At 41.4% G+C, this 473,882-nt stretch overlaps 2 protein-coding genes and 2 long non-coding RNA genes across 7 annotated transcripts; 2 read left to right on the top strand and 2 right to left on the bottom strand.

The window, feature by feature from the left end:
- Window positions 1–17,291: 17,291 nt before the first annotated feature.
- Window positions 17,292–27,501, bottom strand: LOC146431595 (uncharacterized). Of its 2 annotated transcripts, none has more exons than XR_014854627.1 (3): window positions 27,335–27,501; window positions 18,280–18,401; window positions 17,292–17,428 (listed from the first exon to the last, which is right to left on the bottom strand). It is a non-coding gene; the product is annotated as an uncharacterized LOC146431595 (long non-coding RNA). The 2 variants fall into 2 exon arrangements; XR_014854628.1 differs by lacking the exon at window positions 27,335–27,501 and adding an exon at window positions 20,858–20,965.
- Window positions 27,502–46,839: 19,338 nt separating this feature from the next.
- PTPRG (protein tyrosine phosphatase receptor type G) lies at window positions 46,840–435,969 on the top strand. 2 transcript variants are annotated; one of them, XM_085072418.1, is made up of 29 exons: window positions 46,840–47,402; window positions 131,985–132,089; window positions 251,953–252,132; window positions 257,508–257,656; window positions 300,241–300,336; window positions 325,249–325,315; window positions 336,374–336,531; window positions 340,668–340,860; window positions 354,020–354,204; window positions 356,144–356,252; window positions 357,998–358,047; window positions 360,412–361,207; window positions 367,880–368,012; window positions 393,094–393,185; window positions 405,352–405,443; window positions 415,264–415,360; window positions 416,984–417,066; window positions 417,294–417,428; window positions 417,658–417,792; window positions 418,193–418,365; window positions 419,515–419,650; window positions 419,989–420,135; window positions 421,985–422,078; window positions 423,353–423,429; window positions 423,867–423,995; window positions 426,244–426,390; window positions 427,091–427,233; window positions 430,164–430,299; window positions 430,781–435,969. In XM_085072418.1, exons 1-29 carry the CDS (start codon window positions 47,318–47,320, stop codon window positions 430,925–430,927), a joined length of 4,269 nt encoding a protein of 1,422 aa, XP_084928544.1. In that variant the 5' UTR covers window positions 46,840–47,317; the 3' UTR covers window positions 430,928–435,969. The 2 variants fall into 2 exon arrangements, with proteins under 2 accessions (XP_084928544.1, XP_084928545.1); XM_085072419.1 differs by lacking the exon at window positions 46,840–47,402 and adding an exon at window positions 64,897–64,930.
- Window positions 434,718–449,024, bottom strand: LOC146431593 (uncharacterized). The gene is made up of 3 exons (XR_014854704.1): window positions 448,894–449,024; window positions 439,767–439,981; window positions 434,718–436,799 (listed from the first exon to the last, which is right to left on the bottom strand). It is a non-coding gene; the product is annotated as an uncharacterized LOC146431593 (long non-coding RNA).
- A 4,365-nt stretch (window positions 449,025–453,389) lies between these two features.
- On the top strand, window positions 453,390–467,389 carry CEP15 (centrosomal protein 15). Of its 2 annotated transcripts, none has more exons than XM_085072415.1 (5): window positions 453,390–453,539; window positions 455,105–455,186; window positions 455,903–456,026; window positions 460,761–460,835; window positions 463,319–467,389. In XM_085072415.1, exons 1-5 carry the CDS (start codon window positions 453,497–453,499, stop codon window positions 463,460–463,462), a joined length of 468 nt encoding a protein of 155 aa, XP_084928541.1. In that variant the 5' UTR covers window positions 453,390–453,496; the 3' UTR covers window positions 463,463–467,389. The 2 variants fall into 2 exon arrangements, with proteins under 2 accessions (XP_084928541.1, XP_084928542.1); XM_085072416.1 differs by lacking the exon at window positions 453,390–453,539 and adding an exon at window positions 453,685–453,991.
- Window positions 467,390–473,882: the final 6,493 nt, after the last annotated feature.

Raw genomic sequence — 473,882 nt, 5'->3', positions numbered from 1 at the left:
GCAAAGACTGACAAAATTCACAGCACTTGGTGTCACAGTCTCAGCACTATCTTGTCACTTTATTCTCACCTATATCACTCCTTTGGGGAAAGGAAAACATTCTGAACTGGGGTATCAGTAAAGTGCCACTACTGCTGGTTGGAGAGAGGGAGAATCTAAAGGGATCTGGGTTTAGTGATTCACAATTCACAGTAATTAACTGTCGGCTGCCACTCTGCTTTCTCCTTCATCAGTACTCTGTGGCCGTGGCTGCTGTGTGCTCCCTAGCTAGTGTTCAGAAGTGAGCTGAACCAGCTGAGACTCACCTTATAAAAATACAAGCTGCATGCATGAATCAAAAGCTATATTGCGAAATTTCAGGGGAAGACCAAGATATTTGAGGTTTCAAAATCAGTCCTTTATAAGCTTCCCAACTGGATTCATTATGAAGCTGCTTGTCTTCTAGAACGTAGTAATTCAGCAGAGAAATTCACAGGTCTTTAAATTGTTGTTTTGCTTTCATACTTTTCTTTTGTGAGAAAGATTAGAGAACAAAGCAAAACTGCATAGCTACCACAAGAAACTTCTAAGCAAAGCAAAATTAGCATGGGAAGCAAGTAGAGCATTACAGAGAAAAACGGTGCTACTCAAGAAACAGTACTATTAAGATCCCTTAGTTGGCAAGACAGCGAGCCTGGACTGGTTGCCAACAGAATGGCAACAAAAACGTTCAGATAAATTCCAGTCTCACAAACCTGAGGCCACATAGGAACATTTAAATGCAATGTGGAATGCTTCCCTAAATCAATGGTAGGGGGAAAAAAATCTTAATTTTGGTAGAGGAGAACTTTATATTTGGTAGAGGAGAATCACTATAAGCTGTAGGCAGAATTTTAACCTAGACTGGCATTGCACTCAGGCAGTGAATAGGCAAACAGGCTTGACTTAGCTGATATATTTTATGATTCCTGTAAGATGGAAAAGAATTCTCTGGTCTCCTCTCAGTCCTCACTCAGACTCTAAAATGCACTCTCTTGAAAGTGGAGCAGGATGCAGTTGGATCTGGTAACACCATAGCACAATACAATGGATAGCTTGGGAATAGGGTATAGATAATAGGATATCTAGAAACTCAGTAAAAGACTATTCCATCTTGCGGCTGCAGTGTCTGAAGGAGGGGAATCCTATCCTTGGGCACTGAGGAGAAATTATAACCTACTTATTGTGCTGAAAAAGAAGGTTGCCATGTTTTTTCCTAAACATGTGTTCTCAATTCTACCCTTTGCTGTGAGCTGTCTCCATGGGGAGCAGAACCTGGCTCTGGCGGCTCTAAAATTTGTATGTGATGTTTAATAAATGGCTCTTGGTTTCAGTCTCTTTTCCATAAGATGTCATTTGAATTCTAATATATTTAGCATAAAATGTAAAGCCTATCTCTGTGCAGGTATTTTCCATATTATAAAAACTGCAGACATTCCTCTTGATTGCTATGGAGGATTATACCTGAAGAATACTAAGATATGTAAATATTTGTACATTGACATCGAATTAAGCAGTGCAGGACAAATTTTGCTAAATCAAACAGAATATGATGAGAAATTTCAAGATTTAGAGTAAGTTCCTGTATTTGTACCCCATCTTCAGTAAAATAAGCCAGTGAAAACGTTACCACTCAAGTCTGAGGGATAAATTTGACCTGAGTTTTCATGTTTCGTTTCTCATATGTGTTTATTTGTTAATGGTGGGAGCCATATTGGTTGATTTACTTGAATAACGCTGCCATTTTGCAATAGACTTTTAGTAAATATTTAAAAATCTTCATTTTATATTTTGTTGGGCCAGTAATGTCTGTTTATTACTTTAATTATTCTTGGTCTAAAAAGGCTTTTATATACTTAAGAAAGAAGACAAACAAATTGGAACGTGTCCTGCTAGTACACCAACATTTGGGAAAGGATACAGACAATACATCCTTAGACATTTGTATTTATTTCCCAGCTACAAACTGGCTAAGATATTTTATTCCGTGCAAACACTGGCAAGAGATCAATATAAACAAAATGATCCCGGATGAGCAGCTCCAGCTCATTGTTATGGCCATTTCTCCTGCAACTGCCTGCTTTAGCTATTGAACAATTGCTGGTGTTTCTGACTTGAAAGTATCAGTTACTTTCTGGTGAAGAATCTCGGAAGCATGGAGTAAGTGATAGTGGAAAATTGTATACTATGATGATATAAACGATATAAAAAATTGTGGGGTTGAGGATAAATCTTTTATTCATAACTATAATTTTCATGCTCTTGCATCTCTATTTATCAGCCTTCATTGCATGTCAGTTTTCACATTCATTCTTTTGGCACGACAGCTCGGAGCAGCTCTAGCCGGTAAGACAGATACTCAAAACCTCTATCTAAACTTACATTTTCTACAGCAAAAGTTAAAACCAGATGGAATCTGAATTACAAAAGTACAGTAATCTCAATCCATATTAATAACCTGTAAGGGTAGACTGAGTTTTTGAAATGTAGTCTGGATATTTTTCTTTTATGTAGTGTCTGAAGGTCTTGTTTTATTTATCATTATTGATTATGAATGAAATAGTCAAGATAGCCTTTACCATAAAAAAGCTACAGTTGAAGCACTGATATTTGCAACAAACGTTGGCTTTAGTGCAGTTAATATAGTGTCTGTTTTTTCCATGCAAACCTTAATTTTTAAGAAATTCAAAATTTCAGTATCCATTGAGTTGGCAATAAGAAACTGCACAAAGAACTTGAAAGAGTGAGTGCTTTCCTGTTGTTGCTATCGAGTTATAGACTTCTAATTGCACAACACAAGAAAGCAAATTCCTTAAAAACTTGGGATGCTGCTCAAAGAGCTACTCCCACCCAGTAAATTAAAGTCAGATGAGAAAAGGTGTCTCCATTCATAGACCAGCCTTAAGTGCCAAGCCTATAGCCACACAATTGCCATAGTCCCACCATGGCTTTCAGCCACACTTGCAAACACGCAGCAGAATCAGCTGTGTGTCCTGCAGGATTCCCTACAATTAGCCAACCTTTCCAGGCCCTACTTTTAGATGATACTCCAAATATCTCCATGATTCAAGTTTTGATTCTTTGGAGTAATCATTGTTTAAAAAACACGTGTGTACATACACACCCTTACTGTGATAGTATTCATAGCACAGCAGTATTTTAGGCATTTTGTCAGACACTACGCCGAACCTCCAAACATACCAACCTATATCAAGCCATATCAACAGTAAAAACTGAAGTCCCTCCTGTTTTGAGTTAGGGTTGCATAATGTCACAATTTGAGGATGTTTTTATTACTCAATGATATTTAATAAAATATTGTTTCAATTTTTCTTTGAAGAGTTTTGTGGATGGAGCAATGCAGGAAAACATTTATGCAAATAAGATTATGGCTATGTCAGATATTTTTAATAATACATTGTCCATAAATATTTTTGTACTCCTTTTTGAGCAAGTCCACATGAAGAATTCACTCAGGTTGTTCATTAGCTGTAAAATAGGGACATCTTCATTCTACATTAATTTATTCTCCGTATGAAAACATCTCTTACCTGAAAAATATTGCCCCAGTTCAGGAAGCTCTTAAGCAGAGGAATAATGTTACTGTGTTGCAACTTCTACTAAATCCATCAGTCTAGTTCTAGGCTTAAAGTTAAAGCTATGTATAAACAGAGAATGAGAATAAAATCCTAACCCAGTTGAAGCCAATGGCAGTATTCCCATAGGCTATGATGATGCCAGCATTTAATCACAGTTTTCATATTCAAACACCTGCATCCAGCAACCCTCCTTAAATTGCTATTTCAAATTCCATTATTTAAAATTAGCAAAAATGAACAGGCATTGTTCTTATATAGCTGAATGTATGAAAAATATATAAAGCACACGTTTTAATATTTTTATGAGCCAGTCTATGAGTTCTACATAGAAAATCCTTTAGTCATAAATATGGCAACACTGTCCGTTTGCAAACTGACAGGAGGAAAAGAACTCATAATAGATGAGAGCTAAAAATACAAGCAGCTACATCTGTAATACAGAAATATAGAAATAATAAGGACAGGAGAGGACAAAATAGAATTCAAGTTAATGGAGTAACCTGGGAGAAGATATGAAGAAAATAAATACACTATGGATAAAAGAAAACAAATATCTCCTAAATCAAAAGGAAGGTCAACTGATACCGGCCAGAGAGAAAAAGAATTGCTCAACATCTACATTTTTTCCCTATATTTAATATAAAAGAAAAGGAAAGCATGGAGCTCAGTGAGATAAATATTAATGAGGCTTTGGGAATATCTAGCAGCAGAATTAATAAAAGCAAGTAAAAGAATATTTAGATAATTTAAATATTTATTATTCAGAAGGTCTAAATCATATTCAACCAAAGGATCTTTAGGAATTGACTGAGGTGGATCTGACAGACATCTTTGAGACCTCACAGAAAAAAGGTTAGGTACCAAAGGATTGAAGAGGGATAAATCTTAGGAAGCAGGAAAAGGTGAAAACCAGAGAATTTCAAGCAAGTTCCCACTTTTTCCTGCCATGGAAAATGTGGCAGTAAATATGTAACTAATAGCGTATCATTTAATGCACAGCAATATCAGAATACTCTTTTGAGGCTCTAAATTATGTGTCTCTGTCTATCTACTTCGTTGATGTCATTCAGTCTTAGTCATTGCTGAATAAAATCAAAAGTTTATGATTGTCAAACAGATCAACCCAGATTAAGATTTGTATATAAACAGATTATTTGCATAATAGAATGTTTAGCTACAAATTTGTAGGACCTCAAAAGTTAAAGAACAAAGCCTGTAGGAAGAAACAATCAAGAGGGGCACAAATAAAATTACTTAAAATTACACATTTGTTTTAAAGTGCAGTAGTTCTGGGATGCAAAAGTTCAGTCCCAGTATAACTTGGTGGGTGGAAAGCAATACCAGTTCTCATGCAAGGTGATACAAGATGTGACATAAATCTGAGTTAGTAACTGTCTGTCTGTCTGTTCATCCCATTCACAAATTGTTCACATCTTTGTATTACAGACCACTGGATGTTTGACGTTTATTCCTATTGGAAGTTGTTCCAGTATGTCACTCCTTCAATGGCCAAAATCTTCTAATTTCCAGCTAAAATGAATGCATTGCCAATGTGTAACTGCCCATCATTAGGAATACTTTTAATTTAAATGGTTATCCTCTATGTCAGGTGTTTACCTCTCTTCAGTGCTGGCAGACATTAATCAGAACCTTTCCCAGCCTTTGGTTTTTTGGCTAGACAGGTCATATTCTATACATTTTCTTTAATCGCATTAGTAATCCTACTTTTTCAGCCTGTAATTCTTAGTCATATTCAAGATCAGGTCTTACATCACTGTCTAAATGCAATACTCTTTCCCATACCTTCCTAATGCATCCTAAGATGAAATTTTCTCTCTTCTATTTCACATTAGTCCCTGCAGTTGTCTTGCAGTGTCCTTTTGTAGACTTTCACCAATTAAAGGCAAAACCCCTCCTTGTCATCTCTGAACCCATGACTTTGCAGTGTGCAATATCAAATGCCCTTCTATTTGTATTTCTGAGATCATCAAATCATCTAAGTTGACCCACATGTTATTCTAGTCCTCTTCTGTATTATCTCTCCCAGTTTTCTGTTTTGAGGAAATTTCATTACCACATTTTCCTTTCTGTGTCATGCTCATTAATGAAAATATTAAATGAGTCTTTGAAGAACTCCATTAGCATGCTCTTTTCATTGCAATGCTTTCCCTTTAAATTGTTATCTCTCCTTTTGATTCTTCCTTGGCTACTTTAGATTTCCTCTACTATTCCCCAACTTCTCTTGCTTAACTAGTAATTTCCCAAATGGTATTATATCAAAACCCTTTATGAAATCCAGATGAATGAGACCTGCTTCATTTCTTTTATCAAAAAAACAGTTACTTCATCTGAAAAAAAAAATCAGATGTTACTAAAGTTACATTTTGCTGGTGGTTTATTCTGCATTCTGATGAAACTTACAGTGCTGTGTTCTCAGTTTTTAAAAACAACTATATGGTGCACTTATCCACTATCTGCATGTTTCTTAAATTTTCATGAGGATTTTTAGTATGCAGAGGCAGTGCTCGTGCTCATCGGCCACATTAACACAATGGCTCTTTTGGAGCCATTACAGTTGATCGTGCCAATGATCCATGGATTATATACTTTTATAAGGTCTGGTGCACTTGCAAACAAAAGGGTTTTTTCTTTGTGTTTCTTTTTCTTAAGAGACACTTTTTCTTCCTCCCCAAATCATCCTTTAATATTCATGCAAAGCAGCCAAACAAAGGAAACCAAGCCACAAAAATTCTAGCTAAGATGATGTGATGAATACACTTAATCCTGGAGCAGAAAAGTAATTTCTGTCTCTGATGTAGGTTTTTTGTGACTGCTCTTCTATTCTGTGCTTCCACAGTACAGAAAGGCCCTGACCCACTCTGGGGATCATAAGCACACATGCAAATTTAGTCCCATTTTTAACCATGCATCCAAGAGAGAAGCTATTCCCTGAGAAGAGCAGAGTTGTGATTTTGTCTCCTTCGTATCACATGTTGCCATTTATCCCTGACTCTCACCATTCCCAAATAAAACTATTCTGAAGCAGGTCCACGTTACCATCCAGCTTTGCCTCTGACCCATCCTGGTAGCCTTGGCCTCTGGAACAGAGAAACCCCTGGAGACTCAGATCATGTCAAACAATGGAAATTATTGAAGATGTTTGGGAATTTGTTTGTCCTGCCTAATGGTTGTTTTCAGGCCATGCTCTAGAGCTGGGACAAAGCAGGAAGGGAATACAAGAGCAATGATGCCATTAGACAGATTTTCATAGTTGTCCTCTCCTAATCCTTTCTGGTGACATCTGTGAGATCTAGGGGAAAGGCCATTCTAGAACCAACCAAAAGTAATCCTGTGCTGACTGGAAGGATTCAATTTGCATTAGCTTCACTGCTGTATAGATTCCTCCCTCAGTGAAAGCCTCCCCGTGTCCCCAGAATGTACACACTCATTTCTTGCCTAACCCCATCCTGGATAAAACCAATTCATTTGCTGGACAGAGAGACCCTAATACAGATTAAAGGGCAATGTCACACTGTGCAGACTCAATGTAGGCTGAGATAAGTTTTACTCTTTTCACACCATACAGAGCTCAGTGGGAGCTCAGTCCACTTCACACTCACAGTTCATCCCAGATTTAGTGCAGATACAGCCAGGCTGCACCAGCAGCATTAACTGTGCTCACTGTGTGCACAAGCCAGTTACCTGGCTCAGGTACCTGCTGCACACATGAGAACAGAGTATTAATGTAACCAAGGACACTGGCCAGCAACAGGGAGATGGGGAAGTCTAATAAAAACCAAACAAAGAACCTGGAGGAATTCAGGTAGGGTTCATCGTATACAAAATCAAAAAATCCCAAACTAAATGCCAGCTTGATAAAAATACAGGTACTGAATCTGCAGTGATGAGTCTGGAGATGATTAATTAGATCATAGAAGTTTCCCATAAAAAGCCCTGCTGTAAGTTGCTTTAAAGAGAAAATGTGATTTGACAAAAGAGCTTTAACATCCTTGCAACTCACAGTTCATAGACTCCTCAGCAAAGAGCGAAGGCTTTGTTTGGAACATGCCTGTGCCAGAGACCTCCTGTGTGACCACAGGAGTGCATCTTACTTTCCCTGCACCTTTGTTACTTATCTGTAAAATGGATAATATATTCTTCCTTTCTCCAGCTTTTATCTCATCTGTTTAGATGTTAGTTTCTTTAAAGAAAAGAGTTGCCTCTCACAGCAAGGAAGAAAGAGTGCAGGCTCAGTAATAATAACACCGAGACCTAGACATTGTCTGACAAAGTAAAATGATTTCCTCTTTGTCTCCTTGCTCATCAGCCAGGAGTATCAGGATGTGCAACTCTTATGAGTCTGTGGGTATATAATGGAAGGCTGCCTAGCTGGGGAACCACAGGGCATTCACAGGCTTTTACCAAGGGATATGAACTGTATTTGAATTAGGAGCAACTGACATTCAGGGTCTCCAACAATGCAGGTAATTTGGACTTAGATAAGGAAGTAGGAAGTACTTATTAAAAAGAAAAGTTGTGCAGAATACTGACCAGAAAAATAATGGATAAGGGTTATTTTCAATAACTACTTGAAGTCATCATCCCAGTGATTTGGAAAAAAAGCCACACTTGCTGAAATGCATCCATAGAAAGAGGAAAATGCCAACACAGAGAATACTAATGAAAAGATGTAGTGTATAAAATCTAGTTCCACCTGCAGTATTGCAGTCAGCTTTGATTACCTTATCAGTTATGGGACAATATCAGTCCTGGAAGGTGCAGTGCAGAAAGTCAGGGTAATTCCAGCTTATGAGAAAGTCTTTGATGCAGAGCAATTATGAGGAATTAGGCTTGTTTTCCCTGATAGATTTCAAGGACACTGTAATAGGATAGAATTCAAGGTGAGACAGACATATTAAAGTTACCTTTGTACTCAGCTAGAGAGAACCAGACTTCTCTGAGAAGCACACAGCTAAAGATCACAGTTTAAAAGAGGGGCTGAAGGGGGAAAAGACTTACTCAGGAGAACAACCTACTCATTTCCACAGGAGCTGTCCCTCTGTTTTGGGGATCCAGATTACTGTTGGGTCTCCCTTGGGCTATGTAGCTCCATTGGCCACTCTGCTGATGAAGGGAGCTCTTAAGTAGCATTAAAGTCACTCGAAACAATTCCCATTATAGAAACAGCATACTGTTAATATATGAGCTCTATAAGTTTTATATCATCTTTTGTTTTGATTGCTATATAGGAGGAAGGCCAGGAGACAGAACTGTCACAGAGGTATTTAAAAACCATGTCATGTGAGGAACAAATAAGAATTCTTCTCCTCTACTAAGCAGATAAATTCTTCCAGTGCCTAATAAATAGGTTATAATAGGGGAGTCTGCTAGTCTGAATGTTAAAAGGTCACCAGTTGCTTCTTTTTGTCTATTTATAACAGCCCTCAGCCCAACAGATTTTTTTTGTGCTGAAATTTCCCATGCTAACAAATGTTTTATTTAATATTCCAGTCCTCCTTGATATGTGCATGTGTCCTCTCAAATATGTAACCATTGCAATTTCATGTGTTTGGTGATTGACATGAAGTTGGTAACAGTAAGAAAATATGTATTGCATCCTTGTAGACTTGTCGAGACTCTGGAATGAACATATGCTGTTAAGACTGATTTGTCTGGCAGTCCAAAAACACTCTGATTGTTGTGGCAGGCTCAGATTCAGCACTTCCTGAGTTACTTCATCATCATTGCTATGTCAAACCAACAGAATTAGTAATTGGAGTCTCTTTGAAGGGGAAATACATTTCCATGTTCAGTTTTGAAATTACTGTGAAAGGACTATGGATACTTGTGTTTTATGGAATGAAAAAAGGTAACACACTGGAGGACTGGATTTGTTGATCAATACCTTAGAATCCCAGTTGCACAAATAATTTAACTTGCACAGCTATGAAAGTCAGTATTGTTTTGTACAGATTTCAGAGCTTCATTGCTCATTAAAATTCCTGCATTTTTTACCACTGTTCTAATTACAATATATTAAAAAGTTAAATAATTTATAACTCCCATTCTATAGAACTGAAATGAAGGTGTCCCTCTTTTGTCAACTGGTACAAGTGTAATTACTGGATTTACTCATACATGGCTTATGAAAAGCACAGGATTACACCTATTTACAGACTTAAGTATTCATCTGATAACAATTCAGTGAGAACAAGATCTTCTAAAGTGCTTTCACTGGCCTTAGACACCTCTTTAGAGGTGACTAAGAGAGGGTTTAGACACTCACACCACATGTAATCCTCAGATTCACTCTTCAGTTACTCCTTGGAGTCTATAACTGTAAAACATGTCCACCAGTAATTGATCATGATCATAAACAGCCAAGAAGTAATTGATCATGATCAGAAATGCCTTTTGCCAGTGCTGAAGAGTTCAGAGTTTGTCTCAATTTTACTAAAATGTTAGAATGCACAAATTGGAGATGTGACGGGTCTGTATTGAGTGACTTGACCCTGCAAATTCCATCATGTTGTCCTCAAAACCTAATTATTGATTATTCTAAGAGAGAACACTTATCTCTTGAACTCATAGCTCACTGCATGGAAAAAAATTAATATTAATTGAAAATTCAATATATTTATTTTTAGAGAGAGATAAAAAGAGTCCCTCCAAATAAAATCTGTCTTTTCATTTGGGAAGTGAGGAGCCTTGGGCTCTTTCTCCAATGAATTTATATTTTTGAATTAAATATAATAATTAAATAGAAACTATAACGGTCAAAACTGAGATCAACTTTCAAAATCAACCAGGCTGCAGGAAAACAGAAGGATGAAGACATGTCTTAAAATCTGCTGAAGCTAAAATGAGATTTGAGTCTCTGTTTTTCATATCCTTCCTGCTCTAACCCTCGATCAACAGATAGAAGGTGGTGGCAACACCACTGCTGCTTCTCACTCTATTTTGTGCAAAGGGATCTGAAGCAGAGATTCTGCTTCAGAACATCTGCAATGTTCTGAGGGGGGACAGTGTCAGAAGAGAATGGAGATTAAGAAATATTTTTTTCTCTCCTTGGCATTTGCCATCAGTTGCATTTGGCAGTGTCCAATTCAGTAATGTAGCTTTGGAAGATACCTAGTTATTCCCTGCCACTAGCAAGGGACACTGGTTATTTCCTCTAGCAGGGAACAAGAAACTCCCATGCTAAGCCAAAAAAATAGGTATTGCATGCTGAGCCTAGGTCACCTTTGTGGAAGACTTATTAATTATTTAATGTTCAGGGGGATTCTACCAGCTTCAGTTGTTCAGATGAATTTTTAATAAGCCCCTATTAACATAAATGGAAAGTATAAATTGCTTGCATTATCCTCTATGCAGTGGTAGCAGTGAGAGGCTGCTGCACTGAGGTCCAAGATGTGCTGTTTACCTAACTGGAACTGACAGCTGAATGATCCCGTTCTCCTGGGAGTGTCTTGAAAAATAAAACCAAATTCTTTTCACCATAGAGGAGTTCTATTTTACAGTAGCCAAAAAGCACCTGAAGCAGTTAGGTTATCTGAAGAACTGAAAGGAAAATGCAGTATCTTAGTGATGTGCTCAGAGACTTACTTGGAGATGGAACTGTGTTCTAAGAGAAAATTCAGTTGAGCCAAAGCTGAACATCTGGCAAAAAACAAACTTCTGTTAGGAGAGTGTGTCTCTTCCTGAAGCATATTACTTACTGTAGATATTTTTCTAAATGCAATTTGTTGTTCTTGAAAGAAAGGTTTAAAGACCAAAATTGTAATTCAAGGATTCATTATCACTAGAGGATTTCCAGTGCTTTCTGTTTTCCCAAGAAGTCAAACATGTTAATAGGTGTTTGCATTAAATTAGGTTGTCTTCATGCTTTTTGTATTTTGACTGTTGCCAGGACAATGAGTCAACCAAGCACTGCACTTGATGTGCCTAGACCTTCACCCCAGTGAAGAATGGTTTTAAATTCAGAAAAGCCAACATTTACTTGAAGAAAAACTAGAAATGAAACTTTAAAATTAAATACTATTTAAAACAGCAGGGGAAGGCAGAACTGCATTACAAAGTTTTGTTCGCAGCTGTCCCATGTCCCTCTGTCCTTGCAGGGGGTTGGTTGCTCCCAGTTAACTCAATGACTTCCTAGGTCACTGAGTAAATTCTGTTCTCTTGCTCCTTGGAAGGGAACAGCTCTTGTGAGATTGGCCTGACTTCACCCTCCTCATCTCTGCAGTGTCTTTGAATGAGCTTCAAGCCATCATCTTCATTCTGTATCTCTTTTGCTGGCCCCATGAAGCCTGGAATTGTTTCTGTCTCAACACACTCAACAGCTTCCCTCAGGAAGGAGCCTGCTCAACCTCTCTGCAAGACTCCACCCAGACAGGCTTCTTGAAAGAACATAAACACAGTTGTGAAGGCATAAATAAAACAAATACCATCTGTCATGCTAGCATTGCCCCATATGTGTAACCACCTTTTCTTAGTCTTTTCAACTGATTTTCCAACATACCCAAATACACATTTGGCTTATTAGAGAATTTTAGCACCTTATGGATGCCATTCCCAAACATTTTAAATTGAGTCCATGCAAGTACCAAAATAATTCTGGATTTTTCTTGTCTGACTACAGTCATTTCTACTTCCTAATCAACTGTAGAGTTAAGCTTCTTTTATCTGAATTATCTGTGATTGTTTTAGTCCTTTCTGACTTTGTCAATTTTGAGCATCTCTTATCCCTCACATAAGAGAGAAGTGAATGGGTGAAATATACTTGGCTCAATTTTCCTGAAATCAGCAGTATTGCCGCATACGTGACTTTTTAAGAATATTTTTGCTTTGTGACTACCAAATAAATTTTTAAAACTACTCTCAGTCCTTAACTTTATCGGTCTTCCTATCTTTTTAAAGTCCCATTATAAATGAGGTTAATTTTTCTTTTTTTTTTTTTTTTTACTACTAAGGATCATTGACTCCTGTTGAGTAGTGATGGATAGCAGAAGACAAAAGACACAATCTCCTTTACACCCATAGTTTGCAAAGCCAGGGAGAATGCAGGAATGGTGAATTGGTGTCCCATCACTGTGCTGCAGTCCAGGTGGGCAGAACTGTGAGGGAGATGAACGAGAAAGTGAAACTGCTCAGTATTTCCCACGTGTGGTAACTACTGTAAAAGGCATCAAACTTCCTCAGAGTTGAATTGTCATGACCTTGTTTCGAGGCAAAAGATCTCGGTATGAAATTCAGATCAAAAGGCAACTTGAAAACTTGTTGATTGTGTAGCACAGAGGTTTACAAATGACTGTGAAATACAGAAAATTGGCACTGCCACAGACTATTTGTGCAGCCTTGGACAGGTCATTTAATCTCATGGAGACCCAGAAGATCTGACTAGAATGAAGACTCTTCTCTTTCCTCTCTATTGTCTGTCCTGCTATTTACATTGCGAGTATCTCTGCTGAGGAGTAGAGAGTAGAATCTCCCAGCAGTGCTGTAATGCAAGTCCATGAACGAAGACAGAAGCTGTACTGTCTAACAGTGTGGATCCTATGACATCAGACTTTGTCATGCTTAGCATTCTTCTTACCATAATCTTGTTAACATGATAAACTCCTGAGTATACTGATATGCTGTACAACTGGCACTTAATTTTTCTCATTTATTATTGCAATATCAGAACACATTATAGCATCAGATCATAACATGAGAGGATCTTTATGTCTTTCTCAAGCACAGCCTGATTGGTTACTTGGTACTCTGCAGGCAGGAGGGGGAATGACAGTAAATAATAAGTAAGGAAAATAAAAACAGATTTAAAAGCATGTAACATTTTGGTAAGGAATTTTTTTTTATAGCCATGGCTTTGGGGAAAATTACTTTTATAGCCAGCTTTTCAACAGGCCTGCACAAATATGCCTATAATGTTTGCAGGTGCAACCATATGTATGCGAGGCATGACTGCTCAAAGAAAAAGCTTTCAGCAAGCTGAGAGAGTTTCTTTTTTATTCCTACTTGCTTTTAAAACACAGGTCTTCTAGGAAAGAAATAACAACCTCCAGCTGAGCTCCTTAAGCTATGTGGTTGGAAGATTGAGAAAGGCTCAGCATCTTGGGTCTTAAACTTCCCTGAGAAATCCAGTACTGAATTCTTATGAATGTCACAGTGGATGCAACTGGGTGCAGAAGATTGAAGAATCTGGCCTGAACATCTAGATTGTTCCATCTAACTTAGCTTTGGTTTCTCTTTTCTGCTCCCCACTCCCCTGTTTACATGCAGACATAAACACACCCTCGTGAATCCACACATGTGAGGTTTATATGGGGGCATGGATTGCACAGACACACCTACAGAGAGACACACAGACTGTGTGTTTCAAAAAATGCAAATCTTTCCCATTTAATCATAACCTGCCTGCAAGCGATGTGTTTAATCACGCTAGGAAAGATACAAGTTGATAATTTTATTCAAATGAAGGAATTGAACAGAACATAGAGGTTAGAAATCCTGAAGGCTGATTGCTAGTGTTGAGAGCATATATTTATAAGCAATTAATGGCATGCTTGGGGTTTTTTCTCCTACACATTTTTTGCCAATGATAAAGTAGTCCCTGTATGGAATCAACCAGCTTTATTATCAAATAGAAAGAAATAGATGAAAGAAAAAGTCACAAAATCCTGGAATACACTTATTCTCTGCCCACACACAGCTATTCTCTCCTCCTTTTCTCAGTGGGCTGTAATTTCTCCTTACCCTTTGAAAGAAAGAATTACAAGGAAAATTGCAATTAATGTAATGTTAAAGAATTGGTCACAAAATGCTGATATATTGCAGTCCTGTTGTATCACCACTTGTATGTGGTGAATACCTTCATATATGCAGTAGCACTAATTATCAGGGACTGACCAAACATGGAGGGAGGCACTCTAATAATTCAGAATTAGACATGTGTGCCTTTAAGAAAGGACAGATAAGCAGCACAATTTTTTTTATTGGGGTTTTAAATGTTACACTGAAATTAAATCCACGGTTTATCCTTTTTTTGTTGTTTGGTTGGTTTGGTTGGTTTTGGGGTTTTTTTTGCCACACAGAGAACCATAAACCTTCTCCTCATCTGTTGATTGGAAAAAAATTGGAAACAAGACTGTTTCTTGGAAAAGCAGGGTTTTTAAAAGCACAAGTTTTCTCAGGAATGTACCATATTTTTTGACAAGCAAAAGAATTCTTATGTTTAGAAATTTCTGGGAAAGGGAAGAAGAGAGTAAAGAGACTGGGAGTGACCCCAGAAAATCTTGAAGGGAGGATGCACAAATATGGGAAACCAGGCCAAGACTTCATGTGAAGGAACAGTTAATTATTTCCAGATTATTCTACCATGAGAGACCCTTTTTCTTAGAGTCTGCTGTAGAGCCCTGTCTTGTGGCACAGAAATATTGACCTACTCTTTGATCGTCCTTCTTTGGGAGTGAAAAATTAATATAATTAAATATTATATTAACTCAAACTCAAGGACTTCCATGACTTAAGAAAGCTGGGATTGAAAAGGATCTCAATAGATCATGTATTCCACCTCCCTGCACTGGGTACAGGGAGTGGACTGGATTATAGCAGTTTGGAGCAGGGACCTGTTTGTGTAGTAGCCCTCTTCTTTCTCTTTTTGGAAGAATAATGTAACTTGGAGTAGAGAAAAAAAGAAGAAAGAAAGAATTTTGTGTGGGTCAACTCTCCAGAATTAATGTTCATTAATTGAACTCATAGATTTTTTTTCCTCAATTATCTTTAATTTCTCATCAGAACATCTGACAAAAATTAAGTATTTTACCAGAAATCCTGAGTGTGTCAAGAAGTGTGCATGAAATAATGGTAGAATGGTGTTTTCCAGCCAAAAGCATTCATCAGTGCCAGCATTCTCTAGTTTTCAATATGTTCAATATGTCAACTAAAGCTCTACTCTACCCCTGGAGTTCCCAGATCAGCACTGAGAAAAGACTTGTTAAACTAAAATGTCATAAGTCATCTGATCTTAGGATGCCCATAATTTCTTCTTGTACCAAATGCCTTCCTTAGACATTTGGATTGAGTAGCCATGTCTGTGTTTTGGCATTGAGGGTTGCTGGCCACCACATTCTCCTGCTTTCTGCTGTGCCTGCACAAACATCAGGAACCCATCCAGCTGCAGAGCATTCCAGTGCACGTGAGGCTTTTGTCCTGCTTAGAACCCCAGACATCATGCAAGTTCCTTCTCATCATCCACGTTGGATGGGAAAGTCCAAAGACACAGGAATTTCATGTCATCTCTTGCCTCCATGGGGGCTACTCCTAAAATTCCTGGAACCTGTTTCCCCAGGAATTCTTAACCCGTAGCAAAATGCTGGTTCCTTCCTGGATGTGTGTTGCTGTGCTGTCATCTAGTGGCAAGGATGAATTGGACGTCACTCAGTGTCATTCAGTGACAGTGGCTGACGAGGTGTCCTTTTGCTGGAGCTGAATGCTCGATGTTGGAGAGTTCTCAGCTCTGCAGCCCCAAGGCAAAGGTCCTTTCCTCGGTTTGTGCTCTGCAGGAAATCACTGCGGACAGCCTGTGCAGTGGGCAGGGCAATGGTTGCAGACAACAAACTCTACAAAACCATGGCACCTCCTGCCACGTCCTTCCTCTCCATCTCCTGCCATCCATCTTGGCTGTTAACTGTTTGCAGACAAATACTTGAAGCTGAATTTCCAGCAGTGATTGATGGCTTCTTAACTAAAGCCATTCGGAGCAGTGTCAGCTAATGAAATGAGTCATTAAGTCTATAATCATCTAAGATCAAGAAGATACTTCTCTCAGCAAAAAGTCCTTCCTCCTGCATTCATTTTTTAATTGACTCTTGGGGGGAAAATTAAAAGTGCCACAATGCAGTTTTCTGGGAGAAACCAGACAAAACCAGCTTTCAGAATGACCCAGATTTGGTTTGGTGTTTGGCAAGGTGGCTGATGTCAGCAGACAGACTTACTGCCATCGATTTCTGAGGGCTTTCACTCAGATCTGGTCAGATTTGCCAGCTGATGTTTCACTTACTTGTGTTTAGATTGGGTTGGCAACATTATTATTAACACATGTAAACATTTACAGTCCTGAGATTATTTTTAAACTGCAATTAGTTTTTGTGTCTTGCATTAATTTTTTCTAAAGTGATTCTAAAATCAAGTAGACGGTAATAGAGCCTTAACAATTAAACTGGTCACAACCTCTGTAACACCTCTTTGGCATCACCTCCTGAACACTGCTGGGTTTGGCTGGATTAGGTAAAACAATTGCAGCATATCCTCTGCTCCTTGAAATGCTAATCCCAAAACCATTCCAATGGGAACCCTGACAGCTGCTTTTCAGAACTTACCACCACAAAGGTGGATTCTTCATAAGTATCAAATTCTGGAAAGAAAAGCTCAAGGAGAAATCCTCACTGCAAAGCAGTATTTTTGTATAAATGGTCTATTTTCATTCCTGCTAAATGGAGTCAACAAATAATGCTAAAATTCCTTTTAATGAGGAAATTGGAATTTGTGTTTATATTTCCCTGTATTTTTACAGTACAAATTGTGCTCTAACTCTGAATTTAGAATGATTCCTCAGTTTAACCAAGTACAGTAAAAAGATACCTAAATCTCCAGGCAAAGAGAAGAATGTGTTGACGTTCTTTACTGACAAGGGATATTTAAGCACATTCTTAAATAACTTGCCTTGCTGAAGACTTAAGCAGATTCTCAAAAGAGTGAAAGAATGATGCTTTAAACCTTTCTTGTTTCATCCAAGTCTCTGAATTCTATCCCTATAGTAAAGAAAAATATTAACGAGGGTAAGAATTTGTCAGAGGCAGTAAATCAATGACCTTTCACACTGAAATTTGATACGAGATTTCATTGTAAGTTCCAGAAGAGGTTTGGTTTATTTTTGGCTCAGAATTTCATCTTCCTTGGGTGCTCCATAGAAACAAAGTTGCATCTCTTTAATTAAGAAATTGAACGACAAGCTGTAACAAGGTCAATCAGGTTGAAATAGCTGCATGCTCATTATAATGTAAATGCTTCTCCTATTGACTTATAATATCTTGATATAGTAAAATTTATACATAAATAGAGTGTTAAATAAAAATAGAAGGTTTAGGTCAAATACAATGAGTGAAAGTGTATGTGCTTGTATTTAAAAAAAAAAAAAAAAGAAGAGAGAGTGCTAGGCCTCCATACAGAAATAGGAAAAAAATACTAACTCTTTGTTAGCAAGAGCTAAGAATGATTTAACACATATACATCAAAAAATAAAAGTGGAAAAGATGTCCCAAACACTCCAGTGTCACCTTGAAACATTTGGTCAGGGCTTTTTGGACAATGACACTTGAAATGATATAAGATAAAGCAGTTTGTGAAGAAAGGTGAGAGCTGTGCCATTCACTGCCACAGCAACTACAATGCTGTTCCACCACTGAATGTTGCTTTTCATGGATGATGATTTGTATGTTTTGCCCTTTTAGCAGCCATTCTTTATATGTTCTCATTTCTTTGAGTGGAGGCCCTTTGTGTCTGTTCACAAATCCAGACCATGCTCATGGTCTTTCTTTGGTTGTTAACAGTCCCTACACAAATAAGCACAGGTTGGCAGTTCTGACACTGGATGGAGGAATACCTTGTGAACTGTTATTTTTCATCACTTGAAAATTTGTAATTTCCTCATCAGAGTGACAGACAAAGGGCAAAAAGAAGCAAGGATATCTTGAGTTTGGCTTGATTGTTTCTCCATTTGATAACCTGTGGAAATAAAGGCATAATCACTCCATGTAATGTCATAATCCTCTCTCAGCCTCCTACTTGCACATTTCTTTCTGTTTGGCTAAGCATGGAGAAGGCCCATGAAATTCTGTCCTTGCTGATGATACTTTTGTATTGATAATCCTTGTTTTGATTTGGTTCTTTCTGAAGATGGTCTTAAAATGCAGGTCACAGATAGTGTTACTTGTTGTATGAGGCAGCTTTCAAGCTTTCTTTCTGTTTCACCTCTTTCTCAGCATACAGGAGATTTTTTTCCAATTCTTTTCCATTCCAAAACAGACATTAAAACTTCTTTTTCTTTGTTATAACTTATTCAGCTTCGTCATTACAAACTTTCAGTCTTTGTCCTACAAGGACTTCACCACAGAATTTTTCATGTAATTTAGGCATTAGATCATATAATGGATCTCTTAAGATGTAGTCATGATGAGGATGGATAATTTTTTGTAGTTGGAAGAAAAAATTATTTTTACATACATATATCTATATATATACAAAAATACTGTCTACTTCACATAGATGAATTTGGTTACATTCCAAGAAAACTGAATTTTCATGTATACAGTTTCCTTTTTTAGATGAGTGTGCATTTCCTACACCCACAGAGAATCTGTACAAATTCATCTTACGTTCCTTGAGTGTGCAAACAACACCAAAAAATAGTCGAAGTTAGCATATTCTATATAAAACACATTTGCATCTGCTACGCACAACTTCCTACGCTCTTCATCTTTAATTTAGCAATGGCTGGATGATGAAGTCACTGAGTCTTAGGAATGTGCTCAGGTCAGGGTCTGAAGCTTTATACTTCATCCAAATACCATTTGGTTTGGCCCCTTTTACTGAGATGCAATCTATCGTGCTACAGAAGATTTAAGTGAGCACCCTCAATAAATCAAGCTGAAATGAATTTTCCACTATGAATTATGCTGCAGACAGCTGTAAAAGCTACATGACTGGCTTTTTTTTTTTTTTTTTGTAAGTTTGAGGCCAAATCATGAGATTAAGGACTGAGCTAAGGTTTGTGGCTGTAGAAGGGAATCCAGAAAGATTTTGCATGCATTAATATCTCTGATGAGAGCTGAATCTACACAAATACTTTGTTTCATTGCCTTTGACAATAGCTACAGGAAAGACTCTTCTGTCTCAGCCTATGATTTGTGCATACTTAATGCAAGTCTGTCTTTGTAAGTAACAAGGCTTTTTACTTCAGCGATCGATCTGGGCTGGTTCCATGGCCAGAGTTAATTCTGCTCCATGCCACCATGAAGGCTGAGCTGTGGGCGACAAAGATTCTATTGCTTCGAAAGGCTGATGAAAATATGGACCAAAATTTTGTACTCAGACTAATTAAGTGTAGCAGTATTGACTTTGTGAAAGTTATTGTGAGCTACCACAGCCAAGGAAATGGCTCCAACTTTCCATCACATTGTTTTTATTTTGCAGTGGCCTCCATGACTTTCAGCAGCCTCTCTTCAGTCACTGGAGCATCCAGCATTTCTTATGGAAGCATTTCAGGTTAGACAGTGACATTTGTCTCCCAGTATATCAAAGAGCTCAGCTTAAACAAATGACCAATTTGTCCTGGACAGTTCTGGGAAAAGGACACAGCTTCTGAGAAGAATTCTTTAGAACACTAATTCCTTCTGGAGTTTTCACCAGGATACAGGGTTTTCTCCATCTTTCCTGGCAAGTCAGGAAGCTGAAAGTAGGGATTTCCATCGCTGCAGCAAGAAAAAAGTAAAAAGGGATTCCAGCTCTTGGTATCAAAGTAACCCAGCACAGGTGGTGTGTTCACTGCCAAATACTCAGAGCTCTACACCATCAACTGGAAGAATGAAATCATTAATGTAGAAACCTTGTAACAAGCCAAGAGGTAGTCTCAAGGCTGTGAACAGGACAATCAGTTGTGCCACCTTTAAATTTGCAACACAAAATACTAAGTCAGGAAACTACTTAAGTTTGGAACTTAGAGGCGTGTGCTGAAGATAAAGAGGGTACAGGATTAGACACATAAATCATTTGAACATTCCCCCTTTGGACGTGAAAACTTACCCATTCTCACAGTGACTGCTTTTGGGGGTTGGTTGGGGTTTTTTCCAAGCACATATTGAAATCCAGGTCACTGTATCAGGTACCTAGGTTGTGAACACAGAAATTGGATAAGAAAAAATAAACCCACAAACCACTGAGAACTGGATCTGCTATTGTTTGTCTATTGCAATGAAGCTATGTGTTTCAGCATCAGTCAAAATTTGCATTTTTCTGCTCTGTAACAGACAACCATTTGGTAGGTATTTGCCAGCAAGTGTGACTTGCTAATGCAAGATTCCTGTATTAATTTAATGGGAATGTAATTGTGTTGTAAAATACATAATCTCAGGTAACCTACTATGACATTTACATTTGATTACCATATCAATGCATGCAGATACCTTTGCATTACAGATATCTTTGGAGGTGTTCTTTGAAAAGTGCACAGACATAATGCAGTGTGCCATATTTCAAGCAAAAAAGTCTCCACTAGGAAGGAGTTAGGGTGGTAAATGGCTCTCCAGTGCTTTAGCACCTTAATTGGGATGTTTCACTATTTTTTTTTTCCTTTCTTAAATGAAGAACACAGATAATGCTTCACAAATAATTGCACTTTTTTCCTGCTGCTGATGTCACAGACATCAGAGAGGAGTGCTGGAGCAGGCAGCCAGGTTGCTGTATGCCAACCCTGTTTCACCTGCTTGTAAGTGCATTATGACCCTGTAGCATGAGGGGTTTTTTTAATATTCTTATAGTTTATGTCACGAGATTCATATTAAGAAAAAACACAGCAGGCAATGTGCAGCTGCCTAGGGAATGCTTTTCATTAACCTAGAACACAAGCAATAAAGCCAAATTAGACTTAAATATTTCCTGAAGCACCTTATAATCATTATTTTGGGGAACAATTTCATTAAGAGTCATGTTTCACATCAAATACTTTTAGTCAATCATCAGAGAAGATAATATTTTCCATGTTTCCTATAAACTTTACATATGGCCTTCACCTCAATATTGTCCAGAGGTAGCTCCAGACATGTTCGAATTAGTCAATTCACTTTAATTAAATAAGTTATTTTTCATCAGCAGAACAATTCTCTGAATATAGTGATATTTCCTGTTGTCTTTTTCCAAATTAATCTTTTTTTATTTTGCAAGCAGAAATGCAGTATGCAATGCTGGGATGGAACTTGTGTGAAATCTCTGGATATATATTTGCATTATATAGCCTTTTCAAGAAAGTTTTAACTGTGTAGCTTTTGTTTCATTGTTATATTTCATAGTACTTTGAGTTCTGGAGAACTGCATACAAAACAAACTGTAATATTCTGTGTCTGCTAATGGCAGTAACGGTGTGTGAATGCCATCTCTAACTGGCACTTGGAATTAGAGTCCCAGTCCACATCTCTTATTTTACACTTGGAATTCCTTCACAGGGACTTGTAGTTACATAGTGGCCTCAAGAATATTTTTAGAAATCTGAAATTTGAATAAATTCATATCATGTATTTAGTGTATATATTACATGTTTTTTGCAAGAAAAAAGGCTCACCTGCACGAACTAGGATCTCAGACATACAAAACCTTTATAATAAGTTTTCTAAATAGATCATCTTGGCATTTAAAAATCATCTCATGCAATGAAGGTTTTTCTTCTTCATAGGGAACTGAAATTAGTTCCCAGACTGACTGGTATTTTTTGCTGTGCAGTTAGATACATTTAACCTCTGGGGTTCTGCCTTGCATCTTTTCCTACACCCAAATGATCATGAAGACATAAGGTCAGTGGCACAGATTTTGCTGTAAATGCATATTAATAGAGAAGAAGGAAATCAGTTTTGCAGAGCCAAAGAGCAGGGCTGTCAGGAGAACCAGTGCACTACATGGTTAATTATTACTTCAGTGCTGAAACCCTTTGACCAGCTACAATTACCCAGTTCTAAAACCAGAGCAATTAAATCTCTTCAGACTTCCTGCTGCAGAAGCTCAGGAGCTCTTGGATTGTGTTCTGTGCTTCAGAAGGACAGTCAGGGGGTGTTCCTGAGTGCCACCACAGTCCCCACCATGGTGTGCCTTGCTCACCAGCATGCTCCTGTCTCGTTCAGCTCCAGGAATACAAGCTTTGCCCAGCATCAAATCCCTGGGTTGGGATCCCCTTTGGTTTGTGCTGCCCTCAGAGGGGCTGTATCTCGTATGCAAGGCTCTCTTTCCCTCTCCTCTGTGCTTCATTAATGCTAAGCCTCACCATTAATGCAGAGCATTACTGTATATCTATAGCTACTTTCACCCAGGCATATAAAAGTACTTATAAATGTTAATGTGTTGAACCTAATAACACCCCTAGGAGGGAGATGAGAATTTCAACATACGCTTTCCTGGTGCAGAAACATGTAAAGAACCAACTTCAGGCTATGGTAAAAGGTTGAGATGATGAACAGAGGGGCCTTTAGGAGTGAGTCTGCATCAGAGGCTGTGTGACTTGCCTGTTTCCCACATTAAGCCAATGACTGGTGGTTGGTTTTTTTTTTTCTTTTCAATTATTAGAGTACCCAGACATTCTAAGTGAAAATTAGTTTCATGGTACGTGGTAGAGCCTCAACCCTAAAAAACCTACAGCCTAAGTAAATGAGATATAGAAAGATTAAAAGAGAAAACAGTAGAAAGAAGTTCACAAAGTTGAGATGGGAACACAGTCCCCGAGTTCCAGTCCAGGGACCTTGCCTCTGGACATAATTCCTTTCCTTTGTATTAGTCAGATGATAACTGCGCCCCTCTTGAAATTAAACACTTCCATTACTCAGGCAGACAACTCTCCTGATATCTTGTAACATTAGGAAAAGGTTACTTTTAATGTTTTCTGAACTAGAACACGACAAGGAACAACTCCGAAGAATGAAAGGCAAAGTTGAAACCAATAGTTGAAAGACGAGAATTACATTAAATCACCTAAATCTAATTCCAAAAATTAAAAGCAGGGCAGTCAGCAACCTGCAATCTTACAATGCCCAAGCAAGAGTTTCCCAGTGTGCACCCAAGAACTCCTGTGTCCCCAGGGAGGGACAAATGTCCTCTCTTTGCACCAGGGCAGTCCCCAGCAGGGCAGGAAGCCAGGCTGCAGCCCAGCTCTCCCTTAGCACAGCCCATCCACATCAAACGTTCACACACTACTCAAGATGTGTGAAACAGCTGCCCGGGAAGCAGAAGAGGAAGACTCCACCACGGATGTGGTTTGGGGTTTAGATGCAGCCCTGGAGGAGACCTTCTGTTACCCTTTCACCTTTTGGTTGTTGGCTTTTTGGTTGTAAATATGACCATGGAGGAGAAGCCCGGGCTGCCTGTACCTGTCTGAGTGCTGCTGAGTCATTTCCAAGCTTCAGTCCATGTACAGTGGTAAGGAGACAGCACTCGAACTAATGGGCTTGTTTCTTTGAGGATAAGAACAATTAATAATAATTGAGAAGTCCTGTCCTAAGGAAATTTATAACCAGCTAATAAAAATGGGGCTCTTGCAGTTAAACACAATAAAAATTACTCTTTATGCTCCAAAGGAAAGACACATACAATTACATAACCATGTTCATGTCAGCATTGCTTAATGTACGAAGAGGTTTGTGAATATGTGGCTACATTTACTGGTAAAATGTAAATGAATTAATCAGAGTCTGTATAATATTACACTAAGAATATGATGCACTAATCTGTTATAAAAATTGGGCTTTAATGATATACAAAATCAAACTATGGGAAAGCTGTTGAGTTGTACCCATGTCATGGATCTCTGCCAGCCCTCACCTGTTCAGCTCACTCAGGCTTGCAAGCCTCAAAGGATTCATTAGCTCTGTGAAAAATGAACCTAAACTAAACTACAAATAATGAAATGCAGAATCTTGGTCAACATTAAAGTCTTCACATAGGTGATACCAATGCAAAAGGACATGCCGTGACATGTTATTTAATTTTGTTTATGTTTATGTTATTTCATTGTTTTTGTGCTGAAACAATTAAACTTCAGGAATCTGAAATATATAGACACAGAAATCTCTTGGGAGACCCTCTAGCAGCACTTTATTGGAAACAAGACAAAGATCTTTACTTTCCATTTCATCCACAGGACCTTATTCATCTTCTTCACCTGAATCTTTATTTCTTAGGAAACAGAGGCCTTTATTAATCTCGTCTAAGGCCTCACCAACTTCTTTGCACATTAGCATCTTTTCAAATTTAGTACGATAACCCCAAATTTCACTTGGGGTTATCTGATTTTTTTCCACGCAGAAAAGCAGGATTTGCTTGCATGCTTACAGTAACATCACAGGGAAAAGTATTTGGCACTACAAACTGCAGTTATTAACCTTTGGGCATAACTCTGAAAACCAAAAATTCCTTTCTGATTTGTGTCCTGTTAGGTTGCAAATATAACACTAGCAGAAGATTATTTTCTGGCAGAGAAGCAATAGATTGAACAGTGGGAAGGTTATGGTTAGCTTTTAGCTTAAATTAAAATAGAAAAGAAATTAGAAAATCAGTACAGCTTAAGAGGAACTTGGCATTGTCTTTTAATGGTAATGGTAAAATAATCTATGGAAATTATATTTAGAGTACAGTCAACATGAATTTCATCATTGTTGGAGAAATAGAGGGCTTTGTGATAGCAGTTTTGAGGAACCACCTCATCTTGCAGTTCTTTTCTGTGTCAGGAAAGGAAATCTCAAATGTAGGAAACTAATATTTTAATCTGATTACTCTCAGAAAGTAGATGATTCAAATCATGACAAAGCCTAAGCAATGGGAATGTAAGGTATCGGGGGGAATATTAAAAAAAGTGTGGAGCAGACTATGCTTCAATCTCATGGCATCAAAAGAAAAACTGCTTGTTTCTCAGAAGCACAGGTAAATTCAGTTCTTGCTCTTCTGAAGGAAATCACGGGGAGTGAAGAGCAAGAGGAGATTTGTGGACAGTAAGGCAGCACCTTCTGCTTTTGTGGGAGGACAAGGAGGATGGTGCTGCTGCCTCTCCCCACTTCCTGCCTGCCCTGTGCTCTGCTGTGGCACCAGAAGAAGCTGTCAAGGGGCTCTGGGGTGAGCCAAGCCCTGGCAATTTTGACATGAGTGATGGTCTGCCACTTGAGGTACTTGGGTTTTTTTTTTTGCAGAAGCCTAATCTGGATGGTGCTGTGAGCACCACTGGATACCAGAATAAAACAGAACCTGGCAACCAGATATGTGGGCCAAAATAGAAGCCAAAGATCAAAGAAATGAAAGCAAATTCAGATCTGTGAGAGGGGAAGCAATCTCTGAACAGCAACTTAGCAATTCAGACACATTTGGAAGGCAGTGGAAGAGATGCACATACAAAAACAGACACCAGAACACAAATCCAGTGTGAGATAACTCTGCATCAGATCAAGGTGTAAGAACATAAACAAATACAGAATAATGTATTCAGCAGAGGTGTTTGGGGGAGAAATCCTCAAGGGATGCTGAGACTAGTCTAAGGATTAACATGATGAAGCAAACTGCATTCACAGAGCTGCAGTTCCAGCACTGGCTTCCAGTAGGCACACTTTGATCAGTCATGTAAGAATCACGTAAGAATTAAAAGTGCTAATTAAAAAGGGGAAGGTTCAAGGTTGCCAATATGTCAAAGTAACAGAGGAGAGACAGGAGGAAAATGCAAGTTGGCTACATCTCTCATACGCAAAGGCAGTTCTCACTGATACCAGGGGGAGTAGCTGGCACATATCTGAAGGCAGACTGTGCCCAGGAGTCATCCTCTGAGACTGTCAGCTAAGCACCTTTCAAAAGCATTAAATACACATGCTAAGATGTATCCCCTGCTGCATGGAGCCACTTAGCAAGAACCAAGTGACAGACACTGGCAATGCTTTGCAAGATCAAATCTAGGCTGCTATGTCTACATTTTTTCCCATTTGGAGATTAATCCAACAGTGAAAATCGCTTCCAAAACACTTTAACTGGGAGAATTGAATTCTCAAGTCCATACTCATAACAAGTATCTCCCTGAGCAACCCAAACTAACGTTGCCTGGTTTTCTGTGGAATATGCTCAGATTGCCTCTGTGCAGTTCCCAATAAGGCATGAGATGGGATAGAAATTGTTCCTCCTAAGCAGAAGCATTAGAATCACCTCTTTCTTCTCACTGCCTACAGTTGTGTAGGAGAGCATTAAAGACCTCCATCCCTGTGCCCAATCCCACAGCTGCATGATTCCAGGAATGCAGTCTGAAACATTTCTTGACCATGTTTTAAACATCACAGTCCTGCATGCTGGCCAATGGCTTTCCAGTGGACATCTTGCAGTGGTCCTACATTAAATCACCACATGTCAAGACCTGCTGCTGTTTTAAGAGTTTAAGCACTAAATGTTTAAAAATTAAGTTTTCAGTGTGATGACCTAGGAATCGTTCCAGGATACCAACAAAAATGTGGTAATTCAGAGAAATCTCCCATTTCACTACAGATTTTACAGGGCTGTTTCTTCTTTTTGGTTTTTGATATGTCCATGTCTTTCTCTGTTTTAGTTTTCTAAGTGTTTTCATTGATTTCTTTTTCATTTTCAGCACAAACTGAACACAGTTAATCAGTAGATACAAAATGCATCCTGCAACATTGCCGGTAGCCTAACATAAGGAGATTCAATTGCTGAATTGTCGTAAGATTAGACCTAAGCCACGGTATAAGCTTCATTGATCCAGGCACAGCAAGGTATCCATTCAATAATATGTGTTTTAGCAGGGTTTTCCACTTGTAAAGACTTCCTGCAAATTAGCGTTCATCCAATATGTGCTATAAACACAGTGGATCAAATCTTGTATCTGTTCAAAGAACATCCCACTCCTTAGGAAGGAAGCAGGATACCTGGGTGTGTTGGGTAAGCAGAGACACCCAGGGAGTGGAGCTCACTGTCAGGAGAGACTCCTCTGTGGAGTGTGTGGGTAATGGACACTGGGCTTGCTGACAAGCTCTGGGAAGTCCAGGGATGAAAGAAGGGATGATGTGCTGGTGCTCATGAAGCTGTAGGTTCAGTGAAGTTGTTGTTACCAGCTGAGGGGTTCTTTCATGGAAGCACTTGGAGGGGAAGTCACAAAGAGCTCCTGGCTCTGGTCACTATGCAGTGCCACCCCTGTGGTACCTGAGAGTCCCTGAGTGCTGTTTGCCCTTACACTGCCCTGCAGTGGGACACTGTGCTCAGGGGAGCTGTGGAAAAGGACTGTTCTGGCCCTCACAGGCTCCCCTGTGGCTCTGGCTGTCTCTTCTCACAGCCTTGATCCCCACCTGGTGACAAGAACGTGAGATTTCAGTGGGAAATACCATAAGAGATAAAAAATACCAGATTTCAGATTGCGCTGGGGTGAGGAAAACAGGGCTATGGGACACCATGCAGTGCTGCCAATATCACTGATTCTTACCTGTGAATATTAAGGGCCCATATAGCCTTCAGCATGGGCACTGGCTGATCCTCTTTGGGCTGGAGCAGAGACAGGTGCCAATACATGATTAATTCAGAACAGACCCCTGGTGACATTTTAGGTTGGAAGTTGTTGGGTTCCCTCACACCAGGATCTCTCTGTCAGCAAGACAGGCAAAAACCCCAAATGGCAGAGATGATCTAAATGCATCCAAGGGCTTGTATTGCTGCTTACAATGTCCATCACCTGGCACAAGTCACGCAGTGACATGGCTGTGATTAGACCACAAATGAAGTGGGGATGCTGATGCCAAAGGAAGAATCTGATTGGCAGATAGAGTTTCAAAATCAAAAATATCTATCAGGAAGATAGTGATTTAATAGCAGCTAAGGCTGCTTTGTCATTAGAATGCTTTCCTTCTTTGGATTTTTCTCAAATCACAACTCTTATTTGGTTCCAAATGCCTAAATGTAGACATTTTTTTCAGTCCTTCGTCTTAAACCCTTAAATGCACAGCATGAAGACTTTGGCAGCAGAAAGGATTGACAACATAATGACTTTACAAGTATGTGAGGCTTAAAATTATAACCAGTATAGTCTTATTCATTGGATGCTGCTCTTGAGAATAAACTTGGGTACTGGTAAACATATTCCTGAATACAGTCTCAGCTGGTACAAATACCTTGTCATCTTTCCATGCAGATTAAGAAAGCCCTGTATTATATAAATATTCCTATTTTTTTCCAGTTGGGAACTTACAGCATATATATACTTAATTGTTGGTGTTGCTTGAGGAATGAGTCATCCTTATTTCCACTGAGAATTTCCCCAAACTACTTTAGTTCCATGTAGGGAGCTGTATTATTTGGCTTAATTACATAAAGATTTCAGATCACTAAGATTTTATGTTATTAACACAAACATCAAATGATTTGAGTTCCTAGAATACCTAAGTGAAAAAATCAAAACAAGTGCTTTAGAGGAACTGCTTCTTAAGTTTTGAAAGAGTGAGCAAATGAAAGGAAAAAAATTAGTTAATCAAGTATTTTTCTCACAGGAAAACTAATAAAGAGAAAGGCGCAGATATCCTCCTTTCAAGGTGAAGCCTCCTGTGGCTAATCTGTCACCTTTTTTTATCTAGCCCAAAACCCCACCCTGCAAAAAACATAAACAGATCTTTAAATTTATGATCTTGAGAAGTCTACCCACATGAGCTTTCGCAGGATCAAGACCTGAGAGAATGATTTCTGTTCATAAAGCACTTTCAAAGTTTTATGTGCCAAATTTTGAGAACAATCTATTTTCACCCACCCACTCTGACCTTATTTGCTCAGCAGGCTCTATTTCTAGAAGTGCCAGAAACCTCAACGTGGCCATACATTTTGCTGTCGACTCTTGAGGAGATAAGGCCAGCGTTTTCAAATGCTTTATGCACTCAGGCAGCGGCTTGAATGGTTCCTCACAGACGTGCTGGGTACAGGGCTTTTCAGTGAATGCAGATTCAGGGAAGCCCTGCATAGGTCTATTAATTCCATGATTACAGTCCTGGGACAGATTTCCTTTGAATGCAAAGTATGGCTTTGCCAAGAGTCAAAGTGGGGAAAATGGCCTTAGATAAACTTTAGTAGAGCAGAAACATACGAAGAGCTCATCAGAGGGTGTCTGGTTCCCCCCACCGTCCTCTCTCCAGGAGACCCATGTGGCTTTTGTCACAGCAAAAATCAATCACACTGTTCCCTGCACCCACCTAGTCACTGTGTGTGAAATAAACCCTATTTCTAGGGTTTGAGTAGGATAATAGAGGAAAATGTTGTTTGCTTCAGGCTGTGGATAATACACAAAGTAATCATCTAGGGCAAGGTCTAGATTTAAAGATCCTAAATATGTGTTTTTCCAAAATTCAGTACTTTTTCTGGGAGTTCCAAGTGTGTGAGGCAAGACACTGGCCTCACACCTCCCTAAGCTCTACTGTAAGATTTGAAAGGTATGTTAATCACAGACTCATAGAATATCCTGAGTTGGAAGGGACCCACAAGGATCAGCAAAATACAACTCCTGGCACTACACAGGACACCCCAACAATGCCACCATAGGCTTGAGAGTGTTGTCTAAGTGCTCCATGAGCTCTGGCAGGATTTGTGCTGTGACCACTGCCCTGGGGAGCCTGTTCCAGTGCCTGACAACTCTCTGGGTGAAAAATCCATGCCTGATATCCAACCTAAACCTTCCTTGACACAGCTTCATACACACGGCTTTGTCTTCAACACTTTGTGCTTTACTCTTCAGTATCTTGAGTTTTATACCAGAAAAATTTCTTAAATATAATTTCACGCTTTATGGTTAAAAAAAGGAAGTGAGTACCTCCATAATTGGTAATGGAGTTTACAGGGATGTTTCTTTATCCATGATTGCTTCCTTCTCTTCTTCTCCTGAAAGATGCATTCAATGCACAAGCTGGTAGACAAGTAAGACTGACAGTATTTGGTTTGAAATTCAGACTAGTGGCTAGTTTTTAAAGATAATAGCATGTCTGAGCTTCTTAATATAAGAAAACTTTCCTAAAAACCAACTCTGATAAGCATAATAGCTTCCTTTGCCTCTTAAACTCAGGGGCTCTACATTGTCTTCAATGGTAATTCACTTCAAACAGGACACTACCCAAGCCTGTTGTAAAATGAGGCATTACACTAATAAAATTCAGCTCTTGAATTTTCCTTTATATGTATCACAAATGCCAAATAAAAACTAGATTTTGAGCATGCAGTCTGCGGCACTATTCCTACCAGTAGTCGCTGTAGGACTCAGCACATTTCTGGGAGGTACTGGCAATTACCCTGACATATCTATGACACATAATATTTTGGAAACATCCTTTGTGGGCCCTGATGGGGTCACTGGATGCAGTGTGGAAAGGGATATTTTGTGAGAATTCCCTGAGTCCTTTTGTTGCTGAAGCACAGGTTAGGAAATCCAGGGAGTGCTGCACAGGGCACAGCACACAGCATGACTACAGGATAGATCACAACAGGATCCTGTTTTACAGATCAATCCCAATTGTAACTAGAAATTTTACAAGGCTCAGGCAGACCCTCTGTGGTGCCCATCCATCCAAATGCATACTTTGGCAGTGTGGATACTCAACCTGGTTTCAGTGAGCTGAAATAGCTGCAAGAAAACACAGAACATGGATAACCGAGTCAAACCATTTATATGTTGCAAGTAAAATTTTCTTCCACTGGTTTGTCTTACAGAAAGTGGGAGTGTTTGGGCTCCAGTTAAAAGCTGAAAAGAGAAGCACAGAGGATTAGACAAGCTCAGTTTCAAATTCCTGGCTAACATATAATTCACCAGCCCCAATTAATTTAAATATTTTAAAACCTGATTTTAAAGTAATATAAAATATTTATAGATTGTAATTATGAATGACAGAGTTGGTTAGTTCAGACAAAAGTATCAACAGACTGAATTGAGGAGCAAACACCTCCTCTGGGGGTGTACAGCTTGATAAAATATTGATACTGAAAATCCAGAAGCCTTTCCTTTGCAACTCCTGGGAACAGACTATTTCCCAGGTGTATCCCACTATAGGGATTGGGCATTCTTTTAATGTGTAAGCAGCTCAGCAGAAGGTGCTGTGCTGGAAATCTCAACGCAGTTACAATCCCTCTGCAGGGCATGACAAAATGAGCTCTTCTGGGAGGACTTGGAGCTATCATGTCCTGCCAGCCCAGCCCGTGAGACAGCTCGTGGTTCCATCAGCACAGAGCTGCTGAGGGGCTGGCAGTGCCCATGGAAGGGGTGGTGAGTGCTGGTGTGGTGTCACAGGGCACTTCTCTGAGCCTCAGCATGGGGAGCATTGGGATCTTTCCTTGTTAAGGCAGTTACACCAGGAAGAAAAAGAGGACAGTATTGTTCTCTTCATCCCTCAGCTGTGACATACAGATATTTTCCAACAGGGAGTAATATGTAGGAACAACTACTTGCAATTTGTCCAGAGAAAATCGACACCTCTCTTGGTGTAATTGAGCAAGAAAAATGCAGTGTGGGCTCTGACTTTGATGTCTTGCTGGATGGAACTTACAAAACTATGATGGCTTAGAAGCAAACATCAACACCATGAGTTTTCAAAATGAAAAAACATCATTCAGAAAAGCAGAGATCAAACTCCAAACATCACCAGATACCTCTGATAACTCACTTGTGAAATGGACATCTGCTGCTACTGAGACTGCTGGAGACCCAACAATTCAAAACTCTACTGAAAGCTTGTACCATAAAGGGGGAAGCAGTGGACAAAGTCTCATCAGCAACAACCAGTAGCTGTCCAAATACTACATGATAGGCACCATTATAAGAACATGGAAAAGAGGAATGGCTTTAGAGGAGATATAAATAATGCAGACTGACACAAACACATAAGCTGTGTGAGCTGAGAGAGGCTGCCTTCCTGGGCAAAACAGAAGTTATTTGCAAGAGGGCAGAGGACTGTGGATTATAAAGTAAGTGTTGAAAATCTGGTACTCCATAAATATGGTAAGAGTAGTTTATCTGCAAGAGGCTTCAAAGACCAAAGAGAATTTCACATGCTTAGATGAATGTATTCCTGAAATTCTGCGACTCAACTGTGGCTTCCCTCAGTGCAAAAATTGAAAGCAGAGACTTGATTTATTTATCAATAAATCCACAGTATAATTGAACATACAGGAAAAAAATAGTGCCTGAGGATGGTTAAAGAAATATTAAACTACCCCCCAGTGTTTGCTGAATCTGTCTCTTTTGTCCCAGCAAATTTCACTGTGTTGGGACACCAGTGTATGGGGAATGAGCTCTCTCAGTGCGGGGGAGGAATCTGCAGGAGCCACTCTTGGTTTCCTCTGCTGCTGCCTTTACACATCCTCTGGGCTCCATTCTGGGCATCCTCTGTGTCAATCCACAGGCTGAGTGGTGCTGGAGAAGAGCATGGAAATGCTGGCCATGATGTTCAGAGAGACCCCTTGGTGTGCTCCTTTCAGCTCCAAAGGAGTTCTTGCTCATGCATCTCTCCCTGGACTCTGCAAAAGCAGAGAGAAAAAAAACCAAAACCACAGCTTCCCCTCTCTTCCAGGAGATACAATACAGGCTTTTAAAGGATTGGTAACAAAATAGTTATTGCTATTTCCCAATTCTGCCTTTCCTGCCTTCAGCATCCTCCTTTGTTTAAGTCCTGTATTTCTGTTAAAACAATGCTGTATCTGGAATAACTAGAACCAGCAAAAAAATACCGACTTGTTTTACTCACCTCTGATCTTTGCAATGCCAAGATCCACCTTTTCAAGTTTCTTTTCGCATTTTTTGTTGATTGTTTGTATGTTTGTTTTTATTAAAATTCAGGTGAATGCAACAAAACTGCAACTACAGGATTTCAGGAGCTGAGGAAGGTAGGGCTGACACGGAGCTTAGAGGATGTTCAGTGCAGTCCACCTCTGCTGAGGAAGGTGGATCAAATATACCCAACGAGGCTGACAGCTCTTTTATCTAATCTGTTTTTTAAGACCCCAAGTAATAGAGGTTCTACAGACGCTCTGGCAGCCTGTTCCAGTGTTTACCTAGGTTTATAGTTAGAAAGATAACCTAAATCTCCTTTCTTGGAAATTAAAGCAATATTTCCTGCACTAACCTCAGAGGATAATGGATTACTATCTCCTTTTAGTAGCTTCTTACACACTGGAAGTCGGTTATCATACTCTTCTCAATTGTGTACAGGAAACAAACTCAGTTTCTCCAAACTTTTCTCATAGTTTATGGGTTTCTATTTATTCCTGTTCCTGTCCAGTGGGACTGAACCTTTTATTTAAAAATATGGTACTTAAACCACATTCTGGGTAAACTGGGAAACCTCCAATAGTTCTGAGCACAGCAGAGTAATGATGTTTGACATGTTACAAGCAGTGCTACTGATAGTACATTTTACAAGATTTGCTTTCTTAGGAGTACATCTCAATTCTCATTTACTGGGGATGTTATCACCTTCAGATCTTCCAGGCTTCTCCTGCCTTTTTGGTGTGTGGAGATTTGGCTTCTCCTGCCTATATATAGTTCTTTTTATTTCACTTGAGTGAATGTGACCTTGTTAAATTGGAATAATCTCCCTGGTTTACCAAGAGCACTAGTTCTATTCTAAGTTCTAATTGTGGTGCTCTAGTATTTCCAGTTCCTTCCAAAATACTGTCATTTACAAATGTTATAGTATCTAATTCATTCTTTCCAGTAATAACCTGCCTAAAGTTAGGCTGAGAAATACATGGTTCCTTGAGAGTTCCTTTTTCCATTTTCTTGAAAGCAGGTACTATATTTGCCCTCCTCTGGTTTTCTGGGACTTGACCTATTCTCCACAGGTTCTGAGAGATGATAACTAATAATTATGAAACTGCACTGGTTAATTCCTTAACTGATTTAGGGGAACAGGTCTTGCAGTCTACAATACATGCAACTTAACTAAATCTTCTCTAATTCTTTCTCTATTCTAGTTCACACTTCACTGCCCTGTTAAAACAAAATGATCAAGTTACAATTAACCTTTTTTGAGGAAAGACCCAAAGATAGCATTTCATGAGTGAGCAAAATTGCCACTGCGCCCTCTTGGCTCCATTCCCCCTTCAAAGAAAATCCCACAAAGCTTTTGAGAGGGAGAATTAGCAAAAAGTAAAGTGAGAAAATAGCAAGAGCTGTTATGGCAACTTGAACTCTATTTATCTCTTCGTGTTGTCTGCTAGACTTCCCTCTTTGTTCTAATTAATTGGCAAACTACTGCTAAAGTCATTCATTTCTCAAAACTTATTTATTTTGCCTCACAACATTTATTTGCACAGCACTACTGTTGTGTACAAAGATTACTCTTTAATGGAGTTCAGAACACCCTTGCACAGCATGCAATTCTGTTCAGTCCAAAGAATACAATACACCATATACTGAGTCTGTAACTTAAATTAATCTTATTTGGTTTTACTCTGCTTGATTACCCTTTATGTGCTTTCTTAAAGTCATGTGATTTTTACTTTTTATTTTGACTATTTTAATTACTTGCTTCCACAATATATTTAAAAGGATATTCCCCAGGTCTTTTCAAAGCAGTTTGCATTAACTAACTGGAATAGATTTGCTTTTGCAATAACAAAATTACAAGAATACAGTCTTTTTAGATCTCAAGTATGTATTTAAGTAAAAATGAGTCAAAACCAGTAACTCCACACTTTAAAATTTGGGACATCAGATCAAATGTTGGCATTGTTTCAGCATGGATGTGAACATACCCCATGCAAAAGGTTTTAGAGGCTATCTGGGCTGCAGCCACACAAAGCACAGCAGGAAGATACATCTGTATATTCCTGGAGAACAAATACAGATGACTATTGGCAGTGCTGATCTGAACCTCCACCCAGGTTTGATCTTCAGAGCTGGCTTACGGACACATCAGGAAATAAACCTGCAGGACTTTACGGGGAGTAAGCGTCACCTGCAGTAAGACTGAAATCTGTAACCTTGGCAGAGGCAGTGGACATCAATACTGAGCCACTCAGACCTGGTGCAGCCAGTCCTGGGCACTGTTGGAGCAGCACCCAGCCCAATCTGTCTGGGGCAAGGGGAAATAACAATGAAGTTGGCCCCGGGCTGCCTTAAGCAGCTTGCAGAGCCTCCAGCAGGTCCTGGCATTCAGTCAAGCGGTCAAGCCAGCTGCTGTCCATGCCCAAAGCAGCCAGAATAAGCTGTGGTAACATGTGTGCTCCCAGGGCAAGGCAGGAGGCTCGGGCAAAGCTCACAGCACAGCCTGGCACAGCCTGCAGATCTGTGCCAGGAGCTGCCCTGGGAGCTGCCTCAGCCCTCCAGCAGGGCCTTCCACCTCCAGCTAACAACTGAGCCAGCACCAGGGAGTCTGGAGGCACTGTAGGTGCTGGGAATGCCACACAGACGCTTGCTGGCCCAAGGAATGCACCTTCTGTGTGTACTCTGACTGTGCTGGCTGTTTCCCCGAGGGACAGCGAGTGTCTGCAAAGTCCCAAGGGGAAAAGAGATGAAGCTGTGTTTTGGATCTTGTCGTTGTTATTTAAGTGACCAGTTAAGCCAGAGTCTGTCAGTGACAGATAGAAATAACACCTGCCTGATCTGAAAACAGGAGCCTCAGTGACTTTCCCATCCTCTGCAGATAAGCAATATCTTGCCTGGTCATAGATGCCCGTGTTAACAGTGCTATTGCTGCCAGTGTCTGAGGGGGCAGCTGCCTCCATCTGCACATCCAACAGATGCACAGATGCCACTGGTACCTCTGCTCGCTAGATAAAGCCAGCCACTCATATCAGCAGGCCCCAAGCTAGCTTTATCTAACCAGCATGGGCACTGCTGACATGGGAGGGCACTCAGAGCTGCCCTCACACATACTGACAGTGACACTCAAATGCTCAGTTCGGGGTGGGGATGGCTGCTGCCAAACCTTTCACATGCAGAAAGAAAGCCAAGTTATTTATCTCGTTTTATTTACAGTAATAGAGGACTGTTACACAGCATGTAAGTGCACTACAATAAAATTGATAGAGATTATTAAGAGCAGAAATAAAGATCAGCCAACCTGAGGAAACTACTAACTTGAATGAAAGGATCTAAGAGGAAGGCACACTGAACAGCTCAGGAAAATCAACCTACCAAAACAAAAGAGAATGATTCTCAGGTTTGATTAGATAAATCCTCAGCCTTTCACTGAAACAAAATGCCCTTGACATGATGGTTTCTCTGAAGCCTCTAAAGGGAATTTTTCTCAGCATACTTGAAAAATTTTCATAATCAAGGACCTGAAAATGCATAATCTCCACTCGGTCTGATCTCAGGGGACTAATTCCAGAAGCTGATTCACCTGCACTGACACTGTAGGGCTTGCAGCAAAAGAGAGAATCTAACAATTCAGAAGTCACCCTGTCCATTCTGAGGTCAATGTTAATTTTGCCATTGGTCTTAAAATAGTGGTAGAAGTTCTTGCCTCAGGTAGAGGGATGCTGGATTGCTGAGTGTAGAATAGTGCTTTCCTTTCAGATGTAAGCAATAGATGGTTGGTGCTCTAAGAGGTTTCTCTTTGGTAAAGATACTCAGATTTGGAGAAAAAGTTTAATGGGCAAAGCTCAAGTCTGAGTGGAAATACTCTGGATCACTAACCTAAGTTAGTCCAGTTTGTGAATGATCTATGCAGTAATGTACCAAGAAATTGTTTTAAAAAACCAAAGTTGTGTTTGCTGTCAAGCTGGTCTCTGCTGCTTTAACTGGACTTCCAATGAGCTATCAAAGACAGCCACCCATGAGTGGAGGTTACAGCCAGAGCCACCACTGTCCTTTGCTGAAAGCCCCATTAGCAATTGCCTGATGCCCTCAGGTTGTTTGTAAAAGCTGCACTGAACAGCTCCCTCAGCTCTCCCTTTGCTCCTTCTCATTGCAGCACTGGTTAGAGACACCTGGCTGCTTTCTAACCAAGGGCTATGGAGAATGGGGACAGCAATATAGAGAAGAAAATTTGTAAGCAAGTTGAAATCTTTTACCTGAAAGTGTACTTGATCCAAACCAATCCTTTTCTTTGAAGATATGACCCCTTGAATGTTTCTGAGCTTTTCTCAAAGTTCGAAATTTTGAGTTATCATTGTTCAATAGTGGCTGGTTTTTAACTGTTCTTTCCTTCATTCTTTTCTGCCACTGAAAGTCTTAAAATGAATGATTTGATGGTTCCATTCTTTACTTTCCAATTTTTCTGTTTCACTTTTATTAATTTGTCTTGTTCTGCTGCTTTAATTTTTTTTCCCCTCTGGTAAAGTTAAAGGACAGAATGAAATATTAAAAATAAATATGTCAATCTCTTGGCCGGTAACCAAAGGGTTACAAATATTTTCAGTTGCACATTCTGGCTCCACAGATCCCAAATTATTGTCCAGGTAATTGTACTGAGAGTGGTTCACATTCCTATTCATAACTGCTAGGCCCCAAAAAACCCAGAGAGTAATGAAAAATACTGTGGTCATTTCTCATTCTGAGAGTGGCCTCTGCAGTAGAGAATGACAGGTAGGAGGGGGAAAGGTCCAACGAGGAAATAATAAAAATCAACTTCAAAAGGTGTTTATTAAGGCTGTAAATTAATATTTGCATAGAAAAGAGAAAGTTTTAAAATATGAACACACAAACACACTTGTGCATTTGAAGAAGATGCTTCGATTCCATATTTATAGCTAAAAATTCTATGCCACAGAAAGCAGTAATTATTTCAGCTTTGCATATTGTAAACCTGGTCACTGTCATTCTTTCTTTGCCTCCACATGCCTCAATGCCACATTTTCTACAATCGCGGGGAGATTGCCTTGGCTCTCACTCAGCTGGCTCAGCTAATGCAATTCACAGGCCTTCAAATGTGAGCTTGTAAACTATTTAGTTCTTTTTCTCTCTAACAGCTTGTCTATTAACAGCTCATTGAATGGAGGAGGGAGAAGAAGCTAGTGAGACCTCTCTTGGTATTGTTCAGCAGTGACCCTGGCTCTCCCGGATTGGTGGCCAGTGCTCACTAAACAGCGTTTGTCAGTACATGTTGTTTTGCTGGATAATGGTGTATTGTGCGAGCAGCCGGCTGGATTAGTAGCAGGTAACAATAAGCTGGGAAAGTAAGTCGCCTGTGTGATATGGTAAGGTCATAAGAATGAGGTACAAAAATCCAAGGGAAAGCTCGTTAGGATGGTCTGTGTGCTGCGAGAAAACCTGTGCCGTCTTGGGAGATCTTTGCCCGCACTTCTCTGTCCTCCTGCTGGGGATGGACTTGGGGAAGGAGGATGGTTCACTGCTGCAGGATTTTCAGGCTGTTTGTCCACTGCTCATGGCCTGGGTTTACTGAAAGGTGGGTTTTGCCAGGATACCAGGATCATGAAGCCCCAGGACAGGAGCACCAGAGGCTGCCCACACTGCAGGCCATGCCCATGATTCCTGCAGCTGTATGGTAGAAGGCTGTGGCACACACTGCAATGAGAAACGTGAAGCAGACAGGCCTGGGTGCTGCTCCAGCACTGCTGTTCCACTGTCACTGTGCCCAGATTCAGTGCTGCCGTGAGATCCATTGAGCCTGCCACACCCTCTGCTTTCCTAATGGTTACACAAAATCTGTAAAATTTTATTACTGATAGCTGAGATTTCTTTAACTCCCCTTAGTGTTCTACATGGCAACACCAGGCAAGCTGGTGGCTCGGCGTTCAATAGAGACAATCATGCCTGGCACAGATTTCTCCCTCCCAAAAAACCCCGATGCACCGCACTTACAGGCCGTTCTGTTACAGAAACACCGTGTTTCCAGCTTTGTTTTTTTGCTGTGCTAAGTGTTGCAGATCTCGTGTTATCTCCCAGACAGACTGACAAGGCGGCAGCACGGAGAAATCAGGTTTCCACGGAGTGATTTATGAGACGCGAACTTGGCGCTGCGCGCATTGCGACTCCCCCGTGTGGCTCGAAGCGCCGCCGGCTCAGCCCGCCGGGCTGGGGCTGCCCGGGAACACTCCCGGGCTCACAAATGGCCATCGCTCTGCGCTTCATAGCGACCCCCAGAGAATAATGTTGTTCTATTGTGTTTCTGCTGCAGGGAAAAAAAAAAGTAACATTTTACTAACTGTGATGTTTTGGGAAGAATTATGAGGTCTCATATTCCTTTGCTATGAATTAGTCTTAACTTAATTCTCAGTTTCCTTTTCCCCCATCAGTGTGTCTTAAGACCTTTAATATACCTTTAATATACCTTTAGTAGATGCTAAAATCAATTTGGACATCATTAGTTATTTTAAAACTGGAATTATATGTTTAGGCGGGCCAACACAACAGTTCAAGGTTCTAAACACATGTTAGTTGTACTCCTCTTTAGGTCACTTATGATAAACATTCCCTCCTTTTGGCTTAGTTATGAAAGCCCAGTTTTCTGTCCAGAATTGAATATTTTTACCCAAAACCACCAAAAAAAAATATTTACAGTTTCTACTACTATCTCTTCTATGTCTTATATATATTTTCCTGGGTATGGGCCAGAGGAAAGCAATTGTATTCTTCCAAATTAAAGGGTTTGACTTTACCCTATTTTACACTGTCTCGAATTAGCTGTCAGCTGCATGAAGAGAGGTTAGACTTACACCAGCACAAACTAAGGTAGAATTGGGCCCAAAGTGTTTATTGTTTTCAGGAACTTGGCATCCTCTTCTCCCATCCTCCTGAAATCAACATGAACAGATGTGAAATTCTACAATGTTTTAAACCCTCCAACACTGTAGCTGTGAGCAGGGCGCACTGTAGCCACCAGACCTTGATGGCACAAAGATATGCATCATGAACATGAAATCTGGGGAGAAAAGATAAGGGCACAGCTCTGCCACACTCCTAAAGTAGCAAAACACTGTAGAAAGTAACAACGACATTTTTGTGGTGTTTGGTCACATCCCTCCTTGCACTGGCAAAACTTTGACTTGGACCTGAGTAGGTGCAGTTCCAGGAAAGTGAATGCCCAGTGGAGTTGTGCCCAGCTGCAGTGGATCTGTATTTGATGACAACTGAAAAGATGAATGAAAATCATTTCGGTTGCATTAGGGATGTAAGCTGTCAGGGATTTGGATTACTGCTTATTCAACATTTTGGACGGCATCTTTACGCTTCCAAGAAATCCTTTTTAGAACCAGGCATCACGAGGAGACAGGATGAACTCCACACAAGAAACTGGAGTTTGCAGACAAGTAGCTCATGCTCCTGACACTGGAGAATAAGGGAATGGAAAGCAAAAGGAGAGAAAACAAAGGATACTTTGTGGGTGTGCTGTACTGCCAAACCTCAGTGGCCTGGATACATTGTTGTTTATCTATCTCCATCGGTGCTTATGGGTGTGTATTGATCTGAGTAACTCATGTCTGAGGGGTCACTGGGGCAGCTGATTTTATTCCTCTCTTTGGGAGGTTTATTAATATTGACACTTCTTCATTTAATTGGGGCACTGACTATGGAATCCCTTTTTAATGGAATCATATTAGCTAATGTACTGCCTGTCCACACTCAAATCTAGAGTGCTTTATACAAGCCTATATTAGAGTAACTGCTAATGTTTGAAGAAAAAACCCCACAAACAGCAAAAACACAGATCTCTGAAATCAGAGGGGAATAGCAAAGACAGAACTATGCTGTAATCTGCAATCTTCATTTCTCTGTTGCAACATAGGGACCCAAAATAAAGTAAGAGTTACTTTTCCTGTAACTGACAAGTGTTAATTTCTTTCCTTGTTCTGTCAAGGCCATTCCTCCCCTCCCCCTGCCACTAGGGGCTGCATTAGTTTCTGGAATGTAATTATTCACATCTGTACAAGCTCTTGTAAGACATTACCAACTAAAAAAAGATAGCCAGAACATGCAAGTTTGCACATCATCTTATTCCTGTGCTCAAAGAGAGTGTATCTCTGAATGAATATGGGTATGGCAAATGTTCCTCTTCAACTTTCTCTTCTTTCCTTAAACAGATTGGGAGTCTGCTTCTACCATTTATAGAACAGATTTTTTTTCTTGAAAGTACTCTCCTGGGATTGACTAGGAAAGTGTTTTTTGCAGTCTGCTTGATTGGTCTTCATTGTGGAGCAATTTCAGGGGCCTGGCTTTGGACACCATTTGCAATGGGTTTACAGCAGAAGGTCATGTCTTGTTACAGAGCCATTATTGCCTGTCCCCTTGGGATCACTGAACACCTGTGACTTTACCCTTCACCAGTAGCTTCTGACACATCTTTTTGACATCCATGCAGGAGGGCAGGAGCATATTGCACTAACTCCTTTGGCAGAAATCAGCAGAGGACTGAAAGAGGGGAAAGGAACAGCAGAAATTCCACCTTCAATTAATTTATTCATTACCACCAATTTACTTCTAGGAGATAAGATGGAGTCTGATGTTTTGGTTGTAATGCATGAGGCCTTTACAAGAGTATGTATCTCAATATGATGCTGGCTTTGTGGAGTCCTGGGGAAGACAAGGGGGCTGGAAGGGGAGTTTACTAGAGACAAGAAGATTGCTCATGGTAACTGTGTCTGTAACACGTCTAGATCCAACACACCACACCCCTGCTGCTCCTTACAGCAGCTTATATTCAGCCTGAGTGCACACTGCCTGCAAACCCTGCCTGTCCTTGAGTCAACTTTACTGTGCAGAAAAAACCTGACAGTTGCAGTTATCTCCCTGGCAAGCTGCACGATAGCGGAAAAACATCGAGCATGGATAGAGCTTCCCACTCAAAGCAATTCTGCTCTTCTGCAGCTGAGGATCCCAAGGCTTTCATTGAAACCAAATATTATTGAAACCTATAAACAATATTTGCACCAACAGTGGAAGTTCCTAAATCTGTTTCATTAGTTTCCACCTAAATTCTGCCAAGACAGTAATTCCCGGTGAGTCATGGACATGGTCACAGACAAGCAGGACAGAAAACTGGGGCTTTCATCTCATCCCTCAGCTCTAGTCATGAACATGCTTGCTCTGCTCACTGCCACGCTGAAGACAGATTTTTTTATTCTTCTAACAGAAGAGGATTTGTGAATTAAACACACACACACAGCCCAAGCAAGGTCATACCACAGCACTCTGAACTACAGTTCCTTTGAAAGAGAAACTCATTGCTGATCAGTCCGACCCTCCCCACACACTTTTACAAACACAGCCCTGTTGAGGCCATTTCGGGAGACAAAAGAACTATTTGACTTCAAGGTTAAGACGAAGTTTTCAAGTAGGCATCTCAGCATGTGACCAAGTGTCTGTTCTGAATGATTTAGCCTAAGGCTACCCTAAGGTGGTGGTTCCTATTTTAGAACAAAAGAAAATAAAAGTATTGGTCTTCCAAAAAAGCCTTGTACAAACCCTGTGGGACACTGCCCAGCCAGGACATCTCGGAGTATCTCTCAAGTCAGTGCTCATTCCTGTCATGCTGGTTGAGCTGTAGATGTGCAGCCTGTAAAACTTGCAGCAATCTCTGACCCACAGCCTAAGTCTTCACCCAGAGCTTCCATCACCAGTCAACATTTTTCATACCTTTCGCTTTACCTGCATCTCTGAGTTCATCTATTTTTATGTGTTCATAAATCAAACAACACAGCTCATTGCTATGATTATATTGAAATAAAGCCCTCTCTTTTATCACAGCACTTTGCTTGCCCTCCACCTCTGGTTCTCAGCAGGTTCTCAGATGCCTTGTTAAGACCTTCAAAGCCTCACAGCATACTCGGAGAAGAATGCATCTGTCCTGAGGCTACAAGAAACTAACTCTGCAATAATGTAATTTATGAAACTACAAGTTCAGCATCCTTTTTTTCCCTTTCCACGCAAAGCTGAACAGGAACTAGGACTGCTGAATTAACCTGGAAGTTTATACGTCACATTAGTTATAATCTGAACTGTAGCTGCTTCTTGGTACTTCATGTTGAATTATCCTTTCAGGGCTAGATCCTCACCTGGTCCTTTCCCCACAGGTTAACCATTCCAGTGAGGCTGGCTGTAAATCAGGGAAAATTCATCTCTTTCTTTCTAAACACAAAAAGAAGTGTAACTTTCTGTATCTGATTTTTTCTTTGATTTTTATATCTCCAATCCTTTATATAGTCATTATAGATATTAAGAAGCCTGTTTTGGAAATGATTAATGCTATTAATAATTTTCTAATTCAATAAAACCTCTTATCTTTGAACTCCTTGCAATATTTTTCTGCTTTCTTCAGCTTTTCACTAATTCAAACATATGACAAATACGAGTCTTCGTTTCAGTTTTCTGTTATTTCTCATGTCTGATCAAATAAATTAACAGACTTTCATTTCTTTCCCAGGAGTCATGCCCGTATGTTGATGAAGGCAACATAAAAATATTACCTGTTCAAACAAGAGGGGAAAAAAAAAGGACAGAAGTTCTCTATTATTCACTGTTCCAAGCAAAACAGAGCTGCTGGTCCTGTTTCTCTCACCTTGACAGCACCCACTCTGCTAATTGTAAATATTGTAAGATTTGCAGAGCACCCATTGGTTTGGTCTAACTGCACTGGGCTATAATGTCTCCTTTCAATCTCTTCATACAGTAGCAGTTATTTTAATCACCCCACAGTAGCTCAGTCACTGGGAGGAATCAGCTATCCTATCTAATGTGCAGCTCTGCAGTCAGGTGGCCCCAGCCCGGCAGAGCAGCATCCTGCTAATGCAGTTTGCTGTGTTTGGGTAGTTAAGGATCCGTCTGCAGGCCAATTTGTACCTGTGTATTGTTGATAGACAGCGTGCCTCGGGCACAGAGATACTGTGTGCAGGAAATGGATTCTCATTTAACCGTGTTTAATTTTGTTCTCTACATCTCCATCATCCATCTTTCCATTTCTCTGCCCACCCAAATTGCTAATGCGAAACAAAGCCACTTCCGCCACCACAGCTCCTAAACTGATGTGTGACGATGCAATGATTGATTTCCCACTCCAGGAAAAGTGGGTCATTGTACATGTTGTACCACAGCAGGCTGAACCAAGCTGGTCGTGCTGACATTGGGGTTTTACAGATTTGTTTTAAGAAGTTCAGACCTGAGGCGACTACTGTGAATATCCAGCCCGAACACTTCTGGGTTTTGATGGGAGCAGTGCCATTCTAAAATCTTCCTTAGCAGCTTAGAGAGATCTGAAGTCATCTGTGCTCCTCAGGAGACAGTATTCTGATTATGCACTTTATAACTTACTTTCATGTTTGCACCGAGAATGGCAAATGCAGAATTCCTCCAATTCCAAGATATGGGTCCAGTTTCAGGTTCGTCATTTTCCAGGATAGGAAACCCTAAACTAATTAAAAAATATATTTTAAATATAAAATGATGCAATTAACAGCTTTTACGAAGGATTCTGAATTAGTGAGAAAAATACTGATTGAAACTGCTCTTTGAAAAAAATCCACTGGTTTTACTCTTCTTTTGTGAGATTGCAATAGTGTGTAATAACTTTTCTCATGTAATGAGACCTGTTGAAACTTACCTTTAGATTGAAACTCTTTAAGATTGCCTCTTATACCAGGGAGACATCACTTGAAGAGGCAAGTCTCGGTATTGGTGTAGAACCTGCCTCCTTATCTGTTGGAATAGATCAGCAAAGGTGGAATCAATTGCTGAAAGGGGAATATTTTGCAGGTTTTTCTGAACAGCCCAATAAGTAACTGAGCCCAGATGTCACGGCAGAATCCAAAAGGTCAAGGCAGGTGGGGATTTGGTTTTGATTTTCATAGGAACAAAAAAAAAAAAAATCAGGAAAATTCAGGCCTTAAAATTGTATCTTTGTTTTTACGAGAGTTGAAACCAATCTTCAATCCCCCCCTCTTCTGGGAAATGATTTAACAAACAGATTAGATAAGACCTTTCTCCAGGGCCTATAAATTTTTGCTTTGCTTTAGACAAATCCTTACACAAGTGCCTTCTCTAATTTTTGCACACCCCAGTGGGTGGTGTCCTCAAGGGCAGAGAACATCCAATCAGGTCCTTAAATCCTTATATTTGCAAAATCCCCAGTGGGGTAAACAGTTTTGCCCAATAAGGACTGCACTTTTAACTTCCATCTGTGATTTTTGGCCCTCATGACCTGGGATGTGGAGAGAAAGTCAAAGGAAAGCCTGCGAATGCCTCCTGATGAGGGTTCCTTTGGATGCAGCATAATCCACTGGGCTCTGCTCTAGTGACCCCTAAACTGAGGAAGTGGGAGAGAAAATCACTGCCATTCCACAAATAACTTCTGAAATTTCCTACTCTGTTCCTCCTCCTGCTGACCATCTCCTCTCCTCTGAAAACACCACAAATGTGGAAGGTTTGCAGGTAAGCAAAGAGGAGCACAGCAAATGACAGAGCCAGAGCTGAGCACACTACTCATTGATAAGCCTGGCCAAACCCTTTCCTTTCTGAAACAGAATCCCCGGAATGGCTGTAATTAACAATGAAACAGACAAAAACTACCTCTGAATGAAATTTAAGCATCAGCAGACCACAGCACAGCCAGGAAATATCAAGTACAAGCAACCATTCCTTCATCCTGAATTCACACCATTTTCTGCTTCTGTTTCCTGTGCAAAATTATCACTCACTCAGAAACTGCTGCCCGGGGGAGTTGTGGATGCAGGCTTGGGACAGCCTTCATCTGACTTTGCAGAAACACCAAACAATAATCTCATTTTGAGGTGGTTCTCTGGAAATACATAGTGTAATGCACGATATTGGGGGAAAACCAGCAATTTTGTGGGATGCTTCCAGCAATACCCAGAATGATGTGTATTACTGGGGGAGGAAAATCGATGTGATTTTAGGGATAGTGGGGGTGGGGGTGGAGGTGTCTCTTGCAGTACCCAAAAAGACACATACCACTGGAGGAGAAAAAAACCCTAACAATCTGCATGATTTCGATGAGGATTTCTGGAAATACCCAGCACAGCACCGAGCTCTGTGATTCTGTGGGGGAGCAGAGAGTCATGCAGGGTATCGAAGAGGATGGAGAACTGTGTGATTTCGGGGCGGGGAGGGGGATCGGACCCCTCTGACAGTACCCAGGGTGATGCACGCAGCTGGGGGCGAGCACCGGGGGCACGGCCACCCATCGCCAATGCGCGGGCCCCCCGCAGCACGCACCGAGGGGCGGCATAATGACACAAGTAACTTCAAACAGACACCGCCGGGGCGAGAGCGCGGAACCCGAAATTCCAGCCGGCGGATATCCGCGGCTCGGTTACACCGCGTCCCCCCAGATACACGCACACGGTCGGGGGGGCGGGAGCGTGCACACGAGCGGGTGCGTGCACACGAGCGCGCCCCCGCCCCGCCGCCGCGGCCGCTTTAAGGGCGGCGGGGGCGCGCCGCCGGGGCGCCCGGCGCGCCGCCGCCTCTCCTCTCCTCGCCTTGCCTCGCCGCCGCGCCGCGCTCCCTCTCCCTCCCTCTCTCTCTCTCCCTCGCCCCGCTTTAAAGTCTCCGCCAGGATCCGGGCTCGCCCGCCACTTCCTGTACGGCAGGATGGAGCGCGCCGGGGCCCCGGCTGACCGCCGCCCGCCCGCCCGTGCGCGGAGGCGGCTGTGAGCGCCCCGTCCGCGGCATGCGCGCCCCGCCGCCGCTGCCCGCCTGAGCCGCGCCGCCCCGCGCCCGCCGAGCCGCGCGGGGGGGTCCCCGCGCCCCGCCGGCGCTCATCTCTGTCCTCCCCCTGCCCCGCGCTTGGAGCGATTTTTTTTCCCCGTAGAGGAGGCGAGCAGGAGCCCCCCGCTTTCTCCCGCAGGAACAGGGGTGCGGGGAGAAACTTATTTTCAACAAGTTTTTTTTTTTTTTTTGTCCCCCCCCTTTTTTTTTTCCCTCCCCCTGTGTGTTAATTATTTTAGCCCCTTTCCCCTTTCGATGTGCGGCTTTGGACATGCGGAGGCTACTGCAACCGTGTTGGTGGATCTTTTTCTTGAAAATCACCAGCTCCGTGCTCCATGATGTGGTGTGCTTCCCCGGTGAGTGAGCGCGGCGGCTGGGGGGGCTCCCGGTGCCTCCGCCACACGTGTCCGCGACCCCCGTGGGGAGCCGGCGGGGCACCCCGCGAGCGCGGAGGATGCGCCAGGACCGCGGGGACCCCTTTGCCCGGGCGGCCCCGGCATTGGGTCTCCTCCCGCTCCGCAGCACCCTCCCGGCTGCGGGCAGCGCTGCCCGCGAGTGGGGCCGGCAGCGGAGCAGGGGCTCGGCTCGGCGCTCGCGGCGCGGTGTCCCCTGTCTCCGGTGCATTGCAGCGCCCGGCGGCGTGGGGCGGGCGGAGGGGGTCCTGGTGCGCTGCCCTTCTTCCGTGGGGCTGCCCGGAGCTCCCTTTGTGCTGCGGGACCGCCGCTCGGCGCCCCGAAAGGCAGCGTGGCTCCGCGCTCCGACCCGGCGTCGCAGCCCCCCGGTCCCCCGCCAGAAACTTCGCGGTGCGCGGCTCCGCGCCCTCCCCACCCCACTCGTGTCCGCGGCGGGGGTCTCGCCGTGCCGCGGGCTGACCTTGGCGGGGCGGGGGGCCCGAGGGGCTGCGCGCCCGCTCCGCGCCGGGGCTGGATCCGTGCAGCCACCGCCGCGCACCGCAGGAGAGGGGTTCCGCGGGCGGGGGGCACTCGGCGCACGCCGTGCCGTTCTCCCCCCTTCGCACCCCACGGCCGGTGCCTGTACATCGCTTCTCGGCCCGCATGGACCCGCGGGGCTCGCGTGTATCGGGCGCGGGTGTGCGCTGGGAGCCGAGCTAGGAACGGCGCTAGGAACCGCGCTAGGAACGAGCCGCGGCCGCGCCGCTCCCGCCGGCCCGGGGGAACTCGCGGCGCCCGCGCGGGGCTCGGGCTCCCGCCGCCCGCGCAGTGCCCGGGCCGCCCGCCAGGGGCGCTGTGGCGCCGCCGGCGCCCCCGCGGGGCGCGCGCCCCTCCGCCGGCGCGCAGCGCGAGCCCCGCCCGGCGCGCTCCCGCGGCGCGCGTGTCCGTGGGGAGCCGCGGCCGCACCGCCCGGGCACGGCCCGAGCCCCGCGGGGTCACCGCGCTCGCTGTGCCCTGCGCTGCCCTCCCGGCGGGATGGGGCGCGGGTCCGCGGCGGGCTGCGCGGTGCGAGGCGCCCGGGGCAGCGCGAGCCCTTCTGCCCGGGGAGCTGCATCCTCCCCGCGGCTGCTCCCGTCCTTCGCTGGGCTCCTCGGGCAGCCCTGGCTGTTCGCCGCGTCCAGCTGTGCAAGAGTGTACAGAAATAATCACATTCTGGAGGCTTTATAGGAACTTCCACTTAGGTTTTCTTTCTTTTTTCTTTTGTTTTTCCAATTTTTCTTTCCGAAATACCCTATTTTCCCTAACCCCAAATGCAGAGCTAAACAGATAGACCCATCCCATCCCATTCCTTCCAGCAGCTTCTCACATGGTACAATGATTTGAAGCAAGAAGCAAAAAGAAACTAAGTTGGGGAGAGGGTTAATACCTCTGCAGCTTTTGACGAAACATTTATCTTCTTTGTATTGATTTCTTCTCAATTTCAGCCCTCGCAGTGATGCCTTTCTCTCTGGTTCTGATATATATTGTACAGTAATTACATCTGGAAGGCAGGCTCCAGGAATGCTGCATGAAAACAAGCCCTGATGTCGGTTTAATATGACAGTATTGTATGACTTGCTGATTTAGATCAGCGATGTTTGAACCAGATAATATTTGCATTATGGTTTGAGTATGAAGATGGATGCAAGCAGAGGGTAGTAGGACGCTTGCAGGGTGTTGGTAAACTCTTTACCACCAGAAGCCATAAAACAGCTGTGTAATACTTGGGAATGTTTCAGGGCTGTTCATCACTAACGGTTTGCCTGGAAAGCAAACTATTTTCCAGAAAGGCTTTTCTGCCTTTAGTTTTTGCACAGAGCTGCCATGCTAGACCCGTGTGCCTTGCTTGCTGCCGTGTGCTGCTCTGGAGAGCAGCAGTACCTGGAGTGAAACATCCCGATGAACGGGGAGCCTCACACTCTGATCCCGTACATCAGAGATGCCCGAGGCAGGAGAGCTGCAGGGAGGATCTCTGTGGACTATAACAGGACATTGGTGCTGACAACATCCAATGGCAAATCATCGGGATTTGTGTTGGCGGGGAATCCCGGCCAGATATTAACCATTTAGTATCTACCACAAACGTTTCTGTACCTTTTCACAGCATTTTCTAGAGAGGATTAAAGAAGTAAGGTATTTCTGCCCTCTGCTTCATATCCAGCTCCATTTAAATGGAGGAGAGGTCACTACTTGTTTTCTCCCCTGCAAATCACTTTACTTTGTGAGGAAACATAAAGGCTATTCTTTTCTTTGTTCAAAAACAATAAATGAACCATGCAGAAAATAAGTCTTTGCAGTATTCCTTTGTTAGGAGTGTTGTAATAGGGCTCCACTGTTTAAGTAGGTATTTTTGTTGCTGTTGCTTTGGGTGCAGTAAGAGAAAGGAGTCACTCTGGCACAAAAAATATGTGGGTAAGGTTTTCCTCTTTCTGAACTGTTTAGTGCATTTCTCTGTGGGCTTGTCACTGGTAATTGCATTGGTTAATAAATCAAACCAAGACAAGGTAAGAGAGGTTGTTTCCATGGGGTCTGTTTGCTCGTTAATCTAAATTCACAGTACCAAAAATCAGTAAGACATAAATATTAGCATTACGGTGATATCCTTGCTATCTGATTTCTCAGTGCTTTGCCAAGAGAGGGTAAATATTTTTTGATAAAGGAAAAAGTACACATTTGTGCAATTCTTAGCTGTTGCTTTGACAATCCTGTCGTCTAAGGAATGACAATTGCTACCATTTTCTTAGGCTAGATGCATAAATGAAAGTAATTTTCTTGAGTCTAGATTAGCTCTTTGGTAATGAATCAAATTGTTGCTAACCTAGTAACTGTCTAAATGGGTTTTGGGTTTTGAGTCTTCGTAGATCTGAGCTGAGAGTTAATTTTGCATGTAACTGTCTTCTGCTTGAGGAAAAATTATACTGGGAGCTGTGCCTTATGAACTAATCAAATACTACTTCAGATATTTTTAAAGGTACAGAGAAGAGTGTCTTTGTCTAGTGAAGATTTTACAGACAAGGTGCATTGTGCACGTAGAGAAATACGGAATGTACAGGAGGGGGCCCTCCAAGACTTTATTTAGTCCTGTGGCTTTTATGAAGATGACACTTCGTACATTTTAATTATCCCTTATTTTCAGTGCTGTTTTAAAATACACTCTGTGTTACGGGAAGTTGCTAATGGAGTCCTTGCAGATAAAGAATGTCAAGTGAGCCTTCCCAGGCTGCAAGAGCTGAGCTTGTGATTTCCTTCTGGGGAGGAAACTCCAGGGAAAGCTTTGCTATCCTCTAGCAGGTTTGTGGTTAATGGGGCCTGGACCCGGCGTGCAAAAGTCTTTGAGGAGTCACAGGAGCTGTCTGTGCTAGCAGCCAGAGGGAGAGGCTTCCTCAAGTTGGGAGGGAAGAAGAGGCATCACAGAAGGAAGGGATTTCAGTACATTCCAAAAAAGGAAGGGAACACAATTTGAGAGTAACTGGAATTCCCTCAGCCATATTGCAATGTCTGTATTCAGGCTGGGGATGTTCCTCTGCTTGGAAGAACAAGGAGAATTTTTTGCCTGTAAGAGTTAGGATTTCCTTTATTGCTCTCTCGTCCCCTATACTTTCTCTTTTTTGCCTAGGAAAGGAGGATGTAAGGGTTTCTGATGCTGTTCAGAACAGGGAGGTCTTAGAGCAGGGATGAGTTTCTATGAGTCAAGCACGGAGATGTGTCCATCTGTCCCGTCCAACCTGCATCCACACTGGAAATCTTTTTGGAACAAATAGATCCTGCTTGGTACCATAAAAATCACTGGAAATCACCTATTGATCTCAGTAGGGTGATAGTTTCACTCTCAGTTTCTGGATCTTTGCAGGGACAAGTGTTGGCTGTGCTGTTACCAAGTTCTGTAAATTTAATAGTTGGGATTTGTTTCCAATTACAGAAAAGTCAGCTAACAGTGAGGACTGTATCCATCTTATAATCAGTGCTCAAGGACTAACACACTTACAGTTTTCTGAAATAAAATGTTATTAAAGTTGACTCTAATTTAAATGTTCAAGTTTCATGGTTAAATTAAGGAAATGACTTCAAACTATTAATCTCAACTGTCCTTGGAAAAAAGTGCTAATCATTTGGTTGCTGCTTTTTAGCAGCCAAATGAACATGTGGCATGATGTGCTCTGAAGCCTAAGGGTCTAGTAATAACACTGTACTTTAGCTAATATATAACTTTAATCGGAGAAATTATGAAAAAAATTAGCCTAATTTCTGTTTGCCCAAGTTACTGTGCCTCCATTTTTAAAGAATCCAAGTTGCTCCTGTGTGCTGATGGAATTGTAATTATTTATTTTTGTGTTCCATGCTACTTAAAATTTAACTCTGAACAACAATTCATAAGTATTTTGGGAAGTGGAATCTCATCAGACAAATGTTCTTAAAAAAATGGAATCACCTGAGGATTTAGATATGCATCACATGGGTGAGTTTATGGTTGATGCTTATTCCTTCTGGGGGCTGCTTGCTGCTTTAGGTGCCTAAATGTCTTTACCAAGTTTTCCCTTCTTCATGAGGTAAACCAATGCCAGTGTTTCCTCCAGGTGAAGGTTGTGCATCTGCATTTTCTTGCACAGGTTGATGGGAATGTAACTTCACAGATTGTCATATACAGCCCAGTTCCATCAGGGAGTATCAGTTCTGTGGAGACATGCAGAGGCTGGAAGCAAAGCAGAGAAGGGAGATGTGCATTAATGCACCTTTTCACACTGAGCAGAAGAACCTGGGCTGTGGCCAACTGGAGGTGCCCAACTAGAGAATAACTTCTGATGAAAGCAACTAATTTTCACATTTGTGTGTCAAAAAACTTTTAGAGGAAAAAAAAATTCACAGAAAAAAATGCTCTTGGAGTGCTGTTAATTTTTCCTTTACTCAGTATCTTGTGCTAATGCTGATGATCCTGTTATCTGTATTGCAGGATACAGATTACTTGCCCAAGGGCAAGTCAAATTGGCTTTTTTCTTTTAGTGGTGCTAAGAGGTTGTCCAGCTCTCCAGAGTGATCTCAGCCCACTTCAGTGAGGACAGGTGTCCCCTTGAATCAATGTGGGCTGCACTGGTTGTGTCTCCAAATGCTTTTTTCAGTGTACACTCATCTTCTTGAGGCACAGCTGCCAGGACACAGCAGATTTCTGCTTTATGCCTTGAGCTGTCACATATTTGTGGCCTAAGCAGAATCTCTTTCCACCCTGAAAGTGAGCAGATGAATGAGGGTGCAGATTGCAAGCACAGCAGTGGTGCTGCTGAGAGACTCCATGGATATTGCTGTTCTGGTCTCATTTTTCCTTTATTCTGGTATTGCTGCTGGGAAGCTGGAGGAAACACTGGTAGGAATAAACTCTGTTTGTCTGGAGGAGGAGGAGTGAAGGCACAGGGCTGTAAGGCACCTCAGAAGTTCATGCAATCACTGTAAGATGTGTTTTGCTACACTGAATGGCTCACTTTACAGCAATTTGAATTAGTATTCAAATGAACTATGGTTAAAGTAAAATCAGTTAGTGCATGGCCTTTTTTTTTCCTTTTAATGTGGTTTTATTATGCATCTCTTAAGTTTGCTTGGGAGTTGAAGTACTACTGCTCTTAATTATCAAGTCATTTGAATAATGATGAACCATTTTCTAGAGCTTAAAACATGACCGCATCATGCACCTGCCAGCAGTAGTGGCACATAAAATCTCAATTGATGTGGGTGTTGCAGTTTTTCTGTGCATAAATGCTGCAATGATGCCTGAGAGATGTTTATCCTGTCCAGTGCCTGCTTTGAGGGATTTTGCATTCATAGCATGGGGGCCTTTTTAAAGAAAATCTAGGTGCTTTGAGACTTGGATGCTTAACTTAGGAAAGCTGCTTTGAAAAATCCTATTCTCTTCTTGCAGTAATGTAATGAATGAGACCTTGAGCCTTGAAGAGCTGCAGTGGTATTTAGGAGCAAAATGTGGGATGTTATTTGGTCTTGTGGCAGCTGCTTTGTTCTCTTTTTTTGAAATAAAATGTGCCTGTCTCCCTGACAGAGTGCTGTTAAAGTTCTTCTGTTGGGAGTCAGTTTATTCTGCTGACAGGAAAGGAAAGCTATCTGATAACTCCTCGCAGGCAAAGTGAAGAGTTGTTCAGTTTTCCCACACCTCACTTTCCATCTTCTGTCCTTGCAGGAGGCTTGTAAGAGACATAGGAAATGCTATAATACTTACTTTAACCAAAGCAGTGTCTTGCCTTCTTCTTGCTCCTATAAAATGATATACAGTTTGAATTACTGTTTTTTAGCAGTCTGAAATCTTAGACCTGGAGTTCCTTAGTGAATTTGTCAGGCTGGTTGATGACCAGTGTTGGTTGTGCCAGAGTGGAAGAGGACTTCAGTGTAAGCAGAGGTGAGCATTGAACAAGCAGGATATGATGGTAGCATCAGTTGTGCCAATGCGCTGAATAAACCATGATTTTACTGCAGAGGTAATAGAAATAGTTTTGTCCTGACCCTTGCTAATGGTCCTCAACAGCAAACAAGTTACTTTCTTTTGGCATCTTTACATTTCTTTGAAACAAGAGTGTCCCTGAAGTAACTCCTGCGCTGCTGAGGGTCAGTTCTCGCCTTTGTGTCAGTTTGGTGTCCTTAGAAACACTTCCCTGTGAAATCTTTTCCCACCTTCCCTTCTGGATTTTACAAGAATTTGGGTTGTATCTTAGGAGGTAGTGAAGTTAGGGATACATATCTCAAAATAAATAGGTTTTGAAGAAGTTTTTTAGAGCAAGTTTAGTGAAATTTTTTGTAGACCTCAGTTTAGTGGCCTCAGCATGAGCCTTGTGTCCATCCCTCCCTCCCCTATCCCCAACCCCCTGGAAACAATAAAGATACCTGGTAGCTTACAAATAATTAAGTACAGATCTACATTGCTATCACAAGTGAGTTTAAGGATTAAATTTTCGATACACTTTCACTGGCATTTAGATTACTAAGGTGTTTTTAGACTTCTGGAGATTACAGTATAGATTTACTGCAGTCAAAGTAGAAATGAGGGATTGTGCAGTATGTCTGCCTCTCAAACATTGCATCTATTCAGGTGCAGAGAGAGCCAGCTGAGTATTTCTTGTTGGCCTCCATGCTACTTGTAGGTATTTAACTTATTATTCTTACAGTGCAGTAGCTTGTGTATTTTGTATTTAAATCCTTGCTTAAAATACAACTGAAATTTGCCTGTTGACAGCAGTTGCATCATATTTTAATTGGTGAGAATTGCTAATGGAGTGTTCAGGTTCTAAAATTAGTTGTTTATTTTTCCTTCTTTGCCCAAGGGTTTTGCATCAGATTATATGATTTCTGTATAACTGTTTGTGTTCTGAAGTGACACCTTTGTGCAGTTTTAGCTATTTAAGTAAGTGTTAAAAGTTTGTGCTCAGTGACAGCAGTTGCAGAAACTGTGACTTTTTAAATTGTTCCTTACTACATTGTTTATGCATTGCAAAGCGCTTCCCTCCTGTTTGCTGTGAATTAATTCATTGTTATATTTGCAAACTGGGGGTGCAAAATGTGCAGTTCTGTAATTTCCTCTCCTGGTGCCATGGCAGGTCCTCAGCTGCTGCACACTCTCATGGCATGAGTGATGCTGCTGTCACTGAGGCAGCTTTTCACAGGTGAGGATTTGTCCCATAACCCTCAGCATGACATTATTCTGAAACACAACCATGCCTTTGATTGTCAATATTCCCACAGGGTGGCTTTGTGTGAAAGGGATGCACTTTTAATACTGTCTCTGTACTTCTTGGGATGTTTTTCTTTTACTGTGTGGTGAAATGAAAAACCACTCTTAGTATGAGTCTGCCTGTGGTGAAGCAGAGATGTGCAGTCCAGCCATTAAAATTCTGGCTTTCTGGAGGATGCTTATTATATGTATCAGTCCTTGGAATTGTTCTGTTCTACCTAGTTTTTTGAGCAAAAACATTGGTATTTGTGAGCAACAGCTGTCAGTTGTCTCTTTTAAATCAATTTTGTTTGATGCCCATTTTGAAATGATACCAAACTTCTTTCTATCAATGAAGTAGTTACAAAAATAAATAAGCCACCAAAAAAAAAAAAGTGCTTGAATTACTGAAGATCAAACTACCAATATACAACTCCTTTAACAACTGTCTTTTATCTGTTTCACTTTTCTCTGCTAGTTTAAAGAGCCCTCTGGTATTTTGTTACCATGAGAGTACTTGCACATTAGGATAAAACATGTCACAATGTCCTGATTAACCCAGTGACCTGAGCCCCACAAGCCCTTTGCCATGAGGTTTTATCCAGTCCTTGAATAATTTTTCGAGCAGTCTTTTTTTTTTTTTCTCCAGGTTTTTCTTTTTTTTTTTTTCTTTTTTTAAAGGGTGCACACCAGAACTGAACACTGGTCTTGTTCATATTATGTATGTGCAATGCTATTGCCCTTTCTGTTTGTCCAGGGATTTTCAGTGGCCTATTTTTTCTGCCACAGCAAGGAAGCTCATGTTGATTGTTTGCCTAGTATGACTTCTGGATCATTACTGGAGTCAGTGCTGAACAAAATACTCTGCTGTTCAGTGGATGTGGCCTGGATCACCAATTCTTAGGATTTCTAGCTTTATTAAAATAAATGCTTTGAATGCATCTTCTTTCCTTTTTTTCCCTAATGTGGTTTGAATGCTGCTATAATGGCAATTTCAGAAATAGAAAGAAAGGCTTAAGTTCTCTGCAGTTTTAGTGTCTCAGATAATTTATTCTGGTTTTGTTTGTTTCCTTTTTAAGCCCAACAGTTTTTTAAGGGAGCAGTCAGGGCATCCTGTAACAGTGCAGGTGATTTGGAGTTAGCTAAAGAGGGTAACTCAGGCTCTGTCCAGCATTGTACACCGAAGGTGTCACACAGCCCCAGAACCTGCCTGTGACCTTCTGGCCACAGTTATCACCCTTGTGTGATGACACGGGTGTGGATAAGAGATGAGCTTCACCAGAAACTGGGAGTGGGGATTGCAATTTGGATGGAATCCCAAGGAGGCAGTGGATTTCTTAGGAATGTGGGGGAGGGTTTGCCATCCAAACCATCACCCTGTTGCTGTTAATCATGCTGCTGGTTTTGGTAGAAAGTGCTTCTTTTCCTCAGCTGCTGGAAGTGGCTGGGGGCACTGGATATTGAGCTTTTTGCAGGAATTTAATCTGCTCTGTTCCTGTGACCCTGTTTCCATTAGGGTGGCCTCCCTGGGATGCTTGGAGCTTTTTACCCTTGGTTGTGTGTGATTAGCATCATGTATCAAACTAGGGAAAAACAGTCCCTTCTCGCCCAGCTAATATTGCCTGGGGAGAGGCTGGTGTCTGTGAAGGTAGGTGAGAAAGTGGAGAGAACTTCATGGCTAAAGGAGAGAGGGAAACCTGCCTTCCAAATACAGCAGCCTTCACAAAACCCACTGAAAGACCTGATCCATACCTACCAGGTACTGCTGGCTCAAGCTCTGGCCTGCTGAAAGGATCATAAATCATGCTTGATCGATCCTGATATTGTGGTGTGCTTCAGGCAGTGCATGCTGTCTGGAGAGCAGGGAGCAGTGACCAGGCAGTCTGCCAGGAAGGTTTTAATTAGCCTTTAACACGATGGGCTGGATGGCCATCACCAAAAGTCCCTTCCAGTGTTGTTCTGTGCTGCACACACTCTTCCCATGCACACTGAGCCCCTGCTGTGTGTCTGTGCTGGCTCTGGAGGCTGCAGAGAGATGGATCAGAGCAGGGCTGGGCAGCTTGGTGCTGCTGCTGCTGGGACTTGCTGGAGCGTGAAGCCTGCGAGTGATGGTAATAGCAACGTATTTCAATTTGTAACCTGGTCTTCTGTATCAAGATTGGACTACTTCTGTTCTGTTGCACATGTGCATCACTTGGGGAAACATGCTGATAGTACTTAACATTTAATTGCTTCTCTTGATTTTATTTGTAAATTAGAATCTAGAGGATCTGTAAGGAAAAAAACAGTAGAGCTTAATTGGACAACATTTTAGAGGAGTGAAAGAAAAGAGAATGTAGCTCTCCAGCTTTTGGAGATGAGACAAATGCAAACTTATTTATTGATCCATACATATGATATCATATTTTAACTACGGGCTGAACTGGAGGTCATCTCTATACTACATTGCTTAAGAATCTGTCTATCTTATCACATCTTGTACTCATTTATAGTTGTTTCCACTTCTGGCTTTGTTGGAGAGACAGCTAGTGTTTCAACCTAAATTAAAATCAATAAGAAGCAATTTCATTTGTTTTTTAACTACTGGAGCAGACTTTTTTTTTTCAGTGAGTCTTTCTGTGTTCAACTAAGTCAATTGGTTCTTTCCGTCAAGATAATTGCCAGGCCTCATTAATTCCTGATTTTTGCATATGTAGGAATTGGTTTATTTTCCAGTGTACCTAACAAAATGTCAAATATGATTTAAAAATAAGCACTTACTCTAAGTCATCACTGAGAAATAATTGCCATAAAAAATACTTGGCAGTTAAAAGCAGTTTAAAAATATCTTTGGGGCTGTGGTGAATGTTGAGACCCTGGAGTCCTGCTCTGGCAAGGTAGCTCAGGCTTTCCTTGTGCATTTGGGCAATGTTCTGCAGGGATGACTTCCAGTGGAAAAAGCAGAGTCTGGGTCTCTCTGCTCTTGGTCTTTGGCTTGGATATTTCTGTATTACACCAATCCATGTAAGAAGCTGTTGTGTTGTCAGCTGGCTTTTACCCCACAGCCAGCAGATTGCCAGCAATAACAATTAACCTGAGTCCAATTCAGCGTGGAATTCAGGCTGCAGCAGTGCTGGGGCTGCCCAGGTATGGCACTGGTGAGCCATAACATAGTATTAGAGTAAATGTCTGAAGGCAGTACTCTGATGAAATGTCCAAAGGAGGAAGAGTTGCTGCTCTTGTGAGTTGATCATAGGGTGCAGGAATCACAGGTTTCCTTGGTGGTTTGCTGGAAAAACAAATGCCAGTATTTTTACCAGGTGGTTCTTTGGGTTGCTGTGATCTTGCTCAATGCTTCTTGTAATTTAAGAAATGTTGAAGAATTCTTGGAATTCTTAATTCTGAATGCAAGAACCTTTGCTTGGTCTAAATCTCATTTCCTGTTTGACCTTCCTTTGAAGTGCTTGAGTGTTATGAGATACCTGTTACTTCAATTTCTTGGGTTCATTTTTCTCTCACCTTTTCTTTTCCTTCCGCTTGCTTTGATTCAGATATGTTTATGAATTAAGGAAAAGGGCAAACCAAGGGCAAAAAAAAGGCAGACCTGGCTACCCTGGTAATCAAAGCAAGAGGCTGTTCTCTTAAGTTAGCAGTTGAAGTAGTGTTTTGTAGGAACAAAACATGATTAGTAACTAGATGACATGATGAAGAGCAAATTTCCTTCACCCTTGGAGGTAACATAAGAGTTGTGTGTGAATTTCTTGAATTTGGTAACAAAGCAGCAAGCCCTTTCTTTTTAACTAATCACTTCAAATCATGCAGGAATTAATGTTTTTGTGGCAAGAAACCAGCTGTATTTAAATATATGAGTATACCTGGTGTACAGTGATCCAGGGATGTAAGGTAAAAGGGACTTTTCCACACTCTAGTGACACCTATCCTAAGTGAATCCCAAGCCATGGTTCAGTGTAAGGAGCAATACATCACAGCACAAACAGATGCTCTGCCAAAAAGGTAATTAATACTTCATGTCAAACACTATCTGCATGTGCTGTTTTCCCTATTTCATGCCATTAAGCAGTGTGACCTTTTCTATTTTAACAATTAGTTTCCAAGGTGAAAACCAGCTTAGGAAGAAACTTAACTTTTTTCATTGGCTCTGAGGAGTCTTCTAGTTTCCCAGGAGTCATCACTGCACTTTCACACTGTGGGGTTTTGATTTCTGTCTTGATCAATGACTCTTCATTCCTGGAGTTTGAGATTGCATTCCCTTGTTGGCTCCTGTGTTTGGGAGACATGATCAAGCATTTTCAGGCACACAAGCAGGGTGCAGACACAGATGAGGGTTGTAAGATGCACACTGTCAACGAGTCACAACTCCAGCTTGTCTCATTTGCACCCTATTAGTAACAAGTTCACTTGCTAAGAAGCTGAAGATCAGAACAGAATTATTAATGTGCCTGACAGTTGTGCTTTCAGTTGAACTGAGGCTATGAGCACTTTATTTATGTAATAAAGCAGTGCTCTCTTTCTTTGCAAAACCAGGTGTTTCTCAACTACTTGCACTGAGCATGAGACACAGGCCTTACAGTTTGATTTGCCTTTTTGCTTCTATTTGTGAAGTGAAGGCAGTCGTGGAGTTTTCTACTTTCAGTTGTATTCATTGGAAATGAGGCTGAAGCTTGTGGGTGTTACTGAGAATGTTCTTTCTTGGTGAGCTGGGCATGAAATACTGAAATACAGAAATGGCTTTGGTGAACACCATTTTCTGTTGCTACTGGCTGTGTGAGGCATGAAATAAAAGATCAAAGCCAGTGGTAATGTCCTGTCTGCCCTGGAAAGCTGATGAACTATCCAGTGCTTCCCTTGGTGCCTTTCAGTGACTTTTGCTGTGATTGATACAAGCAGCATCAGCAAAAATCAGACCTTTCTGCCTGCCCTTGCTGTCCTCAGCCATGTGCTCTGTGAGAAGCCTGCTCACCTGTTTGTTTTATGATGTGACTCTCTGTCCTGCCTTCCAGGATGACACTGCAGGGGTGCCAAGGTGACTGTGAAGGAGCTAATGCTGTGGGTTTGGATATATAACAGAAAAAAGCTCCAGAGACCTTTCAGCTGGACTGTAAGGATAATGCAGTGTTAGTGTCTTTAGTATTTGCAGCATCTCTCACAAAGACCTTAGACTGAAGAATTGTGTATTATTCAGAACTATCAATAACTTCAGAGAGCTGCTTTGTTATTCCTTTGCCCTTTCATGCTTGTCTGTCATCCACTGATGACTTTGGTCATTCTGTTCTGACAGTCACTAGTCTTTGTGGTTCTTCTGGTGTCTTTGCCTCGTGGGTTCCTGAGTTCTCCTTGGCTGCAAAACCAAAATCCAGCCCGAGGTGCAGTGCTGCCTTGCTGAGCACTGTGCTGTGCTCTCTGTAGGCATTGCCTCTCCTCTGCAGCGATGCTCCCAGTCCAACTGGGGGCTCCTTGCTTTGCCCATCCCTCTGTGGTGTAGCTGAGCCCTTTCCCTCAGGCAGGGTTTGCTGTCCAGGTGGGCTGCAGGGAGGAGTGCTGGGTGTCTGGATGCATGGCTGAGGGCAGCTGTGCCATCCATCCCCCTGGAGCAGTTTTCCAGACTCTGGGACCTGATTTCTCAGATATTTTTTATCTGGTAAGGAGGATGTTCTCTTGCTCTTGGATCACTGTCTGGTCTCTTGAGCACTCCTAAGGTCCTAAGTTGCAATGTGTTGCTATATATTGCTATATATATATTTATGAATGAATACAACTGCTTTTAAATCCTGGCATAATAATAATAATTAAGGTTAGGAATTATATACCTTAATAGGTTTCTTCCATTACTAAAGCAGTTAGTAGGTGGAATAGAACAAGTATTCAGCAGATGTTGTGGTAGTAGAGTAGAATTGACTTTTCATTGGGGATTCATAATGTGTATTTGAATTGACCATTAGAGACACCATTGCAAAATCAGTTTGGCTTTTTAAATTTTTCTTTTGAAGAATAGTCCTGTCCAAGCAAGTAACTAGCCTACTTTATAGTGCAGGAAGCATCTTTGGTAGGTGATATTGAAGGGAGATAGCCTAGTGATTCCTTTGGCTGAAGTGCCTTTTGCTATTGCTTTTCTGTTGACTTTGAAGCCAGAATTGTAAATATGCAGATGCAGACTGATAATGCCTGTTAATTTTGCACCAGGGTTGAAGTGGTGTGGAGAAAAGGCTACATTACATAGTAACAGGTATTTGGTTACACAGGACTGTTGGTTTTGGTGTTGAAAAATGTCCCTGTTCAGTTCAGTGAAGATTTCCAGCTTGAGTGTGATGGCGCAACATCAGACAAAATCTGACTGGTGAATGATTTATTGCAACGTTGACAAGAAAAACTTATCTACCGCAGGCTGCGTTGATAGAGGACAATGATATTTCACTGCAGTTTCTTCCCTGAAAAGCTACAGTGGCATTGATGTTTTATAGTTTACATGTTGCTTCATCAGTTTGGGCAGCTTGTGGCATGGAAGGGAAATGTGTGGAGATTGCTTGTTTTCAAACACTAATGGCTATGGACACGTTTTCTGCAATGAGGAAAAGCAGTGAAGAAACAAGCTATTTGTGCAATCATGTTCACAGCCAGATTTCTCCCTTTTCCTGTCTAGGCTCCATTTTGCCAACTATGTATTTTCTTTAGTGTTTCAAGAAAAAGCAGTAGAAACAGTGGCAACAGAGTTTGTGTAAAATACACACTGGTGTTCTAAAAATCCATTTAGCGTGTATTTTAATCTAAACTTGAGCTGCATTTTTCTTTGCCATGCCATCCCCACTTCCTCTTTTTTCTGTGCCATCCCAGGAGTGTTTGTGAGGCTCAGAATCCTCACTGTGGAACATGGGAGAATTCTGCAAGCGATCATCATAAGGAAGTTGTGTGGTATAAAATACCATAACATAAGTGATTTGCCCAAGCATAAAGCAGTCAAAAGGATCTGATGATAATGTTGAGGAAAAAAGCCTGAGCCCTAATATTATTCTGGGGATTGTGTATTGTAGAATCTTAAACATGACAGTTTCTGGTGTCCTGGTTTGAACCTTACTGTGAAGAAGTGCAGTCCTTGAAGAGTGATGGGCTGTGCTGCCCCTGAAGACCTCGATGTCCCCTGATGTTCCCATCTCCCTGAGAAGGACACCAATGGACTGGGCTGTAGCTATTTTTTGAGATGAGGAAGCTGAACAAACATGCTAAAAATACCTTCTTAAGTTGGCTTGTGTGTAACCAGCACTTCTCAGATGACAGTCTGCATTTCCATCAGTTCCAGGATATTGAACCAGGTTGAGTTGCTCGAGCTTTAGTTTCTGGGGTTGGATCTGACAGCTACAGAAGAGCTGGATGTGATACCCTGCACTCCTTGCAGCAAAGGGCAGTGTGAACACATCACACCTGGGATAGGCAAACTGGACTCCTCTGCTCTCTTTTGACCAAAGTCACTCCTGATTTAGAAGCATTTAAATTTAATTAGGCTTGAACTATTTGGACCATGATGATTACAATATATTCATGAAACACGCTGTGTCCTGGCTCTTTATGTTCCTGTATCTTGTGTGAATCTTAAAACAAGGCAGTAGAAGGAGACACTAAGGAAGGCATGCAGTTGTTTCCTTGCATTCAGCGACATTGATTGTTTTGTTCAAAGAAACTTTGTGAAATTAATTCCTCATTGCACTCTCCCAGCTGAGTGAGGATGGCTTGAGGGTTCTGGTTTGGGTAATGTGGGTGCTGAAGATGCATGTTTGGATGAGAAGCTCTGAGGAGGTGGCTGTGCTTTCTCCTCGCAGACTCTGGTGCTGGCAAAGTGTTTGGTGGTGCTCTCAAGACTTGCAGCTCAAGGACGAGCAGTTGTATGCCCAGATAAATGCAGTCCAGGCTGACTGACCCAGCTGCATGAAGTCAGGATGGCTTCTCACTGTTGTGGCAAAGGAGGAGGTCCAGGGAATTTATTTTTTTCTCCTTTAATTGCCTGAATTCCCTTTGGATTCACCTGTCTCATCAGACCATGCTACACTTCAGAATGCAAGAGCCTTTCCTCAGTGTTATCTGAGGTTCTCTGACCTAGGGGATGCTACAGCTGCACCTTCACCCTTTCAGCTTCTGTAAGGTTGGTTGTAGGATAAATCCATTTTGCTCTGGAGTTTCATAATCATGAAGTCATCATTGATACGGAGCTGGTGGAATTTTTCAAAGAGTACAAACTGCAGTAGTCTTCCCATTTCTCTTTAATCAGATAACCTCTTCTGAGAGAGCCTGTGAGCTGGTAAACTGATATGCAGTGGCTGAGACAGATCAAAAATGATACAGCTGCTAATTGCTGATTAGTTTCTGAGAAAGCAGTTCTTTTTGGTGCCTAAAATGAATTGTCTCAGTGAGATGGTATTGGGATGCTGTTGATCATGCAGTAACTGTCTTTGCAAGCCTGAATTTTCATTTTGAAAGGCATCATTGTCTGTTAAATATTTGGGCATTTGTACTCCCCCTGGGTTGATCAACTATTTGAAATGCATTATCTCACAGTGCTGTCACAATTAAAGAATGGCATGCTCAGGTGAAAGGGTTTGTCTGTTTCATAGATTGGAGAGATATGCTGAGTGAAAATGAACATCCTCCCAAGGTTAAATTAGCTATTTAAAGCTCCTCCAATTACAGTGTTGGATAGAAGATTTTTTTTTTTTTAACGTGGATAAGAGCAGAGGACAAATGACATAATTGGAGGGGGAGACAGAGACTTCATACGTGCTTGTTGCTAAAAGAGTGAGAGGGAAAAGACAATGCCAGGGAACTGCCTTCAGATCTTAGTCCTTCCTGGTTGCTTTTATCCCAAGCAGTCTCTGCAGGTTGGGAAAGAAAGGAACAAGAGTAAGTATTTGTGTAAAAGTGTCCTGTGACTTCTCCCAGGTGTGCTATGCAGGGCTTGATGCTATCTGGCCTTTTTTATAAAAAAGTGACTCTCATATTGGGATGTATAAATAGTCTACTTTGCTCTCATGTAGCACAGGAGAATGTATTAGCTGGTGAGCTGAACTGACATATTCCTTTGTCCACAAGTTATAACAACTTAAATGAAAATTACACTCATAGCAAGAGAATGCACTCTGTTTAAATTAGATAAGGAGATTATGACAGAAAAAGATCATTGAATAAAGGGGGTTTTAAACTAGCCACTGAAATAAATGCATGACTTCAAACTGTGTCCTGCCAGAATTTATTAATAAAATACAATGTGGCTTTTGGAATACAATGAAGACCTCTTCCTTTGAAGGTTACAGTGTAATTTGTGTAATTGTGTTTGTATAATTTGCCTTCAAGATCTGTCCTTGTAATTTGGTGAACTGCAGATCTTGCTCCAATCTGCTGCATTTTTCTTGTGCCTCACATTGACGCATCTAATTGCCTCACAAGTATATACTCTGTTTAAAGCCATTGCACTGCCCTCTGGACCTTGAAAAATTCATCTTCTGCTCTGCAATGATTATCTGTGTGTGGATCTTATCTGTGAAGCAGCTGGCCACCTTTGCTTGCTCCCTTACTAAGCACACACAGCTAATTGCCATTCTGAATAACCTGTTTACGGCCACACAGCTGAAGTGAACTTGCTGTATGATGCCTTAATTCCTCCCAGCTGCAGAATGCCCTCTCTTGGAGGGGAAGGCAGAGCATGGAGCCTCAGGCATGCTGCTGGAGCTGACAGGTCCTTGCTGAGAAATCCCCATGGCTGTACCTGTGCTCGGTGGGTTTCCTGCTGGAACAGGGTGGAAGAGTAGCTTTGGGCAAGGTGGTGATTGGTGTTGGGAGGATGTGTGTGTAATTATGAATATGTTATTCCAATGACTCTGTTACTAAATGGGTTTTAAACTCTTGGGTTTTCTCGATACAAAATATGCACACTTTGAAAAAAGTTAGCATTTTAGTGCTACTTTGTTGATTTCAAAGGAATTCAGCAACAGAGGGTTGTAGGCAAACAAATGCTCTGTGTTGGATTTGTTCACCTGGAGAATCTGAGATGAGTTTGCTCTTGGCTGATGAAGCAGGGAGAAATTCTAAATCTGGGATAAAAGTTCAAAACACTGCTGAGGGAGATAAAACCAAATTGGATAAGAGATGCCTGTGGGAGGGCTGAGGGCAGAGAGTTGTGTTGAGGAGTGGAGTCACTGAACTCTGAGTGTAGGCAAAGCTAATTTAAAGATGGATTTGTGTTGTGTTACAGTAATTTCTCCATTGGATTTACACAGCAGGGCCTGAAGAAATGGCTGTTGTCAAAGCCATTGGAAATTTAACATGTCTTTGAGTCTTAAAATTATGGTAGTTTTTTTCTTATTATTTAGGAAAGATACCTCTTCACATATGTATTGATTCTTAAATAAACGGTATGAAACTTGAAAAGAAATCATGTAATTTACAACTTATTTCTGCATCCTTGGATTGAAATATGTGTAGAGTTCAGAGCAGAAGATGTTCAGTGAAGTTATACAAGCTTAATAAAAATAAACCTGTACATGACTTTGCATAAATGGGGGGAAAATCAAAGGAATAACGAATTTGCATAGATAACATTTGAATTGTTAATTCATATTGCACTTCATTGCAAGGATGTAATTTTTAATTAAGAATAAAATGTGGTAGATATTTTAAATGGGAAATGATTATAATTGCAGATGGAAATTGAGGTAATGAGAACTGGTTTAATTAATTGTTAACATTTTTCTGTTTTGGTTTTTTTTTAAAGGCTTGTGGTCTGTGGACATGACATTTGTTTTGTAGATGTGTGTATTTAAACATACATTGACTAAGGCATGAAATGTTGGCAGCAAACACAGTTTTAGCCTTAAGTTGTATGTGTAGCATGAAAGAGTCAGGATGGATGGACATTCAGGAATCTTGTTAAGACTGATTTTGGTGTTTGTAGGATTGGTGTGAAACTGAGGTATAAACACTATTTCCAAAATGCCCTTTTTAAACTGTAATAATTTTTCCCTATGGGTTTCACAGATGATACAGCTACTTCAGTGGAAGAATTGAGGTCATGTTTGTCCCCAGTAACCTTTGCCTCTAAAGCTCCCCATTGATGAATATGACAGCACTGACCTGAACTGAACTCCACAAGGTTTTGTTGCTGTTGTGCTGTCTGTGGTTACCTGACCTGCCCTTCAGGAAGCTGTGGGCAGCTCTGGGTACAGCTGAGCAGATCCCAGCCTGCTGGGGGGGAAGGAGAACCTGAGTGAGCAGCTCCTGTCACCAAAAACCCTGTGTGTGTGTGTGAGGTTCCTGCAGCTCCACAGAGCAGTGTGTGCAGCCAGGGAAGGAAAGGAGGTAGTGCTGCTGGAGAAAAGGAACTCAAGGTGTGTGCAGGAGCAGCCCTGCTGTTCTGCTGTGTCCCAAGGGTGTCTCAGTCTGTTCTGAGCAGCACTGGATGCTCCCACTGTTGGAAGGTCCCTTGGCCCTGGGTGCAGCACCAGAGTGTGACAATTTATCACTTCTTGTCAAGGTCTCTGAAAATTTACAGCCTGCTGTTTGGGGAAATGCAGTGTGAAAACCTACAGAACAACCATTTCCTATTCAGATAGCTATGACACTGAGGTAAAGAGAAATACTTGAGTAGATTGCTTGGAAGAGAGGTACTTTTGCCATTTGAAAACTTGGTAAACTTATTTATCAAGCTTAGAGCTCTGTATTCAGAACAGATTTTGAAGTGAACAAAATTAGTGTTGTCACTTATGTTAAGAACCACGTATGAAGTCTCTGTCATCTTTGGTTGCAGAGGGACTTGGAGAAAACTACAATTAGCACTAATTGGCGTTGTGTCTGAATCTTCTGTCTGTAGGTGTGAGAATGGACCCTTGAAATGATTGGCAGGAACTACCTGCCTGCTCTAATTCCCTCAAGAGCCGTTCTGTTGCATTGCAGCACATCACAAATGAAATGAGTGTTTACCAGAAGCCACCAGGTAACACATGCCTGAATTATCCGTGCAGCACAGATGCTGAAATTCAGTGCAGGTTGCTCAGTGTGCTGGGTACTGGTAGCTGTAATAATGATGCACTACTATTTTTTTTTTCCCTGAGAATTCTAGAATTTCGACTCCTGCAGATTTCATTGCTCTGTGATGCTCCACAGAATGGGTGGAAAAGGTTTGGTACACCAAGCAGTTGTCTAACCTTTTCAATATGTGGAGGTGTTTTTTTTTCAATTGTGGATTTTTTTTTTGCTTTGTCACTTGGAAAGCAGCATTGCACCTGAAATCTAACTTGTTATCCAAGGGGAACAAATTGCCAAATTAGATAAAAACTATATATGTAGAAAGACACATCTCTGCTTGGTTTTGGATAAATATAATAGAAAGCTAAAGAGTAAACTAATATTCAGTAAAATGATAAAAGAATTTATTTGAATGGCAATGTAGTGGGTTTTTTTCCCCCTCTGAAGTGTGCAACCAGAGATATGAAGTATGGTAATGTCACTAGGGTAATATACAGCTGATAGCAGTGCAGTTATTTGCATTTCTTCCCCTTACCTTGTGTTTCTTTTTTTTCCCCTGAAGCACATGTGTTGGGAATTGAAAATGCAGTTTGCCTATTATGCGCTGGCAGTAATCTTTCAGTTTTTTTAATGTAAAAAATGAGTCCACAAACATGAGCAGCCACTGATGTATGGGGCTATTGATGGAAATTGAATTTGCAAAGGGAAAATGGGATTTGGTTGTAGTCTGAAATGATAATGATGTAGCCCAAATGGATTTGTAATGGTCATTCATTCTTTTCTTTTTTTTTTTTTTTTTTTTTTTTTTGCAATTTTGTGGTTTGACAAAACATATTTATGCAGGTGACTCTGAAAGTAGCCCAGGTTCATTCTGTGTGGGAGTTCCTAGCTAATGGCAAATAATAAGTATGCAAAGTCTGAGCTCGAGCCTGTTCCCACAGACTTCAATAGGGGAAGGATGGGATGCTGTGATTTATTTTCCTAGGAGGGGAAAAAGTGGTTGTGGTAGTGATTCTTTGAGATTTAAGAAATAATAAAAGCAAAACGCACCTTGACATACTTCTTTAAAATGTCTAGATTTGTAGTATCAACCCAGTGAGTGCTTTATGTAGCACCTCAAATGTGTGAGAGACTTTGCACCATGTCTGGATAAGCACAGACCTGGCCCTGGAGAATTTCCAGTCCAGCTGTGATTAAACTGCTGTGCATTACCTTGAGCTGCTGGGTTAGGTACTTGTGTTCCTGTAAGCTGTAGCTGGACCTGTGTGACAATCCCCTCCAGCCTACAGGCTGAATTTAGGGCTGCCAGTGGACTGCAGGTTTTTTTTTTTTGTATCTTGGGTGCAGTTTTGTGTGCCATTTGATAACATCTGTATTGTTCTGATTTCAGTGGAGCTCTGTCTTTCCTCCTGTGAGAGCAAAAGAATGACATGCCAGTGTTCATATGGTCAGAATAAACTGGTGGTGACAGGAAAATGATAATTTAATGGTGTGGATGGATTTCTGGCTTTGTTTTCATCTCGTTTCTATTTTTTCTGTCTTTTTTTGGACCAGCCAACGTCACACTTGTAAACTGCCTTCCATTTTAACCAGAGTATAGTCCTTGTTAAATGTTGTATAATTTAAAAGTATGAATAGAAGTAATTATGGAGTATGGGAAAAAGTGCTTCTGGCTTTATAAATATATCCCTTTTTATAAATTTTTTCCATTTAAAATCACTACAGCCAGTGGTTGAGATGCAATGCCCATGCACACATGCCCATGGAATGGAATCTGATGATCCAGTGCAGAACATTGTGTGACTCTACTCTCAAGCTCCACAGGACAGAAAGGGAGCACGTGGGGAAAACAGGGTGCTGATTTACCTGTAGTTAATATTGCTCCTGTTTTCATCGTGCCACTGATGAAAGCCTGAGCTTGCTGCACAAGAGCTGGGTTTAATGCTCTGGAGCCTTTTTGGGGCCATCCTGGGGGAGAGCAGCCACTGGGGCTGGCTGGAGCTGCAGGAAACAGCCCATTGTGAGCAGGATCCCTCAAGTATTTCCTGCTATGTAACTTCAGCTATTTTGGCTACAGGCCTCGCTGCCTTTGTCATTTTTTTTTTAGAATTTTTTTTAGGTCCCGATGCAGAAAGGCTGTGAGCATCATAAATCTGTTTGTTTTAATTGGCTTTGCTATCCTGATAAGCTCAGGGCAGAAGGAGCCAGGCAGCTCAGAGGGCTGTGGGTGGGGTTTGGTTTGTTTAAATACCAGTATTTGGAAGCTGCTGGTTTGTTTTAGAACCAAGCAAGCTGGGTTGGTTGGACATCCCATTTGGGTGAACAGTTTGGGGCAGAGACTGCTCCCCTGTCAGTGTCTGCAGACCTCTCCAGAGCCTGGAGTGCTGCAGCACTATAAATAGCATTAAGGGACAGCACTTTTCCCTATCCCCTTCCTTTGTGAGTGATGGCAGCTTCCTTTTTTTTGTTGGTTTTTTTAGTAATTTAGGATTGGCTGCTAAACAAAGTGATTTCTTTCCATGATATAGTAATTCATGTTTCTGAAGCAGAGGTGTGAAACTGCCTGGACTATGATATCACAGAGTGGGTGAGGTTGAAAGATCTGCACCTTCAACAAAATTAATCTCAGAGGGAGGTGACCCCCTAAAAAGTCATTTTGCAGTTTCACCCCTGTGCAGTGAGTGCTGTGAAAGGCCAGGTGCCTGCAGCTGTCAGTGTAGTTGACACAGGGTTTTTGGGGTCCCTTCAGGAGCAGCAGAGTTGCAGGCAGTGATGGATGCCATGAGAACTCGCAGGTACAACCAGTCTGCAGGCAGCCTAGGTGACATTTTGGCTTTGTGCTCCAGGCACGGACAAATAAACGTGGATAGAACCACTGTGGTGTTGACTTTGGAGCAGGAGCCTTACCTAACTTAGGAGAGATCTTGCTTCATGCTTGTTAAATTTCATACTCTGAGTGCCCAGCTGGGTGTGTGAGGTTGCAGCCTTCAACATTTGGTTCAGTGCTGTGTCCTTTCTACATTGACTCAACAGCCCATTTTTGCTTCTTGGCTTTAACTCAGAAACATGCTTAAACATGAACTTAACTCCTGAATTCTTTAAATGTGTTATTGAATTGGAGCCAAAATGGTGAAAGTGAGAATTTTCTCACTAAACAAGTAAATTACTGGGGTTTTTTTTGGTGGTTGTTGTTTTTTCTTGTTTTTTGTTGTTTTTGTGCTTTTTTTTTTTTCAAAAACTGCAAGTAAATGCTTTCTGAAGCCAAGTAGGTGATTTACTGCTTGGTGTTTCCCTTTTATTTTGCAAAATCTTTATCTGTTGCTCTTAGATTTGCTGCATGTACACCTCAAATGTCCTTTCATGCACTGCAAGGTGAAGGAAATTGACGCATCAGTGCAACCAAATTTGCTTGGATCCAAGTCCTGTGAAGTCTCTGGTTTGTTCTGAGTGGGGTTGTCTTCTCTCCTATCTCTTGCAATTCTGTAGAGATTCCCACTGCTGCAGCTCTATTATGAAGTGTTTTGGTGATGCTGTAGCAATAAGATGGAATTGTCAAATGTAACCCAGTAACATTTTGGTTGATCAATGAGAGTATTTTTATAGTGTATCTATGTATGTGCAGATGTTTGATCTGAATACTTTTATTCAATGGCCCAGGGTTCAGTTGTTTTACTGGAACTAGCAAGTATTTTTTGACTTCTCCTTACTTAGCACCCACATAAAACATTATGCTCATGAAACATTTATGGCAGCAATCCATTAAGAGGAAGACAAAGGTTTTCCTCTAAAGAGAATCTCCAAAATGTCTTGCTGAAATGAGCCCTGTTCTCCAGCTGTTTTGTATGCATTATTGCTGCCTCTCAGTGCAGGTTTAAAAGGTCCCTGTGATGTAATGCAATGATACCTTTGTGTGCAAAGCTGCTTGGCAGCAATCTGAGTCAACAGGAAAGCAATATCTTCCTAAAGCTTGTGACTTATATTAGTTTTGTGATCTCGGGTATGAAGGAGATAAAAAGGGCAAGGGTTTACTGTAGATTCTCTTGGAGGCGTGTAGGGTTCTTGAAGCAGTAATAAATGGCAGATTAAAATTGATCTCGGGGAGACTTCCAGTGTTAACCAGTGTTACAGAAGTAAATGACTTCAGTTTTTTGGCTGTTCATCAAACGGATCATGTTGTATCATGGTGTCAAGAAACAGCTTTACCTGAAAATTTCAGCTATTTCTGGGCCTTTCTGGAGTGCCTCCAGAACAGTCAGCTAAACACTGTAATGAATGATTGAGTGACTGTTTGTGTGTATACACGCACACATCATCCTAATGGAAGAGATAATGTTCTTGAAGACAAGATTAAGGATTCAGAGGAGCATTAGAAGCAGAAATATTTTTTTCTAAGTGAAGGAGAGAGGAGTATTTATTATTAAAATGTTAAAATAATAATTAATACTGCTAGGAAGTGATAGAAGAAAAACTGCCTGGTTCAGATGGTGCAGATGAGCAGCTTTAAAACCACAATGTGGTGTGAATCACTTCCTCAAAGTGACAGGATTGCTTGGTGTGTTGCTTCCAGTGATGATCCTGTTGGCTTGGGTGCTTCTCAGGAGAACAAAGGGACAAATGTATTTATATATGTTCTTCCACAGGGGAGGGCAGTGGACTCTGTGGCTGCTAGATGGACATGGTGATAGGCTGAGATAAGCAGCTGTTAGAGTACTGAGCCTGCACAGTGTTTACCATCAGCCACAACAAGCACATTTCTGCTGAAGTCAGAGCAGTTGTTTCACCTGGTTTCACCACTTCAGTCGCTGGCAGGTGGTTTGCTTTGGCTGTGCAGCTATGAGCTGTACTGAGTGGGGACATTCCTGCTGTTCTCTGATGCTGAAATGCCACTGAATTGCGCCGTGGGTTTCTGTGAACCCATAGACTCTGAAATAGTTACATGGAGAAGGGGAGTTTGTAAGAAATAAACATGGAGGATTTTTATAAACTTTTTTTTTTCAGTTTGTTTTGTCTTTTATTTCTTATGGATATATGGACCATAGGAAATTATCTAATAGTCTTGCCTGTTACTACCCTAAAATCTCTTTTCTGCACTCCTGTCCTTCACAGGAATGCTCAAAGGTTTAATCTACTTGTCCTGGCAATTGCTCAGAGAGCTCTAATGGAAGTTTTTTGAAAAAGTACGTTGTACTAACTAGGTTATATGTTTTGCTAGGCTCTATAATTTCCAGAGGAAAGATTTTCAATTTTCTGAGTTCCCAAGTGCTTAAAATGTCCAAAATCTGATAGAGATGTGCTTGGTTTTCTAGGGAAGGATAGAACTTAGTGTATTATCTTCCATGGATGAATAAAACCATTCTATTTTTGTTCTGCCGCACTGGTGTTAAATTCATGAAATGCAAATCTGAAGTGTACGTACTGTGCATATTTGCCTTAACCCTGGGAAAGAATAGCAGCTTATTACTAAGCACAGGACAATTTTTCAAGGTGTCGGTTTACATTCCTTTTGCTTACTAATGAACTATGGAAATTGGTTACTAATGAACTATAGAAATGGAGATTCTGCCTTCTCCCAAGAATGAAAGTGTTCTCCACACAGTAGGTAGAATGACTTGTTATAGGTCGTGGAGAATACAAGCTGTTCAATATATTGCTTTTATGTTCTAGAGGGTCAAAACTTCATCAGCTCCCAACTTTGCTGTTGCTGCCTGCAGTTTTCTTCTAATATCTCTGGGAAGTTTCTTTGTCATCCATGCGTAAATCCTCAGCACTTTAGTAAGCAGATTCTTGCAAATAGAAATAACAAGCCAAGAGATACTGAATCAAAATGGAGCCTGGACAATTAGTTTTGCTTGGAAACACTGCATTTCTAAACACTGACAGCTGTACATCAAACCCTTTTGTGGTGTATTGCATTTGACAACAGAGGTACTTACTCCTATGTCTGCTTTCTTTTATTTAGTGCTTTAGCACAAAAATTAGGGAGAAAGGAGCTATGAAATCTGTAGGAAGAGGTAGAATGCAGATTTTCCCCACCAGTTGCGAATCTGCTGGAGATGAAACGCTGAACTTTGAAAAGACATCAGGCAAGTGTACCTCCACTTGTGTAAATGAATTTCAAGTCTCATGAGCTTGGAGCCAGTAAGTTTATGTACAAATAAAATGTTAACCCATGTTAGAGATGCTAAGTGTGTGTTTGTGTACACACATGCATACAGTAATACACAAAGGCTTTGGAAGTGGTTGTTATTTCTATACTCTAAGAGCCATGGAGTATTTACTGACTGGGAAGAAACTAAATGCGAACAGAAATAAATGGAAACCACTTCAAATGCCTTGTTGTACACCCTTGAAAACCAAGCATTTTTTCCAGAGGAACATGAATGTATGTTTTTTCAAAGAAAATTCATGGTTAGAGGGACTAGGAAACAAAAATAAAAATGGGAAACTTACAGGAAAAAAACAGAAACAAGGGAGTAGCAGTAAAACTACTCATAAGAGAAGGTAATTATCAGTTAAGAAGTACTAGACAACTGATTTATGCTTATTGAGAAGAAATATTTTGAATTGATGCCTGAGATCCAGTGCAGGCAAAATAAGGAAAAGTGGATGTGGGAAGCAATGAAGAGTGTGAATAAAAGGCAGTAATCTAATTTCTGCAGAACATGGCTGTTCTATGGGACCCAGTCAGGCTTTCTGCAATGGAGCTGCAGGTTTGACTGAAACACAGTGATATGATACACTCTGATTTCTCTAAGACGTTTGATTTACTTCTGTCTGATACCTTGGAAAAGAAGGCAGGACAGGAGGGGAGCAATAGCTAAAATGGGGCAAATTCAGTTTGAAATAAAGCAAGAACACTTAGTCCATGCATCCCTGCTGAGTTCTAACATTTGGCTGCTGGCCCAGCAGCCCTCCTGTGATGTTCCTGGGGCAGCAGGATCAGGTTCTTTCCCTAGAAATGGGAATTCACAGGTGCCTTTTCCCCTGTCCATGAGTAGAAGGAGTCAGTGCAGGAGGAAGCCAGGGCTGATGCGAACACCATGGGTTTGTTTGTTTTGCCAGTGTAATACTGTCAAAGCTTTATTGAATGAGCTGACTTCAAGCTGTTGATATAGTTCAGACCTTGGCAGCTCTCTAATCTCCTTGAAGCTTTGGTGTTTGATTGCATTCGTTTGCCCTGCAAATAGTCAACTGTGTAAGTTATCTCAAAGTGAGAATATATTTCGAGCCTGTATTTATAATGGACAAGGTTCACAGGAGTGCAGAGACCTTGTAAAGCACACCAGCTTGTTTTTGAATATGCACTGAAATATTGAGTCCTGCTTCCTGAAACCTGTCAAAGCGGGTGGTTACAAGAACCCTTTGGACACTTAGCTTTAATTATTTAATGGTTTGTGAAATTACTGTCTGCCTCTTGTTGGCAGGTCACTGCTTAGCTTGATGTTGATACTACGTGGTGGTGCTCTACCTGCTTTATGTAAAACAACATTTTTTGTCATTGTTGGAGGAAAGAGAGATGCAGGAAGTGGGGGTTTTTAAAAATTTTTTTTCTTTTTAAATTAAATGGTTTAATTTTGTTTCAATTTTCATCATTTGTCATTGGTCTCTGACAAGCATTCCTTCAGAGGCAGGGCAGTGAGTTCAGGGAAACAAATGCATATAGTCTGTTCCTCGCTGATAAAGTGTTTGCTTTCAACTACATGATAGCTGAGGTACAATGTGACTTCTGCAGTTGAGGCTCTGTAAATACTTTCATACAGAATGTTTCCTCCTAGGGCATTATATCTTCTTTTGGCTACCAATTTGACAAATTCGTGCTTAGTGCAGAATAGCATTTCTGAGAATCTGGGTAAAAATATATTTGTTGCTTTTTGAGACTATTATAAAAAACCCATATATTTTAAGAAATGCAGTTCTTTTTCCCCAGATGTTTCTGTTCCAGTCTGCTGTGGGGCACAGTTGTTCAAACTGCTGTGCTAAAAAAGTGGGGAATTAACTCCTGGAAAGGCATGGGAGGATGTTTGTTTCCAAAAGTCTAAATGAAGAGTGGAGTTAAATTTCTGTGGTTGTTTCTCACTCTGCTGTAATAGGTCATAAAAGCTGCTGATCAATAGTACAAGCAGGTGATTAGCAGTTTGAGCTCTGCACACTTGCTTTAATTTGGTTGATGCAGTGTGCTGAAAATAGAAGGATGCAGGACAGGAGGAGTGCTGGAATGAATGAGGGAAGGGGAAAGCAAGATTTGGGGTGTTTTTGTGAATGGAAGGTAACACCAAAGGCATGTAAGTTGTCAGATTGGAACCTGTATTTTTGTACCCAAAACAAAATCACTTTAGGTTACTGAGGATCATTGGATTTGTCAAGATCACTCAATATGTACCATTAAGGAAAATACTCAGTATTTGAAGAAAGCAATTCATTGCACCAGATTGTACAAAGGAATCATTTTCCCACTGATGACATTTTTATCAAACTCTAAGGATTTAAGTTCCTGCTTCGTGCCTCCTGATAGTGCCTTTAGAAATTTCTTCTTTTCAAGCAATATGTATGTATGTCAAAATTCAATTGAAAAGGTCATAAAAATTAATTGAAAAGAAGCAGAAACATGAGGTCTGTCAAGAATGAGCTTTCTAAATTGCAGCACAACTTGAAACAGCATTGGATTGCCATGCTAGAATATTTTTCTACAGTGTAAAACTCATAGGTAGTTTTATGGTGTGGTGGTGCATTCTTCAGTGCTCCTGTTCCACTTGCACACTGACTTTGGCATGAATCTTTTAAATATATATAGAATTCATCTAAAGACTATAGTGTCATGTAGATAGAGCAGGCTAAAAAGTCCCTTTTGTCCAGACTGCTTTAATGTTGCCTCTTGAATGTTTCAGTCTGCAGCCTTAAAATAGCTTTCAAATACAGCTTTCTGAATGGAATATATAAATAAATGCACTCTTCCTTTCCCAGAGAGGCAGGAAGGGTGTGTGTGAGTTTAACTATTTCATAATTCCTTCTCAGATGACACAAAACGTTACTTCCCCCCTGCCTTATACAGGAGTTGAAAGAAACACTTCTTGGTGGAACAGGAGGTTGTATCCTGAAGTGATTCAAGACTAAGTTCAAAACTCCTGTTTGCCCCCCAGGAAGCAGAAGTTCAAATTAACACTGTAAGTTTGAAATGGCAGGTACAGAAATGCAGAAAGCCCTTCAGGAAAGTTCTTATATATTATAACCTGTTTTGGAATTTCAGTCCTGTCCTTACCTCTGAGACCCTTCCTCTGGCAGCCTGGGAGGCAAATGTGCCAACCCTCCTGCTTGGGTGACTTTTCTCTCATTGCTTTTTCAGTGCTTATATCCCTGGAACTTAAATGGTTTTCAGAACATGTGAATTTCTGCTGCTTAAAAATAGACTAGGCAAACGTAAAATGCTTACTTCAGTTTTGCAACCCCAATTTATTTGGTAACTTTTTTTTCCTTTCCTCCTTTCTCTCTTCTTTCTGAATGTTCCAGGTTTGTTATTACAGACAATTTAAATTCCTTTCCCTCCTAATAATCTCGTGCTTGCACATACAAGATAACAACCATATATATGGTTTTGCTGGATTACTAAATTGACAAAGCACCAGAATAAACAGCAATGTGTTGCGAGAAGAATTAGCTGACGTTGAGCCTCCTTTTTAATTTATTCAGGTTCTTTTGCTCTGCCTGGCTCTAGTGAAATCAGCCCAATTGCTTCAGATCCTTTGGTGGCATGCAAACCGATTACACCAACCCAGCCAGATGAGTGCTGGGTGTAACCGAGAGAGCCTAGAGCCAGAACATTTGCAGGATTTTTTCGGCAGCCGTCCAGGAGGAACCTGCTCAGTAGTCTGTAAATGTGTAATCCTTTTAATGCGTCAACTTTGTTAGAACACATTAGTGTCAAATGTTAAGTGTAATATCTTAGTCTGCGCAGCATATTGCTGAAACAAAATTAAACTGGAGATGTAATGTGATGATGGTTGGGGGGAAAAAACCCTGTGAAATCGTTTGGAGATGAATCTGGATTAGCTTCATTAGCTGTTCTCCATCAGCCTCCAGATGCAGGTGGCATTGCATTTCCATGGAAGTGTTGACCTTTAACCTGTGGGGGCTGCAGGAGACCTTGGCTGGTGTGAACTAACTCTGTGTTGCCATCTAAGTTACTGTATTGGGTTTTCTTGTTCATCTGTTAATTCATACTTGCAGTGTGTTCTGATACATTACCGATAGAAATTGGAGTCCTTTAAGGAGGTGCTTTGTTGTTAAAAGGCTTCAGTTGAAGGAATGTCCTTTTCCAGTGGGGTGCAAGGAAGCTTGAGGGGCTCAAGCTGTTACAGCTCTTTTGAACTGTGTGCTTTCAGCTTTGTGTGGTTTTTGGAAGTGAAAAAAAATGTTCTTCTTGCTCTGCAGACCTTTCCTTCCTCTGTAATTTTAAACCCATTTCCTCCGTGAACAATCCAAAGTGCAGAACTTTTTATTTTGGCTTTTTTTTTTCCTCTTCCCCCTTGGCTCAGGGTGGGGATGGGAAAGCCTGTGATAAGCTCAGCACAAGAGGTGCAGCCAGGGGCCAAAGGCACCTGCGTCACCAGTGTCCTGTGCTGCTGCTGCTGGGCTCAGTTCTCTCTGCCCCTGCCCTGATGTACTTGATAGCACCCAACCTGCATCTGGGCTGAGCTACTGACAGGTTTTATGGAGGTTGAGGATAACTGTCCCCACCAGGGCATCCTCCCAGCTGGCTGTGTCTCGCTGCTGAGTTAGCCAGGTGGTGAACTGAGAGGTGTTAGAGGGACCTAGAATCTTTAAAATCAGAAGGAAATTATGTAAATCAAAGCTTGCTTGGATTTAAGCAGCATGTTGGATTGAGCCTCTTTAATGCTGCATCCCTCAGCTCTGGGCAGACTGTAAATCTCCAACTTGCTTCAGCTGCCTTGTGCAGCTCCTGAAACATCCCAACCTTTTCTCTTAAATTTATCAGTGCTTTGACATTAAATATTTCAAGTGGGTTTTGTTGAACAGAGTGTAGCTTTTTTTGTGTGTTCTTCTTAAAGGTTACTTCTTGTTGGAGTGAAATCGAAGGTTGGAAGTTCTTGGCAGATGTTATGATTAGATCTGACTGGTTGTAGGCTCCTTCCTCCCCCAGCTCCCAAATGTAACATTTGGGATGATGAATAGCAGAATTTCTAAGTGATTTTGGTAGCTCTAATTGTTCAGGTTTTGTGAGTGTGCACGAATAAACTCGTTAAACAAAAGCTGCAAAACTGATGGTTTTTTGGCTTGTAACTGCATTTAACATGTCCACAAGTCCCCTTCATACTGGAACATCCTGGTAATTGTGAATGAATGGTTTAATACATGACTTAAGTAGGCTCAGCTGAAGAGAAATCTCATAAAGGACTTGATGTGTGTTAAGTCTTGTCTTTTCTATATATCTGGTTTTATGCACTTACACATTTCAGATAGATTTTGTTCTTTTTGAGTGCAGGAACTAGATATTGCTAGATCTCGCCTTTGAAACAGTCCTCCTTATTTCTATTTATTCTCTCAGTGAAATGGCCTGCTATCAGGCTAATGTTGACCCAGTTGTTTAATATGTGCCTGTTTTGCCTCTGGCTCTTCAGCCTTCAATCTGTACAAACATTGTTAAATCGAGCTCTGTTGAAAGCCTGAGTAGTCCACCAACTGCTGATACATTTGATCATCTTTCATGTATTTATATACATCTAAAGTTTGCAGGATATTGTGGAGAAATAGATTTTTCTTCTCGGGCCTTGTATTTAATTTTAGGTTTTAGTAGCAGCGCTGTGTAATGAAAATTGAATCAATGCCCCTATGTCTGAGCCCTAGAAATAAACCTTATTAATGTACTTAAAAACAAGACTTCATGAAGTTTCACTTGCGTCTCTAAAAGTTTATACATTCAGATAGGTGAAAACTGGGTTCTTCTTCCAAGGACAGTCCAGGACTTCCAAATTCTCAAAATTGAGTCAGACTCTGTGCATTAATAACATTTAAGCCTACATAGACTTAAAGGCCTCAAATACATTGTGGTCTTTATTTTTTTATTTCTTAGGCTTTTAAGACATGTTTTCAATGATAATTGCACTTCTTTCGTGTGACACAAACTCCTACCAGTGTCACCCATGTGACTGTAGTGTTTTGAGTGGTACAAGGTGATCACAGAGGATAGCAAAGTGTTTTTCCCTTCAAGAGGTCCCTGACCTCCTCCTCCTGCCATCCATGTCTGGGAGGTGAGCAGGGCAAGAGGTGTCATTACTGTACCTCATCACATTTTCCAGTGGTTTGGTTTTATGTAGAGCCAGCAAAGCTCTCTGCAGCCACTGCAGGGAGTTCCTAATGCGAGCAGAGATGTCTTGGGTGAGCTCTGTGGAGAAAATACCTTTAGCTATGTTACATTAACAGTACTATACTCTCTCAGTAAAAGGAATTATTTGGGGCAGAAGTCCATTATTTCTGGACCAGTTTCATTTGAAGTTACTTGTTCATCTTTGAACTGCTGTTCATTGCCTGGTGGCTTTACAAAGGAGCAGCTCAGGCTTACTGCAACTTAAAAATCAATTAAAAAAGAATCCTGCATCTCCATTTGTGACCTCAAAGTGGAGAAGGCAGGCAGATGCCAGATTGATTCAATTTTCTTCTTGGATAAATATTGATACTGAAATATGTTTTACAAAGATCTGCTGAAATTCCTAGGAATGATGTCTACCTGCAATAGATTGTTAGTGCCCTGACCTAGCAGAAGATGAAGTATATTAACATATTAACATGGAAGAAATTAGCTGGCTGGGTACTGCAGGTTTCAGTGTTGTCTCTTTGCCTGGAGCACTGCAGAGGCTGCTGATGTGACTTAAATACTGCTGCTGCCACAGTTTTGGGCCTGACAGTCCAAACCAAGCAGGATGTTTGCAGTTGTCAGAATGACAGTAGACTCAACATGGCTTTGTCTCTGTTTATATAGCAAGGAGTCTATATTTAGTGATCTTGAATCCTAGTTAGCAAGCAATACTGTTTAAAAGGAAAAAAAAAAAAAAACCCAGAAAAATGCTCTGTTCAACACCCAGGATAGGTCCTGGTCTCTTAGAGCTTTCCTGAGCTCTAGAGTGAGGCAGGTACAGCTGAGCAGGGTCAGGGCTGGTAATTGTAGTTTCAGTATTTGAAATAGCAAGCAAAAGCCCCTGAGTGATAAAGCAGGATTCCCAGCTGGAGTCGATCATACTGTCACTTTTCCTTCTCACTCAAGTATTTGTTTAGCTTCTAATTTCAGTGGTTCTAGGAAAGTAGTATATTATTTTTAGTCATTAAGTGTTAGGTGGAAACTGTGACATAAAAACGAGTGTTTGTTACTGCCTTCAGTGAATGCAGAATTTGCTTTTTTTCTCGGTGCTTTGTTAAAATCTGTAAAGAAGAGAAAGATCTCTACTGATAGACACAAATCTCCTTGTGGTGCTGCACACAAAGCCTCCACGGAAGCTGCCATTTAGTGACCCAAACTCATCTGATTTTTGGTAGAAGCATGGCCAGACCCTTCATGTGAATGCTTCAGTGGGTGCTGCTGGAAATGGTTCTGCTCCTCAGGATGCAGAGGATGTGCTTCTGGGAACATCTGGCTGACTGTTCAGAAGATGCCAGTGATCCAAGAGCTTGAATGAGATGTCCTTTTGGGTAAATCTGTGCTCATTATTACTTCAATATTAATAGAATGAGACAATGCATGAAATCCTGGCTCCAGCATCCTGGATGGCAGAATGCCCACTGATTTCTGTATGCCTGGGCTTTTCTCCTTCCATGTCATGGTTGCTGTGACTTTTTTCTTCTATCAGTGTTGCAATGAGCTGTTCAAGGAAAGGAGGAAAGCAGGCAAACTCCACATAATTTAGGCTGTCACCAGGCAGTCATCCTGCATGGCAGCTGGGGGAATGTGGCACTCGGGTGTTCACACACCTTGACGGTGAACGGAGCCCAGAGACCTCTCCAGCAGTGTGCTCAGGCAGTGCTCCTCCCCAGGGCTCTGTCATTCTCACTTCCCTCCTGCTTCTGCCACTGTAAATTAGAAAGTTGCTCTGCTGAAGTTGGAGTAGCTAAATCAGTGTTAAGTGAGAAGAGGTTTAGACTTGTGCCTCTTGGTTTTAAACTAATAAATATAACAAAACCGAAGTGTGGATTTTTGGTCGCTTTTGTTTTTAACACAGTTTTTTGAAAAATAACAGTTCTGGTATTTGCAACTGAGAATAGATGTTTCCTGTTAAACTGAACAACGGGTTTAACTTCACCTCCCTCAGATACCAAGTATTGTCAAAACTGAAGGTCAAAGATCAGTGACATTTACAATAGAGAGCACACAGAGGCTGTATTAATGACAAAATAAGCTCCATCCTTTATTTTTTCTTGTTGTGGCCACATGTGAGAAGTATTTGGCCATGCTTGAGAATTGCTGCAGTGCATGCAAAGCTAAATAGTTTGAAGTCTTTGCTTTCATCTGTTGTGCCACTGAGTTAACATACTTTTGGCTTGGCCTGCTGGGCTTTCGACTGTTGTGTGATTTTTTGAAAGAACTTATTGCTGCAAGTAAATGTAAGCTGTGTCAAAACAAAAAATATATAACCTTCTATTAACTTAGCACCATTGAAAATAATGCAAGGGGCCAAGGTAATTTGACCTCTGACTTCCCTTGGAGCATAAATTTTGGAACCTGTACCACTTGCTGCTTTGCTGTTCATTTTTGCTCTTTGCTTTTTGTTTGTGTGGCAAGTTTGCACATCTAAGCTTATGATCTTTGCTGTAGACTATATTGAAATAACAGAAGCAGCATTTTAAAAGTTCACAGGGATTCAGCAGCAAAGTTTCTTTGTGTGTGGAGCATGGTGGCAGTCACTCAATGGCAACGTTTACTCTAATGATGCAGACAAATTGTGCTTGCTCTTCTCTCTGTATATACATTTATATTTCTTCCCTGCTGTGCACGATTTTAGCGCCTGATTTATCAGCCTCAATTACAGTGGTAGAGCTTGATCTCTTTTCCTACATCACTTCTATATGCAGCCAGATGGGTGCATTGGCTGCCATGTTTTTTAAAAACCAAAAACACTCAGCAGCCCATCTGGAATCTCGGTTGGCGTTGGCTAAAGCCAGCACCGAGCAGAGATTCCAGATAAGTGCCAGCAGCAACACATTTCTCACTTTAAAAAAAAAAAAAAAAAGCGTCATTTTCTTTCAGTTCTTGAGCTGCTGCTTAAGCTGGAATCAAAAGCTGTGTTAGGTCCAAAAATACAAAAACGTTGCAATGTTAATGGAGATGCTTTCTGCAGCATTCAGGGACTGCTCTGCAAATGTGCTGCGAACCCTGCAGCTCCTTAGCGAGGCTGTGGTTTTGCTGCACTGAAATCTGGATTGCAGAATGTGCAGGAATTTGCACTGAGCTCTGGAATAATGAGTGCTTGTACCACTGAGAATGAACTTGGGTAGTACAGCTTCCACATGGAATATATTAGCGCAGCTGGGAATCTGCTTACAACTTTGGGTGGCTTCCCCAAAGTAAAAATGATTAAATGTGAGAGGGGAGAGCGCTTGAAAAATATGACCATTTAGCTTTAGAAGTAGTTGTTCAGTATGGAGCTAGAAACATCTTTCTGCTCCCCAAGTTACTGACAGCATATGCACAGATTTGTAAGTTGTTATAATAAGCAGTGTGTGCATGGGAAGTAAGAATGTAGGGGAAAAACAAACAAAATCCCCCCCTTGCATATCCCCCCAATATCTTGCATGTAGAGTAGATATCATGTTTATCTTGGACTGTGCCTGTGTGATGGGGAAAAAAAACATGCCTTGACTTTTTAATTGTTTTTTAAAATAAATAGTGTTTGATTATAGTTAATTGCTGCAAAAAGGCATGTAGCAAGAGTGGGAAACACTCCAGGACCTAGTGTTGAATTTCTTTCTGTGTGTTTTGCTTCTATTTCTAATGTTGAGTAAAATGGGAAGCTTTATTTTGTAGATCAGTGGAGAGAAACTGACCTATCTGAGAAGGAGCTTGGCTTGGCAATAGAGGAAAAGCAAGGAAATTCTGTCCCATCCCAAGTGTAATTCCTGTGGTTGTGCTTTTGGATCTCAACAGGCTACTTCAACATGATTTTAGGGGGAAAGAGATGATAGAGAAATTCAGATCAGTAAATAGCTGTATTAAGAAGAATTCAAATTCCTGAGTGTAGTTCTAGCTTTTATCAAGCAAAAAAGCTCAACCCAAAAGCCCAGCAAGAATGAGTATTTTCTTTCCTTCTTAAATCTTGAGTCTTAATTCTAAGTTGTTCCAGCTTTGTATCCAGTTTTTCAACAAGGAGTGTAAATCTGTGAATATGTATTCTTTGGGTACATTGCAAAGCCTTATTATCATGTGCATGGGATTTTTAAGTTGTTTCCATTTTCATCTATGATGAAGTATTCAGAGACTGAGTGCTAGCACAAGAGCCATAATAAAGTTAGATTTATTTACATCCAAGTGCCAGGGTATAAGATTCAAGTTAATTCATACTCTTTTTCTGCATTAACTTCTTGCTATCCTCTTTAGGATGCAAGAGTATTTTTGTTTCCTTAGGCTGGAAATTTACTTCTGTCTTTCAGATTGCAGAGAATAGATGGAACTGGAGACAAGCTCTGCTTCATCTGTGCAGATGGAACAATGCTGAAACAGTGTTATGCACCTCTGGTTATGCTAATTATTTTGATTTTTGGAGCAACAGCTCTCAGTATATCCACTCTGAATTCTCCCCAGGCTGTCCTCTTACACATTTCTCATTGTAAATGCATGTATCTAAGTGAAATACAATGGCAAGCACTTAGCAAATGCTGTGTAACCTGGCTCTGTAGATGACCCTGCTGTGTTCAGTGCAGTGGCTGGTGGAGATGAGCTGGGGAAGCCCTGCTCTCCATGGGACTCGTTGGCCTCATTCTGGTCAGCTGTGGATCAAGGAATATGCCTCCCATGAGTGCTTTCTTGCCTTTCACCTTCTCCTCTCCTATCTCCATGTAAATGGGGCACAACTCTGATCCAAGTGATGCCTCCCACTTCAGGGAGGCACTAGTTAAGGGTGGGTTTGCTTGATTTTTGTGTGGAAAGGAGGCTTTGATGCATGGGAAGTTCAGATGCTGTGGACAGACCTGGGTCTTGCTGTCCTCAGTTGCTGCTGTAGGAATTGCTGTAGTTCAGCAGGCTGATGTGAGATGTGGTAACTGAGGAGTTCTGCTGTCCTGTGATCTGTGAAATAGGCTGGGCTCCTGGGTCAATTTGTAGTACAAGTGGTTGCTGCCTGGTTATTGCAAACAAAGTTAAGCTTGGAGGATTATGGGCTGAACTTTTGAAAGCTGTCTGGCTTGCTACCAGAGGGTGCCACTGACATTAGATGGTTCCTTAGCCACAAAATGTTTTATTTTTATTGTCACTGCTATAGTTTAAAATAGCACTACAAAACACTGTTATATTTATTTATAACAGTCCACTATTTATTTACAGTTTAGGTACTCTGTTTAATTTAGTGTCCTTTGTAGTCTGTCCATTTAGAGTGTATTTGTAGAATACCATACATTTGTAGAATGTATTTATAGAAACTTCTTTTATTGTCTATAATGGCAGTAGCATGATTAAGTTCTAGCTGTGCTTTGGCACTTCTCATTTTCTCCCTGCATAACCTCCTGATATCCTTGCATACATCCTGAGTTGCCTGCCCCGACTTCCAAAGGTCATAAGCTTTCCTTTTCACCCTGGATTCCAGCCAGAGCTCTCTGTTCAGCCAGGTCGGTGGTCTTCCCTGCTGAGATGTCTCCTGGCACTTGAGAACTGGCTGGGGCTGCAACAGCCAGGATCTTCCAACTTGTGTGTTGAATCTTCCAGGTTGTGTTTCTTTAAAACTCAATATTATTTGAGCAGTGAGAAAATGCAAAAGCATAATGATGTGTGGGTGTGGTGCCAGGAACTGTTATTTCCCTTGAGAATATTTGTCATTCTTTGAATAGGATCAGAAATAGATTCAAGTGGTTACTACTATGAGTTTTTCTTCTTGGTATTTATTTTATTCTTTTGTTAGGGGCTGTTCACCTTAATGTTTCCTCCTCCTCCCAATGCCTCTTACCCCTTCTGCATGTTTAGTCTCCAGCTTGTCCTGTCTTCCTTGTGGGTTATGACCTGTCTTGGCCAGGAACCAGTGAATTCCTGCAGGGGAAGTGGTGTCTCTTGCTGTTCCTCCTGCACCTTGCAGGACCCTGAGCTAGGGAGTGAACTCCAAGGCTTTCCTTTGATGCAATGGTAAAGGTTCTTCCCAGCTCTTCTCGTGTGTTTTTCTTCTTGTAAAAATGATTCTAACTTAAAAGAAAAACAAAACCAAACAAAAAAGCCCCCAAAATACACTAAAAATAGGATAAAAGCCCTGACCCTCCATCACTGCTGAGCAATGATTGAGCTGGTTCAGTTGAGAAACTCTCTGAAGAATGATGCTGTGGTTAATTCTGCCTTCAGCATCCAAAGAGCTGTGGAGGGACCTGTCTCAGCTGGGAGTCTTTGCTGTGACCTGTGAAACCTTCCCATCACCTGGGTTTCCTTAGGTGCTGTTACAGGAGGGGAATTTGACTTATTGTGATTGGAAGGAAAAAGGAAAGTGGCTGCTCTCAAATGTATTTTAATCTGCTCTAGAAGGTTAGTCCTAACCCATGTGTATGGAGTTTAATCAGTATTCTGGGCATAATGCTTCTGCATAAACACATGGTACCTCTTGAAATCTTGTAGAGTATTTGGGATTAACCCCTGAGGGTCAGCAAACCTGACACAGGACCTGTGGGTCACCCAGGTCCTTCTGCAGCAGCCTCTGCAGCCCTGGTGGTTATCTTGGAGCATCTTGATGGTGTGTGCATGAGAAACTGCATAGTTCCATGTGGTTTTTGCCCACAGTGGACATGCAGTTCCTGGATTGTGTGCTGATGGAGACAGGAAATATCTTCATCTGTACGTTAGAATGAACCTGGCACAGCTTGGGTACCACATAAGCAAAATTGAATCTCATCATCCATAGCTCATTTTTATTAACTTTGGTACTGATAGCAGCATTTCATAAATGAGAACAGCATCTCATATCAAGCCAGCTTTCTTTTTTTGCTGCTCAGTTGATGGGATCTGGGTGGCAGCAGGCCACTAACTCAAGACATAATTTTCCCTAATTCAGGAAGTACTGTCAATATACACATGTTTTTACTGGCCTTTTCTGTTTACATGGGCGCTTGTTTCTTGCCCATGGCAGGCTGCTCTAAGAATTTTCTTCAGTATCTGTACTTTCAGTGTTTCTTTCAACTTTTTTGTTTGCTTCTTTTTTTTTTTGTTGTGGTTTTTTTTTGAGGAAGGAATATTCTTTGTACTTTGTTTCTGGCAGGATTGTTAAAATGTGAGCTTATTTTTTGCTGGTAGGGAGTTTATTGCTCTCTGCCATGGTAGAATTCCTTGTTGTTGGATATATCTCACTGGTTTTATTTCAGTGTCCCAAAGGAATTTAGAATATGCAGCAGTTAATCATGTCTATTTTTCTATGCAATTATAATTTTTCAGCTTGTCAGTTTTTTTGTGTGCGTGTAGATTCCCAATACACTTTTTTGTTGGTATTTTGAGAGGAGAAGTGTGTTTATATTTCCATTTGGCAGTCGGAATTCACAAAACCTGTAAGAGGCTGGTTTGCACATCTGAAATTGGAATGATTCCTTGCATTAGTACAATTTGTTATCTGCAGAAAACCTGGAGTGGTGGTGACAACTGCCATCCTGTGTGGCCAGGATAATGTGCCTTTGTTGAGCATTGTTCTCTGTCTCTGCCCAGTAATTAGTAGATGGAAGAACACTTCCACACCATGTTTATTTAAATGTAAAACCTTGCAAGGATCGATAGCCAGACTTGAGCACACAAGTCAGATCTGCAGTACCCAGCAGATGTAGCCATCTCCTGAATAGCGTGAGGATACCAGTAAATAAGCACAAATCCCTGAGAAAATGATGCTGTGTTTGAGGGGATGTGTGTTATCTCCTTTTATCAGCCTCTGAGCTGCTGTTGTTGTGCTCTCTACATGGGATTAGTAATAGTGGGATTAGTAATGACATACTATAAGGAGGCAGAGGGAGGGGAGATGCCACGTTCTAAAGCTGCAGAGTGCCTCCAGGAGCTGTTCTGAGTGGCAAGAGCTCAGCTGTTTAGGCTGTGGTTGGTGTGGGGATTTTTTTGAGGACAGAAGGGACAGCTGTTGCCATTGACAGTTGTAATAAAAATCACAGTAGACTCATTTAAAATGGCTAAGTTTTTGGTCCTTCATACTTCTGTGAGATGTTGTATTTTCAATTTCTCCTTTCCCCAATGATTTGAGGAGGAAGAGGTTGTTTCTTAAGGCTTTGTTCTTATCCCCTTTGCTTTTCACCTTGACCTTCAGGCAATTTCTTCAATTCACAGCTGAATCAGTGGTAGCTGAGGCTATCATATTTCTGTCCAGATGATTTGTAAAAGTTCAAATGTTCACTGCTAAACTTTTGCTTTTCCATCTTGCATATTGGCTTGTTTCTGTAAAATGCCTTACAAACGTCTCCTCAGAGCAAGTAGAGTGTTACAGAAACCTCAGCATCTCATTTGGCTCAGGACCACACCAGACAGGTTATTCTGAATTTTCTCCATCTCTCCAGGGTATTTTCTTGTTCAGGCATTTCTCTGCTAACCTGCTCTGATTAATATGTATCAAGTAAATCTGTCTTCTCAGTCCTAGTCATAACTGCTGTTGGTCCAGCCAAAACCCTTGTACCAACCTACTTGTCCATGAAATTTCTGTCTGAGAAATCCCCTGTAAACTTCACATCCAGTTATTGCATCTGATGGATCCTTTTTGTCACTCTTGAAAGCTATACACAGCTGTGACCCTCTCCGTTTAGCGTCACTTGCTGGGCTTGCTGAGGTCCCTTGTCACTTCTGCTGTGCTCCTTGCTCATCAGATATTTCAAGATGCATCTTTGTGCATCCTTCTCTGTGACTCCCTATGTGTTAATTTGTGACCTGCCTGCTCTCACCTGCACAGCTCTCCATCCTGTTGCTTTCTCAGTCCCTCCTGAAGACCTGTGTGTGCCATGCTGCTCAGTGAACCGAGCTGACAGACACACAAATTGCTGACTCTTCCCTGAGTCAAGGCTCAGGGAAGTGTTAGGAAAATGCTTGGCATCTATATTTGCTGGCAGCACCCACAAAGCAATAATACTTGAAGTGGAAATCAGTCTGACTTCTTGGTACAACCTCTCCACTTGTAACTCCTGGCATGGATGGCTGAATCATCTTCGTCTAAATAGACAGTACTGTGAACAGATGGTAAATAATTTACGAAAAGTGAAGCTATGAGCAGGCCTGAGATTGAACTTTGTGTCATATCTTTCTTACTGTCATAGATGTAGACTTGCAGCTCTGAATCACAGCAGACTATACTCCATTTATAAGATGAATTTTAAATCATTCAAGAGTAAATGAGACAAAGCTGAATTTCTTGATTTAGGCTAATAACAGGCAATGATCCCCCAGAACAAAGGACTGTGAAGGGACTGAAAAGCATTGCCAGAAATTTATCTTCTGCCTTTACCCACAAGCCCTGGTCTAAAGTAATGCCGAAGCCACTTGTCATTTTCACTTCAGCTGTTCCACTGACATATTCAAACCCAGCATTAGATGCTGTGTCACAAAGTTTCTTGATGTTTGAAAAAACAGCAGTAACTGAATTCAGGAAAATAGTGCAGGAGGAATAAATTCAGAATTTTAGAGGTAAGGGGCCATGTTGCTAACTGTGTGTTACCTCTGTAAATGTGGGGTGACTTTGATAAATCCCCACTGTCCAGGATCACAGCATTTGCTTCAAGACACAAGTGCAAGGGTCTGCAGTCTCTAAATTACAAATCTCTTCCTGGTTGTAATAAGGGACTGAAAGTACTAAATGATGTTATTCCTGAGTTTATTACAGGTAAACTTTTGGTCATGTGTTTTTGGTTGGTGTGTGGTGTGTAACCCCAGTTTACATAACGCTGGTTCTCTCTAAACTGTTTTGGGGGAAACAGAGAGTATTAGTACTCATTTGGTATCATACATCAATATATTGAGCACAAATTATCTTTCAGTCCTCCTGTGATTGTTCTGCAAGCAGAACCAAGATCAAAATGAAGGGCTGCCCTGGCAGTCAGCAGTGCATGTTTGCATTGAAGGCTGCACTGTCTCAGTGCCATGTTCCCAAAACGCAGAACTGGTACCAGCTCTTGCAGGGAAAAGGTGCTCTGAGCCAGCAGAACACATCTTGGAGAACAATAGGGGAAAACAAAGAGGTACAGTATGTTTTCTCCTGTCTTTTTGATCAGTCAAGTCTGTGCAGATGTTTTGTGTCTCCCACAGCAGTTAAGGTATTGGCTGGGAATAGCTGCCCAGTTGCTCCCTGCAGCAACTGTCTGTCAGAGGCTGTGCTGGCTGAGGATGCCTGATCTCCTCTCACATAAAAATGTGTATCATCACTGAAGTCAGCAAGCTGAATATTGACTTTTGTGGCTTGAAGTATAGTCACTGTTCTCTTGAAAAATTCCTTTTTCTAGAAGAGACCATGACTGACCTTTGGAGGATTCTGTCACTGCTTTTCTCCTGATGTAGATGCTTTTTCCAAGGAAGATCTGATTTTTGGCAATGCCTCTGGATTTGTTGACAAGGCTTAGTGGAACCATTGCTTAATTAGTGGCTTGTAGCACAGCCTGCCAAGTCTAGCCATGTTGTGTATCAATACCTGCAGTTGCCCTGAGGGATTGCAGTTTTGCTGACTTTGGGCTATATGTAAAATAGGGTGTGTGTAACCCCTTGAACAAGTGCTTTCTTATTTACAGAGCCACAGCACTCCAGAGAAAAAATAGCTGGTAATGTTTGCTAGTAGCAAACGTAGCCCAAATGGTATCTGACATACTGTAGTCAGTGTTTAGCTCTGAGATGTCATCACAGAAGGGAGTTTTATGGTGATTGATATGTGAAAAGTCTGGGATTCGGTTGTGGATTATACACTTTTTTTTTTTTTCTAGATTGTTTCATAAATATTCTTTGAACTTGAACTTTTTAATTAAAAAAACCACCCTCAGTGGTAAGGCTGCTCTACACTAGTAACAACAGTTCACTAGTTGTGAAGACAGACGTAGATTTCAGTCAAACTGATGAGTAGAGATTTTGTTTGGAAGTGATAATTTTGTTTAAGTAGTGGTAATGTGGAAGTTTTATCCCAAGGATGGCTAATTTTATTATTTTTTTCTCTTTGGTACAACTTGGATTCTTGTTCCTGCACAAAGAGAAAAAAAGAGTGTAGTTCTGCCAAATAAGTAGTTACATGACTCATTACAAGGATCCTTAATTTTCCTTATTAATTTTTTAGGCGTAATTTGTGAAATCTATTAAGCATGGTAGCCCTGATGAAAACAGTGTGATCTGAAAATCACAAAAATTCTCAGAATTCTTTTTGAGATGAGTGCTATCCTGTGCTAAAAATACGTTGCGCTGCTGCAATCATTTTGTAGCTGGATTCACTCCATCACACAAGCTCTTTATCTGAAATTGCTATAAGCCATAACATAAAGCTTTTTACTTGCTCACATCTAATTGAGGGAATATTTATTTGGTGCATATTAAATTCAAACTGGCCTACTTCTGAAGGAATATTTATTACTTTAAATCTCAGTGCTTTGAAGAGAGGAGTTTTAGAACAACTCTTATTCATATGACAAAGTTAATTAGAAGCTTGCATTTTGGTTCCTGTAATATTTGAAAGGGAGTAGTGTAGTGTTAGACAGATAGGTATAGTAAATCACGATTTGTTGACAAAATTAAACTGTAAATGAAAATTTAACTTTTATTGTGGCATTTTGAAGCAGTTTACAGGATACGTATGGAACTTCCCAGACAAATCTGGTGTGTTATAGCTCAGAGCTTATAACGCAGCGACATCTATTCTGGATTTTACAGCTTTTCATGCATTATGGATACATTGGAAAATGGGGACATGTTCCCTGCTGCTGGCTTGGGGAAGCAGTGTGGCTAGCAATCCCAGTGCCTTTTTATAAACTCTTGGGTTTCATACATACGGAACAACGTCAAGAACCAAAGCTGTGTCTCAAATATTTATTAAATACAAGCCAACCTGTTCGCTCTTGCTGTGGCCATAAAGCTGTGCTTGTGATCCCTGAGCAGATCCTGTAGCACACGACCTGGCTTCTTCCATGGGGGAATTCCCAGCTCTCTGCCATCACAGCCACTTCTCTCCTCCTCTGCAGCAGCACCACTGTGGGTGTATTTCGAGAGAAAGCCATCTTCCAGTCACTCTGCTCTCTTGCTGGTGATAAGGATCAAACTCTGTGCTAGAAATCAGCAGTAATGATCAGTGATCATTGGGCAGAGCCAGCTGGAGTTGTGTGCAGCTTATATTTAAGAATTGGTGAGAGAAGTAGTTCATTGGTCATTACATAACATGGCAGAACTTTGATGTTGCACATCTTGTGCAGTTGTGTTGTGCTGTTGTGCCCTGGACAGGGCTGTGCTTGGGACTCAGAGCTCTTTGCTCTCTGGTTGCAGTTCTCTTCCCCCCAGCTAGGAGCTTTTAGCCCTAAGTGTTTAACCCCAAACAGTGTATTTGCCATGGCAGAATGGGCTTGGATAAAGGTTTGGTGCAGCTTATGTGAGGAGTTGTGTTTCAGATAGATCACTTGTTAATATTTTCCGTAATTTATTCGTTTACTTGCCTGCAGTGTTTCTGAAAATGTCTAAAGTCTGAAATATATTCTTTACAACTGTTGAAGGTCTTAAAAAGGAATCCTTTCTTCACTAATGTGGACAGAGCTCAGGCTTCAGTGTGAAAACTCAAAGGCTTCTGTTTTATCTAGGCATGTCACACATGTACAACTCTGTTTTTTTCGTGAAGACTTAGAACTTCTCATTTCTGTGATGTGCACATGTCTGAGGTGTTGTGAGGTCCAAGCAAGTTACAGATCTGTAGTACCAGCTGCCAGCTTGGAATGGGATGGTGTGTCTCTGAACCTGCCCAGGTGCAGCTGAGAAAGCAGCAGTGCTCTCAGCTCCTTTTGTTCAAATTAAATGAAAGCTATTTCAGAGTAATTAAAAGTACAAAAAGCAAAGACAACTCGTGACCCACTTAGGAACTAACACAGGCCAGGGAAAAGAAGACATTGAGGTAGTACCTGCTTAGACCATCCAAAGTCTTGACCTTCTGTCAGAGAGCTCTGCAGTATCTGGTGGAGGCTCACCTTTTGCTCTGAATGCCTCCTACATTATTTAGAGGTCATTAATCTATGTTGGAAGTATTTGAGACTGATTTTAAATATAAATGTAACAATTCAAAATGTAATGGGAAATAGGGTATGAAACCCAAGTGAAGGTTACAATACATGAAAGGCAGTTTGGGGTAGAAGGGATGCAACAAAAACACCAGGTAAACTGGGCACATGGCGAGTCTGTAGCAGTTCTTGGTTCAGCCTGTCTAAACTTTTCATTCCTGGGATTTCTTGTATATTTTTCTTCCTCTGGTTCAGTATTGTTGAATTTCACACTGCAGTGGTTCAGCTTACAGTCTACTAAAGCAGAGACTCCCATCTTGTGATGAACCATCAAGAATTCTCTAAAATGCTGAAGACCATATGCTTACAGCAGTAGCCTATCACAAGTAACTGGAAGGTGAAAGCCATACAATATGTTCTGCATCTTTAACTATGTAATCATAGCAGAAATGGGTCTGCTTGTGAAACAGATATCCCAATGACAAATTCAAGGAGGCATTGTTTTTTGCTATTTATTTTAAAGTCATAGTTGAATTCAGCCTCAGAATATTATGGAAAAGGGAATAGTGTTATGGCTCAGTGATCTCTGCAGGTGGGGAGAATAACTGAAAGTAGCCAGAGAAATTCTAGTGACCCAGCTTAAGCTGCTGAATAAGTGAAGGAAGAATCACCCTCTGAATGTTGCTAATATCAGTATTAGATTTTTGGGACACGTTTTTATCTAGTTTATTGGAACAGGGGTTGGACATCTCTTCTCTTAGTAAACATTGGCCATTAACTAAATGGGAAGCAATTGTAGGAAGAGTAGACCTACTGTGGAAGTATAGAAATAATGTCTGGTTGACAGGCTTAAGTGAAAAAACCCACTGATATTCCTGAGAAAGTTAGACTTCAGATGCTGAATGCATGGAGTTCACTGACCTCGTGCTTTAACTGCTGACTGTCTTTAGCCCTGTCAGTGGTTACAGCCAACTGCCCTCCAGGTTCTTATTTTTCAAGTAGGAAGTTGTCCTCAGCTCTTGTTAAGGAACCTTGTTTTCACTTTGTTGGAACATGAGAAGCTTGTTGTATGACTGAGTCCTTTGATTTAACTGTAAAGTCAAAAGTTTCATAAATAAAAATAGTTAATAAAAATCTATCTTGATTCCAAATAAAAATCAGTCACTGCTAGAGATGTATGGGAGTTAGAAATGTGGGTGTGTTCCTGGAGCAGCGTGAAACAGAATGGGATTGGGGATTGAAGTCATGCGAGTGGAAACTCGAATATTCTGCCAACAGCAGCGTGTTTCTTTAACATAATGTCACTTGCACAGAAGTTGCTTCTCCAAGTTACAGAAGGTGTTTGAGGTGAAGGGAATGAGGGAATGTTAGACTGGATATTACACCAGTGCTGCAGCACATTGATTTTAACCTTTTTAAAGAAAAATTACTTACTAGAAGATCTGCTTAGGACATTCCTTTGAGAAAAGTGGGAGATTAGAAGGACCCTCGGTACAAAGGGCTTGCTTCCCATGGAGCAGCACTGTTTCTCAGAATTGCCTCAGTCAGGGACTGGGAGTGTTTGCAGACAGATGTGAACTCAGGCTCTGCTTCCAGCAGCTGTGGCTGAGCTCTGAGCTCTGACAGGGAGCTGTGGCTGTGAGTTAACACAGCAGATTATTGGCAAAATCCAGTTTGGCTGCGCAGGCTCTGGTCCAGGCAAGCTTGGATCTGCCTGCAGAAGACTCTGTGGTCAACCTGTGGGGATGAGCAGACTTCCCTGCTGCTTCCTCATCTCCTTTTCTGACAACTGCTGCCTTGCCGAGCTCTGCGTGACAAAACTCAGCAACAGCACAGCAGGTCCTGCCAGGACAGCACACGTGATTGTGCAAGGAGAAAAAGCTCAGAAAGCTGCATCCTGGCACCTCTTAAGATTCAGAGCCAGTCTGCACTAGGAACAGGCAGGTTGTGAGATCTTGACCCTCCTAGGAGTGTATGGAGCTCCAGAAATCTCTCTGTCTTCAGTGGGATTATTTGTGATGTAAGGTGGTGTGTAACACAAGGAAGGGACATCACAATCTGTCTCCTTAAATTAGCAATCTGTTACAAAGATGAAATTAAAGTTAGGGTCAGATTTCCTTTCTCCCATGCACGTATTTGGCTGAAATGCAAGCCAAGAAGAGTTCTGTGTGCGACTCAAGATACAATTTGGCCCTAAATTAATTTCATTAGTAAAGCTGAAATTCAAACATGGTGTGAATGAGACATCTGTTAGTCTGCTGATTCATGTCTAAAGAGAAATGTCATAAAGGATTTTTAGAATGCGATGCTTCATACGAGGCAGCTGCACTGACGCTGCAGATCAGTCTGTTTCAGATGGAGTCTTAAACAATAAACCCTTCTGTGAACCTTTTTGTTGTGAATGTATGTCTTGGAAAATGCAGAGAGATTCATGTGTAACAGTGAAAATGAGGAATGCAATGAAAAAGCATGGAGGCTTCCCACTGGTGTTGAACCACCAGGTAAATTGTCATTGTCTCTGTAACCTAACTCCCCTTTTACCTCCTTGAAGAGGAGGACTTTAGTTAGGTGTGGTAGCACTGTTGTAAAAAATCACCTACTTGGGAAATATTAGCTTAAAATTGTAGTCTTCTCTTGTTTGAGCTGACTGAATCACACAATGATTTGGGTTGGAGGGGAACCTCTGGAGATGATCCACCCAATTCCTCTGCTAGAGCAGGTTGCAGAGGATCTCAGCCAGGATTTTGCATAGCCAGAGAAGAAGACTCCCCAGCTTCTCTGGGCAGCCTGTTCCAGTGCTCTGATCTGCCTTTTCCATTCAATTTTGTCACATCTATTTTGTGTTGGTACTTTTTTCTTGCTGGAATTGTATTTGCTCCTATTGAATACTCACATAATCACAAACCTTCACTAATGGTGACAAAATGTTATTTATTTATGTTTATTTGTTTTTTATTGGCTTTTATAGCATCTGTTTCCTTTGGCATGTGAGCTTCCCTGCTACTAAAACAGGGATTTCAAGAACGTGAGCTGAAACTGCAGTGGGGTTGCACTTAAAACTCCCTTCAATTTTTAAATTTTTTTTTTTTCATAGGAGCCTGGATGTGCAGGGATGGCAGGGTAGGTAACATGCCTCTTCCAGTGAGAATAAACAGTAGGAACACAACAATGTCAGAGCAATAACAATCCTGTTTTCATGCAAATTTCCCAGGAGTAAGAGAGGCATATTGTGGATGACACATTAACAAGCTTGTCTTTAAATAGAATTTTTTTTCAAAGTCTTCCTTGGGGCACCAGTGACTGTTCAATGCAACATTAATGGATGCATTCTCCTGATAGAATAACAAGGATTTGGAGACTGAAAGAGACACTAAACTTGTCTCCTGCCAGATTTTGTACATCTCTGTTTTTCCTCTAAATATTTACCAGGATTGAGGACTTGCTGTCTTGTCTCATAGCAAGGGAAAATCCACCCTGATGTCTGCAGTGCCAGTGACCTCTTCCAGCAGGGTTTGTCCTGTGTACATCTGGGAGATTGTGAGTAACCAAGCAGGAAGAGCAGCTGCTCCCACTGATTTGGAACAGGAGATGTACAGAATTCCAGCAGCTGGGGATGGGAAGTGTCTTCTGAGCATAGCTCTGGGGATGGAAGGATGATAAAGAGCCTGTGCATTAATGCAGTTCTAGAACTCACAAGCACTGTCCACAGGATCAGTTCTGCTCCACCATGCAGCAGCCTCATAGCTCCTAGGGATTCATGCAGTGATGGAAGTGAAAAGTGAATGCAGCTTTGGCCGTATTTTGAAGAGTGATATATATTTCCTTTCCTCCTTCCCAGAGGAAGTTTCCCTCCTGCTCCATATGTTTTGATAAGTCAAGTAATTTTGTTCTCTTTTCCAAAATATTTCAGAATTTGTTTAGTCATCTTGTTCTCTTTGTCCTTGCTCTCCTTTTATACCTGTTGTCAAAATTGGGAAATCTGAAGGGCATCTGTACACTTTTGAAGAGGGCACTGCAGATCAGTTTGGGCACTAAAACTCACCCTTTTCCCTCATGTCTCATTCCCTCTGTCAATTGCAGGCACCCTGTTAGATTTGTGTTCCCTGTGGGAGATCTGACTGTGGGAAGTCTGCATGGAATAGCATTTCAGCATCGTCAGGGTTTCACTAGTTGTGATGATTTGGCACAATTTCCATCTGAGTTATGCATGATTTCCAGGTCTCTCTATGTCAGAGGGACAAGATGTGTTTTGTATTTTGACAGCTGTCTGTTGTTTGTGTTTTAATTTACTTTCTGGGATGAAGTCGTCAGCCTGTCTGGATGAAGGTGGCAATAGTCAGCATATCTATGGATTGCTACAGTAGTGTTCCAGGGACATGAAATATTTCAAGCCTATCAAATATGTTTTCTGCCCTTCTAGGTTAGGTCTTTTGCTTTCCACTGAAGCTCTTCTATTCTGCTTAGTTTAAATACTCATTTTAGCAGAACCTGGAAATTGAGTTCTTCCCTGTTCCCATTTTCCTGCCCGTGGCTAATTCTCTAAGCACCAGACAATTGAGCCTTTTTCTGATCCAATGAATATTTAAATATTTTATGCAAATATTTGCTATATATTATTTGAGAACAAGTGAGCAAACAAGAATATCTCCATATGCTGATGCCTAGTTTAGTTTACTGGTGGAGGGAGAGCAGGATGATGCTAGAGCTCCAGCACATGCTCTTGCAAGTACTTGTTAGGCAGAATGAGTGGCTTTGATGTGGGGCTGCCCTTAGAATATCCTGTAGCTCTGTAGTGTAAGGACATTTGGTGAGTAGGAGATCCAGATCTGCCTGAAAGGAGGTTTCAACCTGCTCATCTGCAGGTGAATGTTGTAATTACCTAAATTTAGGTTCATGCACAATTTTGGTTCCTTAAAACTGCATTTTTGGGTTTTTTTCCATTCTTGGAGGGAGGAGGAGTGATATTTTTTTTATTTTTTTTTTAACTGAAAAGGACTATTTTGGATCTCAGCTTATGCTACAAGAGTCAGCTATAATTCTGAGGCTGTCCTTACTTCTACACAAGCCTGGAAGAGCAGGGAAGTGCTAACACAAAACCCCTTAACACTGAAATGCTCCAATACACTCCAAGCCCTCATTTTTAAGAACATGAAAATTAGAATGGACCATATATGATAATGTAAATTATGTTGCTTATTTCAGGACTTGGCATCTCTGAAATGCTAGAAGAACCTGTACAGAGTCAAATCTCATATTAGCCATTGATTTCTTTGCCATAATCCCCTTCTCTCTGAAGTAAAAGTGGCAAGAGGAAATACAAGCAACTAAATGAGAAAGGAGTGGCTAATCTTTTTTCTATTGTTTTATATTCCCAGCTGATGTGAAAGTAATAATTAATTTATGTTACTGCTCTATGTTCCGGTAGGTAGGTGTGTTTAAATGTCAGTTTCTTGTCAAGCAACCACCTCTGGCTATTGCTGAGCTGTTCACTTAGAGTGAACAAAAAGGCTTCTGAGGAGAAAGTAACAAAGTTCTTGTATGTGTGTGATTTTGTTTTACCTTTTTCCTTCATAGAACTCTGAGAAACCTGGTGAGAGAGAGTGCATGGCAGAGCATGCTGCCAAGGGCTCCGTGTCTCGGAAAATACTTGGTTGTATAAGAAGGTTGCTTGTCTTTGTTGCCAATCACAGTTATTCTTCATTGAATGATAGGGTAGAGCCTCTGGTATTTGTCACTCTAGTCTTGGACTTTCAGGATTGAAACCTGTTATTTTACTGTCTGCTAATTCCTGCTGTTAATGGTAAGCAATACAGACATTTCTCAGCAATCAAGCACACATCTCCATGAACACACCAGTCTGGCAATCACCTTGCTAACAATTCTCAGGAAACAATAAAACACAGCAGTAGGAATATTACTGCATACCATGGAATTGAGATCAGTGGCTCAGACTCATCACTCACTGAAGGAAGGTGCTGATACAGGATGTGTATCTCCTGGTTTGTCAAAAAGACTTGAAGAAACCTTTTCCTTCTGGAGACCAGTTATTTATCTTAGCTGAACCTAACAGTGATTCTGAATTGTTCTGCCAAGATGGGGGTGGGAAAAAAAGGACACAACAAAAACTCTTCCCAAAAAAAGTATCTAATTTAGTAGGTTTGTTTAAGCTGAAAGGGACATCAGGACTGGCAAGTTTTGAAACACTGTCTTTTCCAGCTTAACCAAGCATTTTCTTTTAAAGCTAATTATTTCCCTGTCCAAAGTTAAACCTCACCTTCAGTCAAAACCAGAATTCCAATAACACGTTTGTATGGAGCTGGAGCAGCTGCTGTGGTCAAAGAGTGGAGATTTTGTCCTTTATTTTCTCTTGTGCCCATCCTGCAGAACAGTAACCCAGAACATTCAAACCTGTTAAGAAGCTAAGACTCTCCAATAAGTAGTCCATTATGTGTTGATAAACCATGGTAGTTCTTCATAGGGTAACCAGGAGGGCTCCCCTGTGGAAGTGGGAAGCATTGGATTTCTGTTTTCAGCTCTTTTTCTGGATCTCTAGTAGAGTTGCTTGGGCTTAAGGAGTGAATTAAAAGGAGAACTTTTAATAACTTGACCAAAGTCAAGAACTTTTGAGCATCTCTAAAAGGTGGAGCAACTTAGAATCAAGTGCTAGAGCTGCTTCATTTGAAATAAAAAGAAAAACCTTTTATTTTTAGATTAACAAAAGTCTGAGGAATTTTTTAGGTCAATGCTTTTTGGAAAACTTGTTTTGCACAGTTTTACTATTAATTTTTAAGAGCAGTTCACTGAGACTGCTTTAAAATGCCTTTAGCACTCATACGACAGATGACAGTATTACAGAAACAGTCTTGAGATATATTAATATTCAGCAGTGTATGATATAATCTCACAAATTAATTGATAAAATGGCTCTGGAAATAAGAAAGCTTAACTTGCCCATCTCTGCTAAAAGCCTCGAAGCTGTTGTTGCCTCAAATCCATGTCAGTGTGGGAACTGGGCTATGAACTGTCTGGTGATACAGAGCAAGAACAGGATATTTCACACTGCAGCTTGGTTTAGTCCTAGTTTTGTATCACCATTTGATAGTTTGCTGCATCAGAAACACCTTTCTAGAGCAGCTCTGAATTCTGATGCTCCCAGGTTTGCAGCTTTGCTTTTTTAATCCGTGCCTTGCTATTTTGAGAGACCTCCATCCGACAGCAGAAAATCCATGGGTTTGTGCTTTGCCTCTGGGCTGTGGAGGTTGGTGTGCTCAGGAGGGGGAAAGCTGCTTGCTGAGCAGCCTGGGGCACTTTGGAGGTAAAGATCCTGAGCTAAACGTGGCACTTGAGATGAAGGTTTTGCACAGTCTGGCACAGCAGCTCCCAGGGCAGAGCTTCTCCCAGTTCCTAATTTCTCCCTGAGCCAGCAGCTTTAGGATTTTTGTGCCACTGACTGCAAGTGCTCTGTGCTGCTGGTTAAATTAGCCCAGGAAACCATGGCTCTGAGGGGGGGTTTTGAAAGGAATTTAAACATAAATTTAATATTAAACATACATCTCTGTTTGGGCAAGCCAAGGTTTGCTGGAGCAATCACCCAGGATGCTCTCAGCAGACAGACTTTGTGCAGCTCCTGGCTGATCCTCTCCCCAAACTGGGGATGAAGCAGCAGTGCCTTTGTGGGAGAGCATAGCTTATTACCCAGTAGGTACAATTTAAAAAGATCTGAGGGAGAGATGGCAGATGTGTGGGGAACTTGTGTCCAAGGTAGGTCAGTTCTGTTTAGATGCCCTGGTATATTTGTGTTTTGAAATGGCTTTTTGAGAAGTAGCAGTCTGAAAAGGAAGACCAAAGCCTTGCCAAACAACATGCTGTTTGATTTTACATCAAACCTTTAAGACAGGATAATATTCACTCCAGGGAGAAAGAACAGCTAAATAAACATGTAGAAACTTAAAAGGTGCTGAGGTTTGGAGTAATCAGACTGCAGTGTCCAGTGATGTCTACTGAAATTTTCTAAATCAGCTCTAGTAAGTTAGTGGAATTTAACCTACACTGTAATTGTGGGGTTTTGCAGAGTCAGTTGCCTCTGACAGGTTTGTATCAAAGTTTGTTGAGCTTGGTTTTCTGGTGGGGTTTTTTTTTTTGTTTGTTTTTGGTTTTGGATTTGTTTTTTTTCAGTGACCCATGACTCTGCCCTTTCTAAGTCATCAGTCTTAACCCCCAGCAAATATTGCCAGACATTTTCAGCAAGTCCCTCAAGTCTTTACTTTCTCCACTGCATTGGTGACCTAAACAGAGCACTTATATAATTCCATGATGTGGTTTTCTGTGCCTTCTCCCTCTGGCATCCTCACCTCTTACCTTTGCTTCTAAAGCAGAGTAGCAGCTCCTTGAGAAGAGGGCACCAGAGTGTCTTTGTGGCTGTGCAAGACTGAGCCTGGTGGATTTCTGCTCATGGTCAGGGCGTGTCAGCTGTGATTTATTTTTTTAAGAACGTGCTTTATTCACTAATGAAATAACTAATAGGGAAAAAAAAAAAGCCCTGGTGGAATGAAAACAAATGGAAAAGAATTAGCAAAATACTACTAGGAGAGCAACCAATTTAATATTTCATGGTAGACAGTTTAGGGGTTTTTCCCCATAATGCAAAATTCTTGGCAACCATATAATGAAGTGTTAATTTTTAATGATGTTTCTGTTTTTGTTTTTTGGGTTTTTTTTTTTTTAATTTTAATGTAGGGTTGGCCTGTTTGGCTGTTTGTTGTGTGTTGGTGGTTTTTTTCTAATTCATATGCGACCTAACTTATGCTGTGAGGGACTCTCAAATTTAAAGAACCTTCCCCTCTCATCACTGGCTTAGGTTTGCTGCCCTAGGTCTCTGGCTCAGTAAAAGCCAGAGTTGGTTTTGCTCCTCTCCTGCTGTCCATCTGATCAATGCTCCTCTCTGCCAGTCTGAGCAAAGCCCTGGTGTGCCAGCAGCCACTGGTGAGCAGCTCTGAGCAAAGCTTTCCATCTTTTCCAGCATTAGCTCCCAGCAGGGATCCCACACACTTCTCTTCTCCCTGCACCCCCTAGGTCCAACTAATTTTCTGCTGGTTCTGTGCTCAGTTTTATTTACCGCATGTTGCTGCTGCTGCTTCTTTCTACTCACGGAGACAAGTTTGGGCCACCCTTGGTGCCAGAACTGACACATGTCCTCCTGGGAAGCCCCTGGTGTGGTGTTTATGATTCCACACCATGCTTTTCCTGGATGTTAGAGCAGAGCAATTCACTGGGGATGAACAGGACAGAGGGATGGGTAGTTAGGAGGCTGTTCCAGGGCTTAATGACCTGCTGTGGTTTGACTCCTTTGTACTGGTTATTCTGATTTTTGTGGTATTTAATCAGAAACCTCTGGTGCTGCTTCCCTGAAAGCCCTGGTTCCTGGAGACATGGGATTATGTGACTAGCCTGTCTGGGTTTTTTGTATTCATGTGTGAGTTGTTTGCCTGTTAGTGGAGACAGAATCCTTGGTCCTTAGAGAAAAACTTGAAAAATGTCACCCAATAAGGTTCTAAATCCAAAGGGAAGATTAAAAAACTAATGTAGTATTTCTGTATAAAACACACAACAAGGAAAAAAATCCCTCTGCAACTCTTTTAAGCTGTTTGTGAACTGTCTGGGCTATGGTGCCCTCTGGGAAGTGAGGGTGGAGGAGACCCTGCAGATTTGTATCTTGTTGCTTTACCCCTTTTCTGAAAAGAAACAGGATGAGGGAGAAATAACAAAGGAATCTTTGAGGGGGAATTGTTCTTGAGGAGGGTATTGTGGATATCTTAGAAAGAACAATCCTCTGCAAACAGCTGCTGCTCCTCTTTTTATTTTTAAGTAGCTTTAAAATCAGGAGCTTGATAGTGGGGAGGGTGGAATCTTTGCCTACTTCTAGCTCAGAAACGAATATTTAGTCATGTAGAAAGGGTTTATGAAAGCAGATTCCCTTTTCAAAGATGATTGTCAGAGTAGCTTAAATTGTCTGCCAAGCATCGTAATGGAGTTTTACTACTGTAGGAAAACAAAAGCAAAAGATAAGCTTAACTCAGTGAAACAAAGGAGAACAAAGGGGGGAGAACAGCAAAGAGTCTTGCAGATGACAGGAGAGCACAGTGATTTCCTTGCAAGTAAGAGCTGGAAAGGGGTTCCTAAAATTAGGTTAATACTCTGAACAGCCTCAGAGGCTGTAACAGGGCTAAGATAGTGTGGTGGCAAGTGTGGGCAAACAGGTTTGTGGGCTCCAGAGCAAGGCCACCCTCCTGCTCTCCAAGGAGGAGCTCTGAAGGAGCATCACCTAGGGCCACATGCCCATCCAAAAGTCGTGTTGGGCAGAGAAGGAAAGAAATTCCCAAGTGAGAGGAATAGTGAAGTGATGCAGACATGGCCCAGAACAATTGCTGACAATTTCTCGCCATCCTTGTTCCTCTGGTGGAACACCTGGCTGATCTTTTCCTTGCCCTGTTGTCAGTTGTACCAAAGGTGTGACTTAGGCCAAAAGCTGATTTGAGAGATGGTGCCTGGGTAGGGCAGTGGGAGATGTTTGCCTTGGAGTTAAGCAGTTATAAGGCACTGGCACTGTCAGGAAACCAGAGCTCACAACCAGTCTTAAAACATCATGTATAGCTTCTGTCTAGCCCTTGCAGCCTCTATGGCTTCCAATTTTGCTTGCATTCCTAAAATTGTTTATAAATATTCATTATTGAATGTGAGATGAAGGAGTGAATATCAACCAGGTGAAGAGTTCCTGGGACTGTAAGACATACCTGTCTACTGGAATGTGACAAGCAATCTAGTTCCCAGAAATTCAGCTCTGATCCTGCATATGCTAAGATGTTTAGGCTTCCTGTAGTGAGTATTTGTGTGTTTAGACTTAAACATAGGACATGAATCAGTGTGTTGCACTATTGTGCTGAAATATGGAAAGACTTGCCAGGACTGTACTGCAGTTTTCATTAAACACCCCATGAGCTTCACTTTCCCTATGGAATGGAAAAGGATATATGGTACAAAGCCTTAAAAGCCTAAAAAGAGCTCAACCATGCTTCTTCTCCTCTTTAAATGCTATGTTTGTGGTGGGGTTTTTTTGTTGCTTTATTTTTATGTTTGCAAATTATGTATATAAACAAATTACTAGCAAAATGGCAAGTGTGTGACTGATGCTGGCCCCAAGCTCTTCTGCCTGCACAGCCCCATGGAGTCAGTGGTGATGCTCTAGGTAGGTGGATTGGATGGTTGGACTTTGTGTTTAGACTTAAATAACTAATTTATCTCCTTCCTTGAAAAGGTACTCCTAACATGCACTCCAGAGCAGTCATGGTAAGCCTGCTGATGCTGCCCTTGGCCATTGCCTGTGTGAAGTGCAGAGGTAAAGGGATTGATGAGGTGCAGAGAGGCTGCAGGAAAAGCTGCAGGGCTTGTGTGGCCCAGGCTGCTTGTGGGAGACTCGTGTGAGCAGCTTTACGTTGGCTATTTGTCATTCATGTACATTTTCAGTGTAACTTCATAACCAGCTGATACCTGTACTGCAGTTATTGTGCATTGCTAGTACAGGTATATGTCAGATTTGCTCTCCAGGAGGTTAATATCTTCTGGAGATAAAGGAGAGGCAATTTTTACAGATCTTGACATCAGTGTCTTGCTGTGCATCTACTGGTGGATATTAGACACTCATGAGAGTGATGGGATGACGTTAATTATATGGGTGTTTTATTTTCAGAAATGTATGGGATAATATGTACTGAGCCTGCCTTGGAAAAGGTCTGTTCTGGCACCAGTTCAGTTCACTATTTCTGTTTTCCTAATGACTTGGATGATGCAGTAGGGAGTGTCCTTATTAAGCTTGCAGATGACGTGAAGCTGGGCTGGGCTGCAAATACATCACATAAATAATCTTAAAAAAAATGGATGTGATTCACTGAAGACAAATGTAGAACAATGGCTTGGATTTGTGCAGAAGGCTTGCAGAAAAAGACCTGGAGCTGTGGTGTGTCACAAGCTGAACGTGAGTCAGCAATGCCATTGCTGTGAGAACACTTTTCACAGAAATCAGAACTCCTTGTTGTGGGAAACAGCTGTCACCTAATGGTGGCTGTGCTGCCTGCAGGTCACCTGGTGTCATCCTCCTGCTTCATGCTGTTCCTGAGACCCAAGGGAATTCTCTGTGCCTGGTTTGGGGCACTGAGCTTCAAGGGAAAAGGTGGGGTGACTGAGGGGACTTGACTTGAGGCTGGTTACCCTGAAGAAGGTTGCCAGGAGCGAGATAATAGACTTTGAGAGAGAAATCTGTTCTCTCTATTCCTGGTGCAAGAAACCTAAATTTAATCAAGTGGAAAAGCTAAACAGTAAGTCTGGGAGGATTTGGGAAGATAGTTTGAGAGGCCATGGGGTCTGTTTGACAGCCTTTAGCAGCAGGCAGGTGAGGTCTGTTGGGTTTATGGAGAGCTTTGGTGCCTTGTTTCCTATGGATTACAGTGGCAGTTCAGCCGTGTGAATCCTGGCCTTTCTGTGCAGGAAAGGCACCATTAGCAGCTCTTGCTGTGCCATGTGTCTCCCAGACAAGCCCTCACTTAGCCTTGGGAGCTCAAGGAGAACAGGACAAATGTGTTTTATTTATCTCTATCCATACTTCTGTACAGTCCCAATACAAGCAGCTGTGTTGAAAGGCTTTATAAAATCCCTGTCTATTTGCTGCTGGGATGTCATGGTGAGTCTGCCCCTATGTGCTGGGGGTTGTATTTGCATCTGTGGTGTCTGTGAGGGTCAGCTTTTGTCTTGAGAACTTGTCATGGCTGGGATTGGTGCTAGGAAGCTGTAGGAGGCTGTAGGAGTCAATCAGGTGCCTTCTCAGAGCATGGTTTGCAGCCCTTTGATCCGGGGCAGTTCGTGTTCACTTCTGCTGCTGCCTCCTCTTCCCTTGTGCTGGCACCACTTCAGGCACCACGGGATGTTTACAGCCCCCTTAGTGACCCCAGTCAATGAACTGAGCTGAGCTAAACACAACCATTAAAGAAAACTGCTATTTTGCTGAAGGCTTTTTTTGGGCTTAAGCGTGGTTCCCTGCTTGAACCCACAGACAGCTGCACCAGCCCAAGTGGGGTTTTTGAGCAGGGAGAGGAATGAACGGAATGGGAGAGCTTGAAGAATGCCTCAACTTTTACTTGTGCCAGGAAAGCATGCCTGGCTACAGCCCAAAGGCTCCCACACCCAGAGCAAATGGCTGAGATCCAAGTGCTGTGGAAGCTGTGGACTTCAGGTGTGCCCCAGAGGCTGTGTGTGCCATGCAGGTGTAGTGGCTGTCAAGTAGCAAGCATGTAATTTGTATTCTGTTGCCTGTGTAAGCATTAAATTACATGCTGTTACAGTTTTGAAGGAAGGTATTTAAAGCCATCTAAACTTTAATAGAAACAAGATTTCAATTATTCTTGTAATGATAAGGATGAAAGTTTTCTAGTTTATCTAGAAAAAGCCCTGTTCTTTAATGAACCTCAGTAATTAGAAATGCACTAGTCTATAACTGAATTTCTAATGAATAATCTATAGATTTAGCAGCTTCTGTCTTTTTTCCCCTTGTCCTTTATAAAAAGTTCCCAGTAAGCTACATATTTCCCACTGTGCACTCATAGAGCATGCTACTGTCTTGCCATATGGTTGCTCTGCTCTAGCAATTAATAGGATTGCAAAGGCCCCTGAATCTTTGGGGACTGCATATTTGCTTGTGGTCTTGTCAGAACATGTAGCATTTCGATAGGCAATTTCTCACATTTACGTCCACTGAATAACAAGTTGCCCAAAAGACAGCACAGTAGAACTTAAACAGAGCAATTTGGCTTATACAATAAAAAAAATAAAACCCAAAAAAGAGATGCTCTATCGTTTCAAGTTTCTTAGGTCACATTCAAGAACTAGTTTTTATGGCTGGATGCATGTTGCATGGATGCATGTAATCAGTTTCTTGGCAAATGTATTTACAAGGACATTGTTTATACTCATTTTTTCCCCTGCATTATTTAAAAATTAATATGACCTCAAACAAGTAAACTTGAAGAAGTCAACTAACATTGGTAGAGATGTAGTCAGGGATGGAGAAGCAAGATTATGGAAACAATAGTCAAAGGTCTTTTTAAAAATGGAAAAAGGGATTGCATAGTATTGTACTGATGTGGCACCTTTAACGCAGCTACATGAGCACTGAAGCATTTGAAGAATATTTTAGATATTTTCCACACAGGTTTTTCTTCAGAGATGAAAACCACAGGCACCTTTTAAGAACAATCTTTGTGTGAATCATCTCTTCAGTGCTCCTGGAGCCTACTTACATGACATTTGAAAGTGGCTATGCATGATTTCCCCTTCCTCATCGCCCTCGTTGTGCATCACGGCAGGAGCAGTTCTGCTCTGAGAGCCCCACAGCATTCAGGGGTTGGAGCTGCTCCGTGGTGGAGATCACCAATGCTGCCATACCTGATCCATGGGGGTTTTGTTTAGTAGGGATATCTAGGAAGTGTCTGACAGGTGAATCTGACCAAGGCTCAGGGAGAGAAGTATTGCATTCTTGTGCTTTTGCGGTCTGGGCTGCTCTTGAGGAAGAAGGTGTTTCCAGGGAGAAAATATGGCTCAATTGCTTTAATGGAAATCTGAGAACCTGGGCTTGTTCTTGGCTTTTGGGCAACTCTGAATAAGCCTCTTGCTTTAGAACTATTTAGACTGTAAACTTGTGGAAGGTGGAAGATATCCCCTATTGCATATGGTACAGTCCCTAGTGAAAAGGAACCTTTTTCTACCTGCCTCTGAGATAATACTGAGGATATCTTTTTGGGTGGAGTTTAGTCCTGCCAGAGGAAGTGAGATGTGGGAAAGATGTATTGCATCTTCTTCACAGAAACCTGTGCAGCACTGGGGACACTGTGGGTTAACAAAGCTGACACTGAGGAAGTCAGGAGGTGTTTTGTTCACCAATATTATGGTGATTTGAGGGCTTGTTTACCTGCCCAGCCTTCAGGAGGTTGTTCAAACTCTTTTTTTTGCAGTATATCAGGAAAGGAAGGCAGAGAGGATGATGGCAACTAATCCTCTTGTGGTGCTGGAGATGATGACTTTATTAAATCTGTTAGGTTTCAGCGGGTCTGCCTGGAAACTGGCTTAGGGCAAGGGATTAGAGAGCCTGAACCAACTATCAGATGCAGAGCTGCGATGCACGGCCAGGGCGTCTCACCTCAACTCCTGCTTAAGGTCAAGGCAGCACATCTGCTTTGTGTGCAAACCCTGATTCCAGCACACCTCCTAAGCACCCTGGGGAAGAGTTCTCCCCACACCTCCAGCTAATCTCTGAAAGGTCAGCATCTGTATTTTTTCCCTTCTTGCTCTGCTGCCCCTGCACCCTGGAATGGAAACACTGGTGTGTCACATTCAGCTGTGTCCTGTGAACACTGGGTATTTTTGAGCAGATGCAAAGGATGCCAGGTTAATTTGTCTCTGCAAACCTGTTGAATCTACATCAGAAAATTCAGCCAGGGGTTTTAGTGCAGCAAACAGAGCTGTCGCTCTGTTGTTGCTGTTAAAGATGCTTATGTGATCTGACAATGTTAATGAGTGGGTAACATCAGCTAAGTCTAAAAAGATATTGCACAGGAAGACTCCATTAAATTTCATGGTCATGGACACATCTTGCCTTTTTAGCTACCCTGATGAGGAAAGAAAGTGATTTATTGTGGAGTAACCCAAATGAATTTGGAGCAGTTGATCAGTTGATCCTTTCCCATTGTCTTCAGGTAATATCTGGGCTGGAAGTAACTGGAATGCTGTGGTGCTTCAAGAAATGTTGATGTGTTTATAATTACATTTGATGCAAGAATATCAAACAGCAAACGAGTGAAGAGGAGCTGTACTTTTATTTTGGGCTTTTTCTTTTTGGCATGTGAGTGGTGGGGAGGTGTCAGCCCCCTTCTGTAGTGGCTAATTACATTTCCCACATGACATTTCTCTCTCCTTGACATATCCCATCATTCGCATCAGTGATGATTGTCACCAACCCCCCCGGCATCTCCTGTTCTTGCTTGAAATATGAAGCCATTTGTTTAGGGAAAAAAAATCCCAGTGTTTTTTTTCCGCTGTCCTAATTTTCTCGCCAACTTAGTTGAGATATTCTTGTGAGGGTTTTTTTCTCGTAAACAAGCTTATTCTCCAGATAGGCTATTCCCAGATGTCCCAGCCCAGTTAGATACCTTGGTTTCCATGTGTTTTGTTACCTGCAAGAGGAGTGTATTTGACATGGTGTTTTTGTAAATAGAAAAACATATTTATATTCCATACTTAATAGAATACAGCTGTTGTGTGTATTGAGTCTGAGCTGGTGAAGCTTTTTTTTTAAGTAGGCATTCTCTGCATGTCTGAGTGTCCAAACAGAAATATTCTGTGTACATAATATATTAAAAAATGACACCGGCTTCTTGTCTTCTGGAGGACAAGAAGGTTTTTATCATTTTAAAGGCCACTCAAGGAAATGAAACCATACAGTTGCACTGACTTATTTATGTTGCTGCTGTTGTACCAGTATCCCATTTAAATGGTTTTATTCCAGAACAAGAATCCACATGGAGGTAACAGCAATTGTAATGGCTGTTCCAGGAGCTGTTGAAATGAATTCAGCACAGCTTCTTGGGAAGATGCTGAACTTTTGGTCTGGTACAGGGTAGCCCTTCTGCCTAGACTTCTTCTATGAAAAATCTCTTAGGAATGAGATTGACTTGGAGGAGAGTGCTGCCTGCTTTCTGTGACTTCAGCATGAACATTGCTGAAAGCTGCCCAGAGTCTCTGACTTTGTTTTTATTAATGAAAATAATTTCCATATGATGTTGCCAAACTATGTTGAAAAGTTGTTTCCCCTTTACTTAGGCACTGCTGTGCCAGCAGATGTCCAGTTTCTGCCTCTCTAATTGCCTTTTAAACTCTTCCTCATTAACTAACTCCCACCTTCTTAAATATTCCAAGATAGGTGAATCTTCATGGCTTTTTTTACCTCAGAAGTCAGTGCTGAAACCTGGCCAAGCAATGGAACATTAAATTTAGATCTGGGAAAGGGTTCCCTGTGCTTCTTACAAAAATGCATCCAATGTTTATGTGTGAGCTGGAAAAGGCAACAGGAAACAATGCAGAATTATTTAGGTTGGTATTGAGGAGCAGTGGAAGGAGGGTCAGGGGTTCCTGGGAGGGAGGGCAGGAGGGTGGTAGGTGCAATACAGGACACTCAGCACAGCAGGAATTAGACTCAACCTTGCTGACTCCTGAATTAGCAGGAGCCTTGTGGGGACACAAGACTTGGACATCAAGGTGAGCTGCTCAGTCCAACGTGGCAGTGAATGCTTGATGACAGTCATTGATTCAGGTCTCAGAAACTGGCATATATATTGGATTTCAGAGGTGATGTGTTGGGCTGTCAGAGAGGAGCAGTTTTGGCTCTCCCCCTGACAAGTGGATTTGGTCATAAGACCAGCAATTGTAAGACCTGAAGCTTGAATGGATCTAACTGGCTGGGGCAATTAGGGTGGTGCTCTTCTGGAAGGTGTGTTTGAGTAGGGAAAAACTCTTTGGAGGTTAGAAAAGACAAAAAAAAGCAGAACTTAAAACCATTCAAGTCTTTGTCCTTTGCCAAAGGCACTGCTGAAAAAATACAGTGAAGGAAGATGAGGGAATGTCTCATATATGTGTGTATGCATATATATATGTCTAAAACACATATAAATATTTTTATGTAGGGGATGGCAGAGGGAATTTAAAAGCCTTTTGCTCTTGGAAGCACATAACACATGTCATCTCTTGAACAGGTAAACTGATACAAGGTGAGGTCCCATATATCTCTGAAGATTTTGCTCCTGAAAAAGTCTGTCAACCTTCTCTTGTAGTGAAGCGTAAGATGTGTGACATGCTGCATATCCATCTTAATCTTTTTTATTCTTAGTTAAACAGAAGTGTTTCAAACGTGCTTTTAGTCTGCCTGACCTTGGGCTCATGTTCCCAAAGGATCTGTGCAGCTAATCAAAACTAAGCTGGACCTACATGGTGGTAAGTGCCTGATACTATATCAGGGCAGTATACTTTGAACACATCCTAAAAGTGAGTTACAGTTAACCTGGAGCGTTGCAAGCAGGTACCAGCATAGCAGTGTTGCCCTGGCTGTGATATACTGGTGGCCTCAGGGACTCAAGATTAAGATAATGAAAAACTGTTGTTGCCTTCTGCTGTTTCCTCCACTGGCACTGAATGCAGAATCTTTCAGGATTTTTGAAGAGGGGCCTGGCAAGTGTGGTAGGTGCAAAGGCAGAAGGGCTGGAGGTATGGAAGGAACCCCCAGCTGCACTTGCAGTCTGTGACATTTTACATAATAAGAAGGCACAGCACTGAAATACCATTCAACTGTAATGCAGTAAACTTTAGCTGAGGTATAACATTGTTTGGGGAATTCTGCTCTTATTGGTCTAAATCTGTAGATTCACTTGGGGTTATTCTGATTTAAAACTGTGCAGTATAGAAAAAAACCATGGTTTGGTCCTCTGTTTCTTTAGAGCTTTGCTTATCGGAGCACTCAGGATAAAATCACGTCCTTGCTGAAGTCAATGGCAAAGCTCACACTTCTTTTGATGGTGTCAGGTTTAACCATCACAAATTGCTGAACATTATAGAATTCAGTCAGATGTAATCAAAATATAAATGCAAATTGGTATCATCTCATAATGTAGCAAATACGGGGGGAGTATCTTTCTAATGGTGGTGTGAAAGACACATCTGTGCATATTTTTAATGCACCTATGCTGTGATGAGCAGATTTAGATACTATGTCATTATGATCACAGGGGAGAGACATTTGCACTGTTATTGACTGATTGCTTCTGCTCAGCTCTTGTTCTGTGGTAGTAATGAGTCTAGGGATTATGATGGACAAGGCAGAAAAAAATTCTGTAGCTGTTTACTGTGGTTTCAGATGCTGGTGACCTTCTCTCCACCACTGGGATGTCAGATGCACAATTAATGGTGAGAGGCAGTGGGGTTTCATTCCTTCAGAAAAGGGAGAAGAAGTACCAATACTTTATCTGGGAGTTAACTGTGATGATAAAACTACTGAGTGCTGATTTCAGAGTTCTGTGTGGATCTCCTCGAATTACTGTTATACTGGATAGGGTTTTGAGGTAGTTTCTCGATATATTTGAGGTAATTTCTTAAAATATAAGGAATACTTTTCAGAAGCTCAATCTGATTTTTCTCAACACTTTTCCAGAGAAAAACTGCTCAGAACATGATGTGCTGATGATGGGATTTAGGTTCCTTACTTGGTACAATCAGTCAATTCCCTAATTAAACTCTTCTTGAACCTTTGAGAAAATCATAAGTTAAACAGAACTGCTATTTTAAACCTCGGCCTTTAAAAACATTGAGGGGGAAGACTACCTCTTCCAAGTTATCTGAGTCAGCGTGGGAACCTTTGTTATCCAACATGATTCATTTTAGGGAATGCAGCTTGTGAATCAGAAATGGGGCTAGGGTGTTGAAGGGGGGTGGGGGTAGTATCCTATTTTATCTTCCAAGCAAGAATTTAAACTTGAAAGCTAGTTCTTTTCTCTGCTTCCCTGCTAATATAATGGGACATAGCAGTGGAGGAGAAGTATGAAAAAGCTCGTTGGCAGAGTTGCAGGCAAGTTGGACAGTGATGAGATAGTTTTGGAAATGGTTGTGTGAAGTTGCATAACTGTCAAGTATTGTAAGAAAATGGGATCAGGCTGTTCCTTCAGCATGAACCAGTGTGCCTGGATGGGTTATGAGGAGGAGCACAGGTGGGGTGTGCAGGCACTTTTGGATAAAATGAGCTGTGTATTTGTGGTCTGTTATTTAGGCAGCTTTGATTAACAGCTCTCTGTGAGGTTTCACAGTCTGCTCAGCATTTCTGTCACCAGCGATTGTGGGAATGAGGAGAATGTTCCTGCTGTTAAGGCACTCTTAAAAGAATATGTAAAGTAAGTATTTCTGGTAGCGTGGTGAGTCTCCTCACCTGGGGTTTTGAATTAAAATTTCTCCAAGAACGTGTGTGGTGGTCAAAGGAGAGAAATCTGTAAGACTTTTGAGAAAGAGCCAATACATTGTGCTGACGCCTGTTACAGTGTGACGTGAGATTCCTTTTATGCTGTATCACCATGACTAGAGGTGTTCCCTTCCTTTGTAGTGGCACTTGGAAGCTAACCAGGAGATGGGAGCTTATGTCTCATCTCTGTAATGGAAATTCCAGGTGCTGCTGTGGGGCTTTTAATAGTTAACTGCTTCCATGTCAACATGTTAAGCTGCAGGGTGTCCCTCAGGTAAATGCAAATTATCCTAATAATAAATTTTCAAGATATTTCATAGGAGTGTACCTACACCAGCAGGATGGAGAGTGGGGAGGAGGAGGAGGAAAAGGATGGCAGTGGGGTTTTGGCTGGGCTTCTAATAAAACTTGTGTAATTGAATATGTACTGAATGAGAGCAGCCTCTAATGAGAGTAGATGAGCAGAATGACAATCAAGGCTATGTACTTCAAGCTTGAGACCAGGACTGAGGGCAGTAAACATACCTAGTATTAGGTAGCCAGATAACAGAAAGTTTAAGACTTAATAAAAATGAGCAATGTTCTTTCTTCAGGACCACAAAAAAGATTCCTGTAGCATTGTATCATGTCCTTTCTTCGTCCTTAATCAGCTGCAGCAGAGGCTTGGAGTTCAATACATATTGACTTAGAGCATATGCTGAAGTCTGAACTACTTGGGTTTCAAAACTTCGATTGTCAGGAGCAGCATACTAATCTGGGTTAAGCTATCTGTTCTTTTAAAGTTAATTCTGCAGTGTAGTCACACTTTTAATTCTAACATATTAAACTTTGAGCTGTTTAAAAATCCATGCATCCCTAGCACTGAGCAGCTTGTTGGAAGAGCAAGCATATAACTTATTACAGAACTCTGATTGCCTTGAGAGCAGCATTGCCTGTGTCCATTAATCTCAGTAACATTATATACACATAATATATTGATAAAATGTTAATGACCTAACTTAATGCCAATAAAAGCTGGAAATGAGGGTGTAGGAGTTCAAAGTGTAGCACTCTTTAGCCTTCAGTCATTCTGGTTGGATTATTTGTTTGCTTACTGATTAGATTTTTAAAATCTCTCCCTTCCCCCCGCCACTGCCACCAGACTGTCCACAAAAGCACACGTTGTGCCCAGATTCTAAACTAGCTATTCACACATCAGAGGATGAGAAATGTCCTCAGACTGGCCACTGCACAAATGTTTTGATATTCTGCTCTCCTTTGCCAATTTGTGCAGTTCTTTAGGCACCTTCTGTGCACGGTGCTCGTTGCACCAGAGCCTCAGCCAAGAGCTGTGCTGCCCAGCCTGGCTGGCACTGGGGATGGAGCTGTCTCCTGACACGCCAGTCACTTAGTCCTGACTCTGAAGGGAGAGTAACAGGTTTGTCACTGCGAGGAGGAGCACTCAAAGTGGAATGGTCTGATCTGGAGCCTCCCAGAATATCTGTGCTGCCGATCAGTAAAACCAGCAGCAAACGCTTCTAAATTGCTGCTGAGCCAAGCTTTGCGCTGGGAAACCTGATGGATTTCTGTAGCTGGAATGCTGAGAAAAATGCAGCCTGGGCGAGGCTTCCAAGTATTTCAATTAAAACTTAAATTTGAGCTCTGCAACGCATGGAATGGACGGAGGAGAAACAGAGCAACAAAAATCAATATAAAAAATGGTTCATGCTAATGACATTTAACAGCCCTGCCCTGCGGTGTGTGCTCTTCTGGGGAGGAGGCAAGTGTGTTGGCTATTGAAATCTTACGTAAAGTGTGAAATGAAGAATGTGTGCTGGAGGGCATCAATATAAATCTCATACTATATTTTAAATTTTCCCCCTCCTAATTAAACCAAGTGAAGCTTATGGTGATCTTCATAGGATATTTCTTGAGAAGAGGGAAAAATGAACTGAGTCTAGATTCTGTATGTTGAAGGTTAATTCTAATAAATCAGAAAGCAAAGATCTTGTAATAGGAAAGTATTTTCTTCACTCACCCAATTAAATGTTAGAAGCTGGATAATGGAATAATTGTAGTTAGTCAATTGCTACAAAGTCATAATAGCTTCAGTACAACTAAGACTCCAAGGCAGTAAAATGCCAGTGGTAAAATAATAAAACCATTATTTCAATAATAATCTCAAGTTAATTAGAATAAGGCAGTGCAACGTATTTTTAATACTAGACAAAAACAATTAGCATAGTACTTAGTAACAACAATATCCTTATTATCTGAAAGACAAAATAGGATTAATACAGCAGTAAAGCATCGAAACCATATGTCAACAGAAGAACACAGAGGAAAAATGACTTTGTAAATAGCCCAAGCCCCAGCACAAGTAATGGAAACTTCCATGTCCAAGGAAAGGAAAATCCAGTTGTAGCAGATGTATGGATGAGTTTATTAATACGAATATGGTCTTTTCCCTCTGCCAAATGTCTATCTGTGTGGATTCTTCACAAAATGTCTTGGGTATGTTCTGATTATTCCTCCCTCTTTTTTTTTCCTTACAAGATTGAGACATGATATATTCCCACATGCCTGCCTGAGTACAAAATAACTGAAAGTTAAGGCTAGAGGCATTATTTAAATGATGGTCTGACCTCCCACAAAGCACAGACCAGAGAATTCTGCCCTGTTACTTCCATATTACCAGGCTGACATTTGAAGCAGATGTGTGTTGTAGGTGCCCCAAGTTTCAGGACTGTTTTACAGCTTGTGTCCGTCAGTATTGTGACCCTGTCACTTCTTAATAGGGCAAAAAACTGCAGTAGGTTTTGTTGCAGTTGCCCTGGTGGAGATCTGGAAGGCTGAGAAGACAATAAGCATTCAAACCAAGCCTCATCCTGCAGCTGTAGCCATCCTTCCATGAGGATGTGTGAGCACAAGCTTGCTACTTGCAGGGAACAGTCAAGAACAAAATGCTGATTTTTGTTCTTAAAATCTTTATAGTTGCTTTCAGGATGATCTTCTGACTGTTGTGGCACTTTCACTTTGGTGCTTTTGGGTTGTCATTATACATCCAGGTTTTGAGGTGGAGCAGACAGTCCCTGCACTGTTACTCCTCAGGAAAAGGAGGTATTCCTTCTCCAAGAGGGAAAAACTAGTTTGAAACTCTAAGCTTCACTATCTTGCTGCCTCAGGGTTGCAGAGGGAGGACCTGGGCTGAGTTGGAGATGGTGATCTAAATGGGAAAGCCATGCAGAGCTGTGGTGTGGAGAAGGGATGGGGAAGGGGCTTTGGGAAGCTGAGAATGTGCAGCTCTTGGAGCTTCCTCACTGTGCAGTGATCAGGAGTGTCAATGTCTGTGAGCTAGCTACAGCTCTTTGGAAAATATGTTCTTCCTTGATAACCTTGATCTTTTTGCTTTCTGTGTGTTTTAATCAAAAATAAATACGCTTCTGTTCTGGGAGGCTCCCCATTAGTACTGGTAGAAGAAAGGCAGTGGTTTTGGAGAAATTTGGCTGTTCAGAACAATAGCAAGAATTCCTGCACAGCTACCAATAGCTGCATTATAATATCTGCCATGCTGCAATAATATTTTGCAATTTAGGTACAAGGACACAAATTCAGGAACTGCAGTGTAGTCAATAAACTAAAAAATTGCTTGGTGTGAATAATTATGGCACTGATCTTGCATTACATTTTAACCTACATGAGACCCTGCTGACTTGACAGTGTTAGTTGCTTCCTTTTCTTGTAATGCATATTAGGCTGCTTTGGTCTAGCAGAGTGGCCATGGATCTGTTCCACTATGTCTAGTCCTATTTTACAGCACAGCTGCTTGATAACCACTAACTAGTTTGTATTCCTGGAAAAATCCAGGAGATGCACTGTAGGAGGAAATGCTCTCAAAGCATAACTTCATTTGTTAGAATTGGCTGATAGCATTTTGTTCCTTTTTGTTATCAGTTAAATTTTTGCTGTGAGTTGTGCATTCCCCTTGGGTTTTATCACTGGGAATAATGGCTGACATTTTGCTGGGGAGCACAGGGTGGTGGAGAAGGTTAGGAAATTTCCCTGTTTTCTATTGTGACAGTTTCCTGTTTAATCTAGATAAAACAAGAATCCTAATGAGATGTGTCCTATGATTAATTTGTAGCATTTTGCCTCCTGTTAATTATAACCTGCTGTCTGGGGAATAGGTAAGAGAGGACAAAGTCCCACATACAATCAAGCATTTGAAAGAATCCAAATACATAAACTAATTCCCACAAACCTTACTCAAAGAGAGAGGCATCTCCCAAAGGCCCTTTACACGATGGGAAAGCTCCTATTTTCTGCAACATCCTAATGTCTGTGTGTTGTTTGAGATTTTCATGATGCTGTCAGCTGCTGCAGACATATGGCTCCAATTGATTTGTCCTGACAATAACAGTTACCAGCACTCATTTCTCCACACTAGGAATAAGGCACATCTGTTAAAAATTTGTTGACTGTCAAGGACCAGTAAAGACCTATCTGAAGAACATCCTTTTTTGTCTTGTACTTCTCCCACCCTCCCCAGCCCCTCTGCAGCATGGTTGTGGCTGGCTGTCCAAGACTGGCTATTTAAAGGTCATTTCCATGGAATGGTGTCTAACATGGGCATTGATTTTTATCAAGAATATATTGCTGTGAATAAATAATTCCTGAGCACAGTTGCTCATTTTATTCTGGGAATTCGTAGTTGTTCAGAAAGGCTTTTGGAGTCGGGTTTAGTTTCTATTCAGAGACAGTGATTTTGCCCCTTAGTCCCATTTCAGGCTATAGGTGATTATTTTAGTGGGTACTTTTGCCTTTGAATGCCCAAAAGGTTTGTTTTATTTTGAGTCTGGGCTAGAATATTCCTGCAAACTATAGTAGGACCTAGAAGAAAAGAAAAAAAGCATCATCTTTTGCAATATGGCAAATACACATAGAAATGCTTTTCCAGGATAAGGTTATCCCTCTGCCACCCAATACCTGGGTACACTCTCTGACTAGTGCAGTCTGTGAACTTCTTTTGTCACATTAGGTTTAACTTTGAAGGACAAAGTGGTGCAACAGCCTGGATGGAATATTCCACTGGCATTCAGGTCTGATCCTGCATTTTAATTCTGGTTTGACTGATGGCCATCAGATAATAGCAAGTCATGATTTGCCTTCTCTGCACCTCTGTTATTCCAGTGCTTTGTTTGCAAAATGCTGTGATATCTAACATTGTGCAGGACTGTGTAAGAGCAGTTTTACCCAGCTGGGAGAACTCCATGATGTGGTGGGAGCAAGGGAATGGGACCTTCCGCTGTAGGCTCCAGTGTGTTCCTGTTGCTCTCATTCCCCAGAAGCAGAAAATGTAAACATCTAACAGGTATGGGAAGTTTTATCTCTGTTGGCACTGCAGGCAAGATATTCATGCCTTCTAGGTGAGAAGGATGGACAGTCACTGCAGATGTCTTGCTTCTCTCCCTGGCACAACTCATTTGAGGATGATTTCTGCTCCCTTGCTCTTCTTTTCACCTGCCTAATAATAACACAGAGCAATACACCTACCTGTTACCTTCCCTGTCAGCAGGAGGAATTTGCACCTTGGCTCAGGACCTTTACCCTTAGACTATGTGAAGATGCAGGTTTTGGCTTTACAGGTATATTTGAGGTTTAATGAAGTTTAGTTTTGACTTCTCTTGGAGTTTGCATAAAAATGATGAAGCTTCGTTTCCTGCTTCTCATTCAATAGCACAAGCTGGGATTCATAACACTGCAAGGGAAATATTAATTTAAAAGAAAAATCCTTTTCCTCCATTTTAAATTAAATTTAAAATGAAGAAAGACATCTCTGTTCCTCCCATGGTAATCTTTCTTTTGTTTTTAATACAACGTATTATAACGTCATAAATAGAAATGTAATCTTATTAAAAAGACGTGCAGCAAGTGCTACTTTATTAGAAACTTTTTTAAAAGAATAATTTACCAAGTTGAAATATTAATGTAGCTGGCTGGAAATTGCAGATTTTTACTAGGGCATAGTCATTCTTTTAAAAAGCAAATTAAAGTAGATATATTTTCAAGAAGTCAAATTTCCGATAGTGCCAGTTTTTTATTAGCATATTCTGGCACCACAATATATATATTTTTTTTTAAAAGCACAAATATTTATTCAAATGTAAAGTTAAAAAATAAATAAAATATTTTTTTGTCCCTCTTCCCCCTGTGATCTGCATTGTCTGTAAGAGGAGTACCAACAAAATTATCTAAAATCTGAAATTGAGTGCCACTTGGCTTTTGTATGTTAGAAATAAACTTACATCAACCCAGGACCTTGACTGTGAATGACATAGTGTGTGTGTAACACCTTCTCACTTACCTAATTCTAAGGGGCATAAATGCAGAGTCTGCTGAATATCTCAGCTGCCTCAGACCTCAGTGGCAATTAAGAACTTGCAGCTCTTTCAAGGATTTCTTCCCTCCCAACTTGATATATTCCTTACTGTGACCTGAGAAGCAGCTTTTTCCTTTTTCCTTTCCTTACCTATACCGAAAATAATGAATAGTTATTGATTACATGTTGCTTAATAGGCTCCAATAAATTTACACTTAAAATAAACTTCTCCAGTGGAGTGTTTCCAGCTAAATCAGGGTCTGGTTCCTCTGCATTAACACAACTCTGCTGCAGAAGAGTGGCTAAAAATTGCAAAAGAGCTTCCTGCTCCATGGGGTTTTTTTGTTATTATAGTGTTTAGACTTAAAGAGTGGGTTAATGATAAGAAAATGGTCAGTGCCCTTCAAGTCAGGACAGGTCCCTGGCGCCACAGGCACCACTCCATGGGATGTTCCTATTGCCCTGTTTGGTGCTCTCCTCCTTGCCCTGTCCCTGCTGTGCCCTGGCAGAGCTGTTCTGCAGTCCTGGCTCCCTGTCACTGCCCTGCTCCAGCTGCCTGCAGCCAGGAGAGGCTGTTGTGTTCCTGTCCCAAACCATTTTATTTTTGTGAGCACTGCTGGGAGCAGTGCCGCTGTCCTGCTGACCTGTCAGACCTGTCACCTCAATGTGCTCTGTGTCTGAGCATTTTGTGTCCTTTCTGTGTAGCATCCCTCAGAAATGGCCCTGCTGCTCCATTCACCTGCCACACAGCTCCCAGGGCTCTGTCCCTGAGCAGCATCTTTGCTGGTTTGTGTCTGGTTAGAAAGCTGCTGGGATGACTTGTTTTCAAGCCTGTCTCTGAGTCTGGACTGGTTTCTCCATTGCACCAACCTCCTTCACCTTCCCTGTGGCTCAGTCCTGTCCCTGATTCCAGCTGAATTTGGCTCTGGGCCCTTGCCTTCTTCAGTTTGGAACCTCAGCCTCTGTGCCTCTTTTCTGTGTATGCTGTGGTTTTTTGGGGTGAAAACGAGGACTGTTTGCTGGGGATATTTTGGGATATTCGGTGATTGTTTTGGACTTCCAAAATCCTGGTGAGTCCTAGCATCCATCTTAATAAGATAATGACTTGAGCCATCTCAGTTGGAAGCTAAGCTTCTTGCAGTTTCTTGGTATTTCAGCAGATCTTCTTAAAGTAACTTCTTATCTCATGTTTGTATCTTTTATTTCCTATCAGAGCAGAGCAGTAAACAGAGGCATGCAGTCCATGTGAGCAAAGATGATCTTTGGGAGTGCTGTGTTAAGATGGATCATATCAGTTGCCAAATGTGCTCTACATCAGTCTTTATATTCCTGCAGCTTTAAATCTAATCACATACAGTAGATGATATTTTACTAATCATGGTTACTTTTTTTATAGCTATTTCAAGTCCTGTGTTCAAATCGGATTTGGTTGGCAGTTGGCAAGTAGCTTGGGTATATAGATGCCTCTTTGTAATACATCAGTTTGTTCATCAGAGGAAATTACAATGTCAAGAGTCCTCTTCCTCCCCCTCCCTGAAATTTTGATGCATGTTTTGCAGAAGTCATGAAAGGATTTAAATCCAAAGCTGAAAAGCCTGACTGGAACTGATTGCTTTGAGCTTCTTGTTTACAAAATATGAATTGGGGGTTAAAAAATGAAAGACAACAAGAGGTTTTCTTATGAATAGACTTACTTCTGATTTCTCTAGCAAAGATTGTGGTGTGTATGGAGAATGTAAAAAAGAATAGCAATAAAAGCATATTTAATGGTGAGCAGTTTTTTTTGAGGAAAACTCATTTTTGATAGTCTGTGCAGTATTGATAGAAGTTCTTTGTAGTTGTAAAATGCAGATTTGCAGATCCCTGTCATGGATAGGAGGAATGTTGGTTGTCACAGAGCAAACACTGATATGCTGTCAATATTTAATGCATTTGTTATTTTAAAAGTAATTTCCTTATTTTAATGCATTTTTAAATTGCTTAGAGTAAGACGGGATATCTACTTTGATACGAGTATTTCCTTTTTGTGGACAAACTAGAACACAGAATATTGCCATGAAGAAATCTTTTTAAGTGTTGCATAAAAGGGTGAATCTGTTTTTCAGCACTGACACTGGCAATATGGGAGATGGAATATTCTTACAGTTCACAGTGAAAGCATAAAAGAAGCAGCATAAAATACAGAAATAACAACTGTGGAACACATGTGCACACTTTGGAATTAACTCGCCCTGGGGGGAGTTATTTTCTTGAGTAATTAAACTTTCTGTGGGTATTGAGGACCATTCTGGGGCTTTCTGAGTCAAGTGGGGACTAAGTACAAAGCTGCATTGTAATTAAACAGCCAAGCAATCTGCTTGGGAAGTGAGAAACCTGCAGCAGTCAACAACCTTGCTTCCTGCAGGTGGGCTGAAGTCTCCATGAGGATTCTTACCATCCCAAAGAAAACAATTACGTTTGTCAGGCTGCAGGCTGTACACCTGATTTGTCCACAGTGCTTTTGTTGTGTTTTTTAGTAATTTAAGAGCATGTAGTAACTGCAGGATTATTAGCACTGGGAATGGGAGTGTTGCAGAGGGGTTGAGGTTGGGAAGGCAGTGAGGTTCTGTGCCTCAGCCTTCCTGGGAAGCCAAAGCTTGGATGAGGAGTGTGCAGCTCTTGGCTGTTTTTATCCAGCCATGCCAGAACTGAGCTGTTTCGTGGCAGTGTGGGAGCTGCTCAGGGTGCTCAGGAATGCTCTGTGCCTCTCCTGCTGGTCCTGCTCTGCTCTCAGCCACAGCTGATCTGCAGTGACACTCCAGCACTGGTGTGCACTGAGCTCCTTCTCTCCCCTGCCCCTTGCTAAAATCCTGGTGTTCATTGGAGCTTCCCCCAGGCCAGCACAAGGTGAAAGCATCCCTTTGATCCTCACCCAGCTCTTCATCTGCTCCTCTTTCACTCTTGTGCTGTGAGAGCACTTCTTGCCTGAAGATCAACACTTCTTAGCGCTCCAAAATCTAGGTCTTTATGAGGCTTGTTATGAAAATTGATGTATGAAACAAGAGGAGGGTGGAGGGAGGCATTGGGGACTGGAGAGGATGAGGATGAGCACACCAAGGCAGGGCTGAGCAGCCTGGGGTGAGGCTGCCAGGCCAGTGCAGAGCAGGGCACAAGGTTGGTCTTAAAGGTGCTTTGATTCATTTCACGTGTCGTGTGTCATCCCCTGTCATCCCTCCCTCCCCTGCCCCAGGTCTTAGATTTTTTTCTTAAAAATGAATTTTACTTTTTTTTGAGTAATGGGCTTCAAACAGCATGTGGCACTGCAGTGACAGCATTGCCAAAAACTGTCTAAACCTGAGTTATTGCTTCCAGTATCTCTGTGCATGTGCCCCAGGATAGCAATTGTCTTTTCCTGCAGTGGTATTGCAGCATGAACTTTCATCTAATTCATTATCCACCCTAATACTCAAGTCTTTCTGCATTACTGCTTTCTAAACAGCACTCTCTCACTTCATTCCTGCACTGATTACTATTTCTCCCCCACTGCATAGCCTTACATTTATCTTCAGTGGAATGTCTCACTTACATCAGCCCATTTCGCTGAGCTTGCCAGGCAGCTGAATATTTTTGAGGCATTCTTGCTTCTCCTCCTCTTGGTTTAGCATCGTTTACATTTATGGATTGTGGGGTTAGCTTTGTCCTCCAGATGGTTCAGTTGGTTGGATGGAAAGAGCAGTGACCCTGTGCCCTTTCAGCCTGTGCTGCATCATTACAAAGTGTGCTCACTGCTGGTCATTTTTGTCTATTTACTTCATCTGAGCTCTGTTACTGGTTTTGGTTTTTTGGGGGTTTTTTTCCCTTGTTGCCAAAGGCCTTAATGCTCTTGCTCTCAGTAGTATGAGGTTCTGTGTCAAGATCTTTATTGAATTCTCTGGAGACAAATGACCAAGGAACTGAGTGTTAGTTTGGGATTCTAAACAGCATCAGACCTTCCTGCTGGGAAATTTCCAGAAAAAAAGTCTTGCCTGGGTGAAAAAACTATTGGGGAACTGAAAAGCCAAGATGGAAGTTTGATTCAGTTTATAGATCAGCTTTGTAGTATTTATAGTGTTTTTTCCCTTTGAACAGTGCAACTTATTTGGAAGGAAGGGAGAGAGTTCTCAGAGTGGTGGCTCACGTTTTTGGGGCATATATCCCAGACTAACAACTTGTTCAGTCAGCACAAAAAAAAAATCTCTATTTATCTCAGTTTCCACTTTAGATTTATATTTTGGGAAATAAATGTGGATGAAACCCTTTGCTACAAAATCTGTATGTAATGCAAGCTGTCAGCATAAAAAAAAAAAAAGATAAAAAAGCTTGTTTTGTAGATCATAAGCCAAATTAAATACATTTTTACACAAATAAAAATGAATGCTTGTTTGCTTGGTTCTACTCAGCTCTTAAGTTTGATCCCAAAATAATTTTTGTGGATCTGGCTGGAACTGCTGTCACATGCCAGAGGCACTAAATCTGGCTACCTGGGCACTGCTGATCTGTTTCAGCACAAAATGGTACAAATCTCAAGTTATTTCTGCTCAGTCCAGGGGAGCATGCACATTTATGCTCTTCCATCTTTCCTCCAGGAGATTGTGCAGCTACAGGTGGCGAGACCTGACTGCAAACTGAGAGGAAGATATCTCACAGTGGGACTAGAGCGTTTCTCCTTTCTTTTCTTAAATAGTTCTTTATTGAGCTTTCCACCTTCTGCATTAATTTGAGAACCTGAACCAAATAACCAGGAAGAGATTGATGTGGCCTCACTTTATTTCCCACAGTCAATAAATTGTTAAATGGGCCAAAGGACACATGTTTTAAAAAAAATGATTTTGTATAAAGAATGAGGGATTTTTATTAGATGATGAGCCCCTGTCTGAAGACTTGATAATGGGGCATGTTTGATCTCATGCCCCATGTCATGCACAAAGCAGGTCTGTGTCCCATGGCCCTTGCTATGGTTATTTGGATGAGTGGGATATTATTTTTACCAAGATACTTCATGTACTTAAGGGAACCCATTTTGAAAATGTAATAAGGCTGTACTGCCACAAATGCTGGCAGTGGATACAAGCAAATTATTTCTAGAGCAGAGAGGTGGAACTGCTGATTCTGCATAAGTTTGTGTGTTTTTGTGAGTACTGCTGGGTTTAGTGAAACGATAATGGTGTGATTCTGCATTAGGCAAGGCATTGGAAGTACAAAATACTCCATTAAGGTCACGTTTGTTTGCTATTCAGAGGGTGCTCTTCTGACACTGTGCGTGCTGCAGCACCTGATTATGTGAGAATAAGAGTGAGACAGGTGGTTCTGGCCACAGCAGTTTGTGTTGCAAAACCCTTACAGTTTGGGTACTTGCAATAAGGCAAGAAGTGAAATAAAGCTCCCTTTTGCCATTGTTAATCCATTGTACAAACTGCATTATACATGTGTGATTTATACATTTCTCAGATAAACCATGCCATGAATGAAGAGACCAAAGCAGCCCTTTCTCAGAGTGCCTGGGCTGATGGATTCAAGTCTCTTCTGCACAAATATCCTGGGCTGCCTCTGGATTCCAGCTTGGTCCAAGTTTGGCTTCAAGCTTGTCCTTGGGGAGACAGTGCAGAGATGTTGGAGCTGGCTGTGTGAGCAGTGATTTTGCCCCCCTATCTCAGTTTTCATTGTTGTGGCTCACTCTGACCAGGCTACCCGAAATACTGGAGAATTGAGTTGATCTGTTTTCTCCCAAGTACCTGCTGTGATTCTGTCAGTACTGGCTGAGAGAGCATCAGCTTCCCCGTGGAGGTCAGCCTTGCATGTGAACCTCTGCTCTGAAGTTTTATTTCTGTGTTTGCATCATGCATTGCTACGAATAAAATTCAGAGGTGACAGGACCTTTGTGAAGTGCGCTGGGGAGAGACGATGAACAAGGATGAGGATTCCTCCTTTCAAGAAATGCAGATAATGATGGTTAACAGAAGTCTGAGGGGCTGTGAAGGATACAGACCAAGAGTTTTCAAGGTTACAGAGCTCTAAGGTGCTCCCAATTATTTTTCTGTCTGACTACCAAAATCAGAAGTGTCTAAAAGGACTCCAGCTTTTAGAATGTAATGTGCTTTAGTCTTCTTCAAGTTATCTCAGCTTAGATGCCTAGAATAGCAGTCTGTTAAAAAACTTTGTCTTAAAGGTAAATGGAGTGTATTTCTGTGTGCAGGGAAGTGTCAGAGAACAGTTTGGTGTAGTAAGGGGTTTACACACAGCTGGTTTTGGTGTGTCTGCAGTTCCCAGGCAGGGGGGGATGATTGTTTCTGAATCTTTCTGGGGTGCACAGACTTCATTTTTTCAGCTGTTGCTGTGTGGCATGAACAGCAGCTCCCCTGCTTCCTGCAGGAGGAGTGGTGCAGTTGTCTGGGCTATTTTTTCTACACTTTCTTTAGAGTGAAAAATAGCAGACTGGTTTGTTTGGGTTTTTTTTTCTCATTACATGTCGCTCACACATGGGTAGATGGGAGCTCATGTACCACAGTCTGGGAACCTTAGTCTCAGAGTATTCTGCAAGTTCTCTGGCAGAAGCTTTGCCTACAGAGCATCATCCTCTTGGAAAGGGTGATTTTGCATTTGGGTTAATTTGTGTGGTTTTATCTTGAGGTGGAAGATGTTGGTGCTGTTTGTCATCTGCCTGAGTGCTTATTCCAAGCACAAGTGCTGCAGGTGATGCCGGTTGGCATCAGTGGTCCAAACTTACCAGCTATGTCACATCTTGCACAGCTGATGCCAGCAAAGTGAAGCCATGAAAAGGCAAAATCAAGCCCTTGCTAATCATCCAGCAGCATCTGTCTCTCCCTGGCCTCCCAAGCTTCTTTCTCCGAGTCCCCTTAATGGAGCATCATTAATGCAACTTGAAGTTGCCTTACTGTCTTGCTAATGAGCTTTGCTCATCTCGCTTGTAAAGCCAGGCAGGCTGAGAGAGGATCCGTGGGAACTCGTGGCTGGTTTGCTTTTCCCTGGGAGGACATCTGCTCTGGGGGAGAGTGGCTGATGGCACTGGGCACCACAGTACACTGTGTGCCCAAGCTTTGGCATCAGGCTGGCTCTGATGCAGGAGACTTTCTTCTCCTCCTTAAACTCCATCCCTTGTAACACAGGAAAAGACTGTGCTGAAAATCTCTTTCCCATTGCTTGTCCACAAAGCTCTGTTGCTCTGGCACTCACATTATGTTGATACGTTGGAGCAATACAAAATTGCACTGCACTTAACTCCATGGCTTGGAACACAACAGGTTAGCAAGGGTCACACCTAGTGACTGCTGTATTCATGTTTGGGATAAGGGCTTTTAATTCTGCAAGTTAATTTAATCCCACAGTTTGACAGCGTGCTCCCTGGACTATTTTTCATCTTCAAATTGCATTCTGCTGGTTAGCTCCTGTAGAGGCCTGCTGTGCTCTGCATTTATGTTCTTGTTCTTAGGATTTGTGCTGTTACCACATCATCTATCAGACACGTGAATAACAGAGGATGAATGGTGTGGAAAGTCTCCGTGTCAGTTTTACGAACAGACCTGTGGATTCCACTGGCACAGGAATTTAGGGGCTGTCTGGGTGACTGTCATCTGGGAAACGGATATATGTCTCTTGGCAGATGTAGCATCTGGATATCTGTTACTTCACTTAACTTGCGAGAAACTCGTCATTTTTAGCTCCCATATTTCATTAATGGAAAGCTGTGAAAATTGCCTGTGTATTCATAGGAGAATAGACTCTGGCTTTTATCTGATAATCAGAAGAAATCTCTGCAGCATTATCAAAGGACGAAGTCTCATTCAGAATATAATTTGTTGATGCTGTCTGACCACCATATGTTGTTATAACTTTCATCCTTCTTTGGCAAGATATAAAATAATCTGCAAAATATGGAGATCCATGTCTGAAGAGTCTGTTTAAAAGTAATGCAGTATCAAAATGGATTAGCTGTGCCTGAAATATTTCTAGATTTATTTGCTGTCAAAGGGTGGTAAAATATTTAAGGCAAATAGCCTATTTGTGTTTAGAAATTCGACCATGAAAGAGCCTAGGGAGATGAATTTAAGTATTATTTATACTAATTGTGCAAAATATTTTATTTGTTCAATATTATAAATTTATTATCTATCACTTTTTCCTCCTGCTCCTTTCTTTTTCCTTCTGGCTCATTTGGCAACATTTATTCTAAGAAATTGCCCGGAAGCCTGAACTCATTTCAGCAGAGAGTGTGTTACAGAGTGTAGCATTGCAATGTCTCCAGCTTACCTGCTTCTCATTAGTATAGTCCAATTAAAAATACAGTGAATGCACCTAAATAAAAATGCTGCTTTCTTCTGGTGAGGTTTGCATGAAGCTTTAGGCTTGCAGATGGGTGTCTTGGATCACTCATCTCTTTATCTCCATTTAAGAGATGGTATAAAAGCCCTTCAAGTAATGTCTTGTGCCCCCTCCTCTTTTTAAAATGCAAAGCTCTGCAGTCTTCAAGAAAATAAGGGTTTTCTTCATTTTGAAAAGTTTCTTTTTGCAGGCATTGATTAGATACAGAACTAATTGCTAGAATTCCTTATGATTTAGTGCTTTTTTGCTACACACTAACAAGATTTTTTATGTGTTTAAGGTTTAAGTGTTCTCACAGTGTGACACTACTCCAGACTCCAGTAGCCAAGGCTCTGTCTCCAAAGGCTGGCATGTAGCTCCACCTTGAACTACTCAGTTAAGAAGTTGGTGCACATTAGGGACTAGGAATAAAACTGTGATTCAGCTGCTACTATAGTCCACAGTGGTGAGTCAGAATGATTATTCTGACTGGGCAATGTGAATGTCTGACTGGGCAATGTGTGCACCTTTGAATTTTCCCCATTTTAATCGCAACAGCTGAAAACAGATTGGTGTGCAACCCTTGTCTTCAAAGAAGGCTTAAAAGAATCCAAGTTTGGCACACAATCTAGTTAATCTACCATCATAACTAATGATTTCACCATTCAGACATAACATATCGACCTTAAAGGATTTTTCTTACATAGCTGATGGCTTGATACCTTTTAAACACTAATGCCGAGGGTATAATCTCTCTGAATAGTGTAATAGCTTTATATTTAAGGTAGATTGGGGATAAAATTTTGTGTTTTCATGTGAGCTATGAATACCAGTAAGGTATTCAGGCAGGAATTACCTTATCGTACCTTTGAGAGCACTTATCAAATAATTTTTATTGTAAAGTTAATACGTTGAGACAGAGCAATGGAGAGCTGCTCAGGATGCCGAGGCACAGCCAGCATTGCTTTCTCCATCCGCAGACCTGCAGCCTGGGCTGATTCATTTAGCACATCATGGGAAATCTCGGAGCGTTCAATGCCACTAAAATTATATGGAATTGTGTGTGAGAGGTTTCTCCACATGGCTTTGGAGGATCCTCTCTCCTCCTGGCAGCAGCAGGTCTGCCCAAGGCTGTGGAGTCACTCGGCTCACACCCACACTGACCAGCAGCCAGGAGAGTTGCTCAGGATTTAATTTGTGTATCTGAGTGTGGAATCGCTCCCTTTCCCTTTTAATTGTGCATCTGCAAGCCTCAGACTGGGTATTATGGTGTTCATTTCTCCTCTGCCATCAGCACTGGCATGATGGATCACAGGAAGCTTTGCAGGGCAAGGGCTTCTGCTGTGTCTTCTCATCCTCTCTCCCTCCTGCTCTGTGTGTCTCTATTCCACCCCTCTGATTTGGCTGCTCCTTGCTGAGCCTTCCTGGACCATGTTCCTGCCCCTCCTATTGTCCCCATTTCCACTTCCCCCAGTTTTGCAGGGTTCCCAGAAGAGAGGAGCCTCCCCCATTTGCTGCCTGTGGGACCTGCCTGTCTAATTGCTGGCTTTTCTCCAGCATCCAGCTCTGCAGGAAACCACTTGGCTGCTCCCTGCTCTGGAGCCGTTAGCTGTCTCACAGCTGAAAACAGACTTTTGGAATCCTGTAGTGATTGGTGCTAACATAACTTAAATATTTTCTCCAAAACTTAATTTTTCATTGGTGGTGTTTTGGTACATCCCCATTTCCCCTCACCAAAATCTGGAAAAAGTAGTGATTCTACCTGAAATGCAAGAGAGTTTTGATGTATGAAGCACTTCCTTTTTTGAAATAACTTGATTTGAGTGCTTTGGCTCTTCCAGACTTTTATTTGGAAAGCCACTGCATGCTCTGCTCTGTGCCTTGCACCTCTTGAGGATGAGAGAGTCCTCTGACCCCAGTTAACACCAAAGAACAAAAGCACCATGAGATTGAGTCTGGTTTTCTGATGACTCTGCCAGTGTGAGATATTGCCAACAATAGCTGTTTGTTCCCACAGTGTTTTCTTGGAGTGTTTTTGTGGCCTCCTGAAGAAATGCCTGGCTGTACTGTGAACAGGCTGAGGGAGGAAGGTGGGGTTGTATCATGCTTTTTGCAGGAGCCAGACCATTCCCTTTCCAGTTCACAACATGGCCAGAGATCTTCCCCATCATCCTTTCCCCAGAGTTTCTGCAGCTATCCAATAAATGTATATCTTCTCTAAATTGCTGATGACTGCTGAATTACTGCATGTTTGTAAGGGGATTATTGACATTAATGCTGGGCTATCTAGCAGTGATGCAGGATTTTATTTAGAGCAGGATGTTCCAACTTGTTTCTTTTTCAGTCTTACAGAAGCTATATAGCAACTAGCGAGTCCCTTCCCATAGTTCTCTTGCAAAGTACTTGAGCTCCCTCCTGGTTTGTAACATCCTTTATGCTGGAAATAAATTTGTGTACAGCATGTCCCTTCACCTTTTATAAATATAGATAAGTGCTCAAATCTATTAAGTATCTATGCAGAAAACTAAAACTGCATATTTTCATAAGAATGTCGGGTTTATAATTGCATAAATAAGATGCTGACTGAAGCAAATGTTCAATTTCACATTAAAGTTAGGCATTCATAAAGGCTTGGATTTGCATAATTTAATTTTCTTCACAGAGGACACTGAAAATCAGTGGTATGATTCATGGCCATACCATGGTTACCATGAGGCTTTTTGATGGTTCTAGCTAGAAGTACAAAGGTGTTTGCAACCTGAGATGCTTTGCACTGGCTCGGAGCCCCTGCACCTTCCAAAAATTTGGATTATTTTGACTTTCTCTGGATGGAGAGGCACACAGGAGCAGATACCTGCAGGAGCACCTTGTTCTTTGGAGGAGGCAGTGTCCAATCTTCCTCCTGCCTGAAGGGTTCAAACTTTCTCAGCAACAAAAATCCCACAATTGCTTGCCTTCTCTGTAGAGGATGCTCAGGAGAAAGCTGCTGTCTTTCATTTTGTAGCAAGGAGAGGCTTTAGGTGTATTTCTCAGCAAATGTGATTTTTAAATGAGTGGTTGTGCCATTTTTTTGTGATAGCCTTTCCAGCCATCTGCTGAGGCTATTTCATTGTTCTCTTCCTTGGGATTTTCATGGTCTCTTATCTTTGTTCAGTTTTGGGTTTTTTTGCCAAGAATGTTTGGGTCTCCACATCCCACACCTGTTCTTTCCTGTTGAAATGAGTGCCTGTTGCCTCCCAACCATGTAGACATACAAAAGTAAATAAAAAGAAAAAAAAATTACTAAGATGTTTAATTTAGTATTTTTAAAGAAGAAAACAAGTTGTGTGAGGTCATGTTGCCTGCAAGTCCTGGTAGCATGATGTATTCCAGTGTTTCTAGTTCGCAGCCTGAAGTGAATTAACATTTAGAAAGTTGCCAAGGAGTCTGGAAAACTCATTCAAACAGCACAATTAGTACCTTTGCTCACACAAGAGAAAATTTGGCAGGGCCAAACCTGTACTGCCTTTCCTGAAATTGCACGACTTTTCCTACTGCTTCAGGATTCCAAAATCTGCAGAAATCCTCATTGCAGAGGGATGGTTATCCACAGAGCTGTGTGGCACTCAGGGATAACCTCAGGCACAGCTCTGCTACTGTGGTGCAAGGGTGGTGCCTCCCAGAAGCTTTTCCAAAGGGAAGGAAAGGCAAATTCTGAGTTACTGGTGCATGATGTTCAATAAAGTCCTGTTTAGGATTCGTTCCAGCCCAGCTGTAATGGGTCTGGGAATAGCAGGGACTGCAGTGCTTGGTGACTGCACATGGCATAAAGCAGTGCTTTACATGGTTTTCTGAAGTTCTAATTTGAATTATTCAGCTAGTTTCTTACTGATCAAATAAGTGGTTTGGGAGAAGTTGGACTTAAATTTCCATAAAGCCATTTGGTGTGTTCTTGTTCCTTGCATTCCATGTCTGTGGTTCTAAGGTGGTTTTTGTTTGTGTGCATTTATTATAGCACAAAAGTTTTCAGTGAGCTGAGGAATGTAGTTGAATTGATTATAGACTTTCTACTGACATTTGTGCATTTACACACCTCCAGTTTGATTTAGTCAGATGAATAGAAACAATAAGCAAAATTTTCACATAAAAAGCCCAAATACCCCACATCCTCATGGAAGCAATTCATTCCTTTACAAAAGAAAAAATAAAAATTATTGGAGGTATAAAAGAAAAATCCTGGGATGGCATGTAGGATGTGGATTTTTTTTCTGGCTTTGTTGAATGTAGTACCTTCTAGCGTGTGGAGTTTTACAGAGATTTCTCCATTGCCTGACATAGTTTGGGAGTCACTGGCAAAGTAAACTTATCTTCTGTGACTGAACAGAGAGAGTTTGGTCATACATCAAGGCTAAATATTGCTTGTTTGCGTACATCAGAATTTCCTTATGGAAATTACTGGAGTTGCACAAGCATCCAGACCAGCAAAATGGCACAGCAAGCCCTGCCTTCTCCTTTGGATGGGGGAAGGTTCCAGGAACATGCTTGTTAAATGTTTTTTAAGCAATACCTAATTTGTAGTCCCCGCTCAGCAAAGATTTAAGCTGTGCTGTGTAAACTCCAGGGAGCCAATAGCACTTTGTTAACAATTGGTGTTTCTTCTCTCTGCAGCTCTGACTGAAGGTTATGTTGGCTCTCTGCATGAGAACAGGCATGGCAGTTCTGTGCAGATCCGCAGGAGAAAAGCTTCAGGGGATCCTTACTGGGCATACTCGGGTGAGTGACTTGTCTCCTTCAGAGCACTGGAACACAAAATGGCTCCATAATCAAACTGCTTACTTGCTTTTATTACTACTGTGCTCGGTTTAAATTAATTTTATTGGGTATTTTCTTCTTCTACCTTCCTTGCAAACTCCCCCTGTGCACATTGCCTCCTTTCCTGCATTTCTGCCATTTACCTGCAGGATTTGCCTTCTCATTCCACTCTTTCAGTCTTATTTTACTTTCTTGACCTACCCTTGGTCAGGCATACTCCCAAACTTCTCTTTGTTCTTCTGGTCCAATCAGTACATTCCCAAGCTCACTATTTGCCTACTATTTTGGGCCTTCTAGAAGGGTTTTAAGCATCCCTATATATGTATATCCAGATTAAAAAACTAACAACCCAGAAGTTTTACAATTATTTGTTTCTGTGCATGTATTTTTGGTGGTAGTGTATAATGACAGCAATGGGACTTGTCAGTGCATCAAGCCAGGATGTGTGGTGCTGAAAAGGTAGGATACTGGGAGGGTGTTTTATTGTTTGTCCCACTGCTTTTGTAAAGTCTTATGGCAGACCTCATGTGTCTGCACAGTTTTGAAATAGCACAAATAAAAATACATTTCAGAATGATGACTTTGATTTGCTGGTTGTTGTGTTCCAGAAAATTCTGTGTCAGTAGTTGAAATTGTTAAAAACTGGTTCAGCTTGAAATGGTGTTAATAGCTATGTTGCCTCTGTGGAAGATACCCAATATCAGAAAAGTTTTTATGAAGGTTTCAAGCACTATATTGACCTTGTGTATGCTTTTCTGGAAGATCTGAGATACATTTTTGACGCTTGTTACTTGTCCAAGAGGGTTGTTGTGCAGGTTTAGCTGATGGAAAAATATGACTTTCTAAGAGGTCTGAATGCTGATACCAGATAAATATGCAAATGTTACTTTTTGACTGCCAACACCCCTCTTTTATCCAAACCATTTATTTCATTGGGCATGAATGATTATAGGTAAGTGTAGAGGTTTTTTTCCATCCATATACGCAAGTTATCTCTATTAGATCTCAAAATACAAGCTGTCTCATTTGCAAATGGGGTCAGGCAAGTAAAATGAATCTAAACATTTTAGTAATGTAGGACAAATGACCACTTGTGATTTTCAGCCAGTTCAGCCTCCCTTTTCTGATGCCTTTTGTACATATTTGCTCGCTGAGTGCACCAGAGGTAATGAAAACGCTGAGCTTTAGGTTGAAAGTGGGAATAAATGGTGGGTGGCAGAGCCCAGATGCCAGACAGATGTTTGTTTCTAGCTGAGCACAGTGAGGAGGATGATCATGTTCTCTGTTTCTTTCTCCTTGCTTCCTCATTCCCCAGAATATTTCCCAGGAACCCTGAGCAGGGCTTGGCTAAGCAGCTGATGTACTAACGTTTGTCCTGTGGGTAGGGTTTTGGACATGACTGGGAAGTTTACATCAAATGAGCCTACAGAGAGGGGAAACTTCACTCTGCAGTAAGCAATTAGCCTGTGTCAGTGGTTTCCAAGCTCTTTTACAGACATTATCTGGTAGGCTGCTTCCCTTCCCTATCCTCAGATGGTCAGGCCAGCTCCCCTCCAGTTATTTGTACAACAGCTGCTGGACCAGCCCCAGCAATCATGGGCAGGGCAGGAGGCTCTGCTGGGCTCAGGGCTGGTGAGGCTGGAGTTTCTTCTAAGGGAATTTGCCAACGGGAGTAAACAAGAGCAGGATAGCTCCTGACAGTCAGTGGACAGCCTCTGCTGAGCCCAGCACTGACCATGTGTGTTAGGCTGAGCTATGGCTTTGTATTGATTGCAATTGAGCAGAACTGATTTACAGCAGCACAGGCTTCTCTCTGTTTGTGGCTGTGCCTGCCTGCTTGCAGAGCTGTTGTATTTTTGGGCTTAAGAGTTCTGTAATAAATCCTGAGGTGGGGGTGGAGAGGTCCAAAAGCAGGCAGCCAGTTGTGGTTTTCATGCTTGGGGGTGGAAAAAGGGCACAGCAGTGTTGCAGAGAGCCCTCAGATATCCATCTTCCACAGGATATATCTGTCCTGTACTGTGCTTTCAGAGTAATTCCTCAGTATCCTGTAGGAAACCCTTCTGCTGCTCTGAGCTCTTGCAGAGGGTGAATGCTGGTTCAGACTCTGGAGATCAGTAATTTTCCTGGTTTCATGAGTGATCTATTGCATTACCCTGTGCTGCCTGGTCATATTGATCCTCTCAGGCACACGAGTTTAGAGAGGAGAGACTTCAGTCATTGATCAGGAGCTGTAGCATTTGTATAAAGAACCCAATCCCTAGAGGTCCATGGGACAGGAACCTGTGAACTCCACCCTGTGCTCATACCCCATGTTCCCTGCACAAAGCTGCACCACACTTCTTCTCTCACTGGTGGGAAAGGATAGGATTTTTAAGCCTTGTAAAATAACCCTGTTGTCTACAGACACAATTCTGACTGTAACATTTATTCTAGTTCAGAAATAAAACTTGCAAAAATAAAGACTGGATAATTAAATGAAGAAGGCCCATTTTGGATGGGTTCTGTCAGAAAGACAGCAGGAAACACAATCAGCCTTTAGAAGAAACTTCGTTAAGTCTGTGCTAGCAGCTCTTTAAACCAAATTCAGAAGTGAGCAAACACAGAAAACAGAAGACTAGCTTGTCTTTAAATAGGAACTGCAAGACTGAACAGAGACTGAGATCTCCTAGATGTTCTTTTTAGGATTTTTAGGAAGCTCAAATGACATTTCTAGAGGGAATTCTCTGCGCATGTGTATTTATGTATGTTTTGGCAAAGTATTTATTCCATGATTGTGTCTTACAGTTTGCCAGACACTTCCTAAACTGGGACTGGCCACATTACTTGCAGTGCAGCAGTAATGTGGAATAGGCAGAGCACAGTCACAAGAAGTAGGTGTGGATCCTAAATGTATTTCACTGCAGTCTTTGCTTTTCCAAGTTGTCTTTTCTGTTAGGCTAACCACTGAATGGACAGGTTTGAAATTATTTTTAGCACATCCTTATAATTGCCACAGAGCTCTATATCTTTCTAGAACCCATCACAGTGACAGACAGTAGCAGTTCAGGTGCCTTTTCATTTGTGTGGAAATGTTTTTGTAAATATGTAAGCTGTTTTCTAAACAAAAACCACAAAACAATGCTTGAAACAAAAGCCTACAGAAGTATGCAGTTAGAACATTTACTGGATCCAGGGCTTTCTCACTGGCTATCCCTCATGTCATGTATGCTTATTCTGAGAGCATAATATTTCAGGCATCTGAAGATGCCAAATGTTACGTCTGTCAGTGCTGAGAACACTTTGCTGGTGATCTGAGCAGACCCTAATTTGCCTTCCAGTAGCCCCAAAAATGAGTAGCTCGAGGGTCAGGGCTTTAGGAGGAGCTTACAGTGTGAGATGCTGCTGCAGGTGTTTGTACCTTAAGTGATGGTAGCTCTGGAGAACCTTTATTTGCTCATACCTCTTCTTCTGAAAAGCTGGTGTGTAAAATTAAGGGACAGTCATTGCCTGAGATTGTGGAGAACCAGAAGTAGCAAGGGGCTGACCCAAATCAGGTAACTCCCTTTTCAGTCTTCAGGTAGAAGACATGATGTCTAATTATTCCCAGTGTTAATTTGTGTGATCAGCAGGTATGGAATGGGTCTGCACTGTTGTGGGGCAGGATGTTGTAGGCAGTGATGCTTTTGTCACTGGAGTTTCCCAGTTGAACTGGGGTGCTGGCACTGGCAGGGCTGGTGTGCCCTCCTCCCTTCATCACTGTTCTGCTGATCAGCTTCAGTGTTATGAGCTGACTCATTCAAGAAATATTCTTTTAAGTAATCAAAACCATTTTGGCTTCTCAGAGAACAAAAAAGCAGATGTTGGCCAAGGATGTAGATGTGTTCTTTTTAGATGTTTATCTAACTATGGCTTTTTAAAGAGAATCCTGTGTTAAAAACTCATACAGTTGTTTTTTATCTTTAATCTCGTGGTGCAGTCAAGGCACCTCTTTCCCCTTTGTACCTTTAGTCTCTCATATTCTATGTGCAATTATTAGCACTGCTTATGTTGCTTCTGTTCTTTGTGCATGTCCTTACTGGTATTTTTTTCTGTCTAAAACGTTGAATCCTTTCTCTTCAAGATTCTGTGCAACTGCCGTGGACATTAAGAGAAGTTAATAGAAGAAAAATAGGCTTTACAGGAGTCGAGATGACCCTGTGAGTGGGGAAAAGTGTCCATTAAGAACAGGAACTTTGGCCGTGCTGTCAAGCTAGTGGACACTATCAGGGTGTGAATGCTTTGTGCTACAACACTTAGGCAGTTATTGCTGTCCTTTAAGATGCTATTATTTAAAATATAACCGGTGGTGAGTGTAAGAATTGAGTGTTCTTCTCAAAAGCAATTGCTGGCATTAAAACAGGAATGATGGGTAATGGTTATTTCCTGAAAGAACAGCAAATGGTGTTAACTGTGATGGAATGTAACTTGCTGATATCCTTTGTAAATGTGTGAATTTCTCTCTTTGCTTAGATTGTTCTCATTAAATAAGCTGCTAATGTGAATTGGACAGGAAATAATCAGCACATAGTAAGGAAAGCATCAAGACTTATTGAACTGAGAGGTAACTAATGGGCTATTTGCCGTGGTCAGTATTTCACTCTCTCAGTCCCTCAGAATAATAAATCTTGATATTGACCAAAACTCTGGCACACCATGTGCTCAGTTATCACTCCCCTGTAAAAGTACTCATCTCCCTTAAATGCAGGATGGTCAAAATGAGCAGGTTCTGGCTCTCTTGCTTTCTCACTCTTTTGAGCTGACTTTCTAAAGAGGAGCTAAGCCGAGACAAGTAGGAAAAACATTCCCATTAATATCTGATCTGATCAGTAAACTGAGCTTTGAATATTTTTATCTGCATTCATCAGAGATGAATGGTAGTCTTCAGTGAACCCTGCTGGAACCAGCTGCGAGGCATTCGTTTCCATATGCAATCTTATTAGAGGAACAGTTGTTCCAGAAATCAATGCTACACTCTTTCATAAGGGGAACACAGGAAGCCTTAGCTTGAGAGTTTGCTGCTACTGTCTGAGCATGAACCCTGATTTTTAATGTGCACAGCTAAAGCAACTGCTGTGTGTTTTCTCAAGTAAACAGGAATTACCATCTGTATATTTTGATTGTTTGTATTCTGATGGTACTGGGTCATGAGTCTTCATGTCCAAGAGCAAGACACTGTACAGATGTGCACGAGACACATCTGTGTCTGCAGGATCTGCAGCTAAATGTGATGTACTTGGAGGATGTCAAGGAGAATGCTTTTTATTTTAGCTATTCTGCCCCTGTGAAGGAAGCAGTACAAAATATTATCTTTTGTTTTTGTTCTGAGAGTGAAAAAATGAGTTTTCACATTCCTGTCCTAGAGAACAGGCTATATCTTCCTACCCATAAGCTAGCATGAATAAGGAATTCACAATCACACTTGTTTTGAGTATTTACCATTAGCAGTTCCCTGAGGAGAGCCAGCCTTGCCAGAAGCAGCCCAAGTAGTCTGTATCATTTTTACTAAGCCATATTGCTGGGGAACACAGCTCTGATTGAGAGTCTTGTCATTTACTTTGTTTGTCTATTGGCAAGTTTCTAAATAATCTGCTAAGGAAACCTCAGATAGTAATTTAGTTTCTACTTAGACACAGACACGATTTCGTTATTGAATACCATTAATACTGTTTACTCTCTCTTCTTGCCACCTTTTCTTGTCTGCCACACTAACAGTTTATTCCAAGTACTGCCATAGTCAATCCTGGTATCCAGTCTATAATGAAATGCTTGACTGGATTTTTAAAAGTTGGATGCAGATATAGTGAAATCCCCTTTTTTTTTTTTTTTTTTGGCAAGATTCTCACTGGAATTTGATTGGTTTTCATGCTTAAGTACGTTAAAGCAAATCTCTGATTTTTGAATGATCTGAGTTTTTTCTTTACTGTTTTTGAGCAGATATGCCACTGACAGGTGAACAGCTTTGAGAGGCTGAAATATAAGATGTGCAAGGAACCAGTCCCCTCAACTTTGACTCTTTAATGAATTTTTGTCCCTAGCACAGCACAAAAGTATAAAATAACTGCAACAGATGCTTGATGAAATCTTCAGAGCTTCAGATACAGTTGTTCCAATAGTCCATCAAAAGTATTTTTACTCTGCACTGCTGCAGTCACAGCTGTGGCAATCTCCCCTCACATGAGGGAGCACAAAGAGCTGCTTTAGCTGGGGAGGGGAGACCTCTCACTTCTTTAAATGTACTGTGCTTTTTGTTGCATTTTCTTTCAGTGTGAACACTGGGACATTTGTGGAAAACCTCTGGAATTACAACAACCAGTGCACTGTTTCAAAAGGCTGAGAATGTGCTGAAGTGCAGCAAAAAGTTGTCAATTTAGTTGATCTCTAGGCATTGAAATAAGTAACAGGATAAAATATCGGAAGTTCTTAAGACATAAAACCATGAAAATGCCTATATTTTAAGCATGCAAAAGAAAGATGGAATATTTGGGTAGCAGCTGTGATACAAGCTCAGCAAATGGACTGGAGAATACTCAGAAGGTTGAAGGCTGCTGTTGCTTTTCGAGGTTCTTGAATGATTGCAGTGATACATTGAAGTTCCAATCTTGATTTCATATGTAACTGAATACATATAGGAGAATAACAGTGAGGAAAAAGGTATGTGAACAGTAAGGATACTTCAGTGAGAAACAAAGCAGCAGGAAAGCTCTGAATAGTCTTGTAGTGTGTGAATAAAAAAAAAAAAAGTAGCTTGGCACAAACATTATTGCAATAGTCCAAGCATGAAATAATCAAGGAATGAATCAGAATTCTAGTTGCAGGATATAAGCAGAGTCTTTGTATGAAATGGCTGAGCCAGGGCAGTACTGCAGTTGATGCAGTAGAATTATTTCCATTATTTTTGTGATGTTAGATGGTTTCTTCATGTCTTTGCAGTCACTGTTCAGAAGATAATCTGTTTTTCAGTATCTCTGCCCCAGAAATTGCCCCATCTCTCCCCTTTCCCAAAAAGTGTCTCCATCTTGCCAGAACGTGGCATTGCAGGTTTACAGTTTTTAATCATCATGAGCTTTGAAAGCAGCCCCTGCCTGCACAAGGAGCACATCTGCCACTCTGGGGGGGCAGTGAGTGGGGCAGGGCTGGGCATCCCCCCAGCCTGGGCAGAGCTGCCATGGGATGGAGGTGCCCTGGGTTTGTTCTGTGTCAGACATCTCGTGTCTGCTGGAGAAAGGAAGAATCAAAGAGTCTCCTGCAGAGCCTTTGGTCCTTCAGAATGAGTTCTTAGCAGCTGGAGGAGTTGTGATTCTCACAGTGTCTGGGGTGGATGTGTTTGTGGTGGATCCTGAGGGACAGGGCAGGGTAAGCAACTCTTGGGTACATCCCATGCCAGGTACAGCAGACTGGGAAATCCAGTCCCCAGTGCTGTGCTCTGCCTCTGAGGCCACACATCCCAACTTATCAGATGCTAATTGAAGAGACCTTGGTTGCCTTGGAGACTGTCTCCTTTGGGGGAGCCCATGTTGGTAGCAGAGGTGTTGTGAAACTCCTGAGCTAACAGAAGGTCCTCTGGAGGTGATCAGGCTATGGAGCTTAATTCTTCCTTCTGCAGCAAACTCAGTTTCTCCCTGTGCTGGGGCTTTGTTGAAGCTCTTGGTCTGTTTGATGCTTTCAGTTTTTTCCAGTGGGTTTGAAGAACACATTTTTTTTTTTCTATTCAACACACGTGCTTTAAGTTAAAGAGATTTTTGTTAAAGGCTTCATGTGCCCAAAGAGTTGGATGGCGAGTTGGACACTTTTAACTTGTCAAATAAAATAAATATGAAATCCTGCAATGGAGTGCAGAGCTGTGCATATAAATTACATCTTTAAACAGCACTTCAGTGATTTTCTGGAAATGTTTTCAACTCTCCTCTGAACTCTTAAGGGTCATCTCTGTAGCCTTTCTATCTGAGGGAGGCTATTGGCACTGGAATGATTTATTGAAGAGGTGTGTTGCTCTGCAGTGTAAAAATAATGTCAAGCCTTACTGAGAACCCGAGTATCAAGCTTCTGTTTTTGTAAAGCTGGGAAAGCAAGTGGGTTTAATTCAACTGAACGCTGAATGAATATTTCCTGTGTGTGTTTCCACCCACTCCCATCTTTACACTGCCCAGTTGTGAGGTGAGTGGGACTGTGGGTTGGTAATGTTTTCAGGATAATTAGTGAGATGAGCAATTTCATTTGTGAAGAATCAGGAGCCCTTTGTCCCTGTAGGAGAAGTATGGAGATGGGAATTTGAGCTGCCATATGAAGGGCTGGTGGGTATTGCTGGTTGAACCCTCAGTAGGGTGAGATACCTTTAAAACAAATAACACCTTTAAAAATACTTAAGACTTGACCAGCAAGCAACTCTTCCACCTAAGGAGTCTTTGCTGCCATGAATATTAGGCCTTCTATCTTCCTCCATCCCCATCCTGCCTGCTTCCTTCCAAACAGTGCTTGCTGAGGTTAACCTAAGCCAGCCTGCTGTGGACCTGGCTGAAGTGCACCCTCTGCCCATTGTTCCTGTTGGAATGCAGTCTCATTGCATGCATGTTTGCTCCATGCTGCTGTAGCATTCCAGCCTTGCAGGCACATGCTCAGCTGCAGATCTCTCCTCAGCACAGCTGCTGTGAGGTGAGCTCCTGCTGTGCTCACAGCTGGAAGGACCAGGAGGGCACAGAGGGGCTGGGTGTTGTGTCTTACATCACCCCAGTGGGGCTGAAGGGGAGCTCTGAGGCTGGCCCATGCTGCTTTTCTTACCTTGATGTAAATTAAAGCATTCAGGCCAAGAGCTAAGTTGTGCAGCTGCCAGAAAGCTCAGGAGGAGCTGTTCCACGTGGGGTTCTTGATTTCTGACTCTTGCAAGGTTTTCTCAGCTGTCTTGGTGTATAAATTTCCTCAGAAAAGAACAAAAGAGGAAAAGTCCCTGCAGTTGAATGCCTGAAGGGGATGAGTATTGGCGTGTGACTGCAGTTCCTGTTGCTTTCCTTATGTGGAATAGTGAAACAAATGTTTCCTGTCTCTGTCCCAACTCCCCATAATGCACTCACAGCTAGAGCTGAGGTGACAAAGGTCCCTTAAATGTTGATCATTTGCTTTTGCACCATGCTGGGTTGGGACCTCACATGGCCCCTCTGCTGTATTTCACATCATCTGGTCCTTGAGCACTGGGGTCCATTCCCTGTGTCGAGCTCCTGAATGAACAAAACACTTAAATGGACAAGCTCAGAATAAAGAATTGAATGTTACGGGGTTTGCTTTGTGTTTGTGTGAATGTATTTTCCCAAGTACAGAAATAAGATTTACCCTGAGGTAGCACAGCAGTGAAGTCATGGGGAGTTTAGATCACTTCTTGTTCAGTTTTACATGCTGTCTTTTGCTCCTGAGGTGTGGTGGTGTGTCTCAGGCTGCTGAGCTCAGGCTGCTGCTGGAGCCTTCTGGCCCCTTGGGCTATGAAAAGCCATTTTCCATGCCAGATGCTAGTCTGCTCCTAACCAGAGGTGACGTGAACTTTTCAGATATATTCCAGCTTGGAAGCTTCTGTGGCACTTCAGATCGTGTTTTTAATTTATATTTCTGTTGCTGGAGACGTGAAACTGAGACACTTATCTGCATGATAGACTATTAGCATATGCTGATCTCTGAGGAAGGGGATTTGCTCTGTGAAGGTAAGTTGGCTGAGAATTGGATGTGACTTTTGTAAAGAAGGGCTCAGTGTATGTAGATCAATTACTGCTTGTGTTGCACAAGGGCTCCCCAGATGCCTGCTGGACTTAATTGCTCTCAGTGCAAACATAGAAAAGTTACCTCTACCTTACATTTGTGCAAGTCATCTGAGAGGTGGTTCAGTGTTAAATGCATCAGTGGCTGAAGCAGAGTGTAATGAGGTGAAGACTGAGCTGGAGAAGCTACTAAGAGCTTCCTTTTCTCTGCTGCTAAAACACCAGAGCCGTGCAGCTCTATGAACAGCTAAGTGCTTCATATTCCTGTGAAAAGTCTCCAGTGCCTAAGAAGCTCTAGCTTATTTCCTGGCCCCCAGTTGTGCTCTGTGCCACTGCTCCCTGTGCTGATGCTTGTGCATCACTAAACCAGTGGCTGGGATGTAAGTTCACCCCTTTCTCTCAGATTGGGTCAGAGTTACCCAGCAAGTTTGAAAGTTGTGGTGGGAGGGAAGGGGAATTGGTGGCCCAGATGCAGTAGAAGGCTCAGATACATAAGCCTATTTCCTTAGGAAATTAGGCTAATCCATGATGGGCCCCTGTTCAAAATGGCAAGTGCTCACAAGGAGCTTTTCAGAACATGTGCCAGTGAAGTTCTGCTTCTGCAGGGAAACCCCTGTGAGTTCGGCACATGGGTTCTGACGGCTGAAAAGTGTCTGGGTGGTTCAAGTGATCAAAATATTAGTCATAATTCTATCCTGTTGTGCTAAGTGAAGTATAACTGTTCAGAGGAAACAGTCCAAGTCCAGCCTTTCCAATTTGAGGCCATCCACACTCCTGGTCATACCAGTGAAGGAGGTCTGCATAGGAGCCCTTGGAAGAGAGAGTTGTAGGCAACCATCTGTTTGGCATTAGCAGAAGGCCCTAAATGAGGGAAGGTGGTGTGGTGTGGCACCTGAACACATCATTCAGCATTGCACCTTACTATTTCAGTATGAACAGGAGTGCAGAGTATGGTAAACATTTTCAGCTTTTTTCCCCCAAAGAACTGTTGGAAACCGTAATAAAAAGTAACTGCTGGGAAAGTAGTTTTGCTGAGTTATGCTATTTCTGAAAATGCATAATGCTCCATAGGCTTTTAAGTGATACTGGGCATATTTAACATTCTTTGATGTTAATTTCCTGGCATATGGACATCTCAACTTATTAAAATAAATAAGTACTTTCAAATTTAATGAAATGATGGAGGAAATGGCCTTTTTTCACATTCACGTCCGCTTCGCTGGATAATTTAATGTTTTAAAATGTAAGTTCATATTAAAGTTTAAAATTCAAGTATTGGTTTTTGAAATTCTGTAATAAAAAGGTTTTGCTGTGGGAGAGCTGTATGAATTACTGAGCATGATAACACGATTAGCAAAGTCTAGCTGGTGGTTTCTTCGGTACAAAATGCAAACTGTAAATCCTCCCACTAGGACCTACAGCACTGGTCTGCTGGTGGGAACTGGTGGTGCTAATGACTGCTCCATTCCTGGGGCATTACTCTGCAGCCTGGCAGCCTTGCCAGTTGCCTGTGTTCCAGAGTGGAGGTACAGCTGTGGAAAAGGTCTCCAACATCATTGACCTTTTCCCCCTCACACACACATTTTACTCTCTTGGAGCCAACACTTTAAGCTTCTTGGGGCAGAGATCAGCATTTGTTTATATTGGCTCCCAGAAAGATAATTCTGTTTTCTTCTATACTAGGCATGTAGTTTTGCTTCCAAGGTCTTTGCATCTAGTGGGAAGGATTTCTTAATAGCCTTAGGTGTTGCTGTGTTATTAGTAAGTTCAGGAAATGCACTTTGGTCCTCTCTTCTGTGCTGAGGGAGAGCAAGAATTCCCTGGAGAAAAAGTAATGCTCAGTGTAATTGACTGGATATAAATATTTGAGTCCTAAATATTTAATAGAAATCGTTGTGTTTGAATGTAACGATGTGCAGATGATGGAAGTTTGCTCTGTGTCTTGCATGTCTTGAGAGACTGCTCACGTGCTGTGTGGAGGCCAAGGATGGCTTTATTTCATTTCAAGGCAGACCAAAAACTGAAGAACTTATTTTGAGGGAGAAAAATGGCAAGGGACCCAAATGAAAAACCTACTCAGCTGAAGCAGAGGTGACAAAGTTCACTGTGATTATATTGATTTTAAATTACTGTGTAGAGCTGGGACTAGCCTATGTCTAGTCCTGCTCGTGATGAGAAGAAGAAAGGAAAAAGGCATGAACACTCTCCCCTCTGCTTCCAAATGTTTTGTTACCAGTATGAAAATCTGATAACCTTGTCCTCCTGGCATTCCCTTTGTTTTCCCCGATGGATTTTGCCATCAGGCAAAACAAAGGTGTTCCAGCATCCTCAGTGGAGCTGAAAGGGGATAAGAGGCACAGTGGGACCAAAACCTGTTTTTCCTCCCTCGGCAGCCCAGCCCTGTGCCCTGGCTGCTGAGGGGAGGAGCACACAGTGCCCTGTGCAGTGTGTGACAGATGCCTCCAGTCCGTGTGCCCCCAGCTCTGCCAGAGATGGCATTAACAGGAAACAGAGCATGTCTTGAGTTTCATGCATTTTTGGTGAAAAGTACTACAGCTGCCCATACCTCAAATTAAAACAAAGCTGGAATTAATAGCAATTAACAGCATCTATATTCATCCACTAGAAGTTTTACAGAAGAGTCATTACTGTTTAACTTTATGTAGTTTGCATCTGTTTCACTGTCAATGAGAAAATTATCCAATCATTAAGAGTTAACCATTTATTTTAGACCAGTCGTGTTTTAGTATCTAATGTGTCTTTGGGGAACAAGAATTCAGAGCAAGTAAAGCTAATCATGGTAAAAATTTGATATATTATTACCAATGGTGTATATATTCCTGTAATGAAACTCTTGGTTGCCACATGACTGAAAGAGCACAGGGACTGTCTTGTACCTGCAGTGAATCCAGCAAAGTTTTGATGGGAGATGTTCAACCTCCTTGTTTGGTGTGATGGAGAGAATGCCTGAGGCACTTGGGTAGGGAAGATGACTATTTCTGTTCCTTCCCCGTGGTTTTTCAGCAGTCTGACATAGTGTGCATTCCTGGGCCCATGCCAAGCAGAGATGTGGCCTCCAAGTGAGACTTTATTACTTCAGTCGTAGATGATTAATTTTGTACCAAACCGTATGGGCCTGATTAACCCAGAACACAGCAATAATGCTGTTTTAAAGATCTTTAGTGCATCCATTACTTCTGTTTCCAGTCTGCTTTTTCACTAGAAAAAAGCCCTTGTTTCTTACCATTGCATTTTGAAGTAGTGTCTGAGCCATGAAAATCACACTGAGCTGACAGTGGCTTGTTATGTTTGCCATTGTCTTCATTGAGATAATGTCCAATATGTCCTTATTTGTAAGGCCAGAGGTTTTTTCTTCCTCCACCACTGTAAGGGAGAAAAGAAAGCCATTATCTGTCCTGAGCCATCCAGGAGGCTGAAGAAGCAGAGACCAGGATCCCAAGCAGGGTTTGTAGATGTGCCTCATCCCTTTCCAGCCCCAGCCTGCTCTGGCTGTGGCAGCACACCTGTCTGGGACACCCAGGGCAGCAGGTGGGTTCTTTTCTGACTGGAAGGCTCCAGCTCTCTGTAGCAGGTTATTCTTGCTACCTGCCTGAGTGTTGGGTCTGTGCAAGTGTGAGAGTTGGGGTGGTTCTGCAGGCAAGGCAGGATGCTTTTGCTTTCACAGCTCTCTTAGCTTTTTAATAAGATGTTTCAATGTCTTTGGAGTGTGTTTGTTGGTTTAATATGTTTTCAGTTTTACGCTCAAAAATACTTTGTACCTCTGCTGTAGAAGTGGAGGTTAAATAATCTATCCATATTTTGCAAATCACTGAACTTTAATACCTTTATCTAAAAATATTCTTGGGGCACTGCTTGGCTCTTAGAGACCTGCTGTTAAATCACTCTTGAGGTTTTGTATAGTTCAGGCCTCTAAAAAATAAAAATAACAATCTTCTATTGTCCCTGGAAAAGCCTTGTACCCTTATCAACATCCTCTGGCTTGTCTGGGGAAAGCAAATACACCCCCTCATGCCAATGGCCATGTAGGGACACAGCCTCGATTATTTCTGTGGGATTGTGACTTCTGTGACCTCTTGCTGGGGGAGTGTTTGCCTGAACAAATCCTATGATAATTTTCTGCTGGCAGAACTTACCCAGGCTGGGGGAGCAGGGATGGTGTGGAGCAGGGAGCAGCCATTCAGGCTCCTGCACTTGGTAAAAGAAGCAGATTTTGCCAAATCTAGAAGAAGAAAAACAGTGTTTTGGGGAATCACTTCTGTTTCCCAACTTGGGGCAGTTCTGCTTTATGCTTCTCTTCAGCCCAGGTCAGTCCAGCTGAAGCTGGAGGGGATAGACTTTGGTGTCCTTATCTGCTTTTGTCAATCTTCAATTTTCTTGTCTTCACGCATCTTTCTTTCTTGAACATCCACAGCAAGACAGAGATCTCCACCCAGTCACACTGTTCAGTCTCTGCCACAAACACTTTCTGAATAATTGTCTCCTGTCTCCACAGGACTCGCTTTCACAAAAGGATCTATCGCTGGCTTTTTTAGACTCTAGATCACATTATCCTGATGCATACACGCTGTCTCCCTAAATGAAAGGGAAATTATTTTTAATCAATCAAAATATAAATGCCATTGCTGTATGGTTTTAAACCCAAAGTGCTGGAAACAATCTGACCATGTCGTGCCAGCCAGTGCCTCTGAGAGGTGTTTCTCTAGCAAGCTGTGTGCCCTGGGGCTGACAGGAAAAGCTTGCTTCTTAAAATAAACCAGTTCCAAAAAGTCAGGTTTTGGCTCCCTGGAAGCCTGTATTTTTGCAGCCACCTGTCCTGACTGCTTCCTGGTGTGATTTAAACCTGTGCAATCTGCCACGGTGTGCTGATAGAGATTGCTTTACGGTAGGCTGGGCTGCAGGACCGTGTCAAGATGTGCTCTAGGAGTATTTCACTGCCTGCTCTACGTGGAGGTGGCAAAAACCCAAAGCCCTGAGTTGAAACTCCACGTGGTTCGTGTGAAACTGTTAAGGCTGTAGACTTACACAGCACAGAGATTGAACTGTCAGAAACTGGGTCCATATCCTCTTACAGAAAGCACAGATAAAGGAAAAAGCACCTCCAGCAGGCAACTCCTCTAAGTGGGATTTTATTACGTGCAGACCTCCAGGACAATCAGACAAGGATTTTGATTCATGAGATGATGGTTACCATTAAAATAGTGGATGGATTCAGGAGAAGGTTGCTGTTAGATTAATTAGTGTTGATAGAACTGACAGAGGTATAATGTGGCAGTGCTGCAGTGGATGGAATCACTGGGTAGAGAGCCAGGGGAAGCACATTTGGTGAGTTGTGTGCTCACCTTATCTCATTTCTTGTGCTACAGGTGACTCATGAACAAACCTCTGTGAATGGGAAATGAGGTTTTCTGTCTTTAATGCTCTGATCAAGAACTAAATACCTATTATATAAATATATATATAGGAAATGCATTATCATTGAATTTAAATTAAGTTCCTCCTTTGATAGTCCATTTCTCTCCCAATATTCAGTCCTGACTATGGGGGTTTTTTTAGTGAATATGTATCTTAAAGCAAAGCCAACTGATGGAAAAGAGGAATATGTATTCCACAGCATTAAAACAGATTGAGAGTTTTGTCTTTAATGGCTTTAGAAGGCACTTTCAAGACCCTGCAGTATAAATAAATTCTGCAGGCTTAAAGCTTTTTTTTGCTTGTTCAATTCAAAATGATACCAGTATCTCCTACAGAAATTGATAATACAGAGAAAATGGACTTCATTTTCAGGGAGATGAATTAGGATGAAAAGATGCTACTGGAAGGGGGAATCTGGGAGAAATCTTAATAGAAATCTCCAATTAGTTGAGTGGCTGGTTATCTGTGACAAGACATAATATTTACTAGACACTGCAAGCTGCATGAATACTTACAAAGAAAAACGTAAAATAAGATTCAAGTCTGTGTACTGTGTGTTGTAAAATGTGGGTGATCTTTGCAAGGCTTTATGGCTTAAATAAGTTTTTGAGAAAATATTGGGAGAAAGGTACTAGTGGAATATAAGATTCTGAAAATGACTGTGTTTGGATACCTTGTTAAAATCTTTCTCAAACAGCCATTTTATTACATTTGGCTCTAATTTGATAAGCAAGGCTAGCAGAGTGGGGAATCTCACATTTTTATCAGTAAAGGCAGTTCTATAAAAGAAGGAGGAAGAAAATCTATCCCTTTCAGCACATAAATAAAAAGTGGAACTAACTGAAAGCTAGATGGTAAATGGTATGAAGTGTGAAACCCTAAAATCCTTTCATCAGATACTTCAAGTTTAAAAAAATACTATTGAAATCCCACTGGAAGTAATTTTATGAAAATTAGAAATTCTATTCTTAGTCCTGGAGATGGTTTCAGTCTTGCATTGATTAGTCATAGGTGTGAGGATCAGGTGAAGTGTCATTAACTTGGTTTTAATTGCAGAGGGAATTTTATAACATAAAATGTCTGTATGCGACTGAAAGTGTGGAAGAGAAAAACAAGATAACTCTTGAAACTGAGTGCTACCTGTGAAATGTGCTGCTTTATCCATCTCTGACAGTTTCCAGGTAATCTGCAAATCATCTGTTGGTTCTCAGCAATGTTTCCTCCTGTCCATGCTGTAGTGCAGTTTGAATTTGGGGATTGCTGTGTTTCTACATCCTGGGCTTTGTTTTTCAGTAGAGGTGGCTCTCATTCTACTGTCTTGATGATCATGTTTTCACCTGGTGAAAACAGAGGACATCCAGGCTTTTGAACTGATGTGGAGTAACACTGGGGGATGGAGATAAACCCAAACTGCATCTTCTTTGACCATCTGTGGTTTCTCTCTCTGCTGAGTTTTGAATGTGCCTCCTTCCCCCAGCAGAGATGGAGGGGAAAATGGTGACAATTACTTTTATGGGTTTTTCTTTCTTCTTTTTTCCAGGCAGAGAAGCAATAAGTCTGTTTTCATGGTGGCCAATGACTAATTATCACCTGTTGCTTCCAGGGGAGCTGAGCAGGGGATTAGCATTCCCTGTGCTCCCCCTGCTACTCCTGCCCTCAATTGGAATTTTTTCCAAACCGTGTTTCAGATGAAAATGCAACAGTCTGGCGTGAATGAACACCGATATAGATCTGTCTAAGCTCCTTTCTCACTTCAAACTCAGTGATAGTTAAGACAGGATTATGAAGAAGCAGGAAAATTCAGCTCAGAAGTCTTGAAATCAAAGCAGTTCAGTAAAACGAAGGTATTCTCAAACCTTTGTGCCAATTAACACTGGGCTGTGACAGCAGAGTCTCTTTTACCTCATAAAAATTCTAACTTGTGCTTATTTGGGTGGGTGGATTTAAGCAGGGGGAACCTATAAGGCTTCCTTCTGATTAGCTTTCCCCAGGCATTGGGTCAGATCAAGCAATGCTTGGCAGTTGGATTTTTATCACTTCAAAGAAGAAAATATTTAGCATGATATAGAGATTAGATGCCCATGCTGATGCTGTTAACTGTGCTGAGGACACCTTTTTTTCAGCCAAATATGTGTCCCAGAGGAGATGTTTCTTGCTACCGACTAGAAGCATTTAAATTTGGAAAAAATTTCTACAGATTTTGGTTTAAATCCTACCTACATGGAATAAATTCTAGAGCTCAATTTTTGCAGTCACTTCAACACTTGAGAAATTTAATTTATATCAGTAATTCTGTGGAACTATTCCTGTGAATTACACTGCATATATGCTCTTAATAATGTCAGGGCACTGACGTCACACTGTGCATGAAATAAATAAGTATAAATACTGTTGTAATCTTCTTCAAGCTTGTTTAAATATTATTAATTCAACCCAAGTAACATCATTACTGATACAGTAGGTGTTTTTCTAGTGGACCTTTTCCATTTTAAAATTCAGATTATCACAGCATGGTGTAATTAATTTTTTTATTGTATTCATTTCGGGGACAGAAACAATTGGCTGCTTTTGCAAGATGCAGTTGCTTTAAAGAAAAAAAAATCAAATTAGAACATTTTCCAACTACCTAGGATCCCCTGAGAGTAATGATGCTGCAATATACAGAGTTCACTCCATGCACAGCTGAAATGTGGTCAGCCAGCTCCACAGTGGAATGAAAGAACCATTTAACAACGCTTAAGAACAGCACAGAACAGATGAGTACATGGAGTGAAGAATATTAAACTTCACTAAAAGTTTTAGGTGCACAGAATGTCATTACTAAAATTGAAATTGTCAGGCTCCTGGGATTAATACCTCTGTACTTACAAAAATTGCTGTAATGTCAATGACCACAAGTAGTCATGACCTTGGTTCTATTTGAGGGCTTTTAAAGGTCTCCCACTGACCTTAAAAACCTAATTTCCAACATTTTAGATAAGCCCATTATTGCAGAGATAGGAACACAGAAGGATCCATAGTGGAGCACTGATTATATGCCTGAGTTCAGTGTTACTGTCCAGCCATGGCCAGTGCTTTGTGCTTGTGAATTTTTGATGAAACACAAGCACTTGCTACCTGGCTGCAAATGCCCTCTGTGTGCTGCTCTGTGCAGTGCTGGGGCTGCCGCTGGAGTCAGAGTTTGCAGAGACAAGGAGCTGTTGCCATGGGAATTGTGAAAGCTGCCGTTGTTTCCCCCTTTGCCAGCAATTGTGGAGAAGCAGGACTGAGCAGAGCAGACTCTTCCAGGGGTGGAACTGCTCAGCTGTGCCCAGATGCCTGGCAGATGTGGACAGCTGCAGAGGTGCATGAGAAGAGGTGCATGCTTCCTTTTCCCTACCCAAACCACTGGCAGAGCTCACAAGTAACAGGGCAGATTTGGAAATTCACGATTACTGGGGTTATTGGGCAGTTCTGATCCTTTCCCAGGGTCTGTGCTTCTCCAGGAGGTTTTCAAAGGAGCTCTCTATTGCTGTAGAAATAGGAGAATGTGAAAATGAAAAACTCTTTTGTAAAGGTCAGCCTGAGCAGGGTGCTGGATTGACATTTATGTCTTTCAGAAGTTCCTCTGAGTTGTTGCTTTGTTACACACAAGATGGAGAAACTTACTTAGAGGGCACTAGGCAGTTTTGGTTTATTGTTTTGTTTACTTGTCTTTTTTTTTTTTTTTTTTGGTTCTAGCACCTGTTCAATACCTCTCTGGGCAATGCTATTATAGGCAGCTGCTCTTGTGGTGCAAACCCAGATTTTCCTCACAAAATTCTCTTTCAGTCTGACACTTCACAAGCTTTTCCCAAGCCAGAGATGAATGAATACTCTTGGAAAGTCTGCTAAGATTCTTTAGCCTGCTTTTTTTCTGTGCTGTCTAAGAATTTAATCCAATAACCATTTCTAGTTGGCTGTGTCAGGATTTTGGATCAGACCCAAAGCATGCCAAAAAAAAAGGTTCAGATGTGTATGAGAAACATTTTTCCTTGGCAACAGGGTGTTGGAGCTATGCTTGGGTCTATCCCCCTAATTTCCTGTGATTCTTGTATGTGCTCAGGTCAGTTTGGGTCCATTCCCCTAATTTCTTGTGTGCCCCTTTGCTCAAAAGAGATGGAAAAAGAACACTGCTTTTTCTCCCTTGCCTGTCACCTTTGGTCTCCTAGGACAGTAATGGTTTGACTTCGTCCTTTGTGTTCCCACTTTTCACTTTTTTTCCTTTCCCAGTTTTCTCGCTGGCACTGTAGAGAGAGTGTAGTGAGACATGGAAGTGATTCCCCAGTATTTTTATTCCAAGCCTGGAAACTTCCTGCAGGTCTTTATGAACCTATTTATCAGGCTGCAAGTGGATGTCATCACCAGGCTGTTTGCTAGATGGTTGATACCTGGCTCTTGTCCCATTTTCTGTGACTTTGTGGCTGGATGGAAGTTGTGGGCTTGCTGTCAACACATCCTGTATCTGAATTCAGAAACCAAAAAGAAATCTGAACCTGTGTTTCTTTATGCTGCTGCCCATTTCTCAATCTACAAAGTATTTGTGGCAATGAAATAAAGCAGGTGAAGAGCCTTATTTTGCATTCATCCATGAGAAAAGGCAGAGCTCTGCTTATGAAAACTTTTGCTCCAGCTCACACGTGCCTTGGTCAAGAAATCAGTGCCTGATCTGCTAATTTTAGTCATGTACTTATTTGCCCATTTACTTTCCCCCAAGCGAAGGATGACTTCTTCACTGAGGGCTGTTTTTCCTCAGTTATCAGAGCACAAAGTAAAGCAGCTGTTTATACCAATTTCTTTCACACTGTAAGGATCATTTAGTATGCAGGAAACCAAAAACTTCACACGCACCACAAGAAATCATGTGAGTCTAATGATGCCATTTAACAGACAGTGTTTTTCTTGGCATAAATTAAGACCCCTCAGAAAAAGGTTATAAAAAATGGAAGAAGCTGTGTTGTCTGAGGATGATGAAACAAAGCAGCGGATTGAGGAAGACAGTTTTTTAGTTTTAAGAGCTGATAAATCTTCGGCTGAGTAAGAAATTTATGTTGCCATACACTGAAGTTCAAGAATTGCTATTTTCTCAGTTGAGATGAAGTTCCTTTGTTTATGGAGAGGCATTAAATACAAGAGGATCTTTAATCTAGATTCCTGTAATTCTAGGGCGTTGACTTTTGACTCTTGAGAGAAGACATTGCAGAGGAGGCAGTGTCTCAGTTAAAAGAGCTTTTAGAAAGCAGGTAGGAAGAATTCCTATTTCTTACACAGACACTCAAAATATATGCTAAAGAGGTTGATTAAAGTGGCTACCCACATGAACGTGACAGCTAGAGCTCTGTTGTGCCTAGAGCCTGAATTCTTAAAGGGAAATCCCTTTCTTGAGTTCATGTTCTCTATTTTTATAGTTATAATTGACTGCTGTTTCCATTGGTTTTGGTTCCCCTCTTCAGTGGGCTGTCTGGGATTTCAAGAGGTTTCCCACTGCTGTCATATGCAGCACCTTCTTTACAAGACAATCCTCAAAATCTCTTTTCTTAGGCTGTCATTCAGAGCAAAGTTAGACTGATTGACTGATTTGTTTTTAATAGGATCATCTCAGAATCCCATCCCCTATCCTCATGGCATCAATTAGCTCTCTCTGCTAACCAGGGGGTGCTGTTACTTTCAGCACGTCTTCAGAACTTGTAAAAAGATAATTGTTAACCTAAATGCCAATAGGACTTTAGCAAAGGCTTGTTTAGAGCTCAAAGGTTTCAGCAGTAATCGATTTGATAAAATAATGGCTTCTGTTCCCATGTGGAGATATTTCTGTCTTTTCAGGCACTGTTTGTTGAATGGAGGGAAATGGTCATCAGATTATGGTCAGCAGAAGGTGTTGAAAGCAGTTGTGGTTTGTTCCCTGTAGTTTGCATCTTTGAATCCTTTTCGTTCTGGAAATGAAACAGAAGCAAAAATTTTGTGTAAATCTCTCACTACTGATGCTCACCAGAGCATTTTATACCACATGTTTCAATTCAATCCAATGGCATACAATTTTATTTTAGTTTTTTTACTAAGCTTTCACTGTTTAAACTCCTGACAGATGTAGGTGCTGGCTGGATTCAGCATGTTTTAAAACCTGGTAAAAAGTGTGTCTAATTGACACCTAACTGTTCATGCACACCTCCTGCATAGCCTGTTAGGGATGTCTCCACACTGCCGTGACAGCCTGCTGGTTTTGTACAATGCTCTGCAGTGGCCTGCACAGCTAGGAGGGCTTGGGAAGCCAAGGGGGTGTGCATCTGTATTTAAGTGCTCTATTGTCAGATCCCCTGTATGAAGTGGTGATGCTGCTGCTCCTTTCCCCTTTAACCCTCCCGTTCCAGTTCCAGGCAGTGGAGCTGAACACTTCCCTGCTGCTCTTTGCAAGCAGTTGGTGTTGCTCCAGGGGAGCTCTGACGTTGGTTTGGCTTTTTCACTTTAAATTCATGTGTTGTAGTTTTAGAAAGATAAAATATCCAGTTCTAGCTAACTGCCAAAAGAGTGCGTTACTCTCTGTAAGAAATAACTTCTCTGCCTTTTAATTTGCCCGAGGTGAGAAGTGAGAATGTTGAGTTACATTACCAGGCTGGGAACTTGCTGGAAGATTTGAGGACAGCAAACTGAGGAAGAAGGCTTTTCTCAGCTCCCTGCTCCTCCCTCAGATTGCCAGTAACTTGTTGGGAAAAAGTTTCATTTAACCTTTCCCCTTTGTGCTCTTCTTAATCGAGTTTGTTGTTTTGTTTGGGACTCACTGCTGGGAACAGGAGTATCCATGTGTTAGAGGTTTTTCAGCAAGGAGCAGGGAATGGAAATGGAGCCCATATTTCTGTGTTTGGCAGCACAGCTGAGCTTTTTGACCCACAATCAGGGATGAGAAGGAGGTAGGCAGCACAGGAACTGATCACTCACCTGACACTTCTCTCTGCTTGCCTACTCAGGGTCAAGCTGTGACCAAAGGCTACAGAGTCCTTCCAGATTTTTAATAGCACAAACACGTTTTTACAAATTCTACTAATACATCATCGTTTGTTTTGACTAAAACATTGTCAGGAAAACTTACCATCACTGTGTCTATTTCTGTGATGTGACAGAGAAGAGTTTAATAGTTTGAAAATGAATGAATTTAAAATTGGATAGTTGAAGGTCAGAACTTACAGTGATAACTCAGCTAATGTAATATTCATACCTTGGTCTAAAATAGTGCTGTATATCAATATGTTGTCCCTGTCTTCCATGATTATCTAGGGTAGAAATACATTTGTGCACTGACAAATATCTAAGGGAGAAAGAGACAGGGTATTATTCCAACAGTGTACAGGAAAATTCAGGACTGAGTGAGACTCCTGGAAGAATTCATGGGCCACAAACCATTTGTCTCCTCTGACTAAAGCAAACTGTATTGTTTAAGCATTAACCACTGTCAATCCTTGCCGCAGCAGAATTACCTGGACCACTCTTCAGCTGGTTCTATGCTCCAGATTAATGACTTGGTTTTTTTAAAAAGCACTAAACTGGGAAGGGGAAATATACCTGATTTGTTCTGAGGCTTAGTTCTCAAATAAAAAAATGTGGCCTAAGAACTGAAAATTATTCCTGCCTCTCCAATATGGATGGACAAAATCAAACAGGATGCATGAGATATGGATACACTAACCATCCTACTACAGGTCAGCATTCAATCTGTCCCAGGTCTGAGAAGCAAAAATTCATGCAGGGATGTCTTTTTTAATTTTTGACATTTTCAAGTTTTACAGGGTTTGTGCTGGCAAGGATTTCTTGGACACTGCTTCATTGGCTGCTGTCTCTCCCTGTCATCTCAGAGCTGTGTTGTTGAATTTTTCAATGTGTTCAAAATCTTGATTATCCTTTGTCATCCTAGTGTAAGGGATGTGATACATTTCATCGGTTGTTACCCATTGTTTAAATGAAGATGATCTGCCTCCTTGGTTTTAAGAAAGGAGCATGACTTGCCCTAAAGAGGCATAAGATGAGACTACAGGACAGGGTCAGTTTGGATCCCATGATTTCCAGATAAAGAATGAGGAGGGACTGCATTTACTTGGAGAAGAATATAAAAAAATCAGCATTTATCTACCAACTCCAGTGAATTGCTGACTGAGTAGACTTAGCCCCTGATTTAATGATAAACACTCAGCCTGCAGCTGGTCAGATGAGCCCTCTGTGTGCATTGACACTGTCCTGATCCAAAAAGAGCACATGGTCCTTTACTCAGTATCACTGGCAAAGGTCTGAACTGCAGAGTCAAAATCTGTTGGGAGACAAATGTAGTGCTTTGCTGAGTTGGATATGGTGGGATCAGGATTTGGTATCCCTGTCTTGGTGTGCTTCTAAATATTCAGGGAAAAAGTTGAACTTGTGCGGTAAGTTTTCTTTATTGGGTGTTGGATTTTGGGGGATTTGTTTGTTTTTAGTGAACTTGAGATGACTTGAGTTTCCTTTAAAATCCCACATTTCTGTACCATTCTTACAGCTGTATTGCCAACCACAGTGTGGTCATTGCCAAGCTAAAACCATAAAACCTCTGTGCTATCTTGACAAAAAAGGTTAGTCTGTACAGGCTAATCCACTGCCTGAATAGGAGATGATTTATTTTTCCTGGCTTTCAAAAGAACACTTTTTACATGAACATATGACAGAGGATCTTCTGCAAAGAAGGAGAAGCAGTTATATGCAAAATGTGAGCTGAAAAAAAAAATCTTCAAACTTGTTAGACAAACCAATTTATAAATACAAGTGTTCTTCCTCTGTTCCTGTTACCAGATTTCTCAAGAGTCAAGAAAATTAATCAAAAGTAAGCTTCCTTAAGAGGATATCTAAATAGATATTGATTTTTTTTAATGCACTTTGTATTTTGCACAGTTTTGCAGTTTATAGACCCTTTTAACTCATGAAATGGGAGAAAACTCATTGTGATACTTGACAGGTGGTTGCAATAATGATCAAATGCCTGTCACTTGTGATAGTGCAGCAGTCAAGGGGAGGGGGGCTATGCTTTCATGCCATTACCAAGACTACTATGGAATTGCATTATTTGTATGAATATTTTGGAAAAAAATTATTTTAATGTCCTGTATTTTAGGTACAACGAGAGTAAGATGGTGCTTTCTTTTCCAAAAGGTTATAGTCAGCTACTTAAAAAACAACATTTGAAATTATAATAATCTCTGGATGTTCATCTTCTGGATTTATATAAACAGACTTCTGTCTTAAAAAGCATGTTTCTTATATAGCAAATACAGAATTAAAAAGAAGAACAGTAGATTTATTAAAATGTCCTTTTTGAATTCTGGTGGCCAATAGAGAGGGTAGAAACCAGACTCTTCCCCCAGGCTCCCTGGTTTGCCAGTGTAGCCTGTCCATGTTTTTGCTCCAAGCCAGGGGAAAGCTGCAGATGTGATTTGGATGTTCTGTTTGCCTTGGTTGGAAGCTCAGACTGAAGCCATTGGCATCTCTCTGTTTGTCCATGTGGTCTTACATGGTTCACAGATGTCCATCCAGGGCTTGGGCAAGTTGTACAAATAACTAAAACTGGAGGCTCATCATCCTGGTGGTGAGGCAGGATGGGTCCCAGAGGTGGCAGCTCTCTGCCCTGTGACAGCACAAGATGCTAATTCCAGCCCAAGAGGGAAGAGTTCACTGGAAGAAAGAAACCCTTAGGATAAGGACATGAATTTTCCCACTTGCTGTGAGGATGAGGGTTCAAGGTCCATGCCCCAGTGGGATCTGTGTGATGTGGCTGTGCTGGATGAGGTCAGTGGTGTCCTCCCTGTGTGCCCAGGCTGAGGATGCTCCCGAGGGATCCCCACAGCTCTGGAGACTCACTCTCCTGTCCCAGCAGCACAGGAACACATCCCACCCACCACCACTCCTCACATCCCAAATGCCACCCCTGGCTGCAGGGCAGGCTGTGTCCTGTCCCTGTCCCTGGGCTGCTGTCCCTGTGGGCAGCTGTGAACTCCCCCAGGCTGTGACACTGCATGTGACATGTTAAAAACATCCCGTAGGGATGATGCCTTTCCTCTCTGTCACCAACGCAGGAGTGAATAAATTAATAAATAAGCAACTCAAAAACAATCTTGTGAATTTATTGTTGGTAGCTGCATTAGGGAGAGTGTAGCAAAGTGGTAGATAATACTTTTAAGTTCCTAATGGATTTTTAAGAAAGTTCTTTCTGGTTTTTTAAACACAGGCTGGAAAGTCACTGCTATAAAATGTATTTGAGAGCCATGAGAGAGAAAAGATAATTTTCTTTCACATAAAGCTTTAATGTTTTCTTTTTCCTAAAGTAAATAACACCTTGCTGAGCCTCCTTTAAGTATGCCAATTTCTCTCTGGAAAGAAGACTGCAAAGGTGTTAATTACAGTGAGCAAACTAGTTATTAATGGTATTTTTACATTCTTGTCATCTATTGGTGGCTAAAGGAGGATGGGGGGAAGGGGTGCTACATTTGTAATACAGGTTCCTTTCTACCAGCAGGAAAAGCGTAGTGAGAAAAAGGAGGAGTTTAAATTTTTCTGTAAGGGTTAAAGGAGCTGACATTTGGGCATGCATGGCTGGTTAGCAGAAGTTCTGGAGAGTTTGCCTTTACTGCCTTTCACTTCAGTGATCCGTGAACTGAAGTGTCCCCAAGTAGGAGATGACACAACAACCTGAGACTTGCTCATTAAAGGCTCATATTGAGGCTGTCTGGGAGCTCTCTAAAGCCAGATCACTGAGACCATGGACCACTGAGCACCTTTGGAGCTCCTGCCATCCTTCATGGTAATGCCTCCCTGTCTGCTGACGGGCAGAACTCCACCACTTCTGTCCTGGGGGATTGCTAAACACTGCTCTTGGAGCCTCTTTAAGATTAGGATGATTGATACAATGGGCTTAAATTGGTTAATGTTCTTTTTACCAGAAATAATCATCAGATGGCAATAGAGCCATGAGCTGATAGATGTTTTTGTAGCATAGTAATGCTGTACACATAATTATAATCTCCTGACAGTGAAGTATGGCTAAACTAGGAGTTCTCTGAAGGGCTTAGCTGTATGTTTACTTTATACTGCTGCCACACAGAACCTTTGTTTTTCTGCATCTTGGGTGCTCTGTGCAGTTCTGGTATTTGCACCTCAAGAACAGCATGGCACTAACTAAGGGAACCCACCTGGGAACAAGTGCTGAAGGGAATGCACCTTTTAACATTCCTCACAACACACTTCTGTGCACTTCCTAAACAGCTCCTTCAGCTGCTGCTGCAGGAGAGAAGAGCAGGCTGGCTGGGCATCTCTCTGACCCACCAGGACACCCCTCTGTCCCTACAGCCCCTTGAACAGGGTTGTGCTGCAACCTGGTCACAGTAAAATGTGAACAAAGCCAAAGGAGACCAAACAGCAGGGAGTAACTTATATTTGAACATTAGGCTGCTGTGATCATCTATTTCATCTCAGTATTTTTGAAGATACAGTTGTATGGTCAGCAAATGTGTCTGGCAGTGTCATTTCATGCTGACAGAGCATAGAATCCAGGCTGATTCTACTGAGAGGCCTTTTTTGGTGAAGAGGTGTGACAGAATGTGGGTACAATCAGTTATTCAGCTCAGAACAAAGATATATGGCACTGTCTCTAATAGAAAATGGTTCTGTGGAGAGATGTGTAAGGAATTCTATTACATTACAGAGAGATTAAATGTGAATATAGATATATTTGAGGGGCGTTGTTTGGGGTTATTTTTGGGGTTTTTTTGTGTGTGGCTTTTTTCCTGGATAGCAGCATGGATTGTAGCATTTCTGTGTTAGCAGGAGCAAGGAGAATAATTTACATGCAAATTGCAAAGCTGCGATTGCATTATATCTGCTGTAGGTGTATGTAAACTGGCCTGTGTATGTATCAGGAAAAACTCCCCAAACTGCTGCATATTCAACAGCTCCTCAGGCCACAGTTAGTCACTGGCAGTGCAGTAACAGCAAACCTCAAAGCTGTTTTTGCAAGATGGGAGTGTTGAACCTGCCCTGGACAAGTCCTGAGCATCAGCAGGAGCTGTGTGGGGCACAGGCAGTGCTGCTCAGCCCAGAGCCCTGCCAGGGCATGGACATGTCTGTAAACTCAGAGGGCTGCTGCTCTTACTGGCAGAAGGTTTGATAGATGGAAAGTAATTTGGGGATTTAAAATATGTATCAAAAGGGATTTTGAAGACTGTGGTCCTTAGTCTTGATTTCCTGGTTTGGATGAGAAACATAATGAAGATGTATGTTGTACTTCAGTATTTGATGAAATTGTGTTGGTTCAGGATCAGGGTTGGCCATTTACTTCTCCTTACTGTTTTTTCTTGCCTCCTCTAGTCCCTCAGAGTTCTGGTGTTTTCTCAGTATATTGTATTTTGTTCCCACTTGCAGCTATTCTGGTTTGGCCCTGTCTGTCTGCCTTAGCATGTGCACCATTTATTCCTGTGCTGCTGTTATTGAATGGTCATTGGTTTTGATCCCTCTTATTTTCTTAAAGTTATTGCTTTGATAGTTATTGTTTGGTGTTAGTTAGTTAGAGGTTGTTTAGCTTTAGGTCTTCCTCAGAGACTGTGGGTCAAACCCTTAGCTGGGTAAAATCAATGTGATCAATAGAGCACTGCTGATGCACATCAGCACAGATGAACCCTTGTGTAACATCAGCTCAGCAGAATGCTTCTCAAACCTTTGCTTTATTTCCCAGTTCAGCTTTTGGAAGGCATTTATGGTCACAAAACACTTGTTTTCTTTCTGCAAATCCTGTGGTTTTCAAAGCATACAGCAAACAGAGCTCAATTAAGAATGATAGCTTTCCATTAGGCATGTCAGAAATGTATCCTTTTCTTTGATGTACAAATAAATTGAAGCTTGGAATATTTAAGAGGAAGAATTGTAATCTTTTCCCCAATGACTGAATGTATTAGTTCACAATTCCCATATTCCAGGCGTTAGCCATTTGCCATATCATGACACTTTCAAACAGCAGTAGTATCTCTTTATGCAGAGGATAATTAGGAAAGTATCTGATGCCTTTTTGCTTCTTCCTTGGCAGTAAATCCCATGTACATGTGTGGGAACAAGGAGAGCCAGCAGTACTTGGCCAGCCAATTTCTCAGGACATCAACCAGCAAATGTTCCTTCTGCAATTGGTGTTCCACCGAGCAGAATTGAAAACCACAGATTTAAATACCTGACCCAGCCACCACTAAAGAGGCAGCAGAAAGCTGCCAGTGGAGCCCAGCAGTGGTGACTTTCTGTCTCCTTCTCTAACCTTTATATATGCTGCCTCTGTGTGTCAAGAGACAGTAATACATCTTCCTAAAATAGATGGCTGCAGGATGTGCTGGTAAATTGGTTGACTGACAACAGGAGTAAAATCATCAAGAGGCACATGGTTGCAAGCAGTGTCCTGCACCCTGTCCTGGAGCATCTGTATGGGCAGTTAAGACTCTGGCAATTTTCAGTGAATTTCAGAGATGTAACTTCTTTTTCAGAAATGTCCATTGTCTGCAAAGGAAGCTGTTAGGGTGGAAAGGGAGGATCTTTCAAAATATGACAGTAATTATGATTTGTTCTTGATGAAAAGCCTCTCCACTGCTGGGTGGGTACCCTGCATGGTTCCTATGCACAGCACACCCACTACCTGTCCCTGTTTCAAAATAGGAAAGGCTTAAAACAAAGAAGGGAAGAGCACTGATTGCCAGGAAATTGCAGCACAAAACGAAGGAACGGCAGAAGAAAGTTCTGTGACAAAAAGGCCTCCCTTCCTGACCTGAGCTGCAGAGAGTTACAGGTCACAGCACAGAACCCAAGTCCTTCATCTGAGGATGCTGCTGGGGCAAGCTGGAGGGAGTTTAGCAGGTTTCTTCTGGTGGAGGTCATGTGCCAGCTGAGGTGAACTTGGCACGAAAGAAGCGAACGAGCTGAGCTTGAGATGTGAAAGATAGAGACAACATCATATTAAATATTTGTTTTGCCTCAATAAACTCTGAGTTTCCACCTTTGCAGTATCCTCCAAAGTCTTTGTGAGGAGCTGGGCCATTATTTTCCCAAAGCACTTGTGCTTTTGAGCACGTCCTCGTGTGCTTCTCACATGCAGATGGAAATCTGGGCAGAAAAGTTGCTTCTCCTTTACATGACCTCCCCTTCTGCCTCAAGCTGGCCTGTTGTCAAGTTTCCACAACATTTTTAAGAAGTCCTGCGTTTTCTCTTGGCTTTTCATGGTCAAGGCTGTGCTGTCACCAGTGAAAGAGCACTGTTACACCATTTACTTGATAGCTTGAGAAATGAGAATAGGCTCATGATTTATAGAAAGCAGCCCAATAGCTGTACAAAACTCAGTGGAACATTTTCTTCAATGTTAGAAAAATGTTGTTTTCATTGGAGGCAGCTAGTAGCCCCTCCCCAGGCTCTGAAATATAAGTTCATTTTGTATTTGAACAACTAACGTGCAAATAAGAATTAGGTGTTTAAATACCTTCATGAATGTAACTGGTGTTTTTCCTGTTTTGGAACATTTTCCTATTCCTTGGTTCAGCTCTGAGGTTTGGTTTTAAGTGGTGCCACATTAAAGAAATTTTTCAGCTTTAGAGAAATCACATCTTTCAATCTGAAAAACAGTATCCTAGCTTGTATTTCAGATCTATCTTTGAAGATCTCCTTGATGTAATTCATCAATACCTTTAAGGAAATAGATAGGAGACTGCTCTTGGTTAATTACAGAAAAAAATATCATTACCTAATCATATACACATAGGAAAATTTCAGAACATTCAGTGTGATTAATCATATAATGTGTAATACTTGGCAATTAGTCTAGACTGACTTTAAGGAGTTTTATGTCACAAATTTTAGGTATAAAAAACCCCATCCACCACTTCATTGTATTTTAGATGTCTAATACTTTAAAAAAATAGATTTGTTTACTTATTTTAAAATACTCTTTAGAGCTCTTTTGAATGTCTGAGTGTGCATTACAGACCTGCCAAGATTCTTCCTGCAGTTACACATTCACTTGTTAATGACTTTGTCTTAATCAATACTTTCTCGAATGGAGATGCTCAGATATTTCAAGAGTCACCTTAAAAGACCTCTGGCAGATAAATAATTAAATGACCTGCTGGCTGCCTTCCTGTGCTCAGAGAACTTCTGGTAGAAACCTAATTGTTTGATTTCAAAAATCAAAACCTGCCAACCCCTTGAAAAAAGGCAGTTTTAGCCGTTTGAAGAATCTCACTGCTTATAGCAGGTCATTATAGTGATGAGCTGCAGAGTGAAAGAAGAGATACTTTTGTTCATTAAACACTGCAGCTTGCAGAAGAAGCAGAATGAGTACATAAAATCTCATCTTGTCAGGTTGCTAACTAAGAGGTTGATCCTGGAGTTGCTCAAATGTCTGTACAACTGGCTGGTGTCAGTTGTGTTGAGGGCATTATGCACATCCACCTATTTGAAAAACGAGGCACAGGAAATCTGAATCAGTTTCCTTTATTGCCCTGACATAAACTTCTTTAAGTTCAGTGGTAACAGGGGAGTCTGAGTGTTGGAGCTGGTTGTCTCTCTCCTGTGTGTCCTTCTGACCAGAGGAGCCTCTGCTCTGACTATTTTGAGCTTGACAGAAATAGCTTTGACATGGTGACAGGACGTGTGCTAAGCTGCACAAATGTGCATATTAATTTGGTAATGAAACAAGTTAGTATTTGTCACTGCTGCTTATTAGATTGATGTATTATCTATCTAGACAGTACCTTGCCTCCTTTTGGAGGCAGTGCTCGAGGGTGACAGCTGCCAGCACAGAGAAGGGCTAGAAACTGGGGTCTCAACCTCCTTATCTTCAGGAAAAAACACTTGCCAGAACTGCTCTGTTAGTAGCCTTTCTGCATTCGGTACGTCCTGTTTGTAAATCATTGCAGGCTCCAGTAGATGAGCTTAGACACCCCAGGGAGTAGATTGGGAATTTAATTATGTTATGCATATTGGATTGAATATTAAAGTGGACTGTCGGATCGTTTGGAAAATGTGGTGGCTGGTTCCTCGAGCAGGAAAGGGAGATGTGCAAATCCAGATTATTAGTTTTTAGGCAACATCTGACATACATTTGATTTGAGAATGATGTGAATAAAGCTTCTTGCTGCTTTGAGATTGTCCTAAATGCCAAAGGGCTCTCCTGGAGTGCCATGGCAGAACCCTGTGAGAGGGAGTCAGGTAATTGGACTTGCTGGGATGTGAATAAGCCACATTTAGGATTCACTGGCAAACTGTGGCAAAAGGATGCTGTGGAATTCAGTGGGATCAGCACAGCTGGGCTTAGCTTATGAACAGGGCAGGCTCAGTGGATATCAGTAAGGATGTGTTAGAGAGCATCCTTTGTGCAGCTTAAGTTTTAATTTTGGTTGCCTCTTTCTAACTTCTTCATTCATGTGTGCTTGTGTCACTTCTACTGTGGTACAAATATTGACTTTGCTTTACACTGGAGATCAAAATAAAAGTGTCTCAAGGAATTAAAAGAATAATATCTGGAAATAGCATATTTAGCATAATATCTGGAAATAAAGAATTTGACAATCTGTTAAGGGAAGAAAAAAAAGTAATACCTGAGGACATAGAAAGGATTATATCATGGTGAGTTTTGAGGGTCATTGTAGTTCATGAGTGAAGTTTTTTAAAGATCACCAAGATCTTAAAATTAGGAAGAATTCAACTCTCTTTTAATATTTTTGGATCATGATTCACATATTATAATATATACAGTGTGTGATCCTCCTCCCTCCGATCTATCCCCTTTCCTGTCTACCTCAAAAATGGTGTGAGGATGCTTTTTCTGTTCAGCTGCCAAGTACTAAGTTTCTCAGATAAACCATATTTTTATTTAACTAGTCTAGAGCTTGATGTGTTTAGGTCCCTGCAGCTATCCAGAGAGCCTCTTGGTTATAGCAGCTCAATATGTACCTTGTTATTTATAACCTTGAGGAGGTTGGAAAACCTGAAGTCCAGCCATGCTCAGCATCTTCTGTAAAGCTCATTTTCCAAATATTTTTGCCATTAGCAAGAAAGTTGCATCAGACCTTTCCTTCTTCCCTGGTCAAGATGATTCTACTTCAGGCAGAGCTGAAACTTGAACAGGGAAAAAGCTTTTGAAGTCTCCTGTCCACTTCTCTGCAGCAATTTGGTTCTGTGGAAAAGCTCCCAGATCCCACAGTGATGAACTGCAATAGCAAAGTTCATGACAGGGATAGGTTAATAAATGTTACTTTATTCTGCCTCTTTTGACAAAGAGGAATGGCACTTAATGTTTAAATCACAAAGGTTCACTTTGTATGAGCTTGATTTTGAATCCTGCCTTCTGTGTTATGCAGAAATGTAGTTGCTGTTCAATGGGAACAGTTTTGCATGTACAAGTTGCCTTCTATGCACCCTCTAAAGCTTTCCAGAGCATTTTGTTTGTTCAGAATTCAGCAAATAATGCTTACAAGATCCCCCAGAACATGCCTTAGGGAACTTCATACTTAAAGCTGATGTCAGGGTTGTTTCACACCCTTTGAATCTGACATTTGATACTCATGACATATTTGTCACTTGACAACTGCTTGTCATTGCTTGTAGGAGGAAATGTTTTCTGTCAGGACATGGCTGAAGCACCAAACTTTGTCCCACTCTTCTCTGTAATGGGCCTGCAGATGAGTATTTTTCCCTAAACCCTGCAATTCTGCCCCCAGAGATGCTCACTTGGAGGCTGCAGTGTAGTTTTTTGGAGGACCAGTGGAAGCAGAGGCACAATGAGCCCTCACTCTGTGTCCTTAGCAGCATTCACTGCTGCCTGGGACAAAGTCTTTTGTGTTCTCCTCTTCTGAGACAATTTAGATAGCACTGGAGTCTCCTGCCCTGTCCTTGGCTTGTCTATTCCCTTGGGTGCTTATGGAAATAGAAGGATCTTTGCAGACCTGATAATCCCATAATGAAGGTGAAAGATGCCTGAAAACTTTCCCTCCTCATGCCATCTTGCTCATCTCTCCAGTGAGGCTGGAAGTATTCAGATTCAGGCATTTCTCTCAACCCTAATCCTTGAAAAGCCCAGTCTGTCAGGAGACTGGTATTAAAACCACACTATTGAGAGGAAGGAAGGGAAATATTCCTCTGCTTTTTTCTCCTGAGTTGTTCTCTGATTCTTTTTGGGTGGCGTTTATTTAGCTTTTCTGTGAAACCTGGAAGGATTGATGTTTATTTCCTCTGCCCCATTTTCTGACTGGAAGTTGATAAGATCCTCCCATAACCATAAGATCCCAGATGCTGGCACATACATGGCAACTGCATTTCCACAATTACCTTCTTAATTAATTACCTTCCAAGCTCTTATTTGACTGTCACAAGCTGGGAGAGGAGTTCCCAAAAGCCCAGGTCTCTTCTAAAGTGGGGTCAGGGCATGGCTGTGGCTGCTCTCATGCGTTTGGGCACACAGTGTCCTCAGACCACATCTCGTGGGGAAGCTCCACTGTGCAATAATCTGGGTGCTCTCCTGCACAGATGCAGCCCCAGGAGGGAGAGGGTCAGGTGTGTGAACTGAGAGCTGCAGGGAGCTGTCAATCTGAGTTTCTGCCTGCATGGCAGCAGGAGAGTGGCTGGACCTGCCCTCCCTGCCTGTGCTCTGCAGGTCATGGTGCCCAGTGATGCTCCAGTGAAAATAGGGAATTGAGGTCTAGCAGGCTCTGCCTAGGTTTGCTGCTAGATGCCCCACTCAGGGGTAGACATTCAGGGCGTTTTGCCTCTTTCTAAGCAGATTTTCATCTTTCTTTGGAAGCCTTCCAGGAGAAAATGCAAATAGAGCAGTGATGGAGTGCATGTAACACTGATTAGTTTTATTCTGGAAATGCCATACACATGATCTCAGCTAATCACGCTATATATATTTATAAAAAAATTATACTGTTTGTCAGTAGGGAGAAGGGGTTCTTCCTCTAGAAAATCAATTTTTAATTCCTTATTCTTACTGAAAAGGTGGCGTACAGTCACAGATTTAATTAAAGGTATAGCAGGCTTTGTCAGTCAAGGGAAGCGGAATTATACGTTGGTTACCTTCCAAAATGGCAGAGGCTTAAAAGCAAAATTCAAATGCCTTCTCCACAATGTGTTAACACATTTTGACCATTATTGCAGCTCATGTTTGTTGTTGTTTTGCTTGTGCTGATAAGAGAATATCATTATACTGAAAATCAGATCTAGCACTTTCTAGTCATTGCAGGCTTGGAGCTTTAGATCTTTCTCTGCTGCTCCGTGTAGCTTTAATTAAGCCTTAGGTCAATCTTGAAGGGGGCAAAGCCTTTCAGAAAGTAATATGTAGGGAATGATATAATAATATTTCTTTCATTTCAGCAGAGGTTTCATTTGTTGTCAGGGCAAGAGATGCATAAAACTAATGGCAAGGCTGCAAGGAAGAACATATCTTCTTGTTATGGTAATGGAGCTTTGTTTACCTGACCTTCCAATTAGTCGAATGTGAATTCTTGTTTGTGTCCTGACTGCCTGATCTCTGTGGGTTCAGCTGGTTCAGGTACAGATGCACTTCAAAAAAATAGAACAGCAGTCCCCTCAAAGTTGATCTCCTTCATCTCCCACCCCAGCTTGTAAAAACAAACAAGATTTCAGCATGATATTAATGAATAGTAACAGAGTCAGAATAATTGGTACCCTCCTGGTTGTGATTAAGATTCAGGGGAGTTACTTAACAACCACTGTTTCTTAAATATGAATTCTGATTAATAACAGAGATCTTTTTCCCTCATCTACTGTGCCTGTAACTAACACACTTTGCAGCTGCAGTACTTTGAAATTATGTATTTCTTTTTATGCATTATCATGTCTTGAATTGTAATCATCTCAGTGGGAAGTTTTGAGCAGCATATGTCTGTGTGACCCTTGGTTTTATTTTTTAAAATTATTTTCATTTATTTATTTACTTTTGCCTTTATGATTGAGGACCACACTGATGCTGTTTAAATCCGCTGCCTCTTGTAAGAGATACTGAGATAAAGGTTCTTGGTTACCTCTGGCAATAAACATGCTTTGAGAGTGGCTGTTATGTAAACACATGGATGCTGTAAGTGATTTCTTTGTACCCACTGAGTCATTAGACGTGAACTGCAAATGTCACAAAAGTATCTTAGGAAATAAACTTTATTGCGGGGAGGTGGTTCCTTGTTTGTTTGTTTTAGTTTTATGGAGGCTTTAGAGCTCAGGAAGAGCTCTGGAGCTTTGACAGCAGCCCTGGCCATTTGTGCTGCATTAATCCCAAGCTGGCTGCCACATCCACTGCTCCCCTTGCTGTCACGGTTTGGTGCCTGTCAGTCTTCATTAACTGACTATTTTAGGAATCTCCAGCCATTCCCAGGCTGCAGCTCATTAAGAGTATTCTAGCGCTAGGAGTGCAGGAGGTCAGATGCTATTTTATGAAGTGCAGTTATGTGTCCAGCAACCCTCCAGCTGCTGCTCCAATGTGTTGTGCTGCTCTGGAAAGCTGCGTGAAGCGAGGGGAATGAAGGACACTGTCAGTGTGTTTCATCTGCCCTTTTATTCCTGGGACATCACGCGGCGTTGGACAGAGCAAGAGCAATGACGGATTTGGCTGTTCATCACATTTGTCAGTGGTCTGGAGGGCCAGAACTGTTCCTGTGTCTTGGGTTTTTAGAATTAGGTTTGAAAGTGTTTGAGAAAAAGTGCAGCATGGAAAATGGATGTTTCAGGGGTTTGCACCGGTAGAGTAAAATTTGCTGTAAAAGGAGCAAAGCGGCAGATTTCTCATACCTTTTGAACTTGCTAACAGGTTTTCATATAAATTTAAAAATTTCCCTCACTGATGTCAGCAACAGATATTTCAGAACTTACTAGGTCAGTTACAAACAAGAAGCACTTACTTAATAATAAAGTATTAATATTTATGGGGATTGCATATTTATTCAGGGATCTCAAATCGTATTACAGATTAAATGAATTACTGCATACACCACAGGCTGAGGTACAGAGAAGTTAAATCAAACACAAGTCATCCAGGCTTGGAGCCGGTGAGGTTCTTCAGGGAGTGCAATAATTTTTATCCACAGCCTGAGCATTTGCAAGTGCTCTGTGGAATCAGGTTTAGCGAGTCGTTGGCAAGGCTGGGAATTGAGTGTTGCAGTGCTGTCTCCCAGCCCGTGCTTTAACCAGCAGACCATACTTCTGCACCTTACTTCAGCTTCTTTCAGTGCTAATTTGGACTTCGAGTTTCCCCAAGCAGAAAGTCAATTTGCCATTGTCAGACCTCCCTATTCTACATCTCTAGTTGATCAAACAGCAAATTCCACTCCAGATTCAACCAGGTTCTGTTAGGTAGTTTTTATTTCTAAAAAGGACTGGAAATGAAAGACTCACTTGCCCAAATCACGTAGAGATGACTCGAATTGCAAACTTTTTAAATCCTCAGGCCTCTTTAAAAAAAAAAAAAAAAAAAAAAGGAAAGGAAAGAAATCTGTGAACAAACTCCAAAGAAGTATCAAGAGACTTGGACTGAAAGGAAAGTGTGTGAGCCATTCAGAGTACCATTAAAAGCTGGTGTTATGCCAACTCGTGGTCCAGCACTGTTCTTCAGTGTAATTTATTTTACTCCTAAAACAAACCAGCCCCACTAATGGCAAACAAAAAAGCTTCTTTCTTCCAGGATTTGATTGTTGAATGAAAGGATTTGGGAATAAGCAAACCTAACCCACTTAAATTTCATGGCATGCACCTTCACCCAGGATTTTTTTGTGTCTCTCTGTTAACTTTTCCTCTCTACGCTTGTGTTGCTGTGACTGTGTCATTCAGATCAGAGAAACAGCCCTGAACCTAATCCCAGAGTATTATCTGTGCCTCACCTGGGCATTCTGGCCATGGCTTGTCAAGTGGATAAATTGGCTCCCATAAATGGTGTGAATAAATGAGTACTTGTGGTGATTGTAAATCCCATTGAACTAAGGGGGTGCTAAGTCAAAGCACATATTTGGAAGGATTTCTCTGCATTGGGGCACGAAGGAATCAGTACTCTCAGCTTTGCCTATGCTGTGAACTAAAAACTGACTTAAATGAATAAATGAAATTCAATTAGGATTCATGTTTAACAGTTTATTTTAAAGCAGAACATGACCAAGATGTTCAAGCTCTTGAAAATACAGATTTGTAAAAGAAGTGTGAAAGCTCGGAAACTTTGCAAGACTTTGAGTGTGTAGAAATTCGCTATGAAATTAGTGTTTTGGAGTCCATAAACATCCTCTGTCTGTGCTGCCCAGTAATATCCTGAAAGATGATTAAACTGAAGTTTTCTAGAAGTGCATTCTTTTGATCCAGAAAAAGCATCAAAATTTGTATGGATGTTTCAACTTCCCTCTTTTAGCAAAGATCTGAAAACCAAGTAAATACAGTCATTAAAGAAGAGTTCGTGCAGGAGCGTGTCTACAGTTCCTTTGGGAGGAGAAAAAAGACCTATTATGATGAATTTTAAGCAAGGTACAGGTTAAAGTAATTTCAAATTCTGCATAAGTGTGTCGCTTTCTATGCATGCTGTTGGCATTGTTTGGTCTTTTGTACACATGTAATTTACTCCCACACAGAAGCCATTTACGCTGCTCCTTGCCCTTTGGGAGTGGTTTAAAATGATCTTCATGTAAATGAGAGCCCTACCCTGAGGTCCAGGCTGCTCCCTGCATCTTCCTGCCTGAGGTTCCTGCAATCAGTGTGATTGCAGAGTGTGGATCAGGGCTGCAGCTCTGACCCCCAAACTGCACCTCTGAGAGCTTTCCAAAAAGAAACTCTCTGAACAGCATCTCATTACTTCTGCAAATAATTTTTTTTTAAGCAAGTGAAAGGAATATCCTTTGTAGCCTCCAAGGAATCTTTCCAGGGCCCAGTCAGACAAGAAGTATAAATCAGGCATTTACAAGAAGGAAGATAGTTCAGGTGAGAGACCCTGAAAGCTGCTGTGCATTGTCTGAGTGCCATCAGGGCTGGACCCAGAGATTTGTTACTCTTAAATAATGTGGAGGAATTTTTCACACTTTAGAAAGTTTTTGGTTTTGTTTGTTTGACTTGTCTGTAGCTTTCAGGTGTCAAGGAGATTTGATGGTCTTTTTTTTTTGAGTCTTCAAATCTCCTGACAGGTAAAACCTTTTCTGGCTGACCGGTCACATGAAAAATAATTTAGCCCTTGTGCTTGTTCCTTTTCCCCAGTGTTTGTACAGCTTGATTTAAGAAAGGCAGGAGGGGAGAGGCATTTCTAGAACAAGAAATAATTTGTGCTTTTACTGCAGTAACATGTATGTCCTAGAAAATGCCAAGTTTTGACTTTTCTCACCAGTGGATGCAGAGCCAAGTTTCCCAGCTGAGGAGGGAGCAACATCCTGCTACAAGTACCTGGACTAGGCAGGCAGAAAAATAAAGCTTCCTGAAATTTAGTTCCTGTTGAAGGAATCAGAATTTCAACTGGAGAATTTTCAGTGTACCTCCCCATCATCCACCCAGTGCCTACAGGTTTGGGGGATTGTTTTGGGGTAGAAACTGGTGGAGCTGCCCCAGAAGGTGTTCCCAATGCAGCCTCCCCTTTGTGCAGGACAAACCACACTGCATGGGGACACTCAGACTCCTGAAAGTCTGCTGCTTTAAAGTTGGATCTTGCAATCACTTCCTGCTTGGCTGTAAGGTCCAGTTTTAAGGGCTGAATGTGGAGCTGGAAGCTTCCATATTTTGGGCAAATGTCCCTGTTCCTTTGAACCTCGTGTTACAGTACCATTTGCAGAGAGGTGCAGAAGGGAAACTGGCAGAAAAAAGAATTGAAAGCCTTTCCATCAATTACACTTCCATAACATGTGCTTTGCTTAAAAAAAACCCAAAAACCTAGTTATGAGACCAAGCCAGTTGTGTACACTTGTGTACCTACACACATACATGCAGGGGTGCTGTAGCAGTACATCTGACATGTATGTTCTACATATAAATAGAAAATGTTATATGTAGCTATCAGAAGGTTGTGCAATTGCACGTTGTTTTTCAAATTTCTGTATCATTTCCACATAGAACTAGAAAAATATAAACCTATCAGAAAATTAGCAGCTCTGGGTTTTTTTGTGTTAGCAATTTTTTTTACAGAGCTTGCTTTGCCTTTAGCTGCAAAGCCTGAAATTTAAATTGCTGCAGGCTTCCTTGATTTCCATGGTTGAAATAAATGCTCTGTATCATTTTGCTATTCATGCCATTACTCCCCGTAATCACCACACTCATCCCAGCACACTGTGTAGTGTGCTCAGTTGAATATCTCTGACTTTCAGGAGGCTTCGTGGCTGGCTGTTGTTTGTTTCTGAAGCTGCACAATGACATCCTCTATTGGGCTAATTTGATAGTTTGCACTCCAGTTGCTGTGAGTTACGACTTGTGTTTTCTGTTTGCCATGTAAATGAAGAATTGAAATTTACAGGGAATCATTTGCTTCTGTGGTCTCTTCACCTGAATTTACAGATTGTGATTAGTGGTCCAAGTTTAGTGAAAGTTCAGAACTTTCACCCTTTTCCTTCCTTCCTCCCTCCCTCCCTCCCCACCTCTGTAAAAGTTAATTGCCGCTGCTGCTGCATATTCAGCAGGGAGCTGGGATGGAAATGCAGGAGAGTTAATTTCCTGCTGAATATGGGAGCACATCGCTGCTTGGACTCTCTTCCTGTGATCAATTCATGCACTCAGGCATTCCTGTCCTTGCATTCATGGGGTGAGCAGGTAATTTCCCGTGGCTGGGTGGCTGTGGCTGCTCCTCTGAGCAGGGTGAGCTGTCCCTGGGAGCAAACAGAGCCTGTAGCATCACACTCACTGCTGCCCCAAGTACAAGCAGTATGGTGAGACTGAGCACATGCAGCTAGGTGTGGTGGTGAGAGAAAATAATTTCATACCCAACACTTATGAAAACCCTGCGGGTTTTTAGCATGGTTTGAAAAAAGTTACTGCCCACCAACACTGTACTCCTGCAATGCCACAAAAGGCTCAGATTGTGGCACAGGTAGCAGCAGCCCAGCAAGGTGGGGTGTTCTGAGGTCAGTACAACTGGTGGATTTGTAAATTAAATTGGTATAATTACAGGGGAGCTTCCCCCTTTGTGCCCCTGCAAGAGAGAGCAGGCAGAAGGCTCTGCAGATGCTTCCCAGTGGTTGATGCTGGACAAAGGTTGATAAATAGAAAACGTATTTTAGTATATTAACTTTCTGTGGCTGTGATTTATTTCACAAACAAGGTCTCAAATAATCCCTTTATTTTGCTGGGAGCACTTGGGAAGTACAATGTTTCTCAGTGGGATGAGAAGTCTCAGTGTTATATGGCTTTTGCAGTTGCTCATGTTGTGAGAGTGAGGATGATCTGTCCATTCCCCACGTCAGAATGACTCTCAGCTTGAACTTACAGTAAAGCCTTTCATACTCAAAAGAAATTATATTTTATTTCAAAGATCAACCAGCCAGTGAAAACTGTACTGGCACAACCTGCCCTTCTGGAAGAGGTGGGAGGGAAAGAAAACCTCCATGCAATGTGTGGATATTGTTTGCTTGTTTAAAATGGTTTTCAAAGCAATCAGTGAGAACTGACATCTTAGGAGATGCCTGACCAGAGGTTAGCTGACTAATTACTGTTTCTATTACAATCCTGAGATCCACATTGTGAGTGATGAGTGAAGTAAAAATAAAAGCAAATATGCCACTTGGATCCTGTTTGTTTTCTAGTAGATGAGACAAATGAGTTTGTGCTCTGCTTGCCATAGCTAAACAAATGGTTTTAAAAATACATGTGTGGGTAGATACATGCACACACACACACACACACACATATATATCCATACTTGGGTTTATAGGTTTAATCCAGAGAGGTGTGGGGGCCTTTATCACAGAAGCCAATTTTAAATAATTATATTTAAAGAGTAACACAGGGGAAGTCATGCACAGCCACGGAGCAGAAAGGCTCAGTGTGTATTGTAGCTCTGTAATAGCTATTATTTATCACAAATGTGCCGTCTGTTTGTTCACACAGAGTAATGAATGACCTTTCTGTTTCCACAGCTAGACCTGTGCAGACTTCAGCTGATGGGGGTGTAGTGCAGCAGCTATTTATCATGCTTCACTTATACTGATCACTGGTTTAAGCTGCACCACCAGGGAAATGTGCTGGACTTACGTTATGGTTCAAAAAAGTAGCTTTCATGGGGTTAACAGCTAAGAAAAGCAGCTTCTTTGTGTCCCTGGCTGCTATAATACAAAATTAACTTTGCTGGAATTTGAATCAAATTAGTGCCAATATTGTCATAAGCAAATTTATCAGCCAAGGACTTGTTTACTGTGTCTTAGTAGTGCAGGGCCTGATTTGATGTCTTCTTTTTTAAATTTCTTTGTAAAGCTTCCATTTCTTACATTGACAAACAGGGTAGAATGTATTAATGGGAACTAGGTAGCTCAGGAGAGATAATGCATAGACATTTTAGCACAGAAAAGGTACGTGAGAAAGTTACATTTTTAGCTCCTCGTACTGTTCAGAAATTAATAATGTAAAGAACAAAAAAGACATTGTTTGGGAGGGCAGGGGAGAGGTTAAGATGGGGTGGGAGGGTGAAGTGACTGAACTGTTCTTAGGAACAATTGGGGTCTCCTATTTTGTTCTTGCAGATTGCTCCAATTAGTTGTGTTTTACTGATGCAATCCTTCGATGTCAGAAGTCAGTCTTTTCCCATGTGGCACGTTAAAAAGCAAAATGCATTATTAATGCTTGAGGTGGGACCTCTGCAACTGTGGTATAAAGCGTTAAATGACATTAATTTAGACAATAATACTATCATCACACTGCTTTACAAGCCAATAACCCAGCTCTTGTTCCCCCTTGTAGTTTATCTCAAGGAGGGAAGTGGATTATTGCCTTTTAAAATAGGCACAATGGTGTAGGTGCTGTTCTGCTGCTATTACTGCAAATGTTTCAGGAATACTGAGCAAGAGAGGTAGCTGAACAAAAAGGGAGAGAGAAGGAAGGCTGCAGCACTCACCCTGTGATGTGAACTGAAAACTGCAGAAAACATTTCACACGTGTAAAGCCACGGGTGGGAATGTGTTCTCCAGTGCAGGAACATGGCCCAGGAGACACACACACTTCTTGTAACACAGACTTTGGATTGGAGAGATACTGAGAGAATTCTGGCCTCAAGGCTAGGCTTGCAGTTGCAGCATCATGCTTGGTCCAGGCTGAATTGGTGCACTTTCAGAGCAGATATTAACTTTGTCCTACCTGCCTGCTGGCAAAGCTCTATCACCCAGCTTGTTCCTGATCACCTTTTGTTACACTAAATAACCTTTACAGCCTTGCTCTAGCAAATTCCAGACTCTGCAGGGTGTTCCTGAAGGACAGCATGAGGCTGAGACCAGCAAATTCAGCACTTGAGGTGATGCAGGGAGCCTTGGTTTTGGAGATGCAAAGCAAAGCTGCTGGGCTCTTACCCTTGGGTCTTGTTTTGGGGTTTGGGGAGCTGCTGCTGTAGCTCCTGCTGCTGAAGAGAGGACGTGTATGGGAAATTCTTCAGAGGGAGGAATTCACTTTTCAAGGTACAAACCACTTTTCTGTTGTCTGGCAGACGAGCACTCTGTGGTTTGGCACAAAATACCTTGTAGCAGTGCTTTTCGCATGTGAAATTAATGGTCTCTCTTCTCATTTGGTCTTGAACTCCTTTTCAGTAAAAGCTTTTCAATAAAAACCTTTACAGTATTCAGTAAGATAAGTGGTAAGACAGCAGCATTCGATTATTTAACCTTCCCTGTTATTTGGAACACGGTCATGTCCCTTGACATTAGTTAATTACTCTGAAAATTACCTCGGTTATCCAAAACCTCAACTCTCCACACACATCCTGTGTCTCTGTGACATTCACATACCCAAGGTTGTTCTGCATTAGCATAAATATCTGACCAGCTCCCAGAAACTAAACAGGCAGATTTTGGCTCTCATTACATTTACATGTATTTCTGCCAATCCCAACACCTCTGCTGCTTTGTAGTCATCCATTTAAACTGGTGATTTTTGTGTTATACTTATGGCTACACTGTGTGATGTATTGCAGAAGATCATAGTGTTATAATGTCCCCACTTGAATTTTCATGCCATCCACCAGTTAGCTGTTTTTAATTCATGTGTCAAAAAAACCCCTGATTAATTTCCATTTACAGTATATAAATTGTATGACTGCTAATATTGCAGAAATATCCAGGAAAGCTGGATAAGAAAGAGAAACTTGAAAGTATTTGTTTTTTTGGAGTGCATTTTAAATGTTCATCTTACTTTTCCTTTGAGTCACTGTTCTTTGAAATTAATTTTTGCATTGTTTTTCAGTAAAAGCATTGGATAATGTTACTAGTCTCTATTTTCATCATTGCTATGTTTGTGTTTTCAAAAACACTGCAAAATGGTTCAATGACATTATGAATTGATGTCTAAGAAGTGTTTCCTCATACTACACCATTCCATTTAATTCTGAGTCAAAAGAAATAAAGAATTAAAAATAAACAGGAATATATTTGTATTCCTAGGTTTTGTCTCAGACATATTGTACATGTAGCAGTTTATCAAAACATTACTCAGGGTATGTGAGGTGGTTTGCATGAAGCAAAATGTTCTGTATGGTTCTTAGATTCCATCAGAAATTACTCAAGAGAAAGTAGCATGCAAGATTTGTGGAAGAACATAAAGCATTATATTGATGGATCTGAGGGTGTGGGAGGATGGAGAGGTAATTTGGAGTGATAAAGATGACAAATTTATTTTCCAACCCCTCAGTGTGATTGGAGCGAATGCTTTATTTCTTTCCCCATAAGTAATTATAACAGGAAAAATACTTATTTGCCAGGAGGGAGCCATGCTGCTGGTGCTTTGGCTTATTGGAATGTTTGGGTTTTAGTGATTTTGTTGCCTGTTCACACCCAAACCACTTGGTGCTAGAGGTGCCTCTTATTGTGAAGGTCACACCCTATGTGTGCAATTATACTTTGAATAATGTATCTTGATTGTTAAATGCACCTTGATTGTTATTTTTCTCCTACTCCATAAATAATGAACTGGTAATCTATAAATCTGTTGACTTAACAGCAGTTAATAAGTGTTTTATGTGGATGAATTGGGTTGTCCTACAAGTGATGCTTAAATATGTAACTCTGAAAGTGGGTTTGTTTCAAATGAATTGAAGAACATGGGGCTGCCACGTCCCTTATTGGTGTTTTGGTTTTTTTTCTTTGTAAAACCTTAGTAAATAAGCTGAATTCTCTGGAAAGACCATGTGTATTGTATGCAAAGCAAGCACCTCAGTAGGTTTAGAACTGTACTTTCACATTCTTGATCATAGTTATTTTACAAATAGTTTGAAATCAAGGGAGCTTTCAAATAAGAAAATTACCTTATATTCATGTTGTAATTTAGGAAGCAGGGTGGTGTTTCCACCCTTGTCAGAATACAGAGAATCTATGTACTACTGGATCTTGTCCTCAGAAAGTTGTCCCCTGCTCACTGCCACATTCCTCTCTCTCCTTTCTCACAGCTGGGTGGTAGAGGAGAAGTTTTGGATTGTTTGCAGAGGATGGAAACCACATCAGTCGCTGTTCTGGCTTGTGGACTATTGCCCAGATGCCCTCCCTAAATGTGGAGGTGACAGCTGAAGGCATGGTGGCTCCTTCTGCTCTCTCAGAGACCATCAGTGCTGGAGGAAGGGAGCAGCACTGGTCCTTGGCTGCTGAGTGTGAGAGCTCTGGCTGGCAGCAGCAGCTCATGTTTGCATTCACCAGCCAAGTCACGAACCAGAGCACTGGGCTCCTGGCCCATCTTGCCATTTCCTCCTGCACCAAGCTGAGGGACACTGCAATAACATCCTAAGCCTTGCAGAAGGACAGCAGTGGGAGCACAGCTCTGAATTTGGTGCTGTGGTGGTTGGTAGAGGGGATGTTCAGTGCTCTGCCTGGTGCAGATCAAAGAACCTCCTCCTCGCTCCATCCTGAGCTGAGCTCACAAGTTCAGTTATTCATTGCTCAACAATAGGACGGTGAACATTAAACATGTAGTGTTTTCTGCTATTCCCACTTGGTCTGTACAGTGAAAGGTGAGGAGGTGGTGGGGATGGTTAGTTATTTCACAGAGCCAGGAGAACAGATGAGGAACAAAGTCGATTCCTGCTGTGGTTCTCTGTGGGAAATGCCAGTTATAAGCAGCTTAGTCTTGGTTGTAAGCACCATTGAATGGGATCTGTTACCACAGTCGAACCAGAGAGATTCTGTTTCTGAAAGCAGAGAAAAAAAATGTACCTTTGTTGTATCTGAGAGCTGCTGTGTAAAAGTTCAAATAACAAAACATGATAGTTTCTACCACCTAGTAAAAACACCATGGAAGAACGTAGTTTCCTAAAATAAGTAATGTAATATGTTTGGGTTTTCTACTTTTCTCTAAAGCTACGATTAAAAAAATTCTTTATCTGAGTAGGTGGTATCTTTTAATATTTTAATTGGGTGAGGTTTTAACTCTGATATTGTTATTAGCTAAAAATGCCTGACTGAACACGTAAAGTCCAGGAAGACAGAGTTCTATTCCCTCAGCCTCTGTGCTTTTCTTTGCAGTGGCTTCAGGACACCCACATGCAGCTTTCAGATGAGAAGCCATTAGATGGGCTAATGGGGCATCGAGCTAACCTGAGGCAATGTACGTAGGGAAAGGCTTCTCTCTTAACATCTTATTAGAACTCCCTCAAGTATAACAGGAGGCTAGAGGTAATTAAGCTAAAAATGCAAATAAACACGATGTGACCATTTTTATGCCAAGTGGCCAGCTAGAAATAAATATCTGCTTGGCATAAGGTGTTTCCACGGAGCAGGGTAAATACCAGTTCACTGCTTGTGGCAGGGTCATGGTCTCCTGCTGTGGCCCAGATTGAAAGGTGAGGATTCGCAATATTTATCCTTGCAGAAAGTGTCTGGGGTCCTGTTAGAGGAAAGAGAAAAAGATGGACAATTTGGTAGGTTGTTCAAGTCATCTCCCCACATTGGGCCAGCTGCAGCAGAAGGGGGACAGCAGTGATCAGTGCTGGCCCTGTGAGGACAGTAAAAATGAATTGATGGCTCTACTCCAGTTCTTAATAGAGCAACTTGTTCTAATTGTGCCTCTTTGTAGACTCTACAGAGGAGAGATGTTTGGCAGAACACAGAGGATTAACTACTATTATGCCACTGAAAATCCCTGACTCTGAGGAGAGCACGATGAGCCTGTTGGAGGCAAGGCTGCTGTGTGACAGCTTGTCTTCCAAGCTCAGCATCAGCTGAGAGTGAAATCAGGGCATTGGTTTTCATAGGCAACACAGCATTCTCCCTAAACCTGCTCCTCCATACACCAGTGGAAGCTTTGCCACTAGCATCCGTGATTCTGGAGTTAAAGAGCTTTCATTTTAGTTGTCACACAGCTGCTGATATTGCTGAATGAAATCACCTTGTGAGCCCCTCATGACAATGACTTCATATATTGCCCATGTCTGTGAGGTCCCTGTCTTCTCCTTGGGTCTCTAAGGATTACAAAGCTGATGGTGAGCTAGTTTCTTACTGCATTGGTTTTGAAGGTGAACAGTCTTCTTGTAGCTCAGCCCTTTCCTGAGCAATTGAAAGATGTGTGCAATTTTTCCTGCACTCACGCTTTCTCTCAAGCATGCCAACTTGTGATTTGGGCAAGTTGTGTTTACATTAAATTTTATTCTCTCAGGAGGTTTTTCATTCAGCAACTGTCTAGCACAAGTTCACAGCAGAAATTTGCTTGATGCTGAGTGCCCTTTCCTCCTGTTGGCTTTAAAACGACTTATGGGTACTAAGCTTCTTGCAGGATCATGTGCCATCATTTATTTTACACAACAGTCTGTTTTACATAATAAGATTTACAACATCAAAGACAGCAAGAATGTTCTTTTTAAGAAAGAGAGTGTGAACCCCTTACATGCTTAGGAAAAACATTCATATCCTGTATGTATTTTTCACATACTGGAATGCCTGCTATTTAGCAGTGTCTAGGGATTTAAATGAAAGCTGACAACAGAAATATCCTAGACATACCTCTTTTTTAAATACCTCTAACTTCTTTTAGCTGCCTGTCTTCTGGCTTTGCTTTGTCACAACAAAAGCCAAAATCTTAGAGCTACTTTGTTTACAGGATTTCCAGGGTACTCCAAATCATTTCTGTGCCTGGTGGAAACTCAGTAAAGATGTATGAGAGTGCTGTCAAATATGCACTGAGGAGAGGAGATCTGGCACTGTGGGTTTTTCTCTCTAAGTGAAGGAGTTGCATTGCTATTGACTTGAAATCAGGCAAAACCTGGCCCTTTCCATTACAGCTTTTGCCCAAGGAAGGAGCCATGGAGTTCAGACTGTGTTTCACTCACCTTATGGGTCCTGCTGAAAGGGCAGGGGCACCCAGGGATGGATTTGGAGGCAAAGTGGGGAGACCTGCAGTGCACCACCCTCATGAGCAGAGACCTTGTTCAGTCCATTTGTCAGAGGATGTTTTCATGCACAGTGGTGCAGAGGAGTTTGAAACAAATCATAGAATATGAGTAAGATGGGTGCTGGTGAAGTAATTAAATGCACCAAGAGTTAGACCCTTGTCCCATTCCCAAAAAGAAGACAGTGACATACAAAGGGTGGAAAAGGTAGACTTGTAAACTGTAATGTCTGTGGACCAGGGGTCAGGAAGAACCACTACACAATGCAGGGATTTTTACAAGTTGTTTAAAGAGTTATTTGGTGAGCAGTAGGAGTAAGGGGTTAAAGTTAAGTGCAGAAGTCAAAGCAGTTGATTAAACTAAGTAATTTCCAATATATTGCTCTCTAAAAATTTTAGACTTCCGATTCACTGGAGTCCTTTAAAGTCCTTTGCTGTTTCAGTGTCCTCTGTCATGCTTCTCATAACCTTGTGAAATGGGCTGGCTCTGCAACCTGAACAGACTTTCTGGCAGCTGCAGTACCCCAGAACTGTGCATTTTGGGATTTTGTAGCAAAAAGAGATCCATGGCAAGAAGGATCTTAATTTCCTTTTTTCTTTCTGTCTTAATTTTTAGACCATTTCAATGCAAGAAGCCACTTATTCTTGCTATGTTGCACATAGTTGTAGGGTTAACTAATTTTGTTAAGATCTAGAATATGCTTTTAAATATACTCTGGAGAAAAATTTTGCCATGGCAGGAAATGAAGAAGATGAACTAATCAGTTGTCTTTGTCACCCGTTTCATGATTCATTTTTTACGGTGCTGTGTCTTTATGAAATCATATGAAATGTATGAAATTGTCCTTGTTTGCAAGACTCTCTTAAAATGTTTTGGAATTCTTATTTGCAAGCCATGTTTCAGCTATAAATTCATCGGCAGATTAGAATTTCAGTGCTGCAGTTTTTCCCTAACTGCCTCAAGCACAATCTTCATGCAAATGGAATAATCCCTTCGCTTTGCAGTCTCTAGGTCAAAACTGGAAGAATGTTTGCAGGGACCTGCCTGCCTTCTTGAGCTGGCTCCTGGAGGAGAACAGACAGACAGTCACTGGAACAGCTCGTGACATATGTTTGGCAGCAAAAGTACCCCTGATTCCAAGTTCCAGATTACACTTCTCAGCTATGGCTGGCCCTCTTCCTGGGCACTCATTAGCTTTTCTTTTAGTCATTTTACACCCTACAGAGGTAGTCTCCTTCTGCTGAGATTTTCCCGGTTTTTTGGGGTTTTTTTTAATTGCAGAAGAAACGATCTCTCCTGTGTGGTGGTGTGAATGTGTTGGGGTTCCCTTTGGCTGGAAGGGTGGCTGGCAGAAAACGAGTGCATTTATTATTAGCAAAGAGGGAGGTGTGAGCTGGGGAGAGCAGCTCAGGAGGAATCTGATATGTGTCAGGAGTCTTCCTTTGCACCACATGAACCCTCAGCTCTGCCTGCTGCTGTGGGAGTCAGGGCTGTGTCACCCATGCACACAGAGCCAGCCTTTTGTGCTTAACCAGCAGATTTCTCTAGGACCATATGGGTGCTGGGTTCTTTCCAGACTTGGGGTCATCTTCCATTCCTGGCTGCAGCACCCTGTGTTTCTGAAGAGCCCAGGACCCAGGAGGATGAAAACCACCCAGAGCATTTAAAAGCAGAGAATGAATAGCCACAAGAGGAACCTCAGAATGCAGAGAGGTGACTGGCTGAGGTAATTTAAAATAAAAAATGGCTCTTGTCTAGCAGCTCCTTTATAACACACAGTTACTGTCCAGAATATCTCAGGAAACCATTTTGTATTCTGCTAGTGTAAACCTAGATAGCAGATTTATCTTTAAAGATTAGGAGTTATTTGGGAAAGTTTCATTTCATTGTTGTATTTAAACCAGAACATTCCTGCCTCTTTGTCATCGAACTGTTTTATGTATTAAACTAATTACTTTAGTGAGGCTAAGTTAAACAATTATTAGTCAGACTGCATATTTGAGTCTCCTTATGGCATCAAGATAAAAATCCAGTCATCCCACGTTATAAGCACTTCCCTTCGCTTCCCTCAACTCCCCCAGAAAAGGTTTAGGTTGTTTGGTTGTTTGTATTCTTTGAAGAATACGAAGGTTTTGCACTTCAGACAAGCCCATTTCCTTTTTTAATGGGAAAAGCTCCAAGCACTGCTTTTCAAACAGAAGGAGAAAGATTATTTTTGCAGACTTCTGTTGAGCAGTTTTGGACAACACCCTTTAACAGGAAAGCATGGATTCTCCTAAATTTCTTCAAGATGAAGACAGATAACCTTCCTGGTTTAAATTACTTACCACAATTAGTGGTTTGGGATGATGATAGTAATGTGTAAGTTGTTTTACCCTTTTACCTTTTTATATGAATGAGTTCAGTGCACTGTCCCACTTGAAGTTCTCCATTGAACATTTGGTATTTGAACTTGAAAGGGGTTTTTATAACAAAGAAGGGCAAAGACACCAACTCCTCATGTAAAAACATTTGAAGGAATGGGCCTGGGAGCAGACCCAGTGTTAAGTCAGTGTTGAAAATAATGGATTTAAGCATAGGTTAAAAGAAGGCCAGATCTTCAGTAAGGGAGATGATTGTCTGGGCCCTTAAGGAAGGAAGTGATGGAATTAAAGGGACAGAGATTTAGTTGTGCTGCACCGAAATGTTCTGAACTTACTCCTGAGTATTTTAATTTTGTATCTGCTGATGAGTGTGGGTCATAAAGCTATTTCAGGAACGCAAACTAAACATAACCACAACTTTACAAACTGAATATGACCACAGCTTTACAAAATATCAAAGCGTTTTTGCACATGGAATCATGCAGTGTGGTCTGGAGAAGGATATAAATGCCTGCCTAATTTCTAAACCCTTCAGTTTGTGGAGCAATAAGTACTAAGTGCACGTAGGGCACAGTGATACACAGGGACATCCACGTGGTACTGCAAGGGCAGAGGACCTTGTACTTCTGCTTGCTGTTCTGGGTGTTCAGGACTGTGGATGACTAGACAGGGACAGAGATTGAAACTTCTATTTTTGCTCAACAGGATGATAAATTATTTTGTGACACCTTTTCCACAGTCCTGTTGTAGAATAATGTGATTCAGCACTTGACCAAATTCCCAGTATCTGCCAGTCTGGCAATTTTAATCACAGTCATGAAGCATGAGGTGAGGATGGCAAGACATGCCGAGAATGATTTGAAAATGAAAGTGCTATTACTGAAAATTTTCAGGATTTCAGATTTAGAAGAAATGGTTTTGTTTTTAATAAAAAGAGACTGTTAGCTATATGGGCCCAAGGCAGCCTGAAACTTCTTATTAAGAACTAGTTCTGGAGGGAAGTGAGCTTCGCCTCCAGCATGTTCTTGGTTCATCATATTCCATGGATGATTCATCAAGATCCTGCTTTCTGTTAATTTAAAAAAGAAAATAAAACATCCCAGCACCACCGCTACTAAAATGTGCTATATGATGTTCAGATACACGTGTTTTTAAAAAGAGCATATAATCCTTTTTCTGATTTCTGGATTTCCAGAACCTTATGCCAACCTCCTTTTCCTTTCCTTTTCTCCTCTTGTTTATTTGAACGATGAGTGCAAAGCAGAAAATAGCTTTCTGGCAGTAAATGCTCTCTGGCATTGGAAAGTATTTGATGGTTAAGTTAAGAATGAAAAATATGGGGTTGGAATATGTGGTGGTTGAGCTGCTCTGCTGGCTGGGCACCTTCCCGGATGGCCAGACGTGATTGCTGCCATAGATTTATACTGTGGCATTTCTGCAGAAGGGGGAAGAAAATACTCTTTGTAAACGGGGAAGGGAAAGGCTTTGAAAAAGAGAAGCTGTTTTTGCTTTGGGTTTTAGATGCTTTCTGAAATCATCATTCATTTCTTGCTTTCTAAAAGACACCACCACTGAGTGAAGGATTGACACCTTACAAATTGCCTTGCATGGCACTTCCTCCTGCAGAGCTCGCTGCTGTACCTGAGCTTTCCTCTTGCCTATTTGGAGAGCATCTGGCCCACAAAAGCCCAGTGCTAATGGAGCCATATAGGCCACAGTACATTAATAATATTAATGCCAAGCTACCACATCTGCGTTATGTTCCCTGTGCTGTGGAATTACCCTCTTAGCCAGATAAGTGCCTGCTTCCCACTTCCCATTCCCTGCAAAAGTGAGATTCGTTTCACTGCTCACTAGCTCAGGGAGAGGCTTTGAACATGAATTTCTCCTGCAATTGCCACAGTGGGACAGCCCTCTCATAGCAGTGTAATTTGCATTGCTGTCTGAGGACACTTCCATGGTTTAAGCACTTCAGGAGCCACCAAAGCAATTTATGCACTGGGCAGCCAAGTGCGCTTTCCTGTGCCCTGCTGTGCAGATCTCCCTGCAAAGCAGGAATCCTGTGCACTGCCCCACCTTCCTCCCTCAGCCTCCTTCCCAGCTACCCTTATTGTCTGTGAAAGCAGCTTTCAGCCCAGAGCTGTCTGCAGCAGTGCCCTTTGTTCCTCCTGCAGGAATTCCCTGTCCTGGGGGCTGTGGGGGTGTGGGGAGCAGGGAGAGCATTCAGTCCCTCTCTGTCATGATCAGTTCAGTGCACACTGGGAGCTGTAAAATGGTGCTGGGGATGACCTTGCACTCCCACACAGGCACCCTGACCCAGAACGTTTCCCATGGAAGAATCTTGTACTTAATTTCAAGTGTCAACTTAGAAGCTCAACATCTCTTTGTTACTAAATACATAGCTAATGCCACTGCAAACTTGTTCTGTGTTCTGGGACTGAAATGCAGCTTATTTTTAACCTGAAACTGACTTTGGTGAAGAACGTCCTTCCCACATCAGCTGGAGGAAAAAAGAACGTGGTGTTTCCCATAAGTAACTGTAGTGCCAACAGGAGCACTGCTGGGGACCAAGATACAGTGGGGCAAACAATAATGTGGATGCTTCTACTGTAATTTGTTTTGTTTGATAGGAGAAAAACAGAAGATTTAGCAAAAGGAAAATAAATGCAAAGGTTACATTTGGTTTACGTGGAAACAGTGTCTTCTTATTGCATGGATACTCGCTATTTTATAGCAAGAGGTGCCAAGCTAGTACTTAGAGCATGGATAGCATGATTTATATTCTGGGGCCTGTGACTGGTACTGTTTTAGGAAGAAAAGGCATATGGTTTTAATATGTTAAAATGTGTCTTCGGCAGCATAATGGTTTTAAAATACTATTGCTCTTCCCTCTCTGTGTGCTTCTCTCATATCTCCTTTCCAAATTCCACAAGATCCAGCCATCTGGCTTTCTCATTATCTGGCCCATTGTATATTGTTAGTCTACTCTCCTCTAAAGAAGGGGAGACAAAGAAATTAATTATTAAATTTTGCGTAGTTATTCGTTCTCTGTTTGGAGTTAGATTTTAGTTTAATTTGTGTTCCTTTACATGTTTCTTGGTCCTGCCTGGTTGTACTGCATTAGTGCCTGGGGATGGTTGTTGGCTAAGTGTGGAGGAAATTCTGGGGTGTTGATTTTTGCTTGCTGGCCAAACTTGGGTGTTTTTAACCCTTTGTGCAGCAGGGACACATGTACTTTCCCTGTGGCTTGTGCACAGGTTCAGCAGCTGCAGACATCACAGTGGCTGTGATTTAAACCCTTCAGAGCAGGTGGGATGAGTCCTGGACTGAGCACTTCGGGTTGATCCAGGTGATGAGAGCTTTTTAAAAAATCCAGAAGTCTACTCTGCTTTATTGCACCTGAATGTCTTGAAAATCAGGTGTTATTTAGAATCTGCTTGTAAGGGTTGGGTTGAAGGAGAGCATCAGAGCAAGGGGTGAGGGCAGACCCATTCCTATCTCCAAGCATCCCAGCTCTGTTCCCCATGAACTGGAAGGGCTTCTGTGTCCTCAAGAAAGCACAGGAGTCAAGGACTGGGAGAAGTTAGCAAAATCCATTGACATTAATCCAAATTAACCTTTGAACACCTCACGTTTTCTGCATGCAGTTTTTTAAATGGCAGCAGACAGCGGTAAATGATCTTGTTTAATATCTCTAGCTTCAGTGAATGTGAAACATTAGTATGAAATCTCCTTATTGTTATAATAAATATCTGGTTTAGCCTGATAAGAGGTGAGATGGTTCATAAAATGCTGGATGAGTAAGCCTAAAGAATCTGTTTAATTGAATCTTCTTTCTTACAATGTCAGAGTAGTCGAAAATAGAGGTCTGGGGAATTGTGGTAAAAAGCTGCTTTGGCATTTTCTCATTGGTGAGCTGGGCTGATGATGATCCTGTTTTGTGTCCCCATGAAACCAATTGAAGACAAGTCACTCCTAACAGCAAATGAGGCATTTTCATATAAACCTTTACTGTGTGAAAATGTGTGTGTGTGAGTTGGGAGGCACATAGCTTAATTTCATAGGTCAAATAAGGATGTGAGGTTGAATTTAACCATACTGTCTGCAGTCGCAGGAAATGTGTTTCTTAATGTCACCATTTTCCCCTTTTTTTAGAAACTGTTATATTGCACAAGGAACATTTAGCAGTTGTGTCTCTGAATCCCTGTTGTTTACTGATGTGACCTTTTATAGCTTTCAAATGTGGTGGGTTTTTTTCCCCCACGTAAAATGAAGCTTAAATTTAAATTTCCTTTACCACTCACATTGGCATGGTTTTGTCTTCACAAGCTGAACAAGTATCCCTGTCTCGAATGAGTAATCTGCTAAAGCTGGTTAGATGAGAAAAGGCTCTGAGAAAGGTTAGTACATGATACATTCAAATATCCATATTGCGTATACAAGATCTTTGGTTTAGGTAACAAAGCAAGAAGATGGAAGCACAAAAAAAGTGAATAGCTACCAGGAATTTATAAACCCTAAACACTTCAAAGCAGGTTAACAGATAGTTAAGGGGATCATAAATCTTAAGCCTAGATAGTAAATACTCACATTACATTCACCAAATACAAAGAAATGCTTATTTCTTCATGCATAGGTCTGAACTCTGACCTATAGATTTCTGAGAGTTCTGGAAGTTACCTTTCATTTTATGTCATGATCTTACTATTTCCTGCCATTGCTGCAGCTTTCTCATCATCTGGGAAGAGCCATGTCAACTTGTCAAACAGACTAATTGGTTTAATATTTTGCAATTCTTTCACTTGAAAACTGATTCTTAGCTGGTGATAAAATCACTTTTGTTTTAAATGTTAGTGCCTTTGACAGATAGAAGTATTAGATACTTTGATAGGATTTTCAGAATTGCCTATGGGTTTTGGACATTTAATTCCCATTAATTTCTGAGAGGTTCTTTCCTTCCCTCGGGACACTTTCAGAATCTCAGCCTTTGTAAACCTTCTGGAAATGGCTGGTTTTAAAACCTTTTCAGTTTCAACTTAGTGGCAAATCTGTTTCTCACCCAGTTTCTACAGCTATAAATGGAACTTTTAGGGCTTTTCCTTGGAGCACTGGGCAAGGGAGGCAGCCAAAGCAAGCAGAAATAGGATCACAGTGAGATGCTGACGCCTCTTTGGGAGGGAGCTGTGTTTGCTTTTGCAGCCCTTGGGGCAGAGTGCACATCCTCTCCTCGACATGAGCTGCTTCCCAGCGGACTGAGGGGAGGAGGGAGAGGGCTTGGAGGCACAGAGGTTGCCCAGTGAGGAGGGCTGTGGTTCCCATTGCTGTGGTTCCCACTGCTGTGCTTCCCATTGCTGTGCTGCTCCTCCCCATCTCCCCGTGCAGAAATTCCTGGTGGTCTTGCTAAGATATGGTGGTGGTGGAAGAACAGGGATAGATCTCATTTCCCTTGATGTGTTATGTTTTGCGTGTTGGAGCACAAGCCCATAACAGAAGGACATTCAGCTGGAAGGCTGCAGCTCTCAGGAGATCAGGGAAAGGCTGGGATTTGCTGCAAAACCTTCCCTACGTTTTTGTCAGGAGCGTAAAGCTTGGGGAGCTCAGTAAAGTCGGAGTTAAAACTGGTGAGTGAATTCAGAGGCAGACAATATGGCCTGTGAAATGTGGGCTGAGGACGGTGAGGAAGCAGAATGTGTAAAACAATGGGGCTGGAAGCAGGCTGGGAGCACAGAGCCAGCTGCGCAGCCTTGGGCGAGCCTGCGAGTTGAGATACACGTGATGAAAGCAGCCTGGTCCAGCAGGGAATCTGCCTGAAAACTTCATTTCTGCCCTGAAATCATCAGCCTTCATCTCTGTATTGCTGACATTTCTTGGCTCAACGGTTTGACTTGTCAGTAGCAAAAGACAATGTGAGAAAAAACATTTTGCAATTCATGTTGTTCCTTTGCGTTCGTTCAACATGGCTGCTGGGCAAGGGAGAGAAAGTCTTTTTCCAAAGTTTAAGAAAGGGAAGCACAGCAGAGTGGCCCTGGGTCATGCTGTGTAGTCTGGCTGTGCTCAGCCTTAGCAGTGATCCTCCAGGAGTTGCTCTGGAATGCCTGAAGCTCCTGAATGTTTTCCTAAATGGGCCTTTTCCTCATCGCAAGGAAGGGTGTGGAGACAAGAGTGACCTTTGAAGTGGTGTTGGGGTTGCAGAAAATACATTGCTGTTGATCAGAGACATCACTGTAAAAATACACAGCTTCCAGTGTGCTGTCTTGATTTTTCTGGCTTGCATTTGTCTGCTGGTAATAAAGTCCTGTCCTTTGTCTTCAAAAGCACCGGAGAGATGTGCAGAATGAAAGGAATGATCCTGAGGCCACTAAAGAGTCCCATTTTTTGTTGTTGTTTATACCAAAGTATTATGTTATGCTATTGGCAAAGTAATTTTCAGCTCCAAGTGAGACAAGATCAGTCACAGTGGTTTTCACAAGATTGATGTGAAGAGCTAGAGTGGTGCTAATTAATCAGAGATGGGGAGAGCGTGTGCCTGCATACTCAATTAGTGTAACATTTCCTAAATTGGAACGGAGCTCTGCCGTACAGTGATGCTATAGCAAAGCCTGAAGGGTGCAGGGATACAATTCATGATGAACACCTTGACTCTTTACCTGAATTTGTGCACCCCAAGACACCCCTGAGTGCTGAGCACACAGTGATTTTCTGTGGTAGCTGCTGCAGTGCTGGGAATAGCCGAAAATGCTGGAAAGGCAGCATTTCCTTTTATTTAGATGATGTTATATAACTAGGCTCCTTAATTATATTTTTATTTAAACAGAAAGAGGACTGGATGTTTGTTACAGTAAATCATCTCTGACATAAACAATACTTAGCTACAGCTGCTTTTCACTGTTCTTTGAAATCCAGTCTCTTTTAAGAAAAACTGCAGGTTGTGAGAGCTGCAACAATGCTATAAATAACAATAAAGTGGTAGTTCCAGATTTGTTTCAATACTGCACATGGAAGCTTAAAAATGAAAACTGATCTCTAATGTAAAAAAAGTGTAGATTGTAGGATAGAATACTTTCTGTGCTTGATATCTAAATGAATTTCACTCTTAACCTTTAGTATTTGCATTTATTTGTTCTTACGTTACAGCAAAGATACTTTTTAGCCTATAGGTAGAAAAACCTGTAAGGCATTGTGACATGAAGCAGCAGAAGATTTTTGTTAAGTCTTTGAAAATAAACTGATTTAGTGGCATAGCAGCTTTAATTTTATCCAGATTTGTAGTTTACATCAGGCACAGCTGTTGAGTAAACCTGCAGAATGAATTAGAAATGGATTAATGAAGCTCTAAGACAAATACATCAGAATATTTTAAACAGCTCTCAAGGAAACAGTTTTATTTAATTTTAGTCATGTAATGGCTTTATACTCTGAGCAAAATAAAGTAAAACAATAGACCCAAATTCCAAATTGACAGCCGACGTGTAATTTTCCACAGGCTTTTGAAGTATGCAAAACCATATAATTATTTTCTGACTAGGGAAATTGGTTCATATGGGTTGTGAAGAAAAGGAACCCTCCCTAACAAGTATGGTCTGTGGCAGCTGGCCTGGTGTCTGCTAGGGCATTCCTGGGCTGAAAAACCAGAGGGAACAGCACAATTCCATTTGTAGTTACGCTGCTGTAAATCCGGAGTAAGTTGATTGGTTTGATCCAGCATTAGAAACCTAAGTTCCTTTTGCTCTCCCAGACTCTCTCATTTCAGGCCATGTTCAGTGCAATGTAGTGTGGATGAACTGTGCCTGATATCTTTGATCTCTAAAGTCAGAAGTAGGTCACTGATGTTTGATTCTTGAAGGCAAAGTACTCAGTTCAGCAGCCAGAGAGGGGGAGGGCTGATATCTGCTGATAGACTTACCCAACTTAAGAAATCCTTAGGCTGATTGTGTGCCTTCTTGAAATTTCTGCCTTGTTGCTGCTGAAACAGTCCTTGAAAACAGGAATTTCTCCCAGGTTTGCTGGCAGAACCTGGGAAGTTGTTTCTCCCTCAGTCTTGGGTTGTTGCTGCAGTTCTCTGATCATGGTGTCACTCCTGTAGCGTGGCTCACACAACAGGAGCTGCCCAGCACATTTAGGAAAATGCCAGCAGGTTTATTGGTCTTAATCATCCCACTGCAGTCAAACTGCTGCAAACCTCTCACAATTCAGAATATCCTCCTTTTTGCAGCTTGGCTGAAGTGTTACTACTGGAGAATTTAATTTGGCAGGAGGAAGATGTACCTGTGTGGAAGGAGTGTTGGCCTCCCACTGACAGCTCTTGCTGAGTTGCTCTGGAGGATGACTGCTGAAGCTGGCTAGAGATGGATTTATTCTTCCTTCTGCTTATTTGTGGGCTTGGTTTTGCTCTACAGCTGAACCTGTTCCTGTAAGAAGTTGAGAAGGGATCAGGAATGCTTAACAAACGAGCAGGTACTTGGGAATATGGATAGAGCAGTGTTTGTGAGAAATAATTATCCTCGCCTTGCACTCGAGGCAGACAAGGTACTCTCTTCACCTAACCAAACACAGGTCAAACTGAGCTTAGCCCACTCTTGAGGGATGAGAAAAGCCTGTGCATGTAGTTAAATTCTAATGCAGTGGAACAAATCCTCTGGTTGATGTTCCAGAGTAGATTGTTATTCTAAAAATGCTGCTGAAATTAGAGAGTAGATATAGGAGTCTGTCCTGGCCCCCTCTTTCTTCAAAATTGATTAAATTTTAAATTGTTCAGAATTTCATTACCTTTGGCCATTGGGCATGGCTTGTCTGCCTCAGAGTTACCAGCTCCACGCCCTGCAGAATCACTTAGAGCAGCATATACTTTTATTTTCTCATTGCAATGACTTGGCTGTGCTTAAAGTCAGTGTGAGTAAAGAGAAGTAAAATTCAAGTCAATAAAATATAATAAATAGCATCCCTGATACAGGCACAAAATGATACTGCTGCACCTCAGTCATGCAGCTGTACAACAGAAAATGCTTCTTAAACAAAATCCTGATCTTTGACAATGTGGAATATGTTTTTCCCATTTCTGTGTGACTTCATGGTTTAGTCTAAAAAAATTTCCATTTCTTTCTCTTGGACTACAATTTGTCAGTCTTTGTTCCTCCTGCTTTGAGTCTGTAATCAATCCCAATTATCTCTATGTCTCTGCAACTGATTTCAAAGGATGGTCTCATGCCATACCTAAAGCCACCAGGGTTACCAATTATACAAAATATTGCAGAGTGGGTTAACGTATTAGCAACCTTTATTCAGAATATTTTTGTGAAGATAATAAGAGTTATTAAATGGCTGAACAGGGACATAACTTTTGTCATTAAATGCAGCTGACTGAAAATGGAGATAGGTCTTCTAATTGCATGGACAAGCATCCCTGGAAGCTGTTTCTGTTCAAGCCATTGTTCTTTGATCAAAAGGAGTTTGTGATAGAGATTGTTGTTTTTTATGAGATGGGAAATGTGAGTTGTATGAAATGTGCTTTCTTAATGTCATTTTTTATGTATTGATTTTTTGTTTTCAAACTTTTCAGAATGGAATGTGATCCTACAGTAGGCTATAATGATAGGGTTGTTCGGGTTTTTTTTTTCTTTGTATAGGAGTCACTTATTTCCTGTCTTTTTCTCACTGGTTTAATTCTGGCCTTGACAACAGCTGTGGCACTCTGATGTTTTCAGTGACTTGTGTGAACCAGGGTGATGATTTAGTCCCCTTTCCAAAGCAGCAGGCAATACCTTCCATGAACACAGCTCTTCAGGGAGGAAACACCTCAGGCCTTTTGATCCATGAAAGGAGGAATGAAAACCAGCATGCTTAAGCCTCACAAATAAAAAATATGCAAAGTCATGGACCATTGGCCTGAGCATTTGTCGTGTTCCTGAGTTGTGATGTCGTCTCTCCAGGAGCAGCTGTGTCATGGCTCTGGATGCTCTCTGTGCTGATGGATGCACCCAAGGATGGCTGTGTGCCAAGAGAACCTGGCATGGAGGAACTGAGGAGCACTTTGCAAAGTTACCTCAGCTAATTCAATGTACAACAGAGCCAAGTGTCCCTTCCCAGCACCTTCAGGCTCAGGAGGCAAGTTGCTGTTCAGGACCATTTGTTTGTGGATCCCCTGAGCCATTGAGCCTCCTTATGAACCAGCATTGTCCAGCCTGGACACACGAGCTGCTTGCTGCTGGGAATGAATGCTTAGGTCCTGAACCAATGGGAGTATCTGGGATTTTCATTCCCAGTTTGCCAGCTGGTCACAAGCTTGACTGAAAGGCACAAATTAAAATCTAGAGAGAGCCTTCCAGGAAGGGCCAAGCAGATGGAGATCAGTGTGGGGACTGGTGAAGGGTATGGAAAGACATAAGACACAACTTGTACTGTTGCCCTCAGGCTGCATCTGTTATTGGAAATAAAACTTGGGGTTATCATTATTGCCACTTGTCAAAATGTATGAGCTGACAAAAAGCAATGCTCGTGTCTCTAAACGTTTCCACAGTGATGCATCTTCTGTTTCTGCATTAGGACACATCCCTGTTGCTGCACCTTCGCCTGCAGACACAGAACATGTGAGGAGATGTGTGTAGTCACACTCCTGCTCAACATCATGCATTTGCTGTTAATCATTGGGGAATTGTATGCCAGGCCAGCTGTACAGTTTAATTTCTGCCCTCTGTCTGTTTGCAAATAGCATGACTGTGCATATTGAGTCATATTATGGATATTTTATTGACATTAGGTTTCTTATAAGCTTATACCCTGGGCTATGTTTGAGTGGCTTATCATTGGCTATATATATACAAAATAAATTAAACGTGGTTATTTGTAACAAAATTACTTTTTAAGTAAAGCAGTGAAGTGATTATGGTATTTTTAATAAGCGAAGTATTTGAAAACCACTATGATTTCCTTTTTTTTTTTCAAGTGAATTAGTATAATTATGTGTATAGTTACAAAAAAAAAAACCTAATTGCAAAACATGTTTTTATTCTATTAACAAACTCTGTTAAAATGCAGATTTTTTAAAATACATTCTACTTAGCAGGAAAGGATGAGGTTCAAATTAAGGGAGCGGGCAAGCCACATGGGATGTGGTTAAAAAGAGGTTGAAAAGGAAGCTAAGACATACAACAGTCCTTGGGTAGGAGTTCTGCACAATACAGTGTGTGTGTGTGTATGTATACTGACAATCTAATTGGGAATGTGTTAAAAGAATGGCTTTTTATGTGAGCTGCTGTTTACAAAATGTTTATTACATAAATTCTTTTCTGCTTTTGATTAGTGTGTGGATGTAAAGACTTTATTTTATATGTCCTTTTATAATTTTATATAGAAACAACCAAAACCTAAAAGAATTCTGCACTGTTTGTATAATAAACTGCCTGATGCAGGACTGCCTGATGGTCTTAATCTGATCAGTAATTAAAAACAAAGTTAACTTGGTACTTGATTGAGATGTAAAGATGTTGGTAATTCAATGTTTCCCTCTCCAGAACAGTAAAGTTTTGGATGTTTGGTTTATGTCAGCATTTCACAGTCATTCCAAGAAGTTGAGTCTTATGTCTATGGGTTGTTGGTTTTGGTTTGTTTTTTTTTTAATTAGTTGTTTTTTTCCCTTTGGATAAACTGGTTTTGATTTATGCAGACAAGTGACAAGATCCACATAGGTCTGACTGTGTTTACTGTAAGATATGCAGGAAGCTGTGTAACTTTTTTAAGCTGTTTGGAGGGGCTTGGCATTCTGGAGTAGATGGCTCTGAGTGGCTGTGGAGTGAATTCTGCAGAACTGCATTGTTGCATAAGGGACTGGGTGCCAATATCGTTCTGTTCATATAAATTCCAGAGATGCTGGAAGTGCTGTATAGTCTGAGTCCCTGTGGAGGACAGGCACAGAAATCTCTCCAGTATTTGCAGTGCCAAGGAGTCCTTGCTGGTGTTTGTCCTTGGCATGAGCAGAGGCTGAGCTGAGAGCAGGTTGGTAACTCCCTGGCTTCAGGTGAGCTGAGCTGTCACCACCCTGGCTGGATGAGCTCCAGAAACTCTCCCAGTCCCCTGGTCAGCCCTTGAGCAAGGAGTCTGCATGGCTGACAAATTGACTTCTGCCCTATTGGAATTAAAAACAAATAAATAATTGCTACAGGGTGGCTGTGCATTGTAATATTAGCAATAAATCCATGGTAAATGATATTTATACGGAAGCAGGGAGGCGCCGTGTATCTTTGGTAATTTATATACACAAACTGCCAAGTTACTGAGCTAATGTTAATTTGTGGGAGGTTATCAACCTTGCTCTGTAGGATAATTTAGATTAGACCTTGTATGATTCACATGGAGCTGGGGAAACAATAAAAATACTAATAAAGGAATTAAAAATGGAAATGCTTATGGGAAAGGAAAGGCCCCATACATCCCTGAATAAATCTTGTCCATTACAGGCTGATTTATTTCTCAGTTCTCATTCTATTCTAGGGAATTTTCTGTAGTTTTCTAGGCTGTGCTCATCACCATGGTTTTTGAACAGTTTTGGGTAGTCCATTAAATAGCATGTTCATCAGATCATTATACCCTGTCACTGAGGAGAGGATTAAATAGTGATACTGGATCTATTAATCTGGGAAACTGTGCTTCAATTGCAGCAGACTGGAGAATAAATGGAGATGAGTTTTATTGGCATATGGCCTTGATAGAATATTGGTTCTTTACCTAAACTTGGGGGTTTTTTTCCTCATGTATTTGACTTCTTAAAAAATAAAATTTGACAATCCATATACATATAAGGAGAATTAGCCATTTTTAGTAGGAATTATCCATTTACATGTAATAGTTAAATAAAAAATGTTAGAACCTGGCTGTCTATCCAGGGAGAAAAAAAAATAAAACACCATTATTTAAAAAATACTATGCAAGTAAGCAGTCAATCTCCAAGGAAGAGGTGAGGAATAGAAAAAATTACTGAAATATATTGAGATATGAATACATCTGCTGTAGGGGAAAACAAACCAGAAAATTCCATCTCCTGATAGTTAAAAAGGAAAAAACTCCATCTGCCAACACCTGAGATTGGAGGGAACACAAATGAACATCAGCTAAAGTTATGATAAAATATTAAAGAAATATTTTAAGCTATTCCCTTGCAGCATTCACACTTCACTGCCAGTATGTGCACAGGGACACAGAAGACTGTGTTGCTAGATTATATCGGCTTGCTGGAGCTAGATGGAAAAATTCAGAAGTTACATAAAGGTTTTCAAACACAGATATTGCATCCCGGCAGGAAAAACAACTGTTGGGAATGGTGACATGTAAAGAGTTAGATAAATTTTTAATTAACTAAATTCATTACTTTTTTGAAGGCTTTTGACTACATAATTGAGAGGAAAGTTTTCCAGAGTGGTGGTGTTATGCAATCTTTGCCTTTTTAAAAATATAACAAAGATTTTAGGAAACCAAGCTGTTAAGATACTTGTCTTCATCAAGTTACGCATTTTTCGTTTATTTTAAAAGCAGTCATTTAAAACCTTAATGGGGACAAATTAGCAAAACCTGTGTATTCAGCTGAGAGAGATTTGTGGGCAGAGTTTTCCAGGTGATATTGATAAGATTAGGATTTTAAGAGGAGCCAAAGGGTCTGAAATGCTCATTGTGGGAGGACTAGTGGAGCAGGAGGGATATCTGCAGAGGCTTTGCACCCACTTGGATTTGGCTGTTCCAGAATTAAAAAGGTACAAGTTTAAGATAGGAGGTTGTGCCATGGTGTGACAGGCTCAGTGCTGGTTCTGTAATTCTGATGTTCTTGCACAGAGCCAGCCTGGAGGAGCAGTGGGGTCACAGCTGGGGTTGTGCTGCCTGGCTCAGCTGTCCCTGCTCTGTTCCCAGCACCTTGTGTCACCAGAAATGCAGGAACCAGGGGGGCTGGCAGGGGTGATGTGAGGGGAAGCACAAGCTAATGTGAAATGTTAGCATCCCACCGTGGGGGAAAGCAGAGATTGCTTCCGGAACGCTGCTGAGATTGGATGTTTCTCCTAAATGGGATGACATTCAGTGGGTGTGCTGTGTGTGCTTGCTCTGCAGCAGAAACGAAAATATAGAGAGAACAGAGCAAAGTGCAGCCTTAGAAAGTGCATTCCTTCAGTGCATTGCTCTGCTGCCTCTCTCTTGGCACTTATAATTTGTTTATCTTTTGGTTTTACTGAAACAATTAGCTCAGCCCCACTGTTCTCTCCGAAAGTGCTGGTGATGAGCAGTTAATTATGAAATCACTTTATCTCAGATTCTTAAATGCAGTTTGTTGATTGACCAATGACAACATATGGATAATTACCTGTAACTCTTTCTGATTTATCTTGTTTTACGGTAAGCTACATTTAATAATATCAACCTTGCTCTGCCTCCTGTCCTCTGGAGACTTGTTTCAGTAATCATTACTTGCAGATACAGCTCATTTGTGCCCTGATTCACACCCATCAGCCCCAGAGAGGGCAGGCCTTTCACATTTGTTTTTTTCCATTTTAAGCAAAACAATATGTTGATAGAGAATACAAAAATGAAATACTGCAGGATTTGTGTGTGGAGGATGCCCATGGGAGCAAGGGCTTTGCCTCTCAGCTTCTGGAGAGTTTTCCTCAAGGGAACACTGGTGCCTCAAGGTAACAGGGACTGCCTTCCTTCTGCAAGGTGATCGAGTTTGGCTGAAAACTTGAACAGCTGCTTTTGACCAATTTTACAACCTGAAGCACAGATCAGGTTGCTTAATTTCTCAGGCTGATGATTCTGTCCAGCTGTCTGTCCTCACAAGAATCTTTACACCTGCTGGCATGGCTCCTGAATGCCACGGGATGGGGAAAGCAGGGTTAGGAGTGCTCAGTGCACTGCAGTTTGCCAAGTTGCCTGAAAACCAAAGGCAGGATGGAGAAGCACAGCTCTGCTGATGCCTCTCCCTCAAAGGCATGGTGCTGCAGGGACTGTGCTTTCATTAGACACCAGCAAATCCCCTGGGGAAGCAGCTGCTGTCAGTGCCTGGACTGCAGGATGTGGGAACCTGAAATCAAATCACACACACTGCTAGACACTGGTGGAGATATCCACAGGATGCAAAATCCATTGCAAATCCAACTTTCATTACTTTGCTACCAGCTTCCCATCGTGTGTGCAAGAGAGTCTGTTCCTGTGAGGTGCTGAAAACATTTTGCTGCAGGAGAGGCTGATCACTTGCCTTTGGTCTCCCCAGGTCCTTATGGGGATTTAAAGGGTTTTATGCCACATAATCAAACCTCCTCCAAGTAGACATTAGTGGGGAGGAGGTGGGAAATCATCCTGTGATAAGTTTTACTCATGAAATTTGAGGAGTGCTCCTGCCTGTGTGTGGCAAATAAGGAAAACTCCCAATATTTACATGCATTGTCTTTGGGCAGCAGTGACAGAGATAACTGACCAGTGGGATTTCTGGGAAAGAAAGGGGCACTATCAGGGAAGATACTGGAAAAATTAATTAGAATACTAAATGAGCAAATATTTTACTGTCATTACTTCAGCCTTCCCAGGGAAAGAGATAACTTAACATTAATTGCCTATCAGAGAAATGGTGGAGGATTATGACAAATGGATATATGGGATACAGGATGAACATTCAGATAGGGGAGAAATAGGGCAAAACAAATAATAATAATAATTTGTGGATTTATATGTGTCATAAATAGTTGAAAAATGTTTTTAAAATTTAATTAATATTGTATGTGTGAGCATGCACATGCATTTTTTTATTGGATTAGCAGGGACATATTTCAGAATTATGAAATACAAGCTGTATTCTCCAATACTGAGAGCTCTTATAATTGCCAGAAGTACAGTAAATGTCCCTATCATTCTCTGGGTTTAATCTCAGCATAATTAGCTCCTTGCACAATAGAGTGTTTAATTTGAATGGCTGCCAAGGCTCATTAAGTGAGAGAAGTAGTTCCTGAGATCTCTGTTGTTAAAATTGGGATTCTCATATGAGAGAATTTTCACTGGAGATGTCACAGGGTTCTTTTTGATATTCCAGTATTAATTTTAGGCAGGAAACTAAATATTTAAAGAGATACTGCTGTATCTCTCTACCAGATGCCAGAAGTTGGACTTCACACCTTGCACAGAAATGGATCTATTCTAGCAGATTTTTCAGAGCAAACTGGGGCAGAACCAGCGTGCAATCAGCACTGCCTTGAGCAGGGAAGGAGAATATTTTTCTAAGGAGAAGTATATATCCATTTTTGCTTGTGTTAATTGCAAAATAAAGGTTCTTCCTAATTTGGAGAACAGGAACCCTCACAGTGACTATTACTGTGATTTGTTAGTAATAATGAAATTCTTTCATCAAATATTTTCAATTGTATTTTCCTTGACTCTGATTGTCTCTGTTCTGCTTCCTTGAGTTGTTTTCCCACTGCAAAAAAACTATTTCCGATGCCTGCAGTGGGACTCTGCTGCTGACTGAAGGCAATTGTGTTCCTCCTGTTACCTGACAATTACCTGTGACTCATTCATACTGTCACCCAAATTACAGCACTGCTAGACTGCATCATCCTGATGGATCTCATATTCCAGGGTTTTTTTACATTAGAATGCTAACAGTGCTACTTCATGTCACCTTTAGACTGTTTGAAACTGGATGTCAAAAGCTGTACCAAAACTTTTTGAAAAATATCAAAAGCCAGCTGGTGTTTGTGGAGTTGGAGGTGATTCTGTGCAGAATTCACACTCTGGTTTACACCTTTGGGACCTTGTCTGTGTTGCCTGTTGCTTAAGGATAAGATAGCTATGTAAATACAAGCTGATGTGAAGAAAAAAGCCTCTCAAAAACCAGCTGACATATCTGTGGGCCCTGTTGTTTTTCTCTGAGTTTGGCTATTTTGTTCTTTCAGAAGTCTGATCTCTTTTTGACTTACAGAGCAGGCAGTGTTTCTTTGTCATGCTTTGTGATAGACTTGGGACAGTAGAAATTCTATGACAAAAAAAAACCAGTGAAGAATCAGACCCCTTAAGAAAAGGTTTCTTTATTGACAGTTCATTACTGACAGTGCTGAAGCCTGAAATTTGAGAAGGCTGTACCAGATGTCTTTATGTACCTATGTTGTACTGTTTGTAGTGACTTGTGCTCCCTATCCCTGAGGTTTCAATCACTAACCCAAAACTACCGGGCATGGTTTCCATTTAAATTACCTGAAACATACAGTGAGGTTACTCTTGGGGTCCATCATGGTTTATGCATATGTGAAATAAATAAAAATGTTCCTGTGGATCATGTTTCTTCAGCTGTGGCACGTTATCTGCATGAGATTCTCAAATGCTTTTCCACAGTACTTAGTTTGCCCATCTGGAAAGATCCACTCTTGTCTTTTTTTGAGAGAGTCTGGGAAAAGTACACAGACATTAACTTAAAAAAATTGAATTCTGTTCCTTAGGCTCTGGTTTGGAGAAGGAAAAGCTGCCTCATCTCTGTTTCTAGTCTCCTATGATCCTTGTGTTATGTTTTTTTAATATTGCTGGCTCTGTGAGGCAAGAACTCTCACTTCCTCTGTTTGCAGAGGACACGATGGGACCCTGGGCTCAGCTGGGCTCTAAATTCTACCAGGATATCAACATAATCAGTACAAGCTTCAGACTGCAGATGATGTGGAGGATGAATTATTTGTTTATTTAAGAAAACCCTAAAGAGCTTAGATGGCAAAATTTACATGAATTATACATTGCCTCAGAGTGGCTCTTTACATTTTCTCCTTATTCCTGTGCAGGTGATAGAGCTTTGGATATCACTATTTTTAGTGTGTGATCCCATTGCAACACAATTAAATGTGTCTCAGCTTCATAGCTTTTCATAGGAAAATACTGAAATGGTTGTAGAGGTCATTGGAGGTCTGTTTATCCCAATATTTTGTGGGTTTTGGTAGCTCAGTAAGCTGAGCTGCTGCTGAGGGCAAGAGGGGAAGGCAAAGTGTGTGGGACCTGCCAGGCAGTGATGCTCTGGGGCTGATAGATCTCTTCAGCCAGAGCTTGTGTCTGCATAATTGTTTTTCATAGCCCTTGACTGGATTTACTCTCATGCCTTTATCTAATTGATTTCTTGCTCCATTTAAATATTCCTGGCCTCTGCAATGTCCTGTGGTAACTTGTGTGTTAGCAAAGGCAGGAGCATCCACCTGATGCTCTGGAGCTCTTGTGTTGCATGAAGTGTGAATGCTGGCTTGGTGTTCATCTCCTCCAGGCCATTTCTGACTTTTAAAGACACTGCTGTTTTCCTCTCTGTTTACCCTGAATCATCTCCAGGCTCGGATTTTTTGTTTTCCCTTTTTGAATCAGAAGCCATTGCATGCCCATGCTGGTCCTTTATGCCTTTCCTGATCACACTTTTCCATCCTTTTGGAGAGGAGGGAGCAGAGCTGCTCTCAGTGCTCAGAAGGAGAGTTCATAAGATGGCTGTGATGGTATTTCACTCTTCTCTAACTCTTTAATTCCTTGGGTTCTGTTTGCCTTCAAACTGCTGTGAGCATGGAGGTGACACAGAGAGAACTACTAGCCTAAGTGATTATGCTGAAGTCTTCCCTGAATATTAACAGCTAATTTCAAGTCCATCGTTGTATATATAATTAGCTTTGATTCTGCATTGATTGTCATTGAATTTCATCTGCTATTTATTGAGCAGTGCTGTGAGATCCTTATATACCTCTTTGAAGTCATTTTTGGTGCAGTACAGGAGTCAAGAGCCTCTGGTTACCAGACTTTATTTTTAACTTAACCACAGATAATTTTTAAATTCCTTTTTGCAGATAAATTAAGATATGAGTATCTGTCTTGAGTGGAAATCCCTTCAGTGTCAACTTCCTTCTATGGGAAAACCTGTCCAATTATTGCCACTGTTTCTTTCCTTTTTTGAAATAGAGTTGAATCAACTAAACATGCTATGGGAACCTGTATATTTTGATATGTTAGTGCTGCACCACCTATTTTAGGGGAAAAGTAAGTTGTATTGTTGCAAATTAAGTAAAGTGGGAACACATTTAAGTTCATTCACCCTCGTTTATAACCTATCAGGGTATGTACTGGTTTAATGCAAAGGGATTAGAATTTAATTTAAGTTGGTACCATAGTACATGAGAAACCTTTGCAGAAATGAGTTTATGTGGAGCTGACAGTAACATTTAAATTCAAAATGTTACAGAAAAGTCAATAAAATTTGTTTTAAAATAATTTGGGGCCTTAAGGCTGCTGTTTAATCTATAAAATTACTGCTCTGAATTTATATTCTCTGAATTTTTCTGAGTCACTGAATTCAGCTAAATATTTCAACATTTAATAAAGCCCTACCATATATCAGAAGCTGTCATTTAGGGATCTCTTTCTCTTCATCAAATAATTAAAAACATTGAACTACAAGAGCCAATTTTAAAGTCAGGAGAATGATGGTCATTCTATATTTTTATTTTAAAACCAAAGCCAAATTAAAATAACCAGTGATACAGAGATGCTTAAAATCATCAGCTCTTCCTGCTTGCAGGCTCTGACTAAGCTGGTGAAAGCTGATGGATCTAGAGGTTGTTGAGGGAAACAAAAGGTCCTCAGGGAAATCCCAGAAGAAAACTGCTAAGTCTGAAGTGTTTGTGAGTTGAGTGTGAAGAAGACACAGCTTTCATCCCTCCATCTGCCATCCTGCAGTGATGCCCCAGGGTGAGAGCAAAGAGTGTGTGGATGCAAGGAGTGACTGTCCCATGTCCCCATCTCCAGAGGACATCCTGCCAAGGAGGACTCATTTAAGCAGGGAGGGAAGTTCTTTTGCAGTAGCTTGGATTTAGACATATTTTTAATGGGCACCTTAAAGAGAAGGTAAATGTACATGAGAAGGTAAATGTACCTCCAGGAGGCAATCAATGAGGTTGGGTTTGCAGTCCTTCTGCTCCTCAGCTCCTTGTGGGAAACATGGAGATCTGGCTGCCTACAGGCAAGTAAAAAACTGCAGGATTATGCAATAAATTGTGCCTGTGCCATAAATGTTGGTGTGTTATATTGCAGTAGGGCTTATTTGGGGTTATAGGTATTTTATATTTGAGGTTTTTCATGTTTAGTTAGGAGCACTGCAGAGGTATGAAACCCCCAAGGTGCAGAGCTGCTCTTGCCAGCACAGGGTATTTTATCATATGGTATGTTCCTTTTGCATCTTTGTAGAAAGAAAACAGAGTTTAATGGGACATGGGGATTCGAGCAGAAAAACAGAGGTGGGACTGCTGAAAGTCTGTGAGGAGAATTTTGTCTTTTCTTAGAAGTGTTCCTCAAACCAGTGCTGTGGCTGTTCCTCCATTAGCCCAGCGAGACAAGGCAAAATATAATATTGATTGGGCATAAAAGGGAAAGCATGGCCCATAGTCCTGCAGTTCTGGGCAGACAAATCCTGCTGTTCCTAGTGCTAATGGCTAAATTATGACCTCAGCCCTGTCAGCCCGAATGTGGCCCTGCTGGAATTAATAATGCAGTTGGAATGGAGCTATATTTTGCCTTTCATCTCCATTAGGTCTGGGGGTTGACAGTAGAGTAGGAATTGGCAGTTTGCCTCAGACTACAGAGATGGCCAAAAGTATGAAAATACGATCTTGTTGTTCACTCAAACAAACGTCTGCCACAGGCTACTGAATCTTATCACACTTGTTTTGCTTGTGAAATATTGTTTGAACTGCAGTGATTACTCATCCACTCTTTTATTTCCATTCATATTTTATCTATAGCCTTCCCATAGGAGGAGGGGAGTTAGTTTATGCTTAATTAAGTGTAAATAAGTGATTGACTGTTTCTTTTTTTTTTTTTGCTTTGAGTTTTCTGGGCTTTTATTTCTTTATTTACATGTCCGCCTTTGGTCTGTGCTAGAAGAGTGATCTGTGGAGGGTCTGACCTCTTTTAAATAAGTGAAAGCTGATCAAAGCTCTGATCCATCCCCACATGCAGTTCCTGGGTGCTGAGTAAACTAATGAAGCTCTGTGCATGCCCTGCCAATAAAAGGTGAAATATGGTTCCTATTTTCCTAATATTACTCTTGGAGCTTTGCAGCTGGAGCTAAACCGCCACTTTTCTTGTAAATTGAGTTGTAAAGCGCTCGTGCCAAAGTGACAAGGAGTTGCTTGAGAAGTTGGATGAATGCAAGGCTGCCTTTGGCCAAATGACTGGGCGCCCAAGTTTCAGTGCATTGTGGGGTGAAGAATGTGTCTGTTGTGTTCTCTGGGGGATGTGGGCTGTGCTGGCCAAGAGCCACCCAGCTCCGCGAGGGATTGCGTAGGGCAGAGATTTATAGAGGAACTGGAGTCTGCAGAGAGCTTGACAGAGAAGGTAACAGCAGAAATTGGAGACCTCTTCACTGCTCCTTTCTGACACTTTTTAATCATTTCGTTTCCAGCAAAGAAATTGTGAATTCTTAAGGCTGCAGTCTTGGAGAGACATGGGAAACAGCCACAGACTGCTTTGCTATGGATGTGTCCTGTAAGAGCTAATGTGACATTAAATACAAAGCCTTTTTGTCTTCTTCCTGATTATCCCAGACAGTATTAAAATTAGAAAAAACTACCATTTAAAAATTCCATTAACTTTTTATCCTCTGCCTAGTTATGTCCAAATTCTTCACAGTAATTTTTGGTGAGGTTTTGGGGTTTTTTGGGGTTTTTTTATTTGTTTTGTTCTGTATCTGGAAGTCTGGCACCTGACTCCTGCCCCTTGTCTAGATTTACTGGATAAGTATTTTCATCTCTTTCAGTCAAAGCAGTGCCCTCATGTGAAGATCTTGATCCTTGTTTTTGCAGCCTCCCATTTCTGAATTTCCAAATGACTGTACAGGAATGTAGCTTTCCTTTTTCATACAAAAGTAGTTTCTTGGTCTTTGGCTTGGTAATACAAGTGCACTATAATTTTAAATTGTCTTTTGGTAGTCTCACAATAATATTTTTTGGTTTAGCTTTGATGAAAAGTCTGTGTAGTTCTACAGGCATTAGACTCTTGCTGTAGTTAGTGGGAGAATTTTAACAGTAATACTCCAGCATTTAAAAATGGTCATTTCTTCTGCTGAGTTTCTGGAAGAGAAGGCTCACAAAAATGGCTTTAATGTTTTTTTGTGTTACTAACAAATGCTGTTATATATATGTTCAAGATATTTCCTACTTGTCATGCTGCAGGTTTTCTTGCTGCACAGCTTGTGGCAGATCCTTTGGGTTGTTCTGGGCTCTGTGTTCCCTGAAGTGTCACAATCCTTTCAGAGCAGCTTTTGCACAAGATAATTCCCTTGTGCATTCCCTGGATGGCACCAAGTAATGGTGGATTGTGGTAGTTTTTCTCTTGTGAAATCCCTGGGGAATTGGGTGTTTGGAAATTGCAGGGGACTGTGCTGTGTGTCAAGCAGCAAGGAGCTGCCAGCAGATAGAACTGAGCAGATTAATGCCATTATCAATGACATAAATTTTTATTTCTGTTCTTTGTACATGTCTGTGTGCTTAGGACAGATCAAGGTTATATCTCTTCCATGCAATGTCTTGAACACATCAGAGTTTGAAATAGCCAGCTACAGTAACTGCAGCTGACTGTATTTTGGTTGAGTGTTACCATAAAAGAAGAACATTTTTGCATATAGCTTTTTTTCTAAGGCATAGATGTAGATGCTTTTTGTAGGTTCTTGTTTCACTCCCTTGGTTTTGCAAGAAGGCTTGACATGGATGTCTCTGAGGTATCTCAGGTGAGGCTGGACCCAGTTTTCTCTCTGGGAAATGAGGCTGAGGCAGTTTGGTCAAATTTGGCTTGGAGCATCCTCCCTGCCTGGGCTAGACAAGCAGAGATTGGGTGAGCAGTTTTCCCCTTGACAGTCTGGAGTAACTGCTGCCTAATTCCTACAGCACTAACAGGACTGGGAATAGCTGGCACTTCAACATGGAAAATACTACATTTGTGTGAAGTATTAGTTGCAATTTTTTTTTTCTTGAACATTTTTATCATTTAATTCTAAACATTATTGTGCCTCTGTGGTCCAGATGGGTTGTGTCCATATATGTGTTTGTTCCAGAAAGGCTGTTGCATATGGTGATGTGATGGAAAAATGTTGTACTGTGTCATGTTCTGAGAGCAGCTAGTGTGTCCTGGGTTACAGCAAACCCAAGTCATGAGTCTTTGGAAAAATCATATTGTTTGGGACATGAGTGGTTCTGTCCTGGCAGGCATGTGAAGCAAATGGCAAAGCAAATAATTTTACTTGTACTGCTCTAAGACCTCATGTTGTTCTAATACACGTTTGTGGCTTTAAATTTATTTTTTAAGGCATTGCACTTTCCTGACCTCTCTGAAGCATTACTCTGTGCAAGCAGGTGCTGGGAAGAGCAGTGTTTAGTGTGGTTATCTGTCTGTTATCACTGTAATTATGAACAGAGAACTCAGCCCAATTAAAGAGAAAGGGAATAACACGGGCCATGATTATAGCATACACTTCTTAATTTGTGTACGTAGTGGTTTAGTTTCCTGCTTGCTGAATATCATTCTAAATTGTTTCATTATTGTTAAAGAAAACTATGACAAATTATTCTGTGCTGTTTAAGTTACTGGGATGTGCTGCTGCTTAACCTGTGTCAATTAAAGTTTATTACAATATCTGTGTCCAATGTTCTTAGCTGTTTTGTTTAAGGTAGCACAATTTACTTTTCTCCAACCTAAAGACAGAAACGTTAACTTGATTCAAAACTACAAAAATAGATGGCATTCTCTGTATTGAAGTCTGTTTTGTTCATACAGAAACATTATAGGACTTAGTTTTATAGCTCATAATGTGTTAAAAGTTCTTATGGGTTAATGCTGGTTAATAACTGAACAGAAGGTGCAAGAGGGTAATTAAAAGTCAAATTTTATGCGTTTTAAAAGTATGTTGCCAGCTTCCTAACAAAGGAGTGTAACAGATGTTTTCACATTCAGACTTTAATCTTGATAGGTGACAAATCATTATCAACAACTGTTGATTAAGAGCATTTAATACCATAGGGACATGATGATGTAGAGGTGAAGAAGTCTTCACTGGAACACACTTCTCTGTGTGCTTAAAATTTAAAAGCTGTTATCTGAGTTATTAGGACTGTGTTCTTCCTTTTTTGTTGTTCTTTTTTTCCTCCTTTCTCTTGCCCCTCTCCCCCCTTCTTTATTTTTCTTCCCAGAAAAAGTATGTGTGTTCATTTGGAAGAATTACCAGCACTGGAAAATGTTACACAGTCAGCTGATCTTGGCAAGTTTGGTAAAATGAAATGTTCCATTTAACTTCCCACACCGTCCCCAAGTCTTTTATATTTGCAAATTATCATGGACTTGGAAAATAATCAAAATTTTGTTGTATATTTTGTTCCTTTTTGTAGATGTTAACTTTAAAGCATTTTCAATGGCTTTTTCTTGATTTCCGATGCAGGGATGTGACTCATCACATGTTTTCTTAATTTTGATGCAGTGCAAATAAATAATGATTAGTGACTAATTTTGTAAATTGAACCCCAGTGCGTGACCTTGCATTTTCTCAATGAAAGCCTTTGGCCTAGAAAACCTAGACTGTATTTCAGGAGCTGACTTGGCTTTGGTAGAGTGTTAACATGTTGTTTTGTTGGTAGAAAAATCACACACAGCACTTTGCTGCAATTTCAGTTTTGGACTCTTTGACATTTACAGTTCTTGCTAATGTCAGGTCTGTAATGGATGTTGGGATATGCAGCAAAGTAAAGGAAGTAAAGCAATGCTCCATGAGAAATGCTGTAGCTCAGGGAATTCATTAGGTTGGTTTTGATCATCTTCAGTTATTGAAGAAAAAGTGTATTTTATTTTTAAAACTCCTTTTAAAAAAGGGAGCTTTATAAAATTATTGCCGTTTATGAAGCATTGGTTTGCTATTATGCTGAACTCCTCATGTCTTAGTTATGTGTTTTTGCTTGTATAAGGCATTTAAAAAAGCAATATATGACTGGGTTGATGCCTATAAATCCTCAACTGAACTATTTAGGGGCGATAGACGCAGCCTTTTGGGGGAAGTGGGACTTCATTACATTTCTGAATGCATTTAGATACATTCAAACAATGTTTAAAGTTTTGTTTAAACTGATAAATGTTTGAATATCTCCGAGTCAAAGCAGCAATTAGGGCAAATAGACTGTGCGGAAAGAGATGTAAATCTCTGCAGATTCAGAGAAAATCCAGTTTTATGACCCCAAATACTGGTGTGCAACTTTCTGACCTTGTGCAGATGGAAAATGACTCCGGAAGATGAGTTCTGCTGCTGTGGCTCTGCTTCCCACACCCACTGGATGTGGGATGTGGGAAACTTCAGCCCCAGCCTGTGCACAGCCAGGCGAGGGCTGAGCTGTCGTGGGCTGGGCAGAGTTCCCTTGAGCCCTGCTGTGCCCTGGCTGGGGCTGCACAGAGGCTCCCTGGGGCTCCCTTGGGCTGGGACCCTGCTTGGACCCAATTTGTGAATACTTTTGTGTGATGGATGCAAGTTCTCCTGCTGGCTGTCTTTGTTGGGAGATGACAGTGAGGGCAGAGGGAAATGGAAGGAATTGCCCAAATTACCATTGGCTTTGGTCTCCTTTTCCTTTGGTGCCCAAGTCTGGGTGCCTTACATGCTTCTGTGCCTGAGAAATCGGAGTGGGGGGAGATCTCAGTAATAACAGTATTGAATTTTCTGTAGGTGTGATTTGAGAACCAGACAGGAAATACTTTCTTGAAGGACAAGAGCAGATGAGCAGTGAGGACAGGAGGAGTCATTCCTTTTTTTTTTTGACTTGTCTAACACCTACAATTTCAACCCCTTTATAACCTCTGAGGTTGCCTTTCACAACCCACAGACATTATGCTGATGAAACACCACTCTCTTCAGGCTGCAAATTTTCAAGTGAAACAGTAAAATCCATGTTTCAGTTGTTCAGGGCAAAGTGTACGTGCAGATGTGTGGTGCATTCCTGCAGAGTTCATGCAGCTGTCTGAGGCTGCAGCACATAAAATGTGTGTTCTTGGCCTCTCTCACATGGGAGAGTAATTCAGTGTCCAGACCTAAGTGAGCCTTCAGCCCCAGTGCCCTACAGGAGCTGTGACTGCTTCAACAGAGGGGCACTGTGGACGGCTGTTTCTCATTCATAAAGAGCCAGTGTGCTATTAAAGCAAATATTGAATTAATATTTTTCTTCTTCTGATGTCTAGACTTTAGTTTAATGTTCACATCCTGCTACAGTTAATATTAAGTTCCCAATTTGGGAGAGTGAATCCTGCCCAGGCTTTCCAAATAGCAAGGTTTGGGCTAATTCCCTGAATTCCCTGCCCATAACCCTTGTGAAATGCAGTGTGGGTTTGCTGGGGAGGTGTGCAGGAGTGAATTGGCTGGAGACTCTGCCCAGGCTGCCCTTGAAGAGCTGCTGGCCAGCTGTGCCTCCTTATTTGTGCCTTAGTTGCCAAATGTTACTGCACTGAGGTTGGCTGGGTGATTGGCATGTCAGATTCACACAGGAAAAAAATAGATCTTTCATCTTGACCTAAGGGGCTGTAGGAGTCCCTAATGAAAGGAAATTGCTTCTGCCTTAGTGGAGTGGAAAGTAAAAGCTTTTGGGTCTAGCATCATCTCACAGCAAGAATTCAGAAATCCTGCTTCAGCATCCCTTAATTGAGCCTTTAGAATTTCCTCCTGAAGCACTTACCTGGAAGAGTTAAATTAATCACCAAGTCCTGGTGCTGTAGCTGCTCTCCTGTTGTTTTTCTTGTTGGGAGATGATTAGTTGCCTGGACAAGCTTGGCATCTTGAAATCTGAAACTGTGTCTTGGCATTTCTTTTAAGGCTTTGAAATCCTGGTTAACATTTAGTGTGTAGTATTAAATATTACTGTACCCTGGGTGTTCTAAAAATTGATAAACTCGTTAAGAGAAATGCAGGGCAGGTGAGCTTTGGAATAATGGTTTCTCAGAAACATTAAATATATTTTTATATATAGAGGAGACTGGTTTTCACATGGCAGAACTGACTGTGAATGTTAATACTGTATCTTCACTTAAGTTGAAGTTTAAAATTATTTCAGATTTGAACTAAGTGGGTTTTAACTGGCCCAAAGGGCAAAGCTACACTCCAAATGTTTGCTCAAAGAATATACATCCTCCTCTCTTTTCATAGTTAAGGAATTCTGGAAAGCAACAGTTAGAAATACAGTGCTGAAATTTTCCTTTTATGTATCTGTTATTTTGTTCCTATCCATCACACTAAAACTCAATACAACAAGTAGTAAATCAGCTGGTTCTGCTAAAGGTTATTTCTTTCTCAAAATACTGAATAAGTTTCTTCCATAGTTAAATTTGAATGTTAAGAACTTGGCTGTGAAATATTTGCCCACTATTACCAGCACCATACTAACATCTTTGGGTTTTGGGGTTTTTAAAAGTTGTTTGTCAAACTTGCTTTCTTTTTTCAAAGAAGTGAGCTGAATATCCAGTAGCTTCAGTGATGTGAAGTATTAATACTTCATTTCTTAGAGGTGAAATTTTTGGAAAGTTCCATTTTCAACAGATTGCATTAATATACATTACAATTATCCTATTTGCTAATACTTAGAAAAGTTATGAATTCTGTGCATGGTTTTGAGTAATTGAGGTATCAAGACATGTGCCATTGTTATTTTCCTTCAGTAAAAGCACATAAATTTTGTACATGTTTCCATATATCTTGTTATGACAGATCAAAGTCAGACTGTGATCCCAGTAATGCAAATAATGTTTTTCAGCCTTGCCTGAATCAGAGTTGTTTCACATCTACCAGCTCCTACATTGCTCATCTTGTGGCACTGAGTTGATTTCCCAGAATCTAAATATCTGTCAGAAATACCCAAGTGAGGAAGGCAGGACTCCATTAATTCAGCATTTGGGGGTTTCATCCCATAGTTCATCCTCTCATGGGATCATCCCAGTGTGGGTCTGTGCATTGAAGGTCTCTGGAAAGCAGTGGTCACCATTCTTTTATTCAGCAATTAAATCTGGAGCTTTCCAGTTCCTGAGAACACAGCAGGCTGTGGCAAGGGGCACAGCTCAGACGCAGCTCCCTTCCTCTCCCTTTCCCTCCTTGCATTTTGTGACATATTCTAAAGTCCAGAAGGTCATAACTACTTTTAGACCAATCTTCCAAAGCACCAGGGAAAGTGTGAGCTAAAAATGGGAGCTTTTAAAGCTGAATGTTGTACCAATATTCCTTTTATTTATGTAGCATAGGAGGTCTAGGTCTTCTAGTGCATGTACCTGGAAACACAAGCCAGTAAATAGTAGAGATTTATAAATTATAGGTTTCTTGGATGTGATTTTTGAGTTAATAAAGCATCAATATTAATTTTTGTGCTCTCCAGAAGTGCATAGACATATATTTATGCAGACAATCAGAGCTACATGGGATATCAAGCTGGCTATTTATCCTACAGAGATGGCCCTTCCCTGACTTCTCCTTTACTAACACAGCTCAGCAATGAGTGCTAAGCATCGATCACATGGAGCAAATAGGAATCAATTATGTTTTATGAGGTTAAATGGACCATAATGAAAAGTCTGTTGATATAGCATATATTTATTATAATTAATCTACCTAAAAATGAATGATACTGATATAAAAATAATGATAACAATGTCAGTGTGACTGGAATACTAAATTGCTTTTGAGGTCATACCATTGTATCTGCTCAGCTCGGGCATGGATGGAATAGTTGTGTGGTGTATTCACAAAGTCTGATAAGAATTTTTGTATTTATGGGCTTATTCATTAGGGACCTCAGCAGGAAATGCACAACATTTTTGTAGCAAGGTTTCTGTGATTTCTGCAACATTTCTATCCTCGAGATGATGTGCAAAGAAAGCTCACAAGGAAATGTGCCAGATAATTTCATTGCTCTGGTAAGTAAGAGTCACTCGTTCTGTAAGGATTCAGATGCTTTGAATACATTTTATTTTTCATCCAACATCTTCAAGTAACTTTATGGCTCCAAGTTTTTTAGGTGGCAGGAGCTTAAATCTAAAATATGCCCTGCTATGCTCCCTTCCACTCTTTTCAATCAGATTTATAGGTGATAGGAGCCTGTGGAAGGAAGACACGTGTTTGCCAAATTCCAGGTTCCTCCTGACCTGTGAGTCACACTAATGGCCACCAGGAACTGTGCACTTAGCAGAAGAGCAAACTAATTTGATTTCGTGTGCTGTAAAAATGCAAACCAAGCATAACGATAATAATGCAAAGTGTAACAGAAATATTGTATTACACTAACCCTTTGACCCAGGGGCATTTAACTCTCCAATATTTATGTATTAATGTTCTTCGAGTGGTTTCCTTTGGTACTGGAAAGCGATGTGTTCAGGGGATGAATTTGTGGATGTTTTCATCTTTAGTGAGAATAAAGGTTTAGTGCAGAATTTCATGCTGCTTCTGACTGCCTACCAGCTAGTGATTAAATTTATTGGGGCTCTTGCACTACTGACAAAAGTGTTTAATTTTGTTTTTTTGTTTGGTTGGTTTTTTTTTAAATTATTTGTCTGTTAAGCAAATGGGTACTTTATAGATTTTTTTTTTCTTGCTTCCATTTTTTAATTAAAATGCAATTACCAATTCACATTTAGGAGTCTGTCATCTTTTTGCACTGGTTTTCCTTTATTAAACCATAACCACAAATGTCACATTAATTTTTTGCCCTTTTATTGCCCTTTAATTTCAGATGATGGATTTTTGTCATTATGATTGACATGAATATTCAATATTTGAGTATATATGAGATATGAAGACACTTGGATGTTTTTATTTTCTTGTAAAACAATGCATAAAAGAGTAAAGACAATTTTCATTCTTTTGTTCATACCCTTACCATTAAATCAAGACTAGAAGCTTTAAAGACAAATAAACATTCTTTTTTTCTACTTAACAAATCATCCTAGCTCTGTGAAATTCTGAATCACTACAGAAGCTGGCAGAGCACACAGTCAGAATCACTTCTGCAATGCAGAACATAACAGAGATTCTTAAACAAAATGCATAAAGATGTGGGAGTCACACGTTGATCTGATTTTTCTGAAGAGTTATGTTTAGCTAAGCTCTCAGTCACTTTATCATTTATTCAATAAACATTGTTTATTATCGTTGGTTTTTCAGTTACTCTATCTCTGCTGTTACAGTTTCTCTGGTGTTAAATTTTTCTTAGTATCTGCATAGTCATCTTCATAAAAGATGCCCTTAGCACATTTGATCCCCACCAACATTTAACAGAAAGGATTCTTGGGAACTCGTGAGGAAAAGGGCGTTAGGAAAGCCTAGCCAAAATTATCTGCTTTATGGCTTCATTTTCTGCCCTTAGAGTAAGCTTGGGGTATCTTTGGGAAGCAGTGAAGGAGATCTTCTTTGCATCTCACTTGGCCTCTGAAAAGGTTGTAAGTCTAGCAGCTGATGTTTTCATCACTGACTCACTTTTTGTTTTAGTGCTTTCATAGAATCAAATCATCAAATGGCCTGGGTTGGAAGGGACCTTAAAGCTCATCTCATTCCAATCCCTGCCATGGGCAGGGACACCTTCCACTATCCCAGGTTGCTCCAAGCCCTGTCCAGCCTGGCCTTGGACACTTTCAGGGATCCAGGGGCAGTCACAGCTTCTTCACTTTGTGTTCCAGCCCAGGATGTCCTTTGAGTGAGCTGTTGCCTGACCTGTTGCCATCCCTTGGTTCTGCCATGGCTAATTCAAGCACATACTGCAGAGTAGTTTCCCAGTTGAAGCACTGCTACTGCTTTGCTGGATGCTCCTGCTGTTACCTGGGGAACACTTTCTTTTGGAGACTTAATAATTGAGTTAACAAATAACCCCCCTTGTAGCTTACAGGGAAGAGGAGAGCATGGAAATGTACAGGGCAGCTTCAACCTAACAGCTTTATGTTACTGTCTGCTGAATTACTTCCAGAATGGAATATGTTGCATGCAAAAAACTGACTGTCCTCTAATGGTCTGATAATAAGCAGAGTCCTAGAGGTAGCTTATTCATATAGTGTAACAAGTTAATCTTGTTAGTGTGGGTTTTATCTAGCTTCATAATCACTGAATTTGATCATTTCCTCTTGGATGCTCTTCTTCCTCCTGTTCTGTGCATCATCTGCAATAACCTCCCCTGTGCTTAAACCTAAGGTAGAAGATTCTGAACAGCTGTAGCCCCTTTCTGCATAATTCAGAGCTGCAAAATTCTGCATGAGGAATTCAAGATTCCTGAAATGGGCTGTGACCTGTTACCTTCTAATGACATACAAGATAAGATTTTTTTGTTGTTGGTTTTTTTTCAGCACAGAGGTGTCTAGTCCTTATGGCCAAATTCAAGGTGGTGTGTTGTGCCTGTCCTAGCATCCTGTGTGTAGAGAGCATCTCCAGAGCCCGACACAGGGCAGGGAACTTGGTGCCTTCCCCTCTGCTTTGGCTGTAGACACCTTCAAATCCCATTCTTGATTTTTCTTAAGTAAAGAGCAGCAATGAAATGTTACTGAAAGTGTTAGCTTTTTTGCATTACCACAGTGGAAAACAGCTACCAAGAAGATGGGACCAGGCAGCCAGGCCATGACTCTTAATTGCAATGCTTGGCTTTTCATCTTCATTTTAAAAAGGTAGATTGATCCATTAAAATGTACATTTTAATTCTATCAAGAGTGCTAGTTGCAATTAAAGAGCCACTGAAGGTCAGTGGTGAAAGGCTAGGGAGGGTGGGAGCAAACTCCTGAGAACGTGGAGATTACAGCTTGCTGCAGCAACGCTGTGGACATTTAAAACAAGTGTAAATCAAAACGTGTTCTTGGCGGACCTCTTTCAAGCTGGGATGTTGGATTCCTCCCTGGGGAGCTCATTATCTCTCGAGTGTGCTCATCTTTCCATGGGCTGCTTTCTGACCCTGGGGACCATGTGGGGCTGTTGCCTCTCCGCGCTCAGCCGGCGTGTGAAGGGCTGCACGGACAGCGTGCTGCACACAATTTTGGCAGCATCTTTTCTTACTCCTGCTAATCTTACAGGAACCTGTGGCTGTGACAGTCTTCAGACGGCAGTGGAGAGCGAGCTCCCAGCTGGGAGCTGTAATAACTGTTGTCAGGAGCATCCCAGCAGAGGGAAGAGAGATGGATTCTGTTTGTTTCTTTATTTCTGTGGGGAGGGGCAAGCAGTGAATGCTTTCTTTAATATCATCATTTCCTCCTTTAATTTTCCCCCAGCATTTAAAACGAGCAAACAGAAATAAGTGAAAGATGGCTGGCTGTCCTCAGGGGTGCTGTGTTAATGTCCCTCATCGGGCTGCTGCAGCTACAGAGGAGCTCTGTTTGGGAAGATAATGAGTATTTTCACTTGTGGTTACATCTACAGCAGTGAGGACCTATAATATCTGTTCAGTCCCTATGCTGTCCCATGCAGCTTGTTCCTTGGAGTGGAGGCTTTTGTGTGATAAATAGCAATAATATCAATCTGTAGATAATCTAGCCCCCTTTGCTGTGTTCCTCCCTGAGGAAAAAAAAAAGCAGCAGTAGCTGCATGTCATCTGCATTTCTTTTAAAAGACAAAACAATGATCTTGAACAAACACAGCTGAAAAGGAGAGGCTGCCTCCCCTTATTTTTTGTTGCCCTCAGCGTTTCCAAAGAGCAAGAGAATTTCTTGATGATTGGTTTGAGAACCTGGAGAATTGTGCTGAAATCCTGATTAATGCACAGGTTTTTCAAGCCTCTCTAGTGCTTTCAGTGTGAAAGGAATTGGCATTTGCAAGAGAAAGAATCATTGTTTAAATAGCAATGTCAAATTTCTTATTTATCTTATTTTCACTGCCTTCATGATTAAGGTGAATGCTTGAAGCTTGCAGTCCTCGATTTGCAGTGTAGTCTGAGCTTTATGTGAAAAATAAGCAGCTGAGGAGGCATTCTTTGCTTTTTATATCATGGTGAAGGAAGAAGTGGTCTTTAATTCTGTAATTCTGTGATTGTTTTTAGGCAAAAGAAAATTAATTTTCAGCAAGAAAACTGAACCTATCAGGAACCCATTAGAAAGTGCATGGGATGACACTGTCACTATTTTAATTTAGCATTCTATACCCTAACATCTGCATCTAAGGGAACAATAGAGGAAATCTTATGCAATGACATTGAACTGCAGCCAATTCTGTTTGCATTTACTGCCCCTAGCTGAATAGCAAAAAATAATTGCAGCCAATTCCTGAATTAATGTTCCTGTGCCTCTGTGGATTAGAAAATATGTGGGAAAATAAAATACAGTAAACTGCTCATCTACTGGAGTTAATTCTAATAAATCTAGAAGCCAAGAAGCAAAGTCAAGTTAGGGCAGAAGTTTTTAATAAATATTTCTGTTCAGTAAATCAGATGATGTATTCATAGGAGATGTTGGTGATTTAACTACGTACCATCACGCTGACAAGTAGGCATGATATTGGACAGAAGGTATTAAAATCTGTCATTTTTATATCAGTGGGGACAGATAACTTGGATACAAGCATTCTTGCAGAGCAGAGGAGTTGATTTCCTCCAAGGATGAACGCTGCTAAACTGTTTTGAAGGAGATGCAGACCCAGCTGAGAAGCAAGATGTGAGACTCTTTCTAAGGCTTTTCTCTCTCCAGCTCTATGGGACTGGAGGTCCAGTTTTTCAGGGTCAGAGTTTGGTGACCAGAACTAAGGTATAAAACTTCTTACCTTTTAAGTACCACAATGTAGGCATGGCTGCTTGAGTTGACTTAACTTGCAACTTATCTCAAGTCCTGTAAAACTCTCTACTCTCAGGGGAATTTGTATGAGCCTCTTGTGGTGATTGTGCAGGAGAATAATAATGTTATATTAAAAGTTATGAATTGGATTCATTGATTACTTATTTTTTTTCTTTTTTTCTACTTAGCAAATTGTTGGGGTAGTCTGAGACTTAATTCAGAAGTGAACCGTATGCTTTACTTCCTCTTCCTTGCTAATACAGTGATCCAATTTTAATACATTTTACAGTGATATGTATGTAGAAAACCACTTTATACATAATTACTAAAAATAATTGTCTTTTGAACTGTGCACTGTGTGCAGAGCTAAGCGTTAACACAGGAATCCTTCATTTGCATTCGTAATTCATGCTGCTGTAATTGCACCAGAATAAAATCCAAAGCTTTAAATGTCTGTCTCTTCCTGTCCCTTAAATCTTTGTGAATAGATGTGACATTCTTACCCTGATGACAAAAGTACCGACTCAAGTTGGTTAAATATTTTAAAGCTTGTGGTTAGATCAATATTTCACAGCGCTGTGCAGTGTACATAGGATGTCGTCGGTACTTAGTCTCTTTGAAAGGCAGCAATTAGAGTGATATGGACTTTAAAGGTGTGCTCAGAAAAATCATCTTCTAATCAGGTGTGCTGGCTGGCAGTGGTTGCTTCTAGGTCAGAGCATTAGTTAATGCTCAGTGGGCACACTGCAGCTGTTGAAACAATGTGAATTTGGTTGGTGGAGACATGCCAAGCAAGACTTGCGTCTCCTTATTATGCTTCAGGAGCTGCAGCTTTCAAGAAGCCTCCTGCCCTGCAGTGGCTCAGATCATTGCATTGCTATGTCATGCTGAATAATTCGCAGCATTTAGCACTTAAATTGGCTCATTGCAGACAATCCAATTAGAATAAAGTCTATTATCATTTTGGAACCTTGGGATGAAATAGTGTTTAAGCGATGAGCCGCCTGCGCTTCCCGTGGCTCCCCAGCCTCGCAGGGCTGTGTGCTGAGCTGAGGTGGTGCTGGCACTGACAAGGGATGCTCCTGCTCAGCCCTTGCTCACAAGCTGTGCTTTCATCTGAAGATGTATTAGAAACCTGCAGTCTCAAAAAGGACCCGAGGTGCTTCATCTTTTTGTCTGTTCATACATAATACTTTCTAAGCGTTTTTCTTTTTGTCAAGGCAGACAAATTAAAATGCTGACGCCGTGAGATGAGTCTGTACGGTGGGTGGAATTTGGTGTGGCTGCTGGCCTGGGCTGAGTTTCCCATGCCAGACTCAGGAAGCCACATGTTCTGCTGTGAATTTTGCTGTTGACCTTTTGCTCAGACTCTGGAAGTCAACAAAGGCCAAGTTTGAAAGAGATGCAGTGAAGTGTGTATGGGAATTCACAAAAACACCCAAAATTATTTAGGCATTTAAATCCCATGGACTAGTTGGAAACAGCACCCGAGCTACAGGGGTGAACTTGATGTCCCAACTAGATATGTTTGTGCCTTTGGGTTCTGTGCTGGGCCTTTAGCATCCCTCTGCTTTAGGACATGGGGTTTTGTTGTATTTATTGGTGACAAATTTGGTATAAATGGCTTTTACTCTCTTCCCCCGGCTTTTACCCAGTCACATGCATTCCTTTTGTGCCAGTTTTTGAGCTATACAATGAGCTGATTTGGGAGCTGTCCCAGGTTAAAAATAACTCTTTTCTTCATCAAACTTCAGCAGAAGCTGATGTAGCTAACGCATTCAGATATTTTTGCTTGTATTCAGTATAAAAACCTGTAATAAGGTAGATGGAAAACCGAATAAGAGCAAGTGCCTATGCTCAAGTGTTGTATATAAGCTAAAAGACTGACAAGAGAATAATACATGAATATTACATTTTAATACTAATATTGGTTCCTAATGCTTAGATAAGTCTCTCAGCACTCTGAATGCTTTAGCAAGGGGAGATAAGGGCCAAATCCATTAGCTCTGGTGAGATTTGGATCTGCTTACCTTTGGATTTCACGAAATCGGGTGCTTGCATCCTGAGCAGCCGTTGAATACAGCTGTGCAGGGCCACAAGCATGCAGAGAGGCAGGGAAGGGAGATGGGCACTGAGAGCATTTTTCAAGCTGGGAGATCAGATGTGTGCTCTGCCTATCGTTCATCTTGTTGAAAGGTTTTTATTTACGTGCCTCAGATCTGGCTGTGTATGTAAACATGCATGCATATAACACTTTCTCAGCCCTGAAAGATGTAGAGTGGGATGGATTTTTGTGGTGCTTTGTATTTAAGTCTTTGCCTTTTTTCCTTGGTGACATTAATTTGTCCACAGAATAACAGTAAGCACATTAATCTTCTACCCAAGAAGGTATTTCGTGCACAGTGTTTGGCATGCAATAGCTGCACATTACCAAAACCACTTTGATAATAAAATTCTTCTATTAAAAAGAAAAAAAAAAAGCCAAATGTTTTAAGTATTTATGCAAGATACTTATATACTGTGACATATTGAAAAGGAGTGTTTTAATATTCTAATTAAAAAGAGGCCAACTCAACATGTTAGATTACCCCTGAATCTTGTAATTTAAGCAGCTTAAGATTCATGGCCTGAGATAGCTGGTTAATATGGACAAACTAATTTTGCTGCAGAAGCTGGACTTGTTTTCTTGCCCAGTCTCATGCTATATGTGGTACCTGAGATGAAATGTGTTAGCTTTTAAACCTTAAATGCCTAAGTGTGGCTGAAACATCCCTCCTATCCTCTGTTGGTCCATCAGTTGCAAGGGAATGTTCTGTTACATGCAAAAGCTTTTTTGTTCAGTCAGAAGATTTTAAAATATAATTACCTGAGAGTCACAGTGCTGTGGTGCGCCTGAGCCAGCTCAGGATTGTGTTACCCCTGGAAAGCACAGCTCTGTCCTTGCTCCCAGCTGCCTCTCCTGGGGCTCTGCTCATCTGACCCCTTTGTAGTCTCTTTAGGGAGAATTCACCCCAGGAAAAGGATGAGTAGCTTCAGTGCCCGTGGGATCAGCCCAGCAGCCAGAGCAATTGAGGGGTGGCAGATGCACAAGGGAGGAAGGTCCTGTCCTTTGAGGAGTAGTCCCTGCTTGGGATGGCTCCACCACAGGGCTCTGTCTCACTCTCATGGTTCATTACTGCCTCATGTCTGGGTATTTTGTCCTGGCTGATGTTTCACCACTGTGCTGGGAACCCTGCAGAGTTGAAAGTCAGAGTTCACAGTGTGAATATTTGCTTTGTGTTTGAGTCAGAATAATGCTTTGAGAGGAGCAGGCAGGACCAAGGAGCAGCATTTCTGTAGCATGGCCTTTGCTGCTCTCCTGACTGCAGCACAGTTCCAGGAGAGGTGGTGAAAGCTGTGTTGGATTGGATGAACAGTAGTTTCAAAATAAATTTAGCACCTGCTGCTCTCTTCCCTGCTCACCAGTGTTGGTTCCATCCTGTCAGTGCTGGGGGTGCAGGAGGCTTCTGCTGAGGTGGTGCTTTGTGGTTGCTTTTAATACACCTATTGTTGAGAAGGGAAAACACTGCATGTCTTCTGGGCATACATTGCTGTAAAATGCAGGAAAGAAGTGAAGTTTAGGTTGATTAAAAAGCCTCTTTGTTTATTCAGTGGTGATTAGCTTCAGAGCAGTGGCTGGGTTTTGTTTTTAACTTGTACGTGCGAAGTTTCTTGCAGAATGGCCAATTAATGAAAACACACAAAAAGAACACTTATTTTTAACAGCCCTAAAAATAGAGGTTTAGATTGGAAGCGTTATCTCAGCTTTAGCTAAACAGTAGTGTAAGCCATAATAATGTGGTAGTAGTTGAAGTTGACGCAGCAGGTAATGAATCTTCAATTGGATATGAACTTTATTATCCAATGTATGGCTTCAGCTTGAGTCTGTCTCTTGTTGTCACAAGAGTAGCATTTGCATAATTAAATAAATGATCCTAAAACTGTCTGCCCCTGTGTGGCTGTGAAATGCAACGCTTCTTTCTGTCAGTGCTCAAGCTCTTGCTCATGGATTATTGGAAAATGCATCACAGAAAATTAACATCAAACGTTTGGTCTTTTATGAAATACGCAGTAAGCAGAGGACGTCCTGAACCAACAGCCTGGGTTTTGTTTCTCATCTCAGTTAATTGATCTTAAGGCAACTCTTTATTAAAGAAGAGAACTGAAAGGGGTATTTTGAGGGCCTTTTTGCACTGGCTAAAATTAAAAAAAAAACCAAAACCACGTCATGGTAAGGAAGACTGAAGGCATTAGGTAGTTTCGAAAGGTGGAGAGGTTGATAAGCTTGTGTTCCTTTTTTTTATTTACTTTCAGTGTTTTGTGAAGCAGATTGCACTAAGTCTCATTGCAGTGCATTAACATCAAAAGGCATTTCAAGGGTGTAGCTTCCTCTGTCTTCCTGTGTGGGCTTTCTTTTATTATTTATTTTTATCCCGTTGTTGCTAAGGACTACATTTTCCTTTTTTAATTGAAAAATTCAGTGCAAGCTCTGCACTGGTGTATTCCCATTGCCATGCCCCTGGAGAACAGTGGCCTGCCATAGCTGTGCTTCAGCAGTGTTGGGGCTTTGGGTCAGGATACAAACCTGTCATCCTTTTACTCCTGCAAGTCACCAGTTCTGTCCCTTGTTTTGTGCCCAGCGGTGTTAGAAGCAGAACGGTTTGATCATGCCATTTTTTATCCAGTTTATTTTTCTTTATGTTAGTGACTGTGATCAGTTGTAACGAGGTGTGACCTCCAGGCTGGCACTGTCAGCATGTCCTCCTCACGTGGGAGGTCCCAGGGCTGTCTCCTGCTGGTGGAGAGAGCTGTGCTCAGGAGGTTTAATTGCCAATGAGGCTGGCAAAGCACAAGGTGTGGTGGCTCAGAGCAGGTGTGTGACCCAGCAGCCTTTGGAATATAGTGGATGATATTCCCACTTTGGAATGCTGCTGAGGTTGGGAAGGAGACTAGGATTAAATCTGGTACCTCACTTTGAGATGCATAATGTAGAAACAAATGCATGCTAAATTCCACAAATGATTTTTCCTAATGGCTGGAGACAGCCAAGGAACTGACTGGTGAAGGAATGTCAGTGGTGTTGATATTCTCCTTCTGTCTCATCCAGCACCCACTAAACCCCATGGGAAACATTCAGCAGGACAGGGGCTTGTGTCACTTGTGAATTGTTACACAGGCACTGGCACTTCTCAAGGAGAAAAAAATAAAAAAAGAGAAAGAAACACTGCTAAAATGCCATATATGTTTCCAAGCTTTGTGTTTCTGTAAAGGTGTCAAGTGTACCATGGTATTTTCCAGACATAATAGAATGTCATAGTTATACCAAAAATGTATGATTGATTGCCACTATAATGAAAGCCAGTGTATATCCATGTACACATTTTAAACTATTTTTGCCTTTATGCTTTTCTTGTTTAACCTGACATTTCTGATTACTTTATCTAGGTGCCTAAATATGTCAGATGTTTATAGAGCATGAAGAGATCCCCCGCCTTTTTTTTTTAAAGCACTAATTCCAAGTGAACCTGCAATTTCTTGAAGGTTTTTCTCCATTGTAAGACATAATGCTCTGTTAAAAAAAAAAGAATATGAAACACTGCTGCATAGCTTGTGAAAGAAGGACCACTGATTTATAACAACAGTCCATTCCTCTTTTTAAATCCATTCATTGAATTCACTTGTTCATCCTAAATTTATTTCCCAAGACATAGAGCAAACATTTAGTTGAAAAGTGAGTAGCTTATTCCATTTCCATATGTTTTTAATTGTCCAGTTCCTCTGAGAAAAGACCATTAACTGAACTAAATTACAGTTTGGATGTGAATTTTTCAGCATGGATCTCTGCCCAAAAGGTGATAAATTAGATGCTAAACTGTCTTTGATAGTGACCTGAGAGATTAACACAAAACTGTTTTGAAAACAGAAGGAAAGATTTGTTAGCCAGTCAGTGACTGTCAGGTTCAGGCATCATAAATTCCTGCAGTACTTGCTTTTTTTGAAGCGAATGACGATAAATAGGAAAATTTCAAGCAAACTTAACCCTTTGGCATCCCCATAAATCTTGGAATTGGACTTGAGCAGCAGTAATGTTGAATTTGTAGGGAAACAAAAGCCCTGCAGTGAACTACTGTTTGCTGTTTGGATTTTTGGTACCTTTGACTGGTGCTGGAGCACGTAGAGGGCTGGTGGGAACCTATAAAGTATATGAGAGGTGTAATCCTGGGGGGCTTCAGGTTACAAATAAAGCAATAACAGAATACAACTGAACAATTAAATCTCAGGGCCTCTGTGGCTTTAGTTCTTGTGTTTTGATTTTATGCAACAGCACAAGTAATAGAGAGGTGTGTTTTTCCTCCACCACTTTTAACAGCCCTTGAGTTAAATGAAAAGAGTTTAGAGTGTTTTGTGCAGCTGTGTTTTGTACATTAAATGCACAGACATGCTGGCTGTTTTGACCTGAAAAAGGAGAAGCTATGCATTCCTGTAATTTTAGTTGCTTCGTGGTCATTAGGAAGATGTCATTGTTTTTATGCTTACAGCTGCTATTTGGAGATGACCTTTGGTGAATGCTCCCAGTCCCCCTCAGCCCATAAATTTGTGTTGCTGGGTAAGGCAGGGCTTTGCTGCAGCCTGGCCCAGGCATGGTCCATCTCCTTGGTGTTGGTGGAGTCTGCATGTGGTCACTGCAGGACTCCAATTCCTGCTTCTCTTAACCAACCACACTTTAGGAGATGCTTGCTTAAAAGGTATCTCTGTAGGTGGATCTTGTTTCCAGGATGTAACAGACAAGAAACTCAGTTCTGAAAGACACTTGTTCTCCTCTCTGAAACATTTTCCCTGTTAGACCAAATGTCTCCTCCATCAAGGGATTTACAGAGAGCCTGGGCATGACATTGGAGTGGATAATCTTTGCAGCTGCCTTTTCCAGCAAACCTCTGGGGAGAAAGGGGTGAAGCAAGCGTCTGGGAAGCCAGAAGCCAGGATATTTCTTCAGACAAGTTGAGAAATAATCAGGGGCTATGGGAGGCTTCACAGGATGAGAATGAGAAGGAACAGATGGATTCTGGAGATTACCCAGTGGGATTTAGTGGCCACGTCAACATGTAGGGTAGGGGGAGGATATTTAGTTTTAAGAAGTTTTCTGATTGCTTTTATTTTAAGGCAGCCCTAAAACTAGTGACAAGGCTGATGCTGTGTGATACTTGGTGCTGCCAATTGCTGATGAGGTTTTGACTTGGGTCTCAAAAAAAGTATGGAAGGAGTGAAAAGAGGGGAGCTGCCAGTGAGGAAATGGTGCCTCTTACTTCTAAGAGAAACACTGGATTGAAATTATCTCAGGGCAGCTGGGAACTTTTGCTTGTATCTTTTGCTTCCATTGGTGGATGGTTGGCATTCAAGGCTTGCACCTTTCTTCCAAGTCCACTTTTTCTGGGGTTACATTTTTAAAATCCCTGGGTTTGTTCTTCAGAGTCTTGGTCAGGTGTGAGAGCAGCAGGTCTGGAGTAGTGTCCCTCTCAACAGGCAGGATAATTCCAGTCAAATGCCATCCTATCTGCTAAAATGAAGGAAAGAGCTCACACTTGTCTGGTACTTGATCCAGACAATTATAATACTTTTCTGTGTGAGGCACTTTTTGTGATGGGATGTTCTTTTATTCTTAAAAGAAATAGTTAAATTTGCTCCTGCAACAGAAAGATGATAAAAAGCACCAACCAGCTAGATTATTTCTGGTCTCCCAAGAAGAACTGAAAATGCTGTATTTTAAGACAGATTTTCTTTTAATAAGTTTAAACTATAATATGGAGATGTAACTATCAAACATTAAACAGCACTATTTTTGGGCTGTCAGCACAGACATGAAGGACATGAGGGCACACATTTATCCTCTCCTCTCTTCTTGATGACCCTATTCAATATAGTTGTGGGATTCCTACATTTTTTTCTACTTATTTTTAGACATGGTTATTCTTTTGTTTCTTGTTGCTTGGCAAAGCCACTTGAATGAGGCAAATCTCTGCAGAAAAATGATTGTAATTACATAGAAGCAAGTGCCTGCGGGGTGATGCTAAGAAATGACTTGAAATGCTTGCAAAATAGTTTGAATTGATTGGCTGGATTGGTAAGTTACTCTAAAAGCATAATGAAGAGCAAATGTAAATAAAATCGGAAACACTATTCTCCAAGGGCAGGTAGCAGTGATGTCCATTCTGCTTGAAATGGACTGTAAAAGGCTTGTAGCTTTTTGTATAAATCATGCTCCCTTCAGCTCTCTGAAAGCTTTCAGCAGAGCTTTGGAATCTTAAACAGGCAAAGCAGTCATATCAGATGTAGCCTTTTTTCTTTTCTTCTCCTTCCATGGGGCACAGAAAGTAACCAGATGCAGTAGAGAGGCTGAGCAGAGAGCTGTAATCCCCACTGCTCTGTCACCACTGCTGATCCCTTTTATTGTGTAGCTCATTCTTGTACTTTTCACAGTTCTAACGACCCATCTTCTGTGTTGCTGAATGTCATTTTTAATCTGCAAGAGCTGCCTTTTGGGCTTTCTGTATTTCCACTTTTCAGCTTTGAGAATGTTGTATAATAGATACAACTCATAAACATTGTGAATTACAGCTCCCCACAAGACAACAGCTGGATTTAGTGCTGAATGTGTTTATCAGATTGGCTTTTGTAGCAGCATTGGCCAAAATTTTATGTAGGAACAATGAAATATTTAGTTTTGAGACTTAAATCCCATCTTGGCACTAGACAATCTTGCCTTGCAAGTCTGCATCAGTGCCATGATTTTTTTAAAGAAAAATTGAACTGATAGCATTTTCTGTTTAATAATTGATTTGAAACAAATTTGGTCATGTGGCTGACAACTGTGTGTGGAATTGACTTTTGTGGCACTAGTGGCTTTGAATGAGTGAGTGTTCCCCCTCTGAGCCTCCTTGTGTATTTATTAGCAGTTCCTAAACCCATTGCAATTACTGATTAAACACGTTTTTCATCTTTACAAACTGCTGGTGCTCCTAAGAAGCTTTCAGGCAGTGTAATGAAAGAAAAAGGAATCCTTTATTGCAATTTGAGGAAGAGCAGATTCTTTGCAGCAAGTACTTAATGATAACCCGGAGGACACCAGCATTTTGTCCTACTCACTATCCCATGCTGGTTTCCTGTTTAAATCAAGATTAATTTTGATGCAATGTCTATTACAGTGTTCTGTTTCCTTCTCTGGACAGTTAAGTTTATATGAACTACTTATCCATGTCCTTACAGTTAGTGTTAGGTTCTTATGTTTTAAATTTGACTTGATTTTTATGGGGGATTTGGAGACAACTATGAATTTCACTGGGAGTGTCATCATAATTCTTATTTTGCAAATATTGAGGAGAAGAAATGAGCATCACTGTAGTGCACAGATTGTGGAATCTTTGACTTGGAGCTGCAATGATTGGAACAAACTTTTGACTTCAGTTTTGCATTGTGGTTTTCTTTTGCTTCTGTAATTGATATATAATTTTAACCTGAAGCATTGAAATGCCTTGATTCAAAATGTTAAAATCAATTGATTGTACTTGTGCAGAGAAAGAGAAGCTTTATTCCACTCCAGGTTTCCCTTGACTGCTTCCAGTGAAGACATCTGCCAAACTCATCTCAGATGGTGACCCCTTAGCCCCTAGACGTGACGTCTGGGCAGAAGTGCAGCAGCCAGCTGTTTGCAGCTGTGCAGAGCCTGTCCTGGCACTGGGGAGGAGACCAGCCCTGCTTCCCCTTCATCTCCAGGGACAAGTCGTGGTGCTGATATTGATGTGTGGTGGTCTTTGTAGTTTGAGGCCTTCCTGATGAGACTGTTTGGGGTCCAAGAGCTGCCAGGATGGAGGGGAATGTAAAACACTCTTTGTTTTACATTAGGAGTGGGTCTGTTCACTCAGGCAGCCTTAGCTGGGAATTACCCTCCCCTGGTGCCTTGTCAGCTGGTGTCTGCTGGCATTTGGGAGACCATGGCAGGCTCATCTATCACCTGTGCTGTTGCTCACTGGGCTGATTGCAGAGATTGTGATAAACTTAATCTAGGGTGGGAAGTCTATTTTCCCTGACATTGCTCAATAAGCCGTATATATTCTTGTACACAGGCCTACAGCCCACATGGGTAATGCATTTACAAATCCCTAAATAATCCTTGCCTTAAACTTCACCAGCACTTTTTATATACATGGGGAATGTAGCCACAGACCTCTTTCAGTGTAGTCAGTTTCTGCTGCTCTTTCTGTAAACCCCACATGATTCACTTCTCACATCTGCTCTGGGATGGTACAGTCAGAAGCAGTGCAGCCCAAAAATACATTGACTCAAAGTGTGCCTCAGTCCTGCTTTGCTGCCTCCCCCTTGGATTCCCAGAGCTGTGTGGGCTGACTTGGTCTGTATGGGTGTGTGTTGGCTTCATCACAGAGATCTGTGCCAGCAGCCCAGAAGCCACCGTGTCACCAGCTGAGGTGACATCTGAGCCTCCCCTGAGGTCACATCTGCTGGCATTGCCCCTCCTGGGACCCAGCCGTGCAGCAGGGCTGGATGGAGGATGCTGAGGTTTCCCACATCTTGTCTTGTTGGAGAATCCTTGGTGATGTTGAATTCCTGCCTCTGCAGAAGCAAAGGTGGAGGTGATGGTGTTTTTTAGGAAGAGACAGAACAGGTTCACTACAGCCATGGGGAGAGAGCATGCCAGGGAGAAGGGATGAGTTACCACAATATATTTGTATACTGAGGAACTGTCTTAATATATAATCTGTCTGCCATGTTGTGTGACTTTGTTTCAGAAGCCTCTCCTTTTTCTAGCTGCTTTCTAAATGCATAAAACAGGAATGTTTGCAAACCAAGTGCTTGCAGTTTGCGCAGATCCATCTCACACATTAAGCATTCGCCAGGACCGCTGACACATGGCTCTCCAAGCAGCCAGCTGGCCACTGCCATATATAAAAGTTTTGGCAAAATTGTAGAAACAGATTTCACTCGGGAGAGAAAGATGAGCTGGCTTGAATGTGTCTGATGAGCAAGGTGGAGTCAGTGCCACAAACCCCAGCGCTCCTGTCCCCATCTCTCCCTCCTTCCCTGCATCTTGAGCATTTTGGGAGGTGCTGTAGTTGTTTTAGTAACTCCTCCAAGCACACAAGTGTGTACATGTGCAAGCTTGGGGTGTATTTGCTTCCCAGCACTAAGGCTAGGAGGTTTTCTGAAGATCTGAGGTTTGATACTATGTAATGGTGCAGCCTTTGGTCTGGTAGGACACTGACAGTAAGGCAGAAATTATCTTCAATGAGAAAAAAAAGAAACCTAGCTATTGAGGGGGACTGCTGGTGTAAATTTGTGGGAATGTTTTATGTGAACCTTTGAACCTCTGAAATGCCATCCTGACACACTGGACTGTGTGCTTTTCTTCCACTATGCTGCTGCCAGGGGTGGAGGCAGCAGTTGTTCATACCAGTATGCACTGGAATTGTGGGCATGAGCAGTTATTGTTTGGAAAAATGCAGGCTAAAAATAGATATCACTTGTTTCTGGATGAGGATTTCTTTCCCTTTTCCTACCAATGTGTGCAAGCATGAGCTGTATTGTTTTCAGGTAACCTTTTTTTCCTTTGGACCACAGAGAATTCATCTCAGAAGCTTCTCGGGGAGGATTCCTTGTGACATTTATGTTGTGAAAAAGGGCCTTATTGCCCATCTTCAAAGTCACTTGAGAGTATTGTGCTATCTCTGTGAGACTGAAAAATACAAGCACTAATACGAGTGAGACAGTCATCACTGAAGAATAAGCAGAAAGGTTGGAAAGCTGAGCTGAAAATGCAGCTCCCAAAGGAATGACAAAACCTCCTTGGCTCCTTGTCTGGGGTAGATGTGTTTGGGGGTAAAGCAGGGAGGTCAAAGCAGGACTTGGGGTGTGCTGCTTTACCCTGCATAACTCAAAGGGCAGAGAAGGATCCCCAGAGGGTCACAGATTCATTCCTCCTGAACTTCAGCATCTCCCCCATTCCTGATGGTGCCTCCTTCCCCACCAAAACAGACTCCAACCCCTCAGACCTCTATTCTGGAATTACCCACCATCTTCTGCATTCCTGTGTCACATTTCCAGGTGTTCCTTCCCAGCTTTGGAAGGCTCCCTTTCTGCCACAATCTTCTGGCTCTGTTCCTGGTTGTCTACCAGCTGTGCAGTCTGCCTTGCTGGTCCTGCACCCCAGACGTTTTCTTTCTTTTTCCTTTAAAGAGAAGGACATCATTGCTGCCTTAAGAGCAAAACTGCTCCTGCAGCCTCTCCCTGTATAGGGAATCTTAAATAGGAGTCTTCAGCCAGGCTGGAGACCTTGGCTGACCGCTGGCAAGGAGCTTTAGTGGTGCTCTGCTGGCTGGGCTGCTATGGCAAACTGCCACGTGAATTACCTGGGCTCAAAATGTCAAGGAAATTTATTCAGTTTCAATTAATCTGCGAAAATACCTTAGGAGCTTATGTGAGAATCAGAATGTGATGTTGTAAAAGGATTTCACATGATGAGACTCTTGATGCAATAAAATGTCAGAAATCCTCCCTGTTACTAAGGAATGCAGATGCCTGTGTGAACCTGGAAGGGCAGGAGATGTTCACAGTGGTTCTGTCATTCATGTCCAGGGCTGAGAGGAGGGAGAAATGGAGTCACCTTCTCTGGCAATACCCAGATGTCATATGAGCTCCTCTGGGTTACTTCACTACTCTCTGAGTATATTTCTGAGAATTCAGAATCCTGATTTGGGTGCAATAGAGTAGGATTGTTTAAGGACAGGAAGCTTTGGGTGTGGGATCAGTTACATCTTGTTTCCCCAACAGTGTGTTAACATTTTCCTCTAGTTAATATTTAAATAGCCTGGTGATTATTTCTAAGGAAATGAGATCAGACTATTGGTGATGTTGGTGGGGAGCAGAAAGACAGTGCTCCAGAGTAATTTCTTTCTGTTTTTTTTTTTAATTGGAAACCATGTTTTATGTTTCACTGTAAAGCATGCAGGGAACTTTGCAGCTAGTGATAATTTTGCACTTTTTAATTAATGTAGATTTTAGTTAATGTAGATCTGTGTGTTGCTTGATGCCTTCATTGATATTGAGTTGCCACAGTAGAAACCTGTGCATTTTTTGTGCTGGGACTCACATTTTGGGATGAAGGGAAAGGCTCTGGGTCCTTTGTAGCTCGTTGGAGAAGGCTGAGGTCAGGGAATGAGGAGTGCAGCATCCTGAGAGTGCAGCACGTGTGATCTCCTGCTCTGCTTTCCTTCCATAATCCCTGACTCTAATGGATGTTTTCCCTGTGATTTTTCCCCCTTTTTTTTCTTAACACTAATGCTGTTTAAAATGAATCCGTTGTAATCCATGTAGCAAAGCTGTGCAAGTTCCTCATAATGCCTGTTGGGTTGTTTTTTGAATGAAGATCCCTAATCTGTTATCTGTCTCTGCCTTTAGAATAAATTTTTATAGCTGGGATTATCTCCTCCCTGGGTAGCTGTGTCACAGTTCTTTTTTGAGACAGTGGCCAAACAGCAAAATAAGGGAGAGGAGGTTGGAGATGGGAAAAGCATTGGATCAGCCCTGAAAGAAGAATAGCATTTATTCATGCTGAAATGTAAACAAGCCAAAAAATTTTTAGCTAAACAAAACATTTCTTTGAAGCATGTTCTTAATTCTTATTTGAAAATATAGATCCACTGCAAAATTAAGTGTTTATTCAGAACAGGAAAATAAAATATTTATTTTAAGGCTGATCAAAGTGAACATGTTAACTTTTCAAATTATTTTTTTTAGGTGAAAATACTCCACATATTAGACTAGATTGAGTCAGATTCAGACTGGCCTTTTTAAAAAAACCCCACAGACTAATTTGTGTGTATCCATGGCAAATCCTGATACCTTTGTCTTCTGAGGCAAATAACATAACATTTAAAATAGAAGAGATAAGTTCCAAGTGAATGGTACAGTGTGGGATAGAGGGATTCAGCAATCCCATGTTTCTAATTGCAGACCAGGAGGAGGTGGTTTTGGTAGCAGGGTGGAAATATTACAGTCAAAGGGAGCCATCTGTTCCCCTTTTAGCAGGAGGGTTGCAAGAAATACCCAAAATAAGGCATCAGTCACTGTCTGCCAGTGGGTGATGGAGGCAGTGGTCGGTGATGAGAACAGCCCTGGCAGAGCAGCCCTGCAGAATTTGTTGGCATTTCTTCCACCTCTGAATCTGCCTCTTTACACTGAGGTCAGGAGTAACAGCACCAGGCTTAGGAAAGGCTCATGTACAGCAGGAAATAGTTCTATTAATTGCCACTGAGGTTTTAAAAAACCTGTATCACCTTGATCCAGGAAGCTGGGTGCCCTGGAGAGGTGTCTCCAAGAACAGAAGCCAGGAATAATTAAATTTATCGTTAACTTTTTTTTCCCTTTCTTTTTGGTTATGCTACAAGCACAGTAAAAGTTTAATAGGCTTCATAAACCTGACTGGCACATCCCTTTCCTCCAACCTGAAGGATCACTATATATTACAGTGCTGGGCAGAGATCAATAGTACAGTAACAGCACTCACAAAAGGCTTAAGAACCAAAAGATGCACTAATGAGAGAGCACATTTTGCATCTTGAATATGAATTATTCTCCTGCAGCCTGAGTGCTGGAGAAGGGGAACTTTTCTATTTGGTTGTTCTTGAATCATGTCAGGCACAAGAACTGAGGGCTTCACTGAAAAATGATGAAAAACTGCTTTTGAGGATGTTTTCAGTGTTGTGGGGTTGTACTGTGAGTGGGTGGATTTGGGTCAGGCCATGTCCAGTCCCCAGTCTGAGTGTTTTGCAAAACTTTTGGAAGCTGGCTTTCCAAAAAATCCCTTCACTACAGGTACTTGAAGGTAGGAAACTTCATCTGTGATCTTTGAGCAGTGTTGTCTAGCTGGGGTTAGATCCAAACTCTCCTTGTGTACCAATAGGGAAAACCCTTTTGACAGGACTTGCCTCTTTTCTGAACAGCAACAACATGTATGTGGAATGGAATTGGTTGAATTTTGGGAAATTTCTTCCAAGATGTCAGGTTGTCTGCCAGGGATATCCAACCACATAACTGATGGAATAGTCAGGTTTTGAATGCTGTCTTGTGCTGAAATATTTACTTGCAACTTTAATAAAAGATTCTTACCAGAAGAAAGTTATTAAAAAAATTAAGTGCTATGAAAATGTTTAAGTAATTGTCAATATAAGAATTTCCTTTGTTGCAGGCAAATGATTTTGTAAAACATTTTTGAAAAATATTTGGAACACCTTAGCTAGCAGGTTGTTTCAACTTTATCTTACTCTGTACTAGGAGGGACAATTTCACAGACATCTTGTGGGTGTTATTCTGTTTTGATGTGTTTGTTTTAATTGAAATTCTACATACTGCCTCTTTTTTGTTGTTTTCCTTGCTGAAAAATATTAAACTGAATGTTAAGAATAACACACAAGCTGCTCATTTCACAAAACTCTGTGGCTGAAAAAGATTCTCAAAAGTGAGCTTATTTCTATTTGTGGAAAATACCAATTTTCCTTTGGTATTTGAATATAAAATCTGAAGGAAGCTTAAGGCTCACTTTCAGCATATTGCTGTCTTCTGGGCAGCAAGCTGTTATCAGCATAGGTATTTCCTTCTTAGATCTTGTGGTCTTGCGTGTTCTGTGCAGTCCTTGGAGAGTAAAATGAGGGGTTAGCAGAAAGTTATGTGATGCCTCTGCCATCTGCTCTGATTTTCACTTTTCTGCTTGTTTCCCCCTCTTTTATTTCTTTTTTTCTTTTTTTTTTTTTAATATTTGGGTTTAAAAATGTCAACCAAGAGAAAAAGAAATTTTTAATGGGTAATTCCAAACATACAGAGAGTTCTCCTTGCTGTTAACTCTGGAGTGTGTGGGACAGACTTCCATATATCGTCTCTTCCTGCTTTTGTCCCTCGTGGATTTCCCTGTTGAACTGCACATCTTTTTCACTTTGCTGGTGAACTGTTTCTCGTAAAGTCATTCACTTAGATTAACAGTCTAACCCATCCTGATGTTCACTGGAGATATTCTGCAGGGTTTATGGTGGTTGAAGATAGTTTGTCTGCTAAAGGGTAGATGCAGAGTAAATGACTTTCTGTGTATTTTTACCTTGCATTTCTTTCCTGCAGCTTTGCTAATATGGGCAGCCTGCAGAAGTATATATGTGACTATATATGTGGCTTGGTAGATACCTAAAATGTAAACAATTTTCTAAACATGTGCCAGGAATGAATGTGAAAACACCAAATTTGCCTGGATCCTTCCCAGAGCTGTTAACAAAACACTTTGTCTCCAAAACTGAGAATTAAATGGATTTGCTGTCTGCTTAGCCCCATTTGGCTTATGTGATATATGGATGTATATAGATGTAAAAGAGGCCTATATAATGCATGCATACATGCACAATAGCTACACATGCACATAAACATTTACAGTGTGCATTAAACTTCTGATTGATTTAGGCTGCAGAGAGAAGCCTGGGCTATGGATTTTTCAATGCTTCCCACAGTAGTATTTCTCCTTTTGTGTGGGAGGAAATAGCCACTGTAAGAGCAGACTCCGCTGCAATAATTAAAAGCAATTAGGTCAGTATGTTTATAAGTAGCCTAACAAAGTGTCTACTGAAAAATAATCAGTGAAATTGTGGTAGTTCTGCAGGGGAACCCGTGAGGAGAATGAATGCACAGGGGAGCACCAGTCAGCGAGATGTGCAGTCCTCTAGCACTTAGCAAATCAGCTGACAAAGGGAGCTTTGAAAAGAAAATCAATTTAGGTGAAAAGAACGCATTTATCAGAGCTTGATTAATGATGCAGATCTATGGCTGGGAAAACAAAGGTTTTCACCCAGCTGTTGCAGAGTGCTGGCTGTCCCCAGGACAGCTGGGTGTGCCAGGGTCTCTCCTGTGACACAGGACATGCAGAGCACATCCTCTGTCACCTGGCCAGGTGTGGGGTGGTGCACCCTTGGGGATCCAAGGGTTTTCATAAGGAGCCCATGAATGGTATCTAAGAAAAGAAAAACCATTATCAGTCAGTTTAAATCCACAATTACTGGGCTCTGCACCCCCTTGGGAGCTGTTTGCAGTGTGCAGCTCAAAAAGGCTGAATCCTCACAGCCTTACAGGCTTTGCAGCAGCAGGAAAATGAGAAGCTGGAGGATTAGGTATGCAGCCCATATAGGAGATCCTGTGTATGTTTACATCCTTTCTTCAGTTCCTCATTAGTCTTCAAACTGTGGTGGTTTTTGTTTGTTTTGGATTTTTTTTAAACCTGGTTCTCAAGAGTTTTGTGACCCCAAGAGTTTGTTATTGTAGCAAGGAAATGATGCTCCTTTTTTTTTTTATGAGCAGTAAATGTTAAATAAATTGAATTTTAATGTTTACTGTGGTCCCAAAGGTATATAAAACCATTAGCTAATGACCATAATGATGAACAGATTTTATTTAAATTTGGAATAATATTTGATCTGCTGTGCTATTAACAGTGATCCTGTTAAAAAAAAAAAAAAACAAACCTCTATAAATATAAAGCAGTAAGTGTGATTAATGCAAGCAATATGAAGTTGAAAGCAGTATAATCTGTTTGGACTGGAATTTACTTCTGTGCAAGCTTAGATGCTGAATCTAGCTAGAAAAGCTTCCTAGTTTGTAAAAGCAGAATAGCACATTATCCTACATTTATCTCTTCCTTTGGAATACTCTTCCCTTAAGTTTATCAGGGTGATAGAAAGGGATTAGTAATTATCACAGAATGATCTTCCAGGATTTAAAATTCATAGTTCTGTACATCAGAGGTTTGGGTTTTTTTCATTGAAGGGATTTCAAAATCTACATTAAAAATATTTTAATGATGTTTATGGCGTATATATTTATGCCTGTTCATAGATCATCACAGAGGAAATCACCAACATTTCATTTTCCTTCAAAAATTGCATTTAATTGATAAAAAATATGTGCAAGGTTTATAAAACAGAAAAGTCAACTACTTGTGTGGTGTCAGTGAGCAAAAACTGCTCAGAGAGATCTTGTTCACTTGAGTTTCAGAGTTCCAAAAAACATATTTATGTACTTCCAGGTAGGGCTGAGCCTTGGGCCATGTGAGGTTATTCTGGTTGCAGATGCTGCAGAAAAACAAGAGTGCTGTAGATCTGGGCTTGGTGCTCTGGCACTTGGAGGACTCTCCCTGGTCCCTTGGGCTCAGAATGCCAGAATGCTGCGAGTCTCACCTGCTCACACAAAGTGAGGATTTGCAAAAGACCCTCTGTGCTGCTAAAATCTCACTTAAATCTCTTTGTGTGGTGCTTGGGGTTGGATGCAGCCTGCGCTGCTGTTGTAGGCTTCTCCTGTGCTGTTGAGGGAGCGAGAACAAGGATCCTGGGTCAGAGAGGCTTTCCAGGGTCCTGGTTAACATCTGGAATTGCACATGGAAGGAAATTGCAAACCCATAGAGGCTCTGGAGAACAGATGGAGCATGTTTCCCATAGTTAAAGGGGTATCATTATCTTGAAATACAATCGAATTAAATAACAACTGGCCTAAAAGTCTTCTATTGTTTCTAACCTTGGCTGTCCTGTCATTGTTTGTTTTACAGCCACGATTTATGAGAGAATGAGGTGATACACATATCACCAAATCGGCTGCACTTCATGTGGGCAATGCACATCCCAGCCAGATGCTGACGATAAATCCAAAGAAATTTTCCTTTTATCTTTTTTTGTCATTGGTGCACCTAGGTGCTGTTTGGGACAGGAGTGGTTGGGGTACTCTGTTAAAGCTTTATGTCCCTGTGATGTTGGTGAAGGAAGTTCTCAGCTCTGAGATGAGGCTGCAGGGATCACCCACACCTTTGGGAGTCTGCAGGGGAGGACTGACTGGGCCTGCCTTGTGCCTTGCAGACTGTGAATCTGGCAAAAAAGCCCTGTTAGCATGGGAACATGGCCCACTTCATCCTGAGCTTTGGTGGAGCTGCTCATGGGAGTATTTTGGGGTGAAGCCTTTCCTAGCTCAGCCCTTCCATTCAGATTTAATTTTTGTATCAAGTAAGAAGCTTTTAAGCGGCCCTGTAAATACTCCTATGAAGAAGTACTGACTGTCCATGAGGGTGAAAGTGTTGCAGTCTCTGGTAATCCTCTGTAATGTCACCAAAATGTCCTAGAAGTCCTGCAGGCAGTGGGGATCCTGTGTTGGATGGGCAGCCACAGGAGCAGAGACACTGCTGCTCTGTAAATGTTTGCAGTGTAACCTGGCAAAGAGAGCTGGGGACCTTCAGCTGTAAGGACCTCGTGTGTTATAAACTGAATTATTGTATTGTCACACAGATTAGAATGGAAAAACACACAGCCAGGTCTCTAATGCCTTCTCTTTACTGTGCACATTGAATAGTAATTATTTTATGAAGATAGTACATGGTAAATATTTGTAAACAAAACAGGCAAACAGTGAGACCAGAGCGAATAAATAACTATAATACTGAGTCCTGTTTCAGAATAATGTACAGCTACATTCCTTGCTACAATCAATACTTCCTTTTTACTTTCACAGAGAGTTATACAGTTGTCAGTATTCAGTTCCAGTGGGATGACACTGGATATGTTCTGGCTAAATTTTGGTTTAATATCAAGGTAGTATTCTTGTTCCATGCATAAAAGCAAATAATCTCTAAATATAGACTTTTTTTTTTTTTTTGGCATAGTAATTACTGCTTCTTCACCAACTGTAAGAGCAATTAAGCCCCAACTAATGAGCAGTTTTCTACACTATAGTTATTATGCTCTATCTTAATAACACTTATCTCATCAAATGGCTTTCTTCCTTTGGAAAAGAAGTGTCTAAATTCATTACACGTTTTACAGCTATTGGTCAGAAGAGCTTAATCCTTTTATCTTTTAAAACAATTTTAGTTTCTGTTCTCAGGTGCATCTGGTTCTGTTTACATTTTTTACCCTCTTTAATTTGTCTTTTCTGGACACCTTAGAACATCAACTTGCTTTACCTGCAGGGCTGGAGCTGGGACTTTCATCTGGAATAATGCCTTAATGCCAGACAAGGGAGATGTCCTGCTCTGAGGATAGATGCCTGTAAAGTGCGAATTTTGTTCTTTGCCTTTTAATCTAACAAATTTCGAGAACTGGCTTTTGGCAGGTTGTTTTTTTTGGCATTCCCTTTTCTAATAATTTGAACTACCATATTTGGAGACATCTGAAGCAGTAGCTACCAAACTAGAAAGGATCCCTGCATTGTGTGGTTCAGTGGGGAGCCGCTTGGAACAGAAATGGCCCAAAAGGGTGAGGCAGCACTACCAGGTCTGGGAGTTTTATTACTGTCTTCAGGGCTAAATCAAGGTGTGGATATGAGAGAAGTTGAAGTAAATCCTATGGTTAGTTAGTTTTCCTTTTAAACATTCTTAACAGTTTAGAACTGAATTTGTAGAAGCGTTATTAAATAAACTCTGGCTGTGGCATGTTTGCTTTAGGACCTTGTTTAGCAAAGCACTTAAATACATAATGTGAAGCCAATGAATGATATTATATCTGTGCAATGAATGGAGCACACGAGTGCTCAGTGTCCAAGATATGAGGAGCCCTTGAACTGGAACTATTCACACAATTAAAGTTAAACATTTGCTGAAAAGACATTGGATTATTCAGCTATTTAAAGTAAAGCATGTGCTTAAGTACTTTGCTGAATCAGAGCCTATAAAAAGAAATGTTCACAAAAACATGTGAATGCTGAAAATGGAAACTAATCTCTAGTTAACTGATATTGTGTGGCTACACAAGAGAGCTGGAGCTGGGTGTGAGGCCACTGCTGGCTGGGTTAGCTCTGTGTGTCTCACATCTGAGCTCCAGGCTGTGAGCTTTGCTCAGGAGTGTTTGTGCTGTCTGCCTGGGGTGAGTAAAACTGAAGTCTAGGACAGTAAATCCACTGCTTAGTTTGCAAGTCATCATACCAGGAGCATTATGCTACATGATATGCATGCTATAAAATGCAAGCCTTCTCTGAACCACTTAATTGAGGCATAAACTGGAGCTGTGAGGTAAACTCTGGAGGCTGAGTGTGAGTAAAGATCAATAAGATTTGTCTCAGTAACTCTTAAATTAATAAACTTCTACTACTGATTTACTAGCTTCTCTGTGTTAGTGGAGTTCTAAGTGGTTACATCCAGAATTTACTTCAGAAGAAGCCCTGCTTGCTTTTTTGCTGCTGTGAAAACCTGACAAGACCAGCAAGACCAGAAGTAAAAGTCAGCTTGTGTCAATCACTGATAGTTAAAAAGAGACATATAAGCATTGATGCAACAACTCCTACAAAGTTTTGCTATTTGCATGAGCTTCTGTCCTTCAGAAAATAATTTCCTTGCAAAGGCGTGCACCAGGTTGTGTTTGTGAGAGCAGGAGTTTGTACAGGACACATCACAGCTGAGGAAGAACCAGGAGTGCTGTATGTGCTTCTAAAGCAGTCATTAAAATAGGCCTGGAAAAGATCCAGATAAATTCTATTTTACCAGAAGAAAACCCACCACCTTTTTTATTGCTAGATAGCAATAAAATAGGAAGTATATAGGTGTCATCTACAGTGTGTCACCCCCATTCTGAGAGAAATAGCAATCCATGGATTTTCATTGTTTTGCTTTCAAAGACAATGGAAGTGTCTCTGAGCCAAGCATTGAAGGGTGTTTGGCCCTTGGACACCAGAGTGGATCCATGTGTATTAGCCCAGCTCTTGGTATTGATGGCTTTGGGTTCTTTTGTTATTTCCCCTGGCATTAGATTCTGTTTCGTGTTTGTCAATGAAGTCAGGTACTCTGGAGAACTGCCAGGATCAGTTCTCAAAGGTAATGAGACTGACCAAAACAAATCAGGGGAGATTGAAAAGAGATAGTCATTTTAAGGTTCTCGTTTACCTTCTGGCTCCTGGGTAATTTTTTTTTTTTAATGTGTGTGTTTCCAAATTTTCCTCTGAAACCACAGAGACTGGAAAGTTTCTAGTTAAAAATGCTGGACATAATTCATCCTCATGAGACCAAGGCTTCAGTCTCTTGAGTCCACCAACTATGGCTTTAATACAGTCATTAAATTACTGAAGACATTCTCTATAATCAGGAGGGTTTTGTTTAATTATATATTTTGGTCCTTGTTCCCAAATGGTGCTTCTGCAATTGCCTTAAAATACTCAGAATAATCTTAACTTATTCCTGTATGTTTGTACTGGAAAGAAATTCCAGTAATGGATTGAAATCTGCTTTGCATTTTACTTTGAGCAACATAAAACCAGAAAGTCAGTTAGCACAGGAAAGTTAGATAGCACAGGAATACAGACAAGTGCAGTGGGATGGCATTGCTCAGCACAGTAGGAATTGATCTTGTCCCCACAGTGACCAGTTGGTATCTGGATTTTTGTAGATCAAACTATTAAGGGTTGACCTGAAGGAAAAAAAGAACTTTCTGGAATATTTGTGTTTGGTACTTAGGCTGGATCTGTTGATCTGTTTCCCCCTCTGCATTGCTTTTTGGATTGACACATTCCATCAGAGCTGAAAGAAGAAATCTAGGCTCTTGGAGGATATCTGTGATTTTGGAGAGACAGGATTCCTTTACTCATCTCTGATCCAAGGACAATCCTCTAATGAAGGCAGTGGAGGGCTCTGTTTGGATCTATCCAGTGTTCTCATCGAATCTCCAGCCTGGCTGATTTCTGTGCACAAAAGTTCTGGGCAGTTGTGACCTTCCCTCGGGAGAAAAGTTGTCCAGCATCATTGCCTTTACTGATCAAGACTCTGTGCAAATGTGTGGATTGAGAAATCTGCATCTCCATCAAGGGAAAATGCAGTGTCTTGAAGATAACTTGCAATTTGCCCCCAAGAAGGCAAAGAAGGACTGGGTTGGACACCTGGTGAGCTGGTGTAAGAAGTAAACTGCAGATTGAGACTGGGAGAGCTATTAAACATGGGAACAACCTTTGAAAAACAGAACAAAACCAAAAAGCCACCCACAATGACTACTCCAGGTTTGATTTCCTCAGCGCTCAATACCTTTCTGAGCAAGGTGAAAACTGTTTTTAAGGCTCTGAGAGGTGACTTTATGAAGTGTAGTGACTCATGCTTGTCATGTCAGTATGTGTTATCCAACTGTTTCTTTTGGCATGAAAACCTGTTACTTTTTACTGATACTGAAAAAGCGTGGAAAACCAACCAAAACCTGATATTCCTTCACCTGGAACAGAGCAAGCTTCAACAGTATTTTGGAAATATAACAAGGTTTCCTTGATTAAGTGAACTGTTTACAAACCTGAGTAACTGTCAAGGATACCAGGGGTTAAGTGAGACAATTTTTGATGAAAATCAAAAATAACAAAATGTGTTTTCTATTCTGTGCATTAATATGCCAGTTAAGCAACTGGAAATACCGTTCAAGGAACATCTAGTTTGTAAATGAATAAGGATTTCAGGCCTGGAGTGGAGAATCTGTACAAACTATGCAGCAAAGGCTGCTCTGTTGGAGTGTGTGGTTTTGCATAACAGGTGAACTGAAAATGATGGGTATGACAGGAGCTATATTTAAATGAGCCGAGTTGAAAGCGGTGCAAGAATAGAGGAAAATGATATACACAAATCACACTGAATTCTGTCCTCCGCAGATCTATTTCTTTTGTCACAAGTGAAAAATTGCTGTGATGGAACATGAGGAACTAACTTTTGTGACCGAATGAGTCGAAACAACAGTCTGAGTTTGGCAAAGGTACATGCCTTGTGGCATGTGAAGGGGAAAGAAGCAAATATCTTCTGGAAAAAACTCAGCAAAAGAATGGTTTCATTTCCCAGGAGTTCAGAAGGATTTTTAAGGATTTTTTTTTCCTTATGTAGAAGGAAACTTCGAGGTCACAATATCCAGTGTTTTAGGTCAATACAGTCATAGAAATTCTGAACAAGAATTTGTCATGAAAGGTCAAAGTTGGGATGAAAAATACTGTGAATGAGTCTTTATCCGACCAAGTTTCTGGGTTTTTTTTCAAGTATTTTTGCATTTAGTTTGGAGTTTCAGCTACTATTGGCTTAAAGGAAGGACCAGGAGAGTGTAGAGTGAGTGGTTTTGTACAGCACCGGCTGGATTGCACCAGCGTGGTGTGAAGATCATGTGCTGCCCAGTCTCTGGTACTGGAAAAACATTGTGGTGATTAAAATCATAGTTTAGGGCATGTTCAAATCAGAGGAGAGCCCTGCAAGGCTGTGGCATCTTTATATGCTCCAGTGAAAGTCCTGATGTTATCAAACTCAGTGCCAGTCTTGTCACTTCAGTGACACCAGTCTGCACTGGGCTCAGCCCAGTACCCCACACTTCTGTCCTAAGTCACCAGCTCTTTGTACCTTAACTACAGCACTAATTATGCTCCAGTTTTACTTCTTCATGTTACTGAGATCACTTAAATATTTCAAGTCCTGTTCCTGGCTGGTGTCATTAGGTGAGGCATACAATAAATTTCGTATTTTTATTTAGGGAGTTTTCACTTCCATTACTCTAGGCTTAAAAGCACTCGTGCTTTAAATAGCAATTTACCTTTTTTTTTTTTTTAATTTGCTATAAAAGTCAAAATGTGCTGTTCTTCTGTATTTCCAGACACCGGTAATCTCAGCTATACTGCATTGACGTGAATCTCCTATTTGCATTGTTTGGGCTTTTTGCCCCTTTTTCTTTTACACTATGTGAATCCTGTGTCTGTCCTTGTTACGTCAGACTTTCACAAGGGCTGCTCAGGTTGATCTCCAAGCTCATCCTTTCAGTGAGCATCTACTGCTTACCAGTTTTTCCCCCTAAAGAAATTTCCTTCAAATTGAGGAAAAGTGGTGAAAATGATGTGTTTTTTGGTTACCTCTCAAGAAGCTCCTGCTGGGATGGGCAGTGTGCTGTCTGTTAGCGTCGTATCCGGAAAAAGCTGCATTTTTCCTAAGTGGAGCTTTGTTATGAAGTTCATTTGACTGAAAATATTTTGCATGCTTAACTACCTGCCGGTGAATTTTTCTATGCCAAGTAATGTGTCAGGAGCTAGCGGAGCATAGTAAGTTAATTACTTGTGTGCATACTGTGAAGGAAAAGCAAACAGCAAGGCACCGGTGATACGAAGAATGAGACTTCATTTCAGTCACCAGAGATTGTGTTGTTAATGAATCCGCTCAATCAGCAGGGAATTGGTAATGTAGATAAGCTCAGGTATGGCTGTGTACTGATAGGAAGATTAGTCCCTCAACCAAAACATTGTTTTTAGTGAGAGTTTGCTAATACTGAATAGTTTTTCAAAAGCACCGGTGAGGTAAAGTAACAGCCTGAATAATTATGGCTGTCTCGAAAAGACATCATCATGATGATGATGATCTTCTAATGTGCTCTGCAGACACCATATAAATCCAGTATCTTACAGATTTCACAGTTAAGTGATACACTCCAGACTCATGTTATAGTATATGTCACCATGGGCTGCCCAAACGCTGCTGTGACTGAAGAGCACAGGGAGGTGTGTTCAGAGCTGGCTGCCACCTTCCCCACACTGGGCAGGAAGGGCTGTGGAAGCACCTGCCTTGCTCCTGAGCATCCTTGGTGGCAGCAAGGGAAGATGCTCTCACAGGAGGCACCGGGAGGCTGTGGGAGCTGCAGGCAGGGAGGTGGAGGGAGAGGTGATGCCCTTACATTGCCCTGGGCAAAATTCATCCCGGGAGCAGCTGCATCCCAAAGCCTTCAAGCTGCACTCTGTCCCTAAACAAACGGTTCATGCAGTGCTGGAGGAAAGAACTTTTATCCCAGCTGGGGTGTTTTTGGGTTTTTTTATTTAACTCAGTGTTTGAATGTGCACCACAGGTACTGTGGGAGTGAATCTCCTGCAGCGCTCACCCTGACTCCATCCATCACAGCACTTCTGTGCTGCCAGCTCTCTGCAGCAGCTGCTTTTGCCCTCAGCAGCTGCTCAGGTGTTAGTGTGCATTTCCCTGCCAGAGGGTAGTGCTGGGAGGAGGGAAGGGGCTCTGCCTGTCCTGGCTGGGCAAGGCTTTGGGGCAGGAAGAGGGGCTGCTGCCAGTGCCCTCCTCCAGCACTGACAGGCTACTACCTAAAACTCATCCAGACAGGAGTACAAGTGAATAAGATCCACCTTAGGAACACTGGGTCCTTTTAGTGAGTTTGGTTTGTTGGGTTTTTTTGGCTTTGTTTTTTTTTTTTTTGGTGGGTTTGTTTATTTGTTTTTTACTAACTCTGGATTTTCCTATTTGGAAAGCTGAAGCTGGTTTGGAGCAATTTAAGCCATTTCGTGCAGCATACTGGAAATGAGAGATATAGAACAAAAATGAGAAAACCGGTTGTAAATGTTGTCTGTCAGCCACAGGAGCAGTGCCTTCTGATGGAGTACCTCAGGCTGGACACTATGGCTGCTTATTGTCTTCCTATTCATTCCTCTTAAATTAATGGTAGAAACATAGACTGAATGTTAATAGAAGCTGAGGGCAGGGTTCACGATGTGTCATTAAGTAAAAGCTGGCAGTGTGCCACAAGCTTTCCCGGGAGCTATTTTACTGGTGCATATTAGTGAAAGGGACAGCTGGATTGAGAAGGCTGCTGGAACAGAGATGCCATTAAGAACTTAGTTGGGCAAAAGTTGAATTTCACCTAAAAAGGCAATATCATGGCAAAGCCAGTATTTGTCAAGATTTGATGGGTGATTTTGGGGACTGCAGTGTTGTCTGTGATGTAATTAAACTGTAAGGTCTTAATCTGGTGGCTGTCACTGGTCAGGTTAGGATCAGCAAGGGGTTTTGAAAAGCTGAGGGTGACGTTTCAACAACAGATAATTTTATCTTCCCGGCTTTATTTTTTAAATGCACCCTCTCCTTAGGACAGTTCTGGTTTTTGTAAATGTTAAACCTGAGCCAAAGCAACAAGTGAAAATCATTTTTGTAGTAGTTTCTTTTGAAATCATGAGTACTTTTCAGCAGTGCCTCTGGATAGGCTTTATTGATATCAGCCCTCCCTCCCTTTATTCCCTTTCTATATTGCTCTGTGCTCTCTGTGGGTGTTTTATTAACTTGCATCCTGGAAAAATTCAATAAAAATATACAATTTTTTCCTGTCTTTCCTCCGTCCTTTTCTTTTTATTTTCATGCTGGCTTTCAGAGACAGAGCTCTGGGGAGGGCTTCTTTGGTTAGTTACAAGGAACAGATGGGAATCAAGAAAAGGTACTTTCTGTTCCTGTACCCACCCAAATTGGAGGTAATTAAGTTACAGTGAGGCATCATTTACGTTAGCAGTTTCTTTGGTGAGATCAAGCCTATTAAGGGTACATGTGAGAAGTAATAGGATTCAAGTCCTCAGTGCTTTGAGAAATAACCAGAACTGTGTTGTCTCTAAATGTGTTTGCAGGTATCCTGGCACCAGGGTCTGTAGTGGGACAGCTTTTTATCTCCATGGCTCTCCTCAAGTTCTGTGCAATCCTTGCAGATGCTCTGATGAGACAGGTGAACTTCTCCCTTTATGAAGGAAGGGAGTGAAATGGAGCGTGTAGCTCCTGGTGGTAGGGAGGAGACAGAGAAGCAAGATGGGAATTTTAGATTTCCTGACGTAAATGTCATGGCTTGTCACTGTCACTGTCATTCAGTGTTCATCTCTGAGCCCCTGGGCAGGTTCAGCAGCATGGGAGCATTGATGCTTCAGCAGGGTCTCAGTCAAGCCCTCAAACAACCCATGATCTCTGGTTTTAAAGCCACAAAAGGGTTCCTGAGCCCATCGCGTCTGTTCTTGCACGTTTTCTTCTTGCCTCACTACTCCTGCAGCCTGAGGTGTGTCTCCTGTGGTTTCAGCTCAGCAGATGCTCCCAGGCTGCTGCCCAGTTTCAACTCCAGATCCTGTGGGGACTTTCACCTGCAGTGTGGTGGTCAGGTCACAGGCACAAGAGCACAGAGCTGGCTGCTTGTCTCCCTGGCTTTTGCCTGCTCTGGGTGTTGGCAAGGGTGGCTGTAATTAGCACCAAGCCAAATTAAGGTCCTCTTCCTTCCCTTTTTTTTTTTCAACAAAGTCTCCTTGAAGCCCCCAGAGCCTCCATCTGCATCCAAAAACTCCTAGGTGAGAAAGTTTCCTGCCCAATTTCTTCCTCTTGTTTGCTAAGATTTATTTTCTGAGAGCTTTATTCACACTGTGTTTTCTCCTTGAAGTAGCCCAGATGGAACTGTGGTTTACATCTACATTATACGAGCTTGTGCTTTTTCGTATGTTTAATTCTATGAAACACCAGACTAATTTCTTCTTTCATCTTTGCTCTCTGGAAGAAATGGCGTTTCTTTTTTCTGCGGGGAAGGTTGATCACCTTTCTGGTGTGTTAGTGCCAGCTCTGGAAGATGGCCTTGGAGAAGAGCGCATGAAGCAAGGTGTTACAGAGAAGGGGAGGTTAGCCCAGGGGGGCTGCATCTGTTCAAGTTTGAAATGCTTGGTTTCTGCATGTGTTTGTCTCACATTGCTCCGTTTAGGCTTTTTGAGGCAGCAGCTGTTTGCTGGTGAGGGTTGGAAGAATGGAGCCCTTCTTCCTTCTGCTGCACTGGGGCTCTACAGCAATATAAATATCCCTCCTGTCAAGGTCCATCATTATACAGATATTGCCCTGTAAATGAAAAAAGGATAGTGGAAAAGGGAGACCCTTCTGCAGAGAGACTTGTCCTGGATGTGACCTGTCCAAGGCACCCTTTCCCTGTCCAGGCACCCATTACTGAAATGTATGTCTTCCTCCCAGCAGCACAAAGTGCTCTCACTGAGCTACTGCATTGATTCATAATACATCTTCATTCTGTAATTTCCATTAGGATTTATACTTTTGAAAATTATATTTAGGAGAAAATCTATTTTTATGTCTGTCCCTAGTCTTCATGGGGTTTTACTCATCTAGTATAGCAATAGAAGAAAGTTAATTTATGATGTCTTCATATAAATTAATCTCCTGTTTTTTCCTTATATTGTAAGTTATCACCTCGTTTATTATATGCAGCTCGGGGTGAGCAGTTTTTAAAAGGCCTCTGACAGTTATGAAATGAATGGTGTGAGATGTCAGATACATTTATTAAAAATGTAGAAAATTTTAAAAAACAGAGGCTGTAGATGTACATTGTCTCAGTCACTTGCCACCAGCAGGCATTTTCAATATCACAATTTATCCTCCCACTCAGTGAGTTCTGCATGATAATTTCATTGATATTGTTGTGCTCTGTGCTCAATATAAATAATTTTGAAATATTACTTATAAAACTCAACAGGTCATTAGGCAAGTCTATCTAGAGTTTATTGTGTGAGACACCCCTGAAAAACCCCCAAACTATTTTGCCAGCACAGCTAAACTTAGTACCATTTTCACTTTTGTGGTGGTAAATTATTCAGCTCACAAATGCTAAGACTTGAAATGTTTATGGAAAAAGCTTGTTTTAGTAATTACGCTTCCCTATTTTTTGTGAGCTTCCTGCAACATTAGTCCTAAGGTCCTGGTGTTTCCTAATGTTGGATATTTATCATACATTTGTGCCGCAGGCAGGTTGATAGGTACAGTGGGAGCTTCATACAAGATTCATGGCAGCTTCATACTTTTTTGAGGAACAAAATTGGGATGCAGGAAGTCTGTATATGTGTGTGGGGGGATATATATTAAAAAACCGCCGTGCTTGTGACTGTGTAATAGAGGTGTTCACTAAGGAATACAAAGGTTGAAAACATACGCTAAAAACTTTGAGAAAGGTAACTGAAGGTTAGAAAGTTTAATTAAAGAATCCAGCAATAAGTGTAGCATCTGTGGATATGAAAGTTTAAGGAGAACATGCACGTCACTGTCTTTCGGTTTAAAAGCTGCAGACATTATAGGATAGTTTATATTTAGGAGCGTGATTTAAAGCCTTTCTTTGCATCTGCCACTTTTTGGCAGCATGACAGCGTCACTGACACAATCAGTTTTGAAGATCAGCTTTCCTTCCCCAGCCCCATGGCTGGGCACTGCTGTAGCTCTGGTGGCATCAGTGTTTCTGTGCTGCTGCTGCTGCTGGTGGCTCCAAGGTTATCTCAATCCAACCCCTTTTTTGTTCTGTCTTCCTGTATTCTGTGTTTGTTCCAACAACTGCCGGTTAAGATATCTCTTATCAGAGATTGTTCTTGGGGAAAGGTTCTTTCCGATTTTTTGACTTCTCGAAAAAATGTCACTGGCTGTTTATGACTCTCTCTCTTTGCACACCTTCTCTGTTCTGAGCTCGCAGACTGGGTAATGCTGAGACCTGTTGGGGTCCCAGCAAGCTCTTCAGGATCTTGCTCTTGGTATTCAGTCTCATTTTTCAAGCAGTAATTGGAATTTTCTGCAAGCACGGGTGTCTCATGTTAAACAGAGTGATGACAGAGAATAATAAAATGAAAAGCCCTTTTCCCTCAGGGCAGGAAATCTTTGTTCAAAGCAGCACTGTGAACTCTTAACTACAGGCTCTCCTTCTCCATCCCTTTGATTTTGGTATGCCATCACTTTAGAGCAAGACAGTATAATTTCAGCAACTTTTTCCCCTAATATAATAATTTAACAACCTGGTTGCTTTCTCTGCAATGGGAAGACCCCTGAAAGATGCTACTGATTTTTATCAAGGCTTTCAGGGATTTTTATGCTCTGCAGCCTCATGCTAAATCAATCAGCAAGAGATATGTCATTCAAATCAATTATTTTCGGCCTTGTATCTAAATGCAGTGTTCAGGCTTCATCCTAGAGGTTTCACATTATTTCTGCTTCCCAGGAGAGGACTGGAGGTGAGAGGAGAGGGTAAAGGGAGGCTAATTTTTCAGCTAGTCTGGATCTGCAGTACACGCCTTGGCTCCTGTCACTACTCAAGTGGTTTATGCACTTTCTCTGGTGCCTTCCTGGACTTACTGATACTGCTCCTTTTACATGGCAAACAGTGATGACAAGATCTTGTGGCATCAAGTAACAGCTTCAGGGTTTTTGGTCCCAGATAAGAGAAGGAGCCCCAGGACTGAGATTTCTGAAGGATCTTAAAATGCATTCAGATCTGTAGTGAATTTCACTGATACTTGTTTGTTTAAAGCAATATTTTCCTGTTTGAAAATCCAGCCTGTTATTGAAGTTCATTGCTTTGTAGCTGAACAAGGGCACCTCTTCCTTGTTCTTTCTCTGTGTGGAAGAAAGGAACTGGTTTTGTTTACTGGTGGTGATATTTCAGTGTTTCCTGAGATTTGGCTCGTGATGGTGCAGTTCAAGCAGGACAGAAACTTGGAGGCAGAGATTCAGATGTGTGGTGTTGCTCATCTAAATGCTGAAATGCTCGAGCAGCTCATAGCTGCCAGACCATGAAAAGGGAAGCATCCTCATTTATCCAGAGCCTGGGAAACCTGCAGAGGTTCTTACCTGACAGGGTCCTTGAAGTCTGTAGGCTGCTCCTCCAGACCTGTGCTAGCAAAGGTTGGGACCTTTGTTTTTATTTGAAGAGGAAAGACTAATTCGTTCCATCCACTCCTAGTAACTGGTTGGATTTTGTCCTAAGAGAAACATGGATTTTTTTCCTGTATTAAGATGATGGGATAGGATGTCTCCATGAAGTGACCAAGCTAATTTGCTTTAATTGCATAAATGACGGTTTTGATTGCTTTGCAATCAAAAATGAAAAGTAAAGAGACATCACCTCCAGACAAAGATTTGTCTGAGGTAATTTTAAAAAAAGAACCAAGAAGAACAACATTAAAACCCCTAAACCAGTTCTTTCCGTGTCAGGCCTGAGATTAAAAGTCACAATTTTGTAAAAATGTTTAGAAAACAAGTGAAATTTTTTTTAAAAGTTGAGATTTCTACCTCTTTCCCAACTTATGAATGAATGATAAAAATCACGTTACTCAAAAATTGCTAATGTCTGTTAAACCATATCTGTGTAAAGGTGTATGTGTTACACACCAATTTATGTCAGAGTAGATGATCCATTAATTAAAAAGTTATGTAAAATCAAGGAAATGCCAGTGTTTTTAATAACAGATGTTTTATGCAAAAGACTGTGGGAGAAAAACAAATATATTTGATTTTTTTTTTTGAAGTAGAAGTTTTTATACAAGCTTTAATTAGATTTTGGCAGAATACATTACTTTAATGGTTTCTCATTAATGAAGACTGCTCATTGCTTTGTACAGTAAAAAGAAGAAAAAAGTAATCTCAGATTCTATTTAAGGAGCAGACAGTGTATTAAAAAACTATTAAAGATACTGCAGTCATTGACGGAAAGGTTTTGCATGAGAAAAGAATCTAGGAAGCATCAGGTAATTCCAGACAAGGATGGGTGATAACATCTCTGGCCTGATGTTTGCCTCTGCCTGCAGGTTGTCCCACCATCTCAGTGAAAATGTGTATTATTTATAAACACAGGTGAGGGCTCTTACCTTGGCTTCTGAAAACCAAATTATTTATCAGCCTTAAAAGGCCAACTCAAAGTCATTCCAAATTTTATTTGATTAAAGCCACTATGCTTACAGTTGGAAAAATGGAATACAAACAGCCATAAGTTCCTCTGTTTCAGATGGGTAAATGTCACACACGGAATTACAGGATTTCTTTTTTTTAACTAGGTTTAAGTGAAACAGAGTCTTTATTTAGTGTCATGTTTTTATTTAAAAGCATTTATTTAAAGTTCTTAAAAACAAAGAATTCAATAAAGCAAGACAGGTGTAACTGCAAATGATTAATGATATAATTCTCAGTACTTTATAAAGTGTCTAACGCTGAAGAGATTTATACAGTGCAGAATGGCAATTGTGCTTTGATGGAAGGAATAGGTAATCAATATCTGCAAGCTTGGAAAAAGTGTTCCATTTCCTCCTCTAATGATATAGGGGTTTTTTTGCAAAGCAAGGATGTCTGGAGCATGAGACACTTGGAAGAAGAATTAATTTGAAATCTGTAGTGGAAGATCAGTTTCAATTAAAACTGCACTTGAATGTCCATGGAAAAAACCAGGCAGTTGGGCCTGAACTTTCTGATGGCTACCTGGGAATTCGTGAATGCCGCTGTGCTATTCTCAATTACATTTTTATAGCTTGTTGAGCTTTTTATTCTTTTCCTGCTTCAGGGTTATAATTTATTTAGTTTGGTTTCAAACTCAAAAGTTTTCCTCTCCCCTCCCTGGCCCGCCTTCCCCTCTCTGTGCTCATTGTTAAAGCTGGGCAGCCCCAATTCCATGCTGCTGGGAATGGAGATGTTGGGGTTGCGACCTCTATTTCTGTCTCGAGCTGCTGCCATAATGGTGTAGGTCATACTGCATGTAGTCATTTCCATATCAAAAACTTGTGAAAGAAATTAATGGCAAGCCTAGCCGTTTATAAAATCCTGGGCTGATTTTAACTAACAGGTCTTGAACCTCTAAATCGGAGCTTAGCCTTATGACTGTAATTTGGGATGTCAGGACTTGGAGTCACAGCACCAGCACTTAGTTGGGGTTTTGAATTGCTGAGAGAGTCTCATTGCATTCGATTTTTTTTTTCTTTAATAATTCAGCACCAGTATGGAAACATTTTATGCATGGAAACATGCTGTCAACTGAGGAAAGCAGATACTGCCAGGCTTTATGTTGTTAGATTATAGATTTACAAGCAAGTGAAGCTACTGTGTTTATAGAAGGAGATTTATTGCTATTAAATTAATTCAAGCAAGTTAAATTAATTTTTAAAAAAGCAAGCTCATTTTTTAAGATGATACAAAGCCTTCAAAGGTCTATGGAAAACAACATTTCAGCAAGAGTCAGTTGAGGTACCTAAGTCACTTGAGGTTTTAATTCAACATGGTGGTTTGTTTGTTTACCCTTATGGCTTATTTTATTCATTTTGACAAGGCAGTTTTCACTGCAAATAGGTTGAGAGCTGGCTATACTTAAAATAAATAAATAAATAAATAATTGTGACAAGATGCAGGGAAGAAACTCTACAGTCCCTGTTAAAATAAATCCGCCTACTTAAAAAGAAAAAGAAAAATTCCTCATTGACACCAGAATACTTAAAAAAGAAAAATTGGAGTGCACAGCTCCTTTTGAATGCACAGCTGAAACCACTGCGATAGCCTCTGTGGGCAGAGTGCTTTTGAAAAGCTCACCCCTTGTTTATAATAAAGCCAAAAAACGAGAGCTGGCAGGTTTGATTATGTGTAGTGCTAAATATTTTAAAGCAAATTCCCAAATTTCATGGGGTAGATGCAAGGTTATATGGAAAGTAAATCTGAATTTCCAATTAACTCAGTACAAACCAATTAATAAGAGCATCCTGATTGGGGAAAAATAGCTGTGTTTGAGCAGAACACATTTGGTTTCCTCCATGTAGGGGTTTTAATAATTCTGTTTTCCTTGGTTGTGATACATTGGGAGATAAGTAAAAGCAGCTCTTGCTGACAATATAAGTTGAACCATGAGATAAATGAAACTGATTTTTAACCTGGGCAGGTGACGTAAATGATTTTTAAAGGATACTGCAATTTTGCCTAATTGTACTTGAAAGTTAAATTTTCTTGTTGTCATTTGGGTCCCAGACAGCATTTGTGTGTGATGAGTATAGCAAAATCTTGCTATTGATTAAGTGTCCTGCATCAGCTCCTGAGAAGAGAGCACGAATGCACTTTGCAACTAGATAGATTAAAAACCCAGGGGCCAAAGAAACTGGCCTTCCCAACTGCTGGGTTTGGGTGGCACTAATTGAATTTCCATATGCTTCTCAGATGCAAGGGTAATAAATGCACATTGGTGCATCATTTCCTGCTGGCTGCCTACCGACCAGACCTGCTGACTGTCGTTCAGAGGTGTGACACAGGTGTGACATCAGGGCTCTCAGGAGATCAGAGTTCAGCTCTGGGTTGTAACTTGGTTTTGGTAGTTGGGCTGGGGCAAATTGCTTCCCTTCTCAGCCATCAATTTCCCTGTCTTTCCATGAGAATAACGGAGCTGATCCCTGCTATAAAGCCCTTCAAGAGCTGTGAGCAACAAGTGCTTCACAGAAAGCTGTGCTGTTATTTCATGAGCTTAAACCACTTTTTGCACTCTTAGGAAAATAACCTCTGTATTAATGCAACTTAAGAGTTGGAGAGGGAGGTCATAAGAAAAATTTGAAATTAATTTTAGATCCTCCTAAGTGTGGTGCTGAGGGTCCCCAGTGTTCTGGTGCATCTAGGGCTAGTATGGGGTGTGGATGACAAGGTCTTTGCCTCAGACCTTTTATTTTTCCATATTATTTTAATTGATTGTTCATTAAAACCAGAAAACTCGTGTAAGAATAGCAACAAAAGAAAGTTATAGTGTATTCCTGACAGGTCATTGTCCTGTTTACCTCATGTAGAGTATTTTTTCCTTTGTTGTTTTCTTCATATTTACTAACATACATTTAGTTTAATCCTTTCTTTTAATGTTTTCTGGCTTCAAAACCTCTGAAAGAAATGAGGTCATTAATAAAGATCATATTATCTAAGCGTATTATTGCAAGAACACAAGTTAATGTGTGGCTGTTATTTGTCCATGGTGAAAAGATAAACTATACAGTAATATATTAAGGCTGGAGCTTTAGGGAAGTTCCCGTAGCAACATGGTAATTGATAACATATGCACAAGAGGAGCTTGGGAACTGCAGAGAGTTTTATAGAATAGTAGTTTTTAAAAAAGGCCATTGTTCATTACTGCTGGAGGCAAAGCTGGAACACGGCACACAGCCAAAGGATTTCAGTCTCCTCATAAGTTTACAAGTCTTAACCTCTTTCAGTTGTGGGAATTGTGACTGTGGTGGAGTTACCTGGGTAGCTCAAGTGCTTCATCCTCACCCTTAAAAGTTATCCAGCGCTGCTGAGCCACTGGGATGTTGACTGTGGTGTTTTTTCACAGGTACCTATGGTCCCGAGCACTGGGTGGCTGCCAGTGAGAAGTGTGGGGGGTCTCACCAGTCTCCCATAGACATTGTAGACCACGAGGCCCAAGTGGGAGATGAGTATCAAGAGCTGCAGCTGGATGGTTTTGACAACGAATCTTCAAACAAGACTTGGATGAAAAACACAGGAAAAACGGGTATGTTCTCTTCTGCTTGTCTCCATAGCCTGCCTGCAGTCAATTAGAAATTCAAGCCATGTTCCACCCTCCTCCTTTTTCATTGTTCTGTTGTTTGGGTTTTGTGGCTTTTTTTTTTTAATGTAATTTTTTAGTAGGAGCCACCTACCTCTGCCTTTGCATTCTGTGCAGAGCTAGTTCTGCAGATTGATTTTAAGGGTGTTTTTTTTTAAGGGCTGCTTTTTTTTTTCTTTTTTTTTTTTTTTTTGTGTTTTCAATCTAAACTAATTCTCTTGGTAGTCAGTTGCTCCTCAGAATAAAAGGCGGTGTAAGAGTTTCAAGGTGTAACCTTGACTTATCAGCTTTGGGAGGCTGTAACATCTAATCCAAAAGAATGCTGAGATGCAGGGCTCAGGGGGAAGGAAAGGGGAAGTCTTAGAAATTGGAAGATTTTAGAGAAGAAAGAGCAGTAACTGCTCAGAGTAGTGGGGGCTTATTAATGTGTTTCTGATATGATTATAGCACAGTGTTCTTCACTGAACTGAATCCTTTTCTGCTCTGTCTGTTCTAGCTTTTAGAGAAAAAAGAGCAGGCATGAGTACTGCTTATTTTTACCAAAACAGTTCACTGGAAGGTCAAGGTTGATTTATATGCAAAGCCGCATGCATTTGATTACTCTTTAATTCTAAAAACGTAAAAAGCAGAAATTATAAGGCCACCCTCTTCATTTGACAAGGTCAAGTATTTTTAGGGAATTGGATTAAACCACTAATTAATTCAATTTTATTTATTGGAAGTATATTTTTATCTTTATTAACATCTGACACGCATCTCTATAGTGCTCTCTGTACCGTGTCCCCTGTCAGAGGTCTGCTGGCAGGACCCAGGGCATGTACCTGCTCTGGAGTTGGTGACACAGCTGTGCACACAGTGTGACCTCTCAGATACACCCATCACCTCCAGGGCACTTTGGATCTGAGCCGTGACCTGGAGTCCAGGAAGTGCCTCAGATCCAGCTCCAGCAGTTCAGGATCTTAGCAGGAGTTATTGCCCCTCAGATGAAAAGGAGTGGCAGGCTGTGAGCCTGTTTTTGTTCACTGCAAAGCAAATCCAGTTAACATAAACCACTACCAAGCATAGGTGGGGGTTTTGATGCATAACTGGGGTTTTTTTTCCCAGCTTCACTAAGAAATGCTCCTGTCTGCTTTGAAATCCTGACTTTGTTGCCCTTGGTAGCCGCATGAGGTTCAGGCGAGGTTGAATGCTATGGAAATTTGGTGCTTAATTAATCTATTCATGTTATGCACCCTGCCCTTTATGGTCACAGAGGCTGTTTGTGGTAATCAGCAATAAATGTAATTAGAAAGACCATGAAAAAGTGATGGTGCTGTTCTTCTTAGAAGGATGTTAATGCTGTCCTGTACATGTAATAGTTACATTGCTGCACATAGACTAGGAAACCATGTTAGAATCATAGAATAACTTAGGTTGAAAAAGACCTTTAGAACATTGAGTCCAACCATTAACCTAGTGCTGCCAAGGCCACCACTAAACCATGTCACCAAGTGCCACATCTGCACGTCTCTTAAAAACCTACAGGGATGGTGACTCCACCACTTCTCTGGGCAGCCTCTTCCAATGCTTGGCAACCCTTTTGAATTTTTTTCTAATATTCAGTCTAAACCTCCCCAGGTAACACTTGAGGCCATTTCTTCTTGTCCTGTCACTTGTTGCCTGGGAGAAGAGCCTGACCCCCACCTGCCTTCACCCTCTTTTCACAGAGTGAGAGAGAGTGAGAAGGTCCCCCCTGAGCCTTTTTTTCTCCAGTCTGAGCCCTGCCAGCTCCATTCCCTTCTCTGGTGACACTCCAGCCCTTGAATGTCCTTCTTGTAGTGAGGGGCCCAAAACTAAACCCAGGATTTGAGGTGTGACCTCACTAGTGCCAAGTACAAGGGGACAGTCACTGCCCAAGTCCTGCTGGCCACACTACTGCTGGTGCAAGCCAGAACCATGTTCTGTGGAACTAAAAAGTGCCAGCAGATTTTCCGGTCTCGGTGCAGTTGGCAATGAAAGCTGAACCTTCAGTCTTCTCTGCTGGGTGATTTTAGCACTGCTGCTATATTTGATTTCCTCACCCATTGGGGTATGGATTTTTGCTGACAAGTTATTGCTTCTCAGAGCAACAGTAACTGTCACTTTTCTTGGTAACTTACGGCCTTTTACTGGTAACGTGAAGACTCTTTTTGCCTTGCTGTCAGCCCTGATTTCTTCTGCTGAGCTCCTAACTCCTCCCTTGTTTTATCAAGTCCCATTCCTTTCCTTGGCTTTCTGACCTTTTGAAGAAACTTGCTTGGCATTAATTTTTCAGGTGGTAAAATTACTTAAGGTGGTAAGTGGTAGAGCAGCAAACCAAGTAGGATGTTTTGGCTTGTGGGTAGAAGATAGAGGCCGGCTGTGCCATAAATCGCGATGCATTTTGGCAGCAGAGTCTTGGAGCAGATGGCCACACGAGACCTTCGTATTGCAGACTGACAGAGACAGTAAACTAAATAACTGTTCAAGAAATGGTGATGGATGTAGAGGGCATTTCTCAGCAATTAATGACTGGTTAAGAGAGACAGGGGTCCCTGGGAAAGCCAAAGGCCCTTAACCTTAATGCTCATTAACTAGCAGGAAGTGTGTTGCTTGGGTTATTGTTATTGCTATAGGACCTAGTAATTTTTTTTTTACGATAGAACGAGTTATTTTTAGGCTCTGAAAGGTAATCCTGTTCAGATTTGTTTTGGTCTTTCTTGTTTGTGTCCCCCCTCTATCAGGTAAAGGGCAGACAATGTACAGAAAACAGCGTTTCATTCAGAAAACGGAAATGGATTTTTTAAGCCTCTTTCTTGACTAAAAATGCTTTTGTGCACAATTACATTGGCAAAGGCACTAATGTGGGCTTGATTTCATCACTGGAATAGCTGGCCCTAGTATTGAGTGCTAGAGATCACTGGGAGGATATACACACATTTCATAGCTGTATTTGCACTAAATTGTGTTCATATCAAGAACTTCCAAAAATCTCCTTCTGCTTAGAGAAACTTACTAAAATTTCAACCAGACGTGTTTTTGTTAAATATTTTCCCTATGTGATGTGCATCACTCTGGCTGGTCCTGACCATCAGAGCTGCTTTGAGTCCAGGTTTATTCCGGCTCTCACAGGGGTGATGGGTGTCCAACGCCAACCCTGAGCCTGAAAATGGCATCATACAATTGTGGTCCTGGTGGCTGCACACCACTTCCTTTGGGTTTGTAACCTCAATTATATAGTATTTTAAATTAGTGGGCTTTTTCCTTGCACTCTACAGAAATCCTGGGATAGAAGCAGTGGCTCCCAAAGCCCAGTGAGGTGATGTTTGGTTGTTCCAGTCCTGAATACCAGGGGTCACAAGGAGGGAAGCTCCAGGCAGTAAGGGGATGCTGCTAAGCTGGGAAGGTGATGGGAACATGTGTCATACAGCTCAGCAGTGCAAGAAATACTGTAAAATGAACAATTAGATGAACATTTCAGATTGTACATCCTCCTAATTATCCTTTTAATTATTCATCTAAAACAAGTAAAATGACCCCTGACAGAGCCATAAATTATTTAGGAACTATCAAATATTTATTAGATGCAACTGAATCTCCACAGAGGTTTTTAACAGATGCATGCGAATCTGCTTTGCTGTATTCCTCATCTCCTGCAGTATCATCTATGGAATTTGTAACTAATTGAATGAGATTTTTCACTATTTAAAATACTGCTGAGCTCATTGAGAATTTTTTTAAGGGATGTAGAGAGCCGTGGTGCTTTCAGTCACAGATTTGGTGTGAGCAGACAGTGACTACCAGCAGTAACCTGGCTGGCACAGACAGTACCAAATAGCCAGTTCTGCACCACCCATCCTCCTACACAAGCACTTGGATGCAAAGAGAGTGTTGTAAGAAGCAGAAATCATGGAAGAAAACAGCCCTGTGATTTTGCTAGCGCAATTTAGAAACATCTGAACATTTCATGCAATTTAACATTTAGATGGTTTTGACACAAACCGTTTAAAGTTGAGCTCTGTGGAAAAATTGCACCTGAGATGAGGCTGCTGTTGCTCACTGCCTGTCCTCAGGGAAGGGCACAAAGTCTGGCCTGCAGCAGAGCCTGCACTGAATCACCAACAAAGAAATAACTTTTATTTCACAAGTAGCTTGTTTATTTTGTTTTTTTCAGCAGTGAATAAAATCCTCCCTCTTACATAAGAAAATTGGATTTATATTAATGTTCCCGTTGCAATGACACAGTTGGCTTAAGAACACAGAGAAATCCTTGTGGGTTTTGCTATTTCCATTAAAAAAGAAAAGAAAAAAAATCTCAAAACCAACCCCACAACTTTAATCACAGGATTCTAGGCACAGCAAGCACTGGTCTGCAATGACTTGTACAGAAACAAAATTCAAATTTTAGTTCTGTTTTTAAGCAACGGTTTTGTGAGGGATGAGAAGAAAGAATTTTGTAGGGAGTAATTTTTAGGAATGGTGTGTATTAAAAACAGGAGATGCCGGAAAGGAAGGCAATCTTGTAGTGAGAGTAGCAGAAAGGAATTTTTTGAAAGCTGGTTTCAGTTCTTAGTTGGACTACAGGCCTCCCCTGTAACATGTACCAGCTTCCACTATATGATTCTGCCCTCTGTTTGGACCTATGGCTTTTATTGTTACATAAAATACGAAGGCTTTTGGAAGTGAAAAGAAAATACAAAGAAGATCTTTCTGACCCCCATTGAATCATCTAATAATAATGTCAGAGTTAACTGTAATAAAACCCAGTTCTTATGGAGGATGTCTCATGAGTGGGTCTCAAAAATGCTATTGTGACTCTCCCCATTTTACAGAGAGGAGGAGCAGGGAGGCTAAGGAAAGCACCCAGCATGTCCAGCAGTAGAGGTGGGACAGGGCACAGGGGTCCCCACCAACAAAAAGAGGAAATCCAAGAAACAGGAGACCCATTCTTTTCTTAACTTGTGATCTGCAGACCTTGAGGGGTTTATAAGGGCAGGGACTGTGGTCAGCCATTACTCTCTGGAACCACATTAAACAGGTTTTGATGTAGTTTCCATTTAAATTTTAATCAAAGTCCAATAAGGAGGGCAAAATGTCCTTGAGAAATTTGGACTCTGGGATTTTCTGTAGTCCATGTAACTTTTTAATGACTTCCAGAATTAGCCAACATTACTTGCAGACCTTTTTTTTAACCAATCCCTGTTAAGAGGAAAATGATGACCCGACATTTTACTTGCATTAGAAGAAGTTCTGATATAATGAGCAAAAACTGCTTCAGAAAAAACTGTACTAAGAGTTTCTTTCTTATTGTTCTGTGTGTGCAGTTGCTATCCTGCTGAAGGATGATTATTTTGTCAGTGGTGCTGGCTTACCGGGCAGATTCAAGGCAGAGAAAGTGGAGTTTCACTGGGGTCAAAGCAATGGATCAGCTGGCTCTGAACACAGCATCAACGGCAGGAGGTTCCCCGTTGAGGTGAGTGGAAAGACATATGCTTGTGTTCTCAGAGAAAACAAAACCAGAATGTATCGCTGCAGTCTGAGGTGACTGTGAAACAGGGCAATGTTTCTTTCAGTGCACATATCACGTTTCAGGCCCTTCCGGCCCTCGCGGCACTCTATCCATCATCTCCCATGTGCTTCTGCAATGTCAGCTCCGAGCTCTGCTCTGCTGGCCTTGCCAGCTCTCATGTCCCGTGGGTTAAGTTGCAAACAGCCACTTTTCTCATTTCTCCCATAAGCTTTCCATGTGTGGGAGGATCTCCTTACAAATATCCGCCGAGTGACCTCGTTGTCCTCCAAGCCTTTCCTTTCCCGTGATGCTTACAAACAAACAGCAGCGGTTTGGGAGCCATCGTGCTGAGACCGCTGTCTGCCATTGGCATTGGCACGCTCATGGCCTGACCTCCACCTGGGTTCAGCTGCCACCCCTCGCCTGGCACTAACAGATCTCCCCACAGATCTGTGCAGACAGCTCTGTTTGCTCTGCCTGTGCTGGAGCCTGCCGGGCCCAAGCCAGCCCCAGCCCACAGTGGCCCAGCTATCCCAGGAACGAGGTACAGCCTTGGGCACAGCGCCCTGGGAACGCGGCCTTGTTTGGAGACAGGGCCTGGCACTTGTGTGCAGCTGGCTGAGGAGACATGGCTTTTGATGGCCCGAATGGGAGCACAGGGCCAGCTGACTGCAGGGACATGGCTTCAGATGGCCTGAGGCAGAGCACAGGGCCTGGCACCTGTGTGCAAGTGACTGTGGGGACATGGCTTCAGATGGCCTGAGTCGGAGCACAGGGACAGCTGACTGCAGGGACATGGCTTCGGATGGCCCAAGGTAGAGCAGAAGGCCTGGCACCTGTGTGCAGCTGGCTGAGGGGACATGGCTTCCACTGACATGAGGCAGAGCACAAGGACTAGCACCTGTGTGCAGCTGGCTGGGGGACATGGCTTCTGATGGCCTGAATGGGAGCACAGGGCCAGCTGACTGCAGGGACATGGCTTCACATGGCCTGAGTGGGAGCACACGGCCTGGCACCTGCATGCAGGTAACTGTGGGGACATGGCTTCAGATGGCCCAGGGCAGAGCACAAGGACTAGCACCTATGTGCAGCTGGCTGCAGGGATGTGCCTTTAGATGGCCTGAGAGTGCCAGCGCTCTCAGGGAGCCTGGTGCGGTTGGGTCTTGGCTTGTGACTCATAGCCCCAGGTCGCTCTGTCGTCACTGCAGTGTTTTCTGTGTCAACAGAGTTTGTTGATACTTTTCACTCAATAGTAAAGGTTTTGCGTGGTGAGATAAACCAGATGTTATCTGGGATTACCTTTGCCTGTGGGTGAGCAGATCTGCAGTTCCCAAGTGTGGCATGTGGTTCCTGAGCACGTTGTGGGGAACTGCGTTTGCTTTCCCATTAAATTCATGGGTGAGCAGAAATGGTGGTCTTGGGACTTGATTCAGCCCCCAGCTTGCCATAACTCATCGCGTCTGGCTTCAGCCAAGTCATGTTTTCAGGATGTGGCAAGAGGCTTCCAAGCTCAAAGGAAGGTTGCAATAGACTGGAGCATTACCAAAACCTCTGATTTTCACCTGCCTGCTCAAGCTGTCCCATCACACAAGAATTAGAAGCTGGTTTTTGTCTCTCAACTGTGTACCTATATGTTGGATTTTCTGAGAGGCAGAGATTTTATTTTTGTCTTCTTTTTAATGAGCATTGCCATTATCATCCCCTTGATGTAGCTGTGGTTTCTCACAAGGGGCCACCCCTGAGCAGATGGAGCAAAGGCCCAAACATTGTCGTGCTGCCCTGTCTCTCAGTTGGCAACACTGGTATTTATAGACCTCAGGAAGTCTACAGAGCCAGTCAATTCCTCTTCTGAAATTTCAAGGAGTGAAAGTGGTGTAAAAGCTTGGGCCTTTTTGTTTGTGTCAAAAATAGTATTTCCATTTCACAAACCCTTTCTTATGATCCCTGGGATATTTGATGGTGGCTTGATGAATGGAAGCTCTTGGACTTTGGAAATAAGCAAATTCCTAAGAAATAATTTTCCTATGGTTTAAATATTCTTCATTTCAGTTGTTTGGAATGTTAACTTGAAAATTGATGTGAGACTGCCTTGGCTGCCTTTAGGAATTTACATTGCTTGTTTATGAATGCTGAGCAAAATAAATTGCTCTATCAGATAAGTTTAGTGTTAATCCTAATAATTTCCAAGTGATTTGTGTTTGTTGCAATGACATGGACCTCTGGCCTCTTGCCTTCCTTGGTATGATGACATTAGCAGAATTCCCAAAGCCATTCCTTTACTGTTTTCTGTAAAGGAAGAATAGTTTCCAAATCAAGCCTTTCCCTATTGTGATGCTATCTACCTCCTACACAAGAATTCTGACTTTCAGTCATGTGCTGCAAAGGATTTCTGCATGTGGATTTTGGAGGGTCCAATAGGTCTAAGGTGATAAAGTTGAATCTTCATTGCTGATAGATGCAAAACCAGTCTAAATAGTTGGGATTAGACTTCTCAAACAGTAACTGTACATGTATTCACAGTGGGGCTTTTAATTTGTAATGCTAATTGTAGTGCAGCTTGCAACTGTCTGATGCAACCCCAACTGCCTGATGCTGGGAGGTCTGTGCCAAAAATACTCTACTTATTTGAGAAGTAGCATTTCTAGGGAGGCTGTAGAAAGGATAAACCAAAATTCTATACTACAGGAAGCAAAGCCTAAATCATGCTGATTATTCTGAGCCTATGGACACAGGAAAAGCTTACAGAAGTGTGCAGGTATTGGCATTCAGGGTCTGCAGCAGTTACAGTGGTAATGCAAGTGAAAAGAAGTTTTTTCTAAGTCTAATTTTGCAACCAGATGTGGACTATGCAAAACCCATTAGTTCCAAAGCACATCCCAGGGGAGCACAGATAGATCAGCCTCATCCATAGAATGAGCTCTGTGCACATTAAGTTGAGAAGTTTATTCCTCTGGGAAACAAAGTGCTTGCTGGTAGTCCTTTTTTCTTGAAGAGGATACAGAAACTAATTAGAAATGTCAGATATAATACAGAGCATTATTGTTTGACCATGTTGTTTGGTTTTTATTATTACAACTAATGTGTCAGATGGTAAGGCTGTCTACATTAATTGGTTTCCTTCATTGAAGCCCATCTGGATCATATTTTTTTATGATTTATATGTTAAATTAGTTGGTAAGATACATGAGAACATCCTTTTGTTTCCTGCTTTAAAGGCATGTTGGATCAAAGGCGTATTATCTTGCAGTACTTTTATGTAGCATATTGTGATTCCTTTTTAAACCGTGGCACATGTAATGGTGTTCTTTCATTATTTGGTCTTGATTGCTTATTTATTGATTAGATTTTTCTTAGTGATACTTGATCCTTATGAAGCCATTATGAGCTTGGCTGTCTCTGAAGCAGCATTCATGAACAGAGACGTCCATGTGCTTCAAACTTCCATCTACATCCAGATTGATACCAGGCCTGGTCAGCATTCACTAGAAGCTTCTTTTTCCCTCTTTCTTGCCACTTTACAAGCAATATCTGGGTGAGGCCAGGAAGCAGTGCTGTGATGCTGAATATTTAAGTGATACCATTAGTGTATTGCTGTGTGAGTGGAGTGTGAATCCTAATGAGGACGTGGGCTCTGTGCCAGTTTAGAAAAATTCTCTCTTTTTTTCTTTTTTGTAAGTTAAGGAAAGTTTTTAATGTTGCGTTTTCTAAGTTTTAATGAATTGCTGACTCCTTTGTATTTTGTTATTGTTCTTCTCCATTTAATTCCTCAGCTTTTTCTTTGTCTTTCTGAAGCCACAGCAATATAAACGAACATGCAAATGTTAGAAACCACTTAAATGGAAAAGTGACAAAATTAAAATAAAGAAGATGAGCTTCCCTCAGGCCAGGAGAGAACCCGGGTTCCCCTCATTAGAGCCAAGAGGAGTAATTGCAGCACTTTAATCTCCTGTGCCATGCACTGGTTCCCAGCAGCAGGCAGGGCTCACTGTGCTGCCTGCCTGCTCAGAGGGAAACCCAACACTTCATATTTCATAGCAAGTGAGGAGCTGACATGGCAGTGCTCTGTGTGCTGCTGGAGTGAGGTACCACCACCCCAGCATAACCGTGGGGTTATTTGTTAAATTTTTTCTTAGCTGCCTCATAGTAATTTTTATGCAAAATGCTGATTATTTCTGTGAAGAGCAGAAATCAGAAGAGTGATTTTAATCATGGCTGTGTTAATTTGATGTGAGCTTTGGCTGTTTATGAGAGTTCTCTTTAATGGTGCTAATTGTCAGTTATAATGTGAACACCATTATACAGTACTGTACAGTAATTTATTTAGTAAATGAGAATCTTATTCCAAGGACCATACTGCAATATGCCGTAGAGACCTCATCTTTTTACTCTTACATGAACAAACTTGCACTGTTTTGTCTAAATTGCTTCTGAAAGAGCAATGTCATTCCTTACCCACAGGTACCAACATGCATATTTTTGGAAATCTCAAGTTCTTTTCCATGGAAAAAAAACAAACAAAAAAAAAACCCCAAAAAAAAACCCCAACCTGACAAAACCTCACAAACCATCCCAGCAGAAAATTAAGAGCTGACATCTTCTTATGTCAATTAGCAAGTTCTTACATTATGTTGATATATTCACTTTACTAGATAATTATTGCAAAACAATCATTTGCATTAACAATTCTTGCTCTTCTTTGTGTGTTTCTTAGAAGACTTTCCAGGTTCTAATGGTGTCTTTGTTCTTGCTACTTCTTTGATTTTCTTCCTTTTCTCTTTGAATCTACACACTGGCATCTGTGTGGTCTAGATCTACAGTTAGTTGCTGTAATTTGAATGCTCAGATAACCTTGCCAAAGTTTATCACTGTGTGCTACCTCTCATTGTACCACTTAAATTCTGATGGTTTATATTATCACAGGCAGATGACAATCAGTGTCGTAAATGTAGAAAAAAGAGTGGTATTCAGTGCACAAAAATCTTTACTACAGGGAATAAAGTGAGACTAGTTACTCAGTTTACTATGGGTGTTTTTTGTTGTTGTTGTTTTATCCTGAATATGAAGACTTTCTATCACATCTAGAATCACCTACAGTATACATGCAGCCTTCTGTCCACCTGTGAATGGGAGGGAATATTTATTTCTTAATGTTAGAAATGGGACCATTTCTGTTCTGTAGTTTTACTCTTGGTGCAGTTGAGTCTGTTTAGATTTGACACACTTCATGACATTAAATGATGAACATATCACCATGTTCTCTTGCTATACAGGAGAGAGCACCCTGTATTGCAGCTGGGTTTATTATTTCTGGCATTCAGCATATCTGGTGACTGTAATTTTGCAAAGATCTCTGGTGCTGACTTCAAGCAGAAGTGAAGACTAATGGTGAAGCAGGGAGCCAGTGTTGGATTTATTTCCTTATATTTTGTTTACTTGTTGCTGTTCAAATCTCCCTACCTCCATCTGGCAGGTTGTAGCAAAGTAGAAGTCAAAAAATGATAGAGGGACCTAAAGAGGACCATTGGGAATATATCACAGTGAGAGACTATGACTGTCTGAAGTAATTTTAGTGTAATACTCTCTCCAAGGACCAAATCCACACTTATAAAGGGATACTTAGAGCTCCCAGTGACTTTGATGGGAAATGTGCTGGTGAAACTCTGGGTTTGGCTACATACTCATGCTGTCTCTGCTGTAGAGTGTCCAGGGAATTTAGCATGCTCTGCTTATTCCATCTGCATTTCTTACAGCACCTCTGACTTAATCATTCAGACAAGGAGATAGCTTGGGAATTTTCACATTTAATTTTTTTTCCTTCAAAATGACACTTAGCATGTTTTTGGGGTTGGTTTTTTTTTGTTTTCTTACAGTCTTCTCTGTCCCCTTTCCCCACAGTCTTCAAGGGTTCAGATAGCCATAAAATACTCTAAACATACTGTATGCTAAAAAGCCAAATCTGCATCTCTGTCTTATCTAAAAAGCCAAATCTACATTTCTGTCTTATCTCCAGTAAAGTAAGATTTTATTCCAGGAGTCTCTAGGCTTTACTCCTTTTTGCTCTTCACTGCTTTTAAATCTTGCTCAAGTCGCTCATTGTCAGGAAAGCAGTGTGTCACAATTTTAAAAACATAAAATGGATGGATATATTGAACACATGGCTGAGTTTCCATCTTGTTTCACTGTGAGTGGTGCAAATTAAACATCATCTTATCCTGTCTAGTTTACTGTTTTATTTTCCTTAGTGTAGCTAGTACACTGCCTCCTCTCAGTTGTCTTTAGTGCCTCCCATATACTGACAGGAGAATCAGTTGAGACTTTAATTAATGACTTTATTGTAATCAAGGTTCCATTTTAGTGCAGAATGCTCCATCTTGTAGTAGTGAAATATTTAGTCTCCATCTGGCTGATCTTTTCTGTGAATGTCCCATGATAATTAAGAAGAAACAGGAGAGGATGGTCTGAAATTAAATATGTTTAGTGGAGGGGTTAGTGTATCCTGGGACTCTTTCTGTAGAGACCCAGATAGAATTCAGGGATGGAACAGCAGTTTGGTTTTATGGCTGCATCTTCCTGCTGCCTGCCAGGCCCCAGTAATTTCTGGAGTGAATTACAAATGTTGCAATGCATCCAGAGTTTTATTTTGAAATAACTATCCAGTAGCGTGAATCAGCGAGAACTCTTTTCATGGTGGCTGGGAATGTCCTGCTTTCCTCAAAGGATTTCGACTGACTTGTTGAAAAGGTCAGAGGCAGTAGCACTACACTGCAATTACAGTATGTTAATGATGAGCTAAGAGTTGTACATTCTTCTTAACAAAGTCCCTGATTTTCTACATGATTAATTGGAATCTGGAAAGACTGACAAGGAGAAGGAGGATCAGATGGGGTGAAAATAAGAGATAAGAGGCTGACAGCCAGCTCTTGTTGTAAAGGAGAGTTATTTTGAATAGGAGAAAAAAGTCAATACAAAGGTTGGAGAATTTGACAGAGTTGTAAGAGCTGCTTTAATGAAAGGTAGCAGATTCAATAGGATTGTTACTTGAAATGTAGGATTGTCTGAGTTAGAAAAATGGGACTGTCTCTCCCCAGCTGTAAAGGTGAGCTCTGTGTGCTGAGCTTCCTGAGTACTTAGGCCACTGGATTTACTGGCATTTGCTCTGGGCACTCAGTGTGACAAAAAAAGGGGGGAAAATATGTAGGGGAGCTTGCTAAATTCCATTCTTCTGGAAAAGTTACTTCACTGTGGGAGGAGAAGGAAGAGGACAGCAGGTGATAGCTATTTCTGCTGCTTTAGCATGTTAGGTAGCTGACCATGTGAGAGTGTCTGGAAGTCTCCTGCAAGGGAATGGGGTTCCTTATGAGGAGGTGAGTTCATTGGGTCATGGCTGCATGGAACAGGCCAGAACTTTGATGGACTTTGAAGGATGTTTATCATGAACTGTTCTCTGACACGTTCATGTCAGCCTCCTTTCCTCAGCAGTGATGGTGAGAGGTGAGTGCAGCTAGGGCAGCTGTGCATGGAGGCTTTCTAGCCTGGGTTGGAGGTCAGGTGAGAAGTCAGCTGAACCTCAGCATCCCTCTGTTCAAACACATCTTAGACAGAATCACTGCATCACTCGTGGCTAGGTAAGGGGGCCTCAGCAATGCTGCAAAAGAAACTTGTTCCTGCAGCTATAAAGGGGCTCCTTGATTACTCTTGGTAGAAATGGCCACTTCAATCTTAAACAGGGGGTCAGGTTTTCTGGAATTGCTTATAGCTTTTGAAGTTTGGGAGCTTAGATGCCAGAAGGCAATTTTTTTCAGGTTCTAATGCACAGCCATGAAGCATGTGAAGCCTGCAGGGAGGGGAGTTGCAGATCCCTCAAGTGTGTCTGGGCTGTGGGCTCTGAGCACAAGGATGGGTACACTCTCCATGCTGTGGCAGGCTGGCTGCACACAAGGGTCCTGGCATGTTGGTTAGAAACATGTGAAGCTTGATAAGTGCTCAGCACAGCCCCTTTCCATGGGGCAAATCCAACAGTCTTTGGGATGTCTTCCCCTGGAGATGTTTAAACGTCATGATTATCCCTATAGGCCCTCTGGAAATAACAAAGAGAGATAATATTTAAGGGCGTGGGGGATAAAAGAAACGTTGCACAAATGTGCTAAGAAGCGATAATGTTTCCTTGGCACACAAAGAGATCAAAACAAAACCTTAATGTGGTTAATGGGCTGGTTGGTAGCTGTTGGCCAGTATTTCCCATGGAAGTCATTTCACTGGGACTCTAACATTAGTGAAATCTATTCTGATTGTTAATCATGATTTAAGGCAGCAAGCAGGAAATTATTTAAATTGTCTATTATACTGGTACTTTACTGATTGCATTTTACTTCTTTTGGTTTTTGTTTGGTTTTTTTTTCCCTGAAGAATTCTAAACAGTTCCTATAATTTTGTGCCAAGAGAATAAATTACGTCAGACATGTTTTTTGCTGTGAGAAAATTCAGTACACTTATTCAGACACTTTTTTTTTTCTTTTTATCACATGTTAAAGAACTGCATTGTAAGGGATGACGACCAAAACCTTGTGTAAACCAGAAAGAAAGACGCATCTTGTCTGGTTATTTGTGTGTCCAAAAACGGTTTTCATTAGAATTGATTTTCCACTGCAGGTCACCAAAAGGCTTTTTAATTCTAAGGGGGAACAGGCTATGAAATATATTCACAGTGGACTGTGCTGGTCAGGAGTATCATATTTACCTTCTTGTTCTTCCACCTGAATCCCTGTGCAGTTCCTTATATTGAATCTAAAAGCTCTTTAGGACAAAAAATATCTCTTTGCTGGGTTTGTGCAGCACCTGCCCCAGAGATCCTGCTCTGGGGTGCAGCAGTGCTGCTGCTGCTGCTGTAACTGCAGGCTTTGCAGGGATGAATTGCTTTATTTTTTCTATGATAAAGCTTTACATGATGTAAGAGATCAGGCAGCAATATGAGCATAGCCCTTGTTATTTCCCCAGTTCGCAGGCATTGTATTTCCAGACAGGATGGGAAGGTTAACTAAAGTTGAAAGAGGATCTAAAACACAGCAAGAGTTTACTGTCTGGTAGAAATGAAATAAAAATCAAGTAGTTGGAAACAAGAAAAAAATGTATGTGTTTGCTCATGCTTTGAGACTCTTATCTTTCTGTAAAGAAAAAAAACAATTTGGTGAAAGCAGCTGTATCCCTGGATATGTGTCCTCTTGGTTCCTGTTTCTCTGTGTGGCTTAATAAGAAAAATTCTGTATTCCCTAAATAGTTGGGCTTTTCAGCACATTCCCCAGAAGGCCAATAATACCCTTTTCTATCACTGTCCCATCTAGGCTGGCTGTCCACAGAGGGGGTTTTCCTTTATCCTCTGGTTTCAGAGAGGAGGCAAAGTGGGATGGTATTTCCAGGAAATGCCTGCAACTGCCTTCAGTGTCCCCTGCCTTTGTTAGCACATCCCACAAAGACACTTGGCTATTGTTGGCCATTGACCATTCAGTAGGTTTCTTTAATAAACCATAGCTGTGAGCAACACATGTGTAAGAAATACAAATTTAGGCTTCCCACCGGAGCTAGGAATAGCATTACCAGGTAGGAAAGAGCTTTTCCTCCTGCAGTGGGCTAACAGTTTGTTAATGGTTTATTCAAGCACAGAAAATGGCACCTGGTCTGCCAAAAGAGCATTAGTTTCTCCAGAGGGAACTGTTAATTGTCCAGGAAAAGAAGATTGATAGTGTCTCCCTAATAAATTAGGGATGAATCATTCTTCTCTGGGTCTGGGGGAAAATTTGACTCTTTTTACAGACTCTTGGGCACCAAATGCAGGATGGAGAGGCAAACTTGCTCACCGCACATGGTGAATGTAATTTGAGAATTCCTTCAGGGTGGTGGTGCCTACAAATAAGATAACAAATTCAATACTCAATGCCTCCATGCAGTGCTCAAGGAGTTTTCAAAGAGTAGCTGGTTTAGCTTTTCAAAATGCAAAACTACCCTCAGATGAGTAGTCAAAATCACAAAATTCATTTGAAAAGAAGAAAGCCTCTTTTGCTTAATTTCTCGTCAATTGTGGTTGAGTGGAGAATTCTTTGCTCCTTTCTCTGTGGTCTGTATCTTCTGCTCTTGAGGGAGAAGGTGGCTTGCTGGGAGTTGAGTGTCACATTTGATCTTGAGGTGGCATGTTCCAGACAGGACCATAATATCTCTTAAGAAAAAGAATGGTCATTACATCCAGTTCAAAATAGGAGATTGGCAATAATAGAACGATTTTGAAGAAGGTTGATTTGAAATTCTTTGCTTGAGAGCTCTCATTCTGTTTGGGAGGCAGGAATGTGAGCACTCACTTAATGAGCTGCATTCAAAAGAAGAAATTTCAAGAGAGTAAAAGTAAAACCCAGTATTTCCTGAACATAAATAGAGTCACCCATCCTCAAGTCCACAGTCGTGTCTTTCTCTTCAACCTCATCTAATATTCCCCTTGCTCCCTGTTTAAGTAGGAAAAATGCAAATGCCAGAGGTGGAGTCCTCTGAACATCAGTCACTGATGTTAGAGCATGAGCTCTTTACTCAGTGATGCTAGAAGCTGCAGGCTGTTTTTGCTCTAATATCATTTCTAAAAGCCTGGTAGCCCTCCCACTGAACCTTATGGTGATTTATCAGATAGTTTAGTAGTACTAAGACAAAGACCCAAGTTGGTCAAGACTGAAAATGGATGTTCCTGGTGCTGCTTTTGATACAGTGTTCCTGTTCTATTCCTTTTGTAGCATTGTGAATGTGTACGTTGAGCTGTGTGTCCCCTGGAAGAGAATTGCAGTATTTCCAGGGTACAGGATTACAGAGTTACAAGTTAGTCTTTCAAGAAACTGAAAACATCAATTTCTGGATTCAGAAACAACAGCTGTTGTGTTGGTCCATTTTAAAGCAAAGAAATATGAAATATGCATGAACCATATGAAAGCTCTGATGCAGCTCTCAACTCTGAGGAGTTTGAAGGTGAGACCATGTCAGAGGAAATTAATGTTTTCTTTAGAAGATGAGCAAGTTCTCATTTCAAAGAAAGCTTCCTAGCAAACCAGTTTGGTTTGCTTAACACTTGAGGTAGTAATACATCCACACATGACCTTTGACATAATATTGCTGCGTTATTAGCAGAGTTAGTTAAGATATTTTCCCATCGTACTAAGTAAGATAGCAGTGGAAAACATTCTGGTAACACTACAAGGAATAATTTGGCAGCAGCCAAAAGCTGGAACTGAAAAAGGGCAGTTGGAGAGAAATAATTAGTAAGGATAATTGTCAGGCCTTGACAACCTGGTGTGTCTTTCTAGCAGTGAATGGATTCACCTGACACCAGAGATAGCCATCTGATAATAGCACTCATAAGATCAATACATCGATACTTTATCCTTGAAACAGTATTTAAAGTCTGTTCTTAGGTTCATTTCTTTACTTCTGTAAAATTATAGCAATCTGGGATTTGAGATAATGCATTCATTACAGCCTTATCGGACCTTCTTCATTTGCTGTATTTTAATGCATCTACGGTGATTGCTGAAGAAAGATGCCTAGTGAGCTTAATCTGCTTATGCTTTAAAAAGAAAGGATGCTCAGAAGATTAAAATGAGGCCTCATACTGAACAGGTTCAAGAGTTTGTAGTGCTCACAATGGCACGGTATTTTGTGCAAGAGTTATTTCAAATTTAGAGCTTCCCTGATGCTGGCTCTGCTGACCTCATGGAGAGGGGAGGAGGGGGAGCTGGGCACAGCTGAGATTTTGCTTTTGTAGACTGAGATTGTGCCCAGGCTCTAATAATGCCAAATTGTCGCTGCGTGAAACATGATTGTTTCTTTTAATGTGTCTTGCTGGTCCACATCTCTTTGCATCGTGAAGAAGTATTTGTGGGATTGCGATACACATCCCAGAGCCCACAAATAGTGTGTGCATGGTTCTAATAATGTTCATGCGGGTGAGTAACCTGTAGGTAAGTATGGCAAGAGATTTAGATCTGATCCTCTGAGTATGCTCACCAGATTTCACCAACTGCATGTGTGTTGGATGAATTTAAATGGTCTGGAAGTTTTATTTTTAATGATGTCTGTTGTGAAGGGCAGGACACATTCAACAGGACAATATCTCTTCCTCAACTGCACCACATATATGTGCAATCGCTAGCAAGGGAGAAGCTCATGTTGAAAGAAACCTCTATATCTAAAAACTTCAACAAAACATCCTTTTTATGATAAAGACTGTAAAGATCAGTGGCTGCCCTCTGAGTGCCTGAGGGAATTATTTGTACCTCTGCCTCTTGTTATTGACGGGCACTTCACTGCAGGGCTGTTGCTGTCCCTGCTGTGCCACCACTGGCCTGGCATGCAGGTGGAAAATCCAGCACTTTCAAAACCAGTGGGTTTTGTTCATTTTAAGAAGATTATGGCATGAAAGATGGAGGAGGAGATCAGAACTGGCAGGAAGCTGTGATTTGAATAGGACCTTCAATTTGACACATGTTATGTCCTTAAGAGAGGAGTCGGTGCCTGGTTTTGTTGACAGGTGTGGCGACAGCTTTGAGGGATGATGGGCACTTCACTGAATTGCTAAATTGATTTGATAATCAGTAAGTGAATTTGCTAAGAGTAGGTACTATGTGCCTTCTTTGGGGCTTGGTTAACTTAGTGACAGCTTGTTTTAAATGTACTACGATGCTGTAGTTTATTTTTACCTTTCTTTTCTGGTAAGAGCCCCACATAAAGGCAAATAAAAGAAGCCATTTCCCATCTTTGGCTGTAAAACCAACTGAAGATGACCAGAGCTCTCTTTTACACAGAAGCTGCTGTCCCAGGTTAAGCTCTCCATTTTCTCCAGATAAGCCCAGAGAGCAGTGACCATCATCAGCCACAAGTGTTCATCTTCTCAATGTGGCTACAGCATTTCACCACCATTGCCTTCCCTAGACAGAGAGTGTCAGCTTTGCAGCAGCTTTTGACTTGCTCAGAGCCTTTATAACTGCCTTGCCCTCATTTCCAGCTGCTCATTCCCAGCTAGCATGGTAACCCATGGACTTTCTCTTTTGGAGCACAAAGAGGAGGTTATTCCTTTCCTTGGTGGCACGGTGGCTGTGCCCCACACCTGCCCTGGAGTGCAGACTGCAGTGGCTGGAGGTGATCTCCCTCAGGTGTAACCTTTGGGCTCTTTGTGAGCTCATGGCTGGATTTGCAGTTGTCTCCCCATTAGTTCTGCTATTTACTGTGGCAACTTGACACAGGATAGGTTTGTCAAATTAGAACATTCTGCCTCCAGCATCAGGCATATGGATTAGAGTTCATGTTGGTTTATACTGGAGCTATTCAGAAGGGGAATTTTGCTTCAGGCATTTTCAGAAGGCGATAGAATTTGTGAAAGTTCAATATAGATTTATTTTATGGTTCCCCAGCAATGTCTGTATTGTTTGCTTGTGTTCAGATTAAAACCATTTGTGGTCTAGGTAACTCAACTATTACAAATCGGAGATTTTTTTTCTTAGGTGCATTCATAGTTGTCCTCTCTTCTTAAGACATAAATTGAATTTGTGTCCTTCATACCATGATGCTCAAACGATTTCCTCTTCAACGAAGAGTACGTAACAAAGGTTAAAAATTATTTTTGCAATCCAAGCGTTTAAGTATACATTACTATCTGTTTTAAGGATGGATAATCAATGTAAAAAATGATACTTCCGTGTATTTCTAATAGGTCACAGTGTAAATATCCATAATGGAATCGATCCCCTAGGTTATGGCAAGCATTAGTACAGAAGGGGTTTCACAATTAATGTATCAGACATTTGCCTTTCATACTTACACGCAAAATGATTATTTATTGATTATTTTCAATCCAGGTTAATGATGAAGAGGTTTCAGTATCTCAATTTAAAGTACTTAAAGTGCGCTTCAAACAGAAATATCATATCCCTTTCAAGAAGTTGTGACTAATATCTGATAAGTGATTTTGCTCCACATTCTCTCCTGTTTATGTGTACATACACATATATAATTTATAAAATAAGGGTATTTGCATACCTAGAAAGTGTCGGTGCCATGTGAATGGTCATGTAACATTATTATATTTTCACTGCTACCTGAAAAGCATGTATAAAACCAAACTGAATGCTGAAAAACTTGCTTGCATAAAGCTCTTTGGCAATAATAATGAGCAGAGGGAAGTATATGAAAAAAAAGTTGTATTAAGTGACTTGGAATCCTGTGTCCCATTTGGAAAGGGACCTGGCACATGGCTCTGGATAATTTCAGGTCAATACATGGTGTCTTCCTCAGTTCTTGAAAGTCAAGCCCACAAGCATCAAGGCAATCATTAGTCCAGGAAGAGCTTGACCTCCACTCCCGGCCCCATTGGTATGTGTCTGTGTTCATACCCTACTGTCTTCTGCAAAGAGGTCTCTAAAAGAGGGGGATGCCTGCCAGGCAGCCTGTCCCACCACAGCCCAAAGAAACCAAGGACTGGTAAGCTGAGGCAACAACAGTATGTTTTTTCTATTAAAAATGGTGGACATTTTCTTCCTCTGATACGCTATTCCAAAGAAACCAAGATCCAGAAAGTAACTCTGTTTCAATTCAAAAGGATATTGAGCTGAGGTGTTTGCCTCCCCCTGTCCCTGCATACAGGAGGTGGAGGCTCAGTGACACTCGGTGAGGTGGTGGCCTTGCTGTGGAGCCTTGGCTATGCTGGAATTCCCTGCTCCATTTGCAGACAGAGTGTTCTCTGCTTTGAGTGCTGAGTGTGAGCTCTGAGCTCTAGGGCTGACATCTGCTTTGCAGTGAAACTCTGCACTGGAAGCTGACATCAGCCCTCTGTGCTGCTTTAAATTCTTATTCTCCTTGGAAAAAAATAATCTAGTATTTCAGTGAAGGTTTGATTTTTTTTTTATGGTTGGATTTTTTTTTTAATTTGTGAATCTCTGAGACATTTTCCTGGTGAAGTGTCGGCCCTTTTTCAATGAGTTTAAGCCTACTGACAGTAGACTGACTTTCCTTAATTATCTTCTCCAGACCCCTTTAAATTAGTCCCCCAGGGGTCTGTGAACCTCATATTGAAAATGACAGCTTTAATATTTCCTTACTAAATACATACAAAGAGTTGTCCAGGGATGCTGACTCACATAAGATTGTTAATTCCCCTGGAAAACAAAAGAATCTGATTTTAAGTGGCAATACCTCTGAGGGGCTGGAGCACAGTATGGAGGAAGAGGAAAGTGACCATCAAATGTGACCATGGCTTTGTCCATGCTGGAAACAGGAGAGTGTGGGAGGGGAAAAACCATTTGAAACCATTGAACTCATGCATAAATGTATAGCTTTCAAATAGCTAATTTTTTTATGTCATAAAAGAAAACTGGCTAGGGCTGGTTTCTTTTTTATAGCTCTGTCATAAACTCTGAAAAATGAGGTTTATAATTTATGGTCTGAAACCACCTTAACTATTGCAATACAAACAGCACCACTGTACTGCAGTTTATTTCTAAAATGCCTCCGGTGAAAATATTGCAGTGCCATAATTAACTAATAGCAAGATCCTGTTTGTGGCGCTTTCTCTGCTTTCCTCAGAATTATGCAGTTAGTATAAATCCTCAAGGCTTAGGAGATGGTGATGCTTCAGAATAATCTTACATCACCATGTCAGTTAAGACAATCACTAATAGTATTTGTGTGGCTCACAGAGTCTGTCCCATCACTGGTTGGATTTATAAGGAGGGAGTTACACAGTTTTTATAGAAATCTATATGTGCATGCATGTGTCTGTGTATACAAAAAAAAAAAAAAGAAATACAGGGGAGAACAGTGTGCCTGCTGTCTCCTAATTACTTTGCTTTTTGATATCTCAGCAACATTGATCTTTCAAAATGATCTCTTGCTGGTGGCATCAGTTTTATGTTGGAAAATATTCCTTCAATTCTGGCAATGATAAACTAATTACAGACTATACATTTTTAATGATTTAATCTCCTGTCATATTCCTAGAGAGAAGTGATCCTGATTCCAAACAAATCTCCCATGCATGACCAAACACTCATCATGAAATGTATGGTTTTCATTAAACCCTGTTGTTAATACAGGCTTAGGATTGTTTTGTTAAAATGGGGAGAGGTTGGGGAGTAAAAGCATTCTGAAAGATTACTGTAATAATGCAGCAGTAAGCGTTTTGAATCACACAGAGTTCCCAGCAACATTCCACTGACGTGTTCCTCCCAATACGGAGAGCTCCTGACAAGCTGGAGGTAACGCTGGAGCCACACGTCTCAGAGGGGTTTCCATGGGTGGTGATTAGAAAGATGCATTCATGTTCCTTGTTCTGTGCCAGAAATCCAGGCTGGTGTCACTCACCCCATCTATGTAGTGTCTAGGTTTAGGAATAATGATGAGCCAAGCATTGGGTCAAAAAGGCAGCTTCAAGTGATGCCCCCTTTTTAGCACGCCGAGGTCTCTGCGCTGTGAACTGCTGATGCACGAGTGCACTTTATACTCCTGTGCCACCCTGGCTCAGTGCTGTGTGCTTTGGTGGGGGTCTGCTTTTCAACTTTGCATAAAGACTAAAGCAATGTGCCTTGGCCTCTGACTGGGGTCAAGGGTGGTACTGCAATGGGCGAACATCAAGGGATCATCTCCTTTGCATCTGCTGGAAGGACTGGATCTGTAATCCCCTTCAGTAGCAGCTCCTGTAATTGGGCGTCAGATCCAGAAGTGAAAGAGGGTCGTGATTCTCTTGAGAGCATAGATGTAAGAGGTGTTGGAAAGATGACAAAGAAAAACAATTGTTAGAAATTTCTTTTACCTAGGGGAGAAATCTCAAGTAATTTCAGTGAGCTGTAAACATCCCTGCCATTTCTGCTTGCTTTCAGGTGCTTTTGCCCCTTTCCCAGAGAGCTGTTTTGTTGATTTTAATGACTCCAATCTTCGGGAAGTCTGAAGATAAGAACAGCATTTAGAGAAGGCATTTAAAGCAAATCTTGGTGTATCTGAGCCGACTATGTGCATGCTGGTGCACTGGTAACAATCTGAGTCAGATGCACGCACGTTCACACAGCTAATAAAAAACAGGGCCTAGAGAAGTGAGCATGGGGAGGGTGAATTAAGGTTCCTGTGAACTTCTTGTGGTTTCCCTGGCACAGTGAGGATGAAACTATTATTATGAACTAGAATTCAATTTTTATTAATATTCTGAAGTATGGAAGGAAGCAACAAATCTGATTTAAGTGAAGACATTTGTCTTGGCAGTGTGATTTACTCCAGGGTTGTAAATTTGACATGATGGAGACTAAAATGTACTGAAACCTAAATTTCTCCCATATCTCACTCAAAGTCAAATGATTTAAATAGCCGAATATGAGAAATGACATGTATCCTTGGATGCAAATATATTTTTGGTCCTGAAGATTTTAATTTCATGTCGGAGGAAATGTATCAATTTGAGGATGAAACTTTTAGGAAAACAAAGGTCAGAATTTCCAGGCGTGGTGTGGAGATGCTATGGCAAGTGCATCACTGTCTCCTGCAGGGAAGGTTTCTGCCTGGTAACCTCCTGTAGTGGGTCCAGTAATGATAAAACAGGTATTATGGAAGGTGAAATCTGCTTTGCTGACACAGATCCTGCTAATGCTCCTGTCCTGCTATGCTCACCATGCTCCCCTCTGGCACTGTGCCTCTCCTGTCTCCTGTGCTGTACAAATGTGTCCAGGACAGATTAACTAGAACATTTTAAAGTACAGAGTGTTAACAAACCCAAACATAGCTGGGGTGGGGGACTGAGTGAGTGGTGCAGGCCAAAGACCCCCAGGATGATCCAGCACTGAGCATCCTCCCTATTCTCAACTGGGGTGAATTCATTGCTTTCATGGGGTTTTGTGCTCTTAGGATCAGCTTGGGTAGATGCAAACCACAGTCCCTGCTTTGGACTCTTCACCCTACTTTTTCTCTTTACTCAGTAATGGCTTGCACTGTCCCAAGGGTCACCAAGCCATTGGGATCATTTGCCCTCTGAAGGGACCCTGTCCTTCCACAGAGGAGTAAGGGAATTTATGGGAACTGCACTCCTCACTTTCATACATGTCAGAGGTGCCTGAAGTTTATTTTCAGGCTTTGACCTTTTGGCAGTCAGCAGAGAGATGCTTATTCCCTGATGAACATAAACTTTTCCCAATGGCTATATGATCAACCTGGCAGAGCTCTAATTCTCCTATTCATTTCCTGAGTAATGTCTTTTAAAAATCCCCATATTCTGGAAGTAAAAACCAGAGCTTGAGTTTAATATTTTTTTTTATTATATTTTAAGATAAACCAGTAACTTTTACGGCTTTGCTCTGTGATTCCATGAAATGGGATTAATTTCTTAGCAGCAGTGGACCTGCTCTGTCAGTTCAATAAAAGTAATGTGGACAATTTCAGTCTATTACTTTTAAATTAACTCAGCCCATATGACTCTTCCTAATACACTGCCACCTTGTGAAAAACAGGGTTGCGTTTTATTGATTCATGTGATAGATGAGAATATTAAGTGTTCCCTGGCAAACAGCACCCCAAACAACACGAGGCTCTTAGGCATGCCAGGACTGGGGAACTAATTATGCTGAGACAGAAGAGGTTATTTTACTCATATGCTGTAAAATGGAAAAAATATTAAAGTAACTTTATAGCTTGAAAAAATTCCCACAGCACCTCTCTTCCATCCCCCCACAGCCTGGCTGATACATTTTGTCTTGCCATATTTTCAGTCAGTTTCTGAAAATGCAGAATTGAAGAAGGTCATTGGAGAGGGAATAAGAAAGAAACCAAAGGGAAAAGCTCAAGCCAGTGAAGGTACAAGGAAATGAAAAGAGGCCCTTGTAACATAACACAGCTGATATTGCAGTGTGTGTAGTAGCCTTGTTTCCCACAAAGTCAGAGAGATGAACAGGTATTGCCCCTTCAGAGATCCAAACTTTTCAGAAAGGTTGCTTGTTAAATTTTTACTTGGTGAAAAATGAAGTCTGAAAAAGCTGGTGTGATGATCCTTTGAGGACATTTTAGAATAATGTAATAATGCATTAAAATGTCACTAGGGGAAATGATTAATTGGAATTGCCTTCATTTTTTTCCTCCATTTGCCTGTATTACTGTCCTTAGTTCCTCATATAAAAAAAAAAATAGTAACATCCAGTGCTAGCACTATCTATGAAGCCTTTTATTACTGCACAGTGACATATGTGAAGCCTTGCTACTGACACTCGTGGAGTTTCATGTCTGCTATTCCAATTGCTTTATTAATATTTTGGCTTTCAGCATAAAAGCTAGAACATCGAAAACCACTGTAAAATCCTGATCATGGCAATGACATTTATCATCATTCTGTAACAAAAAGTGTGGTGGCTTGTTTGCTGACTGTGTTGGTTTGCTCTTTCCAAAGCAGAGAACCCAATTTTCAGTTATTTTTCTCTCAACTCTTGTCCTCGTTTAACAAGGACTAACCCAAGCCGCCACGCTGTGCAAAGCAAAGATCAGCAGTAGAGGTGACTTTTGTTCTTGAAGCTCTAAAGCACAAGCAAAGTGGGAGTAAATGACAGGCAGATGTAACAGAAGCAGGAGAAACTGGGAGCAGGAAGTTTATTTTCATGAACTCTTGCCTGTGCCTGGTGGTTCACTCCTCCAGATGATGAGCTTTAAAATAGGCTGCTGGGGCAGCATCCGAAACCTGACCTTGTGTGGGTGCATTTTCCCTCTGTGCGTTTTCCTGCTTAAAAACTATGTGGCATTCGGGATGGAAAACTCATCCCAGTATTTTTTTTTTTAAGTGTTTTTTTATTTCATCAAAAGAACTCAAGGAGAGGAAAAAGCAACATTACAAATAAGTAAAATAAGTAATCTGCTTGTTGCTTTAGGCATGTTTCTGCTCATTTTAGTTTGTTGTCATTCAGTTTGATTCACTGAACTGATTCAATTTTAATGGTTCACTTATGCATGCAACTACCTGGAAAAAAAGATAAAAAAATGCCCCTAAAGCAAATCTTACTGAGATTTTGGTCAAAAAAGGATCATAAATAAGCAGAAGTAAGAGCAAAAGCTAAAACAATATGGCACACATCAAGTAAAAAGAAAGTACAATATGTGAAGTGCAGAAAATAAACATGAGCTACAAAATAGAAGTTAAAAAAATAGTACCTAAGGTAAAAAATCAAATTCAATATGTTTTACAATTACACAGGAGAATGAGTTTCTTCAACCTTTAGATTCTTTCTTTATTCAGTTAATTTAAAGACAACAAGGCTGGAAGGGTATCTCTTCCAAGGCACCGGCAGTTTCTTAAGAGCCCTTGCTGAATGCTGGAAAATTTAGCAAGGGGGAAAATTGCATATACTAAGAATATAACATGATGAATATGTTGTGTCACATACATACCATCTGTGAGTTATTCTGATAGACAGAACAGCTTGTCTGCCAAATCCTAAAGCATGGCTTTGATTATTGCATACATTGTAAAATAATAATCTTGGAGACTTCGGGTGAATTGAAGTATGACCTTGAGCTTGTACTTTAAAGGTCATGCCGTCGAGGTCTGGAAGGGTAACTCTGTACTGCTGTAATTAGGTCTTGTGGTAATGAGTGCTGTAGAACAGAAGTTTTCACAAATGAGGCTGGTAGCAGTTACCAAGGAGAGGAGAAAAACATCAGGACATAACTCCTAGAGAACAGGGACCGTGGGGTGTTTTCTCCTGCAGTGGTTGTAAAAGAAGATGTGTTGTATTCACCTCTTAATGCTGAGGGAGAGTAATGCAAAGGGGAGTTTTGAACTTGCAGGGGTTGCAGCCACTCAAGGAGAGGGGACCTGTGCATGTAATTTGTTAATTACCTGCACAGCTCTGTAAATCATCTCCTTTTGTGGTGGTCACAGTGTTCCCCAGTTCCTGGCCCCACTGCAGGCCCTTACATGGTGGGAGGATGATCAGCAACTCACAGATTTGGTCCTTGCTATTCTGTTTTTCACTGCTGCTGAAAGTTAATTTCATATGCTATCATTTACTTAAAGTTGTTAAATGCTAGCCTGAGTTTAAAAAAACCCCTCATTTTTGTGCAATAACATGATTCAGCTGCGATGGCTGCTGCAGTAAATGTCTTATAAAAGAGGTCCCTTCCTGAGCTATAGTGCCCATAAATATTAGCTTTATTTTTATAAGTAGTTGCTTTTTCAGCAGCAAAGTAGCTGTAACCATAAAAATGCTTAATAAGAAATGCTTTCTCAGTTGCTGTTTATATGTTTAAACATTTAAAAGAACCATTTTGTATTTCCTGAATAGCCCTTAACATTAAATGTAAGTTCTAAGCAATTGTTTTTCTGTGGTTTGGGGATTTTCTGCAAAATTACTCTGAGCATAAGGCCTCCTTTTTTATTTTTTTCCCCCTTTTCTTTTTTCCCTTATCTTTTGAAACTGTTGAGCCGCTCTGAGTGTCAAAGATGTAGCTTTTGAGAATGAAGAAACTTAAAGGAGGCTTCATGCACATCCTCTCTGAGCAAGCTGTTCTAACGCAGATGTCACCAAGCGGAATCGAGGCGGTTTCAAAACATTTACTCTCTGTTCCTAATTGGTACCTGTTCTGAGTCACCCTGACTCGCTGTTGTGGTTTGAAAATCACTTTTTTTTCCCCCCCTCTCTTTCCCCCTTTCCCCTGTTGCGTTCCCCTGTTGCGTGAAAATAATGGAGAAAACCAATTAATTCAAGCTGCTAATTACATGGAGTGACATGCAAAAGGTTCAGGTGTTTCAGGTGCCTTTCTCCAGCAAGAGGAAACAACAAAAATCCTGGCATGTCAAATCCTTCTTTCCTTTCTTAGTCGTTCCATGGGTGGAAAATCTCAGCACCTTTCTGATGCTCTTTGATAGGTATAAAAAGCTGCGAGCATTGCTCGTGCCTCTCTGGAAGCAGAACAGAATCCTGTTAAATGATTTGTGACTCATCCAGTAGCACTTCTCCGTATTTAAGAGTTACCCAAGCCAGGAGAAACCTTCTAAGCGTAGCAAACTTCAGAGAGAACGGAGGCAGCCTTAGTAAGCTCTGCCTTTTGAGTCCAGTCCCAGGGTGTCTTGTGCTTTGCTTGAAAAAAAGGAAATGCTCTGACTGAATCGTCTGAAAAATTATATCCAACCCTGTTTTGTGAGAACCTCAGTAAGCTTTTGCAGAGAGGGAAGAAAATTATTTCTAAAAGTTTCACTCTGTGTGTTGGAATTGTTTATTTTGGAGTCTGCATTGAAAGGGAATAAAAATGGTCAACAGCGAGGAACTTATCACTTGATAACCAGAAGGCATAGTGAAACTGCAAAACTCATTTCCATTGTCTGTTTGATTTGATCCTATAAAAATCGTGACAATGAACACAAGCAAGCATAATATATTCTTTCATTATGCTTCTATATTTATTTTGTGTAATAGGCAGAAAAATAAGTATGTCACTAGCAGTTGCCCTTTTTAAGAATATTATTGTTGATTGCAACATTTTAAACAACATTTTGAATCAACATTATTGTTGATTGAAACCTTTTAAAAGCTATGTATAGATTCCACATTTTCACTTCAGAGGCTTTTGTTTTACGTATTCGTGTTTTAAATCAACATTATTTTCAACAAAGGTTGTGGTCTTTTCTGAATAATACCATCGAAGAAAAACTTTATTTTTTCTGAGTTTCCTTCAGGCACCCAGGGAAAGTTGGTAGCTGTGCTGAACAAGAGATGTGATCAGAACAAAATAATTTGTGATGTGCTATTACATTTCATTTGCACAACACACAAAAGATCAACACATAGAAGCTATGGTTGCTTATGCTTTCCCTGGTGAATTTTATAGGATCATATCAAATTACATAAATGTAGGTTTTGTGGTTTCACTGCTTCTGTGTTCTCTCCCTGGTTTTTGTGTAGGGTGCAGTAATTGCCACAAATTCTGCACAGAATTTGTGATCAGATATATTTTGTGTTACAACCAGGGGACCCACCTTGAGTGCCTTTGCCAGCAATAGATGTTGGTAGCAAGTCCTATGGGAAAAGTTGTTCCTGAAGGTGTTCCTATACAGGAGACCAACTTTTAAAATAAGTAAGCAGTAAATGCAGAAAAAGAACATTAGGGTCATATAGCATAAACCAGTATGAAATATGCTACAGCTCTATCTTCAAATATATTTTAGATGCTGCCTTGGCCACAGTATGGTGTAAATGAAAATAGTGGAAAAGGCTTTACATATTCCAGTTGGTTCATCATGGGAAATGTGAATTTCCCCAGATCCAGTTAAAGTTAGATCCGGTTACAGCGGACACCAGTTCTGTGGAAGACCATGTGTTAGGAGAAAATGTTCTAGTCCAGAATCAAAAACCTTTTTAAAACTATGTCTTAAAATATGTACTCAGCTCCGGAATAACAGATGCTCTACACTCCAGATGCAGTGTATGGGAAGAAGTCTGAATTTTTTTTGGTTGCTGCTAAAATAATGTGTATTGCATTTCAGATTGGAGACACTTAGCAGTTCAGGAAGAAGTTCCCCAGATGGAAGGATGTGAATTATTTATGCAATGTTTATCTCAGGGTTTACTTCCCATCACAACCAATTAAGACTATTTCATTTCATTAAAACTAACGTTTTCACATTGGGGAAATCATTTATCTAAGGAAGGCGTTATAGTATCCACTACTTAAAAGCTTGAAAGCTTCCATCAATCATACAGTCTCAAATTAATTTAAAAATATACAAGATGGGAAAGTAAAGATATTTTCCTGTGTTAGGCCTTGCCAAATTGAACTATAATTAATTGAAATTTAAGAAATAAGGATATTATATTCATGTTTTTCTTCCTACTTAGTAGGAAACAATGGAATTCAGTAGTCCCCTGTCACCTCAGTGTTGCAGTCATTGGACAAGCCTCAGCCCATTTTAATCTGTATACCTAAAGCAAAGAAGAAGCCTTTGCTCCCACACAATTGTCTTAAGACTTTTTTTGAATGAGCAGAGATTGAGATCAAACCTTACAGAAACAGAATATACTATGAAATAAAATTGTCTGCTTGGTCCATAACTCTGCATTGAAAATGGCCATACTTGTGTGGCAGCGAAGAATCTGCTGTAATTTTTGTCTTTGTTCCTCTCCTGCTGCCAATGCCCATGTGAGACTTGGGGAAAGTGCACCATTAGATATCTGTTATAGCCAAGGCATTAAACTGAAAGGTCGGCTTATTATTAATTTTAGAACTGTTTTCCAGTTGAGGTACTGCCAGGTCTCACCGAGGTTTCAGCAGATTAGATTAGATGGGCTTGTGTATAGACCTGCTCTAAATGAATAGCATCAGTCTTGGGGAAGGGAGAAAGAGAGCCCATTACTGTCACTTGACAACTTCATTTCAGTCCTTGCCCCCAATAATTATAACTCCTAGAAAAGCCAAATTGTGGAATCTGATGAGTTAAGGTCTGGTCAAACAAATCACTGCTTTTTTCAAAGCCTGGACTGACAAGGAAGCCAATCTGTGAAATGTACTAGGAAAATACAGAGAAAAATAACCAAAATGTCAAGTATAGAGCTTTATCTGTGTCTGTAATGGGTTTAAAATTACAGAAAATGCTGTGGCTAACTTTCCTGGTAGCTCTTTGTGAAGTCTGGATCAACAGTATCGCAGTAAGAATGTTAAAATATTGATTTGTTCTTGTGGCGGGTGGGATTCCTGCATAATCTCCATCCTCTATGGGGACAGGCATTAACAAAGGTCTTTGGAAGTCATTCAAGACTAGTTTGCAATCAGCTAAAATTTCTTAGAGTTTTGTAAGTAGACTGTAGTGATCTGACAATCAGTTAGTGCAATTTCATGCATTTTAAGGGAAATAAACTTTGTTTTTCACAGCATCCTGCTAAAAAGGAATCTGTTGTTTCCCTAAGCTTGTGGGTGTATGTGTGTGTTTATTTATGTGGAAGCCCTGAATCTTTTAAAAACACGTGCATATAACTATTTCTTGGTGAGATGCAACATGCATGTGATGAAGGGGATCTAACAGTGGGAGAAATTTTTTTTATTTTATGGATTTAGTAACATGCCTGACATTATTGCCATGGAGGAAAGTTCTTCCTTGTTTATGCCTTTCTTTTATTAACAGGGAAAAGAGCAAGATAACAGTGATTACAGACTCAGATTTGTATGTGACTGTAATCAGGTTGTGATGTGGAAGGAAAGAGGAGGACATCTCCCCCAAGTTGGCTCCAGTAGTTTATGTTATGCAATACATTAGATCTTAAAACCACCTTCCCCCAGAAATGTTTGCATGCCTAGATAGCCCAGAGAAAATCCAAGTAACTCTTGGCTCTTTGTTAAGGTTCTTTGAGCTCAAAATACGGTGCAGAAGTCCTGTGGTTTGCTGGCTTCTGTGATTGTAGCATCTTTTGGACCAGGCTTCATGTTTGTCAGGTTGGATCCTGCACAGACACCAAGCAAGGAGGCTGCTCCAGGTCTGAGCAGTTTACACATAGGTGGCTTCAAAGTGAGCCTCCTGCAGTGAGCACTCCCTCTCACTGACCTTTGATTTTATTCTCAGCATCCCGCTGCTAAGATTTTTCCCTGTCTGGCACAGAACTGTTATAACTTGTTTTATCTCTGTGTGGGTAAAAAAGGAGAATCTACGTGATACAATTAAGACAATGTACCTAAACTTATCGATTGGGATGTATTACTCTTCTTGTAATTTATTGCATTCATCTGGCACTTGTCAGGTTGCACTGGTCAAATGCTTTACATTCTGAAAAGGTAATTTAATAGAGGCAGAACTCAGTATATGTATCCATGAATACTCCTGCATTTGTCTAGAAGATTAAATTTGGTATCACATAGTTATAGATAGCATGATTTTTTGGTGTGGAGACTGTTACTATTACCAGGTTTTGAACTTCTATAGATGGGAGTGTGGCTTCCTGAGGAATGACCTGTAGGTACAGAAATCCCACATCTGAAACTTCACAGGGGGTCCTGAATTCAGAATAATAAAGTCACTATATTTATTGAGGACATGGACTTCCTTCATATCCTCTCCCACAGAACCATCCCTAACTGAATCCCAAGATAGCATCAAAGGAGGCTTCATCTGTACAAACTCACAGCAGAATACAGCAGAGCTTTGTGCCAGCAGGTCTAGATGCCTCTTCCGTGTAAAATTCTGAAAATTACCTTATGCATTTATTAAATCTCAGTTAATTTTGGGATGAGAAGACAGAAGAAGTTGCTGCTTCTGTTTCTCTTGATGACTACTGGTCCACAGAGAGTGAAGCAAGGCGTAATACAGCTGTTCAGAGAGCGACCATTCACAGGTCAAAGTGATGGCCACATTCAGGTCCAGGACACATGATTCCATCATGTGGTGACTGTGTGCTCCAGAGTGACCACATCCCTCTGGTTCTCTCCCTGTAGTGGCCACAGAAGTGTTCGTAGTTGGACCTCACACACATGCTTTCTTTTCCTAATTTTTCAGACCTTCCTGCTTTTCCACAACAGGGTTTAGCAGAACAGCCACATGGCTTTATTTAGTATTCAGCTGTGCTTCAGTTGTCAGTGAGATACTAATGGAAATTTATCACATACTGAACCCAAAGTGACACATATATATGTATATATGTTAAAATGCTGTGTATTATTGCACGCCTAAAAATACTTCACTGTCCTAACTTTTGGAGCTTTTTTTTATGTAAAGCTCTCAATCATGGCTTAAAATCTGGCACTTCCATATTAGTCTTTCTCTTAATGGCAACTTTTTCTAATGAGGAGGAAAGTACAATGGAAATTTTTGGTCAGCAAGTTATCAAATCCTTCATCTTGATTTCAGTCATCATTCAAAGTGGAATTAAGAAAAAGAGCATTTATTTCATGATGCACTGATAAGTGACGATGAAACTACTTGCTAGTCGGTGGCTACAAATTTGCTTTATTTCAGTAATTTTAACTTCTGCTTTCTGTGTCTGAGATGGCCTCTACTGTTGATGGTGGCATTTGAAATTAAGTCAAGATGTTGTGCACTAGCATGAAGGTAAACACAATCTGACATGGTTTGCTTTGGAGATCTCATCACCTCTTAACGGCTTTGGAACACCCCTGAGAGGTGAAAGGGTGTCAGCATGAGCAGACAAGTATTTTTATGCATTTTGCTTCCATGTTTTTCCTCTTTACCATGAAAAGGGAACCTTTTCTATGGAGCAGCATGCTGAATCCCTCTATTCACAGACCTCTGGTGATCAGGGGATGCAAATTTCTTTCCTCAGGCTCTTTTATTAGTGTAAGTAATATGCAAGCAGGCAGAGTTTTAGGAAAAGCATCTTAAGGGAGCACGAATAAAGGCCAACGGCTTACATGAACAAGAGGTCTGCATTTTCCTGATATTCTAGAGCTTTTTGTGTTACATAAAAGCAGGCTCGTTTGAAAACTTTCTCTGTAGTCATGCCTTGATTCACTGAAGTTTGGACTGAGTACTATTTCTGTTTTTTGCTCAAGTAATTCTTCCCTGGAATGACAGAGGGATGTTCTGGGGGGACAGAACAATTGTTCCTTGCCAGCTAATCTGTAAGGATTTTGGCATTCTCAGGAATTCCCACTCAGCTATCCCATCCAGTTATTCTTCCTCTGATATGTTTTGCTAAGACAGCTTGCCCTGTGAGCCTGAGTGCTAATTTTGCACATAAGGAATCTTTGCTGATGTCTAGAACAAATTTGCATACCCTGCTTTATTAGAGCAATCAGGAGGGGCTACCTCCTAATTTGCTAAGGAATTCTCTTTGAAGTCCAACCAGCAGGTGAGGAAATATGTCCTATTCCTCATCCACATGAAGACTAAAAGGGAGTGTAAGATATTTATCACCATCTTTGTTACGTTTCTGAGAGATTTAATAGTGCCCAGAATTGTTCATTTCTTAAGAGCTACGTGCTATTAAACTGAGGCATTATTTAGCAATTGGTGCTGTCTCAAGAGGATAATTACTCAGAAGTATCTATTTGAAAATTCATCTACTGCTAGTTGTATAAATGTCTACAGTGCCTGAAGTATTTAAATACTGAGAGGCTTTATGATTAAAGTTACCATATTACAATATTTAACAGAATGGTGGATTTCTATTAATATTATGTGTGCTTAAATTCAAACGCTGGTGTTCTCTCAGTGACTCAGGGGAATCTGCACCTACTGATGGCATTCCCACTGAGCAGAAGGAAGTGGGTACATTGTGTGACCTGTTACATGCCCAGGTGCAGAAATGAGTGCTCTCAAGTCAAAAAACCCCCAGGTTACCTGTGTTGCAGCACTGCTGAGTTTGGAGGGGACATGACAGGCACTGCAGTGCCTGCTGCCCATGCTGGGCATGATGATGAAGTGTTTTGTGAAGGAGGACAGGCAGTGTCTTCAATATTTGATCCATACTTGTGAACCTAATTGGGTCTTTGTTTAACTTTGCCCCTTAACTGTGAAGGCACTTGAATGGGTGTCTCTGAGTCTTTGAGAACCCAAGTGAGCAGTCGGGTTTTGATCAAATTGGTCAATGCGCTCTGTAATTATTACAGAAGTCTGACATGTCATATGCAGGCACACACACAAAGCAGGATCATAAAAATCTCATTTGCTAGTTAACTAGGTTAGAAAGAAGACTCTGACTTTGCACATAGAGAAATGAGCATTAAATTAGTTGTTGCCACTCAAGGAAGTGTTCCTGGAGTCCTTGCAGAGAGCTGTCTGAACATGTGAGCTCAGTGCTCAGCAGTAGCAAAAAGGCAAAGAGGAAGATTAGAAATTACCAGGAAATTAGTGCAATCAACAGGAAAAATCTTTAATCCATTGCACAAATGATTTGAGTGGTTCTGACTGTCCATCCTAAAAAATGCTGGGTATGTCCAAAATAATAGAGGACCTTCAGTGACAAGAAAAAAAGCTAAATAGTTGTTGTGACATCTCAGCTTGAACAAGGTGGCTCTGGGTGCGTGATTACACAGGGCTGTGAAATTTCAAGGAAGTTAAATAAATGTAACTTGTTATGCTTCACAGTATAGCTAAGGTTCTGAGTCCAGAAAGACAGAAGGTGCACATTCCATGGAAAGGAACAGTTTTCCTGCAGCGTATCGAGGTGCATGAGTTGTGGAACCCCTTGGGAAATTATTTTCTAGCAGCCAGCAGTAAATACAGGTCAAAAAGAGGATTTAACAGAGTTCTGGGCACACCAGTCAGGGTTGGTCCTTGTGCAGCTTCCAGGTCAGAAAGGCCTCTGAGGCTTGCTGGAAGCTGCAGGGTTACAGCGAAGGGAACACTTGCTGTTTGTCCATGTCTTGATTTACTTTCCATTAGTGCCTGGTACTTGAGACAGGATACAGAGCCTGATGCACCTGTAGCCGTAATCAAGTGTTTTATGAGGGCTCTCCAGAGCTGTATTGCTGCAGCCTGGAGTATCACACAACATCCAAGGCCACACTGCTCTACACAAGATCTGTGTGGAGGATTGTTAAGAAACTCAGCGGAAAGATGGCAGCTTGAAATAATCTAAAACCCATCAAAATACCTTCTGAGCTATGTGGTGCTTAAATGAGAAGGGAGTGGAGCTGGAAATTAGCAGATCAGGGTGTTTTTTTTGTAAAAGATTGGAGAGCACAATTGATGCCACCCATAGCCCTTGGCTGCTAGGCTGCGTGATGGGAAGTCTTGGGAGTGAAAGGGCCAGATGACGATTGGTGAAGGGAAGGACAGAAACTGAAATACTAGAATTTTACAATCTCCTGGGATGTCAGGACCCTGTAATGCCAACCCAGCAACCACTGGGTGTTCGGGGAAGCCAGTCATGATCCTGAATGTGTTTTGAACAGCTCAGAGTAGCAGTACTACCAGAAGCTACCAGAGCTGCCACCGACTTCATCAAAGTCTTAACAGCCCTTTGGTGTGAGAGATAGGGATGCTTTCTTCTCTTTGTTTGTCCTTTTCGTTCCCTCATCTCTGTTGTTTTCCTTCCTATCTCTTTCCTCCGTCTGTTCAGTACAAGCCTGGCACAGTGAGCCCAGACACACTCCCTTTCACAGTGCTGCTGTGAGCCATGCCTGGCAAGGTAGGGAAAAGCTGTGTCCTGTGCCACCTGACAGGACTTACCAGGTGTTGAAGGGGCTGATAACAGCCACTTTCATTGCCTGCTTTCCACAGTAATGAAGTTGCAAGTATCAGTCGCAGAAGCTGAGTTATCTGGCTGTGCACTTCTTTTTGCTGTTACATGTGGTTTTTTTGGGGGTTTTTTCTAAAGAAATTAGGACTGGACTCCAGAACTAGATGTAGCCTATCTCACCTGTTTTTCTGAAGGAGAATGTTTTTCGTCATATTTAATACCATCCATAGATGGGTTTTTCTTAGAAGAACAATTTGCTAACAGAGATGGGCATAAAGCATAGGTGAAGCCAGAAGACTCAGTTGTTTATATTTGAAATTTTTTATTTTTTTGTGCTGTTCTCAACTTCTCCCCTGTATCTTCAATAAAAAGTTATAAAGATGTTTAAATCATTAGTGTTGCCATGGAGCTGAGCAGCCTGGGTCTGTGCTTTCAACTCAAACCAAGTTTGACTGTTCAGGCTTACAGACAGGGTCATGTTAACACCTTAACCTATGACTCTTCATACTCTGTTTTATTGACATGAGGGAGCCAAGATGTTGGATGCTTTTTCCCCTGGAGTCACAGGCCCTGCTGCTGGAGGGCAGGCTGAGGCTCTGGGTCACTGGTGAATACTGGTATGTGAGCAAGGTAGTTCAACTCCCTCAAAATCAAGCAGATGACATTACAGCTGTTGGATTCAGGTCACATTCACCACCTTCTCTGTAGCTAGAGAGGGAGATGCATGATTCTGTTAAGTGGATGTGGAGATTATTGAGTAAACACAGGCTTTCTTATGTAGGGCTGTAATTACAAACCTGCAATATTTCTATCATAAATTGACCTGGCAGACTTCTCTCATTGAAGTGTTAGCATTAGCTACTGACAGCCTTTGGAGTGTGTGTGTGTGTTTGACAGGGGATGCTGTGCAAGGAAACCAGAATGCTGGGTTAAAGAATGAAGCTAGCCAAGGTGGAGGAGGAAAGCTGAGCAAAAACTGAAGCAGGACATGAACCCTCTTTCAGGAATAACAGCCCCTCACCCTTGCAGCAATCACTGCTGCTCCTGAGGCATCAACATGGGAGCTGGGAGGTGGGGCCTGGACCTAGTTTGAGAAGAAATACTGCAATGGGAGTATGACCTTTGAAATATGCTGGGTCAGGATGTTTTGTGCATCTGGCAAGGAGGACCATGTGGTTCTTTGCCTGAAATGCCCCCCAGTGACAAACACACATATTAGTGACGTTCACTTGTTGAGTGAGGAAATTGTTATTTTTCTTAAAACAGAACATTTTGGAATATCCTCTGGCTATGCACTCTTAGGTGCCTGGTTATGTTCAAGGCTGTGTGGTTAGAGCACATTTGCACCATTTCTTGTTACTAGGTATTGTTAACTTTAAAATTCTCTTTGAGATATCTTTCTGGGTTTAATCTTCTTTCAATATTTGAGTGCAGCATATGCTCACCTTTCTCTAAACCTTTATTACAATAAGACGAAAGTTTAAAATTTAAATCAAGGCTTTCACTTTAATTCCATTTCTTGAGCCATGATGCATGTTTAATAGGTAGTGGTATATTCAAAATATCTGCTTGGCAAAACCTTGCTTACCAATACTGAGACTTATGCAAATAGTTTTATCTCAGATTTGTGATTCATAATATATCTTGTTATAAAAAGGTTAAATAAAAGAAATACAACTTTTACAGAACATAGGCTATAAACAGACTCTTAAATGAATCCGTGATTTCTAGGTTAATATTTGAATTTTTAACTTCAGTGCCACACTTTTAATATATTTCAGGTTCCTTGATCCAAAGCTTACTTTATATTCTGAAGGCATGCGATTGTTTGCTGTAATCTCAAGAGAAGATAAGCATGACATCTGGTTCACACCTGTGGTTTTAGGGATAAGAGCATAGCTGCTTTATGTATTATTCAGGGCGCTCTGTTGAAACTGCAAGGAATTTGACTCTTTGAGGCCCTTTGTCCCAAGGTTTTTATACTTGTCTAAAGTAAACATGAAATATAGAAATCTTCTCTCAGTAGGTATTGAATAGACTATTTTTTCCAACCTATGCCTGCTGCCAGGAGGGAAGTTAGTTATGCAGGTTAATTATCAGATTTATGATAAAAACTTTACTTGTGCAATTCCCATATTTCAAAAGTTCCATTGAGGCATTTCGTGCTGTCACAAAACAACACCAAGAGAGGTGAATGCACCAGCAGCACATACTGGTGTGGGTTTGTGTGGCAAGTGGCACCTGCACCAGCTTGGAGTGTTCACAGTTCCCATTTGTGGTGGCTGGCACAGTCCAAGTGTCTGGTGCTGGTGGTGTCAGGAGTGGCATGAGCAAGAATGAAATTGGTTGGGCACCTCTAGAGCCAGAGACACCAGGAGTCTGCAGAGAAGCCAGCAGCTGTCACACTGAAAACCAGAACTTCTCTGGTGTGCATTACACAGGTGAATTGTTTGAGCGTGAGATGCTGAGGCAGGAGAGATGCTTTCAGAAATACGCAGGTGTGAGGCAGACTGGAAATGTGACTCTTGGGCATTAGAATCACTTCTGTTATTAAAATGCAGAGTTGAGGGAAGGGACAAAACTGGCACAGAGCCTGGCTGAGCAGGGACACAACTGGGATTGCCTCCCACCAGGAGCGTGTTCTGAAAGCTGTACTGAACCAAAGCCTGTGGGATTTGGACACAAATGCCAATCTGGTGGCACTCTTGTGTTCATCAGGACTCCAAAGAAGTGCAACATTCTTTTCTTTCAACATCAATGAGGTCATAAGAAATTGGAAGTGTTACAGCAGAGAGGTTGTTTTAGTCACATTGGCTAAGGTGATGCCACAAGCGAGCAGCAGAGTCAGATGCACCAGGGGAATCTCAACATTGCATCTGCAGGCAGGTATGAGCAAGGGAAAGGGTGAGAATCAGAGCTGTGTTTCTGTTTCATAGGCATGGAAGAATAACTCTGACATTTAGCAAAGGACCATTACAGAATGTGTTTGCAAAGGGCTTTGCAGATGTGACAGTGGACAAGGGTTTAACTTTACAAGGCTACACAATTTCCAGCACTTTAACTTTTCTGTCAATTTTGCTGCTTGCCTAAGTATTTTACTTCTTGCTGTGCTGAAGTCTAGTTCTTTCTCATTTGTTAGTGCAAATACAGAATCATGTCCTTAACACACTGCTGCCATTAAGATGGTGTATTCAGCCAGTCTGTGTGTGTGACTGTACACAGAGTCACTTAAGACAAAAAGTTTCCAGGTTTCTTAACACTGCACTTGAGATGTGTGCAGACTTCACTTTCTGCTTGGTAAAACAGTGAGAGGATAAGGGCAGAGAAACCTAGAAAATTAAAGACTGAATGCAGAGATATTACATGTAAGGTTTTCCAAGACTGGGGAATTTGGGTAGGCAGCCCATGGTGGGGAAGGATTTCAATTTGAGGTATTTTCAGGAGATCCTGAGTTTTAGAAAGGATATAGTGTACTCACTCCATGCATATTAAACTCTTTTGAGAATCTTGAAGTAAAACACCCACATTAAGCAGCTGCATTGCAAAAATCCCTAATGTTCAGGTGGGCCAGCTGTGACAGAACTAGCACTGTCCCTGCAGCACAGGCTGCCACAAGTCCCTCCAGTAATCTGCAAGTAGTTATTGAGAATGGTGCTGAGCACTCTGCCTTTGGCATTATGATGAGGCTGTAGATAGGGGTGTATTCTGCAAAATAGGAGAAAGCCCATATTATTTTTACCCTCCAAGTAAGCTCTTGTCCTGGACTGGTTCTGCTGTAACTGTCCATCTACTTCACAGTTCATAAATAAAAATAACTCTGCAAGTGTACAGCCTGGAGGATTTCACATCCCCTCAGAGATAGGAATGGCCTTTCGCCCAGCAAAATGCTGCTGAAAACGTGCCCCATCTGCTGCATAGCTTTGAATCCAGAGATGCAGTGAAACTATAAATACCTCAAAATTTGTTCTGAGGCATTTGGAAGTTTATTAAACCTCTTGGAAGATCTTGCCTTCTCCCACTGAAAAAAACCCAAAAAGATGAAGAGGAAAAAAGCCATTATCAACAACAAATAAGACCACACACAGAGGACATTCTGAATTCCACAGAGCAAAAAGAGGAATTTGCGCTAAGATATGAGCTCTCAGAGGAATGAGTACTTGTGCTAGTGCGTCTTTAAAGTGAATGGGATATGAAATTGTATTAATCAAACATGCTAGGAGAAGTATGCTTTTGTGGGGTTTATTCTTCAAGTGCAGGTCCTTTCTTTTTCCTGAAAAGCACTGGGGTATTTTTGGTGGGAAATACCAGTTCTCTCCATTCTGGCAGCACTTCTTGATGTTTAAGGAAGTAAATGGATTTTTGAAAGAAGAGCTGAAGTATGGACATTTTGGGTATTTTGAAGTTTAAAACTCTTCAGCGGTGTTGTTTTCCTTTTAGGAAGGCCATGGGAAACAGATGAAGAAGACATCTGAAACAGCCCCTTTTGGGTGGAGTTCAGAACTATTCTGTTCATACAGTTAGTCCATCCGGCTTGTTTTTAGTTGTTGTGTCATTTGGTGCTTGGCCACTTTCTAAATTGCCTGTTTCAGCTTTTCAGCCATGCCAGCAGCTAAGTATTGCCTCTAATTTTCCCCTTTGGACAGTTTTAGGAAGCTAAGTTTGCCCTCAGCGTGTTTCCGCTGTCTTACTTGGAATATGCCACCATTAGACAAAGCCACTGTGAGTGAGACTCAGAGCTACTCAATAAATAAACAAAAATTCTCTGGTAGAGGAGGTAAAGAGAGACACCAGCTGGCCTCCCAGAGCCTGGGAAGATGCCCTGGGGTGTGTGGATCCAGTGCCCTGCAGTAGTTGTGTGCACCAAGTAGTAGTTGTGGCATCAGCTCGTAGAAGGGATGTGAGCCACATGGCATAGAAGAGTTTGGGGTGGAAGGGACCTTAAAGATCACCTGAAACCAACCCCCTGCCGTGGGCAGGAATACCTTCTAACCACTAGATCAGCTTATCCTGAGCCCTGTCCAGCCTGGCCTTGAACACCTGAGGGATGGAGCACAAGCAACTTCTCGTGACATCTTCTCCTGTCAGTTATGAGCTGGTTGAAATTTGTATGAAGGAGGCAACAGACCCTCTCCATGAGGTACCTGTGTGACTTTTCCTTGTTGCAATACCAACAAAATGAACAGCAGCCACATTTTTTTTTTCCTCCAACAACACTCCATATGGTACTTAATTTCTCCTGGTTTTCAACTGTGTGTCATTCTTCCCATTAATTTCAAATTTTTCAAATTTTTTTCATAAAACGTCCAGCTAAAGAAGGGATAGGCAATGACCAGATGAGGAACTGTGGCCCAGAAATGGGCAGTGATCAATGCAGGATAGCAGAAACTCTCTAGTAGCCTTTGCAGTCCAAGGACTAATAGGTTGCCACTTCTCAAGTTACCAAAAGACTTGATTTTTAAGAAATATTCCTACTTTTACACAAAAACCAGAATACTGAACTATTTCTCTCTCCTTTAGGCTTCTTAATCTCTTCAGGAAAGAAAGAGCTTTGCATTTTCAAGGTTTTTTTTAAAGGCATGAAGGCAACAGCCACAGTGATTTTAAAATTGCAGTGAAGGTTCTCCTGGAATCACATCATTCCGGTTCCTTGGACTTGAAGTGAAATACCATATGTCAGGAATCCTCTGATGGAGGGGTATAAATGAGCAATAATGTGTGGTGCAATCTTTTATCCTTTTTTATTTTTACCTCCTTTCCTTGGATCTCTTCCATTGCTTGGACATGTGGTTCACATCCCTTTTACGAGCTGACTGAGCACCCTATTGTACACTTACCACCCACGTTTCCAGAAAAAGAGCCTCCTAAATTTGTGTGTCTAACAAGATGTTGTGATGTATCTGGATACCCAGGTATAATTACCACAGGATGAAGATATTTTAAACATTTTTAGGAGATGAGAAGGAAAGGTTCAAAAAAGCCTCCTGCTCGTTATGCTTCAGTTCTTGTTTACATCTTAGTATTAAAGTGTTAGTATTATAATTTCCTGTGTTTGGAAGGAGGTCAAATATGAAACAACACTTGTAACAGAGGAAGGAGGATCAGAAACAAGAGGCATTGCGCTGGGAGGTAATAACCACAGCTCTATAATTCAAGGGTCTTGTGCATTGTGAAAGAGAAGACTTACTGCTGATTTTTTGTTGGTTTTGAATGATTTATAACATTTCACTTGTGGTGGAGTGTTGCAATCTATGTTGTCATGGAAATTCTATTGAATTTATAGTTCCATTTATCCAAAACGATTTTCCAGACTTCATTTCATGGTGAATCATATGGCTGTTACTCGGAGTACAAAGCAATTGCAAAAAAGTTTCATGTTACGGAAAGCATAAACACTGACACCGTTATTTTCATATTACGGTAATACAAATGAATGCAACATGCAGCTTTTTAGCATCAAATGTGCCTTCCTTGTGTAATGACTCACTGTGTACACACGAGATGGATTTTCTTATTAGGGATGGGAGCAGGCCTAAGGGGTATTCATTTCTGGCAGCAGAAATCAGGGAAGTTTCTGGCTTGCCAAGGTTCTTCTCTCTTAACATTCAGGACTTATAGCTAAAGATGCTGAGTGATGTGGCTGTGTGATCCAACAACACATGGGAGCCCAGGGTGATCCCATGAGCACTGGGTTTCCTCCCTGTTCTACTGAGATGTCGTTGGATCACTCACAGGTTTAAATGCTGTGCAAACTTAAAGGCAGAACGTACAACAACTGCCACCTTTCAGGTTGAAAAAGACTATGAAATTGCTTAGTCTCAATTTATAGCATAGGTACAGTTAGTGCATTGTTTGGAGACAACAAAGAAAGAATTAATGCTTACTGTTAAAGAAGATGAAAGGGAAATTTACCATACTTCTAAGTGATAGAACGTCTAAATTGAGTTAAAGTGTGGTATTTCACTTGCATGATCTTAGCTCTTCCTGTTGTTTCAGCTCCTTTCATTTTTTTTCAGTCTAGTATTGTATTCATTATCAAGTTGCAATTACATTAGGGCAAAGTCCCTGTCTGACTCTTTGTTTTGCAGTTTTACCCAGCACACTTTTAGGCACTGTAGAATACTAAGTTATGACATTCAAAATACATCTCTCTACCTGCCTAACTATAGTTAAAAATTCACTGATGAATAATAGACTAGGCAGGAAAAACATGCCATTATCTGCTCCTGTTCAACTTTATCTTTTCAAAAGAATGCAATATACTCTGTGTTATTACATCAAGCTCTAGTAGGAGAACTGGAAAACATCACGATTTGCTCTTCCCCCCGCCTTTCCTGAGCAGATTTTGAATATGTTATAAATGATAAGTTTCATGGATTTTTTAAAGAGAATATAATGAGAAGTCAAACATCAGACTTTATTGCCCCAGTGTACATCTCACACTCCAGTAAACACACAGACTGCAGGACAGTTATTCTGAATTTTTAGTGCTGCAGTGAAGATTACATTATGTCTGTAGAAAATTTTTATTCCAGCCAAATGGATCACATCATCCAGTTCACTGGAAATCTATGCACATATTTAAAGCAAAAGAAAGTTACATGTGAGCTTTCAATTAAGAAAAACCATGTATGATTCATAATCTTACCAGAGAATTTATTTTTGTGCAAGAGGTTTTGAATCCAGTTGTAAAAATGGCTGAGAATAATTTATTCTTACAATGTAAACAGCAAAGTCACTAATTAAGAATTAGTATATTCAGTGCTTAATTCCATCATTTAAAGCAAACATTTCAAAATTTTTGTTTCACCACTCTGCAAAGATTTGCAGTCTACCTGCACAGCCTGGGTGTTCTGCTCTTCTGAAAATACTCTCAGTCTCTAAAGCAGTACATAATAAACCACATTGCTGCTGCCTCTGCGTCTTGCTGCCTGATTCATCAAAAAATTGGCTGGCCTATAAAACTTTTTATTTTTTGTGCCTTTTTACCATGCTTTAAATTGCATGGTAGTCCTTGGATTGCTGGAAGGAAATGAGCAGAAAGCTAATTCCGATGATCTTTTCCCTCACACCAGAATTCCTGATACTATTGAATATTCTGTACTCCACATCTGTGACAGCACAATGAGCCTTTGTTCATTTTTTAATCTAAAGAGAAATCTGCTGTAGGAGGTTGCACAGGGTGATAGCAGCCCAATTTAAAAGTCTCAATTATTTATTTTTAAAATACTTGGCATCTGTCTATGGAAAATGTACTTGCTTGGTTTCCAGTCTCTTAGAATTGCTTTGAACTCGCTCACATCTTCTGGGATCTATCAAACGCTCATTGTGGCTTTTCTCTCATAAGTGCTGAATGAGTTTGGCCATGATAGCCTGTATTGGATGTAAACTTTCTGTCTTTGTAGTGGGGTAATGAGAGCAAAGAGATGTCATGCACGGGAATGGTGATTTCTGTCTGGATGCCTGTCGTGCCAAGCAGAGAGACGGAGCCTTTTATTTGTGGATGGGTGGCGGGGAGAAGCCATTCACTGGAAGCCGGCTCAGTTTTTGCAAGCCAGTGACATTTCATAATGAGGGTTTAGTCATTCAGAGGCAATTGCACTTAATAAAATCAGAACTGGTCTCTGGTGGGCAGTATTTCTCAGTAATATGCACGTTTTGGACAGCCTGTCCTTACAACATCAGCATGGTGGCAGCCCAGTTTGGCATTAAAATCTAAGCACAGAGCAGGGCCTGACATTTTGCCAGGTCTGGGGAACACCAGATTTCTGTAGAGGTTGAAAGAATAGGGTTGAAGAAAGGTGTTTCTGCAGGGAGTGGATTGTCCCGAGGAGGAGGTGATTTCTTGCCCCAGGGCATGGTGGAGGGGTAGGAGCTTGGAGACAAAAGTCTCTCCAGGCTTTGGAAAATCACCCACATATTGAATGTCTGTGGTGTATTCACTTGTGCAAGTGTTGTCAGCTGGGAATAGACCTGGAATGTTTGGAAACTGTAATGGTTGGCCACTGGATCTTCCTGGACAGCAGAGACTAGAAAATATGACATGTTTCCTTAGGGTGACTGGTGATTATCTCCTGGGTTATGGCAGAGTGAGGACTTTCTCTCTAATCCTCTGTTTTAAAGCACTTGTAACAGTCTGACGATTTTGCCCTCAGTGATATTTTTTCAGGCTTAAATCTGTGCTGTACAGCAAATCTCTCTCAAGTTTGAAAACAATTCTTTTATAGTGTGAAGAGTGTCAAAGCATGAAGTTTTTCCATTAAAAGCAAATTCTTGCCCTCTCCCTGCCTTGGTAAAGCTCTGGAGCTACAGTAGTAGCATTTTAGGATGGAGAGTGTCTTCGTTCAAGAAAGGAAGACACTAGGGATGGTTTGTCTCAGCTTAGTTTTACCAAAATGCTGGAAATTTCAAGTTGCTTGGACACTACATGGTTTTTATAATAGATCTTTACAAGGTAAATGCAAGCACACTGCTGTGCTGCACATCTGAGATTAAGGAAGGCCATGTAAGCCCTTCCCAGCCTTGTTAGTTGTAATGGGGCTAGATGTGAAAGTCTTGTAAATCTCATATATTGTGCCATAGAGAACAGGACACTCGTGCCCTCCTGGCCCTGTGCCACAGGGAAGGCCATTTGGAGCACAGTCAGCAGGGATGTGTGGAACAGAGCATTCTGACTGCAGACAGGCAGTGTCACACTACGAAGGACGCTTCAGGCTTTCCCATTAGTGCGGAATTTACAGCCTTCAAATTTTTGAATTTTGGAAAATAGAAGCTGTTGTGAAATCACGTACAAAAAAGCTGTTTTATGGGGGTGAAATCAAGCAGTGCCACAATTCAGGTTGAATGTGTAAGCCTGGGCGATTCTCCATTCTGTGTTTCACAAATAGCATATTATAATAAGATCCAAATTTTCTTTAGCTTAAAAGCCTCTTTGTTGCATTCTGTACTGCTGCTTTGTACGTCCCAGGCAGAGACAGTAGAAGTCATTTATATGCAAAGTGCCCCATATATTGTATATACTAATTATATAATAAGGAGTAATAATGAAAATTTTCTAGCATGTTTAGGCCACTTAAGTATGTGGTGAAATTAATTTTACGGTTAACTGTCTTATTCCCGCTTTGTACATAAAGAACCTTATCCCACCCATAGAAAATATTAAATTAACTATCTACTGATAAATGCATTCAATATTATGTATATTATGTATAAAAGAACAAAAATACATTGGATACATTTGCATTTTATTGTGAATTGGGGAAAACAGATGAGGCTGTATTATGGAAGAGAACAATATGTGATCACATAATTAGAAAATTGTCATAATACTAATGCTCAGCGGTGTCCAGGTGTGGTTTTATGAGCAGCCTGAACCATGAGGCTTTGAGAGTGTAACTTTACTGTCTTTTTAACATTATTTTTGCAGTGTATGTGTGTGTAAATTATATAACAGCAATTCCTCAGATATTCTACTCCAAAATGTTCCTTCTAGCTGTATGAGCACATAAGGAAGCTACTGTATGACAGATGATGATAATTTTTCATACGAGACAGTTCCCCTTGACGTGATGGATGTGGGGAGAGGAACCACGCTCTCTGGAAAAACACCAGGGAGCAGTGGTAAAATGCTCCAATGGGTATGGTAATCAAGGCAGAGTGTGGTTCTTGATTAGGCTGTGAGATTGCACTGCTGAGATGAGGGATCTGAATGAAAAACTCTTCTACCAAAGCCCTTTGCACTGCTATCCAAAAGTGTATTGTAAAAATTAATTTCCTTAAAATGCCGTGAGCAAAATTGATCCAAAATGATTCTGGCATATGCTGAACTCACTCAGTGATGCTTTTCTTCATAAACTCCTGTGAGGACCATATAGTGAAATGTTTTATGTAAGGTATAGATAATTTTAGACTTTATTTTAAAGAGGAGCAAAATGTAATTTGTGAGTGTTTTGTCAGCTTTGGTCTGTGCTGGCTAAACTGAAGTTTAAGCAATTCTACCTGAAACAAACTGTTTCTAATTTCTACATCAATGAATAGCTGTACCTTGCTCTGCATTTGCTCAGAGCACAAGTTGTCAGAATCTGGAGGCCCCACCACCTTTGTGAGATATTGTCCGTATCTGTGAGTGTGCTGTGAATGTGCTGGGAAAAGGAAGGCCAAAGTAGGGGGAAGAAAATTGCTTTCCAATTTTATAAAGCTACTGTGAGTGCCAATTTTTTTCTTTTTTTTTGTGGGCAATTTGGAGCGTGGTCTTCCTCCTGCTCAAAAAGGAACCTCTACCTCTGAATACTCTGATCTTCATATTGGCCTTTTCCCTACGTGGTGATGTTTTCTTAACTCTATTATTCTGGCAAATCACCTGTCCACTACAGCCAACATATACAGTCAGAAGCTGGGGAATCACTAAACGTGAATAGCAAGGTATCCGAGCAAGATAGAAGGGTATAATCTCTGCTGGCATTTACAAAATATGGGGAAAACGGTGCATTTGTGATTATAGAAGGATGTGTCATGCAGCACTATTTTGGAAAATCCCAAACAAGTGTTTGGGTCCAGCAGACAGACTTGCTGGAGGTAGCCATGGTCAGACCGGCAGTGTGCTGGGAGGCATGGACAGTCTCAGCTAGATCTTCCTTCTCCCTCAAACTCTGGGCTGTGTTCACCAGTAGAGTGTGTGGAGGAAGCTGTTCTTGGTCCTCCTCTATTTGTGTAGCTCCAACACTTGCTAGTGTGGGATAATCATTGTTCTCACGTGCTCTTACTTGGGGTTTGTGTAATTATTATTATTTATTATTCATTACAAAATTATATCAAATATCTGGTTTTTTCGCATACTTTTTGCAGAGTGCTAATGCTTTGGAAATAAAAGTCATGAAATGTAACTGAAGACAGGGAGAAGTGTGACCTTAACTGATAGACCTGAATATCAGAGACTCCTAAAAATGCATTGCTATGGAGACAGACTTTTATCTTACAAATTACTTTAGGAGTAAAGGAATAACTCTAAACATTGAAATCATTTTCAAAATTCTCTGTGTTTTTTGAGATAAATATGTTTAACACATTTAGCAGAGCAGGAGATGAGCCTTCAATGTGCAAAGAAATGAAGAGATGCTGGCAGAAAGCACAAAGTTTATCATCTGAACAGACTGACCATGCTGTTTATCCTTGGGTTTGGTATTAAAATGCATTGCATTGACTCTCTTCCCTGCTTACTGTCCCAGCAGGGCAGTCATGCTATTAATCAAGATGCTAGTTAAACAGTATTGTTCAGCAGAATTCCTTTATCTTGGGTTCATAATACTGGGTTTAAGAACAACGTGTATGCATTACCTCATGTGAGAGCTGTATGAATCAACACTAATGTGATTCTGTTGTTGGTTTTAATTTTTGCAGATGCAGATTTACTTCTACAATCCTGATGACTTTGACAGTTTTGGAACAGCAGTTCTAGAAAACAGGGTGGTAGGAGCCATGGCTGTGTTTTTTCAAGTAAGTTTAAACAAAGGCTATATCCATAAACCAAAGTGTTCACCAAGTACTATTTAATTCATTGAATTGTTTCAAGCTTAATGGATGCATCTGTTTTGTTGTTCCCACCTGTCTAAGTGAAAGATATTTCATATTGTCTATGTATGATTTAAAATGTAAATAAGTATATTTAAAAACATAATGAAAAATTTTGCCTGGATTGTTCTGACTTTATAGCTGCTCTACAGATGCAGATTGGAGAACACATTTATCATGGAACTTCCTTCGCTGCTGAAGCACACTGCTGCAGTCCCTGGAATACTAAAAAACCAGCACCAACTGGTTCTGTTTAGGGACAAGTTAAAATTCAAACGTAGCTTGAGAGAAAATTAATCAATAAGTTTCATCAATCTTATCTGTAGCAGCTTCTTCTAAATTGTCATAGTAACAAGTTCTTGAGCAGACCAGGTTTCCGAATGAGCGAATTTATGCATCTGCTTGTTTGAAATGTATCCTGAGAGATGCAGACCTGGGACTGCTGGGTGAGCTCATTTGTGGCTCTGCATTCTCCAGATCTGCATGGGGCAGGGACTGCTGCTGGTGATGACAGTGTCACCTGTGGCAGTGGCATTCAGCAGTGTGGGCTCTTTGTCACCTCGCGTCAGAAATGGGGTCTTACCTGTCTGACTCGAGGGTGACTGGAAGGGAGGGGGTTGGAGCTGCTCCACACCACCAGGCTGTCACAGGCAGAGAAGTGGGTAATGAAGATTTGAAGTATCTTGAGGTCTTGCTTTTCAAAAGAGAGGAAAGGAGGGAGGGAAGAGCAAGGGAAAATGCTGATCCTTTGTGAGGTTTCACACTAGTTTTTACTGAGGAAGAAAGTGATCTTGCTGTTATCTTTGCAAAGCCAGATAAAAAGGAATATGCAAGTACCCATATGTAAATACCTCCCTTTTTCTTATGATGTTAGAGTGACAAGCCTGACTCTGCTGCTCAAATTAAGTAAGGTTGTCTTTTTGCATGTCACTGATTTTGATCAAATGCTTTGATAAGGAGAAAAGGACAGATCCTTGTATTGCATAAATTGCTGTAACTCTGCTGACATCAGGATAGTGGAAAGAGACATGTTAAATTCATCACTGCTGGATTCTGAGCACTTCTGTGGCGTTTCATATTAGGGCAAAGTTGGTGGAGCTGTGATAATTTACAGTGGCATGGCATGATGATGGTTCCCCAGACTTCTTAATCTCGATGTGCTGCAGGAGCCTTTGGGCAAATTGAATTTGGCCTTATGAGACAGAAGTTTAGAGACAGAATAACCAAAGACTGGTTTATAGCACAGTGAAGTGCTGTGGGTTTGGTGTGTGTGCTGTGTCAGAAGGAGCATGGGTTTGTGCCATGGTGTGCAAAACACGTTGTGGCATCATCTGTCTGGAATTTAACTGCTGAGTTACCCTGATGGGCTTCACATCAGCCATGTGAAGCATTGCCCCATGCCACACCACTTCCTAGTCTGTATGTGACACCTATTCCCTAAATCCCTTTTTTTTAAAGGATCTTAAAATTGTATTTGGTACTGTGTTTGGTATTCCCCACATGCAAAGCCAGGTGCTGCACTTACAGCAAACCCCTCATTGCACAATTCCAAGGGAGCCATTAAACTCACTAAAAATAACTTAAAATACTCTGTTATGCTGTTAAAAAACCCATCTTTGATTGTAAGAGACCTCAGGCTTTTCAAGACCACAATTGAGTGTTGTAGTCCCCTCAGGGAAGCAGAAATCTACACTTTTCATCATTTCCAGCCCTGCCAGCCGCAGGACATGAGGCTGTAAAGTCTGGATGGTGGTGCAGCTGGGTTCCTCTGCTCTGGGAGCTGTGAAATCTGAGCCCATTACTGATAAACACTCTCTAATCTCTTCCAGAGAGTGGGGGTAAGGTAATTCTTCGGCAAAATGACCCAGGGACAACCTGATTTGCAGCTGTAAGGAAATGGCTGTGGGTTTTTTGACATTTTTTTCCTTTGCCTTTGGGTCAAAGTGAGAAATCAGTGCTGTGCTGTTAAACTTGTGAGTTGAGTGCACCAGGTTTTTCCTCTGGGCAGCTCTGCTCCAAGACAGAGAACAGTTGAGGAAGATCTGTAGAGCCAAGAATCCGCAGTCTGGAACGGCATGTGCTGAATTGTGGCCCCTGTAAGTAAACTCCAAGGATACCAGTGTGACAAATGCTATTTTTGCCATCATGAGGTTTTCCAGAACTAGTCCTATGATAGGGATTGAGTTGTTGTACATAGGGTTAGCATAGGGTTGTTAATGGATGATGATAATCCTTTGCAGATCCATGCTGTGTTTGACCAAGGCGCTGTTTAACTCCCTCGGCTGTATATCATTTGCTGGGCGTGGTGATCCATGATTTGGGAAAACCTTTTTATTGAAAATACTTGGTGTTCCCTGAACCTTGCTCCCTAGGACTCTGTGACAAGAAGCTTGCCATGGCTAGTATTTAATGCAGCTGATTTAAAGCTGTCTTTTAAAACCGATCCTTAGTGACTTTTGAATGAAATGTCCCTAAGATGTCCATGGTCACGTTTTGATTGGCAGCTTAGATTGTTCAAGTACAACAGCTTTCTGTTTTTCAGAGCTGTAGTCCCATCTTGAACTCATTTACCTAGAGCAAAGCTTTAAAAAATTGTAGCCAGAAAGGTCATACTGTTTTTTACAAATGCATTAGAAAACTGAATCATGAATGCTTTTCTGTGTAAATATTTTAACATAAATTATTGGATATGTTTGCCATTAAGTCAAGACTTGGATTTTTGCTAATGTGGTAATGCTGTGTTGGCATGAATGTGTACAACACTGGCTGAGTTTATAGTCTGGCAGGTGTTTTTTGTTTGACTGATGTTCACAAATGTTCCTTTGAAAATCAGGTTCTCCAGTGAGTGAACATTATACTGAACTATATAATTATTGGTGAAACATTAAATAATTAAGAACTCTCTTTCTTCCTTTTTAAATAATTTAACTTGGACTATATAAGAATTTTCCTTATTGAATTCATTATTTCAGGGGCAATTTCCAGGTAAAGTACATTGGTTCTGAACTTGGATAATTGAAGCACTTGGAACATTGTTGTAATTAAATCTATGCTTTTCTCATTGCTTTCATTTTAAGCTCTGTTGATAAATGCTATTTCTGTTTGTGTGTGGCAGGTTAGTTGATCTGACAAAACAAATTACTAAACTGAGAAACAATTATTGCAAATACAAACTGTTATAACTGCTCATCTCTGTGTCTCATTTTGGATAGAGACTGAGAGGGTCTCACACAAAATAACACTGTGGGGACTCCATGGCAGGTATTCTCAACTTGCAAATGAGATGAGCTGGCCTGAAATCTCTAGCTGGATTTTCTTTGCTGCTAAAGAGAACCCACTTGTTATTTTAACAAAAACCAAAATCCCTTGGAGACGAATGAGAGAATGCCATGACAAACGAGACCTTGCCCTCTGACAAGTTTTTCAGGAGAGCACATTTTGGCCATTCCTTATTGCAGTGATTTGGTGTTCCTCAGAGTGAAGCTGGTGCTGGTGAGGGATATTTGAGTTGATGAGCCCATCACCTTCTGCTGACAGCATCCTCTTGGCTGGCAGTGATGGACCCAGCTGAGGGGCCCTGGTTTTGGGGAATTTCAAATGAGCCTCTGGCTGCACATCGGGACCACCAGCTGCTGGAGCACACGGAGCAGGTCCCAGTCCAGCCAGGCACCTCAGGCTCGATTTGAATGATCCTAACTTGAATAGTTGGTGCACATGTTTAATTTCAGCCCACGTAAGATTCAGCTTGTGGTTAATGATGTTCTGGCTCTGGGCCTTGGTTAATTGTCAGGCTGAGCTGGCTCTGAAGCAAGCCAGGAGTGGAAGGCAAGGCCCAGGTCTGTCATGGTTCCTGAGTCATCCGTTCATCATACATGTAATACATATTTATAAGTCACATTTAAAATGAGTAGTTACTTGGATTAAATGCATTCAGACATATTGCACAGCTCTGTTTTAACCATCTAACAATATAATTCATTGCACACTTCACTACTTGCTTTATTAAAGCCAAACTTAAATGTGTTCAAAACAAACATATTGCTTTTGCATTTGAAATATTCATCTTTTAGTCCTGTGGTAGATTCATTATGGCAGAGAATACTTCATTCCTTGATTACTGCTGTGAAAAGACACAATACTGATTCCCTAAGCACTCATCAAATATTCGATAGCTCAGAAATTCAGGAGGAGGTGGTGGAATTCTTGTTCCTACAGGGAGGGCATATAAATCTATTTTATATTTGCAAAGGAAACCATCAGTGATTAGTTACTGTGTCTCAGGTACTCAAACAAATCATCTCTAAAGAAGTTAAGTAAAAATGAATTTTAAAATAACTTTTAGCAATGCTTTCATCATTAAAATTAGCTCCATAATGATGAGTGATGTTGATACCTCGATCACTCAAGAGCTTCAGCAGTGCAGAGCTAGATTTTTAAAGGTAATTAGGTACTTGGCAGCAAATGTGCAGCTAGCAGTATTTTAAAAAGTACATGGAATAAAAATCAAGGGGTTTACAGGTCTTTTTCTGGGTTGCCATTCTTAATTTTCTTTTACAATGCTGACACAGTTTTGTAAGCATTGTAAGGTTGTTGAAAAAATACTCTGTAGCCCTTTTAACTTTTAGATCTATGTGTGTATTATTTGCATATAAATGTCTTTATATTTACTGCTTCCTCATGTATCCAGAGATTTTTTTCTTCAGTAAAATGAGTATTTGTGGCCTTGCTTTTTGTGGGTCTTTTTGGTGGTAGTTCTTGGTCTGCTTCATCAATAAGATCAATAACTCACTTTTCACAGGGGCCTAAATGAGCTGAACACAGAATAAATTGGTGGAACACCATCAAAGCTATTGAATATTTGCCAAAAATATGCTTTTTTAATGTGTATTTCTCAAACAATAGAATTTAGCTTTTAACCTCCCTCAGAAGCATTTTTGTTCCCTGTTCTTCACTTTCATTAACTGCTTCATGTGTTTTCCACCATAGCCAAATAAATTCAGTGAGTTAGTGCTTTAAATACAGTGACTGTTGAGAAAACCACATCCAGTAGGAGACCATCCAGGGTCTCATGTTCCCATCTCAATTCCTGGCAATTCCCTAATTCTGCCTCTCCCTAATTCTAACACTTGGAAAGTCTGAGCAAAACTAGCTTGATTTTGACAATGAGAATGGAGAGAGGTGTGCACTTCTTTTGGAACATTATATCCACCTACGTGAAGCATAATCAGTACTCCAGTGTTTATGCAAGATCTTAGAGGTGATTTGCCGTAGTGAAAATAACACGTGGCATTATTAACATGCAGGGCATCATCCAGAGTCATTGAAAGACTTCTCATTTATTTTAATAGACTTAAAGATCGACGTAAAGACCTTAAAATTGAATTACAATATTAATTCTTTTAGTGGTTACATTAGAACCCATGGGGTTTTATTAATAGTAGCTTATGAATAATAAAACTGTTATTATTGATTAGCAGAGTTATTTAGTATTAGTACAGGTATATTTTTATTATCTTCATCCCATGAAGATGTGTATGGGCAAAAGCTGCTTATTCAGTACCTATATACCAATAACTCTCCATGTAAGTGAAGGCAAACAAAACAATTTGAAATGTGTTCTTTACAAAGTCCAGTTCCTCATTTCAACATTTTGAAATGTTTCAGTTGTTTGAAAACATTCGTTGTTACTAATAAAAGCAGGACTACTAGGGCCTTTAAAAAAAGAATTTTTTTTAAAATTTTTCTGAGAAACACCTTGTACAACACATGTAATGGGGTATAGTAACATACAAAGTATCTCTGGAGCAGAAAAGGATTCTCCTAATTTTCCAGCAAATAAGTGGAGCTAAAATTGTCTGTGATTTTGCATCATGGAGGATTTAAATACAAAATCTTGAGAGTTTTTTAAGTTCTGTTAGATTTGAGTAGAGTTCAGTATGTGAATGGCACAGACCAGCCTCCAGAGGTGTTTTTTTTAGCCAAAACATGCGAGTTTGGGTGCCTAACAACAAGTGTTCATGCTGATCAAACAACTTGCTCTGAAACCATTTTGATTGGAGGAGGGTTCGGGTAGAAGATAAAAATTCATGGAAACTGTTTCTAAAAAATCTATTCTACCCTTTCCATTAAAGAAAACAAAAATAATTTTTTAAACTAAGCCCAAAATTCTGATTTTTATTTCAACTTATGTTGAAAGTTTCTTTGGGAAATATGAATATTTTTGAATATTTTATGTAAAATGAGAAAGGAATGGGAGAACAGATGGGGAATGGCTCTGAGAGTAAAATATATATCTATATATCTCCAATTTTGGTGCTTATTGAGTTTCCAGTGCTTAACAATGAGACTTTAACTTTATTCTGATCCATATCTCTGCCCAGATTGGTGATGTTTCAAATGATGTTAAATAGTAAAACTGCTGGTTACGGCAGATTTTTTTAAAGAAAATTAAGGTTTCTTGTAATAACTTTCTTCTTCCTTTGTTTTGGTACGTAAATGAGCAGGCTGGCTCTCGAGAGCACTAGGCAAACAATCCCTGATGAAGTCTTGAGTTTACTAGAGAAGCTTCAAAGGGTTTTTTGTTGTGGAGGGCAATGCAGTTGTGAGAAGGGCAGAGCTGCATCCCTTTCTCAAAAAGATGGGCACATAAGAGGGTGAGGAAGGGGCAGACTGCAGGGCTGATCCCTGGGACCTCACTGTAAGCAGTTTGGGGAACACAGGTAGCTGGAATGGGTCTGTGAGCCCAGTTTATCCCTCAGTGCTGATGGGCTCAAGAAACAAGGGCTTTGTAAGTGAGCTGAACTGTGCTGAAGGAACACTGGCCCTTTCACCTGTGGGGTTTCTTTTACCAGATATGTTTCAGTTCTCCAAACTTCCTGAGCACTGACAGCAGTGCTGATGCACACCTTTGCTGCTGTGTCACTGTGCAGAGCCTGGGCTTCTGGGATTCCCTCGTGTCACATCCCATCCAAACACGAGCAAAGTTTCTGTGTGCAGAGCGCTGTGGGTTTGGGCTCTCACTCACATGGCTGCACATTTGTCATGCCTTACCATGAGAAGGAGCTCGTGTGGCTAAATCTGAGAGTGTGAAGAGCAGAGGTGTTCACACAGCAGCCTGAACATCCTGAGCAAGCCTGCTTGGAGGAATGAGGTACAAATGTGTGAGCGAAAGGGGGGCTGCATTCGGAGGCACAGACTGACAGGGCGGCTGAAACAGATCGTTCTTGGAAGCAAACACATCGTTCTGCTTCTGCTTGCCTGTGTTCTGCCAAGAGGCATTTGCAGTCTCTAGATCATGATGGCTGCAACCTGCTGTGTTGAAACTTTTCTATCCACAGGCTGACTGTGCAGTGTAGAAGGATAATTTACCTTATGTGCACTTATCTTCTTCTGTGCCCAAGCAATCGTCTTCCATTCCCTTCTTCTCTTCACTCTGTGAACTTGTTCATGGTATTTTCCACTAAGGCAAAAAGTCTGATGACCTTCAAAATGCAATACTTTCAATTAAAGCCTTTTTGTTAGATTGAGTTTTAAAGGATATGGGCTGTACTGAAAGCGGTGCCATGCAGTTCCTTTTACAATGCAGAGTGAAATACCAGAATGCACAGAGAGTCTTAGGCTTTTATTTTGTTCTTAATCTCAGATATATCTAGGGAAATGAACTTCCAAAGGGTCTAAAAAAACTAATTGAGGGTAAAAATTAGAATGAGATCCTTTTTTTTTTTCCCAAATGCACTGTCAATGCTTTCTTAACTGCTAAGTCTGAGACCACAACTCACAATCTGTGCTGTCTCTGGTTTGGAGGCAGCAGCAGGAGAGGGGATAAATATGGGGATGGGTTATTGAATGACTTCTGCTTTTTGTGATAAATCACAGTCCTTTGCTCCGATTTATTTAATGGAAAAATCACAATTATTGATGTTAGGAAGGAACTGCAAACTTTCTTGCTGTTTAGAGGACTTGGACTCCAAAGTTCTGCAATGCTGCAAATATGAAAAATGCTCTGCATATTTTATGGGGTCTGTCCTCAATGTCTTGAGCTATCAGTCATAACCATTAATGAGAGCTGGTTGTGTGCCTTGCATGGGGAATAGATCTCTGTGCTCTTCTAGTTTAATGTTCATTTGAATGTCAGGTTCACTATCTTTCAGTTTACAGCACTGTAAATGTTTTTGACCTGCAGTTTTTTCATTTTCTCAGTGTTTCTTAATTGATTAATGTATTGTGATTAATCCCAAGCGGGATGCCATTATTAACTTGCTTCATTACATTACATACCAACCTGTTAGCATTAATTCTCATAATTGTCCCCATACACTTTAGTGTTTTTATTTGAATAACTTACCTCAAGAACTTGATCAGCATGCATTTGTGTATTCTTTTGCTTCCCTTTCCTTTCTCTCACCCTTGATGTTCAGAAGTGGAATCAGTTTAGGAATATTTATAGTTTCTAATGCCAGCTTCTTAAACACAGTAGTTTACTTCCCTGTGATTTAAAAATATCCTGTTTAAAAACAAACAAAAACAAAACAAACCACTTTTGTAACCATGCCATGAAAATTTCTAAATTTATAGAAATATGTCTTGTGGAGCTTTCATTACCAGACTCCTGAAAATGACACTTAGATATCTAATATGTAAAAATTACAGTTGTCAGTCTGTAATCTCACCCCTTCTGTGGTTTAGGAAGATTGAGACTCAGGAAGTCTACTGATTATAACCATTAAACTAAAAAACAAATTAGATCCCTAACAACAGAATTGCTTTTTGCATTTTCTCTCTGTTGTGCATTATTGATGCATCACTTGGTCACTTTGTCAAACATCACAAAGCAAACCTAGAGCTGGGACAAAGTGGAGGGAGCCCCAGCTTTCCTGCAGGCTCCATCACTGCTTTGGGGAAGCGACAGCAGCCCCTCTTTGTGACTCTGAGCATTGAGAGGCCACAAATGTGGCTTGTTTGCTGCAAGTGACTTTTCTCTGTGATAGCAATGATTGCTTCATCCCTGTCCTTACATGTTCCAAATCTGGTGCATTTTGACTTGACCTTTTCTTTAAAAGAGAGAGAGAGAGAAGCTGTGAATAAAGAATCTATTTTTTGCTGTCTAAGTTTTAGGAGAGTTGCTACAATTAATCTGCTTCAGCATCACAGGAGATGTAAAGCTACACAATCATCTCCTTTGCTCTCCTCTCTCCCAAACACAGTTGCTACCTCTGGGAAGTCCCTGTTTTCTCCTGGTGTTTAGACATCCAGCCTGGATTCCAGGAAGGTAGTTTTTTATGCCTGTCTGCCCACCTCTCTTTAAAACTTAATTTGATTTTTTAATTTTTTTTTTAGCAGGCTCTGTATTCATCCAGTTCTCCTAGCCATTTGTCTCTCAGAGAATTAATCAAGTTTATTACATGTGGTTTACATTCATGGGACGTAGATGGAGAAATCTAACATCTCAGCCAGGAAACTCCAGTTCTCCAGTCCACATATTGCCCAGTTCTGCAGGATTCTGCACAGGATTTGTGTAACTCTTAGAAAAATCACACCTGTTTTCACCCTCTGTATCTTACATGAAACTGCAGAGTCTTCATATGTCTCTGGTTACCAGTTAGTGTTATGGCACACTTTAAGCGAAGGTGAGCACAGGATCTATTCATAAATGATTGCCTAGTTTCACTTTGTGCCATAAAAGAGAGATTGGTTGTAAAGTCTGAATATATAAAATAGATCGGAAAAATTGGGGCTTCCTTTCCCTTTAGATCTTCTGGCTCAGATGAAAAAGTTATTCTTATTAAATATAAGCTGTTCAGCCTGAAGAGTTATTACTGTAGTTCTCAGCTCTAACAGTGCCACGTTTCTCCTTGTATTGGCAATAATAAACAATACAAGTTGCAGACAGAATTTCCTGGGTAGCATACCAAATGTTCTAGAAAACCTTCTCGGACAGCAGCTAATACATTTTTAATACAAATAAAACATAATTCTTTAGTCTCGTTTCAGTTTGATCCCTAAGGTGGAAAAAATGTACGGACTATGCATAATTGATGTATTTGTTTGAAGTGTTTACCCAGATTCTCCATTCACAAAGTCTCCTTTTGTTAATAGGTTGCCGTGCAATGTAAGAATCACTTAGGGCTCTCTTTGTCCAAATAAATGGAACGTGTCATTTTTGTACAGTCAGGGAGGTGGTTACAGAGTCATCCTGACTGTGTCTTTGTGCTGCCCACACTGTCCAGCCTGAGTCAAGTCACAGAGCAGATCTGGCTGAAATGTCAGTATTTTTCAGAAGTGATGGGAAAGCGGGAAAGCAGGAAAGCATGCAAGGGAGGGAAGAGGGTGGCTGGGAGCAGAGGGTGCTGCCCACCCCTTTTGGGGTCACATGCATTGGTGTTATTACCAATGATATGTGTGGTTTCTTGTGCAATTCCTAAACATTACACATGATGCAGAGCAAGCATGTAGGAAAATATCCCTTAGTAATTTAATTAGCATCTGTCCTAAATTGCTGTAAATCCAGTGCTACAGGTTACTGCCAGAGGGTTGAGCTGTTGCTGGTTTTTGTCATCTGTATTTTCTGTGCTGCAGGACAACTGTGGGAGAGATGATTACTGAGGGCTTTCTGAGCCCATGGTTTTCTTTCCAGAGGTCAAAGAAAGGCAATGAAAGTAAATCATACTCTAGTCTGGTCCTTTCTTGATGTCTTTGTACAGAGGTAGACATTTGTATGTATAACTGATGGTTTAGCTGATAATGCTGATGGCATATCACCCCCAAAATAATTCTGCAGCCGAGATGGCGGCTTGCCCAGAGCAATCCTTGTATCTGATGTTTTACCTCCTGTGAATCTAAATCAGAAATCTTCACGTTTATGGGGGTGGAGTGAGGATGTGTAAACCTGGGAACCCTTTTACAGCATAACTTTATAGGAGCTTTCAAGCGTACCTTCTACATCTGGGATTCACTGAAAAGCACACTAATTTGACTAAGGTGAAGAGTTCCAAATTAGCTCAGTGGTTCTGGTTTGAGTAATTTAAACATCCCTTTGTTTAAAGCTCAGGTGTGCTGGTATCAGAGTTTCCAGAACAAAACCAGCACAGAACTGGGATGTGCCCTTATGCTCTGCTGGAGAGAGGAGAGAGTCAAGAATGCCAATCACCATCTTATTCTATGCAGAAAAGTGAAATGTGTGTTAAATAAAGAGTGCTTAAATCTGTTCAGCACCTCTGAATAGTGAGTTTTGATGGAGCAGGATTCTTCCTATGAGCTTATGGTGTTTGCAACTGCTTCACAGCTCTGAGGAGCCAAGGAAAAGCTGCCTGGCTGACACCATCAGAACAGTATTTAGCTGCTGCTTGTAACTGTACTGTTTCTGTGCATCAAATATGCATTGTAATGTGGTCATTATCAAGACTAAAGAGACTTTCTGAAAGAGGGTATTGGTTTTGCAACATCTCTGCTGTATCAAATGAAGCCTAACTGGAGATTTGGCAAAGTGTTCTTTATGAGTAAAATAAAATGATGTACCACATTAGAAAGGAGCTTGGTTATTAGAAAGCTCAGTCTTGCTCCTGATAAAATGGATTTTTTTCACCGTAAAATTCATCTTTACTTGCTGCAAGAATATTGCTAAAAGAGATTAACTTTGGATCTCAGTGTATTTTATAGTGTGTCTCATGTTACTTTAAGGCTGTAAATATATTAGCTGATCTGTAAGCTTCACTTAAGTTACTGCTTTCTGGGTTTTTGAAGAAATAGGATCATGTTATGCAGGAATCAGGAAGATTGAATTAAATCACCCCTTTTGATATTTATTTTCCCTTGGGATCATGCTATCAGATCAATATTTAAAAACAGCTATATGGGTAAGTGTTGATTAGAAAGCAAAGCTCCATAACCTTAACAGCTAAGCTAGCAATTTTTTGGGTGCATTTTATCAGTGGTTTGTATGGCATTATCCATATGCCTGTGTAAGAAGTAAGAAAATAATTTTATTATTTTCTTACTCCTTCTCCCTCCTGCCTGCCTTGCTACCTGGCAAACCTACTTTATCATATCTAGATCCTATAAAAATATCTAACATAATTTGAAATGCTCTTGTGTGAAACACGATTAGACTGCATCAATCACTTTTCAAAGTTTTTTTTCCCCCCATCATTTTGTATTCTAAACTGCTAAAATCACACTTTTATATCCTGCTGCATTTCATGGGAGGCATGAGCAGACATATAGTTCCCCATCTTGGGTAAACCACTCTTATTAAGTACTCTCCCAAAGTGCATACCAGTCAAATTAAGCTTTAGGTTAACGTTTTGGAATGCTCTCCTCTTGCCAACTCATTACCAGTGATATGGCGAAGCAAACTGTTGCCTTCTGCTATTCCAGATATCTACAGAGATTTATTACCTTTCAGCTAATAAGCTTACCTTCCTAATAGCATGCAGCCCACCCTGCCTTATGGCTTGACTTGTCTCTGCTCACAACTTGGGCAGAGAATTAAAGGCCAGAAGTAAAGCTGGCTTTTAAACCTGTCTGTTTGGAGGTCCCTGTGTTGTGAATGGGAACATCCCTCATTTTGGAGACTGAACTCACTCATTAACTAGCCCAGCTCTGCACTACCCTCAGGCTGATACTGATCCCTCTCTGTGCACAGATGGTGGTGGGAGAGGAGGATGATGCCTGGGCAGGTGGCACCACCTCAGTGTGCTACAGGGCCATATGGGCACTCAGGTTTTAGAGAAACCTGGGCTGTGCATGCAGGACAGCTGGCTGCTACCACACCTGTCTAATAGAGTTGTTGAAAGACTGTATAAATTCATGCTGAGCTGTGGAGATTATCTCTGTCAGCTGTTCTTGTGTCAGAAGCAATTCTTTTAAATGCTGCATTTGTGTCCTAAGTGCCCAGCCTATGTTTGCCTTTTAGAAAGTGCCCTCTTCCTTCCTTCATTGCTGCTTGCATTGCATCTGAGACATGAGACATACAGTGTCTTGCCTCTAAAAATAGGAGATTTTTTAATGCCTTCATTATCATGGCATATATTAAAATATTTACTGTCCCCCTGACATCTAAATGTAGAGAGAGCTGCAAGTGCAGGTGCATCCTACCAGTGTGCTGAGGGTACAGACCAGACTCCAGGGACCATGGGATGCTCCAGCATGGAGCTTTTGGGCAGCAGTGCTTCTCTGGAAAGCCTCTCACCCTCACAGCAGCCAGCAGTGCAGTGCTCCTTGCGTGCTTGTTACAGCTGGGCTGGAATTCAGACTGTGTTGGGTCTCGGGCATTTTGGGCAGGATTGGCTGTGCAGCCTGGCAGTGAAGATGTCCCTCAGTGCCAGCCCTCTGTGGATTGCCCTCACAGAGCATTGGCTTTTTAGCTCACTTCATGCTAGTCAGGCTTTTGGCAGGGAAAAAGCCTAATGCAGGTTGTGGTGTCAGTGGCAGGTGGTGGAATGAGGGTGGTGACATCAAGAGATTGTGCAGCCTGACAGGTTTTAAGAAATATAAAAGACTTTTCTAGAGGTCAATAGCAAAAGTGGGGTCATGGCAAAGCATATGCTAGAAGCCTGGATGGTCCAGCTGACCTACCACAGTGTTGGTGGTTGGATCGTAACCAGTGCTCTTGAGCTGTGGACACCCAGGAGTTACAGTGTTGGGTGAGAGAAGAAAGAAAAAGAATAAGGCAACATAAGGAAACACCTTAGATTAATAGCCAGGTTTTCTGATGAGCAGATTCAGAGAGGAGGAGAGGGGATGGAAGACTCTTCCTGAGAGCATTCCTGTGTACACCCACCTGCAGGAAACATCTTCACTGTTCTGGTTCAGGCTAGACTTGTTCAAAGAGCACCTTTTGTTCTAACCCTGTTTAAAGTTTTGGTTTAAATCTTGTTCAATTGTATTTTATTTCTCCTCTCATAACTTTCCCTGAGATTTTGAGATTCTGGCAATTTTGAAGTTATATCCTGTGTAGGAGGAGGGCTTCCTGACCAGAGACAGAGCTTGAAAGTGCCTTCCATAGATGGGTCATGCTCCACAGGAGCACAGGAAAGCTGTAACAAGCCTGTGGAGCAGAGGCATGAAGGCTAGAGCATCCTGAGGAGTTCTGTGGCTTTAAGACTATCACCTACTCGCAGTGATTGAATAGCGTTCACTTTGCCACTGCTGAAATGTAGAACATCTTGAAACAAGCACACATGTCATGTTAGTTTTTGTATTTCTTTGTGTTTCAAGAGGAAGAAACTGCTGCCACAAACTGAATGTTTCCCAGGCTTTAAATGCACCTGTGTTCTAAGTGCTGTTTTTCTGCACAAAATTTCCCCATTCCCTCTAAACGTGAGCCATGATACTTGTTGAAATGTTTTTATAAGGAACTGAGTGAGTTGTTGGGTTATGCTAACCAAGTGAAAAATAAACATCTTGACACGTGATCCTCACTGTTTGTGTTTAGTGTTACACCAGGTGAAACAGGGGGGGTTAAGCTGTTCTGTTGCTGCAGGAACCTGAACAGCTCAGAAACAGCTGAGAAAAAAAACACAGGCCACATTCGCCACTCTTAATTCAGTGGCTTGAAGGAGATTGACATGGACTGCCTCATTTGCCCCACTGCTTCTCGGAGTTCTCGTGCCATGACAGCCCTGTGACAGCCCTGTGACTGGCTCTTGGTGCACCCACAGTTCATTCCCCCTGGCTCTGGAGCCCTTGGCAGCCCAGCAGCTGCTACCCTTGGCCCCCTGTCTGCTGGCATCCAGGTTTCCCTTGGACAAACCCACTCACCATCCTCAGTAGCCAAAGCTATTTCTTTCTCCTGTCTCCATGAAGAACATCTCGGGGGTTGGAAGAGCAGAGGAACTTCTTGGAGAGGAGGAAAAGGTGGGAGAGTTGTGGAAGGATGCTCGGGGGGCAATGTGGAAGAGTTTGGGAAGGAAGGATGCTGTAACATTTGAGGAGGCAGAAACAGCTCATGGGGTGGAAAGAGACAGCAAGGAGGATGTGGCAGGCGGGTGATGGAAGAGGGAGGCAATTCAGACATGAAAGTGGAGGCAGAAGTGAGGAAACTGAGGATTAGTAGGTGCTTTCTGCCATAGGTACTACGAGCAATGAACTGTGCATGATCATAGCATTTTGCAAAGCTGCACATATGTGCAAGAACTATATGATGCTAAAAATTGACAAAAAGATAAGTAAAGGTGGGAGAACTTGCTTGAAAGAAATTTATAAATACAAGACTGTGTCATAGTTGTCCTTTTGTGCTGGAAAATATGAACAAAAACCACTGGTTTAACATTGTGTCATTGTACCACAAAGATGCCTGGAAGCCCAAGAGTTCTCCCAGCCCATGACTGCTGCATTAGACATGGGGAATTTGGTGTAGCAAAAAGTCCTGCTGCAGTTTTGGGAGGTCAGCTCACACCAACCTCCTTAGAAATGAGGTAAAAGGAACATTAAACAAACTGTGTTGGAATTTGATTTTTCAAAGCATGAGATTAAAAAAAAACTGCCCTAAAATAATTTGTTTTCACTGGATTTCTAATTTAATTGTGAACTGAGGTGTGGTTGTCATTAGGGAAGTGACTGTGTAACTTAATTGACATTTCTGCATCCTTTGTGTTTGTGACTCATAGATGCTGGCTTGAGTCATCTGGACTGTCCGGCTGGAGGGAGCCCAGGGCTGGGCTGGGAGAGAAAAAGACAGGACTTTTCTTGTAGAATGAATGAAAGATGTTGGGAAGCTGAGACAAATCCATTTCTTCATTTGAAGGGAGTGATTGATGTGACCTCTCTCACCAAAATCCTTTGTGTTGGCTGGAAAGGAGGAAAAGGCTGGAAATCTCTGCTGCATCCTAGGCCAGCTTAGCTGGAGCAATTAAATTAAACCCCTGCAAAATGCTGGAGTTCCAGATGTCCATCTGAGCTGTTCCTTTCCAGCCCTTGCATCTTGTCCAGGAAGTTTTACTGTTTAGCCATCAGACTTCACTGCTTTATTTTCATTTAAAAAAAAAATAGCTGGAGATATTTTTTTCTCACTTGCAGGATTTTGTACGAAATTCAAGCCAGGAGCAGAAGAAAATGAGAGCTAACTTCCATTCGTGGTTTCACAGTTTAGAGTTTAGCCTCTCGAAATGTGTGAAGCTCTACATCAAGGAGTGGGTGTTATAGGATGATCTGGCTGTAGTGCTTGTTACATTTTTTCATTACACCATTTCATTTTCCTCCCTACTTAGGTCAAAATGGTTATTTTTACCTAAAAACTGTAAATTGAGCAAATTGCTAAAACTCTAAAAGAGACCAACTCTTTTTTTTTTTGGCCCCCTTTTTTATTTTTTTTTAACTCAGATGATGAGAACAGTTTATACCTGATGGCAGTTTTTATAAAATAGCCTCCATCCTGATAAAATGTTACCCCCTGGTGTGTCATTTTTCCAGCTGAACTGCTGGTAGGATTGAGAGATCTTGCACACTGCTGCTTAAATAAGTAGACTACATGCTCTATGAAGAAATCATATTATTTTCTCAAAGGAGAACAAGTAGGCTCAGTGCACTGAAATTGCTTTAAATAAACTTGCAGCTACTGTAGCCCTTTTTTGTGCAGCTGCAGATGGTAGAGTCTATCAATCAAGTTTTCCCAGCTTTGAGAAGCTGCCACCGAAGCTGCCTCTCCTCTGTGTTGCAATCACATTTTTGCCTTTTACAGAACTTTGTATCTGAGGTATTCTATTGTCATTAATCAGATTGTGCTTTTTGGGCTGGACATAACTTTTGTTTTTCTTGAGAGATATGTGTATTAAGGTCTTCCAGTAATTTGTTAATTGAATGTGCTATTTGCTTGCAGTAAATCAGCTGCATTCGTCCAAGAATGCTTTGGGGAGATTAATTAATTTAGCAATGGAATAAGTTGAAGTTCGGGCAAAAGAGTGCCTTGCAAAAAGAAAGGAAAAACCATTGTCTGTTGTTTCTTACCATGCTGCTGGTTGCAAATGTTGAGATAGTGAATGGAGGAAATGCTGCAGAGGGGGAGCTGCAGAGTCTTCCTCAGGCTGGTGTTCCAATCAGCCGCTGCCAGCAGGTTACAATGCACGATCAATGCTCCTCTCTGCTAACAAAGGAACTCAGTGGGTGCAAACACAGAGCACTCTGAGCTGAGTTATTAAGCAGACTTAACTCTACCTCAGGGTTTCACGGTCTTGCTTTTTTTTTGAGACAGTCTCTGGAGTCAGGACGTTGCACCAACACGCAGGTTCTGTTCAGTGTTCTTCTGTGGTAGCCAGAGCTTTGCTCTCTTTATGACACTGGTGTTTCAGCCAACCTGCGGTGTAAAAGTGCTATTTATGCTGCTTGTGTTTTTAAGCATCCCTCCTGGACATCATGACAGGGGAAGCTGCTGATCTATAACCTAGTTTGGCCCATCCCTGTCCCAGGATGTCTGTAACTAACTCAGGTCCAGAGGCAGCAGGTACAAAGTGATGCAGGGGCTGAGTTAAAGGCTGTGAGGAGCAGTGGTTGCAAACAGCTTCATTGCACTCAACCAAAGATGAGGGGCAGCCAGAACACCCAAAGCCAGTTCAATAGCTTTTAAAACCATTTTGGACTTCAAAAAAAGTAAAGGAAAAAATGCAGCTTCCTCTTTGGCACTGGTAGTTAATATAACCTGCTAGTAGATATCCTCTGAAGCTGTAGTGAAATATGAAGTTAATACATCACAAGCAAGCTTTCAGTCAGAGTGATGTATTATTCAAAGTGGAATTAGCTAGAAGGATCAATGCAAACCCATTACTCTATTTAAAATAATCATTGGAAGACTCATTAACTTTTTTTTCCCCTTTCTCTTCAAGCAACATAGTGAATGAGACATTTAGGAACACCCCCTCCTCTAGCATATGCACCTCTATGACTTCAGCATATTTTTATTCATAGCAGATTATTAACACCTGAAGGCCAAAACCCAAATTTAACTCAACATAGTTTGCCTTCAAATCAGTGAACCTGAAACCAGTTGCTGTAGGCAAAGTCAGAAGCATCTCTAAAGCACATTTTTAAAAAAATCAAAGGTCATGGTAGTATCTGTGTGAAATAGTGCATGTGCCAGCATAAGGTTCAATGTCACATCTTGCCTGGGTACCTGCTATTCTCTCAGATTTTACACATGAGTAGAAACTTGAAGTATTAGGGGGGCTGTTTCCATTTCTTGTTTTCCCTTACAAATATATTCTGCAGGATACTTACTTTGGGCAGTCCATTCATTACACAGCAAATGCCTTCTGCCTCCCAGCTCACCTCTGTCAGGCTGCAGGCTCTTGGCCAGATTTGTCCTTTTGCATCAGCTCATATGGGAGATGTGCAATTATAGCTTATATGGGGGAGATGGAAGAAAATATCATCTGTGGAGGAGCAGGAATATATCATTCTTGGATCATTTAGTGCTTGTGAAGGTGAAAAACTTAGAGCACCAAATCTAGCTTATCATTATGTCGGGAGCTCTGTAGGCATTTTCTTGGCTTCACAGATAGCTCAGTGTGCTGTAGTGTCGACCAGTATCCCCTCTCACCCGTCAGTTCTCCTGGAAAGCCCCAGATAAACATTTCCTACTTTATTTCAAAGCAAAGCACGTGTAAACTTTTCATATCTGTTCATCCACATTCCAGATCTGGCTGAAATCTTTCACTTCCTTTTATTCAGTAATGTTTAAGAAACAAGATATTTATCCACAAGCAGATTTTACAATGTGGACTTCAAAAGGGAGAGAAACGAGAGGTGGGACAATAGAGTTAGTGCAGAGCAGAAGGGTGTGGACCACAAAGCCAGGATGTCCTTCTCAAGTGCTGCAGACTGATGCAGGTGCATGATTGTTTAGAAGGATAGGAGTAGGACCTACCCAAACTGATAGCCTGAAATTATTTGGCCCTGAAGACATGAATGTTAAGAGTTTCACAGGCAATATCCCTAGTGCTTTCCCTTTACTGAGGAAAGAATGTTCCTTTTGATGGTGATTATCTTGGATTCTTTAAATCCTGTTGCTGTGATGTTAAAATACATATTGTGTGGCACAGTGTTCACATTAATGGGATTCTTCTAATTTCTGTTCTAAACCACTGAAAATCAGGTCCTTCCCCGTAGAGATTGGGGACTGGCATCTGTCCAACACCACTGAGCTGATAAGAGAATAAATTGTTTAACCATGTTGATTGTCCTGAAACCCTACAGGACAATTTAATCTCTGCAACCTAGTTAATTTATAATAGTTTTCTTTTTCTTCTTAGCTGTTTGTACAGAGTGTTTGGAGACTTAGGTTTTTGGCTGGTGAGTTGTATATCTTAACTGCAGGCTGAATGGGAGCTGAAGGCACACAGTTGGGGGAATATTACCCCTGACTTTCACTGTTGTAATTGAAAGTAGAGTTTGACACATTGGCATCTTTCTGTGTCAGCCATTGTCAGTGGCTTCAGCTGCCACGGTTAAGTATGTAGTCATTCATCCTTGGCAGACACCGTCCTTTGCAGCACGAGAGGATGGTCTCTGGATGTTAATGCTCAGCACTGTGGGAGCAGCTGGCTATATCGAATTCAAGGCATGCAGATTGTCTTGGCCATTTTACTTAGCAGATGGGTAAGGCTTGATAGATTGAAGATTTAGTTTCCAAGTCAAGGGCCAAATGTTGCAGTGGGAGAGAAAAGTAAATTATATCACTATTTGGAGGGGAAAGGCTCAGGTACTGTATCACAAAATTGTTGCCATTCATTTTCCTCTGCCTTGCACAAAATGCATGTCATTTCACCTTTCAATATAGCCGACTGTGGCGTTCTCCTTCACTTTGAGATGCTTTGCAATACTGTCTGTAAGCCCATTTAATGAGCTTGAAAGCAGTTGCTGCAAATTTATGACAGTTTAATGTCTAAATGCCAGATTTTTTTTAAGGTGGAAATGAAAGAGAAATTTATATTTTGTATCAACCCAAATAGGTGGGTTTTCTTCAATGCTTTTTCCCCCACACCCTTTTCCTCCACACGGCATCTATTTAAACATATTTTTAAAAGGAAGGAGCATTCCTTACTCCTGAGCTTTTCAAACAATTAATATTCGCCTACTTCTCACAAGGTGGCTGCTACAAGTGATCATTAGAGAGCTTTGTGGTGCTCCCTCCAGACATCCTTGGTTGGTGGGAGGGTAATCTGAGTTTCAGAGAGGCTGCCTGGAGCTTTGGGCAGTAGGGGATGTCTGGCCCTTTGGGCAGAGGTCTTAGATTTAAGGTCTGGTGTTGCCTAGGGGCCTCTCTAACTATTTCTGTATGCATTTGGGGGTTTCCTGTTTTTATTTGTTACTGTTTCTAAAATAAGCATGGTAAGCTCAGTATTTTTGCCTGAGATAATTTTTTTCCAGCTTTACAGAAAGCAGCAGAAAGACGGGTCATGGATTACTTACATGACTTTAGCATATGGCTTAAATTATATAGCATGTGGTATAAATTTTAACACTTTGCAAGTCTGCTGAGTTTTGAGAAATCAGGGTCTTCAGGAGGCTCTGAGTTTGTCTTGTAAAATAATCAGATGAACAGAGAGCTTTGGCTGCTCTACAGCAAGTGATAGAGAATGAGAGCAGGTTGGGGTTTTTTAACTCATGAGGATGTGCTGAGCTGAGTACTGCTGCACCACAGGGGAACCTTTCCAGTAATGTCTATTGTCACATGCTGTGGCTTAGTGGCTGGACTAGCATGGTCATCCTGGCTGAGGTGCTCTGGTCTGTCCTCTGGTCACACTCCTGCTCTGCTCAGTCACTAGAACTGTCCTCTTTGGAGTATTAGTGTTATCCTGAGGAGGGGCTGAGCTGCCTGGCCTGCCTCTGAGGATACAGCTGTAGAAACAGCAGTTTCAAGCAGGGGGACAACACATGGTGCTGCTGAGAGGTGTTAACACGGCTGTCAATAGAGTTCATGACTGATCAGCCTTGTTCACTGAAAAAGGAATAATTTCTCAGTCCCTGCATCAGATGCAGGAGCTGTAAGTAAATCTGACCTGTCTAGAGTAATGATTTCCATGACTTCATGTGAAGACCATATCTGGTTTATGACTGCAGAATGGGGTCACTTGTGCCTTGGCTTTTCCCATACTGCAAATATTTGTTTTGTTCATTGCATTAACATCAAGCCATTCTTTCTATTCAGAATGGCATGTGCACCAGGTATTGAAGTCACCCAAAGGGTATGATAAACAAAGAGATTTTGCTTCTTCGTGTCATGTTCATCCCATATTTACCCTATGGTGAGAGCTCTGTTAGCACAGGAAACTGCTTAATGATATCTCAGTGTTTGTTTTTCCATTGCGCTTCGCATGGTAGTTACCTATTTATTTCTGCTGAAGAGGATTACAGGCATTTTTCAATTATAAATGATGCACGCAAGCATTATTTAATCTGTTTACTGCAGACCTATAGAGTGTTAGTCAGTCTTGAGCAAAAACATCTTGTGCAGGAAACAACATTTGTAGTAGTGGTACTGTGGGTATTTTAGGGCAATTTCAGGATGCTTTTCCATCTGTCTGTTAATACTCACTCAGCAGCATCACAGGCTTGTGTTTGTGCCTGGAATTCCTGTGCTTGAGAAATTGTCATTCTTGGTGTTTTTTCTGATAAGGTGTTGAAGGAGTAGGGGGAAGCTCATGGCTCTTCACTCACAGGAAAAGAAAAGCTTTACCCAGATTAGACAGGCACGTGTTGGGTGAAGCCAAAGTGCTCAAACCCAGTTATAGGTGTGTGATCTTTCTCTAATTCTCCAAGCTATCAGCAGAAATGTGGAATGTAAAGTCAATCTGAATAATTAATTGCTGTTTTCCTTCAGGATATGTCCATAAGATAATAAAAAATGTGTTGCTGTAACACATATTATATAACAAAAAAAGTTAAAAACAGTTTGTAGGAGGATATAAGCTCAAGCTTCATGACATGGAATCATAAAGCAGGTCAGAAGGACAATTCTTATTCTGGAGATTTTTGTCCTTTTTCTGTCCTTCTCCCCCCCTTCCTTTCTTTTAAGTATCAGCTGTTATCAGAGACAGGATTCTTATGTGGGTGAACCTCTGATCTCAACCAGCATGGTAGCTGCAGGCCAGTTAAACCAGATATGTGCAGCAATGGGGATAGAACTTGACATTTTGGGTTTCAGAAACCTCCTTTTCTCTGTGAACACAGGCAGAAAAAGGATATATAGAAGTTGGGGGGGGAGAGATGAAATTCAAGGTGGGGGTTTGGATTTTTAAAAGAATTTGAAGAAGAAAAAGATGTAAGAAAACTTCTGTTCTGAAGTCTGAACCCTTCCACAAAATGAGAAAACTTTTGGTCACTTTTCTAATGGTCTTGCCAAGATCCTGAAACAGTTGTACTGAAGTGTGAGAGAACTGTGTGTGAATTTAAGGTAAAAACAGGGAAAGCATGTGGAAGGAAAATAAAGCTATATCTCATGCAGGTCTGAACTGACATCTCTGCAAGTGGTACTTGTTTGAATGTGATTTCTAAAGAAACATGAGATCCCACTCCCCATACCCCCGGAGAAAACAAGATTACAGATGCATGGAGCATTTGCTTTCCAGCCTCCAAAGAAATCCTGTTCCTGTTGGTTTTGTGCTGTTGAAGAACACAGCACATTTGCAGAATGTGTTATCAAAGAGGCTGCATGGCTGGATCTATACAGTCACACCACCTCAGCAGATTAAAGGGGCGCTGCCAGGGCTGAGGTTAAGGATTGATCTACTTTGACACAAAATCCCAAAAGGAAGAGTTCTAACCTTTATGATTCTTTCTGTCTATTTGCTTTCTTCAAACTGATTGCTGCTGTCACCAGAAATAAAACCAAAGTAAACAAAATGAAAGTCTTTACCACTTATGGTTAGGCAGCAATAAATAAAACATTGTTTAAATCCAGAGCAAGATTTTCTTACATTCTTGTACTTAAATGCTGGTAGCATTTTAATGATTTGTTTTTTCAATGGTGCCAATGAAAAAATGGTTGGAGAAACCTGGATAAATGGAAAAGATGCAGGAATGTGTCTCACAACAGGCTCTGTATTTTTAGTGTTTCTTTTTGATTTGTCAGCTGCCAGGCAGAACCCGCAAAGTGGGTCATTGGGTCCACTGTACTGTGATTATTATTTATACAGGATCCAGAGTGTACAGAGCACCCCTTTGGGCACATAAAAGTTCATGCTTCAAAGAGCTTGCAGCCTTCAGGGGTAATGGTGTTATGTCCAGTAACATCTAAGCTGTATATATTTCAAAGCGCTTTTGCTACTTTGATAATTTTATTGCATTTCTTGCCCTAGATGATCATTGCAAGTTCTGGAGTACTGTGATGAGGAAAGGATTTTCAATTTCCATTTACAACACCAAACCATTTTGTCTCTAGAGAAGTGCAGGAGAATGTGTCCTGAGCACAGCAGAGTGGTTCAAAGGGCAAATAAACAAAAAACAGAAAGGTGGTTTGTTGTGGTTTATCTCAGTGCAGTTGGCTGAGAAGATAATGAGGGTTCTAAGATTCCTAATTAGTTAAGGGGAGGAAGGAGAAGATAAGAGGAGCTTGTGCTTGTGAAACTTGGGCAGTGGATTTCAGTTTTCTTGTCAGGCCAGTAAAATTTGTGATATTTTTACAATACATTTTTTGGATGTGCTGTGGTCAATGATGTCCTCTCCCAGGAACAGCTCCAAGCTGGTTCTGCCCTTCACATATCAGTTTGTTCCCTGTTGGGCACAAGGTCCTTTCTCAGGGTTTTCTTCTTTTGTCTCCACTCCTTTCCAAATATGTTAATACACTGCCCTAATGTGATTAAACTCTGTTTTTCCTCATGACATTGAGGTCATCAGCAGGCAGTAAAATCCAGAAGAACTCTTTTCCATCTGATGTGTTGCCCATTGGGAGCAGCCCATCCAGAAATTATCAACACTACTCAGGTTCTGAACCTGACTGGTGGGCAAAAAAAAAAGGAATGTACCCCATGAATAAGATACATGGCAGTATTTATCTCCCAAAAGTAAATTGGCAAGTATTTCAAATAATGGAACGTGTTCACAGAAATTGTGAATTATTCCTACAATACCTCTGAAGAGGCAAAAGGTTAAAAAAAATTCATTATTGGTTGTAAATACCTTGGCTGTGTGCAAGTGACTGACGTGATAGGTTTAATTTGGAAGTCATGGAGCTCAACAGGGTTAATCCTTCCTGCAGCCTCTCCCTCCTCTCTCTGGTGCTGGATCTCACTGTTGTGAAGGACGTGGGCAATTTCTGGGTGATAGAAGGAATGTTGCAGGTTTTGGTCTGGCAGTGCAGGCAATTACACTGTCAAAAATTGGTGATGTTTTTCTAGATCATCTCACATAGCTTTTTTCCCTTTCCTTTGTCCAAGTGACGCTAAATTAAATAAACTTAAAAATACAAATAGCAATGAGATGCCAAGGTCTAACTCCATTAGGGCTGAAAGGGGTCCAATTCACTGACTGCAGTGGCAGCACCAGATTTATGGCTGTGTCAGTAAGGAATGAACTGGTCTGAGATAACTTCTGCTTATCATTGCAGTTTTCCTCTATGAAAGCAGAAATAGATGGAGAAAAATCAGCTCTGTGTTTTTAGGCTTTGCAGGGCCAATAATGGGGCTAATGTTTTAAAGAATTCAGAGGTTACCTTTTCTTTGATTTAACCTTCCTCACTTTATTTTGTTACGCCGTGTACCTTTGGCATTTGGTGAAGATCCATTGTAAATGTGAGAACTAAGCAGCTTGTTAGATAACATCTTTTATTTTTTTCTCTTTAGAAGATTAATCTGAGACTGTTCTGCCTGATGCCAGAGTAGATGTAACCAATTCTGTATCCTTTGCATGTAGGTCAGTCAGAGGGACAATTCAGCACTGGATCCCATTATCCATGGGTTGAAGGGCGTTGTACATCATGGTAAGTAGCTGCTTAAACTTTCTACGTGTTGGGAAGGGGAGAAGGGCAGGAATGTTGTCCTTAAGGGATCAGGTCACCCCTGGAAGGACTCGGTGAGCCCACACATTCCTCATTCACTGATGTTTAAGGGCATCACAGCCATTATTTGATTGGTAAATATCAGAGTCATTTGTTACCTGAGAATGGTTTGGGGTGAGCAGTAAACAATTTGTTTCTTTTCAGTCAGTGTTCCAGAATGCTTAAGTTATCAATCACAACCTGCTGCAATCTATCATTCATATTAGAACTTCGAAGGCAGCGTGGATGCTTCACTCTGTTATTTATCTTCTGTTTGCTCTAAAAATACACCTCTCTGAAGTTTCTATTTGTTTATAAATTATTTGTCTTTCAAATTTAGGGAGCTGATAATGAAACAGAAAATTAACTATCTATGAAAATTAATTAAACTTTGCAGCAGATGAACATCTTTCTAATGCTGACATAAATACGATCATTCAGCTGTTCTGATGCATATACCTATTATCCTTGAACTTATAGCAGGTACTGAAATAAATATTAATATATTTTATACTTTTATAACCAATTTTTTACTTAGGAATTTTCCTGAAGCCTTACCACAGGTAATGCATCACCAGCAATGACATCAAGATGCTCCGGTTCCCAAAGTACTCTTGTCAGGTTTTAATATAATGATTTGTAAAGTTTTAATAATCTCATTGTAATTCAAGAGGCATCTGCTGGAATGGTGCTCAGTACAATAATAAATCTCCGTCCCATCTATAGCGCTGTGATAAAACATCTTAGCACCTTTTCTGAGGATTGTCTTTAGACATTAGCTAGTGCTGTAGAGCTTAACAGACATTTTTTTTCTCTTGACTGCAAACCTAAAACTAGTTGACAGTGTTAGATTAAAACAAATAGGATTTTGGATTAATTGTTCTACTTTCAGAATCATTTAACATTGCAACTGGGAAGGCCAATAAATCCAAACACAGTGAAAAACGGGTTAAATGGTAACATGCCATAAAGTCCTTCATTTAGAGCATTTTCCTTAGGTTTTGCTGCTTATAAATTGCAGTGTTCTGCCGTGAAATAAAAACAACACACCAGGCTGAAAAAGTGGTGTTGTTTTCTACAAAAATAGAAGTTATTACCTCGCTCCCACTGGGTAACAAAACAGGCCAGGAAAAGCAAAGCTGGGATGAGTTAGGCTGCAAAGCTTTTTTCAACGTCTGTGTAATTTGACACTGCAGCCAAGTTGCCATTTAACTGGACTGGGATCTCTTTTTAGTTTTGTTCTTTACCTGCTTTCTATTCCAAGACTCCCAACCCCTTGCAAGCACACAGTGCTTTAGCCACCTCCTCAGGTTTTTCTGCTCCCTCTCTTGCTCCTTGCAGTCAAAACAGCCACTCATGGGTAATCACACTGGTGTCTCCTTAGGGGATTATTCCATTCCCAAAAATAATTGTTTGGGTAGGATGTGACTCGGTGCCGAGGCTGTGATTCCCTGACCACACAATGATCAGTCCATCTCCCTGCTGTCTTACCCACGGCAAAATCTGGGTGGATAAAAGGCGTTTATTTTTGTTTGGCGCACAATGCACAGAAGTCTGCTAGTGTTTCAAGTGAAGGAAATCACTTGATATATTTCAATAGCTTGTTTCCTTTTCAAAACATTAAGGAAGAAAAAGAGGAAAATCATGCTTTCCTTCCTGTTTCAAAGGCCCTGATTAAAGGCCTTTTCTAAGGCTCTTTTGGTGGTTGGAGTAAAGGAATTTCCTCCTGCAAAGCAGTTGTTCAAAGAGATCGTTCTCTTTAACTTAAATATTGATAGAACGCTTCAGCGAAGAATTCTCGTATCATATCTTGCTTTTAATGTTATTATGTAGAATAATAGTAAAGATGTGAGGGTTTCATTCCAGATGCTTGCATTTCTTTTCTTGTTGTGATTTACTTACATCTTACATGAGCACATTTTTATGAATTTATCTGAAAAGCTTCTTCCTGCCTTCCATTTGGCTGCATTCAACTGGGACCCTAAGGCAACATGGACTTTTTGGCTGAAATACAGTGGAAAACTCTTGTGGCTTTTGAACAGAGTGGTTGGATCAAGCAGGGATCCAACAAAAGGAGGCAAAATTGAAACCTTAAGTTTCTTTGCATTTTATAACATTTCCACTACCATGTTGATTTTAGGCAGTTGTCACAATACAGAGGCACATACATATAATGTAAAAATTAAGAATACATACAAATGTTGAGGTTTTTGTGTCCTTCTCTCTCCATCTGGCAGAGCATCCTTCCTGGGTTGTGCTGAGCAGTCACTCCTTCCTTGCAGTCCTTCACTTTTCAGTATGGAATTGCACACTCACACAAACCCTCGTTGTCCTCATTTTGTCATTTACTGGAATGGTCCTGAATGGGGACTCTGCTCTGCACCCCACTGTATAGTGCTCCCACATAATGGTGACAGATCTGGTGACACTCAGGTAGATATAAAGATGGTACTCATGAGTCATGAGCTGGGGTTTTTTAAATTTTTTTGCATCCTTTTCTTTTTTTTTCTGCGAAGTCCTTGTATTCTTATACTGCCCTTCCAGGGGTATGCGAACATTTCCAAAGTCAGAAGTACTTTCTGTAGAAGTGAAAGCAATTTTTGCTTGATATTTCATCAGGGATTCGAATCACTTACTAATTTGATGGAACATAAATAATTGTGCCCTTCACAGTGTCACCAGCTTAGTAACAATGATAGGAAAACATACACATAAAAATCAATACAGGCTTACTCGCTACTTAGTTGACTTTGTTTCCTCATCTTCAGGCATCATTTTATAGAATCTTAATGCCACATTAAACTTAATTTTACATGAGCAACCATACAAAGTTTCTTAGCTGGGAGGAAAATCATGGTGTACCAAGCTGCCTAATGATGTCTGGATCTGTGATAATACAGATTATTTGAGGTTTGAGGTTTGCCCCATGTTCTTGCTGCTGAACAGGATGTTCCCTCACCACTCCCCAAATCCCACATCCACGGCATGGGAACACCGAGGAGGCTCTTACAGGAGCTGTCAAATGCTTGTTGCTGATTTTAAAATTGCTTTTGGTTTTGTGCTCTGCCAAGGATTTGTCACACCTCCCGCCCGCCAGGTGCCTGCTCTTCTCACTGCTGCTTTCCCTGCCGCAGGGCGCGTGGTGAGCGCGTCTGCCACGGAGCCACCAGGGACTGACAGCTGCGAGCAGGCAGCCCTCCCTGGAGAAGGGATGGGCTACAGGCAGGTGGGATTTGGATCTTCTGGTGCTGACTTGCCAGTGTCTTTCAGCTCTGATTGCTGGGGGTCTATTTTGGCTCCTTTGCAAATGCTCTTCTCATCATGAAAGCTGGTGGGATGGGTGATGCATGTTGTTAATTGAAGTTGGATCATAGGTTAAAAAGTCACTTGTGCTTGGCTGTGCTTGCACAGCACATGGGGCAGTCTTGGTGCTGCAGATCTGATTCTTCTGCCCCTGTTTTGCTGCTGATGTGCTTGGCTGGGTGCTCTGAGCCCCTCTCTGCTCCTCGTCCTTCCTGGTGATGCTGAGGATCACAGGGCAGCAAAGAGCTGTTCTTGTGCAAGGGCTGAGGAGGCTGGCGAGGCCTCAGAGAGAGTGATTGTGCCCTTGTGGGAATAGGGGACTGTGAAATACCAGGTTATGTGTTATGCAGTTGATTTGCATTAAAATGGCTACAAAAGCTTTTGTCTGCCACAGTCTCCAGCAAGGTCTCAGAGGAGCACCTGGCAGGATGGAGCAATTGCACAGAAACATTGCTTTTCCCACCTTTGCTGTCTTTGATTTGCCCTTTTTGGTACCATTTTGTCTGTAAGCCTCTTAGAGATGCCCTTTCCTTGTTTTTACCAGCTGCCTGCAAAGCATTAAATTGGTCTTCCCCAGTATCAGTCCTGGGGCAGCACCCAGTGCTGGAGGCTCTGTGAAATTCACCTTTTCCCAGCCTGGCACAGGTGCTCTGCACAGGACCACAGTTTTACTGTGCAGACAAAGTGTTGTCAGAGGGTAGAGCAGCCCACACTACCCCAGGCCTCTGGAAAAGATTTCAGGGTTATGGAAACCATGTTTTTGTCACTCTGTCCTGTTCTCTGTGGCTGTCACCAAGAATCTACACAGATCAGCAGAAAATTATTAGCAGAGCACAAATAAATTACCACAGCAGAAAAGGTTCTATTAATGTCACAAAAATGGGGCTCTTATTCCCTTCCTTGTCAAAAGTGAGCACTGAAAATCAAAGTGCTACCAGATCAAAAGCTTAGGTACAAAGTGAATCAATGGCATCTGTTGCTTCTTTGTGAACATGAGGTGGGGTGAGGGGAGGGGAGAAACCTTTGTTTATTTAAAAGGGAGCTTGGAAAAGTCTTAAAAAGCTGTAACTGGAACTCAGCATGGAGCAGAGTGTAGTCTTGGATCTCCCTTGAGATGGGCCAGAAGGGGTCAGGCAGGAGACCATGAAAGTGTCTGGGCTTGCTGGGGAGAAGCTACCAAAACACAGTGGAAACAACTGCTTTAATAATGAAAAAGGATAGAGAATAAATATGTTGCACATCTCTCCAGTTGTTCTAGGTGAAAAATCAGTGAATAACCTGTTAAAATAAATCAGCACTAAAAAGGAAGCAATCTAGATGGTGTTAGTTACCCTGTGGATCTATCACACCAGAAGGCATAATAACAAGAAAACACCATTAGCACCATGACAGGTTTTTTCTTTTGTTTTTAACTCTAACCATAACACCACCTGACAAGCTGTTTGCCTTCTACACTAAATAACATGGGGCTGTAGAGAAGAAAGGTGGGGGAGAGGGGTGAGAGTGAGATGTGATACAGTGGGACCTCATCTTTGAAAGTAAAACTTTGAAGAAAGCAGCAGCTCAATTTGGAACAAGGGCAGGGCATGAAAGGGAGAGCAGCACGATGCTTTAAACTGAGAAGGAAACATGGAGGAGCATTTCTTTTTCTTCAGGGATGATCTGGATATATTGCTTTGTTTTCAGATCTGTTCTTGTGTTCACAGTCAGAGTAGCCCTGTGAAAGGGGCCAGGACATGACTGCTATGGAGCAAAGGGGAGGAGGAGGGAAGTGGGAAATGAAGATGAGAGCAGAGGTGATAAGTTCACACCTTTATATAGGGCAGCTCTGTGCATAGCTGCAGGGGTCTGTATTATTTAAAGGAATCAATGGTGGAAGTGTTGGAAATCTCTGGTCCTTCACCTGTCTGCTCTGCAGAAAGCAGTGCTGGCCACAGCTGAGTAAAGACCAGAGAATTAATAGATTGCTCAGGAAAACTAAGTCAAGCTAACAAAAAATTATTGCAGTTGTTAAAAGTTAAGAATTAAAGCTGATGTTGGATGTGGACAAAGCATCTGTAGGGAGCAGAATCTGGATGCTATGCTGATGGGTTTTGGGGATGTTTGCTTAGAAAAGAGGGGTGGGGAACTCTGAGAAGATGTAGTTTTGCTCTGGCTCTGCTGGAGCAGATGTGAACAATCCATGCTCCTCTGGGCTCTTCTGCTTCACTTCAGCTTCTGCCAGAGTCCAGCTTTTTCCAGGGATCCTCCCTCCTCTAAACTCTTTGTCGTAGTCTCTTTTTCCTCATATCCTTAGTGGTTATTCTGTACTTCTTAGTTTCCTTGCCTGTCCAGCCTCATGTACCTCTGCCTCAGGTTAGGTTTTGTGAAACCAGAAGTCTCATCCCAGTCTAGAACAGCTGTGCATCAGCACTGCTTAAGCATGAAAGGTTCAGAATAACATTTTCCTTCTCTAAAGTGTTAAGACCTCTTGTCTGCAGCTAAACCATTTTCTCCTAAGCTGTTTTAAGAAAGGGAGTGAGAAAAATTAAGCCAGAGCCCAACACCTGGCATGGAAATGGTTTTTTTGTGAATAAGAGACTTGCCTTTTTTATTCATTCCCCCTGTTTTTTTGTACCACTCACTGGTTGTCTGAGATTAAATTAGTCTGCAGGACTGTGTTATTATCTCACTCCCCTCCTCCCTGCCATGCTGTGCTTTCTGTGTCCTTACAGCTCCTTACATTGCTCAGCAGAGGCTCTTTTTTTTAAAAAAAAAAACCTAAATAAAAGTGAGAAAAATAATTGCACAATAAATGACAAGAATTACCCTGAGAACAGAGGACTGTCAGATACTGCTCTTCCTGCAGGATTTACACTGCAAGTGCTCATCTGATGATCCTCTCAGTTAAAGTAATATATAATATTTGTAATCTCATCTTTATTATCACCCCCATGAGTCTGGTCCTTGGCTGTGCTTTGCAGCCTGCTTTATATGGGGAGTTCTGGCTCAGTGGGTGTGCGACATGGTGTCCTTTTGATTATTTTTGTGTGTTTGCTTTTTAAATGTTTGAACGCAGAAGCTTTAGAATGTCTTGGCTCATTGTGAAAATGAAATTGGCAATAACATTGTTTAACAAATTTGGGAGACTTTCAAAGCTCTTCATAGTGGTATTGCAGATTTCAGTTATTCAAAGTGTAGCTGGGTACCTATCAGGCACTGCACATACATTAATTTTGGAAATAAGCTCATTTTAAGATATTGTTTTCAATGCAGCCAAGTTCCTGTTTTCTTACAGAAAATCACGATGAAAGTCCCAAAGCATTCCATGAGATATAAATGGACTTGGCATATAGTTATTTTCTTGTGATGTCCAATCCAAGTTCCTGTTAGATTTAAAAGAGTTTTGATCACAGATAATTGTGTGCTGTTTACCTGCATATCTCAAGAAGCCTCTTAGTCTACAGTGATTTGGTTAAAATTCAGGTCTATCTTTATCCAGGGATTTACAGAATATATTTTTAGCAAGTTGGTCCGTGAAGGCAAAACATTCAACTGATGGCTCTTTCAATATAATATTTGTTGTCACCAGCATGTGAAAAAGGCAGTAATTGGTGGAGATCCACTGCTGATATCTGGTTTAAGATCTGATTTTTTCCTCTGCTCAATAAATTGTTGTGCACAATTTAGTATTAGTTCAGACCTAATGGTGATGACTTGACAAAGGGTGTAAATAGGTCACACTTTTAAAGCACGTCTGCAGTTGCTTTGCCTTTGGGTCAGGTTGTACAGAAAATAGCCCTTTGTCCCATGCAAAAGGCCAGGGAGATTTCTCAGCCCAAACAATATGCTGGGTGTGACTTTTCACGTTGCAGCTGTGGGAGACAGACCAAGAGGTAGATGTGAATGTTGTATCAGAAGGTCAAATGTGTTACCAGCTGGTTTGGTTTATTGTTTTTTTGTGAATGTAAGAGTTGAAATACAATATTGTCCTTTTATGCTGCGGAACACTCAGTATTTTAAATGCCACATTCATTGTCTTAATGGTCAACAATGAATCTGTGGTGCTTGCTATTTTTACCTTTGGGGTATTAGAGTGAGCATGTTTTTCTGAGCATTGGTGCTGTAAATAATGCATTGCTGTTTGTTACCTGTGGATGAAACTGTCTGCATTAGTGGGGCATCTCAGTGGAAGTTTTGGATGTTGCTCTTTGCTGCATCACCTGGGAGCACTGATAGCAGCAGCAGGTTACTGTACTTTCCCAGAGGAATGCTCTGTAGCTCCAGGGTCTGTCTTCAGGATTGCCATCTCTAGGGCTCTGCTTTCCTGGTTCTTCATATTTCTACCTGGGTGCTCAGGTGCTGAGATGAGAGGAGGACAAGGAGCTGCAGAAGAGGCCATTGCAGGGCTCTGGTTTATGAGTGAGAACGAGTAGGTGGCTCACGGGTTGGTTTTGCAGCATCGATTGCAGTGGTTCACACATGTTTGCAGGTGAACACATTTGCTTTGCTGTCTTTTATTGCTTTTGTCTGCCAGTTATTTCCTAGTACCTGTCAGCAAATGCTGTCTCATCAATCATGTAGTTTCCACCCTGAGCCACTTTCTCCCTCCTAGAAATACACACATGTGTGTATGTATAGATATATAAAATATTTCTATGGTAATCAACGAATACTCTTGCTTAGCCTGGAAATTATTCTCCTTACAGTTTTACCAACAACAATAACTGACTTAAATTTGAAATTTTTAAAGTGATATGACTTCAAAATGCCATTTTCAAAACTGTCTCAAGCTCTTAGGAACTTTAATTTCATGGCATTTACTGTTTCAATATGCTCTTGAAGGATATGGCAGGCAGACACCGGAGTCTTTAAGTCCCTTTTTCTTTAAGCTTCACGTGAAGATCTTTGTGACTCTGATTTCTAAAACTCTGCACCGTGCATCTGGATGGCAAGTGATACAAAAGAATGATATGTTTTCAAAAGTGTTATGTTATTAAAGCATAATCAATTGATTATAATCTATTTTAGTCATAATTTTAATCCAATTATGTGTATTTTTTAATTTTAATCTTTGGCATTCATTAATGAAAACTTAGAGCATTGCTTGTAGCCATGAAAAATTAGATCGAGTACACCCTGCCCTACTTAAACTGTGTATTAGCAAAGCTACTTTTTCCTTAAGAAATACTCTTTTTTCACTGCTAACTATGACTTCCCAAGTGCTTAGGAAAAAACCCTCCCTAACTGATAACCGAAAATTAATCATAGTCAGATACTTCCAGTTTGCATTCAAATAAGGTATTTCTCTGTCTAAATAAGCTTCCTTTACTTGATTATTCATATTGTAGTTCAAAATGTTTAAAAATGAAAGACAGAGTTGGATGAAATGTAGACTACTTAATACAGTGTGTATTTAATATAAAAGTCATGCATTATTCATTTTTGCAATTTGAATAACTTTGAATTTAGCATCCCTGTTCTTCATCTTTTCCTTTGATGAACAATTAATTATTAAAATATAATATTGTCAGCATATGGCACAAAAATCCTTGAAAGTGTAAAATGAGCTTCCTTCTCCTGCCATCCTTTGATAAAGGGATACCATATTTATGGTTTTGCACAGAGCATTTATCCAGCATCTTAAGTGATTCCATCATTCTAATTAAAAGGTTACAAAAGTTAGAAATAGTTAAAATGTTAATTTTAAGTGTAACATTTTTTCTCAAATTCCAGAGGAATGCACTTTTCAAGATGTGCCTCTGCCTCCCATCTCTTTCATGTGCAGTCATTGCCTGTTAATGCAGGGATGTTGGCGTACTCCAACACTCTTTGGGATTCATCGTGGCCCACTGTGTGCTGAATGCTCATACAGAGAGAGACAGCTCTGAAATAGAAATCCAGTGCCGAGCCTTGTGTGCTGCATTTGGAAATCAAGTCCTGTGCCTGAGTTTCTAGTTTTTCTAACCAAGTTTTTCTGCATAAAAATGAGCCAATCAAATTAAATGTGACCTTTTGCTGTGATGATGACTTCTTGATTAGAATCTCTTTGAACTTTGCCAATCATATATGTTTTAGTATTTATTTAAGCACACTTTTTCTCACAGAGGTACGCTATGGTGAGAAAAAAATGTGGTTTGTTATTTGTATGTTTCCTTTTTGACGATGCAGAAGTGGTTGAAATCTACTTGGATTAGAAGGAAAGGAATTCTTCATTAATAGGTTGCAGTATTGCCTTGACTTTCATAGAATTACTCACACTGTGGAATGCTAAAAGCTATGAAAACATCGCAAACCTGTTGATATTGTGCAGAAAATAGAAGATATCTGAAGTGTATGTATCACTGGCACCTTGCAGCAGCAGTGGAGTTAAAAAAATCCCCCAATTATCAGACTGCTGCTAAGAGGTTTAGGCAACTCCTGATTTGATCAAGACTTTTAGAAGACTGTGGGATGCTGTGGAAGTGAATTCTGCAGACTTCATCCTATTTGGGAAGACGTGTGTGTCAATCATCAGCCCACCTGCTTCTCCCTTCTGTTGGGGTGGGGAGGGGGTGGCAGTGGGTTTGCTCAGCAGCTCTGGTGAGACAGAGAGAAGAGTTCTCTCTGCCCAAGTGTGGACTCCTGTTTGAGGCACACAGGATATAGAAAGTCAGGAACAGAGATGTTCAGGAGAGCCCCACATGTCAGCCTGCCCGGAGGCAGTGAGCACCTTTGCACAGGCTGAGGGCACTTCAGCCTCTGAGTCAACATGAATTGCAGAAGATAAATGCTCAGGGATGGCAGGGAAATTGCTTTGCCTGTAGCTGTTCCCTCCTTTTGTTTATTTATTTTTCTTTACAGTGTTAAATATTACCAGCTTGTCACTGTTACTTGAAGGTAAATGCTTCTAGTGCTTGGGTCTGCATTTCAGGCTGTCCAGGGAGCTTCTCAGAGAAAAAGGTTTGTCCCTGGACTGTTAGACCCTGGGAAAGACTTTCTTGAATTTGGGAGAAAAGGAAGCAGTTCTACCTATGACACCTATTTGTGGTGCAGGGCAGGATGTGTCTGGCAGCTCCTGGCAGTGCCAGCATGGACAGGGGCAGGCAGGTCTGACCACTGACTGGACATTGCTTTGAGCACCACACTGAGCTTCAGCAGTGCCCTGCTGCCCTGTGTCCCTGTCCTCAGCCCAGTTGCCTGGCAGCTCCCAGAGAAGTTTGGCTGAGCAGCATGGCTCTGCCTCCTCCAGCTCAGCAATCCACTGAGGGTTTGACTCTGCTCCTGCATCCCTTTGCACCTCTGGCAGAGATGGGATGGATACACTGCCTGAGGCTCTTAGGTCAGGCAGCAGCAAACAGGAGCACTGGGGCCTGGCAGTGTCCCACTGGGTTTGGTCTTGCTGCCATCCAGCTGGGAGGGCCATGGACTGAGAACCATTGAGTACAGCTTATTTCTGTGCTGACATAAAACAGTGGGGTAGCAAGTGCATTTCACACCTGCACACGCTCAAAATAGGAGGGTGTGTGTTTGGGATGGGGCTGACTAGCATTTTGGCTGCTCTTTTAATAAACCACACGTCAACAGAGCCTTCCCTGGGAGGAGGTTTCCATCTTTCATTACATATATGATAAAATATGTTGTTGCCATTACACCTTGTTAGGCTGCCTAGCAATGTGATGTCTGTTTTAAAGACACATTAAAAAAAAGTGTAATCCTGCTTGTCAATCTTCCCCACAGAGAAGGAGACCTTTCTGGATCCCTTTGTGCTGAGGGAACTTCTGCCAACGTCTCTGGGGAGCTACTACCGCTACACAGGTTCCCTGACTACTCCTCCCTGCAGTGAGATCGTGGAGTGGATTGTTTTTCGGAAGCCTGTGCCCATTTCCTACCATCAGGTGTGTTTGTTTTGTCAGCAAAGCCCATCTCTTGCTTTGCCCTCCTTGAGATGGTGTTTTCAAGACCTGCTGGCTTGATGTGGAGAACACAAATGTTTCTGTTGACAAAAAAGGAAGTGTCGGTGATTTTTTTATTCTCTTAAGTAATATTGTTTCTGAACATGAGCCATCAGTCTTGAGAAGACAGTACAACATGAAACCCAGTTTCCTTTCAGTGATTTATTTGGTATTGTTTTTGTTAAGATTAAATTAAGCTGTGGTGTAAATAGTTACATGGAGTTCCTTTTTATTCTTTTTAATTGAAACTTTCTTTTCAAAGTAAAGTGAGTGATTTCAGTTCTGCTCAGATTTAGTAATTTGAACTAATTACATTAGAAAAGACATCTTTCCATTAATTCTCCATGCTTAACTGTTTTTATAACACAGTAACGCTGCCATTATGCGCTGAGAGAGCTAGTGCACAAATCTTTAAAATTAGCACATAGCAGCTTTTAATGCAAATAGACACAATGTCTGGGATTTGAAGAATTAACCTGATAAAGCACTGTCTAGATGAAGTCAAATGTTTGCCAATTCAGTGTATTTTGTCATTGTAAGACTGTTGTCTTTAGAAAACCAACCTGCTGGACTTAGTTTTACTTTTCATTCATCTGTCATAAGCCACTGAAAACACGCTTTTTACATACAGTAATTCTGTGAAGTGCACATGAACAGTTCACTGGGTGATCCTGACTGACAGATGCTGTGCTCAAATGTTTCAGATGTAGAGAAGGCACTTGCCATACCCCTGCACTAGGCTTTTTATCTTGCTTTCTAGATCTCATTGCTTCTCCATAGACTCTTTCATCTTGTTTTGACAGTCTGTGTTCAAAATCAGTCGCAGCGCTTCAGCTGGGGCCCTCCAGAGGCTGAGGGACATGTCAGGATTCATGGCTCCAGCCACCCATCCTGGTGTCATTTTGCCTGTTTCACAAAAGTGTGATGGTGTTCAGCTCCTGGTCAGCAGGAACCCTTTTGCTGGAGGCTTTCCCTAGAGCTCTCTGGCAGTGCTGAGCACATTGTGCCCCGAGGCAGCCCCTGGTTCTGGCTGCAGCCTGGGACTCTGCACATGGTCCCGTTTGAATCAGACCCTTTGTTTTTTTCAGGCTATTTCTCTGATTGTCGAGATCATTTTGAATTCTGTCCTTGCCTGCAGGATACTTGCAATCCCTTGTAGCTTTTCACTACATCAATAAGTTTACTGTTTATTATTTGGTGGCTGCAAGGCCTGGCCCACGCTCAGTTTTATACCCTGTGTGTGAATCAGGTGGGTCACGACTTTTTTTTTTTTTTTAACAAATGCAAATAAACCAGTAAATATCAATTTTGGCTGTAGGTATAAAGGTACTTTATCCTGGTACAGCTCCTTTCCTGTGCTGTACAGTGGTAACTGTGCCAAATCAAGCCCTTAAAATTTGGCGTTGTGCTGCTCTGTGCATGTGTGTGTGGTTGAAGGGCTGGGAATTCTGTGTGTAGACAGACTTTCATTGATACTACAACACATGTGGAATAAATAATAGTATTCCCCCCTCCCTGGCAGCTCTAGATGTGTGTTTTAAGAGCCTGCCATCCTGCCACTGCTATGATTATTATTTGTTCCTCTAACAGAAACAGTGTAACATAATCCATTGCCATAGTTTAACCTTCTTTATCACAAACCCCGCGAAGCAGCCTGTAATCCCAGGGGACGACAGTGATATTGTTTAAGCTTTGTTGCTGTTCCAATTAAATTCTTGCCTTTGTGCAAAATACCTTCCTGGAAAAAGGACAGTACTGAAGTGGTCCATTTGTGGAGGCTTCTCTCTTTTATTCTCAGTCCTCCATCATCATCATCTTTCCTGATAATTAGACAACAAACCAGGACAAGCTGTGTCACCCTGCGGATGCATTGTAAAGCTAAGTGCGTTCAATGACCCAAAGCATGGCATTATCTCTCATAATGCATACCTTGGAGTAGCTCATTGTGCTTATAACAGTTTCAGTATTTTTAATTCCCATTTGTATATCCAACCCTTAGAAAACTGCACATCAGGCTTTAATGGTTTGTAATTGCATGACTCTGAGTTTTAGATCAGGTTTCCCTGTATCTACAATAGTCTTACAAGTGCTTTTAATTTCTTCTTCTGAACAGGAGCTCTTGTACTCCTTGAAGAGCATGAATGTAGCTCCTTGACTGCAGATCCTAGAGTTATTTTTTTTTCTGGCAGCTACAGATAAATTAATTTCTCATTTGTCGTAGATAATATTTTTATAGTGAAAGTGAGGTTGAAATGGCTTATATATACTTCAACACATAAAAAGCGGAAGGTTAAAAATCATGTTTGAATTGGCAGTTGTTAAAATGCAATTATATCTCCCCAAGGTAGCATGGCAGAAGAAAATATTTTAAAAGTTCTCTCTGAAAGTCTAAAAATTCAATTAATGTCATAGATGTCTAAGCCTAGAGACTTGACTTCCGAGAAGCAGTTACTACCCAGGTTCTTGAGCTTTTATAAAGTCACCTTAAGCCCTGTTAGCTGGCTTCATCAAAATGCTTCATCACTTCATGCTTCCAGTGCATGAAGTGCAAAAGGTATGTAAATAAGCACAAGAGTTTTGATCTGTGCTTTTATAGAAGGGTGTAGCAGGATCATCTGTTGGGTTTCTTAACACAAAAGTGTTAATCAATCCCTTTACCCCTTTTTTAATCCATTCTCCTCTGCTTTTGAGGGGGTCCTGCTAATAATTAGGAAATGGTTTTCAAGATTTTTCAAGATGTTTCTCTGAAAGAATCAGAAACAGAATTATGTTGAGACCCTGGGTATAAGGCATTCATATAAGATGCAGAAAAAAAGGACAAATCAAATCCCACCGTCAGTACCTGCAAGCCTGGAAGTGGCACCTGAGCTCCCTGTCTGCAATGGGAACTGGTCACTGGTGGTCACCCTGCCCTGCTCATGCCCTGCTGTCCCTCTGCTGAAGGGTGCTCAGATTATTGGTTTGAAGGGAAATTAAGTAGTGGTAGTGTGTGCCTCATGAGTCAGTGGAGGATGGTTAACTGCTCTGTTACACCTTGCTGTGATTATTTTTGTCAGTACTATCAACTGAGTCTGCCATGATAAATCTTCCAGTTGTAAGTTTTCAGGCTCACATGTTTCTCCAGAGCTTCTAGAACAGACTCACTTAATGAAAAGTGTGCAAATTTGAGTGATGTGTCATTAAGCTATGAATGTAACTCAAGTTCCTTTTTGAAGTCTTGGGCCAGATTCTGTGCTCCCAAAATCTGTGCTACCAATATGTGTAACTGATGTGATGGTAACAGTATCAGGACTAATTCCTTCTCTGCTCAGTCTTTCCAGCAGCAACATAACTAATTCTAGTTCTTGTTCTGAATGATAACAAGGTAACAGTAAATGCTGTACCAACCTTGATAGCTGTGAGAAAAACATTAGCTGAAAATATTTTCACCTTAGTTTGCTAGATTTTTTTTCCTAAGAAACACTAAGATACGAAGTAACAGAAAAGTTTTCCAATTACAGTTCTTTCTTACAGGTTAATACATTTTCTTATAAATAGCTCAGATCTGAATCCAACAGAAGAAACTTATTCCCAGAGGAGTATATGCTAGCTGTGCCTAAGAGTGCTGCACGAGCTCTCTGTGAAGCTTAGCCTGGCAGCTAAACTTCGTAAGGTATTTGGAGATAAGGAAGCATTGCCTTATCCAGGAGAAAGCTCTTGATGTGGAATGACCTGGAAGCACTTTTTGACGCAATATTGTGAAACAAAACGGTGCCAGCAGTGAGGAGAGTTTGGCAAGGCCATGTCACACACAGAATCCTTCCAGACAAGGGGTCTAAGGGCAAATGTTTCTTTGCCAATGACAGACATCCACAGGTTCTAGGCAGCTTTCTCCCATGTTGGGCAGGATAAGCCCTGTGCCGAGATAAGGTGGTTGGCAATGATTTCAGTGGGCAGTCTGACTTCCCCTGTGGTTTATCAGTCTTGGCATCAACATTTTACTTCCTCCCATTTTACTGTCTTATCAGCCACCCGGATTTCACCACATTGTTTTTCTAATTAATGTTCCTTCTCTCCCCTGCCATGATGGCTGCAATCAGCTGGAGGCATTTTACTCCATCTTCACCACTGAGCAGCAAGACCATGTCAAGTCTGTGGAGTACCTGAGGAATAACTTCCGACCACAGCAACACCTGAACAACAGGAAGGTATCCAAGTCTGCTGTGAAGGATGCTTGGAACCAAGATATGACAGACATCTTGGACAATCCACTTGGCACAGAAGCTTCCAAAGGTAGGTTATACTTTACAATTTTACACTTGACTAATGTGAGAATTTTTTTGGTCTATTTTGCCATTGAATGGTGTCAAGAACAGCTGTGAGCTACCAAAGAAATAATGCAGATTGTGCAGGCATTCCTTGTTGGTAAGTGTCTATAAATTAACTAATCCTGCTTATGCTGCAAATACTTGTAGAACTCGCTGTCACAATGTGCCATGACAGTAAAGCCTTAGAATATGAGGCTTTCAAAGCCACAAAATACAAGTCTCAAACTTGCAATGTCCCTGTTTCTGCCAACTGGCTGTAGGGCCATGGCAATGCCTGACAAAAGGGCAAACCAAAGGGCCAAGGTCAGAGGTAAAAATTCAGTCCCATTAGCACTGACACATTGGGTGTTTGAATGGAAATAGAGTATCCAGATGTCGTTGTGGGTTTCATTTCTCCAGTAACAAGACTTCTGAAGAGCTGGCGACCTTTTAATTCAACGTTTGTATCAGTCTGTTGGTGATGGTGACAGGAGGAAAAGAAACTCTTCCTTTTAGGCAGGTGATTTTCTAATGTCTTGCTGAAGCGTTTCATGTGCCTTTTTGTAGAGCAGCTGGCGCTTGCTTCTGTCAGACACTGGATAATGAGCTGGATGCAGGGGGGTGGGAGGGAGGTTGTTGTCACACTGGCACAGGCAGCCCTGGCTAGAGAAGCACATCGGAAATTCTGAGAGAAATGTGTTCTGGATAAAATAAGACCAGAAATAAATATCATTTACTACTTTTATTTGCCTTTATTTTATTGACTAGTGATATTTATAGGTAGGAGAAATGACATGTACTTTCCAGTCTTCAGTCTTGCAGAGTGCTTGGTGCTTAACCAGTAGAGGTAAAGAAGAGAGGGGCAGTTTGCCAGAAGGAAACAGCTAAGCAGATTTACAAGCTTCCCTTTTTTACCTGGCATTTTCACCTGGCCAGGCACAGAAAGTGTAGATTTTAGAGGATGTGAATCATGAAAACAGCTGCATTCAGCAACCTCACCCTCCCAAGAGAGTGCTGGGAGAGTGTATTTCTCAGGGCTCATTATTCTCTGAGCGTGCTTATTTATATATATATAATATACACGTACACAAACCTCATGTATGTTAAAGGCAGCCTTGGGACAGAGAATTTACATCAGAAGTGAGGAGGAGATCTTGGGAATGAAGAAGCCCTGCTACGCTCGGATGCTCTGGCCTGTAGTTTTCAATCAGTGTTGTAACAGCAACATGTGTCAGTAGTTTCTTCAGTTATATCCTGTGTACATATTATTTACCCAGAACAGTGATGAAAGTTAATGGGTTACATTATGTTAAAAGTGACAAAACTGACTGGTTTTTATTTTGAGTGCAGCCAAGGTACCTCTGCTATAACATTCAAGAAGATTTAACTGCTTTGGCCATGTGCCTGCATATTCCTCACCTCGCCGGATCATTTTTAAGATTATAAAGATGCTTTGGGTGATTTTCACTACCACAGTAAATAACTGAAACCCACAATTTTGTCAGAGCATTACAAACACCAAGGTCTATAGTTAATGGGCTGATCTTGAATTTGGAACTGTCGAGACCAGAGGAGCACCTTGAATAACTGGAAAAATTCACCATGATTTGATCTTTTAGAATCAAACACACATGAGGTAAGCCAGTCTACAAGAAGCAAGGGAGCTGCACAACCATTAGTCCATGTTTATACGGTGAGAGACCCTCAGGTGGGGGACATGCATTTCCCAAGGTCTGATAACATTCAGCGTGCCTTCTAATGGCAGGGATGCTGCTGGAGTTGGTGATTTCTTTCTCCCCTGAGCTTTTGCTATAGGAGGCTAATGGCTGGGCAGCTGGTCGTTTTGTACCAGCTCTGTCAGCTTGTCACTCTCTGGGTTGTGTGCACACCAGGGGACACTGAAAATAGGTGCATTTTTTTCATTAACTTAAAAATAAATAGGTTGGTGCAGTGTTGCTAACAGAAAATGGATTGTAGCGTATCCTCCAAAGGTTGCAGGGATGAGATACAGCTATTCCAGAGATACAACAACATGGATGTTTCTGGCCCCTTCTTTGACAAAGGTGAACAGTGATGATGTGCCTGGTCCACTGCACATTCTGAACTACTGACATATAAATAAAATGAGTTGAAGTCATAATACTTGAGTGAAAGCAAAACCGATTGTTTATTCAGCTAGTAAATACAGTACCTCTTTATACAGTGTCATTCATGCAAAGGTGCTGTGGAACCAAGTGCATGGAGTGCTTTCCAGCCAGACAGTCTTGCATACAAGTATAGAAGAGTGTAGGGTTAGCATAACAAATTTATTTTATGCAGCTTCTTCTGTATACCTCATGGTTGCACCTCAATGCTTTCCACATTGCATTAGGCAATGTGACCAATGGCTGTCACATGTTGGCTCTTGTCTTCCCTCCCTGTTCCTGATTTGGGTGTTGTAGAAAAAGGCAAGGTCATGAAAATGTGTCTTTTACTTGCTGCAAGGTGATATGGTTTGTGATGGTCTTCAGCTCTGGAGGGGAAGTTCGGGTTTGTTTGTCGGTGTGAATTTTTGCAATTTGTTTCCTCTGTCACACTCTATTAAGTCTGTGGGCAGTATTGCTAATCTGGAAAACAGTGTAGCATTCATTATGTAAGCCTTTCTTATTTTGGAGGAAAATGTGCCCAGAACAATTTGCATAATGTTCAGAATAATTTTCAGAATTCCCCAGTGAATAGGGAATTTCAGATCAGCACAAAGCAATCCAGCTCTGCAGTGGTCCATTGGCAAACGTGCCATCCTGAACAGTTTGGCACCAAACAGGAATGTATTTTCTCCCAGCTAGCAAAGCTATCTCAGGTCACAGAACTGTGACCAGTAGCATAACCTGCAGATACACTGGAGAAAAATTTTCTCACTCTATACCAGTCCTCTGAGATTTCCTTAGCAAAGCCCCCGAAGTGGTGGCATTTGGTAAACAAAATGTCTTCTGGGAAAGGCTATTTTAGGTCAACCAAAACTGTCAGTGCATTTGGATCCAGTTTGTTAACCAGTATGAATGTTATGTTACCAGCCTTTTGTTTTGCAGTTACTCTCCTCTCCTTCTCCTTTCTTTAATTTTAAAGAGGCAATGAAGAGAGGGGCATTGTTTTCAATCATCAGAATACAAGATGGTGAAATACTTTAGCTAATTTGAAATGGAACTAATTTTTCACTTAGAAGTGAAAATTCCAGATTTTCTTTTGTGTCAGAGTCTAACAAGAAGAGTTTTTCTTTATTCCATTATCTCATTCCTTCCTCCTATTGGCAAAAGCTGATTTAAAACAGTTCTCTTGAGGACTGCTTGTATGCCTGGAATAAAAGCATATGCATAAGACCTTTGCTGAATCAGAGCCCATGAGCTGAGCTTAATTTTTGTTGACCCTGGAGCTATTTCAAAAAACCATACAGATGATGTTTAAAGATCTTATTTCTGAAATACACCGTTCAGGTTAAATACTGTTCAGCTATGTAATTGTAGCAAGTGGTGGGTTGATAATAAAGCCTTGTACAATGATATTTTTAAGAAGATGAAATTTTCAGAGATGCAAGCTACACAGTGGATCATACTGCTAAATCAGGCAGATCATCATTTACCAAGAGGGCTCACCCATGTTGCAATACTAATTTATGTAAAGTTTTGAATAGTTAGAGGTTCTCTGTACAGATATTCTAAGCCATGGTGCATGTGTAAAACATTAATTAGATACTGTAATTATCAGTGACTGTGGCAGTGTTTGACTTTTTGGACAAAACCATCTCTGTTAAAATTGCCTCCTTTCTTCTCTGGCCTGTCCTCTGTGGCTCAGAACTGTGTTGCTCTGTCACATCATATATTGTGCTCCTGCACTCTGGTAGAGCTAATTATTTATTGGTTTAATAGTGTACATGGCTCTTCAGAGACAAATAGAATTCTTACATAAAAGTGCATCCAGTTTGAGGATCTGGGCCTGCAGGGTCCTTGCTACTTTCACATGTTGTCCCATCAAGCAGAGCTGTATTTACAAAACATTACCTGCTTAAGTAAAGGTGTAGGCATGGAAACTCAAGAGGAAAAGGTGTTTCATTTCCTTGTTTCAGGAAGTACCCCATGTGCAACAATACTTGCCTATTTTATTTTGCTGCTGATTACATCACATGTTGTTTCTTTTTCTTTATGTTTTTTTAACACTCAAAAAAACCCTTTAACCTTTCTATCTCATTAAACGTGCTGCAAGCCTTACAACACTTAAACAAGCATCCCATGTGAGGGGCCCTTGACATCAGAGTTTTCTTTCACAGATGCCTGATTACTTCCCCAAAGGTGTCTGATTACTCTTTGCTGGAGTCTCAAATGATGCTGTTTCCCATCAGTGGGATTTCGCCTTAGAGTACCATCTGTAATTATGATCCTAGACTAAGTTAAATAATGAGCAGTCATAAATTCACTCCAGTAAAACTTAGCTTTGGACTCCAAATTAACATCTGGGACATTTCTCTAGTACTGTACAGATGATTGTTTTTGTAACTGTTTCTTGTTATGTGGTAGTAATGCACAGTTTGGAAGTCCTTTTCACTTAATGCCACTAAAACATGGATAGAAGATACTTTGATTTTCCTTCCTGCATGCCCTGTGCTGGAGGCATGGCTCAGGCCATTGACCTGCAGCTAAAGGTCCTGCACTGCTCAAGCAAAGCAGTTTAGTTCTTATCCACTATTTCATGGCTCCTGATGTCAAAAAAGAGACTACAGGCTTCTGTAAAGGTATTGCCTTTCTGCACAGCAGCATCCAAAGGTCCAGAGATTCAGTGCACTGACATCAACACTTTGAAGCAGATAGTTTAGTGCATTGGCAGCAGTGTTTCTGAATGAGAACAAGTTGTTTGTCTCATTTATAGCCTCTGTTATTACTCCCAGTAATTTGTTTTTGCTTTCTAAATGCCCATGTTTTATGAAAACTCTCGCAAAACAACTTTGCAGTCTCTTCATGCCCTCGGGTTCTCTCTGGGAGTCCAAAAAGGGTGTTAGGCAGAAAAGTTCTGCTCTTGCAGAATGTCATTTTTATGGTTTAGTCAAACCTAAATTACTAAAAAATACTCCATAGTAGTATGTGTAACATATCCAAAACAACATCATGAATGTAAATTTAAAGTTATTCATTATTGGAAATTTTACTCAGGACGGCTAAAGGAAAATTTAGCTGTGTATTTTCTTTAAATATTTCAGGGAGAAAGAAAATAAACGAGAACTTTGGGGTTTTTTTTAGTTAATTTATGGTATGTCTACCATGGGCATTGATTCTTTCTGTCCTTTGGAAGAATCTTGGAAGATTTCTTCATAGATTAACAACTCCTTCCCACATTCCTTGGATAACGGAGCTTTTCCTCTTTGCTTTTTTTATTTCATTTTGTTTTGGAAGCTATCCTTTCCCAATTCCATTGCCCTTTAATCAGGTCAGCACCCTACTAGGTGTGGTGCAAATGAATCATTGTCTCATCATTAGGATTTCTGTTGGTGTAGCAGCCTGGCTTGGAGCAAAAGGTCACACTTGAGGATGCTGACACTGTCCTGCTCATTGCCTGCCCTTCACCTTCACACTACAGACCTGCCTGGCTGCCACTGCCTCAGTGCTCCAAGTAAAGCTCCTCACCTGCAGCTGCAAGAGTCTCTTTTGAGAGAGAGAAGCACCTCTAGTAGCTGCTGAAAGCACATTTTAGGCAGAAATTGGTGTGCTTCTTCTGCCTATTTCACCCCTTCCACCTCAGCCACATCTGGCTCTGAGCACCGGCTGGTCCTTGTGTGTGCAGCTGTCTTGGAGAGTGTTGTGCAAAAGCACGAAAAGATAGGCTGCTGCCTTCCAGAGAGTTTCAGGTTGGGTAGAACACAACCTGTTTTGAGGGGGACTCAGATGCAAAAAGATGTGGTACTTATACCTGACATAGGTCTCATGCTTCACCTTGCAGTGGCTCTGTTCTGCAGGGTTCTGTTTGCAACTGTAGTAACTTCTTGTGGTTGTAATGTGAGCAGCATGTGTGTCCAGGCCTGAATGTGGTTAACAACTTATCAATAGATTTATTAATAAGCACTAAGTCACTGCTTACACTTCTTCAGAGATTATAAAGGGTCCAAACTAACAGAGCAAGAGGAATTTAGTGTGAAAGTGTAGGCGTGGTTTGGGTTCACAGCTGCCACTAAAGCTGGAAGAGCTGAGCTTGATGATTTATTCCATTTACACCTGGAGGGAATTCCTTTCTGCTCTGCCTACCTGCTGGCCCAGCTGTTCAGCCCACAGAAGTACTAATTTTAATTTGGGCCATGAGTGCCTGCAGCTCAGCCTTTGTGTTGGAAAAAGCCTCCAGAATCTATAAAAGGAAAGCTGCTTTCCTGATCTGATTTTGGGCATCCCACAGGCAAGTATTTGGAGGCTCTACCAGCCCTATTGGCTTGTCCTTGCTATGCTCCCTCATCCAAACAATCCTCACCAGAAAGGTCAGCTTGGCTAACATGGCAAATCTGTGTCCTCCTGGCAGGAAATCCTCCTTCCTCCCTGCTGGTGCTGTTTGTGCCACAGAATGTGATCACACATGTGGCACAGGTGCACTGTGTACATAAGGGCACAGGTGTACATTCTAAACACGAATCACCCTCTGTGTGCACACGTGGATGTGTGCAATACAAACACAAAACTTGCAGGGCAGGTCCTTGTCAGACATCAGTTTAGCACAGCGTGGCATCTGATGGTGCAAGGCTGATCTGCAGCTGCTGGGGATTCAGACCACAACTGTAGAAACACTTTCTGTGAAATATGTGAAATACTTAGGTGCAAAGACAATGTAGTAAAACACACGGTCCCTGGGTTTCAGTAAAACAGGATCAGTGATGCCATGGAGCTACAAAGCCATACAGGTATTAATCCAAATCCTGGTTGTGTGTCCACCTTGGGAAATGGGCCAGCAACAGAGGGGCAAACCCCAGCTTGTCCAGAGCCCTTCTGACAGAGAGACCCACGTGCCCATTTGCTCATGAGATTATTTCGTAGGGCTCATAAAACAAGTGTGGGGTCTGTTGGTGTCCCTTACACCTCAAGAAAAAGCCCTGTCTTTTTGAAGCATAGTGGAAGGTAAGAGCAGGGAAGATAAATAGTCTGTCTCCTAGCTACATTCTGCCTGTGGATTGAAGTAGATCAACACAAATATTTGTGTGTACAGCATGCTCCGGAGCCTGCCAATGCCTGCTGGCAAAGTACAGGCAAAGGTAAAGGAAAAATGTGTGCTGCTCTTTAAAGCAATTATCTTTATATATTAATAATGTCATTTATAAGCACTCTGAGAAGTCAACAATGTACAGTAAAGCAAAGCAAAAAAACTGCAAACATTTAGTAAAAGGAGAAGGGGGAAAATGTTGCAAGTATGCCTCTTAGCACTTTCTGATATATTAAAGCCTGTGTTGTCTCTGCATATGATCTTCGTAGTCTATTTGTTATCCTTTGGGAGCACAGCCCTTGCTGAACTCTGGGATTGAATCCGACAGCCCAAAGCATGCTCTTGTTTATTATAGATTGGAGTCTCTTCCCAAGCACCTCCACTGAGCCACACCAGTTCAATGTAGCTGAATCTGGCCCTAGATCACTTCTCTTACCATGGCACTGAAAGCAAATGTGAGTTTTCTCATTGCAGCATAACCCATATTTTTGCATTTCAGTGTTTATTTGATGTTTTGAGGATCTAATAATGAGAAGGAATATATATGTGTGTGTGTATATAGGTATAGATGCAGTTGAAAGTATTTTTCTTCCCTTCTCTGTTGGTGGCATTGCTTTTTTCTTGTCTGCGGTTGGAGTCCTGGGGGTGACAGGGCTGACTGAACTTGGTGCAGTGTTTTGGCAATAGCGCAGGCATTGGTCACAGCTTTCAGGCTCTCTGAAGTCAGCTGGGATGCCTGTGGCTGAGTTCAGTGTCAGTACAGCAGCAAGTGGTGCATATATCCTGCAGGAATGGCCTATCAGCTCCTTCCCAGGGCTGGGGCGGAGGGGAACGAAACACCCTCTCTCCCCCAAAAGCTTGTCCACCAAGTTGTTTGCCCTTATGGGGAAGAAAGACATCAAACCCCCATATTGACCTCTCAAGTTTCTCTCCTACTGACCATGGGGGAAGAAATGCTCCAACTACCTTCCTTTATGCTTCTGCTTTTAAGGGAGGAATACTATTCCCTGCCACTCATCCTGTTGAATGCATTGTTCTGCATATCGAGACTAGTACAAAAAAGAAGTGAAGCCTCTCTCACCTTTCAGCCACAAGCTGCCTCCCAGAGCAAGACAAGACCCTTGTCCCTGTCTTTTAGTTACCACTGAGCAGCTGTGAGCCACTACCATGCTATGGGCACATCCTGATGCTGATGTTATCCTTTCCATGTATGAATTGCCTTAGAAGATCCCTGCCCATGTCGCCACAAGGGATTCAGGATCTCACTGTCATGTTGTTTTTCTGTGCTGAAAATTGTCAGGGCTTCAGCACACAACGTGTATCCCACGGCACCAAGGAGAGGAACAGCAGTTTTGCATTGCTGAGACATTCAGCAGGAGGGAGAGAGTGGGATTTTTCAAAGGAGGGCACAGCACAGCTAGAAATAACTGCCTTTAAAGTGGTGACATTTTTATGCATGGACGAGCTAACTTAGAACATTTTTAGAGGATTTTATAAATCCCACTGAGCCTGGTGCAACTGGATTCATCATATGAGGACCTGTTTTACAGGGAGAAGGTATACAAGCCATAACTGAATATACAGTTCTTGCACTCTCTCAAAGTTTCCCTAAATAGCTCTTTTCATAACCACAGGTAGCATATGCAAAAAGCATGATGAAACCCAGAAAGTTTGGCTGGTGTTGCATTTCTGTCTTTGAAAGAGAAATGTGGGCTGCTTTTAAGGAACAATAATAATTAAAAAAAAACTGTAATATTCTCTTACATGCCCTTTCTGCATTCATGGGTGTGTCTTAATATCAACAATTAATTTTTGCAAAACAATAAGGCCTTTTTTTTTGTCTTTCAGCTCTCTGAAATGGAGCTGCCAGGAGCTTTTGGATTAAGCTTTATCAGGCTTTCAGTTAGGAAAGCCTCGTGGAGGTTACGTAGCCAAATACAACATACAAATCAAATTATGGGAGAGATGAATGCAGAGTTGTTAAATTAATTTTGTTTGTTCCAGCCCATTGGAATGTTTTTAACATGAAGAAAATAATTCTCTGCTGTATGGCTGGCCTGCCCAGTGCTTAGGACTGTATCAGCATGCTGCATTCGTCTGCCAGTGGCAAACAGGTTTTCTCCAGGCTTGAGTGAGCCCTGGAAGATGAGGTTGGCCAAGATGCAGGATTCTCCCTGCCTTCCCCAGCAGGCCAATCTGCAGAGAAAAGCCTGGCTTGAGCTACTGGGCAGCCCCACTCATGGGCAGCAGCTGGGAGAGCAACCGAGGCTGCCCTGAGCTGGGTCAGAGGGGCTTCCTTCAGATGCACCCAAGCAATGCTCCTGACTCCACAGCACTTTTCCAGAAGGCAGGAGCCAGCTTGTTTGCCAGCTTCTCCCAGATCAGGTCATCCCTGACAGGAAGGTGAGGGTGGTTTTTTCCCTCCCAGAGGTGCAGGGCATGTCTTTGCTGCAGTGAGGCATGTCCATGGTACTGCAAAGGCTCTTGCCTGTTCAGTGCCTCCGAGATATGGCCTGGTTACCCCAGCCAGGGGTTTCTGCCCCCACAAGTCTTGGCACAGGGGCTGCTAGCCCAGGACACAGTGGCTTTTGTGTCCTGCCAGGCCTGTGCAGGGCCAGTTCAGGTATCTGCTCAGGATTGCACACACCACAGGAAGACATCCTGAAAGCCCCCGCAATATTTTAATATCCCTCAGGATCTGAATTTTAAAGAGAGCATTAGTAATATTTTCCTCTAAAATTAGCTGAGATGCTATTTCAGTGTAGAATGATGCTGGTTGTTGGTTTTGGGTCTTTTTTTCCTCAAGAAATTTTGAATTCACAGGCTTTTTTTTTTTTCTTATTAAGCCTGCTTTCATTAAAAAAAAACAAAAGAGAAAAAAAGTTGGTGTTTCTCTTTAGTGTGTCCTGATTAAATGTCTCCCTCCCTGTCCCAACCTCTTCCTGCATTTCTGTCTCTTCTTCAGCTGCACATTTTGCAAAAGCAGTAGAGGTCCTTTAGCCTGTGATTCTTTTAATCTTCTTTGAAAAATCCAAGGCACAGAGAGTATTGAAACAAAAATTAGATCTCCGGGAAATGCCAGTTGTTTTATAGATGGTCAAATAATTGCACTTTTTTCTTTGCCTTTCAGACATTCACTATGTTATTATGTATCACTTTAATTAAATCATCAAATTGAATTGTTGGATCAAATGTTTCTTTATTCCATTGTGTCCTAAGCAGGTTTAGTTAAATTAATAAAACCATATGTTTCATTTTATAAAAAAAGATTTCTTTTTTGCCCATTCATAAGCTGTTAAAAAACATGTGGCTGAACAGAAAAGGTTGGTTAATACTAAATTACTTTAGGTGCTGCTCTGTGCCTTGGAGTAAATTGAACCAAGTCATACTAAGTCATGAAAATTTTCTAATATTTACTGAGAAATAGAAGTATTGTAAATTCAGCCTCATTTTAGCTGTGAAGTCACTGGAGTCACTCAGGTGCTTAGAAGTGCTCATGACCTTCTTGGATCAAGGCACAGGGTTGGGGAGAGCTTCCTGACTCCTGTGAGTATTTACCCTTGGGAAATACCCACTGCTCTGGCTGGCATGAGCTGTTCCAGAGAGTGGCACGGAATGGGGGATGTGGCAGTCCCCCTCCTGGGGTGGCTTGGGGTCCTTGTGGGAAAAGCAGCTGGCCAGCATTTGTTCAGAGCTGGTGTAATTAAGGTAGATCTCTCTGTCTCTCAGGAAGGTTACCTGCTTGAATTATTTCTAAAACAATTTGATGCATGATTACTTTAAATATATAAATCTCAGCATGTCCTCTTGGAGGACAAGGCCTGGATAAGAGTTTTAGGTCTGGGTAGTCCTTCACCCTGGGCTCCTATCTCTGATGGGATTTGATTAGGTGGAGCAATAAAGGCTGGCCTGGCATTTTGAAGTGTAATTCTGTGATGACAAAGGGCGTCAAAGAGGGCAGTTGTGATTTATTGGTGCAGTTATCAATAAACAGTGATGTCAGGGAGAATTGATCTGACCATCTCAGCGGAAAGAGGTGAGCATGGAGAGGCATACCAAGGATTGGGAAGCTCTGTAAATAGTGATAACAGCAATGGTTTGCAGCTGTCCGCTCTCATCCAGGTCCTGGCCACCTTCAAGCTGTGCTTAGGGGAACCAGGAGGGAACCAGAGGGAGGGGATCTGCAGGCAGCAGACCGTGGTGTGGCCTCTGGCTCTGTGGCACTGACAGCAGAATGCTGTTTTGATCCCTTCAACTCAGTGTGAATAGGAACTCACATAGATTTATCCAATGGTTTGAAGTCCTGTAGGGTTTCTTTGTTTGTTTGTTTTGCTGGATCATCCTTCTGGCTCGAGCAGAGGGATCTACTGCAAAACTGCAGGATTGTCACCCCTCATGGCAAAAGCAAACCTCAAAGATCTTTCCTGCCCAAGCATATTTCTGCAATTTATGTTGTCTTTCTTGTTCAGCTAGCTACAAAATGTGAGTTATAACTGCACGAATGCATTTGACAGGTATTTTTCTATTGTACTGGTAATATTGGTGTTTAAAGCATTTAATCATTTTTATTTAAGAACTGTAGCTGTTTCACTAATGTAACAGCAGAGCTGCATGGCCAACCTGCAAGTCCAGGCACAGGAATAGACATTTCTCTCCTTCAGTGCTGCCAGGACTCTTTAGAAGTGAAATAATGGCCAGATGTACATGCAGTCACATACCTGCAGAGCACAAACAAGCTCAGTGTGTTGGCTTTAAAAGGAAAAGTCGTACTGGGAAAAATAATTCTGCAAACCCTGATAGGCTGGGTGACACTTTGCTTTTCCCTGGCAGAAGAGACCAGCTCCTTTGCCACAGCACGTGCATTTAGGTATCATTGCAAGTGATTTTCCTTGGTTCAGAGTTTATATTGAGAAAGAGAATATGAGAATCTGCCCTGAATTGGGTATTTTAAACGTGATTTTTAAAGCTTGAAAAAAATCTGAACTCTTCATAGCTGGGAAGGGGATGATGCAGTTTTCCCACAGCATGTGAGTGCCATCTAGTGTTGTGCATCCCCACCCGGACCTTTCCATGGCAACTCCTTGAAATGTGTTTCTTCAGCGCTGAGGGGTTCTGCACACCCCACTCCTCGAGGGGCTGGGCTGGATTTATGCCTGGACACGGTCTGCCCTGCAGAATTTTGGGTTTGGTAGTGCTGGAAGCAGAAGCAGGAGCTTTTCCCGGTGGTTAAGATGTCCCTGTGCTGATGTCCCCACAGACAAGCATGGCTGAGAAGTGACTTGTGCCCCCACGCTGCAGGCAGGGTTAGGAAGGCAGGGCTGGCTGGGGGTTCCTCTGCCTGCTCAGAGCAGATGGCCAAGGCCATCAAGAACCACTTGTCCTTGTGCTGGTGATAATTACTGACAAATAGTTGAGCATCTCTGAAGGAAGATACATAGAAAGAGGAGTATAAAACAACTTCTCTCATTTAAAAATGTACTAGGCAAAGAGGAAACTACTTACTGACCCAATTGTGTCACATTTTCGGAGGTTTCAACTCCTTCCAGGGCCAGCAGAGCACACTGGGGTATTTACCCCTTACACAGGAGGGTGTGGATGAGGGAAGCTGTGGATCAGATCCACTGGATTTCATAATGTTCCAGTGCAGAGCTCTTAAGTCACCAAATTAAAGTATACATGCAAATGTCAGGACTGAGAATTAAGCTGAGAACTAAGCAACCTGCCTGCAGAGAATAGATTCTCTCATTGACTTTACTCAGGAGAGCAGAAAGCAGCTGCAGGTGGTATTAAATCCCATTGGTCTCAGTGGATTGCAGTTGAAGCTGTTACTGTAGGCCAGGGCATTAAAGAAAAAAACCTAGCTCTTAGAGTGAGGCACCTTTCTTCCTGTTTGTTTTGTCTCGGTTATTTTGAAGAGCTTCATCTTTTTTCCTTCTGTTTTTCAGCTTGCAGCACTCCTCCAGTCAACATGAAAGTGCAGCCTGTGAACAGGACAGCGCTACTGGTAACCTGGAACCAACCAGAAACCATCTACCACCCTCCGATCATGAACTACATGATCTCATATAGCTGGACTAAAAATGAAGATGAAAAGGAGAAGACTTTCACCAAGGATAGTGACAAGGACCTGGTAAAAGCACAGCATCAACCCCAGACATATGTATCAAGTTATACTTAAATTGTTATTTTCTTGGTAGAAGGAGGTAGAGGAGGAAAGCAGTTGTTACCTTATAGACAGGCTAATGTTAGGCTCACAATGAATTGCTATTTAAATGTTCAACATTAATTGAACGTTGCCTAACAGGCTAGCCAAACACTGGAGTGTGAATTTATAGTTTATGTGAGTGCATAAAGGACTGAATCTGCAGACACTTTTTCATGTAGTGTTGCTGAGAAGCAGCTGGCTCAGGAAATGGTGAGGCTCTGAATACCTTTTGGCTTGTGTTCAACTTACAGATTTTCACATGAAAAGTCCGATCCCCCAAAATCTGTTCCTGGGCTCAGGCTTTTCACTGTGCACAGCCCCTTGCAGACTTTGGAGCAGTTTCTGGCAGTAAGTGCTGCCAGAGGCAGGAGTTGCATAGTCAGGGCTTGAAGATTATTTTGGAGTGGCCCTGTATAAGCACTGCCTACATCTGGCAGTGTGAGAAAAAGAGAGGAGAGCAAGATGGTTCCAGCACAGATGGAAACACTGCTCTATCTCCTCCATTTAGGATTTCATCTGCTTGTCATTCTTGTCTAAGTGGAAGCAAGTATTGTACTGGTCCTTAACATTCTCTGCATATAAAATCAAAGTGACATATTCAGGTTTGAAAGGCCTCCATTTATTGTTAATCAAAGAAAGCCTCTAGAATAATGAAATCAGTAATTGTATATGCACATGAAAAATGCAGCAGCACAGTGTTATTCCTAATGACTGTTACCATATTTTTTTTCAAATACACAGTCCTCTGGGCCCATTCAATCAGTTATACAATAATACTTCTCTTATTCCCTTAGATGAAGATTCTTTTACTTCATTTCCATTTATATTTTCAATTTCCCCACTAGACATTGTTATCTGGGTCACATTAGGGAACAATCTGCCTTATGAAATCAGAAAGGAATCCATTGAAAGGCACCCAAGGTTATGATGTATTGTAACCTCTCTCTTGTCATAATTTCACACTCTTAAGGGAGATTTTTTAATCAGGTATAAGGAAAAGAGCCTTAATCAGCAAAAATGAGGTGGGCATCATGAAAGCATCCTGTTTTATGTAAAAGAAATAATTACAAGTGCAAGGGATATGATGGAGTGATAGCTTGGAAATAAATTGCAGTGAGACCCTGTGCTGTTCAGCAGAGCTTGGAGGTTAAGAAAGCAATGACAACTTAGTCTATTTTAGGGGCAAGAGGAAGGAAACCTGTTTTCAGACAAGAGTGCAGTTTGTATTCAGTGCTCCGGCAGATACCGTTGGGCTGTCCCACCTTGAATCAGAGCTAGACAGTGTTTTGCTAGAAAGATCACAGGTATTTCAAGTGACTCACTCAGCTCCTCCTGTGAACTGATGCGGTTGTGGACTAAGGCTAAGGTCTAGGAGGAAGCAGGGATATCCCAGCCCAGGATGCTAAGCCATCATGTTGCACACTACACCACCATTGAATTGCCCTAGCCAGTTTGTTGCAAAATAAATAGTCTGTTAGCATATGCATTGCCTTTCCTGGGCTTATCTTGTGTTTAGGACATGGATCTCCACCTAAAAAAAGTCTTACTCTAATTGCTGTAAAGGCAAATGACTTGAGTTTTAAGTTTTTCTAGGGAGAGCAGGGACATTCAGGCATGAAGACTGTCATGAGAACAGGTGTGGGATGTGTTCATTTCTGTCTCATGGGCAGAGTCAGCAGTGTCTGGGTGCACCCCTTCAACCTTGCCCTCTCCAGGGAACCACTGAGTATTTCTGTGTAGAAACGTAGCTTGTCTTACATGGCATAAATGTCCTGTCTTAGCACAATACTGTATATATTTCAAACTGATCGTGGACAGTACTGTGGGGGTAAAAAACTGAATAATATCTATTTTTTTTAAACAGAAGGCCATCATTAGCCATGTCTCACCTGACATCCTTTATCTGTTCAGAGTTCAAGCAGTTTGCCGAAATGAAATGCGTAGTGACTTTAGCCAGACTATGCTCTTTCAAGGTAAAAAATCCACATACATATTTTTACATTGAACTACTCTTTGTTTTGTTTAATATTTTCTTTGCAGAGTGCAATATGGTGTGAAGTTATTTCAGAAGACGTTTGAATGCATGTAGACAATGCTAATTTCATATTGTGGCTGGTGACTTGATCTGAATCACATTTCCAGCAAGGAGGGTTTGCCTACACCTCTCACTGGCAGGGTTTGTCAGGTTTTAGGAGAATGTAGAGCTTGTCTTGGTACTAGTTTTCTGAAACAAATTCATCAGAGACTGCTTATGCATCAGAGGCACAGCTGTAACAGAATGTGAGTCTGATCGGTGTCTGTTTTATGTAAAGAGGAAAGGAGATCAGTCCTACCTTGACAACCACATGTGGAGACATTCAGGTTTTACCATGCATGCAACCTCAGTGATTTCCAAAACATACATATTTAAAGAAAAATCAAAAGAACTAGATGATAAGCTGTCCTTTGTCATGGGTTTCCTTTTAAGTTTATTGGAGAAATCTGGTAAAGCTGATATTTGGTAGAAGAACTTGATGTTTTTTGAGGTTTTTAAGTGCTGAAGTTTTGCTCCTTCCTGGGAACTTATTATGACATTTTTTTATTAAATAGGGAAAATTTTGCCTCTGATGAGAGCATTCCCTCCCACTCCAGCTTATAGATGCATAAACCTCAAAATGGGTAATGTAAGAATCAAACAAGCAGGGAGTTAAAAGTTTAAATTGTTAGGATGAAGCAAAGAGTTGTCACTTGGATCTGATGCTGCATATGGAACAAAATAATAGGGGCATTTTTCAGTGTCATTTTCAGAAAGCGGGAGGGTTTTGATCCTGCTCTGTTAGCACTTAGTGTCTGAAGGATATCAACCTATGGACATGGTTTAGTTCTGTTGTGGTGTCACCACAGTGTTGGCAGAATTGCAGAGAGAGCAGGGATCAGACAAGTGTCCTGTCCGAGCCACAACTCCTGTGCAGCTCTGTTCGTGGTACCTCAGCACAGTGTTTTTAGACTTCACTTTAAGTTCCAGGCAGAAGTCAGAAACTGGTGTATTGCTTATTATGACCTCTTTTACCAGATGATGGAATGGAAAAATTCTTTGAAGTTTGACTACAATAATTGTTTGATCACTGTTAGGAGTAAATCATTACTGACAGCTTTGAAGGGTATCTTTTGAGTACTCTAGCCCAGTTCTAGCCCAGTATTCAGTGCAGTGGAAGTGATACATACATCTGCAGTGGAGTAGATGATGTGATTCCTTCCACGTCCCCAAAAAGGAGCTGCTTTTCTAATCTCTGGCTGTGCCCAACATCTAACCTAGCAAATTAATCCACTTGAGCTTTCAAAACATTATTGAGATCTTGATTATAGTTGTAGTTAAGATATATAGCAATAAATAATGATAATATTATAAGGACAGGAAAAAAAACTATTATCATTATCAAGGTACTCTTGCTTCCTGTGTAAGGCAGGATGTTTCATCCAGCTTGGGGTTGAAGGAGAGAATTTGTTTTCTGACAGTTCACATAAGCCAGCATTGCCAGGTCTGAGTAATTGAGGACAAGCAAATCTGTGTTTAGACACAAGTGCAAAGTGAGGTGAGTAATGCCCAAAGAGCTGAGTTGCCTTTGCTCCAGACTGAGACCTTCACCTGTATTTTGTAGCCACATGTTGAGCAGATGTTTAGCAGTTGTTCCTCTGCCTCCTCCCCTGCCCTGACACGCTGCTCTTCTTCCCTCCCCAGCTAACACCACTCGAATTTTCGAGGGGACCAGAATTGTGAAGACAGGAGTGGTAAGTCGTGGGTTTGGGGAGCAGGGATTTGGGGACATTCCCACCAGGTGGCAGCACGGTGTTGGAAATCTGCAGCAGGACCCAGCTTTCCAGGGGAAAGGGTGTCCAGTATAAAATGCTATATATTTTACAGCATAAAATATAGTTCCAGTATGAAATGGCTTTCTAGCTTTGTGCTCTGAGAGGCTTTGGCCACTGGAGAATCGAGTGTTAAAAATTTTTGTCCAATCTTTATTCAACCCATTTAGAGGGGATTTGTAAAATCTTAATGATTACTGTGGAAATAGATTGAATTTCTTTTATTAACTGTATGACCAGAAGTATATGCAACAGGCATAAGGCCTCACACAGGGCATTTTTGCTTTTCCAGTGCTTTAAGGATACCTGTTATGGTGTGGATGAAGCCTGTACAATCTCTTTGTTTTATTTTAATTCAGTTGAGACTGTAACAAGTCACTGAAGCCAACTTTTGTATTCCAGAATCAGAAATGTTGGTACATTTACAGTAAAAATAGAATACACTGTTTCATTTTTGAAAGCGTCTTATTAGTTTATTTAATATAAGCTATCCATAACCTAAATTTCTTGGCATTCAGTGTACTCAGTTGTTCAGTCAAATTTATGGGCTGGATTCATACTATTGAATTTACTCTAAGTACATTGCTTCTGGTTTTACTCTGATCCAGTTCAATATACTCCCTAGTAAGCAAATAACATATACAAAGCTTGCATTTGAATGATTAATATTTGTTTAATGATGTATAGAGGTATTCTAGATATATAAAATCTCCTGTCAAATTTTAATATTCAGTCCAGCTTTGAGACTGTTCATGCCAGCTAAAAGCAAATCTCACAGTGCCTCAGGGATTCAGATTGATAAGTATCTGAAAGTTTAGATGCTTATTTAAAGTTTTGGCTTGAAATCTCTAAAGTACAGGTTTTCATCTGAGATCTCAAGTTCTCTGTGATTGCAGCTGGTCAAAAATAATGTGAGAAAGCAGCCTTTCTTGGTTTACTGCAGCATTTCAACTACACGGCTTGACTGAACCCAGGAATTGCAGAGAGATGCAGAAATACTGTTAAGTTAAAAATTTTAGTTTCCAAATTAAACATTTTACTTTTTTTCAATGTTCAGTAGCACCTGTTTAACCCTTTTTTGTTCTTATCTGGTGCATACTTCTCCAGCTAATGGGCCTCCTGCTGATGAATTCAGTAACGTAAGACATTTTTCAGTAACTCAGAGAGGGAGAATGGTCAGGTTGTCCAGAGGAACTGCTGACTCAGCTCTTCCACAGAATTATTCCTTGTGTTTAGACAATTCATTTCAGTCTCTTTTTCCACATGTAATTCAGGACTAGTTCTTTATGGATAGACCAAGGTTTAGTTTTTCCTGTGTACACCAAGGGGTTTTATTTACAGCAGAGCACACACATGTGTGCAGAGACCTGCATGTCTGCAATGGGTTGATATTAGAATAATATTGGCAGGGTGCAGAGGATGCAAAGTCCATAGTTCATTCTCTACTTCCTCAGCTCCCTAAGGGAGGCAGGCAGTGCCAGTCCTGCCTTTCATTCACTGGTGGTGGCCAGGGAGAGTCCTGTGGATGTGGAAAACTGAGTCTATACATGGATGTCACAGCCTGGTGGTCCTGGCAGACATGGTGGTGGCTTGCTGAAGGGCTCCTGGTGCTCTCCAAGTCCTTCAGGAGTGCCCAGCTGGCCATGCTGCAGTTCTTTTCTAACAAGAGCAATGCCTCACAGCAGCACCATTCCTTATGAGAATAATCCTGATGGGTAAATGAAAGAAATAAAAATAGTATCCTTTGAGGCCCTCACAATGTGTGTGGGAAGAGCCAGAGTTCCTTGTCAGAGCAGACCCACCAGCCACGGATGCTCACATTGGCAGCACAGCCATTATTTTGGGACACCCCTTATGTAACACTGTATTTTTAAATGCCTGTATTCTAAGGATTAAAGCACTGTGAGTAATGCAGCTGAACTCATTAAACTCCTTTACATTCATCTCACCCTGAGAGGAAACGTTACTCACAAGTCAGTGGTGACGTGGGTGGAGAAGGTCCCGATGTAAAATAAAGATAAGGATAAAAAAAAGGGTTTTGATGATGATGATGTGGTGAATGCAGGGAGATTTCCTCTCTTTTTGTGGCTTGCTGGTAGCTCTGTGGTGTGTTCTGTCCTGGCTCAGCCTTTCATCCAGCTGCTGTTGAGTCTCTGGTTTTAGGAGAATGGCATGTGTGTGAAAAGGGAGGGAAAAGCAAGAGAATGACCCAAGGTAGCATGCTGGGCCCCTGCTGATGCTTTCTGCTGTGTTTTCTTCCCCTCTGTTGCCGGTGACCTCCTCAAGCCCACAGCATCTCCTGCCTCCTCAGCAGACATGGCTCCCATCAGCTCCGGCTCCTCCACCTGGACCTCCTCGGGGCTCCCCTTCTCCTTTGTGTCCATGGCCACAGGCATGGGCCCTTCCTCCAGCGGCAGCCAGGCCACCGTAGCCTCCGTGGTGACCAGCACCTTGCTGGCAGGGCTGGGCTTCAGCGGCGGGGGCATCTCATCCTTCCCCAGCAGCGTGTGGCCCACCAGGCCGCCTGCCGCCGCCGCCCCCAGCAAACAGGCTGGCCGGGCCGTGGTGACCACCACTGAGGCCCCCGCCGCCTCCCCGGGGCCCGAGCGGGACTCGGCACTGACCAAGGATGGCGAGGGAGCCGAGGAGGGCGAGAAGGATGAAAAGAGTGAAAGCGAGGACGGGGAGCGGGAGCACGAGGAAGAGGAAGAAAAGGACGCTGAAAAGAAGGAGAAAAGCAGGGCAACGGCAGCCGCGGAGGCGCGCAATAGCACGGAGCCCGGCCTGGCCGTGGCTTCCCCCAACAGGACTGCTGAGGAAGAAGGAAATAAAACCATATCGGGAGAAGAGCCAGACCAAAACGTTGCCCCCACGGCTGGAGGTGCCGAGAAGGAGAGCTTTGCCGAAGCCGACACTCAGCCCCAGCCGCTCCCTTCCACCCAAGTGCCACCAGCGTTCACCGACGAACTGTACCTGGGCAAGATCCCAAGGAGACCAGAGACAACAAGAAAACCTCCTCCAAAGGAGGACAGGTTTCCAGAGGAATATCCCTCAGATAACAAATTCATCACCATTAACCCAGGTGAGTGATCTGCGGGGAAACCGTTTTTACCAGCGTAAGTGTTGGAAAATAACACAATCCAAATTCCTTACTGATTTCCAGTAGATACAATGTTTTTGTGGTGTTTGGTTACATCTGATGGGCAGATTGTCACAAGAACCAACCCACAAACTGTTACTGGGGGGAGCAGAGTGGAAAGGAATATCCTTTTACTAGGACAGATTCATGGTCCTTGTAGCTTACTGGAAGAGAAAATCTAGAAAAATGTTAACCTCCAACATGCTACATCAAGAAATTTCTTGAAAATAAAAAGGGAGGGGAATGCCATGAACTGTAACTGTGAAATTAATTTGGGAGAGCGGCTGCTGTGCCGAACTGGCATTTCATGGGAAGTTTGCTATATGTGCTTCTAGCTAATTTAGTTTATCTGCAGGATTCTCCCTGGCTGGGCTTTCAGATATTCTCCCAAATACAGGATCATTGCTAGTTTTTCTATCAACACAAAACCTACATGCTGTGATCTTCCAAAACAAGTCACTTTCTGCACTAGGATTACCTTCTGTCTTTTCTGTGGAAAAAAAAAATCTTAAGCAGGCAGAATTCACATATTTTCTATTTGTCCTGATGAGAATTGCCAGTGCTCCTGTACACTCCAACTCTGGATGCATGTCCCAGCTCCACAATGTGTACCCAGCAAATACAACCTCTTGGAAGCCTGCCCAGGTGATCTGCAAGTGCACCAAGGCTGCTGTGGTCAGGGTTTGCTGCACAGCCTGTGCAAGCTTCTCCCTCATGGTGCTCCCAGTGCGCCGTGCAGAATGGCCACACGTGTTCCTGCTTGGGGAGCTCCGGGCACTGGTGAGGAAAACTGCAAGGAGCAAATGGAGTACATGCATGTGGATTTATTTTAGATTTATTGATTTAGATTTAGATTGATTTATTAGACGAGTTTATTTGAGCGATTATGTGTATTACCACAGCATTTATGAGATAGTGCACTTCCTTGTTTGTTAGGTTTTTTTACTACTATTGTTTGTTTTGCTAATCTATAGAGTGTTTCATAATTTTCTTTTTCCATCAAAGCTGCTCTAGAGTACTGTGAAAAAGCCTTACATACATTTTTTTTCCTCCATTGAAAAACACAAAAATGCAGATATTGTGCATTCAGTTATAGCTCAAAACCAATTTAAAAGACAGAGCTAAATCCAATCTTTAATAACATTTGTTACAGAAATGCTGACCAGTCTGTAATGCTGTGAATCACAACTGTTCTGTTAGTGATCAGATTAACAGGTTGTGCGGACTTTTTTTTTTTTTAAATATGCTGCTGTTTTTCTTACTCTTCAAGTGGAAATCCTCAAAGGCCAGTGCTCCCACTGAATGTGGTTTGAGATGCCACTTGCCCTGATCACCTTTATGTCAGGAGGGAGGCCTGTTGGGAGTGCTACCCCTATGAGAAGATACTTGGGAACACAGGAGAAGGAGCTTTCCTTCAGGCTGGATCTAGGTTAACAAAGACACAGGCTGGTGAATTAGGAAAAGCCTGAGACTAGTTACTTCAGTTTAATTGTTTTCCCCAGTAACATGGAAATTCACAATTCATACAGACAGACCTGACCTAGCTCATGCCAGGAGTTGAGTTCAGTGAAACTCCAGCCATAGCAAGACCTCTTCCTGTGAGAAAGAGCCTTAAAGGTTTTCCATAACAAGGTAAGCCTGAAATCAAGACAAGTGAAGCCAAGAGGGCATTGCCAGAAGGGTCTGAAAGCATTCCTGAGCATCAGGACAGCTAAGACTATTAAGGCCCCTTCCAAAGTGAGCAGAAAGCACCCCTGTGGTTTAATGTGTCCAAATGTGAGGGCAGAAACATTTTTGGATGCATTTTTTCTCTTTTCTCCGTCTTTTAAAAGCAGGTTTTAAAAAGCTGTCAAGGTTTCAAAAATGTTTTTGTGAGTAGAAAGTTTAATCATTTTAAAGAGTAGAAAATTGTTTCATAACAATGTACACTTGTAAAATTAATTATATAGCATCAAATTAGCAGTTGTAAGGAGATAACTGAATGGGGAAGTACTCATGAGTGTGGATGATTAGAGGAGAACAGGGAACTCATGAGAAATTACAGGGAAAGTGCGAGGCCAATTAGTACAGCAAGGCTCATTTTCTTTTAGTGCTTATTTCACACGCACATACACACACACCTCTCCTGAGGCCATGTCATTATTTTCCAAATGGCATTGGCCTCTTCTTGTCTGTGGTATTGGCCAACACTAATGATTTTCTTCTGTCACCGAACGCTTGCTTGCATTCTCCTCTTTCATTTTCCTGATCATCCTTCTCTCTGTTTTGGTGCCCACATTAGACTAATTGTACCTTTGATCTGCAACTGTTACACACACAGCTGTTCAGCATTGTCCGTGACTCTGAAACCTGAAAATTAGAAAAACAGCGATTAAAATTATACTCTACCAAAAAAAAAGGGCCAGGGGTGGGGGATGTGCGGAATAAAAGCAAGGGAAAAAGATGAAACCCAGGATGATTCCATTTAATCAGGCTAAAGCAGATACTATCCCAGAGAATTTTGATTGGTTGTGCCAGACAGTTAAACAGATCCTTTGTTTTTACAGGAGATAACTGGGCTGTTGTGAGCAAAGTTATAGCTGTGGGGTTGGGGATGCTGCCTGAGTTTGGTGAGCTGGGACTGAGGAGAGAGAGGTGGGTTTGGCCCTTCATCCAAATTTCAGCCAGGTCCTCCAATCCCTCAGTGCTCACCCACCTCTGCTGAGTTCCTCCCACAAGAGGGCTTTGTAGAGACAGAGAGATCGTGATGTGCAGGGTTAAATTTCAAGCCTGGTGTGTGCTTTTAACAAAGACTGAATATTGGTTTTTAGAGCAGTCTTTGCCAGGTCTGAGGTTACAAAAGCCCTTTGGGGATAACCTCATTAGCATAATTAAACATCTGTGTAATTCTTCTCCATATGCAGCAAGGATTATTAAGCTGTATTTCGTGTGGCACTTCAGCCATTTTCACACAGAGTCACAGAGTGGATAAGGTTGGGAAGGACCACAGGAATCAGCTAGTCCAGCCTCCTTGCTCTGGAACAGTTCCCTAGAGCACTTTACTCAGGACTGTGTCCAGACAGCTTTTAAACATCTTCAAAGATGTACATGGCAACTTACAGGAGCAAACAGCAGAATGGCTTGAAAATAAAGGAATTGAATTATTTGATGCCTGCAAACTATGAATTTCAGATATAGGATTAAATATGATTGGCATCTGTTACATAGCAGTGAAAAGCTGTGCTTAGTAGTGCACAGCCTGTGACTACTGCAGGAGTGCCTTAAAGAAATAGGGGGTAATAGCTGCACAATGACAGACGTTTGTATTGAAGGTAATAGTTCTTTAAAAAACACGGGTTTGCCTTTTCATCATTTAACAATATGACAAATACTATTTTCCAGAATTAATTGATGCTTTTATATAAGTCCATAACTTCATTTACTCAAAGGGAAGGTGAGCAAGTTGACCTTCTCTTGGGAGACCAGGTGGTGTGAGGCAGTTCAGCAGCAGGGTTTTTCTTTGGTTAATAGTATCTGAAAAGGTACAACAAACAGAACTTTGTCCTGGCAGTTTGTGCAATGGCAAGGAATGATAAAAGTAGATAGGTTATATAGTACAGCTATGGTTGCTTATTATAGCAAGCAGTGTCACTTAAGGGAAATAAACATGTTTTTTTCCTCAGGAACCAATTACCAAGAATACACAGAAAAAAAAGCAGATTTCACAAACTGTGGAATACCTCTTTCTTACCTTGACCTTTGTGGAAGAATTGCACTGCAAGAGCCTCCCTGGCTGCCCGATGGCATCCAATACTCCCTGTGCCAGGGCTCATCCACCCAGTGCCTGGGTGGAACTGCTGAATGGGTGGTTCACAGAAGTTAGGGATTTTTCCAGACACAGGAGTAGATTTAGCAGTGCCAGGGCTTGTATCATGTGGGACCTCCTGAAACAGATATGCTGTAATAATTTTTATTCCTTCCTACTGGGATGAATTCCAAGCCAGTAAAAGGCAAACTGAATTAATTCAACGAAGGCATATGCCACTGGAAACTGTTTACATTTCTTAGCAAAAATGGAGTTTCCTAGTCCATTTTTTTCAGCTTCCCCCATCCCCCGCCAAATACAGCTTATGATGGGCACTGTTACAAGGATATGCTGTTGACACTACCAGGGCTTGACATTCTTGCTTTGGAAAAGAATGAAATGGTGACTATTTTTTTTTAATTTCATACTATTTTGTTATATAGGAGAACAGGAAACTGTAGAGGCCCAGATCTGTCTTTTTTGTGTGTGTGTTTTCATTAACTCTTTTTCCAAGTTATCCAGCATGCTGGCTTTTCTTAGGCTTTTCTTAGGCTTTTCTGCCACAGCACTCAAGACAGACACCAGCTCTCCAGCTGCACTGCTCTACCTCTGGCCCCAGCTGCCTTTTTTGTACAATTTTTATTGGCACTGGTTTGTTTAAGCTCTCAAATACGTTACTTAAATAGTGGAAAACACCTCAGACTTTTCTTCAAAGCCAGTGCAGGAACTATGTCTTTTCTTCTGAAGCACATCACTGCTTGAGCGTTCCCAAGTGGAATTTGGGGCCAACCATCAGCATTAGGGAATGACATTTGCTATTCTGGCACTCAGCATACTGAGCACTTTCTTCTCCTCATATCTGTGGTACAGGGAGTTGGCAGGGGCAGCTAAGTGTGTTCTCCACAGCAGAGTGAGTAAGAGGAGCATCGTGAGCACTGCAGAGTTTAATAGTGTGCATTGGGACTCCAGCCCATGCTGTGCTTACAATGGAATTTAATTTTCTTCCCATGCAAACAGAAACATATGTTTTTGTGTTGAAAGACGTGGATGTGAAACTAAACAGAATACTGTCCTTGAGGAGAACTAAAGCAACACCCTAATGGATAGAGGTGCTGGGACTATTTGGCTCTCTTAAAAGTTTTATTACATCACGTGGTTTTTTGCTTTGTCCCTTTTACCATTCTGATTAGTAACACCTCACAGGCTTACTTTTTTTATGCTATTAAATGATTTGAAATGCACCAGTAATAACTGATGCCTCAAGACTTAGAATTTTGTACATTTGGCAAACACAGAGAATAAGCCTTTGCTCTAATTTGGGGGTTTCTAGTTTTCCTTCTTCTTTGCTAGTCAAGGAAATCAAAGATGTTCAATCAAAGTGCACGTTCACTTCCCCCAAACATCCCTCTGATTAGCACCTCATTTAGGCTGCTTGCTAAAGGGCATTACCTCTATCAGCCTAGTTCTTAAAACTAGGAAGATTTCTTGCTGGGCTTGCAGCAGCCTGCAGCCTTGCTCTGTTTTCAGCAGTCAGGCAAAAGCATTTACAATTAACCTTTACTTCCACGTTAGTTGAATTTTACTCCTGCCTACAGAGGAGTATAATCTAAATGCTATTAAAATAGAGGATGACTTCATATTATGTGACATCTGGTGACTTCCAATTATCTGTGTTTTGCCTGCCTATGGTGAAAAGGCAATTAAGTTCTTCTGGTAGGATTTGCAGCAGTTTCAGAAGACATGATAATACAATACTGAACGAGGGCAAGGAAGCATGTTGGTAAGGAGAGACTCACATAGGCTTAAAAGTAGAAGTCAAGTGTGCATGTTTCAATCCTCCTTGAAATCTGAAACTGTTTATACTAATCCTTTCCCATTACGTCCTATTGACAGGTATTGATCAACTACTGCCTGTTTGTTAGGAAACATGAATAAGATATGGAATCCGCTTGCTGCATTTTTCTTTTATCATTCTGTCTAAACCAATTTATTCATCAAGTCTACATGAATTTGCACAAATTAGGTGTCTTTCGAAATGCATTGGTGCAGTGTCTATGCTCATTGGCTCAGGACTTACAGAACCTCTAGATATTCTTCTTATATATGATACAATAATTTTAATGAGATGTCATGCAAAAAGTGAAGCAGAGTTAACTCAGCCAGATCTCAGGGTATTGATGAACTTTAATTTTGTTCAAAAGCTGTGGCATAATGATTTCTTCTGTCGGTTACAACACATCCTATCCATTCATTCATCCACCCATCTTGACAATCCATATGCTAAAAAGTGCTTTCGTATGCAGTAACCCACCAGATTGTGACAATTCTGCAAATGATGTGACATGACACCCAACATGTTGAGGATTTTTTTATTTTGAGATAGTTACCAAGAAATTTATTTCTGAAGCAAAGTATTACACTGAGCTTTGCAAACAGGGCTGTCCTGCACTGTTGAGAAACAGAGTGCATTTATCTGCAAACACTGATGACGGAGCACAGCGTTTACTCAGTTACCCTGGTGAAATGGCTCAGTGGGGTACTCCACCTCTGATAACAGGTGCTTGCACGAAAGAGTCCTGAAAGTGTCTATGAGACCGTAATTACAGGCAGTAGTAAAATCCAAGCCATATGTGGCAATAAACACCATACTTCTGTGCTCTCATGTCTCAGACTGAAGACAAATGGAGTCCCACCCTGCCGTTAGAGGATCTCTGCTCTGTTTACTCATACCATGTAAAAGGGATAAGCTATTTGTTTTGTTTGCACATTTTTCCTTACAGTAATTCTTTTTTCCGCCCCGTGATTGATTTTGTTATGTGTTTAACACGCAGCTGGCAAGAACAGCTCCAGCATGGCCACGAGACCTTCTCCTGGTAAAATGGAATGGATCATCCCACTCATTGTGGTCTCAGCACTGACCTTCGTGTGCCTCATTCTTCTCATCGCTGTGCTTGTCTACTGGAGGTGAGCCTGTTTACTTAGCACTGGAGAGTGATTATGATTTAAAACACATTCTAGGTGGTGTTTGTAATGTGGTCTTGTGGTTTTTTTTATAAGACGTTATGGTGAGATATGTAACTCTCTGGATGCTAGAACAGCTTTGCTGGTTTAACTATGCAGCTGTCTTAAATACTGATTTTTGTGTCATGAAAATGAGCTTGGTGTAGAGCTCTACCAATGGTACAGCCAGCTGTAATGGCGACAAGTATTTTCACAATTAGTCCCTCTGAAAGGGCTATAAAAAGTTGTCTTTGTCTTGGCCTTCAGGAAAGGTGATTGTGGGACAAAATCCCAGTGAGATTGGCCCTAGTGTCATGGGTGTCCTTGCCACAAACCTCCTATGTTATCTTAAGCAGTTCTGTCCTTCCGTTGACTGTACTTCATGAAAGTGGAGTAAGCTTGTTTCACATTCCACCCAATGCTCTGAGTCAGGGTTCTTTAGCATTAGTGAAGAGTTGAGAAGTGCATCCTGCAAGGTCTTGAAAGTAAAGGTTGCCTCTTACAAGGAGACACTGTCATTCACATCAAAGGACATTGGTTCAGTGGTGGAGACCACCAGGATTACCATCAGAAATTCCTTCTCCTTTGATTTAGAGCAAACTAAAACCTGCAGCACCTGCTTGTGTCAGAACCAGAACCCAAAACCACCTAATTTGTCTGGAAGTTAAAATTAACCAGGGATTGGCCACATACAAGGTATTTAGGAATTATTTCAAAATCTGATTAGATGGGACAGAGGAAAGTAGCTTTGATGAGAAATACTAGCCCATTGATCATTATATTTGCAGAATCCATTAAAAAAGTACCAAGCTATTTTTCAGTACATCCATTTTGCTGACAATTAATTGGCCCATTGTTGAGTCTGAGAACATTTGAAAGAATTAATAAGTAGGTGACAAAAGTCTTGTGAAAATCATTTCTAGTGTTATTTGCAAGCAAATAACATCATTGCAGTAAGACAGTGAATAAAATTGCAGGGATACATGCACAAAAGCTGAAATTGGAAGGGTTCTAAAGCTCCTATTGTCTGTTTTTCAATATACATTGTCCTTATTTGAAGTACTAAACTTGGTCACATTCACACCAGGCAAGTCCTGGAAGGGTATGGTATATCTCAAAACACTGGCATGAAGAGTTAGTAGTACTTATCTAGTGCTGATACAAAATGTTCTTCTGAGGAGGAAAGGTTTTGAAATACAATGCTAACAGCTATTATCTAGAAGAATGTTAATACCTCTCATTGTTTGCAAAACATTTCCATTTCTTTGCAATTTCAATAATGGATCAAGAAAAATAATTGCAAAATTTGTGTTTAATTTGCTCAAAGAGTAACAGTATCACCCCTGAGAAGATATTAAATCTGGTGGAGATTAAAAATTAATATAGCCATGGAAATTATGTCATGTAGCAGTCAAAGTTTTTTGATAAATATGAAGCAAGAAATAGAGGAACAAACGTGTACTAGCTTCAAAATAATCTGTGTCTAGTTCTGAGGCTATTTAACAAATACAGAGAGCGTATTAAAAAAGCAAACGTGTGTTTTAGGATAAATCAACAAGCAACTAGAACACAAATCATCACCACTAACATTTCACATTTTGCAGACATGTCACTGAGGCAGCAGCACAGCATTTCATGTGCCCTTTGCAGTGTGATGGCCTTTCCTCAGGAAAAAATAAAATGTTTATCTCTGTGAGTGTTTTAAAGTAAGGAAAAAAGAGATTTTGAAGCACTGCAGACTCGAACTCAGAAGTTTGCAAGGAACAGTAATTTGGATTTTCAGGAAAAAATACTTAGCTTAGGATGTAATGGGCAACATATGGAATAATTTGCTAAATAACACCATCAAAGGAAATGGCATGAAAACGAGTTTGAGACACATATTTCAGAAAGGGAAACATGGTATTGAAGTGCACAGCAGAGAAACACTTGTGATGAAAGGATAACCCTCGAGGGGACAGGCATGCTGGACCAAGGGGTCTTCTGTTGCACAGCAGTACTTTGTTTTGGTGTGAGAAAAAGCATTACAAAACAAAAGCCAGAGAACTAGAAAAAGCAGAAGAGACATAGTTGCCCTTTGGCAATGCATTTTGAGGGTAAAACAAATGATATTTTCGCTTTTGCATTTTTGAGCATTTGCGGGATTAGATGATTTGAGAGCAGAGGTGACATAAGTGGAACAACAAAGCAGAGAGAAGCCTTCTGCTTTTTTCCATCGCATCAGTGCCCTATTATCCAGGGACCAAAATAAGGAGTTAGAGAAGTTGCTTGTGAAGGTTTGGCAAAGCATTTATCTTTGTTTGGTCTCTTTGTGGCTCATTCCGTGATACAGCAATGAAATAAGTTTTGTGAAGAAGACTTGTTGTAAGGAAGCTTCATTTTCTGTTCCCTTTATTTGAAAAGGAGAGTGATAGCAACAGTCATTGTTTGATGAAGATTTCCTTTTTTCATCTGTCGAGCTTCCATGCTGTGTTCATTAGAGACTCCTTGTAATTGAATATATTTGGAAATGATCTGTGCCATTTCTGAATGAGAATCACTTATTTGCAGAGGTAATTTGCTGCTCTCAGTTCCTTTTTCATGTGGATCCTGGACAAATGGTGAAAGAATATGACTAATGTTGAAGGGAAAGGGTCACTTCCATTTTTTTGTGTGGTGGCCATCTCAATAACGAAAAGGGATGGGAACTTGCAGGCAAGCAGAGCTCTGAATTACCTTTCTACTAAAGTTTCCTGGTTTCAGTACTTTTAATGGCACTGCTGCACAAAGAAGGCTGTGTGATTTTAAGTTGGTAGAGTGGAAGATAAACTAGGTCAGCATAATGAAGCTGCAAAAATCATGCTGCCTTTTATCCCAGAGAAGTGAGGAGAGCACAATCACAGGGTGACCACGACCACAACATCCGCTGGGGCGGGTTGGTAGTTGGGCTCCCTGGGCAGGAGGGACAATGATGCTGTAGCTTCTGTGCACCTTTGATTCCTCTTGAGGAAATACTGGCCTGGCTGATCCTTGAGCTGTCATGGGCGTGATGAAGGGCACTGTTGCTCCCAGGATGGCTACTGCTTAAACTGATCTTTTAGCATCAAGTTGAGAATTTGAGTCTTAGCAGAGAGCAAAGGTGAGGAGACCAGATCCCTGTTTTACTCTCCGTGTGGATTGACCATTCACTTCTGCAGTGGTACAATGGTGCTTCTTTTCCTGCTTTTCTTTCCTTTCATACTGGTTCCTGAAACTCTGTGCTGTAGGGACAACTACTGAATATTTCTGAGAACTGTTCACTGGGATTTTAGGATCTTCACTGGAGCACTGCTAGCTTGTCTAGAGCCTGTTAAAGTGTGGGCACGGTGAGGTGCTCTTTCCCAAACACATTATTTTTGCATTTCTGGGCATTTGTTTTGCATCTGTGATTTTATACCCAGACTCAGTATCATGAGATCCATCTGCAGATCTTCAAGGTCAGTTTCAAATCTGACTTGGATTGTCTGCAGTCTTTGCCACTGTTACTCTCACAGCCTTTTCTACAAGCTCCTAGAACTGCCGAGTGTGTTTGGTAGTGACCTCCAAACTATTTAAGGATTGAGTGTGACTTCAGGTTTTTTGCAGCAAGATGAGTTCCTATAGTGTGCTGAGCTGTAATACGGCTTGAAGCATGTCTTTTCTAGAACTTCCACTACATTCTGTTGCAAATTGAATGAGACCTGAGTATTGACACTTAGGGTAAACCCAGGGTCAGTGTAACTTCCCTCTTCACAGAGGTGCAGGAGGGTGACTAGAGTCGGGAAATCAACTGAAATACTTTGATATTTCTGTCATGTTGGGGGGAAATAACGTATTTTAGGAAGGAATGGTGACCTTCTACTGTTTGTTTTTCATTCTGATTTTTAATCTAAACACTACAGTCCTATAGACTGTGGTTTCAAAGGGAAAAAATAAGCAGAGAATATTAAGAAGCAATTAAGATTTTAGAGTTTAGCCAACAGCAACTTTTAAATGGGAACTAAATTATAGCCATTTCTCATTTTCAGCTAAGAGGAAGAAATTAATTCACGACTATAGCTGGAGAGTTTTCTTTTTCTTTCTTTTGAGCAGATACCATAATTCACCTTGAATTATTGCCACCATCAACATCGTGATCCCAAAGACAAAGTGGGAATATTGTATTGCATTTCTTATTAAATCAAGCTGTTTATACAGTGCTAATATGTTTACATTCGGGGGGATTTTTGGAACAACACAGCTGCTGCCTTTCAAAGAGCAAGCAAGCTTGCGTTGCTTGTTTTATAGTCATATGTGTATATGAGACAGCTTGGGAAAAAGATGTCTTTAATTTTCCTTAGGCAAAACCCTATAGAATTTCGTAGACAGTGAGAGTTTTCTTGGGCTTTTGTTAAGCATCCTGTCGAATTGAACAGAATCCTTGGGACAAGTCCTGTGACAGAGTGTTGTACTTCCATGCCTTTCTTGCAGAAGAAATTACACTGAGCACCATGAGATGTGTTCTTTCTTCTGACTCAGTCATTGATTTCTGTGTGACCTCAGGCCAAGTCACTTACGGGTTGAGAGTATTGTTGTTGAACTCAGTGGCAAAGAACCTCACCAGGAGCAAGCTCAGGTGTTCAATATCTCAGCATCTGAGTTCTGACATTGGTGAAACAGCACTGAAGAAGGTTGGTCAGCTGTATTTGTAAATCAACTTGTAATGCAGAAATGAAAGCTGCAAGATAAAGAGCCCTTGTATTTATCATGTCAAATAACCATGCTTCAGAAAACTACCTTTTGGCGGTAAATTCCGGGGAGCTAGCGCAGTTCCATAGCTAAGAGAGTGCTCAAACTTAATTGGGAGAAAAAAAAATAACTTCTGCCTGTGGCAGGTTGTAAAAAGTGCTGAAATTGTTATTTGAACCTATCTCTAGGTTTTATTTTATGAGTACACAATGTGTTGTTCATCTACTGTACTGATTGGAAAAGGAACATTGCAAATTTACAGACGATTGTAAAATTGTTTGCTTACAATGATAAAAGCTTCTTTCAGCTTACTCTAAAATGTTTGTGATTCTGCTCATTTTCTCACCCATGGAGGATGTTGAGTGGTAACACTTTCTGAGACCCTGGGTGTTAATTTTAAGAATGCCTCGGGTTCAGTTGCATGAGTATTTATTTCAGCAGCAGCAGTTCAGGCAGGGTCCTCTGTTCCTGCCCTTGTTCTGCCCTCTGTGACCCCATTGCAAATGTTTGTACAACCATGTGAGGAGCTGGATTGCGAAATAATCCATGTTAGAAAAAAAAAAAAGAGAGGGGTTTTCGTGTCCTGATTTAAACCAGATTAGCTCCTAGTCTTGTTCATGTAGTAACAGGACAGAGCTGTACCAGCATAACCGAGGGAGCAGCATGGGGCAGGAATGAGGAGGATGGATGGGAATGTTTGCTCCAACACTGCCCTCAGCAATGCCTGAGGACCACATCCAGGTGCTTGTGCTCATCTTGGGGATGGCAGTGCCCTAGAGCTTGTGTCACCACAGACAGTGAGAATTGACAAGGGCAAGAGACTTCCCTAAGCCTGGACACAGGCAACACCCAAGGGAGACAAGGGAAAACATGGAGGTGAGTGGCTTACCTGAAAATTCTTGCAGCTTCCATCTCCTTTTTAGTGCCCAGCTGTGCCCTGCTCATATTGAGCAAGGCATGCCTTTGTTTCCCTCTGGGAATGGCCACATGTAGTCTCATATGATGAGGGATGGGGACAGGGCAGATCACTGCCTGGCAAATGGGATGCAGCCTAGCCTGATTTGGAGTCCTCTGATCTCCCGCTCTCAACCCAGGCAAGGCAGGAAAAACATTTCAGCTCTAACTGGAGAAGATCCAGGTTTGTGTGTGATTTTGCCAGTGCCGGAGGTAAAGGTACTGAATCTTGGGCCCTTCTGTGTTCTGTATCTCAAAATGCTGCTCATTTTCATTAAAAGGGAGCAGGCCTGTGATGAGGTCCCTCTTATGCCACTCTGGGAACCAAACTCATCCTTTGTGCCAATGTCAGGCCCACGCTTTCAAGCCGGATGCTCGGGGCAGCGGCTCTGGTTGCTTGTTTTGGTACCATACTTTCAGCACTCATCATTCTTCCTTTATGAGGAAAAATCAATATGCAAACTTCTCAGGCAGCATCTCTGCTCTTTCATCCAGCAGGACATAGCCTGGGGCAAGGGGCAGAGCCCACAGGTAGATAGATCCCCATGACCAAACTAGAGTGTGCCGCTGCTGTGCTTCCCAGTGTGGCTTGAAGGGCTTTTATCAGCTCCTCCTGCAGGGAGCTGAGCCTGGCTGCTCCAAGGCTGGTGGGACACAGGGCTGGCAGGGCTGAGGCAGGGAAGCCCAGGACCTGCACCTGCAGCCATCCCTCCCCACCTTCCTGCTCCATAACCATTTCCCAAATGGCTACTTCAGGGCCTTTCAGAAATCACAGGAGTTGTCAGTTGTTATAGTAACAGACCCCTGCTGCTGAATTGGCCTCGAGATGCCCATTTGGGCTTTTGAACAGACGAACTCAGGCTCATTAGACAAAAAAAGAGAGAGAGACAGATTTGCAGATGGAAAGTTGCTTTTTAAGCATGCTGGATGATCTGTTAAGAGCTTGACTGTGGAAAGGGGCATGTTCTCTCATTATATGCCTGTTACTTTAACTCTTTTTTAATTAACACTATGTTTAATTTTTTGTCACAAAACAGAATTCTGCAAGATCCCATTTCCTTTCTGGTGAGGCCAATAGTGAGCTGCCACTTTACAAACCAAAATATTTTGTCTTGAGAAAGGAAATGTATTTACCGAGCTTAAATGCAGATCAGTGTTGATTTCCAGAACTATCAGGATATTGACAAAGCTCAGAAAATAGTACTTTAAATTCTAATTATAGAGCATCAGGACCAAAATCAATAAGCACATTCTGACCCAGGAATGTCCCATTTCAAGGAAATAGGACTATTTAGATTTTGCCTCAGGTTTAAGCCTGAGCCATCCCATTGGTGTTAACAGAGTGAGTCCTGAATAACTTCTGCCAGCTACAACAGACTTTGCTGTTGTAAATCTGAGTCCACATGACTGAAGAACCTGTATCATCTTAAATGGGTTCTCAAGAATATGTAATTGAAATGTCAAGTTTCTTCTTGCCAGATACTTGAAGCCAGTTTCTTCCTGTGCCCCACACGGCTAAGCCTTCGTCTGAATTTCATGAATCGGTGTTCTCCTCTCAGCTGTCCTGTAAATAAAAAGCAAATACAGGTTTATAGCAGGCTGATGTATCTCCAGGTGTAAATAAGAGAGGACTCTGGGATTTTTTATGTGATACACCTTTTCTGCGAGGAAGATTGTTGCATCGGGTGGGCAGGCAGGGCTGTTAGCAGAGAAGGGAAACAAGCACTCAAGTATGTGAAGAGGTCTGAAAGGAATACATGATCTTCTGTCCCCATTGTGCTGGGGATGTGAGGGCTCTTTAGCTTAAATTACAGCAACAGGGGAATTTCAGTTGGACATTAGAAACAGCCTCATGATAGGAAAGACAATAAAGTGGTGGTCTATAGAATTTCCATCATTTCCAAGTTTCAGACAAGGTTAAGCAGCTCCAGTCAGGAGCACCACAGGAGTCTGATCCTGCAAAGGAGCTTCCAGGCCTGTTCTCCACAGCTTTGCAGTGCCAGCTTTAAAGAACACATGGAAGCATGAGAAAAGAGGAGGGATGGTGCAGTGTGATAAATTGCCCTGTAAATCACAGGCTAGAAGCCTGAAAGACACAGTGTAAATGCATCATGTTTAAAGTGAATAATGTGAAGCTGATAAAAGAGCACATCTAAGAGCTGGGAGGAGGAGCGAGGGAGGGAGCTGGCTTTAGAGGGAGAGTGAAAGGGAGATACAAATGGGCAGGAAAGAAAATGCAAAGGCAGCTTGCAGAGGATGACTGCGTCAGGAGACCCACAGGTTGGTGGAAAAAAATCTGTTTGGAGTTTTGGTCCATCTGTTCTCCTACAGCAGGGAGCCCAAGAGTAGGGGAGAGCTAAGAGTACAACAGTAATTTGGAGTTTAAAAACAAAACAGAGGAGAAGGGCTTGGTGTAGCTGGGGGTTTGTTGCCCTGTTTTGTGTCACCCACAGCACCATCTGTACTGCACATGTCAGTGCTGTCCTGTTAGCAGCACTGAGTGCCAGCCTGAGACCAGCCCTGGTGCCAAGGGCAAAGACCCTGGGAGAAAGCACCCAGGGTGGCTGAATGGAGACATCCCTGCAGGGACTGTTAGATGGAAGAATTTTCATGCAAAGGAAGTAGGGAATGGTGAAACCACCTGTCCCAGTGCTGGCAATGCTGGTGCCTGCTGGGTTGTGACTGTTTTTAACAGTACCTTTAAGTGAGAACTGTCACTCTGAAACTGTAGCATGTGGGTCAGTTGTGTGAGCATCTTTCTGCAGGCACTTCTATGGATGTGGTCACTGAACTCAGTGGGAGCCTAGATATGCATCACCTTTATTTTGAAAAATAATGTCGAGCATGCAATCATGAGTCAAACAACAGGACAATATGCACCTTGGGTGTGGAAGACCAGAATTCAAAATACCATGTTGGTGACCTTGAAAATTCCCAAACACAAAAAGTATCCCCTTTTTTTTAATTGCTGTATGATGTGTCCCACCAGAGCTGAGATGTTTATGCTATACATTTCCCACAGGCCATCCTAAGGGGGTGAATTTTATGCAAAAGTCTTGGCAGCAAGTTGGGAAACTGCTCTTGACACCCCTCCTCGGTGCTTTGTTTAGAGGTATAGCAGATTTTCCCCAACATTTCCAAAAGTACCTTCTGCAGAGAGAGCAAAGGAGAACGGGCAAGGGCAGCTGAGGTCAGGCGAGGAGGGATCTGCACAGCTGCAATCGATCTTTCTGTTTTGTTTCTGTGGAAATAATTAAATGGATTAATTGCAGACATATTTTTTTCTCTGGAAATGCCTTCCCCAGTGCTGCTGTAATGGTGAGGTCTGGGAAAAAAAGAGCAAGATTTTATCTGTGCAGTTACTGGCTTAATAGTTTGCAATACGTAAGTTTGAACAAATGTTTTTTAAATATCAAAATATTCTAATTAAGCTCCATTAATTTGTAAGTGCTCAGAAATAATATGCCATGAGGAGTGTGGGTTTTTTGTAACTACAGTGGTAGAGGATGCCAGGTACCACTGGCATCTCCTACTCATCTGTTAGGTCTCTTGTAAATTTCTTACAGGAAACTCTTATACAACTTCAAAATTTTTGAACTCTGACTTTTAAAGCTCTGAGATATTTTAAAAGAGAAACAAATTTCACAAATGCTTTTTGCGAAATTAAATCACTTTATGAAAAGAAGACTCTGTTAAGAAAATGGATGCATTCTTTTTCTGTTCCCCTTCCCAGCTCAAAGAAACAATTTGCTTACTCATTGTCATTTGATCTGTTGCTAATTTATATCTTTTCTATATTATTCTCAGTATGTAAGAGTATTGTGTTAAAGTGTATACAGGTATCACTGGAGTAGACTGACTCTCAAAAATTGGTAGGTTCAGAGCTAGAGCAATGTCTCAGACAAACTGTGAATGAAATATTCTATAATACAGCTAGATGTACCCTGAGGGAACAGTATACCTCTGCTGTGAAACTGCGAATTAACCACAGCAACCAGATAAATTATATTTTTTCTCTCTCCTTGTAACCATAAAATACAGCTATTGAAAGGCCCTGTCCTGTCCTAAGTCCCACAGCAGCATTTGGACTAACATTAGCCCCAGCTATTTCACAGCAGGATGGAGTCTGAGTGTAAAATTATAGGGTAAGAATATTATATCAATTCGGTAATCTTAGCTGCTTGGATAAATACTGGGAATCAGCAAACTAGTAAAACAATAACAAGCAGGGGTGGACTTCATTTTGCTGTTCTTAAAACCTCTGCAATTTGGGAAAAAACAAGGCCTTGGAATGCACAACACGTTGTGCTGCTATTACAAATGTTGCAAGTGCATGAATTCATTCAGTTTATTGTAGAATGCTGAGTTGGTTGGTTTACAAGAAAACAGTTCCTCTATTGCTATAAACAGCGTGTGTTTTACTCTATTGACTTACAGGTTAAAATCCATTTGAGTTCCAACTTTTAAGCTGAAACAGGCATAGGCGGCGTGCCTGGGTCTTGATTGGTGGGTTGTTTCATGTTTTGAAAACCCTGTCTTTTCCAAAAGAGAACAAAACCCTTTTAAAATGTCCTCCAAATTGACATTTATAAAGTAGAAGAAATAAGCCAAATTTTAATTGTAAAAATATTGTTAATGTTTAAAAAAAAATAGATAAAATAAATCAAAACATTTCTCACTAATGACAAATGTTCTATTCCCTGAAGGCTTAAATTTGTTTTATGTTTTCCTTCTGATCAAATTATAGTTAAATGGATAGATTTCTGCACAGTGATTCACTATCCACAGCCATTTTTTAACCACCATCAGAAAGTTTCCAGTGAGTGCTGGTAAAATTCCTCACATTTTTTAGGAAACACATCATCACTCAAAATTATGATCATTTACTCTCCAGAGTCTTATGAACTTCATATTTATTAGCAATAATTCCTTATTTTTAATTTAATAACATTAATAATAAATAATTAAAGCACACCATTTGCATGCACAAATCACCATAATTTTACTTGAGTGCTATTTAATACTAAATCTGTCTAGGTAAAGCAATTGTATCTGTGTGGAAATCAATCCTAAAGAATAAAAGAGATGAAAAGATTTTTAAAACAATTTGAGCAAAGAAAGGATTATCTTCTTTTTCCTGAGACTAGGGAAAAAAAGTTTCTGCTTTCTAAAGTAAAATACAGTAATTAGGAAATTTGCAAATGGAAATTAGCCTGTGTTGGTCTTTGTCTTTATTTATATCATTAAATGCAGTCTTTAATTAGCATATATATTATTCATGTTTCAATATAATCCATTTTATAAGTCCAAGTTCAAATATAAAAATCAAAATGGGCTTGATGCACCCTATTGTTCATATGCAAAGCAGTTAACATAGATGTAAAGATATGAGGTGAATTGAAACATTCATATTTCATAAGGATGCAGTCTACGTTTTCTGAAATTATGGCTTGAACTCTTATTTTTAACTTTTTCTCATTTGCATACATATTAGTCCCTGTTTAAATGATGTGTTAATTCTATTCATTAGACTTCAGTGAATGCTTCTAACTCTCCTGATAATCAAGCCCAGGTCCCTGGAAAGCAAATTATGGACTTTCGTGTTGCAAAACCCATTGTAAATGTGACATTTATCACTGCAAAGCCAACTCCTGCAGAGCACTTGGCTGCAGTCAGGAGGGCAGAAGCTTTTTTTCTTCTGCTTATGGTAATGATTGTCATCTGTGAATAAGGAGCTGGCATCAGGTCCCCAGTGGCTCTTCAGGAATGGTTGGGCACTTCATAACTGCTCCACAGCCTTGATGGTAAAAATGCCAGTTCAGCTCTTTGGGGGAATCATTTGACTCAGGTCCTCACACAAACAGCTTCAAGAAAATGGGTGATCAGGAATCTTCTGTTCCATATACCGTGATGGTGGAGACTAGGATGGGGGAACACAGATGAGCTCTGCACTCTCTGAAGTGTATTTGGCTGTCAGAGCTGGAGCCTGCAGGTTTGGCTTTGCTGTGCTTCCAAAATATGCTTGTGCTTCAAAATCTGGAAGAAGAGAGCCCTGAAAGCAAAAGCATGAAGGTGACAGCAGTACAACAGGAGGCTTTACTCCTTTCTGAGGTTTTCTGAGCCAGACTGTGTAGTGAATGTGGGAAGAACCTGTGGGAAGAAAAGGGCAGTGAAATAGCCTTGGAGTTAGGTATCTGCTGTTGCATATTGATTTGCCAAGGCTATGTCAATTCATCTCTTTTATTTTAGGTATAAAAGCATTGTTATCGCAGTGGCAAACCCAAGGTGATAATTTTGGAAGGTTTTATGTTGATGGGGTGAGCCCTGAGTGGTGCCACACAGGGAGTTGCCATGTGTGCTCTGCTTAATAAAAAAATTGATGGGTAGAAGAAAGATTCATATGGCATCGCTGTGAGGAAATGCTTGACATCTTTAAAAGCCCATAAGTTTAGTTTCCATCTGTTTTTTTGCAGAGCCTGGACCTTTTCAAAAGCACTGCTGATGTGCTGCAGGGAATTAGTTGAGCTCTTTGTGATAGCAGAAGGTTAAGAGTTCAACATCCCTGGTTTTGTTAGCCACAGAGCTATGGAGAACAAATTCCCAGTTGTATAGCTTAAAGGTATAGGTGGAGACTGCTGGAAAGAGACCTGTTGTCCCTGCAGCTTAATTTTATTCAAGATGCACAGAGTAAGAGAGCAGAAGAGATCACTGCATTTGATACACCTTCTCAGCAGCTGCTTCATCTCCCCGTGTCTGGCTGTGTAATCCCACTCTCAGGAGCTTTCTGCATGAGAAACAGCTGGGCACTGCTGAGCACAGAAGAAATGATCCCATTTCACCAGCCTTTGAGATAGCCCAAACTGCAGCTGGGACCATGGGGAAATGAAAAGTCTGTGTGTTAGTGAGACTGTGATTTCAGTGAGTTGCAGTGCTGTCTGTAAGAGTCTGAGCTTGCTCTTGGATTCTCTCTTACCAATGTTTCCTCATGCTGAAACTGTGCAAGGGAATCCCTGGAGCTTTACACTAGCATTTTTGAAACACTTAATCCATCTGCAGCCCTCTCCTCCTTCACTCCCTGGACAGAGAGTGTTGAGTCCAGCAGGGCTTCTGCAGTGTAAAGCTGCAACAGGCTGATTTCCTACGTGATGAGCACAGAAGAGGATTCTGAGGAAAAGGGACTTTAACCTTAGTCCAAGGTTTAAGGTTATCCACAGTTCTCAGTTCTCTGGCTTGGGTTTTGTTTGTCTTTTATAAACCTGGAAAGTAGGCAGCTCAGCTCTTCAGGGAAATGAGGCAGGGGATAAGCATTCCCCTTCCATCCTCTTTCCAGCGTTTTTTCCCTTGGTGTGCCAGATGCAGCAACTTCCCTTTCCAGAGAGACATGTATTGGCAACCTCACTCCTTATTTTGTTCTGATGGCTGGATTAACTTTAACATTGTCATTGTTCTCCACCAACCTTATTGTATTTACTGAGCTTTCTGCAAAGAATGAGTTAAATACATAAATACATATGGGTTGAATGCTTTCTGTTACAACTCATGTTCTGCCTTGACCGTCTTGGTTTTACATATTTTCCCCTTTTATAGTTACTAGCTGTATCTGAGATCTTAACATCAGTGGGCCATTTTGGGAAATAAATATTAATGAGATGGCTGCTGATAGCATTGTGTGGGTAGAAACAAATGTTTTTATAATAAATGGAATTTAATATTAATTGAGTGGTTTGGAGTTAAAGCAGGATATAAAGTGACAAGCTCATGGCACAGCAAAGTGCCCTTTGCAGGAATCCAACTAGAAGAGTGAGCAGCAAATTCTAAGCAAACTTCCTAAAATCACACAGGGGCAATACAAGAGTGGAGCTTAATTTGGAGCTTGGGACCTGTCCCCTTGAATGTCTCCTAATTTCCATGAATCAACATTTAGCTACTATGTGGTGCCAAGTTTGCATTATTCAGCTTTTTCCTGGCAATGCTGCATCCCATTGCTGCAGTCAAACCTGAGGGAGACAGTATGTTTTGCAACAAAAGGACACATCAATTAATGCACTATTCTGCTACACGTCTGTCAGAAAAAAGGGACTCATTTGTTAGCCTGCTGAAATTACTTTGCACTGAAAGTCTTCTACTGATGTTACAGGCTTTTGCCTGATCACTTGAAGCTGTTACCTTTGCCATTTCCCCAGTGAGAATGATCAAGAGTTGTCCCCTTTCCAAACTGCAGTGTTTGTTCATGATTTGGAAAAATAGAAGATTTGCTGAGATGTGTTGTAGATAAATAGTTAAGTCCTGCCTCAAGAAACCACGTGCAGTTGTCAGAGATCTGTCTCGTGTTAGAAGGAGTGATATAAAGTGTTCATTGGGTTTGAATTGTTCAAAAATAATTTCTCTAAATATTATGTATTGTTTTCATCTGGCAGATGGAGTTACAGAAGCTGCTATAGCAAGAGTTTGTTTGTGGCATTTCAGACAACCTGGGTATTGTGTGAAATTGGTTTAGCAAGCTTCTAAAAGGAGGGAGCAGAATGTAAAGTGAGGGTGTAGGAGTGATAGCTGGGGCAGTGCTTCCAGGCTGATAGAGAAGCATGTGGAAAAAAAAAAAGCAGCAAGGAGCAAGTCAATTTATCCATTCTGTCAAAATGGCTACGATCAGCCAGGAGGCAAATGAATAAACGGATCAACAAGTATTTCACACTTGTGTGTTCTCGACAGGAAATCACAGATCTGAAACCAAATGTCTGGGACAAAACTACCAGAAATAGTGGCAAAATACTCTGCTGTTTAGTCTGCATTTTAAACATTTTTAGCTCACAAAAGTCCTTGAATTAAAGCACTAGAATAAAGCAGGAACTTGTTACTACAGTTCCCAGATACGAGCAGAGATGAAAGTATTTGGGGTGGGTCTAACAGCAGGACCTCAGTCCCCACTGGAATCTCCCTTTGCTGCACACCTGGATGTGTCTGGCTGGCCATGGTGATGGCTCCTGTCTTTTCTGCTCCCAAGCTCACGGTCTGATGGCAGCCAAAGCACCACCAAAGTTCACATCAGAACATGGAAATTAAATGCATGAGTACAGGAGGAGGAAAATGGATGTGGATTGCTAGCGGTGCCAGGGCTGAACAGCTCACCTGGGAGCAGACAGCTATGTTCCTCCAGGACACTGTGTCTGCCAGAGCAGCCACGGCCCTTCATGAGCTTCTGAGAAAGGAAATGCAGAGCCAAGGGCTTGTGTTTAATTACATGTCTGCTTCTGAGCAAGTGCCTCGTGCATCCAGGCACATTTCTTCATACATTAAGAAGCATTCAGATATTTTTCCTAATACGAGAACTGCAGTTCTTGTGTGCTTTTTTTCTCCTTTTACCCAGTCCCACATTTATTGACTTAATAAGAGGTACGTTTATGTCGCTGTTGAGCAGCTAGCAGAGTAATGAATGCATCGGTTCTCAGTGGCAAGAAGGAATGACCTTTATTGTTTTGATTTCATCACATATATAGAGTTCTCAAAAGTCATCCAGATTGGTCAGTCAGAAGCCTTCCCCCAGGCCTGATTGGCCAGGCCTGCACTGCCCAAGTTCTGGGACACTGTTCCAAAAACATCCAAACTTTATCTTTATTTACAAAACACAAGAAAACTTCTCATGGGAAAAACTGTGCTAGCCACAGGTTTAAGCTTTAGAAGTAGTGCAAATAAAGAGAACAGTCCATAAATAGAAAATATATTAAACTGTATCTGGTGTTAAGGGCTCTAATAATTAACATATGTTGACTGAATTTCTCCTGTTCTGTTTGTCTGCAATGAACCTCTGTCTTGAATCAAAATGTTCTGCTCCTGTGATTAGTAGCTGTTTCTAAACAGGGATTAAGATGACAGAAAGCAATGTTTTATTTGCCTGAGTGTGTGCTTAGTGCAAAAGTTTGTAATGAGAATGAAAGCAGTTTCTAGTTTTCTGTTTCTAATTTTCAAAATAATTTCAACTGATTTTTCAAATGCAAAATCTCTTCTATGTCTGTTGCTTTATGATTTTTCAATTCTTCACTCTTCTGTGTAATTAGAAACCTGCTAATAGACATTGTGGTAACTGTTCTGATATGCCTCATACTTTGAATCCTTTCTGTGTAATAAATGTGTATTTCCTTGGCACTAAAATTCCAGAAGCTTTGAATGGGTTATAGGCCTGAAATTTCCAATATGTCCTTTTTTTAATAAATATTTTTAAAAGGGAAATCTTCCTCTCTTCATGCATTGTCAGGATTATCCTTCTAGTCCCCTCTGCCTCATGGTGTAGTGGCTTCTGCCTCTGTTACTTGCTTATAATATTTCTAGAATTTTCCTTATGGTTTATTTGGTCTGTGGAGATGGTAGTTTAAAACATACATTGTTTTTGTTTCCTGTGCTTCTTTATTATGCCTATGTATGCTTAATGCTGCTGTCTGCTTTTTTGGTATTAATAAGATTTTTCTTGCAGTTTAATTATCTTGGGATTTGTTTATGTTGTTGCTGCTGTTGATGCCATTTATTTAGTAGAAACATTCTCACAGAAAATACAGCAGTTTAATGCAGATGCTACAGGAAGGGTCCTGCTGATGTGGGGACTCTTCACTGTGATACATTAATTGATGTGTGGCTGTGGTGGCTGGCAGAGGGAGCCCAGTGGGGATGTTCACACCACACTGGCTGCCTGATTTAACCAGAAACCACTTGAGCAAATACAACTGTGCAGCACAGCTCTGTTAGTGCAGAGCTGTGCCTGAGGAAGGAAGCCCAGCAGACAGGGAGTGCTGGAGCAGTCCAAGCCCTGAATACCTGCGTGTCTCCCTGGCATGGCAGAGATATCCCTGGGTCTGACTGCAGTGTCTCTCCAGAGCTAGGTAGGGATGTATTCTTCATACTGCAGCACAGTACACAGCATGGTAATTCTCAGTGGTCTGGTGCAGTGGCTGGCAGTGTATTGTCCCAATGTTTGTGTTTCCCTGTCACATTTGTTAACCTTTGAATGCAGGAAACTCATTAAAGCAATTCCTCAGACACACACTCCAGGCTTCCCCAGAGCTCTTGAGTCAGGCCCAGATTAGCATCAGCGACAGCAAGAAGCAAATCTCCAAATGGGTTGATTGATAGTGAGATTAATGATCCTCAAGATTTCTGTCCAGGTTTATTGTTGGGAGGCTTACAAATCTTTGCTTTCAGGGAGATGGGTGGAGAGGAAGGACCAGCTGGCTGCCACCCAGTCTGTCTATATTAGCATGCTGAGGTGATGGACATAGCCTTGTTAGAGCAGCAGCATTAAGTAGTGTATTTTCAGTGTACCTATTATCTACCAGGTACTAAATGATTTGCTCTTCTGCTCTTGGTGCCAGCTGCTCTTTTTTCCTTTGTGCTGTGCTTCCAAAGGTGTAATGCCATTTCTAATTGTGTTTTAAAGAGTTAACAGAGAGACCATGAAATTTTAAAAGTAGCTATTTCTTGTTGAAGTGGCCAGTGAAAAAAGACCACCCTCCAAATACTCAGTGCTTAATAAAGGAAATAATCACTCTTTTAATATTTGTCTTGGCCCCAAATAAACTACACATGAATTATGTCCAGCAGTGTTCGGAATTCTTCCTAGTTCTCCCATGCAGCTTTAGTCCAGGTGGACTGTGGACTGTGTTGAGAAAGATGAAGCTTCCCATTGAGTATTTCATTACATTTAACAAACTGGCATTTCTGCCTGAAGATGGGCAGGGCTGGAAAAACTGAGGAACAAGCTGTGCCTGAATTTTTAGGAGACTTTTATGTTAGATTCCAGGCTGTGGCTTGGGATACCTAAAATATCTGTCAATTGAATGTCCTGATGTCCTATCTGGAGGAAGGAAAGAATATTTTTTGTGAAGGCAACAGCAGAGCTCTTCTGTTTTGTGAGTAATTAGGGACATTTATGTGAATATTCCAAAGAGAGACTGCTGTCCTCTCATAGGTTGGATAATCTCTGTTTTGGTTTTCTTATAACACTGTGTCCAATCCAGAGGAATTACACTTTGCATTTAAAATTACCTGTATTTTAACCTCCCAGTGTGTCACCCTGTTTTTATTCATTCTTTTCCTAAGATTCATCTATCCAAAGTGAATTCATGTCCTGAAATCATAATATCAAGTATGCCAAATTTTGAGATCTTGGAGGTGCTTCTAAAAGTTCCTCTCTAGTAAGAGGCAATCTTCATTGATTGCTGTAGTTCTTGTGATTATGGAACAGCTCTTCACTTGCTTAAATCCAGCTTTCTTTTGTGAGAAAGTTTTAAGGCTCCTTTTTAATATTACATTATATTTTGGGCATTGGAAGTACACATTTTATAAGAAGTGCCTGAGGTATTATTTGATTGGAAAAGGCTTTGTTTTCCTCTGTGTTATTTCTAGCCTTTGTTATGAATGTTGCATTACATAAATAGTTGGCTCAGGGAGAAGAAAATGAATATGTCAGGCTTTCCTTTGGTTTTTAAAGCTGTGCCTAATTTTTAAACCATTTTAAGATACCACCTAGAGGTATGTCTACCCTATTTTTGCCTGAAGACATTAAAGTTTTGAGTGGTAATACATATAACCAAGGAGCTTTTTCTCTTGCAGTACAAAATACTGATGGGTAAACCCATTCAGTCAGCTGTAAAATTGCTGAGTGTATCCAAGACAGCTGTTGTGAGTATTGATTAAAGCAGGAGGGGAAGCTCTGGTGCCTCTGGCCCTGTCAGAGGTCACCAGGAGAGTAATTAGCTACCAAGTGTCACAGGATGAAGAGTCATCACAAATAAGGTTTCACCACCACCTTCACTGTTCTCCAGGGACACCAGGATGATGGGACAAGGAAGCGTGGAAAACATTTGTGCTGAGTTAAACTAAGACTTATCCACTTATGATTTGCAATTAAAGAGCTTTCTAAGTGCATTTCTGCACTGGCCACCTGGGTGCTCTCTGGTTGCACAGCTGATGAAGGGGGAGGACTTGAAGGCAGCTCATTTGGGGGTGCTGTCATTTCTTAACTGTTTAATTATTTGAATACCCTTCTAAAAATTATTCTGTCTTGTATAATGCCTGAGTTCAATACCGTATGTGATACAAATGGGTGTCTGGGATCTGGTGCAGGATAGGATCTCAGAGGATTGGGAGAAGAGGATTTTTAATTTTGTGGAGAGCTGTGTAGTCAGCTGGCAAATTTAGGCCATAAATATTAAACTAGCTGTTGTTCTGTGTCAGAAATCTCTAGTCTTGTTTGCAGATTAGTTTTTCAGCTGAACAATTTTACTAGTGGTGTGTACTTCAGCACAAATACTGTCTCAAAGGTTTGTCCACCTTCTTTTTTTTTTTCATATGCCGTCTCCCAGCCTTTTTCCTGTCTTTATTTCACTGTGATACTGGAGAATGTTGTGGTTGGACTGGTGATTAGTATTTGGAGCCTTTTGTGGATCTGTGTGGGTGTGTGAAAACTCCCTAATGTGAAAAAGCACTTCTCCTTGCCCAGAGGAAGTCCTCTGAGAGGGACAGATTACTTGTCACCATTCTGTCTAGGATAACATGCCAAGGGCTTGGCATGCCATGCACTTCTGAAATCTACCTATGTAGCATCCAGACTTTTCCAGGTACCATATATGTATGGTGCTTAACACTGCTGCTCAAGAAGATTTCAGGCAGAAATTGCTTTGTGGGGAGAAGGCAAATGGTCTTCAGGAGGGATCTGCTGGAAAATCAGCATTATTGTAGGAAAATTTTCCTCCTTTATCAGCTTTCCTTTATTCTCCTGGTTTTTGTGCATTTCTGCTTTGTTCATCCTCCAGTTGCTCCAGTTCAGTCAGCATTCACTCCCTTACTGCTCTAGCATGGCACAGGCTCTTTTATAACTTGGCTTTTGAATTCTGGTTATTAAGTGTTAAGGCCTGGGTAGGAAAATAATTGTAGAAAATTAGGGCAATATAAGCCATTTTCTGGCTAAAAATGAGTAAATGCAGATGCCCCTCTGATACAATGAATGTAATATCACTGTTCCATGCTGGTCACTTATTCATATTCATAAGATCGGCTTTTTTCGTGCGGTTTTCTCTCCTCTTTTTCTTCTTAACGCTTGAGTCAGTTTTATTGCTCATAAAAATCAGTGACTGATGACCCCAGCTAGAGCAGTGCAGACTGCAGACAGCTGTTGTCCAGGCTCCCATCCACTGCTCTGCTGGTGACATGGTCATGATTTGCAGCGCTTCTGTTGTTCCGAAGTCTGTGCTCTTTTCTGAGGAGTCATTGCCAATTCTGACAGTGACAAATGCTTGCCAAGGAATAGTGAAGCTAGTTTAAAGTGCAGAGCCATGTGTTACTAGTACACTTGACTGCTTACATACTCTGTTTTTGGTGCCAGCAGAAACCAATCTTAATTGTGTCTCCTGAAAAACATGCAAAACAGTTCAACGGGAATCTGAAGCAGCTTTTCTTCTATTGAAAGTGAGAATGAATGTACAGAGGTAGTGAAAGGGGATCGTTTCCTGTCTTTGCACCCTTGTTTGGGAGTTACTTGTAGACACCCCCATGATGGAGGAGCATGGGGAATGAATGCCTGTATCCAAGTTGCATTTGATAAAGACTAAGCCATGTCCCGTGCAGCCTGGTTTAGAGGTCCCTTACAGATCCTGGTCTGACTCTTATTTCATCTTTCCTGTTCTTCCCAGCAGCTAAAAACCTGTAAAAGTAGGATGGCTGCAGGGACTACAGGCCTCTTTGTTAACAAATGGCCATTCTGCAGAAGTTCTGTCTGTGGGAGGCTGTTTCTGGAGGAAGGGTGCCTGAAGGACAAGATTTGCCCTGCTCTGACAGTAGTGAATAGGCCTGCAGGACCCTTTCAAGCCATCTGCCCCTGAATTGGTCATGCTTTAGCAGGTAATGACCCAGGAAGAGAGTTTAGAGCTCCTGGATGCTATTACAGAAATAATGTAATATAAATCTGGCTGGCCTTGGAGAGGGAATACACATTGCTTCAGCCAACAACAACACCTGGAAGAAGGACAAGTGAACAAGGAGCAATGAATGTCCTGGTTGCTTCAGCGTGAGGCAGGGCATGGCTTTTGGGTGTCCCCAGAATGGGAAACATTCCCCTTTGGTTTTTCCTGTGTTCAGCCACTGCCCTGGTGGTTCCAGCCAGGCTCTGCAGAGGTGATCACTTGTCCCTCTATTATCCTGGCTTCTCCTCTCCCTGCCAGGCTGCTCCAGAGCACACAGATCCTGCCTGTCATGGCACATCAGAGGCTGCTGCCTGTGCTGGACCAAAAACAGAGGAGTAAAGGCCAGGCAGTGCCCTTGGAGCAATTCCCAGCACTCCCATCAGCTGCAGCCGAGCTGTGTTTGTATTGGAGGCAGTATTAACACTGAGGCACTACCTTCTACACAAAAATAAAATGCATCCATGCTTTCAGGCCATTATGGCAGCTAGTTCTCCCTCTTGCTTTTAGAGGAGTATAAAGGAGAAGCTGCTTGAGCTTTACTAACTAATAACCAAGGAAACCTGTTTGGAGTATCAAAATCTCACAAGGCATCTTTTCTTATACAAAAGTTAATCTGGTATTTTGCTCAGCAGAGTTGGAACAAGCATTTAAGCTACCTAATCCAGATATACCAGCTCTTTGTATATTTTTATGCTTTTTTCTTAATAGTAAGGTGCTGCTGCTCTGGACTTTGCATCCTGTTAGTTTGCATTACTAACTCACAGCCAGTATCTCTGCAAAAAGATTCTGGGCAGGGGGATGCTCTTCCTCACACTGTCTTTACATTCCAGACCCTGCCTCTGCTTCTTCTCTGGGGAGATGCTAATCTTGCAGTGTTTTACTTCTGCATTTGGGTCCATATGTGACAACTGTGTGTCTGATCACCACAATCTCGCGCAGTTATTGTACCCCAGGGAAAGGGAGCCACAAAAACATATGGGGCTAGAGAAAACGGTGTGCTTCACTGCTCACGGGCACATTTCAGAGACAACAGACTCTGCTATTTCACAGAAAAGATGTGCCTCCCCAAAACCTTTTGGAAGTGAAATCAAGGTTGTGATTTGCTTTTCCTGAACCAGTGCTGCAGAAATACAAGAATTATTCTAAAATTAGTGTTTCACTTGTTAAGATTTTAATAATCATTTATGCCACGACAAATCCCAATTGTGCATTCACTAAGGACTGCTCCTATTAGGGAAAAAAGCTTGCTTTTTTTTCTGCTGACAGTGTTGGTTTCCTGAGCAAATGGGCACATGCAAACACCTGCCCATGTGTTTTAACTTTTAACACACGGGGGTTAAAAGTTACATACTGAAGTGCTCATGTGAAAGTAGGTGTAGATTTGCACTTTGTCTAGCCCTGCATCCACTCCCCTCTCTCCTCTCTCTGGTGGCTCGAAACAAGCAATTTCCTGCTCTCATCCTTTTCCTTTATCCAGCCCTCCCCATATACACACTCAGATTTACTGCAGCCTCTTGTAGCCTTAGCAACTGCTGCCACTTAAGGTTTGCATCTGGAGGAAAAGGTAATGGGTAGGGGAAATGCCAAGGGATAGAAAGGAGCATCCTAAACTGGGGGAGGAGGCAGATACTGAATTGTCTGAAATGCCTCTCAGTAGCCTTGATGGCAGCTATCAGTATTTATTACTACAAACCAGACATGAGTTTCCAGAAGGCTCTTCTTGGGGCCAGGTGTTTCCTCACTCAGGAAAAATGGACATTATCCAAACTGGAGTCATCTGCCTGGCACCCTGAGATGTGTGTTCCCTCCTGGAGCTGCACAGAGGAAAGAGTGCAAGAGTGGGAAACAGACCCAGTAAGCAGAACTTGCGGGAAAATTCATCCAGCAAGCTTTTAAAACCCATAAAAGATCTTTTAAAGATCTGAGACATGGAAGGAGTCACCAGGACAGCAAGCTCAGCTGTAGAGGCTAAACTTAGAATATTTACAGCTATTATGAGCAACTAGAGGGGAAAAAAAGAGTTTGAGAGGCATGTCTTCACCTAATGTGCCAGTATCTGGTATTGTAAAGTAACAAAAGTGCTGCATTATATATGTGTTGCATTAGACAAGATTGTGATGTTTGTGACTTGAGAAAACCTTTAGTCAAAGTCTATGGTGTCTGCCTGTGCAAAACAGCTGCAGAAAGTCTTCCAGGACTAAACCACAGAATTTTTAATGACATTAATGGTTGTAACAAACTTTATGTGAAATATTCATTTAATACATTGTTAATCCAACATTGTGCTCAGCAGAGTTGTGCTGGGCTGGGTGTTCTACTATCACCATCCTGGGCCTTAAAATATTGCACAGTGGGATTATCTGACACAATTACATGTTTTGAGGCTATTAAGAAAAAGCCATCTTATAACTGTGTATAAAACCATAATGCCAGCCTCTCAGAGCCTCTCAGAGTATAAAATAACAAATTAACAAAAAATAATTGCTTTTCTTCAATATCATCAGCTTAAAAAAAATCCTGTAAATCCCTGCATAAAGGTCTGTCTTTTTATCAAACACCTTTTTAAGGCCTTCATTACCAGGAGAAGCCATACAAGGATTTCTGTAGTATTGACTCAAGGGAAAGAGCCCCAAATACATCAAAATCAGGAACATTTTGCCTGTTTCATATTCATAGTTTCTTCTTTATGTGTGACTGATTTATTCTGCTGCGTGCCCCCAGGGTGTGCATTGTCCAAAATAAAGGCTGCCAAAAAAAAAATGAGAACAGGGAGCAAGTGGTGAGGCGGGGAGAGTTCAACCCATGTTTTTAAATGCTGTGAGACTATTGCACATCTTGCATCCTCATGTGTGAATTCACCTTATGGTGTTTCTTAACAAAAGTATACTCACTAAATAAATAACTTCAGCAGAATGCAAGCCATCACGCCTGAAAATAGAAAGCTGCTCCCAGACAGTGACTCCATGCTGTGAAATCCACTCTCTCCTGCTTCTGTATTGTCTTAAGTTGTACTTGTGCTGCCATAGCTTGTGCTTGTGTTACAAAGCACAGTGCCCGTGCAGCAGAAAGTACAGATGCATGGAAAGCAAGCACCCATGATAATTTAAGATCCTAGTTTCACTAAAGAGAGTGGTTTGGTTTTCAGTGACTTTTTTTCTCCCTGGCACATATGGATGCTGGAAACAAAGGGAGCCTCCACAAATGAGTTTGCCCAAGTGTGCAGGGCGGCTCTGCCGATGGCTCTGCATGGAGAGCACAATGCCAGAGTTGCAGAGCAGCAAACTGCAGAAACTGCAAGGCAGCAGCTCGGAAACCACATGTGCAAATATGTTTGAGCAAGGGAATCTGCAACTTGACAAAGGCACAGCTCACCAGGCCCCACAAACTTTGCCCAGGTGTTGAGGAGCAGTTGAAGGGTGGCAGTGGGGGGGATCTTTCTCTGCAGTGGGGAGCTATTGTTTAGTGCCCCGACAGATGAGAGCAGACCCTTCTCCTGCCACAATAGCTGCTCACACCAAGCAAGACTCATTAAATATTCAGTTCCAGCCTCAAGCAGCTCATTAAGTCAGCAATGAGCAGTGACGCTGGTGTTGGAAAACCCTGCCTCAGTTAACATCACCATGCAGAGTCTCCCCGGATCTCTTGATGTTATTCTGCTCAGTACCTTTTCTGTGATGACCAGCTTGTGCTCTCTGCTTTGCATTAAATACAGGTAAAAAAGAGTCAGGTGCATTTAAGTTCTGCTCTTCTTTATAGGCCTTTTCATAGAGGAGTCCTGGGGCCCAAGAGAAGTGTCTGTTGGATTTTTCTGTATCAGCATATGTAGTACAAGTTTGCAGGAGGAGGATGGGATGAAGGTTATATGGCTTTAGTGTTCAAAAGCAAACAAACAAAAAAACCTAATGTTTGAAGGATAACTTTCGTATCAGAACATCATGATATGCAGCAGTTACAGATGCTTTATTACTGTCTGCTGGTTACACAGCAGAAACTTTTACAGTAAGTGTATTTTCCCTGGAAATGCGAGTGTCTTAAGTGGATTTGGACTTGAAATGTATGCTGAATATGTTTCTTATGTGCAGAGTTTCTTTCTGAGTGATGTATTTGAAACCTGTTTTGCAGCCACTAACTTTTATGAGTACAATTTCATATTCAATAGTACTTAGCAATAATGTATAGAGGCACTTGTGATGGGTGGATGTCAGATATCAATGAATTAGAGCACACCAGAATCTGGGATTAGGATTGTAACTGTAGAAAAAGCACATATGTTTTTGTGTATCGATGTTTTAAAATTATAACATCTGAAAGTATGGAACAGAAATGGAGAAACAGAACATGTGTAAAAGTTTTTGTCTGGTTTTTTTTAGAGAGCGGTTTTTTACACCCTGAATCTATTTTTTTTCTTCTTTCTTTAACAGAAAGTGTTTTCAGACTGCTCATTTCTATGTGGAGGACAGCAGTTCCCCCCGTGTGGTCCCCAATGAAAGTATTCCCATTATACCTATTCCAGGTAAGACGGGCTTAATCTCCTGTGTTTGTACTACTTGGAGTCTGGTTTAATTACATAAAGAAGAGAAGGTTATGTTTGTGATAAATCATGGGGTTTGGGTAGAAATTTGTTGTATTGGTGCTGCTTCATTTAATTTAATGTGTTTTGTAATGGGGCTCCGAGTGCCAATGCTGTATTTTTCCATAGGCACCTCTCCCACTTTGTTTTAATAGAAATTTCAGAATAACCTTTGCAAAATGTCAAAAACATGAGTAACAAGTCTTGAAAACACTGAGGCATTGCATTCAGGGTGAAAGCAGCTGCTCCATCAGGGCAGATTGCAGAGGAGGGATATTCAGCGCCACTGCTCTCCCGAGACTGGGGGCCTTGCCCCCTCTTTCACCATGTGTAGAGGTGGAGTCTGGGGCTCTCAGAAAGGACAGTGAGACACAGGGATAAGCAAACAATCTCAAGTACAGTCCAAAGCCATCTGTTAACTTGGTATTAATAAAGATACCAAAGGTCAAATTCTCCTCTCAGCTATACTGAGAGGGATGCTGGAAGGAGAGTATAGTGCTATTCTCTCTTCATAAGGCATTTCCCCTGGGAATTAAGTGCAGGATGCAGCTGCCTTGGAGCTGTGATGACAGAGAGGAGCTTGGTGTTGCTGTGGCCTTTGCAGCCACTGCCTTGTTTAATGACAGTCAGTCTCACAGGCAGAATTAAGATACCAGAAAATGTTGTATTGACCTCAGGCTGTCAAAGGCTTGTGCTTGTTCCTTGAAGGTGTTTTAAGTTTCCTTGTCATACTCTGTATTTGCGTCATTGATGTGGGATTCAATCTGCAGCTAATTAGGTTCATTTTACCAAAAAATATTTAGAGCATTTTCTGAGACACTGAAGAAACTTGCTTCCTAGAAAAGTGAAAGAGTCCAGTTATATTTTCCTTGATTTTATTCAGTAGACATGTGTGACTTATTTCTAGAAAGAGTCTTTCAAAGTACCCATGGGAACTAGTAGGAAAGGTCAACTATTACATTCCTGCAGAAAGCATTAGGCAGTTTGCCTTGCAGTCAGATGCTGTGCTGCTGAAAATAAAGAAAACCTGCTATTGTCCCCTCTCCTTTCTGTTGGGCACTAAAATGTATGTCCTGGTCACCTCGCATCCTTAGCAAGAAGTCATCCTTCTCCTTCGGGGTAACGGCAAGTGTCAGGTTTTAATCTGAGACCACTGGTGATTCGTTTTCACAGAAGTACTTATATAGGTGTAGAACTACATTCTTCCTGCTCTGAAACCAGGAGGAATAAATGCTGTTGGAACTGCTTGTGGTAGTCAGTTCAGTGATCCCACCATGCCTGCTCTCGTGTGGGACCTCCTTGGAGCTTGTGGGGAAGGGGAAGCTGGGCTAAACTGGACTCCGTGCACAACACTGTCAAAACCCAGGGGTTTGTGTGACTACAAGGCACTGGGAGGAGAGAAATTCTTCTTTCAGAGAGAAGCCTCTTTGGCCAATGTGTAGTATTTTTACTGTAATTGAGACAATTTTTTCTTAGATAAAAGAAACCAGCAGAAAGCTTCATCTTCTCCTGCTGCAGTGTGTGATGTTGCGACAGCAGTTCCCTGTTGTGCAGAGATGTTTTGATGGTCAGTCCATTAAAAATGGAGTGCATTCCTATGAATTGTAGCTGAGGCTGAAGAAGTTCCATTAGAAACGTGTCAGAGCAGCACGTGCACCAGTGCTTCTCCAGCACACAGCAGAAAGTGACTGGGAACAGAACCTTGTCTTTTGGGGACATTTCCCATGAGTAGGGTGAGCCAGGCTGTGGGAGCACAGCAGCTTTGTGAGGGACATGATGTTACTGTCACTGCAGTGCTCACTGTGGTGTGCTTAGACTCAGTAATGCTGAGAAAGAGCTGCTCACCCCTGATAAGGGGCACTGCAGATTAAGGCACCCCTGAGCAAACGCTGCAGGACATCTTAAGCATCTTTGTAGTTAAAAATCTGCAAGGATTGCTGATGAGCCTTAAGGCACATCAACAACTGGGCCTTACAAAGGGGTTTAGTTTAGTTGGATGCAAAGGTGAATCCAACCCTTGAATACCCAATCTAATGGTAACATTTTTGTGGATATAATGGACATACAGACATCCAAATGGTGGGGCCTTAATCTGAAGCTGAGTCATGCCCAGACAATCTCAAGAGAGAATGAACTGGTGAATTTGAAGATCTTGACACTGACATTAAAGCTATTTAGGCCGCCAAACGCCACATCTCTCTCTGGAAGTGCCTCATTCTGTGTGCATTACCTATTACCTGTATGGGGATAATGGTTAATACACAGATACTTTCAGCTGTAATGAGGCTCAAGTTAATAGAGAAAAATTCCAGCTATGTTGGCTTTTTCCAAAGATGGGAGATACTGCCTTGAAAGATCTTGAAGCTCTCTGAGGCATTTTCCTTGTTTGGAGATGTAGAAGAGGCCTGCTTTCCCCCATATACCTGTTGCTAGATGACAGTCTTCCCTGACGTCAGCTGCTGCTCCCACATAGACAGCCCACTGAAATGCCTTAAGAACATGAAATGACAAAATTCTCCTTTGAACTGATGGCAACTGATGAAATGATAAGCCTCCGAACTTTTCCTCTGGAAGCTGCCGCAGGGTGTGAGAAAGTCCTACTTACCATGTTGATACTAGAAGCAAAATGTTAAGTGGTAATTTCACAGAAACAAGTTTTTTCAAGTAACCTTGTTAGGTTGTGAAACCCCATTTTTACAAGAGGAATTTGACTAGATCCCTGTGGGACCCTTCCTCTACCTCCTACAGTTCAGTGGACCAACTTCCACTCTTGGTTAAGAGCAAGCAGCCACACTGATGGCAATTCAGAGCAGTGTGGCTAAGATGTTCAGCAGGTTTGCCCAGACTCATCTACAGCACACAGTGAGCTTCTGGGCAGAGAAAACTGAGTGGGTTTGAGTTGGCTGGTCCTGGCACAGGTGTGAGGTGGCTGTGCCAGGTGTTTGGGAGCCAGGCACAGCTAGGTCCTCACACAGCTCGAGGTTTCAGAGGAGTACTGGTGTCTCTGTGTGCCACTACTCTGTTCCGTGATGTGTTGGCACAATCAGAGGTAGTGTTTGTGTTTATTTCTGCAGCGTGTCCTGCTCTTGTTTATGCAAACCCTCTGTTTTCTCAGGTCTGTGAGCTCTAAATCAGTCTGCCAGCTACCCACTGTAGGCACACAGTATAAATTTTGAGGTGTGAGATCTAAAAAAATCTTTTTGCGAAGGAATTATTTTATCCATTTTCTGTTTCACTTCCCTTGGCATACGTCCTTAATTATTGTGCATGAAGCCACATCACCCATAGGTGTGTGCCTATCTGTGCAAATTCTCTCTGAGATCCAAATCATTATCATTATTCATAATTATCTGCACTGCTTAATCTAGAGAAACACAGGACAAAGGAGTTATCATTAACTGAGTCACCCACTGGATATTACATCTGAGGTATAAATCTCATAAGCTTTGCACCTGACAGTAATGCATCTGTAATCAATGGCAGAATTCTGAAAATTCCCCTGCCATTCTGCCCAACAAAATTATTTCTCCATATCTTCTTTCTGTGCCTTCACACTCAGTTAATTTTGGCCTCATTTGCCTGGATCTCTTCACTAAGGCATTTGGTCTTGGCAAGATCTCACTCACCAAACCTGCTCCTCTTTCTTTGGTCTTCTCTGTTGCTGCTCAATATCTGACTGACTTTCTGGATCTTTCTGGACTCGATCCTTTTCAGTAGCATCACAGCTGCAGAACTTTGTGTTTTGCAACAGTGAAACCAAAATGCATCCCTTAGCAGTTCTCCTTTCTTATAGCAAGAGCTGTTCCCCAACAGCAATGCAGAAGCGCAGCTCTGTGCAAATTAGATTATATCAAACAGTGAAATTAGCACAAATTCCACTTCTAGCCACCTCCTTTCCTTTGTCTCACAGTTTTCCTGCTCTTGGATAGAGCATTGTTCCAGGTCTTGCTGTGACTTCACTGGTTCCTTGCCCAACCCATGGGCACAGCGGATGCTGTGGCACTGATGTCAGTAGGACTTGGGGTGAGATCAGTACAGAGGTAGCTGAGGCTTGACCTGATAAGAAAGCTCAAAACTCTCTGTAGTTTTGATCACAGTCCAGAGGAGCACAGATCATAAAGAACAAAACAGCTGGCCAATGCAGCTGATTTATTTACCATATTTTTCTAGAAGTACTTCACATCTTATATTTTTAGTATATGTAAAATTTCTCAGAGGTGATGCCAATCATTTCAGCTGTGTCTAGACTACAAGACTAAGAAACACTGCCCTGTTGTCAGATCACTGTATATTCAGTTTTAGGTTTAAATGGCAGTAAATTAATTTTTTAACTAGTCCTGGACTTTACTAATAATGCATTTTAAAAAACTGGGAGCAGAATCTGATGGAGAAACACTCTCATGCTTCTTCAATAATGTCTCAGTGTGGGTGCACAAGCCCAGGAAATAGAGGAATAGCAATGAAAAAGTGCTTTGACCACCTCATGCAGCCACACCAGGGGGTGAAGGCCAGGGCACCCATGACCCTCTTTCATTTCTGTCTCCTCATGGTTATGAGGAGTCCCATCATGAATCCATCTTATTAATTCTTAGCTCTTCAATAACTTGAATACTGCCTTGAACCTTTCCTGACAAATGTCAATGGTCAGACTTGATGTGTTTTTTACAGGCTCAGCTGCTGTGTTCTGGCAGCATCCACCCTCTGACAAACTGCTGCTATTAAGGGACAGTAATGAATATCTCATTTGACAAGGAAACTGCAGGTTCCCAACACAGGTTTGGTATCTTAGTGTTTTTGCTAAGGTGTGGCTGTCTAAAGTAGCATCCCCAGAGCTAAAGAGCAGAGCCTAGGACATGTCTGTGGCTGTGACAGTGACAATGCACTGAGCACAGTGAGCCTTGCGAGGCACAGGAACTGCGCTAACTGCAGCCGAGGGCTTCTTTCTCAAGGGCATGAAGCTCTTCACTGAGCACAGAGGTGGTGCTCTTCAGCTGTTTAAGACTTTATTTCTGCTCTCTGCTCCCTGTGGATTTATGTTCCAGCACCATATTGTGAATTGTACCTATCTTCAGCTTCAATTAAATTCATGAACGCAATATTGCAAACACAGCTGTGCTCTGAAGCCAAGAAAATATCAAGGTATTTTAGAGAACATCCACCTTCCTTTTACTCTGGTACCAACCCGCTCCTGCACTCCATGGAAGAATCTGTGGTATGATATGTAGTTGTACTTCTAGTGGAGGCCTCAGAAGTTGGCTATATCACAAAAAAATTGTGGTGGCCACTGGATATGCAGATCAATCCTTTTCTGAAGGCTGCCACACTGGGAGGCAGAGCCCTGGGGTTGGATCTTCATGTGCCCAAATGTAAGGCTTGTGTATAATTGATGGCAGGACTGGGACCTGAGGATGGAAATGTGTGAGATTAAAATTGTGTTCTTTAGCTGACAGTACCAAATAAGATCATGTTTTATGTCTGGGCTAAGGGAAAATTCATATTATTTCATTCTCTTGGACTGAAATTGGCTTTTTGCTTAAAGGGAAGAAGTGTATTGCTATTACATTTATAATTAATGATAACCTAATCTAAGATTTGTACAAGCAGATTTAAACTGAGCTCTTATTTTGACACATATAAAATTTTATCATTAACATCTTTATATTCCTGACTGACACATGGCTAATAGCATTGTAGTAGATTAAGTCTGGAAGCAAGAGAGATGAATGTAGCTACAGAATTACACAGGTGATTTTTCATATTCTGCTTTTTCATATGTCTCCCCTTTATTAGAAACCTGCCCTTGTGTTCACTTGACTTGATTATAACAAATAGATAGCAATTATCTTGCTGAAAGGGCTCCTTTTTTTTTCTTTCAGCGTGCCCATCTTTCCAGGACTTTTAAATGTATTCAAAGTGTTTTCCATGCCTTCTCACTTTGAAAGGTGTTTTTTATTAAAAATGGTACTTCATAAACACATGATTACAAAAAAAGTGAGCATTAATGAGGAATAGTGCCCCCAGTAATCAACTCTTAATGACTTTTTATTCATCATAATTTATATTAATTTATAATTTGTGTTAATTATTGAGGTCAGTGACTTCAGGAGGATGCCAGCCTTAAGAGATCTTCAGAAGGTATTTTGATGTCCTAGAACGAAACCTAGTGCATAGCCTTTATAGCATTTATGGATATGATTTCCACAGAAAGAAGGGACCTTCTCAATACTAAGGTTTTTTAATGACTTTGTTTTATCGTAAATTAATTGATACTCATGTTGTACAAATGTTCTTATATTTCTGGTGATTTTTTAATGCAGCAAGCTATGTGATCAGTCAGAAGGAAAAATTATTCCAATTGAAACACAATGGCTTCCATTGCATTCTTATTTTAAATAGTTATGCAAGAAAAGCCAGTATACTGCAGAATTAAAGGCTCTGACAATATTAAATGTGTATAATTCAAATTCATGAAATCTAAAATGGTTTGAAGAAAGCTGGGCACCACCCTGTTTTACGTGTGGAGTTACTCGTAGAGTCCAGTATTTGTGTGACTTAGGGCAGGAGCTGGCTATGTCTGCTGAGACATTTCAGATTCAATCAGTGCCAAAATTTGAGCAGCATGTGAAGTTCCTGGCCCTTTAAGTATGTGCATTTTGGAGTGGACTCTCAGTCTGTAGGTTTATGTCATTTTGTCTAAGTTTTTTTCTAGAGGTGGACACTTGACCTTGGTGGAATTGATGGGGTTTTTTTAATAACTTCTGCTGGGGCAGAATTTTGCCCAAGAGTGTGCTGTTCATCCTTGCAGTATTCTATATGATCAGACACTCTTGTAGAGACACAATATCACACTCCACATGGTTATTTCTGCTGCCATAGCTCTGCAGCTTTCACTCTGGTCTGCATTGTAGTTTATGCAATGGCTGTGAGACTCCATTTGAAGTGAAATGCATCCTAAATATTGGTGCTAGGTATTCCAGCTGCTTGTGGAATTTTTCCATCCCTCTTTGTAAAAAATTAAAAACCCATGAAACTTCCCTGAATGTGGTTAGAAATAAATATTTTTTAAAATTATGTGATTGCATTTAGTGTTCTCATTTTTTAAAACCGTGTGATTGCATTTAGTGTTCTCTTCAGCAGTGGAGAGTGAGAGATTGAAAGATGAAATAACATCCCAGGGTTGAGTGTTGCTGAGAACAGAAAGGTGCTTTTTTGCTATGGATATGGGAAAGCATTTTTCAGATACATTATTTTTCAGTGAGTTAAGAGGTCAAATCCAGTCCTGTTACAATCCTACTGGTAGATATTTTGGGAAGACCTTTTTGCAGAAAATGAGAACTCTGAGGATACACTGTTGAAAGTGGATTCTCAAGGATTAATGTCCCTAACTATGTCACTGGCTTAATGATCATCATAAGCCAAGTTAGTTTTGTGCTGCCTTCAGAAGAAGTTTCCCTGTCACTTCACTACTCTTCACCCTAATGAGCAGGATCAGCCCATCTACCCCACTGACTACTAATCCTTGCCCTTCCCCTTCCCCACAAATCAATTAATCATTTCTTACAGTCATCAGCCAGATCAGCAGGCAGATTCAGTTCAGTGCTCAGCCCCCCAGGCAGGGAGAGGGCAGTGGGAGAATCCCCTCGTCCTTTGGCTGAAGCCAGCTGTGAAGAGCACGCTGAGAATTGATGGAGCTGCTCCTGGGGTGCAGGGATGGCACAGAGCACTGAGAGGCTGCTGTGGGAGCAGATGGGCCAAGGCACATGGATCCAGGTGGCTTTGCAAATGAGAGACCCAAGTGCAGGCACTCACAAACCAACCAAATAAGCTTTCACATTAAGAGTAAGGCATAAAGATGCAGGGAGTATATTGGATTTAGGAGGCTGGGTAAGGTAATAGCTGAAAAACAGAAAGCATTTGCAGACAGAATGAAAGACATGGAAAATTTTCTTACCAAGACTATTTCATGTGTCAAATATCTAGTCTTCAGAAACACCAAAACTCCAAACTAAATAAAGGTAATATGAGGAAGCACTTTGGTTTTGACCTTCTGGATTAATTCCTGACCCAAACCCATCTATTCCAATACAATGCCACTAAACTATCTGGTGAGCTCTCAGGCTATAAATGAATCAAAATGAATCCAAGACCCTATTATGTGGAAATGTCATTTATGATAGGATATCCTATTTTTCTTTTGAAATTGGCCCCTATTGCTTTAACATTACAAAGGCAGCTTATTAAGTGGGAGCTATGGGAAAATCCTTCCTGGTAGGATTACTAATTATCTGAACTTAAAATGTAACCCTGTTCGAACTTTATTGCTTCTATACGCTTTGGGCTTCTTTTGAAGGTCTTTTCATATGAAGGAATGTATTAAGCATTCTGCATTGGCAATTGCCATTTCTTTATAAAGGAAGTGAGTGAAGGTTTTCCTCCACGGTCATTTTTTTTAAACAAACGTGACTTTCTTCTTGGCCTTGTCTCTCTGTGGCAGGAAATGAGCTGCTTTATGCTCCCCTTTGGGTTTATTTGATACTCCTCTCAGGTGCTTGGCTTGGGCCAGCAAGCCAAGATGGGAACTTCACCAATATGTTCAATATTTAGCACAGAAATTAAACATAGCCCCCCTCCCCCCATCTGTCAGCTTCAGTAGTATCTGATTATAAAAAGTATTACTAAAATATTGTCCATCTAAGTATACTTTTTTCTCTGTGTGACACAAAGGGTTAGTACATTATTATGGTGCCAGATTCAGCTCATATTTCATAGTGAAGTAAATCCAGAATCATTTTATTGACACTGATAAAACAGATGGCTAAACCCAAGCTAGACAGAAATGTAATTATATCTGCAGTGTTAGAGGTGAAGGTATGTTATTAAAACATCTCCCTCTCCTCTTGGAATAATGGGTAGGCCTTGCAAAATGTAAGGATCACACTGACAATATCAAATGTCACTCCAGTGTCTTGATGGGAAAAAGTATATGGTGCAAAAGGGAATATGCACAGGAAGATGGAGAGCTGCTAATTAGCCATTGTAGGATTCTATTAATCTCTTCAATCGACTAAAAGAATTACAGTCATTGAAGTCTATTTGCTTTAAGATGGAAGGAAGGCTTAAGCAAAGCCTTTGGGCTGATGATAGCTCAAGGAAAGGCAGATTCTGTGCTTCTAGCTACACCTGTTGGGTTTCCTGGAGAAGGTCACAGCCATCTCCAGATAACATCAGCTCAGACCGTTCCAGAGTGCTGAGGGTGTTAGCACACGTTTTACAGAGGCCTGGCAAGCTGCCCATGGCTAAGTGTGCCTGCATCCAGCTAAAGTGATCTGTGTTCCTGGGCAGCAGTTTAGAGTTGGAGGTCATGAGTAGAAAAACTCCAGCCCAGATTCCTTCAGCATTTTCCTGGCTCACTGGTTAATGTGATGGCTCTGTCTCCTGTACAGCTGCTTTCCTGGGGCCATCAGCTGGGGCCAGGTGGGTGTGCAGGGAGGATCAGCCTCATCCTACCACACTGCAGGTTGCCTGTCCCCTCAGGGCTGTGCCTGTCCTAGTCACAGGCCATGTTGGACCATGTTATCCCACCAGCTGGAAAGCTGAAAAACATAAACTGTTTTTTAAGTTTCTAATGTTCCTGGTTCTGATTTTAATCTTCCTAATGTGTAATAATTACACTTGCTCCGACATGATTTTCCTGAGTTGATGGGCAACTTCATTTCCCTCTCACCCAGTGAGCTCATATGTCAACAATGCTTCCTGTTTAATTATTTGATGTGCAATTGTTACCCATGTTATCAAATAGGGTAAGAAACTGCATTGGGTTAAGGCTTCTAGAGGGAATTAGAATGAAAATGCAGAAGAAGAAAAAGGGAGGAGAAACACTACAGGAGAGTTAACAAGAGAGGAGTGAAGTTGCAGTGGCTATAAAGGTGGAGACATACTGCCACCATGCAGTGATGATGACAAAAAGAAAACTAACCACGCTTTGCCATGGATTTCTGGTGCAGACCCATCCTTGAAATTGGTGGGAATTCAATGGACTGGAGAGCATGTTATCTCTAATGTATTTTTTGGCTCACAGATCACAATTAAAATTAAATTCTGCCTTCTGCAAAATTAACTTGGACACATTGGTCTGCTACAACCAATCCTTGATCTTGGTTGGTCTCAGTTGAGCTAAAACTATGCAAGGGAAAAACCCAAATGATAACTATGGAACTTTTCTTGCAGACTATATGCAATTGCTATCATAGCACAAGCTATTTTCAAGGAAATCTAGGATGTATGGGTTACTTCTCAGAAGAGGAAATATTCTTTTACAGGTTCTTGCTGTTCCTATGGATCATTCCATTCCAATGTCTTGGCTGTGAAAATATTGATACAAATGTTGTTATGAGATGATGATATTCCCAATATTACATAGAATAAATGTTATCACTTAAATATTTTTAAATGCCAGCATTTCTGCAGGCTGCAGCTTTTTGCTATGAAGAGCATACACTTGTCAAATGTTTTGAATTCTGTATTATTCAGTAAATGAGCATGTGGTTAATTAAAGTAGCATTACTATACTGTGAGGTGACCAGATTGCAAACGTATCTTTAACAATTGGCCCTTGTAAATAAAAGAGAAGAGAGCTGATTGAGATCTGAAAATGTCAATAGATGCAAAAAGCCACCTTAGAGCATTACCTTATAAAATAAAAGAAGTAATGACATGGTCAATATTAACTGCCATCAGCTGGAAAGAAATCAGATTGTCAGGGATCTATAAAATTCTTGCCAAAGTAGAACCTCATTTACACATACAGATCTTCATACCCTTTGCTAAGAAAAGCGTATGTGACAGCTTAGAGGTTTTAGCTGCCAAAGATCTTTCACTCTGAATACAGTAAATGTCACATCTATTTATTTATCGTTAAATTTTGCTAAGTATCTGTAGAAATATTTGGATTTTTTCTATCATAATGTAGATGTTTAAAGGGAAAAGAATCCAGATTATAATGCAGCTGTAGCACCAAACCATATGGCTGCTAAATGGGAGCAAAAATACACCACTGAATTACTGGGAGTAAACATAAACTAGATGCTATCTTCAGAAGAATATTAAATGGAATATATAAATACAGGGTATTGCCATAAAATCATGCAATCAGACAATAGTAGCCATCAGGCAATAGATTATTTCACATGCTGAAAGTAATCACAGTTGTATAGCAATTTGCATTTTCTAAATGCCAGACTGAAAATATTAACTGGTGAATCTTGGCAAGCACAGTTTTTCTACCAACTGCAGTGGTGGTTATAACAATACCAGGCCTTTTTGAGAGAAAAAGAGAGCAATAAGGCAGCCATCCTACACCCCAGCTTTATTAGAATCTGCCTGGAGTCCCAGGTGCTCAAAACAGTCTTGTTTGTCTTCAATTCTAGTCTTCAACTTCTTTCTTGTAGGAAGACGTCTAAGGCTGATTTACTGATATATTGGGTGAAGTCTGCACTGTGCTGAGCAAGAGCAAATGGTCCAGTGGAATACATATTCAATGTTATGAATAATGTCTGGCATGAGAGAGAGCTCAAATTAGCATGGCTGTTGTGTTTGCCTGCTCTTTTACTCAGAAGCAGTTTCATAAGTCCATTTGGATTCTACATCATTGCGTGAAAGGGAAAAAGTTGATAACTAATAAGAAAGGCCTGTGTGTCTGCTCAGTCTGGTAAAACTTCCTGGGAGTAATTGTCAACTGTATTTTCACATTTGGGGTCTCTTCTGTTCTTTCTATACAATGTGGAAGGAGAGGAAGCCTCTTCATCCTCTCCACAGCCATCTTCAAACTGAGCAAGAGCTAAATGATCCTTGAGCTTCAATTGGACTTTGTAAATTAGCATCCCAGGGAACAGGCTGTCAGTATTTATAACTGCAGTGCTTAGAATTGGAAATGCAATGAAATGTTTGCCTCAACACTGGCCAGATTTATCAAGATTTCTTACTACTGCATATTGAACTAGCTCTGCCCTGGGAGCTCAGATCTAAACGATATCAAGTGAAGACTTCCTCTCCTGAAGTTTAATGTGTAAGACAAAGAACAACTCTAAATATCTCTTTTTTTTCCCTACAGATGATATGGAAGCAATTCCAGTCAAGCAGTTTGTTAAACACATCAGTGAGCTGTATTCTAATAACCAGCATGGGTTCTCAGAAGACTTTGAGGTACGATTTAATGACCCACCAATAAAATGTTGTTTTCCTAAAGTTAATTGTGTATTAATAATTGGGGACCATGTGACATCTGTGTGAGGCTGTCATGTCAGGTAAATGCAGTGCTCAAATGTATCAGGAGAAACAGGATGATACCAATTTGCTACCAGCCATGAGCAATGTGAGACTGGGCATTTACAGATTATTTCTAACCACCTCAGATTTGGTGCCTTGAAGGGGGAACCCTCCTAGGTTTTTATTAAATAGGAAAAGCTGCCTGCAAGGCCCCAGGAACAACATGAAGATACAAACAATTGTTCTTAACTCCAGGGTTTTCTTGCAGTTATTTTACTCTTCTCGGTCCAGAATTTGTTCCTCTTAGTCATCTGAAAAGCCACATACCCCGAGTAATCCAAAAGAAGACAAACAGTGCTTGTAATAGTAAAAATAGCAGAATTTGGTCTTTGATGAAAATCCAAACTGAAGGTCAGTTCCTTGAGTCCTTGTTCATGCTCCATGTTCAGACAGGAGATTGCTATTGAAGTCATTGATTATTTTGTTCCAGTAAAACCAAAGAGAAAGGATTTGGGGTTTAGTTGGTGGTATTTGCCTAATGTGACTGTTTTAAAATTTGCATCTTGTTACTTGTGTAGACCAGATTCTGACCTATAAATGTGCTGTCATTTGGGGATAATTCCAATGGAGTGAAAGTAGTTCTCTACCTCTGGGTTACCAAACCCATATTATGCAAGCATGGTAAACATCATGCAGCATAAGACAGCAGAGTCAGGCTTTTCCTTCACTCAGTCTAATCACAGTCACTGCTGAACTTTAGAAAGTGCTGAGAAGCAGAAGAAATCCCAGGAAATCCCATGGAGTTGCACTGCTGGCTTCTCCACCAGCAAAAGGAAGTGTGTTTGCCTGCTGCCTGTGACTCAGAGCAGCAGCTCTGCTACAAACAAGGCACTGAACCAAAATAGGTGGCCTTATATCTACAGTTTCTTTGCTTACTGCACTGTAAAGACAAGATTGTATGCAGGAATTGTTTTTAATGGGATCATTTAAAACGTTTATTGTTGCTGTTTGGTTACTGTCTATAAAGAGTGTCTGCTTTGTCTGATGCCCAAAAAGCATTGTGTAAGTTAGAAACATTTTGTATTCATGAGGAAGGCAAATGTGTAAGGTGTTAAAGTGATTTAGTTCAATTGACTGCTGGCTGGATGGCTGAGCAGGAATATTGAGGCATTTAACAATGTTGATGGTATTCAGGACAAACATTTATTCCTCAGAGAGTAGAATTTGATCAGGATGATCAAATGCGACTCACTCTTCTCAATTATTTATGAATTGCGACCTCAGTGCTATTCATCACAGCTGGGTTTTACACCATTTAATTATTCAAAATAATCAACAACACATCTGTAAACTTGGTCTGGCTTTAAGCAGGCTTTGCTTCAGCTGTCGCAAAATCACTGCTATTAACAAATGTTGGACACCTTCCGCCTGTGTTTTAGCAAAGAAAACCACTGCTCTAATAGCCTTATTTTTTCCCTTCCTCCTGGAGTTCCCTGCTGTGAGTGCTGTGCTGTGGCAGCCAGTTGGAGAGAGCTTTGGCCAATTAGTCCCATTCTGGGGAGCACAGGGTCTCCTCCAAAGGGAAGTTAAACTCCTCCGACTGCACTGCGTGTGCCAAATTCTATTCTCCGTGCTGGCTTAAAACTTGGAGCATCTGCTTTGAAGTCAGGATAGCTACTCCAGATGTATTTCTCCATAGCTGAGGTCTCAGCTTCCTTAATGTAAATGAAATCTCCTGCTAGAGTAAGGAGTAGGAACAGGAACAAGGTGATGTCTGTCTGGGATAAACCACCCAGCTCTCTTTCATTGCTGGTCTTCTGCCCTGCTGAGGCCTCGTGGGCCTGATTTGAAACCCAGGATTTTTCACAGAGCCTGCAGGTAAAATGTTTCTCAAGTGCCCAAACTGACTCAAATCCCAGTTTGGAGAGTGGCTGAGGGATAGTGGAGCCCAAGGTCACATTTATGCAGTAGCTGTTGGGAGTGGCTGCAGTGCAATTTCTCACATCCAGTCAGATCCAGCCATGGTCTATGTGTGGAGTTGCATCTGCCAGCAGTGGGAAAGATTTCACTAATGTTTTATGGAGAAATAATAAGATTCCACCTAAACAAAAAATCCACTGTTACAGGGCTGCTTTCCTAGGTGGAAAGTACCCCAGCCATTTTATACCTGTGGAACTTCTGAAAAGAGGTAATGGATTCTGCAGTCACACACAAAAAAAATACAGCTTTTTATGTCTAAAAGGATGGCAAGGAGATGCTGGAATAATTTGATCAATACTGGAGAATAAATACATCTCCCCAAAAGTAGCCAGTGCATGATATTTTCTAAGAGAAAAAAGGATCAAAAATCTCTTCAGAAATTTTTGTGGTAAGAGGTTTAAGGTAGAAGCTGCAGAAGGGAAGACTAAGCTAGGCACACACATACACTGCCCAGTGTGGAAGGTGAACATCCTCCATTTGTTTGTTGCTAGATTTTGGTGTCTCTTCCTGGTTTTCTTGGCAGGATGTCGAGGGCTGTGTTGAGTTGGTTTTTACATGAAGAAGATTCCTTTGAAAGTAAATTGTGTGAATACTCCCTCCTCCTCTTAAATTGAGCTGTAATTACAGCTAAATATTTTGTGAATGTGCTTAGGAAGCATTTTATGTGCAGAGGAAAAGAGGACTTTGAACTCACAAATCTTCCCTTGGAAAGTACATCTAAAATGAATCCTTATTCCCTTTGGGTAATCACAGTGCGAGTAGTCAGCTTTATTGTCTGATGATAGCTGGGCTTTCTTGTATATACAGAATTGTTAAGATTTCCTTTGAGTCCTGTGAATTTTCAATTTTTGATATAAATTGGAAATACAGGATCCAATTTAATACTGAACAACAAATAGCTTTTTTAAAATAAAGATCCTGCATCGCTAGTGCTGGTCTCTGACATAATTCTTTTTATTCAACCTTGCAGTTTGTTCAGTACTAAACTAAAAAAAGTTCAGGGAAGATTTTTGGCTTGCTCTCAGGTAGCTCCAGCACTGTCTTGCTGTGGTGTACAGGATGAGGTACCACACTCTTACAGGGGCACTGGGGCAGGGTTTGAGGGCAAGACTGAACAGAGATTGAAAGGCTTCCTGTGCCAGAGATTAGATCTACCCCTTGTCTAGCCAGAGATTTTCTTGGCATCATTGTGTTTAGAAGTCTTTGAAAGACCTTTCTTCTGTAAAGTTCTAATTGTCTCTTGAACCCTTTTAGGCTTCTGGTGTCCAAAGCATCCCATGGCAATGAATTCTACAATTTGTTCCACAAGAACAGACTTCCTTTTGCTGTTAATTCATGTCTAATAACTTCTCTTGATGCCTCCTAGTTTTTGCATTATAAAGTGCATCCCTGTTTACTTAAATGCCACTCATGATTTTGTCTGCCTTCTTATTCGCCCTTAATAATCCATTTTCAAATCTGAAGAAGTCTAAATTATTCACTTTGTTTTTCGGAGGAGGCCACTCTAGATTTACTATTACTTTTTCCCTCTGTACCTTTTCTTCTTTCTTTACCATAACCTTGTTAAGATGGGAAGACCACAGCTGTGCACAGTATATGATGGGTGATTTTACTGCAGAGTTCAGTTTTCAGTTTCCTATTACTTTCTTCCCTCCTAACATACTATTTGGTTTCTAACAACCACTGAGCACTCAGCTGACACCTCCAGAAAACTATTGACTGTGACCCCAAGGTCTCATCACTGAATGGCAATAGCAAATTGGGAACCTGTCAGTATGTATGTATAGTTAGGGTTGTTTTTTTTCCCAAGTACATCACTTTTCATTTATCAACTTTGAATTTCATTTGCCATTTTGTCACTTGGCCACTCAGTGCTGCGAGATTGTTCAGCTTCCCTTCACAAATAGCTTTTGTTCTAATTATGCTGAATAATTTTGTATTGTAAACACACTTTGTCTCCTCTGCAGTCCATTTATGAATAGGTTAGGTCCCTGTAAGATTCCACCAGTGAAAGCTGAACACTGGCAATTCCTGGGCAGGTGAGTCCCACCTCTAACCTGCTGCTCTAAATGCACAAGGCGAGTTTTCTTTTTGCTCCAAAACCAGAACAGGTTTTTTAGTAATATTTTCTGAGTCCTTTTCACACATTTTGGAAATTGATATGCTGCTCTCTTCTAGACAGTCTGTAGACTTCTTCAGGGACCTCTCCCCAGTGTGTTTGAGGCATTCAGTAGCTCTGCTCCTCTACTGCAGAGTCTCGCAGTTTGCCCCGCAGAGAAGTCAGATGTAGTGGGCTGCAGTGCCTAAAACCCCTTCTGGATCTCATTTTAAAAACTGATGTCACATTTGTCATCCTCTATTCCCCTGATAGCCTGACTATATAGGACATGTGCCCTCCAAATTCCTGTATCAAAAAGAGTGTGAAGTGCCACCTCCCACAGTAGAGCTTTTCACTCCCTCCCCCTGGCCGGTTACTGGAATAACACAGTCAGGGCTTTTTTGAGTAATCATGTCCTTTTGCTCTAAGAAAGGTACACTAAGCCAAGAAATCACCTTCCATCCCCAAAGCTAACTGTGAATTTTTACAGTTTAATGCAGCATTCGGATTTTTGAGATCAGACAATTTTATTTCCCTCCTCCACAGTTGTGGAGTGGGCTGGTCAGTGCTGCTGCGGGAGCGATTAGAGAGGGGGAATGCAATCTCTGCAGACCTCTCCTGCCTGTGGCCGTGTGAGTGTAATGATTCATTGCCAATTTGGAGTCTGAACAGGCTCACTGAACTTGGAGGCAGGCTGTCTAGCTCCCTCATCACATAAATTGAAAATATCTTTATACTCCAGTGGCACCTTCTTCTAAATGTCCTGAAATGTAAGAAAATAACATAAATCTGTATTTCCAGCGATGTGGCAGGGATTTGCTAATGTTATTCTCGTGGTTGCTACTGCTCAGGGCAGGGGTCACTGGCTCTTTTTAACCGAGGGCCTCAGAACGTCATTCTCTAGCAAAGGGCTGCATTGAAAACAGATAATGCTGCACTTTGCACACTTCTGGAGATTTTAAAAACCCAGTGTAGTTATACTGGCATCCCTCACGGATTAGACACAGCTCACACCAGACACATGCTTATAGCTGCATCTACACCAAGGCATTTGGCAGTAGAAAGATGCCATTTCAAAGCATGCTGCTAGCAGTAAATACTGCATTGGAAATGTTTTATAACCCTGCCCCAAAATTGTCTTAATTAGAGGTACTCTCAGCCTGTGCATTGCTGTACTGAAAGCAGAGGGAAGCGGCACTGTGGAGCTGGAGGAGGAATGATTGCTGCAGAACAGGGCCTTCCTGGAGTTCTCAATTCTTATCTCAGTGCTTCACCTACCCTCAGAAATTGGCATTCTGAATTAAGAGATGAAGAGAAGCAATAAAGGAAGTTTAGATATCTGGGGTTTCTATTACTCACCACTGTACCACAGCAATTCCCAAGGTTTCTGCATGAAGCCCTGCTTGGATGAGCAATTGGTTGGGCAGTGCAAGGTTTTGGTCAGACTCTGACACCTTCTCCCCACCATCCTTTCCTCTCTCATGCATTTACAGGAGTTTTTAGCTATCTGTTGATGTTACTCCTGCATTGAGTCCTTTTGGTTTGTTTCTTTTCACCTCTTTCTATGCTGTCCCCAGCTCACCTCTCCCTCGAGTGCCATTGGAGAGTTTATACCACTGCTAAATTATCATAGAAATCTACACTGTTCCTGTGGGATATCTTCAGATATTATCTGCAGTCTCTGTTGGTATGCTGTCTTCATGTTTGCTGTGATAAAACAAACAGCAAGAGCACTACCACAGAATTCTTGTAATATGGGATTAAAATAACAGATCAAAACTGATACTGGGGGTTGATGAGCTACCTGCTTCCATGCTGAAAAATATCAACGTTAATATCAAAACATAGCCATGGATCTTCTCAGGTTTAGTTGCTCAGATTAGGATCCTTTCTTTGTTGTGACTTTTCCTCATTGCTATTCATAGGCTTTCACAGTTCAGCCCCTGCCAGGACGTCAGCCTGAAGTAATGGGAAACAACAGCAGTAGCACTTTGTAAGGCCAAATCAAGTAACCAAGTTCTGCTCAGCCACTGTAGCAAAAATTCCTGCTCAGAACCTTACTCTGCCAGCAAGACACTGGAGCAGTTTGATTTTACACTTAAATGGAAATTCTTTGAAGTTTAGAAGAAACTAATCTGTAACTTGTTTCAGAAAGGCAATTAAAATGGGTCGTTAAACCTGGGTGTATCAAATTCCAATTAGCATTAGCATGGACAATATAATTAAAAGGTAAATTAGCCATAATAGCACAGACTAGAACACTTCTTACAGTAACTAACGGTCAATTGAAACCATGTACTTTGGTTTCTTGGGTTGTCGATGATAAGCTGAAAGGACGGAATAAAGGCTGTATCCATTCATCCTGGGACAGTAATGTGTTCTGGGAAGTTAAACATGAGGAGCAGCCGTGTGCAAGCCAGCCGCCGTTAAAATCAGTGGAGGAGACTAAGCAGGATTAAGCAAAGCCAAAGGAAATATTCTAGATCTGAAAAGTTTATGGATGAATTATGGATGTGGTGATACAAACACTGTCTGTCCTACTCCAAGGTGCCAGTAGCAGTTTTGTGCCTGCTGGGAGAGGATTTTGTTTAGGCTGAGCTGCAGTGAGCAGCCTGGGGTCAGCCCTGACCTGGTGACCTGCCTGCAAACATAGGTTGTAATAATAATGCAATCGTGGTGATGTTTGAAGTGTAACTGAAGGACTTGGTAGCCAGTAAGGTTTAGAAATCCCACAGTGTTCATTGCATAAGCAACAGAAAATGCTGGGAAAGTAAATATGTGATATACATAAATGTGGTAAAACACCATCATTCAAATGGGGACTTTTGGGGACTTTCTCCAGGGTGTTATTTATTAACACCAGGGTGTCCTCTTCTGCCAAGGGGTAAATAATACTCTGAACAGAGGCACAGATAACAGGCTGCAACTAGTCTTGTCTCCTTGCAGCCTTTTGTGCATTGATGAAAGGCAACCACCTCAGCTTTAATAACAGAGGAATGTTAACTTATGCCTTACTGGCTGGTGGGAGCCTGTGGTTTAGTTATTTGCTGTTAGAATTTGGAGAGATGAGCCTTGGAGTGTAGGAGATCGTGGATAACCAACCTGTGCTCCCAACCTCATCTGTCCATGCAGCACAGCCAAACCCAGGCCAGTGTGGAGCTGGAGGATGTCCTCAGTGCCCTTCTCATTGACAGCTTCAATGTCCCAAAGCCATGGCTCTGTCCTGGACTGCAGGGGAGGGCTGAAGACTTTAAAAAGACAAAAATGGCAAGGGGAACGCTTTTCAGTAATAGTCTCCTTTTGCTGTGCTTTTGCATTGTGCAGACATAGGAATCCACCATTACAGCAGCTTTCCAGAATATTAAAAACCATTTAGAATGCAATGTGTTAAGAAAAGCCATTTTCAGATCATCAGCTCTCACAGCGTCAGACATCCTTTTCCATTGCTGTGTTTTTCACCATCTTAGCTTAATCTTCCTCTTCTATTAACTTTATATTGGCCAGCTGGGAACATGTACAGCCGAGGAAAGAGTCACCATCAACATAAAAAGGTTAATTAAAATGATTAACCTCACCAACAATTCCCTTATGGAAAAATCCTATAGAATTTAATAGAAAATGATACATTTACTATGTAGTATTTAAACTGTCAGAGAAAATTCCTTAGCAGGGAGGTAATTCCCTATTAAATTCTATAACTTCTCAGAGTATTCTCCACAGAACCTTATTGGATTAATCTGTATTAAATTCTACAGCATTTGGCATAAATTTTTCAATGCCAATAACTTATAAAAAGAATTTTACAGTGATGCAGGGATGTAGGGTTTGACATGAGGCTTTTCAGAAATAGGGAGGGTGTTTTTTAGGAGTGACCTGAAACAGCCCAGCAGTGATGTTGTATGATTTCTAAATGCAAAAATAGGTAAAATAAGGTTACATTCAGTCAACCTAACATGTAAATATTTCTGCTTTTCCAACTACGACTTAGGCTGAACTGATCCTGCCCATTGTGTAATGTGAAGTCCCCTCCTCACTGGAGCTGGCAGGCTGAATTAGGGGAACAGCACACTTTAATATGTTTTTTTTTTATTTGATAGAAGTGGAACTATGAAAATTCTATTAGGGCCAGCTGAGAGTTTCACTTGATTCATCTTTGTCTTTGCTCAGCTCATCTCCTTGAGCACAGTGTGTTTCTCCCTGTGGAGGGCTAGGAAGAGAGAGAGAAGCAATTGTTATTTGGGAGTGTCACATGGATATAAAAGCTATAAAACGTTCAAGGTTTTGGTATACTTTGCACTTTTAAAATGTAAATGCTGGGGAAGATATCAAAATTGCTATGCAAGTCCTTTGTGAAATGTCTGCATAATACTGAACTCATACATCTGCTGTTTGTATAGCATTTCTCGTGATAATTTTTCTCTGTCACTTAGCTCGTGATCTTTGTAGCAGCTGTGAGCTCCTAATGACTTTCCCTCTTAGGTTCTGTACTGTTATTTTTAAAGTCTGAAGTACAAAGTAATTTGGCACTTCCTCACATATCCTGGGGGAAAGTCGGTTCTGTTTGGTGCAATTTCTGGGAGTCAGAAAAGATTTGAATAAACATAATTTCTTCCACAACTTTGTAAGCTCCAAATTTTACTTTACTTCTTTTTGTTTCAAAAATGTGTCTTTAAGTGAAGAATATTTATGCTAGTGATAAAAAGGGGGTTCTCTTTTTCAGGAAGATTATGGTTAAACAAATACTAAAAAGGTGTATCTTGGAGATGGAAACACTCGTGAGTGATTCAGTTTGTAGGGCTGTAGCTGAAGTGTGTAACTCTCCAGGGGAATGGCTGCATCTCTTTAGGGTCAAAAAAAAGGCTCTCCATTGCCCCATTTCAATAGCCCTGTATTCTGGTGTTGAATAGAGTAAGGGGTAGGTTGAGAATAAAAAAATTTCATGAGAATTAAGTATCTAACCTACAGCCCCAACTAGACAGAAATCTGCATCCCTGGCTTTATGAACACCCTGGCAAGCTTGGCATCTCTCTGCTTTGTAAATATATATATACATATACATGGATGCAACCTTTTCTTCACTGTATCAGGGGCTGTTAATCAGTGTCCAAGCCTTGGTATTTAAAGGACTCACTGTTATCTTCAGAGATCTATTTTATTTATATTTTACAAAAGGCATCTCTCTGCAGAGAACTAACAAAAGGTCAGTGCCAAACTTAAATGTCAGAAACCCCCTTTTGAGAGGTTATAAGCAGATAAGTTGTCCAGCAGTCAGAAGTATTCTGTTGAAATATTTTTTTGTTCTTAGTTCCTTACACTGCACTGGCCACTCTTGCTTCTAAGGGACTCTATCTTAGCTCCTTAAGGAGGGACAGAGTGGGTCATGGCAGGAGATGCAGTGCAGAAGGTGATGGACTGGTGGTCAGAGGGGACAGTTGGCCCTCAGGGTGCTCATCTGTCCCCAAGCCTGTGGAGAGGAGTGTGACCATGCTCCAGGGACAGCTGACACAGCTCGGTGTGAGAGACCACAACATACAGGACAATAATGAAACACTTTGTGTTTAACCCACGAATTATGACACTGGTACTTTAAACATGGTTTCCATGAGCTGTTGCAAAAGGAGAGAAAGCTCAGGTTTTTTTGACTGACAGGTTTTCCTTTTGAATAATTTTTCTGCCTAGGAAGTGCAGCGCTGTACGGCCGACATGAACATCACTGCAGAGCATTCCAACCATCCTGACAACAAGCACAAGAACAGATACATCAACATCCTAGCCTGTAAGTAAACACTGGCCTAAGCACAGTGAATCAGCCCAAAAAGGCACTCTCCTCTTGCTCTGTATGTGTGACTGGGACAGGCAGGCGGCCCCAAGTTATGTTATTACACAGTGAGTAATAAACATGCGAAAGTGTGGCTGGGAGATCCTTTTCCCACTAAAGGCAGTGAATGTTTTGACTCCTCCAGGACCAGAATTTCACTCCAGCTTTTGTTTTGAAATGTTTCACAGTTTGGCAGTCCAAGCATAGTTTTAGAAGTATAAGTTTGGTATGAAATTTTGCGGAGGAATAACTGGGATAAATTGATGATCAGAGATCTTCTGCCTGCTAATGCCTGAAAACTGGCCTGAGGGAAGTGCATGGTGGAGCAAAGAGTTTTACTGATGATTCCTGGGATTACTTTACAATCCCAAAGGTGCTAAATCTTACAGAGTGTATCTGCTGTATTTCAAACTGCTTTAGCTGTGTGTAGGATTTGGACAAATAGTGATCTTTGTAGCACAGAGCAGGCTTTGCCTGTATCCCTCTGAGAACTGCAAATCTGGACTCTGCTCTAGAATGCAAATTATCTGGGATGGAAGTGCAGTAACTTTTCCCCTATTGTTCTCTGATGTGGAATGAATGGCAGATGTAGTAGTCACTGTGGTTTAGGAACAGACATGGAGAGCCCACTGGTAAAAAGTTCATAATGTTCATAAACATTACAATAAATCTTGAATCCTTTTGATGGCATAGGAAGGAAATGCATGTCTCTAACAGAATTTCAGAAGTAATGAAGGTACTGGCTGAGGACCAATTCCCAGACCTGTGAAAGACTTGCTATGTGGCCTTGGGCAAAGGCATTCATTGAGCTTCATTTTAGCCACAGATGTCTGGTCCCTCTAGGCGCAGAGATGTGACATTGAAGGAGAATTGATGCAGGCACTTCAGTCCTCCCAACTGTCATTGGAGGAACCTCTCTCTCCAGTGGCCCTCAAGGAAAGCAAATGAAACCAGTCTTTATGCTACAAGTTGGCTCACGTGTCTCATCCCTGCATGAGTTGGAAGGACCACCCAGCCCAGGCTTCTGCCTAGGAGCAGAAGGACTGCTTATTTTTTTCTGCTTTAAGATGGAGTCAAGCATTTGGGTGAAACAAAAGGAGGAGCTAAAGATCACAACCTCAAGTGTGTCCTCGTGGTGTGATCATGGTGGTGAAGGAGTGAGGACATTGACTGAGCTCCCAGAGCCAACAGAGCTGTCTGAGCCCAGCACTGAGGGGAGGATAATGAGCTGAGCCAAGCACAGGCAGTGTAGCACAGCTCTGTGGGGTGCCCTGGCTCTCTGAATCTCACTACTTCAAGTGATGTAGATGATCCTAGAAATTGTGCTCCTGAGGCTCCAGTGCCCTTTAAAGAGAAGCTGTCCCAGCATGAGCCGCGTTCTTTAAGGGATGTGAAGACTGATGACCTGCACATGAGCAGATGACCAAGAACAGATACTCTCATCTCCCTCTTGTCTCCAGTGCAAGGCCAATCTCTTCTGAGTATTAGTAGGCAACCCTGATACTCAGGAAGTAGGATGTTTGCCTGCAGTTCTGCACTGTATTTCCCTAATGTTTCCCTGCTGTGTTTTTTATCCTGCAGATGATCACAGCAGGGTCAAGCTAAGGCCTTTACCGGGGAAAGATTCTAAGCACAGTGACTACATTAATGCTAATTATGTCGATGTAAGTTGTTTTAATGGTTTTTATCTGCTCTACCTTTGAATCCTTCCACAAGGAGGAAGTATTGTCACTTGTGAAATAATTGTATTTTCCAACTTCACCTGATAATTTTGCTACGAATTCCTTGCTATTCTGAATGAGAAAAGTACCTTTCTTGTTACCTCTAAAATATTAATTTTTCTGCCATGATACTGCTTTCATCTCACTTGGCATTATGGTTTTCTTTGAAGGGTTACAACAAAGCAAAAGCCTACATTGCTACCCAGGGACCTTTAAAGTCTACCTTTGAAGATTTCTGGAGGATGATTTGGGAACAAAATACTGGAATCATTGTCATGATCACAAACCTTGTTGAAAAAGGAAGAGTAAGAGATTTTCTCATTTGTTAGCAGTTGCTCCTTAACAGTTCCCCAAATCACCTGGGCAGAATTTGTTCTAAAATGGCTTGGGGTGACATGTATTGATGCATAATACATAACTACCAGAACAGAGGGATACATACCTAGCCATGATTTTTTTGAAAAAGCTCTAAACACAAATACAAAGCAGCATCTCAGGCCCTTAGCCAACTCACCCAACTGTGTCTGTGTTCAGAGGAAATGCGATCAGTACTGGCCGACGGAGAACAGCGAGGAGTATGGCAACATCATCGTCACGCTGAAGAGCACAAACGTCCACGCCTGCTACACTGTGCGCCGCTTCACTGTCAGGAACACCAAGATGAAAAAGGTGAGCTAAGCTTCTGCTGTCCCCACCCAGGTGCCTTCTGGCTTGTGTAGGACACAAGGCACACCAGAGCAAATATCAGTGTTTGCACAGGCAACCTGGAGGGGCAGGTGGGTGGGAAATAAGTAAGCAAAGCCAGGATTACAAAGAACCTGTTGTTAAGGTTTAGCCTGTATTTCTTTTTCTCAAGTGCACTGCTGCTTTGGAGTCCTTGTTATTGCTGTTATTACCTGTTCCCACATGTATTTTTCCTCGAACTCTGTCTCCACCTAGCAGGAGGCAGAGCTGCAGGTTTCTTCTGTCAGAGTCCAGCACTTTCTCAGCTGATCAAGCCAGAAGAACTGATGATATTTCTATGCTCCTTTTCCCTCCTTTCTTTTCTATGTGCACCCTTCTCACACAGGGTCAGAAAGGGAACCCCAAAGGGCGGCAGAATGAGAGGACAGTCATTCAGTACCACTACACACAGTGGCCAGACATGGGGGTGCCTGAGTATGCTCTGCCTGTGCTCACCTTCGTCAGGAGATCCTCAGCAGCCAGAACCTCGGACATGGGACCAGTGGTGGTGCACTGCAGGTATGACAGCTGTGACAAACCACCCCTAGCAAGCACAGCTAGAGCACAGTGTGTGCTCCTCCATGCCAGCTCAGACAGACACTGTAGGTTACTAACACAGGAGGAGTGTGCCAGGCCCATGGAGTGCTGGTAGACATGAGCTTGCTTTGCCTACACCTTAAGACAGCTGCAATGCAGAAGCTTCCCAGTTGACACAGGGAAAGTGACACATTGACACATATTTGCTAATGCCATGATACTGAGCTGCTGAACATTGCACTGATGTGGTTGGGAAGCTCCTTGGTCAAAGCTTGTTTGTAGCCTGCCTGTTCAGTGTGTGGACAGGGCAGGATCACCTCTGCTGGGAACCAGCAGTGTGGATACATGGACACCTGGGCATGCAAATGCCACTGAACCACACTCACAGTCCACCAGCATTAGCAGTCAGAGCAATAGATCCAATAGATAAGCCAGTTCAGGGATGTGGTCTTCATCACTGTGTGTGAGGGGCTGCACAGCACCATAGCAAAGAGGAGAGGATGATGGGGGTTACAGCTCCTTCCTCAGCTGAAGTTGAGAATCTCTGAAGGGCTCCCCTCTCTCTTGGGCCCTGGACTGCTCCTTCTCTGCAAGGAGTTGTGCCTCCACATGATTAGCCCACTCTCGTACCTTCCCACACTGCTGGTACCACTTGCATTTCCAGCTCCACTGTGCATCTTAAGCTTTACCTCAAGGCTCAAGCCAGCCAGGACAGCCACACAGCCTGGAGTGACCTTGGCAATCCAGGATAGCAACAGCTTGGCAAAGGGTGGATCTTTGTATGGCTTCATCCAGCCAACACCAGTAACAGCAGCAGGGGAAACAGGAGCCAAGTGTGAAGAGCCAGAGTGTAAAATCCAAGACCATGGCAGCCTCACCCTCATGCTGCTGGCACAGGTATTGTGTTCAGCCTCATGTTGAAGCACAGAAATACCCATCAAAGAGAGGTAATATGTACCTGGTGATATTTCCAGAAAACCAAGATATTTTGCTGGGAAATTTTAATGGTTGAAGGTAGGAGGAAAATGAAAGCCTGTGAACAGGAGTATTTGCTTAGTTTTGTTCTGCTGTTACTTCTGCATTTGCTTTCATCTGGCTGTATTTCATGGGTTTCTCTTATGTTCTCTGTAGTGCTGGTGTTGGCAGAACTGGTACCTACATTGTGATAGACAGTATGCTGCAGCAGATAAAAGACAAAAGCACAGTTAATGTCCTGGGTTTCCTGAAACATATCAGGACACAGCGCAACTACCTCGTCCAGACAGAGGTAAAAATTGAAGTGGAGTTGAATTTAAAGCCTTATTCATTTTTGTGTTGTAATCAAGAAGATAATAGATTTTTCCAACTACATCTCTGTTAAAATCAAATATATTACTGATATGTTTCTGCACTGGAATGTCTCTCTTTTTCTAGACCAGAAACTTCAGATTTTGACTCGTTCAGAGTTGTATGTGCTACATTTAAAAATGTTTATTCTGAATTAGGCAGTGTTTGCATGGGTGGTTTGTTTTGCACACCCTTTCCTTCGCTGTGCACTATCCCTCAGACAAAGCCAGCTGTTTAGGTTATTCCAAGTGTCTGCCTGACATGCTGATGTTTTTCTAGGAGCAGTACATTTTTATTCATGATGCCTTGTTGGAAGCCATCCTTGGAAAGGAGACTGAAGTATCTGCCAACCAGCTGCATAGTTATGTTAACAGCATCCTCATACCTGGCATAGGAGGGAAGACACGACTAGAAAAACAGTTCAAGGTAAGTCTTACTCACTGCCATCCAGAGGGACTTAATTTTCCTACACTCTTTTATCTGGCCTGTCATCACTGTCAGTTGTCATGGCTAAGGAATCAAACCAGAACACTTGATTAGCACAGCACAACATCTTGAGAAGTTCAGTCCTCTACAGTCTTAGCTACACTGCTGGAAATCAGTCCTTGTGCTCTTCAGGCAGAGGTGAGAAGAGGGACATGGATGCTAGTTTGGATTGTGCTGCTGGTCTCCCTGTTCCCAAGGAGGCTTGGATGTTCCCAAGTCTGTGGGTAGCTTGGCTGGAAGTCTTCCTGCAAACTGTGGCTCTCATGCACACAGATACAGAGAAAGAGAGGAGATGAGGTTCTTTGCACCACCTACTATTTCATCACTGTAGATAAAGAATTACAGACGTTTTAAGACCAGGAAACACAGTATGCCTTTCTCATTGCCAATCACGACACTTGCTGCCTTTCCTCCTATGTCATAGCTGCTTTCTTCCTGGCCCAAGTAATTTTTTTTTTTTTGCCCAGATCTCTTATTTGAAACCTAAGATTTTCTGATTGCACTTTATTTGAATATATATAAAATATTTCATGAGAGTTTGTATCATAAGGAGATGATATGTTACATCTGTTTTCACAGCTAAACTCACTCAGTTAATAACTACTCAATAACTACCCAAGGAACTGAAGCTGTTAAATTACACCAGGTGCCAAGCTATTCAAAGAATGAACAGGCTCTTCTCTGAATTCACTTGTAGGAATCTCAGGATTTCTCCATCACTCAAGACATTCCAGATGCTTAATTACTAAATTAAAAAAACAAGCACAAGCTCATGCACACACACTCAAAATGTCTGGGAAAAAAAAGATTTCTTGTTTTAAAAAATGTTGCACTTTTACAAACAATTCTAAATTATATATATAAATTATATGTTTTCTGATTACTTGTGACAAAGTTTGAAAACACTAAGTGCCATTTTCAGAAATGACTCTTTGTGACAACATTGCACAGTTATTTAGAAACCCCATAACTTCTAATGGGTTTATGCCAGTGCATAGATGAGTTGAGTGCTGTCTTGTTTAGAGTGCATTTCTAACTGGGATGTGACCAGCAACAATTATTAGATCTTTCTCTTGTTTCTGCTGCTGCCACAGAGCTGGCAGAAAATAACTTGTGCTCATGCCCAGTACAGCAATTTACATTCAACCATCTTAGAGTGAAATGACACTGAGTGACGAGGTGTGAGTGCAGGAGATGTGAAAGCCACCTTTACTCTCTTTGCTCTGGCAGAGTTTCCCCATGCACTGGGGGAATATTCAAATACAAATCTACCTTTGTGCCTCTAAGCAGGCAAGAATGAATACGGCAGACCAGAGAATGTAGCCCATGGCCTCAGATCTCAGATGCCAGTGTGGTGGTTCCCTAAAGGCCTGGCAGAAAAAGACATTCTGCTGGAATGATCTGACTTTTATATTGGGGGGAAAAAAATTAAAGTTTTGTTGTTCTATTTTGCTAGCTTTTATTCCTCAAGATCTGCTTCTGACTAAACGTATCTGAAAGTCTGTGAAATATATTCTCAAAGATAACAAAATGTAGTGTTCTGTGAAAATACATTTTGATGGAACTTCACTTTCTGGTTGTTCCAAAGCTGAGAGCTGCAGAGATCTTTTTATCTATTAAACATGTTGTATGAAAAGGATGATTTCCACTGGAAACTTGAGTACTTTAAACAAGTTTAACAATGCAGTTTATTCTTCTACTAATGCATCTTCGCAGGAGTTGGCAAAGAAACCTCCTCTCTTCATTTAGAGTGCTCTGATGACTGACTTACTACTTTATTCTCTTTCAGCTGGTTACACAGTGTAATGCAAAATACGTGGAATGCTTCAGTGCTCAGAAAGACTGCAACAAAGAGAAGAACAGGAACTCATCAGTCGTGCCGTGTAAGATCACATCTTCGGTTTGATTACTGCCTAGCATAACTTTTTGTACCGAATTCTCCCGGTGTTATGGTGTTATGCATGAAAAGGCATAGCCACTAGGAAGGGGAAATGTAATCTTTTGTTCAGCCCAAGCTGTCTTGTCTTTGAGTATTACCCTGATGAAACAGAACAAAAGGAAATAGTTGCAGTGTCAGCTAGATATGCTGTCCAAGTGAAATGTTAATTTGAAGTGCTTAAGAATTTGAATAACTAGGTAGGGGATAAATCTATGGAATACCGAGAGATTACTTTGATAGCAGGTCCCAGCCCTGGTGAGATCTCCCAGAGTGATTGGCACTAGTTGTTTGTAATTCAGCTACTGCACTCCATTTCTGTGTGTGAGCCGTCCCAGATTTGAGGGTATTTAGTGCCTGAGGACACAGTTCCACAATCATTAATATGGAATCTGTGCGTGGCTATCAAGCAGTATGAACTTGCACCAGGCCAAGCACGGCCACAACATCATCCCCATCACACCCCAGAGTACAGGACACAGGACAGATGATAGCCAAGCTGGCACCAAGCAATAGTGGCACAGATACAGTCTGTCATGAAGTTTGTTAATAAAAAGGGAAGTCATCAGGATACAGCCTAAAAACAGATGGGAACAGGCTAGAAATAGTCTGTATGATTCGGCCCTTTGTGTCATGCAGCTGCAGTGATTTCACTTTGGCTTTTGGGGCCTGTCAGAGGCTTTGAGGATGATGTTGAACCCAGCCCTCCAACACAGAGAAGCGTGGATCTGCAGAAGAGCACACACACTTCTGCGAGGCTCCCCATTAGGGAAAGGGTTTGTCTCTGGAGGTTCTCTCACCCTGTGAGAGATGGCAGTGCTACAGAGTGGTAAGGAAAACAAAATAAATCAGCTGGGTTTGTGTGCTGCTGGAGACAAATGGAACACTACAGACAAGAATTACCCGAAATCCCCTGTTATCACTGCATATACTGTTATTTGGTAATTCAGCCTGCTGTGAAAATCTTTGCTATAGTAAAATTTGATTCCTGAAATTACTTTGTCCTTGTGGGAATATTGTGCAACATTCTCTTTTATATCCTGTGTTAGCAGGCAGTGCTTTAACACAGTTAAAGTGCTGGCCTGCTCCTGTGGGAGATGGGAGCTGCACACTGTTTGCTTTGTTAACGGCTGAGAAATTCTTACTTTCTGCATTGTGCCATGACCAGACTTTGATCCTTTTTTTTCTCTGTGTTTTGTTTTTTTTTTTTAAATGTTATAGCTGAGCGTGCTAGAGTGGGCTTGGCACCACTGCCTGGAATGAAGGGAACAGATTACATTAATGCCTCTTATATCATGGTGAGGAAGCCAACACCTAATTACAAAGTAAAATCAATTCTAAGGTGCTAAATACCAGATGCCTATAATTGTCTTAATTCTGTATGTAATGGCTGTGTATTAACAGATGAGATTTTAACACCTTCCCCATAATGTAAAGCTATTAACCGTGTTTTATTAAAGATTCTTGCCTAAAAAAATTAATTACAAGATGCATTTAGATGGAATGTGTATTTCTGTGAGATATAGTCAGATAAATACTGGGATTTAAAGTAAATTAAAGCAGTAGGGACTCTTTAGAATTGAAATGGAGTTTCAATATATTCAAAAAATATAGTCTGTGTGAAAATATTGTGGAATAAAATTAAATAGGGTCATTATGTGTCCCCAGAGATTAAATTAATGCTTTAAAAGTATGGAAGGAAGTAAGTAACTGTGTGTTTGTTTTGCTGCAAAAGGGCTACTACAGGAGCAACGAGTTCATCATAACCCAACATCCACTGCCACATACAACTAAAGATTTCTGGCGAATGATCTGGGATCACAATGCACAGATCATCGTCATGCTGCCGGACAACCAGAGCCTGGTGAGTTGCCTGTGTCCCTCCCTGTGTGGTGCCACTGTCACAGCCCAGCTGGGCACAGCACAAGGGTCACTCAGCTGCCTGCTGGGGCTGTTTTCTGGCTGAAAGCAAAGCCAATTTTTGAGCCACCTTCTCAACCTTTGCCATAAGCTGGTTACAAAACCATAATGATGTGGGGGCTGTTCTTTTGCTCTCACCCCTGGACATCCATGGCTGGATGGACCATGCTCGTGCTGACAGCATCTGCAAGGCTCCTGAGGGCTGCCTGGCAGCATGCAAGCACTGAGGGTACAGAGAGGCTGGGGTTATGGCTAAGGACTTGGAGAGGAGCAGAAATGCAAGGCAGGGACACGAGGATAATTGCTTGTTTGCCCGCGAGCTTAAGCCTCAGGCTGTGCGAGGCTATGGCTGTGCAAGGCTACATGTGCCATTTTTAATGAAAGTAAAAAGCAAACAAGTATGTTAATTTAAGTGGAAATAATGAGTCAGACAGAGAGAAAGAATAAGGAGACACAGGTGAAGTGGTAATCACTACTTCGAGATTTACTAGCATGTCTCAAGAGGGTGTGTTGAAAAGGATTAAGAACTAAACGGCTCGTTTTTTCATGCACGCATCACTGAGGTGAATAGACAATTGTAGCTGAAAGTGGAAGAGAAACCACCTTCATTACAGCAGGAAAATAGCAGTCATGAGGGGCTACTAAAGAGGCAGCAGTCAATATGCTGCTTGTGTGTGGGGATGAAAGGGATTGCAGCACTGCAAAGAGTGCTCAGAGACATTCGATCGAATCAGAAAGCACTAATGAAATGAAAGTGTGTCAGGTGGAAATGAAGAGGCTGATCTTGTCTTCACAAGTACATGAAATACCCCTGCAGAACAATAGTGATTAAAGGGTAAAGGAGGAGCACAGGGCTTGGCCACATCCCTGCTTTCACCTTCACTATTGCCAGGGTGGAGAGTGGCCAGCGAGGCAGTGGTGTCCTGGCCTCAGCTCAGTGGTCAGTGTGGGAGGTGTTGGGGCAAGGAGGGGTGGCACAGCACCCAGGCAGCACCAGGCAGGGTGCTGGATGTGCAATGCCAAAAGACAAGACAATAATGCAAGGTTCCTGCTGCATGAGGACCTGCTGGGTGGCAGGACAGGTCCCTTCCCTGGCACTCTGGTATTACTCTGCTTCCCAGTGCCTCTGCTAATTGAGGGTAGAATTGTAAGGACTTAGGACCTTAAGTTACATTTTCAGAGTGAACATTGACAGCCCAAATCTCAACAGTATCTTGCATGTCTTGTGCATCAAAGCTGCAGATGCACAGAAATACACCTGGTGTTAGAGGGATGTGCATAGCCACAGCAGGATGGCGTTGGTTCATAGCTCATGTTTGTTCATAAGTGAAAGATGGGATGTTCAGAGACACAGGTTTGCTCTGTGCATGTAGCCAGGGCAACCTCTGTGCTTATGCTGCAGGGACAAAGACCTCTGAAGCCAGGAGAAGAAACAGACTTTGCATGTGTGTGGTGACAGACCATAATTTCCTTTCTCTGCAGCACATTAGGAGTTCACAGTTATTTTTTAAAGAACAGCTTTGACAGGATGTTACCTACATCCTGTCAGTCAGGCTACTTCAGCACTGAGCTTCTTCCAGGCTTCACAGTCTCAGTGAGATTTTGCAGTGTCCCTTCAGTAGAGGTGTTTTGCTGGAGAACTTGCATTAAGTTTAGCCAGTGTTTTTTTCAAGGCTAAGAATATTTGGGTTTCTCTCTTCCTCTTCACTCCTCCACTTGCTCCTAAATATTCAAGCCCTACATTTGTATCCATCAATCTTCTACCTGGGCCTGATCCACAGACCTTGAGTTTTAGATTAGACCACAATAAACACAAATGAAAAATAACAAGTCATTAATTTTTAAAGGTCAATGAGTTTTTTCTGAACAAATATCTGACTTTTAAACAAAACTGTATAGGCAGGAGGTCATAAAGCCTGGGATACAATACAAAGGTTAAGTATGAGTGAGCTAAGATAACCATTTCCCTATGAAACCAATTAAAATGCAGGTGTTACCTGTTTGGACACCCAAAGGGAGGATCTGGCAGGTTTACTGCATACTGTAATAAATTTGTTTTAGACAGAAGTGGGTTTTAAAGGTCAGCTCCTGATCATCTCTGTTTATCAAACCAATTTTTTGATCCACTGGATTTTTCAGTTGCACACAAGGTATCTGAAAGGCTGCAGTAGTGTGTTGTTTCATTTCTCCAGGCAGAAGATGAGTTTGTGTACTGGCCAAGTCGTGAGGAATCCATGAACTGTGAGGCCTTTACTGTGACCCTTATCAGCAAAGACAGACTGTGCCTCTCTAACGAAGAGCAAATTATCATCCATGACTTTATCCTTGAAGCTACCCAGGTAAAGTAAACCTTCAAATGTGGGTCTTTGCTTATCACCAAAATTATATTGATGCTGTTTAAAGACAGAAGAAGAAGAAGAGTTCAGAAAAAGTTCTGAAAAGGATTTAATTGTAAATGCATATGGATGCATGTTGCTCTTGGGAAAGGGATTCTCATTGGCTCCTTCTCCCTCTCACATCTTCTATTTCCAGGTAGATTGCTCTAGCTAGTAAGGCTGTAGTATTAACTGTCTGCCTTGCTTGAAAGTGAAGACATGTATTTACCAAGGTATATTGTCTTATTTCTGCTTCCAAAATTCAGCATTTATAGTTCAACTGTTTGGGGGTCTTAACTAAATGTAACCAGGATTCTTTTGAACTACAAATCTGCTTCTAGTTTGCTGTCTGGATTGCAGCTGGACTTTGCAAGCCTTTTTAAATTTGACTTGGTTGCTCTTGTTTAACTTCTGAGCCATAAGGGCTGAGAGAGGTTTGATATGAGCCCTGAACTCAAATACAAAATCTTTTCTTGATTAAACATTGTGATAAACTTGCATTATTTTAGGGTGTTCGCTATTACAGAGATGCTGGAACTGTGTGTCTGTCCTCTTTCTATGTAAACTGTTTGGAAGAAGAAAGTTTCCCTTCAGCTTGCAGTGAGGCTCTTCCCTCTCTTCCTGAAGAGGAGGAAGCTAATGTCAGGCTGGTTTGTCATTGCAGGATGACTACGTTCTGGAAGTTCGCCACTTTCAGTGTCCCAAATGGCCAAACCCCGACGCTCCCATAAGCAGTACCTTTGAACTTATCAATGTAATCAAGGAAGAGGCCTTAACAAGGGATGGCCCCACCATAGTTCATGATGAGTATGTCGTCAATTTTTTCCCATTTATGTGCAGATTGTACATTCAGATAAAAGGCACTTGTTAGGACTGATGTCCATTCCTGAATGGAGTACATAGGGTTTAGTGATCCAGGGAACAGGATAAAAATATTTAAACTTCCAAGGATGAGTTTTCAGTTGGCACCTGAGGCCAAGTACATTTTGCTTAGTGTAGTTTTTATGTTGGTTATAGTCTTAGATGGACTCAGGAGGTGAGGCTGTTTGCTTTGGAAGCATTTTGGGTTCTGCTCCTGGAAGTATCCCAAGTAAATCCTACAACCTGTTTCAGAACCCAGCAGAGCTTTGGTTTAGGTAAGGCTCTAAGAAGCCTAATATAAGCTGATGGAAACAAGTTTCAAAGGAGCCCAAGCTCCTGTCTAACAGCTCAGGTTTAATGTGCCACAAAAGAACAAGCTCAGCTGTGTCTCACTATGAACAGCAGAACTATCTTGTGACAAAGGGCCCAGGTCTTCTGAGAGCAGATTTATTTTTCCTCCTTCTGCTTCCCCAAAAACACTCCAAGGGGCCCATATGGTGCCAAGTGGGAGGGAGGGAGCCACTAACACAGGGCCAGCATGCCCCAGCCCTTGCCTCTTTTGTAGCACAGTGGTGAGCATTGTCCCACCAGCTATGCTTGAACACCCAATTATAAAGGGCACTAAATACTGCATTGCATATTATTACTTGCACATATTATGGAGCTGCAAAATACCATTACAGTGAGGCTGGAGCCTGAGTCTGACATGATCTCTTCAGAGGGACTGTTCCCTGGTGGGCAGAGCACTTCCTGGAGTCATTCTGTCCTTAAAATCCCAAGGAGGCCCAGTTTCTGTCAGTGCTTATGTTGTGCTTAGAGCGAGCACTGAGCCAGCACAAGCACCTGCTCTACCTGCAGCCCCCTGCTCTGCAGCCCAGTAGACTTCCTCACTGCTCAAAACAGAATCAGTGGGAAGGTCTTGGGAATCTTTGCAAAAGCCTCAGTGCCATGCTCTGGTGTGTCAGTGGTCAGGGCAGGTGCTGTGTTGGTGTCCCAGGAGGACACTCCTATCCACCAGTGCTTTCCCTCCACATCCACATGTCACTGCTGCAACAGGTTTTTCCCAACTGATCCCACAAATGGTGCCTTGGGCTACAGCAAGCAGTTTTTCTCCCACCACCTCCTTCTGCCTCTCTTATGCAGAGTTTAAGCTCTGTTGCCTTTCACCAGCACTGATTAATTCCAGGCTGGTTTTAATATTCATGCTTTGGGTAGTCTGAAGTGAGGTTTTGCTACTCTTGCAGTATTTAAGATTATGTTTTACAAAATTAGAACCATTATTGATTTGGGCATTTCATTCCTAGATGGAAAAAAAAAAGAAAATCAAAATCGCAGTCCTAGCGGTGCTGAGTCATTCTTTCTGTAAATTGCTTTTTTCGTTTATTTGTCATATTCAATGATTTTATTTTTATGCCTAATACATAATGTAGATTCTGCTTTTCATTGGAGTCTAAGCAAATGTAGCTGAAAATGAAAATCTCCCTTTGCTACATGCAACAACTATATCACATAATCCACTAATAATTACAACTGCAGATTAATTCCAAATATATGAATTTGTAGATAACTAAATTCATGTGGTATTTAGGAAGTACATGGTGGGATGAACTTGATAACATTTTAAAAAGTTCAGAAATTCCAACTTGAGACAGTTGTCAAGATTTTTAAATATAACTGCCCATGTGTTGGCAACTACATAAAGATCTGCTGCATAATTTTTTGCGAGAAAAGTCTTCAGATTGTTGGGAACTGGAAATTACCAGCCCAAGTGAAAATGAGGCCATTAGACCCTCAGAGGCATTTAGTTGTGTCCTGTCAGGTACATGCACTGGGCACTTTGTCCATGGTCCCTGTAGATGATGTAGATACAGCCATCTGTATGGTGCTGCTGCTTCTCCTGTAGACTTAACATCCAATAGAGCAGATCTTTTGTGATCTGAGTTCTGTTTCCCCTTCCAGGTAAACTGAGTTTGAGTTTGCAAAAATCATGTAAAATTAGATCAGCATATGTCTTGATTTCCACAGGAATGCTGTACAAATCCTGGTGGTAATCTTGCGATACAGGATGGTATTGCAGCTCTTCCTGATTATTTCAGTTTTCACATAAAGCTCTTGAAATGGCTTAGAGAGCAGGTCAGCACCAATGTCCCTGTTAACCAGTGGGAGCATTTAGACACAGATTTTCTCAAAGTGACAGAGCAGACCCATAACACAGCCAGGACAGAATTTCAGTCTGTATACCTCCTGTATACCAGGAGGACAGAGGAGAGTGGAGGCTCCTCAGAAGCTGTTGTGTAGGATCCTTTGTGCTGTGCCTGCACATTCAGCTCAAGCACACCTCCATGTTTGCAGCACTGAGGTTTCCTTTACCAATGAATCAGACCTAGGGAAGACTTTGAGATGTGTCCCATTTACCTGTGAGCACCACACAGCCGTGTTAGTTTTGTGCAATTGTCAGATGTGGAGGAAGAGGCAAAGTCTCATTTCTTTCTAATCGCTCATGTTTTGCTTGAGCTCCCACTAATGAATTTAAAATACGCTCCACTGTAATGCAGATGCTCTCAGCCTGCGTGGTGTGGGAGAACTGATTTCAGTGTTACAGTCTCCAGGCTGGGTATTTTAAAGTGGATCATGTTCTGCTGCTGATGCAGTTCTTTGTGTTGAGCAGTGCAGATAACCTGAGATGACTGGTGAACCATCAAATTTCTTCTATAAATTAAGATGACAAAATACTAGCCACTAAAAAACAAGCATTTAATAGATACAAAGATGAACTACAGTAATCAAATAAGACCATAACAACATTTTCATGACTCTGTTAGTGCCTGGGTGTGTTTCTCCAATGAGTAACTCCTCATTTTGGTGTGGTTTTCCAGGTATGGAGCTGTGTCAGCGGGAACTCTATGTGCCCTTACCACTCTGTCCCAGCAGCTGGAGAATGAAAATGCTGTCGATGTTTTCCAGGTGGCAAAGATGATAAATCTTATGCGGCCTGGAGTATTTACAGACATTGTAAGTCTTTAAATGGTATATAAATAGACAGTTTACAAGGTTTTCATCTGAGACCAAAAGCATGAACTAAAACATGCATTGTGTATGTTATCAAGCCCTACAGCATCTGCTGCTGAGCAGAATTTGCATTTGAACTTCTTTTTGTGCAGTTGTCATTTTTTTATTAACCTCAAAGCCACACTGTAAGTCTCTGATTTGCACTTAAACTTACTTCTCATACTTTGGAGGGTCTGTAGCTTCAGGTTTTGTCCTGCCCTCCTGTAATATTTAATAGTGTATCAGAAATACTCTACTCAAAACTGGAGTTTGGGTTGGCAAGGTTAAACTGAATGAACAGAGGTACTTGCTCTAAGTCTATTTCTTAGCTGTGTATATGCTTCTGGAAATGAATACCCATGACCTTCCTTAGAAATGCCAAATTAAAGTGCCACTCATTTACATACACTTAAATGATTGAAATAAGTTGTTCTTTCTTTTCCAGGAGCAGTACCAGTTCCTTTATAAGGCAATGCTAAGCTTGGTCAGCACTAAGGAGAATGGAAATGGTCCCATGACACTGGACAAAAACGGTGCTGTGATGGCCAGTGACGAATCCGATCCCGCAGAAAGCATGGAGTCTCTTGTCTAATTGGAAACCTGAAAAGGCACTTAATTTGTAGAACTTCTGAAGACTGAGTGAACTTTTTTGAGGCCTTTTTTGCCAGACTCTAGGTTATACAATAACCCAATTACTTTTTTACACTGATAAAAGTTTTGATATTTATTTTTTGCCATTTTATGTCTTAATGGTATCCTACTGAGCATTTGCACCTCTGTTTATTTCACACAGTGAAACGCAATTTTATCTAGTTTGCACTATATGATCAGTGTTACTGCCTATAATATCCTAATACAAGACAAGCCCTGATGTGACATTCCATGACAACAAACATATGCTGTTTTTGTTTTTGTTTTTTTTTAATGCAGTGAAGTTTTGCTAACTACAGTGACCCTCGAATCTTAAATCCTGAATGCTAGGCCAGATGGATTCTTTCTACAACAGATACTGTACCCCTTCATACCATATTTATTATTTAATGATCATGTCACAGTTTTGATAACGGTGTTCTGCATTCCAGTGAGGTGGATGAGCAGTGTTCATCCTTTCTTGACAAAATGTGGCAGGTGATTATTAGCTACGGTGAAGGTGTAACAGCCTTGTGGAGCTGAAACAATTATTTCTGTATTGTTTCAAATTGCTGTGTTGTACAGTTACAGGCCTGAGACGTGCTTCACATGGAACATATAAATTACATACAGTATAATTATAAATTAGTTGCAATTCATATATGGGACACAGTGATAGGTTTTGAACTTAAAATTTCAAAGTTTCCCCATGTATTCAGGAAAATGTTGATTTTGGCTTTTAACCTGCCCTGTGATGGGAAAGTATTTTGGTTTTATTTACATCAGAGCCAATACAGTGAGAAATCTACTACAACCCAAATTCAGACCTGTTTTCAGATATATTGAAGGTAGCAATATTTTACATTACTAAGCTATTCAATATTTTAAACACATCTAATTTCCTTACTCTTTCTTGAATATGACCTCACACCTAATGGTATGTTACATGATGACAGGCGTTTCTTAATTTCATAACTGTTAAATGCCATTTTTACAGGTGTGTAATTTTCATACTTTAGTGCTAAAACATAAAGTACTGATCCATATTTACTGGTGAAGCAAACTAATAAAAAAACTACCTATAAAGTTACATTCTCCCTCTTTTTTTTGCCAGACTAATTCTTTAGCACAAACCTAGCTTATTGTGTTTTCCCTCCCACACCAATAAAATCGTTTCCCCCAGTTTATATAAATAATTGAATTATTGTTTGGAGCATTTAAGTTTACATCCTCGCTGGCTCCCTCTCCCTTTATATTTGGTTGCAATTCAGCAAGGTCCATCCCTTTTTAACAAAAGAAGTAAGCACATGCTTAATTCTCCTGAAAATTAAAGTTAATTGTGTCCTTCATAGCTTGGCTGAGTAGGGAGGGGTTATTGAATCTGCCTGGAAAAGGAAATATGGATTTCAGCCATCCTGACCCTTGGTGTACAGTTAAAAGCACTATCCCTTATATGTGGCATTAGTTTCTTCACTTTTAAATTTCAGCTGCAGAAAACATGCACTGTAATTTTTCAGGACTTGTCAAAATATTACAGCATTGTTTTTTTATTTAAATATAAATCTATTAATTTCTGCCAGTCCAGTCTTGCTGAAATAACAGGCATTTAGCAGGGTTCTGTATATTTTCACTCACAAGGAAGCTGAATGCAAACTGCTTAAAAGGATATTGAGAGTAGGTATTTTGGTTCAGAACCTCTCAAGGTGCAGACTGATACGGCCTTGCTGAGAGCAGAGGAGCTGTGCAAACTGGGATGTGCTAACATTTGGCCTTTTATCTTAACAAGAGAAAGATTCAAAGGATTCAAGGATTCATCAGCAACCCTTTACACAGTCGCCTTTTACTTCTCAGTTTGTTGAATCCCTCTATACAAGCAATCCCAATAATTGCTAATGCCAAACAATATAATAAGCCCATGGTTTCAGTAGGGAAATCCCATGTCCAGCAACAGCTAGTCCAAATAAAAAATGTGCAGAATGTTTCAAAAGATTGCCATTTGCATCCCCTTTGCACTGCATGGAGGTGGGAGTCAGTTGATGTCTGGTAGGAGTTAGGACTGGTTCTCCAGTCACTACACCCCAGTAACGGAAGGTTTAAGTAAGTTTTCAAGTGCTGCTGCCTGCAAGGGCTGGAAGGTTTTGCTGAGTGGTTTTCTGGCCAGCATGCATCAGCCTCAGAGGCTGCCTGTGCCCCCAGTCCTGAACCTGGCCCCAGGCAATGCCAGCTGGGGGCACAAAGGGACTGATCAGTTAGATCAGTCTGATCTAAAGTGTTTAAGTTCCTGGGGAGGTGTAGGGAGAAGTTAGGAATTCAAACCCTGACAACTAAATGACACAAAGATTACTGCAGGCATTAAGAGGGTTGGATTTGTTCAGTACTTTCAGGTGATTACTTTTCATTTCACTGGCATGATGGAAGATAACTGTGGGTCGTGACACACTGCCTGAATACCGTGGTTTAATCCCTTACCTTCTCACAAGTTTTAAACATCAATGAATGAAGGCTGCGGGGGTTGAACTTTGGTTAGGTGCTTTGGAAATCCACGCATTTGCATTGGCATTTTCCAACGTCTGAAATACTTGCTTGGGGTTTAATCCATGGGGAAATAATGTACACTGATGTTCTGTGAGTTCTCCATGGATTCTTTTGTGAGGGGACTTGAGCTGTGTGTTCGATATTGTGCTGACAGTCAGGTAGCCAATAGATGGTAGTGGTGCACAAGGCTTGAAGGGGTGAAGCTGGAAATTGTTTGGGAAGGTGAGGATTAAGTATGCAGAAGAGCCAAATCTATCCTCCTGTAGGCAGCTGCAGTTCTGCTCTTCTTCACAGGTTTGCACCCTTTCCTTGGGCCTGAGTGAGTGGCAGAAGGAGCAATGTCTGCTCAGAGATGGGCACTGATGAGCTCTGCTGGTGCTCCCATGAGGGTCTGGCCCAAGTCCTGCCCTGCAAATCACCACCTTGCTTTTGGCACCCCAACTGTACCCACTTCCTGGCATTTGGTAGGGGATGTCTTTCAAGCATCAAAGGTTCCCAAGCAATGTGCAGGGCTGCAAATTAAGAGAACCTGAGAACATTCCTATATCACTGCACCAGCCCTGAGAAATAAGGAATGGAAGGACTGAAGCACACCTGTGTCTGCATTTAGAAAATACCATTTCTCCATGTCTTTCACGTGTGCTGCAGCTGCAGACTGTGTGAAAGATGTGAACTGTGTGTTGAGCCCATAAGAGCAGCCAAGCATTCCAAGTGGGAATGCTTGGAAAGCTTCTGTGTCATCTTAACATCTAAAATAGGTGCAGGATTGGAATATCCCATCCTCCTAACACTCCTGTATGTGAGCCTGGCTTTGGTAGGAAGGTCTGGGAGAGCAGTGGGACCTCTCAGGGGTGCAGGCTAAGCACCAAGTCTTCTGCAGGATCAAGGTCTAAAGAACATTCATTTTAAACAGCATTTGTCCATAGTAGTTCAGTGTCTGTTTCCAAACACTAATTTAGAAACAGGGAAAAAGAAAAATCCAAACCCCTTAAACTATTTCTTGTAAGTGACTGTTTCTGTACTGTGGGTCCCTTCTAGGTTAAGTTCTAGGAGTCATTTACAGGATCTGCAAAATTTCAGTTGTTTTTCCAGTTTCTGACTGCTTGAATTGCTTGAATACAGAGTGATACATTGGAACATTAGGAGAAGAATCTTTATGATACAGCACAACTGCCTTCTCATTAATCTTTTTTAAAGCTGATGTATTTTATTTAAAAGCTAAAAAATATAGATATCGATTCTACCAAAGATACATGCTACTAATTCTCAGCAAAACAAAACCAACTTAATTTTAAAAAAAATTAAAATGTAGTTGTCTTAAAGATTTAGCAGTCTTTCTCAAATTCATGTCTTTCGACATCAGATCTTGTGTTCTGAAGTTTATGTTCAAATTGTGCCAGTGAATTTTTATATGAAGGGAAAATGCCTATTTTTTTGCATTGCTTTTCTTCTTTTTCTCTTTTTCTTTTTTTCAGACGTAATTCACTGTTACCCCTTTGCTATTCTTCTCTTTGTTGCCATTCTAACAATGTGAACTACATTGGCTTTACTTATCAAAGGAGAAGGAATGCAAAAATAAGGAAAGAGAGGAACTGTAATAAAGAGATTTGGCCTCTACTTTGTCTTAGCTGTTAAACTGTTTTTAGTGTTTTTGTTAACTCTTTGCAAAGGGAAGCATTTTCTACAGAGGATAATTAATTTCAAGAAAAATGTCTTGAGTTTTAAGAATAAACGTCTCCAAAAGAGGAGATAGTCAATTTTATACAATGTCACAACTCTCCAACATTTGGGGTAGTGACTTTTTTTGTTTTGTTAGAACACTTGAGACTAGCAAGCAGCCATTGTTTCTAAAGACCGAAGCATTCATGTGTACTCCTGTTTTCTTTTCCTTCATTTTTAAAATAGCAAAGTCATTAAAACTGTAAATATTTTGTTGCTTGGATAAGCATCTTCTGGGAACTTTGTATCTATGGTATATAATCATAGAATTTTATATTTTCATATAAAGCTAATTTTTTTCTAGTTTCACCTCCTTCCTAGTTCTGTGGTGGCTATGTGAATACAAACCTTCTGTGTTTCAAGGTAGTGAGACACCATCATCACACTCCAAAAAAGATTTCCACACATGCCATTTCTTTGGGGCAGTGATTGTGAAAGTTGGATATTTTTTTTTATTCCATTGTCAGTGTGTGCAATAGGAATTAGACTTAGCCAGTCACTGGATACGTTTGTCTCATTGATCCATTCAGAAAAAAAAAATAAAAATGTGGTGTTTGGTTTGGGGAAAGGGTGGGAGGGAGTATTTTGAGGGAGATTTTTTGTTCATTTTTTGGTTTTGTTTGGGGGTTTTTTGTAACTTGAAGAATCTTCTTTTTGTTATGTTAAACTATATCAAATCATTCTATTATAGTGTTATTTAATATGTAAATTGTATTGCTATACATAAAATAAAGTATGGTTTTTGATGTATTTACAGACTTCTTCCTTATTTGCATCGGATACACATAAGGAACAGATGCAGGAGTCAGTATTTCATTGTCCCAGGCGTGCAGGAAGAATGATGAGATCCAAGGCCTGCTTTAATTAGATCTCAAATTTCCAAGCAGTACTCAGCTGGGAACTGTCAGTGACAGTGGAGTTCACTGTTCCTTTCTTAATTGTCTCCAACTATTAGAGAGCTGCCTGTAAATAACCCCTTCTCTCTCCACCAGTGTTCCTGCCCAGACAATTGTGACCCATCAAAATACCTTTTGGAAGGGGGCTGTCTCCCTTCTGAACAGGACCTCAGATCCTGAGCTTCCTAGCCAGCTCCTTTGAGGTGCCCTTCCTTCGATCTAGTTCTGCCCTGGAGGAGCAGGGGCTTCTACCAAGCCACTAACACCCGATTTACTGTGATAAATGGCATCTGCTCACTAACCCCAGCACTGTGGCAGGAAAAGCAAAAGTACTCACTCGTGTCTCATATGTACAGATGTTCCAAATCGAGAGACAAGGCAGCAAGTATTCCCCATGGAGTGCATTAGTAGTCACACCTCCCTGCTGCTCTAGCCAGGAGCTGGCACTAGGTGGGCACACACGATGTTGATGCTCTCGGTGTTCTGCAACAAAACCTCGGCAGCTCCACACGCTGCCTCCCGTTCTGGTTCTGTGCTCAGGGCTGTGTTACCTTTTTGTTGTTCTTGGGGGGAAACCACTCAGGTTTGTGGACAGATTCTTGTTGCAATCTGCTGCTGGCACAGCAGCTGCCCAAGCTGGCAGAACCTTCAGAAACTGGCAGCACTCAGCCTCCAGAGCAGCACCTGCACAGGGACAAAAACCATCAATAACTCAAACGGCTTGTTGATGTAAAATTGCTGGTTCAAATCAATACGCTGTATCTGCTGCCTTTTGTTTGCTGCATTCTCACCTGTAGGGTCTGTGTTCCAGTTGACTGGGAGGAAGAGGGAGCTGGGACACTGGATGGGGACTGTGATCAGTGGGACACTGCAGCACAGCCTGATGACCCCTGCCAAGCCCCCTCCTCATAGCATGTTCTGTCCAGCCCCTACTCTGCAGGCTAACTCATGTTGCACCCCAGTAACAGCCCAGCATGATCCCACCAGCAGGTCCTGCTGCCTCATGGATGAGTGGCAGGGAGCTGCTTCCCAGCCTGCCTCACCTGCTCTGGGGGATACTCCAGCAGCCAGCAGAGCCCAGTGCTCTGTAAGCCTTCCAGGCCAGCAGCAGGCACCCAGGGAAGGTTCCTCTGCCCAGCTTGGCTGCCTCACCTCCGTGGAGAAGACAGCAGCCCCTGAACGCACAGGTAGGTGGGCACACAGCACTTCATAGCAACAATATGGGAAAAGAGTTGCATAAATCCTGCTTGTCTGGGAAGTGCCTGAAGGATAGAGCTGAGGGCAAGCTGAACACAAGCCAACCCCACCTGCTGCAGGGTAGACAAGTGCAGGTCTGGCAGGCCTACCATGGGACCAGGTAAGGACACCTCCCTGGGGTTAAAACCATCTTGTTTCGGGAAGGGAAAGCTACACTGAAGATAGGCAAAAGGAGAGCAACTGGAATGGTCAGTGAAAGTCCCCTGAGCAAAGACAGGATGAACTGGGACAGTGCCTAGTGAAATGCTGGAGAGAGAGGGCCTGGAAGAGGCAGGAGCAGAGAGGCTGTGGGGCTTGTCTCCTGGTACTTAATCGCCACTCCTGAAGAAAAGGTGTAACTCTCTTCCTACATCTTTGACAAGACATGACAAAAACCAGAGTTTGACAAGCCACAAGGAAGGTAGGGATCAGGCAGTTGGAAGATGACCTGGGGCAGTGATGGAACATGAAAAAGATTTCTCTGTAGCAGCTACAGAAATCAGGACACCCCAAGGCAGCCCCTTAAATGAAAAAACAGCATTTTCACTTGACAGCAGCAGCTCTGAGGTGAGCCCCCAGCTGCTGCCAGCCAGGTTGTCACTGCACAGACAACAAAAGGGGCAGAGCTCCCTGCACTGCCAAGGTCCTGCAGCATTTGTTCCAGGAGGCCCTGGTCCTCCTGAGCCCTCCTGGTGAGCAACAGAGACAGGAGTGGAGCACTCAAGAAAAGGCAAAGCCTTGGAGAAAGTACTTAGATTCCATGCTTGGGAATGCACAGGGAAGAGGCCTGGCTGAGACCTATATCAAGTGGAAAGATGTAGTAAGTAGTTCATTAATACTTTGGCAACAGAGATATGATTTACCAGCACTTCCCACTTCTAACAATATGCCTGAATTAATTGGTGGTATCAGGAGATCCCAACTTCTTCTGTAATAAATAGCTAACGAGTTTAGCCTTTAAGGCTTCCAGAGGCTGCTAGCAGTCATGTTAAGCAGGCACAAATAATAGCAGCATTTTTATTAAACGGATTCAAATGCCAGAAGGTGTATTTTCAAGGCCTTTTACAACATAAAAATAATTTTGATCAATGGCTTGGTCCCAGTCCTATTACTTAGCCACTTGAAGCTCCATGAAGTGCTTCCTGCACTGACGTGTCACCCCCACCTGCTGGCAGCTGCCTTATTGATCACTGGTGATTTCTGCTCCCCTTTGCTGCCAATCAATGTTTTTGATGTCTTTCTGACTTTGTAATGCTTTATGAAGCAACACTTCACAAAGCAATCTTTCCTGACATTGTGTTCAATTAATCTGACAGTCACTAGGCTTGCTTTTCTTTTCTAAAGTTGTTATCTTCCTTATGTCTTGAAATCCTTGTTTAGGAGCTGACGCCTGCTTCACTGGCATTTTATGCTATGGTTTTGAATTTTGAAAAGATTCTGCATTTCAGTTCCATGTCTCTTATGGGAGCCGTATCCAATATTTCACATTTCCCTGTCTCTGTGTCTGTGAGCCATGCTTTCTGCACAGCTCATCATTTCTGTCACTCCCAAATTCAAGCCCTGTTGGTCCTGTGTCTGATATCACAGGATATCCTTGCACTAGATCTGATCATAAGCACTTCGTTCCTTTGTCTAAGAAGCTGTTGAAAGAGAGAGAGTTTCTGGGTCAACATCAGAAGAAAGGCAGAAGTTATGTGCCTTTTGTCTTGGGATTATCTTCAGTGGTATTGGCTCAGTGTCAGAACTGTTGGACAAACTCTAAGTCTGATCATCAGATGAATATTTTAATTTAAAATATTATTTAATGTCATTTAAATTAAATATAATTTTATTCATAATCTGAGCACACCATGACTGTGACCAAAACTGGCTGTTGGCTTGTAGCTGTATTATCTGTAGATGTATAAAAATGGTGATACAGAATAAAAGGTGACACTTTATTTATCTAGGTACAGAAAGGTTATCACACTTTGCAACTAGCAAGGAATGTCCTTAGTGCTGCTTAATGCTAGACTTCAAGCTGAAAAACACCATTATTGGACTGGGGTGGAATCATAAAAACTCTTAAAGGTCCAGTACCTTAGGTTATGAAAGGTTCTGCCTTCTGAATTTTAGTGCTTTAAATAAGCTTCCTTATAACTTAAATCCAATTTTCTAGGATAGCCTCTCACTCTGAGCATCTTAGACATATGTTATGCCTTTGCCTGAAAGTCTCCCAGTGACCTGTAAATTGATTGCAGCCTGTGAAACTGGCCATAAGTAAATCTTTGCACCTTTTTTTTCTCCTGTATTTTCTGAAATAAAAACGATGCAGGCGGCTTGTTTACTCTCAGGCTATAGATCCTATATGGACTTCAGAAGCACTATTGACCTCCTAGCAGTGTGTGTTAGGAAGAATAACTGATTCAAGCTAACCTGGGCAGATGAGCAGAGCCCTGCCACAACAGTTTCCTCTACTTGTCAAAATTCTCCTCCAATTTCTCCAGCCTGAGCCATGGGTGCCTGATCAGCCAGGGCTCAGCACCTCCCAGTCCCCAGTGAAGATCAATTTTTGTCTTTGATTCATCAGATTCAATAGTTTCTGAAACACCTTGTTGTGCTGGTATCCACCACGAAGATAAGGTATGTAACTGCCAAAAAAAAAGATATTAAGCTGGAATTTTGTCACATAAAAGGTAGGGAAAAAAAGAAATAGAATAAGGTCTAAAATGAAAAGCAAAAAGAACATGGTGATTTAATATAAATGACATAAAGTCGCTCAAATTACATCCAAGTTCTCAAATAAGGAATACTGGTACACCCCCACCTTTTATGTCCTTATTTCTTTCTGGTTTGATGCCCCTGTCACTGTATGTAGATGGGTAAAAAACCAGTGCACAAGATGATAAAGCAAATTTTGCAAATGGCCAAAAAGTCACAGACACATGGCAAAAAATTCTGACCCAGTCCAATGCCCTCCTGGTGGTTTCCTGTTTGTTCACAAAATTGTTTTGGGGCAGCTGTGTCCCCATAGACTTTGAGCCACATCAGAAAAGTCCATCCTTGCACAAATGGCCTAGAATCCACCACTTTGGGTGCTTTGAGCAGATATTTGTTATTGCCAGGCATTTAATGACAGCCTCAGCAATGAACAGCCCTGAGCAGGGCTGGTGTCTTCTCAGCATACAGCCACCCTGCCCAAATTTTCTGCCTGAATCATCTCACCCTCCTTTCTTCCTCAGACCATAGAGTGGCCCCTACCCAAAATAGAGGGCAAAGTCCCATTATGTCATTTCCTTCTGAGTAAGTCCAAAAAGTGTGTCCTAAAAAGGTAATATTAACTTTGGCAATTGGATTCTTTGCCTTTTGGAGCTCTTATTCCACTTTTTGCCTGCACTTCAATTTTTATTGATTTTCCTGTGCCACCTCTCAGCATCCTTCCTAGGCAGCATGATGCATTAACTTTCCATATAATGAATTTTCCCATTTGGTTCTGTACTCTGAAATACACCCATCTCTGAATGAGATTTCAACACTCTGCATTGCTGATTTTCAGCTGCATGCCATAGCCCTCATTTTTCATAGGCTGGGAACACCAAAAAGGCCCTCTAAACCCAGAGGTCTTGCTTTTAACACAATCACTGCTGTATTGGGGGGAAGGAGAGCCTTTACATTTTTATACTAGTTCCAACAATAAAGTTATTAAAGCTACTTTCCTGCAAGAAAGCTACCTGATCATGATATTGTTCCTGCCTTTTAAACTAATTTTATTTTAGTATGGTGCATAGGAAGGCATCATAATCCTATTGTTGCATGTTATTCCTGGTATAATGACTGAAAATGCTATTGCTTAGGGGAAAGGGTTTGTTCTGGTTTTTGTGGGTTCAGGGATTTCTCTGTTTAATTTTATCTACTACTATAATACCAGAAGATAAGCCAATTTATTCACTAACATCCTCCCTATCTATTGCTTTGTTGACTTCAGTTTCCAGAGAAGGATACAAGGTACTTTTGCAAAGCAATATGGAGAAAGATCTGCAGTTATTCCAGGTAGGATGCATCCACACAGCTAAGGGTCTGTCCCAGCCATAGTACAGAGCAGGAATTATCTTTGTCGTTCAGTTTCTCATAGGAGAGGAATAAATGTAAATTTATATCGTCAGGACCTCCACACTGGGTTTGGAAAATTGTGTCACTAAATCCACATCCCCTCTAGGGTGGCAGCTCTGCAGCACCAGGGACATCACAGTCTTCCTGACCAGAATGGCAGCAGACCTCCAAATCAAGGATCCTCAGATCTTTTATTTTTACTCCTAACTACTTACTGGATTTTAAAAAATTCTTCTCACCTGGTGTAAAGCAGGATGAGGACTGGTTTCACACCATGTCATTACAACTATTACAGCTCACACTGTAGTCCAAAAGCACTATTTTGAGTCCTAGACTTGAGGCAATTCAGAAAGTAATGGGTTCGGGAGAGCGGAATTTTAGCCTTCCTGCAATTATGATATTTGTGTTAATCACACAAATCCTAAAGTCTTTCTGAGACACCCACATGCACCTGAGATCCAAGGTGGGTACAAGGTACTTAAGTGGCCAGGCTGGCACAGGAGGACATTGTCCCCCTGAGATGTCCAGCTCTGTACCTACAGTTGGTGATGTCACTTGATTGACATGGAATAGCTGCTGCAGGGGGTGACTTCAGAGGATGTCACTTCAGGTGACTCAACTGGCTTGCACAACTGTTCCATGCTCTGAGGTAACAAACCCTTTCTCCCTGAAACCATCATTGCATCTGCGCAGCTCAAAACCTGAGCTTCCCAGAAATGCAACACCAGAGGAGAAACACACCTCACTCTCCTCACAGGTGAGTTCCAGCTGACACTTTTCCTATTTACAGAAGGACCTTGGCAGCCATAAGCAAGTGCTTAAAGCCAAAAAGGTACTAAAAAAAGGGATCTCGTATTATATGCCCATTATGGCCATGTTTTGTATTAAACTTCTTTTTATATTTAATAGGAATTAATAGGTATTTTCACAAATAGGTCTCAATTGTTATAGGTGATTACAGAGTTCAGCAGGTTGATTATTACTGCAATAGAGCATTATCTGCTGATGAGCTTGTAAGCCATGTTATCCTTATCTGTTAGATGCTCATATTATCTGTTAATAATTTATAAACTAACCTCATAAGGCTGTGGCATCAACTGCAACAGATTACAGCAAAACCTGGCAGGGCACAGGCACTAAAAAGTTTCTTCTGCAGCTAATCCTGGCTTCATTATGCATTCCTCGTTTGAATTTTATCATATGTTCTTGATATTTTGGAGAGCTCTGCTCCTTCCTAGAACGTGGTTATCAATAATCCATGTGCTGTGTTTTCCCACATGACAACTGATGCCTGTAGCAGAAGCTCAGCTCTTGCTGTTGTATTGGTACAGACAGGTTTGGGAACAGGACCAAGAGTTTGTTAAAAATCTTCAGAGTGAGCAGAGCTCTACACATGCTCGTGTAGGTTCTGAGTTCAGCAGTGAGGCCATGACAATGCCCATCTCTGACTTGGTTCCTTCAATCTTCCTTTCACAGGAGTTCTGGCTAGTGTCTGAGGATACAGCTTCACCAGTGCACTAAACCGTGCTTCCCATCTGGGCCATGCTCTTTGTAGATTTATTTCACTAAAATGGTCACAACACAAAGTACTAAACCCACAAGCAGAAGCACTGGCTGTAAAATGGATGGAGAAATTCCCAAAGGATTGGGAATGGTTCTTTTCCAGAATTGTGTGTACAGGAGAGGGAAAAGCTTGGAGGAAAAAAGTGGTGTATGTTCAAGTCTTCAATATTTCACAACAGTCAGTTTCCAGTGCTATCTAAATAACAAGTCAACCTTCTTTTTTACAAAATCCTCTGCACTTGAATGTTTTCTGCCAGTCCTCCCTCACAAGGTGACATGAGCACGCTGACAGCTGCGAGTGCTCAGCTGCAGGATCTGGCTTTGTGAAAATGAATGGCAAACCTTGAAAGAGTAGGTTCTTCACAAAAAGAGTAGTACAGTCATCCATGGTGCACACATGCTTGTTAAAATCCATTGTTTTGAATTCATGACAGCACACCTTTCCTTGGAGCCCCTTTGGGCAAGAGACGCTCTCAGGACATCCAGGAAGAGCAGCTGGTCTGGGCAGACTCTCACGGCAAAAATCTGGGCTTTACTGAAGCCATGGGCAAAGTTCATTTTGACTTTAGCAGAGCCAAGATTTTTCTGTCACTTTATCACTGAATTTCTTGGCTTTCAATATTACTGCATATTTTCCTGAGTAATTTTAGGCAGACCTATTTGAGTCTTCTGACAAATATATTTACGATGCATAGTAATTATTCTGTTGTAGTAGTATCCTGGGACCTTAGCTGTGGACCCATGTGCATCCACAGCAGCAGTGTGTGGATGCATAATAAATAGACAAGTTGGCTCTTTATTTATGTATGGTGCTCTTTACCTTTTCCTTAGATATTTACATGAGGGAGTTTAAACTGAGAAGTAAACACAAAGACGTGGATACAACCTCTGGTTCAGCACATGCTTGGTCTACAAGACTGTCAAAGCCCGGTAAGAATTAATGGCTGCTGCTCCTTGTCACCTTCCCTGGGTATCCTCTATTGTTCCTTCTTAAAAACAGGATAGTTGAATATTCCTACACTCTCAGCAATACTGAATTTTAGCCTGTGTTATGTTGGGAAAATCTGTCTGGAACATCACTGGTGTAGTGGCAAGCAGATCACAGTCCTGCACCCTGACTGCAAATGGATGGTTCTTTTTAAAGAACTCCTATGATGTCGCCCTGTTTTTCCATAAATGGGGCTTTGCAGAATATTTTTACAGTTCACAATGAATTATACCATTTCTAACTTATTGTTTCCACTGAGATTAATCTGATTTTCAACATATATTTTGGCCCATGAAGTAGCCAGTAATCTAACTGCCTTTTAAAAATCTTACTCAATGTAAGCAATTTTCCTAAGCCACATTTATTGTAACAGTCAGTCTTGTGGCTGTGAGATCTTTCCCATCTCTTTTCCTCCTCACCCCCTTATCATGCTGAGTCATTTTCTAAGATTAATCCAGTTGCTTTTCTATGAGCAATGAATGAAATCTAAATTGAATGAAATCTAAACATAGACTACACCAGGTAGATGATGAGAAGGAAGGCATATGTTATCATAACTTTCCAGCCTTGCAAGAGTTGTATTTCCTCATAGTCCTGCAACCATATGTAATGAGAGCTCAATAAACTATAAGGGAAAAGAAAAACTCCCTTTTTTCTTAGGTGGTTATTTCCTTTCTGGTCTATTCTAAACACCAGCAATCAATGGAAAATGATCCTTTACTGGCAGAGATTACCTTGTGGTGATGTACCTTGCTACCTTCAGTATGCAGTGTGGGATTTGGCCATGGATCCCATGGAGTTTAGCCATGGATCCCAAACATACTTTCATGATCTTTCCTACAAGTAACACACATTTTCTCACACATGAAGAGAGATTAATAACCATTTCTACACTTGATTGTGTATCTTTTAGTGCAGAGAAAACAGTCCCTTCTCAGACTCTGTTACAGTCTAAGACAATTCAAATTATATAAAACATACAGACCATGTTTTTCAAATATAACTGGGGAAGCATAATTTTAATCAGCCCTGTTTGATTATTCCAGTTGGCACAATGTGTAAAAAGGTATCACAAATTATTTTGAGAGATTAGCCAATTACAGAGAGCCATTTCCAGAGAGGAAATTTAGAGCATCTCAGTAACAGCTTGATTTATACACCAGTCATATTTCAGCAACAGATCGTTTGATTGCTTATATAAACTGGTTTCATTCCACTTGCTTTAAATACAGAAAAATACTAAGTAGATAAGTAGCTCTATGAATAACAGAACTAAGGAGCCTGGTTTTCTTTAGATTTGAGTTGGTAGGGAAAAAACCTACATGAACCTTCAAAAATCTTACAAATGGTAAGCTCTCTTTACTACTTTTTTTCCTCTGAATAGCCATCTATTTTCAAAAAAGTTTTAGAACTTTGATGTCTTTGGGACTAGTAAACTATTTAACTTGGTGTTAAATTCGGCTGCAATTGGTCAGCTTCAAAAATTACCGAAAACAGAGATGTGTGCATGCATGTGTGCACAGCCACGTACATGCACACAAAGAGTATGAACACATATGCCTCATTTAAATAAAAGGGCATTCCCTTTTAAAAACTGATATAAACTGCTGTAACACTACAGCTTTTGCCCATCATGTCCATTTGCAGAAACTAAACCACCAAACATCAACCAATATCATTCTTTGATAAGGTTTAATGAAGACAATAAATGGAATTCCCTAAGGAATTTTCTCATTCCTTGGAATGTATTTATTTTCTCATATTTCTTACTGCTTCATCTTTCAAAAAAAAAAAATCTCCTTTTCTACATTATTGCTAAGCTGAAACATAAATGACAGAAAAGCAAGCATTGACCCTTTTCACATCAATGGCAGCACTGACATTTTTACCCAGTTATTTCAAAGCCTGGACTCCACAGTGCTGTCCATAACTCTTATCATAAATAGAGTCTGGTTCAGTAAGGCCAAAGACAGTCAACTGTGCAAGAAAATCTGAGAATGCTGTTAGAACTTGCTGTTATTTAAATATTTTAAACTGACAGCATTTGAAAACCAACTTGAAAGCTAAAATTTAAATTCACCTGCCTTCCTGTGCCTTAGGCTATGAAATAAGTTCAGACAAACAGCCAACTACAAATAACATCATGTAGGACTTTGTAATGTAAAGCTCATAGTGAGATCACAGCAAATAGAAGGTTACATTAGCAAGCCTATGCAGACAGGAAGATCTTCACAACACGGAGATGCTGTTTTCAAAACATTCTCCTCCCAATGCCTGAATGGAGCAGCAATGCTCTGCACACCTACATAGCACCAGTGTCAACACAAGCAGGCTGGCTTGGCAGGCAGAGCCAAGCCAACTGCACAAGCTGTGCATTGTGTGGTTTATTGCAGGTTTTCCCTCTGCAGTGCTATCCATAGCCAGAGGCACAGAGCAGCAGGTGACTTGGAGCTTTAATTTCCAAGTTTTTTCTCAATGAAGACCAGCAGCTGATAACAATATTGATGCTGGTGATGGGATTCTGGTATTTCACCAGCACTGCTCAGCTGAACATGGTCTGTTACAAAAAACTTGCCATTGGAAAGGCTCTGCAAGTCAGGCTTCCCTCTGAAAGTCACAAGAAAGCCACAGCTCAAACTCCCAGTCACAGGTGGGTGAAATTCCATGTAAAAATGACCCCATTCTCACCCCCTCTCTATTCTGTCTAGAAGTTCACCAGTCTGATGCTTAAGCACTTCCCTAAAACTTCTCTATTCAATAGAAAGTTTATTCATTATACAATCATAGAGTGATTTGGGTTGGAAGGGACCTCAAAGATCATCTAGTTCCACCCTTCTGGCCATGGGCAGGCACACAAATGGATTACAGCCATTTTTCTTCTGCTAGCACTATCATATTGTTTAAAAAGCCCTTTTTCACCAATATTAATATTACCATTCTATTGTTAGTAGAAAACAATCAGATACTCTTCCTGCCTCTGTTTGATCAAGAAACAAAATATTTTAATCTTTTCTCACAAAACAAGTTTATGTCACTCTCTTGATCAACCTAAAAGCTTTTTCTGCACCTCTTCATTTCTCTTGAACTCAGGTGACCAGAAACACACCAAAACCATCACAGCTGGTCAAATAAGGAGAATGACCCATAACAGGCTTTCAAGAAGCTCAGCTGAACAATTCTCTCAAAGGTAAAGAGGGGTAAGATAATTCATCTTTTCCTCAATTACCTGATTATAGGTGAATCTGAGGGGAGAGGGGTAAATTGAAGGATAGAGTATAAACTGTAATTTGGGATCAGTGGGGATTATTTGTGTACCTTGGAAGTATTCATTAATTATACTTTTATGTTACTTGGATAACCCTTGCCTCTTTCTGCTTCCCAGTCATTCATACAAAGAAAATATGATACACTGACATTTATACTTTACACAGTGTTATAAAGCAAAGTTGATTCTTTTTATAACACAGGGCTTGAGCTATATAGATTCTGTTTGCTTTTCTTAGATTTATGTCATCATGCTCCTTGCTTCTCTGCTTTTAGGATTGTTATTAATGCTCTAAAGGTTTTGTTACATTCTCTCACACTCTAAGACATTTCCTGAAGAGAACTGTTTATCAGACCAGTATTTTGTGTTTCTAAAAAATGTAATTTCTCTCCTAAAAAGATAAAGGAAAACCAAAACCAACAACCAAATTTCATAGAAACAAAATAGAGGAAAGTGATTAGGCAAAAAAAGGTATTTGCATATCTTTTAAAACCTTCTATAAAAGCGTCTTTTGAGGCTTTTCATGTCTGGCTAACAAACAAGATACTATTAGACTTTTTTCACCTTTTTAGCAGTGCTAAGGGTACTGCTCAAAATTATTGAAATTGCAGGTCTGAGCACTCAGCTGCTCTAAAAATCAGGTCCTGTGTGGGTCAAATTGGTCATTTCCTCTGAATGAACACTTAAGGAAACGTTGGCTTTCAGAGAGCTGGTTCAGACTATGAATCCACTCTGGCAGAGATGGAACAGAACTAGGGTTTTCTGACTGACTGATCAAATGGCTCGACTGTGCTATCACCAAGAAAGAGAGTTTAAAGAATGACTCTGAAAGGTTATTTTCGTTGAATTGCTGAGTACATAAAATGTGTTGAAAGAAAGGGTAAAACTTCTTGAAAGGGTTTAGAAATGGTTATATTTCTAATCTGTTGTGGTAGGATTTTCAACTCCAGTGTTCAGTGAAGCTAGACTGACAAATTTATTATAGTTATAAGGCTGAGAAACCTATTAGAAGAAATATAATAGAAGGTACATTTTTGTGAAGGTTTAATAGGAACGGAAACAATTCAACAAAAGACTAAATTCTGTAAGGGGGAAAAGTCATTTATTAAATCTTTCTAAAAAGATTGACTGACCTTTCTTTAAAAAGTGGGGCTTTTTTGTAAAAAATGAAAAGCTCAAGCTTCATAACAACAACCCAGTAAAAGGGTTTATTAGAAACTGGCTTCTTGTGTAAATTCAGTTATTTTTATTGTCAGTAAATGTTGGTGTTACGCAATAAGAGAAGCATTGTTGCCTCTCTAATTTTTCTCTGGAATTGAAGAAACTCATAATAAAAGCATTCAAAATCCAAACTGAAATAAAAAAAATAAAACACTGTTGCTCAGATTTGTAGAGCAAAAGCCAGAAACAATGGTCTGAGAATTCAGCTGATAAGGCAACTGTGCCAGAACTGTGAAGGTGGTGTTATTTCTTCTACCTCTGCTTACAGTAAAAGTCAAGCTATTAATATCAGGCATCTTGACAGTCGTATAAATGCGCGTATTAAAATTCAAAGTACTTTTTGCTGCTGTAGATGTATCATCATTACAGAATAAGACAATTTTAATGTATGACCAGATGGCAATAGCATTACTTACAGTGGCTGAAAGTTACAGGGTGACTTGTACACCCAATGCAAACAGCCTGGAACTGAAGATGGTGTCTATCATCATCCCAGAGCACAAAGCTGAATAGTCTAGTGCCTTCAAAGTATTGTGTGAACGCTGTTGGAAGAGTGTTTAAACAACCAGCAGCACCTGCATGTGATTGAATTCATGTGAAATTAGCAGGCACTGACCTGCTCCTCAGTAAAATTACAATGCTTTCAAACAGGAATCTCAAAGCAGGCCAAAGCTGACAGACTTTCTGTCTGTGCAGTAGACAAGGTCAGTTTTGAGGAACTCCAATGAACCTCCACCAGGGTGTGAAAGACATAAGCTGTGGATGGTTTTGAAGCAGATGGTCAGACACTGATCAGGTACATAATTAGAGGCACCAACCCGAAGAAAGCAGTTTCTCAAAGCTCCCTATACAGCCCGTAAAGAACGATACCTCTGGTCCTTCAGAGAGATTCCAAATGCTCAGCCTTGTGCCTACATCATGGTCAAGAAGAGCTGAGCTCTCTGCAGTGATTAAGGAGGGAGCCTAGGAAAATCAGCTCCTCCTTGTATAAAACATCTGACATTACTCTCTTACTTAGGAGCCAAAAAGTGTATTTCTGTCCGTCTTGTTCTCATGCACCTCTTTTGCTCTCAGGAGGAGCTTGATCTCTGTGCTGGGGAAGAAAGATCCAGTCTACACAGGTAAGTTAAGTGCTGGTTGTAAGATCAAGGCTAAGCACCTCCTTTCAAAGTACTCCAAACAGGAACAGAGAACGGTGGTTCTCCAAAAGGTTTTTTTTATTGGGTTTCCTGTGTGCAATTTAGGGAAAACAGACAACAGGGGTTGTTTGAAATAAAGCAGCAATTTACTATCCTAACATGCTGAGAAGCAATTACATTCAAGCTAATTACTGTAAATAGTTATTATAATTACTTGTAAAATACTCAACTACCTGTACATCTGTTAAAGTGAGTCAAGACCTGTACTTTTTTTTTTGTTTGTTGTTGTTGTTAAGGAGAAGGCTTAATATTATTACTTAAGGGCCAAACTATTTTCTTGAACTCTTCAAAAAAGAAGTAGCTCTACAATAGACACTACTGATGGAGAGTACTTGTTGGGGCATGTATCCCCTTGAGAAGACTGAGTGGGTGTATCAGTAAACTGTCTGTAGAATTGTCTAGGCTAGTTTATATTTATAGAACCTTAAAGGATTTTTCTCAAAAGAAAAAAAAAAAAGAAAAAAAATTGCAGCTGAATACTGATTTTCTCAGCTTTGTTCTATTTATCAGGTTTCTATCCTTACTTGAAGCATGAAGAAAATATTGTCTTGCTAGCATCTTTTTAACAAGAACATTATTTTTTTCTTTGACCCTGGCCTGGTGCACAGTTTTATACCACACTCTGACTGACACACAAACCAGCTGGAGTTCCACTTCTGTGCCCTCACAAACACACCTCTCAGTTCGTCCTCTTCACACACGTCTTCCAATTTTTTTCCTGAACTTGGCCCAGCTGTCTCTAGTTACGACAAGAACTTTTGCACCAGCTGATGGGTGCTGAGCCCATCCTGGCCTGCTGTTTGAGTTCTGGTTTACCTGAAACAGGTCTCTTGATGTCTGGGGGCAATTCCAACAACATGTGACTTCCACATGTGTCCCGGTGTTTCCCACACCAAATACACACCTTTAGCTACCAAAAAACCCAAACGCAAATACAGGATTGTGTTGTTGAGCTGTCCTACCATTTATGAGCCTCATCTCAGCTCTGATATCACTACCACAGAGGAGACAACAATTTGTAATGCAGAACAGGGAATGGTAGGGGACCTGCCAACAGAAAGGCTGAGAGCAAGTCTCTGACTATCAGAATGTGAAGGGAAAGAGGAATTAGAAGTCCATTTTTTACCCTCCTAAGTTTGATACTTGATTAGCTCACTCCTGCTCTGAGAGGGCATTTCCTTGCATGCCTTTGCCTTTTAGCTTGTGAAACTTAAGAAGCTTCACAGAGGGCCTGTGCAGTTGACTGAAATCCTGCAGACAACCTCTACAGCTGATAGGAAGAACTGCCAGGAGCCAAGGTGATGGCCACAAGCTGCTCTGATGGGATTTCATGGCTCTCAGACTACCCCGTAGGCCTGCTGCATTTTACCAATGATATCACTCAACAAATGTTTATGAACAGATAGACCTCAGACCTCAAAGTGGATATTTAGCTACTGTACCAACAGAGGTGTGCTTCCAAAAGGTAAGGGAAAGAAGAACTGGAAAGCAAAAGCAGAAAAACCCCTAAAATATGTGCATTTCTTTAAAAAAGTTTTGAAGTGATTTCATATAAGAAAACTCCTTTCTTACATGTTTTCCCTTTGAAATACTGGTGTCTCGCAATCCCAATATATAAAAACATTTCCTTTTTTAAAAACTGACATATGGCAAAAATTGGTAGCAGTAAATAAGCGCACATAAAGCTAAATCGTGCCATCCTAAATGTTAGTAAAAGTGACAAAATAAAATACTATCTATATAAACTATGCACAGGTGTGTAGCATATTACAAGCAAAAAACATATCTTGCAATTATAAGCCCACAGTATTTATTTCACTTGTCTGTAATTACATTTTATACATGTTTGTTTAGTAATATCAATCCAAGACATCATTTTGAGGATATAATTAACTGCATGTTACAACAGAATGTGTTTGACTGGTCGTGTGTTGAAAGAGACAAAAATCTTTGTTAGCTGTATTTAAGTGCCACCTAGTGTCACAATCCACCAATTTCGCTCAGAAAACCTAAATTTCCAGAGCAAAATAAATTGCGGGGTTAAAAAAGACCTGGGGTCCCAATGCTCCCATTTCAGTGCTAACATTAAATCCTTAATTCATATGGGCAGTAAATGCAAAGCTCAGGGTCTCACTGGCAGATATCTAGTTTTTCAAAATTTTATAGCAGTGATCCAACAGTAAACTCATATAAAGATAGAGGTATCTAATGAAAACAGAATGTGTGGGGAAAAGGCTTTTTATAAAAATTATTAAAGGTGGGGTTCTTTTTCTGGAAGATGTACCACATAACTGGAAGCTGAGGTAGGGGCACACTTCACGTGACACACATGACCCCAGCCCAAACCAGCACATGGGAATTTCTGGCTGTTACCAGCACTAATTCTTTTTTCACTAAGTTTAAAGCTTATATTCTTGACAACTTCAAAACAATTTAGGATGAAATAAGAGTTTATAGCTCATTAGCTACGAACTTCACCCACTGTCACATAAGGCAGCCATTAGGAAATTATGGCTCCCATCCTGTCTCTGTTTCCGCAACACTGAACAATTGATAGTATCTGTAACTTAACTAAAATGCTTTTTGCCTTTTGATCACAAATGGCATCTATAATGGTCCACGTAAACCAAACTTCAATTTGTCTCTTTTCTTCCTGAAATTCATTAAATGCTACAAAGAAAGAAAGATTGCAGCCATTAGAGAGAGCTGGTGTAGCTCAAAGTAGAATATGCAAAAAACTTGGGCTTTCTGTTAAATTTAGTGAGACCGTAATCATTAGCTTTTCTCACCATTAGAAATGAGGACTGACACCTATGCCTCTGTGACATTTATTGGCAAGTCTTTAAATCACAATGATAAAAAAAAAATTAAAATAAGATTTTAAGTACTATTTATCCTGACTGCTACAATGAGGAAGGATAAGTTGACAAGTACATTAAAGAACTTCTACTTATGTCACGTAGTGAATTAATGTGACTTTGCTGCAGAAATATAAAATCAGAAAATGGGAAAAATAGAAAATATAAAGACACGAAAAATCACAAGAAACAGCTTCTGATCAGCAGTAAGAAAGGCTTGAGATGAGGTGTCTTGAACAAGGATCAGAGAATGATTAAATAGAAAACATTTAGGGAAGACAAGGACTTTCAGAGCAGCTTTTAGAAATCTGCAGCTGCACGTGTGCATAGATGTGTTGGGCACCAATAAAATGAAGAAAAAATACTTTTCACCTTTATCTGACTTGGAATTTTTTTGGTTTATGTTTTCTGTGAAGGACAAAACGTTCATGGGAAATAAAGAAGTGGATTAATTGTGCTTTTTATTTGAAGTACATTGTGATGTAAGTTTGCTTATTAAAGACCAGTTGCCCCAGGAACTCTTCGGCTTTGAGGCCAGGGAGGAATTTCGCTCTGGCATACGGGCAGGACCACACCAGAGGGTTTGGAAACCATGTGGAGAACCGGGCTGGCGCTTTTCCAGAACCGGGCGGTCTTCCAGGCCGGACATGGAAGGTTGTGCCTTGCACAGGGCAAGGAATTTTTGTTTTAAACGCAAACCCCAGCAGAACCCATGAGTGCTCCGGGCCGCGCGGGCTCTGTGAGGGCGAGCGCGGGCACGCGCCCCCCCCTCCCCTCAGCGCTCCCGCGCTCCCGCCCCGGGCCCTGATTGGCCCCGAGCCCTCCCGCTCCTCCAATCGCAGGGGCGCGGCCGATCCCGCCCCCGCCCGGTCCCGCCCACCGAGCCGGCGGCTCGGCTCCACCTTTCCGGCCGTCTCCATGGCAGCGGGGGGCGGGGGGTGTTTTAAGGCGTCCGGGAGACCATGGCGGGTGTTGCTTTTCTTTTCGGAGCCGGTGAGGCTAAAGGTAAACCAGCTAGTGTATTTGGTATTTTATTTTTATTTCCTGACTTATTGTCCTGCAATCATACGGGATGGAGCATAACAACGAGATCATAAATCCACCCCCTCCCCATTCCCAATGGTAGGGCTCAAGCGGTGCGCGGCCCCGCTGCGGCCGTGGCGCTCCCGCCCTGTCAGGGCCGCGGCGTGAGGCGGAGCGGCCGCGGGTTCTGAGCTGGGGGTGCCGCTCTCGGCCCCAGGAGCCTCCCTGGGGCTGCTGGAGATCTGCGGGCCGCCCGCGGAGGCTCATCCCGGGCTGCTTCAAGCCTTGGCTCGCTGCCCAGGGCAGCAGTGAGTGGAGCGGTTGCCCCACGATACAGCGGGCGGAGGATGGTCAGGCCGGTGCCGGTTTGTCACTCACGCTGGTGCTAGTTTATTGCTCCCGTTGTAAGCTTTAGGCACTCCTAAAGACAAGAGGTGCGTGCGGCGGGGTGCTCTGGCTTCTCCTGTCGCCAGTAAAGGTGTGTCGCAAAGGGCATGAAGTGCGCCGGCTGAGGGAAGGAGCACTGAAGGGATGTGCTCCGTGTTAAACAAGGTGCAGCATTAGCAGCAGCCCAGGTGGATAGAAGTATGTTCAGAGTGTGGTAAAACATGCGTCCCTAGAAGATGTGCCCCACCCTCAGCAGAGGCCACGTGTAAATCACTGGTTTCAGAGTTAGGTGTGACTTGTGACAGGGATGAGACCTTAACTAATGTTATATGGATGAGATCTTTCAGCTCTCCCTCCCTTTGACATTATGAACGTGTGATAAGTTATTTAATTTTACTTAATGTGACAGCAACGCAGGCACCTCTGAGGTGAAAAAAAATAGGCAAAACGTTTTCAGCCTTCTGAAAGGTGCTGTGGGATCTTTATTTGCGTCAATGGGCAGTTGATCTCCTTAACAGCTCAGGAAAAAACCAGTAAGTTCTAAACAATTTAAACTGTGTACTCCCTTATGTACTCAGTTATGGTGCTGAAAAGCTGAACTCAGGAAGGTAATTTTTCCAGCATTTGGACATTAAGCTTTAAGTAGCTTAAGTTTCCTGTAGTATCTTAAGTTATTTAGTTTAATCAAGTTACTTATTTTAATCATGCCTGTACTTAAACATATTTTCCCATGAGCAGGTCCCTGTATCTGTGAGAAGTAGTTTACAAGTATAACTTTGTGTTCAGGGCAACAAAGATAAAAGCCAGAAATCAGTAATTTAAACAGTAGTAGACAATTTATGCAAGCACAAAGAGTGTGTGTGGTTGTAAGCATCTGAAACTCAAGAAAACTTAATGCTAAATCTGAAACTGAAAAAAAAAATGCTTCTTTCATAAATTATTAGAATACAGTAGGATTTTCCTAAAACATATTGTGAACATTAGTAGTGTGAATGTATTCAAAGCATAATATAGCAATGTCTTATGGCAGGTTTTGTGTAGATAGCTGACATATAAATATAATGTGTGCAACTTTATAACCAGAATTGTTTAATACTGGAAAGTGTATGTTAATGTGCATCTTCAGAAGATTTTAACTTCACTTTGTTTTCCTTTCATAGAGTCCCAAAACCAGGGCAGACAACTGAAGATGTCATCCCATTTGGCTCAGGAAGTTCGCCTTGCTAGAAGACATGAGGAGATGTGAGTAACTGTGCTTTGCTTTGCAGCAGTTTGTGTTGGTCTTGTGAGATCTCCCTCCCTGCACACTACCCTTGGTGTCAGTGAGTCCGAGCTCTGCACAGCACAGTGGTGCTTCAGCAAGGGGCTGGAGTTCCAGGAGGTGGCACTCTTCCTTCAGGAACCATGGGAATTAGCATCCTTGCCTGCCGTTAACGGTATTTAGGTTGATGAGGTTTTTTGACTTCCAATGGTGGTACTGGTTTAAGAGCTCCATTGTTGACCTGTCACCATTAAATTCCTATTTGGGGAAGGTAATTGGATTCTCTCACTCAATGCCTCAATTATAGAATTGCTTCTTTGTTGCCCTGTAAACTCAAATTGTGAGGCAAATACAGTAATGATTCAGAAAAATTTGCTTTTCTTGTAACAACTAGCACTAGCCAATGAGCAAATGTAGTGCTGATCAAGTCACCCCGACTCACCCTGTCTTTCCTGTTCTGGGAGATTCAGTGTTTCCAAGCACCTCAGAATTTGAGGACTGCTAGTTGCAACATTATAGCTTCATATAAGCACAGCAGGTGATGCCTGCCTGTACCTTTTCCCTCCCCCAGCACACCCACCCTGCAGCCGGCTTAATTAGCCCCATAGTTTTGAGAAAACTGGGTAAGGTAAAAAGGTTATTTTCTAGCTCCTGAGCAAAATGTTCTACCCACTTAGCAAAATGTTTTCCTTTGTAGACTGTCTCAGAGATCAGAGCTGCTACAGCAGATGGAGACTTATCTAAGAGACAAAAAGACTAAAAAGACATGGCAAACTCAAGCAGCTGATGCAGCTCATAAAAGGAATGCAGCACTTTTAAATGTAAGTTTCTGCAACTACCAGGGACCGCATCGAAATGTCATGGTTATGTAGCTTAGATAATTATAAGAAAAAAAGAGAAGTGTTTGCTCTATAGTTGTCATTTGAATTCTCTTCTATATGGTTTACTCTTCTGGAACTTTACCAAAAAGTATTAAATGACAAGTCTTTATTATTCGATGGCATCACTACCTATTTCCCGTGCCCTTCTTACAAAAGCCTCCTGGTGGCAGCTGCTACTATGTATTTTTTTTTTTTAAGTACATGTAGAGATGTAACACATGGTAGTACATGTCTGCCTGAGAAAACTTAGGGGTCTGTCAGCACTCACAGCCCCTCTACGCTTTGATTCAAGACATGGGGCTGTGTTTGGAAATGGGCTGACCAGGGTGCAGTGTTTTTGGGCCAAGGGTAGGAGCTGTTCTCCCACTGTGGCTGTGTTAAGTTGTGGAAGAGGTTCTCAGTTTACAATTTTTCTCTAAAGAAGTGTAGAGTGACTTCCATCATTTTCCTTGCAAGTCTGCAAAAGCAGTGTTTGGTGTTTCTGGCTTTTCATAGGGGTGGCACCATTAAAAATGTTCGTAGCTGTTTTACATATCTGTTGTTATATTTAGGTAAGATTTTTTCCTAGGTAAATTCAGCTGACATTGGACAATGGGCAATTAAAAAGATCTCTGTCTGATAGCAGGGACTGGAATACTAAAAGGCTCCTCTGGACCCCCTAGCTCAGGCATCTGTGTTTGAAGAGATGCACTTGACCACTGACATGATGCATTTGAAAAGTGTTTGTCAGTTTTTCAGGAGACAGCAGAAAACTGAACCTCCTGTGCCTTTTCTTTAGCCTCCTACATATAAAGGGTCCATAATGCATGAATTGTGTTTATTGAAAAAGTGAATTTTACTATAGAAAATTACAAGATTAATTTGTGTCACCAGGATTTCTTAGGTTTTTATCATGCAGAGCCTAGTTCAGATTTAAATTTTTTACTTTTTGGGTGGATATAATTCTATTGCATTAGAGTTTGTATTCAAATGGGAGCAATATTTAGAGAGGGGCATACAAGGCAGAACAGTTAGTCAGGAATGCCTTTTTAACTGTTCTGTGACAAGGAAGATTTTTCAACTTCAACTAGTAAACTGGGGCATTCTGCTCTGGGGCAATAAACCCCCCTTTTACTGGGTATAGTAAGTGTAGGTGCTTCAGTGAAAGGCTAGGGACAAGTGGGTGGTTTGGTTATTTTTTCTGTAGCCCCTAATCCATTGATTTAGAAATTTCAGCCATTATGACTCTCATTTTCCATATGAATTTTAAGTTAGATTTTTACTTCATAAATATAGGGCTTTATAAATTATTTGCGTTTATGAATGCATTCTCACTTTACATGTGCAGGCAAACACAATAAATGCAGTGTATATTTCTTCATCCTGAAGGCTTTATTGTATTGGAAATGTTAACAATAGCTCAGACATATACAGAGTGTAAATATTTCTGCAGTTAAACAGATATTTGCTATCTTCTGTCACTTCCTCAAAATTGTTCCTTTCAAGTGTCAAAAATGTTGGTGTTTGTACAGAAAAAAAGCAAAAACATATGTATCAAAACAAATTCTGTTGCAGGATAAAGTAGCATAAATCAATTTAAATCTATTAATTTTATCCTAGTTTTAACAAGCGTGCACTCCTGCAGATGCTTTTTGATAACAGAAGAAAACAGGAAAGAATATCTATGCAGCATAATATATGAGAAGCTTGAAAACAAGACTGATTAATGTGCCAGCTTCAGAATATTGTTCCTGATACCAGGCACTGTACATTTCACAGTTACCATGTGGAGAGTTGTTGATTTGGCCTACTCAAAAATACATGGACATGACGAAGTGTTATTTTTTTATTTGCATTTCTGGTTTTCTGCATGTAAGCAAAATCAGTTGTTTTCAGTAATAGATCGTAGCAAAAGACATTTTTCTTTCTCTGTGCTAGTTGGTATTTATGCGCAGGAAATATTTCAAAATTAATTTAAATTCTAATCAGTAGGAAGCAAGGAGCTAACCTTTTTTTTTTTTTAATTGAAATTTTGACATTATAAGCATTTGTTCAGCATTTTAGCATAATTATCAGAGTATTTTCCTCGATGTCTTTAGAGGGAGACTGCAGATTAGGGAAATCTGTATCATTTGGTGCTTATATAATGTTGTCGTAATAAAAGCAGAAATTAGACTAGTATTTGTAATCTAATTTATGACATTTGTTTCTCAGTGATATTTCTTGTGTTTAGAAATATGTATTACTGTGCAACAGCTTGTAACATGAAATAGAAAAGAAAGAATATGCTATATAGTAATTAGTACTGGAAAGGTAATTTAGAACAAATTTGCTTTCCTTCCCAGGCTTGCAATTCCAGAATTATTTAAGTGGGATTCTGCCAGACTGATATCAATATAAGTGACAGCTGAATTTGGTCCCCTAAAAGCAATGCATGTGTCATGCATTCCATTTTACCTCTGGGGAAGGGTCTTGAATTGTTTGTGTTCCAGTCCTTGTGGTTTTAGGGGAAGCACAGTAAGATGCTCTCTTTTTTTCAGTACTGTGACATATCAGATTAGCTGGGTTTTTTTCCAAAGAAGTTTATACTGCTGATGTTTTTATTTTTATATTGATGACAAGGATTTATTTTTCCTACAAAGCTTACCAGTTGTGTAGACACATAAGAAGTGCCATCTAATCTTTCAGTAGTTCCAGTTATTTTCTAAAGCATGCTACACCTTCCAGCAAAAATTTCTTTCACTGTCTGTCATTAAATCAGTATTCTGAATGACAATAGACTGCACAACACAAACTGGAGTGAGCAACGAAAAGACACGTCCAATATCTAGGCTATGCCAAAGTGACCTTCTCTACTAAACATATATGCACAACTGCTGTCTCCTTTCTTGCCTGAAAGACACTCATTTCCTATCACCATAAACATTCCAATGACTTGGCTAGGTCTATAAAGAAATAATGATTGATATTCTTCCTTCCTCTTACAATTCCTACAGTAATTAGGAAGAAGGAATCAGAAAGCAGGAAAATCCTGTGGGTGAATATGAGATGAACATTACTGAATGATCCTTTATTTAGTATGGTTCATTATGGTGGTAACTTCTCCAGACTTGGCCTGAGCCATTCTGATATGAGCTTTGGTGCTGTTTGTGTGTATCTGTTTTAAGTATGTGCAACAGAGAAATTCCTTGCTTAAGTCACTTAAATCTGTGTTGACCTCTGTTATTTTGACATCCTGATTTCAAATGGCTTCTGTCCTTTCTCATGTTCCCTCTTTATGTTTATCACATTGGTCTTTTCTTACCTGAGAAGGGGCAGCTATTTGCTACTTCTGAAAATTTGGATAAATCTGAGACTTAGTTTACTCTTTCTCAGATATCCTTTAGCTTCCAACAGCAGTATGGATTTTGCTATAGAAAAGGGAGGAACAGTTGTGCTTGGATTAGGTTTGTAATTACATACAAGAGAATACTGTAAAAGGAATTATTGAAATAAAATAAGAACACTGAATTGAACAAACTGACTCTATTTGTGTCACTAAGTTGAACTTCAGCTGACAGTAAGGATGTTTTTTTGCTTTTATTAATCATACTCTACTAAACTAAACTTGAGTTGAGCACTGTTTACTTATTGATGTATTCAGACTGGCTATTATTCAATACGAGTAATCATGTTTGGTCTCTCTTGTGGATATGCTCCTCCAGAATCTCACTCTTCTTTTCAGCAGCAGTGGTGGTGAATATTTGGGAAGTCCCTTTGGGGAATTTCCTCTCTCATTTAGTTTTTCTGTTGTACTCTTCACACCCGCTCTCTGCTCCCAACTCTGCCATCTGCTATACTTTCTTTCCCCCTCCACTCTGTTCAGCTTTGGCTTCTTCACACCCCACTCCCACGTCCCTTTCTGTCTCTCTTCATCTGCCCACCACTCAATCTCTTCAATGTTTGGGTATGGAACTAAGCCCACAAGAACGGGTCAGAACTTTAGAGGGGGAGGGTGGTTAGTTTGGGGGCATGCTTTGATTTGTTTGTTGCTGTTGGTTTTTTTGGTTGTTTCTTTTTTAAAATATTTATTTGGGCCTCTGTGAATCCAGCACACATCCACTGGACAAGCAGAAACCCAAATACTGTTGGGTTTTTTTTTTAAGAAAACTATGTGAGGTGCATTGTCATCCAAGTTTGTCTGGTGAACAGCTTGCTGCAGCTCTACATTTTTGTGCACATGTTATGCATGCATATTAGCAAGTCATCTTTGTCTTGAGAAGTAAAGATCTTGCACATAATTTGCCTAGTTACTTTACAGTTACAGTAGCTATAATACATACTTCAGTCTCATGCAGCACAGAAAAGGATGTTCTGTTGCCCTCTATTTCCTTAAGTTTTCTAGAACAGAATTTAACTGATTTGCCCCAGTGTCCAGAAAGAATAGCAGTGTTTTACAGCAGAAGTCTTGGTTGTGAAACATACTCTTGTAGGAAAAAGGTGCAGCAAACGTATTTAGCAGCTGTAGGGTGTTAGTCTAAGTAATACAAGTTGTATTTCAGAATGACTAAACAAAGATTTGAACTTCAGTGTTATTATTTGAATGCTGTTTAGCTGTAATGGGTTTATTTAGTTAATTTAAGTGTCTTTATGTGTGTGTTTTCCTTCTAAAATTCCCAATGCGTGTTTTTAAAATGTACTTTGCCTGTGTTTTAGGATATAGAAGCATCACAAAAAAGGCTGCAAGAAAGAGCACATTTACTTCCACATCCCGATACTGTTAAGTTAGAAGTAAGTCCTAGAACTCTGTCTTTTCATTTGCTGTTTACCAAATATTTTGCTTTTTTTTTTCCCTGAAGCATGTTCTTAAAGTGAAAATAATTGATTTTAAAATCCAGTGACTGGTATAGCCAAAGGCCTGTGTACTGTGTAGCAAGCTGAACCTAAATTCTGGGGCAAGGTCCCTAGATTCTGGAGCATTCTGGTGGAAATATTTAGCAGCTTCCAGATCTATACACACTTCTATTTAAAAATGAAGTCAAATATAAAAAAATAATATAGTGAATATCAGAGGATTACTGTGTTTACTATGTTAGAGCTGCTTAGTTTGTTTTGTATGGTCAGCCCGTTCTCAGTTTGCCACAGATTGTCATCTTTACATTTCAGGGTCAACAGTTTATCAGCATGAACAGAGAAAATTTCACATCAGTTAGAGTTGTATGGAAGCGTAATGAAAAGTACTGCAGCAGGAACACTCGATGGTTGTTTTTTCCTTTTCAACCTGCTGTTCCTAAATCATTACTTAAAAATATTGAGCAGTCAGATTCCCATTTGCCTCTTGCCCCAGTGGGTTCTGTGCTGTGTGGTGCCTTGGGAGCAGAGTGTCCCAGGCTGGTTTGGGTGCTGGGGCCCTGTCAGAGCAGGGCGAAGGGCCAGGTTTCAGCACTGTCAGCTGTGAGGAGAGCTGTATTGTACCTCAGCTTCACACCTGCTGGGCAAGTGTTGTCGTGCTTAGGCTAGTACTTAAAGGAGAGACATCACTTCTTGTTCTGGTTACTGTTCAAAGTTTTCATCTGTCATTGCATTTTGTAAATAGCCTACTGTGACTGTGACAGGGTGTACACTGAAAGCTCCTTCAGTGGCTTTTTTCATTATTTTTAGACATTTTAGGCAAAAGGGTACATTTTTTCCTGAATACTTGTACATTTTGAATGATGCTAAGGCAGATGCCAACCTACTAATATTAAACCTGTTTTGACTGTGTTCAGAAGTAGTTTTAGACTCTTCAAGGACTTTTGAGATACCTCTAGAGTTCTTTGGGTCAGTTAGTCCTGTGGTAGGTGTTAAGCTGCTTGTGGCATGTCGAGTGAACTCTGCACAAATTGGAGGCTGCAGAGTGATTCCTCGTGGCTGCAGAATGTCTGCACACTGCAGCAGCGGTGAAATTTTGGAGAGAGCAGAGTTACTATTTGAAGGAGAAGAACCTATTTCAGCTTTTTTTTTTTTTTTTATGCTTCTAGAGAAGAGTGCTATAAATAGTGGAAAAAGAAAACTTTCTTTCATGGTACAAAATTCTTGTGCGTGCTTTGTTCCAAAACACTTCTGAGCATATTTCACTCAGCCATATATGTGTCTGTATTAATATACTCTGAAAGTTATGGCTATAATGGATCCCCAGCTTGCTGAGTCGGAGTAGTTTTGTGTGACAGCACATATGCTTGTCAAAAAAGATTCTTTGAGTAAATCTGTTGAAGAAAATATTTTTGTAAATCTGCAAGAGCCATAGTTATATCTGAGTTACATGTAAGGATCAAAATGATTAGCCAGGAATCTAGTACTCTGCAGGGAGATCTTCAGTTTTATGCTACATTTCTCCTTCATTGTATACTTAAGTAAAGGAAAAAGGCACATTACATATGTATCATAACTGTTGTCTATTGCAAAATCACATTTTTCTGACAGGACCTCAATGGCAAAATATACTTACATTGGTGGATAGATCAAAGTGTTATCTTAACACAGTTCTTAAGATAACATTATTTTGTGGGGAAAGAATGATACCTGGCACTTAAAATTTTCCTGAAAATCCTATGAACAAAGCTATTCTTAGGATATCAAAACAAAAACAATGAATTCTGAATAACACAGATAAATAATATGTTAGTTTATTACTCAGAGGCACAGTGTAAAGAGGAAGGTTAAGATGATCCACAGTGATTCTCCTAGACCACAGGCTAAATACACAGCACTTAAAAAAATTCTTTTTATTTGTGATCCAAATACTGCACATGATTATTTTGTCAGTGAGTTAAGTCTAAAATTTTACTCAAGTATTGTGAACTATAGTACTGTAAACTTTTCTAGGTTAATCAATTTGCATTGGGAAATGTGCACCTTTCTTTTCTAACATTTTTTTTCCACTGCAGAATTAAATTCCAATAGCATACATACTTAATATAAAAGCTACTTTTGGAAAAGTGTGTTATCACGGAACATAGTTTATTAAAGGTACTGTAGGGTCTAAACTGATGTGTTGCTTACCACAAGAGGGCATATTCAGTCACTTCACAGTTCATCCTGCAGAATGAAATATCTCCATGCTGATATTTTGTATCATACAAGAGATTTGAAATTTCATATATAAGTACATTGTTCTTTTCTGAATTGCTTTACTCTTAAAATAAGATTGGATAATGCATTGCATATCTGTATTGTTTTAAACTGGCTGACACAGGTTTTGAAATTAAGTTTATTTGTTCTTATATCTTTCTCAGACTCTCTATTTGGCATCAATAAAAGAATCTCTTCCCAAGTGGGAAGAGTTTCTTTTAGGAAGAGCAGAAGTTCCTATTGGCTTTAAGAAAACGAAAGCTACAAAGCAGAATATAAACTACCCAGAAGAAGATTCACAAAAATAAACATTCTAGTTTCATTTTGTTTTGAAATTTATCACTTAAGCAGAGAAGATCATCCAGATGGGGCAAAACAATATCATGCCATTAAACTGAAATGTAAATAATTTAAATGAAAATTAATTACATTGGATAATTTTATTCCATTGTTGCATTGTGTGCAATTCCTTATTTTTGTTCTGTATTAGAGAAGCAATCCTCAAACAGGCTTTTAGGATCAAGATTGAGAAATGTTGGTGTATAGATTTCCACCAAGGCAATTGGGTTTTCAGTATGAGAAGAGTTTTATGTTATTTTTAATCCTCTGCTTCTACATATAAGTGCGATAAGTAAAGACAGATTCTTGCATTATCTTTCTTCACTTCAGTCATCTGTGCTGCATGCCTGCTCGTGGATGAGGGAGAAAGGAGGAATTTACTGTTAGCAGGAAAGGCAGACTGTGCATCAGAGTAGCCTTGGTTTAGCACCAGGAATCTGTGTAAAAACCTTCATGAGAGCAGTTGTAGAAGGAACAAACTTGAATTTCTGCTTCATGTTTTCCCTGATTTTTGTCATTGCCACTTTCATCACTTCTACACCTCACTTCAGGCTGCTTTTCCCAACCTCCTTCTGCCTACACTGTATTTCCTGTCTAATGGGTGGGCAAACAAATCTCTAGGGCTTTTTTGCTACTTCTGGGCTGCTCTTAATGCTATTTTCTTTCTGCTGATATAATCTACAAGTGAAAACTTTTTCTGAGACATGAAAAGTTTGAAAGAAGCAAACTGAAAGGTAACTGGCAGTGGCTGTCCAAAACCAAAGCATATACAAAAGCTGAGGACATAATATTTTCATTTTCAGACATTGAACAGCTTTTCAGCATCCTCCTACAGAGGTGCAGTATCAGTGAGTTTTAATTGTACTGGGCTAACTGGGTATGAAAAATTCACTGGTACAGAACTTCTAAAAGTGTCAGTTCAGTGGAATATCCTCCCTGATGCGTGACATGGCCTGCAGAAAATTAATCTCCTAAGCAAAAGCAGCCTAGAAAATATTAATTTCTTCTATTATTGAGAACCTGGACTTGAGTCAATATACTGTTAAAATTTAATCTCCTGCAAAACATAATTCCACCCCCAACCTGGAAGTAGTAGAAAAAAATATTTACCTCTGCCAGTGTCTGAGGATATGAAAATGTAATGATTGCAAATATTGCTAGGTTACTAGTTATCTGAGCTATGCATCTTCGTACTATAGAGACCCCACTATTGAAAAAAATTATATCCTTATGTAGCATGAAGAATCACTGACACAATAAAATCAGAACTTTAGGTGCAATATAAAATTTTTTTTTTTTTTTCCTCAGGAATATTAAGAGTTCATTTAAAACTTTTTCTATTGAAGTGTCCATTAAACTGATAAGTTTTTACAGAAACTGCCATCTTAGAATTATCCTGTTGAGTGGGTGTTGGTGTTTGTAACAATAACGTTGTTTTCATAATATGTGATGGCAGATTAGCACGCTTCTCTGCAGTGTTGTTAACAGTTGTAATTAAGGAATAAACAGTAAAGGGTGTCAGTCCGATGACAATTTCATCTATAGTGTCACAATACAAAATGTCACAAAATATTAGAACTGTTATATAACTACAAAAATATCAAATTAGGCTTTCATCTTACAAGCTGAGAGCTTAAAAAAAACCTGGCATAGAGACCATTGCAATTTTATACCTACTCAGTGTTCTGTCACAAAGACAACTTGGTAATATTTTCTTCTGTAAACTCACAATGTGATTCTCAGTCTGATTTAGCGGGAATGTGTATGGATCTTACAGTTGTAGAGCTCACATTTAAACAGCAAATAATTGGAACCGGTTGAGCAGACAAGAAGGGAAAACCTATTACACATGATGCTCAGAATGAAGGGATGCATGAGCAGTTAGTTGCTAACAAAGACTGGGATTCATCCCGTTCTTTGCATCCAAAGGGAAATCACTTAAACTAAAATTTGGGCCCCTAAGTTCTTTATACGTGCGAATAATCAGGGTCTTTATCTCTTTCGACTCCGCCTAACCACTGGGACACAATGCAGATGCTCACTATCTCCTTGCCCTTGTGATTTCCCCTGGAAGGAGATCTAAGTGTGGACACTGAGGGCATGGCAGCTCAATGGCTGAGGGTTTGGCAATGTGCATGAAAGGCACCTGCAAGCAGGGTTAGAGTAGTTAACCATGCTGCAGTTGGGTGCTCGCATAGTGTGCCTGAGAGTAAAATGAAATTATCTTCAAAAAAGGAATTTAATTATTTTTCCTACAGCATAACTTTAGAAGCAGTAGGACAACTAGTGCAAGGAAAACTGTATAGGAACATGTTCAGAAAAGGAAAAACTGAATGAAGAGAAACATTTAAAGCAGGAATGTGTGTAGGTGACTGCGCTCAGAGGCAAGGGCCTTCATGTTGGCCTGTGGTTTGAAACAAATAAGTGCAATTGCCTGTGACTGTGAAACAGCACAGCAATAAGGGCAGGGGTGACACAGCAGGGCCACCAAGGTACAGGAACAAGTGTCTCCTGAGTTGGGGCACACAGTGGCAGGGAACGTAATTATATGGTATCTCTTGTTCTGCTTAGGTTTGCTGAGTTTAATGTACCATGGCCAGGCTACCTTGTTACTTGCCCTTTTGTAGAAACTGATCAGCAGATATTAAACTTTAGTGACCTTAAAAAAATTAATAATCCCCCAAACTAATTTATACTGATATGATTTAATATTGGTCTCCTGTGAGATCTTGAATGGGTATTCTTCACCGAGTCAAGTCAGTTACCTCAAACATATCAATTCTATGTAGTTATACCCCATCTTATCCCAAGCTTTTATATATATAAAAATATAAAATATAGATATTACATCATATATATCTTCTGTAATTTCCTACCCATCCTGAGTAAATGGTTTTTCTCTCAAAAAACCCACCACAACCCCCCCAAAAAAAAACAAACAAAAAAAAGAAAACTAAACAAGAAGAAAACAAACACAAAAAAACCCAACAAACAAACCAAAGTTGTTACTCTATAGTCTGGACTTGCTGCTTTCCCATTTGTGTTACAATGTATTTATAAATAAGCTGCAGTGGTCTTAGAAGCCTGTTGCTTCTTGTGCTTTTCTGGTGGGTGGGGGACAACAATTGAATGATGAGCAGTGAGGAAGCCCAAAGGTTTTGCCTGATTGAAAGTTAATCCTGGAGTATCTTGCAAGAAGAAATAATTAATCATACTTTTCTAGGTTAATGCACAGATGAGTAACCCCAATACTAACCCAGGAGCACAGCCTGTTCACCCATCTTGTCACCTCTACCATCACATTCCCAAGCTTTTTACTTTCTCAGTTATTCTGGCTGTGGGGGCAGGAGCAGAAGGCATGTTACTTTTCCCTAGGAAAAGAAATTTCTTACTCTGCAGAATCTTTCACAAGCCTATTAATTTAATTCGAGAGTACATTTGAAATAGTAAGTTGGTTTAAACACATGATATTTGACACTGTGGTATCCTCTTGATTGTATTTATTCAGGGTCATGTTTTCATAGAAGTTGGAAGCTAATTTTTAGGCTGAGCTTATAGTTCTTCATTTCTCCCTTTTTCATTCACACAGAACAGGTTGGGGATGTAGATGCTCAGTTTAAGCTTGATACTGAAAAATAAGAAAACCAAATTTAAAATGGAATGTACTTTTAGAGGTTATGTCTGAAAGAAAACATTATCTACTCCATAATGGTAATTTTCATAATATTTTAATAGTTGTGTTCAGATACAACTTGACCTTAAATATCACCCCAAATGCAAGCTGTTTTAACATATTTGTAATGCTAAGGTCTTCATTACTGTGATATTCTGTTTGCTCAAGGATTATAATCCATGGATATACTGTGTTATAGTTGAAATAAAGCTTTGATCCTGTAGTAACTGCCTCTTGGATCTCAGTGTTGCATTGCATGTATGAGTTGGATATAAGTTGGTACCTGCTGCAGCCAAGTGTAAACAGCGAGTAGGCCAGTGATAAAAACTTTGCTTAGGTATGGTGTTTATTTTCCTCTGACTCTGATATGAAATATTTGTCTGCTGAGTGAAGATTAAAATATCAGAAGTTTACTGATACTGGCTGAAAAATCCAATTGTAATGAATCCCAGATCGATTATTTGCACTCTTCCTATTGTTTCATAATAACTCTGAGCTAAATTACTTCAGATATGCGATTACTAGGAAAATGTAGATAGAGACACTTAAACGCTTGCTAAGGAAACAGGTGGGGGAAAATGGTGCTTTAGTACATCCTCCTGCTGTGTGAAACTCTTTGTCTTTGCTATAAATAGGGTGATTTAATTTGGGAATTTGCTACTCCTTTTAAACACAGTTAAAACAGCTCTTGAAAATGCGCTAAGTTGTACCCGCTGTGTATGTAGCCTTCCAGTTGTAGCTTTTACATTTGACTTACTTTGGATACGTCTGCTTTTAACGCATACAGATAGAAAGTATGCTCACTTCTTTCATAAGTTTTATCGCTGTGATGATGATCTTAAAAATAAATGTGTGGTGTTCTTTCCCCTCACTCTCAGTCGTATCACCTACCAGAAAACCCTAATAGGCAACAAAATAGTGTGAGACAGTATTTACATCACACTTTTGAAACAGATTCAAGCAGAACCAGCTGCTGTAAGATTATTTTACAAATCTATTGCAAATTAATAAAAGAAGAAATTGCCTTCCTTTAGGTAAATTACAGTCTCATTGACTAATTACGTAGCTTGAAGCCGCAGTAAATAAGTACCTGCCTCACTGCGGTGAATGGGAAATGGGAAATGTAATTTTGGTATCCAGACTTGTCTTTCTTTACCCATTTAGTTCGTATGTGTTCCCAATAGCTTCATTCACGGAGCTCTGAGTGTTGCTCAATAAAAGCTTCCGGAGGATAATGTGCTCGAGTGAAGCACATGCCGGCAGCTTTGTTCAGCGCGGGCGAACCTGCGCGCTGCGCTCCGCGGCCGCGCTCGCCCCGCCGGTACGGGCTGTGCCCGAGGGGCAGCGCTGCTCCGAGCCGGGGAAACGGCGAGCCAAACGACGGCGGGAACGGGAGAAAGGAGGGGACAAAAAAAACCGCAAACAAACCAAAGCCCATTTCGCGGTGGTTGCCCGGTGTGAAATGAACTCGCTGTGGCGCGGGGGAGGACAGAGGGGTGGCGGTCGGTGCTGATCGGGGCGCGGGGGCTGCGCGTCGCCGGGAACGGTGAGCTGGGAGAGGGAACGGGAAGCGCATTGTGTGTGTGTCCTCCCTCTCTCAACGGCGCTGAGATTCCCAGGAAAGCTCTGGGCAGCGGGTATGATTCCGTGGAAACGCTCGTAGTAATAATGGTAACGGTAAAAAACGTATCCAGAAATCCCTAGGGAAAAGGTTTGTCTGTGTGACCCAAAGTGTCGCAGTCCGCAGTCAATTGGAAGCGGTGTTTAGAGGGCACTTAAACTATTGCAGGCGCTTTGCTCTATTTCTCGGACGTTTCTTTGTATTAAGTTTCTGGGTACTCTTGGCTTTTTCCTCTATAATCAGCTTTCTTTTGCTGGATTCATTGATAGATACGATAATCCAATGTTGGTAATATCTCAATTCATTAACATAATGAATCAGAAGGAAGAGGCTGATTATAAATCAGAAAGCTTCTATTTATGTGAAATAGCTTGGCAACTGGCAGCAGTGAGGAAGACAGTAGAAGGAGTATCAGACAGTTAACGGGACCCCGGAGCGCGGCTGCAGGAGTTCTCAGGTGCTCTCTGCGGTTTAAACGCCTGAGCCCTTCACAGGACAATCGCGTCCATTGCAGCGGGGCAGCGGCGCTGATGTGGGAAAATACCTGTCTCCTGTGGCCTCGGTCTCCCAAGTGGTTCAAAGCGACCCTCCCCGTTGTGTTTGGGCGAGGGTTTTGCTGCCGGCCGCCGCTGGCAGAGCAGCCCCGCGGGCTGGGACAGAGGCTACCGCCGCCCCCGCCACCACTGCGCCGTTTGTGCGCATTGCCCGCGGCTGGGGCGGCCCGGAATGGGCCGGGGATGCTCCGAGAGTCTCGGCGAGGCACGGGAGAGGCAAAGCGGGTCCAGCGAGGTCCCCAGTCCTTGTCCCATCGGCTGAGAGTACTTCTGCCCCCGGATCAGATCTCTTTTGAAGTTTGTCATCAGTCTGCTTCTTCTGCAAACGCAGAAGACAGCAGAGATGCAAGTATTTGTAGAAGTCAAGTTTTGTGTTGTTTCGGGCTTACACATCCAGAATTCTGGGAGCGGACCTTTTCCGTGGTCTATGTCTGACAGCATTTTGTCCCCACTGGGGACGATAAGGTGCTTCGGTGACTCAGCACGCTCCTGCCGGAGTCACTTTAAGGCAGGGTTTAGGGTCACTGGTGACTTGAAGCTCCCACACTGAACGGCTGTTTGTGCTCCCAGGGGAGCACGCCCGAGGCTCCCTACGGGCTGAGCCACATGGCCCAGCTGCAGCTTCATCACCTGACGAGGAGAGGCAGCCCGTAAAACAGAGAGCACAGAAGTCTAAATGCACCTTTTTTTTTTAATTTTTAATTGAGGGCACGTGTTGCCCATGATTTAATCAATTAAGCAATAGCAATAAATCAGTGGGATAAATACAAATAGCACGAGGCTACGGCTTTGGGCTAGGCAGGGTTAGCTATTTGAGTAGGAGTGGGGCTAAAAGCTGGGACAAAGTCACCTGGAGAATCAGGGTAGGTGGTAGAAACCAACTGGTAAGAGCTTTTCCTCCCTCCCCCTTCCATGTCTTTACAAAGGCCCCATGGTGATGGTGTTGGTCAGCACAGCACCGTACCTGTGAGAGGGGAGGTGGGGAGGATGGCAGCAAGGGGGAAGTGGGAGGGCGATTAGTTAGGGCAAAGCTGGCCACGGTGTGGGGTCTGTGTGCAGGAATCTTCAGGAGAGGAAGGGCAGGGGGTGACCGTATCACCAAGCAGTCCCCCCCAACACCGCAGTCTGAGGGATGGGTGCCTTTCCCCATGGCCATGGCCTGCTGGTGGCCCCGTCTGCCTGGACAGCCCCAAGGTCTACATGACCCTTGCCATCTCGTCTGCTTGTGGCTCTCAACGGGACTAAAGTAGTCGGGCAGGCAGCCTGTAGCCCCCGCTGTGGCTGCTGTCGGTGCTGGCTGAAGGGCAATGCCTCTGCTGGGACTCATTGTCCCATCTTCTCCCTCGGTTGCAGGGGCAGCTGCCTCTGGCCCCTTACTCTCTTCACAGAACTCGGATGTGGATGACAATGCAGCCCTGGCTCTCTGGGGATATCCAGAGTCCAAATTTGAAGGGGTTAGAGGGCACCTGAGGAGACAGGCAGGAGGTGTTAGGAAGTGGGCAGGAGCCACACCGTGAGGGCTGGGGAAGGACCGAAAGGGCTGGCAGTGAGAACAGCAAGCGCCCAAAGAACAGAAATGCCCCAATCCCAGCCCTGGGAGGGTGAGACCCATGCAGCCCGTCCCTGGAGGGGACCCTCGTGGATGGCACGCAGGGCTGGGCTGGCACAGTCGAGGCCCAGCGGGCTTACTTAAAAATAATGCAAATACTTCCATAAAACGGCTTATAGTGGCAGAAGGACAAGTCCTGCGGGCACCTGGGCGTCCCTGGGGACACGGCGGTTTGGGAAAGGCATGTGTCAGTTTAGCCCTGGTGTTGACTTAAGCGAAAGTGCTAAGCCATTCCTAAACCTAAGTCAATACAGACTTAAGCCAAAATTGTTATTAACGAGCTCTAATCTGATTTAAGAGCCTCCGAGTGAGCCGTGTCTACACGACGCGCGTTGCCTTGCGCTGCGCTCCGCGGTGCTCGGTGCCCCGGGAGGGGAACCGCAGCCGGGGCAACGGGAGGGGTCGGGCGAATGCCACCCCCGGGAGGAGGAAGGCTGGTTTCGGGGAGAGCCGGGCCGCAGTGATTTGGGATGGCCAGTGATCTCCTTCCGCGGGATAACTTGGTAAAGCTGGACCCAGCTCGGCTGCCCTGGGGCAATTCGGGTCTACGCAAGCGCCTCCAGGCCGGGGGTGGCTGTAGCGGGGTTCGGGGCTACCGAGCCCCCTGTGCTGTGCCCGCCCGGGGAGTAGTGCCGAGGGCCAGCAGCTCCGCTTGCTCGGAGAGGGACATGCCAGTACATTTTTTCCCCCGTCCCAATGGGGCAGTTGAGCCCTCCACTCCACCCCTCACTGGGGGCCTTTCTTTTCTTCCCCACCAGCTTTGAGCAGCCCTGTTTCAGATTGGCCTTTTTATGTTTGATATAAAGAATAGTTGTTGGCCAATTCCATCTTTTCATCGCTGCTCTCCAGGCCCGGGTCCAAGCGGCTTGTCAGATGCTCATTAACTCCCCCTTTGGCTCTTTCCAGTGTGTCTCCTAAGCTCATTGTGCCAAGAACTAGCGCTTCTTTCTCTTTACACGGCTCCCTTTCTCTGCTCCATCAGGGAGACAAATTACTTTCCAAAAGGGATCGCCAGGGATGGTTTAATGAGAATTTCTCCAGCGCTGGCCGTGGAAATCAATGTAGTTAACATTCGGTGCACTTAATTGGACTTTTCTCTTCTGCCTCCTTCAAAAAAACTCTGAAGCTATCCTGTTAATCTCTCATTTGTAATCAATTGTGTTGACTAAACAAAAGTCTAGGTCGTCCTTTCTTCCTGTCCCAGACAATCCTTTGTTGCCTCTAAATGCCTCATTCTTGAGTGCTCCTGGTCGTGTAGATGGGTCCGATTTTTGACAGTTCATTATTGCGCTTTTGTCCATTTAATCTCCCTCGCTGTGTTTTGCATGTGCATGCCTTAATGAGCTCCGTTGGCAATTAACATGTTTCTAGCAGCAAACTGGTTGCTCAGACGTTTGGAGAGCGGAGTGCAGGGAAAAGGGCAACGCAGCTGCCTGTAGGTTGGTCGCTTCCCGGTGCCCGGCGCGGTGCCGAGACGCACCTGGGAGCCGCCCGGGCCCGGGAAAGCGCCGGGCCGGGCCGGGCGGGCCGAGGGGGGAAGCACGGCGGCGCTGGCATGTCGCTCTCTGCGCGGAGGCACCTCTAACCCTCCCCCCGAGGCACCGGCACCGCTCAATCTGTTGTGTGCGCGGCTGCGGCGCCGGGAGAGGGGTTTTTGTGCGGGTTTTGTGTTATTGAGGCTTGCTGGCAAGAGTGCCGAAGTGTGAGCAGTCGTGGACAGCAGAAACATCTTGTGAGGGAGAAGATAATTGGAGTCTCTGGCGTGTGTGTGTCTGACAGAGCCGCCCCTCCCCCGCGATCTGCGGCTTGTGTGTGCCGGGATCCGGGCGAGATCCGGGGGGGTCCGGGGCCGGCCGGTGGCGAGCGCGCTGCCGCTGCCCCTTCCCAGTGCGTCCGAGATCGGGGGGAAGCCGGAGCGACAGCCGGTCCGGGGAGGGCTGCCCACCGCCCCCCAGGAGGGGCCAGGTGACCAAGCCCACCAGCGGCGGCCGACACGGCACTTCAGGGTGCCCCGAACATGCCCGTAGCCATGACGGGGATGCCGCCCTCCCCCCCAGACGGCTCTGTAAACAACGCCGCTTTTTATAAAAATGCTATAAGAACGCGCTTCTTTAATTCCTTTCCCGCGAGTGGGTTTCTCACTGCTCTCGCCCATCAGGAGAGCTGAGGTAGCAGCCTGCACGCTGTCTGCGGGGCCCGCAGCGGCGCCTGGCTCCCGCTTTCGGCTCCCGGCTGGCAGCCCAGACCTCTTCCCGGCGCCCGAGGTGCGGAGAAAGCGGCGCTTCCCCCGGACCTGGCAGAGGGACCGGCTCCATAGGCACCCCTCGGGATGCCCACGCCCCTCTCCCCTCCTCCGGGACCTCGTCCTGCCCTGGCCTCCCCCGGCACGGTGTCCTCACGGAGAGAGGGGTCCCTCCCGCTGTCCCCGGCCCGTGGGTTGTCCCGCCCCGTCTGTCGCGGCAGCGGGAGAGCCGGGCTCGGCTCCCGCCTGCCGGGAGTTGAGGCGCAGCCCCTTCACTTGTGGGACCGTTTCCCCCGACAGGGTTTCCGGAGCGGTGATTTATCGGTGACAGGGTTTGCATTTTTCTTTTTTCTTTTTTATTATTTTTTTTTCTTTTTTTCTTATCTTGTTTTTAATTTTTTTTAAATTTCCTTTTTACCTAAAACTCGCCCAAATTTTTTTTACAAATTCTGTCTTCATCTTTCCCCTCTGCCAGGATCTTTGGACATTCTTTTCCGCTCCTCAAAGCGTCAAAGCGCTATTTCAGACACTGGAAAATGCAAACCCCGAGAAACTCTGAAATCACCCCTTTCCTCCAGCCGGAGCGCGGGGCCCGCAGCCCTGGCCCCAGTCCCCAGCCCACTCTGTGGAGAGCGCGGAACATCGTAGCTTAATAATGAATCCAGAAACCCGGAGCAAGGGGTCGACTCC

This window comes from Lichenostomus cassidix, chromosome 12, assembly GCF_008360975.1.
Source record: "Lichenostomus cassidix isolate B80296 chromosome 12, HeHo_3.0, whole genome shotgun sequence".
NCBI lineage: Eukaryota > Metazoa > Chordata > Aves > Passeriformes > Meliphagidae > Lichenostomus > Lichenostomus cassidix.
The sequence above is the reverse complement of the archived record's forward strand: the minus strand, read 5'-3'. Positions and strand labels throughout refer to the sequence as shown.

Coding starts and splice junctions, on each gene's coding strand:
- PTPRG (XM_085072418.1), top strand. CDS start 47,318: ATGCGGAGGCTACTGCAACCGTGTTGGTGGATCTTTTTCTTGAAAATC. Junction 393,186..405,351: donor TCCCATTATACCTATTCCAG/GTAAGACGGGCT, acceptor TTTTCCCTACAG/ATGATATGGAAGCAATTCCA. Junction 415,361..416,983: donor ATACATCAACATCCTAGCCT/GTAAGTAAACAC, acceptor TTTATCCTGCAG/ATGATCACAGCAGGGTCAAG.
- CEP15 (XM_085072415.1), top strand. CDS start 453,497: ATGGCGGGTGTTGCTTTTCTTTTCGGAGCCGGTGAGGCTAAAG. Junction 453,540..455,104: donor CGGAGCCGGTGAGGCTAAAG/GTAAACCAGCTA, acceptor TTCCTTTCATAG/AGTCCCAAAACCAGGGCAGA. Junction 455,187..455,902: donor GCTAGAAGACATGAGGAGAT/GTGAGTAACTGT, acceptor TTTCCTTTGTAG/ACTGTCTCAGAGATCAGAGC.